Consider the following 576,716-nt stretch of genomic DNA (forward strand, 5'->3'; position numbering starts at 1 on the left):
AAAGAGGATTTTCTCCCCTCATCATTCCATAGCATATCTTGGAGAAAAATCATGTGTGACCGGCAGAGTGGGAAGGGGATTCCTCAGGGATCAAATATCCTTTGTGTATGTGTGTGTGCGTGATCTGGAAGCTGTTAAAGAAGGTGAGTGAGGAGCTTGCTGCAGGAGTTACTGTGCCCAGATCAGGTCATTCAAGCCAGGCAGTGAACCACAGTAATGGAGTATGTTCTGCATAAGAAAAGATAACCTCCAAGAAAAGTCTTCTTATAGCTGAACAGTTTCCAACTCTTCATAATATTCTTGTTCAATAATAAAATACAAATTCCAATTTTTTTTTTTTTTTTACGAAATAAGGAAAAGCTTTCTTATGAGAATTTATTTTCCTTTGTTTATTCAAAGCCGAAACTCTAAAACATCCACAAAAAGACTCTATGAACCCCAGGGGCAGAACAATAAAGGTTTATTAGCCACGTCAAATGGAACTGAGTAGGGAAGGGTATGGGAGCTAATAGAAGTCATAAACAAATCACAAATATCGTAAATTTCTGTGCTTCAATTTCATCAGAAAAAAATGTATTGAAGTTGACAGACATCATAAAATTTTAGAACCAAATAGGGTTTGGGGCAAGATTTAGTGACATAAAATGGCCAACCAATATGTGTGATGTTGCATGGTCATGTTGTTGTTAGGATCCTGATATCGCAGTCCATTGAGTTTTCCAGTACAAAGTAGGGATTTCTTCTAGAAAATCTTACAGCAGTGTGCTGTGGCCAGTAAAGCACTTAATGGGAAGACTTGATCCCATCCAACTCAACCGATGTCTTTTGTGATCTTGGGCAGGAGGCATAAACCTTTTGGGCATCACGTGAAGACTGAGGGTGTCAGCTGAGATCAGATGGCCTGACGTGACAGGGGGAGTGAGGACTTGAACAGTGTATAATCACAACCACTTTCATGATTTTATATTAAAAAACAAAAAAATCACTTTTGTTGATAGAATAAAAACCACAAAAAGCAGAAATGGGCTAGGCATATAGTAAATGGGTTAGGAAACAGATGGACATGGAATGTTGAAGTATTTTCCAAAACTGGCAGTCTCTGTGGTCCTGAGTGACAACAATTGCTCCTTGTTCATACCGTACTGCCTCAGTTTCTATTTCCTTATCCTGGTGGATTTGTTATTGCATTGAGTCTCCTTTCATGGCCTTGGCAAAACTGACCTAAAAGCATCAATTCATTGACAACTGTTTAGATGCCAAACGTATCACTTCTTCCATTATGTCTAAATACCACTATTTAAATTTAGTTTAACAAACAGCTTTGTGCCCATACTGTATAAATAAAGACTTCATCCCTGCCTTTGGAGACCTACAACTTTTGTGGGGAAGATAAACATTTTATCAGAAAATGACCTTTGGGACTACATTTAACTTTAGGTCCTCTGTCTCTTTGTCAGCTTGATCCCAAATAATCCCGCATTCCAAGGCATTTGGTGGGAATGCACGTACATGGTGAGGGAGAGGCTCTCCCCATTTGAGAGAGCAAGGAGAATGGCGATTCTTACGAGGGTTAAATTCTTTGTGTCCTTTTCTCCAAGCTATTTACTTGAGGAACAGAGGAATCTAGTGCTTATTTGATTATAGCAGTTTCCTGATCTTAGCTGAGTAGACGTCAGCGCCTGATTCTAACTTGGGCCCTAAGAATTCGTGTTTCTAACCAATTCTCAAGTAATGCTCCACATTTGAGAGGCCCTGGTGTAAACAAAACAATACTCAAACTCATATGTGTGTACATCTAGAGATACCCAAAACTTTTCCAATGGTATAGGGGATGAGGTAGTTTAACAGGATCAAATTTCTAGATCCTCATTTCTAGATGTTTTCTTTCCCAATTAATAAAATAATCCAAACTGAGAATTCACCGTGGTTGCACTTTCATACCTCTCCACCGGTGGTTGCATAAACTTTCCCCAACAGGAAAAAAATTCAGAGAACTGAGTGAAATTACTATTAAAAGTTCCTTCTGGGGTGCCTGGATAGCTCAATTGGCTAAGCTCCTGACTCTTGATTTCGGCTCAGGTCAGATCTCAGGGTCACGAGATCAAGCCCCACTTTGGGCTCCATGCTAGCCACGGAGCCTGGTTAGAATTCTCTCTCCCCATCTCCCTCTACCCCTGCTGTACCCCCCTAAACACCCCCTCACTTGCACATGCACACTCTCTTTCTATAAAAAAAAAATAATAAATAAAAAATTCTTTCCATCTTTATCTACATATTTACATGAATACAGTTTCTTGGTGTTCATGCTTATTTAAAAAAAAGAGGAAGAGTATTAAGACAGAACCTTATCTTACTCTAGCATATGTAATTTTTACTCATGGATCCATGAACACATTGAAAAATAAAACCCATTCCTTCTTACTAAGGGCTTTCTTTCAATGAAAATTTTCTCTTTGTGATTATTAATCATCTGTTCAATATTTCATTTATAGCTATGTTGCTTTGATTAATATTACTAAGTTTAATAATAATAACTAGTAATAATAATAACTCAGTAATAATTTAATAACTCAATCCAGGAAAAAATTAACAATTATGTCCTGTGGTTCCAGAAAATTTCATGTATGGAAATGTTACAGCATATAAATATCATAAAATTATGAATAAAAACTTTCCAACATGAATATGTTAGGATAGGATATTGAGAACAAGTAAAATAAAAATATCAGGTCAAAGAAAAATGAAACAATGTATAATTTCACACAGTTAAAGCAGGAGCATTCAATAGGGACTTGGTTGTTTTTTTTTTTTTTTAAGATGTATTTATTTATCTGAGAGAGAGAGAGAGAACACACATATGTGTGCGCACTCACAAGTATGCACGGATGGGGGAGAGAATCTTCAAGCAGACTCCCTGCTGAGCAGGAGCCCACACACAGGGCTCAAGCTCAGGACCCATGAGATCATGACCACACCCAAAACCAAGTTATTCACCTAACCTGAGCCACCCCAGTGCCCCAGGAACATTCATTTAGTTTTAAAACAGGTGAGAGAGGCTATCAATTCATTAAGATATTTTGGTCTTTGGATACATTTCTAAGGGTAATTAATGTTTTTCTTTTAAGATGCCCTTGTTTACAATACAAGAGAAATTACATTTTTTTCCACTACTTAAATTTAGGATAAAAATTTTATATCTACCTAAAATATGTGATGGTTTTCATGTGCCTTTTTTTTTTCATAGCTCTTATTAAGAAATACTTCAACAAAAATCTGAAGACAACTGGTTTTGATTATATTTGCAGCTAGAAGAAATTAGTTTCTCTGAGTCAATCACCATTGATTTTATTAATTTCCTATACATTACTCAAATAACTTTCAAACTTGTGATAGTCCTCGGGACTGTGAGGAGCACACCTGTGCGGGACAGTGAGGCTTCTTGCCCTAACTCTGACATCTCAAAGTTCTCCTGTGAGACAATAGAGAAAGGAGAGCAAGCAAAAAAGAGACAAATGCATCATATTCCAAAAATTGCTGACTTCCAACAACTCCACAAACTGAGTGAGACAGGCATGTAAAGACAATAGATTGATTGTCCCTGGTATGTTTGGGCAGCAATCCTACTCTTCATAGGAGGACTGGGCTTTGAAATTTGGGGTACCACCCTGTCCAGTGCTATGTGCAGTATCACTGGGGCATTAGTAGAAGAGCTAGCCTTTCGGGGAATTTGGCATCTTAGATGCATAGTCTTTCGACGTTTCTACCCGCCTATCGTTCCTAGTTTTTCCTTGCTCTGTGCCAGCTCCCTCAGGTATCTTCCTATTCAATTTCCCCAGAACAGACTACAAGTCATCTTTCTGGCTGGAAAGTATCTGATTTCTGACTTGTGCTTCAGAGTGTCCCCAGGGCATTTCTCCAGCCCTCTTTCCTTGTCCTTCACACCAGTTGCATCACCAAACAGAAGTTTACTGGGGTTACAAAGCTAGGATCAGAGGTATGGGCAGTTTTTCCCTGTATAGTCAATTTATAATGTAGAAAATCTTGTATACTTGAAAATTGCGAATGACTGACAGTTTAAGATATCTTTCCACATAGTATCAAGCTAGTCAGTATCAAGCTAGGATTTAGCCTTCTTCCACTATTGAATGGAATTAAAGCCTGTATGTTTGAAACAAATTACTATCACGTTATAAAAATGAATTTTAACTATCCTGTAAGAACCTCAAAATATTCTTGCTCAAGAAAAACATTAAGAAAATAAAAGATACATGAAAATATTAAAAGAATATTTCACTAAATGGGGGGAAGACATTAATTTATTATTACTGAGTTTTAGGAGGTTTTCTATTTTTATTTTATTGTCTTCATCATTTCATTTTTTTTAGAAATCAAGATAAGTTTACTCTTAATGCCCATCAACTGTTTCACCCATGTTTTGTTTCTTAAATGCCACATTTAAGTGAAATCATATGGCATTTGTCTTTCTCTGGCTGAATTATTTCACTTAGCATTAGACCCTCTAGCTCCATCCACATTGCTGCAAAGGGCAAGATTTCATTCTTTATTATGGCTGAGTAATACTCCTTTCTACATGTATATGTTACATCTTCTTTATCCATTCATCTATTAATGGACACCTGAGCTGCTTCTCTAGTTGGGTTGTTGTAAATAATTCTACAATAAACATAAGGGTGCATGTATCCCTTTATTATTTATTTATTTGTTTGTTTGTTTGTTTGTTTTTTGGTTTAGGTTTTACTTCATCACCATAAACTGAACTCTGCAATCCAGCTAGACCTGGGGATAAGGAACCATGGAGCCCACAGAACGATAGCGAGAGCTCAAAGATTCTGGAGTATTGCTAACAGATGGGGGTAGAGGGTGCTCTCCTGAGCTACAGAAGGAATGGTCTGGTAGCAAAGATAAAACACAAGCCAGATTTATTAGATTTGCCCACAGTCAGCAGTGGTGATCTTCTTGCTGGTCTTGCCATTCCAGCCCCATGTGCTCCATGCTTCCTCAGTCTTCATGCCCTCTTTGACCTTGCTGAAGACTACCTGCTTGCCATCCACCCAGTCAGTCTTGGCAGCACAGATGAAAAACTGGGAACTGTTTGTGTGGAGTCCAGCACTAGCCATGGACAAGATGCTAGGACCCATGTGCTTCAGGATGAAATTCTCATCATCACACGTCTCCCCACAGATGGACTTGTTACCAGTGGCATGATGGTGAGTGAAGTCACCATCCTGGCACATAAATCCTGGAATAATCCTGTGAAAGCAGGAACCTTTAGAAACAAATCCTTTCTCCCTAGTGCTCAGAGCTCAAGAGTTCTCTGCTGTCTTTAGAGCTTTGTCTGCAAACAGCTCGAAGGAGACATGGCCGAAAGTCTCTCTGACCATGGCCATGTCAAAGAGCACAGTAAGGTTGACCATAGCTGGGTAGTGAGGGTGGCTCCAGGTTGGCGGTGTCTGCAAGACACACATGTATCCCTTCAACTTGGTGTTTTTATTTTAGAGGCATTTCTATGGATTCTAAATATAAATCTTTTATCAGGCATATGATTATAAGTATTTGCTCTCCATCTTTGGTTTCTCTTTTCATTCTCTGAATAAGGTATTTAAAGAGCACAACTTTTTAATTCTATGAAGTCTAATTTATCGATTTGTTCTTTTATGGATAATAATAATGCTTCCAGCATTATCTAAAAATCTTTGTTTAATTAAAATCTATAAGGATTTCCTACTATGTTTTCTTCCAGAAGTTTTTTCCATAAGTTTTTTTTTAAACTTATATTTATAACCCATTTTGAGTTAAATTTTGTATATAGTATGATATATATGTTGAAGCAATTTTTTGGCATATATATCTAATTATTCCAGCATCATTTATTGAAAAGATCTTTTTTCACTAAATTATCTTGCTTTGGTCCATAAATGTGTAGGAATATTTTTGAACTTTCTATTTCACGCCATTGATCTATTTGTCTATCATGTTGCACCTATTCTACCTTATCTAAATTAGTGCATCAATAGGTCAGGGAGTATTCATCTTCCAACTATATATATCCTTTTCAAAGGTGTTTTGGCAATTCTAGGACCTTTGCATTCCCATATGACTTTGAGAATTAGCTTGCCAATTTTTACAAAATGCCTGCTGGAATTTTGAGTGGGATTACATTGAATCTGTAAACTACTTCCAGAAGAATAAATACATTAGAAATAGAGTATTTGGCCCCTAAACAAGATATATCATTAAATTATTTATGTATTTTAAAATTTCTCTTAGTAATTATTTATAGTTTTCAGTATGCCCATCTTGTTCTTTTTTCAAATTTATCCCAAAGCATTTCATAAACATATTTCATAATGTTTATACTCTTTTAAATTGTATTATATTTCAATTTTAATTTCCTATTGCTTGTTCTTAGTATATAATATTATAACTGACATATATATGTAATTTATCCAATATCTTTGATAAACTCCCTTATTAATTATAGTAGTTTTTTAAGCTTGCAACTGATGCTCTATGTTGGGAATCATATCAAATGTGAATTAAAGGTTTTAGTTCTTTCTTTCCAAACTGGATTCCTTTTATGTCTTTTTCTTGACTTACTGAAATAACTGGAATGTCCAGGATAATTTTGAATAAAAGTGGTGAGATCACAAATCTTTGTCTTATCTCTAATTTTAGGGAGAAAGAATTCAAACTTTCATCATCCAGGATCATGGAAGCTGTAGGTTTTTGGTAGGTACCCTTTGTCAGGTTGAGAAAGTTCTCTTCTATTGCTAGTATCATCACAATATCTTTATTATGAAAGAATGTTAAGTTTTGTCAACCACTTTTCCTGCATCTTTAGAGATGATCCTATGATTTTTCTTCTTTTGTTTGTTCATATGGTGAATTACATTTTGAATATCAAATGTCAAACTAACCTTGTGCTCCTGGATGAACTTTTCTTGTCATGATTTATTGTTCTTCACATTTATACTGAATTCAATTTCAAATGGGCAAAAGATTTGAGTAAACATTTCACCAAATAAAATATATCATGGTCAATAAGCATAAAAGTATATTCAACATTTTTAGTCATTAAGAAAATGCAAATTAAAATTTCAGTAAAATGCCACCCACACCTACTGAAATGGTTAAGATTAAATTAAAAAGACCTACTATACCAAGTGTTAGTAGGAATGTAAAGAAACTGGAACTCTAAAAACCTGCTGTTGAGAACATAAAGTGATACAACCTCTTTGGAAGATAGGTCGATACATTCTAGAAAAGTTAAACATACTTATATCATGTGATCCAACCATTTACCCAAGAGAAATGAAGGCATATGTTTGTACAAAAATGTTCACAGCAAGATTTATAAAAACTGTCTTTGTGATAGCTCAAAAACTGGAAACAACCCAAGTTTATGGTTTTACCAGGCTTTTGTATCAATACAGTACAATACAGATACAGCATTAAAAAGAAATGAATGATTGATAGATGACAGAACATAGGTAAGTCTCCAAATAGTTAAGAATGAAAAAACCCAAAAAGAAAAAAGACATGTTATTTAATACTATTTTTTTTTAAATGAAAAGTAACCTATAGTGACAGAAATGAAATCAGTAATTGCCTTGGGATACGGCAGATGCAGAGAGGGTTGTGAGGGAGGGGAGCATGACCAAGGGGTGCAAAGAAACTTCTGAGGTTCACTATCTCAATTAGGGTGATACTTTTATAAGTAAAAAGTATACTTTCAATATGTACAGTTTACTGTATATCAATCATTTCTCAATATAACTCAAAAAAGGGTTAATACCCTTATCTGTGAAAAACTCTTACAATCCACACACAAAACTATGTATACAGTATTTCTTCATTATATATATTATATAATGCTATTATATATTTTCAATATTTAAATATTATATGTAACATTAAATTTAATTTTTAAATATAATATATAATATTGTTATAGAATGTTATATATTTATTATATATAATTATATATTCACACACACACACACACCCCAAATAGAAAAACTAGCAAAGGAAATAAATGGGAAATTCGCAAACAAAAAGAGAAATATATGCATTATTAATAGACACATTTTTAAAAGTTCAAACTCATTCATAATCAAGGAAATTTAAATTAAATTTACATTTAAACAGAATGAATGAATCACATGTGTGTGTTTAATTTTCCTAGAAATTAACAACCTATTTTCCAAATTGCAGCATTATAAATTATATAAATTATATGCTGAAAAGATCCTTCATGAAAAAACATTCTCACACTCTGCTACATCAGTGAGAACTATACAACCTTTCTAAAGTGCCTTTTCGTAATATACATATCAAGAATGCCAGAAACAATCATAACATGTGATCTGTGACCTTAGTATTTCTGCTTCTTGGAATTAACCCAAAGGAAACAATCAGAGAAAAACATAAAGAGTAATGTAATGAAGGCCAAAAATATGGCAACTCATAAACCGAATTTCTGAAATACACTAATGTCCAAAAAATAATGTGTTGTTTAAAAAATCTAGAATGTATCCAAAGGGTGAAATGTTGTACTTCAGTAAAGTCCATTAAGCTCAGTGTTTCATATATTCAATGTTATAAAAACACAACTGACTCGATATTTAGGATCCAGACATATATGTGCAGTCTGGTTCCCTCAGTGTTTTGTATTCTTCGGTAAGCTCATGCAAACACACACACACATACCTCTGAACTCTTTTCTGATCAAAAGCAAATCTATCACAATGTTCAAAGATGTATTCAGTGATAAAACTTGGCATGACTTTTTTATATTCCTTTTTATATGTTTTTCCACTTTCAAGGTTTTTTGAATCATAAAACATGTCATTTTCCAAAGATATAAATAAATGTGGTGAGCAACAATGAGTAATTTTTGTTTCTTTTGTATCATCCACACCTGACATAAGACACATGTGTTTACAATCAGGCAAGTGTGGAACGGAAATGTATCACCTTGTGATCAGGCAAACTGTGCAAGGAATGAGCTGGGATACTCCTTTTGCTCAGAGCGCTAAAATAATCTCAGTTAAAAATTAACATGCACAATTATCTACAACGTCACTTCTTCCACCTTCTCACCCTTACCCATCCTTCTTTTAATATTGTTTCATTATGTGTCTTTTCAAAGCATGTTAAGCCCGGTTTGGGAATTTTTTTTCCATGGGTGCTAGAGTCATGCTTTTTGCCTCTAGGAAAGTTAGTTCAAACCAGGCATGAAGAAAATGAAGAAGGAAATGTAGATGGCAAAACAGAAATGATGGAAATAGCTCAAGGTCAGAGCCAGAAATTTAACTTTGTCCAGGAAGGGAAGGGAGGACCTACAGAAAGAAGGAAATCAGTGATTGATAGCAGCAGCTGGGGAGGCCTTTCTGATCAAAGGGTGCAATGGTAGTCACCCATATCAGAAGGGTTTCTCCTTACACCCCAAATGGCCGGTCCCAAGTCCTGCTCTGGTCCACTAGGATTATGGTGAGACTGGCTCGGGTAACTAGCAAAATAATTTCCCTAAGGAATAATTGGAGGTGTTTTGACAGATCTGAATTATGTCACTGGTAAGGTTTGGTGACCTTTACTATACATCTTATTTTATGGGTGAGTTAATCAGAACATTCTGTAATTATAATTCCATATTCTCTGATTTGTAGGGGTTTAGGGATTTTTTCTTTTTTTGGTGGGTTTTTTGTTGTTGTTGTTGTTGTTGGGTTTTTTTTTTGTTCTTACAAAGCAATCAACATTCTCCTTTCCCTCCACTTAAGTGACCCTGATTTTTTGGAGAAATTATTTATTAAGTTTTTACATAAATGCTCAGTTTTATATTTACAGAGACCCCTCTAGCTCCTTCCCTTAACCCAGCGAATGGTCTTAAGAGTGTTTCTCTTGCAGACAAATTATATCCTACATATTTGCTGGTTCTGAGCAATCCTCCACTTCCTCGTCAGGTTCAGCCATGAACTTACACAAGAATGGACAGAAATAACCTCAAATCTTTAGCTCTTTGATGGTTTTCTTTGACCTTTTTAGTTCCTTGCTGCTATGGTCCCTCAGCTGCTCCTATCATAGGATCCAGCTCTGACGTTAAACACCTGGTATTTCAACAGGGTTCAAATGTTCATATAGGTAATTACTTCCTGATTACACATCCCTACCATTCACTTCCAGTTTCTAAAAATACAGAGGGACCAATGGTATTTCCTGTTGAAAAACCAGAATTATGTGAATACTAATTTTAGCTGTTTATATTTCAAAGCAATTCTATATAATAATAAATTCTAAGTGGCTTCAAAAATAATATGAGATATATGTACAATATTTCTGAAAAGTCTATTTTTTAGAATATTGATTATGAGACTCTGTGCTGGGCGCCCAGCATGATGCATCCTAATAGATCTGCAACCAGATCTATCACTGGGAGACGTCTAACCACTGGGACAATGTAAAGATCGTACACATTTCCAGAGAGAAAAGAAATGTTCACATATGAAAGATCAGGAATTAGAATGGTTACTTCCCACAACAACTACTACAAGTTTAAAGGTAATGAAACAGCACTTCCAAAAGTCTGGTTGAAAATTATTTACAATTAGCATTCTGTACAAAGCCAGACCACCAGTCAAGCCTGAGGATAGAACACAAACATTTTTTAGACCTTCCAAGTCTTGAGATAGGACAGAAATTATTGAAAGTGGTTGTCTCTGGCTATTTGGACAGGATATCATTGTTTGGCAACCAGCTCCCTAGAAATATTTAACCCCTTTAAACATCAACACTTTTTATTAATGTGCATCAACACTTTTTATTAATAATCAACAATTTTTGTTGATAATAAGACTATTAAGAAAAATTGAGCAGAAGGGGTGTCTGGGTGACTCAGTCAATTAAGTGTTTGCCTTAATTGCCTTAACTCTGGTTGTGGTCCCAGGGTTCTGGGATAGAGCCCTGAGTCCATTGGGCTCTCTTCTCGGTTGGGAACCTGCTTCTCCCTCTGGCTGCTTGTGCTCTCTCTCTGTCAAATAAATAAATAAAATCTTAAAAAGAAAAAAGTGAGGGGTGCCTGAGTGGCTCAGTTGGTTAAGCAACTGCCTTCGTCTCAGGGCATGATCCTGGAGTCCTACGATCGAATCCCGCATCTGGCTCCCTGCTCAGCAGGGAGTCTGCTTCTCCCTCTGACCCTCCTCCTCCTTGTGCTCTTTCTCGCTCTTTCTTTCTCTCTCTCTCTCTCTCAAATAAATAAAATCTTTAAAAAAAAAAAAAGAAAAAGAAAAAAATTGAACAGAAGAGGGTGGTGAACATGAAAAGAAAAAAGCTGGTGCCATCTTGGTTGTTCTTACTTTTTCTTCTCATTTTTTTTTTTTAAGAGAGAGAGAGAGGGAGAGAGTGCATGCCTTTGCATGCACACAGGGAGGGAGAGGAGCAGCGGGAGAGGGAGAGAGAGAATCCGAAGCAGGCTCCATGCCCAGCTCAGAGTCCAACTCGGGTCTCAATCTCACAACCCAGAGATCATGACCTGAGCTGAAATCAAGAATTATCACTTAATGACTGAGACATCCAGGTGCCCCTTATTACTTGTATTTAGTAATTCATTGTTTTGAGCTCCTTCTTTATATTTTTGGTACATAGAAATATTGGATACAATCCTTACCCTCAAGGTTCTGTAGTCTAGTGGAAATGATACACTGTAGCACATACTATCATAAAAAGTAGAAAATTTCAAATGCATTAGAGATAAACAAAATGTTGGAGGAGAAGGCATCACTTATAGCTAAAGGAGGCTCTCTGGTGCAGGCATCTGCATGGTCCTTGGCATGGGGAAGCTATCAAGGGGGGAAGGGGGGCAGTGGGAGGGATGGAGAATGCTCTTGTGGGTGTTTGCAGGAGACCTCATGTGATTTAATTTGCTATAATCCAGAGCATGGGTAAGAGGAATTAAACTGGAAGGCAGGCTGCAAATATATTGTGGGGGCTGGTTCTGCCAGCTTAGAGGTTTCTAGGGCTTCAAATGCTTTTCCCATGTACTTTGACCTTTTGTTTTCAGAAATGTAAATTCTGTAGAAAGAAATGGTGAAGTCTAGCTATTGCATTATTCATAAAGCATGCTGTCTCTTAAAGTTCTCACCTCCTGAATCTTCTTCTATACCACAAGAGACTTTTCCAGTCTCTCTTATTAAACTTCTCTTTTCCCAAAGGAGTTTTTTTTTATGTTATGGACACCTTTATATGAGAAAGGCTGATCAGTATTCTTCTCTTAACTCAACCTAAGACTTTTTTCTCTCCCCAAAAAGTTAGAGTATGAATAAAAGTAAAAATTGTTCACTTCCTGAATTCTTTCACATTTTTAGTGATTATTGAAACGGCTCTGATTTTGTACTGGGGGTGGGGGGGCAGTGTTGATTAATTAACATCAAGTGCACAAGAAATCCTTATATATGAAAGGGTAGGCTTGTAGCAAGGGCTTTGTGTTTTGCCCTTCTCACATCTCACTTTTCTATTGAGTTCTAGAAGGTCAAACTGACACTCTGGTCCTATGGGACACCACCTTGATCCCCCATCTATAGGAGTATATCAGAGGCTTAATATCCCTTTTAGGGTATCCTGACTTAAGAGTCTCCTTACAGACAGGGAGCTCTTCTAAAACCGTAACAACTAAGAGAACAGCTACCAGGGAAAATTTATCGGAGCCTTCTATGTCTGAGCCTTTACTCTGATTTCCAGCCAGTTAGATCTCTCTGTTCCCAACTTGGCTTTCCCCCAATTCTAAGCTTTAGATCCTTAACCCCCTGTAGATGTGTCTCAGAATCATATTGTCCATCCTTTTCATTCATCTTTCTGATCCGCTCACAACGCTTACTTCCAGATTATGGATTCGGCAAGACTTCTGATATTGCAATCTGTATAATGATCAAGCACATTCCAGATTTTTTTTTTTTTTTTTTTTTTGTAGCCAACCATTGGTCTTGGTGGAAGGAAAAACAGTGGCAACAGACCAGCCGAAGGGTGAAGTACATTCAGCCAGTGTACTCAGTGAATAATGCCCTTCCTTTGGGGCCCAGGCTTTTGTTTCCATCTCCTTCTTACTAGTTTCTATGGAGCACAACTAAATATTTGGGGGCTGACAAACCTAGTCTCCTAGCTCTTGCATCTACACCACAATTTGGGGGCATTTGAGCACTAACTTAGTGTTGGAACTCTAAGCTAGCACCAGGGCCTTTAGTAAGACGAAGCTGAGGGAGTAAAAGTGATCCAATTACGAGCTCAGATGGTCAGAGGAACCATAGCGGTGGTTGGAAGGTTAAGATTTCCAGGTCCATCTAATGACTATCTGGATCCCAAGTCATTACCAGAAGAAGGATGAAACCAAGACGACTAAGCAGAGGATGAGGAGTAAGGAAAGGCAACCAACTGTGTGTCAGCTACTGGTATAGGGGTTTATTACATTTTCTCATTTAACTAGGACAAAAACTCTATAAAGAGAAAGGGGTGGGATACAAAGACTTCTTGAACACCATAATAGTCAGCTTTTGCTGTAGTAATAAACGATACCAGGATCTTAGTTGTCTTTAACAACAAACCATATACTGCTTGCTCTTCAGTCTACAGGTTGACCTTGACTCTGTTGGGCTCTGCTGGGCTCAGCTGGGCTCGAGTAAACTCCATATGCTTTGTTACTTGGGGGGATATGCTTTTCACAGTGGCAGGGCAGAAACTCAAAGGGAGTGAGCAGAATCCCTTGATATCATAAAAAGTCTCTGCTAGGAAAGACCACATACCCCCTACCATCCAGAGCATGTCTGTGCCCAAACCAAGCCGTACATCAATGGAGTGAGGATGTCATACTTGGCGCACACAATCACATGGCACTGAGTTAGTGAGTATTACCCTTATCGGGAGTAGAATATTGTCGGAGGCAACCCATACAGTCTTTCCCAAAGCCTCACCCTTGTGTCAAGTACTTTAAAAAAAAAAAAATTCTCTTGCTAAAATAGTTTAAGAGATAGAAAGTGTATCTGACTTTGTAGATAAGGAATTAGAGACTTGGAGGGGTTAAGTAATTTGCCAAAGACTGGCAAGTGTCCGATAAGGAATTTAAACGCAACCTGCCTGATTCTCAAATCCATATTCTTTTCACAATACTTTTGTCTAGAAAGACTACAATCCTAAGATTGAAAAGAACCTAAAACTACTGATGAGAAATTTATGCATGAAGCAGAAACTGTGAGAATAATTTCTGTATAGAGTTAAAATATAAACCTAATTAAGGATAATGAGTGTAAATATTAGAAAAATCTTGGAAACCCTCTTCTGTAATGCCACCATTTGAAAGGTTGGGGTAGAATGAGGTAATGATTAGAGTCAGCCTTAAACAGAACTACAGAGAAAGCTTTTTTTCCATGCCCTTCTGTCCCTTTTATTTATTTTGCATTTTATTAGAGGCTCCTACCACCTGATCCAGAAGCTGGCTACTCCCAGCTCCTTGTTGCAGCCCTTACCTTGTGCCAGCCTTCCCAACAAACGTTCAAGTTGTAGAATGCTCCTCTTTCCAACACTGCATAAAATCTCCAGGCCATCAGCGTTCCAATCAGAAGGTATATATTATGAAAGGTGATCCCTGAGAGAGTAATGTCTGAGCCTCAGATAATACATTTCATATTTCTAATTTGACCCTCTGACCCTGGGACCTATTGCTAAAGGAGGTATATTTCAGCGGTAGCACTTTCTGGTAACTCCACAATCAGGCACAGACACTTCAATTAATTTATATGCATGGGGAGTGATACAATTTTTATGAAGGGGGCAAAAGCCCCCCTTCTCATTCATAGTCTATTGTCAAGTAGACCTTATGCCTGGTTGTAAATAGTTGTGTAGTCGCTGGCTGGGATGTCTCTTTACATTTTTACCATGAAATACTTCTTATTGGGGGAAAAAGATGTTTTGGTCTGTGAACTTGGGGAAAAGCCATTCTATGCATATTGACTCTGAGGAACAAAAGCAGAGAGGGTTTTATTTGTAAGTCCTTCTAAAAATATGTTCACTATTCCTCTACTGCACCGAAATAGAGGGTCTTAAGGGAAACAGAGAAAAGAGAATGGAAAGACAGTGCCTGCCCTCACCTTTTGAGCTAGCCAATTACAAAATCAAATTCATCGTAATGAAAAATAGAGACAGAGTCATCCACAGTATGCTTATTGTGCGCTTGGCACACAGTTGGTGCTCAATATCTGCTTGTTGAATGAATGAATGAATGAATGAATGAATGAATGAATGTGTGAGTGAGTGAATGAATGAATGAATGAATGTGTGAGTGAGTGAGTGAGTGAGTGTGTGAGTGAGTGAATGTGTTGAAGTGTCTGAGTCAGGCCTTAGCGTTCACTAAATATGTTAAGGGACTTCTCACTTGTGTCTATTCAACATTTGAACAGTCAGAAATATTGCATATTTATATCCTATGGCATATTTATATCCTATGAGCTGTGTTTGGTTGTTTAAAATGGCATCGGAGCTCTCGTAGGTGCTACTGTGATCCGGTATGTTCGTAACAATTTTCCTTAAACGCCACTAGAAGTAGGTGTCTTCACGCTTCTCTTACATATTTGTATGCGCATCACCAAAATATTTTTGTAATAGGATAACATTCTGAATAAATTGCCAAAAGAGGAACTACTCTCTTTGTAAAGTGTGGGAATGCTATTTGCACATTTAAAAAGGAACACCTATCATGTACGAGCCCTTCCATGTATGTAGAACACACACACACACGCACGCACACACACACACACACACATCCCGCCGTGTTTTACGTTGCGCTCAAGGGCGGTCATTTCAAGTCTTGGTCCACTGACCATCGCGTATGGCTTGGTGAAAAGGGAATGGGGGTCAGTAAGAGGAGAGCGGTGTGGTAGAGAGAGGACAAAAGTGAGTAAGTGGATCATGGCTAATGTCAGAATTCCAGAAATGCCTGGGATGCCTGCAGCATTCCTGCTGGAGGCTGAAATAACAGAACAGAGTGACCCCAGCTCTAGAGACTCCCGCTTCATTTATCTTGCACTGGAAACCCCTGTAAAAATGGACCTTCACCGGGCTTGAGCACTGACCTACACTTAAATCGAAAGAAACCGATAACAGTTTTACTTACAATCCCCAATGCCAATATGTCTGAAAAAATATGTTGTGAAGGGAAGGGAGGAGAAGAAAAAAGCCTCCATGCGCATAACTTATCTTTGACTGTCACAAAATCAATAGGCTTTACTGAGCCCAGGAAATTCAATAGCTCGGCATTCATAACAAAGATTGGTTTGGGTGATTTGTCTCTCTCTAATAAGGCAGGCTTTGGACCCCAGCTTCCCTTCCTTTAAATCTCAAAGGGGGTGGGATTTCTTCATCCCAGCCAAGTCCTCTTGCTTGTCTATTGTCGGGACTTCACAATGGCCCCGCTTGTCTAGCCAAGCCTTGCTTCCCCCAGGAGCACAGACCTCACATTGGGGCGTGAAGCAACAGATGCCGGCTTTACAGCAGCATTCAGCCTCCCTCCGCTGGCCTGACAGCCTTTTCATGCACCATGGATTCATCTGGTTCAATGAAAAACCCAGAGCAAAACTGCAAGTATTTGTCTTTTTTGTTTTTTTTTTCCTGGAGACCACTTTATAGAATGTGTCCAGATATTCACTCTGGAAACTAGGCCCACTGCAGAAACATGTGAAAAAGATGTGAGCGCCCTGACCCGACCCCACTCTCTGAAGAAGCCTGTGCCCAGGCACCCACCGACGCATTTAGTCAAGTGGAGAGGGGGAGGGCGAGGGGGAGAGAAGAGGCTGGCTGCTGTCTGTGGAACACCGCTCCCGGGGCTTGCCAGCTCAGCGGCTGGACAGCACCCAACACAGGCCCTTGAACACAGCAGGCAATCAATAGATGTCAGCTGAATCACAGTAAACATCGAATACACATTGAATTCCTAACATGTGCCCGTCACTTCACGTGCTGGACGCTGGTCCTTATCGTCATAACACACTGACAAATGGATATATCAATATTCCTGTTGCACAAAAGACAAAAGCCGAGGTTTAGGGAAATTAAAAAAGAGGACCAAAATCACACAGATAATCCGAGCGGAATCCAGTCAGCGTCTCTCTCCTCCAAGGCCTGACCTTTTTCAGTATTCCAGAGGATTTCTCTTAGCGACATTGGCAGGCCCAGGAATGAGCAAGCAAAGCCTGTGTTAAGTGATATTGTTTGTGGGATGTGAGGGTTAGGGTAGTCCTTGTCCATCGTCAGTCTGTGTAACTCTACTAGACTTGGAAATCCTGGGTCTTAGTTTTGCCCCCGCAATGAACTCATTCCTTTTCCTGTGTGGCTACATGAGGAGAAGTGTGTGAACATACTTCCTAAATCCTAGACAGTCTCAATGTATAGGACAGCGAGAGCAGTTGAGGCACAGCCCCGTCTAGGAACAGAGGGAGGGTCTGATCAACGGACCAAAGAACGGGTTGAGAAGTTACCAGTTGGGTGACGGCTGTCTTTCCGTCCCAAAGCCGCTCTAAGAGTCCCTCTTGAGAAAGCAAGAGATAAACACCAATCAATCAGTCAGTAAGACACTATCCGCATGCTTACTCTGTGTTCACCCTTGATTCATCTGTGAGCCACCTGCAGTGTGGACCAGAGGTTTGGAGGCTGAGGCCACCACTGAGAAATAAGGCAATGGGAGCTTGGTCGAGAGGGGCTGCAGAGGCGACATGTAAGAGGTCAGGGCTGTGGAGCGACCCGTCCCCCTCTATCTTTTCTAGGCAGGAGCCCTCTCCCCTGACAACTCCCCGCTGCATTCAAAGAGTGAGTCAGCGCAGAGCTGCCAGCGTGGGGAGAAGGTTGGCTCTCTTCCCCGGGATGAGCAGCTGGCAGATGAGCGGAGTAGAATTTGAAGACAGAAGAGGAAACCAAGGCACCGAGTCATGGAAACAGCTGTTAGTTACTCGAAACATGATGGGTGAAAGAGCATGGAGCCATCACATACCAGTCAACCTGTTCCCCCGCATGTTCAAACACCTCAGAGTGTAAGCATGGACATAGGCAAGGAAAATGATTTGTGTTTGTTAAGGCCATCAATGCTGTTACATGTCATATGTGCTAGGACTGAGTTTACTGTGACAGAAAATTAGAATAAAAATGGCTAAAGGAAGGTAGAAATACCTTCCACGACGGGCACACATGCGGTCTGAAGGTGGTGAGGCAAGGCTGAGAGGGCGGCGTCGCGTAGTCAGTCAGAAGGAACCCAGCCAGGCGCTGCCTTCCGCGCTGTCTCGCCATTCCCTCTTCCACCTGTGACATCTGCCTAACGGTCCACGACCAAAACTCAAGCTCTAGCCAGTATCTCTGAACGCCAGCCAGCAAAAGGAGGAAGAAACAAACATAGATAAGCCGTATTCTCTTTGGAGCAGTTCTCTAGAAGTCTCATGTGACACTTACATTCCATAGCCAAACTCGTGGCTTGATCTAGCTGTGAGGGAGATTGCTGGGTACGTTCCAGCTAAAATCTGTCTGTTCTATCATTAGAGAAGAAAGGGAGGTTGTATGCTAGGAGCCAATTTGTAGTAGCTGTCATACAGACTTGATCAAAAATAATACCAAAGCTGCATCTAGCCAAAGCTAGAAGACACCCGCGGAAGAGACCACTGACTCGTTCCTCTTTTATCTAGATGTCTGATACGCAGCCTGGAGATATTGGCCATCAGGTCACACAAATACACGGCCACCCTGCCAATGGAATTTACTTCCAAAGGTAGCAAATAAAATGTCCAAGGAAGAAGGAAGAGAGAGAACAGAACAAAAGAAGGAAGGCTGGAAAGAAGCAGTGCAAGGAAAGGAATGGTAGTAAAATTTGTCATTTGACTAGATTGGAAAATTTCAGTACTATAAGTAATCTGACATGGATGCATAGAGGTCCTTGGAAATCAATTCTTGGTCTCTCTCTAAAACACACACACACACACACACACACACACACGCACACACACACTCACCACTCATATTCTTGCATGCCCACAGTTAAAATGTTAGGTTGATGTTACAGGTATAAATTCGGAACATGGTCACAGTGCTTACATGCGAAATACTGTTGCTTTATAAAAGATGATTCACATATGGGCAACTTTATTAGTACCCCATTATTCCTTCAGGTCAACCAACAATTGAAACACATATAAAATATATATGTTATCTGTGAATTCCTTTGGGATATAGAGGAAAAAGTGTTTCTCTTCTTTCTCCTCTGCTGCTGAAGGTAGTGGATGGAAACAGAATTATTAGTCCCTTGCTTTGGGATTTGGGGGTTCATGACAGTCCTTTCACAGACCTAGTGATCCATATAATCAGGCTGCCAGTGAACTTGCCACTATGCAAATGAAAGCTGAAATTTTTTCAGAGAAGCGAGCTCTACCAAGTGGTTAAGCTTGTGTTCAATAATATGATTCAAAGATCTTATTAAATGGAAAGCTCAGAAAATTTTGGACTGTGTTATAAAACGGAGCCTAGTATCTTTGAGGAAAGAGTAAACTTAACTGTTTCTTTATAAACACTGATGACTGAAGGCAAAAATAGGTTGCTTGCTTGGAAATAAATGCCGAATCTTAGTGAACTAATTTAAAAATTGTCAATGCAAGAAAAATAGAATTTGGTAAAAATGGTAATTTTTACCAATATTCAATTTGCTTCTCTACATTTCTCAGTCTCCTTGTACTTAGACGGAGCCATTTGACTAGTTTTATCCAATAAAATGTAACAGAATTTACTTCTAGAAATTACTTCCAGTCTAAGGCAGGAAAGAGCCAATGGTCGTTTCTTGATCTTTCTTCCCCTTATCATGACGGAGGGAGCTCCTGTGACAAAATGGTGAAGCCTCTGTCCACCAAGCTTCCTGAGTGACTACGGAGCAGCACTCCCATGGACCAGTGTCAACCATGTAGTACAAATGACAAATAAACTTTTTAAAAAGTCTTTTATGACAGGATTATTTATTACCACAGCATAGTTTAGCTAATTCTGACTAAACTGAGATGTAAATGATTAAATATCTCAGAGAGAGCCAAACTCTAAAATGAAAAATGAAACAAAGACAAAATCTCAAAATCTCAGATTCTCCATAGCTCTCTAAGCAGGAATTGGCTTTAATTAGGTAAGATTTTTCCTAAAATGTTCTCTGTAGCCTCAAAACCAGCTCTGTTTCATCCAAATGCCAAAATGTTTCTGAATTTAGTAGCTCTGCATTATTTGCTGGTCAACCAAGTCTACAGAATGGTTTTTGTGTATTCATTTTTATTGAGCTACTTTACTACTGAGTTGAGTACAATTTCAGTACATATAATCTCCCTTCCCAGATGGCTGATTTGTTAGTTATCTGATAGTCAGGAGATTTAACCTCCTCAAGCCAAATCTTTGATAGAGGAAATGATCATGACTTGGGAAGACTATATATTTCATAGATTCTGCCAAATTACAAAATGCACTGTAAGCACACGTTGGAAAACCCTCAATTAGGACCCAAACTATAAAATGTTAACAAGACAAATTAGGGACTCGGAATGATACAGAATTGGTTGCGTGAAATAATGAGGGGATGGAGTGTGTGTCAAATTGCTGATAGAAAGGCTTATGCAGTGATTTGCCTGAGGCACCTGGTATCACTGCCAGCACCTGAGGGTCGGCCCTAGTTTCCTCTGCTTCTCGCTGCCCAGGGAGTTGAAACTACCAATCGGAGAGAAATTAATGTTTATTGAACATCTACAGTGTACTAACTGCTACATCATATATTTTCTGAAGTAGATTTCCACTTGACAGATAAGACGTCTGGGGCTAAAAGTAGTTAAGTAATTTAAGAGGCAGGGTCAGGACTCAGCCTGGGTCCAGGCCTTTCTATCATACCATGTGGCAACATTGGCAAGCACACAAATGGGCCCACGTAATTTTACTCATCTTGATGGACATATTTTTGGCGAATGGTTTTAATAAAAACTGATGTTCAGGGAGCCTGGGTGGCTCAGTGGTTTAAAGCCTCTGCCTTCAGCTCGGGTCATGATCCCAGGGTCCTGGGATCGAGACCCGCATCGGGCTCTCTGCTTAGCAGGGAGCCTGCTTCTTCCTCTCTCTCTCTCTCTCTCTGCCTGCCTCTGTGCCTACTTGTGATCTCTGTCTGTAAAATAAATAAATACAATCTTAATAAAAAAAATGTTCATTTTTTTAACCAAAGTTAAATTTTTATTAAAATCATCAGAAAATGTAATATTCCTCATATTAAGATTTTCTTAATGTCCAGAGATTACATTTTAAGGGTCTCATTTTTAAATATTTTACTAATATATTCACAGGGTATGTTCCCGACTTACTTTTTTCCCTTCCAGATTTACTGAGATATAATTGATGTATAACATGGTATAAATGTAAAGTGAAATCCTATTTTGAAATGGAAGAAGCGATATGGTGGCTCTAGGAGGCAAGATTTATCATGTTAGATCCATGCCGTGCAATCAATAGGAAGGAGGATGTGGGAGGAAGAGTTACAATATAAGAAAAACACAGACACCGTGCTGGTGAGGACTCAGTACAGCGGAAACCATTTCTTTGTTCTACTCTGTACAGAGATTTTGCTCTTAGAAAAAGCATATTAAAATTTATCTAGATTTTCGTCTTTGTTTTAAAAATATATGTAAGAAAAAACATGGACAAGGAATTGAAGGCACAGTACTTTCACCTTATTCACTTTTAAAAAGGTAGAATTGGGAAACAATGGTTTTTGTTTCCTATTAAGCCACGTTTCTGATAAATAATCTTTCTGGTCATTGCAAACCCCTCTTCTTGGATTTACTTTATTTATTTAGTCAGAGTTAAATTCTGCTAACTGTTTGCGCGCTCTTTAGGCAAAGCAAACGGGTATACCCCCCCACACACATAGAAAACAGGCTTCCCAAGATTTTGACCCCCTCAGTCCTACAAGGCAAAAAGAAGCTATTGAGGTTCGTTCCTTCAGGATGAGAGAAGACTCTCCAAGTCGTTCCAAATTCTGTATAAATACTATCATTTTCCACATGTGTCATATCTGAAAGAGTTTGGAAAGCGTTTCCCTAGAAGATTGGACTCTAGGTCTGTTTTCTTAAAATATTAAATCCATTCCCCCCCCAAAAAATTTTTTTTTCACTTTCTAAATGCAAATTGATAATCTATGTGAATAAGCCCCATGTTATTTGGATAACTGTCTTTATCTGCAAAAATATGACCTCTTACACATCTCTGTACCATGAGCAGTTATGAGAACTGAAAAGAGTATAACTAAAAGGAAGCAATAATATATTGCCTAAATCATAGTAGTGACCGGAGATTATTAGCTTTCTTTCTTCTTTCCTCCTAAATCCCAATTTGCCTTTGAGCTAAATGCTCACTAAAATTTAAGCACTTTGAAGTCAGGCACCTTTTTAATGTATGTCAATTTCTGCAGAGCCCAGAAAAGTATCTGGCACATTAAATGTTTCTTAAATGTTTTTTCATTCCCTTATTTGAAAACTTTTATATCCACTTTCAAATGTTTCTTTCTTCCAATATTCTGAGAATTAGGAAAGTCAACCTTTCTTGGTACATCATTCAATATGATTTCCCATCTCACCGAAATCATCCTCCAATTCTCTTGAGGGAATTGTGAAAAATTGCATTCGTGCCCCGGCTCTAAGTTCTTCTATAGAATATAGTTTTGATGAGTAAACAAACACCTTAAAAGTTTCCTTCTATGATGTGTATACGTAATGTTCAGTCTCATGTTACTGAAGACCACTATTAACTTGATGGAAGAACTAGTTTCTTGGAAAGAGACAAAACTTAGGAGTACAAGTCTGACAAGGAGTTTTTTGTTTCTGTTGTTCTGTTATTCCGTTATTTTTGTTTGTTTATTTTACTTATTTTAAATTATAAGGGAGCTGGAAAAGTCAATTCCCAGTTACCTAAGAAGGCAAAGATTAACAAAATGATTATAGTTGTCTAGCTTTTGAGTGTGGTGTAGATATTTTCTTGCTCTCCTTTCTATTCCTTTCAATCCTCCTCTCTTTCCATGTTAACATTTGTAAACTATTGTTTTCTAGTCATTTTCAGGGAATAGCATTTGGGGGAAGAAGGAGGTGGAATTAGTTTAAAACTTCTGTTCAAAAGCAAAGCAAACCCATGGTCTTGTTACCTGCCTTTATTCTGGGAAAAGTAACACCAAATTAAATATTCTTTGCCTTTACCCTTCAGTATATCATAGCTGATCTCTGGTAGGGTCAGCTCTTGAAGAAAACTTCCATTTATAACGTCCACAAATGATCCCAAGAAAGAGGGAAGGGAAGAAGATAATGACATGCACAGAGCTTTATTTAGTCTCTAGAATCATAACCCAAAAGAGAGCTGGTCAACCATAAGAACGGGGAATGAGTGGGGATGGGAAGTTTGCTCTTGGTGTAAGATTACCTGCTTTCAGCTGGTCTGTGCCCAGAGGTTCCTCTAGAACCTCTCACAGCCCTATTCAGCACAGAGTGAACTAGCAGCAGCTACTACTGTGTGGTTAGGAAATATCCCAGCGTGGTCAGCTTGATCCCTCCTTCTCAGAAGAGAGAGCGGATGAGGCATAACACAAATGCTTTGAGAGTCTTGTTGAGAAATTGGAGTAAATCGGAAGAGAACACACAGGCAGCAGCATCAGGGAGTTGTCAGCTCCTGAAACCTGATAGGCCCTCATGATGTGTCCGTCCTGATAGCCTCCTCCCTGCTCACCTTCCCCAACCTCTACCTCTCTGTGCTCTCTGAGAGCACACATCTGATGGCATCTCTCCCTGTTTCCAAAGTCCCAGCCTCTTTGTGGAACATAAAATATCCCTTAGGAGTTGCCTCCCGCCTGTGTCTTGGCTGTTATCTCTCTCCACCGTCAGTTATCACTCCGGCGGAATCGAACAGCTTACTCGTCATTCTGCTGTCTTTGACATCTGTTGTTCCTCTCATTGGAGAGCCATTTGTCCTTTTGTGCTCCCAGGAGTCAATCACTGCCTTGTTTGTGTTCTCTTTGCATTTTGTGCATATTTTTGTTATTGTATCTCACAGAGGACATCTTAGGTTATTGATGGACAAGTCCCTTTTCTACCTCAGATTGCTCCATATGGCCACGCAAGTGTTTTACCCTCCAACTCCAGAGAACACCGTTTGCGTTATAGAATGCATGAGTTGTCAGTGTGACGGCTCTGCCTGTACTACCGGTATTAACAACGGTAGCTGCTTCTTATGGAATAGAAGCCAAGCACGGCTCCTCTGTCCTCTCACTATTTCTGTGTAACAAAACCATGGAAGTGAGCGCCATTCCTACCTCGAGTTTAGGGATGGGGAAACCGAAGCCCATAGATCACAAGTAATTTGCCCAAGGTCTTCTTATATATTGTGAATGCTTTAGAGCTAGGTCTGGGTCGAATACTTCTATCTGCCTCGGATGCCTAGCACAGTGTTCAGAATGCAGTGACATGTGACACGTGTTTAGCTGAATGAACGGATGAGAGAGCAGATGAATGAGGAGCCTGAGGCGGGAGGCGCTGACCCTCCTCAAGGCCTGGGAAGGCCTCACAGAGCCAGAGTCTTTGGGTGGCACAAAAAAGCTGGAAGGTGAACAAGTTTAAGCAAAATGGAAGTTATAGGCTCAAATAATTTAAATAACATACATAGGTTTCAGAAAGAAAGTGAATTCTCTGCCATTCATTTATTAGTTATTCATATAACAAATCTATGGCAGAATCTTTCCACCATCGGGCTTGCATTCTAGCAGAGGGAGACAAGTAATAAAGAATGGAGGGATATGGGGCGTCTGGGTGGCTCAGTGGGTTAAGCCGCTGCCTTCAGCTCAGGTCATGATCTCAGGGTCCTGGGATCGAGTCCCGCATCGGGCTCTCTGCTCAGCGGGGAGCCTGCTTCCCCCTCTCTCTCTGCCTGCCTCTGCCTACTTGTGATCTCTCTGTCAAATAAATAAATAAAATCTTTAAAAAAAAAAAAAAAGAATGGAGGGATAGAGTAGGTTTCAGTGATAAATCATAGGAAAAGAAAACTTAGAGCAGGGCAAGGGTGATGGGGAGTCAGTCACTGGGAAATTTAGGACAGTGTACCCTTTACCGAGAAGAAGCATTGAAACTTGTATAAATCCTTGAAGGGGACCAAGCAGTTAGCCTGGTGGGTATCCAGGGGAAGACTAACCCTGGCAGAGAGAAGATCTCGGTCATAGTCCCTAAAGTAGGAGGCAGTTCCTAAATCCCACCAGATTGTCAAAAGACATTGAGAAGTCTGTGTATCTGTAGTTGGGTAAGACAGATAAAACAAGGATGCCAGTTCAGTTTGAATTTTGAGGTGTAATTAGAAGTGTCACCATCACAGCCAGCTGTCAAGGTAGTGAGGTAGAGAAGTGTTTGTGGTGAAAGAAAATAATAAATATTACATAAAATATGCTTATACTACAAAAGTACGCTTATACTAAAAAAGTATCCGTTGTCTGATACTTAAATTTGACTGAGCTTTATCCTGTATTTTTGTTTGCTCAGTTTGGCAACCCTGATCTAGAGCAGAGCAAGAAAGAGAGCGGAGTCCGTCTTGTGCCTCTGCTTTCTCTGCACACCGCTGCTATTCTCCCTCCTAGCAGTCTGCTTCTTCCACACGGCAGGAAATTCTAGAGCTTCTGAGCTTAATCCCACAAGCTTTGCCATCAGTGGAATTTGATTCATATGCTGTATAGTTCCAAGTTAAAGAACCCAGGGCAAGACTTTATTTAAATAACCCAATAAGAGTTGGGGACCCAATGGCCAAGAGAACTGGATACAACAATAGCATCCGCTTGGGTCTCCCAAGTACCTTCAGCAACGTTAGATGGGGCAGCTCCCCAAGAAAGAAAGAATGCTTCCTCACAGGAAGGGATCTTTCCACGATAACCTCACAGGGCAGAAGGGAAAGGGAGGTTTCTTGGGCCTTTTTCATAAGGGCACAAATTCCAGTCATGGCCATTCACATTCATGACCTGACCACCTTCCAAGCCCCACTTCTTAACACCATCACCCTAGGGATTAAGTTTTAATGTGAATTTGGGGGAATGCAAACATCCAGACCACAGCAAGTGAGCTATGTGCACACGAAAGATATCCATACTTAGAGTACCTTGGCATATCCATGCACTAATTGCTTAATTGTTTTCACTAATGGATACAAGAATAAGATCTCCCAAAGTGAACATTCCAAATGTAACCAGGATTCGAATCTGTGTTACCTACGATTTTCTATGTGTTGGTATGTTTTGTTTCAAAGTGTTCTCTTTATAAATTATCATTTCCTTACTGAAACTAATATTATTCTTAATGTCTTAACATATATCAAGTGCCTTTGGGGAGAGATCTTCCAGAAGCACGCTTAGTAACTAATGGTTAGAACTTCATTTTTTAGATTTTATTTATTTATTTGACAGACAGAGATCACAAGTAGGCAGAAAGGCAGGCAGAGAGTGAGGAGGAAGCAGGCTGCCTGCTGAGCAGAGAGCCCAATGCAGGCCTCAATCCCAGGACCCTGAGATCATGACCTGAGCCAAAGGCAGAGACTTAACCCACTGAGCCCCCCATGTGTCCCTGGTTGGAACTTCTTAGAACTCATTATTTTTCACAATAACCCATTATTGAGATAGTCACATTTTGCTGTTTGCAGTGCTGACTTTCCCATCCTGACTTCTGTGCTGCTTGAATGGACCTAGATTTCCTATCATGAAGTTGAAATCCCACCTGGACTACAGAAGTTGGAGTACAAAAAAAAAAAAAAAAAGTAGGGTTTGGGTGTCCTACAAGGCCTGCACACCTGCAGCTCTCTCTCACACAGAAGCTTTGGATGTACTGGTGACAGTAATTTCACAGAATTCAAGTAATTTATCACCAGATTTTGCAATGCTTCTTGCTGGATAACTATAATTACGAGGTGTCACCGCTATAGCCGGCTGCTGGGGTGCTGAGGTGGTGAAGTGTCTGTGTTGAAAGAAATTTGCAAGCAAACTTGGGTGAGAGAGTGTTTCTCCAGCAGGAGAAGAAGAGGGTGTGTGGATTCTGGTGTTCGGAGTTGCGGGAGGCCGTTTGGCTCCCTGCAGCTGAATAGAAATTGTGCCCAGGGGTCACAGCCAAAACCCATCAGAAACCACACATTATAGCTTGAAGCGTCCTCTCCATGTTCCCTGTGGAGCCAGGGCATCTTTATTTCATACATCATTTATTCCTCCCATGGAGGCCTTTCATAAAAGAACAGTCTGGAATACTTATCGAGGTGCTTGGGACACTAGCATGTGTGCGAACCTTCCGTTTGGGGGACCTTATCTCCACCACCCAGGTTTCACATCGTCCCTTTCCGTCCAGACAAATCAACCTGTTTGTTAATGTGTCCATAAACGGAGGCTTTACATTTCTCTGGAGACCTATTCGCTAACCACTCCCGGAGTCATGTTTTTATTTGGTAGCGCTGCTCTAATAACATTCACTGCAGAATTGCTACGGTCCTTTCTCTGTCATAACATATAAACACACATGCTGACGGGAGGCAAAGCAAAGAAGAAATACGTTTGTTGGCTTTGTCAGAGTCGCTTCCTGACCACTTTCACAGGCTCTGCTTAATGAATCCACCCACACGTGGAAAAATCCCCAAAGAGGGCTTATCAAAAATAATGTAAGTAATCTACGGTAGGATTTTGTGGTCGATACCCCTAACGGCCCGATACTCTAAAGATCATCAGATATTTCCAGATCTGTACCAGAAATAAAAACAAGTAAAAATGAGTTTCTCTTCTCTTGTCCTGCCAAATACTCACATGCCACTCAGCTCTTTCCAGAAGAGGGAAGATTCCAAATAAAGCCCACACGGACTCCATACAGGTTGAGGTGTGAGATCGGTGGGTCTCAGGCATTGGATAATATCCCCAATACTGGCCCCTATTATTCTTTTCGTCATTCGATTTCAGCATGGCTCTTTGGAGCACCCTTAGGGAGCTAAGTGACCGCGTGGGCGGTGGGAAAGGGGGTTTTCATAGCCTCTGCTCATAGTTTTAAGAAACAAGTTTACACCCTTGTAGTGTTTTAACAAATTTCTCCAAAAGACTTTCTTTCCTGCCACTAGACCCAAAGTTTTTCTTTTTCCCAAGCCCCCCAAATGGCTGATCCATGGGGGAATAATGCCCAGTGCCTCACCCCTGAGTTCCTGTGTTCACTAAAGATAACCCGAGGCAGGGCGGTGCGGGGGGGGGGGGGGGGGCACTTTCCCAGAGTAGATTTGTTCTTTGTCCACCAGCCAAGGGGCCGTTACGGAGAGAAGGGTACTGGTTGTTCGGCTTGTTTGTCCAATCCCTCCCCTCCCCATCCTTTGTTGTCTGTCAACTCAAACTCCTACCGGGACACATTGGGAGAAAAGCTGTCACCATGAAAGGCTTCAGCTGCCTTGCGGTGCGGAGTCCCTCTCTGCCAGCTCCCCCGGCCCGGGCACTGGCATTAACGCTGTGCTTCCATTTAGAGCAAAATGAAAGGGTGAAATGAATGGACTTAAGCCCTTTTACGTTTCCTTTTCAAGCACACCCCACCTCTAGGCACCCCCAAAATGGCCTCCTCAGGTTTTTCTCGCCTCTTTTTCTAGTATGAAGACAATGGTGGAGAGAAGGAACAGTGCTGCTAAAACTTAAAAGGCTTCAACACTGGATTTTCTATGCAAATCCAGAATGCTGTTTAGCAGCGGAATAGGGAAATTTCCTCCTTTCATAATATTAATTTATGTAGTGCCTGTCCCAGTTTCCTCCCTCTGACTCTGCGTGAATGCCTTAGACCCGTTTAATGAGATGCGCTTTTCATTTTCACTCCAAAGATCTTTGTGAGTTTGGGGGAACCTGAGAGAAGGGAACTAGTCTTATACTGCCTTTGAGAGGGGGCAGAGCCCTAGCCAGCCAGGATTTTCCAGTGGGGAGGGGAAAACGCGCGTGGCTAAGGAGGGGCTCATATCCCTTTGCCAAGTGGGGGGAAACGTTTTCCCGGTGCATCTGAATATTACAAACTCATTCTTTTTCTTCAGCCTTTTCAGCAGGCTGCCGATTCTCTTTTTATTCACCTCCTGTCCCTCATGAGCAAAGGACTGCTGCTGGCTCCAAAGCCAGCCACTTGTTCAAGTCTTTTGGAACAAGACATAGATCATCATTAGCCACAAGTTTAGACACTTCTTGTGTTAGAGGAGAAGGGCGGGGGGGAGGTAAATTTGGGAGCGTGGCATAAACTAAGTCAGGCTTAAGGAAATGGTATCCGTATAATGGGCCACCCTTCTTCATCGGGTACACCTGCACCATTGCCACCGGCAAGGGCTTGGTACAAACGACCCCGTTCTTCATGTTACTGCCCTGTTTCCGTTCTTCTATTTCCTCCAACTTACTGGCACTCTTTACTGCTGTGTTCTCACCACACTTCCTCTAACATACGTGTTCCGAGCATTTCTTTGTAACTGGCCACTGTTTATGATGAAAAAGAACACAAAGAGCAGAACAGAGAGCCGTCGAAGGCACTGTCAGAAACACCCCCATGAAACCCTTCACGGGATCACCTCCTGAGCCCCAGCGTGCACTTTGGTATGTGAGGTTCCTAAGGAAAAAAGTACTTCTCCCCGTCTAGCTGGTGAACCCAAACTCCAGCCCACCCTTCAGGGCCCAGCGAGAAATCATCCTGCTCTCTCCAACATGCTGTTTTTCGCAGGCACATATTTCCATTCTCTCTGCTCCCAATGCAGCCTAGATAGCCATGCTCTATGAGTATTGCCTTTCACAGCCCACTGCCCAGTTAGCCCACCAGCTCCTGAAGAATGTGAACTATGTCTTTCATCTTTAGAGCCCTGGAGTCTGGCACGTAGGGAGGAGCAAGTAAGTGCTTTCCAGAGTACGTTTAAATAGACTTCTCGCCACCTCTTTCTCACCCTTGCATTTTGCCTGAATTCGTGCTAATTTTCCCAGAACATTTCCTCTATCTTTATTGTGGCCAATTGAGATAATGATGTCTACCAAGCTTCTTTGAGAGTTTGCAGTGATAAGAATATTAAGCAGACTACATGGAGTGTGTTTGAGTGCTTTTAAGAAGCTCCCACGTATATGGTAACATATTTATTATTTTGCCAATTAGATCCTCATAAGCTTTTTTTTCTAACCCAGAAACAGAATCTGGACTTACACTGTCCTTAAGACATTTATGTAATGAAGGCTCTGACACTCTTTCTCCTTATCTGTGAAACATAGGAAGTGAGTGAGAGTCTCTAATGTTTCTTTTCGGACTAGAATGATCACCGAGGATTAGCCCTATTGTGTGGAGCAGGTGAAGTCGGACTGGGAAGCCGAAGGAAAGCAATAGAGTCGATGTAACCATCATAGACCTCAAGACGCAAAATCCCACAAAGGGCTATTTTGATTAGTGCTTCTTGGTTGCCAGCTGCGACTCCGGCTATAGTGACCAGGGCTGAGGGATAAATTGCCCTCCTCATTAAGAAGCTGAGTTGAGAAATGTACTGGGGTGAATCAGGGACAGAACGTGGAGCACTGAATCTTCTCCTTACCGCTATAAATCATTTCTTTCCTCCTCTTGAGGTTATCCAATGCAATACCCAAGGAAGTCTCCTGTAGAATGTGTATTTATTGTGTTTGTTTTTATGAGATAATATTTGGCAAAATACAGTAAATATGTTCTCTCTTGGTATTAGCTTTTTGGGGGCCCCCTCTGAAAGGTCCCCAGCGAGAAGTGAACTATCGTGTATGTAGATTAGAGCATGCTTTCACATTCCACGGATTTTAGTTGTGCAGACTTGTTTCAAGCCAGTTTCTTCAAAACGGAAACCTATGCATAACTAAATGCCTAACATAAAAGCATTCGCCTATAACATGGGGGGGTAGAAGGATGATGATGATGATGATGATTTTTTTTTTAAAGATTCATCTGTGGGTTTATACATGGGTGTATAGCATGTACCAGGTCCAAAAAGAAATAAAGATTTTGAAAAATTTTCAGTGATATGGTATTTATAAGTAAATACATTATTGCTTTTGCTGCTATCTTTGATTTTGATTGATTTTTCCCCTTTTATGTTTTAGAGTCAGTGGGTAAGAACATTCAGCACCATAAAAGAAATTGATTAATATGAACGTACATTATTTTTCTCTATATGTCTTTCACTTATGCTATAAAATACCATTTGGGATATTTCAGTCTTGCTCTGATGTTTTGTCAGTCCATCCAAGAGATTCTGGTAATAGAGACAGTTGATTTACCCTGCTGTTCCTCATCTAAGTTCCATAGGACCAGCTAACATAAACATGCAAATTATATGTAAATGTGCTGGACCTTGGCAATTTCATATATACTTGCTGGGGTGGCTTTTGCCCTTGGTCAGCTGTAGTTGTACCTATACCTTTTATAACCTTGTGAGCAGAAGCTGTTCTCGTGCTGTTTTGGATTCAGTACCAAATTCAATATTTCTTTTAAGTTATGATGTTTTAAATTCTAAGCTTCATTTTAAACAATTAAAACTTTGTTTAAAAAAAATAAGTCAACCAACTTTCTACCAAAAAGGAAAATGTGGAGATTATATATTCTTACAGTTTTATACTTATAACGACTTCTCTTCTTTTTACTCTATCTTTTCTTTATCCTTTTTGTCTCTAAGCCCCTGATCAACTCCACCTCCTTCCCTGCACTCCGTCAGTTCCACAACTCCTTCCAAGCGGGTCTGTGACCAAGTGACGTGGGATGATGACCAGCCTGGGTTACAGCCGGCCAGCTGGTGGCCTCAGGCAGCAAACCTCACTCTTTACCTAGAGTTCTATCAAAAGGAGAAAACTGACTCGGGACTCATTATAAATTAAGAGCCTTTATCTTTCCAAAGTAGCAAATACTTTTATCTACAATTATTAGTGTGTGGAAGGTGATTTTAAAGTGGCTACTGATTTACAAATGTCAAAATGAAAGCTCTTGCTTTTTTTCAAGTCATTAGGAATTGCATTCTCTCTTTAGGATCCTGCTAATGACTTCCCCCCATAACTGGCTTGGCCCAAGAATGTTCAATAAGAAAACAAAGCAGCAGCACCAGGGATGGGAGGACCAGACCACACCAACTTAAGTGAAACTGTCAACCCCCCAGGGAGGCATTAATAGTTTATTGGGTATGGGAGATGCATAGCAAAGTAAGGGAAAAAAGCTAATAACCTTTAACATTAAGAAAAATAACTATTATTGTGACCAGTGTAGCATGAAGCACAAACAGAATACTCTCTGGGCAACAAAAAAATAACGTGTAGCCCACCAGAGCAATTAATAAAATGAAAGCACAGTTTCTTGCAGATGGATATGTCGGAGAATAATGGCGCGGGGCTGCGCTGAGCTGTCATGCATCAGATACTACATCTGTTATGGAAATCAGGGGAAGTGGGGGCCTTTTGTTCATGCGAGAGCCCTCCCAACAGGGATTTGGCTGGAGTAGATTTTCTTGTTATTAAACATGATTTCTAGCTAGTCGAGAGCAGATGCTTCTGCAGCATTTGGAACTAATAACCAACCTTCAAGTGCACGCCACCCCGTAAAGAGGCTGGTACTATTGGACAGACCAATTTCAGCTCACAGATAATGTGTTCAGTTCAGTTTCTACTTTGCACATGAATGCCACTGATACCAGAGGAGCCTTCTGCCCCAGAGTTTGCTGGAAACGGTCAATGACGCTGACCCTAAAGAAGATCAGAGCTTTCCAGGTGTACTTGTGAAGGACAATTCGGAATCAAAAAAGCCATGCTGTAGGCTAGTGGGAGAGCGGGGAATGGGAGTGAAAAGAAAGACATGCGAACTCTGTGCTGTATCTGGCAGGTCCCCTTAGCCCAGGTCCTTGCCATGTTCCCACATCTGGACTGTGACTTGGGTTAAAATGAAAAGGTTTCCTGGGGCCACAGGTCACCACCTAATAATCACTAAGGAAAAGCACCTCCTCTTGAGAAACCACCTAGATGCAACTGGCTGGCCAGCATGTTATTCCCGACTTTCTGGTTTTTGGTTGGTGTTTTTTTTTTTTTTTTTACACATTAATTTAACAATGGCAACAATACCACCAGAATAGATCCAACATTGTTTCTATCCTAACTATTGTGTAGATGTTTGCTTCTAAATAACAGCTAGGCTTTTGTATCAGAATCTTTGCAGTTATAAATAAACTCTAAATTAAAATAAAGAAGTTCTTGAGGGGCACCTGGGTGGCTCAGTGGGTTAAGCCTCTGCCTTCAGCTCAGGTCATGATCTCAGGGTCCTGGGATGAAGCCCCATGGGGCTTTCTGCTCAGCAGGGAGCCTGCTTCCTCCTCTCTCTGCCTGCCTCTCTGCCTACTTGTGATCTCTGTCTGTCAAATAAATAAATAAAATCTTTAAAAAATAAAATAAAGAAGTACTTTGTCTAAAACTCAAAATCAGTATCTAAAGAATTCTAAAATATAAAGACTCCGAATAGCAAATAAGTATTTTTTTACATTTGGTAGGTATTCTTATTTATTCCTATTTATTCTTATTTAATATAGTCAGAAATAGTGTAAGTATAGATATAAACAGTGTTTTTACCACTAACCTCAGAATCTCTCTTATTTTGAGAAGTGTCCTGTAGACATTTACCTCCCTAGAAATAAGGCAGTAATTCTGAGATGAAGCTTATGGCAACTATGACACAGTTTGAAATGGCAGCATATTAGGCATTTTTAAACACAAAAATTGTAGCCCACACTTCATTTTTGTAATTTTGCCTGAATTTTAGAGGCTCCAATTTGAACATGCTTACTCAACCCTTAGCTGAAGCTCAAAACACTCTAAGTGCATGACTTTTGACTTCCTCTCCCCAAATTTTCACCTGTGATTCTATGCGGTCTGTCCCATAAACAGTTGTCCCAAACTGTTTGAGTTCCCAACTGTCCCATATGACTCCCCCTTTGAAATAGATTCAATTCAATGTGTAACCAATAAATCACCTAGAGGCTATGTCCAGAGTATTTTTTCAGATGGACTAAATGAAATTGAAGGTTTTGGTTCACTGATTAAACCTGTTCTTGAGAAATTTTCCTGCCCATTCATGGGCCAAGCTCTTCCAACCAATGCTTGCCAAGGTTACCTCACAAATGGCAACTGTGTAAACAAATAATCTAATAACAACAATGGTTTGCATTAGTAAGTGGCTTTCAGTTTGTCACAGGCATTCACAAGCTTGATGGCACTGGCTCTGATCCCCACTATTATTCAAAGAAGATAGTAGATGAATACTACTACCCTTATTTTACAAACAGAGAAACAGAGCCTGAGATGGGCCAAGTGGCTCATGGGACGTCACACAGCCAGAAGTGGTGAAGCTGAAACGGGTTCTTGTGACTTCTAACCTGGTAAGAAAAGGTCCACTTAAAAGAAACTTGTTTTTAATCATTTTATGCCATGTTACTTTATTTTTTAAAATTTTTATTTATTTTTTTAAATTTCTTTTTTGTATTCCAGAATTCATTGTTTAAGTATCCCATCCAGGGCTCCATGCAATATGTGTTGTGTTACTTTAAAAGTACAATTGATTTCCCCCCCACCCTGAGATTATAGTTAGAATTCTTGTTTAAAAATCTAGGACAAATAAGGTACATGACTAGTTTTGAAACACTCTTTCCAAGGCTGCCAAACTGTTGCCATGCTGTTCGGCAGGTGTTTGGGATATTGAATGTAAGAAAGCTTTTTCAATGAGATGTAAACCTGGACATCCCAGACACTGTGACCCATAAAACCATGGTGGGTATATATTTTTTATTATTATTTTTCACAAACCGGGTTGTTAACCCTAATGCCCTGGCCGGTTTCCAAATAAAGGATTACAATTTGCCTTGCTAAAAACGTTCCCTGCTGCTTTAATTAGATATGGTGTTTCCCCTCCCTTTTAGGGCGCAGTCTGCAGCAAGCCCTCTCCTGTCAACCAGCTGCTATCACTCACTGGAGGAGGATAGAGCGATTCCTATAACAGTGAGGGACAAAGCAAGAGCCACAAAGCTGGATTTTAAAACAATATATAAACTTAAATGACTGATCTTAATATTTTACAAATGAAGTTGGAGAATGGGAAAGAAGCTTTGAAGATTATCCCTTTAAGCTAGGTCAGAGAGAGGCCACGTTTCCAGGAAACCAGAACACCAAATTAATTTAACCAACATTACTTTAAAAAATATACCAATACTGGCCAAAAAAAAAAAATGAAGGAAAGAAAGTATATCAAATCAATTGTTTTATGTGTAAGTGCCTGCTTAGTGGTTTTGTGGTGTAGATGAATAGTAAGAAAGACCAACATCCTCTTATTTACTACCACCACAGTGAATTAATTTAAACCCCTCTATGAACATCTTAAATTTGATAAGGAAGCATTCATTTAGCTAAGTGAAATCCATTTAAACCAAGGTCCAAGAAAGCAGAGAAAAAAATGAAAAGAAAAGGAATATTCCACACCTTGGAAGTGGATCTGTGAAGAAAAATGAAATATTCATAATGTGTTACTGTAAAACAGTTTTCATGGGATTATGTGGGAAAGGCTATATCCCATATGGTGTTTCCAGACTGCATCCCAGAGAGCTGCCATAAGGTGAGAGAGCTGGCTTGACAGAGGCGGCGTCCATCTGCACTTGGAGAAGCTGCCGCCGCCGGCGGACCAGAGCTCCTCCGTATCTGGACATGGCTCAAGAGCAGGACATTCTTTTTCCAGACCACACAGCGACTGTCCTTTGCTTTCATGGAGATGACTGCATCTGACTCTGCCTCTCAGAAAATGTAAATAGCTCCCTCCCCACTATAGACATGACTGCCATGTTGGGTTGCTTCCTCTCTACATACATTTCTGTGGGACTCTTTTGTCCATACTGCTCCTGAGCCTCACTATTCACACACTTCTTCCTCTTTTTATATTTCACTAGACCCATTTTCTTCCTTTCATTCCTAATAAAGCACAAAACTGGAATCTGAAACTGGCAGGCGCCATTTTTCAGGAACTTCATGTACTCACTGAAGACCTTAAAAGTGTGAACATGTGCTCAAATCCATGGAGTTTCAATGGCAAACACAGTAACATGGTGTGTTTCTGGTGTAGCACATAAAGCCCATCTTCAAGGTCTTGTGTTCAGGAAGGTTATTTTTACATGAGTTGTAAGGGAGGGGTAGGTCTGTGAAAAACTGAAGAGCTCATTTCCTGTAGAAAGAGGGCAGTTTCTATTCAGCACCACATTTGATTTGTGAATGATAGGAACTACTTTAAAAAAACACTTAAACTCCATCAAGGTCAAGCTAAACGTAGGTATGGCCACTGGCATATGTAGTTCTATTCTCAGGAAGATGGTTAGACTGTGACACTGATATTAAATTAAGCTCAGTGAAAGACAAAAACAGAGAGCAGTCTCACTTGCTCAAGACAGAATGTTGGTTTTCCCAGTCACCCATCACAGGCAAGATTTTCCCTCAGTAGAGGTCCTGTGAAGGGAATTCACCCATTGTATGAAGGACAAATGAAGCGACTTTCAAATCTAAGGTAGAAATCTAGGGACTTTTACAGCTATGCCAGGATCATTTCTTCCTCAGTTCTATATTTCATCCACCTCTGAAAGACATTTTTTTAAAAAGTGTCTGGTTAAAGCGGAAATATGTAAAATGGACCTACAAAGTAAATAAGTAATGCATATTAAAAATAAAGAATAAAAATCAGCAAGAGCAATTGTGGGAGGTAACTGTAGTTGCAGGAGACATGCTTCCTTGGCTTTTATATTCATCAGCTATGTGTCCTTGGAAAACTCCATTTAATGTCTTTTGACCTATTTCAGCATGTATAAAATAAGGGAGGTAAGCTATATAAATCTAGTCACAGGTGTATGTCCATCTTACATTACAGCAGGCTCATTCTTCAAATGAATTCAACTGTAGAACCCACTAGCAGCAGACAAAAGTGAGTTGCTTGCATGGAAATATATAAGGCACCTGACATCTTGTTGAAATTACAGCAGAGGCTTTACAAGCACATTTTGAAACCACTGGACAAAATTATCTCTAAATTTTTTCCTATTATTGAGAAGTACATTAAGTTCTACCCAAATTCAGATTCTTGATTTACTAGAGATACACTGAATTCTACCCAAAATGATGATAAAATAATATTTTTCCTCAGAATAAATTCCTTCCACAACAACTTCATCATCGTAATTAATAATCACCTATTAAGTACCCATTGTATGCTGAACATTGTCCTTGCTTTCAAGGAGCTAGTAATAAATTTGTGAAGATGAGATTTTTTTTCTTGAGTGAAGAACTATAATTATAAACCAACTACTAAAAATAATCAATAAACATTACAAATAATAATCATGTTAATAACTTTATGTGGTTCATCTGCTAATAAATGAGATTGACTTTACTGTATTGTCCAAATGACATTGACTCAAACTCCTAATTCTATAATATTCTGCAATTATTTCAGAGACTCCCCAAGTGTTACTTCTTTCAAACAAAAGAGTTTGTCTACTGGAATTAGTCTTTGCCTTCAGTCAATAAATAACTGCTATGATTTTCTTCTGTGGCCACAGTTGCCTCTGCTAAAGTCATTATTCTCCAAAGTGTGCAAGAGACCCTCTTCATTAGCTTACTGCCAAGTGTCTTCAGGAGATGGCCAGTGTTACTGATGCTCCAGAAGTTCCTCCTTCAGGAGCTATAGTAGTTTTAATTGCTATGAAAGTGAGGAAAGATGCCTCCCCTTCTGAAGAATATGTCACATCTGTTTAGTGGATCTTCAGAGCATCTTTGTATAAAACCAGAGTCCTGAAATGCCTTTTGAAAGTTGACACTCAGATTCTCCACTCATGACAGTATAAACTCTCAGTGAAACAGTTCAGCTCAACTATCAGTAGCTTAACACCTGCATTTAAGTAAATAATGCTTTATAGTTTCCCCCCAAATAATGAATGAGCAACCACTTCACTTGTGGAATTAAAGGTGCATTTTGAAGATTTTCTTAAACAAAGTGTATCACTCAGGATAGGGTAGCAGTTCTGCAGGACTAACAAACAATCTCTAAATCTTAGTAGCTTAAAAAAATCAAAGATTAATATCGTGCTCATGGTATCTTTTAATCACAGGTTAACTTTATATTAATGGGCTTTTAGAGTTAACAAGCTCTGGTTCACCAAAGAGAGAGAATTTGGTGACTTGAGGGGCTCTTTTCTATAATAGCTTCTAGAATCAGGTTGAAGTTGCAACAACTATGGAGTATAATGTTGGTTGCTAAGGTAGAGAGAAAGAATTTGGAAAATCATACATTGATTCAATGCTTAAAGGCAAGTGTAACATGTCACTTAAATTCACAATTCATGGGCAAAAGCAAAGCATGCACCCACACCTAACTTCAAGGAAGCAGAGATGTGCAGTCCCACCATATGCCCAGAAGGCAGATCTGGAAATATTTGATTAAAACTAATGTTTGTCACATCCAAAAACTATCTTCCACAAAAGTGAGTTGGAGTCTTTACCTTACAGAGACAAAAAAAGCTTGCAATTTGAAAGACCATATTTGCTGCCCCTTTCCACTTCTCAACATTTAAAAAAAAAATTCAAGAATTAGTATAATACAGCAACTTGACTAATGGTTGTTAAAACAGTTCAGAGAAAGGAGTGGTTGTTGACACTGGAGAAGTTGTGGAAGACAGCAGGAAAGATATGGAATATGAATTGGATCTTGTGGAAAGGAGTTAGACTTTCAAAAGCATGGGGGGGGTGGATTTTGTGGAATCACACACATGCAAACACAGAGGCAAAAGTGGACAGGGAGTACGTGCGGAAAAGTGAGTAGAGCAGCTTGCTTCACTAGGTGGTTTGTAGAATAGTAATCACTGACACAACCTTGGAGTGGTGGTTTGGAAACCAATTGTGGGAAGCCAAGATAAAGAATTTGGCCTTTGTTCTGTAGAAAATGAGAAACTATTAAAGGTTTTGAAGACAGAATGATGAGTGCAATGTAAAAAGATAAATGTGTTCATGGAGAAGTTGATGGATTGAAAGAAGAAAGGCTGATAGAAAGTCATTAGTCCACTATTGCCATCATCAAGGCAACAAAGATGGCGACAGCAGCAATGGGAGGAAAACAGCTGGGGGAAAGCTGACAGGGGAAAATTGTAATAGGTTTGGCTGGGTGACTGAAGCAAAGGAGAAAGGGAGAGTAACCAGGTCTGTGCCTCCTTATTTCTCTAGTTAACACTGTCACCATTGACAGCAATTTCTCGGTGGTGTGTGTGTGTGTGAGAGAGAGAGAGAAAGAGAGAGAGAAAAGGGGGAGAAAGAGAGGGAGAGGGAGACAGAAAGAGAGGAGGAGAATGGATGTCTGTGGATGCGCTTATAAAACTTTATATATATATTTTTTTTGCATCCAGCTATATAAATTAACTTGGCTGTAGCTACTATTTAAAGAGATTCCGTGCCCAATAAATTGTATAGTGTTATGTTGATGACTGCCTACTATTTTTAGTATAAATGGAGAATTTTCCAGTTAAATAGTATATTGCTGAACTACTAGGACCATTTACTTTCTTTTTTAAGAGATTTTATTTATTTATTTGTGAGTGTGTGTGTGCGAGAGAGAGAGTGCATGAGAAGGGGAGAGGAAGGAAGGGAGAGGGAGAAAGCAGGCTCCCCATGTGAGGCCCAATCCCAGAAACCTGAGATCACCACCTGAGCCAAAGACAACCAACTGAGCCACCCAGGCACCCCAGGACCATTCCCTGATTTCAGTGCTTTACTCGTAAAAATCCTTGTCTTGGGCTTCTCAGTTCAAGTTGCCCCCAAACAGTCACTAGATTCGGCTCTTTGGTTATTTGCTGTCAACAATCCTTTCTTACCAGGTCAAATTATACCTCCGGATATCCCCAACCCTGCCACCTCCCATTCCACACAGACAGCCCCTTGATCAGAGTCAATACCTCAAATGTTGCCATATTTTGCCTTCCAACATACTTCCAGCAACACAATACTAATATTTGAGAATGTTTTCTTTCAGTTTATTAAAGAGGTTTTGCTCATGGTGTTTTTCCAGCTGATGGCTTCTGAGCATCCCCAGGGCCAGCTGAAATTTTTGCAGGTGTACCCTACTTTCTCTACTCCATCTTCAGTCCAGCAACTTGGGGCTGTAGTGGGTATTATTATTCTTATTGGAGTCAAAAATTAAGCTTTGTTCCTGCTCCTGCTCCCTATTTTCAAGAGCTGCCCACAGTTTGTGCTGTTACCTAGAAAACACAACTCAAGATATTTGCATTTTATACCCAAGGACTTGAGCAGTAGAGCTCTTCCCAACAGGGGCAGTCACCAAATTATCTAAGCCATCTTTATTTGCAATCTTATTAAAGTCACGATTGTGTCCAAGTCAATTATTTGTAAGAAAGTAGATAATTCTTGAAGGAATGGTGCTTTAAAGAATTCCAATATTTTTCTCTTAAAAATAGTTTACTAGCCATCTATCACTGTGAGTAACACCAAATCAATTTTTAAGTATCATCTGAACTACAGTATACTGATGATTGTACCATACTGGTGTAAGAATGCACCAATCACAAACAGCATTGAGAGTAAATATGTTACCATGCTCCAGGGTTTGGGGCCATATTTGGCCTGGCACCGGTGATCACAGTCCTAACCACCACTCTTGAGTTCTTTTGCTTATAAAATGTCAAAGCACTAAACAACTTTAATAAGAGAGTCTGGTACAGCCATAATAACAGATAAATACATCAGAGGAATAGAAAGTAGATTCCAAAAGGACATTAATGTCTCTGAGAGAATTTGTATATAATGATGGTAAGGAAAAGTTGAAGTATTCAATAAATAAGGCTGGAAGAGCAGAATGCTTTGGAGGGAAAATAAATGGTAAATAAATAAATCTCACTTCAAATAATACACAAAGATAATATTGGATCACTTAAAAAAAAATAAGTGCAAAACACCAAAACTATAAAAAAGCAATAGAAATAATGTAGAATTATTAAAATCTGATTGTACTTTCATTTACATTTTATACACTATTATGGAAGCATGAAAAATAAGGCTTATCTATGTGTGCTAATAAGGAAAGACATCTATATTAATTAAAAAATAATTTTCTGGTAATATAAACAGTATTAACTCCATTTATGTAATGTATGTGTGACTATATCAACACACACACACACACACACACACACACACACACACACAGAAACAAGTGAGGAAGGAGGACTAACCATCCCTCCTAATAGGAGACTGATGAGGAAGGAGTTTGTGGGTAAATAGGAGATTATCTCTTTTTCATTTATATTTCCCTTGATAGCCTATTCTGTATTTTGTTTATAAAGATCAAGGAGAAACTTCAATTCTTTTGAAATAAAAGAATGTGCCACCCCTTCAAATAAAAAAATATGCCATTTTATGTTATTTTATGCGGATGACAGGGGACAAGGAGAACGTCATCGTTACTGCCAGAAGTCCTTCCTGTGTCATTAGGTGAGCAATCATTTCTCCCCTGCATTTGAACATTAACCTACTAATTCATCTCCTCCCGCAGCGCAGTGCCCTTTATTCCCTCCAATCAGTCCTCACAGAGAAGACATGTGGAGATCAAGCCTCCAATCCCTGGCTGCGTCGCCTTCGACGTCACTTTCGCGGATTTCCCCTATCTAAATTGCTGTAATGTTTTAAAACACTCTGAATTTTTTTCTGGTACCACATAACACACTTCTTCCTTTACTATCTGCTTCACTACTCTGTTAGCATCATGAGGACGGGGGCCAGGTCTGTTTTGTTCCATACAAAAGCTTCATCATCTAACACAACGCCTGGCATGAAGTTGCTAAGTAGATAGTAAGTTAAACATTGAATGTGTGAATGAGTGAATTGCCTGATTAAGCAAATATGGGTTACATGAACAGACTATGAACAGACTATTTAAGACAGATACCACGAATTTCAAAGTAGATCCACCAAAGAGAAAATACAAACCATTAATATCGTTTTCACACAACCAGGAGGGGATTTAAACACACTCACCCAGAGAAGAAGCAGTCAGTGAATGAACACAATCTCCAGATTTTCTGAGAGTCTTTTTGAACAAGAAGCATGCCAAGAAGTGCTAAGAGATGAAGGTCAGATTTGTTATTTACAAAGCTGCCTGCGTTTTCCAGCTGTATTTCAGGTCAGGACTGGCAAGATAACAGAATACCCAGGGGAGATCTTCTTTGATTCTGTAAATGAATGTTCTAAAAGAAACATACTGGTGCAAGACACAGCCCTTCAGAACCTGGAAGGAACATAATGCAGGGCTGGCCTGAGGGAGGGAAAAAATCAATAGCTTTAACCGTGAATGAGACCAGCTTCTTTACAGCTAATGTTGGCAAAGGGGAAACCCTCAGGGGCACTGATATTGGCACTGTCTCCGTCAATTTCCTCTGGCTCTGCTTGATAGCAGATACCAGCAGGGTCGGGGATGCAGTGGGGTTAGCCAAGCCGGAGAGGGGTAACAGGGGAAGCCCAGCTGGCTTGCAGAGATGATTTCCCCCTGCTTAGGTCCCTCTGCTCAGCCATTGGAAGCCCATGGGGCATCCACCAGGCAAGAGCCTGACCCTGGGAACATTAATTATATTTCTGAATCGAAATTAGGTCTTGAGTCATAAGCTTTCTCTTCACCAGCCATTGTATTCTAGCTGCAGAATGGAAAAGAAATCAAAAGGTTTTTATAATTAAGATTCTACCGTGGAGGTTTGATCTTCTCAAACTGTGGAAAGAACTCCTAGGCATGGTCCTTTTCGATCCGATGGGTTAATGATAGATGAAGGTTTTAAAGCTAAACTTTTTCCCTATCACAGGGGTCTGTGCTCTCCTCAAGAAAAAGAAAACAGTTTCCCATGACAGTATCCATTCATCAAAATCAATAGCCATAAAGGCAATTTTTTTTTTTTTTGTTTTTGAGTTAAAGGAGGAGAAACCATCTGGAAAGAGAAATTTGACTCTTCAGAAATCCCAGCATCCAAATGAAATAATCTCTTTACAGGGAAGGCAAAACCTTTTTTTAAAAAAGCAAAAATAAGAAAACAGTATCATCTAACCCTTTAGCCTCTGGTATAGTCTTACTGTTTGGGGTTGGTTGGTTTGTTTTTTAAATATAGGGAATTACTTTAGATTCCAGACTCTCCTTCCTAACTTTAATTATGGCATCGTTTTAAAATAATACAGTTGAGAATGGTGGTCTGACCCATCTCTTCTTGGTTCTCCTTTTGTAAGTAAAACATGTCCATGGCCATGCCTCTCTCATCATCCTAAAATAACTACTTTGCACCAATTTAGAATTTAGTGTGAATATGACATTTATTGGTTTCCTTATAGATTTTAGTATTTATTTTTTATATGCTAGAACCAATCTACAATTATAATTAGAGTAAGTTTAACTATGCCCTTATAGTATTTAAACATAATTTAAGATGAGGGAAAATAGGATTACCTTAATATGAGAGAGGAAATACCCTATTTTCTCATTTTCTAGCACATAATAGGAAATAAAGATCTAATTACAAATCAGCATTCTCTCATTTTACTATTTATAGAACAAAAATAACGACTATTCATGTTACATTAGTGTAGTTCTTCGCCAGTATCTCTACTGGTGCCTCTCATATTTTGCAGTCATTTGCAGAGGACAGAGTGAAACTCAGGAAGTCAGCCTGATCTCAGTCTCAGAACCACAGACACCTGCCTCACCAAAGCTAAGAATATTTGACCTACAGTTCTCTGCCTGCGATCTCTGCTAATGGCAAGGGAGTTTGAGCTCTACCTGGTTTAGGGTAAGTAATTGTAAAAATCAGTTCAGTAACTTTCTCATGCATTTCTCATTCCCTCACACCTGTGCATTCTACCATTTTTAAATGCAGAGCATAAGCTCACATGGCCTGAGAAAAGGCAGGATAATGTAGTCTTGAAAATGCTCAGCAATCCAGTGGGTTTGAGTTCAAATACCAAGTTCATAACACATTAGCTGAAAAACGTTGTACAAGGTATTTCTCTTCTTTGAGCCTCCCCATCGGTCTTTCCTCTTTGAGTTTCTCCTTCTGAAATGTAGTTTAAAGGGTTGAAATAATGTATATAAAGCACTTGGCCCATATGTACAATAATTGTTATTTCTAACATGTTTGCTTTTTAGAGTACCATGAAAGATCAAAACAATAAATATTTTCCAATAACAAAAAAATAGAAATCCCTTTCATTTTCTTGTGAACGTAGTTGGCCAGATGACCATTTGGTTGGTTAACCTAGGCATTAAATTAAAGCATCAGTACATTTTTTTCCTAAGGCCATCACAGGTGATTGGTAATGACTGGTTTAAATAATTCTTTCTAATAAAATAATCTGTGACTCTATGTTATAGAATTTGAAGAAATTACTCTTCATTCATGTGCTAAAACTAGTAAGACCTGCGTCTTCAGAAAAAGTCTAGTCTTAACTGCAGGTTCTCCTTCTATGTCTCTATTAGGAGATAGGTCATTATCTATCCAGATACCTTCAGATTCTCATTCCTTTATTCATAAGTGCTTGTATGCATTCATTCAATAAATATTTGTACTTTTATGAGAGAAAAGAGCCCCCAAATTGCCTAAAATATAAGTAGCATAAAAAACTTGAGACAGGTGGTGTCTAAGGGTAATTATCTCACTGTTGTTTCAGAATTCATGTTTATTTTTCTTTCATTGCACAACAAAAACATTTGATGAAGGACACATTAGAAAAAGAAAATTTTAAAGTTGTTCATCCTACAGTCCAAATTTAACTACTATTAACAAGGATTAATAACAACCATTGATTTTAGTCAGTAAGTATATATGTATATATGTATTGGTTTTTTAAATGATATCATATAGTTTGGAAATTCGTTTTCCTTAAGAAATATGAATCATTAAGACTCCTTCAGTCACAAATGACAGGATACTAAATGCCATCTGACTTAAAAGAGGAAATTTATTGGCTCTTACACTGAAAAGTTGATAGATTGAGACATGACATAATCTAGTGTAATCATTTGACACTGTAGACAACTCTGTGAGGCATACAGGCATACCTGGTTTTAGTGAGCTTTCCTTTATTCCACTTTGCAGATACTGTGTTTTTTACAGATTGTGGTAACCTTCCATCATGCAAGTCTGTCAGTGCCATTTTTCCAACAATATTTGCTAATTTTATGTCTTTGTGTCACATTTTGATAATTCTCACAATATTTCAAAATTTTTTCACTATTTTCCCAATATTTCACAATATTTTTCACAATATTTCAAGATTTTTCACTATTATTATATTTTTATGGTGATCTGTGATAAAGATCTTGGACATACTATTGTAATTGTTTGGGTCCCCCATGAGCCATGCCCATATAAGACAGTAATCGATAAATATGTGTATTCTGACTGCTCCACTGACTGGTCATTCCCCCAGCTCTCTCCCTCTCTGTGGGTCCTATTCCCTGAGACACAATGGTATTGAAATTAGGCTGATTAATAACCCCACAATGGCCCCTTTCACTTTTCAAGTGAAAGGAAGGGTTATGTGTCTTTCATATTAAATCAAAAGCAAAAGATAATTAAGCTTAGTGAGGAAGACATGTTGAAAGACAAGACAGGCTGAAAGCTAGACCTCTTATGCCAATAAGCCAAGTTATGACTGCAAAGGAAAAGTTCTTGGAGGAAATTATAGAAGTGCTACTCCAGTGAACACACTAATGATAAGAAAGGGAAACAGCCTATTCCTGATATGAAGAACATTTTAGTGGTCTGGATAGAAAATCAAAAGAGTCGCTACATTCCCTTAAGCTGAAGCCTAATCCAGAGCAAGACCCCAACTCTCTTCAGTTCTAGGAAGGCTGAGGTGAGGTGAGGAAGCTGCAGAAGAAATTTTGAAGCTAGTTGAGATTGGTTCATGAGGTTTAAGGAAGGCAGCAAACTTGATAGCATAAAAGTTCAAGGTGAAGCAATAAGTGTTGATGTAAAAGCTATAGCAAGTTACCCAGAAGATCTAGCTAAGATCATTAAAGAACATGGCCACAATAAACAACAGGTTTTCAGTGTAGATAAAACAACCTTATGCTGGGAGAAGATGCCATCTAGGACTTTCATAGCTAGAGAGGAGAAGTCAGTGCCTGGCTTCAAAGAACGGGCTGACTCTTGGTAGGAACTAATGCAGCTGGTGATTTTAAGTTGAAGCCAGTGCTCACTGACCATTCTGAAAATCTAGGGCCCCTGAGACTTATACTAACTCTTGCCTGTGCTCTAAAATTGTAAGAATAAAACCAAGATGAGAGCACATCTGTTTATAATATGGTTTCCTGAATATTTTAAAGCCACTCTTGAGATCTTCTGTTCAAAATATTCCTTTCAAACTATTACTGCTTATTGAGAATGGTCACCTACAAGTGCTAATGGACATGCACAACATGATTAATATTGTTTTCATGACTGCTAACATAACTTACATCCTGCAGCACATGGATCGAAGGGTAATTTCTACTTTCAAGTCTCGTTATTCACAAAATTTATTTTGTAAGGCTATAGCCGCCATAGTCATTCCTCTGGTGGAACTGGGAAAAGTAAATTGAAAACTTTCTGGAAAGAATTCACCATTCTAGATGCCATTAAGAACATTTGTGATTCATGGGAAGAGGTCAAAATATCAACCTGAATAGGATTTTGGAGGAAGTAGATTCCAACCCTCACAGATGACCTTGAGGGGTTTGAGACTTCAGTGAGGGAAGAAACTGCAGGTGTGGTAGAAACAGTAAGAGAACCAGAAGTAGAAGTGGAACCTGAAGATGTTACTAAATTGCTGCGACCTCATGATAAAAACGTAACAAAATGAGAAGTTGCTTCTTGTGGATAAACAAAGGAAGTGTTTGTTTTTGGTTTTATTCTTGTTTTATTTTGTTTCTGAGATGGAATCTACTCCTAATGAAGATACTGTGAAGACTGTGAGAATGACAACAAAGGATTTAGAATGTGACATCCACTTAGTTGATAAATCAGTGGCAGGATTTGAGAGGATTGACTCTAATTTTGAAAAAAGTTCTGCTATAGGTAAATGGCTATCAAATGGTCACATGCTACAGAGAAATCGTTTGTGAAAGGAAGAGCCAGTTAGTGCAGCAAACGTCATTGTCTTATTTTAAGAAATGGCCACATCCCCCTCAGCCTTCAGAAAGCACCACCCTGATCAGTCAGAAACTGTCATCATCAAGGCCAAGACCTTCCACCAGCAAAAAGATTATGACTCTCTAAAAGCTCAGATGGTGGTTAGTATTTTTTAACAATAAAGTATTTTTAAACTAAAGTATGTATGTATTTTTTAGACATCATGCTGTTACACAAATATAGACCACAGTCTAGTGTAAACATAACTTTTGTTTGCACTGGGAAAACAAAAAATTCACTTGACTTTATTGCAGTGGTCTGGAATTGAACTCACAATATCTCCAGGGTATGCTTGTGTACGTGAAGGCAAAAACAGATGTCCACTATGTAATACAGGTACCTATTTTCACATGTGATTGAAAATAGATATCGTTATATATCAACAAATGTGCTTTTACATTTTGGAGGAGAATACCCTATTTTTTAGATATACCATGATTTATTTCATCGATTTCCTACCGTCAAACAATTGCAGTAAGTATAAAACAGTGATTATAAAGACCAACTCAAAAACTGGCTGGTTCACTTTGGGCAAATTATCTAACTTCAATGGTCTCATCTGTAAAATGAATATAATAATAAAATCGATGTAATGGAGCTGTTTTAAGTTTGAAATGAATAAATTCATGTAAATTATTCAGAGCAGTTCCTGGCATGTAGTTAGTATTCAATATAGTATGATGGTATCACTACTACTACTATTACTTCTTAATGTCAGAGTGAAGAATATATTTCCATATAGAAGGTAAGGACTTTAATACATTATTCCTATCTTCTTTTCTTCTTTGTTTATAGAAGCTTAGATTTAGAATCAAAAATAGTGTTATTAAATTTGCAATCTATATCAGTGTTCTTATGGTTTTAATCTTTATCTTACAATTCCTTCACATACTTTGAAAATATTTAGACACTTGTATTTTGTTTTGTAGCTAAGCCTACAGCTATACTTGTGTGTTTAGAATGCTTTAATGTGGACAAGAGGCACTATTTTATAACACAATCTCTCAGCCGCCCATTTTATTTTCTTTTTCATAGTATATAATTTAAGAACTGTTTTTCAAGGAAGATATATAGGTGTTATATGTCCTGTGTATGCATTTCTGATTTCTTTACACATAAAAACCAAGTTGACTGAGTATGGAATTCTTAACCTAAAATTATTTCCTTTCAAAACCTTGTGGATTTAACTCTATTTCTATTAGTGTTATTGTTGTTGTTGGCATTCTATTATGCATGTGGAGACTATTTTTTGTTTCATTTATAAGTAAACTGTCTTCCTTGAACCCTGTATGGTTTTGCTTTATACTTTAGCCAAGATATATTTAGGCATAAGTCTTTTTCACTAGTGTTGCCTACAGCATGGTGATCTCCTTCAACGTGCAGCCTCCTAAGGAAAATTTTCTTCGAGGCTATTCTTCATTGTTTTTCTTCTGCAATTTGTGTTTTTTTTATTTGTTTGTTTCTTGTTTTTGCCACACAGTTACACATCAGTGAGTTTTCTGTCCTTCCCCTCCTGTATAAGTCACTGGGTTGGATATTCTCTATTTGTCCGACAGATCCATTCTCCATCCTTTCCCACTATGTTCTATGCTCTGGGAGTCTGACCTTTGTGACTGTATAACCGGTTTTCCTGGCTTTCTGCCTTCCAATTGTCTCCAGGCAAAGAGAGACGTTTCCAGAATACGGATAGGCAAGAAAGTTGGGTGTTTATTCCCTCAGTTCCATCCCTGCTGGGTCAAGGCTAGGCTGTGCCTCAGCCACAGCTTCCACAGAACTTCTTCTACTGCCTTGTCTAGGTTCCATTACTTGCTGCTTGCTCAGCCCTTCTGAGTCCGCGGGTAGTATCAGGTCTACATTATTACTACTTCTAGATGCTTCATCAATCTTTACTAGTTTCACTTAGCCCTACCCATGTCATTGCATAGTTTTTTCATTTGCCCTCAATTATTCTACTTAATTTCCTGCAAGAATGTTTTTTTGTTTACTAACATAACCTTTTTTCTCTCTAATTTTCCTCATATGTTGGTTGTCTTCTTTGTTCTGTGAAAGTTTCTTAGTTCTGTCTGTGATGGTTCTTTGATGCTTTGATGTCTTCAGTTGAGGTATTAATTCTACTGTGTGTGTGTGTGTGTGTGTGTGTGTGTGTGTGTGTAGATATACTACCTATATGTAGATATAGATAGTACACTTGCATCACTTACTTACCCAGTTTCCTTTTCACTTCACTCAGATGTCTTTTTATCTCAATCTTTTTCCTTTTAATAATTGTCAGTTCTTGCTTTGTAGGAGACATGTTTTTCCTTGCTATTTTGCTAGGTTGCCAAGTGTCGACTGAAATTTTTCCCTAAGGCTATCCACCATTTTCAAAGACAAGATCTTCTTCTGGATCTTCTTGTTCCCATTCCCTTCTTATTACAGTAGTTTTCCCCGTCTCGCTTCAGGATCCAGTTTTGTTTTCCTGTAAGTATCCTGGACTGAGGTGAAAGATTTAGTCATGCTTGACCCAGCTGAGATCTTTCCCCCATTTCTTCCAATTATTTCCTGTACATGCAGAAAGAGGCTGGACAGTGCAGGGGCTGTGGGGATGGACCCTGGAAAAGCACCCGGGGACAGAGTGTGATGGTTGCCCAGCTCTTTGCTCTTACAGGTCTCAGTGTAAAGTAATGAAGATATATTAGAACAGTTGTGAAGGATTTGCCTACTTTTTTCAGGTGACTCCTTTTTTTCATGAGACAAAACTATGATATACCAAGAAGCAATGTGTTATAATGACTTAGAATGTTCTAGGCTTAACAGTCAACAGCACCATTTACTAGCTTTATGTGAGCCCTTCACTTCCCTGTGCTTCTGTTTTTTCCTCAACTCGAAAATAGAAAAAATAATAGTAACTGAACTCATAGGTTTGTTGTGAAGATGACATGGTGATGAGAACAAGTAAAGTCTCAGAACAAAGCCAGGAATACAGTAAATATCACATAACTGTTTGCCATTATTACTGTGAGTTGCAGCCCGCGGAGGTTTTCCCTCAATCTGACTCCTTTGTAATTAGTGTCAGTTATCTAAGATCTCAGTTGTGAGTCAGTTGTCAGTTATGGTTTCTGATGTTGCAAGTTTTTGGTTTCTTCTCTGTCTTCCCAGATACTTTATGGAAAAGGCAGTGAGAACTTTGGGAATGATTTTCTGACCTCCTTGGAATACGCTGGACCACCAATAAGCTGTGATTCTGAGCCATCATTTCTGGACAGTGTAAAACTGCTTTCATTAAAATGAGCTTTGGAATAACTTGCTAGCCTTTTTAGATTGAGGTTGAAATACCTAAATTATAAAAGTCAGTGATGCAATTTAGAATTTTGGAGATGTTTTATCCTGAGGAACAACGAAGTATCTGGTAGGAAATATATACTGCATTATCAGAGGAAGGGACACTTCCAAGATGTGCTTTGGTGGAACATATCTCTAGAGAGTCTGAAGCCAAGCTTCAGGCCCTACCTGAGCTGTCTCCTTCTGTTTAATACTGCTCAAATGAGTCCCGCACTTCCCAGTGGAAATTATAAAGGCAAAGATTATATTTGCTTTGGAAATGCTTGAAGAAATAAGAATTCTTTCCCCCTTTTATCCCCTTCAATTTGCACAGGCTTATGCAGAATGATAGAAATAAAAGGAAAACAGATGAAAAAATGACCTCTAACTTCAATTATGAATATTATCCATGCTTTCTATCCATGCTTTTATTGTGGAGTTTCTAACATTGTTTTAGCCCATTTGAAGTTCCCACAAAAGGACAGTAATTACGTAATAAAAAATGGGAAGCAATTGGGGGCAATATTAAAGTCTGAAGTAGTTCAATAAATAATAATTGTCTGTATCCACATCCATGTTTGCCTGACTTTTTGAACCCAACTTTTAAATTTCGTGTCCTTAGACATTTCTGCAAAGCAGACATCCAGATGGCCAATAGACACATGAAAAAGTGCTCCATATCACTCGGCATCAGGAAAATACAAATCAAAACCACAATGAGATATCACCTCACACCAGTCAGAATGGATAAAATAAACAAGTCAGGAAATGACAGATGCTGGCGAGGATGTGGAGAAAGGGGAACCCTCCTCTACTGTTGGTGGGAATGCAAGCTGGTGCAGCCACTCTGGAAAACAGCATGGAGGTTCCTCAAAATGTTGAAAATAGAACTGCCCTATGACCCAGCAATTGCACTACTGGGTATTTACCCTAAAGATACAAACGTAGTGATCCAAAGGGGCACGTGCAGCCGAATGTTTATAGCAGCAATGTCCACAATAGCCAAACTATGGAAAGAACCTAGATGTCCATCAACAGATGAATGGATCAAGAAGATGTGGTATATATACACAATGGAATACTATGCAGCCATCAAAAGAAATGAAATCTTGCCATTTGCGACAACATGGATGGAACTAGAGCGTATCATGCTTAGCGAAATAAGTCAAGCAGAGAAAGACAACTATCATATGATCTCCCTGATATGAGGAAGTGGTGATGCAATGTGGGGGCTTAAGTGGGTAGAAGAAGAATCAATGAAACAAGATGGAATTGGGAGGGATACAAACCATAAGTGACTCTTAATTTCACAAAACAAACTGAGGGTTGCTGGGGGGAGGGGGGTTGGGAGAAGGGGGTGGGATTATGGACATTGGGGAGGGTATGTGCTTTGGTGAGTGCTGTGAAGTGTGTAAACCTGGTGATTCACAGACCTGTACCCCTGGGGATAAAAATATATGTTTATAAAAAATAAAAAATTAAATAAAAATTAAAAAAAAAAATTTCGTGTCCTTTGTAGAGGTACAGATTTGTAAGGTGACTTATGATTCAAATTACCTGGAGCTATGAAAAATTACTATCAAAGAAACTATTGAAACCTTCAGTTAGTCTTTACCTAACTAATATCTTATACTATCAGTATGGTTGTATTATAAATAGGGTCAACAGTTTAAATGAGCCAGAGAATTAATTGAATATGAATGATACAGTTCCAAAAAATAACAGGGAAATAAATTGTTTCTACAGTAGCATTTTATTTAAATTATGTGATAATTATCTTCACTGTAAACCGGGGATGCTTAGTGTTCTCCCAAAACAAATCGATGATAGAAGAAGTGTAGGAAGCTATAGTGGACTGAACCTGACAGTCCTACCTACCTACGTTACTACCATAGTGGTAGTAACGATTTGCCCTGATTGTCTACTGATGGTCTATTGATTGTAACCTAATACAGAGAATCAAAATGAGAAGTTTTAATTAACCAGAAAAGTAACAAATCTCTGCTTGATTATGGCTGTGTGGATGAAAGCTCAGGGACCTCTCTGAGCAGTGTTTTGTTTTTAATGGTATGCTTCTTGAGTCTTTGCAAAGAATCCGCTTCAATAGCATACACAGAACGTGGGTATACATGTGTGCGTTTTTCCTCAAATGAAAAATATAAATATTGTATTAAGTTGTGGAAAGGAGAGGACCACACATGTGAATGAAAGAAACTTCAGAGACTAAAACAAAATTAATTGTGGACTTAGAGCTCTTTCTGGCAGTATGTGCTTTGATGAAGATGTTGGGGGAGTTAGGAATTTTCATGCGTAAGAAGCTACAGAATAATCATGTCTCCAGCCAAAAGGCAAGCATAAGCTGTGCTGCAAGTTTCGCCTCCAAATCAGTGGAGGGTTAGGTTTTCTGTTCCGGAGTTTACCCGTACAGGAAGCAATTGAGTTTTTGAAGATGAAAGCCTGTAAAAGGTCCTGGGAACTAGCCAACAATGGCTAATGTCACTGACAGGATATAATGGATGATTTAAAAATATATATATGTGAAGAATAGAGATATAATCTTTGCGTTACTTGATTGATCCTTCATAAAGCTTTGAAATACACTTAAATATATAAAAACTCAAGTATTTAATCTGAGAATAAAGTTCTGTTTTCGGTAATAGGAGCTGGCTATTTTCATGTTGGTCTCTGATTTTACCAGATAAGAGAACAATATGAAGTACTCAAAAATGTAATTATCTTTAAAGCGTTTTAGTTTTGTTTTGTTTTGTTTTGAGATTTTATTTGTTTTATTTGAGAGAGAGAGAGTGAGCATGAGCAGGGTGATGGGCCGAGGGAGAAGCAGGCTCCCCCTGAGCAGGGAGCCCAATGTGGGGCTTGATCCCAGGGCTCCAGGATCATCACCTGAGCCCAAGGCAGATGCTTAATTGAGCCACCCAGGTGCCTCTAAAGTGCTATTTTTAAATAAAAGTGACAAATTCTAGGTATGGATCTCAAACTGATCGGAGCATTTTGTGTACAAAATAGAGTCCCGTGTTGTCATTTACACTACTTCCGTACATATATTGTAGCAGTGGTGTTGCATAACTTTTGTAAAGCCACAAATTCTAACTTTCTATGTGCCATAGTTTTATAAAAATCCTATTTCTTTGTAAATTTAGTAAAAAACAATTTCTGACATTCTCTGTCATTATTTCGTAAAATCTTATTTCTAAAACTCAGTCTCAACAACGAAAAACATGAAAAAAGTAAAATTTATGATCAATTTTCCATCTCATGTTTCCTGTGTCTTTAAACACCCCAACTTCCTGACTTTGTTCTAATAATATATTCCTTTCTGCCTTTCTAGTTCAAAATGTATCCCCCCCCCTTCTTTCCCTGTGAAAACAACAATCTTTGACTAATTTCTTACTTAGTAGGCTTTGCTAGAAAACTAGGAAAAATGATTTAACCTAAATCAAATGGGTGGTAACAGGGTTTTGTGGTGTTTTGTTTTTTTGTTTCTATGTCACTTTCCTAGTGAGAAAGAGAAAAGCAGCCTCTGACAAGCAGGAGCTGGCTGGCAATCACAGAAAGGGTTCGGTGTTCTGCTAAACAGAGCAGTCTCACAGAACATCAACACCAGATGAGGGTACTCTGGGATCACGACAGATCAAGGCAAAAACGAGACTACTCTGTAATAACGTCTGAACAGAACAAAACATGAACATTGTCCCTGTCACAACATGCCAAACACCCCTCTGTCCAGATAATATGAATCGCTGTTGCATATTTACCAATGACAGCTATAGTGTCCCTCTATTCTTCCTCTTTCTCTACTTACAATTCATTAAGCTACTCAACTATAGCACTAACTCCATTTGCCAACAGCATTCAATCCACTGTGAATTTTCTCTTCCTTGAATCCTTCCCCAAATCACCTAAGACAAGATCAGATCCTACAATAACTCATTCCTTTTTCTCTATGATTCTCTCATGGCAATGAAATAAATTCAATCCAATTTTATCTACTATAGCTGGGTTCCTGGTGGTCTTTTGTTTGGATGATATTGAAGCAAGGTAACAACCCACTTTTAATAGCTTCCAAAACTCAGTCTAGTGATAGAAGCTGCTGATTTTCAAAAAATAAATGGGCAATGTTAAGATTCTATTGGTCAGATAAGCTTTCTTTTAGGATGTAAGAGAATATTGCTTAAGTTCTTACATCTGTTTTCATTTACCCAGTCCTTCCTTTATATTGTTTCATTAAACAAATATTTACTGAGTACATATACTATGCCAGGCACTGTGTTAGGATTAAGGAATAAAAAAAAAAAATCAAAGTTCCTGTACTCATTAAGCTTACAGGTTAAACCAGATATTAGAAAATAATAATCTACAAGTGCCAAGAATGAAGAGAATTTTGTCTTACGCACTTGGATATTTCCTCTATCATCACAAAATTAAAACTGCTTTAACCAAATAGGTATTCGTATTTATGCCATTTATTCAACACTTGGGGAATAAACAGGTCAATTAATACACTACTGTGTTAAAACAAGAAAAAAGCTCACCTCACTACATAACTGAGATTTTGGAATAAATAGTAAACATTAACTATGATTCAAGGTATAATTTTTTTAAAGCTTTTCGTTTCTTTTCTTTTCCTTTCTTTTCCCTTAAGATTTATTTATTTATTTTAGAGAGAGAGAAAGAGAAAGTTCACATGAGCAGGGAGAGGGGGCTGAGGAAGAGGGAGAGAAATCCTCAAGCACACTCCCCATTGAGCACAGAACCTGACATGGGGCTCCACACAGGGCTTGATCCCAGGACCCTGAGATCATGACCTGAGCCAAAATCAAGAGTCAGCGGCCCAACCAACTGAGTCACCCAGGCACCCCTAAAGGCTTTTCTGATTTGATTATCTAACCCTAGTACCAAGTTCCTTTCTTGACCAGTGGGAGGCAAGATGAATCTCTTAACAATTTTAGTATCATAAGATATGGAAGGGAACAACAATTAGTTTAAATTACACCCATAACCTTTTTCAAAGTTTTTAGTGAGTGAATTTCTAGATTCAGAGATGAAGGTCTGTTGATACGATGTTTCCTCACAGTAACAATGGGAGAATGATCTCAGCCAAGGTTATGACATTACTCAAGAAGACATGCATTGAGCTAAGTATGTACCATGTTATATCTCTTAACTTTTATTCATGCCTATAGTCATTCTTCAATTATTCATTTATCAGGCTAAATTTGTTGAGTATCAATAGTTTCCAATAGGCTCTAGTACTGGTCTAAGTCCTGGGGACACACATTAATCAGAAAATCACAGACAGAAGTATAAGGTTACAGCTGTGATCAGTGCTAAGAAGGAGGGGCACATGGTGCTCTGAGAGTGTCTAATGCAGACAGCAAAAGTGACACTACCGGATGGATCAGGAAAAGCTTTCCTGGGAATTATGCTAAGATTTAGAAGTAAAAATGTTCATAGCAAGAGTGTCGTATGCTTTGTCATAATCACGTCTTAGAAAAGAGAATAGAGTCTCAGATAGATCTAGCAATAGAAAAGTGGCTGAGCCCAGATTTGAACCCCTGTCTACAATTTTTACGATCCAGCATGTATCCACCACACTGAAAGACCTTGAACTTCCACCTCTTAGGGCATTCTGGCTCTGCTGGAATTATGTGTACTCACTTGTTTTCCCAATTAAACAGAGGTATTCTAGAGGAAAGAAAGTATAGCTTAAAGGACACACGGCTCAGGACACATAGTATGACTCCCTGAAGGTTGACTAGATGACAAATAATCATATGTTCAATGCAATTTTGTTCATTTTAAAAGATCTTTCTTAGGGAGAAGGGATTTGGGAGGATTTATGTATCTTAAAACAAAATGTCTATGGACATTTCAATTGTTGCTATTTCTTTTTTTTTCTTTTCTCTTGATTATAGAGATATTTATCCAAAATCTTTCTACTGAAAGTAGGACTGCACTAAAAACTGTATTTTTTTTAATGACCTGTGGTCTCTCACTATTTGAAGGATTTCCTCTTTGATTTCCTATGAAAAATCAAAGCCAAAAACATGATTCAATTTTAAAGCAATTGCAGATATATGTAACACAGGTCTTGATTCAAATTATTTTTCTTTCCTTATTTTTGTGTATTTATTTTATTATCTTGTTCCGTATATGTCTTACAAGTCACCTCTAATCCTTCTTGGAATATGGCAAGATATAAATGAATAAACCAATATTATTTTAAAAGTCTTCAGAAAAGAATTTAGATTTAGGGAATGAACTTTCATTAAATCTAGTTCCATTATTCTTCTCCTGTTTTTTTAAATTTCAACTTTCATCTCTGTATCATGGAAAAATTAAGAGAAGTTCTTCAGCAGAAAAGAAAACAGAAAGGGGACCTAAAGAGGATGCATGAAGATGAAGTCATAGAAACAGTTAAGTTATCGTATCTCGATGATGATGGTGGTGGTGGTGGTGGTGATGAAGAAGGCTTAGAGGATAATTGTGTGGATATTTCCTACAGGACCTTTGTACTAACAGTAAATGGTTCTGTCACCTGGTTCCTGATTCACTGCCAAGTGCCAAAATTTAATGGGTAAATAAAAGTAATAAAAAGTGAAGGATATGGATATTAAGACCAGTGAATGAGCAAACCAAAATGGGGAGAAAAGCAAAGCTAAGGCGAGGTTGAGTGGAAGAAAGGAGGGGTGTTTTATGGAGTTGGTGTTATAGAGGATTTTTGTTTTCTTTGTCTTGTTTTCTGAAAACAAGAATACATTCATGGATTACATTATGCAGTTAATTCATTTTGAGAGTAGCTGCCTACCGAGCTAGCCCTCTGGCTGGGATTTCTGCATCTTAAAAGTTCACCTATATCACAATCACTACATAAGCAGCAATCTAGGGAGAGCCCAAAACTTATTTTTTCCAAAGTCCTTAGGTCCTTTCAATCTTAAAGTGATTATCATCAAGTTTCAAAACGATGTTCACCTGAAGTATCTTATATAGATGTATAACTAGATTTTCTAAAACTGAATGCCACTTAGTAAAAAACCTAATCTAAGGTTAGTTTTAATTTTTTTTTTTAACATAGAATGTATTATTTGTTTCAGGGTTACGGTCCTTTGATTCCTCAGTCTTACACAATTCAGAGCACTCCTCATAGCACGCTCCTTCCCCAGTGTCCATCCCCAGCCACCCCATCCCTCCTGCAACCCTCAGTTTGTTTCCTGAGAGTAAGAGTCTCTTATGGTTGGTCTCCCTCTCTGGTTTTGCCTTGTTTCATTTTTCCCTCCCTCCTCCCCATGATCCTCTGTCTTGTTTCTAAAATTTCTCTTATCAGTGAGATCATACGATAATTTTCTTTCTCTGATTGACTTATTTCGCTTAGCGTAATACTAAGTTTAGTTTTTAAAACAGATGCTATTTTGGTCAACTCTTCTGTAAAGGGAAGACTTAAATAAATGGTTTGTTGTTAACACAAAGGAATTCTTAGAATTACCAAAAATGCTACTGTTCTACCAGCTTGATACAGAGAAAAGAGCCCAAGTTTCAGGCAAATAAGACATATGAGCTAATTTCACTGTCTAGTTTTGTACAGAGCTCTGGACCCCCGAAAAGAAGAAAAAGGACTTTTTTCCCAGTGGTATTTTATGTTAAAGGGTGTGCAAACATCAACACTATGGAAGATTTGGCTATAACGAAACCATATGGAACTATAACTAGCCCATATGGAACCATGACAGGGGAAATGTCAGCTAATGGTTTTCACCAAATAATGCTGCTTATAAAAGTGGAAGGATCAAGAAGGTAGAACAAAAAACAGGAGGTAAATCAATTCAGGGAAATTCCTGTACATTATTTGTTTGAGCAACCAGGAAACCAATATTTAGTGAGCATGTATGAAAGATGCCAAGGAAGGATAAAAAGAATTTGACTCAGTCATAACTCATCAGGAGATATCAATCAGTACTCTCTCTAGGCTTTAATTTTTGTAATGGCTTTAATAATTTTAATAATAATTTAAAACCCCTGCAAGTTGCTATATACATTGTTTATATTCCTGAGAGAAGTGTATTTTTTTTGTCTTTCTGCACTACTCTTTACTTAGTCAACACAAGGAGATTCAGAATTCCCTTTCATCTCCGAAATACTGTAGTACACTATAGTACAATATAATTTGATGATCCTAATTCATAAAGGGCATAAGTAGTTCCATTTTTAATTCTATCCAAGTGTATTTCATTGCTATCATATACCTTATAAAAAGAAGACCTATACTTTCAGTGCGTAATAATTTTTCATTGTTTATTTTAAAAATACTCATTGGATAATCACTATGCACTAGATACTGTGTTAGATGCTGGGATAGAATTCCGAGACTCATAGATCTTATAGTGTAGTGATCTTTATCACAGCAATACGCAGGACAGATTTGCAGAGGACTTACAAAGATTTAAAGAACTACATTCACAAGGATCGGGTTCCACTTTTCTTTAAAAAATTTTTAAAAATTTCTTTAACTTTGTCAAAAGGTATCCATGATCTTCATTTGGCCTCAGCAGCACACTAAGATCCTCCAAGGATATTATCAGGAGAAGTAAAACTACAGCGGGTTATACATAGTAACATAAGCAGCTCCACTGGGTTAAAAGAACAAGAACCATGAGACAGTGAGAAAAAAAGCAGGGAGGATGATAAATTATAGATAAGCGAGCCAGAAGAAAAGTCTACTACTGTGTAATTATCTATTGCTTAAGGATGTGGTCCCTGTGGTTTCGGGTAGACTTGTTGGAGGCATGTTTGTCTGCAGGGCTGGGAGTTATAGGCAGGGATTGGAGGACAAACAAAGATAAATCTTGTTGGGGAGCAAACACAGAAGGAACTGAACCATGGAACCTTCTCCTGAACATTCCCAAATATCTCCTGCATTAGCTTGTTGGTAGCTATATAAGTTACATGCATTTCTGAAAAAGCAAGCAAATAAAGAAATTACCTGGAAAAGTCCTGATGATATTTTCCCATGAGAACAATGGGAAATTTTGCTAGTGAAGGGTATGGTATTGCCCAAGAGGCAAGGTACTGAGCTAAGGATATGCCATTTTATGTCCCTTAATCTTTTTATTAATCTTAATCTTTATTTAGGTGTATCTTCATTTTTTAAATGAATTTAAATCTAAATTTAAGTCTAAATTTAAATCTAAATTTATTCAGCACCTACTATGTTCCAGATGTGAGACTAGGTACCAGAGACACACATTAATCAAAGAATCACAGAGCTAAGTTATCAGATTACGGCTGTGATAGTACTAACAAGGAGAGGCACACAGTGCTATGAGACTGTCTGATGAGGAAAGTGACACCATTAGATGGGGTAAGAAGAGTTTCCCTGGAATCATGCTAAGATCTAGAAGAAGTAGATGAATGAACTTCTGAGATCTACTGTACAACATTGTAGAAACCATAGTCAAAATATTACATACGACACTTAAAATGTAGTTGTTGACAGTTGAGAATGTAGATCTGAGAGCGTATGGGTGGCTCAGTCGATTAAAGCATCTGCTTTCAGCCCAGGTCATGATCCCAGGGTCCTGGGATGGAGTCCTGCATCTTTGCTCACTGGGGAATCTGCTTCTCCCTCTCCCTCTGCCACTTCCCCTGCTCATTCTCATTCTCTCTCTCTCATGCCCTCTTTCTCTGATAAATAAATAAAATCTTGAAAAAAAGAAGATGGATCTGATATTATTTTCACAATAAAATAAGAGAGGAAGGAAGGAAAGAAGAGAGGGAAGGAGACAGATATTTCTGAAAGAATAAGGGAGGAAGGACAGGGAGGAGGGAGCTAGGAAAAATAAGATGTTCATAGCAAACCTATGTGGTAGGTATTATTAGCCTCATTATCATTCCATCTCTTAGGAGAAAGCACGAATTCTCAGAATCCAGCAATGGAGAAGTGGAAGAGTCAGGATTTGAACCTGTGTCTCCATGCTTATCTACCATATGGAGGTACGTGCCTGTAAGGAGTTCATGACGCCGTTAGTCATGATGCTAGGACCAGAAGGGATCTTGCTTTGGAAAGGCATCATCGACCTTACCTCCCGACAGTTGGAGGTCTGTTCTAAGACTTCAGTGCTTGCTTCAGTGTCCTTTCTCTTACTTAGTGTTTCTCATTGGTCAGCTCTTTTTTAGAGCAAATTGTGTTCTAATTGCATTTTCTATTAGTTTCTATTTCTTATTTCCTAAGTAAAAATGAAAAATGTTGACCATACTCTCTCACAGTTGAATAATGACAACAAAGCAATAAAGCCAAATTCTATGACCCACCTTTGAAAAGCAAGTCTCGTTACTTCATTTTCTTATCTTGAAATAACATGGATTGCCTGAAAGCAACAACGACATTACTTTTCATATTTAGAATATTCTCAGTTTTTTGAAGTTTGTTTTATAATGAAGTCTATTCTGGACCCTTCCAATCCCTCTTTCATTTTGGAGGCCTGAATCTAGTGTTACAATCTGCATGCGCTGATTGCCTCTGAAAATTTAGTGGAAGGTTAGGCCCAGGTTTCCTGAAGACTTTCTTCTGCATTGTTACCCCTCATGCCAAGACTGAATCCATTTTCTTAAACACAATTGCTTACTTTTTCTCATATATTCACTTGGAGTCAAATTAAAAATGTCTCAGGCCCTTTTCCTATATTCTCAAATGTTGTTCATTATGTCTTGTCTTCTATTTTTATGGTTTTCCATCCTCCTTTCCCATCTCCACTTGGCACATGTTCTTGGCACATGAGTTTCAGTCTCCTGGCTTCAGATGAGCAGAGCCCTGATTTGCTTTTTCTCCTTTCTTTGGGAGTGGGCTAGTATTGGCAGCGAAAATGAAGGAAGAATTTTAAATTTGCCATTCCTTCAATAAACACATATTTACTGAGAGCCTTGTGTGGGCCAGAAACAAGGTCAGATGTGTGGTTATAATGATGAAAAAGGCAGATAAGTCTCCTCATACTGGGATACATCCTGTTATATGGAAAGTCCCTTAGATCCAGAAAACAGGAACATTTAACCCAGCTTGTAAGGTCAGTGGGAATATACCTAGATCGGTGTTACCTGAGTTGAGATTTGAAGGAACAGAACAAGTTTGCCAGATAACCAAGGCCAACTATGGGAGGAAAAGAGAGTATTTCTCACAGAAACAATAGCATATGTGACAGAGAATATAATGACAGTAGGCTTTTTCCTAGTTTTCATGCAAACTAAGGAATGCAGAAGAACTTTTTTTTTTTTTTAAGATTTTGTTTATTTATTTGACAGAGAGAGATCATAATAGAGAGGCAGGCGGAGAGAGAGAGAGAGGGAAGCAGGCTCCCTGCTGAGCAGAAAGCCCCATGCGGGACTCAATTCCAGAACCCTGAGATCATGACCTGAGCCAAAGACAGTGGCTTCACCCACTGAGCCACCCAGGCGCCCCAGAAGAACATATATTAATATTTTATTCTTTTAGTTGGGACTGGGAAAAAAGCTTATATCCTACATATAGTATTATATAAATAATTCCCTTATAAGCAGTTACCTCTACACTTTGGGATCAAATTATGACCTGTGTGGGGACAGGGACCAGTCGTCCATGGACTGTAAGAATTATAGACTCAAAAGAACTTAAAGAGGCTTCCCCAGGCTGGAGTAGACCACAGGAGGGGAGGAAACCAGTAGCTGTGAAGAGGGAAAATGTGGTAAGAGATGAGTCTCAATGGCCAAAGATGCAACAGAGGGGGCTGTACCTTAGAAACCATGCAAAAATGATAGAATATGACCATAAAAGTAATGGGAAGCCAGTTTTAAGCCAATTTGTTGTTTCACAAGGAAAAGTAGGAGGCATTGTATTACCCCTTCTCCTTATAACTTTCTTTGCTCTCCATTAAACTAGAAATATCGGCAATAAAAATCAATTGAAACGATACTGTCTCCTATCCCAGTTTTATGAGAAACAACCCCATTGATTCTTCTAGGGTGGTTTGATTAGAATAAAAACCCAGTTTTAAATTATCACCAAAAACATGTTCTCATCCTCTCATTGTGGACGGCGCTTAAAGGAGTAACAATGTGAAAAAAATGCAGAGATCTGGGGTCTGTTGTCTAAAAGCTTCTCGTTCCCTCTTCTGCCTCTGTTCTCTTGCCAGTTCTCACCATTCCTCTACCGCTCCTCAACCCTTTTTGTGTGTCATTCGCGAACGGCACATCCAACCCAATTTTTCTCTTGAGTGATGTTGAGAGATGCCAAGGAATTTGGCAGCACTCTATCTAGAAAGATATTTTCTTCCCACCCCAGCAGGACATCAGAGAGTGACAAAAGAAGCCACGCTATGGACCCGGACGAGGCTGGGTTTCTCTTGGCTGACAGCTTCATTTCAGGACCATGCTTTGCCAACACACCCAGACCTCTGCAGCTGGAAGGTTTACATAAATCTAGATGACTCTTTAAAAATAGAAGCAATCTGTTCCTTTTTCTCCAGACACCCATTTCTTTATAATTAAGTCAGCATTAAGGGGATTTCCCACCATCTTTTATCTAAAGCTGCAGAGAGGTTGAGTCACTCCTGCTGACGGTGGGTTTAACAGATCCTGGGTGAGCAGTATGAAAGTCTCACAAATTAAAAAAATGGCTTGGTCTGAGAGGAAAAGACACCACTCACGTTGTCCCTCGTTAAGGAATTCAGGCTTGGGATTTGAATTGCTGAATTCTGTTCCTTAGGACAGCTCAGCTGTAACTGCTACTTTGCTCTTGAAGTTAATTGGTCTTACCGTATAGATCGGGGTCCTCTTTTCTCCAGCAACACACACTCACGCTATGGTGCTTGGGTCTTCATTGAGACATCATGTCACTCCTTTTGTTATTGATTATGAGAAGTAATACCCTCCTGCTTCTGTACATGGGATCAGGAGAACACCTGTGCCTTCTCTCCTTTAATCCCAAGAAAAGTATGAGCTTGCATTTGGAAGACAAAGGATCACTTTTTTTTTCATTGACGGAATTGGATTAGTCCTTGTTCTCAACACTGTTACAAAGTGGGGGAAAATACTTGTAAACTGTAATCTGATTTTATTTATTTATTTATTTATTTTGTTTTCTAATTCTTCTAAGGCTCTGTCTTTGGAATATAGGACAGGAACAGAAAACATCATCAACGTTAATAGTAACAGTGACAGGAGAGAACTGTTTATACTTTCCCAATGTTAACTTATCGCTCTGAATTCTGGTTTTATTTTTATTTGTCTTTCTCACACTAGACTGGCATCCATAAGGCCAAGGGCAGGGTCAGATTCATCTCTCTCTGTGCCTGGCATAGAACACAGTGTCTGACACATAGGAAGTACTCAAAAAGCATTGGTTTTTTCCACGTTGGCTATGGAAATGACTAGGTCCCCCAAAGCATAAGACATCACCCAACCAATAACTTCTGTTCTGTTATTTTTCACTCTCAGAAAAGTTCTGTTGCATTTGCCTGCAGTGCCACATCTGGATTTGGAAGAAACCATGTATTCTAGCCCCATCAAAAGGCACGTGCGCAGTGACTGGGCCTCCTCATGCTGTAGGCTGCTCATTGGTCAAGGTTCAGGAAAACAGTGACTCAGGAATTCGAAGGCCTAGGTTTCCTCTCTGACAGTACCTTGCTTCTAGTGACCTCCAGCAAGTCCCCAAATGTGATGGAGCCTCTATTCTCCTGTTTGTGTCATAGAGAAGTTGGACAGAGCAATTTTTAGCCTGGAGAGCATAGATATATGGGTGTGTATCAAAATGTCCCTGGGAACTTCCTGAAATTGTGTGTAAAATGTTATGGTTACATGGATAAATGCACATATAGAATTTTTTTGGGGGGGGGTTATACTTATCATCAAGTCATTTTTTTTCTTTTTAAGAAAAATGACTTAAAAAATAAAGGTAAAGAAAATCCTGAATAGATTACTTCTGATATCATTTTCTCCTATAAAATGTCTACATTTCTAAGAAAACATCAAAAACCTCCTCAGCCACATACTTTTTTTCCTTCTGATTGTCCACTTTGCCTCTGATGAGGCTGTAAATATCTGTATACATCCTCTTAAACTCCATCTACATTAATAAGTGTGGAACTAAACCTCTCACTCCTCCAAGGCCCACAAAAATTTTTGTACATGTTTTATGCTAAAACACTGGCTCTTTTCCCTCAAATAGTCTGTCTTCTAGGATTAGGGCTATAAATATTATCAATCCCAAAAAGAGCTGGGGAGATAGCACCCCCAAGATTGTCCCTCCACATGGCAGGCCAGCAGGGTGAGACCGCAGCCTAGGAGCTTTGGAGGGAAGGTTCCAGACACTCACCACATACGGCAGGTAGACATTGAAGGAAAGGAGTGTCCTGGGTCTTTGGTAGCAACTCCATGAGCAAAGCCCATTACCTCATAACATAAAGGAGCCGAATGTAAAGGATGAAGGAAGAGGAGTGTCTGTTTAACATACCTGCGTTAGCTTCCTATGGCTCCTTTAACAAATTGCCACAGACTTCGTGGCTTAAAACAACACAAATTTATTATAGTATAGTTCCTGAAGTCAGAAGTCTCGCTCTTCAGGGGTGCATTCCTTCTGGAAGTTCTAGGGGAGAATTCCTTTCCTTTACCTTTCCAACATCTAGAGGTCAACTACGTCCTTTTCTATGGGTCTTCTGCCTCCTTATTCAAAGCCAGCCGCTTCGCTTTCTCTCTCTCTCTGTCCCTCCGTAGAGCCTCTGTCCTCACATTGCTGCTGTTGACTCTGAGTCCTCCTATGTCCCTCGGATAAAGATTTATGATTACTTGGGGCCCACCTGGATAATCTAGAATGGTTTCTCCATCTTAAGATCTTTCTCTTGGCCACATATGCATAGTGCCTTTGGCCTTGTAGGGTAACATTTGCAGTTAGTGGGGTGAGGAAGCTGGCACGCCGGGAAGCTGCTCTTCAGCCTCTGGTGTATTTGTTTGCCTATATTTACTTCTTATGCCACAGTTTTGTAGAAAGAATCATGTTCATGGATATGACGTGCAGAGAAGGAAAAAGCAGAAAAGGAATTCATATGGATAAGCATGAACAAGTAGTAAGAAAAGAGGGAAAGAACTATGTGTTTGGAGTAGAAGAAAACCCAATGTTTTTAACAAGTGGTCAACTGCCACTGGGGGACATAAAGAATGAAGGAGTCCCCTCTCCTCAGCAATTTGTCACATACCCCACTTCCAGATTATTTATGTACAAAGCTAGAAAATTGGGAGGATTTTCAAGTAATAAAATATATATTACAATATTATCATAATACATTACTGTGCTTTATAACTAAATGAGAACGTTCTGTAATATTCTCATAGGTTGATGTTTTCCTGGCAGTAGGGATGTGTGCAGTGAAGAAGGAGGCAAATGTAGAGTTGGGATAAAAATGGGGTGAGTACATTCCAGATGGCCACAGGTACACAAAGATTTCCTGCATAGTCTTGTCCTCCCATTAGGGTAATTCCAGACCCAGCCAGCTTCTCAGGGGCTGAGACAATCCTGAGAACGCTGCTTAACCCAGACTATTGGACATGATTCCAGTCAGGTCTTAGCAACCCAAGGAGCACCCTTTCATTTGGTAGTTCAGGTTGTGACTCAATTAGCTAATTAACCTGCCATCTACTGTTGAGTATACATTGAGTATACATTGGTACATGAAACGTAGTCCCTCCCCTGCAGAGCTAAGAGTCAAGGGCATTTCAAGACACCCTGGAGTTCCTGCTGTCTCAGAAAAAGGAGACCTAGAGGTCCACACTCACAGACTGGAGTAAATCTGGACACACAAAATGACTAAGAAATTCCAGATCTTCTCAGACTGCCTGAAGATGTTAAAAAGACCATAAAAGTCATATTGGCTGATTGCCTTTGACCATCTTTCCACAGGAGATGTTTGAAGAAAGATGAACACCATCATTCACATTGCTCTTCCTCATCACCATAAATGGATTCCAGCTGTTATGATCACTTGAAAATTCCTTTTGCACCGTCATTATTATATATAGAAACATTGTGGAACATTGGTAGCTCTTGGCATTGGTGTCCCTGGCTACATATCGTAGTGTTCACCACCAACCCAGCACTTTCGGTTCAGTTAATATTGATGGAAATCACACCCATACATTGTGCATCCCGTCGCCCTCTACTAGATTGTAAACCTCTATGGACAAAGATTTTTTTAGTTGTGATTATGTTTCAAGTTTAGAAAATGCTAGGCACATAGTAAGTACCCAAAAATATGTGGCCAATTTAAGAATGACATAAATAAAAATTGGGGCGATTCAAAAGAGAATGCTAATGTCAAAATAATCTTTATCAAAAAGAGGCTATGAAGCTTTCAGTTTCAGGAGCCTTAAGGGAATGAGGTGGGTTTTTTTTTTATTCCTTTTAATAAAAAATAATTCCCTGGGTTCCTCCTAAATTTGCACTTAAGGCACATTTTCTAAAAAGGCCAAAATCTTCCAAGCAACTATTCTTGGAAAAGATTAATAGAAGTGAGAGAGACACAATTAAAGTCTTACTCCAAGTTTGAAAATCACCTTTTAGTATTTAAAGAGGCATTAATCATGATCATTAATCAATAGAAAGGAATGTTCACAGAACACTTAGAATAAATGTTTGCAGAAGCAAAACGTCAGAGGAGAAAAGGAAGGCATACATGCCCGGGGCTGAAGACAAAATTTTCTTTTTGGTTTAGCAAATTAAAGCCACTGGAAAAGAACAATGCACTAGGGGGAAACATTACTGTACAACCTGTAAAATACTGCCAAGGTCAGCAGAACCTCAGCTCTGTGTGTGTGTATGTGTGTTTCTGTGCCTGTCACTGTTAAGAAACATTTCTTGCAAGCCTGATTTAGATATTAAGCCTCGAAGTTACTCAACACCAAAAATTAGGAAAGTACTTTTATTTCCTTTATTGCTTACTGACAAGAATGAGTTACATTTTCGGTAATTCGTCATGCCTTCTCAATTTTTTTTAAGGCTATCCTATTCTGTCAATGCTCTTTAAATTTGTTCACTGATGCCAGCTCCTCTGGTTTTCCCCTCCTTTGTGCTTCTGAGAATTATTTCCAAGCAAGTAACAATACCTCAAAGATTGCTAGAGGCATTTTTTAAAAAGCCACAAGGATAGGGCTCCTGGGTGTCTCAGTGGGTTAAAGCCTCTGCTTTCAGCTCAGGTCATGATCCCAGGGTCCTGTGATCAAGCCCCACATCGGGCTCTCTGCTCAGTGGGGAGCCTGCTTCCCCCTCTCTGCCTGCCTCTCTGCCTACTTGTGATCTCTGACAAATAAGTAAGATCTTTAAAAATATATAGAAAAAAATTTTTTTAAAAAGCCACAAGGCCTCAGTTTTTATAGGAAGTGACTTAGCTATATTGAAAGAACAGCTGAGTTTTGAAGTCCTACACGGAGTATCTTTGGACATTTCTGTGGAACTCATGTGCCAAGATTTTTCGAAGTTATTCCTTGCTTTCATCTCTCAGGTCACTGGAGCAGCTTATATTGTCTCCCTGTGTTATTCAGAGATGTTGCTACCATAAACATGGCCATTTTTTTCTTCCCTGTAATTGTTAATAGCTAGGTCCTGGGTCAGCTACACAACTGGCCTCTGTGAAGAACAGAGTGCAATCCAAGGTGTTGGTTGGGTTAGGGACGGCAGCTGGGGTGGGGATGGGTCAGGGAATCAAAGGCAGGAACACAAACCAGACCTGAGACCACATCATACTCTCACTACATAAGGAGTCCAAGGAATTTCGAATTTCCTTATTTTTTTTACAATTAAAAAAAATTTTTTTTTTTAAAAGATTTATTTATTTGACAGAGAGCGATCACAAGCAGGTGGAGAGGCAGGCAGAGAGACAGAAGCAGGTTTCCCGCTGAGCAGAGAGCCCGACTCAGGACTCGATCCCAGGACCCTGAGGTCATGACGCAAGTTGAAGGCAGCAGCCTAACCCACTGAGCCACCCAGGCACCCCACCCCTTTCCTTATTTTTTTAATCTTAGGCAGTACCCTAGCTCTTTTTGTCTATGATATCACTTATCTAATACCCCATTTTCTTATTATTTGAAATCTTCATGAAAACCTCTCATCAAGGCAGATTTTCCTATCCCCAGGAAACTTTCACTACTGGCTAGAGTAAAAAAATTTCAAAGCCAACTAGTTCAATAAAACGTGAGGCCAGATGCCCGCATCATCTCTACTAAACAAAATCGAACAGTTAAATCAGGAAGTAGATAATAACAGACGAATCACATTTAGACAAAGACATGGTTACTTTTTTATTTGAAGGAAAAAAAAATTATGTTTTAATAAATACTGCGGAAACATTGACCAAACAAACATACAAAGTGACTTCAACATTTAAAAAAATGCAATGAAAGTTCTGCTTTTAACAGTTATAACTTATTTTTCTCTTTACAATATTTAAATACAGAAAGCACTTGCCAGCTATCTTGTAACACTGCCCAAAGCATAATGCGGCATCGACCAAAGCATGTTCTGTTGGTAAAACGTCTGTACTTCGTGGGAAATGACTAGAATGGTATTTTCTTGCAGAGACAAAACAAAGTGCTTGTGAGACAAAGAACTGAGTGTTGTAATTACCTTAATCTCCTCTCCTGCCACAATTTAATGGGAGCACAGCTTCAACACTTCAAAAATGAAGCTTTATCACTGGAAAGAAAGCTCGTTTTCAACAAGCGCCAACAATAAACAGGTCAGATCTGGTTTCTTCTCTGAAAGAAGCTCTAAAAGGAACTGGTCAAAAAATATCTGTAAACTCTTTTAAATGCTGATTATTTTATCTAACAACAGCAATCAAGTATTGAACACGGGCCTTGGGTGAGTCTGGGTAAGTGATGATTAGCAATCCCTCTCTGGAAATGCCCGAGTACAGCATCGGGACTGACATCACAGACTTTTCCTCTTAAGGATTCTCTAAAGCTTAGGTAAGAGGGTCCTTCTCTTATAGCTGTTCTTTTAAAGGAAAGTGAAATAAACCAAGAGATCATTAGATGCTGTCAACTTCCGGAGCTTCATCCCAAAATTAACAGGCCTTTTGCTTTGCACTTTTGGTGACTGAATTCCAGACAGCTTTACTCACAAACTGTGCTTTCTGCTACTATTCCTTCATCAACTCTTCAGGCGAAAATAGTACCTAACATTATTTTCCCCCCTTGGATCATTTTAGGACGTCAAACCAAGACACCTCTTCTTTGACTTTGCATTTTCATCAATGATGGCAAAAGAAATCACACACCCTCTTTTCTAAACAGCGCACAAAAATATCACACTGAGCAATTTACCACTTTTTCATGACAATCACAAGGATGAACAGAACCATCAGACTGAATAAAAACGGATAACTTTTTTTCCAGTTGATCTCTTTGATCTCTGTAGTGCTGGTCTGTGTATCTTGCAAGACTCCAAAAGCCTTTCTTTGGAACCACCTTGCTCAGCTATCTTCAGGAAGGCAAGATTTCAAAAAGCCTCCCCAACTTTTCCTCTGGATATCCCATGGGTCCTGATACAATTTCCATTTTAATGATGAGCTAGGAGGAAATTAGATCACATCCTCTAGAAAACTAAACGCTAAGGTCACAGTGCCAGTTCCCCAATGAGGACGGTATATTAATATATACTTTTCTGTAAAGGAGATTAAAACATTTAAAAATCAAATCAAAGTAGAGATCCATGAATAGACTGTAACGAAGAAAAACAAAAACGCAAGCACCATTCAGAGCGTGATTCTTCTCCGGGGAGGTCCTTGTGTTCCTCCTATCTACCTCTAGCCCATGTGAATCTCTCTTTTTTGGCCTATTTTTCAAGTCACACTTTCAAACCCTTCCATGTGTTCACGTCACCACCTGTTCTACATGCCGAACCTAAGGACAGGATTCCAAAAAGATGAGCCTCTTTTCCAACACCTCCTAAGCCTCCAGAATGTGACTCTGGCTGTGCACGTCACTCGGGTGTCGCCTTTCTGTCTGCGGTTTGTGTTCTTTACACGAGGCGTCCTTGTCCTCCCTTCAAGAGAACGGGCTGGGGGTTCACATCACAGTGCAACTCTTCGCTTTGTCCTTTCGTAAGTCCGTAGCAACTGCAGAGAGTTCTGGTCTGCTGGGCATGTGTGAGATCCGCTTTGTGGCCCTCTGTGATTTATTCCGCTTCACGTTTTTATTTGTCTTGTTTACACACGCCAAGGTGGCAACGTGGAAAATGTCTCTGACGCTATTTTCTGACTGTAAAGCTGAGCACTCGATGTACGTGGCTGCTCCAATCTGTTTGGCCATATTTGCCCCCTGAAAAGCGAAAGAATGCCATCATAATCGGCAATAAGTCGCGGGGGAAAGTTACAGAGGGTCTTCCCGATACCACAAAGTAACAGTGCGGCACAAAAAATTTCTAATATGCGAACTGTCTTTCCCAAGTGTCACTGCAAAAGAAATCCTCTCCGTTTAAAAATTGTAATTATTCATACTAAATTTTAATAATAAATCATTTCATAAATATCTGCGGTCAAGACTCAGTCCCCTAAGATGTTCAATTATCATCACTCAATAGATAGTGCTTGACTTGCGAGAGGTGCGAAAGTCTGATTTCTCGAGTGTAAATGGTGCTCAAGATTCGTGAATAGGCTGTATAAAAAACAGGGGGAGGGAAGGGTATTTAGAACCCTTTTTGAATTGGACAGCCAAAAGGAGTAACCCTGTTGTGGCATCCAGAACTGTGGGAAACACAACATACAGACATTCTAAACACAGACCAGACAAGGTGTAGACAGTAATAAGCATGTGTGGACCAAAATGACTTACTGAAGGAACTAGGTTGTTATTAATGAGACACGTAAGACAAACATGACTGCAGTATTTAAAATGATGAATACGAGGGAAAATTCTAGCTGGTTAACTTTAACTCTCTTTAATTCTGGTTTTAAGTTATAGGAGAATGAACGTCTGAAAGTGATCCTCCTCCCTTCTAGACACTTGGGGGAAACATCTAGAGAAATGATTCGTCTCTAGAAGACAGTTTTATGGAAAGTTCTACCTTCACTGGCCATGTCCTCCTTAAGTATTTGATTGTACTGCTGAGTGTAAAGTAAGATTACCTCTCTCAAAGAGTATTACCAATCTGACCACATCATCTCTTAGACCTATTTAACTTTAAACCCAGTGAGAGTTGCAGAGACAGACAAAGGGCTGAATATGACCCACCATTTATATACTCAGTAATCAAGTATCATGTGATTACCCTACTCAATGACCGGGCATTTCACATTTTGAAAGATGGTCCCTAAACTTGTCTTAATTTATGCATACACATCTATCCTTATATAATCCTTATATAAAGTAAACTGCTAAAAAAATATCAAGAAGTTTTTCGAGAGGGCCAGGCATCAGTGCCATCAAAACCTCAGCCAAGCCCCTGTCTGCTCCACATCACTTTGCAGTCTTCACAATCTGAGCAATGGGCTGTCATGGGGGGCTCTGATGGTCGCTGTAAAGGCAGAGGCACCAAATCGCCAGCCCTTTTCTCCAGATGTCCCCATCCCAACATGGGGGATCTTACTCAAGAGCCTTTGTATCTTGTATCTCTGTATCTTACTCAAGAGCCTTTATTCAACCTGGAGTTGACCCCTGGCTGAACCTTTAGAAGAGCAGCTACTTTTATTTTCTTAGGAATGATACTGTGTCCCTCTTCGAAAGCCACATCTGCACCCTGACAACATACATACCTGATCATAGGACACTGGCGTCTGTCTGTGATTTGAGAGCTCTACTAAGGTACTGACATCTGTCCGAAGGTCAGATTTGCAGCCAACCAAAAGCATTTTGGTGTTGGGGCAAAACTCCTGGATTTCACCTTTCCACTATGGGGGCAGGAAGAGAGGAGAAAGATGAAAATTAACAAAGTACATCTATATATTAACAAAGGCATCTACATATTGGTCAACAATTCTTCCACTGGCAGACACTGGGAACGGGGCTCAAAAAGAACATCTGAAAGAAAGTGTCACTTCCAATGAAGAAGCAAATTCACATTTATCTTTCACATATTAAATTTCATGATTCTTTAAAAAGATTTATTTATTTTTCAGAGAGAGACAGAGTGCACAAGCAGGGGGAGTGACAGGCAGAGGGAGAAGCAGGCTTCCTGCTGAGCAGGGAGCCCGACGCAGGGCTGGGTTCCAAGAACTTGCTATCATGACCTGAGCCCAAGGCAGGTGCTTAACTGACTGAGCCACCCGGGCATCCCGAGTTTTACTACTTCCTAAAACTTTTGTCCTTATTTATTTGAGAAAGAGAGAGCATGCCCGCTGTGTGCACAAGTGGAGGGGAGGGCAGAGGGAGGAGGAGATGCAGTCTCCCCGCTGAGCAGGAAGCCCGATGTAGCGCCCCATCCCAGCACCCTGGGGTCATGACCTGAGCCAAAGGCAGATGCTTAACAAAATGAGCCACCCAGGCGCCCCAAAGTTTTACTACTTTTTAAAGTGGACCCATTAGGGAACACTTATGTACATTATCTGTTCTCTCTGTGACTCATCATCCATCCCTACTGCAAGAGACGTGCTGGGGGTAGTAGCATCATTAATTTCTTAATTATTAGGGTATCTCTGAAAGATAAAAGTGCCTTAGGAATAATTATATATTCTAACAAGCAACTAGATCCTCAGAACATTGCGAGCTGGAATTTCCCTGCATGGAAGCCTGGGAATAAGGCAGAGTCAACGCAAGCACGGGATGCATCCACAAATTCCGTCAAGAAGGACTGAACAGCCACCATGGGCTGAAATTTCTAGTGACGTATCAGAAACAGGAGACAATGTTAATAACTTCACTAGGGCGCCTGGATGGCTCAGTAGTTAAGTGTCTGCCTTTGGCTCAGGTCATCATCTCAGGGTCCTGGGATTGAGTCCCGCACTGATCGGGCTCCCTGCTTGGAGGAGAGCCTGCTTCTCCCTCTCCCACTCCCCCTGCTTGTCCTCCTCTCTCATTATCTCTGTCAAATAAATAAAATCTTCAAAAAACAACAACAACAAAAACCACACCCTCCATTCAAGAGACTAGAACACCACAGACCATGACATTTACAAAGGCCCATCTTTTGAGCTCTCAGAGAAGCATCTGCTCCTATGGTTGTTATGCCCTTAAGTTAGTTTTAAATTACATTAAGTTGTTAAATGTTTCAATTTAGTCCAACTTGGCTAGTTGTCACGTGACCTAACCAGAATTATTAGAACCTCCAGAAATGCCTAACAAGGAATTCCAATTGTCCTCTTTTAAGAGCGAACAGCTTTTTGTGGTTTCATTTCCTCAAGCTTGAGATGACCATCAGGACGGGAGTCAGGGGTTCAGAGTGTTCCCAGGAGAGCTCTGGCTCCTGGAGAAGGGGGACTGGAGGGTGGATATCAGGACCCAGGCTGGCTCTCCCAGACCACACATATAAATACGCATCATGGGTTTTACTAGGTACTGTGGTCATTAAAAAGATTAAGACATTGTTGTGGAATTCACAGAAGAGCAAGGGTGACAATGCCATGAATGTAGTAATACTAGAACAGAAGGACATCCTACGGGACTTTTTAAAAAAAAGACCACTAGAGGGGCGCCTGCCTGGCTCAGTGCGTTAAAGTCTCTGCCTTCGGCTCAGGTCGTGATCTCAGGGTTATGGGATCGAGCCCCGCATCCGGCTCTCTCCTCAGCAGGTAGCCTGCTTCCCCCCTCTCTCTGCCTGCCTCTCTGCCTACTTGTGATCTCTCTCTGTCAAATAAATAAATAAAATCTTAAAAAAAAATAAAAAATAAAAAAAGACCACTAGAGGGGACATCTCCAGGTCCAGACGTGTACTTAGGGCAGACTAAAGGAAGTAATTCACTTTCCACGAGAGCCTAATTGATCCATCAACTACCTCCTCCCTTCCTTTCCTCTGGAGTTATTTAGAAGCATCTACCATTTGCTAGATGGCAACAAGCAGATGAACTGGAAAAATAAATAAATAAATAAAAAGATCTATCCTGCTTTATGTCACTCGAAACTCTCTGATATTCAAGGACTTAAAGAGCCAATTAATCAAGACAAACCACAGCACGGGTTATCATGAGCCTTAAACTTCACACAAATGTAAAACATATTCATTAATATCTCTAAGGCCAGAGTCACTATTCATTAGGTCTCAGAATACGAAGGCAAAATAAAACAAGAGCAAGGCTTTTCATCATAAATTATGCATAACTTGATACTACATCAAGTGAACACCCCAGTAAATAAGCAATCTCTTTCATCTACAGACAAGCCGTAGACACATCGTTACGCTGCTCCTCGGCTGTGTAATGCCTCTGGCCTCCCTCTGCATGTCTAGCAACTGTTCACAAGCCTTGAAGACAGGAAAGGTGTATTCCTGCCCGAATCTGACAAACATTAGCATTATTTGCGTTAGAAAACACATTACTGAAAACTGAACAGAGTTAAAAAGAGCCTTTGATCTTTCAAGAAATTCATCCTTCCCGAAGCTAACTGTGTTTGTCATGTTTGGTAAACAGCCATGAGGAACGACTGCATCACCGTCCAAATCCTAATTTCCTAATGACACCTGAGACAAGCAAGTCTAACAGGGAAATGTAAAGTAACAAAAACACGTAAGATAATGAAAACACTACCTGGCTCTCAACCACATTCTCTGCCTAAGACTCAACGCAAGGGGCGGGGGGGGGGGGCGTGGGCCGGGGGGGCGGGTAAGGGTCGGTGTGTTACAGAAGGGTCTGGTTCTGAAACTTCCAGCTGGAGAGCTCTCAGGCCAGGACTGAGAAAACAGCTAATGGTTAATCCACGGTGATGCACGGACACACGCATGCCTTCTGGGACTAGCAGGAGATTCAGTCCTAGGCTGGTGGAGGCCCAGAAACACTCCTCCTCCCTCCGGGTCTCCCCAGGATCTGTAGGAGAGATCTGTGACCCAGCCTGCAACATGCCCCCTTCCTCCTGCTTCCAGCCTGAGCTTGCTCAGGGCCCTTTTCCACCTACTAAACCTCACGAACCCTCAGAAACCGGCTATGTTCTCTTCACGTGTTTACAACCCCTGTTTTTATTACTCTATGATTGCTCTCTGATCACAATTCACTTTGTCTAATGTCTGTAAACACACCTCCCCTCCCCCGTATGACAGTTCTATTTCTAATAAATAACATCATTATCGAAGCACAGCTTCTTTATTGAAAGGGCAGTTATTGCATTCATTTCACTAAGCTGAGGTCAATGTAACTAAGGCGCAAACTATAGGGGAAAGGAAGGATGGAAAAAGACGACACGTGCTTGAGAGTAATCAAGTATCATTATTTTTAGCTGCACCTTTCTGCCCAAAGAATAAACACAGAGGCTCTTTATAGGGTATCTTGTTTCTTAAAATGAAACAAACTCTTACGCAGGTTCATCATCAAAACCTGTGACATGCAGGGGCACCTGGGTGGCTCAGTGGGTTAAGCCTCTGCCCTCGGCTCAGGTCATGATCCCAGGGTCCTGGGATCGAGCCCCCCATCGGGCTCTCTGCTCGGCGGGGAGCCTGCTTCCTCCTCCCTCTCTGCTGCCTCTCTGCCTACTTGTGATCGCTGTCTGTCAAATAAATAAATAAAATATTAAAAAAAAAAAAAACTTGTGGCAAGTATCTGTGGAAACACCAGTATGGTATGGGTTTTTTTTTTCCAATCTTCTAATTACGAAATATGTTGCCACAGTATTAAGCAGAGTGTTGGACCCCCCCAGCCAACCTCCCGTGTCTGTTTTACACATGGGCCAGACTGAACTGGGCCCTCGTCCCCAGCACTTGCCTTTTTTAGGACGCTGTCCAGAGTCTCTGGCCTACTGATGTCAAAGCAAATGAGCACAGCGTCTGAATCCGGGTAAGAGAGGGGCCGGACGTTGTCATAGTAAGGAGAACCTGAGAAGGAACAGAGATACACACATTTTCAGATCAAAATTCCATGTATCCCTCATACATGAACGCCACCCTTCTGAGCTAGATCCCTTGACTGTCACATAGCCCCATTCCCACCTCTTCTCATCTTAGAAAAGAAGGCAAACCAGCGAAAGCCCAGGGGTAATATATTCCACTTCTACCAGAAGACAATGAAGCCTCATGGGTATCTGGCTCAAATTCAAGGGGAGCAGCCAGGACCTTAGGTTGCAATCTGCACAGTCCCCCATCTCTAACGGCACATGGGTGATGTGCAGGGCGGAAGCATCAGTAGTCAGGGGACCTGGGGCACAAATCTATCTCCGCCCCTGAAGGGGGGGGGGGCAAGGGAGATTCAGGGTTCTTGTGTCTCTTGATTCTCTATTCTAAAATGAAGATGACAACAGTATCGACCCAGGATTAAAGGAACGCGGGCAGGGACTGGCACTTAGTGGGGGATGGGTAAGCATCAACCATGGTATGGTTATGGTTGTGTTGTTGATATTACAAGCTGAGTGGTAGTAAGCGCCACAAATGGCGCTACTTCTTGGGAAGGGGACCAGAACTCAGGATCTCTCTGACAACAGGATGGCGCTGAGTGGGGGAGGGAAGAAAGGGCCAGCTCTGCAAGGAGAAGTGCAGCAAACACAAAGCCACCCTATCGCAAAATTATAAGTTTAGAGAAGCCACTGATCTGTGAGCTTGCTCACTTAAACTTACCCCCAAACCCTATATGGGCTCTCTTCCTGTTACAACCAAAGAATGTAACAAATGTCATATTGGATGATGTCCCTTTTTCACACAGTTCCATTTCGGAGAGGGAAGGATCTCAGCCCACGCTAAATCCAGGGTACCCGAAAGGTTCAAGTTACCACCCAATTAATACAACCCCAGAACCATCTCCTCATTTAGAAAAATCTCTTCTATTCCTTTAAGAATCCCAAAGAATGGGCCATTACATGAAGTCAATTATTATAAAATGGTGGGACTACAAAATTAAACACAAGTTGCTGATGTTACTTGTTCTTGAAGGAAGTCATCAACCATATTCTGTATACTGAATGTGTGTTCTGACATTTCACAAGCCATCATGTGAAGATTGTTTCACATGCATACACATTTGAGTCCAGAAGAGAGAAAGAAAATCTAAGCTACTGAAGTTGTTTTGAAACCCAATTTCATTTTGACAACACCTTCCATTTCCAGCAGAAAAACATGCCATGTTGTCGTCTGAGAAATCAAACCTCCACAGTCAAAGTCAGGAGAAGAGCGACTGAAGAGGCTTTTAAAACAATCCTTTACAATTCTATCAAATCAACATTTTTCAGGAGGCTGCTCTGGAGATCTCCAAGTTATCAGAATCAAGGTGCACTGTCCCTCTCCACACTCTATCTTGGGTCCCTAGCTCACTACCTGACCCCATGGGCACTGTGGCCTTTTCACTGGCTGCTTTTCAGGAAGGTCATGACAACCACAAGCCGGCTGTGTCTACAAGGAAGACGTGAATGTTCTAGGAACCAGGAAGAAATCTAAGCCAGAATTTTTCACAAGCTACAGTAGCTCCCTACACACATCTGGAATCAGGGCTCTGGTGTAACAGAGACTGACAACTGAAGGACATTTTCCAAAAGCTTAAAGGGTTTAGAGTTTAAAAAAAAAAAAGAAAAAGAAAATCAAGTCATTTTAAATATTAAGACATGCATACTGGAAAGAAGCTGTCTCTGACAAGTTGTGACTGCCTTTTCAGCCACTTGAAGAATTCTGAGGTCAAGAGAGTAATTCACAAACAGCTCACTAATTTAAACATTTTTGATAGGTCTCAGAAATGAGGTGGCTTATCACTGTTTCCGAGTATTATGGTTATTTCTGTATTTGTTCTGTGAAGTTCCATTACAGCCTCTCTGGCTTCTCGGTCCGAAGTCCAACTTTGAAACAGTTTCTTCCCTAAACATTCAGAAAGTCTCTTGCCAAACACAAGAGTCAGAAGATTCCACATGGCAGAGTGGAAATCCAAAATACTAGAAACGTACGCAGGGACTTCCTCTTCTTTTCCAAGTTGGCAAGATGGAACAGGACCCCAAATCCATAAAGTACAGCTCTTCAACAATACCAGTGGTCAGGAGGCCAACAAGGCCTCGGAGATCTTTCTTAGGTAATCACTCACATTACAAAATGCAACTAACCCATGGCGGCTACTTTCCAGCCTGAATCAGACCTCAACAAGGCAGCTCCAGGTGCTTTCCGGACAGGAAGACGTAGAGGACTGGGTAAGAGTACTCCCCCTGATCTTGGATCAAAGAGTACTCTACCTACCAATGGAGACCATCTTTGCCCAATACAAAATTAGGAGAGACATCTGGGGAATTACCAAGGTGCTAAAATAGGATAATTAACACTGGGACTACTGTAAAATCTAGAGGAATTGTTTCAGCACTCGGGGCTGCAGAGAATAACCCTCTCTCCCTTTTGTGAACCGGGCTTCCCTCCCCCACCCAGCATATGGCCACAAAGAGGATCCAGCTTTGTCTTCAGGCCTCAGACAAGCCTGGAGACCCCTGCTTACTACTATCAAGCGAGCTGGCCTCTGGCTTAGTAGGTATACCCATATATCTGTAGAATGCAGACACTGGCCTGACTTGAAAACGAAAACAGAGTTTGCAACTGAAACCAAATTCCTATGGAGGTCTGTTTCTACTTTTATTTTTATTGGGCTTAGTATTCTGAATGAAAATATATTTGTATGTGAAGGTTCCTGAGAAGGAAACTACCTTGCTTGGTGAGGTACAGAGGTATAATTTTTAGGAGCTTTAACAAGATCTAATTAGGAATGACACTTTGATCCGATCTTATTACTTTTGCTAATGAACGGCAAAACTTTCAGATCAACAAGTGTCCAAGGGTGGTAATAAAAGTAGTCCCCACCTTTATTAGTTATAAGCGTAATTTGTCTAACCACTAACTATAAGAATAATTTGTCATTAAAAATAAAAAGGCCATTTGTTAATTTTATTTTTTGATAGGCTTCAGGTGAAAACTTCTCGGATCAAAAAATCTGTCTCTACTGTTTTGCAGTAAAGAAAAAAAGAAAAGACAATATAGAATTATAGAGAACTCTTCTACCAGGAAAAACTCGTAAGAATTCATCAACTAAGCAGGGCCTTCAGTTTAAAAAAAAAAAGGAAAAAACTCCTGTGTCATTTGACAGTGTCCACTCTGTTTACACTCTGAATTCTTCCTTATTCTTCCCGTAAAGCCCGTGCTACTGCACAAAGAAGTAAGAAAGCAAAGCTGGAGAGGGCGGGGTGTAAGCATTGGCATGCGTGGTGTAACTCACCAGCCAAGGGAAAAAGAGGAGGAATTCCAGGAATGCCCCTGGGAAGTGGCAAGCAATGTGGGAAGGAAAAGTGACACGAAAAGGAGGAGCCGAAAGCAAGCCGAGGACAAGGACTGTGTCTGCCTCGAACTCCTACATCCCTCCAGAAAAGTCTTAAAACATCCCATGAAGCCAAAGAGCAAAAAACACTTAACTTCCATAGATTCAGGAGATGCACATAAAAAGCTTCCAGGAAACACGCAGGACTGAACCCAACACAAGGAAGGGCGCCCCACGTTCTGTAAGTAAGGAAGTACCGAACTGGAAAGGGCAGTACCCTAGGGCCAGTACTCTACTGCCCAGGAATGTGCTAAGGCCTAGTTCAGTTAGTCCAGGTACCGAGCTTTGCTTGTCAAGTACAACTCTCCCTCAGCGCGTGCACCAGGCTCCACGCCTACAGAATTCCCAGATGCTGCATTTCTGCCCCACTCCATGGAACTCTAAGCACACAGTGCTATTCCAAAGTCCTTCCTAATTCACCTCTCAGACCACCAAAGGGAAAACGCCAGAAAACTCTGTACTGTCAAGACACAACTACAGCACATATGCAAAGTGTGTCCATCCCCCGCCCCATACAGTCAGAGAGCTTTGCTCTGGGTAGACCAGAATCAGGGTGCACTGGGGGCTCTCAGAGTTCCTCAGGCTTAGCCAACATCAGCAAAGTTCTAAAACACTTTTGAAACTTCAGGTCTAATTATCTTTGTCTTCAAGATCATTAATTCCGGGTGACAGCAGTGTTTCCAGCCCAAGAATAGTCACAAAGTGCCTCACCCAGAAACTAATTCTGAGACGCATAGCTGCTTGCTTCAGTCATCCTCACACAAAGATAGAACATGCCATATATGTCCATAATTAAATGTATATGTAAGAAGATTCATGCCCAAAAGGGAGGCTTTATGGAACCTTTTGCAAAACCAGTTCAAACACTGAGGCTTTACAGGAGTTTCAGAGCTGCAAACCCTCCTCGTTGAGTTATTTCATAAACGCCACTCCCTTTCCTTGAACCTGAAATTGAAAAACTTCCCCATCTCCTCTAAGAAATGCCTACCAAGAACAATGTAACTGGGAATACCGCATGATTTTGGCCGAGAAAATATATTAACCTTTGGTATTTTTAGTGGTCAGCAAAAGAACATCTGTACCAAACAGCAGCTAACATATGAGCCTACAGGAGCTGCCCAATTATTACCAGATTCCATTTCCTCATGCCATCTCTACTGAGAGTGAAAGCTTCCAACCAGCAATCATCTAACGAATGTGAATCAAGGGGCACCTGGACGGCTCAGTCGGTTAAGCATCTGCTTTCAGCTCAGATCATGATCCCAGGGTCCTGGGATGGAGCCCCACATCAGGCTCCCTGCTCAGTGAGGAGCCTGCTTCTCCCTCTCCCACTTCCCCTGTTTGTGTTCCTTCTCTCTATCTGTCAAATAAATAAATAAAATCTAAAAAAAAAAAAAAATGTGAATCAAGCCTGGGCAGAACTTTTTTTGTCTGACTTAGCAGAAGATTCTGCAGAATGATTTCCTCAAGTAGCCTGCACTTTAAGCACCACGCTCATAAATATGCAAACCGACATTCCCAGGGAGGCTGTTTCCTTTGTTTCTTTAGAAGTTCAGATTAGTAAGAATTATGAACAGATTTTTATGAACATTTGAGGGTACTTCTGTGTACCCTGTATTTTATGGTAATAAAAATACAATCAATATTTTCAATTTCTGGGGGCAATGCAGGTCCACAGTTGGAAAGTCAAAGAGGCAGAAATGATTGCTGGTTTTGAGCGCTGAATAAAGCTTTAGCTTTAAATTCCTAATCTTATTGAGATACCTGAAAAAATAGAAGACTCCAAATACTTTACTTCAAGTAGAAGAACCATGGTAGGTCACAGAACTTCAGAGTCTAAGTGTAGACAGGTATTTTCAAACTTACATTATCATTTCGTAATAGAGGGAAGATTCTCTGATATAATTACTGAAGCACCCAACTCCTTGAAGCAGAGTCCCATGCATGAATTCGCCTTGCCACATGCTGTGTTTTCAAAACCAACGTGCACAACACCTGATGAAACTTGAGGCAGCTTATATTCCATGCCGATGAAATTTGTTTGTCAAGGGGGTCTCTGAGTGAAGTTGCTAATATGTCGTAACTAAGATGTTTCAAGGGTCTCAGAGAATGGCTAAGGCACAACTAATTCATTTGGCACAGCCCACCAGGCAAGGTGAGCTAATCGGAGAAAACTACTGGTCTTTAGTGTCATATCTCCATGCAAGAATTGGATTAATGAAGAAACATCTGGTTATTTCAAGCTGGACACCTCATGGAAATGTACAATTTAGCAAGAAACCAGATTGGGAGGGGAGAAAACATGACTAAAGGAGATTTTTTAAAAGGTCTAGAAACGGATGAAGAATTAGAAAGGGAATTTATACTTTTTTTTTTTTAAATACATGGTGGACAAATCTCCAAGTATAGTTTTATATATTGCTTACTGAAAATCACCACACAAATTCAGAGCTGTTTTTGCTTTAATCTGCATCTCCTACAGAGCTTCAGGGTGAACACTGAATTGAGCCTGGTTCTGAAACTCAAAGCTGCTAGGGATCATTATCACCTTAAAATCCAACTGGTTTCCCACAATGTGCCCTTGCCCTTGAGAGTCACAGTCTTCCTGCATCTCCGGCTCCTTTGGAAATTCTTGCCCTCTTCCTTTCTCTAATGAGATTAAGCGAGAATTCTTCAACTTTCAGAATCTAGTTTTCACTGATAGCCATTAACTGTAGGCATGTTTTCAAGTGGGAGAGATGTTAAAGACTTCTTAAGAACTGAGTCAACTTCTAGAGATAAGGAAGGAATTGTGGTGGGTTTCAAGGAGAATGAGTCACCAGTCAGGGGCCTGGGCGGACCCAGTGGCCTTCAACGATTCTTCGGATCTTCTTTCTGTGCGATCAATCTGGCTTTAGAATCTCTGGACTCACCCTCCTATAAAAACAAGGACTAAGGTTCCAAGGACGGGGTGGGGGGGATGCAGTAAGTACCTTGAGGGCAGGAACTGCTTTGCCCCATCCCCACCCCTGCTCCCACAGCATCTAGCAGAATTCCTGCACAAAGAGTACCTTAAAAGCACTGGTTTTGTAATCATTTCTATAGGTCTTGCCTCAACAGGTCAATTCACATATTAAATTAAAAAAAAAAAGGGGGGGGACCAGTGAACTCTTTTGAAGCTGCTTTTCTGGATTAACTATATATTAATCCTCAACACTGCTGAAATACTTCTATCCCTGTTAAGAAATCTTTCAATTCAGTGCTTGTCACGAAGACCATTCTTCCAATGTGGTGGGTAAGGTACAAATGTAATAGGCACTGACTCGTTTCTATGGGAGTGTGTCCTCAAAGTCAGGCCAAGGATAATTGAGATTTTTCTTTTTCCCTTTTCCTTCAAGTGTAAGATTTAAAGAATACTACATTCTCTGTTAATTATGCTAAAAACTGACACAGGAAGTGCTAACTTTAGCACCCATGGACTAAAAGGCAGCTTGTATCATGACAAGATGCAAAAGAGTGTTCACGAGGCAAGAGCATAGTTATTGTGGGGGGATTTTAGCAGCTGAATTGAGTATTTGATAACTAATAATATACCTTAAATAAATGTGCATTAACTTGCACAGGTTAAAAGCTGGCATGAATGATTATTACTCCTTAAATCACGTTTGCTGAAATTACACTGCAATCAAATCACTTAGGAAAAGATATGGTCATCCTTAAGTGACTAAGTTCCTATTATTAGTAGGCATTTGGCTTCATGCTACAAATTGCTTGTGCCTGGCAAATGTGGCACATTCTGAAACACAAGATATTAGAACTACTTTGGTCTCACTTATCACTTCAAAATGTTGAAACCATTACCCATTGTTCTGCAGGAACTCACTGAATGTATCTGAAAGTCAATACCAGCATTTCTACAACCAGTAATAGAAATGGTCACCTCGTCGATTGAAACAGTAGTCTATTTCTCATTAAAGCCCAGACTATGACAAATCTGTATCCAAAGACTACCTTTAAGTATCCCCATTTTAGAGGACTTATGGTGACATTATATAAAAGGTTTTGTTTACTTTGGGGGACAGCTGGACTAACTTCAAGAAACTATAAGAAATCAAGTGGCAAACTGCCATTTGTGGTTGCTTTAATTGGTGGGAAGGAGGACCTGCTTCCTACCTGAGCAGGATCTAAAGGAGGCATCAGCACTAAGGACTACCCACTAGGGAAAATACAATGCAACCAAATGGGACAGAGCCCTTGGGTACAAGAACCAGACAAAATGAGCTCAACGTAAGTTGATTATCAGCTACACTAGGCAGGAAGAGCTCTTTCTCCCCACTCTCTGCCCCACCAGGGCTGTATGACTCTTAGGGGCCAGACTATAAATTAACACTGCTCTCTAAGGCCTAGCAGAGGGCCTGTTCCTAGTAGGTGTGGAAAGATGGGAGGGGCGTGTAAAGTGTTAAGATCTGTGCCTCAAAAAGTGGGGAGTGAATTCTCTTCTCTTGGTGCAAAGAGGCCCCACATGTCCTAATCCCACTTGATGTTCTTTCCTAAACCCAAAGTAGCAATTCTGCCTATGCATAATTGCATGACTGCTGGGAGAAAAAGGAGACCCCTGATGAGAAGCTGTCCAAGTACAGAAGCCACAAAAAGACAACTACTTGCATCTCTTAAATGTCTGCCCCTCTGCTAGGAGGCTAGACAGGATGTGAATACCATGTAAAGGACAAGATTTATGCTCTCTCTCTTCCTACCTAAGAGAAGTGAGGCATACCTCATTTTTCTAATTAATCGTTAACTTTCACGGAGTTCTAGAAGGGAAGGAAAATCTGACATTTAGGACTTTAAAGAAGAAATTTGGGTGGAATGTTCTCTCTAGAGTGAGACTGATAGCACCTGGAAAAAATAAATATATCAAGAGGCCATCAGGCATATGCAATTATTTTCACAACCTGAACTAAACAAGTGTCTTAGTGGGCAAAGAAAATGTCAAATATTTGTCAAAATATAATGCTGTTCAGAAATTTGTTATGAAAACCTTAAGAAGTAGAAAAATGTTCGGTAATTAATATGATTATCATATCTGCATCATAGCTGATACAATGGTTCTTGCTAGACGTTTTTCACTCATGGACGATAAACCATTTTTGGTGGAAACAATCTATTCTCAGAATTTAACAAGTGCTTGGTGACAGTGCGTGACTAACATTTCACCTCACAAACAGCGTAATAGGATTCTAAATAATTCCCTTATGCCTTTTTTCCACCCATTTGTATAGATCTAAATTCCGACTAAGATTTCATTACTGGATAATTCTGCAGTGTGATGTTTTCTTAATCATGGTTTTTTGAAACCTTTATATCTTAGTTAAACATGCACAGGTTTTGTTTCATTAAATAAAAATACCAGTGATTATTTCAACTACAGACTTCATTTCAGGTGATTATCCTTAATCTGATGAAAGGCAGTGTTTATAAAGTTGCCATTCTTTGTGCACAGGTAATTCAGTGGTAATAAATGTCAGAGAATCTTATCTCCTTGGAAACTATGCATATGATTATTCATTTTTTCATTTAACAGATTTTACCCCATGACTACTGTGTGAAAAGCATGATGTTAGGTGTGCAGGGACTACACACTCTCAGGCATGGATTAAATATTTGAGAATATCTAAGTGCTTTTACTTGCACACATGTAGCATAGCCTGCAACTGTAAACTGACCACATTCTGTTTGTTTTCTAGCCTTTGAAAAAACAATGTGCCTTTTCTCTTCTAAAAATGTCAATTTAGCCCTTTGGTTGCCTGATCTAAATTCTCCACTGGTGGTCCTGTGATTCATGAAGCAGGACACAGGGAAGGCAAGACCAACATTCCTATAAAGCCAGGTATGCCCCCTCCCTACCCAAGTGAGTTTCCTTCCTAAATCCACCAGGAAGGGGTGGCCCGCTTCAGAACCTGGCTTGCTGTGTAGGTGGTGAAAAACCCCAGGATGGATGCCAGATGCACTGGGACTCAGAGCTGAAGCCCATGGAGGTCCCGGTCAACAAAAGAACTTGCCTGTCTGGTATACTAAGGCCAAGAAGCATAGAGCTAAGAGAGATCCTGCACACTGTCTAGCTCTGTATCTTTTTCTCAAGATGAGGAAATGAGACTCAGGGAGGTAGGGATTTGCACAGAGAAATTCCTGGTTACCAGTAGCTAAGATCTAAACACGGGTTTTTATCAACACTGCATCAGAATTACAGACCCCATGCCTAAGTAACTCTTATTATACATTAGGTCCAAACAGGCTGGGGGAGGGTTAAGTACTGACGCTAATTATTAGTACTGTATCAGCTGTCCTGCACGCCAGGCATAACAAATATCACGGTATGTCTGGGAATCAGAGCGCATTAAGTACTAGGCTACAATTCTGGTAACAGGAACTACTGAAAATAAAAATAAATAAATAAATGAATTAATTAATACACTTCCATTCTGTCTATCCACACGGTGCCTGTAGTCGCGAGACGGTGCGTGCACAGCCCAGTACAAAACACTGTGAGGTTCTGGTTCTGTTACCCTTGGCCAAGCTTGAGGAAGAGCCTGACTCAGGTGGAAACAAATTCAGCGCCTCCCACCGCCAACACTACGCGCATCTGGCACCGGCCATGGAGAGGCGCTCGTGCGAGACTTCTTTGCCTTTGTGCAGGGACTGCCTCTGGCGACCCTGTCAGTCTGGTGCCTTCCTTTTGCTCTCTAATCCCGTTGTGTCCCCTCCCCGCCCCGGGGGCTCCAGAAGTTAAAACCCAGGGCTGTGGGAAGCTCGCAGAGTCCAGAAGCACTTCCACGAGGCCACTCCCAGCTGGGCGCAGGTCCACCTCCGGGGCCTCCCTGCTTGACAGCAACGGCTGCATGTTGGCACTTGCGCTCTCCTCCTCGCTAGTTTCACCCGGGATTTGGCTCGGTCCACCTGCAGCAGCCCGACTCCCTGCTAAGCTCCCAGACCCAAGCGCTGGGGCCTTCCCCCGGCCTTCCCCGGTGGTCCCTCCTCCAGAGGCGACACCCTTGTGTGAAACGGGATTCCTCCTCTCCCCCTCCGATCCTCCGAGCACTGCGGTGTGGGGGGCGGGTACCAGCCCGAGATTCCAGGTGGCGCCTCCCGCCCCCACCAAGCCAGGCCCAGGCCAGATCCCTAATAGCCGCGTGCTGAGGACCTCCCCAGGGGTACCCGTCCTTCCTACCACCGCCCACTACGTAGGTGGGTGGGCGCACAGAAAGCGATAACCCGGCCTTGAACCCCGGACCCTTGAAAATAATTCACCACGATGCCAGTAATTCAACTGGACAGAAAGGTCAAAGGCGAAGAGCACTGCCCGCGGCCTTGCGGGCGGGTAGAGGGTGATGAAATAGTCAGGAAAGAACTGCGAGGGCCGGGGTGGGGGTGCGGGGTGCGGCGTGATCACTGGGGCTGGCGAGGGGTGTAGGATCTGGGGATCCGCACCGAGACTGCGCGGGCGGCGGGAGACGAGGGCCGGCGACCGCTCCGCCGGGTGCTGCCCGCGCCACCAGCGCATTCCTGGCTGTAGGCGTCAGGAGCGCCGCGGCTGCCTGCGCTCACGTTGCTCCCCCCGCCCCAAAGCTGAATACACACGTAACTGCGTCGCTTCGGGGATTCTCCCCCACCTCCCACCATTCCCGCCGCGCTCCCCGCGCCTCCGACAGTCGTCAGGTTAGCTCCTGCAGGGGCGCCTGCCGCGAGCCCGGTAGTCCTGAGGCCCGCACGCATTCTCCCCCCACCCCCATCGGGCCACCTTGGCCGCCCATAGGCGACTGGGGAACGACCTCCCCTCCCCCCCGAGCCAGCCGCTCCCCGGCCACCTGGCTACCAGCGCTTCCACAGCGGGGTCACCCGGCGGGCACACAGCGCCCTTCTCTCCCCACTCCCATTCCCCCCTAGCCTTCGTCGTCCCCCACCCCGCCCAGAAGGGACCGCGGGAATCCCTCGGAAGAGGCAGAGTTAACCCAGGGGCGCAGAGTGCGCGGCTGGCGCGCGGTCGGGCGCTTGGGAGCGTGCCGCGCGGGGTCCCGAGACCCGCCACGCACCCGGTGCCGCTGGAAACCCGCCCCAAGCGCCACGCGGTCCGAGGACTGTCTTACCCGAAGTGTCCCACAGGCTCAACTCTATTCTTTGTGTGTCGATTTCAAAACTGGCCGTGTAATTCTCAAACACTGTAGGGACATAATTCTGGACAAACAAAATGGGCAGAGACAGGAAAGAGGGCAAAGAGGTTATCTACAGAGCACGACACCGGCACAACACCCTCTGAAAATCGCTTCCTCACTCCCCGATTAAAAAAAAAAAAAAAAAACCCACCCGCCAGACACGCGGCCCGTTTCTGAAACCCCAGCCTCATCACCCGCACCGCCCTGCTCCCCAAGACGTGAGGATCCAAACCTCCCCGCCCGGGTTCCGCACCCAGGACCGAACAAGTTTCAGAGGCTAACAGCGGAATGTGCAGACGCGTCCCCGAAACGTTCCAGCTCACTTTCCCTTTCCCGGCAGTCTCACCAGGGGGAAAGTAGTAAGAAAGACTGCTTAGGAAAAGAAAATGGGGTGAAGGGGGGGCAATGCGAGGAGAAGCCCAACCCCAGACGGGGGGGATCCCCACCGGCGGACCCCTCCCGCGTCCGAGCCCCGGCCGGCCGGCCGCACTCACCTCGGGGAAGCAGTCCTTGGCGAAGACGTGCAGCAGCGCGGTTTTCCCACACTGACTGTCTCCCACTACTACTATCTTGCATTTCACGTTCTGATTAGGATCCATGATAGATTTACTAGATAATTTCTGGCTGGCTCTTCTCTCCTTCATTGATCTTGCCTTATTTTCTCTTGGAACAGGAATTTTCTCTTAAGAGGAAAAATAGATACTTCTCTGTCTATAAAAAGCAGATATAAAAAAATACAACCCGAAGCTGGGGGGAACTCTGGAAGCGCCGCGCAGACGGGGGGCTGGAGGAGCAGGCTCGTTACTCCCCTCCAACAAGTTTTACGCCTGACTCCACACCGCGCTTCCCAAGTCCAATTCCGATCCGACTGCTTTGTTTCACGCTCTCCGCAAGGCTTTATACGCCCGGCCTTCCAATCCTCTTTCTCAATGAGAGAAGGAAACCGATCCGCCTCCTCCCCTTTTATGGAGCCTGGGAGCAAGCGCCCTCTCCTTACTCCCTGAAAATGTAAACAGTGCGCCCTCTAGGGGGACCGTGCGGGATCTATTTCCACACTAAGCCTCTGGGACAACTTGAAGACCCCAACCATGCTTTTGCGGATGGATGGGACTGTGCGAGTCCAGCAGGAGGTGGGGAAACGGAATGTCTGTGCATGGGGATTTTTATTAGGATTCCTTTAAAAACGTTTCAATAGGGGCTGATGTACATAAGCCTCATGAACATTTGTAAAAGCAAAAGCATTTCTCATCCAAGTTAAAACCATCATTAAAATAACAGCAAGCTCTCTTGGGTTAGGAAGGGTTAAGTGGTTGTATTTTTTTTTTTTTTTTAAGAAAGAAATGGTTTGTATCACGTATATAGGGCATGGAACAATAGCTAAGCTAGGCTATTTCAGATGCGGGAACTGGCTTGTCTAGGTCACAGCAACACACTGGCTTCTGAAACCTGTCAGTTTCAGTCACTCAGGAGGAGGCAGAAAGGTTTTGAAGAGTGGGTAGAAGAGGTGGGAACAGAGAAAAAAGAGAAGCAGGAGATGCTTTTAACTCAGTGCAAAAGCCATTGTAAACTCAGCTCTATTGCAGTAGGAGCCCAAACAGGCAAGGCAGCCATTGCCCCGGTTGCAATGAGGAGACCGGGTAGAGGGTATCTGATTCTGCCCTGGTTTCCTCTATCTGTAGCCTCCCCTTCCCTAGAATCAAAGATGTATCCAGAAAACACAAATGTACTTAGTTGGAAAGTGCGGGTACAACTCTGCTCCCTCCACCCCTCATTTTTCACACCCATCCCCCTACCCACCCACCCCCAAAATCTGAAAGAGGAGCAAGAATGGCTATGCACGTGTTCTCTTTTCTCTATCAGAAGTCCTTCTTTTCTCATCTTTGTCTCCTGTGCTTCAAATGGAAAGGTTTCAGCTATTAAACTGTAGTAAGGACATTGGTCAAAAATATTATAGGTACCTCTGTGGAGACTTCTAGGCTCATAAATGAGAAGGTGAGGTAAAAACTCAGAATGTGCAGGGCACCTGAGTGACTCAGTCAATTAAGCATCTGTCTATGGCTCAGGTCATGATCCCAGCGTCCTGGGTTGGAACCTGGTATTGGGCTCCCTGTTCAGCCAGGAGTCTGCTTCTCACTCTCTCCCTCTGCCCCTCCCACCCCCGCTTGTGCTCTTTCTCACTCTCTCTCTCTCTCTCTCAAATAAATAAACAAAAATTAAAAAAAAAAAAAAGAAAAAAACCCAGAATTTTCAGTATGGGAAATGAAAAGACACTGAAAGGGGGTTAAAGGCAGAGATGTTAAGTATTGGATGGTAAGACCATGAAGCCTCATGCATCCAAGGATGGTCTTGTCTCCCATTCAGAGCAGAGAAAAACTGGAGGCGCCCCCACCCCCATGGCAAAGCAAGACCCTGCCTCAGACCCAGTGTGTGGGTGGGTGTTTACACACATGTAGGGCTGACCCCCAGAGAAAGGGATAGCTGGCCCTGATCAAGTTCCCAAAGCAGAGTTGGCCAAAGTTTTCTCAGCAGAACTTCAGTCCTCCTCACAAAAAAACTGTCCTGTGTCCCCAAGAATGATGGAGACACTGTGTCCTTTTCACCCCTTCAAGATGCACCGGTTATAGACACAAAAAAAGTTCTAAGGAAAAGTAGCCTACATAGCATAGTTTGACCCGGCATGCCCTATTTAAGCACAGGAAGCTTTTATCCAATTATTTCTTTCATTCGAAGAGCAATGGGAACAATGGCTGGGGTCAAGATCAACAAGAAGTGGATCTGTGTGACCCTGGACGAGTTCTTCACCCTCTCTGAGCCTCAGCTTGATCATCTGTAAAATGGGAATCATTATAGTGATGATGAGGGGGTGCAAGTGAACTTTGAAGAATAGTTTGTGGCACAATATAAAATCTCTGCTCTATTTTTTATTTTTCATGTAACTCTTATTTACACTTCTTAGAATTATTGAACATATCTTGGGAAATACTGGCCTCATTAATGGACTCACTAATTGGAACTGGGAGACTAGATCTACCTTTCTCTTCTCTCAGATTTTTAACTTATAAGTTGCCCTTTTCTAGAGATAGGATGTGACCTTACACATTACTGAATTGACATTGTCTATGTGGGTAAGCCACTCTAACTAGCCTTAATTATGAATTATTAGTATTTGACTGACGGTGAATAAGTAGGTAATTTGTCATATAAACTGGGCACTTTTGAGAGCAAAAAAGGTACTACTAATGATTATGTCAGAACAGTAGTCGTAAACAGGGTCTGTCCCAGGCAAAGTGAGAGGTATAATCACTTTACCAATGAATAATCTGAAATCATAGTAGATGACTATTTTTAGAAATCAGGTGACCTGAATCTCCAGGAATCTGCCAGTTGCTGAGTGAAATTTAATGGCTGTGTAATAGAGTAGAAAACCAACCGCCTGAAGTTACCAGTCTCTGAGTCTCATTAGAGCAAGAATCCTTTCCTTTCCTTCTCTGGATCTCTAGTGCTCAGTGTCTCATAGATCGTCAATATTTTTAAAAATTCATTTAGTATTTAGTTCAACAGAAATTTATTAAGCACCTGCTACATGTCAGGCCCATTTCTAGGAATGGTAGATGTCACAATAAACAAGCCAGCTCCGTTTGCTGCTCTCACAGAGTGCATATTTCAAAACAGAGAGAGACAATAAGGAGGTAGGTACATAAATAAGAATGAATGTGCTAAGCACTATGGAGAAAAAAACGGGTGGCACGATAACCACGTAGTAGGTAGGGACTAGACTCAGTGGCTCGGCAATGCCTCTCTGAGGAGGCTGAGTCTTCAATGACGAGCAAATGAGGGCGATGAGAGCAAATCAGCCACGAGAAGCTCTCCCGAAAGGAAAGGAACAGAGAGTGGAAAGGTCCCATGCAGGGAAAGAGTTGGGCAGGTCTGAGGAACAGAAGGAGAGCCAGAGGGATTGGGTCCCCCCAAAGGGGAGAGAAAATGGGTAGCAGAGCAGAAGGGAGCAGGCAGGAACTAAATAACTGGGCCTTGGGTATGTGATCATAGAATTTGGATTTTATTATTATTATTTTTTAAAGATTTTATTTATTTATTTGACACACAGAGAGAGAGAGAGATCATAAGTAGGCAGAGGCAGGCAGAGAGAGAGGAGAGGGGGAAGCAGGCTCCTTACTGAGCAGAGAGCCTGATACGGGGCTCGATCCCAGGACCCTGAGACCATGACCTGAGCTGAAGGCAGAGGCTTAACCCACTGAGCCACCCAGGCGCCGCTTATTATTATTTTTTAAGATTTTATTTATTTTAGAGAAAGAAAGTGAGAGAGTGAGCATGAGTGGGGAGAGAGGAAGAGAGGGAGGGAGAGAATCTCAAGCAGACTCCACGCTGAGCTCAGAGCCCATTCTGGGACTTGATTTCATGACCCCAAGATCATGACCTGAGCTGAACTTGGACGCTTAACCAATGGAGCCACCCGAGGTGCCCTGGACTTTATTCTAAGGGTAATATGGAGTCAGACATAGGAGTGCTTAAAGCTGGGTAATAACATGATTATTCGAAAGAATGAATGAATGAATGAATGAATGAATTGTTCCGAGTTTAGTTCTGCCCTTGTTACTTCACTAACTGTTAAACTCTGGTGTAACTTCTCATCTTCAATGAGATTTTCAGATCGAAATGATATCTAAAGTCCTAGAAGAAACTAGACTTTTAGACGGCAAGGCAAGTTTTTCCCTTAAGAAAAACATTCATTTGGAAGATGTGAAACCCCATCAAGGGATCATACATTACTTAATGCCCTTCTTTTTCTTATTCTCCCTGTTGGCCTTCCTATTACTCTATCCTTCCTCCTTAACCCCTAAGTTCAAGAGAGAGAAAAAATAGCAAACATTTCAAAACGGCTTGGCTAATAAACCATGTGTATTCAGCATTCAGCTGCCCTAAGAGGTTTGAGCTTGAGAATTCTTTCCTTTGTGATTAACCCTTTATTTATTAGGGGAAGCCCCCCCTCCCCTGCCCCCAAACTACATTTCATCTGACACACAAAAAAAGTGTTGGTGCCAGGCCTGGAGAGAAGGCTAAGTGCGAGAGAAGAGCCATCCAGGGGTCGCATCAGAAGTTAGACAACAGCAGCTCTGTGTTTATTCTGGACTGTAAGTCAGATTTGGATTTTGGTCCAGGTTCTACGAATGTACTGTCTGGCCTTGGGCAAACACAGACTGAATTATTTCCCTTAGGTTCATCCTTGCAAGAGGATGGTAACCTCTGTCTCCTCCACATTGTGAAATAAGGCTGCTTCGATAATCATGCTTTCAGACAGTCAGAAACCCGCTACAGACATCCCCCCTTTCCAGGTTCACTGTATTTCCGAAGCTCTCGGCTCCTGGGGCACTATTGTAAGGCATACTCCTCATTGTTTATTCACAGTTGCTGCCTCTCTTCAGACTCCAGCAGAAGCGTTTGAAGGAGCAAGTGCACCGTGAGGAGAAAGCACGGGTCTCTCACGGGCATGAGCAGCAGGGCAGAGGGATGTCAGAGAAACCAGAACACGTGCAGGGTGACGTCATAGACGTCATGTCAGAAACTAGGGATATGAATCATGGGCATTCTCTTTGAGAATTTAATTAAGATGGTGCCTAGGCAAGAGCTTCAAATACATGAGGTTCACCGTGTAAATAAAGGCAGAGGCGCGCTCTGCTCTGAGGTGGTCTCTTCTCGTGAGAGTCACTCAGCTGGCCTTACGTAACAGCAACAAAATGGGAGGTTTGTGTTTGTTTGTGTTTGTTTCTGTTTTTTGGGGTTTTTTTTTTTTTTTTTTTGAAGACAGAGGAATGAAGGAAAGGTTCATAAAATTCAATGGATTGAACTTGTTACCTGGGAAGAATTTGTTCTCTTGGAAGACAATCTTTATCTTAATTTCCTTGATTGCCCTGTCAGGGGCATTCCATTAAGCTGTGTAGTCTCTTTGGTAAGGGTACTCCAGTTGGGTCGCAGAATTTGGTCCTGTTTTCCTCATTACTCCTGACTGCTAATACGGTTTACTGCTGCTGCTGTGTAGACTTAGCTCTTACCCTTTAGCCACAGGAAATGACACAGCTGTGTGAGTGTTGAATAATAAGTGATTGCCCAGTGGATCATCCTTTTCTCTGTTTGACAAAGAAATTGCATTCTTCAGAGACCAGGACCACATAATTTTGGTTCTGTATTTAATAGGGCACCCATAACCCTTCCCAACGTCTCCTTCCAAACTTCAGTATCTTTGATTTCTGATGGCATTTCTTTCTTTCTTTCTTACTTTCTTTCTATCTTTCTTTCTTTCTTTATTTTTTATGTATTTGACAGAAAGCGATCACAAGTAGGCAGAGAGGCAGGCAGAGAGAGAGGAAGGGAAGCAGGCTCCCTGCTGAGCAGAGAGCCCGATGCGGGGCTCGATCCCAGGACACTGGGATCATGACCTGAGCCAAAGGCAGAGGCTTTACCCACTGAGCCACCCAGGCGCCCCGCATTTCTTTATTTTATAGTTCAGTATTTCCTAGAGGAAACAAAAAGATCAACACAAAGGATTAATACAGGGTTATAAGACTCATTGATTAATATACTAAACATCCATATATACTTGATATCAGTTTGTCAGTGCAATACAAAACAAACAAACAACAAAACAAACAAAAACATTTAAGGAACTTCCCTAAGAAAAAATTTTCAAAAAATGAATGCTTTAGGGTGCCTGGGAGGCTCAGTGGGTTAAGCCTCTGCCTTCAGCTCAGGTCATGATCCCAGGGTCCTGGATGGAGCCCTGCATCACGCTCTCTGCTCAGTGGGAAACCTGCTTCCCCCTCCCTCTCCCTGCCTCTCTGCCTACTTGTGATCTCTGTCTGTCAAATAAATAAGTAAAATCTTTAAAAAAAATCAGTGCTTTGTAACTTGTTATTTTTGAAAGACATATAGTATGTTAGAAAGATACACCCTTTTCAGTATTCTAGGAGTAGTCAAAGAGAAGCAAAGATTATTACTGAGCACAGATGAGGCCATCTTTCAGAGGTTGCCAGAACTGCATTGTCTCTTTGATGAGACTTTCAGAGCCAAGTTACTTATTCGTCTGTGCATGGTCAAGTGGTATTCGATATTTTAAACCAAGTCTTAAAAGAAGGAGTCAGAAATGCCCTGTCAAGTTTCGGGAAAAAATCCTTTGTGGAAATTCATGTCCCTTATAATGAAATGCTACCACGAAAGAAAGAAAGAAAGAAAGAAAGAAAGAAAGAAAGAAAGAAAGAAAGAAAGAAAGAAAGAAAAGGAAAGGAAATTTAGTTGAGGTTGCTGTTTGTTCAAAGAAAAGGCAGTAATTGTTAGATAAAACTTAAAAACAAAAACACCCAGTAGCCACTATGTTATTATTCCTGAGCTCAACCTGAGGAAACAAAATAATTGGCCAGGTTGAACTGAAAGGATTCATTAGCTTAGGCAAAGACAAAAACAGTAGGTTTCAAAGCATTTACCCTTAAACTGTAGATATTACTTTATAGCAGTAGCTTTTGACATAAGATCTGGCAGAGGGACTATTACTTTCATAAATAAAACCAACCAACCCACCAGCCAAGAAATAAGTCCACCATTGTCCTTGGCATGCTAGATCCAGAATTAGAGGTCAAATTGCTATTATTTTGATGAGAAGCCTCTAAAGAGATGTCCAGGTTGGTCTATAATATTTATTTAAAAGTTGAGTACCTTAGATGAGTTATTTTAGAACTGCAATGGCGTGTGATGCACGAACAAGGCTCATAATGGATCACTAGTGATTCTAGACCTAGGATTTGAGAATTGCTGCTCTAAACCAGATTTTGGAAGGGGAACATGTCTTTTTTGACACTACCAATTTGACTGGAACAGAGACATATTCTCTGCTGGAGGGGTAGCCCTTACCAATGAGTTTTTGGCTTACCTGTTAAAGACTATAGAATATATGACAATATCAATTCTTTCTTCCTTTTTGTTGCAGAAATGGGAGGAAAATTATTTTCTTTGCTTTGCATGAATTATTCAAAATAGTTTATGTTCTTAACCCTAAGAGATCCTTCCAGTTAAGTTTTCTTTATATCTGGCTATAAATTAAAACCCCAAATCTTATTCTTTCCTTTGAAGACACCTGTTTAAGGGAAGAAGGCATTCTGGAAAATATACCTGAAATTCTCAAAATAATACTTAAGAATATCTAAGATAATGCAGGTTGAGATAAGATCTTGCAACCACTGATTTTTGAACGCATATATATAAAAGAAAATTACTCTTTTATCCCTGACCAGCAAAATTCTTGTCTTCTATAAACATCTTCTAGTAATGTGGGTCCTTCAGACCCTCCTTCTCTGCTCCAGCCTCCAAAGAACCCTCTCTGAAGGGCACTGCTTTTCATAATGCTGGCCCTTACTGAGTGTTGTTGACTGTGATTATGAACTAACTGTTAGCACCTTAAAACAGGCCACCTAAGTAGAGGTCAAATGACTCACCACAATCTGATCCGGGCCCTTATCCAACACCTTTCTGTAGGTCACATCATTGTCACCAAAGCACGACAGACTGGCCATACGTTAAATGAATGTGTAAGCGTTATGATGCAATGTCTGGTAACTAACAAGATGTGTAAGTCATATGGCGCGGGCGGTGGGAGGGAAAGTGGGGGAGCAACTGTCCTGTGCTTTAAAAGCAGAGAGGAGGTCCTAATACATCAATTACACAATTCATCTTAATTTTAACTCCGAACAAAAAGCTACCATCAGCACATTGCTTATAGCCATTGATCTTAATAAATATTTACTGAGGATTTCTGCCAGTACACATTATTCTGGCTTATAGCCTTCCACATGCCTCTGAAAATGCCTCCTGGTGCTCTCATATTGTCACAGTAATGCTATGGAGTCAAATGACTGCTCTTAGGAGTCCCCCGTGTCATCTGGTCCACATAGAGAAGTCTAGCTTCGTGTCATGCAGGGTCACTAAAGGCTGCTGACATGTTGGCACAAGGGCATTTACGCCAGTTCATATACAGTGAAAACAGACCTTGGAAACCAAATTCTATAACACATCAGAAATCCTGGCATGATGTGGAAGAAAAAAATATAAGGTAAATATGAATGTTTTTATTTTCATTAAAAAGCAGGAATTAGAAAGGCCAATGTTAGCATTCTAAAGAGAGGCTTTTTTATTCTAATGTACAATGGAGGTCATTCAATTTTGATTCATTTTCCCAAAAAGCTAACTAGCTGTTGTCCAATTAATACATCTTATGAAATTTTCCCCAAATGGTGCTTTCCACATACATAAACTCCTAGTTTTATTTCTCCCCAGAGTTCTCAGTTTGCATTTTCAACAGCCTTGTCAAGAGCTACCTGGCCCGCATTACCTGGCCTGTTCTTCCCAGTCAGAGGGGCTGGAAAGTCAGGTCAAAAGAGTTGGAGAGTAGAGCATCGAGGCGCCTGGGCAGCTCTCTGGACCACACTCACTAGGGCATTCCGTGGGCTCTAAGACTTCCTAAGGTCCCTCAGACTGGCTGAAGCCAGTAGAACTTACCAGATGGCCCTCAGACGGTCCCAGGTGAATGAAGAGAAGACCTTAGGAGCAGCAATTCTAATTGTGCCAATATCTTTTGGTACTAGCCCCAAATGTCTGGGTGCCAGTGTAACAGAAGTCAAAGGAGGGGCAAACTGGGTAATTCCAGGACCCTGATAGCCACTGTTCCCTGCCCCCAACACGCAAGTCCCTGAGGGCTTTCTCTACTATGAGGAAAATCAGTTTGTATTAAAATATAAACAACACATTCAACTGCAAACCCTATATCCAAAGGAAATTTGGGCTGCAAGCATGATCTCTAGATTTTCTAAGATTTCCAGGAGTTTTTAAAAACAAAACAAAACAAAAAAAACTGTAACAAAAACAAAATTACAGTTTGGAGAGCAGCATTTTGCTTACATCTTGAAAATATAAATGATCCTTACATCGTTTTAAAAAGCCCAATACAATTACTTTTTAAATTAAATGCAAATGAACGGTTGTGTTCACTTTGCGGAACAGAGGCAGGTTCAATTCAATGATGCCTTGCAGTCCCCTGTCTGATCTTAAAACCTCTACAGAAAAGCTGCTGTAAGAAACTGAAATGTGGGTTCTTGCCATGAAACCCTTTCTCAGTCATGAGCCAGCCCTGGAGGCTTATGGGCTCAGGTAAATACCATTAGTTACTCACTCTTTCCTCTCTGATCTAAATCTGGTTCGAATATCTCTCGAAGGAAGCTTTAAACGGATTGAGGGAAACTCAAAAGGATGTTTCTACTGAGGAGTATATGCACTGGTGGTCTACTCACTTTTACTTTGAAAACCATGGGTAATTTTACCAATGAGAGGCATCTATACATAATGGCTTCACATGGTGTTGGGAGTATAGTTATTTTGACTACACTAACTAGCTGTGTGATCTTGAGCAAATATTTAACCTCTCTGAGTGTCAAGTTCTCTATAATTCCACCGCCCTTCATTTTTCCTGACATTTGGTACTTTTACTTTTAGCCATCCTAATGGGTGTATAATGATATCTTTTTGTGGCTTTAATTTGCATTTCCCTTATGTAGTTCCTGTATTTTCATAAATCTATTGGGAATTCATATGTTCTCTTCTTTGAAGTGTCTGTTCAAAACTTTTGCCCATTTTTATTGAGTATTATCTTTTTACTTTATTGATTTGTAGTTTTAAAAAATACTCTCCTATGTAAGTGATTTGTCAGCTGTATGCACTGAAAAAATTGTATCCAGCCTGTGGCTTACTTTTTCATTTCTATAACAGTATTTTTTGAATTTTGTTAAGTTTCGTTTATCAGGGTTTTTTTTTCCCCCTTTTTGCCTTCCGCTTATAAATATTTTCTTTCCCTAAATTCACAAAGATACTCTCCAGTTGTTTTCTTTATAGGCTTTGATTTTAGCATTAGGTCTATAATCCTTTCCCAGTTAATTTTTGTATATAGTGTAAAAAAATATGAATATCAAGTGTATCTAGCACCTTTCACTGGGGAAAATTATTTTACTATTAAATTTCATTGACATCTTTGTAAAAAACATTTTGACCATAAATGTATAATCTATTTCTGTACTCTCTGTATCGTTCAATAAATCTGTTATCTCTGCTTACAGGAAAACCACATTTTCTCAGTTATAACTTTATATGAACTTTTGATCATATAGTGAAAATTCTCCAATTTTATTCTTCTTTTTGAATGTTGTTTTAATTATTGAAGGTCCTTTACATTTTCAGTATCAATTTTAGTTCCACCTTATTGAAAAAAAAAAAGACTTGCTGGGTATGTGATTGGAACTTCATTGAATCTATAGATGAATATGAGAAGAATTGGGATCTTAGCAATATTCAGTCTTCTGACACAGGAATCTAGCTCACTTCTCCTTTTTTTTTTGGTGTTTAATTTTCTCATTAGTATTTTGTATTTTTTAAAGTATGGATCTTGCACATATTAAATTAAATATATTCCTAAGTATGTCACATATTTTTTTTTTTAAAGATTTTATTTATTTATTTGACAGAGAGAAATCACAAGTAGATGGAGAGGCAGGCAGAGAGAGAGAGGGAAGCAGGCTCCCTGCTGAGCAGAGAGCCCCATGCGGGCCTCCATCTCAGGACCCTGAGATCATGACCTGAGCCGAAGGCAGCGGCTTAACCCACTGAGCCACCCAGGCGCCCAGTATGTCACATATTTTTGCCAACATTTTGAAATGTTTATTTCTATTTATCGCTAGTATATAGAAGCAGATTTGTGTGTGTGTGTGTATCAATCTCAAATCTTGTGACCTTGTTGAAATCACATAATCATTTATTACATTTAATAGATTTTTGGTTTAGACTTAAGGGGTTGTTTCATTTTTTGCTAAATTCCATAGGATTCTCTTCATACAAAATCCTGTTGTCTGAAATAAAGACAGTTTAAATTTTTCTTAGAATCAATACAGTGTTGGCTAGGATTAGTGAAAGGAAATATCCTTAGCTTGAGGTTTGCCTTGGTGGAAATTGTTCACTAATTTTCCAGGTTTTTCATAAATGTCCTTTATCATGTTAAGGAAGTTTTCTTCTGTTTCTGGTTTGCTGAGTTTGCTGGGTTTTGTCAAATGCTTTTTCTATACTTATTGAAATTATTGGGTGAGTTTCTCATTTAGTTTAATACAGTGATTTCAGTTGATAGATGTTTAAATATTAAACCAATATTGTATTCCTCAGATGAATGCTATTTGCTTATAATGTATTATCTTTTTAATATATTGTTGAATTTTGTTAAGGTTTTGTGTGGGTATGTGTGTTCATGAGGAATATTGGTCTATAATTTCTTTTCTTATAGTGTCATTTTCAAATTTCAGTTATAAGTTTATTCTGGCCACATTGGGATGCATCCCTTCCCCCTTATTTTCAAAAAAGTTTTGTGTAATTTTTTTTTCTTTTAAATGTTTGATAGAATTTAACCTGAGCCAGGTGTCTGAGTGAGGAATTTTCTTTGAGGAAATTTTTAATTACGAATTCAATTTCTTTAACATAGATACTTTTATTCACATCATATATCTTCTTGTATCCATTTTGGAAATAATATTTCTCAAAGAATTTTTCCACTTCATCTATGTTATCAAAATTCTTGGCATAGAGCTGTTCATAGAATTTTCTAATTTTCTTTCTAAGGATCTGTGGTGATACTCCCTCTTTCGCTCTTGATTTTGGCATTTTTAAAAAATTTATTAGTTTTGATAGAGGTTTATCAATCCTATTAATATTTTAGAAAAACCAACTTTTGATCCTTTCAAAGTTGTTAATATTCTTATTATTTAAGATTACTTCATTGCTTTCTGTTCTTATATTTATTATTTCCTTCTTTCCACTTATTTGGACCTTAATTTCCTTTTCTTTTGCTGTAATTTTTTTTGAGAGAAAGAGGGAAAGAGAAAGAGTGCAAGTGGGGGATTGGGGAGGCCAAGGGAGAGAGAGACTCCTAAGCAGATTCTCCACTGAGGACTGAGCCTCAGGTGGGGCTCGATCTCACAACCCTGAGCCAAAGTGAAGAGTTGGATGCCTAATCGACTGAGCCATCCAGGTGCCCCTGCTTCTATAATTTTAAAGTGCAATTAATTTTAGACTTTTTTTAATTTTTTATTTCTTTTCAGCGTAACAGTATTCATTGTTTTTGCACCACACCCAGTGCTCCATGCAATCCATGCCCTCTCTAATACCCACCATCTGGTTCCCCCAACCATCCATCCTATTGTTTTTCTAATATAAGCATTTAAAGCTATAAATTTACTTTTAGACACTCTCTTAGGTACACTTTACAAATTCCAATATTTCTGTTTTTTATTGTTCTATTTAAAAATATTTTCTGACTTCTTTTGTGATTTCTTCTTAGACCAATTGGTCCTTTAGAAATATGTTGTTTGATATCCAAATATTTGGAGGAATTTATTCATCTTTTTTATTATTGATTTCTCATATAATTCTATTGGGGTCAGATAAAATACTCTGGGATTTCAATCCTTTAAAACTTACTGAGGGTTTTTAATACACTAGCATACTGGTTTTTTGTTTAACATTCCATGTGTGCTTGAAAAGAAGTGTGTTTTCTGCAGCTGTCAGATGTAGTGTTCTATAAAAGTCTATTAGGCCACTGGTTGAGAGTGCTGTTCAAATCTTATTTTGCTGTTGAGTTTTAAAAATCTATTTGTTCTATCCATTTCTGAGAGTTGCCTGTTAAAGTTTCTAGTGATGATTGTGAATTTATCTCCTTCCCCATTTAGTTTTGTCAGTTTGTTAGGTGTTATTAGGTTATTATGTTCAGAATTAACTCTGTATTATGTTCAGAATTGCCGTGTCAGTTGATACATTCAATACTTTATCATTATAAAATATCTCTCTTTATTGTGGACAATATTTCTTGTTTGAAGCCTACTTTGTCTGATAGAAGTACAATTACACTAGCTTTCTTATGATTTGTGTTTGGATGGTATATTTTTTCTTTCCTTTTTTTTACTTTTAAAGTCTTTGTGACTCTCTATTTGAAGTGTGTATTCATATTGGCAACATACACTTCAGTTTTATTATTCATTCTGATAATCTCTGTTTTTAATTATAAATTTTAATCCAATCACATTTAATATAGTAATTAGTATAGTTCAATTGGGTATATTTCTGTTTTTTTTTTCTTTTTCCTTCCATGTTAAGTTTCCTTTTGTCACATATTTTCTAAATAGGTTCCTAGGTGTCATCTTCTTAGCACCTTCTTGTCATCTTCTTGTCTGCTTCTCTCTCTCTCAAGAAAAGTAGATCAATACAACATATATGTATTAAATATAATCAAATAAATAGGTGAATGAAAAATAAGTCTGTTGGGAACATAGTCTAGGGTGGATCACACAACTTATGGTCATTTTGCAGAGAGGACTTATCAGAGGATCAGTGTCAACATTGGTGGTACTACTCTGGGGCCAACATTAGCCCTGATACTGCTAAATATTTTCCTTGGTGATTTGTGAGAATAATAATTACTAAAGTAAATGATTACTGCCAAGTGGAAAGGTTGGTTAGTCCATGGTTGCCCAGATTATAAAAATAAAATAATATGTTAGAGAAATAATTAGTAGCAAACAAAATGAATGTTAATTAGATATGTCTTTAGCTGATACACTTAAAAACAAAGCTAAAAAAAATTTAAAGCTAATAAGGATGAGAGATTAGCAGGAAAAAAAGTCTTGAGGTCCACTGGATAATAAAATGATCCTTTAACCCCTTATATCCAATAATTTTAAAATATTATGAGACCAGAATTCAGAAGTAGTAATACAGCATGTCACAGTGATTACCTAATTTCTGTACTTAGCACCAGCGTTCTGTGTCCAGTTGTAGCTTCCCTAACTAAGATGGACGAACAAGACAGATTTCAGGGAAGCATCAAAAATTTGGTTTTAGAGATGGATGAATAGTTAGAGATAATTGTGTCCAAACTCCACATTTCACTGATGACAAAACTCAGAGAAGGTTGAAGTATTTTATCCAAGGGCATACAGTTAATTTGTGGAAAACTGTGACTAGAGCCTTACCTCTTAATTCCTTATCTATTGTTCCTTCCAAATCTCAGAGTGAACTAAGGGATTCTGAAATAATGATGAAAAGTTGAGGAAAGATGCAGGGAAGTGAGATTATTCATTGTAGAGAAGAAAATGTTTAGATTATATACAATACCTATCATCAAGCCTATGAAAATTCCTTATTTAAAGGTTGGTGACTGACTAGACACTTTATCTTCTCTAACAAGGAACTTCATTTTTTACTGAGGACTAAATGGGATGAAATGCACAATAAAATGCAACTGGAGGATTTTAGGAAATACATAAGGGAACTATTTCATGCTGCGAGAATCATTACTTATTAATGTGGTAACTTACAATATCTGTTACAGTCCAATATCATTCCCAGAGTGAGTTGACTCCCTGTTGAGCCTTTATTTTATGATTTCAGCTTTCATCTTCTACTATGAACTACAGGGCTGTGGTGTTAGGTGAGACAATTTACCTAAGCGTTCCATTGACTGGCCAAGACTGTTGGAGAATATGACACTCCCCATGAGCAGCAAATGGAATTCTTCTTGATGAATGCTATAGCAAAATTTTAAATTGCCAAGATGTGAATTGTTCAAAATAATAATTTGTTACCAGTTTATTGAAGAAATTAAAAAAAAAAACCAACCTAGATACTACAAACTATATGAAAAAGTACAATTAGAACTCATTACCTATGGTGGATTTTGCTTCTGAGACAAAGAGTTTTTAAATGGAAAGCAGGTTCAATTAACATTAAAATCTGTATTACATAAGTTCAGAATATAAATTTGGAGCAATCTTAAGGATCTTAGAAATTCAGATATTGCTTTTTGTTGTTATTTATTTTCTACCCCAAAGATCCTATGCTACAAATAAAACAAATTTCCTCCTTTTACCCTTTCTTTTCTTTTTATTGTATTTATAGAAGATGACGGATGTTAGCTGAACGTATTGTGGTTATCATTTCACGGTATGTCAAACCATTGTTTTGTAGGTCTTAAATTTACACAGTAATATATGTTAATTGTTTCTCAATAAAACTGGAAAAAAACCCAATATAGCATTTTTAATAGTTGAAAGTGAATTGAAATTCTTTTTAGGCAAGTACTTTCAGTCAAGAAAAATAACTGTGTTTTATTTTATTTCAAAGTTGATTCTTTTCTGTTAGGGCAGAGTGTTTACAAATGATTTTGACAAAGATCGCACAACTAAATCATTATTTTTCTTTCAAGAATGTACCTCTATAGGAGATAACAAAATAAGAACCAGTCAAGGAAAGTAAATAAGTTTGTTTACTTCTGAATATATGTGGGGACAGTTTGACTTGTCCACATCCCAGATAATTTATAAAGGAAGGAAAACAGTTACACTATAATATGCAGCTGTTTGAAAAGGGTTCAGTGTTAAAAATTATCTTATATTTCAGGTTGTTTTCCATCAAGTAACACGCACCCATTATACGATATTACAAAGCATTTTGTTAGGCCATGGAGTCTGTGGCACACATTTTGTATGGCCAGTCACAGTCTTCAAGTAGGGAGAGGAGTTACGTGTAGCGGATTGGTAAAGTGTGGGCGATGGAAATCAAGAGACTTTGTTTCAAATTTTTGACTATGTATTTCCTGTGAATGGGCAGTGTGGGCAAGTCACTTAACCTTTAGCTTCTCTGTGCTTGTGGATGATGACTCAATTACATTCTTCTGTTTCTAGTAATCATCTCTGACTTCTGTAATATTTCCTGTTTGTCTCTATGCTTACTCGCGTGAAAGAAGACAGAACAACCTCTGCAAATCCAGGAAAGTTGGTCCTGACAACGTCATAGCTGCACAGCTCTCCCACAGATTCTCCAGCCTGGAGGGAGCAGCTCTCTCCATCTTGGGCAAAATGAATCCTAAGGGATCCTTTTGAGTGCTGGTGAATAGACAGACTGTGCCATTGTTTAGTTTAAAATGACGCATTTGGTTTACGCTCCTGGAATATTAATTCCACAAAGTTTTATGGTAATTAGACCTATACATGATTAGAACTTCCTTCTGACGACCCAATAAAGTGATTTTTTAGAGCTCCATGTCATCATTTCCAAACAGCCACGCATTCTAGACAGAACCACACGACAACTATTCTGAAGGCTTGGGCTGCCATAACAAAATACTTCAGACTATGGCTTAAATAGCAGAAATTTATTTTCCTGTAGCTCTAGAGACTGGAAAATCTAAGCTCAAGGTCAGGATTCTGTTTCAGATGAAGCCTCTCTTCCTCATTTGTAGGTGGCCATGTTTTTACTGCATCCTCACATGGCCTTTCCTCTGTTTGCACAGAGAGACAGAGAGAAAGAGGTGTCTTTCTCTTCTTCCAAGTCTATCAGTCCCATCTGATGAAGGCTTCGTCATTATGATGTCATTACCTCCTCCAAATACAGTCACATTGGGGATTAGGGCCTTAACATATTACTTTGGGGGACATAATTTAGTCCATAGCCAACAATAAATATGGAGATTTATTGGCATTGTCTCCATTTCTTAATGCATTTTTTTAAAGAAAGGCAATTATTTAGATGTATGACTAAATGTGATTTGATTTTTTTTTATTTTACTAGATTTTTTTAATGGTAAAGTACTTCTGCATCTTTGCTTGACTTTGCTAGGGTCTTTTTTTTTTAATTTTATCTATTTATTTCACAGACGGATATCACAAGTAGGCAAGAGAGGCAGGTGGGGGGAGGGGAAGCAGGCTCCTCACCAAGGAGAGAATCCAATCTGGGGCTCAATCCCAGGACCCTGGGACACCACAACCCCAGCCAAAGGCAGAGGCTTTAACCCACAGAGCCACTCTAGCCCCTCTGCTAGAGTCTTATACTTATGAAATATATTTAGATATGTTATAAATCTGAAAGTGAACTTTGTTACATCACCAGCTGTTGAGGTCAAAAGATCACCATAGCTTTATAAAGTGGCTTTAGAAAAACTACATGGGGATCAAGAAACATGAACACCATCTTGTAAGGCTAGAGAAATTGAGTTCAGTGACTCCTGAAAACTGTAAAGCTTGTGAACCCGAGGTCCAAGGAAAATCGCAAAATCACAGACAAATAAGTAACTTCTGCAAACTTGTAGACTTTCACTGAACTTTGCTTTCCTCATTAATTCACCCACCATCCTCTCTCGTACCCACGTTCTTTTAAGGTCAAGAATTAAATGTAAAACCCTTCCGTGGAATGCATACAAGGCGTAACCCGAGCCTCTAGCAGGAGAAATTCTTTTGCTGGGAAGTGGTGGCACAACTTTGACCTTATAAATTGATCCAATAAATCTGAATTTCTAAGTGAGTAGGCATTCAATAGGTCACAAGATGACCTTATTTAGAAGAATAAATAATGTAATCATATACAGCCCTGAAGAGAAAGACATCAATTCTGGACTGAAGCAAGTTATTTAATACTTAAAATTGCTGGCATGTTTAACACGCATCAGATGGACCAGAATACTAAGAAAATATTATACAGGTTATTTTACAAAATACATTTCTAGCAGTTATCTGATCAACAATTGTTGTTTATTGAGTACCTACTAGGAAATAGTATCAAATAGAAAAAAGCATGATTGCTCTGCTTTCCAAATTGAGACAACCTTCCAAGTTTACTTAAAGTATTTTTTTTTTAAGATTTTATTCATTTATTTGACAGAGAGACATCACAAGTAGGCATAGAGACAGGCAGACGGAGGGGGGTGGGGAAGCAGGCTCCCTGCCGAGTAGAGAGCCCGATGCGGGGCTCGATCCCAGGACCCTGAGATCATGACCTGAGCTGAAGGCAGAGGCTTAACCCGCTGAGCCACCCAGGCGCTCCACTTAAAGTATTTTAAACTAATGTGAAACATAGATCCATTGTCTTATAAACAAAGGATTTCATAAGAAGGGCAAAATAATTAAAATTTTATTTATTTTTTAAAGATTTTATTTACTTGAGAGAGAAGGAGCATGAGAGGGAGAACATGAGCATGCAGGGAGGGGCAGGGGGAGAAGCAAAGGGAAAGAGAGAAGCAGACTCCCCGCTGAGCACGGAATCTGACATAGAACTCGATCCCAGGACCCTGAGGTCATGACCTGAGCCAAAGGAAGCTGCCTAGCCAACGGAGCCACCCAGGCACCCCTAAAATTTTTAAATGAAAATAACAAACATTGGTATTTTATTCCATCCCAAATTACTGAGTTCCATTGTAGTGAAAGCTGTCAATTCACTATTCAGAACAGGTCAGACATGGGGGGGAAGAGGTACCAAGGGAAAAAAAAGAGCTCTAAATAAATGCTTGTCCTTGCCAAAGAGTCACTCGGGTGTCTCCTTGGGGTGCTGAAATCCACGTGCCGTCACCATACTCTCTCACTTAACTTCCATTTGTCTCTTGCCTCGGTTTGAGTGCCCCGGTAAGATAGTGGAGAGAAGTCACTCTCGGGATTAGCTGTGTGTTGTAAAGTACTTTTGCTAATAATAGTGTAAATAAGTACCTGGTTCAGAAGGGGTTAAGTCAAGGGCATGGAGCATTCTTGCTTTGGGTGGCAGAAATCTCAGAGGTGTTACTGAGCTCAAATGTAATGTAAACCGCTGAAAAGCAATAATTAAACTTACACCTTTAACTTAGTTAAATGACTGATCTAAAAGCTCCACCCCCTCTCTGAAAAAAAAAATAAATTAAGTAGCAGGAGTCTGCTGTTGGCAACAGTGATTATATGGGACATGCAGTCTGGGATTATTTGGATTAAGAACAAATTGTACGCATGGAGTGTTCAACCACTGAGGAAATATTATGATTCTTCTAGGACATGTTCACTATTAAATGACATAAACATATATCAGATAAAGCCAAAATCTCCCCAGAAAGGAAACAATTCACAATTCATAAGACTATACACCCAAAAAAGTGAGGAAAAATTAAATGTTCTTTCTTTTGGGTCTTAAAATAATAAAATTCTCTATTATAAAATTTCCCTTAGTGCCTCTTGAAAGGAAAATATTGTCATAAAGGCCAAGTGAAGGAAAAGTCAAGATTTGTGTCGAAACTATATTGAACTGAGTCAAGATTTTCACAATACAAAGGCAACAATATTGAAAAGGTGTTAAACTATATTAAACTATATTGGAAAGAGTCAAGATTTTCACAATTCAAAGGCAACAAACCTCACTAGAACAACTCAAGAAACCAAAGAAACAGAGACCTCATTTAATCCAAGGGAGAGATTGATAGCTAAAAAGAGTCAGGCGTTCCATTCAGGACCCCCTGTTGAGGTTACGGAGACGGCAAAGAAGAATCTACGGCCCTGTGCTTTTCCTTCAAATTCTGGCTAAATCGTGTGTGTATGTTTGTGCACATTTGAAGATTTTCATTGGGCCTCAGATTCAGCTCCTGTTTCCTTCCTTTATATGGATTTGTCTTTTAATGTAGATTATAAAATTCTCTCTGGCAGACACCCCAGAAAGTCTGCTGTGGTACACACTTCCATTGAGCATTCGGTACTCTAGACTTGGCTATCCATGAGGACCTTCTCTCTGGAAGCAAGCTCTCTACTACTTGATCATTCCTGGAGAACTAGAGAGTAATATTCCTGGGAGAAGTGATTCTGCTCACCTAGGAGAGATGATTTTGCTGGAGAAGAGTTTGCCCTCCGTGCTTCTCCGCTGACATGGCACTAACAGAATTCTTTGAAGAAGCCCACGGCCTCACCAGTGCTCAGTCACCCCATGTTCTGGAGATAATACCACACAATCACCTAGAGGCATCTCAACTAAGTGAGCATGACTCTCCCAATTAGGCAAGAGTCCTCCCTATTAAATATTATTAGATTTAATTTGGTGCCCCGGGAAAATTCTTGAGGAAGCCCATCCCACTAAGGACAGGCCATTGTAAAGGCACAACAACACGCTCAGAAAACACCTTGACAGTCATGTTGATTAAGTCGCAAACAAGATCCTTTGGTGACATGGTTACTAGGTGTATAGAACATCAACCTTGACAGCCGGAAAGAACTTTGGCAATGTCATCATGTCTGACCCTGTCGATTTACAGATGAGGAAATAAAAGTCCATGGTGGTGTGGTAGACTAGTTAGGAGAAATAAGACTCGATCTTAGTTAGGCTTCCTGACTCTTCCAGCCCTGGGCTTTTTACAAGATACCAGCATACATCCTAAAATACACCAGTGACTGAAAGCACATCTCTAAAGCTGTGATCTCTCAATGTTGTTGTTGGCAGTGGAATTACAGTCCTTAGCTTTGCATTTCTAACCAGTGTTTTAACCTTGAGGAAGTCAATCTGACTGCATCTCATTTTTAATTGTAAATTAGAGATAATTCTGTCTATCTCAGGAAGTTGTGGTGAAAACGTAATAAATATTGCATGACAAGGTGGTTTAAAATATAATGTTAAAATGGAGAAGAAAATTTGTCTTTGGAGTTTAATCTGTGACTTTTGGTTCCAGATGGTGGGTTGAGTACATGTTTTGTTTTATGCAATGGGCAAGCATGATCACTCACTATTGTCTTAATTATTAGTGAAGTTTATCTTCTGTTCATATGCATTTGTATTTTTTATTCGTATCTTTCAATGAGAACTATTTTCCTATTTAGCTGTGGTTTTCTTGCTATTTTGTAGTTTTTTTTTTTTATCTCTTAGAAATTCTCATTTTTTTTATATATGATACAAATATTTTCTCCCAGGCTGTTGTTTGTCTTTTGTGTTTTTAGTTTGTGTCACAAACTGCCTATGGATTATCAGAGAAGAAGTCATAGAGTCATAGAGGGGAAAGTGCTAGTTTGTCATTTCTGTGAGTTCTTAATTTTTTTTTGGCTCATCAAGACCTGTGCTTTATTGTGGGTCAGTCTGAAGGTGCAAGAGTGGCCCAGCACAGCCACAGCAGGCCCCACAGCCCCACCCAGCGCCACAGGGCCCCCACCACCTCAGACGGGAGCCCCATGGTGGGAAAGTTCTTAATTTTTTATACACATCAGTTTGCCTTGACTATTGAATTTTTACTATATACTAATACTACCTGGCTCAAATCTGATCTTCAACTTCTTAGTATATGTCACATTACATTAAAAACAAAATTTAATACAACTCTTTTCAGAGATTCAATTTCCCAAGCAAAATTTTTCAGAAGTTTTCGAGGATAACCTTCAGCAAAATGAGAGATGGAACCAAGAAAAAAGAAAAGCATGAACTCAAGTGTATCCAAACCGGGAGAACAGTTGAAGGAAGATTCAGAAGGGCAGCTGCCGCACAGGCTCACAGAGCAACCAGCACAGATGGAAGGAAGAAGGACCTTCTCCTCCTGTATGATGCAATTTTTTTAAAAGCATATGCATGTGTTACATTCACTAGAAATACTTAAGATAAAAAAGCAGCATGTTTAATGTTGCTAACTTTAAGCACATAAAGCTCTCCCTCTGCATTTTTATTTTTAGAACATTGTGTTTTTAAAAATGTAATTAAGTGTCGCGGTGGCTGGATGGCTGAGTCTGTTAGGGGAATGACTCTTGGTTTTTACTCAGGTCATGATCTCAGGGTCCGAGAATCCAGAATCCAGCCTTGCATGGGGCTCCGTTATCAGCGTGGAGTCGGCTTGAGATTCTCTCTTGCTCTCTCTCTCTCTATGCCTCCCACCCATGCTGTCTCTCTCTCTAAATAAATAAATAAAATCTTCTAAAAAATTTAATTACATGGCAATATCAGTTAATGCAAAAGTAAGTATAGGGAAGTAAATCAAAGTCTCTGGCCACCTCCTACCTGCTCAGGAGTCAGTAACATTCTGCATCTTCTCAAACTCTAGTATGCATAGTTTTTATTATGATTATGTTCTACCAAAAAAAAAAAAAGATCATACTATCTGTATTCTTTCACAACTGGTTTTTTCCCACAAGGCCATGTCACAGATATACTCCCTTATCAAAGAACACATAATCAGCTTATTCTTTTTTATAACTGTACATATTTTGCAGATGGACAGACCACAATTTATTTAACCTGCACCTTATTAATAGATCTTTAGATTGTCTCCAATTTTTCACTAATGCAACAAATGCTGCCAGAACCATTCAGACACATGCTTCTTTGTACAAGTATTTTCTTAAGATAAACTTCAAGATGTGAAATTGCTGGTTCAAAGGATACATGTGTTTTAAATTTTAATAGATTAGAAAGTAAAAACTCCATCCCCAAAATGGGCTGTACTGTTCTACACTCACACTAAAAATAAATGAGTAGTCAGTCATTGCCCCACATTTTACCAATCGCTGATATTGCTAACCTTTTAAATTTTTGTTCTTTAAACCAGCAGACATGATAGCTCACTATTGTTTTCATTTGGTTTTTTATTATTAGTGGGGTTTATCTTATTTTCATATGCTTATTAGCCATTGATGTTTTTTATTCATATCTTTCAATTATTATTATTTTCCCATTTGGCTGTTTGTGATTTTCTTGTTATTTTTTAGTTCTTTGTTTCTTAGGAGTAATATATATATCTCAAATATTTTCTTCCCAGCTGTTGTCTTTAAGTTTTTAATTTATAAGTGTCCCTGTATCCCCATCCAGGGCTTTAAAGAACTCGATTAAAACATGACTTTTCTCTTTGTCTGTATTAAAAATAAATCAAAGCAAAACTAAGCTATTGAGCAAATTCTTACTGAATGTCCACTATATTCGGTAATCACAGAGGATACTAAGGTAGAAAGACGAGCCCTGGTTATAAAGATCGTCTATTACAAGGAGCAGATAGACCTGAAAAGACCATAATTCCACTATAATAAATTTGTAACATCATATACATTGGAGAAAGGTGAGAATGAATGCCAAAAACTACCCATGGGTTATCAGAGAAAAACTCAAGAGAGAGGAAAGAACTAGTTTGTTTTTTCTATGAGTTCTTAACTTTTTTGTACATATCAGTTTGCCTCGACTGTTGAATTATTATATACTAATAGTGTATGAATCAAATATGATTTGCAACTCCTTAGTATATTTCATTTTAAAAATTATTTATTCTCAAAATTTTAATAAGAAAATTCTTCAAAATTCATGTATCTTATTACCATTAAATCATGTAGGTATTTTTAAAGAACAATTAAAGAGTGGGTCATACGAATGTGAAACACAAAAACTATTTCATTTTTAAAGTATTTGTTCTAAATCAGAAAGGGAGACAAACATGCGAGACTCTGGACTCCAGGAATAAAACTGAGGGTTATAGAAGGGAGGGAAGTGGGAGGGGGGGGTAAACAGGTAACGGGCAATAAAGAGGGCACGCGTGGTGATGAGCATTGGGTGTTATACGCAACTAATTAATCATTGAACCTACATCAAAAGCTAATAATGTACTATATGTCAGCTAATTGAACATAATAAAAAATAAAATATTTATTCTAATATTTCAAATTTCATAATTTTTAATCATCTGAAATTCCTCATATTTACAGAAATATGAACCATCTAGTAATATTATCTAGGAACAATTTATAAAAGCATGTTCTATGAAAAATAACACTCCCTACCGACACCCGACACAGCCCATCCACCTAAACATCCCCACTTTAAGGGAGGAAAATATGATAAAGTGTTTCTTTTAAATCTTTGAAAACTTCCTTTTATTGGTTCCCCCTCTCTGACTCTGGCATTTGCCTCGGCTTGCATGAACTATTCCACAACGAACTCATAAAATGATGAATCCAACCACTCATAGTATCTCAAAGCCTCTTCCATTATTTGAGGTGTTAAATACAATTGGAAGGCTAGCCTACCATCAACAAGAAGCCACAAGGCACTGAAACACTTATCCCATGGCAATCCACAGGCCTCTCCTGCTCCTGTGACCTTTACAGCATTCTGCATGCTTCTCTACCCCATCCCCTGCTTGGTTCAGTTCTTTTCCAGGATTCATCTGAAAAAGATTTTCAAGGAAGCTTCTGCTGCCGGTAGAAGGTAAAGTGTTGACCTAGGCAAAGTTTCTTCTCTAAATATCTCTCTTTTATCTCAACCCGAGAAAGACATAAAAAAACCTTCGAATACCTTGAATTTTTTAATAATAACAATAAAAAGTCCAAGTAAATTGGCTCTACCTATACTTCTAAGCAATCAGAGATTTGTTTCTAAATAGCTCTGGGGGATTTCACCATATGACTCCTATTAATGGAAATTGCTGAGCTAATCTCTCCATGTGACATTACAAATATTAGCTTCCCATCCAACTTTGTTTGAAGCTTTTCTGTATTTCTTTTGCTGTTAGAACAAGAACTGTAAATCTGGAAGGAATTTTTAAGATCAATCAATTCAGGCTTCTAATATTACATATGAAGGAATAGATGGCTAGAGGTTGTTACTGATTATCGAATGGCTGTATGAGTTTGGGCAATTTGATCCGCTGACTTTAAAGACCAGCTTGGAATTTAGCAAGCTGTTTGTAGGCACCATCTACATAAAAGATAAGTAAGGAAGCTTGGAGAGTAATCTAGATTATGAATTCTATGTTGCAAGGGTTTTCTTTTATCCTACAAGCACTATTACTAATGATTGTGTCAATATTTGGAAGTTGTCCATATAAAAGACTCTATTGGGAGAACATGGTAAGGGTCACCAGATCAGCCAGCTAAAGGGGGGTTATTATGAATAGGGAATAACCTTGTGGAATGATCTCTCTAGAATGTATTTTGCAATGGCTACCTGAATTAAAAAAATGCACATTGCAGCAACATCATAAAAGCTAGATTTTAGGGGGGCCTGTGTGGCTCAGTCAGTTAAGCATCTGCCTTCGGCTCCAGGTCTTATGATCAAGCCCCACGTCCAGCTCCCTGCTCAGCGGGGAGTCTGCTTCTCCCTCTCCCACAGCTTCCTCTCTCTCTCTCTGTATCTCTCTGTCTCAAATGAAGAAAAAATTCTTAAAAAAAATTTTTTTTAAACATCTAAACTTTAATAAGCTTTGGTTGAGTGGGTTCCTACAGTATAGGTCACTTTATAAAGCTTTCAAATGTGTGATGAACCAGTCACTGGATGGTGCAAGCTGCTCTGCATGTATTTTGCATGCCAATAATTCTCAGTCGCATTGCAATCCTCCTTGCAGAAATGGAAATTCTTCCACATTTACAGGTTCAGTTCTTTTCTTTAGAGCAAATAAGATGCCTGTTTTTCTTTCATGATATGCTGTTTTCATTTTTTTTACTTTGGTTTTTGGTATGGAAGAAATAGATTCTTACCTTTGGTGACTTTTTTACAACTGAATATTTTCACACATTACTCGGATTACACAGGGCATACGGGCGTACTTTACAAGCTATTGTTGCCTATTCAAATAGCTCCTCAGGTGGAGAGAAAACATTCGGCATTCATTACTGGATGATTCATGATCTTCTGACTTTGTTTTTGTGGTGGCCATAGTGACCCAGGTCTGAAAAAATCTGAATCTTGTTTTTGTCTCTTTAGCTTCTATTCCAATGAAAGTGGAATATTGTGAAAACCCAATAATTCATGCAGTTAGTTTTTCCTCGGGAAGGGGCAGATGTCTGACTAATTAAACAAAAGCCCATCAGTACTGGTGCTGGATGTTTAAACCCAACATTTTCTAGAAAAGAAATACTTTGTTGTATAGATATTTGTATCTGGAAAACTGTTTTTTCATCAAAATATTTCTTTTGAGTAATGAGTGATTCCGTACTTAAATCCACAAATATCACAATGTTACATGTGGAAGCTTTTTGGTTTTGTGATTTTAGAGACCTTATTTTCTCTCACTGCATACAGAACTGATTTTTATTTCACCATATATGGGGCTTTATCACAGGGGAAGGATGATTTAGTAATTGAAGCATAACTCCTCAGTTATTTCTACTTTGTACTTCCTTAAAAACGGCTCATGCTATGACATCAAAGCCAAATTCTGCAATTAGAAAAGGGTTTGCCTCAACTGGACTTTGATAACAGAAAACAACAACAAAACCATCCCCAAATTCTTGAAATAACAAAAGAGAAAATGCAGCCAAGAGAAAAAAAAAGAAAAGTAGTCTTGGCATTTGCTCACCTCTTTTAACCCTTGTTCCTTCATAAATAAAAACACGTCAGAAAAATTGTTGTGAACAAAGGGTCTTCAATGGAAACAACTCTTTAGGAATGTTCACAAGGAAATGGCACAGTACATTTATTGAGCCTGAATCAAGCCCAGTTGTCTTCCATTATTTAGCTTTGATAGACCTAAATTTTCATTAAGAATTGTCATTATGGGACTCTTTCACATAGGCTATATGGAGACTAGCGGTGAACATGTGACACCAACCAACCAAAGAAGTAAAAGCATATTTAGAAACACAAGCTGTGAGGCAGATCTCGCACAAAGAAATTTTGTCTCTAGGTATGTATGCGCTCGGAGGCAAGAATCAGCACCCAAAAGCCAGAGCCCCCATGCTGTTAGGAATGAGCCTGGCTTTTGGCCGTGGCTTTTTAAAAGGTACAGAGATTTGTGGAGAGGAAAGCACTGAGGACGAGGTGGATCTTCCCTTCTCAGTGGGATGGAGGGGGACAAGTTGAGCACAAAAGCTTGCAGTATTCAAGTACTTTGTGTTTTTTTTCTTATAAAGATGGAAGCCATTACTTTTTAAAGCATGTGGTTTCGATGGTGCATACTTGATTGATGACTAAGAATTCTTTTTCTCCACGCCATATTAGCACCCTCGTATAATTAGTTTCCCTTTTGAAACTTAGATGAGGCTGAATTCTGTCTTACCAAAGTAGTTACTTGGTGTGGACAACCTAGGTTTCAAACACATCAGACATGTGGAAAATTGGGGCCTTCTCCTTCTTGAGCTTCACAGGGTAAAAATCTCTGTCCTTCCACTGCATTCTACAGGCATAGCTATAACACTGGTCTGAACAACTTAGAAAAGCCTTAGTTTCGTCAGCACCTCAGTCTTGTCAGAATGACATGGGCGTGTGAGCTTAGCTGGATTTAACAGGATATGAACCTGAGCACATATTACAAATGCAAATCAAGTCTCCATTTTTTTTTTACCATAAAAGGCACGAACATAAATTCCAAAGATGATTCCACGTTAAATGACGTGGGATAACAGTAGGACGTCCTTTTGTGGACCTGTTTCTCCTCCCCTATAACTTAAAACTTTTTTACCTCTCTTGAGCTTGTCAGTGCAAGCCCATGAACATTTACCTGTATAAACTTATAATTAAAAAATATATATCCTAATCCTTCAGCAAGTAATTATATTGAGTATTATTCAACCCTTCACAAGAAATCCCTTTAAGATCTAAAGGGTGACAGCCTCATCAAGTTTTCATTGCCTACCTTGATGCATTTCCATTTTTGGAAGTATCCTCTCACTTTCCGCTTCACATACAGGAACACAAAAAGAAATTCAAAGGAAGGCACCTTGAAAGAAGAACTTCATTAAATAATTATCAAATTAGAAAATTACATACCCAAATATTCCACACATTATAATAAGACGAGATATACATGTGTTAGCATGTCTGTATGGGATATACAGTCTTGGCATATATAAATATGCATAATTTTCTCCTACAACATCATTAGAGAAAATTACATATCTAGCTGATTAGTCTTCAGAACAATTTTCTTCATATTTTCTTTCTCCTCAGCTAAAACAGCCCTACGAGCCCACCGTCACCTCCATGTTCAGCAGTCTGACTTGCCCCCACTCCCCGCTGCTGGCTCTCTTCCACCATGCTTAACATTTTATGCCTTCCTTGCAGGGCCACCTCCTTCCTCCCTCTCCAGTTCTGTTCATTCTCCCACCCTCTTCTTGAGTCTCAGATACTGGGCAAGACTCCAGCTGTTTGTAGGTGGACAAAACAATTACATAGAAATTCTAATAGAAACAAAGACGACTCCCCGTCCGATGTCATGGATGGCCCCAGACCTCTGCTGGTTCTTTCCATCTGTTTGTCCCTCAGTTACAAAGAAGAGACTATGTCATCGCTCCATGCGGAATTTGGTTCCCAAAGTGTTCTTCCATTCCAGCCTGCTGGCTTACAGGGAAGCCCAATGCAGCCAAACACATCCTTCTTGAATCTCTCCATATCCCACGAGAAGGGAGATTTGCATGCTCTGGAAAGACAGTATTCATGGCGAAGCTCAGCGTTGCATGTCTGTCCCCAAGTACAGAGCGATATTGGGGATCCCCAGCCCTGTCTGTGTGAGCCTGAACCCTAATGCAGGCCCTGGGAAATTCCCACCTTCAAGTTGAACAGACATTTGCAAGCTGGCGGAGCCAGCCTCTTCCCCAGCCGCGGCTCTGCCCGTTCACTCCAGAGCCTGGGAAAACCCGGGAATCTCATCTCCTGCCCTCAGCAGTCTGTACACCTTCCTCAGCCTTATCAGAGCAGACGCTAAGTATCAGGACAGCTCTGCCTTGGCTCAGAGGATAGAATCAAGGTGCGCTCACAGATTTCCCTCTCTCGCCTGGTCCGTTTCCACCGTGAACCCATGGGGGAAGTCTGAGGTTTCTATGTTCCTATGACAGCGCTTCTCAATCTTTTTTTCATCCTTGCTCTACTAAGGAGTTTCTTAAGACATGTTTTTTTTCTTAATAAATTAGTAAGTTAATTAAATTTCCCTCATGACAATTTAATACCACAGATATACCATACTGTTCATACACCGTATGTGTTTCTGTGTTTTATACATACCACAAACATGAGACTTTTCCTTCCCAAGAACCAATCTTCACCCTTTGGAGGTGATATCATCCCCACTAAAATGCACGCTCTGTGGATTTGTGTCTCTGAGGTAGGACTGGCTCTGAGTTTGACGTAAGCAGGGTCTCTAGCCTTTAGATTTTCTACTTGAGATATTCTCCTGTGCGCATCACCCCCACAGCCTTCTCAGCCGTGGTGTGTTTCACTTTATACCCTCTCAGCATTAGGAAGCATCAGGAATGTCCATGAGGCTATTTGGGCCAGAGGTGGGGCTGTGGAGAAACAATGAAGTGTGGACAACATTTCTCTGGAGTTAACCACGGGACCAGCCAGAAAACATTCCCCTGATACCAGGCTGATTGTTGCCTGGTTCTTTATCTAAATGCCTGGGGATACAGATGTGTTGCCCAGCACATGCACTGTTTATGAAACCTTCCCAGTGGAAAAAGATCGATGTCGGAGGGGCCTTGTCTGGACAGCCAGCACAGGAAAACTGGCTGGGGGGACAGTCAGGGCGGGGAAGAAATGAGGGCAACACGAAGACTAAGGAGATGCAGTCCAGTCCCCACACAGATCCTTCTGAAGACCACCTCCTCTTAAGCCTCCACTGTGCATTTGGCGTAGACAATGTGCCTTGTGTTCGAGATACAGTATGGTCAGGACTGCATTTAAGAAGCTCAACTTTTTTAACAAGCCATTTAATGACTTCCAATTATCTATAGATTGAAATGTATTCTTATTGAACTGGCATTTTAGACTCTCCATAGAACGACTCTACTTATTTTTCTGCTACTTGTCTCTGACCTGCGAGCTACTCCTTCTAGAACACCAAATCCAAATTCATTAGGACCCAACTACCAGCTCCCATGCCTTTGCTGGTGCTACATCCTCTGCCTGTAAAAGCTGCCCTTCTGTTGCCACCTATGCAAATCCTGCCCTTCCCATGCTTTCAAGGTCAGCCTCCAGAAAATAATTTCTGAATTTTCTAAAGAGATATTAATTCTTTTTCCTTCACTTCTCACTTCATTCCTTGTGCAAGTACCAAAAAGGAAGTCCAATTGCAACAAAAGGTAGACTAAGGTGTTTAGCTCTTCAGCTAAGCTGTGTGTTCCCTCAGAACAAGGACTCAATTACACCCAACTGCGGATCTTATACAACAATGCCTAGCATACTGAGGACACAATAGAAGCATTGAATGTCTTGCGTTGATTAGGTTGTGTCGTCATTTCAGGGCCAGAATTGGACAGAACTTTGCTGGAAACACCCACCCCATAACATCCCCATAAAGGATAATGAGACCTGAGCCAACTCTGAAACCAGAAACATAGACCCACTTAGATAAACAGAGACAAGTGTATGCTTTATTGTCCTTCTCAGTCTTTTTGTTTTGATTTGTTTGCCTCACTTTCTTATGTTTTCTTTGAAGAAAAAAGAATTGATAGGACCAATGGCCTGTGTAACCTAGATGGTTTTTCCTCTCATGTCGTAATATTTCCTGTTAACTACTAATATTCCCTTTAACTGGAACTGGTAGGGATCATTCACATGACTTATTAGCCTCAGCAACCCAGCTCGAGGCATAATTCGTTTCATTTCCTCATATCATTATTTCAAAAATCTTCTCAAATCACTTTTTTTTCTAGGAGATCTTCCTGCTGCCCAATTCCCTCAGATTATTTAAAATTTAACACTACAGCTAGATGCAAAAAATCTAGCTTTTATTATTCTGTGAAGAAGATATGTACTGTTGCTATATCCTTTGGAATTATTTTTTCATTGTTTTTAAAAAATAAGTCATATTCAGAATCAAATGAGACAAATTGAAGCCATCCGAAAGACACTGTTCAGGTGAAGGTCACTCAGTGCTTGGGATTCAACAGTAGAACAGTTGATATTTGAAGTATGTCGGGGTTGTTTTTTTTTTTTTCCTTCCCCATTTGGTAACCATGGGGATGGTTAGCAGAGTATCTTAAATATAAAGCTTATGGGAAGGAACAATGTTGGAAATTCTTCTACTGAAGCATGATTTAAGCCCTGTTCTGACTCATGAATCATGGGGTGGTGCTTTCTGTCAACATTCTTTGCTCTTCAGAACCAGAAAAGCCAGTATCTGGCTTTCCCAGTAGTGGTGCTGCCACTATGACAGGAGAGTTTTTCCGAAATTGTTTCAAAATAGTCGCCTATGCCCAGGAACACTCAAAGGATATTTTCATCATAGGTTATCTTTTGGGCATATTACTGCTATTCTGCATTACAGAAAACGACATTTGGAACAACTTAATTTTTATTCTTATCTGAGAGAAGGAGAAAATATTCCAAGAAATTCTTTTAGCATCTGAAAATGCCAAGGTGTTGTGCATGATGGAAAGAATATGCTTCCTTTGTTAATTCCAACTCAATATTATCTTCAACATAAATACCTCAAAGTAGATATATACAGTCATATATATGTATATAGCTCTACGTAGTTACATATTGTGTATATATATTAACTCAAATGTATTGTTTTTCTTTTGTAGAAATCATTGTTTTAGATCACCTCCTTTCTTCAAAGATGAGAATAAATGTAAAGATATGTTAAAAACATTCTAGGGGCACCTGGGCGGCTCAGTCTGTCAGGCATCTGACTCCTAGTTTCGGCTCAGGCCATGATCTGGCAGTCCTGAGATCAAGACCCCCAACGGGCTCTGCCTTCAGCGGGGAGCCTGCTTGAGTATTTTTCCCCCTCCCTCTTCCTCTGCTCCTCCCCCAACTCTTCATTCTCTAAAATAGACAAATAAAATCTTTAAAAAATTCTAGAAATTATTAAATTAGGCCTCTTCATTAGTTTTTATCCACTAAAAAGGAAAAGAACTGAGAAAAATACATGGCAAGATCGTGCAACCAAGCTAATTTTTTACTTACCTATCTGAAAATTTTATCAGGAATAATTGTGTGTTTTCTTTGCTGGCTATAATTCCTTGAATAATTGCTTCTCTATCTCACTTCACAGCTGTCCCCCCCTTTTCTTCTGCAGTTTCACTTTCCATGGTTTCAGTTACCCGCAGTAGTGTGGCAGATGGCCCTTCTTCTGACATGTTGCCAGAAGGTCAGGAGTAGCCTAACGCTATGTCACAGTGCCTATGTCACTCACTGCATTTCATCTCCTCATGTAGACATTTTATCATCTTATTAGAAGGGTGAGTACCAAATAGCTTATTTTGAGAGAGAGACCACATTCACATAACTTTTATTACAGTACATTGTTATAATTGTTGTTTTATTAATTATCATTGTTAATCTCTTATGATGCCTAATTTTTAAATTAAACTTTCTCATAGATATGTATGTATAGGGAAAAAACATAGCATACATAGGGTTCAGTACTATCTGAGGTTTCAGGTATCCTGCTGGGCATCTTGGAATGTATCCCTCACAGAGAAGAGGGGATTACTGTACATTTATTAACACGAGATATATATATATATATATATATATATATATTTTCCTCCTGACCCCCCCTGAAAACACCAATAAAAGTAACTTTGAAAAGTCTTCTTTCCCAACTTTCTTCATTCCAAACTTCCAGTTATAAGTAAATCACAGAGATGAAAAGTATAGCGCAGGAAATATAGTCAGTAATACAATAATAACATGGTATGGATGACAAGTGGTGATACCACTTACCATAGTGAGCACTGAGTAAAGAATTGTCAATTGACTATGTTGTACATATAAAACTAATATAGCTTTGTGTGTCAACTATGCTTCAATAACAAATAAATAAACAAACAATTTTTAAGGTCTCCTTTTCATGTGTCAAAAAATTATATTTGTTTTTTCCCCTCACTGGTTCTTCACTTCCCACCATACCTTGGCCAATTTTCTTTGCTGCAGCTCAAACAGACATGCGTCAGAACATTGTGTTCAAGGTCGAAACTCATAGAACACCTTTAACTCTGCTTTCCCACCCTGAACCAGAGGCTTCATAACATGATGGTCTTAGAGTCACAGAAACCTACTAATTTTCATTCATATGTATATTAAAAATATATATGCATATAAAATATATAGATATTGCTAATACTGGCTTAGATTATCTCTTTTACCCACTAATCCTCTGAATAGTCGGCAAGTTTTTATTTGTAGGCTGAAGGTGCTGGACTTTGGTATCCAGATTCTAACACCGCACTCATAACTAGGCGAGGAAAGCAGACATTTCTTGCTATTCATCTATATTCAACTCTATCATCTCCTGTCACGAGCCCCTCATTGCCACACCACTGGGCTCTATGAATCCACTCTGCCTATGAACACTGAATATTACAAATAGGCTCCACCACCCAAATAGATTTTACATTGGCCCTGTTTCTTTGCATCACTCACACCAGACAACAACAACACTCACAATACCTTTAAACACTCAATTGTCTTCACTTCTGTACAAAGATTGATTTCCCCAAGGACAGAGACAACAGCTTGTTCATTATCGTGTGCTTCCTGGTGGTTTGCTCAGCTTATAGCATATTACATGTCCAATAATGAAGACAGGCAGGGGGTTTCCTCTCCTTTGCCTGTTGGAATAAAAAAAGGCCACAGGGGCTCCTGGGTGGCTCAGTTGGTTAAGCGTCTGCTTTTGGCTCAGGTCACGATCTCAGAATCATGAGGATCGAGCCCCACTTTGGGTTCTCTGCTCAGTGAGGAGTCTTCTTCTTCTTCTCACTCTCCCTCTGTGCTCTCCTTCTTTTTCTCAAATAAATAAATAAAAATAATTTTAAAAAGAACTAACCTTTAAAAAATTTAAAAAATTAAAAATTTAAAAAGCATGTTTTGTTATCACTTTGAAACAAGTTTGGGCTTAGAGGAAGTCTTTAGCTTACACACCGGTTGTATTCAAGAAAGCACTCCTGAAGTTGTATGAACCAGAAACCCACTGACCATCTTTGTAGTTAATAGTCATCAAGATGCTCTGTTGGATTGGGTCCCATGAGTGTGGTAAAGGGACTGTGTCGAATTGCCTTCTGGAAGCAGATGGGTATGGAATAGTGAAGGAAAAGAAGATAATTTTTTGGTACCTGGTGTGGCTTTGTCCAAATTCTAAAACAGATAAAGGTCATTTGAGATATTCCTCCCCATTCAATCTTTTATTATTTGCAACTGTGTCCCAGACTTTGTGGGACTGTTCTTACTCACTCCTACTTCCCACTCTACAGTGGATTTTTGCTGGTCTAACCCATCTGCAAACTCTTTACAGGAATGGGCAATAAGAAAAATTAAAAGAGGAGGCTGATTTTAATGAGGATGACGCCATCTCTGAATAAGCTAACATCCACTCAGGTTTGAATGACTAATAGCATTTTTAATTCTTCTGTTATTTGCATTTTGATGACTTGCCCCATAGCGAAGTATATCAGTTCCTGCTTTTCATAGATTCCTTCCTCCACATTTATACTACACAACTTTCTCCAAGTTCTGCCGTTTGTTTATTGCTGTGAGGTGTGTGTGATGTGTGTAGGGGATGGTCTGTGTGTTTGTTTTGGCAGAATTACCAGGGTCTTTAGCATGAGAGAAAAGATAACACGGAAGAAGAAAGATCATAATGGTTCTAAGTATGGGTCATTAGTAAATCAGGTGTTTAAAACCAAAAAATTGCTTACACATTTAACTATCCTTCACAATGTCTAAGTTATGAATCAACATTTTTGTATAAAGATGAATGTGGGTTTTGTGGAGACAGTAAGCTTGGAATTCCGTGAGCCTGAAACTCTGATCTATGACTTTGTGTTTAGAAGTCAGGAATGTGTAGTATGTGGGAAAGCGTTATTGGGGCTCAGATCCCATTTTGGTTTCCATTTCATAGTCTTTGCAGCTTAAAAAAAATAATCCACTGAAAATCTTTGGTAGGGAATGTAGCCTTCAAACAAGTTTTCTTTATTCTTCTGTGATTCTAGAAATTTGATTATGTCAATTAGGGAGAGTTCACATTTCCTAAATGTCCCTAGGGAGTTTCCTGTTATATTCTTTAGTAATTTACATAAAGTTTTGAGTACAAATAAACCTCAGACATCAGAGAACATCACCCTCTTCCCTGAAGAGTCTATAAGAGAAGAATGTTCTTTGGGTCAATAACATACAATATAAAAGGACTTTGTGAACAGTAATGATATTCGTCTCCTTTATAAAGAATGTATATCTCTATGTGTAGGGCAATTTATACAACATCACAAATCTAATTTGTTATATACACACAAATTTATACACAGAATATAAAAATATATAGCTGAACAAATATGTATTTGTTACATTAGTTGTGTGTATTTATATACGATATATAGTTCTATGTAGACAAACAGAAATATGTTTACCTCTGAAATGCACCAATTATGTTAACACTAGATATTTGAATATAAATTAATTTATGGCCTTGGAGCCAAGTCCAGCCCAGCTCCTCTTCCCAACAAAGGAACGTGCTTGGAAGGACACAGGCTGAACAGCTGCGTGATTGAACACATTCCCAGCTCCTTCTTGCCCTCCACCATGTACCTTTAATCCATTTTGCAGTTGGATTAAAGTAGGGCTTGGTGTTATTGTATCCTGTTGACATACTCCTCCTTGCTCAGCTGCCATCCTTCTGCCCACTAAAACCAGAGTCTGCTGTAACTATGTTTCTTCCTGTTATTTTTAATCATGTTTTCTTTGTTCACCAAATATTTATCAAAGGCCTACTATGCGGAGATACCACAATGAGGAAGACATTCTTCTTGCCTTTAGGGAGCTCATCATCTGGAAAGAGTTACTGTCTTGTATTGTATTATGTGTATAGAACTTTGTATTATAACTATGTGCTCAGGTTTACAGAATTAGGGGTTTTCTGTAAAGGGTCTTTATGGGCAAATGTTCTCAAACATAATGTAATAAATAGTTATATTACATAGTTGTTTGCAACGGATTCTAACTACAGAGCTAGGAATCATTTTCTTTTTTTTGAAAGTCACTGTAATGAGAAGATGAAGTGAATCTTATAAACAAAAAATAGAGTTTTTAGCTTGTGAGGAGAAAAGAAAATAATAGTGTGCATTTTTCTGACAGTGATTGGTGAGTTTCCAAAAAATCTCTAGCCTAACTTATTAAAGTTAAATAGTAAAACAATATATCTTCATAAGTCCTTGTGTAACTTTGACTCTATAACTAACTGTGTTATTGATCAAATGTGGTTTCCTTTTACTAAGAAAAAAAGGCTTTTTAAAAATCTCATATAACGTATTGGTGATCAAGTACTTTGTAGAGACTAACATTTGATAAAAAAAAAAAAAAAACTAGAGTAACTGGGGAACATATGGATTACATTTACCTCCAAATGCATAAACTTTTAAAGAAGTTATAAGGGAAATTCCTGGCAAAAATGTCCCTTGATTTGGAGTATGAAATGTATCTGAAAAAGACAAAGAGGTGGGTAACAGGAAAATTTAATATACAGAGTCTGCAAGATGTTGAATTGCTTTCTTATTCAAAAATGTCTAGGACTATTCTAAAAACACACAGCCAACTCCTAGAACGACGGCCCTGTACTAGAAATTCAATTGTGAGTGAAATTTGTGGAGTGGTCCAAGGGCCATCCAGTCACACAATTGCACAAATATCACCCTGAATAATACAGGATTTCGACATGTAACTTGGAAAGGCTTCTTCTAGTGGCTAGAGGAGTATACACATGGCGCTTGTGTGTATGCGTGTGCGTAAACACCTTCTAGCAACATGCTTTGGGAAATGGAGCAACTCTCTGCCAATGATCCATTCTCTTACCACTTTATATGATGCATCTGCATGAATTTCATTTACATGTGCAAGGTTATTCACTTTCTTTCTTTCTTTCCTTTTTTTTTTTTTTTTTAACCTAGTTAGCATGTCTACTAACCTTCTTGAGTGGTGGGGGTGCACACTTGTGCTTTTGGAAGGGGAGGAGGGAGAAACTAGGGCAGTCTCACCCTCCCAAGTAGGGACAGCGGCATAGTCTGTGGGTTTCTTCTCCTCTCTGCTCTACTCTCAGTCACCAGACACCGGGGGGGAGTGATTCCAGGGTTTCTGAATGAGCACCCAGACAGGGGCTGGAAAGGCACTCACAGCAGGACAATTACAGGTGTTCTGTGACTCTTCATGCAACGGGCGTGCCTCCCCCTTCTCTCTTCTGTCTCCTCCTAGGCCGGAGAAGGACACAGAAGTGCCAGGGATGGTGGGAGGAGAGAAGTACTCAGAAAACAAAGCAGAAGTAAGGCAGTAAGAAGGCGGCACAGGGGCGGGGCGTCCTTGAACCTGATGGGTCTGTGATTCCAGTCTGGGGGAACCGGGGAGTTGGGGCCGGCTCCACACATGGGGCCTCCTGGCTTTGCTTCCCTGTAACTTCCAAAGCACTGTACCCAGGGCTGACTCTAAACTCCAAGGAATTGCTTTTGCAGGCTTAAAATTCAAACCTGAAGCTGAAGCCCAGTGGTGCTCAGACGTCCCAAGCATCGTCTCTTGACAATGAAGTGAGCCAGCTGCTCCCTGAGGCGCCGGCTCCTCTGAGACCCTCAGCTTTCCAAGAGCCCAAGATGTGCAAAGAGCGGGCTTACCGAGACAAGGAGTCTGCCAAGCTTTGCCCACACTCCCACAGAAGCCTCTCACATGCAAGTTCTTCATTTGGGTGAATGTTTCTTTTGTTAGTCAGAACAATTCCACCTTCTTGGATGGTAACAATAATATCGCATTTTTTGACAATTCTAGACATTCATCACTTTCTGTTGCCCATGTCCTGATTAAACATTCTTTCCCTAGAACGCTGTAGGGTTTCTGATCTTATAACACGGTTTTGGAATTTACAAAACATCTGTCTCTTTCTTTTCTCAGCCAGAAAATACAGAGGAGGCTGATTTTTGCTCTGGCACCATGGAGGAACTAACACCACAGCCTTTGACGCACAGGCAAGAGGAACACATAATTTGACTCCCCCACCCACAGATCTAGATCTCTCCTCATCCCAGCTTCCACTCCAGTGTCACCGATGGTGTGTGCAAATCCTGGCGCAGGAGCCTCGTGGGCAAATCCTAGAGCTTCCTGGCAACTGTATCAGCAGCAGGTTCACCAAGAGCACCTGGCCGTGGGCCCACCTATCCCAAATACTCTAGGGCATGTGGACACATATAAGGCCACGGGATTGGTTGGCCCCGAGCTTGGGCACTCCCTAGACCACTACATCCTAGGCTGATTTTCTCCACTTTCCCTGGAATTCAGCCACAGAAACACCTGCAGAGAATAGACTTTTCACCTTGGAAAGCCCTGTCTTCCAGTTTCCTACAAAGGGCAAAGCTGGAAGGACCACACGATTCCTTGCTATGAGCCTCTAGTCATATCTGCCAGCCTGCTACTTCTCCACCCTATTCTCTCTCAACGGCTCTCAAAGATTTTTGACCATGACCCACAGAAAAGTAAGCCCAGCATGAATCTAAATGTATAATGACATGCAAACTATGTATAACAGAAATGGTAATTTCACAAAACATCACTTAGCTTGGAGGTGCTCTATATGATGGGGCTTATTTTAATGTTGGAAAAGGTTTTAATAATATAATAATGAGACCTGTGATTTATGTAGCAACTATCAGGAGTCAGGGAATGATCTAGGTGCTTGACATCTATTACTCAAATCCGTACAGTAATTTCGTAAGTTAGATGCTATGCCTATTTTGTAAAAGAGCTATGCAGCTTTAAATAACTTCAAGTATTTTGCTTTAAAATGTTTAGACTTCGGAGCGCAGTTCAGTTTTTGTTTTTTTTTTTTAATTTCTATTCACAATGACTGAGTGAGGGCTATTTTTATGTGTGTACATGTTTGTTTACAGATATACAGAATATACATATTCTATCAGACAGAGGGAATCAGAAGGAGGTAGATTGCATGCGTAGGAGAAAAATGATCCACTGAACTTTGTACAGTAATTCCTGAAACAATTTTAAGGCCTGAGGTAGTACAGCTATAAAAGAGAAGCCTGTCGTATATCAACCAGTACAATTTTTGTAGGCTAAATTTTTTTCTCTTCATGAAGACAAAATTTAACATATTTGACTTTGTCTTTCCTTTACAATTTGATAAACTATTTCTTAGACCTTATGTACAGAAGTGAATATACTACCTTATTTCAGCATGTTGCCAAAAGACTAACTAAAAGTGGAAAAGTACACCAGAGAGTTGACATTGTTGGATCAGCTGGTCTCACTACACACATGGTCAGGCCGCCCCTCTTCGACAGGAAATGATTCAAAGGCAACAATAGTTACAGCTTTTGCATTTGTTCTGTTCTGTTTCTTTTCTTTCTTTCTTTCTTTCTTATTTAAAGATTTTATTTATTTATTTGACAGAGCGAGATCACAAGTAGGCAGAGAGGCAGGCAGAGAGAGAGAGAGGAAGCAGGCTCCCTGCCAAACAGAGAGCCCGATGCAGGACTTGATCCCAGGACCCTGAGATCGTGACCTGAGCCGAAGGAGAGGCTTAACCCACTGAGCCACCCAGGCGCCCTGTCCTGTTTTGTTTTTAATCTCAACACCATGGATGCTGTAGACTGAATCACAGTGATGTTTACAAATATTATGTCTCTCTGGCCAACTTGTGGGATCACAGAGGAAAGCCACTCCTGTCACGGATGTCCCTGGTAGTGTTGCTGGCTCCTGACATTCGTATTCTGTGCTGGGGTAGATGTGAACAAATGCATAGCTTTTTCCCAGCCTTGATGCTTGGCATCTACCTGTACTTGGGATTATTATACTTTGTAGGTGATATAAGCAAGGAATCTGTCTGGATTGTTCTTTATGCCCTGGAATGAACCTTCTTGGCCAACAGCCAGTCAAACCCAACCCGCTGTGGGTCTCTGGCCAAATGCTCACTACCCTATGCACCTCCTGCTGGTTCATGATGCTTCTCTTCCTCCTGCTTAGAACTTCTCCATGACACCTGAACTCTGTATGGCCAATGACAATCATAAGACACCAAGCAAACCAGAAGCTAACCAACCTTAACATAACCTGCAGACCTAAGATCACAGTATGGAAGCCAGCAGGAATCCTTTGTTCATTCTTCTTCTCCCCACCTTTTTTTTGGGGGAGGGAGGGAGAAAAGTAGGAAACCAGTTATGATTAAATTGGAAATATGTGACACATATAGGCTTTTAAGGAACTTTCAGGCCTTCATGTGACTTTTCAGGAAGAGCAAACCAGGAACGCCAGCTGAGACCCAAACATCTGTGGGAAAGGATCTGTAATGGGCCAAGGAATCGAATGTGATGGAAAAGCAACAGGAAAGAAGTAAGTCCTGCCATATTTAAATAAGATACTCCCCAGATGAGAGTGGTAACAGTGCTACCTTAGAAAAATGAGGTGAGCATAGATGTAAGTAAATTCTTGGATACCGTGATCTTAATGAAAACATCTACCCACACAAGAATGCACAAGGAGTTCACCCTAGAACAGTTACCAGAAGTAAACAGACTTCCAGCACATCATCAGCAATATCTTTCTAAAAGTCTCATTGTTCTTTATCTGGAACTCCTGCCGCAGTGACAGTGTAGTGACAGTGTCTCTACAGGTAAGAGCACCCATGCGCTTATTCATATCTTGAATGAGCTACTTAGCATGGTCACAGTCAAAAGTTAAAGGATCCGGATGTATCTTTAATTCTACCTTCTTGGAGATTCCCTTGTACTACTTTTCATAGAAGAGTGAACCCTGAGATGTTTTTTTCTTTGTTTATCTCACAAGCGTCCTTGGATTGCAAAAGAACTATTTTTTCATCTTCTTGCCGCCTAAATCATAATCCACTGATGGGTTACTAAGATAGGCCAATCCCCTTGTCCTCTCTTCTCTGCTGATGGGACTCTCCTTTATCAGGGCTTTCTAAGGACAAACCTTCTCTCCCTCACTCAGTGATAATCACAAGATACCAAGAAAATCACAAGTCGTCAAGTACATAAATTGCTGAAAGGGAGTCTGACAAAATGTTAAGAAGAGATGAAGCCTCCACAAGGCCTCCAACAGCAATTGGCAATTTACGATGACACATGGTGACCAGTAGCCCTCACTTCCCTGGACCAGGAGTTACCGAGAGTAGCCCAGAAATGCTACCGAAAGCCTGGAGGCCATGTCTGTTAAGTCTTAATACTTCATATAGGATGAACTCCAGTTTTGATCATCAAATCTTACCTACATCACTCAAAAAGGCCATTCACTGAATTTACAATTTGGATCTTTTCTTGCCGGTGATGCTGGCATGGTCAGACCCCACTGAAAGATCAGAGAACTGAGTAATTATCATGAAAGCTGGCAGAGGCTCTACATACCTCAAGGCTATTTTTCAACTTAATGGAAAAGCTTTGTCTTTATTTTGTAAAGAAAAATTTTGAGCCTCAATAGTTAACTCAAGTCGTGTGTATATTTTGTAACTTCTCTCAGGAAATTTCTCATGAATAGCTACATTTAAAGACTGTTTCATGTAATATGACATCATGCAAAATAAACCAAAACAGATTTTCTGAACATACTACACATGACAACAAACGCCAAGATATGGCTTTTGTCCAACATGGGTTCCGCTTCAAACATTTGGCTGAAGGAGCAAAGAAATTATAATGAAAAAAAATAAAAGCTGGGATTATTTTTACATAAAACAGAGAGCAGTTACCAAAGTCACAATTTTTTGTTTTGCCTTTAGCAGTGCTGGGTTTTCAGAACATTTTTTTGGTCACGCTCGTCTGTATTTTAGACACAGGATGTAAGACAGCCAAAGGCAACATTCCTTACTCACGTTACTCACACGAGATCTCGTGATGAGCAGTAGCAGAAGTCATCTATAAACAAAAACAAGTCCATGACCCTCAAAACCATGGATTTTAATTTCTTCACACAAGTAGAACATGGCAAAAATGTATGCTGCTATCTTGGTGAGACAGTGGCATGGGGAATGAAAAGCATTCTTTCCATATGAGAAGTGTGTGAAATATAAACTCCCCAGTTTCATTTTTTCCTAATCCTTGGTGAGAATGGCAGGGTGGTAGATGTCTTTAGACATGAGATTTCCAGGTGTGAGAAAGAAAAGCTGAACCTTCCGTAGTGCCCATTTGACTACTGGCTTCACCAACTTAGACCTGTTTCCTACCTACAGACGATCGCTGTGAAAAAGACAATAACTGGGATGGCTTTTATTCTAAATTTGGGGAGTGTATGATTCTTTCAGTACTTCCTCATGAATTCTGTGGGTGTGCGACAACTTTATCTCATTAAAAGAAGTGCAGTTTTAATTCACTCCTTGTATTGCTTGCCTAAACGCAGTAACCTCTGTACCATGATTTTTAACATTTCCCCACTGCGGTTAGTTTGATGTCACCATCCAGAAAACACGTCAGTTCCACAGGAGGCAGCATCCCTGACCGACAACCACAGTTGTTTTTTTTGTTTGTTTTGTTTTGTTTTTGATTTTTTTTAAAGATTTTATTTATTTATTTGACAGACAGATCACAAGTAGGCAGAGAGGCAGCCAGAGAGAGAGGAGGAAGCAGGTTCCCCACTGTGCAGAGAGCCTGACACAGGGCTCGATCCCAGGACCCTGGGATTATGACCTGAGCCAAAGGCAGAGGCTTTAACCCACTAAGCCACCCAGGCGCCCCACTGCGGCCACAGTTTTCTGTGGCCCTCAGGTTTTGTCTTAAGATTTCTTCGAAACGGAGCTGGATATTTCACAGTCCAATTAGAAAGGGTAAGGTAATTTTACAAGTTAGATATTCTTTCTAATTTACAGCTCTGAGGAACTGAGCAGTGACTAATGTGGAAGCAAATACTATTTCCATACTTAAGTTTATTTGTACCACACCTCCGAGATGTAGATGAATGATAATGTCTTATGAGTTGTTGATAGGACACTCCAGCCTTAATAGCCTCTCAGCGTTTTAAAATACATAGTCCTATGTAAAGTTTTCAGTGTAAGCCTATGTTCAAAGGAAGTAAACTTTGTTTTCTTTAAGTCTTGTAGTCATTTTAATAGATGCGTTTATATACACAAGGGAGAGAAAGAGTGGGGGGAGAAAAAGGTGAAGACAGTGAAGCTGAAAGAAGAAAAAACAAATTCATCATATATTCCAGATAATTTTCATTTTTTTATGTTTATTCCACTCATGTGAATTATTTTTTTTCTAGTCCCCGTGTTTTTATGTTTACACAAAGCAGCTGAGTAAGAAATTAACACTTCCCGTTAAATATAATGGGGTGAATTTCTAGCTTTATGTCAACCTCTCCCAAAGCCCTGCTAAGACCCAGAGCCTCTTCTCCTGCTCAACAACACAAATTTTAAAAAGGTCTAAACAGTGCTGGGCTGGAACCAGTTATCACCTGGTTCAAGGCCCATTGTTAAATATTCAGGTCTCTTGAAAGTCATTGTTAAACTATCAGAAACTTGAAAATGGTCACAGTGAGAATATACAGCTGCTGAAATTAGCAAAGGCTACAAATCAGAGCTTTTTCTTTTTTCCTTTTCTTTCTTTCATTTTGCCAAATAACCGTTTATCAGCACAACACGAAACATACCCACAAGGAAAAAGACCATCAGAAATGAGAAGACATCAGGTGGCAGTTACTGGTATGAATTCAGAAGCTAGGAGGCAGATACATATTAAAGTGATCACTGACTTTGTGGACTGAAGGAAAGAAGGAAAGCCTTCACTGGGGGAAGGTCTACCTCCCCTTTCCCCCAACATCCCAAAAAAGTTATTCAGTGCAGAAAACTCTGGAAAGGTTTATGTATTGAGGACCTTGGTCGCCTACGAAAGTAGAAGCGCAAAGTAGGGCTGAAAATAGGAAGAAAGGTTATTAAAAGAGAAATTAGATCCTTCTCCCCTTAACTTCTACATCCAACCCGGCGGTCACTCCTCCCATAACCTGAAGAAGAGAGGAGAGCCTAAATATGACGGGCTACAAACCATGGTGCCCCAGGCTTCCTGAGACTTGAGTGATGTGGCTGTAATGAAACCAGAGGAATTGAGTGATGGTTAACACTTTGACTGGAAAGACCTGAGCTGTCTTATGCTCAGCTTATAGGACCCAAGCAACCAGATTTGATATCGAAGGACCAAAGGCTGAGGACATTGCCCTCAGGGGTGGACTGAGTTAATGATACTCCCCATTGGGGCTTTCCCAGTAATGGCCTGCTGCCCCTTATAAGCCCCGTGATGAAGGCCATGGCAACTTCCACTGATGTGAAAACCAGAGTTTCTAATCAGCATCTACTCTTAAAAACTTTACTCTGAAAATGTCAACTGACAACCAAGAATCAACAGATATTACAGGAAACACTGACAGACAAGGAAATGACCCCCCCCACCCCCAAAAAAGATGAAAAAAGAACCTGGAGGAAACAGAGACCATGTAGAGATTAAGAAAATATTTCAAAATTAATTTTCTCAGAGCTGCAGAAAAAGGTATTACATCCGTGAACAAGAGCAGGTTATGTAAAGGACCTTACGAAGGAAAAAGACAAAATCTTTGTAATTAAAGGTAGGATAACATGACTTTAAAAGTCACCAGGAAATTTAAAAGCTACCATTGAAGATAAATCTCAGAAAGCAGTAGCAGATAAAAGGAATATAAGAGAGAAAAATTATAAGAGATACAGGATAAAGTCTAATTTCTGAATAATCTAAGCTCTAAAAAGGATGAACGGAACAAAATAGAATGGGAAAATTGTCAAACAATGAGTACATGAATATTTCCTAGAATGAAAAATGAATGAATGTTCAGATTGCTAGCGTCATGGATTCACACCCACAACTGAACATACTCAAAGGCCCATGTTTGTAAACTACCAGCATGCTAGGGACAGAAGCTTCTAGAAGGAACTGGCGTAGGAGAATGGGAGACAGTGTTAGGGCTACAATTTCATCAGAAGCTCAAGATCCTTCTTCAGCCTCTGGGGGTTGCCATGGGAATCCACTTTCTTGCAGCTGTAGCTCTCAGCTTGCTTCTTCAAGGCTGGCAGGAGAGTACACTGCTGACCACCAGAGTCTCTTTGAAGTGAATCACTTGGTTAAGACAGACACTCTCAGGATAATCCCCCTTTATTTAAATCACAATCAACTGATTCAGGGTGCTGGTTACCTTGCCATAATCTTTTCACCTTGCCAGGCTGGCTAACAGACTGATAAGAGCGACACACATTCTGTCCCATTTACAGTTCTCATCACACTCAAGTAGGGGGAGAGAAGACCGGACTGCAGGATGTACAGGGACCTCCAGGGCCGTCTTCTGCCACTGCACCTGGTTTTAGATTCTTACCTACAGGCGTATCTGCTCAGAGTCAACTGCAGAACTTTGGAACCCCCAGGAAAATAGAATGGATTACTTTTCTGGTATTGCACTTGTTTTCTTGTAATTTGCACTGAGTTTTTTCTCTGTTTCATATAATCTAATGATACTCTTATTCTCTATTTGAATATATATTCCAAATTTCTATGAAAAACTGAAATTGGGAGAGAAAAATCCTAGGATTTCAAATCCTCAAGGCCAATCTCTAAGGTTAGTTTCTCCAGGATCTGCTAAATAAAGTTTTAGTTCTTTTAAAATATCATTGCATATGCCCACCAGCCGCCTCCCCAATAGAACAGCTGTTCCTGAAAAGGCAAGGAATTCATGCTTAGATATTATCTGAACAAGTTTTCCAAAAGAAAACATTGCAAGATAAAGCATCCACGGTGGTGATCTTTTCATTTCTTTAAGGGCAACAGTTCATTTGAATTAGATAGACATAATTTGTTTTTGTGAATAAGCAATGGCCGACAAGACCTACATCACTGTTGAAATCCATTGTTTTTAATATTAATACCAGAACAAGTTCAATGTTTTCCCTCTCTGGAGGTACAACGTCTGCCAGTAGTGCTTTGTACTTCAGCACTGAAAGAAGTAAATTTTCTTGGACTCCTAGAGCAATAATCTTGGAGGATTCTGATTCTTTTAGAAATGTGCCTGGAAAAATAGTGGATACAAAAATAACAAAAAAATTTGGAGGGTTTACAGGCCTTGGACAGTACCTTGAATCCTGCCTGCATTTTTAAATATATGCAGACAAATTTATGCTAAAAAAGAAAGATAAAACAGAAAAGGTGATTTTTGAAATTCGATTTTAGAAACACATAAACAGTATTTTTATTATTTTGAAATCAAGACATATATACATTTTTCACATTGAAGGAAACTTCCCCATTTTCAAGTGAATTCTTTTTGGAATACAAATACTTACTTTTTGTCTTATTTGTTTAGAAATTTTGAGGATAAATTTTTAAAATGGGGTGTATGCAGTATAAATAGTTTAACAGTATGCGGCGTGTTTTATGAAAAGGCACAGCCCAGCTTGGAAATTGTGATTTCCCAGCTCTAATGAGTGGAAATTCACCACAGTTCTACTCTAAAGTGGCATCACTTTTCCAAAGGGGGGAAATGATAAATGATTTCAATAACTCTTAGTCTGTTCTTGGAATGTTTCATAAGAAAAGGTAAATGAAGTTTGGAAAGAAATTGCCCTTATGAATTTCAAAGAGTATTGCTAAGCACTTATTCTGAATTTCCTTTTGTTTCATTTTCTGTTTTTATAAAATCTTCTGGAAGAGCGTTGCTAAAATAAACTGAGTTCTAATCAGCTATGTTTCAGCTTAGATATATGCTCATAGTCTCCTTACTTGGCTCTTAAATCAATTCGATTTTATTTTTTATTTAGATTTTATTTTTATTTATTTTTTTCTAAATATGTCTTTCTCTAATTCTAGATTATTCCATTTTTCTCTTTCAGACCAGTCAGCCCATTTCAGAAATAAGATTTTTTTATGCTAGTTTCCCTCCTTTTTAAAACTCTTTGTGTAATTTACAGCATTCAATAGTTACTAAAATTGCAAATCTGATCAAGAGAATAACTAAGTGGTGTGGTCTAAGGGGCAGTATATTTAGCATAAGATAAAGTCTCCAAAATTGAACACTTGGATTCTTTTAAACACTGGTAGCAAAGCTACCTTAATATGCTGTTCTCTACAGAAATTTTTTATATTTAATTAAAGTTCACTCCTTTTATTTGATTTATTTTAAAATAAAATTAATCATCCTAAGATAGACATGTTAGAATTTTTAGACAGTGTGAAAGCCTGAATAAGGAAAAAATAAATGCAAAGCAGTGATAATTACCAAATTCAAAATAGCAATAATTCTTATCAGGAAGTTAAGTAGGTACAGTTGGGAAAGAGTATACAAGAGTATACAGGACATTTGATGAACTTGATAAAATGTTATTTTTTACTTTTATGTATTTATTTTTAAATCTTTAAATTTATTTGAGAGACAGAGAGCATAGAGGGAGAAGCAGACTCTGCTGAGCAGGGGGCCCAGTGTGGGTCTCGATCCCAGGACCCTGAGACCATGACCCAAGCTGAAGGCAGATGCTCAACCGACTGAGTCACCCAGACACCCCCCAATTTTTTTTGTTTTGTTTTCTCTAGTACCACATTTTGTATGTGTTCTAATATAGTGTAGTAAACTTTTTGTAAACACACACATACACACCAGGAGTCGGCAAAGCACATAAAGCTTAAAGCAGCTCTCCTTTCATTGCATTCCTGCAGATCACACGGAGCAAAGCCAGGATTAGGACACACAAGCCATGTGGCTTCATTATCTCCTACATGAATATTGCGGTGGTGCTATCTGAAGGCAGTTATTCGGCTAAAGCCCAACACCACCTGTGGGGAACGGTTTCAAACACTAGATGAGGATTTTACTCGTCTAGAAGCATAGAAGCACATAAGAAGAGATTACTCAGGTGGGATGGGGAAGTAGAGAAATCTGAGCTCTCTCCCTTTTTACTCCCTCGGGCTTGGAGGTCAAGCAGGATAAACAGCCTCGGGTGCTAAGGGCTAACATGCCGTCTTCTATGATAAACCAATCCCAGAGCTATGAAGGAGGGACTTTCCTAGAGCCACTGCTTTTTTTGCATTGTCTCATTAATCTATGTAAATGTCTAAGGCGCATTACCTACTTATTTTCTTTTGCTGTCTTAGAGACTATAGTATTGTTTATTTTCTCACGCCCCAAGTTCCTCAGAGCCTAAAGGTGAGGTCAAGCCAGATCTGAATGTCTCTACATTACTTGAAGAAGATTATGTCTCCACCTTATTTGGGTAATATGGTTCAATTTAATTTCTCTTATAAGAAATAACACAAATAGGGTCACCTGGGTGGCTCAGTGGGTTAAAGCCTCTGCCTTCAGCTCAGGTCACGATCTCAGGGTCTTGGGATCGAGCCCCGCATCCACTTCCTCCTCTCTCTCTGCCTACTTGTGATCTCTCTCTCTGTCAAATAAATAAATAAAAATCCTTTAAAAAAATAACACAAATAGATTTTAATAGGTGTATTCCTGTTGTGGAAACTTGTGGATAAGGAGATTTTTGTGAGTGTAACAAATTTATCACATACTACTCAACAGCACTACTCAGGAAAACAAGAAAGAATAACCACTATTTATGAGGTGAAAAATTACACAAATGAATATTTAAAGAGAATTATTTTTAAAATCCTTTACAACTATATTGGTGGTATTGACTCCAGTTCTTCTAAGTAAGTTGCCAAAACTTGTCAGCCAAAACTTCCTAATGTAATGTAGTGTCATGAACTTCCTAACCTAGTCAGTGGGGTTAATCTGAAAATTTAACCAGTCTATTCATGACAGGCAACCTGTAAATGACCCAGTTAGAAAATCTATACTTTGTACGTAAATTGAACAATGGAAAATTTGCCGTTTCATTCTATTAAGTTGGGATAGACCCAAATAACAAAACTGTAGTACAGCAGTTCTTTCCTATTTAAAAACCAGACTCTTAGAAGCAACAAATAAAATGGTAAAGAGACCACAGTCTAGTACAGATCATCTGTTCATTTTATATTTTGCAATACAGATTATCCTCTCACCAAATGGGTCATGTAATAGTATGCATTAGTGTCGAACTGTCGAAAGAATTACACAATTTTCATTCATTCAATTCCTAATTAGAGTTTGGGAAAAAAAAAAAACTTCTCTAAATGCTCATATTTTATAATGTAGATGGTTATCCTGTGTTAATGAACACTAAGGTAACAATCAGATTTCTCAAAGAACTTGACTTAATAAAGTTTTTCTTTCCACCAGGCATCTGTGTAAGAAAAGTCATTTTATTTCATTCTTAAAAGGACTTCATGCATGAGATTGCCACTTCACTGTGTATTTACCAAACATGGTCCAGCTTATTTTTAATCAAGGTGTTGGGCAAGGTAGGTCAAAGGGTTTATAAACTTCCACATAAGAGGCAGGATGACTTTTCCAATTGTGACATTAGAGAAGTGTCCCACTCTCAAGGACTAAGTGCCTTCCACTGAAATTTCCACCATCGGTGTGTACTCTTATGCAACTCGGTTAATGAGAGAGCATCTCCCACTTAGAATTATAGGAAAGGGAGTTCATGCCTATTGTTTTAAAAGATCACAAATCACAGACACCTAACATTTTAAATAAATTTCATCTTTCCTAAGCACTTTTAAAAAGTATGTATTTTATTTATTTGGGAGAGATTGAGATCACAAGTAGGCAGAGAGGCAGGCAGAGAGATGGGGAAGCAGGCTCCCTGCTGAGCAGAGAGCCCGCTTCAGGGCTCGATCCCAGGACCTTGAGATCATGACAGGAGTCGAAGGCAGAGGCTTAACCCACTGAGCCACCCAGGCGCCCCTTTCCTAAGCACTTTTTGATAAAAGAGTCCTCTTAATTCATTCCAGTTTTCATCTACATACTATGAGCATGAGCATTCTTATGAACAAATATTCTTCTAAACTTCATCTTCTCATGACTATTTACAGAGGGTTATTTGAAAACCTGAGGTTGAGAATGGCGGGTGTAGGTCAATGTGATGTTGCTCTATCGCTATATAATAATAAGGTGGGCTTTTCTTAGTGAATGTAGCACATATCGCTTTAGCTTACAAACGTTGAGAATTAATTTCTTATCAGAAAGAGACCAGGCAAAAAGTTAAACTGTATAATGTATTCACAACCTTAATTGTTTTAGCTCTATCACTTACTCTAGCTTCCTCTTTTATCCTCTCTGGGGTTAAAAAGATAGGTTTAGGTGTGCCTGGGTGGCTCAGTCAGTTAAGCATCTGCCTTCAGCTCATGATTCCAGAGTTGTGGGATTGAGTCCCACATCCGGCTCTCTGCTCAGCAGGAAGCCTGTTTCTCTCTCTTCCTCTGCTGGTTCCCCTGCTTGTGTTCTCTCTCTGTGTGTCAAATAAATAATAAAATCTTTTTTTAAAAAATAAATATTAGTTTACATTTTAAGTAAATATTTATTTATTTTTAATCTATCTATCTATTTGTAAGAGGAGGATAGAGGCAGAGGGAGAAGGAGAGAGAAAGAATCTTAAGCAGGCTCCACACCCACCCGAAATCAAGAATTGGACACTTGGGGCGCCTGGGTAGCTCAGGTCATGATCCCAGGGTCTTGGATTGAGCCCCGATCCGGTTACCTGCTCCACGGGAAGCCTGCTTCTCCCTCTGCCTGCTGCTCCCCCTGTTTGTGCGCTCTCTCTGTGTCAAATAAATAAATAAAATCTTAAATAAATAAATAAATAAATAAATAAAAAGATAAGACTGAGTCAGACAGACCATTCTAATTTTAGTTCTTGCTGAGCTACTGTCTTGAACTCCCTGATCCTCTGTCTTCGTGAGCACGAATGTTGATAACACAATCGGGTTACTGTATTACTTTCCTCCCTGTGTATGAAATGACTCCACTGGCCCCTGCAAACCCAAAAGGAGGCTCTCGGATGGTCCTCCTCTCCTGGTTTGGATCGGCAGGAGTCGGTTGCTGGAGGAAGTTAGAGGTGATTACGGTGGCGTTGGCATCGCCCCTTGGTCTGGGGACTTATGTACCACATCCTGAGCACAAGAAAGAGTCTGATATCCTGAGGGCATGGATGATTTATGGACCTCACGAGTTATTATTATTCTCTGAAATATTACATTTGAATGAGTACAAATAAAACAAATGACATGAAATTAAAATGACATGAAAATAGTAAAAAATCTTCTATGGCATTTCAGGCATCAGTGAACCAAGTAGCCGAGGGACCTTGAAAATTCAGGCTCTAATAGTCCTAATTCTTTACCTACGGAGGCTCCCTTGGTCAGGAATTATTTCACTGCAAAGAACAAAAAACCATACACAGTATACTAAGCAAAACAAAACAAAAGGAAAAAACCTCAGAAAGTCAAGCGGAGGGATTTATGGGGAAGGATCAACAGTATCTCACAAAACCCCAGGGCGGGATGAGTTTCTCCCTTCACAAATACATAATTCTTTCTTTCTGCAGACTCATTCTCACTTTTTCTCAGGCAAGCGTGAGAAAGCACTCCTATCCTGGAGAGCTAGAAGGGACTCTGGGAAAGTTGTCTCGAGGAGCTTGTGCCTGTCCCCTTCCGCTTGCCAACTTGAAGCAAGCTTTCTGCCTTAGGTCAGACTCTCAGATAATATACTCCAAGCCTGTCAGCTTTCAGTCTAGACTGAATGATCTAAACTGATTCTAAATACAGCATCCATTTTAACGTATCTATATGTTGCCTGGCAAGGTAAGAAGCTAGAGTCTTCAGTTCTTATATAGCTAAGAATGCTCCGCTTTTCTCACACTTGGCTTTGGGGACACGGGAAAATATTAAATTTCCTTCAGTTTTATTCATACTATGTGAGTTTTTTGTTTTTGTCTTTTTCTGTAAAGATATCTTTACCTACCTCTCTGTCTGTTTGTCTAGCTATCTATCTATTGTAGTTCCAACTTTGGGGCTAGGAAAGTCATCTTTAACCAAGTCAATGATTCATTTATCATTACTCTCAGCACCCAGCAGAGGTTAACCAGTCTCTGGGTCTGAACGACAATTCACCAGAGAATGGCTCAAGACCCATTTTGGTTCTGGGGAACATCTCTGTTCTAATTAACCATGGTCCATAGTTGAGCATGTGGGCCCTGTAGGCACAGGGTGAAAGCAGTTTCCTTAGAAAGGGGAGGAAAGATTGGAAAAGAAATTTATAGGAGTATCCTCCAAGCAACAGAAACCCTACCACCTAGGCCAACAGTTTTCGATTTGGGCTATGTATGAGAATGACCTGGGACATTTGTTAAAAATGCAGATTCCCCCCCACCTCTGGAACATAACCATTTATGTTGAAATAATGAACACAACACATTGGTACTTGAGAAAAAACATTTATCTTTTCAGTATAAATAGGCGCTTCTAAAATAACATCTTTTAGTTCCTTATGGGACCAATGACGTGGGAGTGGCAATTCTTTACATTAAAAAAAAAAAAAGATACATGAGGTGACGTTGTATTAAATTGAGTAAACAGTCTATGCGAAGTAACCCAAAGCTTAGTTTCAGGGCTGCTGTGATTTGATTTTTGCTGGTGAATATTGTTGTTTAAAATTCAAACCATCTTTCATAAGACATTATCCTTAAAGTTCAAATTTCCTTTATTATAACCCAAGAGCAGTGAGGAATTATATCTAGCTGTGGGCAATATGTACTTCTGGTGCATACTTTTTTGATGTCGTGATGGTATGTCAGCTTGGAAATATTGCTTTATAGCTAAAAAAAAAAACATGCCTGCTTGTTACAACGATATGAAAAAAAAAAAAAAAAAAGGATTTCTAGGCCTGTGCATTCCTGGACAACAAAGTTAGTTCTAGAATTAATAATGTCCATCATTTACATAAAGAACCAAAGAACTCAATCAAGTAAATGTAAAAATCATACATTCCTGTGATAAGATTTGAAGTAATCCCTTTCTAATGTATCAACACACTGCCAAAGATTATGCAGCTATGATCTAGAAATGATAGAGTCAGAAAAGAAACTCAGGTCATCTGTTTCCCAAAGTTCATGAGCTCTGTGTCCTGGTAGGCTGCTTTCTCAGGCATTATTATTATTATTTTTTTAAACCTTAACTAGCTTCTCTAAAACCTCTTCCTTAGACAATATAAAAGGAACCACTTATGACATTACTAATTATTAAACCAATGTGGATAAATCTAGGTCCCATTAACATTAACATATGACTCTGCTTGTAGGTAGTGGGCCTTGGCCAAGTTGTTTTTCTAAGCCTATTGGCTGAAAATGGGTATCATAATGGGCTCTGTCTCCTTAGGTTTCTTATAAGGATTAAATGATATAAGATGTATAAAGTGCTCTGCATAGATAGTGGCAGGTGAGAAACAGTCAATCTTGGTTGTTACTTTTTTACTTACAGAAACTGGACATTACATAGTAATAATGTGTCCACTTGCATGTTTTTACCTCTGGATGAGTAACAGAGATTTATTAAAAACCATTCACTGATGTTATAGAAACTTCAGACTATAGTTACCATCAACTTATCTTTTCCTCTAAGATATTGTTTTTATAGCTTTTCCTTCTCCATTGATAACTAGGTAGAAATGATAGATGGACAGATATACATGAATTAACACATAAATACATAAAATGAATGTCTACAGTACAATTAATTATCATGCAGCTTTTCGTGCAACATCTTATGCTTTTCTAGGTGTTTGCATACATATTTTTAGGTGACAGTTTAAGTATTTTTCCAGTGAAAGGAATATACATTTCGGGTTACTGTTTCTCTTCTTAAAAATATATATTTAATGGTTTCGTACATCCAGTCCTGAAACCTTCACGAGACCTACTTAAATTTTTTTGTGTGTGAATGGATCCTTGAACCCTGCTTACAGCTGAAAAAGTTGGAGAGATTTCTACTCTGGAAGGAAGCAGTGCCGCAGGTATAATGGATACTTAAAGCCTGTTAGGCCTCTCTAAAATATTAGAATGATAGCTCTTCAAAACTGCCTTCTATTTCTGTGCTCTTCTTCCCTCTCCAAACACATCTTCTTTCCACGAGTCCCTCTCCATGGCCTGTCCCCCACCCTCTTCTCCAACACTCTGAGGTGGTTTCTCTGCTGTCTCCCCTGCCAGTGACCAGCTTTCCACTTGTGCAAAGGATCCAAGGGAAAAGGAACCACAGTCTACCCACTCGCCTTCCCAAACCAGCTCTTAGTGTCTGGTAAAAAGAATACATAATGTTCTATCTGCTACGATTATTATTTTGGAGCCATGCTGTAAACTTCCCCCTTCAACCTATACCATGCAGAAGGGGGGGGGTGCTGTGTGAACTCCAGCCTGTGTCTTTGGGGCTGCTCAGGCATCAAAGGTTGACTTCACAGTGGCTTCCCCCACAGGGCTTAATTACAGGGCGAAGCATTGCCATGAGGACCAGTCTGTTTGCATAGAGCCTTGTCTACCAAGAGTCATAAATGTGACACACAAGCTCTAAAGTTTCCTAAGAAGTGTTAATATTTAAGAACATGTTAGACCCAAGAATCAGTAAGTCAGTAGTTTTACTTTGAACACATCTCCAGTCGGTTGTGACATTGTTCAGTAAATTGGCAGCCTATTTGCTGTTGTTTCCTCTTTCTGAAATTTAACCTCTTGGAAAAACAGCCGTCTGGGCTGTTACATGTCTCAACATAGGCCACCAGCAAAGACCTCTTAAAGTTGTTTTCTTTTTATCTGGAACATGAATTCCCCTCTAGCAACTTTCTTTCCTCCTTTTAAATCATTTTGACAGTGCATCTTTGCTGGGTGCAATTTCTGGGCCCTTTGAAAAGCTGGGGGCAGAGGATTTAGAATGGAACATCCTCTGTTGGGATTTCCTTCTGCTCACATTGTAAAGGCAGAAAGTCTCTCAAATTTCCATGCCACAAATGGACCTTTTTTAGCTGGTTAACTGATATTTCATTCCATGCAATAGTATATCAAATGTCAGAATTTTCGATGTTGTCTTTTAACGCATTCAGACTCAGAGTTGGCTGTGTGTGAATAATCAACAGTAAGAGAGATAACCACAATGATTAGTCATTGGTGTAAATAATATATAATTTAATATGTCACAGCTTTATTGCTTTTACAATGAACCCCAAAATTCTCCATTTCCAAGTGGATTCAGGGGGAAATTTTTTCGGGAAGGAATCGGTTTTGAAAAGACATCAATTCTAGCGTTTTCAGACCCTGAACAGGTTTCTCCATGCAACACAGGAGATCTGGAAATAATAATATGAAGACATGATATTTCCAGTGGATTAAAATTGGTTGATGTCTTTCTCTGCCAGAAGTAACAAACTATATAGCTAATCAAAGTCTACTTTTTTGGCTTTCAGTCTCAAATTTCAGTTGGTAGAATTCCGCAGAGACTTTGTTTGGAACAATCAACCATGTTGGTAAAGCAATGTTTTGTTTGGAAATATACAGATTGCTGCTTCAAACTGCTTAATGAATGGGTATGTGTGTTTCTACAACATTTTTTAAAGAAAAGTAGAAGACAGGAAATACAAACCTACATATTAAAGAGTTCTGCCAAATGAAGAGCTCTGTACTTTTTTTGTGAAGAAATTCTCTGCCAAGAGTTTGCCAAAACCTGATTGCAAATGAACATCACAGCTTCTCACAAACAAATCAGGAAATCCTGTGAATGGATGCCCAGTGTTTTCATGTGCATTGCCAAGCAATCACTGCCCACTGGGTAGAGATAGAAGGAGGACTAGATAGCGATGCCTATATATGGGTGTAGCAATATTCTGCAGCTCAGACCATAGCTTCATAGCTATGATAATCCCTCATTTACAAAGCTTTTGATAATTTCCTTAAATGGTGGGCAAGTAGCAGTCTAGACAGAGGGGGATTTTATAATTTCTAGTTTCTCGTAGAAAAACAAATGTTGGTGCCTCTTTTCTGAAGCCCAGGAAATATGGATTATAATTTATTTTTTATCTACAGTCAATTCAGTTTTATTTTGGGGATAAGAAGCTAGAAAATCCCAACTATTAGAACAACAACTTTATGGATTTTTATTTTTAAAGCAGTACATAATGAGACAAAAATTAGTAAAATATTTTTGAAGCCAGATTTTCATTGACCACAATCTAAACACAATAAATGTTATTTCCCCGGTACTTATTTTGTGATAGAGAGTACCCTTTAAATACTTCCTGTAATTTTAATATTTTGGAGGTCTCAAATTATTTGGCTAGCCCATGACAGGTCTAGATTTTGAACAGAAGTCTGTCTTACTCTAAATTATGTGCTCTTGATGACTATATTTTAATGATTTCTTTATGTCAATAATAAGGCAAAGATTCTTGCTTGACTCAAAGATATTTTTTAATTCCACTCAACTTCATCCATAGAACCAAATCAGTATTTATTTTCAAAATATCTCTCATACCTTCCTTATCATGTCTCATGCTATTGCAGTGGCAAAATTCCATCCACTATCTTCAACCTTAATCTGACCCAGAGCCAATGAATGAAAGGTATAGAAACTACAGCCTCTTTTTCTTTGCCTATGGCAAACATTACCAACAGAAAATGGCACCCATCTTCCCACAGCCAGCCTCATCCTGTATTCTTCATGACAGTGTTCTGGGAAACTAGACAGGTATCTAAATTTGCACCCCCCCCCAAAAAATATATGTGTGTGTATATATATATATATACACATATGTGTGTGTGTGTGTGTATATATATATATATATATATATATATATATATTTGCCATCGAGGAGTCATCTCATCCTTTGCACTGTTACCAGAAAAATCTCCTTAAAATACTTTTTAAAAACAATTTCACTGTCCTGATCAAAATTAGTCAGTGGCTCAATATTGCCTACTCCCTAAAATCAGATCCCTTAGCTCCTCCGAGATTTTTCTAAATGTTTTTCTCAGCCTTTTCTTTCCCTCTCTTTAATCTTCTACAGAGATTTTTACCTCTCATGTCCTGAATTTTGCATTCTCCTCCCTTTTGTATGTTTTTTCTCTATCTAAGAATGTTGTTTTCCTGTTCTGCAGTGATACAATTGTACCAATAGTTTTAGGTCAATCCTCCAACTATTTTGAAACTAACTGATTTCTTTTTCCTCCAAATTTTCAATAGTAGAAGTTCTCTAATCTGATGAGATTGACCAGTAGTAGCTAACTGGTCCATCAACTACCAAAAAAAAAAGAATGAAAGAAAGCTTAGGGAAAGAATCATAGTCATGATACATATATTTCATAAATATTCCAATATAAAACTTAAAAAGCTATACATTAATTCATAAACTTTTGGTATAGGACCTTTTTTATCTTTTCATTTTTAGAAGGAATGAAATCTTTTTTTTTTTAAGATTTTATTTGTTTATTTGGCAGAGAGAGAGACAAGAGAGAGGGAACATAAGCAAGGGGAGTGGGAGAAGGAGAAGCAGGCTTCCCATTGAGCAGAGAGCCCGATGTGGGGCTTGATCCCAGGACCCTGGGATCATGACAAGAGCCAAAGGCAGATGTTTAATGACTGAGCCATCCAGGTGCCCCAAGCCTTTTTTTCCTTTTTTTTAAATGAAGTGTCTGCTAATAGAATTTTACAGCATCTCTCTTTCATATAACACATCCCTAATGCATCCTCCCTGATTCCCAGTTTGGGTTCATTTGAAGTGAAGCAGGGGCACCTGGCTGGAGCAGTTGGTTAAGTGTCTGACTCTTGATTTCAGCTCAGGTCATGATCTCAGGGGTCATGGGATTGAGCGATGTGTCAGCCTCCAAGTTCAGCCGGGAGTTCGCTTGACATTCTCTCTCTCCTTCTTCCCCAACTTGCGCCATCAATCAATCAATAAAAATCTTTAAAAATAATAAAGTGAAGCAAGAACCTTCCAAATATTGTGAGTGTAAAAACCTCCTAGTTCTGAGGCTGCGTCTGGCTCCCACTCTCACAGCCATTGCAGTACATTGAGCTCCATAGAGACAGCGCCGAGGCAAGTGAGAGCCAGATGGGCACTGGGCGACTCTGTGCCTCACTGAGGAAAATAATTAACCATGGGCAAAGGAGATCCTAAGAAGCCGAGAGGCAAAATGTCATCATATGCATTCTTTGTGCAAACTTGCCGGGAGGAGCACAAGAAGAAGCACCCAGATGCTTCAGTCAACTTCTGAGTTTTCTAAGAAGTGCTCAGAAAGGTGGAAGACCATGTCTGCTAAAGAGAAAGGAAAATTTGAAGACATGGCAAAGGCTGACAAGGCCCGTTATGAAAGAGAAATGAAAACTTATATTCCCCCTAAAGGGGAAACAAAAAAGAAGTTCAAGGATCCCAATGCACCCAAGAGGCCTCCTTCGGCCTTTTTCTTGTTTTGTTCTGAGTATCGCCCCAAAATCAAAGGAGAACATCCAGGCCTCTCCATTGGTGATGTTGCAAAGAAACTGGGAGAAATGTGGAATAACACTGCTGCAGATGACAAGCAGCCTTACGAAAAGAAGGCTGCTAAGCTGAAGGAAAAATATGAAAAGGATATTGCTGCATACCGAGCTAAAGGAAAGCCTGATGCGGCCAAAAAGGGAGTCGTCAAGGCTGAAAAGAGCAAGGAAAAGAAGGAAGAGGAGGAGGAGGAGGAAGATGAAGAGGATGAGGAGGAGGAGGAAGATGAAGATGAAGATGAAGAAGAAGATGATGATGATGAATAAGTTGGTTCTAGCGCAGTTTTTTTTTTTCTTGTCTATAAAGCATTTAACCCTCCTGTACACAACTCACTCCTTTTAAAGAAAAAAATTGAAATGTAAGGCTGTGTAAGATTTGTTTTTAAACTGTACAGTGTCTTTTTTTGTATAGTTAACACACTACCGAATGTGTCTTTAGATAGCCCTGTCCTGGTGGTATTTTCAATAGCCACTAACCTTGCCTGGTACAGTGTGGGGGTTGTAAATTGGCATGGAAACTTAAAGCAGGTTCTTGTTGGTGCACAGCACAAATTAGTTATATATGGGGATGGTAGTTTTTCATCTTCAGTTGTCTCTGATGCAGCTTCTACGAAATAATTGTTGTTCTGTTAACTGAATACCACTCTGTAATTGCAAAAAAAAAAAAAAGTTGCAGCTGTTTTGTTGACATTCTGAATGCTTCTAAGTAAATACAATTTTTTTTATTAGTAAAAAAAAAAAAAAAAAAACCTCCTAGTTCTGTGTTCTCCCTCCCTAATCTTTTAAGTTTTTGTTGTTGTTGTTTGTTTGGTAGCCATTTATACTTGTCTTTATAAAGCAATCAGCTTCATTTCCATACAAAATCCCACACCTCTCTTTATGCTCCCACATTTTATTGATTTAATTTTGTGATTTTTAGTAACAAGTACCACTGACATGTGGAACAGACATGCTTAGACAGCATAGTACTCAACTGCAGATATCCTAGAGTGTAGCAAGCTCGCTGTGAGCAGGGAGCCCACTATGGCAATGTATTATCCTGAGTGGATGGAGAGCTGAAAGTCTTCCAGAGAGCTAAGTGAATGGTAAAGAAAGATTTTTCTCATTTATATTTATATCTATCATTTCTTGACTCTGATGATACCCAGCTTTCGAAGGGGAAGGTGTGGAAATTGTCTTTCTGTGTAGACTGTTGTGGTTGACTATAGAGGGCAGGACAATTGTTTAAGAGTCCCCTAGATTCTTCCTCACAACAAATCATACTGACATTATAATGAAAATAGAATATTCAATAAATCCTTTTTGCTGATGAAATTCATCTGGCAAGGTAAAGTGAGAAAACTTTCTTGAAATCCACAAAAAAAGGAAATGCTCTGGAGGTCTACACTTCAAACGATATTCCAAGAACAGGGACAGATCCGCAGAACATAAAATCATTTAAGAAACTAAGGCTGCGGTTCCTGTACTAAAATTTTGAATGCAGATTTTAAAAATGGATAAAATTTTAAATATGGATTTAATGCAGTGCTCAAGGCACAAAATAAATTAGCTATAAATGGGGTAATTGTTTAAATAAATACATAGGAGTTTACACTGAAGAATTTAAATAATTTTCTAGAAGCTCAAAAATTTTAAAAACCTTTCTGTTTCCATGATCCAGGATCTAGACACGTCACTCTAACATTTCAGCTTAACAAAAGGAAGTGGAAAGGATGGGAGATTGGCCCGAGGTCACAGAGCAAGTGATCTAAACATAGCCAACCAACCACAGGGTACCCAAAATGTTCTTAGTCAAAAGACTTAAAAGCTTTTTCCCCAAAATAACTGCTTCAGTCAAAGAGAGAAGGATAATTGCTACTTCTACAGACAACAGAAGAAACCAGCATCATTTCATCCCAGAGAGCAGCCTTAAATGGCCACCCACACACTCCATCACGTTATTTATCTCCTCCAGCTGCAAGACCCTCTTCTCTCTGGCTTCCCATTGACCTACAAAGAAGACACTAATGAATAAACAAAGTCTCAAGCAGATGCAAAGGCGGAATGCATAAAAAGTGCCAGTGCACTTTAATTGAATGTCTGGGTCTGCTCTTCCCTGCTCACTGGTGCCACAGTCAAGGAGCCACGCCAGCTCTTCACAGAGACTGTGGTGGCTCTATGTTGGCCAGTACAAATAGCAGGCTGTGTGGGACAGGAGACCTCAGCTGGACCTTCAAGGGTCCTCAGTTTAGGCGACCGCAAACACCACTGAGGGCGAATTTGATTCCCTTCTTTTTGTCTCACCAGCAAACTGTTGGTGGTTCCTGAAGGTGATCATGGTTGACCAGATGTATGGTTATGTCAAATGCTTACTCTCGACAGAGCACTCTCAGGGCAGTAGATGATTCATCCATTAGAGATGCATTTCTTTAAGGCAGAGGTCAGACACTGGTGGCCCATTCAGCCTTCAGATGGATTTTGGGTAGGCCACACAGCTGTCTGTTTAGTCATTTGAAAAAGATGGTCAGTGTGTTCAGACGCGGCATTTGCCAAGTTCTGTAGCGTAAATACTCTTCCAGTGTCTGATTTTAGGCCACCAGCATGACATTCACAGACGCGGAATTGGGAGGAGGGGTGCGGTAGCAAGCCATTCGCCATGCTATCGTATCTCCATCATACACCTATAATGGAAGTAAAGAAGCTAATGTGCGTAGGTTACAGTAAAATAATTACGATGAGCTTTGAATATTTATTATCTTTGTTTAATTTGACTATAAGTTTTTATAATTTAAATTTTCAAACTAGCTATGTTTAATAACTAGCTTTCAAAATTCTTGAAAGCCCCCCCACCCCAGCTCTCGTGGGTCAATGCGAGGCAGCTGCAGGACCGCCTGGAATGGCATATCATGACCACAGCAGCCATGGCCACAGTGGTTCAGGCTCCGGGAGCTGGATCTGAATCCCAGCTGGTACATTTATTAGTTGTGTGAGCTTGCATAGCCTACTTAACCACACAGAACCTCAATTTTCTCAAATAGAAAAATAAGTTGATAATGTTTATTTGGTGACTCTATTGTGAGGAGTAAATAAAAAATATATGTGAAGGGCTTAGCACTGTGTCTGACACAGTCATCACTCTGCAAAGAGTGACTTTGACTCGAGGTAGGAATTACTTGATTAGATTTGTTTTGCTCTACCTTGAAAATCTGCCCATGGGTACCTCAAATAAATGAGAAACTTATGAGTAGAAGAAGGAAGGAAACCAGGGAGATGGAAAGACTGGATAGTGGGAGATACAAGGGCATTGAGAAAGAATGGGAACAAGATAGGATCAAAAGACACAAAATTAGGATGAGAAAAAGAAACTCAAAAATGCAGTTGCTTTTCTTAGGTTGAACTGTGTCTCGTTCTATAATCCATTAAAGATTCATTCTCAATTTCTCATGAAGGCTGTCTAATTTCTGCATAAATTACTGAAGTCATTTCCTTGAATGGACAGTGTCCAGTATCAAACCATCCCATCCTATCCATTTTGTCCAGAAAATTCAATCAGTAGTGGACGTGTGACCCACACCCAGCCAGTTATACATGCTCTCAGCTTGAAATTTGGAACTGATACCCAGAGACTGAAGCAAGGTGGTGCTGGGAGCTGCTGTGCTGGGCAGCTCTGACTGGTCATGAGGAAACAAGGCAAGGAAGCCAATCCGCAGAGGTGGAGAAAAGCAAAGTAGCAAAACAGAAGTAGAGCTGGCTAAGAAAAGGAGCCAGGAGACCGGTGACAGTTTTTCAGGTCCTGTGAAATTTGGGTGTATTCCTCAAACTTTCTTTCTATAAGATGAACCATTTTCTTTATGATAAGTTTCCTTTACCTCAACAAGCTGGAATGGGTCTCTCTTCCTTACAACCCAATGATTCCTGACCAGAAGATCTCTGCCCTTTCTGTGAAAATGTACAAAATCACAGTAGATTGTAGCTTGAAGAGATGAGATTCCAGACCCCTCGGTCAATGTATGATCAATTTCAACATTGCTCAGAGAAATTAAATGACTTGCACTGAGTCCCATATTAAACAAGTAATAGAGTTAGTCTACAGCATGGTTCCGCTGGGTCCCCAGCAGGGCCATGCCCCTCAGCAGTCCTTTGATGGTCTGCTTTCAGTTTGGGACGGGCAGCACACTCGAAATCCTCTTGAGAGTGATACATTCTCAAAGACCAAATCTCAGCATCTCTTTTCATGGATAAGGTAAAAAAGAACAGAGCAGAGCAAGAAGTTGGTCTACTGAGAAGCAGGGTTAAAACACTGGCTTCTCGGTTTGACTGGCCCCTGTTCAAATCCTGACAAGCTATGGGACTAGGGAAAGAAACATGGCCTCCCTAAGCACCAGTTTCTCCTTTGAACAATGGAGACAAAGAAAATTATCGAATTTACAGACTCATTGGAGGAGTAAATAAATTCATGAATGTACTTAGCATATTCCTCCCACCCCCCACCTGCCATGTAGTAAACATCCCCTAATGGTAAGATTGTTCTTGATCTTACTTACTGTCATTTGGGCAGGTAGGAGTCAGGAACCAAGCCCAGTGGGTTCTGTGTCATTTTACCTTTGGATGTAATGATTTCTTTCCTTAACATAATGATGTGAGTTTATATAATTTCCATGACTTAAAGAGGTAGGTGTATACATTCAGCAACAATGGCCACACATGCATATTTCTACCTGATACAAATCAGCCCTTCAAAAGTAGTTATTTAGTAAATCTTTTCTTAAGGATAGGAATGACTTCAGTCCAGAATATCATTGAGATTTAATGTGCTTTGAAAATGGAAACTTTTATACTGGGTGGTTAAAAATGTAGCACTAAATATAATAAACCATGGATGCTAAGAGTCAGCATTAAAAGCAAGCACTATGTTTCCTAGTGCTCCTATGAGGCAGAGCTAACAAGAATTACTAAGCCAGCAGCTCAGATCAGGAGACAGTATGTAAGCACAGCCACACTTCATTAATGCAGAAGCACCAAACTGTTTTCAGCCAGAAGCAATGTAGAATGCAACGTAATTAAACAAGTGGCGATGGATCAACCTAGGAACTTTACAAGTCACGATTACAGCTTTAAAATTCCAGGATGCAGTGTTTATTAGCAAAAGCATAGTAATCTAGGGCAGCAATTCTCAAGCTTCTGTGGCATAAGAGTCAACATGAGGAACTTGTAAAAAATGTGTTTTTTTGGATCCAACCACTGGACGTTCAAGTGCAGTGGATCTAAGTGCTGAACAGTTACCGCTACTATTTACTTATTTATTTATTTATTTTTTAAGATTTTATTTATGTATTCAACAGAGATCACAAGCAGGCAGAGAGGCAGGCAGAGAGAGGAGGAAGCAGGCTCCCCACGGAACAGAGAGCCTGATGTGGGGCTCAATCCCAGGATGCTAAGATCACAACCTGAGCCAAAGGCAGAGGATTAACCCACTGAGCCACCCAGGTGCCCCTTACCTGTACTTTTTAGTCGAGCCTTCTGAGTAATTATAATCCAACTAATCTTAGCATAATTCACTCTGAGAAACATTAACAAAGAATCTTAGATAGAACAACTTATTTTAATTTATTTATTGGATAGACTAAGAGAGAGAGACAGTGAGTGAGAAAGCACAAGCAGGCAGAGGAAGAGGGAGGAGCAGACTCCCCGCTGATCAGGGAGCCTGATTAGGGGCTCGATCCCAGGACCCTAGGATCATACCCCAAGCCAAAGGCAGATACCACCCAGGCGCCCCTCAAGTAACTTTTTTGACAGGAAGGAAACAAAATTCTGCATCTTCTCCGCAGTCCTAGGATGGAGGCAGATCAGACCCTTAAAGAAAAAAGAAAAGAAAAAACAGAACAGCTCAAACTTTGCAAGTCTTTTCAATTAGCTGTACCCTGACTCTCACTGAACCTTAGAGGGCAGGTTCTGTGGGAATACCAGGTGTTAGCGTTAGCTCAGTCTGTCTCAAGGGAGTCAAATGACTCATGTGGAACAGCAGAAGCATAAAGGAATCTGAAGTTCAATGAATCATCCAGTAGACAAGAGAGGTATTTTTCAATAACCTGAAGATATAAATAACCGAACACACATTTCTGCAATAGTGATTACCAGGGACTTATTTTAAAAACATCTCAAACATGAAGGGATTCTAAATTTTAGCAGTAATATGCTTCGCCTGATAGACTCTTGCAACAATTACCCAGCTAAAGAACACAGCAGCAAAGAGGGTCTCCAATAGTCACCCGATGGCTATTTCGGACATTCGAATTCTAATCTCATCTCTGATGTCAACTCACTCTGCAATTTGTGGCAAGTCATTTCACTTCTCTGGATCTCAAAGTAGTCTTGATATCTCAAAAATTCCTTTCTTTTCCAACGATCCGTAATAAAGTGCTTACTATGTGCAGGAACTGTTCCTCACTCTTCACTTAGAAGTCAACCTAGTTAATCCTCCCAGTCATCCTGTGAAGTCTGTGCCCAGACTTGAAGGCCTCCTATTTTATGGGCAAGAATACTGAGGCACAAAGAGGTTAAGTAAGTGGCCTAAGGTCACCATGCTGGTTTATTTTATTCGTCAGCTTGATTGGTCCACAGTCCCCACGTAATCCGGCCAACATGACTGTTGTTTCTGTGAAGGTGTTTTTGGATGAGATTTACACTTGAATTGGCGGACTTGGAGTAGAGCAGATTACCCTCCGTAATGTTGCTGGGCATCATCCAGTCAGTTGAAGGACTGAATGGAATAAGAGCTGATCTAGAAGTCCCAGGTTGCCAGCAGACCGCCTTCACGATTCTTCACAAATCTACAGCACCGGGTCTTCCGGGAGAGCCAGCAGACTGCCTTTGGACTTGAACTGCTGCTCCTTCCTGAGTTTCCAGCCTGCCAGCCTCCCTTATCAGATTCTGGACTCTGTAAGCCTCCAAAATTGTGTTAGCTAATACATTAAAATAAATCTCTTTGTACCATATGCACATCCATCCTCTTGGCTCTGTTTCTCTGGAGACCCTGACAAATACAGTCACACACTATGCTACTGCTACTAGTGGTAGAGCCAGGTGGGGGTCCCAGGCAGCCTGGCCCCCCAGAAGGAGGATAACAAAAATTCTAGAATGTCAGAGGTTGGCCAAGCATCCCTTCTATGAAGCCAGAGCTATCAGTGAACACACACTTGTAAATAAATTTATTCTTAATGGTTTTGCTCTGCATGTCCACACTGATGACCTCACTGAACTGGGCATAATAAACCCATGAAATAGGAAGCTCCAAGCAGTGATACTGAAGAACCTAACACCAAACATATTTGATTACAGAAAATTATGTGTTTGGGACATATCCCTAATCTCTCAGAGTTTGATTTTAGCAAGTAACTGCCATCTTGCAAAAATTCCCTGATTAACAGGAAAAAACAAACCAAAAAAAAAAAAAAAAAGTTGGCAGAAGATAGTCTGACCCAAAGTGGCCATTTGGGTTTGTTTTTTTTTTGTTTTATTTTGTTTCATTTTTTCCCCATTTATTTGTTAACCTTGCTCTCTCTTCAGTAGATGCTGTCCTGGAAGATTCTTGGAAAACTTGTAGGTGGCAGGTGAATTTAAAACTGTTGCTATAAAATTTCATCTCATTTAGTTCAATTGAATTAAGTGATAGGAGGCCCTTACACTTTCTTTGTAATGGGTACATATATACCAATAATTGTTTCTTTTTCAAGACCCAAATTGAACTCTTGACCCTTAAATAAAGGTGACCTTGGAGACAGGGCTTCAAACTAGTCCAAGAATGGACATCATCGACCAATCAATCATCACCACTATCCAAATATCTGGTACGGAGAGAAAAAGCCATCTTCTCTTCACTAGGAGTTAGTTTTGGGTTTCTAGGGAGAAATCAGCAAAAGTTTCAGACACTCAAGAGAAATCCCTGCCTTCAAATGTGCTCAGGAATAAGGCTTATGGGGCTTCACTGGTGGGGGTCAGCTGTCTCCACCAGGTATATCTGGTTTGAGAACCTGAAGGCTGATAGCTCAGGAAAGACAGGGCACTCCTAAATGAAGGAAACGTTTAGCTAAGGTTCAAGATCACTGGGCTCTTTTTTGGTTTTTATACAGGAGTCAAATGTTGTTTATAACTATACCCTGACCCCGACTATGAACTCTGAAACTTAGGTAGCCACGGAGAAAGAGGGAGAGGAAGCATGAGCTGTTCTGCTTAAGGCAGAGGCTAAGTCATTGTAGCCAAATTCAATCACTGCAGGAGAGACAGGTTTGGAACACTTGGTGCTTCCTGCCTTCCAAATGTCTAGACACCCAAAAGGGTGTGCAGACTTGCCTCTGACCATTCTCGTTGAAGGCCTCTCTGCACATAAAATATCACCAGTTATAGGGGTTTGTTTGTATTATCTTTGAACTTGATGTGTATTATTCTACCTTTGTCAACATCCATTCCCACTTTCTATAAGCTTTAAACTCTCCCAGATGCTGAGCAAATGTGAATTCTTTGGAAGGCAGCCGGCCTCTGTAATCTAGTGGCACAATCACTACTCCCTCTCCAAATTCTGTTACTGTCAATTTTAAGCATGCATTGTCTGGGGCATTTTATATGCTGTAGTTGAAGACAGACGCCAAACGTGTAAAAATGTAACCTTGACCGACCGCTATCGGCGTCTATGCTGTTTAAAAAGGAAAATGGACTCTCAAGGCTGAATGGTTATCTGCCTTTCACAATCGCTTTAGTGCTCCAAAGTGTATGCTCCCAATGTCAGCTCTTTAGTTGCCTGTCAAGGAACTTCCCACTAGGCATGTAGCTTCCAGTACATTCTATACAGAATATAGCCAGATCTTTAAGGATGTTGATATGGATATTAAACAGAGGAATCACGATCAAAGCCATGCGTTGTTTACTTTTTCTTGGCACCATAGTGTGACCAACCTCTGCAGAGATGTGGTGTCTTGCTTGGTAAAATTGTGTGTGATGAAATTACAGCCCAAACTGACTGCCCCACGCAGACTTGACATGGGCATAAAACAAAACAAAACAAAAAACGCATGGCTCACGTGACTTCTGTGGAGACTTCGATCTGCTTCCTTATCCTCAAACCTCTGCTGTACTTCTACTACTACTATTATAATTTTTTCTTTTTTATCTTAAGCTCTAAGCATGAAAGAAGGAGGGATAGTCACAAACAAATGAGAAGAAAGAGAACAAAGCTAATGCAGAGAAGCAGTTTCCTGGTCTCAATAGACATTTTGCAACAGGGTTTTGTGTATTATTTATGAGGCTATATTAACAGACCAAGGAAGAAAGAATATTTTTTTAAAAATCAGATAATTTTAGAATACATAGGGTGGGCCTAGGGAAAATATTATCAGGTTTTGTCCAAAAAAAGATCAATATCCTCCTTTTAAAGGAAGCTTTTGGGAAAAAAAAAAAAAAACAACTCTGTATGATATATAAACTTCCTGAAGCTTCCTAACATCAATGACTCTGTCTCTATGCCGGTATTTGCATTGATTTTCTCCCATTCTTTGTTTTCTTTTTGGGGGGTCTTTTTAATGAGCAATTTCGTGCAGTTTGGCCATGTAATAGATCTAATTCTGCTGATAAAGAAGATTGAAAATAAATATGTTTCTAAAAATCCAGAAGAAACTATTAAATCATTGATGAACCAAATAAAAACTACATCATATTTTTGGTTTAATTACTTGTTTAAGTTATGTGTGAGACTTACTTCTATAGGAGTTGAAAATTTTGATTAATGAAAGCTGGCCTCTGCGGAAAAAAAGAACTTAGCTGTTCCATATGTCATAAAAAGGCTTGATTGGAGACTGAGAAGACTATAGTTTTTCCCTTCCTGGAGGAAAATGTGAAATTCTTTCCATAGCTTTTAGACTCTGATCATGAAGCTAAATGAATTATGCTCACCTTCCGGATTTTTCTTCATGTGAGCGCAGCCGTTTCAGGGTGGATTCATGACAGGTGGAGGCAGGCAAAGGCCAACAGTATAAACTTCAGACTCCTGAGCTTACCCCACTCCTCTGAGTAATACCCCACTGGCCTAACACACCATTATTAACAAGGTAGCGGGTCTTTAAATCTTCTGAGTCTTCAAAAGTTGAAATCATCGGTTAAAAACTAGTTTGATCAAAGCTTTGTGTGAAAGGAAAAGGGTGTTTAAAAAGAGAAAACTTTTTAGAAAAATCATCATTTTGCCTTGGGCACGCTCTGGAGCACTAACCTGCTCAGCTATCCTCTTGGAGTTTAGGAAACGACTATGTTTTCATCTCAGATATAGGCAGGTGGTGGACTGCATTTGATCTCTCCATGCCCTGATTGGAAGCAAGCAATTTCAAGAGTCTATTCCAACTGTAATCCAGCCAGTGCCCAGGAAGGAGATGCCTATCGAACTCCTCCACATTCCGGATTTCTTCACTGCCCATTACTGGTTTGTTGGACAAGGAGGTGTAAAGTTGGGAGGGGGAGGGGGAACAGGATTTCACTGGACAGAGCAGAGGGTTGTCTATGCTGGAAGAGATATGATTAATATTGCCTCTAAGTATGTTCTTATCCCAAAACACTGCGATGAGGGAGTGATGGTGGATGGGGAGTGTGGCTGGGAATATGGAAGGTAAGACCTCTCAAGACTTGAGGGAGAAGGGGCTCCTGGGTGGCTCAGTTGGTTGAGTCCCTGCTTTGGTTCATGTCATAATCTCAGGGTCCTGAGATCAAGCCCCACATCAGGCTCCTTGCTCAGTGAGGAGTCACCTTCTCTCTCTCTCTCTCTCTCTCTCTCTCATTCAAATAAATAAATAAACAAATAAGATCTTTAAAAAAAAAAAAGAAAGAAAGAAAAAAGGACTTGAGGAATGGATCAGCTATAGCAGTCCTAATATTTGCCAAGCATTACTCTATATACTGGGGATAGAAAGATGAGTGGGCTTTCCTGCCTTAAATAATGACAGTATTGTCAGAGAGACCTATATGCAAATAGATAACTTTGCAAACATATACAATGTGTGTGATGATATTTAAACTACAGAAGAAGTACAAAGACAGGAGTGATCACTTCATTGCCTTGAGAACAAGTTCAAGATTCTCATACATTAAGGTAAGAGAGAATCTTTATTCAGAATGTACAGTTGACAAAAGATCTTAACAGTAGATATGCTGTAACTTTTATCTGGATACTAATGTCCTCATTTTCGAGGAGTAAGTTATAATATTGGGGGGGATGTTGTGCATGCACTAAGTGAAAATGTTGATTGAGCAAATGTTTTTCTTCCTCTGCTTCCCGGTCTTCCTAAATGGGCCAAATTGTCCTTAGATCTCTTTGCAATTACTTCCATTTGTGGGTAAAATCTGAGTTTTACAGGCTTATGCTGATAACTAAGCTGGGATAAGTGAAGTGGGAGCCATACGGATTCATAACTAAGATATGTAATGGATTGCACAAAATCATACAATTTTTTGTTCAATTCCTTGAAGAAAATATCATATGCAAGGGAGTCATTTTTTCATCATCCCAGCTGAGAAGAAATTGAAATACATTCTGAGAACATGGAAGAAATCAAGCCAGTTTATAAAAGGTCTTTGAAAAATCATTTGCTCCTTGTTATTTCTGACACAGCACAAACACCAGAACTGACATTTGTAGAAGCAAGTGAAAATAAATGACAAAAACTCCAAAAAAGAAATAGAAGATTTCCTTAATGAGGAATGTGTTATCAAGCATATCCTACAAAGGGAATAGAATAAAACAGTGCTGTTGAAAAGAACTTTCTGTGGTGATGTAAGTGTTTTGTATCAGTGCTTTATCATTGACTCTGTTCCCTATGCTGTGCCTTTTATTCTGATGATTTATTCATGCCACACTGGAAGCCTGTACCTCTCACCCCCTTTCACACATTTTGCCCACGTTTTCCCACACCCTCCCCTCTGGCAACCATCAATTTGTTCCCTATATTTATTTTATATATATATATATATATATATATACACACACACACACACACACACACACACACACACATATACACACACATATTATTCTGATTCTGGCTTTATTTTTTTATTCACTTGTTTTGTTTTTCTGAATTCCACACATGAGTTAAATCATATAGTATTAGTCTCTTGGTCTGATTTATTTCACTTAGTATAATACCCTCTAGTTCCATCCAGTTGTCGCAAATGACAAGGTCTCATTCTTTTTTTATAGCTGCATAATATTCCATTGTGTATATGACATTTGAATAGTTACATTTGGCTAGTGGCTTCTGTCTTAGATATTCTAAGTCTCAAAAATAGCACTAACAATAAAGAGTACTGAACTCTATTCCAAAATCTTTCACAATTTTATTACTTTTCATCAAATATTTACTTTGTATCCCTATTCTCTTACCTCTAAAATGGTGCTAACAATTTACAGTCCCAAAGTAAAGATATCAGTGACAATATGATTTTACCTGAGCTCCTTAAATATAGAAGTCTTAGTGATGGATTTCTAGTCCAAGATATAAGAGATTTTGAGATCGGAAATTTTATAGAATTACTTTAGGTAACATAGTTATAGAAATGATTATGAGAGGCTTTACTGATCAAAAATTCTGAAAGGTGGTGCCTGGGAGACTCAGTGGGTTAAAATAAAGCCTCTGCCTTGGCTCAGGTCATGATGCCAGGGTCCTGGGATTGAGCCCTGCATCGGGCTCTCTGCTCAGCAGGGAGCCTGCTTCCTCCTCTCTCTCTGCCTTCCTCTCTGCCTCCTTGTGATCTCTGTCTGTCAAATAGCTAAATAAAATCTTTAAAAAAAAAATTCTGAAAGGTGATAGAAAGATAGTCTTTTATGTGATTTCAGCTAAATATAATAGAAGATAAATGAGGGAGCAACACACTCTGATTGGGAAAGGTCCGGAGCACTGGATTTGGGCTGACAGGGATGGGGCAAGGAAGGAAGGCCATCCTGAGCACAGCAGCACAACATGAGCAAGGCATAAAGATTGGGACAGGTTGGGGCCTGGAGGGCTTTTGAATTCATCTGGCACAACTCCAGTGTAGTCCATTATGATTAGGACTGATGAGAAAGGAAGACCGACCTGATTCTTCTGAAGGTCCTAAAATGCTTACTCAGGACTTGTATTGTTATTCTACAAGCAATAGGGTTTGTGAAACTAGAGTTTCTGAGTAAAGGAAAAAATAAGATCAGATCTGAGATTTGGAAAAAATACAGTGTCAGTGCTAATGAACTTGCATAAAGATGGGAAGGAATGAAGACTAGGTAGAAGGTTGGAAGGGGTCAAGCAAAAGGTGAAGATGAACTAGGATTCTAACAAAGGGTCAATGAAAAGGGGAGGACTATGGTTGAAGAGAATGCACAAAATTTGGCGACCTGACAGATGTGGTTGCTTAGGAAAAGACAAAGGTAACTGAGAGGCTTTACATCTGAGGGAGTGAGTGATAATATTCATCAAGCTATGAAAGGAAGGCTTGTCAATTTTGAGTTAATAGTTTGAAGTCCACTTAAAGATGAATCAACTAATATAGAGATGAGTCTGAAGTCTTCAAACGGGTATTGGGCCAGCATCTGAAAATCAACATATCCAAACCTAAGCAGGCACTGATTGGATGTCCAAATGGGTATTGGGAATGCAAGTCTTGAGTAAAACTGAGAGATCAGCAAGAGAGACATGATTCATCTGAAAAGAAATGATAGATTGTTGGGAAAACATCATGTAGCTCCCAAAGGAGGATAAAGTGAGATAAAGACTCTTACTGGGAGTTGGGGGAAATTGGAAGGGGAGGTGAACCATGAAAGACTATGGACTCTAAAAAACAATCTGAGGTGTTTGAATTAGCGGGTGGGTGGGAGGTTAGGGTACCAGGTGGTGGGTATTAGAGAGGGCACAGATTGCATGGAGCACTGGGTGTGGTGAAAAAATAATGAATACTGTTATGCCGAAAATAAATAAAAAATAAATTAAAAAAAAAAAGACTCTTACTTGGGGTATGAGTCAGCAAGGGAGATTGAAAAGTCAAAACAGAGTTTGGAGAAGAACTCAGGAATAACATGACCAAGTTAAGATAGAATAGGTCTCATGTATTGGAGTGTGTATACACACAATAACATGCAAATACCAAAACAAGTTGTTACTTATTCTCCACATGAGTAGGGCAAAGATGTAGAAGCTCCATATAAACAGGCCCTGTTTGACAGAGAGACGAATGTCTGTGGTTGGGCAGGTGGGCAAAGTTGCAGATGCCGTGGACACAATAAAGGAAGCGTTCCCTATGGGATGCGTTACTACACACTGAGGGAAAGAATGAGGAGTGGAGCCAAAACTCTACAACTGAGGCTTTGGGATGAGCCTGTGATAGTTACCCACAGTGAAGTATGATCTAGGAACTGCTGCTGCTTTCTATATAGACCCTGAACAAGTAGCTTCAACTCTCTGAATCTCCATTTCCTCTCATCTGAAAGAGGTACAATTATAGGATTCATAGGACAGTTGTATCGGATGAGATGATGCGCCTGGCATGACCGGGGTTTGGTAAACGTTAGTGTTCTTCCTGTCTTGCCCTCTTCACAGTTTGCTCTCAGGTGTGGCCAGCTCATTTTAATGTGTCATTTGAATGCATCTCAAGGTACTTGGACCAGATCCCAAGCTCCTGGAAAAGGCCAATTTCATCTCATCCAAGGCTTACCTCACCATAGTGCTTTATACCCTTAAATCATCTCAATTCCCTGAAAATCAAAATTGTTTGAGTCAATGTCACTGTATCCAGTTTGAAGCTTGTCGATTCTGGCTTTTAGGGCACAAATTTTTTTTAAAAAGGAGGGGGATGGCCCAAGTAAGTAATTATCCATATCAGAGAAGTTTGGAATTAATCCATCTTGATATCCATATAGCAGCAAAGCTATCAGCGACTATTTTCCAGGAGAATAGGAACAGGATGGGGGTGTGGGCAGAACTGAGAATCTTTTTTTTTTTTTTTTTTTTTTAAGTTTTGCTTGAGTGGTCGTTCAGCCTGGATAATTCAATGAGGAAAAATATAGGGTGTCTGGGTAATCGAAACTGATGCCTGCTTAGCGGTTAGAGAAGAGAGGAGACTTACAGGTTGGGTTGATCTGTCAGTCTGATTTGTATTTCTCCACCGAAGGTTAAATATAAGTATAGATTTAAAAGTCAAAGCTTATAGCTGAAATTAGCGCTTCTCTGTAATGAGAGAATGAGCTCAAAATATGTGATTTACTTCAGAAAATTGACACATCAGGGCCCTACACGAGCAATCTTGATTGGATGATTTATTGATTCATTCATCCATTCATGCAAAAAAGTATTGAGCCATACTGTGTTCCACTCCACTTACTAGGAGCTGGGATAAGGTGTGGATTAGACCCAACAGTGTCCCAGTTCTCATGGAGTGTACATTTGAGTACGTAAAATTGGCATTGTAATGGTAAGTAATGGTAACTAAGAGAAGAAAATCATAATGGACACACACCAAGGGGGATTATCAATCTTGTGGGTGTAAAAGTGATAATAATAAGAAATAAGACTTGTAACAGGGTACACTATGGACTGCTCTAAAAACACTTTACATATGTCATTTTATTTCATCTAATTACTTCCACTTAACAGAGCAAGAAACTGAGTCACAGAAAGTTTCAGTAATTTGCCAAAGTCACATGGTCAGTGTGTGGTAAAGGCAGGATTTTAATTCGGGATATAATGCCTAAGGGCCTATGAGCTTAATAACTGCAAATTAGAAAAACAGATACACCTAAGTAGCCTACAAAAGTGATCTATTTCTTCTTGTTTTAGGCCAAGAAAAGGCACAGAAATCCACTTTTTAGTGACTTTTCTTTTTAAGTCTGATTTATGAGATTGTAATTGGCAATACTTTGACAGCCACAAATCTGGTATTTTTTTACCTGTGTTTCCTAGACTGGATCTAGTCTTAGTGTCTGTCTCCAAAGTCAGGCTGCTCGTCGGGCGCTAGCGCGCTCCATCACCAGTCTCTGGCCTGTGTTTGTTCTCATGGGAACAAGATGAGCAACAACAGTAGCTGTAGCTCAGAGCACAAGAGAGAAGATAAGCCGGAAAGATAGACGGCGTGAACCTCTCAGCCTTTTCCAGCCTTTCCCACACCTGGCTGGTGCCATAGAGAGGATGCAACCTGAGGCTCAAGCATAATATCAATGCCCGGTTGATGCTGCGGAAATTAACACCCACCCTTCCGGAGACGCTGCAACAGGTGCTTCTGGGGCTTAAGTCACATCCCAGGATCCACTTCTGACTCTAGGGCAGTTGTATGGGCCACTCAAAACACGCTCTTCACTTTTTTGCCTCTGGGCTTCCATCAAAGTGAAGGAAGCCTCCTCAACCTAAAAAGGAAGTTGCAGCTGGGGAAAGCTCCCAGGGGCAACATTCAACCCATGAGGAGTGCATGTGCAAGTTTATTTAAGTCTGCACAGGTAAGTAACAAAGAACGATGCATATTTAAAGATATATGATCCTGCATAGGACTGCCAAGGAAAGGGGATAGGCAATAGAACAATACCTATTCTGACATTGCTAATGCAAGGGAATTAAGAGAGACTTTCAAAAGGAGTAGAGGATTAAGGACATTGTATAAAGCTATATAATGGTAATCACACAGAACAAACATGAAAATCTTACAAGTTTCAAGAATAAAGGTACACACATAGCAGGGGAAATACAGATCTTAAAGAAAACCTTATAAAGTAAGAAAGAAAAGAGAGATGATCACCTAAAATGTTACACATACCTACAATCAAACATTATTTTCATATTAGTAAATGTACTAAGGGGAGGGGCGCCTGGGTGGCTCAGTGGGTTAAAGCCTCTGCCTTCGGCTCAGGTCATGATCCCAGGGTCCTGTGATCGAGCCCCACATCAGGCTCTCTACTCGGCAGGGAGCCTGCTTCCCTTCCTCTCTCTGCCTGCCTCTCTGTCTACTTGTAATCTCTGTCTGTCAAATAAATAAATAAAATCTTTAAAAAAATGTACTAAGGGGTAGATTGACCTATTAAAAGAAAAAAAGGGTTTTATTGGAATTACAAAGCTAAACTCAATTATATGCTTTATATAATACATACTTCAAATGATTCAGAAATCATTGACAAGATATGGGAACACGCACGTGAGAAAAATGTAAATTGGTAGAAAAGCAGGGGTCACTATCTTAGTATCTGAGAGAATTGAGAGAAAACTCATTAGATGACAGAATTATGGGCAACTTAAATTAAAAATGAATTTTGCCACGATATTTAGCAGTTATGAATACCCATATACCAAATAATCTAACATTAATAATTTCAAAGCAAGTAGTACAGGAACTGCAAATAAAAATAAGAAGAATCACATTAGGAGAAACAGAATCTGATTTAGTATCATTCTGTAATACAGAAATTAAAGAGAATAAAATAAAGTAAGAAAGAAAAGAGAGATATTCACATAAAATATACGTATCACTCAATCCTTGATCAAGTTTAACAATTAGAGCCCAGATGTCCATCAACAGATGAATGGTAAAGAAGATATGGTATACATATACAATGGAATACTATTCAACCAACAAGAAATGGAATCCTGCCATTTGCAACAATGTGGATGGAACCAGAGGGGATTATGCTAAGTGAAATAAGTCAGAGAAAGACAATTATCGTATGATATCACTCATATGTGATATTTAAAAAACAAAGCAGAGGACCATAGGGGAAAGGAGGGAAAAATCAAACAGGATGAAATCAGAGAGGGAGACAAACCATAAGAGACTCTTAATCATAAGAAACAAACTGAGGGTTCCTGGAGGGGAGGGAGAGGGAGATGGGGTAACTGGATGCTGGACATTAAGGAGGGCACTCGATGGAATGAGCACTGGCTATTATATAAGACTGATGAATCACTGAACTCTACCTCTGAAACCAATAATATATTTTATGCTAATTAATTGAATTTAAATAAAAAATAAATTTTAAACAAGGGGGAAATAATTAAGGATACGGGAGGCCTAAATAACATAATTAATAAGAAAATTCTACCCAATTTTTAACTCTGAGCACAGACCATATTTTTCAGGTGCTCATGGAACAGTCACGAAATCTAGCCATAAGAAAGACTGGATAAATTTGTAAAAGTAAACAATAACAGAGGCAACATCCTCTGATAACATGTAATAGTACTTAATGTACAAATTAGGTAACAAACAATAATATAATGGTACTTCTAAATCAGAGATCTCTTCTTAAACCAACACTTGGAGCAAAGATTTGAGTACATAGTACAACTGTGGATTTGGTTAGATGGTAGTGAAATCTTAGGTCAACCAACAAGAAAGAATACAAATGTGTAAGTTAAATATCCAAATAAAAAAGCTAGAAAAAAAAATAAAAACAAAACAAAACAAATGAAAGCAGAAATAATTAAGGGAGAGACAAATGTGAAGTGGTTTAAGAGGTACAAACTTCCAGAAAATAACTAAGTCACAGGAATGAAAATTATAGCATAGGGAATGTAGTCAATAAAAAAAGTAACACAAGAAAAGCCTGGGTGTCTCAATTGGTTAACTGATCAACTCTTGGTTTCAGCTCGGGTCATGATCTCAAGTTCAGGAAACTGAGCTTGGGGAGCCTGCTTAAGACTCTCTTTCCCCCTCTTCCTCTGCCCCCACCCTCAACCCTGCTTGCGTGATGCATGCACACATTCTCTCTCTAAAAGACAGTAAGATAAATGTAAACATTTCTATTAAAAATTATTAATAACAATTATAAAGTGACCAAATTCATGAGTTGTTTCTTAAAATAGTCTATAAAATATGAGTATATTAGCTAGCATAATTATTAAAAAATGGAGAACGTAAAAATACATGAACAAAAAAACCATAATGTGGGAATAACCAAAGAGTTTATTAAAAGAAACGTTAACACAACTTAAATATTTTGCAGTTCAGTTTGAAGAGGTTAAGGGAAAAATGACGATCCAAAACTATCAAGTTCAAATCCCTGGAATTTATAAATGTAACCTTATTTGGAACAAGGGTCTTTGCAGATATGATTGAGTTAAAGATTTTGAGAAAGGAGATTATCCTAGATTATTCAGATAGGCTCAAAATCCAATGACAAGTGAGCTTATAAATGGGGCACTGAAGAGGAAGAGACAGAGGGGAGGCGGCAATGTGACCATGAGGCAGAGATTGCAGTGATGTGGCCACAAGCCAATGAATGCCTCTGACCAACAGAAGCTGTATGAGGCTAAGTGCATGTCTTCCCCTGGAGCCTTCAGAGGGATTACCACCCTGGGGCACCATGCTTTCAGACGTCTGGCCTCCAGAACTGTGACAGAATAAAATTTATGCTATTTTAAGCCTTCGAGTTTATGATAATTTGTTACAGCCACCCCAGAAAATTCATATGTGTAGAATTCAATGTATGAACCTTAAGTGCACAATTCTCAATTCATTTTTAATGTATTGTTCCAATTTCTTCCATTCCCTCTCCTATGCCACCTACTGCCATTACAGTCTCACCTTTGAGCCTCAAAAGACAGCACATGCCAAGGCCCTGGGGCAGGATAGAAAGTGGCTGGTTTGAGGAACTGGAGGAAAGCCAGTATGTCAAGAGCCTGGTGAACCACATGGCACCTAATGAGGCTTTTTCCTGATAAAAGAGTTTCTACTCTAAGAAAACTTCTGGTACCAGCTATTAAAAGAATATAGATTTTAACTCATTTTCACATCTTTCATCTGAAGTGGTACCCCAAGGTCTGGCTGAGCTAGATCATGAAAGAATCAATGATTCACACAAAGGAGAAAGAAATAAGGACAAATTAGCCAAGCAGAAAGACTTTTTAGGTATAGAAGAAAAGTAGCTATATTGACTTTCCGTTCTTCAGCCCCCAAATGGAATTAAAACACACACACACACACACACACACACACACCCCCACACACACACATCAGTGCTACAACAGTGCTGATGATCTCCAAAACACTAACAGTTATTTTAACATCTCAACACACTCAGTGTATTCAAATAAAATGGAAAGAGTTAGAGCAAATGATTGCTTCTGACTATTTTCATTTCATTATTTGGCTGTTTGCATTACTGTACACTCAATATTTTTGTCATGGATTATTAAAAGAAATCAGGAACAGCTGCTGTCGGCTGTAGGATTATTTGTTTGAAGTACCATACCACTCCTCTTAAAACACTCTCTCCCCCCCTCTCCCTCTTTCTCTCATACACACACACACACACAATTAGCAATAAACCATGACGGAGTAGGCAGTGAAGAAAGATATCTAATCAGAAATGATCTGCATCCCAATCTTCCCCTGACTCCAAGATAAATACATCAAGTTTCTAAAGGACAAAGAATTAATAATTGTTTCCATCTCCTTCCTTCCTATGCTCTCAAAATAAAGGATACCTTTATTGTAGTCTAAGATTTTGTCGAATCTGGAAGAACACCAAGCCCGCTTCTAAAGTAACAACACAGAAATCAGTTGCTTTCTTATGTACTAACAATGAAAATATAGAAAGGGAAATTAGAGAATCGATTCCATTTACTCTAACACCAAGAACCATAAGATAGTTGGAAATAAACCTAACCAAAGAGGTAAAGGATCTGTACTCGAGGAACTACATAATACTCATGAAAGAAATTGAAGAAGACACAACAAGATGGAAGAGTATTCCATGCTTATGGATTGGAAGAAAAAAATGTCTATACTGCCTAGAGCAATTTATAGTTTCAATGCCATCCTGATCAAAATTCCACTGGCATTTTTCAAAGAGCTGGAACAAACAATCCTAAAATTTTTATGGAACCAGAAGAGACCCAGAATTGCTACGGAAATGTTGAAAAAGAAAAACAAAACTGGGGGCATCACGTTGCCTGATTTCAAGCTTTACTACAAAGCTGTGATCACCAAGACAACATGGTACTGGCATAAAAAAGACACATAGACCAGTGGAACAGAGTAGAGAGCCCAGATACAGACCCTCAACTCTATGGTCAAATAATCTTTGACAAAGCAGGAAAAAATATCCAGTGGAAAAAAGATAGTCTTTTCAATAAATGGTGCTGGGAAAATTGGACAGCTATGTGTAGAAGAATGAAACTCGACCATTCTCTTAGACCATACACAAAGATAAACTAGAAATGGATAAAAGACCTCAACGTGAGGCAGGAATCTCTCAAAATCCTAGAGGAGAACATAGGCAGTAACCTCTTCAACATTGGCTACAGCAACTTCTTTCAAGACATGTCTCCAAAGGTAAAGGAAACAAGCGAAAATGAACTTTTGGGGCTTCATCAAGATCAAAATCTTCTGCACAGCAAAGGAAACAGTCAACAAAACAAAGAGGCAACCCACAGAATGGGAGAAGGTATTCGCAAATGACACTACAGACCAAGGGCTGATATCCAAGATCTATAAAGAACTCCTCAAACTCAGCACACACAAAACAGATAATCATGTCAAAAAATGGGCAGATGAAATGAACAGACACTTCTCCAAAGAAGACATACAAATGGCTAACAGACACATGAAAAAATGTTCATTATCATTAGTTATCAGGGAGATTCAAACCAAAACTACATTGAGATACCACCTTACACGAGTTAGAATGGCCAAAATTAACAAGACAATAAACAAGTGTTGGAGAAGATGTGGAGAAAGGGGAATCCTCTTACACTGTTGTGGGAATGCAAGTTGGTGCCGCCACTTTGGAAAACAGTGTGGAGATTCCTTAAGAAATTAAAAATAGAGCTACCCTATGACCCTGCAATAGCACTACTGGGTATTTACCCCAAAGATGCAGCTGTAGTGAAAAGAAGGGCCATCTATACCCCAATGTTCATAGCAGCAATGGCCACAGTCACCAACTTGTGGAAAGAACCAAGATGTCCTTCAACAGACCAATGGATAAAGAAGATGTGGTCCACTGGGTGTGGCACATAAACAATGAATTTTGGAACACTGAAAAAAACAATAAAATAAAGTTTAAAAATAAGATAAAATAAAAAGAAGATATGGTCCATATATACAATGGAGTATTATGCCTCCATCAGAAAGGATGAATATTCAACTTTTGTACCAACATGGACAGGACTGGAAGAGATTATGCTGAGTGAAATAAGTCAAGCAGAGAAAGTCAATTATCATATGGTTTTACTTACTTGTGGAATATAAGGAATAACACAGACGACATTGGGAGATGGAGAGGAGAAATGAGTTGGGGGAAATCCAAGGAGGAGACAAACCATGAGAGACTGTGGACTCTGAGAAACAAACTGAGGGTTTTGGAGTTGGGGGTATGAGGGGGTGAGCCTGGTGGTGGGTGTTATGGAGGGCATGTACTGCATGGAGCACTGGGTGTGGTGCATAAACAATGAATTTTGGAACACACACACACACACACACACACACACACAATTTAATTAATTAATTAATTAGCAATCCAGTATTATTTTTCAGTGTCTACATCTGCCTTTTGTCACTTAGAACTGTCTTGTTTTAAGTAGTTGTTTAATGAGACATATGATAATTTATCTGGGACAGACTATTTCTCCTACGTACTTCTGCAGATGTAACTACTCCCCCTTCTAATAAGAGCTTCAGCTTTTCAGATCCAGAATTTTCAGATCAATATTATCTTTTGTGTTCTGGAACGCTAGGATGTAGTTCCAGGAATTTCTGTTACTTATTTATTACCATTTTGAAGGTGTATTTGGAAACCTAGATCCTTTCCCTTCAATATAGTTTGATTTTGATTATAAGTATGTATGGGAACATGATTTTTTTTTTTTGTTTTTTTTTAAAGATTTTATTTATTTATTTGACAGAGAGAGAGATCACAAATAGGCAGAGAGACAGACAGAGAGAGAGATGAGGAGAAGCAGGTTCCCTGCTGAGCAGAGAGCCCTATGCGGGACTCGATCCCAGGCCCCTGGGATCATGACCTGAGCCGAAGGTAGAGGCTTAACCCACTGAGCCACCCAGGCGCCCCATGGGAACATGATTTTAATTAAAAAAGAAATTGACTACATAATTAGATTCTATAGGATGTTTCAGAGACCTTCATCTTCATCACCTTACTTCTGATATGATTTTATGAAGAGGTGGAAGAAATATTATCACATTTTACAAATAAGAAGTATAATACACATTGAAATAAATTGACTTGGGAAAAGCCACCGACCTGGATGGGGAGACTGGAAGAGAGCAGGGTACCTTGGCTCCTTACCCAGGCTTCTCTCTACTTCATCATGAGGCTCTGCTTGCAGGTCCCACCCCATTTTACCATTTCTGTATAAGATATACGTGCTTGTGCTCATTTCACATCTGAGAGAAGCTTGCCAGGTAGCACAGGGCATGGGACTCATTGGACAAGCAAATGAATTGTCAATAAGAGAAGACACAGGAGATAAAAGTGACATCTGTCTCTTTTATTTAGGTATTTATTGAATGGTTTTATGTTCCACAAGCTTGGCTTGGCACTGGGAATTGAGAACGGGACAAGCAGACACAATTCCACACCTAAATGAATTGAGAAGCTTGTGGGAAGAGTATGAAATCACAGTCACACCAGTAACTATATAATTAAAAATAGCAAGGAGTTATGTCAAAGAAAAGTGCAGTTTTTACAGTTTTTATATATATATATATATATATATATATATATATATATATATATATGAGAAATCAAGTCTGTAACCAGGGGCAATTTCCCAGAAGATGTGACATTTAAATTGAAACCAGGCAGCAAGTTGGAATAAAGGGACTTTAGGCAGCATGTGCAAAGGCCTGCAGGAAGAAAGAAAGTTGCATGGGCAAGGAACCGGAAGAAGGCCAATGTGTAGAGAGCATGGGGGATGGGGATGGGTGGTACCTAATGAGGCTTCAGAGGTAGACCCAGGCCAGTCCATATGGAGCCTTGTGGGCATGTTACAAAGTTTGTGTATTTCCAAAGTGAGATGGGAAGCCACTGGAGAGTTTCAGGTAGGTGAGTTATGTTTCCATGGGTAAACCAATCATTATAGCTGCTAGGGACAGAGAGGGTGGAAGTAAGGAAGAGGGTGAGTCAGGGGGCTCTTTCAGTAGAAATACTGTAATGATGAAATAGGAACACACACACACACACAGAGTTCAGTGGCTGGCTCAAACTAGGGAAGCAATAGATAACTAGTAGTTTCCCTCTTCCTTTCCCACGTGACTTAATCTCATTTTGCTAACTTTCATAATCTGAGCTCTCAAATACCTTGAAAGATACCCGTTTTCTCCTTTAGCTACAGCTGATCTCTTTATTAATGTCAAGCCTCAATCAACTGGGTTTCACAACCATGCCAGGCTCATTTTTTTTTTTTAAAGCTCACTTTTATCTGAAGATGTACATATCTCAGGGACATTCATATCACATATGATTTATGCAGAGACATTTTGGTGGCTGGAGATAATATCCATTTGCCAGGATCTTTGGTTGACTTACAATGATGCAGGACTCACATTTTCACAGAATCCACACTTCTTTCTATTGGACATTTTCTCAAGAAGCTGTCTGGTAACCTTGACTCCGGATCAGTGACAAGGATGACAGAGATTGTTGCTATGGTAGTTCATGCATACACCAGCTGAAACCAGCAGGGAAGAGGGTCCCAGAAAAATAAAATGTGACTTAAGAAAATAATTCTCTTTCCACTTTGAAAATGACATGGAGGAAATCTGGCCTCTGATTTTAACAAGTGGGATTTGTAAGAGTCATCATTTTAAAGCATCCCACCCCCACTCCCTTCTTCAGGGTTGAGTGGATGGATGTGGCTTGATCTACAGCATTTGAGCTTCCACAGTGATCCTTTTCTCCACTGGGTGTCTCCTCTGGGAATACGACAACTTTGGGCCAAAAAGCAGTAGCCATTAATTGGACCTTGGTTACTGAGCACACAGATGAAGAAAAACATAGCTGGAGATTGTATTTGTTTTCCTGACACATGCCAGGTCAGATAATTGGGTTGACATATATAATAAAAATAAAGTGTGGAAATAATAAATACGTATTATTTACAAAGTTCACTCAAATGGGCATGAAAAAGCTTCCACATGATGCTCTCCGCCTGAGAGATGAGATTTGTTATTAGCGATTTAGTGGAGAAATGCATATCACACAGATTTAGAGGAGCAGTGTCTCTCCATCTAGAAAAGAAATCTTCCCTTTTCTCTTCTGTTGGCACAAGAGGAACAGCGGGGTGTGTTGGCTTTGTTTGAGCGTTTGCTTTCCAAATGGTTGTCACTCAAAGAAAGTCTTCCCTTTCTCAAAGAAAGTCTACTTATACATGACCAGCCTTCTCACTGGAATTCAAGTTCACAATCTCTTACTCAGAATTCCAAAATTGAAAACTCAGAACCTATATGTGTTTTTGTAAGTTTGGCTCTAAAGCTCACTGAGTGTCAAAGTCTGACCTAAGGTTATTAATAAACTTTATCCTACTAAAAATATTCATTTCATTGCAAAAATATTAATATATTTGTTATGTGGTACTACCTAATGTTCATGTACATATCTATCTATCTGTAGATAGATAGATAGATATGGTATTCAGAATATACATTATATTTTTTTCCAAAACCTAAAATATTTACAGTTTTGTCCAAGAGTTTTAGACAAGGGAATGTGGATGTGTGCCACAAGGAGCAGAAAATTCAGCTTACAACACCTGACCACTTCCTAGCATCTATCGTTTCAGACCAGTCCTTATCCAAATGACCTGAATCATTTCCTTGCTTTTTCATCCAGTTCAATTTGCTCATGGGTTACTAAAGACAAGAGTCAAAGAATCACTGTTTTAGAACAAGAGGACTAATCTGAATTTTAGACTCTAAAAATATGCCATCTTCATGAAGCTATAATATCCAGTAATAAAGACAATAACAAGAAGATTTACTCATTCATTCAATGAGTATTTATTGAACACCTATAACAGAATTGCAACATGGAATAATAGAAAAAGAATAGAGCTACAAGTCAGGGGACTTGGGCTCTAACTGGTTTACCATCTAAACCAGTTTGCCAAGTTATTTAACTTCTTTGAGTCATTTAATGCTCATTTTATAAAAGAAAAAAGAAATGTTTCCTCTGACTTCCTCTTCAGACATTTGTAATAAAAAACTTTTTTTAATTTAAAATAATATTTGTCATAATTAAATTTAGTAATATACCAAAAGGCACATTTGTACATTTTATTGATCTTATGTACCATACAAAGAATTACTATGCCCAGGGCATGAGATTGTATGGGTATGCTAGGATGGGTAAAACACATTACCTATCCTCCAAGACCAAACCGACAGAGTAGTAATATGTGAAGCTACAGGACTATTGCAGACTTTTTTTTTTTTTTTAATCACTCATATCCAGAGCCAAGAAAATTAGGAAGAGAAGCTTCTCTGAGTCCTTGCAAGAAAAATATGGAAGGGGGAAGGCAGAGAGAAACATTTGGAAGGAATTTCATTTAAAACAGCTGCCTCGCTAAATCCCTGTTTCAAATAGCCTGTTAGCTGATCTGACTTAAGACTTTTTTTTTTTTTTTTTAAATCAAGAAACAAAATCTGTGGGGTTTGCTAGTTTAATTCATTTGCACATTCCACACAGCTACATACGGCAGGCCTGGAATGATCAAGTTTCCTTCAGCTTTATCGTAAATCACAGAGATTCCAATGTGTCCTTCACAGCTTTAAGTTTTCAAAACCATCATGACTAGTGAAATATTTATTCTAAGACTTACAGCCCACTCGCAAGGAGTCACGTTCCTCAGAAGAGAGATTCTGACAGAAAGCCCATCGGGAAAGCAGCTGGAGGCCCCTGGCCCCCAGCCCCACCGCCACCCTCCACTGTTGGCCTTCACATCTGCCCCCTTCAGGTTACCAAATGGCATCCCTCATAAACTGTGAACACAGGCTTTTTGCTCAACTTGACAGCTTTCAGTTGGAAACTAATCAAACTTTAAGGATTCTACTTAAGAGCAAAGAAAGGCTTTCTCAAGGTTTTATTACTTTGTAAAGTGTATCAGGTTTCAAATCAATTTAATTTTAAAAGAGAACCTAGTTATTTTTACTAGATGGTTTTAAAGTTTTCGCTAATCTATAAAACCAAACAATCACAATTAAGAAGCTCTTTCTCTACAAATGGGATGTCGGCCAAGTGTTTACAGACAGACTCGGTCGTACACATTCTCTGTGAAAGCAGCAGTGATCCAGATGGCGAGGGGGCTGGACTTAACCCAGAATGTTGTCCTTACCTATTGAAACTGACAGCCTGGGGAAGGGCCCTTTCGAAGATGGCTATGGCACTGTCTTCCAGCGTCCTCGGCAATGGGACTCGGCTATTTCTCTCATTAAGAAGTGAAGGCATTTCTCCTCCTTTTCCCTGATCTGTCCCTAGAGCTAATTTTGACCAACGGAATAGGACAAGAGGGACACTGCCAGCTCTGAACCTAGGTCTTACGAAGGCTTGCAACTTTGGCTTTTGCTCTCTTGGACATTGATTGAGACTGTCGTGTAAGGAGACTTGTCCAGCTCCTTTGATATGACAAGCCACACAGATTCCAAGTGGCCCAGCTGACAACCAGTACCACCTACAAGGCAGGTGAGGAAACCCATTGTGTTCCATTAGGCCCACGTGACATTGTAGCTAAATGCAACCATGCATGTAAGCCCAGATGAAACCCGCAGAAAACCCTCCCGGTCAACTAAAAAAATCATGAGAAATAAATCATTGTGGTTTTAAGTCCTACGTTTTGGGGTGCATTTTAAATCAACAATAAAGAGATAAAGGAAATATCTCCATTCTGGTTTGGGCCTCGCCCCTAATGAGTTGTGTGATGTGGACAAGATATTTGATTGAGTCTATGTATTTTAGCGACCTCACATTTAAGATGTGGAAATGCTCGTTACGCAAAGCTGGAGTCCCTTCTTGCTCCAATGTTATGGGAACTTCCCTCAAATCTGCTAGCTTGAATCCCTGAGCTTTGAAGTTGTTTCATCAAGAATGACCAACAGGACAAATCTGAAAGATGGATAGACAAAGTGGCTACCTTGGGGTAAAACAATATGCTTCAAACACACGCAGGCAAACAAATAGTTATTTTGTGCCTCATTGATATGTAAATTAGAAATTTGTATTTTGAGGAAAAACATGGGGTCTGGGCAGCCAAAGTCCAAGAGAAATAGAATCCATTTAAATAATCATTTCTCTGCTTTGTTCACCATTCCTGTGGTTGAAGAGCCTTTTGTAAATGAGTGTGGGTAATGATGAATGTCACAATACAAGCTGGTTGTTACCACGGGTCATAATCTGTTTGAACCTGTGTATACAGTTTGGATAAGTCAACTGTAAGGAGCCAAAATGGGGCCATCTGCTTCCTTTAAAATCCCATCTAGTTGTTCACTTCAGCACTTTTATGAGCTAACTTCATCTCTTGCAGAAACTCTGCATAATTGGTGATTTCTGATTGCCTGCCTGAAATTCTCTCTTGATGTTGGTTGTAATCATTGCCTGATGGCAACATTTCATTCTCCAGCATGTGTAGTCATAATTATTTCAGAGTCCCATGTAAAGTTAATCAACCCTGAAGAAGATTCCCCGGATGTCACCATGAAGGTAACATCTAACACTTTTGCTCTTTTACTTTGTTTGATCTCAGCTGAATAAGTAATCATCTTCTGTTTACACAACTAGCCTAGCAAAATTGGACATATTATGTGAAATGCAATCTGCATCTTTGGCAGATATCTACACCTGGTTATTGATATGTGCTGAATGTCATTATCAAAGAAATGGGGTTATTCTGAATGAAAGAAATATGCACAAAGTAATGTATTTCATTTTTTTAAAATTGTCTAGGAAGGTTAAGTTAAATGAAGTATTAGCAATAGCTGCATTCCCTACTTCTTTCTCAGATTTTTCTTACCTGCCGTGACTGTTACCAAGAAATGTTGAACTGAAAATCTGTGACATTTTCTATAATAAGACAATTTCAACACTGACATAACATATAATCTCAAAGATATTTCCAGCCTCAAATACCTGCTGCTATGGCAACTTTCAAAGAACTCACTTTTCAAAATATTTGGATATACTGAGAGCTCTTTAAAAATTTACTAACTTTTCCAAAACTCTCTGATAGGAACTAGGAAAATGTTTATCTACATGTTAAAAATATTTCTGTTCATTGTAAGTTTTGTCAACTTGTTTTATAGAGGTTAAACTCTACGGGATGAAAAGCAAATAAAGCAGTGTTGTGAGAAGCAAAATACGAAATGTGGGAAAACATTACATCAACATTGAGGTTATGATGTAGTTAAGGCCCACGTTATTCTGGGTTCTAGATTGCAAAACAGGCCCAATACATGTCAACTGGTAGGATTTATATTAAGTTTTTCAAGGCAGTTTCATTTACAAGGGAGATTAGCCCTGACCCACAACTTTTTCTCAGAAGGCATAGAGCAATTTGGGAAGAGGCAACAGGTTATAAAAATTATAAGGAAATTATTGATCCACATGAGCCACAATGTCGCATTTGAATGGCACTGGGCAGCATCCACTGGTGGGACAGTCCATTTTCTCTGCAGTGGGAGTTTTCTCTCTCATCCCTTTGAAGGAAACTGTGTAGTTTAGGAGAGGAGGCAGTCACTATGCTGTCACTGCCCCGATATGGCTGTGTTTGCCTCCAACATTCACAAGAGATCAAGCCCAAGAAAAGATATTCCAGAAGACTTAGTAGTCTCCATAACTTCTAAAGAAAAGCATTTTTGTGATGCTTTCTGCATAGTAGATGAAGCTTGTTGTACATAAATGTATCAATCAGATGGAAAAAATTCACTGTGGGGAAACTTTCCCCATCTGAGGAAACCTTAATGGCAATCAGCTAAATCCTATCTTGATGTCCTTCCTTTCAAGCTTCTAACCCCCACAATAAATCCAGATCAGATATAATAGTTGACCTCGATATTTAAAAAATAGAAAGGGTTTATATGATGTATGTATAAAGTCATTATAAAAAGACATGGGCTTTAAGAAGAATTTGCTTTATAGACAGAATCTCCATGATTTTTCTTCCAGAGTTCAGGCAATGTTATTCATTATCTGTGAATTGTTAGAACTGAAATTGAAATGAGTTGAAACAGAACCAAAAAAGTCTTTAGAATGTTCCACTTTTAACACTGTTTAACAACTTCCTCTTCATGCAAAGCCTGGCCTCTCAGCATATTCACATTCCCATAATACTGATAGCCAGTATAAACCTGAAAACAAAAGCAAAAACACAAAACCCACAAAGGAGCTCAGACACAGAAGGCGGGTTCTAGTCTCAGCTCCTTCACTTCCCACACTCTAAGTCTAGGTGAAGCTCCTTTTTTTTTTTTTTTTTTTTTTTTAAGATTTTATTTTTATTATTTATTTGACAGAGAGAAATCACAAGTAGATGGAGAGGCAGGCAGAGAGAGAGAGGGAAGCAGGCTCCCTGCGGAGCAGAGAGCCCAATGCGGGACTCGATCCCAGGACCCTGAGATCATGACCTGAGCCGAAGGCAGCGGCTTAACCCACTGAGCCACCCAGGCGCCCCCTAGGTGAAGCTCCTAGATCACCTCCTAAAATCAGAGATCTTCATGGCACCACCCAGCTTACTGTTAGAAGGGATCCAAGACATTATCTGGTCCAGTGCTATCCCGTTAGAGACTGGAAAATGATAAGGACTGGATAAGGAACTTGCCTGAGATCGCACGTTTACTTTAAAGAAGGGCTGGGACCCAAGGCCCAGTTTCCGGGCATGCTTTTCTCATCCGTAAGATAAAGAGGTGGCTTGGATGTACTTGAATGTTCACTTTATTCTATTAGTTATTTCTGCACACATTCAGTGCTGGAAGAGACCACAGGAGGTGGACATCATGGTACCCCTGCTCTACTTCCTCGTTCTACCTAAGGTGGGGGGGGGGGAATGCAAAGTGCACATTATGTACAGGCAACTCCTTTTTGTACCCCATTACTGCTGTAGTCAATGCCCAGCAGGCTTCTCCTGAATATTCATGAAAGATTAACTCATGAAAATATAACCCCAGCATCCCAGGAACAGTAGCCAGAAAAGCCCTCATTAAAATTGCATTTCTGCTTATGCAAATGGCTGGTTTTGCTTCAGAAAGTGGCCCGTCCATGCAGGGTATGAGTTTGCACCATGGCTAAGTGATGGATCATGGATAAGGGAACAAACTTCAGCTTTCAAACCTCTCTGGCGGGAGTCGGAAGTTATAGGACAATATAGTACAGAGAAATAGTTGCCCCTTCCCCTCCATGTCCATTCTACCTTTTTTAGTAATAAAATCCTTGATTTTTAAATAGGCAGATAACCTCTTAGAATATAGACTACAATTTTCTATGTTCCTAGCAGCTCAGTATAATCATATGATAAACTTAGAGCCAGACTTTGTAGGGTTTCTCAACATTTCTGCCATCAACGATTTAGGTCAGATAATTCACTGTTCTGGTCACTGTCCTGGGCAGTGGGCAATGTTTAGCAGCAGATACCTACCTACCAGATACCAATCCCCCCGACCTTCATGCTATCCCAGTCGTGACAACCAAAAACATCTTGAAACATTGTCCAGTATGCCCTGAGGGCCAAAATTTTCCCCAGCTTAGAACCAATGAGCTAAAGGAATATAAGTGGTAGCATCCTGTTCTATTACCAGCAAGTATCCTTAAATGGTTCATCCTTTGCTCTTTCCTCTGTCCTGCTGTGATAGCTCAAGCTTGAGCAGCTATTCTGCTCTGAGGAATCACATTATTAAAAACAAGGGTAACAAGATAGAAGGAGAGAACATGCCTTAGATATGTGGAACCACCCAGGCCTTAGATCTGTGGAATCACCGAGTAGCCATCTCTGGATGTGTTACTTAAGAACAGCATACAGGTCTATCTCCTTTACATTATGGCTATGTTGGATCCACTGAAGAAGACACAATTCCCATACCTTACCTTCAGTTTGTAAGGGCCTATTCAGCCAGAGCGGCCTGACCCCGGTTGAACTGCCATTTTGTTGTTATCCAGTAAAACTTAAATTGACCCTGCCCCCCTCCACCCCGGCCCACAGGAACTTACTTAAAAGCAAGTCCTGGAAACCAGTCCCAGGTAACAAAGCCCAAATACAAGAGTGAGTCAGGTCAGGTGGAGATAACAGCCCAAATGCAGGGATGAGTCTTGTCAGGTGGAGTCATCCAATCAGTAAAGCATGCATACTGTCTCCCTAGTTACCAAGGAGTATGGGCCCCACCCTTTGGGCACCTTTTGGGCGCCAATTCTGACCAAGGTGATAGGCTGGTTCAAATATCTACTAGGGTAAATTGTAATTTAGTTGGTCACCTAACATGACTGTGCAGCTTTCTCTGTGTGTTACAATTTCATTGGCTACCTGTGTGTGGCCAGGCTCAACCGCATGGCCTTTGCCCTTAAAAGCTAGTCTGTGAAACAGAGAGAGGTTGCCCTCTCTGTAAGTGGCACGGCCCTGAACGTCGCTTTGATTCTCAATGCTTGGTGCGAAATAAAGCTTTGCTTGACCTTCACTTTGTATCAGTCTCGCTCCTTTAATCATGGACCCATTATTGGGGGACCCAACACTGGGGATCCAATAACTTATTTTCTGTAACACAGTAATCTAAAGAGGGAAGTATTTATGTTCATAGTTCAGAAACAAATGGTTTGTCATTAAGGAATCTAAATTTAATGCCGCTTCTCCCCTCAAATAATTTTTTGGTAAGTGAACTTGGAGGTGCGCAGATGTAGATCAGTGATCCTCAAACGTGGCTACCTATTAGAGTCACCTGGAGAGGTTTTAAAAATCTAATGCCCGGGGTACGTCTCAGACAACTTCTAGCAGAACCTTAGGGAGCTGGACCCAGACATCAGTATTTTACAAGCTCTTCAGGTAGTTCCCAGGCACAGCCAAGTTTGAGAACCACCCATACAGAGCATTTTTCGAGTTCTGTTTGTAATTAATTAAACGTGGTTGCTCTTATTTGCCTTGGAAAGGTAAAGCATGTGTTATACTCTCCATAGGAGACATTCTTTTGCAAGATACTATGTTTCCACTCCTAGATATACTCATGTTCAGGGTGCAAATGGCGAGAGGGAATCAGTTATAATTTTGTACCAGTCAGCAAAATCTGGCTGGAGAAATATTTTGATATCTCATATTGCAGAAAATAACCGAGTTCATTAGAGGTCAGCTCCTTCTCCCTATTCCCTCAACTCGCACACATACACACATACAAACGCACACTTAATGTAATCAGTAAAGACAAATGGATGACTTGGAAGAAGCTAGTTTTGCTTTGATTTAAAAAGTAAATGCAGAGAGTATGAAAATTGAGTGAAGCCCCCTACAGGTGTGTGTTGGGCTGTATTGGGTTTAAATGTAATTTAACACCAAATGAGACTTCTTAATTTCTATCAGAATAAGCAAAACAACTCAAAATGGGGGTCGGGAACCAGCCATAAGGCAATCCTGGAGTAAGTCGAGTCTCTAACACCATCAACCACCCCCTATCCCAGTGATGAGCACCTTGACCAGGAGAGCAAGGACAATTGATATTGTTATTTCCTTTCTGCCCATTATCTTTAATGAACAAGCCCTATTTCTTTTCCAGTGTTTATTGCTAAAGGGCTCTTAATTAAGTCGCAATACGTGAGGGATCTAAGAATTACAATAGACCATCATCACAGAAACCATTTTCCAATAATGCGATTCCTCTTGATGCCAAGGGAGGTAAAAAGGGTGACGAGAATCAAGACGGAAAAAAAAACGATTGCATCCCTACTATAAACCAGGGCCTGTGGGAGACAATTTATTTGGGTTATACTAAAAGATGATTTCAAAGAGGTATTCACCTACCGCTATGTTTATGAGAGTCACAGCAGACTGGGGGTGAAATAAACCTGAAAGATCATCTACAGGCAAGAAAACTGGTGGCTTTTCCACACTCATCCGGGAAAAGCTGGGACAAAACTGGGTCCAGAATAATGATCTCCTACGTCAAGCTGGGTGTTCTCAGTCCCTGCCTCTCTTTCCCCGCCCACCCCACCCACTCACAACTTACAAAATCCAGCCCCCTGGGGCCTCTCATCTTGACCAAGAAAAGAATAGGAAAGTAGGTCCAAACTGCAACACGAAAAGATTTAGGTAAGATGCAGACACGTTTCCTGGTGCTAGCATCTGCCTGTCATAACAGGAAGTTGGGGAATAGTCTTTTCCAGATCTCTTTCAAGATAGAATTCTTTGTCATCCACTGATGAGACTGAAGCACAGTAAAGCCTAAAGATAAAGGGCAGATGATCCAGTGTGATGATTCCTTGAAAAGTCTGTAGCATCTAAACTAAGTACAGAAAATGTCCAGAGTTCTGCCTGGACTTAATATATCTCTACTGGCCTGACACTAGTTAAAGATGACCTCAACAGAGTCTATCCAAAACTAATAAAAGTAATAGCGAATGTTCATTTTACATTTGCCAAAGGCAAGCACTGTCCAGGGCACTTTACGTGTCTTTTTATTGCTTTCATTTTATTTATTTTTTTCCCAAGATTTTATTTATTTATTCATCAGAGAGAAAGAGAGAGCACAATCAGGGACAGCAGCAGGCAGAGAGGGAGGCAGGGAGCCCCACTCAGGACTCGATCCCAGGACCCCGACATCATGACCTGAGACAAAGGCAGACGCTTAACTGACTGAGCCACCGAGGCGCCCCTATTCTCATTTTATTAAAAAAGAGGTTTAAGTAACTTGCTTAAAGGTCATGCAGTGCAGGGGCTTCTGGGTGGCTCAGCTGGTTAAGCAGCCAACTCTTGATTTTCACTCAGGTCATGATCTCAGGGTCCTAGGAACAAGGCCTGCATCAGGCTCTGGGCTCAGCAGGGAGCTGCCTTCAGCATTCTCTCCCCTTCTGCCCCTCCCCTGCTCCTCATTTGCTGGCCTCCTCTCTCTAAAATAAATAAATAAATCTAAAAAAAAAAAAAAAAAAAAAAAAAAGGTCACTGGCAATGCAGCCCGCAAGGGATGGATGCAGGCTTCAAAGTCACATACTCTGTATTCAGTTTGGACTTGACACTGCTCTGCAGTTCTGCCTCCTAGCTGTGAATTCTGTGCCATAAACACAAAGACTAGTATTAAATAGTACCTATGTGGTTCTAGAAGAGACATGTGTCGCAACAGCATGAGATCATTCCCAAAATCACAGTAACATACTTTTCAGATACACAATAACATACTTTTCATCCTGTTAGAGTGAAGAAGACTGTGGCGACCACCGTTTGTACTGTCCTGCTAGGGCTGTGGTAGTACAGTCCACCCGTGGCCTTTAGCCGGCCAGCACCCGCGGCAGGGTGATCCTACAAGGACCAAACCTTGTCTTGTTTGGTTTGGTTTTGGCAGTTGGCTTGGTGGGTACTGCAGAAGTGAACCTCTGAGAGGGTAAAAAACTGGAGGTGATAGAAATCTACAGAGATGGCAAGAAGGGTTCTCTGCATATCGAAGGCATCCATTTCTAGGTAGCCTCAGTCTGGGCCCCCTCTTACCTGGCTCACAGAGAACTGGGACTTTCTGATAATTGGTAAGTCCAAGGTAAGCAAATAACAGAGATATTTATAGCTCATTTAATGCGCTTCCTTCAACATCTGCTACTGCTGGTGAGATTGGGAAATGCAAAGGGGGTGCACAGACTTGGCACCAGCTGGTAGACTGGACAAAAGAGCTTTAAATCTTCCTGTGAGCCCAGAGTCCTGTAAGCCTAGAGGAAATGGAGAATGAAGGTAATAATGCAATAAATTCTGGGCATGACACAGCAAAACAACAAAAACAACCCCATGACACTTCTACATGCAACACTTAGGAAACGGAGTGGGTATGTTTCCATAATCAATGTTCTTTCATCGCTGTCAGTGTTTGTGAGCCGTCAAAGCTCATGACGAAACGATGGAAAGCTCATGCACTTCAGCACCATTTTCCTGAGCTTACTGCCTACTGATTTAAACACATGTTCCAAAAGTGCTAAATGAAATCCTATTCCCAAATTATGAAACTAAATATTTTCCTTAGACATATCTCACATTGCTCTGTATGCCATGGAAATTTCCCATGACCCTTGGAGTCACCTCCATTTATTTGTTCCCATACACACTTCTTCTGGGATGTAAGACAATCCAGTGGAAGGCTAACGTATAAGTATCCGGTAGCATGTCCAACAAAGCTGTTATTTTATCAGGAAGAAGTGAAAGCTCATTTCAGAAACTGAAGCTTCTCAGGAATGGAGTAAATGGTTTGGTAGACATGACTTGAAGACTATCAGAAAATTAAGAGTATTGTTTAGTTAGGAGATAGGAGTTAACTAATGTTTCTAAAATGCCTGAGTTTTAGATCAAGAATTTCAGCAACTTGATGCATTCAAGATGGAGAACTCAATTAAAAAAAAAAATTGCACCTACACAGAGTTTTCACTGTAAGAACAACGAATGGGTTTGAGCTATTATATTAACAGGGATTTGAAGATATACCAAAGAAGGAGATTGCATTTCAAGCAGTTAAATTTGGTTTAATTGTTGATTGCTTGTCAGAGGCACAGGCAGAAAATTAATTAAAGTCAATACTCAGTAGACTTAGTTGCTATTAAGTAGCATTTGGAATCTGATTTAATTCACCAAGTGACTGATGGAAAGAACAACAGTCTAATTTTTCAAATCAAGCAAAATTTATTATTTAACTCGCTGATAAATGTTTAGATCTAAATGAGCAGAGAACATGAACAGGCACAATTGGCAAAACTAATTTAAAATCCACAAAGACCCACAGTAATTATCAGAGCAAGTGACAATGGTAAATATTTCCATGACATAACAGCAAGGGGTTATTTTCCTGACTACACCCATTTCAAGCTATTCCAATCATTTACATTCATCCTGTCTCCTCTAAGTAGCCAGCCTTCTTTTCCTTTCCCTTTCATTTGCCCTTTTTCTTCCTTTCTCTCTTTTTACCTTGAGAAATAAAGGAATTATTTCATCTCCATGCTAGAGCGAAGAAACCAGATTGAGGGAAATGCTAATAACTATAATAACTTACTTGGGCTTGGGGGAGAGGGGCTGTTGAATAAGGGGTAGAAAACATTTTAAAATATTAGTTCATAGCTTTCGTCCTTATTAAATTCTTATTTGCATATAACATGTTGGCTGACAAAAGTATCTGTCTTCAAGACTCTCTAAATGTCCACATCCAAATGTCTGAAATATTCTTCTAATGTTTTATGTGCTGAATTTTATTATTCCAAATGTACTTCATCTTTGTCTCGTTATTTCTGCAACTATTGCCCTGAGAATGTACCATGGACAAAAACAACAAAGAATACATAGATGTTCTGAATCTCAGCACTAAATTTTCTATTTAACTTGAGTGCTGTTAGTGATGAGCAAAACATGTAGGCAATTCCTATTTTTACGACTTTTGGTCTTGAAAATATGCTATAATTTTTTATTTCATTTTACATGATGAAATTATACTCATTCAGCGTTGAGTTTTCTTTAGTATATTTGATTCTGTATTATTAGTGACATGGATTTCTTGACATTGCTTGTTGAAATACTGATCTATAGGAATGTAGGTGCCATATATTATTTCCTCCTCACCTCTCTTTACTATTTATCTCCATTATTAACCCATTGCTAGTTATGTTGCAATCTTTGATTTTGTACATACAGAGCCACTTGCCACCCTTCTCCACCTTATTCTCTGCCCCTTGACAGAAGCTGGTCTATTGGGACTACATCATTAGGCTCCCTTGCCCTCCATCCATCTTCCTATTGGGTTTGAATGCTGGCAAGAGATCAGTGAGCCAAAAAAAAAAAAAAAAAAAAAAAATGTTGAGGTGTTTGTTCCTTTTTGGATATGCCATTCTTCATCACATCCTGGACTGACAGAAAATCAGCCTGATGTATTTTCATTCATTTGAATACTTTTAAAATACATGATAATTAACATTTATCTAGTCCATGAATCTTTCTACAAAGGATTTGGTGTATTTTTAAATAATGCATCAAATAGACAAGATAAAATGAAATTAATATTGTTTGGATAAAATGAGGCAAAGGAAAAATAAGGGTCAAGGAATTCATTGGACCAGGAAATCTATTAGCATATAAAACGGAAACCATGAAATCCTGTGCATGTGCGAAACTTGTCTTTTTGAACTTACTAGTAGTAGCCAAAGCAGAAGAGGAAAAAAAGTTGAAAAAGCAGGTTATAGAAGTACAACATTCTTCATACCTAGAACAGAGAAAATTCCATTAAGGAAAAGAAGAAACTGTAATGTTATAAATGGCAGCTTTAGCACATTCTCAATGACCTCATGAATCAGATGAAAATATGTTTTCTAATACCTTATTCCCCAAAGCATCAAAATGTTACTGTCTGACCTCTATGATTTTTGCTAAGAAAAATCTGTATATAATGTACTAACAAAATGATGTTTCCAATTTTAGGGGGAAGGAAGGCAGGAGTGGCTGGTTAGGGAAGTAACTTTTTTTTTTTAAGATTTTTATTTATTTATTTATTTATTTGATAGACAGAGAGAGATCACAAGTAGGCAGAAGGCAGGCAGAGAGAGGGGGAAGCAGGCTCCCCGCTGAGCAGAGAGCCCGATGTGGGGCTCGATCCCAGGACCCTGAGATCATGACCCGAGCTGAAGGCAGAGGCTTAAACCACTGAGCCACCCAGGCGCCCCGGGAAGTAACTTTTGATGGAATGATGAGCAAGTTTAGAGTAATATGATACTTGTCCATTTTTTGTTTAAAAACATGTTCAAAATATTTAAAAAATTGTTAGATACTATCAAAATGATCAGGCATCAAGATAAACAAAGATAGGCTGAATACACATTGCATTAAAACTACTTATTAATCAACCCATCATTAAAATGATCATAGGCAAAATTGTGGTATGGGATTGGCATATAGATAATGAATTAAGAAAACTTAAAAAGCATTTTTTTCCTTAAAAATCTGCAGTTATTACCACAGCCTACAGCTAATCTAGACAGTTAACACTTCTAGAATATAAACCTGTACTCACCATCTTCATAACAGAGGCATATAATGCTTTACTATGTAACACTGTTTTAGCCCCACCATATTTGGTGACACGGACACAGTTGTCCTTATTTTATAGATTAAGAGAATGAGGTACAAAAAGGTGAGGATGGCATACAGAGGAGTTCAAAGGAGAATCCAGAAAGTCTGCCCTCTTTGATCTAGAATCTGTTTACAACAGATCCAGAATCTGGCTTATGACTCTATGCTTAAGGAAATTAGAAAAGAAAAACTGGGTGTGGAACAACAATGTGCAAAGAAAAGAACTGAGTATATAAATTCCAGCGAAGTTTAAGAAGAACTTTAGAAACCATTTAATCAGAAAAAAGCCGGGGGGAGCTATGTAGTCCAGCTTCACGTTTTTCTACAGAAGCCCCAAAATGGCTGAGACTCAAAATGGCTTCTCGTCATGGCATTTCCACTGATTTGTAACACTCATCTCTAAGGAATATTAAACCAAATGAGAGAATCCCTCACTTAAATATATATAAAGCTTTGAATTAATGAAGCTGGCAACATTGAATATAATTTTACGCTACTTTTTTAATTAAAAATAATCATAATTCATTCTCCTACTGGGTCCTGAACTCAAGTGGCAATGTTCCCCCATAAGCCACAGTTCCCAAACTGCACTGAGATGCCCCAGAGTTGTACAGGGAACTCACAGGGGCTACAGGGGGTATTTTAAATTTTGGAGGGAAACACAGTAATAATTAACATCTGTCGACACAGGAGAACTGCTAGTTTGAGGGAGTTCAAACTTAAACATTAGATCATGCTATATTTCTTTCAATGATAGCTTATTATTATAAAGCTGAGCTTTTGGCAGTTGCCATAATAAAAAGTGGATGTGGTGCTGTAATTGATGGGAATCCAAAATAAGTGATTGCAACGATTCCAAGATTTGAGAAGCGGTGCCATACCCAGCAGGTGCACACATTACATTAGCAAGAATCGTGGCTACAGGGGCGCCTGGGTGGCTCAGTGGATGAAGCCTCTGCCTTCAGCTCAGGTCATGATCTCAGGGTCTTGGGATCGAGCTCTGTATGGGGCTCTCTGCTCATCAGGGAGCCTGCTTCCCTCTCTCTCTCTACCTGCCTCTCTGCCTACTTGTGACCTCTCTGTCAAATAAATAAAAATCTTAAAAAAGAAAAAAGAATCGTGGCTACATAAGAATGAACTAAAATATCTTTCCTTTCACCCACTTGTATTCTTTTTCAAAATAGCTAGTGTATTGCATGGAGCACTGGGTGTGGTGCATAAACAATGAATTCTGGAATACTGAAAAGAAATTAAAAAAATAAAATTTTTTTTAATGGCTAGTAAGTTGTTAAGACATAAAATTAGTTAGTTTTGACTCAACTATTTAAATAAAGGAGACCATTAGGTTTTTCTTGTGGCCTTGGGGTAATTTAAAAAAATCTCCTGAAATACTAAGGTCACTGGAACAAGAATGTTTGAGAATCTTACCCAATGGGTAAGAATGTGGACTCCAGACTTGGAATCCCAGCTTCATAACATATTAGCTGTGCCACTGTGAACTTAACCTCCATTCTTTACCTGGGACCATACTGGGACACACCTCAGTAGGGTTATTGTGTGCATTCATTAAAAGTCAGTTTATGTAAGTGAGGGAGATGAAAACCAGGTACAGAGCGCGTGTTCTCTCTGTAAGTATTAGCTCTGTAAGCAATAAGCCTTAACCACAGTCAGTCTGGTTGCCCTGCACCTGCTGCTGCTTCGGTCAAATGCAGATGCCATGAGGTTAGGGCCTTGTGCATGAGAGCCCATGAGCTAGGGACTTCTCCTCCCCCATTCTTTTTCTAGTTTATAGACGAGGAAACATGCCAGACATTTTAGGAGACATTTCAGCTAGGGTTGAGTGCTCTCTTGGTCACAATTTCAGAAAACGAAAGGAACTCAATGTCCACACGTATTTCCAGGAGCTCTTTATGTGCCCCTTGGCTTCATAAACAGCTGAAATTACTTCAGACCCTGAAGCTAGGGTGGCAGAGTGAGGGCCTCTACTGATCATTCCTTAGAGAAAGCAGACTTTAAAACTATTACCTATTTCCACATTCCAAAGTTAACCTTAGTTTTATTCTCTCTGGATCTTTAAAGCAACTCACAGCTCTATTTTGGAAAGGTCTCATCGCTTACATTGTGTTTTGTCTGATTTCTCCCTGTAATGATAAGTTTCTAGATGAGAGGTTGATTTTAATTTCCCTTAAAAGTTTCTTTAGTCCTAATAATTACTGTGTATCTGTTCTTTCTCCTGAAAGCAGCATCATGCCTTTCAGGCAACCAATGTTTCTGTCCCAAACACTACACAAAATAGGGAACGATACATTCTGTTTAGGAATATGTAAATTAGGATGAACTAGGCTATGGGGATGAAGTGTACACTTGTTGCAATGAGCACTGCGTAATGCTGGAGTTGCTGAATCACTGTATTGAACACCTGGAACTAATAAAACACTGTGTGGTAACTATACTGGAATTAAAACAAAAAGATTTAAAAGATGACTATGCAAATTAATTATGGCAATTCATATAGTAAATCATGGCTTTAGAAACTTTTCAATGACACTCCAAGACAATACAACAATAAGTAAAAAGCAGAATGCAAAACTACATGTCAATATGATACTAGTTTTATAAAAATAGAAATTAAATATATTTGTCTATATGCATAGGAAAGTGTTTGAAAGGAAATGTGGCAAATATCTTAGTTATATCTGGTGGGAGATACTCATGGACTTCTTTTTTCCTTACTTTTTGGGTTGGATATAATTATTTTGACAGAAGGAAACAGAATCTACAACTGGTATGGCTTAAATAATAATATTTTATTGTAACAGGTATCTGGAGATGTGTGATTCAAGTAGTTGGTTGAGTAGCTCAATAATGTAAGCACTCAAAACAATACTTCTGAGTTTTCTGGGCCTGTCTCTCATAAAGCAAGGTGCCTATAGCAGCTCCAAGCATCATATTACCACATGACAACATTCAAAGCAGAAAAGAAGGAACACACAGCCCTTGGGATCAGCCTTCCCTTCATTGGGGAAGAAAAGATTTCCCAAAAGCCTCTCACCCCTGTTTCACATTGGCCCAAACCAAGTCAGATGTCCTTCTGTGGACATAAGATTACCCCATATGACACAGGTGAATTATGATCCAGCCCAGGAAGCTAAGGCGCATAACCACTGGGAGAAAACCAAGGTTGCATCACCAAAGAGGAGGAGGAGAACTGCCACAGGATGAGCAATGAACAGTGTACCCTATATCCCTTAATATGCTTCCTGAATAGACAATCACGGTCAAGTGTTTTATCAAAAAAGATTAATATACAAATATATTTATACATATTTCATTAAATATATAATAGTTTAATATATATTAATATAAGAAATAATAAATATATAACAACATAAATTAAAATTAAAATAAGTAATAAATAATATAAAACTAATATATAAATATGTGCTATATAAATAAAGCAAAAGGCAAGAAATACCATCTCCAGTTCTGAAACAACCCATTTTAGATTAAGAGAAATAGAACACAGGAAAATATGAATATTGTTCATCTTCTACAGGTACCTCTACAGGTACACCTCTCCTACACTGAGAGGAAAATTCTGCGATTCTATGCAGGACACTCAGCCAATATCTGTGATCAAACTGGTTCTTATAAAAAACTACAAGAGCTTGAGCATCTCAAGGCTTGACAAAAGCTGGCCCCCGGATAAAAAATACTCCCAAAAATTCTGAAGGAAAGTGCTACTTTCCAAATACTAACATGACAGGAGAAAGATCTCTCAGGCACAGAAGACTGTCGTCTGAGGAGATCAGCTCACTGGGCTGCCAAAGCCAAAAAAGATGAGCAGAGTGCTAGGTGTGGTCAGAAAACACTGTGCAAGTGCCTTGGAAAAGAATAGGGCAGGGAGCTCCCGTCAACGGACTTCAGAAATAGACAATGGACACCAAGGTAACTGACAAAAAAGGGTTGAGATCATTAGTAAGGTTCACAATAGTTTAGAAATTTGTTTCTATAAAAATGGTGGGCTAGAAGGAAGACTATACTCCAATTCCAGGATTCTAGAACAATAAGCAGCCCTAGGATTGGCCATGACTTACAACTTCATAAAGGACTGAGAGGCTGGCTCGCATGATGGCCTCCATGACCAGAGAAGGAATCAGTCCCAGAGAGATGCCACTAAAACCACCAGATGACTCGGAGAAGCAAAGGTGAAAGTTGGAAGAGAAACCACGGCCAATGATAAAATGCTCTTAAGCCAGATCTTGTCGGGAGGGGAGAATATCAAAATAGAATGAGATCGTAAACACAAAACTAGAAGAGACAAATTATGTAGTCAGAAGAAAAGTAGGACCATATGAAAATCTGACAGGCATTACTCTTCTAGTTCACAGCTTTCATTAAGGCAGAGGTTCCTGGCTTTCCTCCTGCACTCCGGAACATTTCAAAGGCACTTTCCAGCAGCATCTGAACCACAGGAGGGAGGCTTCAGATCATTTGATGAATGGATGGTGCACAACTGGGGTTGGTTAGGATCATAGTTCTCATTTTGGTTTCTGTTTTAAAAACAACTTTTCACGGGGTCCCTATTATTTGTTCATTTAATAAGTGAAAGCTATACTGTTGCAGTGACTATTCAGTGTTGTGAGGCTAGTATAACAATAAATCAAATTTCCTGTTGAGGGCCAGAATCCAGAGGAAAAACCCAATCACACCCAATGAGGCTCAGTCCATAAATGTTCATGCAGCAAATGTCCAAAATCACATAGGGTCTTATTAGAGTTCTTCCCTGGCCTCTTCGTGACCAGAACTAAACATAGAGAGGGCATTTAATGTTTACAAAAAGAAAGTCTACTACTTCCTACGAGCTCTGTCACTCAAACAATTATTTATTTATTATATTTATTTGTTCTCTATGAAAAAAGTAGCTCCCCAATTGGCTTATGGAGGTAAAATGAAAAAGGGAGAACATGTTTTTGTCCTGTAGCGACTTAAAATCTAATGGGGGAAGACATTCCTGCCATGTAATTAAAGAAAGCTTAGAAGTATATCATGGAATTCAAATATGTCCTTTTACTAAGCTCATCTTAATGATATACAGTATAACGTTTGATTTCTTAAGAAGTTCCTCATGTAAGTCCATGGGTTTGGATTTGTCTAACATATAGACTATAGCAAAGTACTTTCTCTAAAAAACCTATCAGGAAAATGTGTAATATAATAGAATAAATGAATCAGTTTATAAACCAGGCATTTGTGTACTTATTCTCATATAAAACCTCAACCAGAATTAATCCTTTTATTCTATTTGAACATTGAAGCATAAAAGCAGTAAAATTAATGGCATGTGCATGATAAGGTCTCATGACTTGAGATTATTGTCAAATTGTCCCAACAGATGTTAGTTAATTTTAATAATCGTGGAGATTTTAATAATTATTTATTTGGTTGATTGGACAGTGTGTATGGTAACATTAAACTGGTAATATTAATTATATACTTTAATTATTTCTAGGCTCTTGTTGCTTTTGTTGTTACCTGGAATACCATGAAAATTCAAGATATTAATTAAATGTGAGCTTTGATATGCTCCCCAGGGCAGAGACCTTGTGCAGCATGTGCTTAGAGACGATAATAACAATTAATAATACAAATAATGAATTATGCTAAAATCGGTTAAAAAACAATGACTGATTTTTTTTTTAATTTTTCAGTTTAAGAAATTATAAAACAATTCCTAATCATTAGGTTAATTAACCACTACTCTGATTTAAAAAGGCAAGAAGGGGAATTAGAGATACAAAGAAAAAGATGCGTTCAAGGGGTGCCTGGCTTGGGTCCGTTAAGTGTCTGTCTGACTCTAGGTTTCGGCTCAGGTCATGATCTCAGGGTCCTGGGATCCAGCCCCCTGATGGGCTCCACCCTCAGGGCAGAATCTGCTTCTCTTCCTTTGCTCCTCCTCCCCCGCACAACCCCCTCTCTTCTCTCTCTAATAAATGGATAAAAAAATCTTAGAAAAAAAGAAATGAAAATGTATTTAACAAGAATAATTAGTAAGCTAATAAGTATTTTGCCAAGTAAATCTGAGATATATAGTATCTCATGTAGCTATATAATTATAAGTAGTTCATAGGGAAATACCCAAAGCTTGGTCTAGTGCAATCAGATGAAATTATTTCACTACCACATTCTATTATGAAAATTTTCAAAAATACAGAAGACATTGAAACATACAAAAATTTGAAAGACTTGTACAGCAAATACCAATATACTCATCATCTAAATTCTATCAAATAATATAATTTTATGCCTGAAAGACACATGAGAAAACATTAGAAAAAAAGAGGAGAAATCATTCAAGGTGGCAGTTAAAAAAATAAACACAGTGAATAATTGTCCTTTATATAAATAGGAAGAGAAAATTAACCATCAGATCCTATTTAAAATAAATGTTAAAATATCAAGAAATCAACAAAATATACACAGGATCTATGTGAAGAGAAATATTTCTATTTTACTGAGTCACATAATAAAAGGCTTGAGCAAATAGAAAAACATACACTTGTTCCTGGGGGGGCGGGGGATCATTCTCCAGTACAAAGATGCATATTCATCCTAAAATAATGTTGAAATTATTTGTAATCTTGGTAAAAAAAATGAATTATTTCTATAAAAAATATTTTAAAATTTATTAGAAAGAATAAACTCATGGAAAGTAAGGAAAAATGTAAAAACCTAATAAGGGGAAGAATAATATACAAAATGTTAAAATATATTAAAAAGAGATAATGTTTAAACAATGATACAGGTATAGATAAGGAAATCAATGAATGAGAATGGGAAGCCTGGAATTATATTCTTAGAAAAATGGAAATTTTTATATATGTTAAAGATTTTCAAAACAGTTGGTTGGGGAAAGATGTACTATTCAGGTTATGTTGTTGGTTCAAATGTGTAGGCATTTGAACAAAATACAATACTTGCTCCTTACATCATAACAAATTCTAGAGGGAATAAAAGTTTAAACATGTTTTAGAAGTGTACAACCCTGAAAAAAATAAATGAACTCTTTTTTGGTAATCTTACACTAGGAAATACATTTCTTAGCATGACAATAAATTCGTAAGTATACCAGAACCTACAGAAGTTGACCACTAAAATTTAGTAGTTATTTAACAGAAAACATAAATAAAACAAAACAATAACATAATAGCCTGGATAAATAGAGTTGCCACACATGTGACTCGTAAGGGTGAAATTGAACAAAGTTCTTATAAATTAATAAGAAGAAAAATCATCCTATAGGAAGTTTGACAAAATATATAAGGATGCAGAAAACCAAACAAACATTGAAATTGCACAGTCTAGCTCATAAATATAACAAAATACATTGCTTAAGTCTTTTAAAATAATTTTTATTTTTATTTTTATTATTTTCTAAAGATTTTATTTATTTACTTGACAGACAGAGATCACAAGTAGGCAGAGAAGCAGGCAGAGGCGGGGGGCGAGGGGGAGGCAGGCTCCCTGGCGAGCAGAGAGGCAGATGCGGGGCTCGATCCCAGGACCCTGGGATCAATACCTGAGCTGAAGGCAGAGGCTTAACCCACTGAGCCACCCAGGTGCCCCTTTTCTAATTTTTAAAAAAGACTTTATTTGAGATTGAGGGAGAAAGAGAGAGAAAGTGGGTGTGTGTACGAATGGGGGCGGGGGAAGAAGAAGAGGAGGAAAAATATCTCAAGCAGACTCTGAGCTGAGCCCAGAGCCTGAAGCAGGCTCCATCTCATATCCCAAGATCATGACCTGAGCCAAAATCAAGAATCAGACACTAAAAGAAAAAAAAAAAAATTCAGACACTAAACAGAGAGAGCCACCCTGATGCCCTTTTAAACAAGTAAGTTTAATATAAATTGCACGAAGGTTAAAAATTAAGAAAATTTAAATGTCCTCGTGTTGCCCAAAAACACATGCTAAGGGGAAAAAGTAAGTCATTGAACAGCATGTGTCATATGAGATAGGTTATGCAAAGAAAAAGTACATATACTCACATATATGCATGTTTACACATGGACAGAAATATGTCTAGAAGAGCAGGACCAAACTCTTTATCATGTCTCCATCTCCAGAGCGGGAGGATAAATAGTAGGGAATAGAGTTCATGGGGGACTTATATTTTTTACTTTATACAATTTTATACTTTTGAATTGTTAAAACTTAGCTTTTTACTGTTTTCAGATGATTTTAGATTCATAAATTGTTTTAACACTGAGCATTTGGTTTATAAAATACAAGAACTTTTTAAAATTCTGAAACATTTCAAGAAAAAAAGGAAGAGACTAATAAAAATGATTGGGAAAAAAGAATCAACTCTATAGCTTTTTTAGTGAGAAGAAACTGCATGTTAATATCACAGCCACATGCTTATTGTATCCTAATATATCTGAGTTAACTGTATAGTGACTTGTATATAAATTTTCATTACATTGGGTGGGCCCCATCATTTTCAGCTAATAATTTTTTATCTTCATAAAGTCCTCACTTAAGAATTATACCAGGCATTATTATAGATAGGTATCTGGAATAAGAGGTCCCTACCTGCCAACTGTGGTTGAGATTCTGTTGCTCAAAAAGAGAGGAACAGAGAAGTGCTCCTATAGCATGATTCTTTCTTAAGCCCCATTTATGACTGGCTGGACCACACATTCACCTTACAGCAGATATTTATTAGAGGTTATTATTGATATTCACAAGAAATACCCTTTGCCATGTACTTACTACGTGTCAAAGGTGCTCTAAACTCTTTATATCACTAATTTGAAACTCGTTAACCGTCCCATAAGGTTATTATTCCTTTATTATTTTCAGTGTGCAGATAAGGAAAGTAGTTAAGGAGGGTCAGAAACTGCCTTGAGGACACTTGTCTAGAATAGAGCTCATCTCCTAAACCAGGAATTCCTAATTCAAACATTCACACTTTGCATCTATGTTATACTCAGGATAGTGGGGTACCTGGTGATGGGAGTAGGAAAACAACTGTTGATGTATGAACTTTAAGGATGACTAGGGAGAGCTTTGGCAAATTTGCACAGAGCCACGGCTCTTCTTATATTTCTGCTCAATTTCAAAGCTTCTGTAGCCAGTCATAGTGGTGTTTACCAATGCCCAGTGGCTGGCAAGGGCAACAAAAAAAGCTCCAGAGGAAAAAAAAATTCTTGATAGTAAGAAAAAAATAAGATCGGTGATATGAAACATGTGCTGAGTACCTGAACACCAGAACCTGCCTTGGTCTTATTCATGTTCATTGGAAAGTACTTCTGGGAATACAGATACTTGGGAGCAGACACTATCTTGGAATGGAATGCCCTTGGATGAAATGTCAAGTCTTGAAATCTTTTGGGCCTGGGCAGAGACTTGCATCAATGGAAGGGACTCAGTAATGAGTTTCAGATTCATGCAGTTCAGCTTCGGGTATGAATGGCACACATTGACATGCTGCTTGAGACATGGCACCAGACCTCTTTTGTTTGGGTCTTTAGATGCCTGGTGGTTCTCTAGCTTGTCAGCAACAGTCATGATAAGATGGGTGGGATCCCCTCTGTGGCAGCTGGTCTGTAGAGTTGGCTGATGTTCTTCAAATCTAGGAGAGGGTGGGGGCATCACATCCCAGGGGCAATCACGTGCAAACAGAACCAACCCTTTGATACATGGAAGTATACCCTGGGTCATACTTGGAAAGATCAAAGGGGGACGTATCTGGAGGAGGGAGCTAATCTGGACTAGAGTTTACTCAGTGATGCACTCGGGGCGAATGATTCATAAACCATGTTGTAAAATAGCATACCCCAGATACATTTTCCACAGCAGGATTTTTAAAGGCACAAAAACTGCCCTGCAGAAGATCTAAAGTGACATTTTCCCAAAGAAGACATATAGTTGGCCAACAGTACATGAGGGGGTGCTCAACATCACTAATTATCAGGGAAATACAAATCAAAATCACAGTGAGATATTGCCTCATACCTTTGAAATGGAAATATACATTGGCAAGGGTGTGGAGAAAAGGGAACCCATGTACATTCCTGGTGGGAATGTAAATTGGTGTTGTCCCTGTGGGAAAGAGTATGGAACTTACTCAAAAAAAAGAAAAAAAAAGAAGAGAAAAGAAAAAAGAATTACTGTATGATCCAGCAATTCCACTTCTGGGTATTTATTCAAAGGAAACAAAAACACTAACTTAAAAAACACATATGCACTCCCACGCACATTGCAGTGTTATTTATAATAGCCAAGGTATGGAAACAGCCAAAGAGTCCATGGATAGAGGAACGGATTAAAAAAAAAAAATGTTGTCTATATACAATGGAATATTATTCATCCATAAAAAGGAAGGAAATCTTGCCATCTGTGACAACATGGATGGATCTTGGGGGCATTATGGTAATTGAAATAAGTCAGGCCGAGAAAGAAAAATACCATATGATCTCACTTATATAGAGACTCTTGAAAAAACAAATTCATAGATACAGAGAACAGATGGATAGTTGCCAGAAACAGGGGTGGGAGGTGGGCAAAATGGGTGAAGGAGGTGAAAGGAACAAACATCCAGTTATAAAATAAGTAAGTCTTAGTGATGTAATATACGACATGGTGACTATAGTTAATCACACTGTATTACACATCTGAAAGTTACTAAGAGAGTAGATCATAAAAGCTCTCATGATAAGAAAAAGAACGATAATTATGTATGATTATGGATGTTAACTAGACTCCTTGTAGTGATCATTTCACAATATATATGAGCAACAAATCATTATGTTGTATCCCTGAAATTAATATAATATTATGTGAGTTATATCTCAATTAAAAAAAAAAAAAAACCCGGGCGCCTGGGTGGCTCAGTGGGTTAAAGCCTCTGCCTTCGGCTCAGGTCACGATCCCAGGGTCCTGGGATCGAGCCCCACATCGGGCTCTCTGCTCAGCGGGGAGCCTGCTTCCCTTCCTCTCTCTCTGCCTGCCTCTCTGCCTACTTGTGTCTACTACTACTGTCTGTCCAATGGATAAATAAAAAATCTTTAAAAAAAAAAAAAAAACCTGCCGTAGATTGGGGCACTCTCCTATACATTTTGAGGAGAAAAATGGTATCTGATAGTCAGGAAGTGTGACTATTGACTTAGTTCCCCAAAATGAAATAGATTTCTAATTTGACAGAAGTTCCAGAATATTGAACACAATGGAAACACCGCACAGAAGCAAACGTAGGTGGGATTTGACCTAAATCATGAAGACACTGGCAGATACTGAACAGTAAGTAAATAACAGCCACTGCCTAGCATATAATATGGCTTACGGAGTGAGGGTAAAGTGGTGAGTAATTAAAACTCATTTCCACCATTGAAGTATAAATGCCCCCATAGGAAGGATATTTTCCAGCAGGCCACATAAATCTGAAGACTGCTTTCACAACTGATATACTCCTTTCTTCCTAGCCTTTTCCACTGAATCACAGTCTGCAGATCTGATGTGACGATCCCTGATTCAAAGCCTGCCCTGGCAAGCAAGTCACGAAAAGTGAAGACTTTCAGGACATAGGTGAGCAAAGGAAACAAAGCCTCCAAAGACTCTATTTATGGCACGATTGGGCCTGTCCCTTGTGGCCCTGGACACTCACTGTAACCTGCTACACTCCACACCTTCACAAGCATGAAGAAGGCTAGTTTGTTTTCATAGTTGACTAATGTAGATAGCAGCCATCCCAAATATAGAAGGGATTTACTAATTTAACTCACTTCCTGGGATTACCAAGTGTTGACCTTAATTGACCTTAACGCAGGTTTAAATTTTAAGTATCTAGCCTTTGTCTTTCACCCCTCACTTCCTTGTAGCCCAGTCCTTATCATCATCAGTATGATGAGATTCCACTATGCACGGAACATCTCCCTCTGTGGCAAGTGCGGTGACAAATATACCCATCACACCCAAGGTAAAATGACCCATTATGAAAGTCTGGTCACACATGTGGTATCCACATCATAAATACACACAACCTGGACATTCTTTTTGACAATACTGTATACTTTTTTTTTTTTGGCTTGTGTAAATCTCTCATAGAACCTTGATTGCTTTCTGACCTTGCCTCCCCCTCCATCGTATCACATTTAGGGAGACATCCTCCAAAGTGGAATTGTCAAGCATTATCGTATTTCCCTCAAGATTATCAGGGCTTCTGTTATCCTGGCCCACGTCAACCCTATGAAGCAGTCTCATCTTCTATTTTCTACAGCCCTCTGCCCCAGAGCCTCTACCTCTCTACCCCAGAGCATTCTCTTCTCCTTGCCATCTACCTTGCCATCTTGAGTCTCCGAATCTTCTATCATGTACTGCCATGTGAGCCCAGGCTCCCAGGCTCCTGGTCCAGGCAGCGACCCCGGGGGATTTACCTTCTTTTTTAATCCATTTTCTTATGAAAATTCGACTTCTAACCTTCCTCAGTGGTAGGAAATGCAAAGTGTTCAAAGGTGGGGAAAGATATGAACACTAGTCAGGCTAATGATTGTTATCCTATAATACTCATTTGGGATTTTAGATGTTATTTTGTTGATAATGTTGTGGAGGGTTTTTTGTTCATTTAGGTTTGGGCCACATTATTAAGGTTACTTTGCAACAATTGTTCATTTGTGGGTTTTCTCAGAATATCAGCCTTTTTATCAGCCTATGTTAAATCTTTAGGAACTATAGCATACCATAGGAGTACAAGATATTGTATTTCTTTTGTCCTGTATAAATGGTTGCTCACTAGTTTTGCATCTGAGTTGTTTTGGTTTAGAAAAAAGTGTTGTAATCCTGTCCCTTTGGAAATACCTCTTCCAACTTCGCTCCTTCTTTTCACTTTGTTGGGTCCCAGGGTTGCTAACGAACTGCATGCTTAGGTCACATAATGCAAATCATTCCCTTAATGGCTATAGATTTCACATGGAGAACTCAGACATATGTTTCCCATTTTTCTCCCTTTTATGCCGCATACTTGTGCTGAATAGTTTTATTGGTAATGGGGGAGATGCCAGAATATTTACAGGATCGTGGTCATGGGAGTGTGCTGTTATTTGGACTATGTCTGGATAATGCCAACATAATCAATCAAAATGGAAACATTTGGTCAATGAAGTATTTTTTTAAATGATTAGCATAATGCTAATAGATTTGGCTATTGAACCAAACTTACAGTTATTTTGAGACCATACAGAAACAAGTTCATTAGCAGAGTACCCTGTAAACATTTCTATTTTTAAAAAATAAAAAAACTTGTCAGAATTTTGTGTGTTGCAGCATCGCTCAGAGTTCCATGTCTAGTATGCCACTGCTATTCTGAAAGAGACACAAACAGATCACTTAACCATGCTGTGATTCGTCTTCCTCCTTTTTTAAGATGAGGGTTACTTAATCTTCTTTATTTTTAGACATCGTTGAGAATATAATGAAAGCTATCAACCCTCCTCCTCAGTAAGTACACCTATGAAATATGCAAATGACCCCCAAATAACATAACAACTTCAAGCTCAAAATGATATAACAACTTCGGGTTTAGGGTTTTGTTAAGAACTCTTAACGGCAGATGTTCTTTAAAGACTTGTTTAGCTTAAAATTGTATGGTTCATGAATTTTCCCTTTCCAAGGCTGAAGGACTGGACTGTTCCCACCCATTCCTCCAACCCAGTTTCTCTGGTGCCCATTATGGGGGAGTCATGAATATGCGGACACATTAGGTCTTGTTGCCATACTAGTAATGCTTCTGTATTCACTGGCTCCTTTTCTTGAGGGGAACTCTTAAAAGAATCAGGCTATGTTTTAGTCCTTTCTAAAAACCATCCAGGAGTGACTGACAAGCACCACCTTCTGGAGAAAACGTGTAGTTAAATGTCAAAGTTGACATCCCCAACACAGCCGTGCTGTTCTCCTGTACCCACCATCAAATCTCTTCCCTGCTTCGACATCAGTTTGACCCCACATTTCTTGAGCAAGTCTCATGTTCCTTTATCATAACCGATGGTGAATCTGTCACCGGTCTCTGGGAGCCTTGAAAGTTAAGTCTGAAAATTAACTCTGCTCCTTGGAAGAGTTCTACTTTTCATTAGAAATCTCTGCAGCAAAGTGCAGGTCATTTAAAGACATTACATACATATATGAGAAGCTTTATGTCAAGTAACTTAAAAATGACTTATTAAAATGTTGGTGGAGTATTAAGAAAAGAGACACAGTCTTGGTGAACCGAACAATGATGAATTAATGAAAACAATGCTTCATCCTCGTCCCATGCATAAGGAAGCATTGAAAGGGTATCTGGCTTAAAATTCTTACCTTAAACATGTAAAAAAACATTTTTTGGTAAATAGTTAAACTTGCTTTTTCATGTGCTTGGTACCTTTTTACACATGCTTTGAATTTAATTGCCAAATGCAAAAATTTTAAGTAGCAGAACTGCCAGAAAATTGAGCCATCCGTGAATATCTTTATTATATCTTTGTATCTTTATTATATCTTTATTATAGCTCACACACTTAATTTTACATTATGATTTTTATAGAACCCCTTTTGGTCTCAATTTTGTTTCTCGGGTTCCCTGGGGTCAGACCAATGCTGACAGCAACCATTTGCCTCATAGGAATTCCTGAGAGAGCTCTGTAAAAGTCTGTTCGGTTGCCAAATGGAGAGACCCTTCAGCCATTCACATCTTTTGGGTTTTAATCTAGACAAGCAAGAATGATTATGTTTCCTGAGAGATTAAATTCTTTAAAGCTCGCTCATGATGCATCTTAGAAAACTTTTGAGAGTCGAGTCAGCAAGTGGAATATTCCTTCAGACCTATCATATCCCAGAACTGGGTTGGTTTTCCAAGGAGATAAATGGAGTACAGTGACGTTTACTGTGGGGGAATTGCTGAAACGAACCCTTGGAAATAGAGACTCTGAATACGTTGATATCTTTCTCTTGGCATTTTTAATGAAAAAGTAGGCGTTGATTGTTTACTCCCAGACAAACTTTCTATGTCCTACACCTAAAAATCCTCAGCCTGCCAAGTGCTTTGCTCTTCCCAAGGGGGCCATTAGTCATCCTGTAGAATTATATTTATTTTTTTAACTTACTTTCCAGATGGACATATGCATCGTTTCATTAAAGCCAACTGTGGTTTATGAAATTCAAGAATAATAATTAATCATGCCAGTGAGAGCCCTTGAGTGAGGCAGACTGAGGGCATTCTCAGAAAAATCGATAATACAAGTAGAAGTGGCTACTATCGGAAGGGTGCTTATTATATTCTAAGCATTTTTTTTTAAGATTTTATTTATTTATTTGACAGACAGAGATCACAAGTTGGCAGAGAGGCAGGCAGAAAGGAGGAAGCAGGCTCCCTGCTGAACAGAGAGCCCGATGCGGGGCTCGATCCCAGGACCCTGAGATCCTGACCTGAGCCGGAGGCAGAGGCTTTAACCCACTGAGCCACCCAGGCACCCCTGTTCTAAGTATTTTTTGTGTATGAATGGATTTTAAATACATCTTACACAGTAAAAGTTATTGTTCCCATTTTATTTATGTATTTTTTAAAGATTTTTATCTATTTACTTGAAAGAGAGAATAAGCAAGAAAAAGAGCACAAGCAGGAGGGTGGGGCAGAGGGAGAGGGAGAAGCTGGCTCCCCTCTGAGCCGGGAGACTAATATGGGGCTCAATCCCACAACCCTGAGATCATCACCTGAGCCAAAGTCAGACACTTAACCAACTGAGCCACTCAGGCACCCCTATTGTTCCCACTTCATAAATGGGGAGATGGGTCTGTGAGTGCTATGAATACGACCTGACTCCACCTCTGTCCTCTAGAGTCTGCATACTTTCCGTTCTGCAACACTGCCTCTTGCAGTTAGGTATTCAAATCTGGCAATCTTAAAGCCTTACCAAACTGCACGGGTTCTTTAAAACAGATAACTGGAAAGTAAAGAATTATTAGAATTCTGCATAGTTTACGCATTAACAATATTTATCTTTAATTAAGTAATATGCCTTTTTAGTAGATGACAAATACCTTTTAATTGGTACTATTCGTCAATAACCTCAGATTTGGGGGGGGCTGAAAAATCATAGACATAAACACACCAATATATAACCCATTGTATCTTTAGGAGTCCCTAGAACTACCTTTAGGAAAAGTACGGTGACAAAAAGGAAATCGTATGTGCAGGAAACTGACAGGGTCTCATGCATAGACAGTGCACAGAACAAAGCAAAGGCTGCTAGACCAATCCCAGACAAAGCACTTGTTCAAGACAATGAAAGCAACGGTAGAGACACTTGAAGTCATTTCAGAGAAAAGAAAATGCCTTCCATCTATTGGGAAGAAATCCCTACCCTACTCCTGTCAGCATGCATTTGGGAGAAGTGTTGATAATTACGTCAGGGCAAATTGTGGAGGTTGTATTGTTTTAAAATCGAGACCTGGCCAAAGAGAAGGAAATCGGCCGCATGCCAAAAACCAGTCTAACACTGGGTGCTCTTGAGAAGAAACAGATGTAAACACAGAAAATTGTTCAAATTTGCCAGCAGAACCTATCAGTCCATCAGCCAGCAGTCAAAGTCTAGAAAATAACCAGAAATCTTTCCTATAAACAAAAGGAACTGGAAAAGGGATGGGAAATGAACATCCAGGTTTGAAATGGCTGGGTTTTCAGGCAGAACAAAGACACACGTGTCAAAGACGGGCGTGGCAAATGCTGCAGAGAGGGGCCAGGTGCAATGTCCTTCTGTGAAAGGATCTGGGCGGGGACCATATAGACTTGAAGAAGAGAGAGTGTGAAATTAATAGGCAGCGATGCCAGAATGGTTCACGCACTTCATCACAAACAATGAGGAAATGTGGCTGAAATGCATCCGTGGGAATGGCCTGTAAAACCTCTGTGTGCCTGTTTCTGAGTTAAGAACACAGAATGTTCACGAACTAAAAAACAAAATACAGTTTTGTTTTGGTTTTTTTTTTTTTTTTTTTTGGTTGGGATATTTCATGCTATAAGGTTGTAGGTTTCAGTTTCCAAGTTTACAGCTCAAAGACTGCCTTAGGTATTCTGGTTTGGTTCTAGCTACATGTTCAGAATTGCCAGGATTCCAACGGAAACTTGGTTAAGAAAAAGATCAACAAGCCTTTTTAACTTGCTATTTAAAATTCAGAAGAAGAATTACTTAATAAAGTTAAACAGTCACATTAAAGAGCACTTTAAAAAGATGTTATAAAAATATAACTAATAAAACTGTGGCCTATCAAAGCATGTGTCAGACACAAAAGAAACATCCTGAGAGGTATTGAAAAGCAATTGAAAACATGGGGGAGTCTCTTGAAGGTCTGCCATTCACAACACAAAACCAAAACTTCCTAAAAACTCTTTCTCAAGAGTTCACAGAGCAGAATTGATGCCCTAAGTAGTTTTCTCCATATATGATCACACCACAATTTGTAATCTTAATGCACCCAACTTTGGGTGAATATGTGCACATTTTGTTGAATTTCATTATGGAATCCTGCTGCCCCTGATCCTGCTGGGGGTGTGGCATAATTCACGATATGTGCATCATACTGCCTTTATAAAATCTGAAAAAATCATGCGTTCTGTAACTCACCTGCTCCGAAAAGTTTTGGAGAAAGGCCTGCAGACATGCAGTTTGCAAATTTTGTCTGAACTTTAATTCACGCAAAAATAGAATATAATTGGTCGTTAAATTTAACTTTTCCTCTCGTCTTAGATTTTCAGAGAGAAAAGTGCTGTCGCCTAAAGCGGATGCTAAACCACTTGTGCAGGACACACTTGGAGACTGTCATACTTGCTCTGTTGTGATTAGCCCGTCACCTACCTCCAGGCTATAGAAGATACGACCAAAAATTCATTTGAGAGCTAAAGGGATTAATAGTAAGATTTTATTTTATTTTATTTCATTTTAGAAAGATTTTATTTATTTAAGAGAGAGAGTGAGAGAGAGAGCACAAGCAGAGGGAGAGGGAGAAGCAAGCTCTTTACTGACCAGGGAACCCGACGTGGGGCTCCATCCCAGGACCGAGATCATCCCTGAGCCGAAAGCAGATGTTTAACTGACTGAGCCACCCAGATGCCCTAATAGTAAGATTTTAAAGGGAGAATTGTTGGTGTGCTGGACATTCATTCTTCCCCACTTATGAAGGGCATGAGGGCCACTTACCCTTCATCCCAATCCAAGTGAGGGATGGCTTTAGGAGGAACTCTGAGAGAATCTGTCCTATGAACACCTAGTCAACTGGAATTTGACTCATTCCCAAAAGGATGTCAATGAACAAGGCTCTATCTAGAGTTTCTCCTTTTTGGTAGCAGAAGGAAGGGACAGATTCAAGGTGGAACAAGGAAGGGACAGATTCAAGGTGGAACCAGGTACTTCCATAATGGAAAGGAAAAGGAAAAATTTTCCTTGTGGTCTACCTTGGGATGTCCTTTGGGAAGGACATCCTTGGGAGGGACTCTGCAAGGGTGTGGAGACCAGTGGAGAGAGAAGCATTATTCCAAGTTTGAGGGCTGCCAGCAGGTGAAAGGGTGAGTCAAAAATACTCAGTGGAGACTCGTATTGGAATACTGTACCCAGAGGTCTCCAGTGAAACGTTTCCAGTCACATTAGACCTTTTCTGACCTTACATATTTTAACTGAAAATAGGGGAAATCTAGAAAATAGGAGATAAACATGGAGTATGTAGCAAGGATATCAAAAAGAGACCGAATATACCTTTTTTTGTTTTGTTTTTTTGGACGGCAAGTCTCCTAGTCTGAAGGAGGCCCAACAAGGCAGAGACTTAAAAGTTGTACAAGAGGATAAAGCCGATATTGCTGCGGTTTAAGCATTTTAACACTGGAGGCAAGAAGAGACTACTCGTTTCAAGGTAGGCACGTGAGTAAGTGACAATAAGCAACATCCCGTAGGGTCCCCCTCCTCGGTGTATGTGGAGGCTGCCTGCAGCTCCGTGTTGAGGACGACGAGAGCTGCGACCAGTGGGAAGGCGCTCTGTGACCGCCTAGCGTGAGAAGCAGGAAGTGGAGGAAAAGCCTGCCACATACCTGTCATCTCTAGTTTAGGGAAACGATGCAAATGCACTTGATGTTCTCTCTCCGCCCTGTGACAGTCCTTGATGAGAGAGGGATGCACACACAGTAGGCATTCAGCACATTTTTGTTGAATGAACATAACATGACTAGTGGAGCAGATCTACATACCTCATGTTTGAGAGGATTCTTTGCACATCTGACCCCAGGCTTCTGTTGAAGAGGAAATTGTCTTTGATTTGTGAGTGGAATAGCCATCACTGCCATGACATGCATACGGTCAAATAGGTCCCGTTCAGTAGAGACCCATGTTCCCGTGGACTAGAGGAATTATCACTGAACGACAATTCCTAACTTCGTAACCATGATTTACCTATAAAGCTGACCCCGTGATTTACCAGTAAGACTGGCCTAGTCTTTAGACAGAGTCCCTAAGACAAGGCAACCACGGTTGGTTCTTCAACTAGAAGCAACATGTAGTGGTTGGGGTTTCTTAAAACCTCGTACTTGGGGTGCTAGCCTGGTTCAGTCAGTAGAGCATTGCCTCTTGATCTTGGGGTCATGAGTTCAAGCCCCAAGTTCGGTAGGGAGCCTATTTAAAAAATAAATAAATAAATAAACAAGCAAGCCAAAAAACTCCATCCTTTATGGCCACCACTAGCTTGCTTTGGGGGGCTTGGGAGCCTCTCTCTTCTGATTTACACACTGACAGACCAGTGCCCAGAGTGTTGCCGGAATTACCTAAAGGGACAATTTCCTTCTCTCTAATCCATCCTTACGCAGTCATCCCGTTTATCTCCCTAAAACAGTGCACTGTCCATATTTCTTCCTGCTTAAAAAATATTCAGTAGCCGTTCACTGCTTAGCAAATAAAATCCGAAATTCTCTGTCCGTTATTCAAAGACCTCTACGAATGATACTGGCTCAACTTCTGCTCCTCCCATCCTGCCCACGTGTAATCATGCCGCACTCCCTGACTATTTCTTACGCCTCTTCTTTCTTTCCTTGGCTTAGGATACTCCGGTTACCAGAGATATACTGCCTCCTTCCACCTGTTCTTTCTCCATCATTCAAAGCCTTTCTCAAAAATTTCCTCCTTCCTCAAGTTTTTCACACCAAACCTACTGGCATCCACAAATAAGAAATTAGCTCTCCTTTACTTGATGTCATTTTTTAAAATAGAAATCATCATATATTATCTTACAATTTACAGTAAAATGGCCAATCTCCCTACTGAAAATTTACTTTTCAAATAAATTCAGCTTTTTTTTCTTTATTGTTCTTTTTAAAGTTTCTTATGCTTGGCACAACAGGGTTTGTATATAGGGTAATGGATAAATATTTAAAGAATAAATTAATGTTCAGCTGTTAAAAATGTTCTAGGATTAGGTAGAGGTGGTGATTGTACAGTATTGCAAATGTAGTAAATGACATGTCACTCTTCCCTTTTAAATGCTTAATTTTATGTTGCTGCAATTTCACCTCAATAAAATCTTTTTAAAAGAATGAATTAATGGGGGTGCCTGGGTGGCTCAGTGGGTTAAAGCCTCTGCCTTCAGCTCTGGTCATGATCCCAGGGTCCTGGGATCAAGCCCCACATCCGGCTCTCTGCTCAGCAGGGAGCCTGCTTCCTCCTCTCTCTCTCTCTCTCTCTTTCTCTGCCTGCCTCTCTGCCTACTTGTGATCTCTGTCAAATAAATAAATAGAATCTTTTTTTTAAAAAAGAATTAATTAATGATTGAACGAATTATTATACCTTTCTAGCATTTAGTGGGCAAACTGTTATCACTTTTTCCTCTCTGCTTCCATCTTGCAGAAGAGAGCAACAGGAACATGTCATTGTACGTGTGTATCGGCAGCATGAATATGTTCTATAACTAACTTCTCCCAATTTCTCTATCTTCTGGCCAGACTACCTTTGCAGAGTGGTGGCTTCCGTGACCCCACAGTCTCTGGTCCCGAGTGAACGGATGGGATTCGTCTCTACGTTCCCCATCTCTAAACTGACCGAAACAAGCCTTGCTGGCCTCCAGCCAGACTATCTGAGGGAGAAATGCATCGTCTAACATAAAAATGGAGAACAGGTTCGTATCTGCATGTCTCCTTAGTCTGAAAGAAAGTTAATCCCAAGATTTACAGACAAAGTACTTTCCTTAGCTACAGGTGCAAATCACTGTCACTTAGAAATCCTCCTGCATAGAAACACATTCTGGGAGTATTTTATCTTTTATCACAGAAGACATTTTAAATGACATTTAAACAAAAATGAAATAAAATGGAAAAAAAATAAAATAAATGACATTTAAACAAAAAATTTAATGGGGTCTACACAAAGGCTTGTGAGTGGAGCCATTTCACCCACAATGACATTCCAGCCCCCACGAATGATCCTTCCTCGAACGTTGATGGCATTAGATAAACCCATGTTTTCCACCTCCATTTTCTCCCCTCTCTAATATACCTTGCAAAATGTCACCAGATTTATCTTGCTCACACACTTCCCAATCCAGAAACATCACTATTGACTCATTACTTACTTTAAAAAGCCCAAAGTGCTTGGGTCAGTGGTTGTTAATGTTGGCTGCGCCTAGAATCACCTGGTGAAGGTCTTACCTCTGCTGACGCGTGGCCCATCTGAATTAGAAGTGCTGTGCAAGGAGGCATGGGGATAGGGGTTCTTTTTAAGGCGCCTCAGGTGATTCAAATGTACAACTAGCGTAGGCACCATCTGAGATAACCTTTCAGGAGCTCTGGATCAGAAATGGCACAGGCAGAGGTGGGGGATGTAGGATAAGAAACGAGTAAGAAAGAGAAGACAGACTAGTCACCACGGAAGAGAACTGAGTCAACAGGGATGTCTCCTGCAGATGCCGTGGGTTTGAGACAGATAAGAGTTTGGACTCTGTGAGTACACGAAGAAAATGAGCTGCACCCCAGCCCCTGCCAGTTACAGTCCCTTTGCCGGCTCTCTACCGTTTCTATCGATACTGGAAGATAGCTGGAAGAACTGCCAGCCATACAAGCTTTTAGGGGTTCCCAGCATGTCCTGTCTTGGCTGGCTGCTCTTCCTACTCCGGACCCCTGTGTCCCACCCTACCCCTTCCTAGGGGTCTGGACCTCTGACAGGCATAGATGCAAGAGCGAGACTTTATTCGCTGCTGATCCACCCCCGCCCCCGCCCCCAACATAAAGATAAAGAGGGCAACAATGTATAATCTGCCGTAACCACTCCATAGGCTCTTTCCTCCCTGGGGCAGGATTAGGTACAATCTGTGTCTGTGGTCTCCCGGACTGGATCTCTGCCCCAACGTGAAACAGAGACTCTTAAAGGATATAAATGACGCTGTCTCAATGGCAGACACATCTGGTGCCTCCAACTCCTGTCAGGAGGCACTCATGTCCAGGTTTTGCTACAAGACCTAGGGAGGGCTTTATCGAAGCACTTTATGACTGTGCTTTTTGAAAATGTTTCCCTCTAGTCATCATTATGAGGTTATGGATTAGGTAATGTCTTGAAAAATGGCCAGAGGGCCAAAGTGTCAGCTTTACAGCTCACATACCTGAGAATAACAATGTGGGTTTATTATTTTTATTCAACAATATCTTTGGAATGTCTCATAAACAGAAATTAACAGTGACACCCCTGTCTCTGTACACAACCCTAACCAACACATAAAGCTAAGGAAAGCCAAGGCCATGACTGAATACTTTCCAGAAGTCCTCTCCCTAATATCTCGGTCAGGGTACATTCCTGGTCTCTTTTGCCTCAGCCATCAGAGCCAACTTCAGTTCCCCAAGGTTTGCTAAAATCCATAGATAATCCCCCACTCTCTATATATATGTATGTATGTATATATACATACATACATTTTTTTTTTCTTAAGAATTTCAACCTCTCTTCCCATCTCTTCGCCTACCAAAATTTCCAAAAAGCAACAGAGATAGGACTTGGTATATCTGGCTCTAAAGATAGAATGATGGGTTTGAAATGTGACAATGCTGGCAAAGAAATGACAGAAGCATTTTGAAACCCCATACACACTTTTAATTCATAACTTTTCTTTCTTTTTAATCTAAACTTTTATATGTGTGATCTAATTCTAATTGCTATGTTTTAGAATTTCAGAAGTTATTAACAAACGAAAAGACAACATATTGTCTGCATGGTCCGGATTTAAAAAGCATTCATTTGAGGGGCGCCTGGGTGGCTCAGTAGGTTAAAGCCTCTGCCTTTGGCTCGGGTCGTTATCCCAGGGTCCTGAGATCGAGCCTAGCATAGGGCTCTCTGCTCAGCGGGGAGCCTGCTTCCTTTTCTCTCTCTGCCTGCCTCGCTGCCTACTTGTGATCTCTGTCTGTCAAATAAATAAATAAAATATTTAAAAAAAAAAAAAAGCATTCATTTGGGTTGGTCCTATACAGGAATCACTCCAGCAAGCATTACCCTCAAACACAAAGTCTAAGTGCTCACTGGGACAGCAGGTACACTGAAATTGTAACAGGACAGACATGATTCACACAGCGCCTGCGCAAGGATGACATGCAAATACAAAGTCTGATTGCTTTTCCAGAACAACGCATTCCAGATATTTAAACCAACTGATATTAATCAATAAAATATAAATTAAGCATATAGTAGATACAAAACAATATTCAGGGTTTGAAAAATATGAAGTAGTACTACTGTAGTCCTAGATTCTCTAAATGAGAATTTCCCGGGACCCTCAATAAAACTGCGATAATGCTTTTCTACTACGCTAACCAAATTACTCAATTTCATGAATGTCTGTCTGCTAGAGGTTAGGAATTAGATTATACCCTTTTTTCCTATACCCAATGCCTCATGTAAGTAGCTGATTCACATGAGGTAATTAATATGTTTGTTGAGTAAATGACCACTCATACAATGTGTGAGTGCCTACACACGCGCACACACACACACACACATAACACGCAATAGGTATTTGTGTTCAATGCATATACATATATACATAGGTATGTGCAATATTTACATACATGCACATAAGAAATTATTTATTTATGTGAAATTGTGTGTGTGTGTGTGTGTGTGTGTAAAATTAGAATGACAAGTGTAGTATAAAATTTCCATCATGCCAGTGTTGAGAAGACAAGGCCACAGCCAATCTGTGCTGTGATGTTATAGGACAAGTGGTAATCTACAGAGAATGTAGGTGGGAACTGGTTTAGTCAGTATTTCAACCAAATTCCTGGCATAATAATGACCTTTATGGCATTTTTGTGGACACCTTTTTAAAGAGTTTTTCCACAAAGCAGATTTTGGCTTAGCTGCTTTTTCATGAGGTCCTGAAAAGACTGTATAGAAGAGAAAGATAACTTCCACCCTAATATCTATTTCTGTATTACATAGAAATATGCAATAAAACATGTGATATATTTTTCATTACCTGAATTATATATTCCAAGGTCCAAAGACTGAAAAGGAGGTTTCAATTTATTGTTTCCAACACTCTTGAAGGCCAATGTCCTTTAAAATTTGCACATTATGGGAATGGAATATGCTCAGGGATCAGCTGGAAGTTTAACAAAAGAGAACTCTGCAGCTGTGGCTACTCTGGGCTTGAGCTCAGCAGGACAGGGTAGGTCCCCTTCTGGCCATTCTGTAAGTTCTGATGAGCTCCCCAGAGAGTCACAGATAATACTCCCTGTCCTGACCAAGTTACATTTGGATTTGGAGCCAAATGACGCAGATGAACAGTAATAAGATCTTACATTTGCACAGCACAATATTATCTGCTTCTCACTGCAGTCTTTTGAGGAAAACTACTTGTCTTTAGGTTATAGACAAGGAAACCAAACTTCGGTGAGGTTTAGGGGTATGAGATAATAAAAATCACATAATTGATCTCTGCCCCCGGTTCCTGGCAGAGCTCCTAAAACCCTTGTAATTTTCTAAATGATATGAGCACCAGGATCATATTTTGTTTGAGTATTTGTTTTAATTTTTGATTCCTGACACTGGGCTCTTAAACCCCTTGGACTTTCCTCAGTGATAGGAGTGGACCTTGTTCTAATGTGGTGACTCTGAGAAGACTCCTGGATGGCTCCTGGATGAGGCTGGTCACCAGAAAGACCAAGCCACGATTAGAGGCCTGGAACTTTCCTCCCCATCTTCCCATTCTCCAGAAAGGGAAAAGGGGTTGGAAAAGATGTTTGTGATAAATCATGCTTACATGATGAAATCTCCGTTAAAAATCCCAGAAGTGGGTGGTTGGGAGCACTTCTGCTGCTGGATTGGTGAACACACGGAGATGCTCGGAGAAAGCATGGAAATTCCGTGGCCCTTCCTATACACCTTGCCCTCTGTATGCCTATCTGGATGTTCACATGTATCCTTTATCATATCCTTTTATAATAAACTGATAAATAGTATATAAAATGTTTTCTTGAGTTCTAAGAGCCACTCCAGCAAATTAATCAAATCTAAGGAGAGGGGTTGCAGGAACTACCAATTACAGCTGATCAAGCAGGAGCATGGGTAACAATGTAGACTTGCAATTGGTATCTAAAGTGGGGGGACACTTAACCCCCCTTTAACTGAGCCCTTAACATGGGGGACAGGATGCTATCTCCAGGTAGATAGTGCCAGAATGGACTTAAATTGTAGGGCACCCGGCTGCTGTCACATAATGGCTTGGTGTGGGACACCCTCCCCCACATAGCTGGTGTCACAAGTGTTGGGAATGTGAGGCCAAAGAAGAAACTCGGAGGAGGACTGGGTTCTTCCCTACTCAAGTGGCTTGCGAGAGCCCACAGTACAAAAAGGTGAAATTGGAATTAGAACCTATAGACCCGGTCAGAGGTAGAGAGGTCAAGGATAAAAGTGATTCCAGGCCCACTATTTCCTGGCTATGTGACCTTCTAAAAGATTCTCAAGCTCTCTGAACTTGAACAACCTCACCAATAAAGTAGAATAAAAATCTCTCACACTATTATTCTGTGGGTGAAATAATGTGTGGAAAACAGTTTTGTTGACAGCAAAGTTATTACTCAAGGTTCATGTCATATTTACTCTTTTTCTCCCTGAAAATGGTAACAGGATAGTTTCCTAGAAGCATTCAGTTTTTGAGAAACAGGTAGAGAATCCATTCTCTCTGTAATTCTGACTTCTCCAAAACTCTCAGCCAAAAGTATTTCTAACTCATTTAGCAGCAGAGTCTTACCTGAACTGACAGGCCTATTTATTATTTTGTTTTCCCCTATTTGGTATGACTATTCATTTGTTCCACAGAAGAAATATCAATATAATTATAAGGTTACAAGTTGCTGCCTCACACCTGTAGGACGTGTTCTGGGATAATTGCTAACACAGCACATCATCTTTCTAAAACTCAAACATCCTGTACTCCAATGTACATATGACCCTTGAGATTTTGGAGGCATCATGGGGCATGTAATATGGAGTGGGGCCCCAGTGACCCAGCTTACAGACATCCCAATGACAGGACCCCACAATTCTGGGTGAATTTTGCTGGTACGTCAGAGGCTGGATGATTCTGATGTCAACTACAGGTTGGGTCTGCTCCTGAGGAGACTAAGGACAGCCTCACAGACGTCACACACTTCAACCTGATCCCTGGTCCTGAAACTAAGGAGGCTATTTGAATGATTCCTCTCATAGCAACACATCTGAGTGCTAGAACCGGAAGCCATGGTGGAAAACGGATGTGCAAAGACGCCTGGGCAACATGTGAGTCTGGATTCCTGAACTACCGGTTACCGGCTCTGCACCTGTGACAGGATTACCAAGATCTGTAAATCTGATCCTCTCATTCTTAAAGTGGGAATTTAAATAATGTATCTGAGGGCTGGGGTAATTTTTAAATGGCACAGTATATATAAAAGTGCTTCCTGAGGTGACTGATTGATAATAGGTGTCCAGAAAAGGGTAGATTCATTCTGTTTTCCTCTGTTAGCATGTCTGTGGTATTTCCATTAACAAAAATTTCTACCATAAGGTATTTGTGACGATTTCTTCAAGTTGCTGATTTGTTGTGGTGGTAGTATGTTAATTGAAATAGCTGAGGGTTGTTATTTATTTATTTTTTTTCTGAATCCTGGTCTGGATTTGTGCCATTTTTAAGTCCAGAAAGTTGCATTTCTGGTTTAATTCCAATATTATTTTGCCAAGCTATTTTTTTTAAAGAAAACAAACTATTTTAATAATGTATGAGGATTATAATGCACGTGTCTCACAGTTTGCAGGAAACAGAGCAAAACACCCATAAGTGATAAAGTGTGTTTATTGTAGGTCAACTAACTGCATTTCTCAAACCTGGAATATATGAAATTTGATGGCTAGCTCTAGTCTGTAGAGAACTATGGGACATACACTATATCTTGGCTATGACTCATTCTGAAGTTCTAAAGGCTGGAGCACATGATAATAGCACATGAGCTTTGGCAGGACTAAGGCACTGAAATTTTTAAAAAGATCTTGAGTCAAAAAGTTCTCTCAAAGTTTAATTACCACAAGTCATAAATGCACGAAGAGAGACTCCCTCCAGTGCTGGAGTTTCTCCCAGCTGTTGTGTTGGGCAGCGCAAGAACTAACTCTCAGGCTATTGAGGAACCTTGTGGCAAGGTGCTAAGTGTTGTTCTTAGGCTCTTTTTTTCAAATAAGGAAGCATACATTGCAAAAAGAAGGTGTGCATATCTATGAAGTTGGTCTTTAAGTCAATGGAGAAATGAAGGACCATTCAGTAAATGGTCCTAGAACCAACAATTATCATAAAATAAAGTAAACCTCATTAATGTGGATCTCAAGAAATCAGTGTCAGGCAAAATTCAATTTCACATGAACTTTAATGTAAACAGGAACATTTTCATAAGAAAAGGTGGAAACTACCATATGACCTCAAGACAGGGGAGTCTTAAACAAGGAAAAAATGTAGAAACCCTAAAGGGAAGTATTACCAGATTTTACTACATCAAAGTTCAAGATGTCTATGGAACAAAAAGTACTAATAAACAATATTAGAAGACAAGTCACAGACTGGGAAATGATTATATCAGCATATAAGTGACAGAAGATTAGTACCTGGATTCTAGAGAGTAGTTCCAGACATTCGTAAGAAAAAAAAAAACTAATGGCCCAGTAGAAAAATGAAAAAAAGATATGAATCCCAGAAGAGGAAACACTGACCAGTAAATACATGAAAAGATGTTCACTGTGACAACTAATACGGGAGATGCCAATATAAACAGATGAGGCAAAAATTTTCAAGGCTCATATTGCCATATTCTGTTGCAGTGGTGAAATGGCAAATCTCATGTGTTGTTGAAGGGCAGTCTGAATTAATAAAGCTACTTTGGCATCATCTCCTGTGGTTGAAGATGACCCCACCCATTTGCCTGGGAATTGCATCCTAGAGCAGGACTTCCCACCAATGGTGCCGTGAGCTCTGCATGGGTCATTCATGTATAGGGACTCTGATCCTGGAGGTTTGGGAACAGGTGGGGAGGGAAAAAAGCCCGTCAAAAAATTGTGTATACAGCAGGGATGTCCATTATCACCACTACTATTCAACACAGTACTAGAAGTCCTAGCCTCAGCAATCAGACAACAAAAAGAAATTAAAGGCATCCAAATAAGTGTCAGGATATAAAATCAATGCACAGAAATCAGTTGCATTTCTTTACACCAACAACAAGACAGTAGAAAGAGAAATTAAGGAGTCAATCCCATTTACAATTGCACCCAAAACCATAAAATACTTTAGAATAAACCTAACCAAAGAGGCAAAGAATCTATACTCAGAAAACTATAAAGTACTCATGAAAGAAATTGAGGAAGACACAAAGAAATGGAAAAACATTACATGCTCATGGATTGGAAGAACAAATATTATGAAAATGTCTATGCTACCTAAAGCAATCTACACATTTAATGCAATCCCTATCAAAATTCCATCCTTTTTTTTTTTTCCAAAGAAATGGAACAAATAATCCTAAAATTTATATGGGACAAGAAAACACCTCAAATAGCCAAAGGAATATTGAAAAAAAAAGCCAAAGTTGGTGGCATCACAATTCTGGGCTTCAAGCTCTATTACAAAGCTGTCATCATCAAGACAGTATGGTACTGGCACAAAAACAGGCACATAGATCAATGGAACAGAATAGAGAGCCCAGAAATAGACCTTCAACTCTATGGTCAATTAATCTTCGACAAAGCAGGAAAGAATGTCCAGTGGGAAAAAGACAGCCTCTTCAACAAATGGTGTTTGGAAAATTGGACAGCCACATGCAGAAAAATGAAATTGGACCATATCCTTGTACCACACATGAAAATAGACTCAAAATGGATGAAGGATCTCAATGTGAGAAAGGAATCCATCAAAATCCTGGAGGAGATTACAGGCACTAACCTCTTCAACCTCAGCTGCAGCAACTTCTTCCTAGGAATATCACCAAAGGCAAGGGAAGCAAGGGCAAAAATGAACTATTGGGACTTCATCAAGATCAAAAGCTTTTGCACAGCAAAGGAAACAGTTAACAAAACCAAAAGACAACCAGCCGAATGGGAGAAGATATTTGCAAATGACATATCAGATAAAGGGCTAGTGTCCAAAATCTATAAAGAACTTATCAAACTCAACAACCAAAGAACAAATAATCCAAACAAGAAATGGGCAGAGGACATGAACAGACATTTCTTCAAAGAAGACATCCAGATGGCCAACAGACTCATGAAAAAATGTTCCACATCACTCGGCATCAGGGAAATACAAATCAAAACCACCGCACACCAGTCAGAATGGCTGGCCACCAGGCAGAAATGACAGATGCTGGCAAGGATGCGGAGAAAGGGGAACCTTCCTACACTGTTGGTGGGAGTGCAAGCTGGTGCAACCACTCTGGAAAACAGCATGGAGGTTCCTCAAAAAGTTGAAAATAGAGCTACCTTACGACCCAGCAATTGCACTACCGGGTATTTACACTAAAGATACAAACATAGTGATCTGAAGGGGCACGTGCACCCGAATGTATATAGCAGCAATGTCTACTATAGTCAAACCATGGAAAGAACCTAGATGTCCATCAACAGATGAATGGATAAAGAAGAAGTGATACACACACACACACACACACACACACACACGCGCGCGCGCGCAATGGAATATTATGCAGCCATCAAAAAATGAAATCTTACCATTTGCGATGACATGGATGGAACTAGAGGGTATTATGCTTAGTGAAATAAGTCAATCAGAGAAAGACAACTATCATATGATCTCTCTGATATGAAGAAGTAGAGATGCAACGTGGAGGGTTTGGGGGTAGGAAAAGAATGAATGAAACAAGATGGGATCGGGAGGGAGACAAACCATAAGAGACTCTTAATGTCACAAAACAAACTGAGGGTTGTCGGGGGAAGGGGGGTAGGGAGTGGATGGTGGGGTTATGGACATTGGGGAAGTTGGGGAAGGTATATGCTATGGTGAGTGCTGTGAAGTGTGTAAACCTGCATAGTGGATACACAGGTCTTTGTTATATATTCTGGCACATTCTTTTATGTGTGAAAAGTTCTATAATATATATTTAATGTAAAAATGCTGTTCACTTGATAAACAATTCACTTTGTGTCTATAAAGGCAAACATTTGGAAGAACTGGGAAACTTCGGAGTCCCTGGGATTTTGGCCTCTTCTGCAGCATGATCAATACCTTTTGTCATTTCACTACTTTTCCCAAGTTTTACCTCAGAGCATCAAACCACACATTTTCAGAGGTAGAAAAAGGACCGGTGTGGACGAGACGAGCGGCGGTACGGAAAGTTTCCGCCGCCCCACAGCTGTCTTCCAGCTCTATAAAGAGTGCTTTGTCCCGCTTCCTGCCCCATCGACACATCCTGGAAGTCCTGCCATTTCCTCCTCTGACTTCTGGGATGTGCTGGGGCAGGGCAGCCGTGAGGATTGTCATTCAAACAGGGCTGCAGCTGCTGAGCGTCTTGCCCCACTCCCTGATGCTAAACAGCCCTTTGAGTCTTTTAATAGATTCTTGGAGGAGGAGGAGGAAGTGGAGGCTGAGGTTAGCTTGCTAGCTTGTGTGCCTGTCTCAGCCGGCTTGGCATCTGGCGCTAAGCCTACCATTTAGTCAGATGGTATTGTTTTCTGTTGCATAGGCACACATGCACACAGAGCAGGAGCTCAAGCCTCTCAAACTAGATGTCTCCATGCCCACAGGTTACGTTGCCCTGGCCAGAATTATATTTAACCACACGCTGGGGTATAAGCTCAAAGTACACATTCGTTGGCATCTACTACCATGTCAAAAGAGGTTCAGTTTGTCTTCAAGCTGGCAATAGGGCAGAGATAGTAGGTGAAACTTCCTTCAAATAATTTCTACTATTTTTAGGGAAAAGAACTTGCAGAATGTGGTAAAAGGATCGTTTCAATCAATTCTCTCTCACACAGAGGATTTGGGACCTTTCTGGGGGGGGGCCTTGGTGGACCATTAGGGTGATTAGAATGTCCAAATATCTCCTTTCCCAGACTCCTAATGGTGACTAAAGCATAGAACTCTGACCAATTTTTCCACCCTTACATGGTTCTCTTCCATGCTGAAAGCATCTTAAAACCCATCAAGATCTGCCTTCTCATTCAGTATAGTAAGTCTAGAAACTTCAGAACTATTAGATCACAGTTTGTCAAACTATGACTCCAAGGGCCATAACTGACCAGCTGCCTGCCTTATAAATAAAGTTTTATTGGAACACAGCAATACTTTTTTTTAAAGATTTTATTTATTTGAAAGAAAAAGGGAGAGAGAGAGAGAAGGAGCAGGGGAAGGGGAAGAGGGAGAGGGAGAAACAGACTCTCCCCTAAAAAGGGATCCCAGGACTCCTGGATCATGACCTGAGCTGAAGGCAGACGATTAGCTGACTGAGCCACCCAGGTGCCTCAGTAATACTCATTTCTGTACAAATTGTCTGTGGCTGTTTTCATGCTAGAATGGTAAGGATGTTAATACAGAGAAGAGAGTAGGGACCCAAAGCCTAAAATATTTACTCTCTTGCCCTTTACTAAAAAAGTTTGCTGACCCCTTGGTAATAGAATCCCATAGCTTAGAGGACTAACTAAATTACATGTTATGGCCAAGAAATACTAGGTCAAAAAGATACATAAGTTCAACTTATACCAAGGTTATACTAGAGAAGCAGCAAAACTGGGAAACAAATATGCCCACCTCATTCATTTATTTTTTACAAAGTTAAATAAGTACCGCTCCAGAAAGTAGTCCTTTCCTTGATTAGAAATTGTTTCCTGTTGACCCATTACCATTCTCCACAACACCAACTATGTGATACCACAGAACTTTAGTTTCTCTTTGACTCATCCTCTTTATTCAAGCTGTGGTTGCTTGCTGGACTTGTCACCCCACACTTGATGGCTAGAGGCCAAGATGACCCTGACACTGGCATAGCCCAGAGTCTGGGGAGGCTGAGAACATATGATAAACCTGCCCTTTAAAGGGCAACACAAACAAGCTTCCCCAAGCTCTGGGCCACAGGTACCTCACCGGTCTATGACTACTACTGCTCTTTTGTCTTACAAGAAGATTCAGACAGATGCTGACTGGACGTAGAAGGCAAATGATCACATTTTCATTCTGTGAGTTCCAAAATCACCTGAATGATGTAAGAAAAATGACTATCTTTAAGAACTCCCATCCAAAACTTCTGTAGTTAATGTTGTTGGTTTCCAGGTAGATTGTAATTACCAATATTATGTGCACAACAAGGTACCTGACAGAGTTAGCTAAGCAAAGAAAAATCTGCTCTGTGTGTTTGTTTCTCGATTTGTCTGCTTGGTGGTGACTAAAGTGAAGGCCAGGAGACTGGAAGTCATGGGCAAGTCACTCGCCCACTTGGGGTGTCAGTTTGACTCTGGAAATGAGTTTGGAATAAAGAACAAGGAAACGCTCTTCCTAGTTTAGAAAGATATAAGTCAAGCAGAGAGAGTCGATTATCATATAGTCTCACTTACTTGTGGAGCATAAGGAATTACATGGAAGACATGGGGAAATGGAGAGGAGAAGAGAGTTGGAGGAAATCAGAGGGGAGATGAACCATGAGACTGTGGACTCTGAAAAACAAACTGAGGGGTTTGGAGGGGAGGGGAGTGAGGGGTTGGGTGGGCCTTGTGGTGGGTATTATGGAGGGCACGTATTGCATGGAGCACTGGGTGGGGTGCATAAGCAGTGAATTCTGGAACACTGAAAAGAAATAAAATAAAATAAAATAAAATAAAATAAAATAAAATAAAATAAAATAAAATAAAATAAAGTAAGGCAGTTTCACAAGTGTCATCCTATGTTGTTATTTCATGATTTGAGATATCCTGCCTCTCTTCCATACTTAAATGCTATTGGAAATGCTGGAACCAGCTTGGCAGCCTTGCGATGGTCTAGAAAGAGCAGGTCAAAGTGTGATTCTTGTTTTCCACCATGTCCTTCTTTATAGCAGAGGTATTGCTCAAACAGCAGAGTATGTTAGGGCTTGGATTGTCTTTGTTTTCCAGTACTAACCTGTGCCCACCACTTACTCCATCCTCTCTCTACAGTCCTTCCAAGTAACCAGCCTCAGTTAGTTGATGCTATAGGCCTAATATTAGAGCAAAGCTAAGAAACCCTGGGAGACAGCATAAAAAAAATCTCCAGCCTCAGTGCACCAGACCTTGCTGAACTAAAGCCAAATTCTGAGAATTACAAAATAGCCAGTAAGACACTGCCGCCTGCGTGAGTCTTAGGATCCTTCCTCCCCTTCCACTAACCACGCTCAGTTAAACTTTGGTGTGGCCTTTTCTTTCCCAGGTGGAGTCTTTGTGGTGTTAATCCTGGCAGAGTCTTTGTGGTGAAAACCTCAGACTCTGGTCTTTGTTTTCAGAATCTCTGTGCTGAAGAAATCCACTGTTTCCGACTGTGTAGACATAGGAATGTAGTTTTGTGGCTTACAGTATGTATTTCTGGGGCAAGGCTTGGGGTGCATGAATTTGTACCAAATTTAAGTGATGGATGGGATGTGGAAGGGTTAGGATACACTCTGTTGAGTCCTTTCCAAGCAGCTAAATATTTTTTGTAAAGCCCAAGAGTACAGTCAGGCTTGGATTCCTTTCCCAACATTCTCAGCTGGTTGCATTTGTACTTCAGTAGGAGTGTACCTGAGTGCTTGGATACTGAAGAGTTGGCATAGAAATATTCTCGGACAATGATGAAAGAAAGATATAAGATCTCCTGCCCAGAAGCTGAGTTTGATGTGGAAAGAAACTAAAATCAATTCGCAACTTGCCCAGTAATATTGTGCTGGTAAAACAAGTCATCCAAACCTGAACATTTAATGATTTTAAAGTAATTTTGGAGTTCCAGAGATTAAGCATAGGAGCCAACTCTCAGAAGGCATGGTGAGATACTAAATCCCACATAAAATTAGAATTAAACTAGAAAAACATTAATTCTTGTACTATTGCTTCCTAATGGGTTAGTTTATTCTACATGCCCTGAAAGAAAAACAGTGTTATACTTCAGTTAGAAAATGGTATAAGCTGCAATGCACATGTGTCTTGCCAAATACCAATTTTTAAGATATTTTTGAGACCTTAATAAAATGAACTTAAGTAGCACAGAAAGATGTTTCAGAGTGTAACAGTTAAGCAGACACCACTGAATTGTTTTGATAGACTTTTGTTTGGGGATAATAATTTCCTAATTTATTAGGATCCAAGAAATACTCATCTGTTTCAACCAAAGTAGCTCCCTTTTATCATTCTTAAATGCCTCCTGATATTGAGGATCTCAGTGTTATTTCATGGAAAAAATAGTACCATCCTTATGGCCTCTGTAGTTATGATAGAATGAAAAAAGAGTTGAATCAGGAAGAGAATAGTGTGACAGACACCACTGGTGTTTTTGTAGATCCCACACCCCAGTCCACCTCACTACTATCTTTCCTTATTCACAGATCTCTGACTTTGTTCTGAGATTTGCAGCAAGCATGGGTTCAAGGATAGAGACTATCCCTGGCCTAGAGATTATCTTGATTGGTCTATGCCAATAACAGTAGTCTTAATCACTAGATAGTCATTGGTTTAGTTATGAATATATGCTCTTACTCTGGGCTTTGTACAAGTGTAATCTCTTGGGAGTGATTGCATAAGTCTTCCTTTGCTAGAAAAAATAAACCCACAGTAAAGTCTGTTTCCTTTGCTGGAACTCAGTATTTAAGGCCAGCTCTATAATTTGTAGGGCTCACTGATGAATGGATAAAGAAGAAGTGGTATATATATTCAATGGAATATTGCTCAACCATCAAAAAGAATGAAATCTTGCATTGGCAATGACATGGATGGGGCTAGAATGCATTATGCTGAGCAAAATAAGTCAATCAGAGAAAGACAAATACTGTATGATTTCACTCATACGTGGAACTTAAGAAATAACAGATGAACATCTGTTGGGAAGAAGAGGGGAGGAGAGAGGAAAACAAGACATAGAGGCTCTTAACAATAGAAAATGAGGATTGATGGAGGGAGGTGGATAGGGAATGAGCTAGATGGGTGATAGGCTTTAAAGAGGGTATTTGTTGTGATGAGCACTGGGTGTCGTATGTAAGTGATGAATCATTGAATTCTACTCCTGGAGCCAATATTGCACTATATGTTAACTCACTAAAATTTAAATAAAAATAAAGATAATAATTTGCGAAGCTCAGCAAAATCTTAAAATGGGAGGATCCTTGTTTCCTTCCTCACCTGTCTCTCTCCACTTGCCATGGTGTCTTTTACTTGCTGTTTTGGCATGGGCAACCTCATAGACATCTGAAGCCTCTCCCTGCAACTCAACATGCAGAGCTCACATTACCCTTTCCCTGACCCTACCCACATCTATGCTCAGAACCCCACTGGAGGCAAAGAGTGGCAGTATTTTGGGCAGGGGCCAAGCAACAGATGATCTAAAACCTGTTGAATTCAAATGGTGAGGCAGGACTGCACATGAGTCAAGGCTCCAAGCCCTCAGTCCTATGCTCCTTTGTCCCATTTAACTTCACTTATAAAACACAAATCCAAAGTAAAATTAAGAATTTCAAGATGGTGACCCCAGAGCCTTAGCCCCTAGACATGGCACTTTTCTGAGTCTAGGGCCCCAACCAAGCATACTGACTGCATGCCCATGAAGCTGGCCCTCATCTTTGTGTCTGCATGTGTTACCTGAGTCTGTGTCAGCCATCTTGAGACGATGAGAGGAACATGGATGCCAAGTTAAAGAAGAAAGACAAAAAGCACCTAGGTCTTTAACACTATTAAGCTACTAAATTAACCAACCTTAAAAACTGCCCAGACTCAAGAATTCGTACTATATGAGATAATAAATCCCTTGTTTTATAGGCCACTTTTACTTGTGTCTTTCATTCGTCACAACTGAAAGTATTCTGATAGGAAAAATTACACATTGATGAAAAAAGTGTACAAAGGGACAAGAACAGTGTTAAGCTGGAGAGTTTTTATCTGATGTTCAAATTTATAGCCAGTCCTCTAGTAGAATGCAGTTTCTGCTTTTCCCCAATCACTCTGCAGGGCATGAGAGGGCCAGTGTGTTCACTGGAACCTAAGCATAGACAATGCCCTCACTTACACACCACCCCCTCACATTCCTCCTCTCTTAGAGGACTTAACAAGTTCAAGTAGGGCAGATATTGGCAAACTATGACATGGGATAAACACAACACCCACATTGATTTTTAGGTGTGCAAGAACTGAGATAATGGAAAGAGGTCACTGTGAGCTTCAGGAAAGTTTGAGGCAAAATTATAAAATAAATGAGGCTTGTTTTAGGCTCACCTACTCTCTTTATGACAGAAACTCTTCCCTAGGTAAAGTTCTTAGATTCTATTCTTGGTCATTCCTGTTGTCAGTGTTAACTAAAAATTCAAGGTGACATCTTACATAAAGGTTTGATTGTCTGGCCCCTAAAGTTCCTTCAGACTTGTTGGAGTTTTTAATGATTCTTCACTGGCTACTCTGAGTGTTCCCTTCTACAAAGAAATCCTGGGACAACAGATTTTTGGAGACTTCAAGAAGTTCCAAATCCATAAAACTCTTCTTCGAATTATAGGGTTAAAAGAAGAACCAATACCCTCTGAAAAAAGCAGCTTCAGCGAAAAGGTATGAGAGGCAGATCTTGAGGGATGTGTGCTTGATAACATACCTGAAGGGAAAGCCACTCTATCTAAGAGATCAGCAGGTGTGCTGGCATGGACGCGCTTCTCTCTGCCTGTGGAAGTGGGATATAACCCTTAGAAGCTTCCTCACCCCCTTTCTCAATGTTTAGGCATTAAGCATGCTTTTTTAGACATTTCTGGAGATAAGAACAAGGTTCTGCAAATTATGGGTCATTTTTCTACTTTCATAGGTTACACTGGGTTGAATAGCATCCCCCTATAATTGATGTTCTCATGGAAATTCAGAACATGACCTTATTAGATGTAAGTGTACTTAGTTAAGATGAGAACATACTGGATTCCAGTAGACCCTAAGTCCAATGATTGGAGTCCTTATAAATAAGAAGGTATGCGAAGACACACAGGGAAGATGGAGATAGACTGGAGTTATGCTGCCACAAACCATGGAATACCAGAAGCCACCTGAACCTGGAAAGGACAAGGAAGAAATCTTCCTTAGGGCCTTCAATGGGAGCATGGCCCTAACAATACTTTTCTCTTGAACTTATAGTCTGCAGAACTGTGAGAGAATACATTTCTGTTGTTTTGCCCCACCCAGTTTGTGATAATTTGTTATGGCAACCCTAGGAAACAAATACACAGGTAAACAATGCAAGCTCGTCTCTCACTGGGGCCACTGACTAAATAGAATGATAAGGCTTGAGAGGGGACCACTGCCTGGGCCAGGAATTTCAGAAAAGGAAATGGAGGAGGTACTTCCTCAATAGAACATCTACTAACAGCTGTGGACTGGGGAGCAGGGCTCACCTTTCCATCTAGAAAGAGCCCGTGAAGTGAATGCTACTGAATTGGATGTTGTCTCACAGGTCAGCAGTCCCGACTGCCAGGTGCCCACGCAAACGCATCTGGGTTTCTCCCACTTCTACCTTTCCATCACAACCCCCTGCAGAACAACGAAAGATCCCAAGGCCCTTCTGTCTGAACCAGTGAGTTTGTTCAGTGACATCAGACAAGAAGGCTGATGCTGTCGGAAGGTCCCTCCCTAGTAGATTAGCAGCACGTGGGTGAACAACACTCATACATTATTCAGAGGGGAAAAAATGTGGGCTTTGACTGAACTTTGAAGGCATCGGCAGCTATTCCAGAGGAGAGAGACCTATTGTTCTGCTTCACAGAACACAAAGAGCAAGTGGAATTCCTTACAGCATAGCTAATGGAGTGCGCACAGACGCTGCGATGAACTGGCCAGCGGACATCTTTTATGAGCTCTGAGATCCTGTGCAGCGAGCCCTACTGCTCATCAGAGGAAGAATGTTCACACTTTTTCTACTTCTGTAAGGGCACAACCCAGTGATACCAGGGTCTGGAGTTTCTGGAAGATAAAATGGTGTCATCTTTGGAACATGTACTTGTCAACAGCACCAAGGTCCCTCAAAAGGGCGACCAGACAGATGAGATTGGCCTTTATGGTGCTGTCTGGCAGATCCTTCCCTGAGAAATGGGAAGCCCTTCTTACACCATGGAAAAAAAAGAAAAATGGTTGTGAAAATCACTTTTTAAAAAGTTTCGCACCACATATTTCTTTGAAACCAGAAAATCATTTTCCAAGAATGGAAGAAGGAAACTCTGACCAAAAGGATCAAATGAAGTCTAATAGGGCCTCAGTCCAGAGCATGTGCAAGGGTTCTGTACTTATTCCTGGTAAAGGTTCTTATTCAGTAACTAAACTTTAAATATTCTGTGGAAAACTTAGAACAAACCCTGATAAGGATATTTATGTATACCCTATGTTACTGTTCTGGATTTCAATAAAGACTGAGTGGGGGGTTGGAGTAGAGAGAGGAGGGAGAGAGAGGATGATCTTATTTATATCCTTGGCAAAAATTTCTCAATCTGTGGATTAAACTGATCTGCCATTATTAAATCTGCTGGATTTCAACATTAGAAAACTGATTTATTAAGAAAAAAATTTGTTGATAGTAACAATTCAATTTTTAAAATTCTGTTTTCTCACAATTAAGTACTTATGATGCTCCAAATTTAAAAAGTACAATTCAACTCCTATAATACTTACAGAAGACATTAAAATTACTTATAAACTTATTTAACAATATCTATAATGTTTAAACTTGTTCTGTAAAGTACATTTTAGGAATTAGGCAATATTTGGGGAAGCTCCATGAATCATTTCAGGTTCCAGATATGCCTTAATAAAAATCTTTAACAATTTTAGGCATAAAATTTATTTATACTCAATAATTCATCCAACACTAAAATCCTCACTTATTCAACAGATATTATGGAGCTCCTACCATGCTCTAAATACTGGGTTGATAAGTAGGGACAGAAACAAGATTGGAAGAGATGAAGCCTTCATATGAATACGTGAATTAGGAAATATGTTCCTAACATTACCAAGTATCTCTCAGACTTCCTCTTTGATGATATATCCAAACTTTAAATGCTGAAGGATAAATTATTATACTAAAGCAAGAAGTAGTTATTATCAGAATTTCATATACAATTTTTCTAAGAACACAGTTTGTTTGATTTCTTAAGTCTTATATAATTTTAAGTTGACTACTCTGGATAGTCATAAAGTTAACAGACAAGCATTTAACCTCCATATTGTGTGGACTCATATTCATGCTCAGTAGTTTTGATGAATAACCAGACAGCTCTTGGCCTCAGTTTTTTTTCATCTGCACAATGATAATAATGATCTGTACCTCATAGGATTGTGGGGTGATGATTAAACAATTTAATAGAGGGCTTGGAATAGTTCCTGGAATGCAGTAACGTCACAGAAACATTTCTATTTGATTTTTTAAAGATTTTTTACAGTTGAGACGTGGTTTCAATAATACAATAAATTTAGGGTAAACAAGCTGTTGTGGGTAAGTAGAACGCCCGTCTCAGTTTCAGGAGACTTGAGGGTGAATCTTAGCACTGCTGCAAAAAGGTTTGGGCTTATTTTTACCATGAAGCTATAGTTCATGGATCCCCTTTCAAAGGAAGGCAGCCTGCTTTCTGCTACTCATATGACAAATGAGGGAATTGAACTACATAGTCTCCAGTGCCCTGTACATCTCTAAAATTCTGTGACACTGTGATTCCAACGGGACCATAATTCAGGCCTGGGAAATATTTTGGGAGTGAACTACTTGGTTAGAAAAGTATTTCTTCAAATGGTATTTGTAGATATCATTGAAGGAAGCTCCTCCCACTGAAAATTACTTCTATAAATTAAAGCAAGGTAGTACAAGATGTTCAGGCTGGTGAAATGAATTTTTATATTTAATTTGAACATTCCAAATAAGTCGTTAGAAGAGCTTAGGGGTGGTCTGAATGAAGAATTGAGAAGCTGTTGTGATAAAGAGTGCCAGATGTTTTTTGAATTCTTCAAGGTGTTTTGTATCTATTATTTCATTTTCTCTGCCTTGACTGTAACTTTTTTAGAAGAGCTCTGCACAAGAAACCTGATATTCCAGGTTTTCCATCAGCCATATCATTGCTCTCTGAGGAGCAGATTACCTAGATCTTTGGGTCAACTTACTTATACGAATGTCTTTCTCTTGTGAGCATTTAATTTTTTTAAAAAGTTGCTTGGGAAAAGTTCACTTTCAAATAGCCAAGTTGCAGTTACATAAAGAAATATGAATTACACATCCAAGCACAGTCTTGAGACTTAGCAGCCTTTACAAGCAGCAGTTTTATTTCCATACATAGATTTTTAATCATTGGCACATCCTACTCAAAAACCATACATTGGGGACTATATAATTATTTGTAACATTACCATGGTATTTAGATATATATAAGCAAACACATTGGGCTAAAAAGAAACGTACTTGTGGGATGACAAAATATCTCACATTGCCTTGAGATTTTCTTATTAAAAATCCTTAAATTATTGTGACACATTGGGGACACATCTAAAATTTCAAGAACTTAAGGAAATTTCAGTTTAGTAGTTTGGGTCTACCTTGACTGACTATCATTGTGCCTGCAAATTCTAACAAATAAATTGTCAAGTATCCATCGTGATGATGAAAGGAAATATCCAATAAAAGGAATCGTCAATTCACTGATTATATATCACCATACTTCTATCTTCTATCTTGGAAATCATTCAAGTAAGATAAAATTAAATTCAGCCATTTTGCCAACATTTAAACATATATATGGAACATCTGCTATGTGCTTTTACCATTGTAATATCTCCTGGGTTAAGATATGGCATTTGTCTCTGGTGGTTTTTTGTTGTTTGGTTTTTTGTTTGTTTGTTTGTTTGTTTTTTATATGTGGCAGGAGAGGTCACACATAAACACACAAAACAATCCCTCCAATTCCATTACTATCACCCTGGCTCAAGATGCCATCATCTCATCCCCAGATTTTTTTTTTCATGTCCTTTTTTTTCCTTCTTTCTCTCTCCTGTAATCTTGTTCTGCATAGAAGTCAGTAATCATCCATTGCACTTAAGAAAAAATCCACACTATTTAGCCTTGTCACGGAGGGAGAGGGAGGGACAGAAGAGGAGGAGAGAAATCATCATGCTATTGCCCTAGCTTCATAGTTTTCAAATTCCTACACAATCTGGGTCTACCTAGTGCTCATAATTACACTACCCATGATCACGTCTCCTGTCCAGGTTGCAGGCTATCTTCTCCCACCAGAATTAAGGTCAATGAGAGTGGGTGTCTTTACCTTTCTTGCTCTCTGTATCTGTGATGTTTAGAACAGGGTCAGGCATGTAGGATGTACCCAATTAATATTTCTTGCAAGTAATGAATGAATAGGAATGTATTATATCCTTTCTATATTTTGATATGTTAAATTTTCAAAATGTGTGCAGACATTAAAAATAGGAGAGCCTTTCATAAGACTGTCACACATAATATATTCAAAAAGAAAATTTTTTAAAAATGAGATGGACAGTTAGCATAGGTATAATTCCCACGCGGTTGAGACTTGAGTTGAGTTTAGAAAAACAATTTGAATTTTAAAAGGTGAACAAAGAGATGAGGGATAACGTTCTAGGGAAGTAAAAGACCAAAAGTGAGCCAGGAGTGTGAGTAGGTGGATTGGTATAGTCGGAGGAAGACATTAAAAAGGTGAAAATGATAGACACAAGCATTCAGGCTAAGGAAGAATAGAAACCAAAGTGTGGTAAAGAATGGCCAAACTATCAAAGGCCTTGAAAAGATTAGCAGAGGAGATCAGAATTTATTAAGTAGGAAAACAGGGGATTAAATATTTGGGGGGAGATAAGCATCATGACAAAACTAGTGTTTAAGGAAGATTCCTCCTGTAACACATGAAAGGTGAAATAAAGAAGGTAAATACTCCAGGCAAGAAGACTTGGTAGCCAATGCCAATATATATTTGGGAATAAGCTGAAAAGAGCCATAGTTAAGTTACAAAGATAACGTGGGGTGTGTGGGAAATGACAAACCAAAGAGGACAAAAAGAACTGATGATGAAAATTTGGATAAGTGAGAAGGGAGAAAGGCAACCAAAATAAGAAGACACCATGCGCACTAGGAAACTCTTCTATCCAATAGGAGACTGAATAAATGTTAAGCCATATTGCTTAAAGGTCAGCGTTATATACCCAAACATAAGGATTTCCTGTGTGCCTCAGTTTTCTGTGTCTTTCTCTGTATTTGGACAAAGTAAAAGTATGTCACTCTAGAACAGCAAACTGATGGTAACGAGAGGGGAGGTGGGTGGGGATGTGTGAAATGGTGATGGGGATTAAGGAGGGTACTTGTGCTGAGCACTGGGTGATGTACGGAATTGTTGAATGACCACATTGAATACTTGATACTAATACAATACTGTACGTTAACTACACTGGAATTAACATAAAAACTTAGTAAATAAAAGAATATGACTCTTTCAAAACCTCTCTGTGAGATACCCATATATATTTACATTTTTCTTTTTTTATCAATCAACAAATAGTTTCAACAATATACTGTGTACAATGAGCATCCATTAAGATATCTTCCAAGCACCTTTCTATGTCTACTCCATTCATAGAAGAGGGTCTTGCTGGTAATACCTAATTGGATACTGAAGTGGATTCCTAACTCAAAGTGGTCCAATCAGAAACCTGCCTTGAGACTTTTAAGCAGCACACAATACAGAGAAGGGATCTGACACATGTTCATTCTGGAACTTCAGAGAAAAAGCTCATGAATTTGGACCAGATTTGTCTTCATCCTTTCTAATACTTCATTGTCCAAGTTTTGTTTGATGTCTTGGAGTCTACCCAATATATTTCTTTTGTATTTTCTTATCTTTCAAAAAAATCTTCTTCTGGTTTCTTTTTTTTTTTTTTTTTTAAGATTGTATTTATTTATTTGACAGACAGAGATCACAGGAAGACAGAGAAGCAGGCAGAGAGAGAGGAGAAAGCAGGCTCCCTGCTGAGCAGAGAGACCAATACGGGGCTGGATCCCAGGATCCTGGGATCATGACCTGAGCTGAAGGCAGAGGCTTTAACCCACTGAGTCACCCGGGCGCCCCAAAAATCATCTTCTGGTTTCTATTGCATATGACTCAAAGAAATTTAATCAATTCCTAGAGTAAAATACTTTAGAACTTGTATCAATTCTGGATGCAGATGTTTCCAGTGGAAATGGTAAAAGAGAACAAGACAAATGTAACTTGGGAGCTTGGAAAGAAAGTTTGCACATTAATAAAACTCTTCACAAAATTCATCTAAGGAAGGCAAGCAACACTTGACTCATGAACACAGGATTAGATTTCTGCTTGCCTTTCTCCTCCCAGAGAACTGATATTTTTGGTAGGGAGATTTTCTTGCATTTCTCCATCTTATCACCTCCCTCCTCAAAGGGAAAATTCTAAACATGGAGGATCAGCTGTGGTCCTATTTAAAAAGGTAGAAGGGCGGTGTGCCATTATAGGAAACTGAAAAACTGGGGAGGACAAGACGACATAAGTACTTACAGGGTAGGTTGAATTACCAGAAATAACATGTGAGTTGAGACAGAACAGCTTAACCAAAGGTGTTGCTGGCTTCCCCTGGTAATTGGGATTGTAATAGTACAAATGCTTAGCAGGGTTGCACACCCACTCTCCTACAGGTTGAAAGCATATGAAAAGAGCAGTCTATTTTTGTAAGTGGCACCCAAGGAGATTTCTACTCAGTTCAGTACTTCAGTTCATTAACAAAAATACTTTTGTGTTATGGTTGATTGGCTTTATGTTCTGGTTTGCTTCAGAGTATTTTGATGTGCTCACTGAAGCTCACTAAAAAAGCTCTTTTAAAAATAAGCATCAAGGGGCTCCTGAGTGGCTCAGTCATTTAAATGTCTGCTTTCAGCTGAGGTCATGATCCTGGGGTCCTGGGATCAAGTCCTGTGTCAGGCGCCCTCCTCAGCCGGGAGTCTGCTTCTCCCACTGCCTCCTACTCTCCCTGCTTGTGCTCACTCTCTCTGATAAATAAATAAATAAATAATCTTTAAAAAAAAAAAAAGAAAGAATCAGTAAGAGGGGACTAAGAGTATTCCTTCATTTATCCATGCATTCAAAAATATATATTATGCTGTCAGATATCCCGCTAGAAGTGATTTTATAGGTTGTTTTAAGGATGCAGTTGTTGTTTGCATGAATCTTGCTCTGGTAGAGAGTCAAACACCAAACAAAGAATTGTATAAAAATAAGACTACAAATCGTGTCGTGTCAACTGAATGAGGAGAAAATATGGGAAAAAGGAATCTAATTTCCATTAGTGAAGATGATCAAGGAAATCTCTGAGAAAGACTTATTTGAGTATGGAAGACTGGCTGTGCCTTAGCCAAGAAGAGGGGAAACATGGGATGGGTTTGGAAGCAAGAAAATGGTACTCCAGAAAAAGTGAAATGCATGCGCAAAGGTCTTGTGGGAAGAAAGAACTCGGTGCCTTTGAACAAATGAAAGGGTCCAGAGTGGCTGCCTCACAGTGAGGCGGGTGTGGTATGCCATTAGAAGAGGGTAAGATGGGCGCCTGGGTGGCTCAGTGGGTTAAGCCTCTGCCTTCGGCTCAGGTCATGATCTCAGGGTCCTGGGATCCAGCTCCATGTCAGGCTCTCTGCTCAGCAGGGAGCCTGCTTTGCCCTTCTCTCTGCCTGCCTCTCCGCCTACTTGTGATCTCTGTCTATCAAATAAATAAATTAAAAAAAAAAAGAGTAAGATGATGGAGGTCCTTATAGGAGAGATTAGGGACTTGGGTGTCCTCTTCAGTGTGACAGGAAGCCATTGAAGGGGGTGATATGAATATCATTTAAATGTTGTAAAGACTATTCAGGCTGCTGTGTTGAAAATGGGTGTTGGGGCACCTGGGTGGCCCAGTGGGTTAAAGCCTCTGCCTTCGGCTCAGGGCATGGTCCCAGGGTCCTGGGATCGAGCCCCACATCGGGCTCTCTGCTCAGCGGGGAGCCTCCTTCCTCCTCTTTCTATGCCTACTTGTGATATCTTTCTCTCTGTCAAATGAATAAATAAAACCTTAAAAAAAAAAAAGAAAGAAAGAAAGAAAGAAAAGAAAATGGGTGTTGTAGATCAACGGTAGAAGCAGGGAGACCAGTTTGAAAGTCAAGGCAGTAATCCAATGGAAGTATGAGAAGCTAGTGACTGAGCATGGCCATTGCAAAATGACTGGAGTTTTGCTTTATCTACCTTAAAAATTTGCTGGAATCTACCTACTGCTTGACTTGGAAAACTACTTTAAAAAGGCATAGGTAGGGGTGCCTGGGTGGCTCAGTGGGTTAAAGCCTCTGCCTTCGGCTCAGGTCGTGATCCCAGGGTTCTGGGATTGAGCCCCTCATTGAACTCTCTGCTCAGCAGGGAGCCTGCTTCCTCCAATCTCTCTCTCTGCCTACTTGTGATCTCTGTCTGTCAAATAAATAAAGAAAAATCTTAAAAATAAAAAAAAAGGCATAGGTATAGTGAAATGGCACAATTTCATCCACGGTGCTTTTGTTTGAGTATTTTATTTTGCATTTAATTTTTAAAAAGCTTAAAAATACAAATGTGCATAGAAAAGAAAAGAAAAAACTACATAGTTTAGATACATACCTCCACATGTATTTTTTTTTAAACATCTATTAATTTGAGAGAGAGAGAATGATAGATAGATGGTGGGGGTGGGGAGGGGCAGGAGAAGGAGAGGGAAATTCACACAGATTTCACACTCAGCATGTAGCCCAACACCGGACCTGATCTCAACCCTGAAATCATGACCTGACCCAAAACTAAGAGTCAGATGCTCAACCAACTGTGCCACCAAGGCACTCCCAAATATACACATGTATTTACCTAAAATATAAAATCATATTATATGAACTATTTTGTTACTTGTGATTTATAATTAACCTGTCATAAACATGTTTCCTTGTCAAGATCTGCAGATCTTCATGCTTCTAATGGCTTATTGATCTTCTTACTGTATGAATGAATCACAATTTATTCTATAATTTTTTACTGATAGGCATTTAGATTGTTTCTAGTATTTCACTATTACAAATAATGCTGCATTTTCATTATTATAAATAATGTTGCAGGGTACATCTCTATGTATTTCTATACACATTAAAACACAGTTTTAGGGACATTTTTATAAAATTAATTACTAGGAATAGACTTGCAAATCCCAAGGTTTGGGGTGCTGGATGTGAGGCTCAAACCACTTGCCCCTCGGGGATATACTCCACATTTGTGAGATCCTTTCTGCTTGTGGGTTGCCACACCACAGGTAGGGGTTTTGGTGCAATTGCCTCTGCCTTTCCCATTTATCTCCACGTGGCTTTTTGATCCTTTGTTGTGAAGGAGCTGTTCAGCTAGTTTTCAGGTCTTTTTCAGAGAGAACTGTTCTATATGTAGCTGTAGATTTGGTGTGTCCCTGCATGGAGCTGAGTTCAGGGTCTTTCATTAACACCATCTCAAACCCTCTCCTCCCTGAACATTGCACAGATTTTCAGAATGACAATATTAAACATGCTACCCCAGGGCATCCGCTTGTCTTAAAAACACGGACTTCATGTCTCTCTTCTAAGACCAGGAAAAAAAAAATCTGCTCTTCCATAATCTATTTTGGTATTAACTACAAGCCTGTTATCCCACTTACTGTCTTTTCCTAGCCACCCTTTCCTGTCTCCCCGTTCCTCTTTCCCTTCCTATGAAAACACTTGGGACTTATGCCTCCACTGTACCAGATCAGCTATTCACATAGTCATGTGTGGCCCATTTTATTGTGTTTCCTAGTAGGCTTTGTGTTTTCTTTTTTAAAGATTTTATTTATTTATTTGACAGAGAGAGATCACAAGTAGGCAGAGAGGCAGGCAGAGAGAGAAAGGAGGAGGAAGCAGGCTCCCTGCTGAGCAGAGAGCCCGATGCAGGACTTGATCCCAGGGCCCGGAGATCATGACCTGAGCCGAAGGCAGAGGCTTAACCCACTGAGCTACCCAGGCACCCCTCCTAATAGGTTTTTATTTTTATTTTACGTTTCTCATGAAATCATCAGTATCCTTAGATGAATAAAACATGTTCTCTATTTTTGGTATAACATCCTCTATTCTCCATGACCAGGACACACACACAATCTAGAATAGTTCTCTGTCCACAGATAATCCCAGAAGACGTAGCTGCTTGACTTTACTGGGGAGCACCAGGCAGCTGCCGTGTGGGACACATGAGAACAAGGCTATGTATGTGTTTGTCAATGGTGACGGCCTCCAATACCTAAAGCAGGACACAATCAATATTCAGCAGAGTCATTTCTTTGGCAGCCGAAATGAAGCTGCAGGAATCTTGCAGTCACGGATACATACTTGGATGCTGCAACTGTAAATTCACCCACCCACCTGCATAACTCAGTAGAAACAATTCCCCCAGCTTCGGAGGACATCCCCCTCACCGTGGGTCAGATAACAAGGCTTCAGGGGACACAGTCATAAGGAATGAGAGATTGAGAGAGTTGAATCCCAGGGATAGAAACCTTTAGCAGCAGAGTGTAATTACAGGAGTCAGGCTTATGTGTTGCTCTTGATTATTCATTTTTTTTGCCACTTCTTATCTCTTTCCTTTGTCTCGCCACCACCAGACAATAAACTGTTTTATTTGAGTAACTAGAGAAGGCGACGCTTTGGTGCATCAAAAGTTCTCTTCCCTGGGTACTGCCACCATGGTTTCATAGTTAATTTGGATTCACAGATATTGTGCATTTTACCGTGTGTCCCTGGAAACACATACCTGCATGAGTCACAAAGATATTCAAGATCTTGCAAGGACAGGGGCGTCCTTAGGAAAACCAACACTTTGTGTAAAGCGTTATACGTACAGAAAACAAACTGAAACTGTTCTGACCATACCACATACCTTCGAAATTGTTAATTTGGGGGAAAAAATCTTGTTATTTATTTACTTTGTGTCACTCACACAAAGGTGAACCATGAATGAACCTTCTCCCTGTGCCACTTAGTTGATGTTTCTTATTGTTTGGTAATCATATAAAATGGGGGTTTATTTTCAATTAAGCAGTTTCCCTGTGACAATAATGAGTCTATCATTGCTTTTTAATTTTCAACTGGAATGTTCTCATCAAATAAGGAGGCCATTGTCCAGAATACGGAATTGTCCCTTCCTGAGATTCTCTTAGATTTCATTGGAAATGAGTTCCTCCAAACACTGACCCAGCTCAACCCCACTTAGTTTCTCAGAGAAGATGAGCTCATATCCTGGTGGGGTGGCACTCTGCATGGTACAGTCCCAATAATATGACCATTGCTTGTGTATAAAATAAAGCTAAGAATTTTGGATTGTACAGCTAGCTAACAGAGAAGGGTACTGTCTGTGTGGGAAACACTACATGATTCATATTTTCTTTGAAAAATTAAAGTCATATTTCTTTGATGTGTCAACAGTGATGACTGAAAGCAGATTGCAGAGTCTTTGTACTCAACTAAAGGGAGAAAGTGTCAGAGAAAGCAGGATAGCGAATGAGAGACTTAGTTCTAAGATCAAGCAGGAAGAACAATATTGCCAGAAAATACACCTAAACCAAGTGCACAGTCCTTGGAATGTTCTAGCAGCATAACCTCATGGCGTGAGAGAAGCAACAGTAAGAGAAAAATGTGAACAGAAACCCTTACTCTTGTTTAGCTATGAAAATACATGAATGGAGGGCACTGAGATCATCTGAATATTTGTGTGAGGCAAGAAAACAAGGACACACATTGAGGGAGAGAACAGGCAGGAAGAGGAAGATGCTGTTCCCAAAATAATCTGGAGCCATGACTGGAGCGCTCTATTCAGACTCTCTTGTCTACGCTTCCCTTCCTCTGTCATCATTCTGCTGCGATCACATCAGCAGCACTTCAAAGAGTTCAATCTCAATTTAACCCCATGCCAAACATATATCACACTAGCCAAAATAAGAGGTGAGAAAAGGAGCTATATGTACGAAATAGTTTCTCTTGATTGATTAAAAATAGAAAGCCCCATTCTATTATCCTTGAAGGGATGCGAGTAGCAAGTGGGAGGTGGCTGTGTTCTCAAGTTGGAGAGAAATTTGGGGAGGTGGTTAGAAGGAAGAAAGGTGATTCACCCTTTTCTTTAGGGCAATAGCCCTCTAAATGATCTCTGCTTCACCGATTCCCATAGTTTGGGGTTCTGGCCATGTCAGCTGCTAGTTCCTTCAAGAGCTCAGTCACAACACTTTACTCCCCTAATGGCTCTGTTTCACCAGCAGGATTTTGGAAGCTACAGTGGACATGTTACTGAACCCTCTGGGTCCTCTTGTCAGTGATGTTGCACTCAAGCCAAGGAAGGGTCAGAATCTGGGAGGGGCTCAGGGAAAGCAGCTCCACTCACTTCTGCATCACTGAGCAGACACTAAGAGAAAGAAGAACCCACTGTTCCTTCTGGGACTGTGCAGAATTCCCAGCCTTCATGAGGAACTCAAGATGTTCCAAGGCAGCCACTTCCCTGCTTCTAAACAATGCACCCTTTCTCTAAGAAGGCTCTCTCAACTCTCAAAAAAACAGGGCTGTTAATATTAATAATCAGTATTATTAGCATTGATTACTAATATTAATATGGGCAGTCAGAATCTTGCCAGAGAGACAACGTAACTGGGAAAATACGGCAAGCTGAATGTGGAACTTGCAACTATGGTAATGTGGTGAATTTGCAGGCATTATATCCAACGACAGCAGCTCTGAGCGGAATCAAATGTAATTTCCGTGAAAATAAAATGAGTGGCGCTGAGGAGTGGATGCCCCAGCATATCACCAGCGTAGAGCCGTTCTGGTTGAAATCTGAAAATACTCTTACTAAACAGAGTTAGAAAGAACGTCTGGCAAGGCTCCCTCCAGTGCCTTTCAGGAAGTTTTACAAAATGGTAGATGTGGGAGCCGTCCCGAGGTAGAGCATATCATGCTGACAGACCTAGCGTTGTTGGCTTGCAAAGATCTCATGGAATGTGACAGGCTGGTATAATGAGGCACGTACACAGTATTTTCAAGGGTGCTAGCAGCTATTTCATAGCTCTTTCCCCCCAAGGCAAGTAAGCTTCCCGAATTCATCTGTCTATTTTCATATATTTTCTTTTTCTTCATCGCTTCTCCTCCTCAATCAGATGCACTGCCGTTCAGTGGATTGTGCCAGATTTCAAATATATACATTCCTCGACGAAACAAAAGATACTCAGACTTCCTGACCACTTGAATGGAAGCGAACATCTTACTAGAGGATATATGATCAAAAGTGTTGTTTTCCAAAGATAGTCTCAAGTGAGATTTATAGCTTGCTTTATTCGGGAATTATATTTGGTTCGAAATCATCAATGTTGTCTTGCATCAACACTTTAAAAATTCTCCTAATTAAAGTAACAAATCATCAAAGTTCATATAAGACAAGTACATATAATGTCTCTTATTTTAGAAATGGGCAATAGAGAATAAGATCGAAGCGGTAAATCATAAGGATAATGTGGACGGAACAGGGGTTATATAATTGAGATGTCCCAGTTTTCTGCAGAGGCTGACCTCAATTACACACAGAATAAAATATCAGAGTTTGCAGTTTCCCTGATGTGAAATTAAGAAAAATGTTACGGATAAATGTGGAAAATTTTATGCACATATATATAAAGGGAAACGGAAAAATCATGAAGTTCATCTTTTTATTTTATGGACGGTCTTTCATATTTAGCCCTGGCAATGAACCACTTTTATAAGACAATACCACACGAGGCTATAACTCTTTTTTCTAAGTAAAGTTTTAGGTCATCTAAACAACGTTGGATTTTGTCTTTGCACAACAGCTGGTAGTTGAAGGAGACCCATGGCCTCTTTGGAATTTTAGGTATCCTCATACTTTGTGGGGAGAAAAGCAGAACTTAGTACAACGGGCAAGAAATTTTGAGTTAGTAGATCCATTTCCTGCCCTGTGCATTTTCTCCAGCTCTAACAGGAAAACCATAACCCCTTTCTCATATGTGCTAGCTGTGAGGAATTTTCTGAGCCGTCTCTGCCTTATTCACTCTTCCTCTTCTCCTTCCCTCTCCTTATTGTCAGTTTTGGTCTCTCACTTGTTCTCTCGTCCTTGGGACCTATATTCTGAGGGCAGCAAGAAGTTCCTTATCAGAAACATTCAGCCACTGCCTCATGGCCCAGGAAGGGGGACTTCTAGTGAGCATGTGCAGATAGGTGAACAAAGACAGGAAAGCAGGAGATGTGTCTTTGGAGATCTTCCTGCTAACATATCGCCAGAGCTTTGATACTGAACTTAGACCCCCAGGATGAGCCTGACTGCTCCATTCACCTGAGGTTCTGATGGACCCTGGGTTCACTTTGTCTGGCCCTCAGGGTGCTACGTCTTCCTGAGGATTTCCTAGAAAAGGTTGTACACAGACAACGATGTTTTGTAGGAATATTATACCTCCTGGCCTCTCATCTGGAGTGTAAGAGACAGTCATGCTTGCAGTGTACATAATTAGCCAAAATGTAAGTATTCTAGAGATAAAAAATAATCATATCATCATCATCATCATCATCATCGCTAATGTTTTACTAAGTTGCAGGTCCAGTATTAAGCACACGGCATTCACTACATTATTCAAAACATCAATATTCTGAGACAAGGAGCATCATCATCCCCAAATCACAATGGGGAAGCCTCCATTTTCCCCAAGCTCACACAGGCAGAATGTGACCCCAGGCCCTTCACCTCCAGATCCAGCACCTTAAACCACTGTACTCTTAACAACCATGAACTTCTCTTTCACGCAGAAAAACCAGCCTGCTCACTTTCCACTTGGGGACTATCGTGATGCTAATTTGTACCAAACCATTCCCATCCTGTTGGCATTGTCTGAGGCAGCTGCCGGCCACGGTACCTTCTGTAGCCCCTCATTTCAGTGATGCCAACTCCCCTCTCATTCCTGGCTTTGCTTAAGGTTTTGCCCTTTCTTCGATTTTTCTTGAGGTTTGCCCTTTCTTCGATTTCACATTCCTGCTCTTTTTGCCTCCCTCTCTGATCTTGAAAAGTCCCCTGAGTTTTGCTTTGCCTTGGAAAGCTATCTTCTTTTGCAGCACCTTTGTTGCTGCTGGCTTCCGAGAAACCCAGTCTTTCCTTTCCATTCCTTTTAACTCGTCTCCTAACATTCTCCATGGTAACAATTAAAGGCTGGGGAAGCACTTTACAATTTACAAAGTACTGTTAGAATGTGAGCTGTTAATAATTAATTAAAACATCATTATTCTGAGCAGCAGATACAATCTGAATACAATCAGGCCGTTTATTGCTGATACACAGCCTGAACCGAGTTTAAATTCTGTTATTACCACTTCCTGTATGCTTGTACCAAAGTAAGTGACGCACACTTTCTGGGCCTCTGTTTTCTTCTGTCTAAAATGATGATAATCACGCTTGCTTCCCAACGTGGTTGTGTAAGATCAGACTTGATATAGGATGCCACTCATAACCAATGTTCACCAGCGCTACTAAAGGTCTGGCCCCGTGCTAGGGACTATATCTGGTGTGTTTGGACATTAGGCCTTTAAAGAGGTAATGAATGCTAAGTTAGTTCTTAAGGATGGAGCCCTGACCCAAAGGAATTAGTGTCCTCACAGGGAGAGAGTCCCCTGCTGTGTACTGCACACAGAGAAGATGGCAACCATGTGGGGCCAAGAAGAGGGCCCTCCCAAGAAATCAAGTCCACAGGCACCTTGATTTTGGACTCCTCAGCCTCCAGAACTGTGAGGAAATTTCTATCCTTGAAACGACTCAGTCTCTGATATTTTCTTATGGCAGGTGGCGCAGGCTAATACAACACCTACACATGTTACCCTACATAGAGATAAAAGGGCCTCTAATTACCCTTGTTTACAAAAAAGAAAGCCAGAGCTCAGAGAGATTATGTAAAATGCTTAAGTCCCCATGAAGCAGCAGATGGGGGATTTGAACTTAGCCCAGTCGGACTCCACAGAAGGGGTCTTAGTCACATCCTGTATTTACTAAAATGCACCAAGGTGTCCTGCAGTGTACAAAGAAGGTGCTCTCTTTCCCCAGAATATCCAGCCCAGTTGTGCCTGTTGGCCTTTAACAAGAACTGAAGGGCTGCCATTTTACCAATGCAACCTCAAGGCTTCCATAAGAAATCTTTACCTTTTCTGATGTATTCTGTCTAAATGTTACCTACGTGGGAAACAATGAAATGATAAGGAGTTTTCTCTCATATTTAAGAATGCTTTAAAAAAAACTTCATAAAAAATAAATCACCAATTTTAAATTTCTATAAATGTGTACTGATTGTCCCTAAGAAATCTGTTTTAAAAATGTTTAATGGGCTGTCTGGATGGTATAGTCAGTTGGGGCATCCAACTCTTGGCTTCAGTTCAGGTCATGACCTCACTGTGGTGAGAGTGAGCCCCACATGGGGTTCCACACTCAGCACTCAGTGCAGAGTCTGCCTAACACTCTCCCTCTCCCTCTGCCCCTCCCCCCACTCGCTCTCTCTCTCTCAATCTCTAAAGGAAATAAATAAATCTTTAAAAATGAAACATTATTTCCTATTATTTTTTTGCATTGTTTTTCTTAGATAAAATTTGATACTGGGTAATCCGACAACATGTTAATCATAGTATACTTTACCTGAATTTAGACATTGCTCAGATTGGCTGGTGTTCTGATACATATATTTCCAGCAGGTAACTCAGAGCAGTAGCACTCAATAAATATTTTAAAATAATATTTATAAGTAATATAAATTTTACCAAGTATAATTTCAAAAACGAATACAATGTCACATCTATATTATAAAGAAGAATTTTTTAAATTTAGAATAATATAATTACTATTTCAATGTGATTTCCATGGAAAGCAAAATGAAACAGATGTTTGCTTCTCTCCATAAAATTGCCATGAATTTGACAGATACAAATGTGTTACACTGAAGAACCGAATATCATAAGGGGATTATCATCAGTGAAGGAATTTCTAAAATAGTAAGCAACTCTTAGTAAGGCTCCAAAATAAACAAAGAGCAAGAAAAAACAAGAGAACTCATTCCTTAATTAGCAAACATGAGTCGAACAACACAGGCAATTTGCTCCCATCTTATGCCCAACCCCCTTCTCAGTTGGAGGTGGGCTGATTGATGTTCTTATCTTGTTGATGGGCGAAGACACAGATGTAAGAGCAAAGCCAGGCATAAATATAACAGGCAGTTTATTTAGGGGAACAGCGGGGAAAATTTGGATTATTCTACTGAGGTCATGAACCAATAACCAACTACTCAGGAGATTCCTGGAATTGCTGCTGCTGTTCCGGAAGTTCCAGCCATCCCCAGAACCCAAACTGTCTCCCAAAATGCTAAGTTGGAGCAGACAGTGCCTGAAGGTAGAACCATACTCCATCTAAGACCTGGACGTATTTGGATTGTGGATCTTGCATTTAAGCCAATGGAACCATCACTTCCCAGATGACTGGACAGTTTTACCTTGGCCATTTAATTAATTTACAGTAACATTACCCAGCATTTTATACACTATTGGCTTTTTAGACTCCACTTATCATGTTATTGTGGAGTTTTAAGTGAAATCTTCTCTTGATTTATGTGCTAGTTTCATTCTTGGAAAATCCAATGTGTATTAAAACAATGCAAAACTTTATGCATATATGTCACTCGAGTTAGGTTCTAGCTTGAGATCATTTTTAAGATGAATGAAAAAGGGAATAAGTTTATTCCCTTTTTGAATACCTGGAAGTAATCTCAAAAGTCCTATGGGATCCAGAATAATTCTTTGTTGTATGGGATTATTCCCACATATTGCTGGATGCACACCATCACTGGCTCCTACCCACTAAATTCCAGTAGCTTTTTCCCGCAAACCTTCACTGGATCTATTAGTTAAAATTCTTTTTAGAATACAGTATTTCCTGGGACACCTAGACATCTCAGTCCATTAAACGTCAGACTCTTCATTTTGGCTCATCTCATGACCTCAGAGTCATGAGATCAAGTCCCACTGGGGATCCTCGTTGGGGTGCTGGGTGCTGGGCATGGAGCCTTCTTAAGATTCTCTCTCTTACTCCTTCTGCCCCTCCCCTGCTACTTGTTCTTGTGCTCTCTCTCTTTAAAAAAAAATAATAATACAGTATTTCCTCCTTTGGGAACCACTAATAGAAGTTAATAAAACATTGGCTTTGGAGTTAAGGATACCTGAGTTCTAGTTCTAAGTTGGACTTTGGATAAGCTATTCAAATTAAGATGGCTTGGAGTTCAAGTCCATAGTAAAAAGCCCCTTGAAATACTTGACTCAAATACCAACTCTTTTACTTAGAAATTGAATTATTTTCTTCATTTAGCCAATTTCACAACTATCTATTGTGTTCTAGGGCCTTTAATAGATAGTGTGTGGGGGGGAGGGGGTGGATGGGGAATGAAACATGAGATAATATATCCCTGCCTCTGGGAAGGAACAGGAATTGTGACAGAAACAGATATGTGAACCTATTACTGCAACAACTGGAAAAATATTTTGTTAGTCTAGAGCTGCCAGAATAAAACAAATTCAAGATAGCCAGTTACATTTGAATTCCAGATAATACATCATTTTTAGTATAGGTAGGGCCCATATGTTGGAGGTATTTGAATTTTAGAGAAATTTCCAATGCATAAAATACTTATATGAAAAAATTATTTGTTGTTTAATATAAAATTCAAATGCATTTGGGTCTTCTGCACCTTATCTGGCAACCTTGTTAGTGACTGATATGATCAATGTATTAACATTACCTCATGCCCATGCTTAGCTGAAATACTTCAAAATAATGCAATCACTAACATATAGAGACATTTAAAGCCTAATATACCTTTATGTATAGATGAGAGTTTGTATTTAAAATATGGCGCATTTAGTGATCGCTTTGACAGCACATATACTAAAAACATGGTCCATTTACAGATAAGAGGGCTTACTAAGCAAACCTAAAAGAGAAATGGGACTTGGAATTTAAAAAAGAAGTTATTTTATAAAAAACACATATTTTTAAAAACCTTAACTGTGTTTCTTTTTTTTTTTTTAAGATTTTTATTTATTTATTTGACAGACAGAGATCACAAGTAGGCAGAGAGAGGCAGGCCGAGAAAGAGGAGGAAGCAGGCTCCCTGTTGAGCAGAGAGCCGGATGTGGGGCTGGATCCCAGGACCCTGGGATCATGACCTGAGCTGAAGGCAGAGGCTTTAACCCACTGAGCCACCCAGGCACCCCTAAACTGTGTTTCTTAATCTTGGGGCCCAAGGCTAGGTTTCCTGATCCCTGTGAGATAGTATACTTTTTGTGTGTCTCTGCACTTTTCTGGAAAAAGGGATCACAGCGTCTGTCAGAGTCTCAAAAATCTTAAAAACCCAAACATGTTAGGAATAACTGAACTCAAAACAAAGTTCAGAAACCAAGGAAATTTCATTCTCTTCCACAAACATTTTTCCAAGAATTTCACTCCTTTTATTGAAAGTCTTTATTCCAGAGAAAGGTCGCTTAAGTAATGTAAGTCCTTGGAAGGACCAGATAACCACCTTATCATTCAATGGTGTACAGAAAGGATGGCATTTTCAATGACTAAAGCACTTTCCTTCGAAATTTCCTTTTCTTATCTCTATGCTAAATGAAATAAAACGGATAGACTGTACAAACAGATGGGTGATTTTATTATTTAAGCATTATTCTGTTTATGCCTCCTAAGTTTTTATTACCTCCGTCCTCAAATACTGTGTTTTTTTTAATTTTTATTTTTTAAGGGGCAACATTACTATTGTTCATTAAACAGCATGATGACTAGTCTGTCAGGGTGTTAATGGTCCTAAAAAGATCACCACCTACTCCTATATACTTCAGTAATAAAAATTCTCTTTCACAAAAATCCTATTGTCCTAGTAACTTTTGTTAATTCCTCTAATTGAAAAATAGAACTAATACTGCCTGTTCTGAAGGTGTCAGTTCAGGCTTCTATAACAGAATGCCATAGGTAGACTATGTGGTGTGAACATCAGAAATGTATTTTCGTGGTTGTAGAGCTAGGGAACTGGAAGATCAGGGTGCCAGGCAATGCGGTTCCTGGTGAGAGCCCTCTACCTGGCCTGCAGATCGCTGTCTTCCCGTACCATCAAGTGGCAGAGAGAGATAGAGACAGAGAGACTGGGAGAAAGCAAGCTCTCTGGGGTCTCCTCTTGGAAGGACATTAATCCCATCACGAGCTCCACCTTCATGATGCAATCATTTCCCAAAGGCGCCACCTTCAAAACCACCACATTGGGGATTCAAATTTTAACATATGAATGGAAGCAGGCACAACTATTCAGTACGCAGTAGAGGGCTACTGCACAATAAATCTGTGAAAGGGCTTTAGAAACTTTAAAGCACCACATCAACTGAAAGTGTTGAAACTATAAGGCATGAATAAAGTCAGATGTACATTACTAACAAAAGCAGCTAACCTTCATTAAGTGCTCATTTTGTGCAAGTCATTATATACATCATCTCATTTAATCTTCAGCTATGTCTGTAATGGCACTTTCATTATTATTAGTAATAGAAAATACCAACAGACAGATTGATCATACCCACATCATGTTCTCTGGAAAGGATAATAATGTTAACAAATTTAAGACATGTTTGACCAAGCCAGATTACAGGGAAAATTACAAAAACATTAGGAGTGAAAAACTTGTAAAATCACAGGATGGCAAAGATAATAAGAAGCTTGAACTGAGGGCTGCTCAGTCATAATCCATGAATGAACCCGAAGGAGATTACTTCACAGCTAGATACAAATTAACAAATTCAGGTTGTAGAGGAAGTGGAAAAGAAATGCCAAATGAAAGGACCACATTTGTAACAACTGTTACCTCTGAGGGGGCAAAGGAGACGGAGGTCTATGACCTTGCACTTTGTATGCATTAGCGGCTCACGCTTAAGCCTTCTAATCAGGGGCATACATTCAGATGCCAGTGTTTATTTCTAAAACACATTCAAAGAGTTTGGGCAACCCTGTTCTGTAAAATATAGTCTCGGCTAAATTTTAGCTGAAGTCCTTTCTTCTAGGACTGCTACTAAAATTCAGCAAAGCACTATGTGAAATGAGGAATGGAAAAATAATCACAACACAGTTCACAACATTTGAAAACAAAATTAAATCCTCTGCTTAGATGTGGCAGGAAAACTTTGACTTCGTTTCAATCATCTGAATTGAGTTATGCCTGTCTGGAATTAGTTCATTTGTAAAAACATTCTTTAGTGAATAGATAAATTCCTTATGATCTGCTGGCATTTGTAGCTCTGAAAAAAAAAAAATTACTCTGTCCTGGGCATAATTATTTAATATTTATATGTTCTTTTTCTCACGTTTGCAGGATGTGCTTTCTGATGACTTTATGAGATACAGAACAGTTAATTGCATATTTACAAGGTGCTTCAGGAGAATTCCCAGCTCTACGCTTCTCCGTTACAATTACCATCGACTTCTGGTAGCTGTAGGAAAAGCTGTTTTTTGCACAGAACTTATATTTTACGTGCTTTCTATTAACATTCACTAACTGTTAAAAGCACAAATGAGTAGAAACATTTTGGGTAAGGTTTGGGGGCTTGTATGGGGTGCAGAAGAAACTATTTTAGTCAGGTTCACTCAAGTAACCCTCTCTGGAAGACAGCTTTTCCACCTTTATGATCTGTGATAACCCAGAATATTAATTTGCCTGCATAAACTAAGTGACATTAGTGTTCACAGTGGGCCAAAGGATAATCAAACACTGATACTTGAGTGCTAAGAGAGAAAATATCTATTAAACACTTAAACTCTGTGATAAGCACTTTACATGTATTTTCCTAGTCTTTATAATAACCTCCTAGAAAGGATCTCTTACACCTCTATTTTTATGAACAAGCAAACTGAGGCACAGAAAGGTTACACAACTTGCTCAAGGTCACATAGTTAATAAGTGGGGGAAATCTGAATCCTCTAGGGTCTAACCCTAAAATCTCTACTTACAGTTCTCTGTCAGTATGCATCAGAATCACATTACTTCCTGTATCCAATAAATTCTCCCCATCCTACACTGGTCACATGCATGTCTCAGTCTTCTGAAATGATTACATGACAAAAGTACCACAAGTTCAGATTAGCTTTGAAGACAACGAATGACGTAGAACATTCAGGAAAAAACAGTACCAGGTGATGTCAATTGAGGCTCATGAGTTGTGACAGCCTACACAATACCGTATGTGAGGCATTAGCTTACTGGAATGTACATATAAGCTTCCTGGCCCTCAGCCATCCTGTATGTTTTCTGTTTTGCTCACCTCATTGCAGATGGGCTCATTTTATTAGGGGAGATGCTCGAGTGTGTAATCAGTAACATGAAAACAGAATGGGCAGCTGTCTAGATTACAGAAGTTCTTACGTGGCCCATGCATGTGTCCACAGATACACAGAACCCAAGCATAAAAGCATCAAGACAATGCATATTGCTCAGGAGAAATTTGCCAATTAATAGTACCCCCTCTAAAGTGCCAGGGAAGGACACCTGGGTGGCTCAGTCAGTTAAGTGTCTGCCCTCAGTGAGTCATAATCCCAGGGTCCTGGGATCGAGCCCCACATCGGGTTCCTTGCTTAGCAGGGAGTCTGCTTCTCCCTCTGCCTTGCTGCTCCCCCCTGCTTGTGCTCTCTCTCTGACAAATAAGTAAGATCTTAAAAAATAAATAAATAAAATGCCAGGGAGTTGGGTGCCAATGGAGATTTAGCTGCATCAGGTCAGACGCTAATGGAATGACTCATGTAAGAAACTCAGCCAGGGTCCCAGCACCTCTCGAGTGCATTTATTGATGGTGTTTATTTTAATACTGACACCTCTGGTAGAAGTATTATTTTAGGATGACAAGTAAGAAATACAGCACAAATGTAAATGGAATGAGATTGACATGAAAATAAGCCTTATATTCTAAGTATCTTTTCTTTAGAGAGGAAGAATTTTAAGTGATGACTTCAGATCAGCAAATCAAGGCTTTGCCTTCCAGAGACTATAGAAAACCCCAGACGTGACATTTTATCTTTTACATGTGTAGATATAATTTTAAGAAAGTTTTTATTAAGTTTTTTAACTCAAATATAGTTAAAAGGAAGTGTTATATTAGTTTCAGGTGTATCATACAGCGAGCGATTCAACAATTCTGTCCATTACTCAGGGCGCATCATGGTAAGTGTACGCTTCACTCTCATCCCTCTTCCCCTCTGGGAACCATCAGTTTGTTCTCTGTAGTTGGGAGTCTGTTTCTTGATTTGTCTCTTTGTCTTGTCTTTTCTCCTTTGTTCATTTGTTTTGTTTCTTAAATTCCCCATATGAGTAAAATCACATGATATTTGTCTTTCTCTGACTTATTTCACTTAACATTATGCTCTCTAGCTCCGGCTGTATTTTTAAGCTGTGTGTGGGTATATTGTGTGTAGGTGCATCCAAAACAAACAAAAAATCCTCTAAGAGAAGAGAGGAATGAATTCCTGTCAACCAACTCAGGGACTCTACAGCATAAACATTACAAAACTTCAGATAATCTGATCAATAATTTTTCTGAAATAAGAAACAGTACATTTCACACTAATATGCACAACGCAAACACACTCCCTGCAATGCAGAACTTGTTTAGAAATTCAACTTGGACACTATCCAAGAGAGCTGACTTGCTGAAGTTAAAAACAAAAACAAAAACAAAAAAACCAACAACCCTGCATTGAATAGGTTTGGCTTCCACAGGCAATCTATGTCCCACGATGAAAACGACTGCTTCTAAAGTGAAATTGCACACTTGAGGATGACACTACAGTCAGCTGAATGTGCGGGGATGACTGAGAAGACTTTCCACCTTGCAAATACATTTGGTTCGATTTCCAAACTCGACCTATTACACTGCGCACCTTGGCTCAGACTGAATGACCACTGTTTTCTCGTACCTCTCAGATCCTACCTGACGTTGATCTCGGCAATTCCATGAGGTCTGACCCAACTCGCTGAGAAAGCTTAAGACTATTGCTCTTTCCAGTGCCAGGAAATGCCCCAAAGTAGGGCAGCCTAACACTCCTCCTGGCCCCCTGCCTCTACTATCAGCTCCCTCCAATCCATCTTCTATACTTGCTGCCAGAGTGATGGTTCCAATATGAAAAATCTAGCCGTGAAACCTTGGCTTAAAACCCTTAAAATGCTTCCCTAGTGTCTACAGAGTAAACTGTGAACTCTTTTCCTTGGCATACAAAGAATTTTAAGATCTGGCCACTGCCTAAATGTCAAGTCTCATCTGTCATTTCCTGCCTTGCTCTTTGCAAGCCAGCAATATTGAACTACTTAGAGTTCTCTGAACGCACCAGGCTCTGGGCTGGCATCCTGCCTTTACACATGCTCGCCCTGGAACAGCCTCCCCTGCCTGTGTGCCTGACAGTCATTCCATCGGGAAACCTCCATTAAAATGCTGCCTCTGCTGAGAAGGCTTCCTTGACTCCCCCCAAAAAGCCTGCTGTGCCACTTTTCTGGTTTATGCTTACATTTTAAAAAAAATTTTTTTAAGATTTTATTTATTTATTTGACAGAGAGAGATCACAAGTAGACAGAGAGGCAGGCAGAGAGAGAGAGAGGAGGAAGCAGGCTTTCTGCCGAGCAGAGAACCCAATGCGGGACTCGATCCCAGGACCCTGAGATCATGACCTGAGCTGAAGGCAGAGGCTTAACCCACTGAGCCACCCAGGTGTCCTATGCTTACATTTTTATCTATCTTTTTAAAATATTTCTTTATTAATATGAAGAAGAGAGAGAAAAAGATCAGGGACAGGAGGGGCACCAGGAGGGAGGAATTCATAGACTCTGTGCTGAATGCTTGACCCCACAACCCTGAGATCATGACCTGAGCCGAAATCCAGAGTCTGCCGCTCAACTCACTGAGCTACCCAGGCACCCCTGCACTTACTTTTTTAAAGGAAGCATCCTATTGTTTGACGCTATCTCTCCTTCACTTGTGTTGAAGTTACATGAGGGCAGGGACAACATCCTTCCATTTTTCATCCCCAGCATCTTGAATACTGCAGGCGCAGAGTGAGACTCAATGCACATGGCTGAATGGATGAACGTGACATAGGTCTCTCCCCAAGGGAACAAAAGAGCAGTTCAGTAAACAGAAGCAATTCCAACTTTTTTAAGGACTTGATTTGGATACACGAGGCAATGCTTCCAGGGGTCTACTTGGGTCGGTTTCTTGTGCTCTCCCTAGTAACCTAACTCTCCAGAAAGATCATTTTATAAATGACAAACAGCCCCTTGCTAAGCACTCCACAGCCATTTCTTTGCAATGAAAGTTTTTAGGGATAACATCCAGTCTGTCCAGAGGCATCTGATAAAGTTACTTCCAACAGACCACCAAAACCCACCAGTACGTCCCATTCTCTCTGAGATCACCACTGTTCATTACCTCAGTGATGAACAGGAGGCAGTATAGCGCAGTGGTTAGAAGTGCAGACTCTAGGCATTTTGATGGAATCTGGACTCTGCCACATGCTTTTTAAGCCTCGATATGAATCTGTAAATGAGAGATGTTAATAGTACCAGCCTCAGAGCATTGTTGTGAAGACTAAATAAATTGTGTTTATTTAATAACTGCTTGGAATAATGTTTGTCAAGTAATAACATATTACAGTGTGGTTATTAATATTATTATTTTTTTAAACCTACCCTATTCATCCTGACCTTTATACAATCAGGCAATAGCAGCCCTGCTTGGCATTGTCATGGAGACCTCAAATGAGCCCAGCTTCCCCTAACGCTGAAAGTAACAAATAAATATCAGCCACAGATACCCAAAGCTACATGCAACAATTGCTTGTGATGAAAGGAGAAAACCAGCTCCTGCCCAGCGGACCTATTTGTCAACAGACAAACAGATCATGGGGTATCTGAGAATGTTAGAGAAGCTTAAGTCACCCAAAGGACCAGCATCCCCATCCTCTCTTGAACTCTTGCCTGCCACACTGGCAGAGTCTCTAGCCCAGAAACTTGAAGCTTGGAGAGAAGATAGGAAACTGTATTAGGATGAAAGATGGTACCACGAGAGCCATCTATCTGCACTCAAAGGACAGCCAGAAGCTGAGCTGTGGGACCAGCTCTGTCGGGGCCAATGAGATCTGGGTGAGGAAGACAAGTGGCAGCACCAAATGGGGATCTCCTGGGCCAGCTTCACTGCTGGCTCTTTGTGATCTGCCAGAGGTCAGCAGCTTGACCTTCTACAGTGTTCTTCCCCTGACTTTTTTTATTTTTTTTAAGTGGTTCTTGGTTTTGTTTTCTTCCAAAAAGAAAGTTTTTAACCTGGGAACAACAACAAAACTCTGGGTGTCAATAAGCTGCTACTTTGATCTGGCCTCAAGTCTGGCCTCAAAGTCTTGGACCTTCAGCTAGAACTGGATCTGGCTACTGGCCCTCTGGGACTAATAACTTGTGTTGTGTCTTAGAAACCTAAAACTTAAAAAAAAGAAAGAAAGAAAGAAAGAAATCTAAAACTTGGGGGCACCTGGGTGGCTCAGTGGGTTAAAGCCTCTGCCTTCAGCTCAGGTCATGATCTCAGGGTCCTGGGATCGAGTCCTGCATCCGGCTCTCTGCTCAGCAGGGAGCTTACTTCCTCCTCTCTCTCTGCCTGCCTCTCTGCCTATTTTTGATCTCTGTCAAATAAATAAACAAAATCTTAAAAGAAAAGAAAAGAAATCTAAAACTTGGTTCACAAACTCTGCTGTGGCTTTCCCTCTGGCTCTTCAAACCCATGGTACCTCAGGGAGAATGCTCAACAGTGGTCACTCAGACCTCAGCCAGAAGAGTCCCAGCATGGTCACCACGTCCTCACCCACCAAGGACCTGAGGAACCAGGGAGGATTGCAGGTAGCAACTGACTCGCAAATAGAGTGAGGCGTGGCCTCTTGCAGATGCCCTAGTGTGACTTATCATCCCAACCAACTTCAGAGTTGGCATTCACTTAGGGAAAAAAAAAAAAACAAAAAACAAACAAACAAAATAAAAACCCTCCACAGAGGCCTAGAGATGGACAAGTTTCTTTAAACACTATCAATATTGGGCACAAATGGCTGTTTCTTTTGTAGTTCTTCCAGGTGAGATTTTCTGAGCTTTTCCTCATTATGGGAGTGGTAAGAAGCTTGAGAATATGGGCCTAGGAGAAAGTTCCAAGGTGGCAAATTTTTTAAATGGTACCAGTTCCATGGCAGCTACACCTTCAGCCAGGTGCTCAAAAGGAATTCGTGTGTCCAAGCCCAGCTCACCAAGGATCAGGTCTGGTAACTACAGTGAGAGTGTACATCGCATCGTCTCCTCTGGGAACCTTCCCCATGAACCTACCACAGTGGCAGGTCTCATCAAGAATTTGAGCATACTGAATTTCAGACAACACAATTTTCAGACACCGCTATTGTTTGGAAGTTTGGAGTTTCACACATTTGGCCTATGAGGAGTCTGTTCAGACTGAGGTGCTAAACCTCAGTGGGTTAAGTCCTCTGCCTTCAGCTCAGGTCATGATCTCAGAGTCCTAGGATCAAGCCCCGCATCAGGCTCTCTGCTCAGCAGGAGCCTGCTTCCACCTGCCTCTCTGCCTACTTGTGATCTCTCTGTCAAACAAATAAATAAAATCTTAAAAAAAAAAAAAAAAAAGGAAATCTAAACTTGAAAATCTAAACTAAAACTTGATTGGAAACTACTTTAAAGGTACACTCTTGGACCAGGTCCAGTTGCTCCATTGGCTACTGCTACTAGGTCTAGCATTACAAGTCCAGGCTGCATTATTTCATATTGTTCTTGAAGATCTTCATTTAGGCCCTCCTGGACTGATGTGCCAATGCCAAGGCTGATGCAGGGGGACAATATAAATATATCCAGGAAAGAAGACCCAATTTAAGTTACAAATCTATAAATTCCATCATGTTCCAGAATATGTATACCAGTTTCACATTTAATATTTTATACTATTTTTAGAATTTTGTGTCTGAGCTTCTAAAGCCATTCTCCTGTTAAAATGTTTTCTTTTGTTAGTGCCTTGAAAATAATGACCTAAACATATTTCATTCCGAGTTTATTCATAATCTTCTAATGTTTTGCCAAGGGACCAACTTTCTGGACATTAGATGAGAATTCTGTCCATAATTCATTCCACTTCATTCTATCATATGCTTAGGTTCAAATAATTTCCAAGTATTGGGATCCATCCTGGATGAATCTAAAATCCAGTCATAAAATTTAGATGCCTGGAAAATTTGAGTAGAAGTGAGAATTATAACCTAGCAATACTCTACATCTTGATTGTTGCATACTATTATCTCTCATACAAATTGGCTCAGTATGTACACATCCATTCCAAAATGACTCATGTAAATGTGATAAGGTCAGGTGGTAATCTAATTAAAATTTAGAAATGAATTGGCTTGATATTAGATTGTACCTCATAATAGACAGGGGGAAACACAGAAGAAAGATTCAGCTAAACGTTAACTAAAAATGAAAAGGCTTCAGAAGATTACAGTCATCCAGTGTTCTGACTTAGTCCAAATTAAATTGGAGTAAATAGTCAATAACCTTTTTGGTTTCTTCAGGGAATATTTTTTCCAAGAGGATTCTTGGCTAAAGTTCCTAATGTTTTTTCCTAAGGCAAGTGTCATTGCTAATTTTATACAAATAAATTTGTGGAAACCAAGTCTTCAAATTCTGAAAATTAATAGAATTTTATAAAAAGAAAACTGTTTACATAGATTCTCCACGAAAAGCTACCTCCTGAACAGGTTATTTACATGGAACAATTGAAGACATCGAAAAGAATTCAGCCATTTTATCAATAAATATCATTAAATAGAGCCAACCTATTAAAAACAAAGCTACTAGATCTGCCTACTCATAAAAGGCATTTTCTATACACCTCTTTACCTAAAATCAAAATATAAAAGGTTATGGATGAATTATTTGACCACTCATTTGGAGTTAGAATCATCTTACTTTCCTAACCTATTAGAGCCAAGACTGAAGTCCCTTCCATACGAGATAAACTATAGTGACACAGAAGTTAAAATATCTGGAGGCAATCCAGTTTGACCAAACAAACAATGGCGGCTAAATTCCTGTGAGAATCTGACTTAAAATGAGTCTGAACACAGAAATCCCAAACACCTTATGAATCTCTTTGTGTTTGTTTTAAACATAATTCAAAGGAACATAGCCCCAAAGAATCCTTTATTCTTCCTCCCCCCTATTTTGTATGTATTTTGTACCTAGCTTGCTCGTCTAGCTCAGTTATAAAGATGTTTCCAACTCAACACACATGGGAATCTAGCATACAAGAAAAGTGCACTTCTAGTTAGTAAGAAAATATATGTTATTCAATAAATGGTATCAAAATAACAAGCCTTTTGGAGTAAAAAGAAAAAGTTGGATATCGACTCCTTTCCTTAAATTACTTCAAAAATTAAAAAGGATGAAAAAGAAACTATGGATGATTTTTTATTACCATTGAATGGAAAAGGTCTTTAGATTAAAGACACTCAACCCAAACTGTATTAAATTTTACATAATCAATAGAGTGATATGCAACTTTAAATGCAGCGCATTTAAAATAATGATTATTTTTAACTTTTAAGTCTTTAACATATAAAGAGTTTTGACCTATAAGCCATAGGAAAATAAACAGGCAAACAGCATGAATAAAACTATACACACACACACACACACACACACACATCAAGAAGGGGATCACTAACATAAAAACATGCTGAGGCACCCTTACAATTAGTTGAATGCAAATTAAAATGAAAAAAGGATACTACTTTTTACTTAATAGTCTCCTAACTCAGTCTGATGACAGAGTATTTAGAAATCAGAGCCGCCATGTTTTCCAGGTTGCACACCCTTAGGAGCCACCATTCACACAACATTGTAGATTGCACATTATGAAAGCCACAGAGAAAACAGGCCACCTCAAACACTATTAATAACATCACAAATATATACATCAGCGTCTTAAATGCTCCAATTTTAGAACTTAGAAAACACTTCATCTTTAGGAGACTATCTTAACTGAGGACAGTCTTGCTGTCTACACACTGCCACATCCACAAGAATTAGGTAAATAAGTGACCCCTGATTTGGATAGCTTCCCACACATACATGTGTGTGCAAGGACACACCCAAGCACATTCACTGCTTCAAAATTTGAAAATAACCAAAAACCTGAGGAAAAAATATGTCCTCTGACCAGGAATTCGTTTCAATTCCTTATGGTACAAACACTGAATATAGTAAGATGCAGCAATTAGAAGAATGATGTCATATGTCTCTGTACAAGCTGACTGAGGGGAGATAGCCTCAGGTATTTTTTTAATGAAAAAAAAATCAAAATTCAGAGCAGTGCAAATATATGCTCTGATTTGTATTTTTGGAACATGTGAGTCTTATATGTTTAAATATAAACATTTAAAAAGCAAGAACTTTTTCAGGAAAAAAAGCAAAAGGAATTTACTAACCATGGTTGCCATTAAGAAACTCAGAGTCCAGGGCACCTGGGTGGCTCAGTGGGTTAAAGCTTCTGCCTTCAGCTCAGATCATGGTCTCAGGGTCCTGGGATTGAGCCCCACATCTGGCTCTCTGCTCAGCAGGGAGCCTGCTTCTCCCTCTCTCTCTGCCTGCCTCTCTGCCTACTTGTGATCTCTGTCTGTCAAATAAATAAATAAAATCTTAAAAAAAAAAAAAAAAGAAACTCAGAGTCCGAAGTGTAAAAGAATACTTGTTTATCAATGCATTTGTTTCTGTGTTCTCTGAACACGTTTTTAGTACATGTCTTACCTTTTAACAAAATAAATAACTTCATAAAAAGCAAATTCAATTTCCATCACTCAAATTGAAAAGATAGAAGATTAGTCCTCATTGGGGGTCTTAAATTACAGAAGAGGTAAGGTACATTCCACAGGTACCTCACTGAGCCTGATTATCCTTCCAGAGAACAACAAAGCACCATCCCCACCAGCGTAGGCACAGTTAGCAAGGGAGGGCCAGAGAAAACCCCGTTCAAGTCAGTGACTGAACTCATAGTAAGCTAAAGCAATTAGGAACAAAACTGGTTTAATGTAACATTCCTGAAGCAAACGTTTCCATATAAGTCAGTCTTCCACAATTCCAAAATCACAAATCACTTGTATTTAAAATTTATACATATAAAATCACTCTTCTGTGGTTTGCAAACTTTGGGCCATAAAACATTTTTTAGAACACAAAGTAAGGATATGAACGCTTCTTTTTCTATTCTTATATTTATAGACACCCCCCCCAATAAGGTTTAAGAGATTCTATTAAATAGCTTTTAAATATTGGTTGATTTATTAAGTACTTTGTGCTGTTGGAATAAAACAATGCCAAAGTCTCAAAATTTGGAGGTCTCCTTAACTCTCCTAAAGTAAAGACTCTTCTTTACTTATGTAATTATGACGTCATCAACTCAAGTGTATTTATTAATAATAAGAATAGGAGAATAGGTAGGTAGGTAAGTACTTGGGGGAGTGAAAGGATGGATGCATAAATAGGTAACTCACACCAGTGAAAAAAGCTTTACCAAATGGGATCATACTCTTGCTGATTTAAATTAAAATATAATTTTATTCCTTTTGTCTTTTTCAATCTATAGTCAATCAAATAAAAGAGTAAAAGAATTACGGAACTTTAAATAAATTTTTCCTAACACCTGTATTATTTCCTAAAATACTATCTAAAGTACAAGAAAAGGTAAAATGATAAAGAATACTTAAGGCATTGCCACTTATTTTTTTTTTTTCAAACTGCATTTTACAACTTTGGATATTACCATTTATTGACTTTGATGTTAAAATAAGAAATTGGGCATACTTAGTCTTTCTCACATGCATCTTCCAGATTTTTTTTCAAACATCTTACCATTTTGCATTGTCCAGATTTAGGACATTATTAGTCTTCAAACTTATTTCCAACAGTTATATTGTCCTTGTGTAATATATAAGTAGATGTAGCACTTTCCTCTTATATTCATTTCTGAGTAACTACGTTTGCTATATCCTCCATTGTCTTTTATTTATCGAGTAGTGTTTTCATAAGGGCACAGAGATCCCACATTTCCTCAGGACTTAGATTAAGATATGTTTCTCTGAAGGACAGCTTAGCCAGAATATAACATATTTCTATCAGATATTTTTTCCTCACAGTATTATAAATAATTCTATCTTTTAGCAAGTATGAAGTCAAATCAGAGCTTTCCTCCCCTTTAAATGACACCTTTTATTTCTGCCCTGATGCCCTGAGTCTCTCCTAATATTTGCAGTTCAGAAATTTTTGCCACAATGGTATCTTGGTTTTTATCATTTTGTGTGAATTTTCCTGTTCCTATAATATTCTTTAACCCTCACTTCTGAACTTCCTTCATTTCAGGAAAGTTTTCTTCTACTTTTATCTTAAAATATATTCAAAATAGTTTACATATCTTACAAATATCTGTAGATTATATAGGCTTCATTCTGTTAGATAAGCATCACCTGCTTTCCAGTCTCCTAATCACTTTTTCAACCGGTTTTCATTTAATTTTTTCACATTTGATTAATCCTACCCCCCCTTACTCACTGCTAGATGCTCACCTCCTAAATGTTATTCTTCCAATTTGGCCTCTTCTCCGTCTCTCTGCTAGTGAATTCCTCGTTATTGAGGTGGTTGCTTCCTGCTTTTTGTCCAGTTTTTAGTTGTGGCCCATGAGAGAGTCTGAGTGTGGCGGACTTCTCCAGGTTGGCCCCCACTGGAGTATGGGGATGTTCTGAAACTACAGAAAACTGTTGGTCAAAATATTTCCTCTCTTTCCTATGATAATTACTTATATAATCTCAATCTACTTTTCTGTTTTATTTCTCTTCATTTTTTTTCCCCTCAAGTTTGTATATATGTTTTTTCCCCCCTGACTGTTAATCATCTTTGAATGATAGCGGTACCAGGTACGTGCAAAAAGATAATATGGTAAGATCAGTAGAGGCAGTTAGAGGATACTGCAATTTTCATTCAACTTTTTGTACCTCAAATTAGGATTTCTGTACCAAAATGTTCCATATTCAGAGACATATATACTGTATCATGCACCTAGAATAACAGGCACTCAGAAAGTAGAAAAAACAATTTTAACCATTTAGAGAGCATTTTCTACATATTGGCTGTTACGTTAAGTGGTTTCTCATTTACTTTGTACAACAACACTCTAAGCTAAGGATTTTCATCCCCCTTTACGGAATAAAGAATTAAGGCTTGTAGCCGTGTTAAAATTGGTCTATGGTGCTAGCAAGTTAAGTGGGAGAGCCAGAACATCAACCCAGATCTTCGTAATACCAATTACTGGCTCCTGAATACTCCCTCAAAATATGCCTCTGGCTTCTTCTTATTTTTGTGCAGAATTTGACAATAGAAGGACACTAGGAACTCTCTGTGAATCCACTTTGTTAAAGAGAAAAATACCACAGTTTCTGGAAAGGAGAAGAATCACTACTGAAAAGGAATCCTGAAAACACTCTGTATTTTTATCTAAGGTTAATCACTTTCTGGAGGAAGCTTTCATTGACACCAAATCTCAGTTCAACCAAAGGTAAGCTTCCCTTTTTTATATTCTTATTTTATTCTGTATTTTTATCTTGTGGTATTTCTCAAGAAGAATCAGTGAAATTTAAGGAATAAAATTGATGTGTTTAATGTCAGTCTTTCTGAGAGGGAGCTTATCTTGTCTTCACAGTATTTCCTCAACCCAGGAGACTTTCTCTTCCCACAGTAGTTCCTTCTTTTAATTGAATTAATGAACCACTTAAAATGTCACCAGCTACAAACACAAACAAACAAAAACCACACAAAACAAACAAATAAAACCCAGAATGTATGAAGGAAATCAGCTAAACCCAGTGTATAATTTAATATTCTAAGAAGGCAGGACATAGGGGAGTCTCAGACATGTCATGTTAGGACTCCCATGCTGCTTCCCTATTATCTAGTTCTTTCTTCCATAATTTGTCAGCCTTAGCTTGAGGCTGGTAGTAATATACCTACTATATTTCAGAGGTGACAATGTCCAGAGGCAGAAAAAGTTCTGTGTCTTCAATGTTTATCTCTCAGGAGTTAGAAATATTTCCCCTACACCCTTCATGGTCTTCCCCTCAATTCTCTTTGGCTGGAAGTAGGACATATGCCCAGCTCTAAATAGATCAGTAGTGAGAGTAATGGGACTATCTTTGGCTTTGATAAATCAGATTTTGCCCCTGGTAGATGAATGGCCAACTGCTCCACAGAAGGAGGAATAGTGGTAGGGATGGGTCAAAGAAACTTGAAATTTGTTCTCCACTTGTGCCCTAATGACTGGCAATGATGGGAATATTTAGAATTTTAAATTAAGTGGAGTCAACACAGGTGAAGTCCTGTGGGAGAGTTCTCCAGATTCAGGGCACCAACAGAAATTTTTTTAAAAAGTTCTTGAGGATTTGCAAAACAGTATTTAATTATTTATGGAATTCAAATAAACTAAAGTTTAATGATTTCCCTGGAATCTTTAGAGAATCTTCAAAGACTAGAGTCTAGCAATTATTGCCACCAATAATTAGCAAAAAGCATTGGGAGCGCCCACTGATTCTGACCTCTTCCGAATTATCTTAAAAGTAAGTGCCCCATCAGCAGAGCTTCCGCTGACTGAGCTAAAAACTTATTTTGTGTTCTATTTCATCTGGTAAACTAGATCCTTATTCTAGGGCAGGGAAAAGGGTAGACCCAGCAACTGTTGTGTGCCAATTAATGAGTGAGGCTGCTAGTGTGGCATTTAGAGACGTTAAGGTCTGAATTGTGCCCACCCCACCCCAAACTAAAGTCTCAGCCTCTAACTGTGAATTTGACTGTGTTTGGAGATGGGGTGATTAAAGAGGTACTTAAGTTAAAATCAGGGCGCCTGGGTGGCTCAGTGGGTTAAGCCTCTGCCTTCAGCTCAGGTCATGATCTCAGCGTCCTGGGATTGAGCCCTGAGTTGGGCTCTCTGCTCAGCTGGAAGCCTGCCTCCCCCTCTCCCTCTGCCTGCCTCTCTGCTTACTTGTGATCTCTCTCTGTGTCAAATAAATCAATAAAATATTTTTTTTAAAAAAGAGGTATTTAAGTTAAAATGAGGCACATAGGGCAGATCCTACTGCAATACAAGCACTGCCCTCAGAACAGAGGTTAGGACACAGACGTGAGCAGATGCAAGACCAGGTGAAGACACAAGGGAAAGAAAACGAAATGCAAGCCCAGGGAAGAGGCCTCGGAAGAAATGAACGCTGTGGACACCTTGACCTCAGACTTCTACCATCCAGAAATAAATGTGTTCTTTAAGCCACTCAGTCTGTGGTATTTTCTTAGGGCAGCCCTACTACATAAATACAGATCTACAGGATCCAGAGGCAACCTCGCAGGGAGAAATTCCGCACTCCTTGAATGACATTACTCATGTTCTAGACTATGGTAGCTTAGCCACTGGAGAGAACAGAGCCTAATATGATGGAATATGGAAGGTTCCATGGGACACAGATAATCTATGTTTGGGTACGATGGGACTAATTAGATGAAAAGTCCTGGTTCCGAGAACTATGTTACATGTAGCAGCCATAGACCATGATTTATTCCCTGAATTCACTTAAGGTAGTCACTGGGGAGGGAAGTTAAGTAGCACGTAGGGAGGTAGGATCAGGAAGAGTCTTACTACAACCGCAGCTAATCATTCTTTCATTTATTTATCAAAAAAGATTTTTTTTTGCTTTTTTTTTTTGCTTATTATATGCTAAGCACTATGCAAGATGTAGGCAATATAATAGTAAACAAGATGGGTTTTCCTTAGGATATACAACCTAGTGGAAACCAGAGTAATAAGGGCTAAGTACTTACACTAATAATTTGATAAAATCTGATTTATCAAAGCCAAAGATAGTCCCATTACTCTCACTACTGATCTATTTAGAACTGGGCATATGTCCTACTTCCAACCAAAAAGAGTTGAGGGGAAGACCATGAAGGGTGTAGGGGAAATATTTCTAACTCCTGAGAGATAAACACTGAAAACACAGCACTAAGTAAATAGACAATTACAATAGTGTGATATGTGCTTCATAGGACATATATCCCAGTACCTATCTCCTTTGCAGAGAGGAGAATATAGATGACCGACCACAATGGGCTCAGAGTTCTAGGTTTGGTGGCTCTTGTTGGAGCTATAATGGCTGGAGCTATAACATCGTCTACTTTCCATCCAGTGCTTCCTGAATACAAGACAGGACTTACCAACAGTTTCAGGTATCACCATGAGTCAGAATAATACCCAGTTCCCAAAGTTCCGCAGATGATCAGAGGGAGGTGTACTATTACACAATAGGAGGGATTCGAGCATGGAGCATCCTGCAGGATATAGACCAGGCAATACAGCCATGCCCCAGGAGCTGATCGTCTTTGGCCACCAGGACAACCTGTTAGCTGGTATTAGGTATAAGCAAGAAGCTGGCTTCAAAGTAATTCAGGAGAAGACAGCTGATTTGAGAACTCCAATGATGGGGTTGAAAACTAGGTTCAAGAGCAAAAGGAGAAGAAGAGTATTAAGTAATGACTTAAAACTGACCCAAGGTATGCAGGACAAAACATTCCCATATGATGATGGACATCACAGTCCCCTGAGCAACCTGTTCACACCCCCATGCCTGGACCTCACCACCAGTGGTTCTGATGTGGCTGCTTCATGGCTAGGCTGGACACTTAGATTCTTAAAGAACTCAGTGGGGGATTATAATGTGCATCCATAATTTGAAATTGCTGGATTACGAGGATGGAAAGCTAAAGGCAAGTGGATTGTTATCAGACATCCAGGTGCATGGGTATGTGCCTATGTGTTGAGAGGACCAGAGCAGCAGAAAGACCTTTGCTAAGCAGAATAACTTCAATACATGCTTCTCTGCTGAGAAGGGGAATAAGTTTTGTTTGAACAAAGGAAACTGAAGAGGATTCAAACTGTGCTAAATATCTGTATGTAGAAAAGTTGGCTGCAGGGTCTCTTAGGGAAGTCAAAGGAAATACTAATTGTATCACCATAGCAACAGTGCGCCTAATTCTGCCTCTTCCTTACACTAACCCTTGACGTTCAAATCCTTATATGTTCCCTGTATAAATAAGCACAGACCTCATTATGAAATAAAAACCATGCTTTCCTTTCTCTCCTATTCTATTGAAATCTGTGTAGAATATCTTTCAGTTTCAAAATCAAAGCCTTTTTTCCTAAACAAGAGCTAATGATCAGGTGGACTGAATCTACCTCTGGTGGCAGAGGCTTACAAGAAAGCCTTTTCCCCTGAAGGGTGATAAAATGTTGCATGGCGAACAGTAGGCTGGAAATATGCTGTCCCAAGACCCGTCCATTTCCTAATTCCTAATCTATGAATATTACCTTATATGACAAAAAAACCTTTTACTTTATGAAAGAGATGGGATTAAGTTAAGAATATTCAAAGGTGGAGCTTATCTTATTATATCTAGGAGGGCCCTAATGCCATCCCTATGTCCTCATAAGAGAGAAACACAAAAATCAGACACAAACACACAAAAGAGGAGCAGAGGGTATGAACACAGAGGCAGAGATGTCAAAGAATGTCAACAGCCATCAGAAGCTGAAAGAAATGTGATGGATTCTCCCCTGGAGCCTCTATAGGGAAGGTGCTCTCGCTGTTCCTTGAGTTTAGATTGCTAGCCTCCAGAACACTGAGAGAATAGATTCCTATAATTTAAAGCCACCCAGTTTGTGGCTTGTAGCAACTCCAGGAAGCTAGCATAGATTATGATAACAGGAGGTGCAGTGCCTACTGTAACAATAATTAGAAATTTGAAAGTGCTTTGGAATTGGATAATGGGTGAAGGCTGGAAAATGGTGAGTGCACGATGGAAATATTCTAAGTTGACTTGAACAGGCTGTTGGTAGAAATATGGACATTAAAGATACTGCTGGTGAGGGCTCAGAAGGAAGTAAGAGGCACAAGAGAGAAAGTTGCCATATTGTCGTGAACAGAATTTGGTAGAAATATGGACATTAACGGCACTGCTGGCAAGGATTCAGAAGGAAATGGGGAGTGCTCTATTGAAAAGGCGGGGGAGGGGAGCGCCTGGATGGCTCAGTGAGTTAAAGCCTCTGCCTTCGGCTCAGGTCATGATCCCAGGGTCCTGGGATAGAGCCCCACATCGGGCTCTCTGCTCAGTGACGAGCCTGCTTCCTCCTCTCTCTCTGCCTTCCTCTCTGCCTACTTGTGATCTCTGTCTACCAAATAAATAAATAAAATCTTTAAAAAAAAAAAAAAAGAAAGAAAAGAGGGGTACAAATGATCATTATTATACAGTTCCAGAAAACTTGGCTGAACAGCATCCTACAGTTGCATGGAAAGCAGAATTTATAAGTGATACACTTGGATATCCAAACAAAATCTTGAAGATGTGGTCTGATTTCTTTTTGCTACTTATAGTAAAATGAGAGAGGAAATAGATAAAATAAGTGGAAACACTATTAAGCAGAAAGGAACCAGCACTTGATTTGAGAAATTCTCAGTCTCTCCTGATTACAAATGATGCCAAAATGGGAGGATTTGTTATTAGAAAAACATGCTCTGGAGAGAAGACTGAAGATGTAGCTGGACAACCTTTAGATGAAAAGATTACATGTGTGACTCGTGGATCCAATCAGTCATCTCAAGGAAGCCAGGTATCGAGATGGGATTATCCAGGAAGGATGCGCAGAAGGCCCTCTTGTTTAATAGCATGAATAAAACTGTAACATACGCTAAAGACCCAACAAAGCTTTTGAGAAGATTGTATCAGGAGAAATTGTCAGGTTGGCCTGAAAGAAACAGAGATATAACATCATCAAAGAAGGACTGCCAAAATTCTACAAGCAGGAAACAGGCTGATAAAACTAGCCAGGTGCAAACGTGTGCCACCGTTCAAGAAAAAGGAAGAACCACCAGAAGGATGGAGCCATAGGTGCAGAAGGCTACCAAGTTGTGTCACCAAGGATTATTCCGAGGCCTTGAAACCGAGTAAAATTTGCCCTTGAAGACTTCAAACTTACTAGAACTTTATTCCTTCCGTTTTCTCCCTTTGAGCATGAACATGTGCACAATTGTTATACCTGTCCCACTACTGCAGTTTGGAAACAAACTATTTTCTAGTTTCATACCTACAGGAAGAGAAATTTTGGCCCAGGATGGATAATATCCAGATTCTCACCTAAATCTGGTCTAGGTGATTTAAATGGCGAGACCGAGATTTAGATGAGGATTTGGGACTTGAGTGGATCGTGAAATGGGTTGTGACTTTGATACTGGAATAGAGTGCCTATATTTTGCATGTGGGATAAATGCAAATCTTTAGGGGCCAGAACGGTAGTAAGCTGAAAAATGACCCCCTGAAAATTGTTGACTTCCTGGTCCCTAAACCTATGAATGGTACCTTACATGGCAATACAGTGAACACTGTATTTTACAGCAAAAAAAAAAAAAAAAAAAAAAGTGATGAAGTTAATGGTCCTTAGAGGAGAAGCTTACCCTAGATTCTCTAGGTGAACCCCAAATGCCATCAGAAGTGTTCTTGTAAGAGAAGTCAGGGGGCTTTGGGTAAAAACACTGCCTCCTCCCACCTGCTTTTCTTCCCCAGGCTACCAAACTCCACCATCTGCTTTGAGATAATTGGATAACCTTTTATGTTCCCCGTTCTGTAATGTTAGTCACCTGAGGAAACCTTGCACTCCCAACTCACCCCTCAGCTCCCAGAATCAAATCCACACCAGGCTCTGTATACCCTCCTCCTCAAGTTTCCAGCACTTGAATCCCTTCCAGTGCTTTCTGGAGAATTTTCACTTTAGTGATCAATAAAACCCTCATCCTCAAATTCTTTCAAAAGTCCTCTTCACCTTCTTGCTCTGAGATCAGGTTTCCATTGAGGACTCCCTCTTTGACCCCCTAAAGTGACAGCTATTTTCTCTCCCACTTGCTTGAACCATGGGCCCTAGAAGTGGACAGAATGTTATTTTTGCTCCTTATTCTGCTTCCAGACCATTTTTCTTCCAACCTTCCTTTAAAACCCCAGCAATGCACCCAATGTCATCAAACTCAACCACTCATCACCTCACAGATTATCCCTCTTATTTCTGATGACTTCAGCTGCTGGCTGCCTATCAGACTTCAAATACTACATACTTTTCAGTACTTTCAGTACCTGCATTCCAACATACTAGGCTTTCAGACCATTTACCTCTTGTCTGCAATGTCTGGGAAGGTATACTTTGTCCCTACACAACTTCAGCTGCTCACTCCCATGCTCGTATCTATGCTCTGTCATAACCAAGAATTAACTGCAACCCCTCTATTGACTCAGTTTTAAGCACCCCAATTTCTTTTTTTTAATTATTTTTTTATTTTTTTATAAACATATAATGTATTATTAGCCCCAGGGGTACAGGTCTGTGAATCACCAGGTTTCCACACTTCACAGCACTCACTATAGCACATACCCTCCCCAATGTCCATAACCCCACCACCCTCTCCCGACGCCCCCAACCCCCAGCCACCCTCAGTTTGTTTTGTGAGATTAAGAGTCTCTTGTGGTTTATCTCCCTCCCGATCCTATCTTGTTTCATTTATTCTTTTCCTACTCCCCAAACCCCCCACGTTGCATCTCTACTTCCTCATATGGAGATCATGATAGTTGTCTTTCTCCGATTGACTTATGTGACTAAGCATAATACCCTATTGTTCCATCCATGTCATCACAAATGGCAGGATTTCATTTCTTTTGATGGCTGCATAGTATTCCATTGTGTATATATACCACTTCTTCTTTATCTGTTCATCTGTTGATGGACATCTAGTTTCTTTCCATAGTTTGGCTATTGTGGACATTACTGCTATAAACATTCGGGTGCACGTGCCCCTTCGGACCACTATGTTTGTATCTTTAGGGTAAATAGCCAGTAGTGCAATTGCTGGGTCATAGGGTAGCTCTATTTTCAACATTTTGAGGAACCTCCATGTTGTTTTCCAGAGTGGTTGCACCAGCTTGCATTCCCATCAACAGTGTAGGAGGGTTCCCCTTTCTCTGCATCCTTGCCAGCATCTGTCATTTCCTGACTTGTTAATTTTAGCCATTCTGACTGGTGTGAGGTGGTATCTCACTGTGGTTTTGATTTGTATTTCCCTGATGCCGAGTGATGTGGAACACTTTTTCATGAGTCTGTTGGCCTTCTGGATGTCTTCTTTGCAGAAATGTCTGTTCATGTCCTCTGCCCATTTCTTGATTGGATTATTTGTTCTTGGGATGTTGAGTTTGCTAAGCTTTTTATAGATTTTGGATACTAGCCCTTTATCTGATATGTCGTTTGCAAATATCTTCTTCCATTCTGTCCATTGTCTTTTGGTTTTGTTAACTGTTTCCTTTGCTGTGCAAAAGCTTTTGATCTTGATGAAGTCCCAGTAGTTCATTTTTGCCCTTACTTCCCTTGCCTTTGGTGATGTTCTTAGGAAAAACTTGCTGTGGTTGAGGTCAAAGAGCTTGCTGCCTGTGTTCTCCTCAAGAATTTTGATGGATTCCTTTCTCACATTGAGGTCCTTCATCCATTTTTAGTCTATTTTCATGTGTGGTGTAAGGAAATGGTCCAGTTTCATTTTTCTGCATGCGTAAGCACCCCAATTTCCTAATGCATTCACCTAATTTCCTTCTGCCTTATCTTTGTGCCCTGACTACAGTAATCCTTCAACCCTCTTGGACCTCCAATCCAATGATTCCAATTCCTTTTCATAGGACCTCACCCCTTGTGTTTGATATATGTCCCTTGGTCTCCTGATGACATGTGCTATCTTCTTTGCTCATGCCTGCTCATCTCCCCAGTCTCTTATTACTGGAACATCAGAACTCAATCCTTGTAGCTTTTTCTTCTCTACCCTTGCATCCTTGGCTGCCTTCCCACAGATTCCTCATTAGGCCTTTCCTCTATGCTTATGTGAAAAGAAAAAGATCTCTAGTGTTTCTTCTTCTTCTGATAAGGACACCAATCCTATGGGATTAGTGTCTCACATTTATGACTTCATTTAACCTTAATTACTCCCTTAAGGCCCTATCTTCTCCCAATACAATCACATTAAGGGTTGGGCCTTCAATATAAATTTGGAGGGAACTCAATTTAGTCCATACTGTTGTCCACCAGGAGAGGCCAGTGCTTGGAGAAATTGAAAGCCCTAAAAAGAATTGCTCTGCAGGGTCAACCCTACTTGTTAATTAAGACTCACATGAAGCTTTTCAGTTCATGTGTCATTAAGTGTCTATCTACTTGCAGATCTCCTCCACCACCCAAACCAGTATAATCCCTTCTGGGAGTCAGGACTTCCTTGACCTGTTTGCATTGGTGTTACTACTCAGGGAAGAGATGTTTGAGGTACTATTAACTACTCAGCTCTAATTTTGTGTCTTGTGAACCCCTGCATCTCTGCCCTCACCCAGGGGCAGGCAAAGAGCAAGTCCTCATTCTGGATTTAGGAAGGGAATGGTCTGATGAAGCAGAGTCAGGTCTTTTACTCCTAGGCTTCTCACACTGGTGCAGCAACCCTCTGGGGGTTCTCACAGATGCTTGAGCTGACAAGAAAACATGAGAAACACACATGCTTCTCACTAAAGCACACATTTTCCTTATTATAAGTCACTTAAAACACGCTGTGATGTCAAAACGAACTTTGGTTCATTTTCTTGTGCAAGCAAAATTTACTTAAAAGTGAAAGTGAAGGGTGTTTCTTCAGACACCATGGTTCCTTACTCTCCCAAGGATCTCTGTTAAATATGGGTCATCCCTGCTCTACTAGGTACTACCAGCTGCCAGAGAGAAAATATAGAAGATACTTAACATTTATTCACAGACCCATGTAAAGAAATGTATGTCCAAGCTCAAGGGTGATTATGAGGTCATATAGAAATTATTCCTACTGCTTTCTTTTAAAATCCAAACAAAGAGAATTAGACAATGTATAGGAACCTTGTAAGCACAGCTTTGCCAAGACTATAAAATGCAAAATGCAAAGGCTTTTAATTTATAAAATGAGATTAGGTAAAGAGCTCCTTAATGTTTCACAAAATTAGTTGCAGATGGTAGGGGCTCCTGAGGTCTCCTGGGTCAGCTCTCCTGACCCTGCACTGATGTTTTAACAATATATACTTCTGTCCAGATTCAGGAATAATATCTCAATGACTTGCTCTAAATTCTGTTTCCATGGTTAAGTACTCCTGCTAATGCTAATAGATATATTCCCACATCCATCCTCCATTACCCTCTGCACATTTCTCCTTTGTTCGGCTGCTTCAATGTATTGTGGCAAATTCCTAATCAAAAATTATTCTGCTGACATAACCTATGTATAACCATATGTAAAGTCATAACCTAGGTGTGTTTCTTTCTTTGACCAGATAGCTTGGCTCATTTTAGAAATTCACTGTGGAATTCTTTCTTTATTTTCCAAAGCTCTCAGACTGACTGGCAGCTTACTGTCATTCACGCTTCATCTTCATTGTCTGCTACAGTGGTTTTAAACAAGGTTCTACTAGATCAGAAGGACTTTGTTTATACTGCAGCAATATGATTATGATTCTTAATCACTGACCCTCAAGCATCTCGAGGACACACTTCGATAGTGTGAGTTGAATTTATGCATCTTTTGTCTTGCTCCGGAAAGTGGCTTTGGACAGCTCCCTCTCTTTCTAACTACTGATTTCTGTGCATTTTACATTTTGGATTTGTCTTGAAAATAGACTCACACCTTCACATCCGCTTCAAAATCTTTTCAATTTGCCCTCTGTCTGTGTTTGATCATGTTTACTCTGAATTTGACTTCCAGTTGTCCTTGTTATTTATAAAAATCAAGGAAATGTTAGCACTTGACGTTTACTGAATTCCTGCTATCAAGAAGACCTTGATTGATATATGCTGCCTCAAAGTGTATCTATAAACAAATAAAACACCTTACATGCCATACCTGTGTACTTATCCAAACTACCTCTGGCTATCTCTCTACACACACAGCAGCAATGAATGGGAACTGCATCTTTGCCATTCAAAATTATATCAAGGGAAGAATTTGAGGTGATTTATGATTTCTTGAAGCTGAAGGCTTTGGTGAAATGCAGAATACAATTGAGAAACATGACTTTATCAGTCATGGCAAGCACTGCCTTCCACAATTTAAAAACAAGGGAAAAAAAGAAAAAACAAGAAAGAAATTTTCACCCATGACAAAAATAAACAATTTAGGAAATAGGAAATGCTCTTTAAAAATAACAGTTGATGCACAAAGCAGATGTCAAATACTTAAAGAGATCTAGCTCTATCTATAATCCAATAAGGTATTAATTTATACAAGCATAATGTGGAAAAATTTATAAACCACCAAAGACAAATCCAAGTAACTTTTTGTTACATTTAACATAGTTACATAAATCAGTCTAAACTGTAATTTTCCTTCAGAAATTCCCAATGGCAAACTGACTAAAACATCTTTTAACATCACTGAAACCAGTTTAAAAACTCAGGGTGGTATTACCATATATGAAGAGAATTCAGTGATGATTTTAAAGAAATATAATTGGCAGCTTTTGTATGTGTTCATGGCATCATAGATGTATTTCTTTTTTTTTTTTTTTAAGATTTATTTATTTGGGAGAGAAGGAGAGTGAGGCAGCGCATGAGTTGGCGGGGGCGGGGAATGTAGAGGAACAGACTCCTCACCAATGCAGGGCTCAATCCCAGGACCCTAAGATCATGACCTGAGCTGAAGTCAGATACTTTAATTGATGGAGCCACCCGGGCACCCCCAACAATATATTTCTAAATTTTGCTTTTTGAAATAATTCTCAAAAGGTATGACCTAGGAAGTTGAGACTATCTCAGTGCACATAGCCAGTTCGTTGGTATAAAATATATCCCTAGGAAAAGTCAGCTAATCTCTTTTATAAACTAACAATCCAGCAGGAAAAATAATTGGACAGAAGGTTTGAGGCATAGCTCAAACATAAAACCCCAAATATACAAAATGATGCTAAATTTCACTAATTTAACACAAATTAAATCAATACTAAAATATCACTTTAAAAACATTATCTTTGCTAAATAATATTTTTTTAAGTATTGCCAAGGTTATAGCCAAAACAATTCTCTTATAATAGTAGGAGGAGTGTTAACTGATCAACTTCATTAAAAAGAATTTGGCAAAATCTAGTGATGCAGAATAGATACATATCCTATGGCCTGGCATAGATTCATTGAGTGCAGAAAAAAATAAGGACACAAATATTCAATGTAGAAATATTTGTACTTAGTAAAAAAGTAGAAAATACTTAAGTATTTATTATATATTAGATACAGTATAGTCTTATAATAGTAACACAACAACCAAAATGAATGACCTAGAACTCCATGTATTAATATGGTTGAATCTCAAAAGCTGAGTTTAAAAAACCAAAGTACAGAACAATGTGTAATTATGATGCCATTTATGTGAATTTTAAAGTATGAGAAGAGGGGCACCTGGGTGGCTCAGTGATTTAGATCCTCTACCTTCAGCTCAGGTCATGATCCCAGGGTCCTGGGATCGAGCCCCGCATCAGGCTCTCTGCTCAGTGGGGAGCCTGCTTCCTCCTCTCTCTCTGCCTGCCTCTCTGCCTACTTGTGATCTCTGTCAAATAAAAAAATAACAACAATAAAAAACCTAAAACCATGGTTTAAAAAAAATAAAGTATGAAAAGAAGTGTATTTGATTATGCATCTAAGATAAAGTCACCCTTAAAAGTAATAAACACTAAATAGAGGATAGTGATTACTTTGGGGCTGGGGTAGGGAAGAAAATTTAATGGAAGAGGACTGCACAGAGGCCTTCAACTTTTCTTTTTTGTTTTTGTTTTGTTTTGTTTTTAATGAATTATTTTCTTAAACAGGTGGCTAGGTACCCATGACTTTATTACATGATTCTAGATTTTTTGTGCACATGTGTAGGAAATAATTCATAAAAATCTGTTGAAGCCAGTGTCTGATTATACTGGTGTTAGGGTTAGTTTAGTAAAGTCCAGTAAAAATATCGCATCAGTTTCCATATTTCCATATTTCCATTATGGTAACAATTCTGTCACCATATGCAACTTGATGCTTGTTGATTTTTTTGCCTTTTCTTTTCCTACAGATGAATGCCCGAGGGGAGATCAATCCAAATGCAATAAGCAACCAAACAAATAAGCAAACAAAAAATGTTAAGTCCTTCATAGGATGAGCATTCTTTAGCAAATCTCTTTCTGCGAATCTGGATGTGCACACAAATAAACACATACCCACCTTGACCATCAATCTCTTCTCTCTGCAGAATGACAGACTTACCCTAGCTTAGGGCTGAGTCAGTGTCTTAGTTGGGGCTCCGTACCTTCTTCTATCACCCTCAGCATATTTCTTTTATGCTTTGTGCTTGTCAAGATCACACATGACTGTTGCATTTACTAAGAATCTGGTTATGAATGTTTAATAGCTTTCCATCCTAAATGAAAATCAATCTGGCCCCCGTAGCTTGTTCCTCATTTGTATTTCTGTCTTTGTGCAGATACAAAGGCACGGAGACAAAGATATCCAGCACAAGAGAATTGCAAATTCAGATGTCACAGAGGCCAGGCAAATAAGTTAAATAAATGATGCAGGCCAGAGGTAAAGAGAAAAAAAATGAAGAATTTATGTCCCTTCTTTTAGGCAGACACTAGTCAGGTCCAAGTTGGTTTTGGAAGGTAAAAATATAGGTTCTGTGTTACCAGATCCTCCAACTGTTCAAAGATACAAAATATGCAGATCTGTATATTAAATCTCTTAATTTCAAAGGTTGGCAACTGATTTAACAGATAATTTTAACTCCCCTGCTTGGGCTAAACCAAACATTTCTGCAACCATAATTAGCCCCTGGGCTGCCAGTTGGAAACTTCTGCTCTGTACACTATGGAAACTGCTGATAAAGAGAAAACAATTCTCCTTGGGATTAAAAAAAAAAAAAATAGGAAAAAAAATCTCATCAAAATACTTGGTCCTCGTAAAACAGCAGGCAGAATTCAACAGTTCCTTAAAAGAATACATGTGGAAGAGGACTTCGGATGCCATTCAAAAGACAGTAACTCCAGGAAGCCCACCAGACCCTCTGCATCTTGGGCTTGATGCTTGTCACCCACTGCCAGTGTTTAATCAGAAGTGGGATGGCCCTAGACCAGAGGGCCATCTTATCTTGGTAAGTAGCTGCCCTAGATGACCCTTCCACTTCTGTCATTAAAGAGTCTCTCTTTTCTGTTGTTGCTTTTATTTTTTGCTTTTAAATACTTCTACTTTTTAAATACGCTTGTGTATTTAGAATTCTTGCTGGGAAGCCATCAACAGCTTCTTTGGAAACAACCTAAATGTCTAAAAGTAGGAAAGTAGTTAAGTAAAGTATGTTACATACATCAAATGGAATATCATACTGGTATTAAAATCAATAGTTATAAAACCTATATTGAAGATGAAAAGTGTTCAAAGTGTTCAAAGTTAAGAAGTAGGATATTTACAGGGGTGCCTGGGTGGCTCATTGGGGTAAGCCTCTCCCTTCTGCTCAGGTCATGATCTCAGGGTCCTGGGATCAAGCCCCACATCGGGCTTTCTGCTCAGCAGGGAGCCTGCTTCCCCCTCTCTCTCTGCCTGCCTCTCTGCCTACTTGTGATCTCTGTCTCTGACAAATAAATAAGTAAAATCTTTTAAAAAATATAACTTAAAAAAAGAAGTAGGATATTTACAATATGATTACAGCCAACATGAACTGCATAAAGCATTCGCTCATTAATATTACCATAGTTGTTTTAAGGTAGTGGGATTAATGTTCACTGTTTTCTTTTCTATAAATTTTCCATTATGGAGTCATATTACATACATAATTAAAATTATTTTAAAATCAATATTTAAAAATAGACCTCCTTTTTCAGTATTGTGTTTGTAAACATAGGGATTATCACTTACTTTCCTCCTTTTTCCCCCTTTCCCCCAGGAACCCCAGGAATCTAGGGGTGTTACTAGTAAATATCTTTCTGGGTAGAAGATAGAAGAGCCTCTCTGATCATCTATTTTTTGTATTCTCACATCTGGATTCACAGAAATGTGAAGTAGATGAGAAGAAACTCCATAATATTAGATTTTCAGATTTGTGTTTACCCACAAACTTGCTCTGGAGTGGTATAATCCACATTCACACCAAACACCAGAGGGTTCCCACATTAGGGGAGGAGAAATTGGGTTGCTTTAATAATTTTGAGAGTTTCCTAACTTTCTGTTTCTAGGTGAAAGAAGCAAATTCTGATGGCATCTGTAAAAGGTTGTGTTTCTCTGCGGGAACACAGGTAATATTCCTAAAACAACTTAATCCCAATAGACATAAGACATAAGGGCAAAAGAATCTCAACAAAGTGAGCTCCTAACTCATGGTCTTTGCATCTTATCTAGCCTGCTTCAAACAATGAAATTCAGTAAACAAAGAAAAGTTTCTTTATAACAAAAGCCAGATGATCTGCCAGTTTCATGTTACTCACATTAGTTTGGAGAGAAGTTCATTTGCACTGGGATGGCAAGATTCTATGCATAAATTGTTTTGAAATATGTGTGTTCCTATGGGGATTTTTAATTCATTGAATAAAATCTAGGCCATATTCTGAGCACTGCTTCCAGATTAAGTTACTACTCATGGCAACTAATTTGAGGGGAAAAAGAAGAACTAATTCATACTGAGTATCAGCAGTGCCTTAAAATTTTATCTACTTCCTTTAATGTGCAGAACAGTTCCACTTGGTAGGACCATTACCCTAATTTTATAAATGAGGAAATAAGATCAGGGCAGTCAAATAACTTGCCCAAGGGCAAACAGCAAATCCATGGCAGAAACAAGATTCAATTTCAGATCTATCTTATTTCAAAACCCATCCATGTTTCAGCGTATCAGCCTTCTTTGACTGAAATCTATTGAAAACCTGCTCTTAATTAAGAAATCAAATTCTTTGTTCAGAAATGTAAGATGGATTTCTGAACCCCTTTTCACATGCATCATGTCAATATTTTGGAAAGTACATCATGCTGAGTTGTTTTCTTCTTAAGTGCTATGATTTGTTGAATATCCAGTAAAAATCAGGCGCCTATCTCATTTGCTGCTTTAAGCAACAGTTTCCCAAGTGAATGTTCTGCAAGTGTTCCCGGTGGAAGGGACTAAAAACTTCCTTCTATCCTCTTGAGTTCTGTGGCAGGACCTCAGATTTCAACGGACATATCACACATTAAGAGCAAAAACAAGCATACACACTTATTTACTATTTTTTATATGTATTTGAGAGTCCTCAGAAGACAAATGAAGACCTGAAGAAGCTGCTGGCTTAAGAGCTTCTGTACCTTTCTACACAAGGAACAATAAATTGTGGGGATGTGACGGGACAAAGGGGCTTGAGGTCGGGGCAGTAAATTGCGGGACAGCCAACAGGAAATGCATGAGGGAAACAGATAGATCAAGGGTGATTTTAGTAGGTCTGGTGGCACAGGTCGATCGGCAGTGTTGACTCGGGTGATACAATGTTGTCTTTCTGGTAGAGGGAGGACAATTTTCTCATGGGAAATCTTACGATCTACCTGCTTTTAGATAGAAAGGGAAGGTCAGAGAGTCCTTCTGCATCTGCACTTTCTCAAGTACCTTCAGCTAGAAATCGGCACTATGCCGAGGCACCGTATTTTTGGGTGGCATGTTCAGATCCCCTTCACTAGTTTTTGCTTGTTTGTTTGTTTTGCTTTTTAGAAGTTGTGCCAGCAGAACATGGCTCGACCATTTGTGTCTGATTACAAACAAGGAAGACAGTGGTTAATTCAGGGTTTCGGAATACATTAAAAGCCAAGCAAATAAGGAAAGCCAGTCTGCTTAGCTTTGCCAGGTGTTCTTCCTTTTTTTTTTTTTTTTTAAAACAAGGAGTTAGTATGGTAATACCCCTGGCAGAAGAGACAAAATCCTTACAACTGGAATCTAGGCTGAAAATGATTATGAAATACAGATGTGGTCATATTTCCCAGAGCCTGGTTCTGGTTGTATGTAATGCTCTACCTCCCTCCAGAGACAATGTGTGATTGGCGAAAAGAAAAATTTCACCCAAGGTATCTTAAGTGGTTAGTTGCTACAGCACCATTTAAAAATTCTTTAAAAACTACTGGAGCAGTTTAAAATTATATCTATATGGTTATAGATACAGATACAGGTAGAGGTAGCGATATAGATACTAATGCAGAGCTAGAGTTAGAAACAGGTATCACTCACACACACACACACACACACACACACACACACACAAATGGGCCCAATAATTTGGAACTTACCTCTTACTTCCAAAGACGATAGTATTGGCATATTTAAACTAGCCAAGGGAGGCACCTGCTTTATGATGATAAAGGGGGATTCTTTCTTTTTTTGTATTTTATTTTATTTTTCTTAATTTAAACTCAAGTAGCCATCATCAGTTTCAGATGTAGTGCTCAATGATTCAACCATTGCATGTAACCTCCAGTGCTCATTACATCATGTGTCCTCCTTAATGCCTACCACCAAGTTACCCTATCCCCCCTCCCACCTCCCCTTTAGCAACCCCCAGTTTGATTCCCAGAGTTACGAGTCTCTCATGGTTTGTCTCACTCTCTGATTTCTTCTCATTCAGTTTTCCCTCCCTTCCCCTATGATCCTCTGTGTTATTTCTTATAGTGAAACCATATAATTGTCTTTCCCTGGCTTATTTCACTTAGCATAATACCTTCCAGTTCCACCCACATCAGTATAAATGGTAGGTATTCATCCTTTCTGATTGCTGAGGAATAATCCACTGTATAGATGAGCCACATCTTCTTAATGCATTCATCTCTTGAAGGGTATCTTGCCTCCTTCCACAGTCTGGCTATTGTGGACATTACTGCTATGAACACTGGAGTGCAGGTGTCTCTTTTTTTTTTTTTTTTGCTGCATCTGTATCTTTGGGGTAAATACCCTGTACTGCAATTGCTGGGTCATAGGGTAGCTCTATTTTTAACTTCATTTTTTTAAAAAGATTTTATTTTTTTATTTGACAGAGAGAGATCACAAGTAGAGAGGCAGGCAGAGAGGCAGGCAGAGAGAAGGAGGGAAGCAGGCTTCCCTGTTGAGCAGAGAGCCTGATGTGGGGCTCCATCCCAGCACCCTGGGATCATGACCTGAGCCGAAAGCAGAGGTTTTAATCCACTGAGCCATTTTTTAATAGTGATTTAATTTATTTGTTAGAGAGAGAGAGAGAGCAGAAGCAGGGAAAGCTGCAGACAGAACAGTCGGAGCAAGGCAAAGGAAGAAGCAGGCTCCCCGCTGAGCAAGAAGCCTGATTTGGGACTCAATCCCAGGATCCTGGGATCATGACCTGAGTCGAAAGCAGACACTTAACTGACTGAGCCACCTAGATGTCCCTATTTTTAACTTCTTGAGGAACCACCATACTGTTTTCCAGAATGGCCGCACCAGCTTGGCATTCCCACCAATGGTGTAAGACGGTTCCCCCTTCCCCATGCCAGAATGGCCGCACCAGCTTGGCATTCCCACCAATGGTGTAAGAGGGTTCCCCCTTCCCCATGTCCTTGCCAACATTTGTTTTTTCCTGTCTTTTTCATTTTAGCCATTCTAACTGGTGTAAAGTGGTATCTCATTGATTTGTTTTGATTTGTATTTCGCTGATGAAAAGGGATGTAGAGCATTTTTTCATGTGTTTGTTGGTGATTCCGTAAGGGTCCATAAAAATGACTTCTAGATCATGTTCAGGATGAAAGGGTCCTGCAGTAAGGATCCTAGAACCTCAGTGAGGTTGATAAGTGCATCAAATATTGCCCGTATGCCAACTCCTTTGTTGACAAATACAGTGATAGAATTATACAGAGAGGTATATGACAATCATTTTCCACCCAACACTTCAGAAATTAATCTACACGTTCCCATGTTTGGCAGATGGCAAGTACTGGTCATTCCCTGCACCTCACTATATAAATGAGCAATGGAAGGCATTTATCTCTGAAAATTTTGATATAAATAGCTACTAAAGCTGGTCACCAATTAAGAAGAAACCTCTTCTGTTGAGCATATCGAGGACCTGACTTCATCCAGCATCTGATTAAAAATAGACTCATGATGGCCCTGGCATCTTGTGGGTTCACTGTTATCAATGCTTTTTTTCTCATTATGTGGATTAACAGTTTTGCCAATATTCAACATTGTAAAGCAGTTGCTACTCCCCAAATTGTATGAAAGCTTAAGAGCTTTGTGGTCATACTTTTTGATCCTCAGAATCCTGTCTGCAGCCTTGGGATTGGTTTCCTGCAATATCATCAAAAGGTACATATAGTTCAGATTACCACACCACGAGCTCTATATATAGCAAATCATGTTTAAAAGCAGTATTGTTAGTAATCATTCCTAAAATCCTTTAAGAACAATTTTCACTGTTTAGGTGTTCTGGAGTTGGGCCTCCTAAATAAAGGATACAAATAAACAATAAATAAATATAAACAATATTTGAATATTGTTTATTCAATAAGTGGATTCCGATATTCCCTAGTGCCAGGAAATCACAGGCACTTGAATCTTGGTTCCCCCATTCTTTGGAATTTATACCTTTCTAAACATGCCTGAAAGTCTAACTCAAGGCTTATTCTTCACTGGTTATTTCAACCTGCACAGACTTTGTAATTGTCTTTATCCTATAACCATTACTCCTAGAACCATTTCTTTGAGACACGTAATCAGAGACTGCTTCCTGTTATCACTTAACAATTTATATATGTCAATTAAGCGTGCCTAAGATTGCAAGTTCCTTGAGGTCAGTTTCTATAAACTTCTATTTTTTGTACCACTTTGTCACTACCACACTCATAATTTCACAGTATATGCTAAGTAAATAACAATTAAAATTTCATCTTTTGGGGGGGCTTGGGAGAAATAATAAATCCTCACTCTTCTTATTTGGAATAGTGAAAAAAAATGCTGTATTGGGATGTTGACAGGAACCCTCTCTATTGCCTCGAAATTGGTTCTAGAGCATGGATTAATAAAAATTTTCCTCAACAATGGGACCAGACTCATTTCTTCAGGGCTTAATTAAAGTGAACAAAATCTACTGAACCAACTCTCTTTGTCTATCATCTAACAACTAATCATCTATGTATCATTTATCTGCCCCTCACTGATCATCTGTATTTGAAAAAAATTCAACATGGAGAGAGAAGAGGAAGTCTTTAGTTTCTTTGGCCTTGGCCTCATGGGCAATGCTCAATTAGTCTTCAAAGATTATTTCATTCTTTCTCTAAAGTGTGAGAGGTGTGTGGATATGGGACTCCAAGAGAATCTCTTACAGAGATTGAAAGATGCCATCAAAAAGGGACTCTGCATTTTATTTCCCATTTGGATACCTGCCTAGTTGGTAGACTAGCCTAAGCCTGTATGAGGAGGAGAGGAGAATTAGGAGGAGAAGGAGGAAGGATGATGTATCCATGGGATCCCATGAAATGTAGTTGGGTTTGAGCCAGCAAGTTGACACTCCATCTAGGGCCTAAGAGTAAAAATTTGGGGAGTAGACTTCTGGAAGAAGGATATAAAGTAGAAAAATAGGTAACACTAAAGCCAGCTTTTCTCTGGAGAGCTATGCAGTTGGGAGGCCTTGCAATGGCTTCCAAGGAGCTCACCCTTGTGTCCATGAGAGCCAGCACAACACGGCTGGTGCCATAGTCCTGACACCTGGTCACGGCTGGTCAGAGAAGAGGTGACTACTGACAAAATGAGGACCATGACAAGAGTTGGGTAAGTTTGGGAATATTCACTATTTTCTTTCACTCTCCTCCTCAACAGTATCAGCACAGAAGAAGAACAACACTTTGCAGCAAAGGGTAGAAGATGTGTCCCAGAAACATTCACCCACACACCCACACACACTCTCACACACACATTCCAAGCAGTGACTATCCCCAGCTGAAGCCTGTTCTGGAGATGGGGAAGAGATGCATTTTCAAGTAGACTGACTATTGAAAATGTCCAAGATGTTAGGGGAAAAGAAAAGGGACTTGACTGAGTACAACTGAAAGCAGTGATTAGGGAAAAAATTGTTTCATAGCTGTAACTTACTATGTAGAACCGGACAGGTTTTTTTCTCCTTCTCTTCCTTCTTTCCTTTCTTCCTTCTCTCCTTTCTGTCTTTTTTCTTATTATTTTTCTTACCTTTTGACAGATGTGTCCATAAACATTCAACTACAAGGCTTTTCATGAAATCTGGTTGTCACTGCTAGGGCCTAAAGTCTGTTAGAGGAACCAGAAGACATTGTCCCAGACTGGTTCCCCAGAAGCAAATCAGAGAGGATGATTCACATTTAAGTGATTTATCAACAAAGTGCTTCCAGGGAAGCTAGTCAGGGAGTGGGAAAAGGAATGGGGAAATAGGCCAGAAGAGAGGAGCAAGAGTGATCTCAGGCATGGCTTCGCAGGAACCTGATCCTGCAGAAAACTAGGGCCTGTGGTTTCTGCCTCTGATCATCCCCATCCTAGTCAAGTGGGCTGGGACTGTCCTCCTCCTACAGCTGGAAGTCACCAGTTAAGGGCCACTCCTCAAGGGGGGTGTAAATACCCAGAACTTCTGGATACTGCCCTGCAAAAGAGGGCTCCAGGAGCCCATAAGCAGTCCTCTCATGGGGAAACAAAAGTTGTAAAAATGAGATCCAAGAGGATCTGGACAGACAATCAACATTATCTGCTACACACATTTACCCAACATTATTGTGGAAGAGTACTTGGAGAATGCCGGACCATGGTATACCTTGATTAGCTGTAAGCTGTGTCACATGTACACACACACACGCACACACCCATGAACATGCACATACATGCATACACAGACATGCATAAACACACACATGCATGTGCACACACACACACAATGTTACTACTAATAAAATATAAACACTTGTAAATGTTTTTAACTAACTTGTTTAGAATGTAAGGTTTTCCCTATCATAATATCACTCTTACTTAGCAATCCCACGTGCTTCCTTTATTAGGAGAGAAAGAATTGGAGGTACAGCTAGAACTGAGAATGGCAGGGAACTCAGGACTGCCTCATTTCTGCTGCAATTCACCCTCACAGGCTCCTGCTACGGTACTGATGATAGTTGTGGCAATTAGAAATGACTTAGAGCTTATGAGTTCTGGTTTTATAATTACTTCAGATTTTAAAAAAACTTATCTGTGAATAAATGTGGTTTTATTTCTAAATAGGCCTATAAGAAGCTGTACTGCTTGCTGGAAAAATATGCCAGAAATCATTACAGTAGTAGATCCCAGCAAGCAGCCTGGCATGGAAGTAAGGCAGTATATACTAATGATTAAAAGTGTGCAGTTAAGTTGCCTGGGGTCAAATCCTGGTTTTGCTAGTAGTAAAATGTTTTTCAGTGGACAATACAATTAATTTTTTACACTTAAATACCCTCATCTATAAATAGGAATGAGACTGGCACTTTATTAGGCTGTCGGAGATTAAAGGACATAACGTGGGAGGAGTGCTTCGACATGGTGCTACATAGAGTAAGTGCTCCATAAATGTTCATTTTTATTAAGAACATGGTTTCAGGAGTTGGAAAGGCCTACCTAATTCTATATTTGTGTCCTTGGACAGGTGAGCCCAAGCTCTTCTCAGTAAAGTGAAGATAATATTAGCATGACTGGATTTCCGTGGGGATTAAATGCATAATATATGAAATCACCTGGCCAACCTGAAGTCCAGAATAAGTGTCACTTCCTGTCCTTTCACTGATTACACAAATATTCTCCACACACGGAGGAGAAATGGCTGTTACATCCTCAGCATGAACATGTTCACATTCACTTTCATTCAATCTCTTTTGCATACATACAAAGGGAAGCCTGCTTTAATCTTTTGACTTTGAGAAGGTGACAGCAGGGACCATTCTACCTCCAAGAAGATTTAATGTTAGAATACACTCCCTTAAAGTAAACTGAGATTTGCCTCCATCTAAATATAACCCTGTTTGCTCCTGAAGCAATATAAACTTGAACCGTTCTTGACTTAATTCAGTTGGCCAACAGAACTAAAAGCTTTCCCTGAAATTAAGAACATACTAGGAGAGATGAAGTGCTCATGGGTTCAGTAGCATTTTAGGTGGAGTGTTTCCTGTGCCTTGACTATAGCAAGGCTTCAATGCCATGGAAGCCAAAGTATTCCCAGAATAGTCCAAACTGTCATATTCCCTTCAAAACTAGGCTTCGGAGTCTGCTCTAAAGCTTCTGGCTAGTCACTCCTCAGACCTCATTCTTCTTTTGGTGTTCAAAATAGTCTGGATTTTATTAACCAGATTGAGTTGAGGTTGGGGTTGGATGATTACACACTTCCTTCAGAAAATTGTTTAATTGGGGTTGAAGGTTGTTGCTTAGAGTATGAAGCATAAAATAAGTCATTTGTTTTATTCTCAATTACATTAAGATCTTAGAACAAAACATTACACAGGGAGCAAGTTCAGGGTCTCTATTCAAATTATATGGGCAGCCCCGTGAAAAGTGGACAGCCTCTCTGTTAATGACTTCCAGCAATAGTGGAACAGGCAGGAGAGTGAAGGTACACTTCCTGGTTCATCCCTGTCTTCCAGAATACCCACGTTTATTGCAGCATTATTCACAATAGCCATGATTTGGAAACAATCAAACGTCCATCAATAGGAAAATGAATAAATAAAATATGGTATATACATACGATGGATTTATTGCACCTTTAAAAAGAAGGAGATCCTGTAGAATGCAACAACATGGATTCCACTTAAATGAAGTATATAAAATAGTTAAACACAAAAAAGATAAAGGCCACAAAAGCAAACAGAAATATGTAGGAGGATAGCAAACTAAAATGTTTCTATGTAGCGATGGAGACCATCAACAAAATGAAAAAGCAACCTATAGACAGAAAATATTTGTAAACCACAAAGCTGATAAGGGGTTAATATCCAAAATGTACAAGGAACTCATACATCAAAATAAATAAATAAATTAAAAACCCAGTATAAAAATGGGCAAAGGACCTGACAGACATTTTTCCAAAGAGATACACAAATGGCCAAGAAATACACAAAAAAGGTGCCAAATATCACTCATCATCAGGGGAATACAAATCAAAACCACAATGACTTATCATCTCACACCTGTTATAACATCAAAAAGCAAATAATAACAAATGCTGGTGAAGATGTGGAGAAAAGGAAATCTTTATACAGTGTTGGTGGGAATGCAAACTGGAGCAAACAGTATGGAAAACAGTATGGAGGTTCCTAAGAAACTAAACACAGTACTATAGGATTCAGCAATCCCACTTCTGGGTATATATCCAAAGGAAACAGAACAATTATGTCAAGGAGATACATATTTACTGCCAAGTTCATAGCAGTAGTACTTACAATAGCCAAGGTATGGAAACAACCTAAGTGTCTGTCAAGTCTTAAATGGGTAAAGAAAATGTGCCATCTACATACAACAGGATATTATTCAGCCTTAAAAAAGAAAGAAATCCATGAAACTGGAGGGCATTGTTCTATGTGAAATAAGCCATACAGAGAAAGGTAAATACTGCATGGTACCACTTGTATGTAAAATCTTAAAAAAAAAAAAAAAAAGTTGAATTCATAGAAAAAGAGTAGAGAAGTGATTGCCAGTGGTGGGGGTGGGGAAATAAGGAAAGGTTGGTAAAAGTCCACAAACTTTCAGTTATAAAATGAATAAGGTCTGAGGATCTAATATATAATATGGTGACTATAGTAACATTATATTGTCTAATTGAAATTTGCAGGGAAACAAGAACTTAAATTTTCTCACCAAGGGGAAAGTGAGGTTAATAAGTGAGGTGATGGATGTTAGTTAACATGGTTGAGGAAACCCTTTCACAATGTTTACATATACCAAATCTTTACATTCTCCACTTTAAATATCTTACAGTTTTGTCATAATACTTCAATAAGGCTTAAAAAAAAAACAGAAAAAGATAAAGAGGAAGATAGTGGGAGGAATGATTTTCAAAGAGACATATTCCTTAACCATGCATTATGAAAGCTATGAATCAAGTGTTGGCTACTTACAGACAATCAGGCTATGGGTGGGATATGGTGTTCAAACCAGAATGGTAAATGGCATAGAAACAGGGCAACAACGCAGGACAGCACTCAGCGTTTGACCGAGTATTCCCTACTGGACACCTGCCCAGCACCTGGTCCTACCTACACAGGGCTTTGTGGAAAGACAAGGATCCTGTTCTCTGTGAAGGTACCTCCCAGGGCAGATCAATAGAGCACATGAGGTCCCATGAGGGTTCACAGAGCCCATTTTGAACACAGTAAACAGCAGCCCGTCTGGCCCTCAGTGTCCTGCCAGACAGTATACTAGTTGGAACTTGAAGATGAAGAAGAAGTGGGGTGATGGTGAGAGGTAAAGGGCACTGTTGTCCTGAAGAAAGGGTAAGAAAAGGCACAGAAGTGATAACTGCCTAATGGCGAAGATCTCCAAGGAACTTTCTGGTGTCCATGTGGAGTGTGAGACAGGAGTCCAGGCCAGGAGGTTGAATGACCGACTCTGGGAGCTGCTGATGAGATTTTAAATGGTCCTAAAGGACCACTGGAGAGGCTTTAAAGGGCCTGTCCAGTAAGGAATCTTCCAGCAGCAAATGGCCTTAAACCTAGCTCAAATGAATGTATTGGCTCTTGTAACTAAAAATGTCAAGGAAAGAGAAAACTGAAGCAAATTAAAAGTTTAACACCACCACTACCACTGCCCCCCAAAACTAAACACCATATAGAAGCAGAGTGGGATGGTGGTTGCCAGGAGATGGGTGGAAGGGGATACTGGGAATTATTAATCAAGGGGTGTAAAGTTTCAGTTACGTAAGACGAGTAAGTCCAGAGGTCTGCTGTACAACATCATGCCTACCATTAACAGTACCATAGTGTACACTTAATAATGTGCTGAGGATAGATCTCATGATAAATGTTCTTACCACAATTTAAAAAAAAAAAAATGAAATCTCTATTGAAAACTCAATGAAAGCTTCAGAAGAGGTTACAAGGAAGGCCACAGCAGGGACCTCTGCTCTGCACTCACATTTTCCTCCTTTTCTCAGACAAAATAGAGTGGTTTGACTTTCTTCCATCCACCCTTTCAATTCCTGGTGCAGTCACAGACATCTAAACATCTAAAGCTGTGGTGTAGGTCAAAGATAAGAATGCACATTAGCTGATTTTCTTTCCTTTCCCAGGCCTTGAACAATCTCTCCATTTTTTACCTCCATGATAAGAACAGGAAGGTAAATGAGATGACATCTTTAAATTCCAAGGTTGCCTTGTCCAAACACACACACACATACACACACACACACACACACACAGGTATGTGGGAACTTCTGATCTACCTGAAAGTGAAGTGCTTTTGTGCAGGCCCAGTTGTTTCATTGAGCATACAGCAGCCTCAAAATGATTTCTTACTTCTATTATTAAAGTGCAGTCTTAGTCTGCATAAAGACGTAAGAAATCTTTCTGTCTCTAGAATAATTTTTGTAATTGTGTTCCTATAGCCATTTGTCTTTGTTTTTTACTTTTTCCTCATAATCCTCTTGCCAACATCTATTTTAAGGAAAGTGGAGCCATCATAGACCATTAGGTGTTGGAAAGAGTCTTGGAGACTTTTTGTCTAAGAGTCTAAGACCCAGGAAGGATAAAGATTTACATTCAACATAGTTACACAATTATTAGCAACAGAACTGCTTTGAGATGCCAAGGTCTTAGGGAGTCCACTCTTCCATCCAGACAGACCCTGGCTGTTTCATTTGACTGTGTCCCAAATTGGCCCTTCTTTTGCTGATGCAGCTTTCTATAGCCTTCCCTGACCACTCTTGATGAACGTTCTGGGCACAGAACATCTAGGTCTCTATGGTGCTCCCAGACATCTAGTTTTTTTCTCTCTCATTTTCTTCTGTATTAAGGCTGATAAGCCTAGAAATCACATCATGCCTTCTCTTCCAGTAAACACATAGCCTTTTCTCCTGAGAGGCACCCTGGCCACTCAGATGGAATCCATCTGTTTTCCTACTTTTTTCCTGTTCTTCTGCCTTCCTCAAAGCTGCTCCTACATTCCCTGTCCCTTGGTTTCTGCCTTTCTTAAAACTCTGCCACAGTATGTCAGCATCCCCACGTCGTCACCACTAATTTTGCTTTGAAGAAAACTAAGAGGATGGTCAGGAAGTCTTAAATTCCCAAACCTTACGAGGTTCTCCCAAGTCCTGTTTCCAATTAAGTTAGTTAGATTCTAGCTTTTCTTTTGCATCCCAAGAATGGAGCTTCTCAAAGGCCATCCTGATTTTTCCCATTTTCTGCATTTTGAATAAGGCATACCTACTCCTTCTCCCAGAAGCCTCCTTTCTCCATACATTGGACCAAAGAAGAAACTGGAGCAGGAAATAGGGTGCTCCTTTTAATGTACATATCAGTATTCTCAGTGAGTACAGATGCTGTGCTTTTAGATAATTTCTATTCTCTTCACTAAAGGAAACTAATAGTTTTATCTTCCTACATATTTTGAAAATAAAAGATTCTGATTTTTAAATGGGGAAATGGAGCATATTATACTTCTTGGAAAGTCAAAGGATATATAAGCAAAGTCTAGGTTCCAAGCAGCTCTGCCACAAAGCAATGTAACTTTATTTAAACCATTATTTACTAAGTCTGTTGAGCTGACGCTGGAATCTCTGGAATCTAGGCTGTCGGGGTATATTAACATCCTCAGCCATACGGGCCTGGAAACATTTGTCTACTATAAAGGCAGCGCTGTCTTGCTGTAAATGTTTCCTTCCTTATGATCCCATATACCTGAGCCACTCCTTCAGAAAATAATTTCTCTACCTGAAATGTTTAGTCTCATTGGATCCATATTTTCTACATACCAGACATTACATATCCCAGGTATTATTTCCACTAAACAGAGACATTTGGATGAAACAATATATTGGCGAGAGAGTTTCGGACTGTAAGTGAAAAAACTCTCAACTCACAGTGGCCTAAGCAATTCAGGAATTTTTGTTCCCCCCTAAGGCAAGCAGTCCTAAGCCAGAGCGCCTCTAATCCTGATGGATTCATCAGCTCTGTGATGTCATCTACAGTCGGGACTCTCCATTGTTGTTCTCCCAACCTCAGCATTACCACCGTGTCAAAGGCCAGCTGTTCCCAGGGTCACACGTACGCCATGCAGATATGACAACGCAGAGCGAAAGAAGAGAAAGGTCTCTTTTTAATAGCAGAAGTCATTGTTTTTCTATCAACCCCTATCAGGAAAAAAATCAGACCCTCCATAATCAGCTATCACTGCAGGTTGATAATTGAAGAAGCAAAGTTCAAATCTCAAAAAATAACTGATTCTTAGTATCTTACTGGGCCGAAGGTAAGCCAACTCCTTTCACATTTTTTTAAAAGATTTTATTTATTTATTTGATAGATCACAAGCAGGCAGAGAGGCAGGCAGAGAGAGAGGGGAAAGCAGGCTCCCCGCCAAGCAGAGAGCCAGATATGGGGCTCAATCCCACCACCACCCGGGACCATGACCTGAGCCAAAGGCAGAGGCTTTAACCCACTGAGCCATCCAGGTGCCCCCTTTCACATTCTTTTAATCATGTTTCCTTAATTATCAATATAGGGTCTGATCTCCTCTCCTGCCATGGATTTCTCCTTTCTTCTACTTGAGTACCACAAAGTTCTTCCCTGTCATTGGCCACGAGGAAATTCCTTTTCTTTTTGTTTTAATTTATTTATCTGAGAAAGAGAGGGAGAGAGAATGAGCAGGAGGAGAAGCAGGAGAAAGAGGGACAGGTAGACTCCTCGTTGAACACGGATGGAGCCCAATGCGGGTCTTAATCTCAGGACCCTGAGATCATGACCTGAGCTGAAATCAGGAGTTGGATATTGGACCACCTGAGCCACCCAGGCACCCCTGGCCATAAGACAATTCTTAGAGGAGGTCTTAGCTTGTACCAGTGTACAAAAGAAAGTCTATAATTTTGATGTCTTAAAGAAGTGGGACTTGATGAATCCCTAGCTACTGGCTGGTAGCTTCCTTCATTCTTCATGCTTCTCACAGTGAATTCTTAGGAAACAATAAGGTCTAATTAAAAATTCTTAGTCTGTGGTTTAATTTCTGAGTAAATGATAGAGCACAAACAGAACCAAGGCTGTATCAGCAAGAAATGAGGAGAGGCTATTTGGTCATCATCCAAGAACACTTGCTGTACGTATCCCATTACCTGAGCATTAAGCACACAAAGTTAATCAGTTCCTTGAAGACGCATGCTCATACCCACTCATCTATACCTCCATGCACTGCCCTGAACTCAAGTGAGTACTTGGTAATGAGGAAACAGTGTGTTACCCTTCTGAGGCCCCAGCAACAAGAATCTCCAAGAACTGCTGCCCATTAGAATGAGAATACCACTAAAAATTACTAGTATGTATTTATATTGTCATTTATTCTCTTGGGGTTTAAATAACACCAGCTTTAATTGTGCAAATATCATATGCTGTGCAGCTATAATTAAGAGTTAATTCAGGGAAGAATATCCCAATCCAAGTATTTGTAGCATAAAATATATATTTAAAAAAGAAAAAAAAGGGGGGGCGCCTGGGTGGCTCAGTGGGTTAAGCCTCTGCCTTCAGTTCAGGTCATGATCTCAGGGTCCTGGGATCAAGCCCCACATCGGGATCTCTGCCCAGCAGGGAGCCTGCTTCCTCCTCTCTCTCTGCCTGCTTGTGATCTCTCTCTTTGTGTCAAATGAATAAATAAAATCTCAAAAAAAAGAAAAATGACCCAGATACAGACCATTTTTTACCTGGTTCAATCCAAATGGTTTGAAATTTATTGGCACAATCCACAAATCTAAAAGATTTTGAGTCTTAAAAACATGAAAGCCCCAGATGGCTTTATTGGCTCTGACATCTTTCCATGATTATATTTTGTCAGAAAAGTCACCTAAGAGCATAGATAACACTGATTTAAGTCAGTCCCTTCCAAATGTGTCCAAAAATGATTGAATCAAAGAGAATAATACAGCAATAGTAAGTTGATGTTTCATTATGAAATTTAAGATGATGTGCATAGTTCAATAAAACTTCAGGGCCAGAAATAACTGAAGTGGTAGTGGATTGCAGACAATGGCTTAACTTGATCCAAAAAATTATTGGGTAAAAGATGGTTTAGGGATGATTCAGATGTTACTAGCTTCCAAATACTTACACTTAGAAAAATGGAAAATCTACGTACACTGTTTCTCCAAGCCCACCTGGCTGTCTAAAGCTGACAGCCTACAAACCAAAAGGGAGTGTTCCAGTGATAGAAGGAAATTAGAATTTTTGTGGGTTTTACACTTTTTTTCAGAGACATCTGCTTATAGTCATCCTTATAGACTCACTATTTTTATAGTTTTAGAACAACTACTTTCAATTTGGGGGCTGAAGCATGTTTTCTTCCTTCCGGCCAATCTGTATTTTGAGAGAGTTGGGCAAAATGCTAAGTTTATATTAAATAAATTGCTCACTAAGATAGACAATCATAGTCAAAACTGAAAAACAGGATTCATTTGCATTCTTCTGAGTCTCCAGAAAATTCACTGTTTCTCTTTTCTATGTCTTCTTTTAATTTTGGCTAGCCAGTTTTGCTCTCTTAGCAAAATCTCTTCTTGAGGACAGACATACAGACACATACACATGTAATACACACATAGTGTGTATATACAATGATGTTAGTCATTTATACCTTAGTCTTAATGGATGTTTTCACTGAATAGTCTTTTAACGATTACAAATTAAAAGGCTTTGCATTTTCTGTAAAATCCAAACATTTCTGGACCTCACCAGTTTTTGGATGTAGGGCAACTTAATCACGATCACAGATTAAATATATCTTGTCCTCATCTGCTAACAAGGATCTGTGATCTCCTGCAAATTCTTCTCCGTCTGCCCTATCAGCTCTAGCAGGTTTTTCTATGTGCTCGCGTACTGGTTCATCAGCCACAGTCACCACTGGACTATGTGGTGTTTTCTACATTCCTCCTGCCCTGGTCTAACTCATCTTGGTCAATGTCGTTTCCTCCTGGGATGCTGGCATGCCTAAACTCTGCCATGGTTTGTGTGGTCTGCCAGGAGATTCCCAGTGCTATGCTGACGGTCTGCTGCCAACGGTGCCAAACTTTGCCATCCTCGAGGAGCTTAAGAGTATGTTGGCATTTTGGTAGAAAGGAAATGGTTCTCCCTATTATTGAGACACAGTATTTCATCCAGAAATCCTAAACACAATACCTACATTAGCCTTATTTCTCTTCTTCCTGTGCACCTGTTTAGCATTTCCCTCAATTTCTTTAGTTAAAATAAATAACCAAGGTCGCTATTTAACTGGATTCTTGCAGTTAGGCCCTAGAGGGAGTGCCTTCTGTCCCTGGGGCATTTATCATCCTGTAGGAAGACAGGTGCAAAACATACAAAAATAACTGTAGTAAAAGGACAGACATGTGATTTTAAAGTAGATATGTGATTTGTGGCACAGTAGAGGAAACAATGATTTATGGCTGATGGGGCTTAAGATTTGAAAGACAGAAAAGCACTAAACAAAGAAAAGTGGATCAGCAGCCCACTGAGAGTGGACTAGAAGGAACAGAGGTAGGACATGCAGTGTTTATAGGGCACACTAGGTCCTCTCATGCGGGATCAGGGTCACTGAAGGAAATACAACTAGAGAACTTGAGCTTTCCTCTGTGACAGTTATGTTCATTACATTTTGTGCCATGTCCCCAGCTCAGTGGAATTTGAAGTTGATGGTTCAGATCAAAATCTTTTAAAAGAGAAAACCTGGTTTTCATGTGTGCTTATTTGTATTAGAAAGAATGTAATCACCAGAAACTGCCCAGAACAGATTCCTGGTGATTTTTGGATACTTGAGGATGTAAGACTGTGTTTTCACTTATGCTTGGTGGAAAGGTATGACTTTGGAAATGAGAGTAGGATTTATGTAATGCATAGTACAGTGCTTTGCCAATGGTGGGTGCTCAGTAAATATTCAAAGAAGAAAGGAATGGCCATAATAAAAGATTTTGCTTGATGTGACCATGGCTTGCAAAACTGTGCTCTGCAAGGGATTTGGAACCACAGACTATCACCTAGACAAGGCCTCCTTCCCCACACTTCCCTACACATATACATGCCCTTCAACTAGAACTTCACTTTTATATATTTTATATATAAGGGCTCTGTGTGAGATTTCCTTTAAAGGAAAGAAGGATTTCATGACTTAAAATTTTTGAAAATGATATGCTTACAATAATTAAATTTGGTCCTCTGAAAAGGGACAAAGATCATTTTAAAAATTCCAAGGAAACTGTGATTCCAGAAAGTGCACTAACTTGATTAAGAAAGCTTTAAAGTAGTATTTTCAGGACAGATAGGAAAAGAAAATATGGTGGGCAGTAAGAATGACATATAAATAAAAATGATTATACGAGATATTCATAGTAACAAAATAATAAATGCTCATTTTGTCTAATTTTTATAAGTTACCCACTGAACAAATGTTTTAAACAGTTTAAATTTTAGATTCTAACAAGTAAATATGGTCTTATGTAATGCTCACAATTTGTAATAGACATTCATGAGGAAGAATGCAGAATGAGAGAAAATCATTTTTAGAGAGAAACAGGTCTACTAATAGGGGAATAATTAATAGTATTATACACCACATGTTATACTCAAGAAAAATCTCTGAACTTGAAAATGGAGATTCATGTACAGAGAACCTTGTAAAAGTGTACTACTGGCAGCTGGTCAGATGGAAGCCTTGATCAATGCCCTTTTTGGGGTGGTTAGAAATAAGGTAATAATACATTAAAATGAGTACGAGGAAGAAGCCTGGGAAGAGGATAAATTCTACAATGGGAGATGTTCAATAAAGGTAAAAACCAGATGGAAATAATAACCATATTAAGATTAGGTTGGCTTATGGGAAAGAATTTGGAACAAGACATATAACCACAGTGTAAGTTGGGACCATAAATAAAATTGAATATAGAATGGAAGAACTATCTTGGTGAAGGCTAAGCCAACTGTGGGACTGGCTAAGTGCCATTTATTGTGGGAATTTAAAGGATAAATCCTGAACAAAGTTTCTCTAGTTATATTTTAATAATCATAATAATTTATAATAATGATAAGATACTTAATGCATCATTTGCAAACTAACTTGTTATTAATAAGGGAATATAATATATTTTGTCAATTAAAGATTTTTATTTGGAACATGCACATTGCTGTTCATCTTTCAAGTACTATAATAAAATACATAGTGATTATGCTATCTTGTGTCCTAAGAAGGCGAGTCATGCTCATCTCCCTCTATGAAAGTAACAAATAAGGGAAAATAAATGTCACTTCTGATTGATAGTTGTCCTTGAGAGTCTTTAGGCAAAATTTATCAAGTGAGTTGATAAAAATAAAGGAACAAGGAAATAAATTCCACCATAATTATGAACCTAGTGTTGCACATCAAGGTGCATTAATGTAATAGACTTGGTCAACAGCCTAAAATATTTGGCTACTGGCAGGAAAGCGAATCACTTTGCCAAAAAGTTTTGCCAAGATTTAGGAGCAGAATATGGATTCTTTCATATGATACAGAAGAAGGGGTTTTTAATATGAGCTCGATTAACTTGGGACAGATCCCCCAACCCCAATCCACCCATCACTCTTTTTATCTGATAGAAGAAATCCATTCATAAAACCATTTGGCACAGAGCATGTCTTTCTGAATTGGGTCACTTGACAAATATTTTCAGCCACAAAAATAACGTAAAACTTTCCATTAAGGCCCTATGGTCAGCATTATAAATACTCTGTATTTATAATGGAGACATTTTGGCTAAAGGGACATTCTGAACAAAAGATTGGAGAGAGACAATTCTGAAAACGCCCTTTGCTGATGGAAGTGATTCTGTAGGCTAGAATCAAAAGTAACAAAGCCTTCTAAATTTTTAAGCAAACCGAAACCTACAGACATTTGGAAATACCACAGAATTTTTTTAGAAACTTACTTCCCCTCAGATAGCCTAAAAATGAAATGTGGATTCATAATCCCTATTTTGCTGATCCGCAGGCCTTATGAAAGTTCATATCCTTGACTCGAGAGCACGGACATAAGATGATATAAATCCCACCTGAAGACCTTGGAAATTCTCATTGAAACAAATCTACTCTCATCTAGCGAAACCGGTGATGGGAGTTCTGATTCCATTGTTCTGCTATGCCAGACATTTGTCAGAGTTTCCAGCATTTGTTGACAAAGAAATGAAAACTCAAAAATGATTGTCAAAAGATGATTTTCACAGTCATGTTAGTTCATTCTACAATGTTTACTTCTTATTCAAAGCAAAAAACTACCTATGCTCTCAATGAAATTCAAAATTCAACATGATTTAAGTTTACATTTTAGTTTTATACACAATTTATATTGCTATAATTTTTAAAACAAGTAGCATTTTTCACATTAAAGTTGAGAAGAAGAGAGGGGTTGTTTTGTATTCTGTCTCCATGAAGGAAATGAATATCCAATGCAATAAAGAGACAGTGTGAAGTTGTGTGAGTGTGTGTGTGTGTGTGTGTGTGTGTTTCCAGAAAAGAAATAACTTTCGTAAGGTTCTCAGAGATTCATGACCCAGAAATTAATTCACACTCACATCCTAAGTTGAATAAAATAATTCAGCTTAGTAATAAATATTCGCTTGAGCTATATACAACTGCCAATGTATAACCATTTTTAACCTACAAAAACAGCAATAGTGTAAGACTCAGCCCAATATCTTAGATCAACTGGTAGGAAGCATGAAAAATGAAGGAAGAAAAACATGTTGGACCCGGAATCAAATTTGAAAGAAATCTGGGCATTCTGAGGTATGGGGTAGAAATTTATTGCAATGTAAGAGAATGAGGATAAATATAAAATACTATACTGAGGAGGATAAACAACATTTTTCAAATACAGCATAGCAGAGCTATTTCACCGTGCAGGTGAAACCCCAAGGATATAAATGACAACAAGCTCCCCGTGAGATAATGACATGGCAGTGTTACTACAAATGCTAACACAATCTTAGCATTAGGAGAATCAAAGACGTTCACCAAGTACTCTCTTCATGCAAGACTTTGTCTCTGGTATTTTTAGATTTACTTTCTCATTTGGGTCTCACAATACAACTTTGAAGTAAGTATTAACGGCTCCATTTTACAGATGATGAAACTGAGCATCAGAAAAATTACTGTTCCATAGCTAGTGTCAGTGATGGAAAATGTAATAAACATAATTATTAATAGTAATCATTGATAAAATTTACTGAGTTTTCTGCAAACAAGGAAGTATGATGAAACACATTATACTATCATTTCATTTAATAATGATAGTGATATTGAATAACTCTTTTAGGTAAGTATTATTTCCATTTTACAAATGAAAACACTGAGGTTCAGAGATTGTAACTAGCTTGAGAAAGGTCTTCAGACTCCAGCACCAGACACAAAAGCAACAGCACAGACTGAGTATTTAACTAGCCGTCATGACTAAGAAAGGTCAAATCCCTTATTTTACCTACATCTCCAAATAGCTTTCCTTCTCTGATGAAATTGTGACTGATACATATGCATAAACCTATCTGTGTTTCGGGTTATAGAGAACTCTGGGAGATTATATGCCAAAATGTGAAATGGCTATGTCTGAGAAACAGAGTTTGCTATGAGTTTTGACTTCTGTTTGCGCATATTCATGCTCTAAATTTTTAACAGTAAACAATGTATGTTTAGTTGAGGCCAAATAATTTTTACAATAAAATAATTTTTAATCCTCCTCATTAAAAAAGTAGTGTAACTGAACCCATGAATTTGAATTCAAAAGTGGTACCACAAATGCATGCAAGTTCCCCAGTACTCAGATACGTCAGTAAAGTGTGTGGGAAAAGGTGATAAAAACTAAATTCTGCATTTAAAAAGCAAATTAGGGGAGCCAGAATAGTACTCTGTCTTGTAAATGCGTCAGCCCAGGGATACTATTTCTTTCTGTGAACACTCGGGAAATGATTCTGCCTGAGTGGGAGGTGGGCAGGAATCAAGAGTGCCCATGCTGCTCTGCAGAGTGTGGTCAGACACCCCCGGAGGCTGGGGATGGGGGCGTTGCTGCCTTCAGTGGCTACTTGTCATGCCAGAAGCAGGGCAAGGTAAAAGGCAAACTGTAGTGACACTTTCCAGGTGGTGAACCTGAGGGTTGTGCTGGAAAACATACAAAAGGAAGAAGTAGACATGAAAGAGAGAGTCTGGTAAGAAGTTCAGACAAAAGAAGGAAATAAGGTTCGGGCAAGAAATGGGCAACCGAGCCTTTGGGGGTGAGACAGGAAAGATGGGAACAAGAGGAGAAGCCAGAAGAAAAGTAGGAGGAACAGAGTGATCCACCTCTCTGATCACACATCCTCTCCTGACAGAATGAAAACCACCTCCTTCCTGAGCTTGTCTCTTTCACCTAATTCATCTCTCACTTTTCTGGCATTCCTTCTCTCTGCCATTTTCTCTCTTGCTTTGTTGCATATCAAAATCCCTTTTGTCGGGTGCCTGGGTGCGGCAGTTGGTTGAGCAACTTCCTTCAGCTCAGGTCATGATCCTGGAGTACCAGGATCGAGTCCCACATTGGGCCCCCAGCTCAGTGGAGTCTTCTTCTCCCTGACCTTCTCCTCTCTCCTGCTCTCTTTCATTGTCTCTCTCTCAAATAAATAAAGTCTTTTTTAAAAAATCCCTTTTGTCTTGTGAAGCCTAAATAAGACATAAATAGGACAAGAAAGCGGCTTTGGGAAGAGCAAGGGGAGAGGTAAAAAGGTTGTGAAGCTGTAGCACATGCCTCTAGTGAATCAGAAATTTGTGTGAAACTACAAAGAAATCTTATGCGACACACAGAAACTCTGGCAGGGCTTGAGGCATTCCTGAATGCTAGTTTAATCTATGGCTGCTCATTTGCGTTTCAATTATTATTTGGGCTGAAAGTTGGACATGTTCACAAGCATGTGTTTAATAAAAACAGACCTTTCATTAGGAATGAATCTATTGACAAAAACATAATCTTAGCATGTGTAAATATATATATATATATATATATATATATATATATATATATGCATATGTGTGTATCTGTATTTGGAGGTTTTAAAACTAAGATGATAATTGAGGACAGGGATCAGACAACTACAGCCAAGGGGTCAAATCCAGTATTTCCCCCATCTTTTTTTATATAAACAATAGCTTATACCTTTTTAAATGATTGAAAGAAAAATTTTAAAAAGTAATATTTGTGGCACATGAAATCTACATTTCAGGGTCTAAAAATGAAGTTTTATTGGAAGACAGTCACACCACTCTCTATTATCTATGGCTGCTTTCACTCTGCAATGGCAGAGTTGGCAGTAGTAGGAGAGACTCTACGGCCCACTGAACGCAACATATTCACCATCTGGCCCATTGCAGGAAGTTTGCCAACCCCTGACTTAAGGAATTGTTTACCGAGAGAAAGTGCTTTTTCCTACATTGATTCTTATGGCCCAAAAGAAATAAGGTACTTCCAAAGGGCCAGGATGTCACTCTTCCCATGCGTCCCCTTAGATTCCCTACTTTCTTTTCCCAGTTATAGTGCTGTTCCAGAAAAAGTAGTCCATAGGTGTGTTAGTCTGACTTTATTTCTTAAATATTTTTTTTTGACCCATAAACAACAGCACCCAGACTATAACCCTGGTGTTATTGTCTCTATTTGATTTTTTAAAAATGGTAAATGAGTGAGTGAATAATAAATGAGTGTAAGTGCCAAATATATTCTATTTTTGATTTTCATGTTGACACTTATATATCTGAGGACTGACACATCACCAAACCAAGATGGGAAAACCCACCTTCTTCAGATAAACATCCTAGGCAGGGGAGAAGGAGTCAAGATGTCGGAGAAGTACAGGCTGAGATGACATCAGGTAGCAGGAGATCAGCTAGATAGCTTATCTAAACATTGCAAACACCTATAAATCCAACAGGAGACCGAAGAGAAGAAGAACAGCAATTCTAGAAACAAAAAATCAACCACTTTCTAAAAGGTAGAACTGGTGGAGAAGTGAATCCAAAGCAATGGGAAGATAGGCCGCGGGGGGAGGGGCCGGCTCCTGGCAAGTGGCGGAGCAATGGAGCATAAAATCGGGACTTTTAAAAGTCTGTTCTACTGAAGGACATCGCTCCAGAGGCTAGACCTGGGTGAAGCCCACGTGGGGTCAGCGTGGCCCCAGGTCCCACAGGGTCACAGAAGGATCAGGGGTGTCTGAGTGTCACAGAACTTGCAGGTATTAGAACAGGGAAGCCGGCTACAGAGACAGAGCCGAGAAGTGAGCTCTCAGCTTGGGGTTACCTTGAACCGGTAGCAGGCTCGGTGAGCTCGGAGTGCTGCGGGAGGTCAGGCAGACAGGAATTATTGGGTGCTATTCTCTGAGGGCACACTGAGGAGTGGGGCCCTGAGCTCTCGGCTCTTCTGGGCCAGAGACTGGGAGGCCACCATTTTCATTCCCGTCCTCCAGAACTCTACGGAAAGCATTCAGGGAACAAAAGCTCCCGAAAGCAAACCCAAGTCGATTACTCAGCCTGGCCCCTGGTAAGGGTGGTGCAATTCCGCCTGGGGCAAAGACACTTGAGAATCACTACAACAGGCCCCTCCCCCAGAAGATCAACAAGAAATCCAGCCAGGACCAAGTTCACCTACCAAGGAGTGCAGGTTCAATACCAAAGAGAGGAGCAGAATTCCAGAGGAGGAGAAAACAAAGCATGGAACTCATGGCTTTCTCCCCATGATTCATTAGTCTTGCAGTTAATTTAATTTGGTTTTTTTTTTTCAATTATTTTTTTCTTCTGCTGCTGTTTTATTTTTAAACTTTTACCCTTTTCTTTTTTTAACATTTTTAACTAGTTTATCTAATATATATATTTTTCTTTTTTATATTTTTTCTTTATTCATTTTCTTTTTTTTAATTGTTTCTTTTTTTTTTTTTCCCTGAACATCTTTTTATCCCCTTTCTCCCCCCACCACGATTTGGGGTCTCTTCTGATTTGGTTAAAGCATATTTTCCTGGGGTCTTTGCCACCCTTTTAGTATTTTACTTGCTCCTTCATATACTCTTTTTTTTTTTAAGATTTTATTTATTTATTTGACAGAGATCACAAGTAGGCAGAGAGGCAGGCAGAGAGAGAGAGGAGGAAGCAGGCTCCCTGCTAAGCAGAGAGCCCGATGTGGGGCTCGAACCCAGGACCCTGGGATCATGACCTGAGCCGAAAGCAGAGGCTTTAACCCACTGAGCCACCCAGGTGCCCCAGCTCCTTCATATACTCTTATATGGACAAAATGACAAGGTGGAAAAATTCACCACAAAAAAAAAGAACAAGAAACAGTACCAAAGGCTAGGGCCCTAATCAATACAGACATTGGTAATATGTCAGATCTAGAGTTCAGAATGACGATTCTCAAGGTTCTAGCTGGACTCGAAAAAGGCATGGAAGATATTAGAGAAACACTCTTGGGAGATATAAAAGCCCTTTCTGGAGAAGTAAAAGAACTAAAATCTAGCCAAGTTGAAATCAAAAAGGCTATTAATGAGGTGCAATCAAAAATGGAGGCTCTCACTGCTAGGATAAATGAGGCAGAAGAAAGAATTAGTGATATAGAAGACCAAATGACAGAGAATAAAGATGCTGAACATAAGAGGGACAAACAGCTACTGGACCACGAAGGGAGAATTTGAGAGATAAGTGACACCATAAGACAAAACAACATTAGAATAATTGGGATTCCAGAAGAAGAAGAAAGAGAGAGGGGAGCAGAAGGTTTATTGGAGAGAATTTCCCTAATATGGCAAAGGGAACAAGCATCAAAATCCAGGAGGCGCAGAGAACCCCCCTCAAAATGAACAAGAATAGGTCCACACCTCATCACCTAATAGTAAAATTTACAAGTCTTAGTGACAAAGAAAATCCTGAAAGCAGCCCAGGAAAAGAAGCCTGTAACATACAATGGTAAAAATATTGGATTGGCAGTAGACTTATCCACAGAAGCCTGGCAGGCCAGAAAGAACTGGCATGATATACTCAGAGCACTAAACAAGAAAAACAGGCAGCCAAGAATACTATATCCAATGATACTATATCATTGAAAATAGAAGGAGAGATAAAAAGCTTCCAGGACAAAGAAAAACTGAACAAATTTGCAAACACCAAACCAGCTCTACAAGAAATATTGAAAGGGGTCCTCTAAGCAAAGAGAGCCTAAAAGTAGTAGATCAGAAAGGAACAGAGACAATATACAGTAACAGTCACCTTACAGGCAATACAATGGCACTAAATTCATATCTCTCAGTAATTACCCTGAATGTTAATGGGCTAAAGGTCCCAATCAAAAGACACAGGGTATCAGAATGGATAAAAAAAACAAAACCCATCTATATGTTGCCTACAAGAAACTCATTTCAGACCCGAAGGCACCTCCAGATTTAAAGTAAGGGGGTGGAAAACAATTTACCATGCTAATGGACATCAGAAGAAAGCAGGGTTGGCAATCCTTCTATCAGATCAATTAGATTTTAAGCCAAAGACTATAATAAGAGATGAGGAAGGACAGTATATCATACTCAAAGGATCTGTCCAACAAGAAGATCTAACAATTTTAAATATCTATGCCCCTAATGTGGGAGCAGCCAACTATATAAACCAATTAATAAGAAAATCAAAGAAACACATCAACAATAATACAATAATCATAGGGGACTTTAGCACTCCCCTCACTGAAATGGACAGATCATCCAAGCAAAATATCAACAAGGAAGTAAAGGCCTTAAATGATACACTGGACCAAACGAACATCACAGATATATTCAGAACATTTCATCCCAAAGCAACAGAATACACATTCTTCTCTAGTGCACATGGAACATTCTCCAGAATAAATCACATCCTCGGTCGTAAATCAGGTCTCAGCCGGTATCAAAAGATTGGGATCATTCCCTGCATATTTTCAGACCACAATGCTCTGAAGCTGGAACTCAATCACAAGAGGAAATTTGGAAACAACCCAAATACATGGAGACTAAACAGCATCCTTCTAAAGAATGAATGGGTCAACCAGGAAATTAAAGAAGAACTGAAAAAATTCGTGGAAACAAATGATAATGAAAACACAATGGCTCAAAATCTGTGGGACGCAGCAAAAGCATTCCTGAGAGGAAAATATATAGTGGGACAAACCTTTCTCAAGAAACAAGAAAGGTCTCAAATACACAACCTAACCCTACACCTAAAGGAGTTGAAGAAAGAACAACAAAGAAAACTTAAACCCAGCAGGAGAAGAGAAATCATAAAGATCGAGCAGAAATCAATGAAATAGAAACCAAAAAAACAATAAAACAAATCAATGAAAGTAGGAGGTGGTTCTTTGAAAGAATTAATAAGATTGATAAACCCCTGGCCAGACTTATCAGAAAGAAAAGAGAACGGACCCTAATAAATAAAATCATGAATGAAAGAGGAGAGATCACAGCTAACACCAAAGAAATACAAAGACTTACAAGAACATACTATGAGCAACTCTACGCCAACAAATTTGACAATCTGGAAGAAATGGGTATATTCCTAGAGACATACAAACTACCACAACTGAACCAGGAAGAAATAGAAAACCTGAACAGACCCATAACCAGTAAGGAGATTGAAACAGTCATCAAAAATCTCCAAACAAACAAAAGCCCAGGGCCAGATAGCTTCCCAGGAGAATTCTACCAAACATTTAAAGAAGAACTAATTCCTATTCTCCTGAAACTGTTCCAAAAAATAGAAATGGAAGGAAAACTTCCAAACTCATGAGGCCAGCATCACCTTGATCCCAAAACCAGACAAGGATCCCATCAAAAAAGAGAATTACACACCAATATCCTTCATGAACACAGATGCGAAAATTCTCACCAAAATACTAGCCAATAGGATTCAAGAGTACATTAAAAGGATCATTCACCATGACCAAGTAGGATTTATTCCAGGGCTGCAAGGTTGGTTCAACATCCGCAAATCAGTCAATGTGATACAACACATCAATAAAAGAAAGACAAGAACCATATGATACTCTCAATAGATGCTGAAAAAGCATTTGACAAAGTACAGCATCCCTTCCTGATCAAAACTCTTCAAAGTGTAGGGATAGAGGGCACATACCTCAATATTATCAAAGCCATCTATGAAAAACCCACTGCAAATATCATTCTCAATGGAGAAAAACTGAAAGCTTTCCCATTAAGGTCAGGAACACGGCAGGGATGTCCATTATCACCACTGCTATTCAACATAGTACTAGAAGTCCTAGCCTCAGCAATCAGACAACAAAAGGAAATTAAAGGCATCTAAATTGGCAAAGAACAAGTCAAACTATCACCCTTTGCAGATGATATACTATATGTGGAAAACCCAAAAGACTCCAATCCAAAACTGCCAGAACTTGTACAGTAATTCAGTAAAGTGTCAGGATATAAAATCAATGCACAGAAATCAGTTGCATTTCTCTACACCAACACCCTAGGCAGGAATAAAATTAAGTCTTAATTATTCAGCTCCTGTTTTATATTTTCTTGAATGACTAAAGTCTTTTCTAGATACTGAGCAAATATTATGCCAAATGAAAATATGTGACAGCTTTCACAAGGACCTTGAGAGCATCATGTTTTAGCTCAAAGCAGGAGGCTTGGCCATAAATCAGCTACAGTTTCAAACCAGAAAATTTCTGTAAAATTTCTACAACAGAATATAAATAACTTGGAAAAAATGTTGCTTAACCGTGTGATTTTCATGTAGTTACAAGTGTAGGGAGAAGATTTCAGAAATCTCAGAAATAATGGACATTTACAATGGCAGTCTTTTCCAAAGCCTAAGTGAATACTTCACTAAAATTCGCTTAATGAGTTACACAGGAAATCTTATTAACTCAGCATGTTAAGTTCAACTAGAAAAATATGTAAGTAATATTTTTTCTCTTTTTGAAATGGTAAAGATTCAACACAACTATAGCATCAAACACTTTGTCAGCGGCCTTTATAAAGCTTTCTTTTCTATATTCACATTTATTGGGTTTTATGTAGATGAGACCATTGTTTTTATAAACAATGGAAATTGAAGCATGATGTTGATACTGGGAAATGAAAGCCAAAGATATTTTTTCCCTCAATGCATTTGTTTGTTTTCTAAACTGATTGCTCCATGGCATCCGTCCCTTAAAACATTTAGGTAAGTAAAATAGCAAATCCACTAAGCAATATTAAAATAATCAGAATTATAAAAATCATGAGTGAAGCTAAAGTGGAAAGTCTGATGCTGTGTCTCACCCAGATAGCCTCAAAATACAATACTGCTAGAAGCTGAGTCACCCCCATTAACCACGAATCTTCCAGTTAGAAATTTGGAGGTAACCTTTTGTGTAACCGGTACAATATTTTAAAGTAACCAGTAATTATATAATTTATAAAAGTCTCCATTCATTTGATCAAAGCTACTCAGAGGAGGCAGGGAACTCATGTAATGTAATATAATAGGCTGATTGTATAAATGGCTTGGCTACACCACCGCTGTTACCATTTGCAGAACAGTAAGTAATGGTTTAGCTCAGTCTAAAGCTCCTCACTTAGATCTTACACTGCTAGTTCAGGTCAGTCTAAGACAACCAGTTGATGATGTCAGATGCAATAGAAAAGTGACATCCCTAGACCCTTACTCAAAATCAGTGTGAAACAAGTTTGTGTTTCAATCCATCAAAAAGAAAATTGCTTTCAAAATAGGGCTGGTGCCATGAATTAAGAGCGAATGGAAGTGGACAGAAAGATGCTGCTGTAATTTGAGAGGCCCACTGATGACCTCCTCACTCAACTGTTGACTCTGTATACAGGGGGTTTGGTGGAGATGATGTCCTATTTTATGTAGAAAGTCATATCTAGCTTCCTTCTTACCATTAGTCCAAGTACTGCCTTCGCAAACCTTGAAACTATGACGTATGGATTACATGCTTATTTTCTGATTTGGCACACACTCTAACTCCTGCATTTAAAAATACATATTTATCTCAAATTGTATTATTTATTGTTATTGTATTATTTACAATTGTACAAACCACCAAGAAGATGTCCACGATGATACAAAATAATTCTTAAAAACTAAATTGGAGAACAATTATTCCTTCTCATTTTGCAAGCCACTATTTAAACCTACCTGCTTCATAACTTAAGTGTGTCAAATATTAGCATAATGTATATAATTACAAGGTTTGGTTTGGTTTTGATTTCAGAGAGAGCATACCCAAGGTGGCACTGGGAGAGAGGCAGAGGAAGAAGAAAAGTGAGAATCTTAAGCGGCTCCACACCCAGAGCAGAGCCTGAGATCATGACCTGAGTCAAAGTCAAGAGTCAGATGCTTAACTGACTGAGCTACCCAGATGCCTCTTCAGTGTATTTTTTTTTTAACTGTTTTTATGATTTAGGTATGATAAGTGACAATTTCCATGGAAAGCTAGTTTGTTGATCACAGCAGAGGGGGCACCTAACACCACAGGGGATCTCATGGAAAAGGAGGAGAAACCAGTCAGGAGGCAGAAGGAGAGGGAGAAATTGTGAGCAGGAATCTTTTGGGAGGTTTCTGCAGGAAAGTACAGGTGAGGCAGGGTGAAAAGACTTGGAATGAGTTAGGCTGAATAATTTCAGTGGCTCTGAGGCACAGGGGCTATTCCTAGTTTTCTGGTATCTGCCCATGGGGTAATTAGGGCAGGAGGATGATAAAGAAGACAGCTGGGGTGTGGGCTCTGGATTGATTGGTTTGTATTTGAAAAGCACCCTCACTGGCTTTTCCCTATCTATGTCCAGGAATATCTTTATTGGGAATCAGCTAGCCCTATAGCCCTAGGTTCAGCAAGGCTCTGATGTCAAAGCATCAGAATACAGAAAAGAAAAGATGTGGCTAAGATAAGTATTCACCCATCTTTACTGCAAACTGTAAAATACATTTTTTTACTATGAAAAATGGTTTGATTCCTATTATTACTGATATGACTGAGACAGTTCAGCGCCAACTTCTTCATATTATCTTTCTGATCTGCCAACTCTTTTGTATCTTCCATCATTTTTATCTCATGTGTCCTGACTCAGAGGAAGAATCATCTCTACCCTAATTGTGAATATTGGTCTTCATCTCACTGCTTTAATGCCAATTCTAAAGCAATTTTTATGAATAATTCTCTCTTCAAGTACATTTTGAAGGTTCTATTTTCTCATCTCTATAGTCCCATCCTCTTATGTTTAGGTCTTTGCCTAAAATCTTTCCCTCTGTAGGGCTGGCCCTCCAGGCAATTACCATAGCACTCTCTTTTCCTTCACTGTCAAAATGCTGAAAATTAGTCTAAACTTGTGGCCCCTAAGGCCTTGGTTTTATTTCTGAGCCCCTTACATTCTGGTTTCTGCTCCACACAGACACCTGGGGTGTGTGTTTGTTTGTTTGTTTGTTTTTGTGATCAATCCAGCAAAATTTTCTATCCCTCAAATCCCCTTCTTTGTCTGCAGAATTTGTAGTTATTGGCCTCTTGCTTCAATTGTCCTTTCATCTTTAATTTTGTGGCATCAAATGATCTAGATTAAACTGCTAGGTCACTTCCAGTATCTTCTCAGGGCTTCTCCAAAGCTCTCTACTTTCTCAAGTCCAGAGTCACACTGCCAACCACCCACTCTAGGCATTTGTCCTGGAATTTCTCTTCATGACCTTGAACTTAATCTGTCTCATTCTGGTTACAGCACCCTCTCATCTCAATTTGGTCCTTCTTTGGTTTTTTGGTCTTTTGCTTCCTATCAAAGTTATCACCTCCCCCTGGTGATGTTAGCATCATCTTTGCATTCTTTAATCCCTTCATTTGCCATGTTATACCATTCGGTGAATCTTGCCCACTCTGCCTCAACAAGCGCCTTCACGCTTGCCTCTTGCTTTCCATGCTCACAGTTGTCATCCCTGTAGGAGCCGTTATTTACTGGCACAAACTCTTGATTTGTCTCTATGTGTTCAATTCCTCACTTTTTAGTAATAATCTATAAGGAATGTTTTAAATTCCTGGCATGTTCACAGCCTCACCATTTTGCAATTTGCCATTTTCAGTCCTGCAGGGGTACTTTCATTCTGTAACCCTTACCCTAGCAAATAGTCTTTATAAACAAAAAAAATCAACCCTAATTCTCAGACTCATGATATTGGAGAAATTATCAATGAAAATGATAAAGTGGATGGTTGTAACATTCTCCTAAGTCCTTCAGCCCTTGAATCATTCATGTAAACTTTACTTCCTGCTCCCTCCCATGACTGCTTGTGACAGCAACTGATAAAACAACAAGCAGCAGGCAGCCTCTGGGTTTCCATTCTGACTTCAGTTCAGAAGAGAGCAGACTTGGCCTCCATTCTTGCTTGTTAGTATTATAATAATGCATATTATCCCATTCTTAAACTGACCAATGAATAAGTAGACAGAAGTCATTTTGAGTTAATGCCAAAGAAACTGGAACCAAGAAGTGAAGAATTTAACTGGAGTCCCTGCAGTTTGGGTTCTCACCAACAGAGCTCCTGTCAATGACGCCTCTTTCCTGGTTGCAATTTAGATGTCACAGCAGCAATAGGGCAACAGTGATGGGAAGAAGTGGATGCTCCGAGCAACCTGCACAGTCTGCTGAGGTCATGACTGGCCCCTGATCGCCCCTTGGTATACCAGGTGTCCTGTCGTAACAAGGGCTCCTTAGTTATAAAAAATAAATCACTTCCTAAGTGACATGTGGTTGGGATTACTAACTTTTGTCTTTGGCAAATTTATCCTGAAGGGAAATCAACCCACATGGCCCGAAGAGAAGGGAATGGGGAATATTCTGACACTGACATGGCCCTCATCTTTTGGAAGCTTAAAATGGAATGATGGTTCATTTTATGTATCAACGTGACTGGCCACAGGGAATGCACATTAAACATTATCTCTGGATGTGTGCGTAAGAGTGTTTCTGGATGAGATAAGCATTTGAATTGGACTCAGTGAAGTAGTATACCTCCCCCAGTGTGGATGGGCATTATGCAATCTGTTAAGGATGTGAATAGAACAAAAGGTGGAAAAAAGAGGAATTAGCCTGTTTTTTGCTGCCTGTCTCTCTGCTTGAGTTGGGATCTCTCTCATTTTCTCTGGCACTGAGGATTTAAACCATTGGCTCCCATGGTTCTCAGGTCTTTGAACTGGGACTGAATTACACCACCAGGCCTCCTGGGTCTCCGGCTTGCAGATGGCTGATTATGGGACTTCTACACGTCCATAATCATGGGAGTCAATTCATCCTAACAAATTTCCTTTATGTAAACAAAATACATTTACACTGCATGTAATATAAATATATTAAAGTAAAATTATAATTTTACAAATCTTCTACTGATTCTGTTTCTCTGGAGAAGCCTGTCCCATATAGATGTAATAGAGAAAGGACTATGTTTTTGAATAGAGATCCCTCTAGGAGCCATATTGAGTGTCCGTGTTAATGCACTTTACACTGCCCCCTGCTGAGATGTCAGTTAATGTTCCTATAGCTCGGTGGCTGGTCTTTTACCAAAGAGCCCACCCAACCTAACATAGCCACTTCACTCTGGCATTCGAGGCCCTCCTTGTTGTCAAAATTCTTCTGATACCCTAGAGTTTTCTAGAAGCCCTTATATTAAACTCACAGTAGATATGATCCCTCAGTTTGGGTAGACCATTTTTACAGCCCTTTTCTTACTCTATAGGTGAAGGAATAGAAACATACTGCCTATATGCATGTAGGTATCACATGATGGCAAAAATCACGTGCTTTAGAGCCAGACTACTTGGTTTCAATGCCACCACCACCAATACTTGTTGTGTGACCTTGGGAAAATTATCCTCAAAACGAGAATGATACTAATAGCACCTACCTCACAATATTGGGTAAAAATGAAAGAAGTTGATAAATGTAAAGCTTTGAAACATCACACAGTGACATGTACCTCAAGAACCTGTCACAGTCCTCCATCACCTGCGAGAAGTTTGCTTTCACATCTCAGGTGTTTTCTCCCCAGTCCCCAAAACTGTGCCTTGGCCATCATCGGGGTTTTGCACAGAAGACATATGGCAAGGTCAGCTTCCAAGCAGAAGACTGAGTCATCAAAGGAAGTTGCAAGATGGGGGAGAAAATCGGAGCACTAGAGGTGGGTTCAAATCTGCATGTGCCAGGTTGTTCCAGCTCTCAGAACCTCAGCGTTCTCACATATAGAATGAGATTGTTGGGGCACCTGCGTGGTTCAGTGGGTTAAGCCTCTGCCTTTGGCTCAGGTCATGATCTCAGGGTCCTGGGATCCAGCCCCGCATCAGGCTCTCTGCTCAGCGGGGAGCCTGCTTCCTCCTATCTCTCTGCCTGCTTGTGATCTCTGTCTCTCTGTTAAATAAATAAATAAAATCTTAAAAAAATAAAAATAAAAGATTGTTGTAAAGAGTTGAGAATGAGGCCGGCCCTTATGGTATAACTTCTAGGGCTCAGGGAGAGCCTTCTCCTCCTCAAAGTGCTTAACAAAACAAGACATCCCTTTATTAGAAACTAAGATTGATTCCATGATAATGTGGTCTAACGTTCTCTTTATCAGAAAGCAGGACACTCTGTGATATAGACTCATTCTCTATCTCTCTGACCAAGAAGCCTATTTCTTGCTATTCACCTGAAAAATTCCTTTGCCTCTCATGAAACTACTATTTAAACCGCATTTGCTTTCCATATATGTGGCCAAATTCTCATGTTAAGATTTTTTTAATTAAAAAAAATTCATGACTACCTATTATCTTAGAGAAGCATCTAGCAATTCTGTTAATTCTGAGAAATGCAGTATTACTTCTGGCATCTAAATAGCACTCTTGAAATAGAGATTTCAAGACATATTTTCATGATTCCTCACGACCCCAAACAGTGTGTTACTGTTGAGATGTTCTCTGAGAACCAGTCCATAGTCAGTGACTGCTTTTCTAAAACAAAAATCTCTGTGACCTCAATGTGACCTTTCATGTCTATAAGGCAGATACAATCCAAAACGCTCAAAGTAAGCAAATATACAACACACACACACACACACACACACACACACACACACAGAGCTTCATAACTAACACTATCTGTAAGAAATTAGGCACAACTGGAGTGCCAGAAGTATGCTCTGACTTTTTACAAGTTACTTGAAATTCTGGAGCAGACACAGCATGCTTTCAAAGCTCATCACTTTGCAGAATTTAAAAGGCCTGGAGTTAGATCTTGACACCCTCTATGGTACATGCTGAGTTCAGCTCTTTATTAGAGCCATGGGTATTGATTTTGATCTTTCCATATTTTTAATGTCATCTTGATTTGGATACATGGGCTCTTGTGTCCTGAAATTGATTAGGACTGATGTTAAGAAAAATTATTGAGAAGGCAAAATTTATTTTTATTGGCCTTTCCCATCTTTTTATCAGCATCTTTTCTCCCATGCCAGCTGCTCACACACCAGGTTTCTCAATGTCTTCATGATGTTTAGGGCCCCCATTAATACTGGGCCATCCTCCCTGGAAAATAGCTCATGTTACAGCCTTGTCAAATTTATTCATTGAGTGTGGCCATCTCTCAGCCCTTGCTTAGTGACAACTAACCACTATGATTTATGCCATCCATTCTGATTGGTTAGTGAGTACTTGTCTTAATCAGCTCAGGCTGTTAAATAACAAGATACCATAGGCTTGGTGCTTAAACATTTATTTCTTATGGTTCTGGAGGCTAGGAAGTGCAAGGTCAAGGAACGCACAGATCTGGTATATGGTGAGGGCACTTCCTAGTTTGAAATGGTCATCTTCCTGCCTTATCTTTACATGGCAAAGAGCAGAGAAAGAGAGGAAGCAATTGCCTCTCTTTTTGTAAGGGCCCAAGGCCATTACAGGGCCTCTATATTCATGACCTCATTGCCTCCTAAAGGCCTCCCTTTCAAATACCATTACATTGGGAATTAATATGAATTTCAGGGCAAGACAAAAGCTCAGTCCACTGCAATACGACTCTCTTAATGAGCTTTTTCTCTCCCTTCCTAGAATATTCTTCACTCTCTGCTCCTTTGAAAAATTAAACTCATCCAACTCAAGTTAATTTCTCTGAATTGTTCTGAATTTCTCCTAGGAAAAGTTACCCATTGTTCTGTGCTCCTATAATACTTTTTATAGATAGTCTATGTTATTGCTTACAAGACTTTATTTTATTATTTTATTTTTAAAATTATTTTCAGGGTTTCCATGTCCTTCTTTTTCCACTAAACACTGAAATTTTCAAAGACTAAAATGTCAGCTTTTTTGTTTTTATGTTTCCACTACCAAGCACAAAGTATGGCACCTTGTAATTGTTCAATAAATACCTATTGAAAAATATATACATATATATGACTATAATAATGTAACATCGAAGTCCTCTTGGTACTCCTAAGCTATCCAGTCTTCGAGAAGTTAAAGAGAAAACAATCTGTTATTGATCCACATTAAAGGATACTATAGGCAGATCATTTTCCTTAGAAACCAGTCTGAGGACAACAGCATGCTCAGAGTCATTGCCTTTTGTACCACACATACTTTATCAAAAACCTTGGAAATGACAGAGCTCACAATCACAGATCCCTTTGCTCCAACCTTGTTTCTCTGATCAGAGTGATACTGTACTGTTGCTCTTTTGTACCAAAGAAAATTTAGCTGTACAATGTTTCCATCCAAGGACTTGTATCCCAACTTCCCTGTGAGTCAACAACAGATTCTTAGACAAGGCAGAGAGGATATATTTTATCATAAAATCTATTCACTTGCTGAATCTTTTGTCCTTTTGGAAAATGACAGCCACCAGGGACTCTGAAATCCAGCCAGCTAGAGGGCAGAATGTTTGGGGGCTGCAGGCCTTTCTTCAGTGCCTCCTCCCAAGCACGTCACATCAACAACCATCTAGGGCACCACGCAGTGTAGGCCAAAGACATTCCACAGACTGAAATTACATGTCAAACTCAGATGAGAAGAATCCATGGAAAATGAGATATTCTCATCATTCATACAGATGAGATTACTTCCCAGAGCAACAAAAAACAAAAGGATAATGCACCTCAGTCTCTCATCAACAAAATTGCCTTATTCTATGTCTGAACGTGATGAGAAGAGCACGATGAAAGATATTTGTAGTGGCCTTTACTGGGTATTGTTTCCTGTTGCTGCAGAAAATGATGTTAAATAGCCACTTTTGTTATTTTTTGTGGCCCAAAATATGTAATCACAAATGTAAGATCTAGAGTTTTGTGGGAAGCCAGACACATGCTAAGTTAGCCATGAAAAACATTGATCTTTTTTGAACCATTTGCTTTGGCAGATGTATTTATATAGCTCCTAGATATTTCCAGAAACAAATATAACATGTTGAATTGTGTAATATTTGGGATTGTGGCTAAGAAAGACACAATATAGGTAAAGCAAAGGAGAAAAAAAATCATCTGACTTTACCAACATACTCTAGTGGATCTCAGCCCTACCTTTTATTTCCTCTGCTTCTCTTATTTCTCTCCTCTTCCAGATGTCTTTCTTTAACTAATTACTTTGTCTGCATGCTGATTCAGTTAGCTTTATTATCTGATTCCATATGTTTATAATCTTTTGCCTGAAATACTTCTACTTGAGTTTCTTACATCCCATTTACTAAATGTCTTTAATTAATTCCTCCAGCTATACTCTTAATCCTATCCTCTCCTAATTTATCCAAGACCCTGCCATCGATTATTGTCAGATAACAGCCATCTGTTTTTCTCCCCTGGCATATTCTGCTTTGCCCCAGATAGGAAGATGGCAGCCCGAGTGGTCAGATCACCCCACAACTCATTAGCCACGTACAGAATTTTGTACGAGTGAGCTTAATCCTCTGAACTGCAGTTTTCTCCTCAATTTCATCTATTTTGTTCACTACACCCCAGATAAGCAAAATGTAGAGGGTTCCCAAGGAAGAAGCAGGCACTCAGGACTGGTGTTTGAAAAGTGTCTCACCATAGCCCTGGTATACAACAGAACTCCAGGATGGGTGTGTGATGCTCAAGAGTAAACCCCCAAATGAGGCTTTACTCCAAGACAAAATAGCTGTTTGGTGCACCTGTGTACTCCAGGCTATGTTTGCCCCACAGAGGCCCCAACTTGAGCATGACCAGGAAGTGGGAGAAAGCTGCTAGGTCAGAAGATGCATGAAGATGGACCTAGAGACCTCTAAACAATGACCCACCTGGGCCCACCTGAGCACAAAGTGGAGGTCACACATCCAGGGAGAAAGAGGTACAGGGATAAATGCCCAACTAATATGACATTTTCTCTTCCATGAGAATTTGAAATAGAAATTACATTGAGTTATAAACAATATCAATATCATCTGTCTCTCGATTCTTGGTTCCTTCAGTGGTTTACTTCAGTGTCATATTATTCCACTCGCTTCAGTTTACTGAAACTGTTGCTTCGGGGGTCAATGACGGCCAGCTCATCGATGGGACCAGCATCCCTCTCTCTGTCTCATTCCAGGTGGCCTCTTTACAGATGTTGCTCTCCTTGGAGTCTCCCGCCAACCTCACTTCCCTAAAACATTTCTTTTCCCACTGCTGTTTCTCCATGTTCTCAGGAATCTCTTCTCTTTTCTTCTTTTGGAACAGATTTTTTTTTTAACTCTGCAGTGTCTCAATCCAGTATTGTTCTCATCCATATCCTGTTCAATACTCCTTCCTCACTCTTCATTTTCTCCCCAATAATACTACATACCATTAGGCTTTAGTTGTCACCTTTACCCATGGCTCTCAGAAATTCTAAAACATTAAAATAACCTAAGAATATTTTTAAAAAACAGATTCCTAGACCCCATCCTCCAGAGACTCTGACTGAGTATTCTGTGATCAGGCCCAGGAATCTTCATTTTTACAAACACCCCAAGATGAGTAACTCTGATGCGCAAGTTCTCACATCACATCTTGAGATATACTAACCTGTCCTGCACTCATGGCTTCCAAGTCCAAACCACAGGTATCCTGATCTGCCTCTTGACTTCTAAATGGGTATTTCCATCTAGCTATTTAATAGACTTAAAATGTAACGTAACAGTAAGAAAGATAAATTTTAATTCATCCCCCCATTTTATTTCCTTGGTTTTTTTCCCTGTGGTGAGTCAAGATAGGTTTGTCATCTCAAACTAGAGATAAGATATTTGCTCCCTTCATCATCTAGAAAGTCATCCAGTCCTTATAATTTTATCTCCAAAGTATCCCTTAAATCTGTCCTTCGCCTCTGCCTAATTTAAGCATCCATGGTTCCTTCCTGGGCCATTAAAATCCTCTCTGTCTCCCTTACCTCCTATCTTCTCTTCCACACTGCCAGCACGTTGTTTTCTAAAAGACAGAGCCAAGCAGATCAGGACAATGCTAAAGCAAAACTTAAAGTGAGAAAAATAAACCTTTGAAGTTTTCTTGGCTTACAGAATTACTATTACCTTAGTATAGCATTCAAGAATTTACCCAGCCAGAATCTAACCTCGATTCCAAACACCTTCCCTTCAGCTTTCCCACCAAAAACCATGGCAAGCTCACAGCTCCCCTCACTCCTACCACGCTGCCATACTTCAGGCATTCTTCTCTGCCACTCAGAATGCCCTTTACCCCCATCTCGGTATGTTGAAATCCTTTCCAAACGTCAAACCACACTTCCCATTGAAGTATGTCAAAGACAATATTTTAAACTGACCCCATACAAATTCTCTAATTGTGAGGATGTTTTTAGTTATTCATCAACCAAATATTTGTTGAACATCTAGGATATACCAGATTCTTTGTTAGGTACTAATTATTCAACAATGAACAAGTCAGATTGTGTGTGTGTGTGTGTGTGTGTGTGTGTGTGCGTGCATACGTGCACGTGTATAAGCATGCACACACGCATTTGGTTATATGCACGGAGAGATAGGAGAGAGAGTAGGGTGTGATTTGAAGGGAGAGGGAGGAGTCCTCTTTCAGAGAGCACTGTGAATTGGCTGGCTCAACATTAAACCCAATCAACACTTCCAGGTACAGACTAAAGCTAATGGGATAAAATCTGCAGGCATCATGTAGGATAAGACTGAACTGTTATAATAAAAAGACCAAACAATAATCCAGAAACTTAAGGAAGATTTGAGGGTTTTTTTTTTCCCCCTCAGTTATGTAATCATCCAAAGTGGTTAAATGGACTTGGCTCCACACAGTCATCCAGGAACCCAGGATGTACCTCTATATCCTTTGGCATTGTCATCTGCATAGTTGAAGCTGGGTCAGGTTCCAGCCAATAATGAATTAGAAAAAATGTGGACAAAATATGACCATTGTCTTAAGGTGTATATTGTTTTCACTTACATTCTCAAGGCAAGAACACAGACACACAGCTACATACAACTACAGAGAAGACTGAAAAACATAGTCTAGTCATGTACTCCAGAAGAAAATGGATTATTTTAGTCAACAACAGCATTTTTCAAAAAGCATTTCCTACAGTCTCTCATAATGAGATTTCAGATTACCATCTTAGTCTGTATACTGATTCATTTCAGGAAAAGAACTTACTATGTTGCTCATACAGAGTATGGCAAAGGCAGCCTGGTTCTGGAACAGGCAGGGATTTCCTGATTCCACAGGTAGTTTCCTCCTTTGGCAGATTTCTAGCAAAGGCTGAGGTATCACTCTGGAACCAACAGCCATGAGGACGTGTTTCTGACTATCATGAAGTTTCTGATCACGGCAGAGGCAACACCTTCCCTGGCCCAGTTCTGTCACATGGATTTGGGAATGCTTCCTGGAATCTCAGCATAGGGACCACATAATAACTCTTTGTCTGCTCAGATAGAATGGATTCTACTTTTGGCAAGTGAACTCTAAGCAAAACACTCTCTTCTTTTTTACTTTTAGCTTTATTGAGTTATAATCAGAATTTAAACTTGTAAGATGTTTAAAGTACATATTGTGGTGACCTGACATACATATACATGGTGAAAATTCTGCCCATCTAGTTAATTAACACATCTATCACTATATATATGTATAATGTGTGTGTGAGAGAGAGAGAGAACATTTAAGTTCTACTCTCTTAGCAAATTTCGATTATCCAATATACTGTTATCAACTATGTGTCACTATGTGTTTACATTAGATCTTCAGACCTTATTCATTTTATAGCTCAAAATTTGTACCCCCTTATCAACTTCTCCCTACTTCCCCACCCCATTTGAAAATCACATTTATACTCTTTGTTTCTATAAGTTGGACCTTTTTTTTTTTTTTAAGATTCTAAATATGATAAGTGATACCGTGCAGTATTTGTTTTTCTCTGTCTGGTTTATTTCACGAGCAATACGCTTTCTGTTTCCAAAAACCTGAAATCTCCTTGGACATCTCTGGCTTACATTTTCATGATGCACATATAATTTACATTGAGTTCCAAAGCACATTTACTAAGAGATATGACAGTATACGGATCCCCAAAGGGTATAGGAAAAAAGTATTCATTTTTCTAATATTTCTAAGATCCCACTATCAAACATCAATACCGAATTGCAATTCATTTTGTAGACACCCAGGAAGATCTGTTATGTCAGGGGCAGGAAGGATCCAAGGTGCCTAGTGAGTGGAGCCACAGCCAGAGCTCCACAGCAAAGTTCTTTAAAACGTATTTAAATTTTAATAAAAATGTCATTTTTAATTTTTTTTAAAGATTTATTTATTTATTTGACAGACAGAAATCACAAGGAGGCAAAGAGGCAGGCAGAGAGAAAGGAGGAAGCAGGCTCCCCGCTGAGCAGAGAGCCCGATGCGGGGCTCGATCCCAGGACTCCGGGATCATGACCTGAGCCGAAGGCAGAGGCTTTAACCCACTCAGCCACCCAGGTGCCCCAAAAATGTCATTTTTTAAAAGATTTTATTCATTTATTTGACAGAGAGACAGAGAGAGAACACAAGAGGGGTCAGGGGGAGACAGCAGGCAGAAGGAGAGGGAGAAGCAGGCTCCCCACAGAGCGGGGAGCCTGATGTGGAGTTGGATTCCAGAATCCAGAGAACATGACCTGAGCTGAAGGCAGACACAACCAACTGTGTCACCCAGGTGCCCCCAAAATGTCATTTTTATACAAGGTGAAGAATTTAGGAGAAAATAGACTGATGTGTGCATTTTACGTTAAAATCCATCAAAAAAAAATGGAATGAGGAATGGATAGAAGAATAGGTAAATAGATAGATACATGGTAAAACAAGTATAGTAAATGTTAACAGGGTAGAATCCAAGAGGTATATATGTGGATGTATAATGTCAAATTATTTCAGCTTTGCTGTATGTTTGATACTTTTCATAATAAAATGTTGGAAAAAATATTGTTCATTAAAAGTAATATGCTTTGGGACGCCTGGGTGGCTCAGTTGGTTAAGCAGCTGCCTTCAGCTCGGGTCATGATCCCAGCGTCCTGGGATCGAATCCCACATCGGGCTCCTTGCTCCGCGGGGAGCCTGCTTCTCCCTCTGACTCTGCCTTCCACTCTGTCTGCCTGTGCTCGCTCTCGCTCTCTCTCTCTCTGACAAATAAATAAATAAAATCTTTAAAAAAAAAAAAAGTAATATGCTTCTTTTAAAAAAGTAATATGCTTCTTGCTAATATACAAAGAGGACTAATACATCCTAAGAAAAAGTAATAATTTTGTCTTTGATTTATCTACTGCTCATTTAGGATGTATTCATTTATAGTTTTCCTTATTTAATCACAAATATAAAACACTCATAAACATAAAGATTTAATATCAAATAGGATGATCCTATATTGTATTTTGTAAACTGTTTTTTCATTTTATAAATGCATCATGGATATCTTTCCAAGTCAATTTATATAGATCTATATCTATCACTTTCAAAAAGATGTACAGTATTCAAAATATGGACTATCTAATTTGTTCAGTTATACAGTTATTGACAATAATTGAGCCTGTCTCCAGTTCTTGGTTGCCAAAAGCCATGTGATAAATTTCTTACGCATGTATCTTTAAACACTGGTATTTTTATATCTAGTAAATAAGTAGTTAGAAGTGGAGTTGCTGTTCAGATGGGCATATATATTTTAAATTTTAATTAGCTCTGTCAGATAACTTGCTAAGAAGGTTGTTTATAGTCCAACCAAGAGTGAATAAGAATCTCTTTCCCCACAGTCTCACCAGCACTAGAAATTATCACTTCTGGGCATTCTGATGGTGATCATGGGATGTTTTAGGATTTTCTTCCAGAAGAAACAAGCCTGAAGAATGAAGGTAACTCCAGAATAAATGGTTTACTAGGACCATACAGTTTATCAAAGCAGGAACAGGTAAAGGAACTGTGGATTTCTAATTTGCAACATTTACTTCCTTTGTTTGAACCCAGCCTGAAGACACTAAGTGACACTTATGCTGATTGTTTTCATTTTTTATCAAAATAAAAATGTTGTTATATTTCAGCCAAATTCAGTTCTTTTCATCTCTTAGCTTCCTGATATTTTAGTTCTATGGCCCTAATGATAGGCAGTATGGTCATATACAGAGTGTAAAATACAAGTGATACTTGAGTGTTGCATCAAGTGAAAGGGGTAGAAGTCCAACATGCCCTCCTCTCATGCTGCTTCCAGAAGCGAGGGGCGGGGGGGTGCAAAATGATGATATTAATATGGAGAATGATCATTAAATGTACCATCTGCTTGGAACAGAGCTTCCAAGCTCACATTACAAATGTAGGCAAATCTCTCCACTTACCTGTTTGCATTTTCCTTACATGTAAAATGAAACTTTCACATACAAGGAAGCTTGTTGTTGGTCTTGAAACAAATTGTAGCCAAGTCTCTAGATAGTAAAACCTTATTTAAAAAGTATCTATCCTATGGGGTATGTGGGTGGCCCAGTTAGTTAAGCAACTGCCTTCAACTCCTGTCATGATCCCAGAAACCTGAAATCAAGCTCTCCATAGGCCTCAGTGGAGAACTTGCTTCTCACTCTCCCTCTGTCACTCCCTGCTGCCCCCAGGACCAAGCACTGCTCACTCTCTTGAATAAATAAATAAAATCTTGAAAAAAAAAATCTATCCTACAAAACGAGAAAAAAAACAAACACTTGGAAACAAGTCCTATTACATAGCATGTCTTAGTCTGATTCTGCAATATTTGAGTAATTATGTTGCATTATCCTGCATTATTTATTTTGACAGTATTTATTTCCATAGGATGGAAGCAGGTAGTCAAATACTTCACAGCAAATGGCTAGGCAATTTAAAACATGTGCTCTTCCCCCATAAAGTGGTACATAACCAGTCCCGACTCACAGATTAAACCACTGAAAATTTTTATTTTTATAGAACTCCTTAGTTAAAACATAAAGGGACCTATATTATACATCCTTTCTTCTCTGTATTGGCCAGAAGGGTTTGTTTGGTTTTTTTTGTTTGTTTGTTTGTTTAATGTGACCTGGTTAGTAAATTTTCCCAATGTCAGAGAAGCATAGAACCAATAGTAAGTAATGGCAGGCCCTAAAAATTAATAATAATGCTACTAATCAAAAGGCAAACTAGTTGTTGAAGGCTTTGAATGAATTAAGGTGGAGGAAATAATTAAAAATTTTCAGGTAATTAAGCACAGTTAGTGTTGATCGTGGCTGTTCTAAGACTTAGAAAGAAAAAAAAGATTCACTTTTCTTTAGGCCTTATCTTCAAGTTCTCGGGAACCCCAGTGTCTAGAGAGTACCCAGATCTTACCAAATGTTCTGAATCAAGCACTCTGCAAAGAGAGGATAGCAATTTAGCCAGAACCCAAACCCTAAGAAATAGATCTCTTTATTTAATCACTAACAAACTGAAAACTTAACATTTATATGGTATTAGCTCAGTATATTGGATCAGTGGTCTTCAAGATCATGGTCATTTACTATGTCACTTGTTCCCATGAAGTAAGAATAGGTAGACCAGGGCTACCTAGAGCTCAGAATCATTTTTTACCCTTCCTTCAATAAGCATCCCTCTCACACACACAAAAACATGAATTCTGGGAAAGCCCTGGGATAGTCAGTTTAGTTTAGCTGTTTTTTTTTTTTATTACGTTTCTTAATTTTAATTCCCATATAGTTAACATATGGTGTCATATTAGTTTCAGGTGTACAATATAATGATTCAAAAATTCTATACATTATTATTCGGTGCTCATCAGCTCTTCCAAGTCTTGTCCTGCTTTTGGACTATGGTTAAGGAGACAGGCCTCTCAGGATATCCTTAGTTAAATTGAGCCCTTTGGTTCCTAACTGAGGGTGATTCGGCAATACCCAGAGTCATACTTGGTTATCACAAGCGAAGAGAAGGTATACCATTGGCATCTAGTGGGTAGAAGCCAGGGATGCTGCTAAACATGCTATAATGCAGAGGACACTCCCTCTCAACAAAGAATTGTCCAGTCTGTCAGTATGTCAAGAGTGAAGAGGTTGAGGAACACTCACCTAGCCCACAAGAGCTAGACTGTCACTGATAGGTTTAGGGCCAACATATATTAAACTTGATCATCACGTTCTCCCTTCCTTCCTCCCTCCTTCCTAGTGACCCTTCCTCCTTCCCTCCAAATATAGGAGACAGAGTACTCAGTTACCAACTGGAATGATTCAAATCCTGAAATCACAGCTACCTCCTCTTTAGAAATATGACTAGTTGGCCATTTTTGAAATGTCTTAGTATTTGGATTTTTTTTTGAGTTGAATGATTAAGTTAGGTGAATAATTCCAGCTTAAAAATTCACTTTGGACCATAACTATTTGAGCTGGCCATGTTAATATATTATTTTGCAACTCAATGTGATTAACTTAAGTACCCTCAGTTTAAAGTTATCTCAGGTTAAAACAAAACAAAACAAAACAAAAATCAAGGAAAGTGTTCAAGCCAACCATAAAAATGGATTCTAGTTTCTTTGTACACATGTAAAAGATACAGTTACTTATATTTTTTGAATGTGAAGAATCATTTAGGAAAATTTTTTATTTGGTTGGACTCTGTGGATTGATTCAACTAGGCCAAATGGCAAGACCCAAAGTCCATGTAAATTTGTGCCAAAGGCAAAAACAAGGTATTCTCTGGTCCAGATAAGTTTCTACCTATATTAAAAAAATAAAATAAAATAGTTGTAAACATTGACAACATTTGTGACATGGCTCATATGTGAAAAGGGCATTTCCTCTATATTTATGGAAAGAATGTATCGTCTGAATCTTGCAGATTTGGTCTTTGATATAAAAGGAAAGTAAAAAAATACTTTACTGTCTCAAAGAAGCCTGGCTTTTAAGCCAGTTGCCTTACTATAAAAGCCTACCTGGATGTCAGAAGTTGGATAGTAATTATTTCTTCCTCTTTATAGTCTTAAATTATATTCCTGTTATTATAGTCTTGAACCACTCCCACAACCATCCAGTACTAGCTACATAATTTTTGGTATTAAGTACAAAATGAAAATATGGGGTTCGGGGCTGCTTGTTTAAAACTTACTAAGAATTTCAAGATGATGACCAAAGAGCATCAAACCATAATGAGGCCCTTCTAAACAACTACATGTTACCTGGTTATGAAGCCACCTCAGCTTCCACCCCACCCCAAGTGCTTCTGGTGAGGTCAAGTCACCGCTATGCCATTTCCAGCTATTACCTGACAGGGCCTCCCCATTCGGTAAAACACGTTCTGCACAGCACAACGAAAGGGCATTCACGTCAGAGGCATTCTCTGGAATTGTGTGGCATGCCACCTGCATATTCTAATGTGCCAACCCTCAACACTAGTTACACAAACTCTACTCTTCTCTATTTTAGCAAGGAAAGTCATAATACATAACTATTACTTTGTCCCCCCACAATGAGGAAGGATTCAGTTGATCTTTAAATTCAGTGACTCTTCAGTCCTTCCCCTTGTGATTAGTCACTACAGAGCTAGAGAGAGTGTTTTGCATTTATGAAACTATAGTTGAAAAACCATTAGAAAATTCCTTGTATTTCTCTCGTAAACAGAAATACAGATCATGTTTTTCCCAAAAGTTAGAAACATAAATTTTAGAGGATTCCCATGACACGGTCACCCATTTATAGATGGTAGTTCTGTCATGATTTACATATTACTTGAGGAAACACTAGGGTCTATGGGAGATTTCCTGTGTCACTTAGACGGAGTGCCCCATGAACACTGAGCCAGCACATATTTAGAGAAACAAAAGAGCTGAAAGTGATCTAAGAAATGATCTTTTCCCATCCTCTCCTTAGATAGATAAGGAACTGAAAACTGGGCTTGCCACAGGTCCTATAGGTAGATATTGGAAGAGTAAAGACTATACCCCAAATCCCAGGGATCTTGATTTCCAGTATAATCAGATTATAATGCATATGCTTAAATCAGACCCATCTTGAAAGAAACATGATAAATGCTTCTGTCAACAAGAGAAAAATCAATGTCTTGTGAATAATGGCAACTGTGACTCAGATTTGATAGATGACATGTTAGCAGTTACCCTAGTCAGATCCTGTGAACTCGTACTATCGCTACGGCACCACTGCTGGGAATGGATGCTGTTTGTCACTGCAGTATATTAGCACCTTTGTTAAGATTCCTTATGTGTTGTCACTGAAAACCCTCTCTCTTCGGGTGTTTATAACAAGCTCATAAGCATTCCGTTCATATCCAGATATCTGAAGCATTAAAAACTATCAGCAATAAAAAGAATTCAGAAATATTTGCTAATAGTTCAAAATGATCTCAGGCACTTAAAATATTTTATCAAACAAGAAAGGGAATGTTTACTGTCTTAAATGATTTTGCAATGTATTTAAATTTGAAAATCATCACTAAAACCCAAAAGAAACATTTTATTCTTTCTATATATACAACAACCTGTCAGAATTATTGCTCTCCAAAGTGATTTCACTTTGTCACTGTCTTTCTTTGTCAATTGGAGTGAATATACCTCTCTCCCATGGTAACAGAGGAGGACATTTCTTATCACCAGAGCCAGGCTCTGTGAGTTCTAAATGTAACAAAGCAAAGTTTCCTTAGAAGCTCGTGCTGTGTACCACCTCAATAATACAGAGCTAATGGTTTTCCTGCCAATTCATGACTTTCTGATATTTTTTGTCTCAAAAGGACTGTAAGATTCTTTCTTCTGAAAAATATTAAAACTGAATCTCTCACAAAATTTGGCCATCAAATCAACATCAGATACCAAGTAATCTGATACCTTCTAGTTCTAAAAAAGACATTTGTGATTTTTTATAAAGGCTAGTCCTTCTCTTAAGATGACATAATTGAAACTTGGTGAGCCAAAACGACTTTCAAAAAGTACTGCTATAAGAGAATATGTAAAACAGGAATAGTTTTTAAAGCCGTATATCAGACATTTCCTCATGTTAGTATAGGCTGTATTATTGTTCCAATTCTTCACACCTCCTGTATCCATACTCTTTGTCGTGTGATTTTGCGATTCTGTCCCTTGACCTTGGACTTGACCATGCAACTTATTTTGGCCAATGCAATATGAGCAGAGACAGTTTTCCAGTTGTTCCTTCCCACTTTTTCCATTGCCATGAGAAGAGCTTGCTCTGGCTAGCCCATGTGAGGAAGATGAGTGACAGGTGAGAAGAATAGAACCTCCTAAGTGACCCACAGAGAAACACTGAAAAGCAGTGTGGCCCCACGCTCTGCTTCTGCAATCTGAAGCTGAGCTGCCCAGCCAAGCCCAACCAAGGTTAGCCAAACTCCCAAAGTCCTAGAGACACATGGGTGATAACGATTCTTGTTTAAAGCCTCTGAATTTTGAAGCAGGTTCTTACTCAAAAGTTAGTTGATTCATTGGCCTTTCATTATGAAAACCAAGAACAAGACTAGCTAAAAATATATATGTGGGCATCACTTAAAGTCCAAAACAAGGCCCCCTAAAATCCCCCCATCTTAATGTATTATGTTTAGCATCCTCAAATGCAGAGGAAAATACTTCTATTGGAAATGAGAATAGATGAAAATGATCCACATTTGTTGAGTTTGCTGAGAAAAATATGGCTTCCCATCTCTGCTAAAGTAGTAATTTCCAAAGTTTAGATACTCTGGAAATGTTTCTCTAGAGACCAGTGGTTCTTTCCTGCTCTGGAAATTTAGCTAATTTTGGTAATCTGCATCTCTCACTTAGAATCACAATGCTAGTTCCCAAAAATAAGATGTTTGATTCTTATTTAACAAGATGGACAAGGCAGTCAATGGATAACTACTATACTTTCAGCTTACTAAATAATGGATATTTTTTATTTTGTTTTGTTTTAATGTTTAGAACAGAAGCTAGCAAATACAAGTTGGGGAAACAGAGACCTTGGATGCTGAATAGCTCTCATGAATACTGTAAACTTTTGACTCGAATATCAAAGTAATTTCAATTGTAGTAATATTTAAATGATTGAAAGAAAAATAAATGGATTAGGACAATACATTCTTACATCATGTTTGTTGGTTTCCTAAAGCACTTTCTAACTAAAATATAGATGCTTTCCCACAAGCACAGCCTCCCTAATGATTTATGACAGATTCTTAGTCTGAGACTTGCTTTGAGAATGAACTCAGGATGTTTACTCAAAAAGGCAATGGTGCAGACTGAACAAATAGCTAATGAAGGTAGAAATATTATAAATAATTTTAAATATTAAGTATCTAAAATGGATTATGCTCTTGGAAACAAGTAACTATTTTTCATTTGCTTCCCATACAGTAAGCAAAATGGCTGTAGAGGTTTAAAAAAAAAAAAAATCAATGTTTCATTACCTGAAGACCTTGCTGCGGATTGAGAATATTTTTCTGCTGTTGACATCTCATTAAGATTATTTAACAACTAAGCAATCCATTTGCCTCCTTGGTGCTAAAATTGATATATTTTTCAAAATACAGTCTAGAGTTTTCAGAGAAAAATCTATAGATTTTTTACCCAATGTCAATATCTATCACTGAAAGGTGTGAATAAAATGAAACAATAAATGTGTTGAGTCAAGAAAATAGAAAATATATTAAGCAATAAATAAAATCTTTCCTTAATGATGCTATTAAAAGTGGCAAAGACATAACATGAATATTCTTTTATAATGAGATTATTTTTTAAAATCCCACTTTGCATTAATTGGATATTGATAATATATGTGTTTTATTTTATAAGCATGAATAGAAAGCATTTTCTTTGTTGTTATCTTATTTTCACATGCAGAGAACAGAGGCACTTCCCAGATTCTTTGAGACAGAAAACAAGATTTCTCTCTTTGTTCATTTTTTACATAAATTCAGGCTAACAGAAAGGTTGTTAAGAATAGTACCCAGAATTAGAATTCCTATGTATCCTTCAACCAGATTATCTAAATGTTAACATTCATCATATCTGTTTGATCACCTCAACTCTTAATATATATATATTAGAACTGCTTCAGGGTAAATTGAAGACAAGATATTGTATACACCCTGAAATATTTCAATGTGTGTATCCATAGTCACAGTACAATTGTCAATGTCAGGAAATTAATATCAATAAAATACTATCAAATAATCTATAGAACTTATTCGATTTCACCAACTATCTCAACAAAAGAGAATCTCAGGGTATGCGTTATATTTAGTTGTAATATTTCTTTCATTTCATGGATATTTTGAAAAAGTACATCTCATGATTTTGTAAAATGCCCTCAAATTGGGTGTGCCTAATGGTTCCCTATGATTAGATCCAACACATGCATTTTGGGGCCAGAACATCATAGAAGTGATGTTCTTTTCTTCTAAGTACAACATAGAAAGAGGCACATGATGTCAGCTTGTCCCACTGCTGGTGATCTTAATTTTGCTCATTTGCTTCAGGTAGTATCTGTTGAAGTCCTCTCTGTAATGGTACAATTTGGGCCTTTTAATTAATAAGTATCTTGGGCAGGTGGGGTGCCTGGAAGGCTTAGTTGGTTAAGTGTCCAATTCTTGATTTTGCTCAGATCATGATCTTGGGGTCTGAGATTGAGCCCCACTGAGCATGGAGCCTGCCTGAGATACTCTCTCTCCCTCTGTCTCCTTCCCTCCTACTCACACACATGCCTGCATGCGTCCTGGCTCTCTATGAAAAACAGAAAAAAAAATAAGTATCTTGTGGGAACACAGGTTGAGGCTCTGTAAATAATAGCCTGGTACTTTTCACACTTTGAACCACTGCTTCATATTGCTTTATATTATTTTTTTAAGATTTTATTTATTTGAGAGAGAGAGCTCCCATGAGCAGGGAGAGGGGCAGAGGCAGAGGGAGAGAATCTCAAGCAGACTGCACTGAGCACAGAACTCCACACAGGGCTCGATCTCACGACCTCGCCGAGATCATGACCTGAGCTGAAACCAAGAGTTGGCCACACAGTAACTGAACCACCAGGCACCCAGTAAGCACTGATCTTTGACTGAATCAAATATAATTATGAAGACTGACAAATGGAGACTTTTGAAATTCCATCCCACTCATTGGCTGGCTTTCTACTGTTAGAAGAGCTTTTCCTTGTTCTCCATGCATGTAGAAACGTGTCTGTGTGTGTGTTTCTGTGTGGGAGTCATGAATTCTGATTTTATTCAGTGGGTTATAATGCTTACTTCTCATTATTTAGATGATCAAATGGTCCCAGATTTGGCCTTAGTGAGCCACTTCGTGTTGGTTCCTGTGTCCTTTTGACATATCTTTATTTCTCTGAGAACTTTATTTTATGGCACACACAAAAAATGTCCCTTCCTTAGAACTAGCCATTTCTTTAAGGAGCCCTAGTTACTATTAGAGGAGTATTTAGAAAGCAATATTTGGCCTGTAGGTAGGTCATCACTTTTAGGCACTCTCAGCAGACAGAGCTAAGAAGAATACTTAAAACACATGCATGCAGACATCCACAACTATTTATCTACCTTTTTATCTCGGCATTTCTCATCCTCACGATACTGACATTTTGGATCAGATAATTCTTTGCTGGGAGAAGTGGGGGGAACAGCACCGTCCTCTCCGTTGTGGGATGTTTAGCATCACCCCTAGCTCTTCAGTGGATGCCAGCAGCATACCTCACCTCCCAGATGTGAAAACCAGAATAGCTGGAGCTTGGTAGAGGGAATTGATTTTAAAGGACACAAGAGAACTTTAGAAGATTATATCTTCATTATGGTGGTAGCTCTAAAGTTCTCAAAAGTTGATAAACTATACTTTTGGAGGGTGAAAATTTTCCATATGAAAGTTATACAACCATAAACATGAGTTAAGACAAATCTCTGTAAGATAAAAAGAGCTACTACTTTAATATCTAGATAAGTAAATTGAGGCTAAAAAAAAAAAAATCTAAATGGTCTGTTAAACACCACACTGGGGGGAATTGGCAGAGGCGGTGCTTCAGTCCAGATCACTGAACTCTTGTCTGAAGCTGTTCGTGATATTATATGTTTTAATCCAATAGCATATTTATGACCTTTCTTCATCAATACTGTAATAAAAAGAGGATTTAGACTTGAAATGTGTCCTTCCACTGGAGTCATATTATGTTCATTAGAACAACAGGTAAAAGTTGTAGCAAATTGACTTTTAGATCAACATAAAAACCTACTTGAACAATGAGGCCTTCCTGAAACAGGCTACTTATTGATAGTGACCAGGTAAAAGCCAACAGGCCAGAGAAAGTAGGGCAGGGGAGGAGATTGAGGAGCTTAAATATACTCACAGTGGCAGCAGCTTGTCTCTAATTGTCCAGTCATCACTCCTGCTTTAAAGAGGTTAAAGACATGTATCCATCCTGATAATGTGAAGTATAGCCCTAAGGCCTGTGAATGTTGCAAAGATGAAAAAGACATAACTGCTACCTTGAAGTTGCATATAATATAATGATATATATATATATATATATATTCATTATATCATATATATTACATATATATTATATATATATCACTGCCGAAAGTGATTGCACAGGTGATGTCCTAAAAGCAAATACACAGCATAATAGAGTTAAATATACTTATAAGTATATACTAAATATACTTAAATATACTTCTTTATATAGCCCATATAAGGAAAAATAAAGATTACTACCATCTCCATCAACAATATAAAACACTTGTGCAAATTGTGATAGACATTGGGAAAAATCTACAGATAATGTGTACTGATTAAAATTAAGCTAATTTAATTAACCAGAGGTGGAACATAAAGCTTTTTCTCACTATTTATGGATTTCATTTTAAATCATTATGTTAGGGTGGTAGGATTAGGTGGTTTGAGCCTTTTGGGTATGACTGTAAAGTATTTTAACTTTAAAGCCTATAGAATAAAGAAATGCAGATAATTACTGTGTTTATAAGGGTAGGGTAAACATCCACTGGGCTGGGACTCAACTAAAGCCTCTGAACTCAAGGACAGAATTTAGTCCAGATCATTTGAAATAACAGCATCCTCCCTCATAATTGTAAGATCAATGACTGACAAGATAATTAGTATATCAGGTAATCAAGGTAACAGCTTTTACAGATCTAATTAGAGTATATTCTGTTGCTTGGAATACATGCCAAAGGTGTTAAACTAATCTTCTGTACTTAAAGATGATAGCTGAATCTTAGGAAACTAATATGTATAAGCTGTATTCCTCACTTCATAAATAGTAGAAGGCAATGAATAAATCAATATTAATTATGATTATAGTTTTAGAGCACAGTAAGGATGAAGCAACTATCCTTTTAGAAAAAGCATCAGTTTGAATACCTAAAACCTAACCAACTATCTGACTCCATGTCACTCATATCTTTTCAATCTAACTTTTAGATATGTATTAGAGACAAATTCAGGATACTTGCAAATCACAAAGCTACTCTGGTCACGAACCAAAATGTTTGTCTATGGCAGCTTAGTCTCAGAATCACATTTTCCTAGTTTGAAGTCTGTGCTATGAGATGTAGACCTTTGACAACTTTTACAGTAAGTATTTTTGCTTTGCCTGCATACCATGTCTTTGCGTCATAGTGCTTTCATTTTCCTTTGGAGAGTCCTCCTACTCTGTTAACATACAGTCTGGGTAGGACTATAGAATTTGTATTTCAAACTTGCTTGTTACAGACTGAGTTCAAGGCCAAGATGGTCAATACCTATACATCATTCCTTGCAAAGTAGTAACATGTCTAAAGATGAGAATGTGAGCCAGGCAAAAACAAAAAGAGTACCCTCCATGGTTAATATAATTGCTAAGTCAATGGTGGTCATTTTGCTACTGAGCCAGCATACACATGAGAGTTAAGCCACCAAACAAAAACAGAACTCAGGCTCTATATGTAGAGAGAAACAGAGAGAGCTCTAATAACATTGCTTCAATTTCAAACCTATGTGTGCCAAAAAGCTAGAATGACCCGTCAAAATTCCTAGTAAAAAGATCAAAATACTCATTTGCTTAAGCAAGCAATAAGAGAATCTTGACTCATACAACCTGCCTAGTATTTCTATGCCTTGGTTTCCTAGTTTGTAAAATTGAACATGAAAGTTACCATTTTACAGAATCATTGAAATTAAAACAATTGCTGTTTTACCCCTTTTAATATTTGTGGTGACTGTATGAAATAAGTGTTAATTTTATCTCCATTTTAAAGATAGGGAAAGTGAAGCTTGAAGAGGTTAAAGAATTTGTCCAAGGTCTTTTATTAGTCAGGGTAATCAGCATTGATTAACATAAAAATATCTCTAAATACCCTATAATGAAGGTGTCTTTCTTTCTTATACAAGAAGATTATCTAAACAGGCCTACATTGATTAAAGAGATTTAATCAATAATTAGTAACTTTCCTAAACATTAGAAATCATCAGACCTAAATGGTTTCAAAAGTGAATTCTCCAAAATATTTAAGGAAGAAATTATATCTATTCCCTACATTCTCTCTGAAAAGATGGAAACAGAGGAATATTTCCTAACTTATTCTTTTTTTTTAGCACTTTTTAAAAAAGATTTTATTTATTTATTTGACAGAGGCAGACAGAGTGAGAGAGGGAACACAACCAAGGAGAGTGGGAGAGGGAGAAGCAGGCTCCCTGCTGAGCAAGGAGCCTGATGTGGGGCTCGATCCCAGGACCCTGGGATCATGACCTGAGCTGAAGGCAGACACTTAATGACTGAGTCACCCACACACCTCTTCCTAACTTTTTATATGAGGGCAGATTACTTTAATATCAAACCAGACAAAGAAATTACAAGAAAACTACATACCAATGTCTCTCATGAAAATAGATGCAAAAATCCTCAACAAAATATTTGAAAACTAAATACAAGAAGGTATGAAAAGAGTTATAGAGCATGACATATTAGGATTTGTCCCAGGGATGCAGCTAAGTACAATGTTCAAAAATCAACTAACAGAATCCATTATCTCAACAGGCTAAATAAGAAAAATAACATTATTGTATCAACAGATGCAGAAACAGCATTTAACAAAATACAATACCCATTCATGATTTAAAAAAAAACTTGGCAAACTAGAATAGAAACTTCCTCAGCTTGATAAAGTACATCTACAAAAAATCTACAGCTAACATTATACTTATTGGTGAGAACCTAGTTTTCCCTCTAAGACAGGAAGAAGAAGGCAAGGATGTTCTCTCTTTCCAACATTTTGGTGGAAATCCTAGCTAATGAAATAAGACAAGAAAATGAAATAAAATGTATATTGACCAGGAAAGAAGAAATAAAAATGTCTTTGTTCACAAATGACATGATTGTTTAAGTAAAAAGTCCAAAAGAATTAATAAAGAAGACTCCTGGAACTAATAAGAAATTTGTTGCAAGGTTGCAGAATACAAAGTTAATACATAAAAATCAATTGCTTTCCTATATACCAGCAATGAACAAGTGACATTTTAAAATTTAAAACAATTCCATTTGCATTAGTACCCCAAAAAGAAAATACTTAGGTATAAGTCTAACAAAATGTAAGATCTATATGAGGAAAACTACAAAACTCTGATAAATGAGAGAGGGGAGGAGGCAAGATTGCAGAAAAGGAGGGGACCTGATTTCATCTGACCCCTTGAATTTAGCAAGACAACTATCAAATCATTTTGAACACCCATGAATTCAACCTGAGATGTATGAAAAGAATATTTGGAACTCTACAAATAGAGAAACAACACTTTTTGCAAGACAGGAGGATCAAAGAAGTGAATCTGAGGGGATATGGAGGGAGGGCACATAAGTAAGCCAGTTGCCAGAAAGTGATACAGCCCTGAAGCACAAAATCAGAACACTTAGAAATCTGCTCTAGTGAGAGACATCCCTGCCTGAAAGATGCTCAGGTGGTGAAAAGGGGCAGAACTCTAGGTAGGACACTGTGGTCTCAGGATCCCAGGAGTCACAGAAATAAGGAGGTACTTGAGCCAGTAAAGTTCCCAAGCACTGCAGTAAGGAAACTGGTTACAGTCAGAGAGCACAGGAGGGGGTTTTGAGCTTGGTTCTCCATAAACAAGCCACACCTCAATTAGGTAACAAATTTCTGAGTGGGAACCATGCAAAGAACAGGAACACAAGGCCCCCTGCCTTCCCCTGGGAGGAGTGGATCAGGTTTGCACAGGACCAGGTAATAGCTCTCAGGGCAGGGGCCCTATAAAGGACAGTAATGGTGATCCTCTGTCTTCCCCCAGGAGAGACAGAGTGGGTGCATGCACAGTTCAGGGACCATTCTCTTTGCCAGGGCTCTACAAACTGCAGTAGAAACTCAAGAGCTCCACCTTCCATGGGGATGATCTGTGACGGTGCACACGGCAGGAGTCTGCAGAGTTTGACACACACAATCATGAACACTGTTTATCCCTGAGGGTTTAGTGAAGAGAGGGGACTGCAATCTTTCAGCTCTGGGGTAAAGACTGGGGTGCTGCCATTTTAATCTTGATCCTCTAAAGAGGCTCAGAAAACCTTCAGGGAACAAAAGCCACACAGAGGACCAGCTTACACTGAGCCCAGCCCTCTGGCAAGGGGTGGTACAACTCATCCCAGGCAAAGGCACCTGAGAAGCAGCAGAGCAGGCCCCTTCTCCAGAAAACCAACTGGAAGAACAGGTGCACAGCAAGTTTATGGACCACATAGGACTGTAAAACCCCGATAGTAGGGAAAATAGTATACAGAATTCATAGAACTCAAGTTTTTTTCTCATGATATGTTTATCTTTCAGTTTAAAATTTTCCATTTTTTCCCATATTTTCCCCTTTCAACTAGTTTCATATTTTATCAATTCTTTGTTTGTGTGTCTTTTTTTAACTTTCATTTTTATATTTACATTTTATAGATACATTCTTCATTTTTAATTCCTTTCACTCTATTCAAGTAAGTAAATAAATATATATATACATACACATATACATATATACATACGTATGTATACATATATATATAATTTACATTTCTTTACAGTTTTGGGATTTAGTGTCTTCTAACACACAGACCAAAATATACTCAGGAACAAGTGGATCACCCTGTTTTGTCTGCCCCGTGAGATTATATTCTCTCTCCCCCACCTCCCTATCTTCTTTTGCTTTTTCTTTTGCTTTTATTTTTTGGTTTCTGACCTCTTTGGATTTATCTAGTGTGTACTTTGCTTGGGTCATGATTGATATTTTTTATTCTTTTCACTCATTCATCCATTCCTCTCTGGGCAAAATGACTAGAAGGAGGAATTCAGAACAAAAGTAATACCCAGAGGTAATACATGCTTCCACAGATCTAATCAACATGGATATAAGTAAAATGTCAGAGATGGAATTCAGGATAACAATTAGAGTTACTAGCTGGGCCTGAAAAAACATAAAAGGCATTAGAGAATACCTTTGTGCAGAAATGAGATCTAATCAGGTTGAAGTTAAAAATGCTCTGAGGTGCAGTCTAAATTAGATGTCTAACAATTAGAGTAAATGAGGCAGAAGAGAAGTGACATAGAAGACAAGATAATGGAAAGGAAGGAAGCTGAGGAAAACAGAGAAAAACAACTATTGAGGAGAGACTTCAAGAAATAAGCAATACCACAAAATTAAACAATATCAGAATTATGGGGGTTCTTGAGGGAGATCAGAATTATGGGGGTTCCTAAGAGAGAAGGCCAGAAGGTATGTTTGAGCAAATCACAGCTGCAAACTTCCTTAATCTTGGGAAGGAAACAGCCATTAATGTCCCAGAGGTAGAGAGGACCCTCACAAAATCAAGAAAAATAGATCAATACGCCATCATATAATAGTGAAGCTTGCAAATTTCAAAGATAAAGAGAAAATCCTGAAAGCAGCTTGAGACAAGAGGTCCCTTACCCACAGGGGTAGGAACATTAGACTGGCAACAGACCTATCCACAGAGACCTGGCAAACCAGAAAAGGATGGATATATTTAGGGTACTAAATGAGAAAACCATGCAGCCAAGAATACTTTATCCAGCAAGGCTATCATTCAGAACAGAAGGAGAGACAAAGAGCTTCCAGGACAGACAGAAACTGAAAGAATATGTGACTACCAAGCCAGCCCTGCAAGAAATATTAAGGCAGATCCTGTAAGCAAGGAGAGAGCGCAAGAGTGACACAGACCAGAAGGAAACAGAAACAATCTACAGAAACAAGGATTTTACAGGTAATACAATAACACTAAATTCATATCTTTTAATAGTTACTCTGAACGTAAATGAGCTATATGCTCCAATCAAAAGACAAAGGGTTTCAGATTGGATGGAAAAGAAGACCCATCCATATACTGACTATAAGAGACTCATTTTAGACCTAAAGTCACCTCCAGACTGAAAGTGAGGGAGTGGAGAAAAATTTACCATGTTAAAGGAACTCAAAAGGAAGCTGAGGTAGAAAACTTCATATGAGATCAATTAGATTCTAAGCCAAAGACTGTAGTAAGAGATGAAGAGAGAACTATATCATACTTAAAGAGTCTACCCATCAAGAAGATCTAACAATTGGGCGCCTGGGTGGCTCAGTGGGTTGAGCCGCTGCCTTCGGCTCAGGTCATGATCTCGGGGTCCTGGGATCGAGTCCCACATCGGGCTCTCTGCTCAGCAGAGAGTCTGCTTCCTCCTCTCTCTCTCTCTCTCTCTCTGCCTGCCTCTCTGCCTACTTGTGATCTCTCTCTGTCAAATAAATTAAAAAAAAAAAAGAAGATCTAACAATTATAGATATTTATACCAGTAATTTGGAAGCAGCCAATTACATCAACAAATTAATAACCAAACTAAAGAAATAATACATTAACAGTAGTGAACTTCAATAGTCTACTCACAGAAATGGACAGATCATCTAAGCAAATCAATAAGGAAACAGGGCTTTGAATGATACACTGGGCCAGATGGACTTCACAGATATATACAGAGCACTGGCATCCTAAAGCAACAGAATACACATTCTTCTTAAGTGCACATGGAACTTTCTCCAGAATAGATCACATACTGGGTCACAAATCAGGTCCCAACTGATACCAAAACACTGGGGTTATTCCCTGCATATTTTCATATCACAAAGCTTTGAAATTTGAACTCAATCACAAGAGGAAATTTGAAAGGAACTCAAACACTTGGAAGTTAAAGTGCATCCTACTAAAGAATGAATGGGTCAATCAGGAAATTAAAGAAGAATTTAAAAAATTTCATGGAAACTAATAAAAATGAAAACAAAACTGTTCAAAACCTTTGGGCTACATCAAAGTTACTCCTAAAAAGGAAGTACATTGAAATACAAGCCTCTCTCAAAAAAAAGCTCAAATACACAAGCTAAACTTTCACCTAAAGGAGCTGGAGAAAGAACAGCAAATAAACCCTGAACCATGCAGGAGAAGAGAAATAATAAAGGTTAGAGCAGCAATCAATGAAACAGAAACCAGAAGAAAAGTAGAACAGATCAATGAAACTAGAAGCTGGTTCTCTGAAAGAATCAATAAGAGTGATAAACCTCTGGCAAGACTTATCCAAAAGAAAAGAAAAAGACCCAAATTAATAAAATGACGAATGAAAGGGGACAGATCACAAACAACACCAAAGAAATACAGACAATTTTAAGAACACATTATGAGCATTTATATAACAACAAATTAGGCAATCTGGAAGAAATGGATGCATTCCCTAGAAACTTAAAAACTACCAAGACTGAAACAGGAAGAGGTAGAAAATGTGAGTGGATCAATAACCAGGAAGGTAATTGAAGCAAAAACCAAAAACCTCCCAAAAAACAAGAGTCCAGGGCCAGATGGCTTCCCAGGGGAATTATACCAAACATTTAAAGAAGAAAAAATAATATCTGTTCTACTGAAGCTGTTTCAAAAATAGAAATGGGAGGAAAACTTCCAAACTCCTTCTATGAGGTCTGCATAACCTTGATCCCAAAACCAGACAAAGACCCCATCAAAAAAGTAGAAATACAGACCAATATCCCTGATGAACCTGGATGTCAAAATACTCACCAAATAACTAGCCAATAGAATCCAACAGTACATTAAAAGGATATTCACCAGACCAAGTGGAACTTATTCTTGGCTGCAAGTGTAGTTCAAGATTCACAAATCAATACATGTGATAGATCCATTAATAAAAGAAAAGACAAGAACTAAATGATCCTCTCAATTGATGCAGAAAAAGCATTTGACAAAGTACAGCATCCTTTCTTGATTAAAACTTTTATAGCAACATGGACGGGACTGGAAGAGATTATGCTGAGTGAAATAAGTCAAGCAGAGAGAGTCAATTATCATATGGTTTCACTTATTTGTGGAGCATAACAAATAGCATGGAGGACATGGGGACTTAGAGTGGAGAAGGGAGTTGGGGGAAATTGGAAGGGGAGGTGAACCATGAGAGACTATGGACTCTGAAAAACAATCTGAGGGTTTTTGAAGGGACGGGGGGTGGGAGGTTGGGGTACCAGGTGGTGGGTATTATAGAGGGCACGGATTGCATGGAGCACGGGGTGTGGTGCAAAAATAATGAATACTGTTATGCTGGAAATAAAAAAAAATGGCAAGAAAAAAAAAAAAAAAAACTCTTCATAGTGTAAGAAGAGAAGAAACACACCTCAAAGTCATAAAAGCCATCTACAAAAAACCCACAATGAGTATCATTCTCAATGGGGAAGAACTGAGAGCTTTTCCCCTAAGATCATGAACATGACATGGTTTCCCACTCTCACCACTGTTGTTCAACATAGTACTAGAAGTCCTAGCCTCAGCAATCAGACAACAAAAAGAAATAAAAAGAATTCAGATTGGCAAGGAAGAAGTGAAACTCTCACTCTTCACAGATGACATGATACTCTGTGTGGAAAACCCAAGACTCCACCTGAAAATTGGTAGAACTCATACAGCAATTCAGCAACATGGCAGAATACAAAATCAATGCACAGAAATCAGTTGTATTTCTATGCACTAAAAATGAGATTGAAGAAAGAGAAATTAAGGAATCGATCCCATTTTTAATTGCACCAAAAACTGTAAGATACCTAGGAGCAAACCTAACCAAAGAGGTAAAGAATCTGTACTATAAAAACTACAGAACATTTATGAAAGAATTTGAGGAAGACACAAAGAGATGGAAAACCATTCCATGCTCAAGGAATGGAAAAATAAATATTGTTAAATTGTCTATGTTACCCAGAGCAATCTACACATTCAGTGCAACCTCTGTCAAGATACAATTGCACTTCTCACAAAGCTGGAACAAATAATTGTAAAATTTATATGAAACCATAAAAGACCCTGAATATCCAGAGGAATGTTTAAAAAGAAAACCAAAGCTAGGGGCATCACTATGCCTGACTTCAAGATAGATTACAAAGCTGTGATCAACAAGACAGCATGGTACTGGCACAAAACCAGACACATACTTCAATAGAATAAAATAGAGAGCCCAGAAATGGACCCTCAACTCTATGGTCACCAATATTCGACAAAGCAGGAAAGAATATCCACTGAAAAAAGAACAGTATCTTCAATAATGATGCTTGGAAAATTGGACAGCCACACGCAGGAGAATGAAACTGGATCATTCTCTTTCACCATACACAAAGATAAACTCAAAATGGATGAAAGATCTCAATATGAGATAGGAATCCATCAAAATCCTAGAGGAGAACACAGGCAGCAACCTCTGTGACCTCAGCTGCAGCAAATTCTTGCAAAACATGTCTCCAAAGGTAAGAGAAACAAAAGCAAAAATGAACTATTGAGACTTTATCAAGATAAAAAGCTTCTGTACAGCAAAGGAAACAGTCAAAAAACTAAAAGGCAACCTACAGAACGAAAGAAGATATTTTCTTTTTTTTTTTTTTTAAAAGATTTATTTATTTATTTATTTGACAGAGAGAGATTACAAGCAGGCAGAGAGGCAGGCAGAGAGAGAGAGGAGGAAGCAGGCTCCCTGCTGAGCAGAGAGCCCGATGCGGGACTCAATCCCAGGACCCTGAGATCATGACCTGAGCCGAAGGCAGCGGCTTAACCCACTGAGCCACCCAGGCGCCCAAGAAGATATTTTCAAATGACATACTAGATAAAAAGCTAGTCTCCAAGATCTATAAAGAACTTACCAAACTCGACACCCAAAAAAACAAATAAACCAGTCAAGAAATGGGCATAAGATATGAACAGACATTTCTCCAAAAAAGATCTACTAATGGCCAACAGACACGTGAGAAATGCTCAGCATCAACTTGTCATCAGGGGAATACAAATCAAAACCACAATATGATACCACCTTACACCAGTTAGAAATGGCTAAAATAAACAAGACAGGAAACAACAAATGTTCGCAAGCATGTCGAAAAAGGGGAACCCTCTTACATTGTAAAGGGAATGCAAGCTGGTGCGGCCATTCTGGAAAACAGTATGGAGGTTCCTCAAGAAGTTAAAAATAGAGCTACCCTACAACCCAGCAATTGCACTACTGGGTGCTTACCCCAAAGATACAGATGTAGTGAAATAAAGGGGCACCTGCTCCCTAATGTTCATAGCAGCAGTTTCCAATGGCTAAACTGTGGAAGGAGCTAAGATGTCCTTCAACAAAAGAATGGACAAAGAAGATGTGAGATAGATATATAGATATAGATATAGATATATACACATACACACACACACACACACATATATATTTTATATATATATATATATATATATATATATATATATATATTACTTAGCCATCAGAAATAATGAATACCTATCATTTACATCAATGTGAATGGAACTGGAAGATATGCCAAGTGAAATAAGTCAATCAGAGAAAGACAATAATCATATGTTTTTAGTCATATGTGGAATACAAGAAACAGTGCAGAAGATAATAAGGGAAGGGAAGGAAAACTGCATAGGAAGAATTCAGAGAGGGAGAAAAACCATGAGAGGCTCTTAACTCTGGAAACAAAAGTGCTGGGTTGCTGAAGGAGTAGTGGGTGCAGAGATGGGGTAATTTGGTGATGGGCATTAGGGAGGGCACATGATGTGATGAGCATTGGGTGTCATACACAACTAATGAATTATTAAACACTACATCTGAAACTAATTATGTACTATATGTTGGCTAATTAAATTTAAATAAAAGAAAAAAAAATTCTGATAAATAAAATCAATAAAGGATTAAATAAATGTTTATGGATAGAAATACCCCATATTGTCCAGATGTCAGTTTTTGTCAACTTGACCTATATATTCAGTGGAATCAAAATCCCAGACTTATTTTGTGGACATTAAGAAATTCATTCTAAAGTTTATATGGAGGGACAAAAAATCAAGAATAACCAACACATGGTGGGAATGCAAGCTGGTGCAACCACTCTGGAAAACAGCATGGACGTTCCTCAAAAAGTTGAAAATAGAGCTACCCTATGACCCAGCAATTGTACTACTGGGTGTTTACCCTAAAGATACAAACATAGTGATCTGAAGGGGCACGTGCACCCAAATGTCCACAATAGCCAAACTATGGAAAGAACCTAGATGTCCATCAACAGATGAATGGATAAAGAAGAAGTGGTATATATATACAATGGAATACTATGCAACCATCAAAAGAAATGAAATCTTGCCGTTTGTGACGACATGGATGGAACTAGAGGGTATTATGCTTAGCGAAATAAGTCAGTCAGAGAAAGACAACTATCATATGATTTCCCTGATATGAGGAAGTGGAGATGCAATGTGGGGGGTTTGGGGGGTAGGAAAAGAATAAATGAAACAAGATTGGATCAGGAGGGAGACAAACCATAAGGGACTCTTAATGTCACAAAACAAACTGAGGGTGGCCAGGGGAAGGGGGGTCGGGAGAGGGTGGTGGGGTTATGGACATTGGGGAGGGTATGTGCTATGGTGAGTGCTGTGAAGTGTGTAAACCTGTGATTCACAGACCTGTACCCCTGGGGCTAATAATACATTATATGTTTATAAAAAAATTTTTTTTAATTAAAAAAAAGAATAACCAACACAACACTAAAGGAGAAGAACAAAGTTGGAGAACTAACACTACCTGACTTTAAGACTTACTATAAAGTTTGTGGTGCCTGGGTGGCTCAGTGGGTTAAGCCTCTGCCTTTTGCTCAGGTCATGATCTCAGGGTCCTGGGATTGAGTCCCTCATCAGGCTCTCTGCTCAGCGGGGAGCCTGCTTCCACCTCTCTCTCTCTGCCTGCCTCTCTGCCTACTTGTGATCTCTCTCTGTCAAATAAATAAATAAAATCTTAAGAAAAAAAAGACAATATAAAGTTATAATAATTAATAAAAACAGTATTAGTGAAAGAATAGACAAATAGATGAATGGAACAGATGATTCACATAAAGATAGTAAACTGACTTTGACAATAGAACAAAGACAATAGGGGTGCCTGGGTGGCTCAGTGGGTTAAAGCCTCTGCCTTCAGCTCAGACCATGATGCCAGGGTCCTGGGATCGAGCCCCACATGGGGCTCTCTGCTCAGCAAGAAACGTGTTTCCCCTCCTTCTCTCTCTGCCTGCCTCTCTGCCTGCTTGTGATCATCTCTGTCTGTCAAATAAATAAATAAAAATCTAAAAAAAAAAAAATAATAAATAGAACAAAGACAATAAAATGGAACAAAGATAATTTTTCCAACAAGTGATGCTGGAACAACTGGACATGCACATACTAAAAAACAAAAACAAAACAAATACAAAAAACCCCACAGACCTTAAACTTTTAATCAAAACTAGCTCAAAATAAACAACTTACCTAAATGTAGAACAAAAAACTATAAAACCCCTAGAATATAACACAGGAGAAAATCTAGATGACTTTGGGTTTGACCTTGACATTATTATATGTAACGTCAAAGATATCATCCATAAACAAAAGAACTGATCAGCAGAACTTTATTAAAATTAAAAATTTCTTCTCTGTGAAAGGCAAAGAAATAGTGAAAGAACTAACCAAAGACTGAGAGAAAATATTTGCAAAATACATATTTAATACACATCTAATAGCCAAAAGGTACAAAGAATTCTTAAAAACTGAACAATAAGAAAACCAACAACCTGACTGAAAAATGAGCTAAAACCCTTAACAGATACTTCACCAAAGAAGATATACAGGTGGAAAATAAGCATATGAAAAGATATTTAACAACAAACTCCTCATGGAAATGCAAATTAAAACAACAATGACATATCATTTCATGTCTATGAGAATGACCAAAATCCAGAACACTGACACTATCAAAATCTGGTGATTATATAGTACAACAGAAATTCTCATTTACTGCTGGTAAAAATGCAAAATGGCACAGTCTCTTTGGAAGACAGTTTGGCAGCTTCATTCAAAACTAAACATACTCTTACCATATAATCCAGCAATCACACTTCTTGGTATTTACCCAAAGGAGGTGAAAACTTACATTCAAACAAAAACATGCGCATAGATGTTTGTAACATTTTTGTTCATAACAGCTAAAACTTGGTAGCAACCAAGATGTTCTTCAGTTGGTGAATGGATAAACTGTAGTACATTCAGACAATGAAATATTATTCAATGTGAAATGAGCTATCAAGCCTTGAAAAGATATGAAAGAATCTTAAATGCATATTATTAACTGAGAGACGTCAATCGAAATAGTTATTATATTATAAAAACAGTATTAGTGAAAGAATAGACAAATAGATGAATGGAACAGATGATTCACATAAAGATAGTAAACTGACTTAGACAATAGAACAAAGACAATAGGGAGACTGTGCCATTTTGCATTTTTACCAGCAGTAAATGAGAATTTCTGTTGTACTATATAATCACCAGATTTTGATTTTGATAATGATTCCAATTATATCACATCCTGAAAAAGGCGAAACTATGGAGATAATAAAAAGATCAGTGGTTGCCAGAGGTTTGAGGGAGGGATAGATGATCAGGCAGAGTACAGAAATTTTAGGGTAGTAAAAATGCTATAATGGTGGATACATATTATATTTGTCCAAATCCATAAAATGTACTACACTAAGAGCAGATCCTAATGTGTGAACTATGAACTTCAGGTGACAATGATGTTTTAATGTAGACTCATCAATTGTAACAAAATGTACCACTCTTGCCAGAGATGTTGATAATGGGGGAGACTATGCATGTGTGGGGGTTTAACTTTTCTATTAACTTAAAACTTCTCTTAAAAAGTAAGATTTTTCGTTTTTAAAAGGGACACGGTCGGACTGTATTTAGTTCAAGTCTCTGCAATTCTTAAAATTCCCCAATCCTTCACAGAGACCTTACTTTTTGTTATTTTGAGTGTTACCATTTATTATCAAAAAGTGAGCCGATGATGAATAGTCACATAGAAAGACTGGAAATTACTCTATAATCCAAAATCTTATAAACCCAGTCCAAAAAGAGATCTTTTAATATCACCATTTTAGGATACTACTACAGCCCTTCTTATATTCAATTTATTATAAGTAAGATGTTCACATTTCTAATCCATGGACATTCCTACAAATACACACATACACATTTCAACTTCCCAGTGCCTACTCAACTTTTGCCACATTTTCCCACCAAAAGCAGTCCTTGAGGGGACATCCCATAGATCAAGAAGAAAAAACATTCCACTGAGTTGAATTCACCCATATGAGATGATTTTCTGCAATAAGTAACACTTTCAAATAAGTATTACTTGTCATTAATAAAAGTTCTTTTCTTTCTTTTTCTCTCCGCCCCTGCCCCCAGAAGGCAACATTCTTCTTCCTTCCTTTTTACTTTCTTTCTTTCTGTCTTTCTTTCTTTCTTTCTTTCTTTCTTCCATCTATTTATTTTACAATCTGACACACAAAAAAGATTTTTTTTTTCATGTGAGAGAGAAAGCATGAGCAGGAGGAGGGTCAGAAGGAGAGACAGAGGGGAGCCTGAAGCAGGATTTGATCATGAAGTCCTGAAGCAGGACTTTGGGATCATGACCTGAAGGGAAGTCAGATGCTCAACCTACTGAGCCACCCAGACACCCTAATAAAAGTTATTTTTATGACTGATGTTTCATATCTAGAAATATAATTGATTTTTAGTCTATAATTTCATTTTATGGTTTTGTCTTTTTCATAACGATTTTATCAAGTTTATGCTGGTTTCATAAAATAAGTTAAAAAAAAGTATTCCCTCCTAAATGAAACAAGATGGGATTGGGAGTAAGACAAACCATAAGATATTCTTAATCTGACAAAACAAATTGAGGGTTGCTGGGGGATGGGGGTAGGGAGAGGGTGATTGGGTTATGGACATTAGGTATGTGCTATGGTGAGTGCTGTGAAGTGTGTAAACCTGGCGATTCACAGACCTGTACCCCTGGAGCTAATAATATATTACATGTTAATTTTTTTTAAAAAGAATAAAATATGATACAATTTTTTTAAAAAAAGTATTCCCTCCTCCTATGGTTTCTGAAATAATCTGGGCAAGATTTGTACTATTTCTTCCTTAAATATTTGATAGAATTCTTATTAAGGCATCTGGGCTTGGACGTTTCTTTTTGGGTAAATTTTAAATTATAAATTTCATTTCTTTAACAAATACAGGGCTGTCAATGTTTTCTATTCTTCTGTGTCAACTTTTATTTCAGTTGTGGTTTTCAAGGAATTTAACCATTGCATAAACTTGTTCATAATATTTCATCATTAAACTTTTCTTTCTTATAGGATTTTTTCATTTCTAAAATTATTAATTTGTCTCCATCGCCTTTCCTATCCTCTACCTCCCCTTTCTTCTTTTTTCTCTTCTCTTTTCATCACCTTTGCAAGGATTTATCAATTTCATTATTCTATTTAAATAAGTAACTGAATTTTATTGATTTTTTAATTTTGTCTTTTTCTTTCATTGATTTCGTACTCACCTGTGCCTTCTTTTTATTTATTTGGGTTTAATTTACTCTTTTATTAGCTAAGAAGCTAATAAATTTTTCTTTTATAATATAGGCATTCAAAGGTAAAGATTTCTTTCAAAGTTCTGCTTTAAATGTAGCCAATCTGGGGTGCCTGGGTGACTCACTTGGTTAAGTGGCTGCCTTCAGTTCAGGTCATGATCCCAGGGTCCTGGGATCAAGTCCCATATTGGGCCCCCTGCTCAGCAGAGAACCTGCTTCTCCCTCTCCATCTGCCTGCCGCTCTGCTTACTTGTGCTATCTCTCTGTCAAATAAATAAATAAATTCTAAATATAGCCACTCTGGAAAACAGTATGGAGGTTCCTCAAAAAGTCAAAAACAGAACTGCCCAGCAATTATAGTACTAGTTATTTACCCAAAGGACACAAACAGACTTATTTAAAGGGACATATGCTCCCCGATGTTTATAACAGCATTATCAACAATAGCCAAATTATGGAACCCAAATGTCCATCAATTGATGAACAGATAAAGAAGATGTAGTATATATATACAATGGAATACTACTCATCCATCAAAAAGAATGAAATTTTGCCATTTGCAAGGACATGGATGGAGCTACAGTGTATTACACTGAGCAAAATAAGTCAGTCAGAGAAAGAAATACCATATAATATAGCTCATATGTGGAATTTAAGAAACAAAACAGATGAACATAGGGAAAGAAAACAAAAAGAGAGAGTAAAGAAAACCATAAGAGACTCTTAACTATAGAGAACAAACAGGTTTTCTGGAAGGGAGGCGTATGGGGGATGGGCTAATGGGTGATAGGCTAAATGGGTGATGGGTATTAAGGAGTACACTTGTGATCAGGGCTGGTGTTATATGTAAGTGATGAATCACTAAATTCTACTCCTGAAACCAGTGTTACACTATATGTTAACCAACTAGAATTTAAATAAAATCTTGAAACAAAAAAAAATTAAGAAAATAAATTTGATCCATATTGAGTAGATAAAATTTATATCAGTCTGTTCAAATAAATTATAGCCTACACACACATTTACCAAAAAAAAAAAAAAAAAAAAAGACTTAATATTACTTGGGGGAATAATTTTACATAGGATAAAAGTATGCATATTTTATCCAGTCTTATATTTATACATAGCTTATATGAAGATTTGTAACAAAAAATAAGGGTAATTATATGTAATATATAAGCAATTAATATATATTAAAAACTTACTTATGTCTTTATATATAAGGTGATCACTTGTAAACAGCATATGATTTTTTTCTTTTAATACTAATCATATGTGTCTTTTAAGCTTTTAACATTTATATAGAATATGATTATTGATTCTTCAGTTTTAAATTACTGGTTCTTAATTATAATATTTTTAATTGTGCTTAGACTACCATTATGATATGGATTTTCTTTTTTTTTAAGATTTTTTTTTTTTTTGACAGACAGAGATCACAAGTAGGCAGAGAGGCAGGCAGAGAGAGAGGGAGAAGCAGGCTCCCTGCTGAGCAGAGAGCCTGATGTGGGGCTTGATCCCAGGACCCTAGAATCGTGACCTGAGGCAAACGCAGAGGTTTTCACCCACTGAGCCACCCAGGCGCCCCTGATATGTATTTTCTATACCTTCTAGTTTTTTCTATACCTTCTAGTTTGTTCTTTCTTTTTCTTTTCTTTTATCTTTTGGGTCAACTTTTTTGATAATCAGTTTTATCACCCCATTTGTTAAAGTCTTTAGCTATATCCCATTGTCTTAATATTTTAATGGATGCTTTTATGATGATACTATGCATCCTTTACTCATAATAATCTAACTTTAATATATACCATTCAAAAAGTATGGTGTGAAAAACCTGTTATACTACAATTCAACTACCTCCTTCCTGTCTTTTGTGCTGTTGCTGCCATAGGTGGTATTTGTAAATATAATCCCCCCAAATCATAATTATTTTTGCTTTAAATAATTGCCTTAATTTTAAACTTTAAGTTTAATTAAAAACAAATACTTACACATACATTTTCCATCACTCTATTCCTTCTACAGATCCAAGTTTCTGGATCTATAGATTCCTTTAGCTTGAAGAACTTCCTTTAATATGTCTGTAATGGTCTTTTACTGATGAGTATCAACTTTTGCTTCTCTGAAAACATGCCTTCAAACTTCGGCTATGCACATAATTATCATCGGAACAACTTAATTTTTTCTCAAATGCCTTAGAAATGTCACTCCATTTTCTTCTGGCCTTCATTTTGTTTCTGATGAGCAATCAGACATAATTTGTATACTAGCTCCCCTGTATTAATGCGTTCTTATTCTTTTGCCGATTTTAATATTTTTCTCTTTGTTTTGGATTTAGGCAGATTGATAATTGTGTGTGTGTGTGTGTGTGTTCGAGTGTGTGTGATATGTGGCATGGGAGTTCATTCAATGAGAAGCATTCAGTGAACTTCTGAGAACTACGGGTTCATTATTTTAATTAAATTTTAAAAATCTGGAGGCACCTGGGTGGCTCAGCTGATCGACTGTCTGACTTGATCGTAGCTCTGATTATGATGTCAGAGTCGTAGGATCAAGCACTGTATCATCCACACTCAGAGGGGAGTCTGCTTGAGATTCTCTCTCTCCCTCTCCCTTTGACCATGCCCCCATTTTTATAAAATATAAACAAATAAAGTTTTAAAAATTTAGAATATTTTTAGGAAGTTTGGAAAGAACCCAAATACATGGAGACTAAACAGCATCCTTCTAAAGAATGAATGGGTCAACCGGGAAATTAAGAAGAATTGAAAAAAATCATGGAAACAAATGATAATGAAAATACAACGGTTCAAAATCTATGGGACACAACAAAGGCAGTCCTGAGAGGAAAATATATAGCGGTACAAGCCTTTCTTAAGAAATAAGAAAGGTCTCAGGTACACAACCTAACCCTACACCTAAAGGAGCTGGAGAAAGAACAAGAAAGAAACCCTAAGCCCAGCAGAAGAAGAGAAATCATAAAGATCAGAGCAGAAATCAATGAAATAGAAACCAAAAAAAACAATAGAGCAAATCAACGAAACTAGGAGCTGGTTCTTTGAAAGAATAAATAAAATTGATAAACCTCTGGCCAGACTTATCAAAAAGAAAAGAGAAAGGACCCAAATAAATAAAATCATGAATGAAAGAGGAGAGATCACAACTAACACCAAAGAAATATAAACTATTATAAGAACATACTATAAGCAATTCTACACCAACAAATTTGACAATCTGGAAGAAATGGATGCATTCCTAGAAACATATAAACTACCACAACTGAACCAGGAAGAAATAGAAAGCCTGAACAGACCCATAACCAGTAAGGAGATTGAAACAGTCATCAAAAATCTCCAAACAAACAAAAGCCCAGGGCCAGACGGCTTCCCGGGGGAATTCTACCAAACATTTAAAGAAGAACTAATTCTTATTCTCCTGAAACTATTCCAAAAAATAGAAATGGAAGGAAAACTTCCAAACTCATTTTAAGAGGCCAGCATCACCTTGATCCCAAAACCAGACAAGGATCCCATCAAAAAAGAGAGCTATAGACCAATATCCTTGATGAACACAGATGCGAAAATTCTCACCAAAATACTAGCCAAAAAAATTCAACAGTACATTAAAAGGATTATTCACCACGACCAAGTGGGATTTATTCCAGGGCTTCAAGGTTGGTTCAACATCTGCAAATCAGTCAATGTGATACAACACATCAATAAAAGAAAGAACAAGAACCATTTGATACTCTCAATAGATGCTGAAAAAGCATTTGACAAAGTACAGCATCCCTTCCTGATCAAAACTCTTCAAGGGATAGAGGGCACATACCTCAATATCATCAAAGCCATCTATGAAAAACCCACCGCAAATATCATTCTCAATGGAGAAAAACTGAAAGCTTTTCCACTAAGGTCAGGAACATGGCAGGGATGTCCATTATCACCATTGCTATTCAACATAGTACTAGAAGTCCTAGCCTCAGCAATCAGACAACAAAAGGAAATTAAAGGCATCCAAATCGGCAAAGAAGAAGTCAAATTATCACTCTTCGCAGATGATATGATACTATATGTGGAAAACCCAAAAGACTCCACTCCAAAACTGCTAGAACTTGTACAGGAATTCAGTAAAGTGTCAGGATATAAAATCAATGCACAGAAATCAGTTGCATTTCTCTACACCAACAAGAAGACAGAAGAAAGAGAAATTAAGGAGTCAATCCCATTTACAATTGCACCCCAAACCATAAGATACCTAGGAATAAACCTAACCAAAGAGGCTAAGAATCTATACTCAGAAAACTATAAAGTACTCATGAAAAAAATTGAGGAAGACACAAAGAAATGGAAAAATGTTCCATGCTTCTGGATTGGAAGAATAAATATTGTGAAAATGTCTATGCTACCTAAAACAATCTACACATTTAATGCAATTCCTATCAAAGTACCATCCATCTTCTTCAAAGAAATGGAATAAATAATTCTAAAATTTATATGGAACCAGAAAAGACCTCGAATAGCCAAAGGGATATTGAAAAAGAAAGCCAAAGTTGGTGGCATCACAATTCCGGACTTCAAGCTCTATTACAAAGCTGTCATCATCAAGACAGCATGGTACTGGCACAAAAACAGGCACATAGATCAATGGAACAGAATAGAGAGCCCAGAAATAGACCCTCAACTCTACAGTCAACTAATCTTCAACAAAGCAGGAAAGAATGTCCAATGGAAAAAAGACAGCCTCTTCAATAAATGGTGCTGGGAAAATTGGACAGCCACATGCAGAAAAATGAAATTGGACCATTTCCTTACACCACACACGAAAATAGACTCAAAATGGATGAAGGACCTCAATGTGAGAAAGGAATCCATCAAAATCCTTGAGAACACAGGCTGCAACCTCTTTGATCTCAGCCACAGCAACATCTTCCTAGAAACATTGCCAAAGGCAAGGGAAGCAAGGGCAAAAATGAACTATTGGGATTTCATCAAGATCAAACGCTTTTGCACAGCAAAGGAACCAGTTAACAAAATCAAAAGACAACTGACAGAATGGGAGAAGATATTTGCAAACGACATATCAGATAAAGGACTAGTGTCCAAAATCTATAAAGAACTTAGCAAACTCAACACCCAAAGAACAAATAATCCAATCAAGAAATGGGCAGAGGACATGAACAGACATTTCTGCAAAGAAGACATCCAGATGGCCAACAGACACATGAAAAAGTGCTCCATATCACTCGGCATCAGGAAAATACAAATCAAAACCACAATGAGATATCACCTCACACCAGTCAGAATGGCTAAAATCAACAAGTCAGGAAATGACAGATGCTGGCGAGGATGTGGAGAAAGGGGAGCCCTCCTACACTGTTGGTGGGAATGCAAGCTGGTGCAGCCACTCTGGAAAACAGCATGGAGGTTCCTCAAAATGTTGAAAATAGAACTGCCCTATGACCCAGCAATTGTACTACTGGGTATTTACCCTAAAGATACAAACGTAGTGATCCAAAGGGGCACGTGCACCCGAATGTTTATAGCAGCAATGTCCACAATAGCCAAACTATGGAAAGAACCTAGATGTCCATCAACAGATGAATGGATCAAGAAGATGTGGTATATATACACAATGGAATACTATGCAGCCATCAAAAGAACTGAAATCTTGCCATTTGCAACAACATGGATGGAACTAGAGCGTATCATGCTTAGCGAAATAAGTCAAGCAGAGAAAGACAACTATCATATGATCTCCCTGGTATGAGGAAGTGGTGATGCAACATGGGACTTAAGTGGGTAGGAGAAGAATCAATGAAACAAGATGGGATTGGGAGGGAGACAAACCATAAGTGACTCTTAATCTCACAAAACAAACTGAGGGTTGCTGGGGAGAGTGGGGTTGGGAGAAGGGGGTGGGGTTATGGACATTGGGGAGGGTATGTGCTTTGGTGAGTGCTGTGAAGTGTGTAAACCTGGCGATTCACAGATCTGTACCCCTGGGGATAAAAATATATGTTTATAAAAAATAAAAAGTTTTTAAGAAAAAAGGGAAATCCATTTAGGTGAGCCTGACCTAATTACACAAGCCCTTTAAAAGCAGAGTTTTCTCTAGTGAGCGGTGGAGGAGAAAGTCAGATTTCTGGCATGAGAAGGAGTTGGAACAAGGTTCTTGGCTTGGAGATAGAAGGGGCCTCATGGAAAAGACCTGAGAGAAGCCTCTAGATGCTCTGAATAGTTCCCAGCTGACAACCAGCAAGGACATGAGGACTTCAGTCCAATAGCTGCAGGAAATGTAATTCTGCCAACAAGAATAAGCTTGGAAACAGATTCTCCCCTGTAGCCTCAGAACAAGAGCTCAGCTCTGCCAGCATCTTGATTTTGACCTTATGAGACCCTGGCCAGAGAATTCAGCCTTGCTGTCCTGGGGCTTTCACATGAAAGACTGTGAGCTAATGAATGTATGTTGTTTTAAGCCATTAAGGGTGTGACAATTTGTTATACAGCAACAGAAAACTAATATAGCCAAGACATAAAAATGAACTACACTACCAAGGATAAAGGTGGTTTGGGTAATGGCCACCTGTTGATCTGAATACAGATGGCACGAAAAATTCCACATTTCAAAAACTACTAATCTCTCTGGTTTACTATTCAAAAGTCACTCGATGGGATGATCCAAAAATTATCTTGACCACATGCTGTCTAAAAAATGCTTCTCACAAATCACTACGTATCTTTTTTCATTCTCACGCATTACACATAAATTTGTAATCAGCGGCATAAATTGTCAGGAATCTAGAGTGACACTGGCTGTCTAAGGGGTATTGAAGCTAGAGCAATGGGAATTACCCCTCAGTAGCAGAGGATGCAAAAAGTAAACTTGCTGGTACATGATGGGAACTTATTAGAAGTTCACTCACAGAAACTGAATCTCTTTTCTAAAGATTAAAAGAATCCGGTTCTTATGGACCAAGTTGACATCTGCGAGTACATATGTATTTTGCATAAGTGTCAGAGTATTATAAATTCAACATCTGCCTTCACTTGTATTGAACAACATTCTGCTTTTAGCTAAATTGTTTTAGAGGAAGTTCCTTATTGAAAACCCAGGAACACAGAGTCATTTTTTTTTTTTTTTAACATTTTGAAAGCACGTTTCCTTTTTAACATCAAGTTGTAGCTGTAAACAGTGGTCTGAAAAAAACAAATGCCTCCTCAGAGCCTTGTTCACAAAATTGCTTACCTAAATGTCCTCAACCTGCCACTAAAACAGCCGGGTGGTTAGGGATGGGGACAAGAGCCGAGATTTTGGAGTCTACGAGATGTAAGTATAAATGCCAACTTTACCAATTACCAGCTGAATATATAACACCTCTGCATCTCGGTTTTCTCACTGAAGAAGGAATTCCCTTTAGAACCAAGATGAGGATTAAAGTCAGTTCACTGTTCTAATCTAATTCGTTATACCTGTGTTTATTAGTATTTTTTCTGAAATCAAATTGTTTTCATCTCACTAGCTCATTCCAAGTTTCACCAAAAAATTCTTCAATTGCACTTACAAACTATTTTCTCTTGATGTTATTTATTCAGAACCCGTTGCTTTTGTCAATAGTTCCTTTTATTCATTATCAAAGAATGAATACTAAAGTCGCCAGTATGAGTTAAGGACACTATCTCTAATGATAATGACCTCCTACCTTAAAGTAAATTTGAAAAGATATTTTAAACTTAATCCTCTAGTTGTAACGGGGATATTTAGCATTTGGACTGAAGGTTTTATTGGTCCAGACCAGAGGGACCATATTATATTAATAACTTCTTCTGTATTTCAGTTATGTAGCCACTTTCTGTCAAATTCTGTTCAATGGTAATCACTGTTCCAATGATATGGTAGTATTCATTTTCCAGGCTTTACAATGTCCAGCAAATGTCCTTTTTACACATGAAAACCACACTCACCAAGCTCTACCTCATGAGTCCAAACTAGGCCATTCAGTATTTTATAAATTCAAAGCAAGACTCTATTATTTATTCCAAATGTGACAGCATAGCATTAGAGGTGGGCAGCCTCCACACAAGTAATCTGCTGATTAGTAAGAGTATGCATATCAGAAGCCAGCAAACTCCAATTTGCATTGAATGCCAGCTGCATAACAACTTATCAGAGAAGCCCAGATAGAAGGGTAAAGAAATATCCCTTCCGTAATTATGAGCATGTGTATGCCAGTGTGAACCTGCATTAGTATGACTGAGCATTCTGGGATAATAAGTTAATGCTATTAAGATTCATTACATATTCCTAATATGCATACCAATGCTTCTTAGTGGTAATATGTTAGATCCCAAGCTCCAAGTCTGTGCGGACAAACTCCAGTGAGAATGGAAAGAGGTCGAGCCGGGAATGCCAGTAGATGTCCTAATAAGGCTTTGCAACATTTTGGGAAAGATTCTTTTGGTGATTGCACATACTGCTAATTCAGTATTAACATAGGGTAATCTTAATTTTCATTAAAAAAAAAAAAAACTTTGCTGTTTTGGATGTAGATTTCTAAGTTATTTGTAAGAATATAAGGACAATTAATGTTAAGGGAAGAGCTAATTGATGAGGGCCTACTTTGGCTTCAGACCTATTTTATTTGGCTAAAATTTAAACCTGAATGACATTAGGTGGCACTTGCACTGCCTGTGGTTTATTGCTTTCTTTTCTTTTCTTTTCTTTTTTTTTTTAAGATTTTATTTATTTATTTATTTGAGAGAGAGAAACAGGTAACGACAGAGATATCGAGAGAGAGAGCACAAGGGGGAGGAGAGGGAGAAGCCGGCCTCCCGCTGAGCAGGGAGCCCAATGCAGGGCTCAATCCCAGGACCCTGGGATCATGACGGGAGCTGAAGGCAGACACTTAATTGGCTGAGTCACCCAGGTGCCCCTGGCCTATTGCTTTTACACGGGATTTATTCATTTACATTTTCTGACTGGTCCCTGAAGCCAATGGAGCTTGATGCTCCAGTTCTAAATGCAGATCTACTTGAGAGACCAAATGTTTTCTTCAGAGACAGACCAGGCAAGTGAACAGGACTCTGGATCTTTTGCCCACTTGTTTATGTCAGACTAAAAAAACACAGGTGCAGGATCTTTTTGACATGGGAGAGTACAGCATAATGGGAAGTGTCTTGATTTGGGAGATAGGAAGTAGAGTTTCATTCACCTACTCATTTAATCATTCAGTAATACAGATGATCAATATGTATGCCTCCCCCCCCACTTTTTTTTGCAAACAAGTCCTAAGCTTTATCATTAACAGAAGCCTACGCAGTAGATGAGCATGCCTAGCATGCTGTCATCTGCCTGCAGGATGCCGTCCACTGTCAGGCCCTGAGCAAACAGCCACTGCATGGCGCCTACTGTCACCTGGTCTTTGGTTTGGCTGGAGCGCATCAGTGACAGCAGCACCTGGTACCTCCATACCTTTGGGAATGCGCTGGGGTCATAGCACGGTTCAGACCCACCCCCTTCCTTCCCAGTCCTCATGGTACGAATGTTCACCAGCTGCTGCTGCCTGTCCAGGGTACCCAGACTGCCCACAGGGTACCATTACTGGGATACTACAATGAAGAAAATAATAATACTGATCTCCTAAGACTGTTGTAAGGAATCAATTTGATTATGCACATATATTGGGTACAAATCTTCTTTTCAGATTCCCTCGACTGCCTCCATTTGTCTTTCTCTTGATCGGCTCCTCACCAAGCTGCACAATCTCTTTGTGGTTGGGTGAAACCCACACCCTCGGGTTCTGGCTTGCTGAATGGACACCACGCTGCTGGATAATCCTACCTGGAAGTGTGAGAACCCGAGCTTCCAGTGGAGTAATTTCACCACTGAGAAATGAGATATGAAACAAGATGAGGCAGATAATTCCTCCTCTTTCTCTCTTCATGGACTGCTTCTGGCCCCCCAAAGCCCTATTTTGCATCTCCACATAAAAGGAATTGCAAGAGGTAATTTTTAAATGAGCCAAACATCTCTAAAATTCTATAATTTTATGATTCCATTTAGAGTCTCATGTCTGAATAGGCTTCTTTAGAGGGGAGAAAGGAGTTACCATTTGTTGTGCTGAAAGTTTAGTGCCAGGCACTGAGCAATTTACTTTATATACATTATTTAGTTTTAAAAGGCCCTGAAGGCAGGAATTATTTTCTCTAATAGTGAAGAAATTAAGGCACAAGAGAGTAATAAATTGTCAAGTACGCACAGCTACTAAGAGCCAAGCAAAGGTGAAAAGCCAACTGCCATGTCCAAAGCCCAAGCTCTCTCCCACTGTTTCACTTTTTAAATTTTAATCTCCTTCCCCTTCTCTTCCTTCCTCAAAAAAAAAAAAAAAAAAATCTATTATTCAGGAATCATTCATTGACCCACAGCTACACAAATTTAATATCCCTTCAATTATTTACTTTTTGCGCCCATTGTCAAACATCTACTAATTTAGAGCTATAACAACTAGTTTAAATAGTGCATGTAGCTGTGTCAAGGGTAACTGACAAGTTTAAAAATTCCTTGACTTAGTACATCACAATACGCACCACAATTCACTTCCTGGATACAGTTTAACTCGTTCGATGTTTCATTCATTGTAGCAATAACATCCAGCAGTGTCCATTAACCAGCATATCTGTGCTTGCAAGTACCACCATAAAACTATTCGCAAGTAATTCTCACACTTAAGAAAGGCAAAGGGTCTTTTTTCATTTTCAAAGAAAGCTTTTTTTTTAATATTCAATTTTACTCTAAGCATAAGTTTATTTTATTATATTTGAATAATTTAAAATTGGTAATGCATACATGGACTAAAGTAAATCTATCTAACCAAAATATGAAGTTATACCAATATACCACTCACTAACTTTACGAAGCATGACATGAAATAGAGAATTAAATCAATGTTTTTGTGACACAAACAAATTGAGCTCAGTTTTTTAAATCACTAAATTATCAATATAATCAGATATTAACAACTTCTCCATGATAAAGATAAACACTTCAGTGAGGAAAAAAAAAGGTTTACATTAAGTATTAAACATAATGAAATGCTATCCTCAGGGCATAGCTTAAGTAAATGTCTCAAAAGTAAAGTAATCTTATATATCTGTGCCTGTTTCCTACACACTGATTTAATAATTAGGATTCTAACTTAAAATTGGTCTAAGTGCTGACTGGTTAGAATACTCTGAATATCCTAGTTAAAATATTTGGTTATTGGAAACCTTTATAGTATTGCAGTTTTGACTTAGTCCAATCATCTAAAAACCCTCGGGGTCAAAAACTTGTAAGATAGCATGGAAGAACAGAATGCAGATAAGACAGAAACATGGGTAACACATCTATGGTGCTTCATGTTTAGTATAAAGCAAGGAGTCTCATTACTAAACCAAATAAAAGCTTCCAAATGACCCCATATGGTCCCCAGAAGCTCAGCCAAGATTTCTAGCTCCATCATCTATGATGATACAGAGTTTCTACTGAAATGACTTCCAAATGGCTGGACACCCAGATACTAATACTCCACATCAAGACAGAACCCAAATTTAATCTTTCACTTGGCGGGAGAAATAGCACAATTATTTTTAAAGTGTTTTCTTTTACCCAAGGCCTTCTCATTACTGTTCTACCCATGGCTAATAAATGTGATCAATATCTGTGAATTTTTAACAACCATAGTCGAAAACACGAAGGAAGTCCAAAGCAGGTGAGGTCATCATTAGGCTCACACATCCCACCTGCCTATCCTTCCCAAGCTCCTGCATTCCAGAGTCCTTTGGTTTCCTGCCAGTTTTATAAGGATATCTTATTTCAGCCTCCCACTTAAGTAGCGGTTCCCAGATCAAGCTGTTGTATGACACAATATTAGAGGAGCTGGTAGGTTATTTATTCATATACAAATAGATGTAACGAATCATTTACTCATCCAGTTATTCAAAAAACATGTACTGAGTGTCTCTTTAGCACCAGGCACCATGCTAGAAAAATATTACCATCACCAACGTAGTGAACACCATAGTAAGAAAGATCGACCCTTATTCAGTTATCCACAATCCCACTTTGTTGCATTTTTAAAGATATACTTTGTAGACTGTTAACCCAAAGATGTAGTAGACACTGACTAAAGAATTTTAAGCAGAAATATACATATTTTAAATAAAAATGACTCTCCTAGAATTCTCAAATCCAAGGGTACATACCTATTCTCTCTATGTAGAAAATCGGCCTTAAACTTCACATACAAATTGTTCAACAGCATGTTAAATGGAACTTGTCCCATTACCGCGGAAGGTTTTTTAAGATTTTTAATTTATTTACTTGAGAGAGAGAATGAGAGTGAGAGAGAGAGAGAGAGCACATAAGCAGGGAGAGAAGCAGACTCCCCACTGAGCAGGGAGCCCAATGCTGGACTTGATCCAAGATCATGACCTAAGCTGAAGACAGTTGCCTAACTCACTGAGCCACCCAGGTGCCCCTGTTACCCTGGAATTTGAGATTAAGTCCTAAATGGGACAAAAAGCAATAAATTGCCATATATTATAAAAAGCTGCCAAATAAGGGCGCCTGGGTGTCTCCATCACTTAAGCGATTATCTCTTGATTTCAGTTCAGGCTATGATCTCAAGGTTGTGGGATCTAGCCCCATGTTGGCTCCATGTTCAATGTGGAGTCTCCTTGAGATTCTCTCTCTCTCCCTCCGCCCCTCCCCCACTTGCGCACACTCTCTAAATCAATCAATCAATAAACAAATCAATAAATAAGTAAAATCTTACCCCAAAAAGCTGCCAAATATATCTATTTGAATTAAGGGTTGACAGAAATCAGTCTTCACTTCCGACTGAGCCTATATAAATAACTGACTAGCAATTCCTGGGGGAACAATTCAAACTAAGTAGTTACCAGGTCTTGGACACATTTTGACTTTTCTTCTCTCAATGGGGTGAAGTTAGAGAGGACTCTCCACTTTTAAAGAAAGTAGGGAAGGTTCTGCAGACTACTCATGATAATTAGAAGGGCCAGAAAAAGATGCCTCTTTCCCTTTGATGTGAGTAAGCTGCAGTTCAAATGCCACTGTGAAAACATTTTGGGGAGACTTGACATGCGTCCCTTGGTTTTGGAGGCAACAGGGCATCTTGAAACTGGAGAATGCCTCTGCCTTCGGGATTCTGAAGATGGAGATTGGCCAGAGCCATTGTGCCAGGGTGAGAAGGGGGAGCAGTTGAGGGAGTAGTGTGTGCTCTGATCATTTAGCAAGGCCAGCTCAAAAGGACATCACTCAAAACCCAAGCCATCTGGAAAGTCCCTGTATTGGTTTCCTGTTACTACTGTAATAAATTCCACCAACTTCATGGCATAAAACAACACAAATTTATTCTCTTAAGTGTTCTGCAGGTCAGAAAACTAAAATGGGTCTGTAGGGCCACCTTCATTCTAGAGCTCTAGGGGAGAATCTGTGTCCTTGTCCTTTCTGGCTTCTACAAACTGCTTACATTTCTTGGCTCATGTTCCTTTCCTACATCTTCAAAGCCAGCAGCGTAGCACCTTCTATCTTCTCTGACCTCTCCTTCTGTCCTTATCTGTTCTCAATATGACTCCAACCTTCCACCCTCCTCTTACAAGGACCCTTGTAATTACTTTGGATCCACCTGGATAATCCAGGCTAATGTCCCCCATCTCAAGATCCTTAACTTACTCACATCTACAAAGCCCCATTTACCATTAACATTCAGATTCCAGGGATTAGGAAGCAGATCTATCCCGTCCAAGGAGGCAGCTTGTTGGGTCATAGGGACCTCGCATTAAGAAACTTGGAGTTATAATACTGGGGTGGGTGCATCTCAAATGATTGAGGACAACATGGCCCAAGTCAGAGCTCTCAGAGGACTTCCAAAGTACCACATAAATATGTCCCATGAGGGATCCAACAACTGAACCTCTGCCCTACAGAGACAACGTTGAATCCTAACAAGTCAAGGGTTCCTTTAGTCAGATTTCTCCTTCCCCTTGGATGTCCCAGGGGTGATATTTGGGGTTGAGGTGAAGGACGACGAGAAGTGAGAGAATATAACGAGCCCGGCCCTCTGGTCAGTCCTAAGACAACAGGAAGTGAGAGGCTATGAACTACATGTGAGATCAATTTAGACAACACTGAAACTTTTACTACCCCAATGGGAGTCCCTATTAATAAGGTGTGACTCTGCTAATACTGGAAAAGCATGAATTCTGCCAGCAAGACAGCCAAGGGATAGGGAAATAGAAATCCAACAGTCTGTTGGAAGAGTAAGGTTGGAAAATAATTAGGCCCTTTCCTATTTGTAGAAAACAGATTTCATCCAACAGAGTGGTTCCAATGGGTTTTTCACATATGGAGCCAAGTCTGAGGCTTTTGATATATATATATTTTTTATGTCTTTCTGCCTCTGATTTCCTATGTGCACCTGCCTAGAAGCACTTTTCATCTCAGCTGCTATGAGGTCCGCCACTCCCATACTTTGCAGCAAACTGCCCATTCCAGATCCGCCTATACTCCTAATTATTCAGAGCCTGCCTAATTCTCTAAATGTATCAGCTGGCACTGGATTGACACCTTGTATGTTGTTCAGCAGCTGCTACACTGGCTTTGAAATTATTTCAGCCTGGCATTACAGAGATAATCTGTCACTAATGCAAACTTGTGTATTTACAATATTAGAATCGCTGTCTTGTTATTTTTTCATTACTACTGTATTTTCTGAGTCTCTCTCATTACCATGTGTATTGTTTCATTATTTACATTTTGAATGCTATTATCTCTAAGGCTGTCAGCAGAAGCATTGAGATAATGACGCTATGGGAAAAGAATTATCTAAATATGGATCTTCCTGCTTATGCTCAAATAAATTATTGTCGAGCTCTTCAGATGCTTCTTCTGGGTCCTCATTAAGACACTCATGGCCTCGGGGAATTATGGAGCATCAGCTGCCTTTGTCTAAGGGTCTGAAGGTACAGAAACAAAACTAGAGATAGAGAAACCGATCAAGAATTGAAGTGAAGGACGTCCCTGATAGTAGCAGGGATGTGAAACATCCAATGAAATATGTATTTAACAGCAACGGCCTTGAAAGACAATGGTATTTGAAAGTCTGAAGGTAAAACAATGACTGAAATGAAATGTTGCAGGTGTTTTGTTTTGTTTTGATTTAGATATTGCCTGTAAAAAAAAGAAAAGAAAGAAAGAAAGAAAGAAAGAAAGAAAGAAAGGAAGAAAGAAAGACAATCTCCATGGGACCTTACCACGTGTCCTGATTTTAAAAGCCTACCACACAACTATGCCTCCCAAATTTCTATTTTTATCTCTGACCTCCCCACTGAGCTTCAAATTCAAATATCCAATTGCAAATCTGACATTTACACTTGCCTGTCCACTGTCAACTCAAACATAATATGGCTAATTCAGAGCCTTTTCTTCCCCCAAAGCCTTTTTCCTCTCATCCCCAGTCCTCCGGTCTTAGTTCATGCCGTCACCATGTACTGTATAAAATCCAAGACGTTTTCTTCAACTCCCTTCTTCTCTTCTGCCCACATGCAGTTGGTCAAGTCCCATAGCTCTGTCTGCAAGGTGCACCCTGAGCCCATCAGTGGCTCTCTGCCTCCATGGAGACCACGCTTGCCCAAGACAACCTCATCTTAATGTGCACCACCTCTCACCAGAGGGGCCAAGATCCCCTCCTGGATCTCCACCCATGGCAGCTAAGCTGAACTGTACAAGACATGCATCACATCATGTCTCTCTTCTGCTCCAAGCCCTGTTGCTTCTTATCACACTTCGAATAAAATCTACACCTTGTGCCATGGCCTGCAAAGCTTCGAGTGATCTGCTCCTGGCCACCGTTCAGATCATGTCTCCTCTCGTTTTCTGCAGTATAGTGACATTCTTCCAGGTCACTCCTGCTTCATGCTCCCTGCATATGCTGACCCCTCTGTCTAGAATATTCTACTTCCAGACCTACACATGCATGGCTGACTGCTTCTCATTTAAGTCTCTCCCAAACTCCTCAAGGAGAACTTTCAACTCCTCAGGCACTCTCCCTCCTATCTGATACTCCTTCATGGTACCTTTCACACTCTAAAGCATCTTGTCCATTAATTTGTTTTCCTATTACCGGTTTTATCCCACTAGATGAGAAGCTCCATGAGGGCAGCATCTTGTCTCTTCCGTTCTCTCCACTGAATATCTATGGTCAAGTTTGGTAGCTACATCATAGCACTTCAATAAATATCCATCAATAAATGAATGATTGGAATTCAAATTACTTGTGATTCAGTATCAGAGGCCCACACTGCCAGTCTTCTTTGTTATACCAAATAGGCTCATCTCTGGCTATCCTCCTGCATGTACGGAGGGATCCAAGTTGGAGACTTCATTTCCAGGTGGAGGGGTGGATGCTCACTGCCTTTTGCAAAGCTAGCATCTCAGGCTCTGTCCGACCACTTCACCACTTGCCTGTTACCATCATAGTAAGAGATGTGTGTTCCAGCTCCTGTTCTAATGTGGAGTAGTCCTTGCCATTATCTCTGCTACTAGAGCCCAGAACCTCCTTTCTGGAATGCTTCTCTTTGGTAACATTATCTCTCCTGACCTCTCTCTTTGAAGATTTCCCAGCCATAAGCAGATTAGATATACTCTCTTCAGGTCCCAATAAGAATGCCAGGTTTACTGGAAAGACAGAAATTTCTGTTTTGATACTATTGTTTCAATCCTTTTTGGTATACTGTTGTGGTGATTGAGTGTAGAATTTAGCTATACATTTTTGTTCTTTTTGAGAGGGGTTATCTAAAGGGAAGAGAATGAGTGGCCAAATTTTTCTCAAAAAATATTTCTTGAAGCCCTGCATTCTCTACCACTTAAATGCCAAAAACAAACAAAAAATGTGTGTCCTTAGGTACTAGGACAGGTGTCACCCACATACAACCCATCTGTTTCTCCACAGATAAAACAAAATGTAAAAAAATAAATAATTGATGCCACCTCCTCAACTCACCAAGATCCCCAAAGAGTGGAGATAACGAAGAGTTACTAAACTGTTTTCTTGGGAAGAAAAAATGGAATACAGATCATAGTTCTGAAGCTCAAAAAGTAGGTCAATAAATGCAGAACAGCTAATATTAGAATAGTAACAATACAGAGGAATATAAAATCTGACTCTTCAAAAGATACAAATGAACTTAGTTTCACAACTTAGACATCTGTAAACTATCAATAGAATTGTTTTATCTAAACATGTCAATTTCATAGAAAAGTACAATAATTCCGTGATTTGGGGGCAGATCTACATTTTTTGCAGTAGAATCACTGCTGTTAAGAGCTCATACTTAGTTTGGTGCTTCCTATGGGCCAGACAATATTGCGTGTGCTTTCTGGATGCTCATTCCCGCACCCCTCACGAGTCCCTCTGAGCTGGCTAACAGTGCATGCCTAGTTACAGCAAAGAAACAGAAGCACAGAAGGATAAGCCATTGCCCACGGGTAGATGGTTCTCAGTAACAAGCTGGGGTTCAAACCCAGGCTATCCTTGATTTACTCACCACACTAAGCTACCTGTACGCTACTGCTGGGGGTGGTAATCGGTGACATTTACTGAGCCCTCCCCCTTTGCCATGCACTACAGAAAGCCTGCTGCAGGTTTTCTATCACCTCATCTTTCCAACAATCCTAAGATGGAGGAACTATTATTATAACCATGATTTTTTTTTTCTTCCACGTTGAAAAGAACTCTATTGGTTTCTTTTTTTCTTGGTTATATAAATAATACCGGCTTATTACTAAAAAAATTTTTAAACACTACAGAAAGGTGTGGGGGGGAGGGGAACTCTGGATCACCTGCCACCCAGACAGAACCCTGCCTGCCTCTGACGGCCCGTGGTCACACACCTTGCACTTCTTGCATATTATAACCATGATTTAAAATGGATGATGGTTCGATTTTGCAGAAAGTTTCTCCCATACACTCATTGCTAGAAACAGCTTAGGTTTTGTTCAGTTTTGCAAGGCATGAGCAGCCACTGGCAGCTCAGATCACTGTTTTCTTTAGTAGACCCGCACAACGGCTACAACAAGAGAATTGCCAGGTACATTTCATTTCCACTTTTTTAATGTAACCTCTAATTTTTGCATCTAAAAAAGCCCCTTAACCCTTTGTGGGTTTTTTGTTTTGTTTTGTTTTGTTTTGTTTAAGATTTTACTTACTTATTTATTTATCAGAGAGAGAAGAGAGAGCGCACAAGCAGGGGGAGCTGCAGGCAGAGGGAGAAGCAGGTTCCCCACTGGGCAGAGAGCCTGATGCGGGGCTTGATCCCAGGACTCTGGGATCAGACCTGAGTCCCCGTATTGATAATAAACAGACACAGGGAAGGCACGTGAATAATATTATGTAGAAATCAAGCCTAGATGTGGAACGAAAAATCTGTATATTGGCAAAAAATCATAGTGGTAATCAGTGATCCTGCTTATCCCTTCGATGTTTGGAAACTTCCAGTCATTATTTTTGCAATGAGTATGGATACTACGTAGTACTTTGGTGATCTCTGCTTTTGAAAAAAATAAAGTCTTCGGTTCACCCGGTGAACTATTTATCAATTCTTAAAAAAAAAAAAAAAAAAAAAAGGTGTGTGACCGCAGATGCTTAACCAACTGAGCCACCCAGGCATCCCAACTTTTAACCATTTTATTCTTAACTGAGGCAGGCATATTTTTAAGGTGATGCTCCTGAGTCTTTCTAGCTGTGAAGTTTTCTATCTGTGAGGGTATGTTTCTCATTCCAACCCAACATTAGGGCTGAACACTACAAAAGAAAGCTTATCTCCACCAAGAAGGCTCAATAATACCCCAATCTATGAGGGCAGCAAATCATAAAATAGGATTCCCTTCGTCAGCTACAATAATCAGACCATATAACAGAAACACTAACACAGGACTTTATAGACTCAAACCAGTGAATCCTTTTCAAAGTGAGGCCTATAATGTTCTTTTATTAGTCCACAAATAACAAATGTAATGAAGACATCAATCTCATCGGAATAGTAAAGAGATCTCTAGAGCCAACAGAAGAGAACTGGGAGTGCCATCAAACAGCGTAATGGTGATTTCGCATCCATCCTCATTAATGGCAAAACATGCATGCCTAATTAGGAAGGTAAACTAATACAAAAATTGGGACTTATTACTTACAATCAAGAGTTAACACACGCTCCTTATGATCTGACAGGCACTGTTCTGAACACTCTAAATGAATTATTCCAAATGAATTATTCCAAAATAACACACAGTGGGGGGGTACAATTACCATCTCATCTTCCAGATTGGAAAAACTGAGGCTTAAACAAGCCAATTAAATTGTGCAGGTTTATAAAGCCTGGAAGCAGCAGAGCCAAATCATGATCCTGCATTCTGGACCTTACATATTTTTAGTTAGTTGTGTTTTGTCAGCCCTTAGTGACTTAGAGTTGTAACAGCACAGGCCGGCCACACTGAACGGTACACAGTTCCCACAGCATGGTCGACACCTTCTCACCTCGGCACCTTTCCCCCTGCAAGTTCTCCCTGCCTGGGCTATCTACCTCTGCCAACTCACTTTCTTTTTGTAAGATTTATTTGTTTGTTTGCTTGTTTGTTTGTTTGTTTGTTTGTTTTAGAGAGAGAGCACGAGTGAGTGAAGGGGAGGAACCAAGGGAGAGGAAAAGAAAGAATCTCATGTAGACTCTATGCTGAGCATGAGACCAAGGTGAGGCTCCATCCCACAAACCCGAAGAGATCATGGCCTGAGCCAAAACCAAAAGTTGGACTCTTAAGTGACTGCCCCACCCAGGGGCCTCTCTTCCAACTCATTTTTGCCTAAGATTCAGCTTAAGTGTCACCTTGGGAAAGTTGCTACTATGCCAACCACTCCTGTCCCAGTCTTCTGCCGATGGCATGCTAAGGTATCCTTTCTCCAGCTTAACATACATGATCCCTTGTGTGCAATAAAAAGGAAACAATGGAATCAAATTGGCAACCTAGAGTGAGAAAGAAAACACAGATATCCAGAACTACCATGGTCTTATATGGACAAAAAGAAAGCTACATTCACCTAACTGTGGCTAAATACCTTTGATTTTTTTCAGTCACTGACTATCAGATAATGTTTACACTATTTATCTATTTTACAAATGCGTAGGGGTGAAGCTGTAATGAAATATGCATCCATTATTTATTTGAGCCTTTTGAGAGTCCATGGTTCCTCCTTATTTCAGTCCAATTTAATTTCAGCAAGCAAAAAAAAAAAAAAATCATATTATAAAGATAAGCGAAAAGATTTTTTCCTTTCCTGGTATAGGAGGAAATCAACTATATGGAGGTCTCTGAAAGATAAATAACATCTCCACCTCTTGCTTTTCTTGGCAGGCTTGTGAAATATTTATTGCATTTCTTTCTAACGGCTTAAAAGTATCTTTCTCCTCCAGAGAATATTATCCTATGACCCAACGCATGTCCCACTGTTGCCTGCTTCAGCCGTGCTTGTATCTCCTGCCCCTTCGCCTGACCCCTGTCTTTCAGTGCTGCCTTTGGGTTAACTTCTTCTGACAATTTCTGTTGCCTTTCGTTTAAGCTGTTACACTCCATATGGCTTCCCTTTCTTTGATGTGGCCTAAAACATTTTATAAACCACAGAACACAAGCTCAACAATGTAATAGTTCACCTAAGAATCTCTGCAGTATTCTAACCAAGGCAGAGCTTAGCATAACTCTAAGAAATGGAGAAAACCTACACAGAGGGAGAAATCCCCATCCGTGTATCAACTCAATGTGTAAAGGAAACCAGTCGTCAGAACCATATGGCTACTTTTTACCTGTGGACAAATGTTAGAGCAAACCAACCACTGGGGATATACCCAGTGACAAAAACCAGACAAGCTGACCACTGATCATCAGTTAGTGAGCCCGATTGGAGATTCAGATTTGAGATTCAATGGCAAATTGATCCAAAGCAGAATAAAAAAAAAAAAAAAATCCCAGAACTAAAAGCAAACCGATTCAGAAAATAATTTTAAAAATTATTCGTTATTCTCCCATCCTCCCCCAAATGTATAAGAGAAGTTGAGCATCTTCAAGGGAAACTTTTTGAGTCAAGCTAATAGGACAAAAGAGAAGAGAATAAGAAATTGTCTGTCTTTGTGACAAATACTGGTGAATGTTGAAAACGAAATGGATCCCTCAATTGAAGATGAACGACTCCGCCAGCGTTCACAGACTTAGTTTTGTATATAGCTAAGTGAGACAGAAAGAGAAAGAGAAGCAGGCGATAGGGTGGGAGAACTAGGCTCCAGGGTACCAAGAAGCCGTGTTCAATTCAGCTTGTACAGCGGAGCTACCGAATATCCTCAAGCAAGTGTCCCAACCTCTGTGACCGAATGGACTCATCAGCTGGGCAAGGCTAATTAGGACCATCCACCTTCCCCCACCTAAAAGCAGAGTTCATGTTAATTAACTTGGACATTTTTAACAACCCGAGCTCTACACACAAAAGGTGAAAAGGGCATTTCATGATTGTTAGCAATTACCTGTGAAATTATTTGTCAGAATGACCAAGACAGATCTGCCCCTGGGAAAGATCTCCCATGCCACAGCGCTGACCACACATTGTATGTTTTTAAAGAAAATTACCCCTCTCATTCCACTCTCATTTCTTCTTCTGTCCTTCTTTCATTCTTGTCTCTTTCTCTCTCTCTTTTTTTAAAAGATTTTATTTATTTGACAGAGATCACAAAGAGGCAGAAAGGCAGGCAGAGGGAGAGGGAAGCAGGCTCCCTGCTGAGCAGAGAGCCCGATGCAGGGCTCGATCCCAGGACCCTGAGATCATGACCTGAGCCAAAGGCAGAGGCTTTAACCCACTGAGCCACCCAGGCGCCCCTCTTGTCTCTTTCTCTTAAATACTCTTGTTCTGTAAGATTGTCACTATCTTTTATGATTTTATATTGTCTTCTAAAAGCTAAGAAGTGAGTTGTCGTAAAATCTGATGTCCCTCCTTCCACATTTTCCCCATCCATCCAAAACCCCAACAGATACCTTGCATCTCTTCTTCCTCTTAATATTTTCTGGTCATGTTTTATAAGTTTAAAAAAAAAAACCCCTCTGCTATTCTCTACTAATCCCATGAAACAGATTAATATGGATGCATTTTTACATAGCATTGGCATCTAATTCTGGACAATTGAAAAGAAGAAAACTTGAAGATTGACTTCAACGTCTTTTTTGTGTTTTAATGATTACACACACATGCACACACAGGGGATACTAAAGAGCTAGCTTTATTCTAAAGTAAATACATTATGAAACTATCTCACCGGATGTAAGCCCTTATGTTACCTGGGGACTGTATTGCTTTCTATCCCCTCAAGTGCTTGTGAAGAGTAGTTCTCCTGTGATCCGCAAACATACTTCACCTTCCTGACTTTTGGAGAGTTCCTAGAGTCTTGTGTTTTAAAAGGTTAGGTTAGGGTGCCTGGGTGGCTCAGTGGGTTAAAGCCTCTGCCTTCGGCTCAGGTCATGGTCTCAGGATCTTGGGATCGAGCCCCGCATCGGTCTCAGGATCTTGGGATCGAGCCCCGCATCGGGCTCTCTGCTCAGCAAGCAGCCTGCTTTCCTTCCTTTCTCTCTGCCTGCCTCTCTGCCTACTTGTGATCTCTCTCTGTCGAATAAATAAAATCTTAAAAATAAATAAATAAATAAATAAATAAATAAATAGAAGGTTAGGTTATAGATCAAAAGTGTACCGCAAAGTTATTAACTTAATCTTTGAACCAGAATGGGTTATCTGGTGTCCAGTTCAAAATTTAACAGTAATAGATATAACAAGTCTAGGGGAAAAGGGAAAACAATGAAGAAAAAAGAAAACTTTCAAAAAATATTATTTGAATAACTACTTTATATAAAACCTTTAGATATTACTAACTGAAGATGTTTTAGGATAGAACAAACTAGAAATCATAACTATTCCCACACCACAGTATGTAACCTTAGAAATTAAGTTTGAGGAACTCTGAAAATTATCTTACAGGAATCCCTTTAAAATGTCATCATTATCCATTTACCAGGCTTATTCTGTTTTAGAAATAATAGTAAATTTACCTGTCATTTAAACTTTAATTATGAATTTGGCTACTCTGTTCCAGGTACTATAGTAGGTTCTGGGAATAAATCAATGAAAAGATGGCATTTTATCATAAGCCCTTACGGTTTAGCCAGAGTGAAAGACAAACATGTGAATAATTTTAATACCATGTAGAAGGAGTACACATCTACAGGCTTACCTTTGCCAGTTTATCCAAGCCACAATTAGAAAGGGCACAGGAATAAGAAAGGGAAAGGCAGGGGAAAAAGGTCTGCAATGCCACGTGTTTGTGAAACAACGAGTGTTTTAGTACACTTAGAGCATGAGTGTAACAGCTCACATGCATAGAGCTGCAGAAGAAAGCACAGAACAGAGCACAGGGAGCCCTGAATGATGTGAGAAGTAATTTTTACTGCAGATAATGGAAGGCCATGATAATATCTAAGCAGTGGAGTGATCAAATCTTGTTAGAGTTTCCCTTTAGAAAGATTGCTCTGGAGACAATATGAAAGATCTATGTGAGAGACTGTCCCTTGAACACAAAAGATCCAAACATATGGGTTTTTATTGACGCCTCCCTAAAACTCACAGAAAGGAAACATGTAGTAAAAATGGTGTGAAGCCAGGAAAACAAACACAAGGGGGGGAAGGAAATAGATTTTTGCATGATACTAAGTCAATGGAAGTATTTATGTAGTGCAGAAAAACCTGAAGTCTAAATGCCTACAGGGAGAGACAGTAATGAGCGTCAGAATGATTCTCAGGAGAAGGCTAGACTTAGTAAATAGACCCAAGGAGTTTGAGATGGAGGGGGTTGGAGAATGACATGGCTTAAAATAGGAGGGTTGATTTCAAGATTTTATGAGGAGTAACTAGATCTCAAGTCTCCACTCCAGCTCACACAACTAGGGAACTCTGCTCCCAACCTGAAGGAAGAGCAACTGTTTATTCTGTAGAGAAACAGAAGTGGAAAAGCTCTAATATCAGCACCACAAGATTTAGTAAAGAGTGGACATGAGATCCATTTAGAGAACAGAAAGAAAAAAAAGATCAGTGAAATTCTACATCCTAAAGAGATGAGAACTCTCTGATTCACAGAATACTGACTTCTTTCTGGAGAAACTAGCTAGCCTAGAAAAAACAAATGCAGATATTGATAGTTAGGACTTTCCAATAAACTGCTCAAATCTACCACAAAGCCAAATCAGTGATAATAATCTCTCTCCACAACACCCACACACATACACACACAGACACACACACACGACGCAGAGTTTTCATATGACTTTTACTGCCTCAATCTTATGTATGAACAGAAAAGCAAGAAAACTACACATCCAAACATATGACAGAAGGCTCCTGCAAAAAAAGGCAGGAAGGCAGAGGAGAAAGAAAGAAAGAAAGAAAGGAAGGAAGAAAGAAAGAAAGGGGGGGGATAATGAACAAGAGAAAACAGAATTAATGGAGGAAATATGAGAGAATACTTCACAATGAGATTCTATAATTTATATCCTAAGATAAAAGGTATTACACCCATGAAATAAGAAAAGAGCTTATAAAAATGGAACAGTATGAGAACATCAGATTAAAAATTCTGAGAATTAGGTAGAATAAAATTGCTTAAAGATAAACCTAGAAAACTGTCCCAAATAAACACCAAGACTGTAGATGGAAAAAGAGAGAGAGAGAGAGAAAGAGTACTGTGGAATACAGAGAGATTTATATTAGAGATACAATAGCATTTCCCAGAACTGAAGAACATGCATCTCTCAACTATAAGTCTTATAGGAATACTCAGGAAAATAGCTGAAAGAGACCTATACCAAGTTATACTATTGTAAAATTTCAAGTGTAAGGGATATAGAAAAATATATATCTTTCAGAAGAAGAAAAATAAGTCAAAGAGAATGAAGAAGGGCAAAGTTGTGATCTCATTTATTTGTAGGATCTAAAAAAGCTGAACACATAGAAACATAGAGTAGGATGGTGGCTGCCAGGGTCTGGGTGTGGAGAAAATGGGGAGATGTTGGACAAAGGGTACAAAGTCTCAGTTTTGCAGGGTAAAGAGGTTATGGAAATCTAATGTACAGCCTGGTGACTATAGTTAATAATACTGTAATGTGTACTTGAAATTTGTTAAAAGAACAGATCTTTAAGTGTTCTCACAAAAAAATAAGAGGTGATGGATATGTAAATTAGCTTGATCATTTCACAATATATACAGATATCAAAATGTCACTACATTGTACATCTTAAAAGTATGGCATTTTTATTTGACATTATACTTCAATAAAGTTGGAGCTGGGGAAAAAGAAAAGACCAATCCTAAAAGCAGATGAAAGGAAATCAAGATTGGAGCCCAAATCAGTAAAGTTGAAAACAGAAAAATAATAGAGAAAAATCAATCAACTCAAAAAGAGATTCTTTCACAGGATCAAACAACTAATAAACCTCTATCTATATTAGTCAAGGAAAAGAGAGAAGATTCAAATTAGGAGTGACATCACTACAGATAATACAGATGTTGAAAGAAGAAGGAATATTATGAACAGCTTTACCCTAATAAATTCAACAACAAAGTTGACATGGACAAATTCCTTGAAAGATACAAATTCCAAAGCTCACTCAAGAAGAAATAGATAACCTTAAGAACACCACATATTAAATATCTTCTTACAAACAAAACTCCAGGCCCAGATGGCAATACTGGGGAATTCTACCAAATATTTAAGAAAGAAATAATATCAGTTCAGCAGAAACTCTACCAGACAACTGAAGAAGAAACAGCTTTTCAATTCATTCTGTGAAGCCAGTAGTATTCTGATAACAAAACCACATCAAGACATTTCAAGACAAGAAAACTATCTACCAGTATCTCTCATGAACATAAATATGAAAAATTTTAACAAAAATTTTAGTGAACTGAAAGCAAAGTATAAAAGGTATAACACATCACAATTGAGTGAGGTTTATCCCTGGAATGTAAAGCTGATTTAACATTTAAAAAATCAATGAAATTTACTACATTAATAAACAAAAAAGAAAAAAAAAAACACATGATCATCTCAATCGATGCAACAAGAACAATAGAAAAAATCCAACATTTTTCTGATATAAATTTTCAGGAAATTAGAAATAAAAGAGAACTTCCTTGATCTAATAAAGAGCATCTATGAAAAATCTACAGCTAATATCATAAGTAGTAATGAAAGGCTAAAACCTTCCTCTTTAAGATTACAAACAAGGCAAAGAAGTCTGCTCTCCTTATTTTATCCAACTTTGTACTAGAGGTTGTAGCCAGTGCAGTAAAATAAGTAACAGAAATAAAGGGTATCCAAATTAGAAAAGAGTAATAAAAGATGTGTTTATTTAGAAATGGCATGGTCATATGTGAATTTACATAGAAGCCACTAGAATGAATAAATTAGTTTAGCAGGTTTGCATGATATGAAATCAAAACTTCAAAAAATGAGCTGTATTTCTTTTTTTTTTTAATATTTATTTTTATTTTTTTTAATGATTTATTTACTTGTTTGACAGACAGATCACAAGTAGACAGAGAGGCAGGCAGAGAGAGAGCAGAGGAAGCAGGCTCCCTGCTGAGCAGAGAGCCCCATGTGGGGCTCGATCCCAGGACCCTGAGATCATGACCGGAGCCGAAGGCAGAGGCTTTAACCCACTGAGCCACCCAGGCGCCCCTGAGCTGTATTTCTATATACTAAAAAGCTCAGAAGTGGAAACTTTTAAAAAATACTATTTATAAAATATCAAAAATATGAAACACTTCAGTAAATATATTAAAATATGTGCAAGACCTTTACACTGAAAAGCATAAAACAATGCCAAGAGATATTAAGGAAAACTTAAATAAATGGAGAAATAAATTGTATTCATGGATCAGAAGACTCGTTGTTAAGTTGGCAATCTCTGAAAATTGATCTACAGAACCAATACAATTCCATAAAAATCCCAAAGTGTAAATTTTTTTTTGGTAGAAATGAAAAGTTGATTCAAAAATTTATATGGAAATACAAATGACTTAGTATAATCAGAGCAATTCTAAAAGAATGAACAAATTCTTAGGACCTATATTACCTGACTTCAAGACTCACTGTAAAACTACAGTAATAACAACAGTTTGGGCTTGGCATAAATATAGGACAGAATAGAGTTCAGAAATATAATCACAGATATGGACAACTGATACAAAACAAAGGTTCAAAGGAAATCCAGTGGAGAAAGAATAGTCTTTCCAAGAAATGATGCTGGAGAAAACTGATTTTTGACAATGTTCAAAGAATAAAGGAGAAATGAAGAAAGGACAGTATTTTCAATAAATAGGGTTGGAAAATTAGATATTCATATGCAAATAAAAAATAAATTAGTCCATAGCTTGCACCATATTTAAAAATAAAATCGAAGTGGACTATAGACTTCAATATAACACTAAAACTAGTGCTATAAGCCTTCTAGAAGACATAGAAAAGGTTTGCAACTTTATTATGTTAGACAAAACATTCTTATATACTACAAAAAACATCATTCATTAAAATACACACACACACACACACGGAAGCTTGGGTGGCTCAGTTGGTTAAGCAACTGCCTTCGGCTTAGGTCATGATCCTGGAGTCCTAGGATTGTGTCCGGCATCAGGCTCCCTGCTCAGAGGGGAGTCCACTTCTCCTCTGACCTTCCCACCCCACCCCTCATTCCCCCTCTCTCAAATAAATAAATAAAATAAAAAATAAATAAATAAAATCTTTTTTAAAAGTACACACACACACACACACACACACACACACACATGCCTCATCAAAACAGACTTCTGTTCTTCCAGAGAAATTGTTAGTGAAAAGGTAACCTAAAGTACCGAATTAGAAAAAATATTTGAAAATCAAATATCTGCTGAAGTATTTGTATCCAGAATATATAAATTACTTTCACCACTCAATAAGAAAACAAACAAACAAACAAAAACTAATAGAAAGTGGGCAAAAAATCTAGAGACACTTCACCAAAGAATGTACCAGTGACAAGCACATGAAAAAGTATTCAGCAACAATAGCCATTAAGGAAAATTCAATCTAAAACCACAATGCAGGGCACCTGGGTGGCTCAGCATCTGCCTTTGGCTCAGGTCATGATCCCAGGGTTCTGGGATAAAGCCCTGCCTTGGGCTCCCTGCTCAGTGGGAGTCTGCTTCTCCCTCTGCCTCTGCTCCCTCTGTTTGTGCTCTCTCTCTCTATCTCTCTGTCAAATAAATAAATAAAATCTTTAAAAAAGATAATTTAAAAATAAAATAAAACCACAATGCGATAACACTAATATCTAAAATTAAAAGAACTTCCCATACCAAGTGTTGGTGGGAATATGAATTGACTGCTAAGAAACAATTTGGAAGTTTTATAAGAAATTAAATATACACTTACCTAATTCTATTCCTAGATATTTACCCAAGAGAAATGAAACCAAATACCCCAAGACTTGTACATGAATGTTCATAGCAGCTTTTTTAGGTAATGGTGTAAAACTAGAAACAACCAAAATGTTCATCAATATGTGAATACCTAAAGTGTAGTTTATCCCTACAATAGAATATTGCTCAGAAACAAAAAAGAACAAATTACTGACCCAAAAACATAGATGAATGTCAAAGTGACTACAAGTGAAAAAGAACCCAGAGCATATATAGTGTATGATTTCATGTATATAAAATTCTAGAACATGTAAACTAACCTATAGTGATCTGGGCAGTTCAGTGGTGGCCTGGGTACTGATGAGGTAGATGGGGCCGAAGGGAGGGATTAAGAAGGAACACAAGAAAATGTTTGTGGATAATGGATATATTTACTTTCTTGATTGTAGTGATGGTTTCACCGGCATATAAATATGTCAAAATGTATTAAGCTGTATATTCCAAACCTGTGCATTATATCTTATGTCAATTTAATTATCTTTAAAAATTTTAAAAGACCTTAAAAGTAGAAAAAGAAAATTGAGTGAAAAAGTTTTTATTAGAAAAAAGAAAGTCTCAAAATGAAAAGAACAGGAAGCTGTGACAATATTCAAATTAAAGGTAATGTCTTGTACAAAGGATTTAGCAAATGGAATGGTGAGCAGTAGACAAATTTTCAAATATTTATTGAACTTTAGTAATCAGGACTTGGTATTTCCTAGGTGGGTTAGTAGTGTGAAAAGATCAGTAAAGAATGATTTCACATTTGGGACCTGGGAATTCTAATTGCCTGGGACACAAGTACAGGAGCAAGAATTAGCATGAAAACATTAGGAATTTAATTTTCATTACACTGAATTTAAAATACACACGTATAGAAATGCCCAAAAAGTAGCAGTGTAATGGGTCTGAAGTTCCAAAGGTTGAGCTAGGATTTTAAGTCCTCACCAGACAGTTGATAACTGAAGTATTACTTGGTGAGATCACCTAAGAAAAGTTGAGATGTTATTTAAATGCTGAGGACCAAACCCTGAGTACTATGTGTATAGCTAGCTGGGCAGAGCAGAGGATTTCACTCTGTCAATAGGAATTTATTTTGATAATTCAACTTTCAAAACATGTACTTAGACATCAAACTTCATCAGAGTCAGAGAACTTTCAAATCCAAAAAAATCAGTCTACAGTTCTCGCTATGAATTGGTAGACATTACCAACAGAATACGCATTCCACTATTAGTTGTGAGAAGCAATAGTTTTTAGTTATTACTTGGGAAAACTCTATGATGGACATTTGGTCATGCGTGCAATTCAACCCCCCCAACATACACAAAATAACATCTGCACTTAGAATAATTCTCAATAAATGGCTCTCATTTAGACTTTTCACTAATTATGGCTGTTAACAATCATGTGATTAAGAAGAAAAATTAGCAGAATTCCACACAGCATTTTTAGCCTCATAAATTTGAAATGAGAGAATTTTCAACCATATTGCTGTTAATATTTAACCTGCCCACACCTGGTATAACAGTCCAGGCAACATTTAAGCAGCATACTTGGAGTTATTAATACCAGCTTTGACTAGACCCAATATAATGACTTACTATTGTTCATATTTGCTGAAATAGAAAAAAAATTAATCAAGTGACAAATATATAACTGTGCTATTATGCTTCCATGAAAGATATTTCCATGGATATTGAAAATATTGAATAGAAAAGCTATAATTTGGGGCTTAGGTTTAAAGCTAAATATGAAATTCTAAGTAAAAACGCAAATAAATGATTAGTAACCCATTATATATTAACTACCAAGAAATACATCCATTAAAGCTCATACATTTCATTCCTAGCAAAGTCCTAATCAGATTTAATTAACTCTTATTTTAGAAATTTCTAACAAACTTGGTTAACTAGTTTACTGCCTAAAAGCAAATTAGAAGTAATAAGCTGGCTGCAGACAGGACCTCATTTTGAAACACGCACATTAATGGCAGCAAGCTGTGATGACAGATAAAAAAGAACGTGAGAGAAAAAAGGCTTTAGAAAGCAGAAATCAGAGCTCCAAAAGCAGACCAGTCTGTGGCCATTTAGTGTGAAGTAAGCAACCTTCTTTAGTTCACTAGCCTCTCTGATGGAGGCACTAACCTCTGATGATTATATCATCACCAAATGGTTAAATATAGTAACAGTATATGAAATTAATTTTTAAAATATTTTAATAGAGTTAAAATTGGTTAATAGTTACAATCCATTCTTTACAAATCTTGTTTATGCTGTTTGTTTTCTAATAATGAATGTTCTCCCACAAAAATAAAACTTATTCATAAGTAATAATGTATCTCTTCAAAGACTTCATGATTTCAAATAAAGTACTTGTTCATTGACCCTCAGATGATCTCTTTGTATTATTCAGAACTCTTTAACTTCTACCTAACATCACAGTTATTTGTGTAGAATTGTTTTAGCTTGTTAGATTATTAGCTACTTGAAGATAGAGAATAAAAAATCAGACCCTCTAAATGTGCCTGCGTGACTCTGTCAGTTAACCAACCAACTTTTGAATTCAGCTCTGGTCATGATCTCAGGGGTCCAGTCCTGCATGGAGCTCTGCACTTGGTGCGAGCCTACATGATAGTCTCTCCCTCTCTCTCTCTCTCTCTGCTCCTCCCTCCAGCTCACACGCTCTCTCTCAAATAAATAAATCTTTTTTTAAAAATCAGACCCTCCAGGCGCCTGGGTGGCTCAGTCAGTTAAGCATCCGCTTTTGGCTCAGGTCATGATCCTGGGATGGAGTTCCACATCGGGCTCCTTGCTCAGCAGGGAGCCTGCTTTTCCCTCCACCCCTCCCCCTGCTTGTGCTCGCGCTCTCTCTCTCTCTGACAAATAAATAAAATCTTTAAAAAAGAAATCAGACCCTGTAATTCATTTTTGTATCATGCGCCCTCCAACACATTCTATAGCACCTACGATGCAGAAAGTGCTCAATAAAGAAAAAGAGACACTTACGTCCCTTATCCTTTTAGTCACAATAAATAGTGTCAAAACCTACATTTCGATAACACTGTAAAAAGTAAAATCACTTAAAGAAATTAATATATTTAATCTCAAATTCAAGTTTACTGAGAGAAAATCAGCTCAAACAGGCGAATGAAGAAAAGTATAAATTACTGAATATCCTTAAGGAATTGTAGTGTAGACAGAGCTATTGCCGCTTATTAATAAATTTTCAAAATGTACAGATTGACATTTTTTGTTAATATCATGTCATAATAATTTTATGGTCTCAAGTAGATTGCAATTTGCATTTCATGTTGAGAAAATGCTTTAAAACAAAGTAGTTTTATGGTACTATGCTCCCTTACTAAATATTTTTAAATCCCTAATTAATGGGGTCCAAAATAAATTATTTTGCCCTATATATATTATAAAGCCATGAGTCTTCATTCTCTAAGGCAATTTCTATTTAGTTTATTTTATATTCAAAAAATTATTAAGCAGAATATTTAAACTTTTGAGAGACATTTATATAAATATGTCCTAACTCCTATCTTATAACACTTCTTTTTGAAGAATATTTTCATTATCACTATATTATATTCATGGTCAGGTTTAAGGCTCAATCACAATATATTTGACATAACTTAGGATTTATTCAGAAATAAATTATAAGTTGAACATCCTAAATTTCATAAAGATAACATTTCTGATAAATGATCAATCATTTTTTTTTTAAAGATTTTATTTATTTATTTGACAGAGAGAGATCACAAGTAGGCAGAGAGGCAGGCAGAGAGAGAGAGAGAGGAGGAAGCAGGCTCCCTGCTGAGCAGAGAGCCCGATGCGGGACTCGATCCCAGGACCCTGAGATCATGACCTGAGCCAAAGGCAGCGGCTTAACCCACTGAGCCACCCAGGCGAATGATCAATCATTTTTTGATGCTTGTAGTAAAATGCTATAAAGAGAGAGAGATTAGATTTTAGTTAACAAGAGAATGCTATCTGACTGTAGTGTACAACTTTGATATCTCGGTGTAGTTTTGGGGTTATAGAAAAGGAGATGATTTCTGAACAGACAAATCCTCAGGATTCAATCACACTGGAAGATTAGAGGTTTCCTGTGTATAATAGGAAGTTTTTTTTCATATATGAAGGAGGGACAACTGGTAAACATAATAAACATTCTAGTGTAACTCATGGAGAAAAGTAGATAGCAAGATGTACAAATGTCAGAGCTGAATCAGTTTGATAAGCAAATAGCCAATCACTTGTTATTACTTTTTTTGCTTGTTAAATCCAATAAGCTCTTTTATTAATGTAACAATATAGGTGATCCTGTTTTGAAAAGATAATTATTTGAACAGGGCATTCACTCACTCATTCAATATTCAGTGCCTAAAATGTGCCAGTCGTCTGTGCCAGAAGTAGAAAATATAAATACGAATATGACATTCTTTCCCTTACAAACTGTACTGTCATCCATGGGAAAAAAAAAAATAGTTGAAAGCTGGACTTTATTAAAATTCAAAGTTTCTGCTCTGCAGAAGATAAGGTCAAGAGAATGAGAAAACAAGCCACAGACTTGGAGAAAATATTTGCAAAACACACATCTAATAAAGGGTTATTATCTAAAATATACAAAGAATTCTTGAAACTCAACAATAAGAAAATGAACAACCTGATTAAAAAATGTAAACCTGGTGATTCACAGACCTGTACCCCTGGGGATAAAAATATATGTTATAAAAAATAAAAAATTAATTAAAAAAAATCTTAAAAAATAAATACAGTTAAAAGAAAAAAAAATTTAAAAAAAATGAGCAAAAAAAACTGAACAGATACCTCACCAAAGAAATATGCCAATGGCAAATAAGAAACATATGAAAAGATGCTCAACATAATATGGCATTAGGAAAACGCAAATTTCAACAACACTGAACTACCACCGCATACCTATTAAAATGGCTGCAATACAAAACAGTGACAACACCAAATGCTAGCAAGGATGTGGAGCAATAGCCTTCCCCAAATGCAAGTCAGGGGCCTGTCACTTGAAAGGCCAATCCTCAAGAGACAGGTTTTGCCTGGAAAGGAATAGGAGCTTTATTCAGGAGGCTAGCCACCTGCAGAGACAGACTCTTCTCCAAAGGCCAACTCCGAGTTTTCTGCTTGGCGCAGAGATTTTTAAAGAGGCTTAATCAGTTAAGGAGGGCAGTGGTCTGTGACATTTCTTGATTACATTCGGACTTGATGATGCCAGGTCCAGATTTATCACAGTGCTCAGAGGTTGTGTAAGAAGTTCTAGTGCCTTGGTACCCAAGGGCTGTGCAAGAGTACTCTGTTCTTTCTGCAAAGGAGAGCAAGGTCTATAGACGTGCAAAGGAAGGTCAGTGAAGTCACCTGTGTGACTTTAAAAAAGAAAAACATTTTGGAAGAGATTTCTGGGCTAATCAGAAAGCTCAAGTAGCTTCAAACAAACCTGCTGGCCTCTGTGGCCTTGGAATGTTCTGGTCCTTCATTCCCCAAGGCCAGCTGTCTACAAATCTCAAAGAAAGTAAATTAGTTCTGTTAGAGATCAAGGGTCTTAAGTCAGCAAGCAAGGAGTGTGTTAACTTGAAGCAAGTTAACCCGTAAGACCAGTTAGAGTGCTGTTACAAAAGGAATTCTCATTCGCTGCAGGTAGAAATGCAAAATGGTACAGACCGTTTGGCAATTTCTTACAGAACTAAGCATATTCCCACCATGTGATCTGGCAATTATACTCCTTGGACTTCATGCAGATGAACTGAAAAATCATGTCTTCATAAAAACCTGCACACAGATTTAGATTGTTTTACTCATAATTGCTAACACTTGAAAGCAACTGAACTATTCTTCAGTAGGTAAATGAATAAATTGTGACACACCCAGGCAATGGAATATTATTCAACACTAAAACTAAAAGAGCTTTCAAGCCATGAAAAGACATAGAGGAAACTTCAACACATATTACTAAGTGAACTACGTATTGCATGATTCCAACTCTGTGACATTCTGGAAAAGGCAAAACCGTGGAGACCATGAAAAGATCAGTGGTTGCCAGCGGCTATGTGGGAGAGAAGGATGAACCAGCAGGGCAGATCTTTAGGGAAGTAAACCTATTCTGTATATTACAGTTGTGCATATTTAACATTATAGATCTGTCAAGACACACTGAATGTACAACACCAAGAGTGAACTCTAAGATAAACTATGGACCTTGGTGATAATGATCTGTTAGTGTAGGTTTATGGATTATAAGAAATGTGCCCCTCTGGAGAATGCGGGTGTTGACAGTTTTGGTTTTAAAAATATCATGTTTACACTAATCAAAAGAAGGATGAGTGACAATATTAGAATTAGACAAGATAGGATTTCAGAGCAAAGGAGTTTAGCAGGGCTAAAGAAAAAGTCATTTCATAATGGTAAAGGGGCCAATTAATCAAGAGGAGATAAGAAGGTTAAACATTTGTATACATAAAAGCAAAGCATCAAACTACATGAGGCAAAAACTGATAGAACTGCAAAAAGAAAGAAATCCAAAATTTTAGTTAGACATCTTACCACCCATCTTCAATCACTGATAGAACAAGTAGACTGAAAAACAGTAAAGACATAGAAGATTTGAACAGCACTGTCACACCTGATCTGACATTTATAAAGCACTCCAGTCAACATCAACAGAATATGCACTCTTTTCAAGTGTACACAGAACATGTACCTAGAGGAAATATATTCTAGTTTGAGGAGAGTTGCATTTTTCTGCATATGTATGTAGTATGATTATTTGTGCTGCTGCGACACAAAGTGAGGTAAAGAGAGGGTTACGCAGAGAGAAGTCAGAGGTCGGAGCTTGATTCGGAAACAATGGCCAAGGAACTTTATGAGGCCAGAAAAATTTAATACCCAATTTCAAGTTATCTGTGTTGTATATGCCCCTTCCCTACACTACGTAACCCCAAATCTCAGTGAATTTTTTGTATTCACAGCTGTCTCTGGTGAGCAGGAGGAGGACAAGCAGGGCATAAAATAGAGAAGGAAATGCTCCCACATCTGACTTGAAGCCAGGGCAGAGATAAAGCAGTCTCAAGACTCAGAGTAATGGGAATTCAACAAAAGCAGGAAACTGGAGTCAGAAGTGACTAGCACAAATATATTTGCCGAAATCCTGAGGGCATTGGACTTGCCATAAAACATAGTTGCAGAGTTTGACCTGACCCTATCCCATCCTGAGGCTGAGGAGCAGGGTGACCCCAGTGAACATCTGTGTTACATTTTTTCTCCCCCCACCCATCACCCTAAGAGAAAAGAAACAGTATAAATTTAACTTCTGTTATGAATGATTCCAAAGCCCTCCACCTAGAAGGCGAAAGTGGCTACGAATAGTTTTTAAATAACGATTCCATTACCTACCAACCACCCAGTTTAATTTGAGCATAGTATCTCAAGAGCTACAGCAACAAGCTGATGCCAGCAATAAGATAAAAGTGAGAAACGATGCAGGATGTGTGCAGGGAGGGAGAGCAGACATGTAGACAAGGACTTACTTTTCAAAAGTGTGCCTGGGAGGTAAAACCCAGGTGTTTATGTCTCTCTGTCCCCATATATTTAACATGTTTCAAATGATAGTATATAGGAACAGAGAAATGCTAATCGAACTTTTTGGCTAATATAGGTAGAAGGTAAAAGAAAACACGAGTTTTAGATAGTCATAGTGAATTCAAACTGTTTTAAAACATCTTCATAGAGGGGGAGGGTTTGGGGACTCAGTGACCTAAAGAGTTCAAGGAAGATCTTTGATCCAAAATTCTCTGCATTTGAATTTTTGAGAGATGCCAAATCTTGGTACCACTTGTCACATCCTACGAATCAATTTTCTTGGTGCGAACAACAAAGTTCCTTGGCCTCGTTCCTTGGACCGTAAGGCTGCCCTGCAAAGAACATCAGCATCATCCAAGACCTCCATGATTAGCAGCTGCAGTGGGACAGAGGTGACCATGAACCCAGCTCCCAGAGCGGGAAGGATCTTTCAACAGTCTGAAATCAGCATGCAACACTCTTCTATGCCCAGATCTTACTCCAAAAGGTGGTGACATTTCCTAGATTACTCACATTTGTTCCTCTGGAACCGGACATCATGCCTCCAGAGCTTAAGAAGGCACTTCATATAGTTGTAGAATCGGACTGAGGCCACACTCAAAGAGTATGAGCTTTATGAAACACAACAACAACAACAAATGTTTATGATCTTCGTCATGACTGAAGCGTCAACCGCTGCCGGGTGGTAATAAACCAGGTGTCCTCTGAGAGATGGAGTTGTGATTTTTCCCAGCTATCAAAGCAGGTTAATTCTTTAAGCTCCAGAGATATATGGTCAGGAAGGGTAGTTAAGGTTACAGAGAGGTAGGAAAAGCATTTGTGAGGGTTTTTTTCAGCACAGTTTGTAACAAAGTTCAAATTATAGGCCAACCTGTGAGGTAAGCAGACAGTTTTACAAATGACCTCCTTTCTCTTTCTGTGCCTTTTTACCATCCTTTCCCAGCACTGACCCCCTATTCTGCTATTTCGCTACAGCCCTCCTCCTCCCCATTCCTCGGCCTTCGCCTAAATAAGCTAGAGCCACACAGCCAGCAACCAGATGACACTAAACATTTCCTATTTTAAGAGAGCAGTTTGGTGAGCATATTTTTAGCAAGGTGTTAATGACTGCTAAGAACTTCATGGGTTACCCCTCTCAAATGTCTTTGCAGTGGGAGAGTGTCTTTGCAGTGGGAAAAACCATTTTTATCTTAATTCAAGAGAATGCATGAAAATGGAGGTATTTGAGCAATCAATAAATGTGGATTTAAAAAAAAATTTAAAGAGGAAAGCCATGTAGTAAGGATTTTATTCAATATAAAAAAATTTTGTTTTCATTGAAACTAAGTAGGAGGAAAAGAAAAGCAATTTGTTTGATGTGGTTCTTTCTACTGGCCTTAAGACATTTGATTCAGAAGAGCATTTTCAGTGGAACAGTAAGAAATCTAAATCAAATGTATAGTAATATCACTCTGAGTTTTACTCCATCTCTATGAAAACTGCACAGAAGCTTGTGTATGTGTCTTCCTTATTCAACATTCACAGAAAATATAAATCACAATGTGTCTTGAAAAAAAAACCTAAAGCAGACATGCCAGAGGATTCTCAATTTCCCCTTTGCTTTCAATTGTGGCTTTATCTCTCATTTTCCTCTCCCACCCACACTTTTTTTTCTTTTACTTTTTGCATTACATCACCTATCCCTGAACCTTACCTAACCAACAGACCACACGGCTTACAAAAACACAGCTCTGAGGAATTACAACTCTGACTGTTATCAGACAGAATGGCACCAAAAATCCTGAGCCAAAAACATGAAAACCAGAACAATCTCTAACAGCAAGTTTCGTGGCAATTAAAGATAAAATTGCTACCTTCACCAAACCACAAAGATACATATTTCCCTCACCTCCTTACCCTGTAAAAGTTCAACTCTGATTCAACTGCTGTCCATCAACTAAAGAAAGTTTTTAAAGTCTATTTAATTTTATTAATTTGGGTCCTCTCTCTTTTCTTTTGGATTAGTTTGGCCAGTGGTTTATCGATCTTACTGATTCTTTCAAAAAACCAGCTTCTAGTTTCATTTATGCATTCTACTGTATCTCTAGTGTCTATCTCATTGATCTTTGCTCTAATCTTGATTATTTCCCTTCTTGTGTGTGGATTTGGCTTAATTTGTTGTTGATTCTCCAGTTCTTTAAGGTTTAAAGGCAGCTGGTGTGTTCTGGATTTTTCAGTTTTTTTGAGGGAGGCTTAGATGACTATGTATTACCCCCTTAGGACCGCCTTTGCTGTATCCCATAGGTTTTGGAACGAAGTGTCTTCATTCTCATTGGTTTCCATGAATTGTTTAAGTTCTTTGATTTCCTGGTTGAGCCAAGCATTTTTAAGCAAGGTGGTCTTTAGCTTCCAGGTGTTTGAATTCCTTCTGAACTTTTTCTTGTGGTTGAGCTCCAGTTTTAAGGCTCTGTGATGTGAGAATATGCAGGGAATAATCTCAATCTTTTGGTATCAGTTGAGCCCTGATTTGTGATCCAGTATGTGGTCTTCTTTTGGTGTCAGTTGAGCCCTGGTTTGTGATCCAGTATGTGGTCTTCTTTTGGTGTCAGTTGAGCCCTGGTTTGTGACCCAGTATGTGGTCTATTCTTTTTTTTTTTTTTTTTTAAGATTTTATTTACTCATTTGACAGAACAAATGAGAGAGCACAAGCAAGCAAAGCAGCAGAGGGAGAGGAAGAAGTAAGCTCCCTGCTGAGCAGGGAGCCCCATGCAGGGTTCTATCCCAGGACCCTGGGATCATGACCTGAGCTGAAGGCAGAGGCTTAACCCACTGAGCCACCCAGGTGCCCCATGTGGTCTATTCTTTTGTATCAACACGGATGGGACTGGAAGAGATGCTGAGTGAAATAAGTCAAGCAGAGAGAGTCAATTATCATACAGTTTCGCTTATTTGTGGAGCATAAGAAATAACATGGAGGACATGGGGAGATGGAGAGGAGAAGGGAGTTGGGGGAAATTGGGGAGACAAAACATGAGACACTGTGGACTCTGAGAAATAAACAGGGTTTTGGAGGGAAGGAAGGTGGGAGGTTGGGTGAGCCTGCTGGTGGGTATTATGGAGGGTCTGTACTGCATGGAGCACTGGGTGTGGTGCATAAACAATGAAATCTGGAACACTGAAAAGAAATTTAAAAAATAAATAAATAAATTTTTTAAAAGTCTATTTGAATACTTAATTTCTTTTGTAAGTCTTCATGTGAATGTTAACATTTAAATATAAGCTTCTGTGCACAGAGCAATAAAAAGTCACATACATAGCAGGTTTTCTCAAAAATGCTTGAGACCCACTTCATTACTTCCTGGGGTCAAGATATCAGGTGGGGCAGCAGGGTTTGACTAAGGTGTATCTGCTCATAAGCAGGTAGATTAATTTCTCTCCTTCATCTGATTCCTCTTTCCCCAGTTGCCTTATCTTTGCAGCCCAAGATTATATCAAAAGGTAATTTGCTATGGATTCTTTGAGATCATTTATAAACCACTCGCAGACATAACAGATCTACAAAACCTCCTGCTTAAAACAGAGCAATCAATCTGCTTATTCTTAAGCTATGACCAGTTGCTGAATCTGCATGCATGACATATTTTTTTGCTTGTTAAAACTCCCTACTTTATTTTGATGGATTCACAGATTCGTGGAGTTGAAAAGGAGACTATGAAAGTCATCATTCATTCCAGCAGTGCTACTTCCCTCAGAATATATGCAGCAATAATAGCATCTTTCCACTGCAGAATATGTTTTACAATTTACAAAATATATACAAATGCACTCTCTCTGGTGTATGAACCCAGACATAGAGAGACATCCAGTCTCTCCTCAAATACTACCTATAATGGTGGGCTCATTATGTTTAAAGCTGTCTACGTCTCTGAATGGGAATTATGCCAGACAGGAAGAGTAAATGTAGTTCCTTCTACTGATAGCTGGGCCTCGGTTGTTCCAATCTGTCACCTGCACAACTGCAGGAAATCCAGTTTTCCCAGAAAATTCCTGGGACTATGTGCTGTGGTCCTTGCTCTGGGATGTTTCCATAGCAGTTCCAGACCATTTCTACCAACACTCTACTCTAACCTCAAACTCTGCCCCCTCACTGTCAACAATGGAACTGGATGCCTTCCCTACAAGGTCAGCCTAGAAACCTGTGCTTGCTTACAAATAACACATTTCTGTGTTTTATTATTCCTGTTATTTATTGTATTATTTTTCCTGGTCTCTCAGAGAACTTGCGGCAAGATTGCTTAGACACAGAAGTGTTACAGCAGAATGGTTCTTTTGATTCACACACGCATTCCCTTTTCCCTTAGGACACTCACAAACAGCCAGAATGGCGGGTCAAGACAAAATACAAGATTACCACCAATGGAGAAACTAGGCTTGTCATTGCTTTCGAGCACGCGGACCCAGTTACTGCACCTGGCCACACTCTTTTTTAACGAGCTATTCTCTCGAGGGGCCAACTTTCTCTTTTCTTGTAATCTGACTTCCACAGAGCCACATCTATCAGTAATATTTTTTAAATATGTTTGAATCCTGGTTTTGGACAGACTTAAACGGATGAGGATAATTGGATACTCAGCAGTAGAATCGCTGTTTGGATTGGTCATGAGAAATCCCAGTGTCTGCCAGGCCAAGACTCCTTTATACATTTCTTCTAAAATAAAAAATTCTAAAAAATTAAACTAAATTTTAAGAAATTCGACATCTTATTACCTCTTTCCCTCCCCTTTCATTTGAGGTTTGCCCTCTGGAGAAGACTTCCTCCTTTTCAAAGTCTATTTGGATCTTAGATACCTAAGATCACGTACTCGTTTCCAGCCAAAAATACCAATTCCTTCCCATTTCTTATAGGCAATTGTAGTGGATCATTAATCAGGCTAGATCAGCTTAGTTTGCTAAGGTAACTTTTAAAATGCAGAGCTCCAGGGGCAGTCAGTAAAGCAAATGGCTCTTGATTTCACCTCAGGTCATGATCTCAGGGTTGTGAGATTGAGCCCCACACTGGGCTCCATCCATGCTGAGTTTAGAGTCTGCTTAGGATTTTTCTCTTTCTCCCTCTCCCTCTGCCCCTCCCCACACTTCTCTCTCTCTCTCTCTGACTCTCTAAAAAGATAAAATAAAAAGTAACATGCAGGAGCTCCAGCTGAAGTCCAACTGTAATTAGGTAGAGTTGGATGTGTCCCTCCCTTAATCTGGGTACCATATTTCTAACAAAAAGTCCTAAGATGGTTTCTTCTGCCTAACTTTCAATAGTAGGCAGATACTGAACTAATACTTTTGAACTTCACAAAGGTTAAACTCACCCTAATCAGACCATACCACTCTTAACATAGTTCTAGTCAAAGTTACCAATGACATTCATTTGCTGAATCTAGTGACCACAGGCAAGACTCCTACATCCAGCGGCTCACTGGCCAACCCCACTACCGGGTACCTCAGACTTAACATATTCAAAACGTGGAATTTAAGAAACAATACACATGAACAATTAAAAAGGGGGGGGCAAGAAAGAAAGAAAAAGGAAAAAAAGGAAGAGAGAGGGAAGCAAGCAAACCATAACAGACTCCCAAGAGAGAACAAACTGTGGGTTGCTGGAGGGGAAGTGGGTAGGGGATGGGCTAAATGGGTGATGGGCATTCAGAAGGGCACTTGTGATGAGCACTGGGTGCTATATGTAAGTGTTGAATCACTAAATCCTACCTCTGAAACCAATTTTAGCATTTATTAACTAACTAGTATTTAAATAAAAACTTGAAATTTTTTAAAAAGTGAAGCTATCGTTTCCTCTGCTAATATGCCTCACCCACAGTCCTCCTCACCAGAATCTCTCAGTTATTCATAACGTCTTCTTTCTGGTTGCTCAGGCCAAACACCTTGGTGTTATCCTTCAGTGTTTTTTTGTTTGTTTGTTTGTTTGTTTTTGTTTGTTTGTTTGTTTATTCATTTGACAGACAGAGATCACAGGTAGGCAGAGAGGCAGGCAGAGAGAGAGGAAGGGAAGCAGGCTCCCCGCCGAGCAGAGAGCCCGACTCGGGGCTCGATCCCAGGACCCTGAGATCATGACCTGAGCCAAAGGCAGAGGCTTTAACCCACTGAGCCACCCAGGCACCCCTCAGTGTTTTTTTTTTTTTTTTTTTCACATACCTTGTCGAATTCAACAGCAAATTTGGTCAGTTCTTCTTCTTAAATATATCCAGAATTTTTGCAAGCACATCTTATATTCCCTCTAGCCTTGCTGTGATTCAAACCACCTCTCACCTGGCTTTGAACAGTGGCATCCTAACTGGTCTCCATGCTTGTCAACACGGTAGCCAAAGGGATCCCTTTAAAACACAAGCCAGCTCATGGCACTCTTTTCAATATCCTCTGACCGCTTGGCATCTCTTTCCAAGTAAAAGCCAAAAAAATTTTACAATTGCCTACCTAGCCTGGCAAGCCCTGCCTTCCCCTTCCTTCTCACCGCTCTTCCCTTACTCTCTCTGCTCTGGCCACCCTGGCCTCCTTGCGTCCCTGAACACACCAGGAACACTCCAGGCTCAGGCCTCCTGGAATGTTCCCTCCAGAGATAGCCACAGATACTACTTCCTCACGTCCTTTAAGTTTCCATTCAAGTATCATGTTGTTTAAAAAAAAAAAAAAAAGAGAGAGAGAGAAAGCGCTGGGTCTGGTGGGGAGCCAGAGCGAGAAGGGCCTAGCTGGCGGACGGGACTGTCAGCATCTTTGAAGCAGTGCCAACATGTCTGATGTTCAAGAAGCCACTAAGCAGCTCTTGGATGTGAACCTTCATGAGAACTGGAGGGCTAATCAAGTGACAGAAAGTGGTCCCAGAAGTGAGTCTGAGCACCTCCAAGTCACTATTGGAGCCACTGTACCTACTGGTTTTGAGCAAACAGCTGCAGATGAAGTGAGAGAGAAATTGGGGTCATCATGCAAAATCAGCAAAGACCGGGGCAAGATACATTTTGACATTTCAGTGGAAAGTCTGGCTCAGGTTCATTGTCTGAGATCAGTTGATAACTTATTTGTGGTTGTTAAGGAGTTTAAAGATTACCAGTTCAAAGAAACAAAGGAAGAAGTTCTCAAGGATTTTGAAGAACTGGCTGGGACGCTTCCGTGGTCAGACCCTTTAAAAGTATGGAAAATTAACACCAGTTTCAAGAAAAAAAAAAACAAAGCGCAAAAAGATAAATCAGAATTCAGGTAGAGAAAAGATTGATAATGGACAAGGAGACAAAACAGATGAGAAAGAGGATAAAAAAGGATTCACTAATAATACCTTAGATTCCCATATCTTAGACTATTATGAAAATCCAGCCGTCAAGGAAGAGATATCAACATTAGTAGGTGATGATTTGGCATCTTCCAAAGATGAGAAGGATGAAAAAGAAGAAACTCATCCTAAAGTGCTGAAGTTTAGAGTCACGTGCAACCGGGCAGGAGAGAAACACTGCTTTTCCTCAAATGAGGCTGCCAGAGATTTTGGGGGTGCTGTTCAAGATTATTTTAAGTGGAAGGCTGACATGACCAACTTTGATGTGGAGGTTCTTTTGAACATCCATGATAATGAAATTGTTGTGGGCATTGCATTGACAGAAGAGAGTCTCCACCGAAGAAATACCACACATTTTGGACCTACAACTCTTAGATCTACTCTTGCCCATGGGATGCTTAGGCTCTGTGCTCCTCAACCTACTGATATAATTGTGGATCCGATGTGTGGAACGGGAGCAATACCAATAGAGGGGGCTACTGAATGGTCTAACTGTTATCATATTGCTGGTGATAATCCGTTGGCTGTGAATAGAGCAGCAAATAACACCTCATCTTTATTGACCAAGAGCCAAATTAAAGAAGGCAAAGTGTCCTGGAGCTTGCCCATAGATGCTGTTCAGTGGGATATCTGCAATCTGCCATTGAGAACTGGCTCTGTGGACATTATTGTGACAGACATGCCATTTGGAAAAAGGATGGGCTCCAAAAAGAGAAACTGGAACCTTTATCCAGTTTGCCTATGGGAGATGAGCCGTGTCTGTAAACCAGGGACAGGCCGAGCTGCACTACTTACTCAGGACAAGAAATGCTTTACCAAAGCATTATCTAGAATGGGACATCTTTGGCAGAAGGTACATACTGTCTGGGTGAACATAGGGGGTCTTCATGCAGCAGTTTATCTTCTGAAACGTACGCCTCAAGCTTTTGTTCATCCTTCAGAACAAGATGGGGAAAGAACTCCTTGGTGATGCAAAGAATGAAGATGGTTAATGGTATTTGTGCCTCCCAACACTGGGAATGTCAGCATGAAGAACTTGGTTTGAAAGAAAAATAGTGTTAATAAAATTGCAGTTTGCAATTTTAAAAAAAGAGAGAGAGAGAGAGAGAGAGAAAGAAAGAAAGAAATTGAGCAGGTAGAAGGAAGGAAAGAAACGGAGTTCTAAAGGACCACTACTAAAAATTGTTTCCAAAAACAGGCAAAACTCAATTGTTTTTCTACCATAAAACCCATGAGGATGCTTTGGTATTTCAGGATGAGAAGTATTTTTTTAGAATTTTTAGGATTCTAATAAAAAAATAGCCCTAAGCATGTTTGATTTTAAGCTTTTTATTTTTGTGATGGCATTCCTGTAAATCTAAAGTTTATCTTTTCTAAAGTGTTCTTTTAGGTGATTTTATTGGCCTAGATTCCCTCATTAGATGCCCACTCTGCACCCTTGGAAGTTACACCCTTGCCCAGTGGATGTCCAGCTCTTCCTGCCTCCAGACCTTTATGCACACTAGTACCTCCACTGACATCTTCCTTATCCACATTCATATTGTTGCAATTCTTCATATACTCTGTGGCCCAGATCTGATTCTACTTCCTCCATGAAGCAAGCTTTCCTCTGGTCTCTGCTGCAAAAAGCACCTCTACTTTCTGAGAACTCAAAGCGTTAATTTGTACTTCTTAATGTATCTGTTCTTGTGTGTATTCTTTTTATGGGACTATGTGCCCTAAATGGGTATTAAGTGTTTCTTGACACTATAAACTATATTTTATTTGTTATTTTATTCCCTGTAGGACTTAGAAGTACCTCACATAAAGTGTAATTTCCATAAAATGTTCGTTGAATAGCTAGCTAAAAATGGGATGATTAAGAAGTACATTAAGACACATTCTTAAACTGCCCCTTTTAAATTATTGTTTTTAAGTAGACTTATTTAAATCAAGGTATCATTATTACCTTAAATAATAATATTAATGACAATAGTACAGGAATTGCCTCCAATCATTTTGAAGTCATTATTTAAAATGTTTTCATTATTTTAAAAAAAATCTACTACTAATATTTTGGGGGGCTTTTTATTTTCGGGTGTGGTTGCAAATATATAAAACATATATTAAATGTTTCATATGTCTGTATATATCGCATATGGATTTATATGAATAAATACTCAAAGACGTTCATCCTCCACAAAGAACATGCACATATGCACAAGTTGTATTTTCTATGTAGTCTTGTGTTTGTGTATTTGTGTATCACATAACTTTTCAAGTAGGACTATTGATCGAAAATGGGAGTAACTAATATAAAAACCCCTAGGCATTTCCAGGGACCAGAAATCTTTGAAGTATTCCAGCAAGAACATATTGACCTCTTTTGGGAAAAGGATTGTGTGCGGCAATCAGACATGACTATCTAATGTTGAAGATCAAAGGGTATTGACTGAAATCTGCAGTTGCCATAGCTACTGAGCCCTGTGAATTTACTATAGTTCTCTTATTACAAGCACAAGATTTATAGTTAAGACCTGCTTTATTGACTGGAGAGGTTATCTGTTCACTAAATCTGGGAGTTTACTGTAATGATTTTCGGCCCACATTGTTTCGCTAAATTGAATTTGATTCAGTGAAATTAAAATTAAAATACAGTGTTCTCAAGGCACACATTCATAATCTGCTCAAACTCCACCAATCTTTTTAGGATGTGAAAATATTCAGAGCAATTCCTATCTTAGAGGAAAAGAGGTTTATGAAGCACTTTTTCATGGGGCAAGTTCTCAGTTGACTGTAGCACCTGAAACAGATGTTCAGTGGGGAGGCTGACAAGTAGAACCAAGCCAGCACATCTCAAATGGCCTCCCACGAAATAGCTTAATGCCTTCTCCCTGGTGACACCAAGTGGATTTCTGAAGCTAGGTTTTGAATCCTAAAATCTAAGTCATCAAAGTATGTCTGGTTATCTGAAGCCACTTTCTGAAAGGTTCCTTCAAATGAGGATTTTTAACATAATCCTACATTTGGCTGCCTTCTCTATAATTGATGTGGTTCTCAATTTATTTGGTCTATTATTCTAAAAACCATTTAATATATTCACCTAATTTCTGAATAGATATTTGCCTGTTGGGTCACTGTTCCCAAGGAGCTCTTTTCATAACTAACTGAGTGGTTGACCAGAGGACAAATGGAGAAGAAGCCAGTCAGTCACTGATGTTGCTGAAACCAGTCAATAACTCTCCAGCTACTTGCTGTGGGAGTAACTGAAATCACTCCAAATGACAGTTGCCTTTACAGGCATAAATGCACCCTTCTGTTGATCTCCTAGGGCCTTAGGAGAAAGAATCTCCAAAACCTTTCTTGTTATTATTCTGGAAATAAAATATGCAACAAGAAGAGCGCCTACATGGAAGTCCGAAAGTGTGATCCTAGCAACCCTGTGAATTCTTGGTCAAAGCAGTGAGCTTCAGTTTCTTCCACGAGGAAGCAGAAAAACAAACAGTTTCTACCTTGTGGTGTTTTGTAAAGATAGAATAAATTATATGAGGTGCAGAGCTGAGTGACTAACGCATAAGCGCTCAGCAAAGTTAGGTTATTTTTAGGACATACTACTCTGCTAAAACGTTTTTAAAACTAAGAAGAGAAAGGAAATATGAAGAAAAAATTCTTGTGATTCCAACTGTCATTTTTAGAAGATACAAGGGGTCACTTCTAAATTTATTGTACAATCCCCTCTTTCCCTCTGATAAGCAACACACTTTAAATGTGTTCTTAGGAAACATTAATCTCTTGGGAAATGCCACCATTCTACTGTAGAACTTAACAGAAATACTTCACGGTAGTTAGAGACAGTGACTACTTGTCCAAATTCAGATCCTTTAGGAGAAAATGAAACACTGGAGCACAGTTTTTGGCAATTCATTACAACTAAAGTTTACTTTTGTTGCTCAATTGGAAAACAAAAACAAAAACAAAAACAAAACAAAACAAGCAACAAAACCCAGAACTTTCTCGTCTATTTTTAAGCTTTTTCCTGGGGAGCCATCAGCAGCCTTAAAAAGAAAAAGAAAAAAAGAAAAAGAAGAAGGGGCAGTAAAGTGCACTGGAACTCCAAGGCTGGGGATCATGACCATGGTTTTTTTTTACTAATACTGATCTAAGTCTACATCCTCTTAACTAGATAAAATATAAATATAGGAAGTATGTTGGTAAGGAATCAAGTTTTTTGTTTGACCTACAAAAGCATCACACCTTCATTTCCTTGGCTCCAAACATTCTCTCTTGTTCATCAGCAAAGAGGAACATAAGATGACATGTAGCTATGTGATTTTTAAAAAATGAGAATCTGTTAATATCCATTTGGTGGATAATCAATTATCTATATCTGCTTAAAATACTGCAGGGTATGATGATCAAATAGAAGTCAAGCGGGGGAAGTAGTACATGGGAAATTTCCATTTTCTCATGCTAAGGGGATTCACTCAATTGCTCACTCATCCTTAAGTCAATAATTCTTTACTCTTGCTCAGGTGATTTACAGTCTTCAGGTTATGCATTCTAGAACACAGTGAGCAAATCCCTTGTGTGCTTTCCCAAGACTTCCTATTTAGGTTTTCATCTGCACCTGTTACCTCTGCATCAAACCCAGGGAAAAGCCAAATTGCAGTTTTCATACCAAGTATACCTATAGAAATCAAGAAAACACATGAAAAAAAAAAAAAACCAAAGTTGCTATTGTAATATGCAGAAGTGAGAGCATGCATTCTGTTCTACTGAGAATTAATGTTTCTCAGTTGTTCTTATTCTGAAACAGCTTCGTTGTAATTTGGCAAGACTGAGGTATGTGGGAGTTTTTTTTCTGGTTGGCCCATGGACAATTTTTATATGAGATAGAACAATAATTGCTGGCCAGAGTATTAAGGCCCAGAAGATAATTAAATAATGCAAAAGGAACAAAGTGGGATCGACAAGCTGTCTTACTACTTCCCAGTATCTTGCTCTGCAGAGAACTCAGATGGCTACTCAATGGTTTTATTGTGTAATCTTGCTGTGAACAACATAAAAACTATAATTTAGCTGGGGTTTTTAATCTAAACAAATAAAAATTTTAAAAGAATTAAACTATGATGTAGCTTCCAAATCTTCCAAGTTAGTTATACTGGAATAAATGTGTCTTCTCTGAAGTGCTATAACTTGGGTCTGTGAGTCCCAGCCACAAAGAGAGTTAGGTTTTTATGTCTTCTCCTCTTACATTAAAATGGAATGTATTGGTGACCCCAGAGTTTGTGTGCATTGACTTACCAGGAAATGCCTTCTAAGTAAGTTCAGACATTTCCTAAGTAACCTTGTAAGGTTATCAGTGATTTCACGTATTAAGACTTCCCCAAATTTGTACTCTTTTTAATTCTAATTTTATACATTTATACATGCTTATCATAGAGTAAGATTTAAATTCTTTTCCTTCCCTGAAAACAGAATTGAAACTGCAGCATAGAGATTCCAGTGATCAAAAAATAAGCCTGGAGAAACCAAAGCAGAAAGAATTGAAAGTGAACACTTCCAGAAAATATCTTCTTTGAAACCTAAAGTTTAAAAATACTGCCAGAAGTATTTCTTTCAGATTGTTTAGATAATCAAACAAAGCCTTATCGAGAAAAATAAAAATGGGATGAGAACATTCCCATAAATGGCTCAAATGGATCCAAAATGAGAAAGACTGAAAATACTTCATTAATGGTGCACATGGGTGGCTCAGTCAGTTAAGCATCTGCCTTCAGCTCAAGTCATGATCCCAGGTTCCCGGGATAGAGCCCCAAGTTGGGCTCCCTGCTCAGTGAGGAGCCTGCTTCTCCCTCTCCCTTTGCCTGCCTGTCTGCCTGTTTGTGCTCTCTCTCTCTCTCTCTCTCTGTCAAATAACCAACCAAAGAAACAAAAAACCTTTAAAAAAAAAAAAAAAAAGAAGAAAATCATTCATTAATATATTGTTTTAGAGTAGTCATTTTTCTATTGAAACTGAATTCAAGGATATAAAGAGTTAATAAGACTGTTCATATATATACGTATGTACACATATACATATGTACACATATATTAAGCCACCCGTAAGCTATATACTGAAAGGAACTGAATTGTAAAGAGGGGTGAGCTCTTCCTCCTGGATCTGGTTAGTTATACTTTCATCCATAGGTGGAACTGCCACGTCCAGGCATGGTTAAGCAGAGTATCTTGCCTCCCAAAGGCCAGGGAGAGGGGAGACTTGATATGCTGGGGAAGGAGAAGTCCACAAAATTTTAGAAATCTCATGAACCTGCTTGAAGGACTGGAATCTAGAGCAGCTTCAAATGCAGAAATAGTTCCTCTCAATTGCCACTGATGCTACCCCACAAGTTCGTCGGGGTTCAGGATGATCAGTGCTGAGTTGGAAGGCAAGGAAAGATCTCTTGCAGTCCTAATGGTGCTTAGATCCAAAGTCTTACCAGAGACATGCCTGTAATACACATAGAACAGATTTTGCCCTGAGGACGTTTCACACAAGAGGTGAACTGAACTTAACAAAGTTGTAACCCAGCCTCAGATCTAGGTCAACTTCTGGCTGGATCCAAAAAAAAAAAAAAAAAAAAAAAAAAAAAAAATTCTCTCTCTCTAAGTATCTGACAAAGGAAAAAGAAGGACCTCTCTGGAGAAAAGATTTCTTCTATGTATCTATGCATCTATGGGCCTTTCAAACACAGTGTCTGCCATACCATTTAAAAATTATGATAGTTTTTTAGGACAATATGACCCATAATTGAGATCTTAAAAAGAAGTTTATCGAAGCAAAACCACAGATTGAATGTAAAAATTAACCTATAAGGATTTTTAAATAGTTTTAAAAAAAATTAGAGGAAAAGATGGGGAACTTCAGCAGAGAAATGAGGACTCCATAAGGAAACAAATGGAAATTCTAGAAGTAAAAATACAATACCTGAATGATTTGTTGGATGGGCTTAACAGTCTGTATTCAATAAAAGAAACAATTAGAAAACTCATAGGTCAATAGAAATAATATTAACTGAACCACAGAGTTGGAAAAAGAACTTCAGAGACCTATGGGACAATAATTAGTGGTCTTATAGGTGTTTAATTAGAATACTAGATAGAGAAAAGAGAAAATCAGGCTAAATAATTATTTGAAGAGATTATTGCTGAGATTTTTTTTTTTCAAAATCAATGAAAGATCAAGCCACTGCAAAACTGAAGAAGAACTTGGGATAAATGCTAGGAAAACCATTCCTAGGTATATAACAGCCACAGTCCTTAAAACAAAAAACAGAAAATCTTAAAAAAAAAAAAAAAAAAGCGACATCAGGGCGCCTGGGTGGCTCAGTGGGTTAAAGCCTCTGCCTTCAGCTCAGGTCATGATCCCAAAGTCCTGGGATCGAGCCCCACATCGGGCTCTCTGCTTAGCGGGAAGCCTGCTTCTCCCTCTCTCTCTGCCTGCCTCTCTGCTTACTTGTGATCTCTGTCAAATAAATAAATAAAATCTTTAAAAAAAAAAAAAAAGTGACATCAAAATATCACAGTATATTTAGAGAAACAATAAGAATTAGAGCTGACTACTCATCAGAAATAATGGAAACTAGAAGAAACTGGATTGATATCATAAAGTGCTGTAAGAGTGGGAAATAGCAATCTAAAATTCCAGACTTCATAAAAACATCCTTCAAAATTGAAAGTGGAATGAAGAGATTTTCAGAGGAACAAAATCTGAGGCAATTTGTCACCAGCACATGTGCACTACAAAAAATACTAAAGGAATTTGAGGGAAAAGGGAATTATTCCAGATGTAAGCCTTGAACTTCAGAGAGGAAGGAAGAGCCCCAGAAATAATACAATGCTATTTTTAATTTAAAATAATCTTTTTTTTTGTTAAAGCAATAGCAGCTATGTATTATGGGGTTTATAAGATAGATGTACAGAAGTATATGAAATGAAATTATTTGCCGACACAAGTAACAGAGAAACAAATAATTCAATTATGGTGATTCATAGCTAGACATAATTGTGCTTTTAGTTATTCTGTTGACAAATTGACTTTTCAAACATATAGGAATTCATATGCCAAAATTTTGCCACACAAATAATATGGGATTTGAACTGTCTTAGAAAATTATAAAACTGTACCCCAGTCTGTTGTTACACTAATGGCTGTGCCGTCTTCCAAACGGTTCATAGGTTTCTTAGGTTCATTGGTTGGTAGGGGGAGAGATGTAAATGAGGTGACAGCTAAGAAAGGGGTGTAACATGGAAGACCTCAACAGTCGGACTGGGCAGTTGAGGGCTCCTGAGAGCTCTGGATTTGGGATGTGGCAGGACCAGATATGTGTTTTGTGAAGCTGATGAAATTTACGGTCACCTCTTGAGTGTGAAGGAAGGCCACCACTTTCCTCAAGAGTTTCCCCCAACATTCCAATTCTTTGAATGGTAGACATTCATTTTTATAAACCCAATTTCCCTTCATTTATTCATAATTATCATGCACTGGTCCATTCAAACCTCATAAACATTATTTTTTTTTTAAACCCACATGGTTGTCCTTATACCAAAAACTTCCATTCGAAACTCAGACTGAGTTTCCAAGCTGAATGTTTTTTCTGTTTACATTACCTACTTCTATAAAAAGTTATAGAGTTCCTTTTCTTTCAGAGACGTATTTAGTCATTTAATCTTTTGAGTTTTATATGTCTTTGATATCATCAATGTCTATTGTGATTATTTCATATGTGGGGTGATTTCCTTAGAGATTTGAGGTCTCCTTTGCGCTTTCTCTCTCCATCTAACTCCTTCTTCTCCCCCCTGTCTGTTTACCTTGGGTTGTTGAGTACTTCTCTTCTGGAAGTTTCTGTGGCTCTTCCTGTATCATCCCATGCTTATTCTTTTCTTCTTTCTCCCTCAGTTTCCCTTGGTTACAATATCCTTTCTCAGCCATTAAAGCTTTCTTCTTATATAGACTCGAAGCAAATCTGTTTCTTCTGAAACAAATATATCTAATCTCTCTTCTTTACCAAGAACTTCATATTTTATTAAATATTTTTAAAATGATTTTATTTTATTAAATATTCTTTAAAAATAGCTTTTACTTTATTTTATTAAATATTCTTAAAAAATAGCTTTCCAGTATACCTCAGATGCCTCTAGGCTTGCTCCTCTGACAAGACTACATGTCCCCGGCACAGGCCACACATTTCTTTTTTATTACCATGGCACTTTATGCTTGGTCAGGTTTCTCAGAGTGGCAGGTGTGAAAGGAACTGTATGAATTTGACCCAATTTACTATCCTTAAATTGTAGTCTGGAATGCCTAAAAGCCCCCAACGTCTCTGAGACCAAAATTGTTTTCACAGTACTAAGACATTACTTGCTTTCACATTCCTCTTCTCCCATGAATGTACAGGGAGGTCCCTGAGGCCACTTGACATGTGGTGACATCATTGCTGTACTGGCTAATGGACTGGGTACATGTGTATTCCTGTTTAATCTCTAAAATTTTCAAAGGTAGTAGGCTTAGGGTATAAACACTTGTGTTTTCAGATATTTATTTATCTATTCCTCAGTATTTCCAGTGCTCTCTTGCTAGCTATCTTCCGTTAGAGCTGTTAGGATCTTTGTAAACCCTTTAATCAGTAAATTATCATGTATGGAATTCTAAAGTTCTCCCTGCCCCTCTGTGGAAACACAATGACAAGTACATACATTTTATGGTCTTGTTTTGCAATGATATTTCAAAATTGTTTTCAAAAGCTTTCTAAACTTTTAAGTTTATTTAATGGTATATTAAGACTCAAAAGTATTTTATTCTAAAATAAAAATATTCCATTTTTCTTTTATTTCAGAATGGATCAGTGGCTTAAGGGGTGGAGATTAAAAGATAAAGTTTCTCAAGCCACAGCTGTATTGCCTATGATTAAAAGATGCTGACAATTATGAAACTGACATTTGAGAGTTAGTTCCCAGACACACAGAAGGGAAGAAAACACTCCAGAGAGGTTGAGGAAAGTGTAATTAAGGGGAAAAAAAATAATAATAACAAAAGCTATCTTTATCACAGCTCTGTAGATGTTGATAATTTACCTTTATGTATCATATGCAACACTGCATTTAAAAAAATTTTTTTAGAGAGAGAGAGAAAGCGAAAGCACAGGAGCACAGAAGTATGGGTAGGGAGGGGCAGACGGAGAGAGAGAATCTTTAAGCAGACTCCACACGTTAAGCATGGAGCCGAAATCCAGAGGTCAGACGCTCAACTGAGCCACCCAGGCACCGCAACACTGCATTTTTTTTTTAAAGATTTTATTTATTTATTTGATAGACAGAGATTACAAGTAGTCAGAGAGGCAGGCAGGGAGAGAGAGGAGGAAGCAGGCTCCCTGATGAGCAGAGAGCCCGATGTGGGGCTCGATCCCAGGACCCCGGGATCATGACTGGAGCTGAAGACAGAGGCTTTAACCTACTGAGTCACCCAGGAGCCCCACAACACTGCATTTTTAAATGGCATTGTGGTGCCCACAGTGTCATTTTCAAACCAAATATTTAGAGTTTAAAGGAAAAGCAATTACATATTTTAAATGCCCAAACCCAGGATCAATACATTTGTAAAATACTGTAGAAATGAATTAGTAGAGAATTAAATTCATCTGGAGCAATGGCTCTCAAGCTTTCTTTAGTGGGCATTTCAAACACTTGGATGGCTCTTTGGGGGGCAGGTTGCAAGGGCTCCAGCTTAAGACTTCCTGATTCAGTGTGTCTGAGGTGGGACTGGAGAGTTTGTTTACCAGTTGGTTCCCAAGAGAAGCTGAAGCTCTGGTCTGAGAATCACAATCTGGGGATCACCAATCTAGAGCAATGATTCTCAAATTTCAACGTGTAAAAAAAAAAAAAAAATTGATTAATTAATTAATTTAAAAAATCCTTGGGGAATTTAAGCCAAGTCCTGGGTTCCTGCCACCCCCTACTCTAGAGAATGATTGAATAGGTCTGAGTAGATCTGAAAAGGTTACAAATTTCAGAAGCTCCCCAGGTGATTCTGATGACAACACACAAAGGTCTTTGCTTCAGGTATTTAAAAAGCTCCGCAGGTGATTTAAACATTCACTCAGGGCTAAGAACCAAGGCTTTGGCACTCTCAAATGATCTGGCAGTACTTCTAAATGATTTGGCAATACTTCTAAGCATTCCACATTTTTTTCTATCCTTCCCCTCCGCATCTGGAGCAGTTGGTCTGAGGCCCCCCCACAGACTACAGCCGGACAGTATATCTGCCCTACAACCTCCTCTTCCCACCCCCACCTCAACAACCACATCCATCTCCCCACTATTGGTCTGTAGGCATCTGATCCATGCTAAGCCATAAAGCTTGGGAGTTATTAGCAGCTCTTGCCTACCCTGTGAACGAACCTTTTGTGCAAAAAACAAAAACAACAACAACAACAGCGACAAAACAAAGGTAAGGAACAGAAGAATAAAGATGTCCCACAACAAAGTGAAAATACGAGTATTAGAATCCCTGGATACAGTTGTTACTGAGGCATGGGTATAATCTGGTCTATTTCTGTTGAGACATCACATAGCTTCCCCCCAAAATCTATACTTTTTGTTTTTGTTTTTATTTTTATTTTTGTTATTCTCATTTGATTTAGAGATCTATAACTTGCAGTCAAGAATTTAATGACATTATAGAAACACATGTAACCCCTCATTGACAAGTCCCAATCCCCAGGACAGCATTTAAAGGAGGGCAGATATTTCGTGGATTAAAAAAATGAGGCCCTGAATGGGTTAAGAAACTTGCCTGAGGTCACATAGAAAGATGGGCCAAAAGCAGAAATGAAAATAGTTAATTGGTATCTTTTTCTCACACTCCATAGCCTCTCCAAGCATGAATTTGATTTACCTAAAACTTTCAAAGGCAACTTAGTACCTTCTTCAAAAGTAGTGTGCATAGAAATCCTAAGCCAAACATTGTGTTCACAAATGAGAATTTCCAATGATTATTTAGTTATTGCCAATCTAATGAATTAGACAATATGTTTGGGCTTGGCAGACAGAGCTCTCTAGGATCTGTCCTCCTTGATTTCCACCGGGAAAAGTCAAGTGCACTAATGGCTTTCTGGAGAAAGAGTCCCTGACCTATTGAATAGTGTACCCAAGTGTACGGTTAATGTCTATGGAATCCACAAGCTGGTCACAATCCTTGCTGAACCACAGCTCAGGCACATGCCTTGACTTTTATGGCACTTGAATAATGATATTCTACTTTAAAGAGTGTAAGAGGTTTTAAAAATTCTGGTCTTATACCAAGTTTTTCCACTTCATGTACAAGGAATTCTTTACCCCTATCTGTACGAAAGGGTAGAAAGAAACCATAAAGAAAGACAAAAGAAATTCTCCTCGTCTATACTTTTTCTATCTTCAAACATGACCTACTGTGTGAGATGCTGGACATATTCAAATGACCCCATCAAAATTTTCAGTTGCCAAAGCTGTCTTCTGAAAGCTGAACTTCTGTTATAAAAGAGATGTATAGGAAAATGAATGGATTCTATAAAGTTACTAGTCATTTTCATTAATCTAAGTTTTCCAGATAAAATCTCAAAAACCCTTAGAAAAATGTGCTGTAAAAAATCCCACAGCAATTTTAAAATGAATATGCTGAGCCGGGGTGGCTCAGTGGCTCAGTTAGTTCAGCATCTGCCTTCTGCTCAGGTCATGACCTCAGAGTCCTGGAATGGAGCCCTGCATCGGGCTCCCTGCTCAGTGGGAAATCTGCCCTCCCCAAAACAAATAAATAAAATATTTATAAAGAAAGAAAGAAATAACATGAATACAAACACAAATTCCCACAATCATATACCTCACACACAGAAAGAACAGTAGTGAGATTTTTTACCTCCGGAATGATGAACTTTAGTGTAGGCAGCTCAAAATACTGGGTGGTATGTGTGGATTGGAAGTTGTCAGTTATAGAGAGAACTAGAAGCTTTCCCAGGGTGGGGGCAGTAGGGGGTTGCATGCCTCAGGCCCATATTCCTGGCTCGTGGCAGCCCGCTTCACTGGCTGTTACCTGCAGACACCAGCTCTCCGCCACATGGGCCTCTTGTCTGGGCTGCTCACAACTGGCACCTTGTTCCCCTCAGGGTAAAAGTTTTAAGAAAGAACAAGAATGCACCCCCAAGCAGGAAGCTGCAGTCTTTGTGTTCCCAGTGTTGGGAACAAAGTCCTATCCCGTCTGCCCTATTCTCCTCACGAGAAGGGCCTCACTCTGTGTGCAGCCTGCGTTCCAGAAGAGGAAATGACACAGGTGTGCAAACACCAGGAATTAGAGGTTACTGAAGCTCTCTTAGAAGCCGCCTATCCTATAGTTCTTATTATTCTAATAGTTGAGGAAACTGAGGTGTAGAGGGGATAAAGAACTTGCCCAAGTTCATCTGGCTGTTCTGTGATGCAAAAGAAATTCATTCCCAGGCTACTGGAGCTCAGAGGTCGAGTTCTTGATCAAGATGCAATAGAAAAGAAATGCAATTTAAGAAATTAACCTGTTTGATGCTAACCCCTTTAGCTGACCATTTCCCCTTCCGCAGGAAAAGATGAACACCAATGAATGGCGGTACAGATTTATCAAATGTACTGCACTATTTAGATATGCAGACCTGCACTGCTGCTTTCAATATATTTTTATACAGCTCAGTACCCAGCAGTTCTCTCAAGTCATCGCTCCTTCAGGTCTGTTATATGAGTTGATAAAACAAGAAATGATTGACACATGTATTTGTATGTTTTTATGGACTGGGAAGTATGTATTTGGCTTAGGGTTATTATGAAAGGAGAATATAGGATTTTGCACAGGGTTAGCTTTATTAGAGAATGATTACAAACACCCAGCCCCAACCTAGGTGTTGCACTACCATTGAAGAGCACAAGTTTTTTAATCTCAAAAAGAAAGCAAATGCAGAACTCTTAAGAGACTGTGACACCATAGTCATTTATATAGGAGATACTGATATCCTGATATTTCTTATATAGGTTGAAATGCTCACCACGAGTGCAATGTGTCCAGAGAGCAAGTAAAGAAAGGACTTCGTAGGTGCAAGTTTTATCACAATACAGGAGTTGCCAATGGGAGAACCAGAGAGGCCTTCCGACCGCTGCGTTATCAGTTCAGTCAAGCCCTCTATGCAAACCCAATGGTCTGCATCCCAGTCAGCATAGTAGAATTATCCAACTGTCTCCTCTCTCCCCACTGAATGTGTCACAGCTGAACCAATACATCGCGGCTTTCATCTTTATATATCACTCCTGTGGAGAAAACTTCAGCATTACCTACAGTCTTAAGATACTCACCTGCATTTCTTTAACACCAAACACATTAAAGCTCTTTTAATAACTGTTTAAGAACTGCCCTGCGATTTTATGAACACATGGATGGTTTGAGCTTTGGATTTTTCATCTTTATATTGATTGCACCCAGCTGGTAACATAAGTGACAAAATTTGGAGAGACAGGTTGTCTTGTTCACACTGTACTTCATTCAGCAAAAAGAGAAAAGGGTATATCAGTTTTTTAAGATGAGGATTCCTTATGGGATTTCCAGATCACGAGCATCTAAACGTTGAGGGTTATTCTTTAAATCACACTTTTGTTTTTCACGTATTCATGAAGCTGTCTGAAAATCCAATTTGTGCTGAAGAATATTCTCATCTTAGAAATTAGATAAAAATATTTTTCATACTTGTGAATCTAGGTGTACTTAATAACCCCTCATGGACGACTAATAAAGTGAAGGAGAAAAAAATGTATTTCTCTTTAGAGAATGATATTAATATTAGTAAAGAACTTGATGGGATTGTACCTCTTGTTATAATCCACTTTTCTGTATTTGCAACACACTGCTGTATCTAATGCACCAAGTACCATTATTTGGAAAACTGTGTTATTTATTCTCAGTAAATTTCAGAGTAACCACTTGTCATCATTCCATTTGAAAATTACAAAATGACAGTATCTATGAACTGCATAGCAAGTCTTTACCATACAAAAATAAACATGAAAAATTAAATAGTTTAGTTAGCTATAAACATTTTTAACATAAATAGCCAAATGACATATCTTCAAATAATCATTTAATTTTAAATTTTAAAAAAATCGTATTGAATTTGTACAACACAATTAAGTAGACCTGACATTACCAGGGCTTGGGGATAAAGCTTTTTCTTTTCAATCCGTCTTGTTTTTATATTGTCTGTTTTTAACTTTCTGGAGAAGAGCAAATTGGGACTACTGAGCTTTGAACTAGCAGAAAAGAAAGAAGGGGGATTTATGTGGTGACAGAAGCCAGAGGTGAGTTTTATTCACTCCTAACCTTGACCCTGCCCCTACTGATTGGTTTGCCCTCAATAAAGTGTGAGGACACTGTCAATGATTCTCTCCCTTGAGTTACTTGTCTTTTAATCATCCAGCCTTATATTCACCATGAAGAAGAGTAACATTTATTGAGTGCTAACCGAGCGCTTGGCACATGCTCTAATTTTTACCACTACAATCTCAGGGGGTAGATGGTAGTATTATCCTCATAACTATAGAGGAGAAAAGTGAGGCTTCAGAGTCAAGTAACTGGTCCAATTTCATAGAAGTAGTGACTTGGCTGGAGCTCACTCTGTACGTATACTCTAAACTTGCTCACATATATTTGAGATGGTCACTGGGGACTAGAGATGTCATCTGTGGGTCACAGTGAATGTTATTAAAAGGGAAACAAAGCTCTGATTTTAGGTTCATTTAATTAACAAACCATTTTGCTCCAATCGTAAATTCTAACATACCTACTCATACATTGCAAAAAGGTGAGTAGTATTCAGCTGAATTACATAGTCAGTAAGATGACACCCTACCTACAGGGCTGCCTATGTGTTCTTTAAGAGTGAAGTAAAGCAGGGGAAAAAAAATTTTTATCATATTTTAAGTTTACCCATTAATCTCTACAATGAGATTCTCTATGGTTTGAATATATACAATAAGGTATTTATTTACTGAGAGAGAGAGAGAGAAAGAAAGAAAGCACAAGCTGGGAGAGGGAGAAGCAGACTCCCCACTGAGCAGGGAACCCGATGGGGGACTCGATCTCGGGATTCTGGGATCACGACCTGAGTTGAAGTCAGACTCTTAACTGAATGAGCCACCTATGTGCCCCCACAGTAAGGTATTTTTTAACTGCATCATTGCGTTTTCTCAACACAACATCTAAACCAAATGGCATCCCTATTATGAGTAAATCCTAACTTCACCCTCTCCACCAAATTATTAAAAGACTTGCCATACTTAAAACCATTCAGAAAATTTTAATGTTTGCTTACTTTGGTGGGGGTGGGGTGGGGATTAGATCAGGTAACATTTCCATAAGTATGAGTGTTTTTGTTTTCCTTAGTTTTGCTCTTTGTCAGCATTTGGTCCACCTGCCTGATCAGTAAGCTGTGAATGAAGCCAGAAACCTTGCCTTATGGCTTTAGTTATGGTTGAAAAACGCAACAATATTTTCTATTTTACAAAACCTGTCGCTTGGTCGAGCACACGCAGCCAAACTGCTAGGACTTAGCACTGCAACATGGCAGGTTCCTCTCATTCATTAAAATGATTTCCCACTGTTTTAAGGAAAGCGCTTAGACGTTAAAGACAAATGTTCTATTTCTCTATGTAGACTTTTTTTTTTTTTTTAATCCTCTGTTGTTTACAGCCAAGATTCACGTTCTTGGCTCTAGAGTCTAGACTACTCACTCTCACATTAAGTTGTTTCAAGACATGTGCTCTACATTTGTTTCCTAGGATGCAAATAGCCTGGGCATGTGGTGACTGAAACTCGTAACACCAAGGGGATTTAGTTAGATCCATAGAGCTTGGCAAACATTTTCTTACAAAATGTGTGTAAAGATCGCAAAATAATGCTTTTTTCTTCTTCTTCTTCACCTCTCACCATTAGACAGCTTTTCAGGTTGTTTTTAGGCAACTTTATTAAGAAATTGAATCAGTCAGAATAAATGTATAAAAAGTTGAGGTCAGAGAATATCTTTCAGATGAATCTGAGAATACATCTTCACATCCATTTACATGCGTTAATTGATGAGGGCACAGCCACTCATATAGACAAAAGAGAATGGGGGTGCCTGGGTGGCTCAGTGGGTTAAGTTTCTGCCTTCGCCGCAGGTCATGATCCCAGGGTTCTGGGATCAAGCCCCACATCGGGCTCTCTGCTTAGCAGGGAGCCTGCTTCCTCCTCTCTCTCTGCCTGCCTCTCTGCCTTCTTGTGATCTCTCTCTGTCAAATAAATAAATAAAATCTTAAAAAAAAAAAAAAAAAGAGAGAACGAAAGATTTTCTTTCCGGAACATTGGATCTGGGGGAACACTGAGGGACAAAGCCGACAAAGCCATAATACTGCTTTGTATTCACATCCCAGTTCTACTTTCCAGAGCATTTTCACTCGGTATTGTCAGGCTTGTGTCAGAAATCCAGAGAGAAATGGAAAATGATGATTACTTCATTTCCCTTACAGATTAGTTGCCAAAATTTCTTTTTTCAGAGGTTGTTCAGTGGGCGACAAGAGTAAAATAATGTTTACAATGCCCAAATGTTAGAATCTTAGGGACTATCACCCAGAGTCACATTAAAATAAAAGGTGTTTGGAAAGTACATTGCTATTCTAAAGAAAAGTCCACCCCTCCCACTCTGATCGTAAATAAAGTTCTGAGAATGGAATAGAGACTGTCTTTTCCTTGCATTTAAAGTGAGATTTTTCATCATGTACGTGTTTTCATTAAACTTTTTGAGTGACCTCTACTTTTATTTTTTTTGGCCTTTTGTAAATTTTTGTTTATTTAAATTTGCTTTGAGTTCTTATTTATGTACCTATGTACATTTACATACATATACATGGGATATACATATACACATATCATTTATATGCACAAATACATATAGATGTATTTGCAAGAAATGGTTCCACAACCACTTCCCACTAGCGAATGAAAACATTATTTCAAAAATTGTCTCTGTAACCTGTGAGCACTTTCAGATAGTGCTTTATTCACTCATTATTTGATCATGTATCAACACTAATGAAAACTAGATAAAACTCCCTAGTATCTACCGTGCAAACTGTGAATTAATGGTGCTTTTCTTTTTTTCTTTTTCCTTAAAGATTTTATTTATTTATTTGCGGAGAGATAGAAAGAGAGATCACAAGTAGGCAGAGGGGGAGGGGGAAGCAGGCTCCTCACCAAGCAAAGAGTCTGATGTGGGGCTCGATCCCAGGACCCTGAGATCACAACCTGAGCCGAAGGCAGAGGCTTAACCCACTGAGCCACCCAGGCGCCCCAATGGTGTTTTTCTTGAAGATGACAAGAGAATATTCACTGTAATTGAAGCCCCGATATATAAAAGTCAACAGGACTATAGGACACAGTTCTGTTAAAAACAAATTTTTATAAAGGACTGGGTAAAATGGAGACAATTTCCTTGCAAAAGATTTTACCATTAATCTAAATAAAATGATCATACCAGCATCAGACTCATCCTGGATATCTTCCCATCTCTCTCTTTTTTTATGATCTAATGAAATATTTATCTTCAGTAATTCTCCTGCCATTGAGCACACATAACCTAGCTCCCCTCCCTCTCCTTTTTTCACACTCACTTTGGGTACTGAGTTTATTTATTGAAATACACATTACAGACTCTTTTCCCAGCTTTACTGAGATGTAACTGACATATAACATAAGAATGCTCCCCCAAGCAGGAAGCTGCAGTCTTTGTGTAACCCAACGCTGGGAACAAAGTCCTATCACATCTGCCATATTCTCATTTGAAGAGCCTCACTCTGTTCAACCTACATTCCAGAATAGAGAGGACACAAGTGTGAAAACACCAGGAGGCTTCCTCAACTATTTAAATAACAAGAACTCTAAGAGAGGCAACCTGTAAGAGAGCCTCAATGACCACCACCTCCTGGTACTGTATTTCAATAAATAAACTCAGAACCCAAAGTGAGTGTGAAAAAAGCAAAGGGAGAAGAGCAAGGTTGTGTGTGTACAGCGTGATGATTTGATATACATATATATTGCGAAATGATTACAGTATGATTAGTTAACACATCCATCACTCCCTGTCCTTGTGTTTGTGTGTGTGTATGTGTTTGTGTGTGGTAAGAAATTTGAAGATGTGCTTTCCTGGCAACTTTCAAATATATGATACGATACTGTTAACTAGAGTCAACATGTAATACATTACATCCCCAGACCTTTTCAAAATCTTATAAATTGAAATATATAGCCTTTGACCACCTTCACTCATTTTCCCTATCCCACTCCACCCCCACCCCTGGCAATCAGCAATCAACAAACTGCTCTCTTTTCTATGAAATCTGTTGTTTCACATTCCACATGTAAGTGAAATTACACAGTATTTGTTTTTCTCTCAGACTTAGGTCACTTAGTATAATGCCCTCAAGGTTTATCCATGTTGTTGTAAGTAGGTAGAATTTTTTTCTTTTTGGTGGCTGAATATTCCACCCCATATATATTTTAATATAATTCATTAATTAGTTAGTGACTTTAATTATTTTATCAGTCCTGCTTCTCTGGTCGGGCTTGCTGGTTAGTAGGGACTAGAGGCTGTACTCAGCAGTTAGGGCTACACATTTGCTTTCCTGCCCTGGTGAGGCCGGTTAGATTAGCCAGCTAGGGATCCAAGCCAAGCTGAACTGCCCGCTGAACCTCCCAGCCAGATAAGGGCACAACTGCAGAGCCACTAGCTGGGAAATCTCCGCTCAGGCACACAGCAAGGAAGAATGCAATCCCCCCAGACCCGAGTGCTGGCTGCGGTAAGCCCCACTCCTTCTCCCTATCTCCCATCCCCAGGGTCTCTAGGAGGCAAGATCTGAGGGAGCTTCTTGGGAAGCATCCCACAATGCCAGGGGAACTTGGTGTTCACCTTAGATTCCCTCCCCCATTGGAGAAACTGTTGGCCCAGGGGGATCTTGTTGTGGCTCTGTGCTGGCCTGGGGGACAGGAAATGCCATCGGAGTGTAGCAGCTCCCCTCACCCACCTAGTGCTCTCTTCTTGGGTCTCTGTTGTCAGTCTCACCCTTGGATTTTAGGATTTTCTCAATGGGGTGTTGTCTATGAATTATCTAAGGTCTTCTTGTGAGGGGGACTGAAGTTAGGAACAACAGAGGATGCCATCTTGATGATGTCATCATCTTTATTCTTTTTTTTTTTTTTTTTTAGATTCATTCATTTATTTTAGAGGTGGGGGAAGGGGCAGAGGAAGAGGGAGAGAGTCCCAAGCAGACCCTGCACTGAGCACAGAGCCCCACACAGGGCTCATCCCACACCCCAACATCATGACCCTCGCCAAAACCAAGAGTCAGAATCTCAATTGACTATGCCGCCCAGGTGCCCCTCACTCTTTTGCTGTAATCCATTGGTCTGTGTCTTGCCTGGATGCCCAGCTAGGCCTGTCCCTCTCTTTGTTTCTTGTGTGCACAAAATTATCAAAAGTAAATAGAACCCAGATGATTCTTCCCTCCTTTCTCAGAGAGGGAGGGCAAGCTGAGCTCTAGCACCACAAAAGGACAAAATCACACCTTCTCTGAACACCTGGACTCAAGCTGAGGTACAGCCTCAGGCCCCAGCCCAGAGCTAATGAGAAGGCAGGCACTTAGAAAGGCCAGAAGTCAGGCAGGCTAGGAGAGAAAGCAAGAATGAAGACCACTTCAAGGGAAATAGGAAGTTGGTAATGAGACACACCTCAGAGCATTTTCCTTTTACCACAGACACATACCACACCTTCTGACAATAGCCACGTGGCTTCATTCCTCTTAGCACTTCCGAACACACCACACATATAGACTGCAGGTAAGAGAATAGAACACACTTCTTATGAGTCTAAGCCATTTTGAATAATCAGTAAGTTACCTTATATTTATTTTTTTAAGATTTTATTTATTTATTTATTTATTTGAGAGAGAAAGCACTAGAGAGGGAGAGACCAAGCATGAGTGGGGGTCAGAGGGAGAGAGAGAAGTAGGATCCCCACTGAGCAGGGAGCATAATGATGAGAGGCTTGATCCTGGGACCCCAGGATCATAACCTGAGCCAAAGGCAGACGTTTAACTCACTGAGCCCCCCCAGGTACCCCTATATTTATTATTTTTAAGGTGAACTTAGCATTGAAATTCTGGAAAGTTTAAGAAAAAAACAGTTTTGATAATTTCAAGGATTTGGATATTAACTTGAATATTCTGAATAGATAATAGATATTCAATAAGTTTATAACTTCCTTATTTTAAATTCAGCAGGTGAAATCATATATCTAGGTATCTATTAACTACTAATAGTAACTACCCAATATAAAATAGTTTATAAAGTAGGAGGTTTTCTAATCTTTCAAAACAAGCATTATAAAAGAAGTCTCTTGCAATCAATAATCTCCATTATTTTTATCAAAAGAAATGAAAAATATTTGTAAGATGGGTGCTTTTTACATTTTGTTTTATTAGAAGTTCTGGCTCAGAGAGCTGGGGGTCTTGGACCACCATCCAGCTCAGTTAAATGTTTAAGAAATGAAGTCAAAACTAGTCCCCTGAACCTAGCAGTGCTCAGATTCTTCACGGAACAATTTTATTGTTTCTCCTTAACATCATGGAACAATTTTACTAAACGGTACACAGTATGTTTTTCCTCAAGATTTTAAACATGTGAATAATCACGTTGGTCTTTGCCCTATCAGATTTCTGATGTGAATCTCGCCAAAATTTTATGACTAACACATATTTCTAAGCCAGAGTCTAATCAGTATTATGTAAGCTATAATACAACCGAACTCAAACCAGAATATTTTTAAACTAAAATACATATCTTCCCAAAGTCTTATCTGTTGGGTAAACCAATGTGTACATTTAGTTGAATTCATTCTTTACACCAGATGTATATTTATTTCAAAGTCAATATATTTTAAGTCAACCTTCAAAATGCTTCTCTTACCACTTTGTTATGTTCTCACCACAGTATATTATTTAAATGATACTCCATTACTAACTTTGTGGGTACAAGAGGATTCCAGAAGAAAATAGAATCTTTCAAAATTAAAGGTATTTAGAATCGACCAGGATCAGAACTTTACAAAAATAGAAATACAGGCATTCACACAAGAAAAACAATTACCCACACATCCCATTTTCTCCCGTAATAAAGTAGATTAACAATGAGTCTATTTGTCACTAAGCAAATGGGAAGAGACACAAAATAGCTCCTTATTCTTTTCTATACAGAAAGCCATGGATTCTGTAACTATGTCATTCTCTCTCTCTCTCTCTCTCTCTCTCTCTTTCTCTTTTTAAGGAGATGGATTTTTTTAAAAGATTTTTATTTATTTGAGAATGAGCATGCAAGAGAGCATGAGTGGGGACAAGGGGGAAAGGCAGGCAGAGGGAGAGGGAGAAGCAGGCTTCCCGCTGAGCAGGGAGCCCAATGCTGGGCTTGATCCCAAGATCCTAGGATCATGACCTGAGCCAAAGGGAGATACTTCACAGACTGAGCCACCCAGGGAGCCCTCTCTTTCCTTCTTTTTAACCACAAGTTGTTATCATCTGAGTAGTTCTCCAAAGGCTAGGAAAGTGAAAAAGATGAGGTATTTTTATAGTTTATATTTTTATTTCTTAAGACAGTGGGTATACTTGTCTCATTGTGGAGGAACTAAAGTAAAACCAAGAGAAACAATGATGCCTGGCAATTATTGAGCATCTATTATATGCCAGACACTATCTTGGACTCTTCACATCTGTTTCATTTGACTCTCCCCACCACCTTACAAGATAAATGGCAGCTTCTATTTTTATGGAAAATCAAAATCAAACTGAGTATCTGAAGTCAAGGAAATGTTGGAGGTGGACTGTTAACTGGGGCCACCTGTTCGACCTCAAAGACCATACTTCCTCTTCACTTTGTAATCTTGACTGTAATCTCTATACCTCTCTTAAAATATGGAACACGAGGGCTAGCTTTGTAGCATACCGCAATTTTTGGGTCCAGGATATTTTCATATCCTCTTAAGACATTCAAACAACAAAAGCCAAAAGAATTCCTATTTCCTGTTCCTGTTTTCCAAGTATTCCAAGCTTCTATTCACAGTACCAAAGCCTCACCCCCTCGTTAATACCGGACTAGGATTATCACATTCTCTTGAGTTCAAGATTCCTGCCAATCATTCTCATACCTGGCACTCACTCCTAAGAACACTTTCCTTGATCCTTCATTTCTGGGGTAGACATCTACACATTATTGCTACAATTTTTTTTACTACATTTTTGGTTAAGGATCTCCTTTCCTCAATTGCAGCACAGTTAGCAGTCTTGTAGGTCTTTCCCAACAAGTTCAGGGGCAGAATTAGTCCCCTGAGGGGCTGTTTTGAGTAACTATTTTTCTCAATTCCCAAAAGGAGCGTGTATGACTAATATCGCTCTAGGTGCAAGAGAGATGAAATAATTTCTTACATTCGATGGGTGTCTTAGGACACTAGGATCTAATGCCCTCAGAACCCTATTGACAAGACTGGTAGAGTGTCGTCTATTTAGTCTGTGTCCATTCTGCATACTCCCCTAGGATCATAGCATTTTCTCAACTGTCAGGAAAATATTTCAAAATACCTCTGGGTTTTGTTTCCTCCTTTTATTCCTGTAACTTTTTACTTCACTCAGTTAAGTACACTGTACTCATAGCCTTGGCAGAGTCTCATGACAAGATGCAAAAAAGAAGAAGTTTATAAGTACCAGAGCGGGAGAGGATTCCACAGTATCGATAACATGTCTTGGCAAGGCAGGTGAGGGAGGAGGACCAGGGCAATAAAGCTGTTGCTCCCCCTTACCCAGAAAGGGAAGTGGCTCTGCTGGGTTCTGAGCAGAAAGGAGGGCAACTACTGATTCTGAAAGCAGAGGAGTTTCCCAGCCCAGGTTCTAGACCCTGCATCTGTGTGTGAGCAAGAACTAAGAGAGAAAAGGTGGCTTGCAAAGGCGGGGCTATTAGAAGATTTGCAAAATACCTGGCACCCCAAATGTTATCTGGAAGTAGGAGAGAGGCACTCTGGGCCAGTGGAATGGACATCCCGTCGGCTATGTCTGTGAACCCCCAACCAGTGACTGCCTCACCTGTTCCCAGCAAACCCTAAATCTTAATTTAACACAGTGTTAAGATACCAGAACTCATGTAAAACTTTGTGGAGGCAAGGATGTGAAACTCCAGGAAAAGCCAGGATTAAGTTCCCTATTGATGGAACAGAATGAGGGCTGAAAGTAAAAATTAAAACAAACAAAAGTAATGCCTGAGTTTTGCACCAAGGTCATACCCATGGTGGTCTTCAAAGCAATACCAGAGTGTTAAAAGGGCAGATCTATTTGATTTGTTTTCTCATATATGATTAAGTTTCAACTTAGACAAGTAGTTCGCCACAGGAGTAAGGGGCAGGCCTGGGACCTGAGTCTTCCTGGTTCAATTTATATCCTACTTACATTTTGAAAACAGTTTTACTGTTATAAAGTTAACCAGGGCTCACCATGAAAAGATTCAGACAATGTGAAAAAATATGAGATCTCAATGAAAATCATCTAAAAATCTCACCTTATTGACTACCCTTAAAGACTTACTTATCTCTGTGGATTCTTAGCTTATGGATATATGGATACACCTTTATACAGGTGAGATGGTTCTCTAAATATTTTGAAACCTGTTTTCCCTCCCAGCAAGGCATTGTGAACATTTTTTCCATATCAATAAATTAGATGTACATTGACATAAATAAATATATATAAAGATACAAAAAGGGTAAAAGATAACCTGGCCAGGTAGATGTATATGTGCATTTTTAATTCAGTTCTATAATTACTAAGTGCCTTTCAATGCCAAACATCATGCTAGGAATTAAGAAAAGAGATCAATAAAATACAGATGCTGCCCTAGTGTAGGTCCCAATTTAGTAGGGGAAGCAGGGAAATATAATCAGAATAGTGTCACCCCTGAATATAATAGGGGTACAAAATATGGTCTGCTGGATAATCTGCACCTTTATTTGTATAGTACATGAATTGATGTTTCTTTCTACTTCTCTAGTTCCCATTACTATGATTTCTACGCAGATTTTGCATACTGAGAGTCCTGTGTCCTCATTGAGTGCTTCAGACTTAGCTTTTTTCTTTTTTTTAAAGATTTTATTTATTTATTTGACAGGCAGAGATCACAAGGAGGCAGAGAGGCAGGCGGGGAAGGAGGCGGAAGCAGTCTCCCTGCTGAGCAGAGAGCCTGATGTGGGGCTCGATCCCAGGACCCTGAGATCATGACCTGAGCCGAAGGCAGAGGATTAACCCACTGAACCACCAAGCACTCCCAGACTTAGCTTTTAATTTGTAATAATTCTCAAATAATTCACTTGTTAGATGTTTATAAAAATATGAATAAGTGCACTAAATGTGTAAAATTCAATTATCATAATGAAGAAACAATCCCTTTCATAACTAAATGGCTAGAACACTTCTGTTAGCCACTTCACTGTTGCCACTACAGACAAAATTAGAATGTTAGCAATGTATTGCATGATGCATTATCTCTGAGCGTTATTTTGACATTTTGAAGGTCACTAATTCATGACATTCTGTTTTATGTAACACAGAACAGTGACACTGATGAAAATTTCTGCCCAGCAGATCACAGAGGTAGCAGACCTATGATACTGATTTATGATATCTGTATATTGAGATGTATTCTATAGTTTCTGTATGCCTGTTTGTACCTGCTCAACATGCACAATATCTTGTTATATTTGAGGATAAAAAACTTATGAACATACTGTGACCTAGGAATATTTCCAGAAGAGAATTTGTTAAGTAAAGTTTAAACTCATACAAACTGAATACATAATTGATGCACTTAGAATATGCAAAATAACTGTTTAGTTTAGATTAGGTTAATTGGAAAAAGATTTCTGGAGGAAATGAATTGCCAGTTGTGTTTTGAAGTAATTAATAGATAAAAGCAAAGAAAAAAATACACATACAGAGAAACAATTCAAGACATGCAATTTATGGCATATTGGGTGGGTTAACTACTCTTCTGAGAATTGTCCATCCATTCTTTTATTCAATGGACACGCAATGAGCACAGTTTATACCAGGAACAGTGCCAGTCATGTAATACAGCATTCCTGTCTTTAGGCTTATGGTTTCATGGAGGAGATAGGCAAGTAAAAATATAACAGGACACAATAGGGTAAAAAAAAAAAAAAAATTTGATTCTTTTCCCAGAACTGTAGGATACTGGGAGGAAACAGAGAAATTAAGTTAGAAGAATTGGCTTTGGAGTGCCTACTAAGCATCAGCTAATAATGATGCTCATTGTTATTAATAATAATAATAATATAATAATAATAATAATAATAATTACACCCCATTTCTCTCCTTCCTTTTTCATCAAGTTTCTCTAAAAAGAGGTCTGCATTTGTTGCTCCAAGACCACTCGTACTGTAACTCTGCAGTAAGGCTTTTGGGCCTATACCTCTTATTATCCTATATAATCAGAAGTCCTCAAGGACTCCTTGGTTGCCCAGCCCCTAGGTCTTTGGTCACTCCCTGGATGACCCCTTTTTTAACCTTCACCTCCCTTCCAGAACACTTTCTTGACATGCTTCCCTGTCACTGCAGAGACCACTGGGGGCTCGTCTCACTCCACTGCTTTCTTCCACCTCTTCCACGCAGCCATTCCTTCAATACAGGTCATCGCCTTTCTCGTACATATTTCCACTCTCTCCTGACAGTGTCATCTGCTTGTATGAGCCCCATTCTATACAGGTGATTCCAAATTCTGTTTCTAGAATCCTGACTGTTCTTCAGATCCTCCAGGAACCAGCTTTTGCTGAGTCACTTCTACCTTGACATATTACCTAGGCAACTTCTATTAATCTTCCTTTTTTGTTTTTTGTATTTTATGACGCTCTGACATCTGGGGCCTTGCTGCCCAGGAAAGACTGCCCCTCCCAGGGTTAACTAATTCCTAGAGATTGAAAACAACTTGCCTTCCAGTACTCCTTTCATAGAAAAACAACCAATTCCAAGTTTTTACTCCAACCTGCCTCCTATCAGGCTCCTGAAGCCCGGGACACTAGTGCCTTGCCCTATAACATCCCAGGGCCAGGTACTAGAAACCTAGAAACTACTATTATATTCAACTATCCAATCCTAAGCCTACTTAGCTGCCTACTCTGTCTTGCCTATTCCTTCCCCTGAAAATAATAATAAAGGCTTTTGCCCATGCTTTTCCTTTGTTCCTTCTGCCTTCTGACCAATCCTGGTGCTTTCCCATATAGGCATGCCATGCTTCCTATTCCTAGAGATCTATGAATATAAAAACTTCTTCTGTGACACTCATTCTCATGTCTATGTGTATTAACACACCCAATTTAAATAAAGCCAAGGTACATTTTAAAACACAACTGAGCCTATGCCATTGAAAATAAACTTTTCCTCCTCCTGTATTGCCCCATGTTTGTATTAGTATCATGATTCTTGAAACCAACAAGAGCCAAACCTTCAGAGTCACTGTGGTATCTCCTTCTCTCTTGCTGCACACACATTATTGCTTACACATCAACTATTATCTCTACACAATTATATCTTCCTCTTTCCATTGACATGGCCCTGATGTGATCTTCCATTGTTTCTCACTGAGATTATGACAGTTCCCAATCAAGCTTCTTATTTCCCACTTCTCCCAGGTCCAATCCATTCTATAAAATGGGACCAGATTCATTTTCCAAAAGCTATCCCCAGTCATACCGCCCACCTGTTCAAAAACCTTCAGTGCCCCCTAATTTCTCATCTAGTGCATTAAAATCATATTCTTAGGCTAATTCAAAAGATAAAGTATAGTCCAAGACACGGAATAAGAGGCAAGAGGAGCCAATGTCTTAAAAGCTAAAGGGAAAACAAATTAATTGGATGATTATTATGAGCATCTATTTCCATGTTCCATTTAGTTAAAATACTGCATTAAAGTGAAACACAAATAATCACATATCCCAGCATCATATTATCTGCAGTCATATTGCAGATAGAGGTAGAGACACTGCAGGACTAGGCAGTAGTTTGTTAAGGAAAATCCAAAGGCAAAGCTCAGTAGGGGTAAAAGGTCAAAGCCCCTCCTGCCTTTACTGATTCTGAAGCCCTCAGGGTGATTTTTGGGCTTTGCCTGTGTTCACTAATTCCTTGTTTATGGGAAAACCTATCACTCTTCTCCAGTAGATACCTCACCATCCCTAAAGTCTAGAGATAATTTTGTGTTCAAACTGGGATACTACATACCTAGGCCAAAATTTTTAGTATACTCTCAAAACAGAGGAGCATCTGTTCACACACACACAAAAATAATGGCCCATGATGCGGTCTTCCATAGGAGTGTAAACTGACAACAGATTGTGATCTAACAATTTGTATGTGTTGTCACAACAATAAAACTATATTGAGTAATACAAAAATGCTTAAGTTCATTAAAGCAGGAAACATGCATACCATTACAGAGTATAGCTAGGAAAAACAAAAATTCCCTAGAACCAAGCAAAACATTTGTTTTCCTTCTTTCCTTGATATTCACTTTTTTCTCCTTAGCCAGACATGGGATATTATTGGTTATAAATAACTTGTGGTCAAGTTTCGGCTTTTATTTTTCTTTTATTATTATTATTATTATTATTATTATTATTATTATTATTATTTTACCAAGAACTGCTCTTTATTTCAGTCTGAATATGCAACAGCCCCTACCCCCACCATGTAGGCCCCTCCCTTCAACCCCAACTTTGCCCTGTGCATCTTCCATCCCCCCATGTGCCTTCCCACACCTCTCCAGAAGTGACCCTCCTTTCAGTAGGATCTGGCTCAGCCCAGAAGGTGGGCTTCAGCCTCTGAATTTGCCCACCAGTGGTTTCGATGGCCAAGCCCCCAAGCCCTGCTGGTCCAGGAGGAGGGACAGCTGCCTGCGAGCTTCCTGGTAGGGTCCGGCCTTGGCTGCCTTGTAGGTCTTCAAGGCCAGGAGTTGGGGCTTCCCGAGAGCTCTGGACACCTGGCGGAAGCCCCAGAGAAAGGCTGCCTTGCAGAGGTGGGAGGGGGGCCCGAGGCCAGCATTGGCCTTCATACGCCCAATGGCCAAGTCCACGACCTCAACATCAGTGTCCCCCAGGCTCCAGTTGAGGCTCAGGCCATGGCAGGTGTTGGGGGTAGATCCAAGAGGGTCACGTCATAAACTATGTGGATGCTGAGATATACACTGAGCCCATCCTGGGCTGAAAACAAAACAAAACATGTGCCACCCCCTCTTCCATCTCAAACTCAAAGACTTGTGCTTTGCTTAGCAAACCACTGTTGCACAGCGTTGTGGCATTATATGACGGGGCAAGAGAGAGCCACAATGGAGAGAGGACAACGTAGAAATCTGGGTTCTGTGATTGTCCCGAAGGCTAGTGATGCCAGAAGTCTGTCCTGAGCAAGTTGAAACTCCACGTATTTTCAGAAGCCCACAGCTTTGGTATAGGTTCCTGCCTGCCATTTCAGGATTCAGGGATCACTTCCTGGAGTGTGCTAAGGAATTTTATAGTCAAAACAATTGTTTGAACATATGGTTACACTCTCCAAAAATGCAGCCTAAAAATTCAGGATGAACTTAAGTGAGAAGATTTAAAGCAGCAGGCATTCAAGTGTAGGGTTTTTTTTTAAAAAATGTATTTTTACAATGATCTCATAGTATCAGAGCAGATCTCACTTGACTAAAGAAAAAAAATGAGACTTTTCTCATAATTACTGAAGGTATTATTGCTGATTTTATTTAACTTATAAAGTTAAATCAGTTTATTTAATGGATTTTATTTAATTTAGGGCATTTCTCTCATCTCAGGCAGCTGTCTTATCCTATTTACAAAGCCAGATGTATGTTGATTCATAGTTTTAAAGAAAGAAAAAGAGAGAAAGAGAGAGAATACTATGCCAAAGGGATAAAGTCAGGTTTTTCTCGTTGTAGATTTTAACTAACATCAATCCATTTAATTTCACTGAGCATCTAGTATTGTGAAGATTACATTCAGTAAGGACAAACAAAATTAAAAAAAAAAATCATCACCCCTGACTTTAGGGTTTAGCGCCTAAATAGGAGACCTATAGAAAAGTGGAAAGAAACTATACTATATGGTGTAATCGACACTATGGTAAAGGACAACAGAGGGTCCCCTAGAGCACAGAAGAGGAGCCTCTAGGGACTTCTGGGGGAGGAGCTCCCTGAGTTTAATGTCTAAGGATATGAAAGAGTTAACCTGGTGAGCAGAGGAGAAGATGGGCTTTCCAGACAGGGGAGGAGCAAGTGCAAAGCCTGGAACTATATATGCGAGGGCTTCCACTTGGAGGTAAGGGGGGGAGGTGGTAGATGAGCAAAGAAAGGTTCAGGTCTCATCCCCAAAGCACTCCCAAAGTGCATGAGACTTGCCTGGGACATGTTTCCCAATGCCTACCCCATGGCCACGAACACATGCTTTTAAAATCAGATGTGCAGTGGTTATGAACCTTTCATGGTATTAAGATCCCTGGAGGAGCTTTTCAAAAACTATGTTTCCTCAGTCCCAGACTCAAAGATTATGCCTCAGTAGGTCTGAGGTGGGAATCTGAGCACAGTATCTCCCCAAGTGATTCTAATGTTCAACCAGGGTCAGAAATCAACAGGGGCTGCTGAATTTTAACAAGCTCCCAGGTGGATGATTATGTTCATTACCTTTCTAGAAGTGCTGCCGTGAAGCCTGTTGAGCACAAGTTCAACAACTGTCTTCATCAAAGCAATTGTCTCCCAAGGACAGTCCCTGGACCAGTAGTATCAGCATGACCTACGTACTTCAAAATGCCAACTCCTAGGCCCCACCTAGACTTCCTGGATCAGAGAGTCCACATGTGAGCACGGGCTGTGCTCGAACAACCCTCCAGGTGACTCTGATATATTTAAGTTTGAGAACCACTCAGTAGAGAGAAATTGGTGTACTGGGTGTGTGCACTGGGAAAGAAGGGAAGGGGATGTCCTACACACTTCTCTCCCTAAGTTGAGAAGGTAGAACATTTTTATAATTTTTCTTTCTTGGAATGAGGCACATTTCTCCATGAACTGCAAACTAAGAAAAATAAAACAGATGACAAATGATGCTTTTAACTTGCCTGTTGCTGGTATTTGACTTTCTACTGGCATCCCATCTCCTTCAGGCACCCACAGCTTGATTATTATTTACAAGAGCCAGGAAATGGCAAGACTTTAAAATATAAACTCTTCATGAAATCCTAGGCATGTGTTTTCCACATTCTTACTTTTTCAAAATGCATTTGACTTGGTACATCACATTTTGTCTCCCCAGGATTTCCTTTAAAAAGCCAGGAAAGGAGTGTCTGATTTTCTTGAGAGAGAGGTATGGAGGTCCACTGTGGCCCAGGATTGGTTAATGCTTTAGGTGTTCTCAAATGTCTACATTTTTTGGCCAGTTCTTAGACACTTACATTATTGGCAAAGCAAGAAATGGCAATTAAGTTTCAGTGAAAAGCACTTTGAATTTTGATAATATCTATTATTTCTGGCTTTAGGTTTTCCTTTTTTCCTAGGGAGTCTGCATGCACTTTGGAATTGTAGAGACATGGTTTCAAGTAAGGGCACTGTAGCTTCTGGCTCTAGGCCTTCGTCAACGTATTTAATATTCCTGAACCTCCATTTCCTTTAGATGTAAAATAGGGATAATAATTCCCCCCCTCTTTTATTAACATGCTTACTAGGAGTAGATAAAATGAAGCATATGTCACATTGGAGCTGTTTAGTTATGTTCTCTTATTAGCCACCCTTTAACTGAACTGTCATAAGAGCTTCTAGGTTGGTCTGGAGCATTCTTAATTTTTTTCTTCTCTTCCCAGCGATAAGCCTGGCATAAGAAAAAGCATTGCAGTGGATGGGTCATCTCATGGGGGCTAGCAAACTGTTCACAATGGAGACAGAGTCATATGAGTTAATTATAAACATTAATTCAGTTAATTCAACTCAGATGCCAGTGACATCTGGACATCTGACTTTGAACCCATCCTTTATCTTTTTGTTTGGACAGCTTCAAAAATATTTATAGAACAGATTTCAAGGCTCAGCCATGGATGCACCATTCCCTCAGTACACAGAAAACTGCAAGAAAGTGATCTAGAATGGGGCAGTTGGCTCTGGCTTGAGTGCATCTTCAGACTCAGCCCATGTTGTATACAGTTAGAAAGTGCAGTGCATAATTCTTTATCTGATAAAACACCTTAAAATAAAACTAATGGTAATACAGGACCACAATCTGACAATTTGTGCGTGGAAACTGATGTGTTTTAAAAATGCATTTTGGGGGACGCCTGGGTGGCTCAGTTGGTTGGACGACTGCCTTCGGCTCAGGTCATGATCCCGGAGTTCCGGGATCGAGTCCCGCATCAGGCTCCCAGCTCCATGGGGAGTCTGCTTCTCCCTCTGACCTTCTCCTTGCTCATGCTCTTTCTCACTGTCTCTCTCTCAAATAAATAAATAAAATCTTTAAAAAAAAATGCATTTTGGGGGGCACCTGGGTGGCTCAGTGGGTTAAAGCCTCCGCCTTCAGCTCAGGTCATAATCCCAGGGTCCTGGGATCAAGCCCCGCATCCGGCTTTCTGCTCAGTGGGGAGCCTGCTTCCTCCTCTCTCTCTCTGTCTGCCTCTGCCTACTTGTGATCTCTGTCTGTCAAATACATAAATAAAATCTTAAAAAAAAAAAAAACTTAAAATGCATTTTTTTGCTAATAGAGGTGATGTTGCTCGTTTACTTTACATTAAGTAATACCCTGGCAGGTTGAGGGCAACACCAGTAAACAAACCTAATGCCATTTCTGCAACATAATATATTAGTATTCACATTAGTTAAAGGAACCTCACATTCAGCTCATGTTTTGCCATAAAATCAGCTCAGATCTGTTCAAGATTCATAACCAAAAAAGAAGGAAACATTTTAGAGTTTTCGAACTTTATTACTTTCAGAATTATGGATAAACCACTGAGCACCTGTACTATATCTCCCTTTGGGGAGTTTTCAATCCTATTAGTTTACTATATTCAAAAATCCATACATCTCATGGGCAAGATCCAAAATAGTGTTTAAAACCACTTGCTCAAATCATAAAAGGGCATAAATTATTTCAAATTCTGCTGCCATCCTTAAACTTGTATTGATAATACCAGAAATGTGCACAAGTTATGGCTTTTAAGTTTACTGTGATGGTTTTAAGCTACTGGTCCGAAAAGATAATTATCAAGTTAGAATAAAATGTAGTCTGCCAACTTATTTAATAAAGGTTTTCCAGGGTTGATAGAAATGAAATTATTTGCCAAGTAAAGAAAATGAGACTTCAAAACAATCACTGACATTCTAGCTCCTGAAAACTGTTGAGCAAGTGATCATGGACCATGATTCTTCCAGCCCATTCCCTTCTTCTGGTCCATTCGCCCGGTCTTAGAGGACTGTAGAGCTTGCTGGAGCAGTAGGGCAGTCAAATGGATGGATGCAAAGTCTCCATGAGACCAAAATGAGAAAGAAAGTGTGTGAAAAACACTTTATGAAGAACACTTTTGGCTGGGTCTATTTTGGATTTTCCCAGGGATACCTATGCTCAGAATATCTTTGCATGTGATCTCATGGGCATTTATTCACTCAGTCTGTTTCCTGATGAAGGGTAACAGAATATGCTACCCAAAATGTGCCACTTTGGCATAAGAACTGTCTTGAGACAAAGGAGGCACAAAAAATCTCCCCTGCCCAACCCCTATTTATGTAAGAGCAGGGCACAAATTTTCAGAGGCATCTCTCCCTACCTCCCCACCAAGAAGGACAAATGTTAATCAGGGAAAGACAACTTAAGACCCTATCAGCCTGGAAACAGTACCAGAGGAATCTACATGACAAACGTTTCTAACTAGACTTTATCTTTGCCCTTGGAAACCGAAAACTGCTGTCCTTTGTCCTGCCACTTTTTTCCAGAAATGTGTTATTCTTTGTTGATAATGCCATGTAAGTCAAAGGGCTAAAGCAACCTCAAGTTAGTCATTTTTCCAGGGGTATCTCCCATGTATATATAAGGTAAACATGTTAATAAACTTATGTTTGCTTTTCTCTTAGTCATCTTGTATTATAGGGTCTTAGTCAAGAACTCAGAAGGACAGGGGTAAATTATTTTTTCTCCCCTACACAGAAAAGAAAAGGTAACTTTTGTTGACCTTAGTAGTCAGTCAGCTCCCAGCTTATATGACATACAAATGGATGCTCAGTTAATACTACTATATTGTACTACTTGTGGGAAATGAGACCATATTTAAATTAAAAATGATGTCAAAACTACGAATCCCAAATAATTAGTAAATTACTTCTTATTATTACATCATTTTGTATTATTCTACTACAAGAATATAGTAATACTTAAATGTTCTAGTCAGCTTTACTGAATATACTAATATGCATAATCTCTGATAATTGTCTGATCAACATCATATAAGTAATGTATTTGAAGAGAGCTTCTTAGCCTCACCTGTCCTTATATGAAGATATGCAGCTGTTAATAAAAGGAAAATGAAGATCAAAAAGCATTCTACAAAAGACTTGCTTGCTTCATTGCCCTACCCTTCTTTGAATATTCTGCTCTATCAGATGCTTTTATTTTAATGAATGTGATCTATTTATTTTTGGTAATAGCATCTCGGGAGCACTTAAACCATGCTTGAGCTTCACAGTCTAGGCAGACATTTGACTATTTAGAAGGAGTGTATATGTGTCTCTAAAAAAGCCAAAGTATACAGTAAAAACCAATAAAGGAACTGGCTAAAAGAAACATGCATCAATCCTTTGGGCAAATGGGAGCATGGAGTGAAATGATGCTTTATCTACACATCTGGTTTGCTAATATATGCAAGGAAGGATTGTTTGAAATATCTTCTCTGTAATTATTCCACTTTAAGTAAATAATGTCCTCCATTCATCCAATGTTGGACCATGGTGGGGAGGGAGGATGTTGTGGGGTGGGAGAATGGTTGCAAGTGTGGAATGATTACATAAATAGGGAATAAGGACACAAAAGTATGGCTTTTAAATTTTCATCAATTTCATCTTTGATGCCTATAGGTTTCAATTTCATGATCAACAAACATTTACTGAGTGCCTATTATAGACTAGGCATTGGGTGAAAAAAGCCCCCACATACAACATGTGAATAAATTCCCCACCCGCATTGTTCTTAATGTATGATTGATTATATATTCCTTTCATCAATGCCATGAATTTCTAGAAATAAGGGGAAGTGATTTTGAGTGTGTTACTTTAAGTTCCAGCTCTTTGAAGCTATTAATATGTTTGTATTCAAACATGTTTTTCTTATAAATTCATCCTGCTTCCAATTGTAGCAATATCCATAAGAACATGTTGACTTCAGGACACATGGCTTTAAAGCATGACTATACAACAGGGTTTGGCACTTCCCCCAAAGGACCAGGATATTTGGTGCAGAAGCCTTGTTTTTAAGCACTTCTTTATGAAGAGAAAGGAGGGGGCTAGTTCTTTGATGGCCTCATTCTTTCCCACAAACCCTAGCCACATGTTTATGCAGAGAACATAATGGAACACCTCCATCGTGAAGCTCTACCACCACCAAAAACAAATATTCCCACCTCTTGAGTTCCTATCACTTAACAAAACTGAAACAAATCTAATGGGTAAACACATTGGATCAACCATTATTCAGCAGACACACGTTCTGCAAGGAAAGAGTCACAGTTAACTATTCAAACACTTGGGACCCAGAAGGTTTAGCGATAAGCTAAGTGTTGACAGAATATAGCCATCAGTGTTCACATTTAGTATTTAAAAGCTGTTGATCAGAGACTTCAGGGCCCTTGAGATAAATGTCTTCTTAGAACATGTCTATAGTAGTTCATTTTCAATGTAATTTTTAGACCCATGAACAGAAAAAATTTTCCTTCTATGCTTCTCCAAAGGAGCTTTAAAAAGTCTACAAAACTAAGCAAACCACAAAACTTCTATGAATCTGTTTCCTGGTCCTGCTGGATATATAGAATAATATTCCCATGCATGGAAAGAACCTGTTGGTGCACTTGAGATTCATCCACAATGCAGGGCAGGTTATTTACAGCAAACCAAGTCAGCCATTAGTCCTGTCCATTAACAAGTTCTGGTGACTGACCAGGCAAAGAGATATGTACATGACTGGGGCATGGACCAAAATGTAAGTCCAGATCTTGGACCCAGGAGCCCCATTAAAAAACTAGCAGTTGTAGAGGTGCCTGGGTGGTGCCGTCAGTTGGGCAGAAAACTCTTGATTTGGGCTCAGGTTGTGATCTCAGCGTTGTGGAATTTAGCCCCACATCGGGCTCAGTACCTAATATGGAGTCTGCTTGAGACTCTCTTCCACTGCCATTCCCCCATGAAATAGGTGGATAGATCTTAAAAAAACAAAAACAAAAACAAAAAATAAGTTACTAGCAGTTGTGTTACAAGGAGAGTTATGATATGCAGGACAAAAGGGTAACTGTGTTTGAGCACTAAGTCTTTGCTTCCTAGTCAAAAAATTAAGATAAATGCTAGGTAAGCGTCAATAAAGGTATCCAACTTATCTTGGGTAAGTCACTTAACTCTCAGTGCTATTGTATCATCTCTAAAATTGGGACATCAATAGCACCTATATCATAATGTTCATCATAATGATTGATTACTGTCTAGCAATCATCTTAGATGATTGATTACTGTCTAGTAATCATCATTACTAAGAGATGAGAGAGAGAGAGCTTATTATCAGGAAGTCACGCCACAAAAGTAGTCTGCATTCAAGTATATAACATCTGGAACATTCACATTACTTCTGTAAGTAAAGCCTTGTCCCCTAGGATAAAAATGCAAATGGGAAACTTTGAAAAGAAACTTACTTCACTTATTAGTACCATCTTCAAGTTGGTGAAGTCTTCAGGCAAAATGAAGGCTAAAGAGTTAAAAGAAAATGTGTTTGGGTCAGGGGGTGTAAGAAATTCAGAATGAGAGTGGAACAAGGGAAAGCTAATCTGATTCATGAGTTTTGCCTGAATCTTGGAAAAAGTACAAGAGCCTTCATTTGCAGGAAAGATCACGCCCCCTGAAGAGGGGAGAAATTATAATCACAGTCTCATTGAGTGTCCCAGGTTTGCACATCACAAGACTTGAGCCAAGAATCCTAAATTGGTGCAGGCAGAATTAATGAAAATAAGTCACTAGGTCTAATATGTCATTTTCTTTCCCCAGTCTGTCTTTCTCTTCCATTCTCTCCTTCCTCCCTTCTTTTCTTCCTTCTGCCCACCTTCCCTCCCTCCTTGTATATTCACTGGAGTTCAGAGGATGCATATATTTGCTTCAGGCAACTGTCTGAGTCCTATCAGTTTTTCAACAGAAAATGTTTTGACGGCTGGTTTAGAGGTGTGCCCAACAGCATGTTGGTGAATATCTAAAATTTTATAAACTAAAATGAAATGAAAGACTTTGTGAAGCCATCCACCTAAATATTGAAAATAAGCCTTAAACTGCCTCAGTGCCGGGTAAAGGGAAGTGACATGCATTTATAGCAGTTGAAGAGATGATATGGGCAGAAACAGCACACAGTGAATTTAGAGTTCATTTCAAAAATTGGGTAGACTTTACTGCATCAATGCTTGTAGTGAGCTTATCTCCTTTTTACAGATGTGGAACCTAAAAGAATTTGATAAGTTTTCTTTCTGGGGTCTATATTGAAAAGGGATATTGCTTTCACTATAGGTGAAGCATGAAAAAATACTTAAAGGTTATATGCATAAATATATGGATGTGTGTGTGTGTGTGTTGTGAATACATCCCTATACCTGTTCTGAGTTGATCTTAGGAGAGATAGTGGCCCAATAGCATTACCTATGCCTTCTAAAAATGGTTATATCATCGTCTTCATGAATGTTCATCTCTACTTAAAGAAGTGAATAGTCATGTGTATATACTGCTGGTGAAAAGGACCTAATGGGTGAGTGTCAGTGTCCAAATGAGTCTCATCGGCACTGCAGAAAGACTCTTCAACCCAGAATTGTTTAACTGCACTTACAGCATCTGAACTGCAGGTAAGTTCACATTAAGTGAACTGAAAGTCTTCAGAACATGCCACCCCAACGTATGTTACTCCAGCACAGGACTATTTTGAGCTGAAGGCTGAGCTCTCTGCCCTCCCCTTATCTACCTGTAAACAGAACATAAATTCCCCCTTGTGAAGGTGTCTCCTCTTCCCATACCAGAAAGATGGTAACAGCCTTATCATCAGAGACAAGATGACACCAAGACTCTACATAAACAAACCTTATTAACTAGCCCTTATCTTACATTAGGTTCCCCATATATTTACCTTCCCATAATTTACCACCCCTAAAAAGCTCAAAATCCTTTTTTTTTTTCATTTCTCTACAGAATTATTGTTCTTTGTTAAGATGCTATAGAAGCCCAAGTTCTAACCACCCCTTTGAGTTACTCTTCACTTAGCATTCCCATCTGTGTGCATTATACACATGTTAATAAACTTCTGTTTGTTTTCTCTTATTAATCTGTCTTTCACTGTCTAATTTTCATGGCCTCAGTCATTGAACCTAAGATGTGTAGAGGAAAATTATATCTTTCTCTGCTACAGAATTGGACTTAAGAGTTTATGATATGCGACCTTGGGCATGTGGTGCCGCTCTACCAAAACCATCCCATGCTTAACTGCTGCTGTGTCTGAGACATCTTCCCAGTTACCAAGAATTTATGACAGGCAGAATGAGAGAAGAAGAGGGGAGTGAACTATATACAATCCCACAGAATCCCAGCTTTTTTATCAAAACCTTAGAACTACAAAAGTCATGAAAAGGGGCACCTGGGTAGCTCAGTGTATTAAAGTCTCTGCCTTTGTCTCAGGTCATGATCCCAGGGTCCTGGGATTGAGCCCCGCACTGGGCTCTCTGCCTTCCTGTTGGCCTTCCTATCTGCCTATTTGTGATATCTGTCTGTCAAATAAATAAATAAAAATCTCTTTTTAAAAAGTCATGAAAATTAGACCTCTTGCTGGGAAGGAAGGATGAAGGTAAGAGGGGAGATTGGGAACTCCAGCTTCTCTTAAGTGCCCACACCTAGTACGTCTGGCTAGATGTCTAACTTCATCCAGGGCAGAAATTCATCTCTCCAGCAGACAAAAACAATCCTATATACTACACACACATACAGCTCCTCTGGGCATTTGATGAATATCTCAACAGATGATAAAGCAGCCCCATCTGCAGGGAGGATATAGTCGACGTATCAGAAGTTTGACATATATTACTTTCTTATATTCTCATGCCAATAGCATAAGATGTTATAATCATTCCTATTTTACAGATAGGAAACCTGAGGCTTAAGATCAAAATCATATAGCTAGCAAATGGTAGAACTCATGGTAAAACCAGGTCTATACAGCACATGCTTCCAACCACTGCCCTCTTCATGTTGCCTACAATGCATGATAAGGATGTCCATAATTTTGCCAAAGAAGATATGAGCATAGTTTCCATGTAAAATCCTTCCCACCTGTCTGCATCCAGTTTAGTAGATTAATCAAACTGAAAGAAAAGTAAAGCTAAGAAAAAAATTTATGGAAACCATAAAAATTGAGAATCTATTCAAGTATTTCATGAAAGTGACTCATCCCACACTCTTCCTGTAATGGGTTCTCTGGCTCTTTATTGACCCTAGTTTCCATTTGCTGAGGTTACACTGCATTGCTGCCAAATTCCTTAAAAATAAAAACATCAAACATCAAAGCATAAGTTGTTGTCTGACCTATTTTTGATGATCATTGGAAACAATGATGTTTCTATGCATTACCCTCGCCTTTATGCTCTTTCTTTGTGATTACTCCCATCTTTTGTAACTCATTGTACCCCGAGGCAATTACTACATCTTGTGAAATCCACAGCATTAAAAGGAATTTCCATGCAGGGTTACAGAAACTGAATGCCACATTTCCGAGTAAAGCACCCTTCCTTAGGGCATTGTGGATTAGCCTTTCCATGCCAGTAGGGTTGGATGGAGACAGTTTCTTTAGCAGACCCACAGTATATTGAAAAGTCAATAAGTATAATTTTTCCTTTTGGATAAGTCCATTGGTGACTGCCAGGACAAGTTACATCGTATAGGTCTCTCTCTCTAAACCCAGCTGTTGCTCATTTAGCCACTTAGCTGAGGATGCAGCTTTTCATGGAGATAGAAAGTAATAATGGATCAATCTGAAATCTTTCTGTGATTATAAGGTTGTACCCACCTCTAACCAGGACATATCAGAGCTCTGACCTAAAACCTTGGACTTTCAAGTGTAGGCATTTGAGCCAACTGCCACGATCTAAAACCTACATCATCCATGAAGGAGGTAATCCAGACCCTTCTCAACCAATGTTGTACTTCAGCATACATGGCCTGAAATTTCATGAGCTTTGTTAAAACAGTGAAAAGTAGAGATTTTTTTGTCTTATTTTATTTAACTGAATTAATACTTCTAAGAATTTGATCATGATGAGATTTCTACATCTTTTTTTGAACCAAATTCTTAATAAACTCAAGAGCCAAGGATGTGTGGCATCAATTTCAATATTACATTAAATTTTTAATAAATGCTTAATATAAAAGAAGACAATGAGGATCTTTAACACCATTCAAGGCTTTTCTAAAGAGAAATAAGAAAATGTGTGGTAGAGGAGAAAAGCAGGCAGGCCTGGAAGATAATCACCCCAGAGGAGAACTCTTCAAATTCAGTGTTTAAGTCACAAATAAGTACTAAATAAGTAAGGAGCCTAACTAATTCCCCGTCTGGAAATAAACAAGTTGCCTTCCAGAACCATAATTTTCTCATCTTATAAAATAAAGTTTACAATGTCTTCTTCAGAGAGCTGTTGAAATGGATATATGAGGTCACATAGGTGAAAGTACTCTGTGAAATGAAGGATTCCTACAAATGGAGTTCCACACTGTCAGGAGGACAGAAAGTAATGCAACTCTGTTCTTATCCTTTCCAGCAAACTGATTAGAGAAAACCACATCATCCTTTCCCCTTTCTTCACCTTCTTGTCTCTCTCTAAACCCTTACCATCTTACCATATTACCATATTACCAACATGCGCGCACGCACACGTTGCTGTGCTTCTCAATAATATTTTGTCTCATAACTCAGCCACTGGCATTACTGTTTGCAAGATAACACTCAATTTTGACTACTTCTGAGTTAGTGTATCTGCCATCAGTGACCTGTATTCTTCTGTGAGCTTTCACCAAATTTCGAAAGAAGTGAATTGGCTTTTGTGAAAGAAGTTCTACAGTAATTTCTAACTAGGGAGCTTATAGCAGTTTCTCTTTTGTGGCAGAGAAAAATCTTTATCAATTTACCAAAAGATCTGTGTAAGTCTCCTCTTCTATATGAGTGAAAGAAAAGCCTATGTGCTACACTATGTACTGGAAATAAACTCCTCAACAAAAACAGTCACCATCCCTACCCTTGTGGGACTTACAGCCAAGTAGTAAATAATAAGAGCAATGAGAATATTAAAAACAGCAGCTAACACTGATTGAAAGCACACTGTGTGCCAGGGCTTGTTCCAAGCAGTTTGAATGTATTCTCTTATTTAATCCTCGAATAAGTTGTCTTTACTCACTGTGTCTGCATCTTCACCTCCTCTTCTTTCTTGAAAGACACAATTTAGACTTTTGTTCCCACAATCCATAAAACCACTATGCTCAGGGTCACTAACTTTCACCAAGTTGCCAATCCAACTGAGCCCGTCCCAGTCCTCATCTTGTTCAGACAAAGCTGACCTCTCCCTCTGTCTTGAAATACTTCCTAGTATTTGCCTTCCTGAATACCACTCTCCTGCTTTCCACTTATAGTGCAGCTCCTCTCCTTCCATCTCCTCTTCCATCTCCTTTGCTAGTTCTTCTCCATTGCCCTGATGTCTTGATGTGGGAATGTATCAGGCCTCAGCTTTCAGACCTTTTCTCACCTCTGGCCTCAGACCTTCCTAGGTGATCTATTTGCCTTTGGTAATTTTAAACACCTTCTGCATACCAATCACTCCAGCTTCATTTGTCTCCTCAACAGTCCACTGCCTACTTAGCCATTCAACTTGTATCAGTTTGCTAGGGCTGCCATAACAAAATAGCATAGACTGGGTGGTTCAACAACAGAAATTTATTTTCTCAGACAGTTCTGGGGCTAGAAGTCCAAGGGGTCAGCAGGAATGGTTTCTTGTAAGGCCTTGCTCCTTGGCTCCCCCTGTCTTCACATGGCCTTCCCTCTGTGCATGTCTGTGTCCTAATCTCCTTTTCTTATAAGAAACCACTTGTATTGGATTAGGACCCACTCATTTTACCTTAACTACGTCTTTAAAGACCCTGTCTCCAAATAAAGTCACATTTTGAGGAACTGGGGTAAGGACTCTACCATACGAATTTGGGAGGGTACAATTCAGCTCATAACAAAACCTGATACTCAACTTTTCTACTCTAATGAATAATGAGAATCTCAGACTTAACATGGTCAAGACTAATCCTTACATTCCATTTCACCCTCATCCCACAGCACCTTCCAAAACTCTGGCTTTTCTCTCAGTGCTCTCCATCTTCATTCAGTTTCTGTTCAATGTCCCTCCTATCTAATGTTTACTCTTAATCACTCTCTAGGCCCACATCATGCTACATCTTCCTATATTTATTGTCTCTCTCCTACTAAATGGTAAGCAGGACAGGGATTTTGTTCCATTCCTTGCCTCATCCCAGCATTAGGAATGGTAGACTGATACATAGTAGTTCCTTAATAACTATGTGCTGAATGACTAAACATAATTATCACAACTTTATTATATAGGTAAGTTATTGTTCCCATTTAATAGATAAAGAAATAAAAACTTGGAGAAAATATGTAACTTCCCTTGGGTTATAGAGCTAGTAAGGAATGGAGCTAGGGTTTGGGACCAGTTAATCTGAATCCAGATTACTGATAAACAGAAATATTCCAGTGTGGCAAATGTGATTTCTAGAGAAGCAAAGAGTGCACTGGAGCCCTTAGGAGGGGTACTTAACTCAGGAGATTGTGAAAGGAGACAACTGGTATAAAGCAATATGAAAGAAAGTTCCAGACCTTATGAGGCAACCTCACATATGCCAGCGAGGTAAGATCCTAAACCAGGTTGGTGCTCAGTAATTAGTCAAGTGAATGAGTAAAATAAATAAATAATTATTATATAAACCCGGACAAACCAGAGCATAAAATCATGAAAGAAGACTGTAGTGCTCAGCACTCTATTCTTGAAACCATTAAATTTAAAGAGAAGAAGGAAGAAATGACTACCGCAACAACCAGCCACAGCTCCCAAGCCTATAATGAAGCTGTCAGAAGGGACTACTCACTCTAGGCCACATATATTATGATACCTACCAGTATTGGTCAACAAGATCACAACAATAATTAAGATCTAGTTCTAACTTCATCAGGGCCTTGGGGAAATGGTTAACTTAGCAGAAACTAGTAATGTGTTGCAGACCTCAAAGATTCTTCAAGGAAGTTTATAGCTCCCTAGTGGAAGCAATCAAAGCCAAGTCTTTTATTATCCACAACAGAAAAGCAAAGGAATATTGAACTGCATGCATGGAGAGGTATGGTTCTCTAAAACCAAAATGAAGACTTTAAATAACTGCATTATTTAAACTTAAACCATTTTTATTTCACCAAGGAGAGGCCATTTCAGTATTCATCATGCTAATGTGACACTAAAAACCCATTTCTGACATTAAATGTAATATTTGGTAAAATTTAAGAGTTAATGAAGATATGGATGGCTAGGAAAGTTGAGAAATTAACTTCTGAGGTATGCTTCTTTCTGAAAGAATGCTGTCTAGAATCTGGATTCTCATTTAGGGCATTGATTGCCCCTAGAGTTTAAGTTACTTAGCCTTAGATCCTATCCTGTCCATGCTGGTGATCACCAAGTTGGTAATTAACTGAAATGTTAATTATAGGCACTGTAGCCTATAAGAGCTGGAAACGCTGCAAGTGTTATGGCCAAATCCATATAAGTATTTTAAGAAAAAGAAAGCATGGAACCAACTATGCTAAATGATACCACCCTAAATCCAGTCTGAGAAAAATTCTTTATTGAAAAAACATGTTATTGGAAGATAATCAGACTCCCTTTGTATATTCCAAATTTATGAATTTGAGCCATTAGCAGTGTGCTTTAGACCCACTGATAAAAATATACTTATGGAACATGTTTGTCAAATTCTGTGTAAAACCCTATGGGAATATTGACTAGAACTAGACTGAATTTATAGATTAATTTGAGAGAAATTTATCTTTAGGCTACTGAATCCAACATCCATGATCATAGTATGTCTCTCTATTTAGTTTTCCTAATTACATATCCTAGAGCAGAATTTCTCAATCTTAGCAATTTTGGCATTTAGGGACAGTTTAATTCTTTGTTGCCCTGTGCAGTGAAGGATGTTTGGCAGAATCTCCAGCCTCTATCTATCTGATAACAGTAGCATCCCCCACCCAGAGGTGACAGAGTGGCTCAGTGGGTTAAGCGTCTACCTTTGGCTCAGGTCACCAGAGCCAAAGAGTCCTGGGATCGTGACCTCACAATAAGATCCACATTGGGCTCCCTGCTCAGTGGGGAGTCTGTTTCTCCCTCTGTCTGCTGATCGTCCTGTTCATACTCTCTCTCTCTTGTTCACACTCTCTCTCAAACAAATAAATAAAATCTTTAATCAATGAATAAAATAAATAAATAAATAAATAAAAGGTCTCTAGACATTGCCAAATGTCCCCCAGGGGCAAAATCATCTGTTGGGAACCACTGCCCTAAAGAAACCTTTACACCTGTTATCCAGGAGGCATGGGCAAATATATTTGTTGCAGCACTGTTTGTAATAGCAAAACATTAGAAATAACTTAGTGTCCATTAGTAAGAGTATGGATCAATAAAATTTGGTTTATCCCTGCAATAAAATTTTATTAAGCAGCAAGAAATAAAATAGAAAGTGTAGATCTATCTATCTATAAACCTGAATAAATCTAAAAAAAAAGGTGAATTTTAAAAGTTACATGATACTAGTACAATGTTATACCATTTATACACACATTAAATACTTAAAACAATTCAGTACTTAAAACCACTCTAAATGTCCAAATAATACTTTAAATTGGTAAAAATTTAAAAACTCACATGGGCATGATTTCTATAAATTTCAGGATAGTTGAAGAGACAAAGAATAGAAATGTGGTGGGGTTCTAGCTTTCGTTTTCTCAATTTCATTTCTTTAAAAACAAAAGTGATTTGAAAAATCTATGGCAAATATATATACTTTGGGTCTCCATGGTAGCCTTATGAGTGAGTATCTGTTATATTATTTTCTATACAACTCTACACACCTGAAATATTTCACAATAAAAAATATAAAATTTATTTTTATTTTAGAATAAATTCATGAGCTATCTTTTGAAGGACTGTCTAAATTGGAAAGCTTATACTTTCTCAAGAGTAATTGGTTTTCAAGTATTTCATTAGACTTTTTAAACAGTTTCTGGATTTTTCTCAACACTCATTTGTAAATGAGAGCTAAACATTTGTTTCAAGTCAGTATTATTCATCAGTCAGTAATGCAAATCCCGCAAGATTCGCTCATAGATTTGATGTTAGATCTGCCAAGGGAGCTTTTAATTATCCAAATAGAAAACACTCGGAACTGAGCTTACTAACATTAGAAGGTTCAAACTTTGACAGAGTTTTTAGTATTTTAAATTATACCAGGTAGCATGCTGGATCCTTATTTTGGAATGCTTCCATTGACAGTGAAGACCATCTCCATCCCTGGAATTAAGGGGACTGGACACTGGTTGATTTGCAGATCAGTTTTGCAATTACTTTCTACAAAGTGCTACAGTTTTACAAATGCCCTTCTCTAAGTTCAACAAACATAATGAATTCACAGCTATAATTAGAAGTTGGCCCTTCATCTTTTCATAGGACCTATTAATTTTCTTTTTTTTTTTTTAATGGCTTTCTAAAGAAAAAGTTTTAAAAAGGAAAAAAAAAAAAAAAAAACATATTGCCTCACACTGAGATTGACAATCCCTAAAAAGTCTGCAGCTATATTTAAGTCAAAGGTCAGTTCAGATGGAAGTTTCAACTTATTTGTCAATTTCTGCTCTTTTAAAAGGCCATGTGACTTAAAAAGCTATTCCTTTCATACAGCAAGAAAATGGATGGTCCCAAATGATGAGAGTAGGTGATAATAATCATAATTATGATAAAAGCACCATCAATGTACTCTCCAGGAAGGTATTTTCTATGACATCAAGAGCTTGGTACAAGAAATGAAAGGAGAAAAAAATGTGCTGGTACAACCAGTGTTCAGGCATTTAAAGCCAATCGTATGTCACTGATACAAAACAGCACATTAACAGATGTCAAATTCAGAAATCAATAAGAATCTCTCCCCTTTACTTATGGTACAAATTGAATACATGTACCAAATTCCAGCAGCAAGAGATGTATTCTTTTCTAATGAACAGGTGCTTTAGTTAATAATGTCAGGTGGGTTTGGTTTTTTTTTTTCAAGATATGTAAATTATTTTCCAATCTGAGGTGTTTACTTATCTGTGCTTGGATGAATCTTCTCTACTTAATATCCAGAGAACACAGAATATTCTTGAATTTATGACTCATAATAAATATAAGAGAGACTTTTTTAACATCTGTATTTAAGAGATTTTGAAGAAACTGCCACAGGGAGCAATTCATTCACAGCCAAAGACCCTGTGGAGTGGCTCTCATTGCGTAGAGGTCATCTGAAACACATGAAAACCTGGGATATGGCCTCAAACTGATCCCACTGAAGAGAGGCAAATAGTGTCTCTGGCTGAGGAATCTCCTGCCCATTGTGCTTTACTGAAAACAACTTCTCTCTCTTCCAGTCTCTACCCACCTTCCTGTATGCACAGAGAAGACAGACAGACAGACACACACACACACACACACACAGAAACACACAATGTGTTATTTTAAATCCAAGAACAAATATGATTGAGGATGGGATAGGCCTAGAAAAACAAAATGAAATCTACTTGCTAGGGATTAAATAGAAGCTTACCAACTGAATGTTGAGAACGCCAGCAATTTGCCCTTGCTTGGTTCCCAAAATGCTAGTATTCAGGCTAATATTTTCTGAATTTGATTTTCTGAGGGTCTAAATGCCCAAGGGAAGAAACCTAATATACTAACAGTGGAGATAATAAGAAGAAGCTTACTAGCTTCAAATAATGGATTCTGTGGGTCAGGAATTAGGAAAGGTAGAGGAGGGATGACTCTGCTCCACTATGTCTGGGGGTCTTAGCAGACATAGTTCAACGGCAGGGAATGACACATGCACTGGAGGAGCAATCACCTGGAGGCATCTTTATTTATATATCTAACTATCAATACCAGGTATAAGCTGGGATCTCAGCTGAAATTATAGCCCTTGAATACCCATACAGGGCCTCTCTCTGGTGGCCTTATCACACAGGACCACAGTATAGTGGACTCCAGCTTTTCTCATGGTGACTCGTGGCTCCAAAGGAAAATATTCTGAGAGAACCTGACCAGAGCTGCAATACAGACACACTATTTGGGTGTATGCCATATACCCCTGTCTTATTTGGGTATGTGGAGGTAAATAACAGAAGAATCAACTAAATATATTGAAATAATTGTTTCTGTGTAATCGTAAGTGGTAGGGGAGGGAAACTATCTATAGTAAACATAATAACCAATAATTCATAATAAATATTACATAATACTCAAGATGCATTATGGAAATACCTACCCTGCTTTAAAATCATATACATGTTATAGAAGCTGAATTCTAAGACAGCTTCTGGGTTCTTTACTGCCTGGTGCTAACACTATGTAATTCCCTCCTTTCAGTGTGGACAGAACCTGTGACTTGCTAATAGTCAACAGCATATAGCAAAGGTGATGGGTTGTCACTTTCCTGACTATGTAAAATGATACAAGACTCAGAGTGGAGAAAGAACCTCTGTTGTTGGCCTGGAAGAAGCAAGCAGGTTAGAGAAGTTCCTGTGACAAGAAACCACAGGCCATTTCTAGGACCTGAGGGCATCCTCCAGCCAACGACCAGCAAAAAGCTGGGGTCCTCGGTCATACCACTGCAAGAAAATGAATTCTGCCAACAACCCAGATGAGCCTGCTTTACTCAACTGTGGTAGGATTATTTTGTGTTCTGTCTCTCAGTGGAAACAACCAACAAAACTAACCACAGGCATCATTCCAAAAAGTGCAATTGAATGTGTCGTCTTTATCTGGACCTAGATCATTAGGTCTTCTAGGACTACTCTTCTAGGACTACTCCTAGACCCTGAGGACACAGTCTTCTGTTTTCATTCTTTGTTTTGTGACTGATAGGTTTAGTAACAAATTTTTCTTTATTCAGATATCAGACTCTTCCTTTGATAGTAAGTATATGATGTTTCAGCTAATCATCATGTAGTTTTAACTATCATAATGTTCTCTCTTTGCAACATTAAAAGGAATAAAAAATATATATGTTCTTCTTTTCTAAAACATATAATCACAATGGAGACATAGTGTGAAACGTGAACAAATAAAAGACAATGCTCAATAGTAAATGAAGCAAATTGACTGAGTAAAGTCAACTGTCGGTAATTACATAAGTCTGGGGAAAGGAAAGATATGAGGTCCAGAGCAGCTTCATGGAAGCCTTCGCAGAGGAGTGGAATTGGATCAGACCTTCCACGAGGAAGAGGAGTTTAGCAGGTAACAAGAGGTGCAGACACACCAGGTGGGGATAAAAAGTGAGCAAAAATTGGAGGTCAAAAACTCAACAGGTGTGTTCAGGACAGAGCGAGCAGACAAATTGCTTGGAAAATGTAGAAGACAGAACTGAAAACAAAAATGGGAGCAATGCTTCAGGGTCTAGAACTATCACTTGCACACTGCAGACACTCAAAGAGTTTCTACATGAAAGGCGTGAGTGCCATATTTGAGAAGTAAAGTGACTTGATCATTTGCCATTTTAGAAAGACTTAAACCAGTCCTTTGGGGACGAAAGAAGGAAGATCGGAGGGTAGTTATCCAGTTTTGCAGGCATAAGAACTTAGTATCTGAAATTAAATGGCAGCAGTATGCCATGGGCAGAAAGAAACAGGAGTTAATTCTAAGAAATAAATTGATAGAATTTAGTTAAATAAAAAGGAATAAGAAAAATGTTCATTAAAATTAATGTCAAGGATAAGAAAGGTTCTCATTCCCAGATGTTTTGTCTCTCGCATCTCCTTCCCATCTCACAGACTGTTGATAAAAAGGAATGGATTTGGACAAATAAAGACAATATTATACTTTGTAATTTGGGGTTAGCTGGGGGAAGCTTTGAGCTCTGTCTGCACAGAGATGCACTTACTATTAATGCATTTTAAGAGACAAAAGGCATCCTACAGGGCATCTCTGAAAATCCTTTCCCTCCTGATCTCCAGGCAAAGGAATTTATATGCGGATGGTTTCCCTTGAACATTCTTTCTTTCTAGTGATGAAAATTCAGTCAGTGTTCTCATTCAAAGCAGACTTTCCCCAAGGCCACACACATCCAGGCTGCCAGCCTAAACTGCCACCAACCATTCTCCCCCTGCCTCCTAGAAGCTTCCTCTAAATAAATTACAACAGGAAGGGAGAGAACAGTACTCGGGCAAAAAGCTTCACAATGTAAATACCACTTACAGCTGACAACGTTGTTTTGCATATGTGCATCTGCCCCAAATTAGAAATACTTGTGAATGGAATACCACAAATGTCTTTGAAGTTCATTACCATTGAGAGTTAGGCGCTGAGGGGGCCTTTTCCTTGTTTACATAGCATGTTAAGGTCTCACAGAGACCAAGGGAAGTGGAGTAACCACTCTGGTTTACATTATAAGATGGTTCACAGAGATGAAAAGATTGTGTGCCGTGAGTCATACTGCCTCTGTTATTACCAGCAGGGCAGAGATGGCAAACAGAAAATCAAGTTAATCTGTCAGAACCTTGTGTTATGTATATGAAGATAACTTCATTTCCTTGGAAGGTTCAAATTTGCTAAGGACTTGATGACCCCCTATTCCAAATCTATGGCCTATTTCAAATCTATGGCTTTTATAAGGTTTATAAGGTTTTGCTGCATTTTCCTCTCTCTTCCTCTCCTTGCAAGACTGTAATAATGCTTATGTTTATTTAATGAACCATTTTCTTACATGAAGTATAAAACCTGAATCTGTAATTGGGAGTATCTCAAAGGAGAAGAAGTCTAGGAGAAAATGACCAACTTATGCGTCAGACAAGGTGGCAGACAGCAAATTAAAAGACACTCAAAATGACTTGTTTTAAATGGCATCCAGGTCAAGGAAAACAGTGTACAGGTGACATTGTGTTTAATGGGTTTATAGGTGTAGAAACCACAGAACCACAGCAGAGAGCATATGGAGAAAAAGTCGTGAGATAAACGTACGTTGATGTAAAGGGATTTTGTACATGCTCCTGCCTGTACTTAGATCTGCCATCTTTTTTCTGTTTACAATAGGGCTTGGAGACAACACATTTTGAAAGACATCTGTAGTAATGACTGACTCTTAGGTTTCTTCAGTCTAATATCACCTTTAAGACCTTTCACTCTAGTTTTTATGCTCTGCCCTTTAAGTCTGTCTATGGCTCCCTACTAAGCCCCTTCAGGGACCAATTTTATCTGAGCAAATAGAAAATTCTGTAATTTAGTAGAAAGTCTCCTCCACTTGAAAGCATGGCAGAACTCCCAGGTACATTTTCCCAGCCCAGTAAGCTGCCTCAAATACAGTGTGCGGGGGCATCTGGGTGGCTCAGTGGGTTAAACGTCTGCCTTAGGTTCAGGTCATGACTTGGGGTCCTGGGATCAAGCCCCCACATTGGGCTCCTTGAGCAGCAGTGAGTCTGCTGTTCCCTCTCCTTCTGCCTGGTGCTCCTCATGCTTGCGCTCTCTCTGTGTGTGTGTGAAATAAATAAATAAAATCTTCTAAAATATAATAAAAAATAAAAATAAATTTTTAAAAATATAGTGTATGATTCCCTTGAGGGTTGGCAGAAGTTGACAAAGACAAAAAGTCTTCTTAGGACCCTTTCTCTGTCTTAAACTTTTTTCCACCAAGCTACCCACAAAGACAAGTAAAAACTGATAAGCATCCTTAAGGTATTTATATGAAGCTTCAAGAAGAGCATAATTAAAAATCCTTTGAAATTTATTTTTATTTTATCATAAAAATTCAACTCAGTTTTTTTTTTTTTGAGTCATTAATGTGTTTTCATCACTGATATTCTCGATTGGTAGATGTGAGGATTGGCTTAGACCACTAGAGAGACAAAACAAAACAGGATGTCTATGGTGGCATGGCGGCAGCAGAGGAAGGCAAGAAGTGGGGACAGGAAGAAAGAAATGAATGGCATGAGAATCCATCCAGAGACAACCATGGGGAAAACTGGATAATATTCAGGTAACTCATACTTGTATGAAAAGCTAGAATAAAGCCTGATTTATGGTAGCCTAGTGATGTGGGAAACAAAGGTCAAAGTAAAATTATTGCATTTCCTTACTACTTGCAGCCCACTGACAAGTCCTTGAAACAGACAGAGTGACATTCCTCTAGGAACTCAGCTGCCTCAATGTTAATACTTTGCTAAGGGCAAAAGACAATCTTAGCCTTAAAAACAGTGTGTGTGTGCGGGGTGTGGGTGGCTCAGTGGGTTAAGCATCTGCCTTACATCCTGTAAGTGTTTTCCAAAATATAAAAATTTCTTTGGAAACTTCCTTTATCTCTATCCCCCAAGATACATGTTGGCAAACATCCCCCAAGCGTATGACCCACCAATATACATCTGAAGGGTCCCATGTCTAAATTTTTATTAGAAAGTAATAAATGACCTTTACCTAACAATAGCTAGCCCCCTCAGGGTCCTGGAAACCTTCCTTCCAAAATTCCTTTGAGATTTATTCTATCCCTAACCCCCTCTGAGCTTGAAAGTACATCATGGGCCACTCCTCATGACCCCAGTGCAGCTCTTTCTGCTGGGGTCCTGTCCCCATACTTTTTATCATGGGTCCTGTCCCCAAGCTTTAATAAAAACCACCTTTTTGCACCAAAGACATCTCAAGAATTCTTTCTTGGCCCTTGGCTTTGAACTTTAACATCTTTCCTACATCTCTATCATCCAAAAAAAATCAAACAGATCCAATCCCACATGCTGACCTTTAATGATGATAATAATCTGTAATTGCTTCAGTTGCACTGCATTCCCTTTAATGAGTCAAAGTACCTCTTACTTCAGTTACATTATGTCAAAATATAATTTTCAAAAAGTTAAAGATGGTTCCCAAATATTTAGTGAGCACTTGTCACAAATATATTTACCTCGTTAATAAGGAAATCAGCAGGATGACAAAGTTGGTTCAAAGACAGGAGAAATTGCTACACAGTCAATGAAAAACAGAATGCTGAAATATAATTTCTAGGAAAAGAAGCAAGAATGATAGCCTCTGCTGCTGTCTTAACTGCAAGGCAGAAATCATTTGCATCTCCACCAAACAAGAATCATTTGCAACTTTCAATCTTCTACAAGATAATATCTAACTTTACTGAGTTTGGATCTTAACCAATAATAAGTGTGGGATTATCTATCAGTGGCTTCACAAACTTGGGTATACATTAGAATCACACTAAGGGCTCGTTAAACCAGCTTTCTAGGCCCTGCTCCCAAAGTTTCCAGTTTGGGATGGGTCCTAAGAATTGGTGTGTCCAATAAGCTCCATCTGATACTTCTGTTGCTGGTCCAGGGACCACACTTTGAAAACCACAGCTCTAGTCGGACATTGAAAAGGCTTATGGTAATATTTCTGCCATATTTTCAAGAGTCACGTATATGTCAGGATACACTGTGAAAGACTTTAAAATAGACCAACAAGATTACTGGATATCTTCAATGGAAAACTAGGCCTTATCTAATTCCAGATCTTCTGAATCCTTGAGGTTGGCTTCTTTCATTGTCTTTGAGCTATTTTGAACTCTACATAATTTGTAGATAACTAATAACAATGCAAATGATTCTTGTCCACAGACATGCAAATTAATTATGTCCAGGTGGAAATACAATTGATTCCCCCCCCCACCCTCTACACTCACCCTCTGCAAAAAGCCACATTTGCATTTATTTGTATATTTATCCTCAGTATTCTTAGTGTGAGTGTGCATGCCTGTGTGTGTGTATTATATGGTTCTTCAAATTTTTCTTTGAATTGCTTGTTACATTTTACTGATTTCCTCAGTTAATGAGTTAACTGAAATCTTCAGCACATGTTTATTTTATATTTGCATGAGTCATAATTATACCCTTTAAAAATTATATTTTAACAGTTACTTTTCCTTAAAAATAATCCCCAAGTGGTAGATGTGTAGTGGTAGTATCAACATTTTGTTGATACTGTTTACACTGCAAACAAGTGAATGTCTTCTTCTAGTAGAGCTGGTTTGTGGTTTTTGTATTTCCTAACACTTAACAATCAGTTTTAAAATTTAGTCTACCGGGCCACTGACCAGACTGGGATCCTATAGATTCCAGCTGCCTCTTTTCTTTAAGAATAACACAGCTGCTCTTACTTCTTAAATCCTTCTTTCTCATAATTTATCTAACCCAGTGAATTCATATTTATTCCTTTCAACTTATATTATTTGGGGGTGTAGTTTGGCTATTTCTATTATTCAAGGTGTTGACCTCAGCCCTTAATTAATGACAACAAAATCACAAAGCATTTGCTACCTGTTTCCAAGCCTGGAAACTCTTAGACATCTGGATTGTGAAGAGGAGGCTAATTTTTGTGCCAACTTAGAATCCTTTGAATTTCTAGGGTCAGCAGGAAATCTTAACAGGCTGGTGGGGTCACGGACAGATATTTTAAACTCTAAGTTCATGACCCTGGATGCTGCCCAGCTTTTACTTTGAGTTGTTTCCTTCCAATAGAACATCTGTGTTCTATAAGAGGAGCTCAGATTCTCTGCACACACACACACCCCAGCCGGAAGAAGCCCTTCCTGGGCCTCCAGCTCTGGAATCCCTAACAGACTCCAGTCCCACTCAGAGCTCAGCTCCTGCTCCAGCCCCTCTCTCTCAGCAAGTTCATTTGGGAGACCACAACACCCAGTTTTACCCAGAAACCAGTGTCAATGGTTTTGCTGTTTCCCTGATGACTGTAAAATGCGGTAGCATGTACTAGGAGGAATATGGAAGTCAGGCAATTACTTTGTACCAAAGAAGAAATAATACCACTCATTTCTACTAGGTTTAGAAAAATAAGACCCTGAGTTTTTTGGTTAATTGTTTTCTCAAAGCTGTTGCTATATATGCAGGATCTTCCAGGTAACAGTTCAGTGAGTAAGAACTAAAATTCTACTGTATCTGAGGCATTTTTTGGGGATCTACTTGTTGCCACAGCTCAGACTTCCTAACGAAGACAGATAGCAACATTTTCAGCAGCTTGAACCATACTTGATATTTTCAGCAAACACCAAAAATCAGTTTCTGTTTCCTCTAACTCTCCTGCATGGGAATGGCTGAAATCCCATAGGCTATAGAAGTTTTGGGATCAAGGATGTTCCATGCCAGGTGATGCTTCTGCAAGCCAATGTTTAAAGCGTCTACTTCAGGGATTATGAAAAGAATATGCTTTGTGATTACTTTAATTGGTGCCTGTCATCTGCTTGATAGAATTTTATTAACGGAAGTGTAAACACACATTGCAATCTGCAGAACACAGGAATCTTAAACAGCTTGTGAAATTCAATCAAAGTTCTTCTTATCTTTGGTGTTTGCTGATAACTCATTAAATATTTCCCAGTGTTACAAGTTGTGCAGCAGAGATTTCCTTGCAAATAAAGTGATGATATAGAGACGTTAACACAGCAAAAGGGCTGAGGGTTGCTCAACATGGAACAAAAGGGAACAATCTTCCACTACCAAAGACTTTGCTATAGTCAAGAGAATAATAGTTCTTAGATCTTACTACTTTTTTAAATGAATAGAATCTGCCAAATAATTCTTATCAAAGCCAGGTACTCTTCCCACACATAAGCTCACACACACACACACACACACACACTTTCATAGACTTTAAGTCTTGTATATAATTCCAGGGATTTTACACGTCATCTAAATTCAACTAGAGATAAGGTGTTCTAAGCTCTGTAGTCCACCTGATTCCCTGCAATGCCGTTGAACTGTACCATTCTCATGCTAGCAGATATGCCCCAAATACGGCAGTAACACCAATCTCGTTATTTGTATACTCTTAGCAGCTTAGGCACTGATGTTTCAAGAGACAATATGGTCAATATACCTCAGTTTCTCCCTTGGGTTAACATACATCCATAAAAGAGAATCAGGGGAATAGGCTGTGGCTATATTAAAAACAAAGCTGAATTAGGCTGATGAAAGTAGAAATCCTTACACCTGGGCCCATTTTGCATGGGCCACACTGCCCTGTACATATGCTTCCCCTTTAACTGGGAGGTGGTTTCCCTAAGCAAACAACTGTAAGACTTCAGAAATCTTCTTAGACGCAGACAACCCAGTTTTCCCTTCTGCCACTTTGGCAGATATGAAGCATAGGAGGTGACATACTTTGCAAGAGATTTCTGCTACATGGCCCCTAACGGACACCAGGGGAGTTTGTCTCTAAGAAATTAGTCACAGCAAGCTTCCAACTATCAGGAATTTCCTTTACTCGATGTCGTAGAAGTCAATGTTACCAGAGACCAAAAAAATGGTATGGAGAATCTATAACTCTCAACCCCCACTGTGACTGAGTTTTCATATCTAGCCACATTAAAATCTGAATAAATAGTCCTGTGAAAATAATGTTCATTACATGGGAATGGAAGCGCAAATCTGCATTTCTGGTATGTGTCTACTGAAGCTAGAGATAGACACCACCAGTGGGTCCTTCTGGATTCATTACTATGTTGTTCTTTTATATCTTCTGGGATGGTCGTAGTAAGGAAAATCCCAGTTTCTCGAGTTCAGGGTGGGATTCTCTACCCCGAAGCCCCTTCTTCACCCATCACTCTAATTGTCATCCATCCTGTCAATTTTCTATTACTATGAGAACTAAGATTTTATTGCCAAATGCTATAGAGTTCAACTCTTTAGAATACAAAAGGGCTCTTGAACCTTTCCAGGAGATAAAACTGAGCCCTTAGAAATCTAGCAGCTCATGTCCCATGCCCCATGCCTGCTTCTTCAAAACCACCATTAGTCACATTTTCATGTGCACAACATCAAATTCTCAAAAACCCCCTCTGCTCAGATAGTGATGTAGCTTTTCATTTTTAAGGGCTCCACAACTAGATTGATGTCCCGCTCACCGGTGAATATTATTTAGCTTTTCTTCCCCAGCCCATAGTAAGCAGTGCCTGCCACAGTGTAGGTACCCAATAAATGCTCAGTGAGTGACTTTTAAAAATCATTTTAGAAGGACACATTCTTAAGCACAACACCACAAATATTATCTCTTTCCTTCCTATCATGTTCTCCTTTTCCTTCCCGGCTGTATGCACTTCAGAAGAGCAACCACACTGGAAACTGACACCCTCTTTCACCTGTAATAAATTTCACTCTAATCTGACTTGCCAGCAAAATGACTTGGGGCTGGAACACAACCTCATAATCTAACGGGTAATGTGCGATTAGCAGGTAATAGATGCTTCAAAAAGCCACTTTAGCTTCCTTTAGCGTTGGTCACAGTGAAATAAATAAGAGCCTTTGGCTACTCTCCTTTCTCAAATAAATATAATGTGAATCTAGAAGTTAGTAAATTAAGTTTCAAAACCAGCTGGTTGACCTTCTATCTCCTATCAGGCAAGTGGTCGCCAAAGTAAATAACACTCATCTCTCTCTCCGTGTCAAGACTTGGTAAGTTGAGACTGCTCTGAGTGTGGCTGTGTGTTCTCCCTTCCTCTTCTGCCGGGGACCTCACCGACAGCTTGGGCTCTGGGTCTCGGGAAACAGACCTCATCTGGTTTACATTTCCTTTGAGCCCCACTCTGAAAGCTAATGGGGAGATTTCAGATTTCTTTGCTAACACTATGGACTAAGTGATGAAAATCCCAATGGAATTCAGACTTCCTCAGTATTTATATATGTCTGTAGGGCAATTGTGAGTTAATAATCTTTTCCTGAAACCACTTTATATTTAACAATTATTTCTGGCATTATTCCCTCTTTCCCAAAGGAAATTTCCTTAAGTTTTTTTGTTAGCCCATATATAAAATGGTCTTTGAAAAATGCTGCAGTATTGTTTGGCTTTTGAGTTAATTTAAACTAATTTTGAAACAGTGAGGTCTTCCTCTGACCATTTATTATATTCCAATATAAAAAATATTTGTAAAGAACTGTTAGGAAACAGGGAGTTTTTCAGAAGTACTTAGAATTAACTATCAGATTCTTTAATGAAAACAAAGATATGGGCCGTTGTTTCTCTTTGCAGTTTCAACAATAAATATATTTATTCGATAGGATTGATTATAGTTCAGTGTAGAACCATCTTCTGCCATGCAACTGTCAAGATATATAAACTTTGGATACCTCGGGTATTCTACACTACCTAGAAATTAGGACTGCAAAAGCTTTTTAAGCTTTAAATCCATTGTATTTACATAATTTTTTCTATTGTAGATTAACATAGTTGTAACTTTTGACCTAGATCTCTTCCATTTCTGTTTCTTTGGCTTTGGAATTTTACCTGAGCAGCTCCCATACAACACTACAAAGGCCAAGGAGATGCCTAGTTTATCAGATGCAGTTTGAGGGGCTAATGTTTTCCATTCTCTTTTCAAGTCTCCTGTCCCTTCTGATGCTTCACAGCTGCTCAGTAAACTGCATCCTTTGGACCTGGGCCACATTTCATGTGCAGTCACCCATATCGTCTTATCTTGTTTTATGGGATACTCTTCATGTTCAATTACTGCTATGGCTAATGGGTGTGCTGGTCACCCAGGGTTGTTGAGAGAAGGCAGGGCAAAGGGGGAAGCAAAGGAAGTGGTAAGACTAGGATTCTGTGATTGCCTCTACCATTAGCTTGTTAGAAAAATGCAGCTTCTCTACATTTCCAATAAAAGGGGTAAAATTTATCTTAACCATTCCAGACAGTCGATATAAGGTTAAAAAGGATTTGATAGATTTTTCAAAATGCATTCAGTATGCTATTATTTGATGATACTATAAACCTAAGGGGAAAATAGACATTTAAAAAAGCAATTCATAAAAAATACTAAGAGCCAATAAATACAGATAAATACCAACTTCTTTAGCAACTAAAGAAATGCAAATGAAAACTGGTAAAGTTATTAAAAATTGAACCCAGAGGTTGATGAAGGTGATGGGAAATGGGTTTTCTTATACATCTTAAGTGGAAGCATGATTTGATCCAAAAATTTTTCTTCTTCTCCTTTTCTTTTTTTTTTTTTTTAGAAAACTGCCTTTATTCTATTAGTAGTTGGAAAAATTAACTAGTACAGAAAACAGAGAGGCAGGCAGAGAGAGAGGAGGAAGCAGGCTTCCCACTGAGCAGAGAGTCCCATGCGGGGTTCGATCCCAGAACCCTGAGATCATGACCTGAGCCGAAGGCAGGGGCTTAACACACTGAGCCACTAAGGTGCCTCCCAAATTTTTCAAGTTAATGCTATTTAATATGTATAACTTTCATTGAGGAATCCTACCTATAAAAACCTATTGTAAGAAAGATCACCAGGAAGGATGTCTGGTACAATATTATTTTATAGTAGTATATAGTATAGTAAAAAAGTATAGTAGTAGAAAGTTGTTACCTTTTGACCAGATACAAAAATATGATGGTCAGAATCCCTTTTGAGTGCATTTAAAGCAAACTGGGGAAATACTACATTGCCAAATGGACTTACATTTTTTTCTGAAGGTAGTGTGTGAGAGGTAAATACAGACTGCCTAACTGTACACAGGAAATAGATGAGTTTGAACAACACTTTCAAGACGTGCCTCCTCTTAGTCATTCCATTTCACTCTATAGTCCCCTCCATTGCTAAATTAAGATCACTGCTCTTAGCCTGCCAAATACACACACCCTACCCCTTCCCCGCTGCTAACACATATATGCACATATATTGCCCCAATATTTTAACTATGAATACAAAATTCCAAAGACCATGATTTAAATAAATACAAAACCTAAGGAAAAATATCAAAGAAGATTTTCTTACTTTGGGTTAATGGCAAAACAAGAAGTCTTGTTGAAGACTGAGTCTAACTCAGGAGAGATCATCTTGTACAGTGATCTTTCTTCTAGATGTGAGCCTTGGGCACTAGACCTGTTCTTATTACCTTTGTCAGTTATTTTTCCTTTTTCATTTCAATTATTCTTAAGTGAGGTAGTAGAGACTGGCTTGGTAGGAAAACACTAGAAGTAAAAGAGAATGGAGTTATCTTTCAGTGCGTCAATACCCTTCGGTATTTTTAGGAGTATCTAAAACATAATAGATGCTCAAGAAATATTTTCCGAGTGAGTAATTTTTCTATCCCATGTCAGAGATTCAAACCATGAACACGGACCTTGCTGAGAGCCCCATATAACCAACGAGACTAAGTCAGAGCTGAATACGTAATAGCAAGAAAATGGCAGAGGGTGGCTGGCTGGCTTGGTTTGTTTGTTTCTTCCTTTCTTACTTTTTGCAAGAAATTCCTCCTACTTCTTAATAACTGAATGAGGACCTGAAGCCTTACACAATCTCCACTCTGTGTAGAGTTCCATGTTATGGCTCAGATGCACCAAAGACAGATTGTTAAAAAAAATCTTTCCTTTTCCTGGGAAACACTGATTAAAATGGAAGAATGTTAGTATTGTTTCTATCAATTCTTTGTTTGCTTGACATATTGAAACACTGTCTGGTCATAAAGGGCTACAACATGTGTTAGTTACCTTAAAGGGAGAGAACAGAAAGTCTGTGATGGTTCATGTGTCACAACATGTTGGGTTCCTCACCTCCTCCTCCTCCTCACTCTCTGTAACTCTTAAAATTCTTCCAACAAGTCAGTGTAACTAAACCTATCATGATTCATGGAGGTGACTAACTCTGTTCTTCATTTTATGAAGCTATTTTCCTCAGTGAGAGTTGGTGGCAGCAGGAAAACCCCCGTAATTTATGTGTCTACCCCTGCTACTTTCCACTGAGCCTTATTTCTTCTAAATATAAGGAGTAATAAGATTTTCACAGAGCAGCCACCAAACACCACTTTGTACACAAGGGGAGGCAGGGAGGACCTTAGATGAGGTCTTCTCACTCAAATAAAATACAATATTGAATTAGTTATGAGGTTTTCCTAAAATAGTTATATTTAAATAAGATGTGTTTATTGTATATATTTTCCTTCAGTTCACCAGTTCTATAGTTCATCTGTAAAGGAGAAAATCTGCATGTTGTAGGTCACCATATAATAATCTATATTCTTACCACCGCTGTGATCTTCCTCATGCACTACCCCCCAAGGCAGCAGGAAGACCTAACCTGGTTTATTAATGATAACTCAGTTTACAACTGTCTCTTTCAGATAATTGTTGGGTCCTCCACATTTGTGCTCACTTTCCTTCTTCTTTTTGCCACCTTCAGTGGTTATATTCTTCTGTTGTGTCATGTGTTTGCTTGCCATGTTGACATTTGTAGCTGGTGAACTTGAGGTCTGTTTTCCTAGATTTGGTTGTCTCTGCCATCAAGTTCTACCCTCAGTTCTTAGTGCCATTCTTATCTGCCTTGCAGACCAGTGGTGACTCTGTGTCCTGTCCTAGAAGGTTTTCCATTGAATGGAAGACAATCTGATGCCCATATTAAACTGCATCCCCTCTTGCTCAAATTCACCCATCAGTGTCATTAGCTATTTTCTGCCTCTACCAATTTTACTTGGATATGGCTGCCCATAGTGGTGTCAAGACCACCCTTCAAGATGAATCCCAAATGGGAAATGAAACAAACTCTTCTCTGATTTCAATTTTCCCTTCAACCCATCCAATACACCCTTCACCCTCACATCATGGCCTGGAATGGGGCTGGATAAGGAAAGCTTACTTGCCCCACTGTCTGCCTCCCAAGCCTCTATGCTCTCTTTCTCCTCGTCACTCACCAGAGTTATCTTCCTCCCCTCTTAGAGTCATGAATGATGGACAAAGTTCTGGGAATAAGAAGCTGAGAAGACAAAATGAATCAAGACCTTTTGAAATGTACTTAATAAATTAAAATTACCACTGATCCAGCAATGCCACTTCTAGGTATATATTCCAAAGAATTGAAAGCAAGGACTAAAAGTGGTATTTGTATGCCCATGTTGATAGCAGCATTATTCACAGTAGCCAAATGGTGAAAGCAACCCAGTATCCATCAACAGATCAAAGGCTAAACAAAATACGGTGGACATATATTGTATACATACCATGGAATATTATTCAGCCTTAAAATGGAAGGAAATTCTGACACATGCAACAACATGGATGAGCCCTAAGGACATTAGGCTAAGTGGAATAAGGCAGTCATAAAAGGGCAAATACTATATGACTCCACTTACACGAGGAAGCTAAAGTAGTCAAATTCATAGGTGCAGAAAGTAGAATGGTTGTTACCAGAGACTAAGGAGAAGGGCAGATAGGAGATTATTGTTTAATGGTTATGGTGTTTGTTTTACAAGATGAAAAGAGTTGGGGAGACAGATGATGGTGATGGTTGTGCAATATAAATGTACTTAGTGCCCCTGACCTATACCCTTAAAAGTGGTTAAGATGGTAAATTTTATGTTATGTATGTTCTACCAAAATAAAAAATTGTCATGTATTTATTATGCCTGTTTATATCAGCACAAAAAATTGAACAGAAAACACTTTGTGAGGTGGCATGTTAAGGAAACAAATGTGTATTTCATTCTAAGAGAAGGAAAATAAGCACAGAGGAGAAGTATCTTTAGCAAGAGAGTTTTCTGGAAAGTCTTCAAGCCAGAAGATATTCAGGTTCGTTTCACAAAACTAAAACCCTGCTACTAATGAAGAAGAAATTGTTCTGCTTCTGCAGAAGTTATTTGCTAGGATCATTTATAACCAAAGAAAAGAGTAATATCCACTTTTCCTAAATTTTCTGCTTTGCCTTTGTTGCCCAAAGCTTGGCTCAGAAAGATTTTCAGATCGTTTCATTCAAGTTTTAGTCTCTATAAAACTCCTCCCTAGAGTTGTGGAGTCTTCCATTGTATCCTCAGTTCTGAGGATAAGACATGGTACCTAAGATACCATGTACAATAATGTATAGATACATAGAAGGAAGAAGGGAAGGAAGGAAGTGAGGGAAGAATTCCTTTCATTAAAAGTGTATAATTCTTTTTGGCCAATAGAGCTTATGATGGTTCATTTCATGTGTGAAATTGGCTAGCCTGTGGTACCCAGAAATTTGGTCAAATATCAGCCTAGATGTTGCTATAAAGGTATTTTTTTACAAGTGAGGAACATCAAACTTAGTAGACTTTGAAAAAATCAGATCACCCTACAAAATGAGGGTTGATGTCATCCAATCAATTGCAGCAGGCATTAAGAGAAAAGATTGAGGACTCCTGAGGAAGAAGGAATTCTACCTCCAGACTGAACTTGAGATTGCAATATCAACTCTCCCCTGGGTCTCCAGCTGCCAGTCTGCCCCACAGATTTCAGACTTGGAAGCCCTTATAATCACATGAGCCACACACACACGCACACACACACACACGTATATATATATAAAAAATATTACATGGATATATTTATTATATACACATGTATACATGTATATACACACATACATATACAAACCTGTATGTGTGCATACTTGTATGTGTGTACATACACACATCTTAGTTCTGTTTCTCTGGAGAACCCTGACAAATACAAATTTTGATACCGGAAATAGGGTTTCATGTGCCCTCCTTGTCTCTACAACAGTGGTCATGAAATTAAGGAGCAGTGCTAAAATTAAGATAACTCAACGAATGGTCAGATAGGTAAACATACCCATTAGAACAAGAATTGCTTGCCATATTGATTTTACCCTACTGGACAACTCTAATATATATTGAGAATAATTCTGAGGCCTAAACCACACTCAGAAGGAAAACACTGTGATGGAAGACTGAGATCTGTTCCATCCAGGGCCACATGATTATCATTCTTGCTTTTCAATAATGGAACTCAAAATAATTTTCAATGGATATAAATAAGCATAGAGAGATACTTCAATAACATTACACTCACCTTTAATAGGCCTCAAATATTTTCACTTCTTGGGGATATATAGCTGGTTTTATTTGACGTTGAACATGGAATTCCTTATCCTTTCTTATCTATGTTCTCTTAACCTCCTCTCAAAGGAGCTCCAACCCAAGGCCCTCAGTTTTAGAGAAGACAGAGAAAGGGAAATTGACTTTCACCCTGCCTTTCTCGCCAATAAACTACCCCCCACTCCAAGGAAGCTGTACTCTTGCCCTGGTCCACCCAGCCAATGGGAAATACCCCCTCAAAGCTGAAATTTGCCATTTGTAGATTTAGAAATTATAATTTATAGAATTTTTTTAAATATAACAATCTATTTTCTTTTCCATGCCTAAATTTTATAATTCTGTAACAACCCTGATTTGTAATATTATATTGTTGCCTTGGTTCAGAAGGATTCTTATTTGAGTCGTTTCAAGGAAATGCCAAATATGGTTAGCTTGCCAAATTAAGAGCCTATCAGAGGAACATGGAAGTTCTAATTTTAGAAATTCTCATTTTAGAGATTCTCATAAATAATAACAGATCTTTTGGTCCATTCCATTAACTGACTCATTTGCTCATTCATTCTCTTACTAAGCTATGAACATCACATATCAAATACCAAAAATGTACAGGTCCTGGGGCAGCTGGGTGGCTCAGTGGGTTAAGCCTCTGCCTTCAGCTTAGGTCATGATCTCAGGGTCCTGGGATCAAGTCCCACATGGGCTCTCTGCTCAGCAGGAAGCCTCCTTCCCCCCCCACCCCCCCACCCCTGCCTGCCTCTCTGCCTACTTGTGATCTCTCTCTCTCTCTGTCAAATAAATAAATAAATTAAATCTTTTTTTTAAAAAATGTATGGGTCCTTTCTCAAGGTGGTCAAGCCTAGTGGCAGAAGACAAATAAGGAAATACGTATCAGACTCAGCTGTAAGTGCTATGACAGACGTGTATCATTCCAGTTTTCTCTAGAAGCGCAGAAGAGGGGTACCTGACTCCCTAGGAGTGAAAAGTGTTCAAGAGGTCTTCCTGGAAGAAGGCAGCATTTCACCTGAGCCCTAAAAAGCAAGTAGAGGTGATCCAGTTGAAGAAAACAGCGTAACTAGCTTTAAAACGGGAAATGGGCACAAATATTGGTTCAGACAGAGCATCTGGAACTGTCAGAGTGAGGGTATGCCTAAAGAAGTGATGAGAGATGAGATAGGGAAGAAGGCAAAGGACTCTGCAATGTCGCTCTGAAGGATCTTTAGGTTATGAGGGAGGGACCTTGTTTTTAAAAAGGAAAGAATCCACTGAACTGAACTGAACAAAGTATGAAGGTAGCAAAATCAGTCCTGATCTTTAGTTTATCTTTGACTTGCATTTTAGAAGGATTACCTTGGCTTCAGGGAGGAGTACTTATCAGATAGGGACTAATCTGACGCAAGTTAACAGTGATTTGCATGAGAAAAGTGTGGAGTAACTGAAGTAGGGGGGTGGAAAGGCTAGGGCCCGGCGGGAGATTCAGGAAATAGGAAGTAAAAGGACTTGGCATTCAGTCAAGGGAAAAGGTAGCATGCCAAATTGGACACCACATAGGACATGTTTCTTGAAAGACGGCAATAGCGAAGACTGTTATTTATACTTTCAAATGAATGAAATATACTTTTCAAATGAAAAAATGCAGCTCCTGTTAGTTTGCTGTATATTAGCCATACCACAAGTAGGCAGATTTCAGCAAGGATGTCCAGGGAAAGAGGAGGCATTTCCACACCAGGGCGCTCGGGAGCCCATCTCCAGTTACTCTGGCTCTTGCACAACAGGTTTGCCATCAAGCTATGATTATCTGAGCTTATGGAAGAGCAGGAGTAAAGAACCAAGAACTTCAAAAAGCATCAGCGTTTGACTTCGGAAAGCATTTTTCCAAATGTTGAGATTAACAGTCTATCGCTATTCAGAGAATTCATACTATAAACCCCATAATTAAGCCTGATGCAAAGATGTGACTTGAAAGTTGGAAAACTACTTCCTCGTCCTGCTCCCCTGCTCTACTCTCACTAATCATTTCTCTTGTGTCTGTGTCTGCTCACAGCATGCAAGTCTATGGGATTATGAATTTGCCAACTTCTATTCTGACTCTTTCCAATCATCTCCTTTGGGTGATTTGAAAGTAGATAATCCGGGCAAGTTCAGCTAAATAATTTGCGAGGCCCTGCACAAAATAAAAATGCTGGGCCCCTTGTCAGAGAATTCTTAAGAGTGTCAAGACGGCAACCACAGAGCATTAAACCAAGTGTAGGGTTCTGAATATGGGTCCCAGTGGGACTGTGTAGACACACACCCATAAGGCTGAACTTGAAGCTAAAACCTTGTTTTATTAATATAAAAGAGCTGAGCCAAGATTTTCTATAGGTGGTGCAGAGGGTGGGAAAGAAGAACACTGAGACTTAATACCTTGTAACATTTCTGGAAATAAGGGAAATGCCTCTTTCATTGTCTGATAAAATCATCCTACCTCATTCCACCCATTTGGGCCACCATTAGCAGTCTACCCATTAAGCAGGTGAGTTAACCATGAGTAACCAAAAAGGAACAGCTGCAAATACTATTAGCGAGAGGGAATAACAATTACTGTTTGAAATTGAAATGATCAGTGGGTATATCCGCTGTCTAAAAGACAAATTAATTACAGTAAACATGCTCTCGACATGCATCCCATTGTGTGGGATGCTCAGAGGAGGGAAATCAAGGGCATTAGCATTGAACTACATTCTCATGGAGCTGGGGTTGAAGATCAGTAATGAGCCAGAATCTTGACTTCTAGAGAAGCATCTTCCCTGCTTCGGTTCCTGAACTGAGACCTCTGACATCGTAAAGTAGGAGAGACAGAAAAGAGACACTGGGAAGGCTCCAACCCTACCTACAAATTGGCTGGTCTGGGAAATTCCTTCTAAGAAGGCAGAAGCTGCAAGGATCCAGATCTTCATTCACTGCTCAATGCATTTCATGCCATCCACTCATTTACTCATTAAGTGTAAAACAAGCAGACCCATATTTTGGGGGTCTCCTTCTGGACCTGGAGCATTATGAGAGCTTATTATCTACACTACAAAACCAAATTAACTTAGATAGGGAAATTCTCACAGTACAGTTGTAACATGGGGTAAGGCACGTAAAGTCATAGGCAACCGGATTACGCTTTCTATTCGGGTCATCTCTTCAGCTCCTGAATGGTCTGCTCAGCCACCCAAGGGGTTCTTTTTCTAACTGATACAAATTAGTGTAAACCCAGAGCATCACAGTGGAAGAGAAGCAACTGCTTTGTTCAGGTTTAATATCATTTTAATACTATTCTGAAATTGAATTTTGTATATTCACACTGCAAATGCTCATGATCCAAATAGCGAATCTACGGCAATAAGTCTATGAACTGGTTTTCCCGTCCTGGGACTCAGGCAGAGAAGAGGAATGGTCTGGAGGGATTTGAGGCTAGCTAGTCCTTTTTCCTGTTCCTGAAAGTTTAATGCCTAGAGACGGCATTGGGAAGCATTATCATCCTCTTACAGAGCAAACCGGAGTGAAAGGAAATGAAGCAGGAACCGGTCAGAGCTGGGAAGGACATGTTAGGAACCGGTAGAGTAGGTTGTGTGTCCAGCACATTTTTCACACTAAGCTCTAGTTGTTAGTGTTTTGGGGGATAGTTTATCAGTTACAGAGGGCAGCCTGGGCAACAAGCACAGACTCCGAGATTAGCAAGATCAGACCTTTCAACTCACTATGCGACCTTGGGAAATGCACTCAACCTCTTCAAAGTTCAGCTTTCTTACCTATAAAATTGGAATATAAATACCCGCTTGTAGGACTGTTCTCTGGATTTAGTGACTTAATAATTCAGGATCCCAACACAGTTCCCAGCATACAGCTGACACTTAATAAATTTTATTGCTCTTCCTTTAGTCTTTGCCCTCTATGCTTCCTGGGATTACCCACAAGATGTAATTTCTCCTCCCCCAGAAACTCATTACAATCTTATTCAGAATAAAGCAAGGATAAGATGTGAAGTATGCTGTCTTCCAAACCCTGAGCTCCTGAATTTAAGCCCTGCTAGCTCTCACCATGTATTCCTGAAAGTCTATGTCTGATGATTTTCACTTCTTACCCTGCTGATCATGCGCCTTCTTTAGCAGGAAGCAAATCAACAGAAAATTTTTTGGTGTCCTGAGGGGCTGTACCTTAATACATCCTTTCCCTTCAGTGACATGAAGACATTCCATACTAGAGCACATACTGTTCTAACAACAGTATTCATTAACCCCACTGCATGGCTAGTGCCAGAGACATCCTGTGAAAAGGAAGTGATTCACAGTGTAAGGTGCTCATTATCTTTGTACTGTTAAATTACATTTTAGAAAAATGTATAGAAATACAGCCCTCTGTCCAAGCACATGTGCACACACAGAGGAGATGATCCACAGCCTATCCTTTGAAAGACTTGCTATGGGCAGTGGTGCTTTTAGAAACCAGAAACCAAATGGGATTACCCGAAGTAGATAAAGACAACTATAAAGTAAGGTTTTAACTATTTTTCTATGGACGGTACTACATCCCTACCCCTACGGCAGCTCCCCAAATGACGTGTACCTGTGCAGGTATGTGTGGCAGACACTGCTAGCTGGCTACCTAAGGTAGATGCTCTTCTTTTTCCATGTTCATATCATCTGGGCTTTACTGGGGACGGCTAGATACACATTTTCTAACCTAGAGGTGCAGCAAGAGGTGACCACGTGACACAGTTCTAGCCAGAGCAAACAGACATTTTCTAGGGATTACTCAGAAAGTTTTACTCTCCTGATAGAGGTGCTGTCATGTTCCCCTTGCAGTTTTCTCCTTCTGCTGCCTCAACAGCTGAAGCCACAGTGGCCATCTTGTCACCACAAGGGAAATCAGGAGAAAGGTGGGGACTGGAGCCCCTTTATCCTTGAGCCACTGCATCCTTGAAGACTGCCCTAACTTGTTTAAGTCTTTGTGATTTGGGTGTTTCTCTGAAAGCATTCCCAAACTGACATAGTGATCTTCTTACCTGGCCAGAAATTTCCATTAGATGAATTTCTTTGAAGTACCTATGCATAATAATATTGCCATATTCTGACTATCACACCTATTAAGAAGACCAAAAGAGAGTCTGTAAGTATGTTTTGAAAACTGTCAAGCACTTAAAAATGGTAATTAGTATAACAAGGATAATGTCATCTCTCTATCCCTAATAGCAGTTACACTGTCTGAACTTGGTTGTTTGTTTTGCATTTAAGATATAGGAGTAATTCTGTTTTTTTTAGCAGATTAGCTGAAGGAAAGCAGAACCAAGCCCTGCCTATTCTGTATAAAAATGGCAAATACATATCATGACTGCCTAAACTCCCATTTCTCCTCTAATCACAGACATGATACATGATCAATCAACCCAATCAATCCTCCCAAGGAGAAAAAAAAAATTTATCCTAAACTTAGCGTCTTAGACAGTCACTACAAATCCAGCAATGCCTTAAAAAAACAAGTGATTATTGGGGTGTCTGGGTGGCTCAGTCAGTTAAGCATCTGCCTTCGGCTCAGGTCATGATCAGGGTCCTGGGATAGAGCTTCAGTAGGGAGTCTGCTTTTCCCTCTGCCCCTCCCCACTACTGCCCCAGGCTGGTGCTCTTTCTCACTATTCTCTCTCAAATAAATAAATAAAATCTTTAAAAAAACACAAGTGATTATTTTGTAACCTAAAAGAAAAAGACAGATGCTGTAATAATAGGTCAAGTTCAGCCAGGACTGAACATAGATCATTAAAGGCAGCATCATAATGAAAAAAACAAAGTGAAGTATCAGATCCCTTATGAAGGAGAAATGACAGAAGGCACCCATCTGGGAACATAGCTTCAGGACTGGTGCTCAGGTTGGGCAGTGGCTGGAGGCGGGCTGAGGTCCAGCAAGAAGGAAGCACCTAGCCAGCCAGCTTTATTTCTACATGTCTGCCATCTACCACCATCTTTATACCATTGTTCTACCCTCTTTGTATGCAGACATTCTTTTCACTATTATTCATTTTCTTTTCTTCATCACTTTATAATTCTCTCTAATGAGGGGTAGCATGACCCAGTAGAAATGCTTTGCAACCAGACAGATCTGGATTCAAATACTAGTCCTTACAAGCAGGGGGAAATTTGAGTGAGTTGCTAAATCTCTCCAACTCTACATCTGACCAAGGAGGATAATAATAAAACCTCGGAGGCTTGTGGTGACCATGGAACATGCTTATCTATATAAAGTACTTAACACAGGATCAGGCTTATTTCCACAGCTTTTCCTCAGCTGGAGTAAGAGTCCATTTGTCTTCCCAGATCCTGGATGCATTGCCATCTCTCAAGAAGAAAGACGTTTCTAAACCTTATTTTTGATTCCAGACATTTTATAAGAACTCGATGAATATTCTAACCCAGGAAGCAAGAGAAGCCTACTTTGAGCAAGTAAAGTCACAGGCTTTTTTTTGAATGACGTACTTTGAATAAATACCCACAACGGTAATTTCACACTATTCTCAGATAAGCAATGCCATCAGACATGTTATAGTTTAATAAAGTTTTTAATGAAAAGACCCCCAAATTCCACTTATATTTTCCAGTGAAATTCTATCTACTCCAATAATTTTTAAACATATGGAATTTATTTTCCCTCACACCTGGCTATATTTAATTTGTTATGAGAGGTTCCTGACTGTGTTATGTGACCTATTCCCATGATGCTTAAGAGTTAAATGTGTTTCCTGCTTTTCCAAATTCCAAATAAACTGAATAAAATAACCAATGCTTGGATACACAAATGTAATATCCTGAGCCTACACACACACACACACACACACACACACACACACACACACACATGTTCCTGTTTTCTATTAACTTGCAGTTTGTGGGTATGGGGGACAGGAGAAGTAATAAGGACAAGGAAATTATGAACCACTTAAAGAGAATTACTTGAATTTTTCATATTGTGGTTATTCTTAAATGCTCTCATCTATCCTAATAATTTAGCGTGTTACTGACACCTTAATAACTTATTCATTTGATTTGTCTGGTTTTTTTTTTCCTTATGAGCTAAATACCATGAATATTTAGAATAACGTTTCAAATCTGAAGAGAAGAAATAGTTTTTAGGATATTAACAATAATAATATAATATCCTATTCAAATATAACAGTAAATTCTGGAAACTCTTAGATCTATCTTAAAAATAAAGGCTCAAGTGTAGCTATTCAATACCCATTTTTTAAAAATCATGACTATCCTGCATTCATTACTATGCTACATCAATTTCATCTCATGAAGACAGTCTTATATTCTATTTCAGCTATTAAACGATGTTTTGTAATACTGGATAAACATATAAATTGTGTTTCATACCTAGTTTTGCAAGCAGTACGGAACAGTGAAAAAGCACCATCTGATCAGTGCGGCATATGAAACGTTGCTTCTTCTACCACTTACATGTTTTAGACAAGTCATGTTGTCTCTCTGGGTCCCAACTGGTTCACGTATAAAATGGGCTTAGTATTTTACCCACCTCATACCAAGTAGCTGCACATATATGATCCAGTGAAGAGCTTAAGTGTATGATCTTTGTAGTGTCAATTATTGACTGTGTAGCGTTGGGCAAGTCACTTAATCTCTGGATCTCTTACCTTCACTGAGAGGCGAAGGTTAAATTCAGTAATGCCTATAAACAGTTGATATGGTTTCTAGCACACCATAGTAAGAGTATGGTATGTGGGTCAAGTACCATGGTTTTGTTCATTGACCTAACCTTGAAGACCTAAAAGACCAACTGACACATAGAAGATGCTTAGTAAATATTATTGAATAAATTTTAATCCACATAACATGCTGATCTAAGATTGACTCAAAATCCCACCTCACATTCTTTAGAAAGTTCAACGCCTCATTCAAGACTTTTGCAAATGTATGGAGTCTCACTCTTTTCTCTCTCATATCTGGTTCAGATTTTCATCTTCTGCTGTTGTATCCTGTTTTGTTCTCAAATATAAGGCTTGGTTCTATTTCTTGATTTCATGGTGACTTTCCTTTGGTTAGCTCCAACATACATATACCCAAACTCCTCAACACAAATAAACAGATTCCACTCTCATGATGAAGCTGTGTGTATCTGATTCATAGGGAGGATTTAGGATAGGAGTCACGGTAAAATGGATTCAGTCACAGAGCTATATATAAGACAATGTGTACTTGAAGGTTATGCTTTCATTTAAGAAAGTTCCTGGGCCACAGAACTTAACAACAACAACAAAACCTATTCACAAGACATTATTAGGAAAACCCCTATAGCAACTGTTCTTCTGATAAAAAATTCTGCTACCAGAATCCTTCTCAGATGTACATTTGTTTATTTATAAATATTTATTTATTTACCATGATTAAGGATAAAAAAAAAAGTTTCATTATTTTCTAACTCTCCTTTAGCTGACCTCACAAATACACATTTTTCCATCAGCCAGGGCACGTCAGAACCCATCTGACAATGAGTATTAGAATCTCTTTTATGTGAACTCTGTACAACCTGTGTTAGACACCACAGGTTTCATTTTTGAGGCATTCAGCAGTTTGTTTAGGAAAATCCATTCAGAGAACCAAAAGACTGTCTGTCTGGATCCAAAATTAGTCTCTTCTCTCCATATGTATTGCCACCAGGAAGACAGTCTGGAGGAATGTAGCAGAGTATTTTTCAAAAGTCTTCTTTCATAATTTAGAAACTGTTAAATCTTAAAATGGGACTGTAAGGATATGGAAATGAAGTAAATGTTCTTTTCATCAAAATGGATCATTTACTACATATTCTTTTTCGTGTTATTTCCCCTACTCTCAGGAATATTAATATGTCCGAAGTTCATACTCCATGTGGTGAATAAGAACAATCTCCTTGCCAAGACAGACCCACAGAGATTACCTACAAGGGGAGTGTTTTGGGGTAGAGCCTGGGGAGGCTATGTCAGGGGTTTTTCCAAACTCACAGAAGCAGGTTCAGTACTGGATGTTCCCTCTTTCTATTAGAAAGATCCAGAGACCCAGAGCAGCATTGCTAGTGATGGAAGGACCAAAAAGATGTGACATACCTTCAGACATATAAGAACTGGGAGATTCCTGGAACACATCTGCCCCATTTCCCAAGAAACAGTTTTTGTTCCCAGGAATACCATCTTATGTGTCTATACCATCTCTGAGTGAAGTGATTCATTCAACAAACCATGTCTACAGTGTCATGACAGCTGTTCACAAGAGAGGCAGCAGAGCGTGGTTAAGGTTATGGGCTCTGGAGCAAAACTGCCTGGGCTATCATCTTGGCTCTGTGCTTGCCAGCTCTGCAACCTTGGACACATACACATCTCTGTGTTTCAGTTTCCAGTTGTGTCAATTGGGAGTAATAACTTACTCCACAAGGCAAAAAACAAAAAAATTAAAACCAAGAAAAAAGCAGAGCACCTAAAGGGACTTACATTCTAGCAGAGAAAACAGAGAAGTATACAGCCGATCCAAGTAACATCCAAACAATTAACGTCCCAACGCAAGCCCCTACAAATCCCAAGAAGGTGGAGGTTAGAGCACATTCACATATAGAGCACATAAACCATTCTATGGTAATATAGCAAAATGATCATCCAAAATGACAAAGGGAAGAGAAAAACAGGAATAGTTATAAGTCCACACAGAGACTCTACTGTGCTTCTCTTCTGAGCTATCTCCAGAAATTTTAAATATATACTATATAAAATCAACTTATTACATATAATTGGATTCAGAACTCTAGATAAGCTTATTCTACTAAACTTCATTAGTCAGTAAGTCAGTTCATACCTCAAAAGACAGATCCAAACCACTAGTAAAATAATCTTCTGCAAAGTACATATTCTTCCCCAAGTATACTACAAATCACCTTGAAAAAAACTTGTATTCACTATGCAGCCATCAAAAAAAATGAAATCTTGCCTTTTGCAACAATGTGGATGGATCTAGAGGGTATTATGTTGAGTGAATTAAGTCAATCAGAGAAAGACAATTATCATACGATCTCCCTGATATGAAGAATTTGAGAGGCAACTTGGGGGGGTTGGGGGGTAGGGAAGGAAAAAATGAAACAAGATGGGATCAGGAAGGAGACAAACCATAAGAGACTCTTAATCTCACAAACCAAACTGAGGGTTGCTGGGGGGAGCAGGGTAAGGAGAGGGTGGTTGGGTTATGGACATTGGGGAGGGTATGCACTATGGTGAGTGCCGTGAAGTGTGTAAACCTGGCGATTCACAGACCTGTACCCCTGGGGCTAATAATACATTATATGTTAATAAAAAATAAAAAATTAAAACAAAAACAAAAACTTGTATTCAAAATCTCCCAAATCCTGAAGTCCCCCAAATCTCTGGGAGATACTCAACTCCCCTCCATAATAATCACATCAAGCTCCATTAACAATACTGTTTTTATCACATTTCCCTCTCTTAGGGACCTAAAAATTCAACTCTGGACCCTGAGACAACCCATAAAAACTGAAGCAATAAAAAGCAAAAAGTGCAGACTTTTAAAGCAGGTCTGAGAATGTCATAGTTTCCTGAAGGTAGAAATACAATGATATAAAACCCTGGTTAGAAGCAAGGAAACCGTTAGCAGCTGGCATGGAAATTACCCCATTATTTATTACTGTTATTAGGTGAGATTCTTATGCCACATAACTCAATAGAGAATAACATCTATTTGATTGCATGGGATGAGAGTCTGGTCCATTATTATTAATTTGCCTACTCTCTAGCCATTAAGTGACTGCTCCTTTGGACCATAAAAAGTAGTACATGAATAACAGAAAAAGGTTTTTACCTTTCTCCATAAGATAATGAATGCCAGCCAATGTACCAGTAAAAGATTCAACCACCTGCTTGGGTATCCTTCTGCAACTGGGCTAAAGAGCAAACAGCATTGGGACCGACTGGTGCTCACTGAGATAACATTACCCCTTGCCTAGTTTGTTAATCAGTTCAAAACTCTGAATTGCAATTTGTGATTGTATTATATTTGTTCTTGAAGCTTTTCATATATGTAAGTTAGATGGTCAGCTTTGGTATAATTATTTTACCCTTTACTCACTTGTCATTATTGACTCAGGGCATTCACTCTTTAAATAACTTTTTAGAGAATCAAAGATTTCTACTTTCTGCATCAAGTTTTTGGTATTTTAAACATCTCTAAAATCAGTCTTTCTATAATGATAGGCATACCTTTCCCTAGGTTTTTTTGTTGTTTTTTTTTTTTAATTTAATTGACTGTGTTAAATCTAAGTTAACATTTTCTAGATGACTATTCTTTTTTTTAAGATTTTATTTATTTGACAGACAGAGATCACAAATAGGCAGAAAGAGAGAGAGGAGGAGGAATCAGGCTCCCCGCCGAGCAGAGAGCCCAAAGCGGGGCTCGATCCCAGGACCTGGAGATCATGACCTGAGCTGAAGGCAAAGGCTTAACCCACTGAGCTACCCAGGCGCCCTGGATGACAATTCTGTAGATTGGTTGTTGTTTTAAGCCAAAGTTGCAAAGGAAAGGCTTTGTTCAGTGCTTCAGTCCTTGTATTCGTTAGTTATAGTTAGTTATTAGATAATTATTAGATAGTTCTAAGAGGAGATTTATTATGAGAGATTGGCTCATGCAAATATGGAGAAAGAGAAGTCTTGTGATATTCCATCTGGAAACTGAAGGCTCAACAAACTGAGGGTTGCTGGGGGGAGGGGGTTGGGAGAGGGTGGTGGGGTTATCGACATTGGGAGGGTATATACTATGGTGAGTGCTGTGAAGTGCGTAAACCTGGCGATTCACAGACCTGTACCCCTGGGGATAAAATTACATTATATGTTTATTAAAAAATAAAAAATAAAATAAAGGGAAACTGAAGGCTCAGGGAAGCCAGTGGTATTGTTCTAGTCTAAACCCTAAGGCATGAGAATGAGAGAGTCAATGATTTAAGTTCCAATCCAAGTCCAAACGTTCAAGAACCAAGAACACCAATGTCCAAGTACAAGACAGGATGGAAGTAGACAAGTAGACAAGTAGACAACAAATCTGCCCTTCCTCCACCTTTGTTATTTAAGCCTTCCAGTGTGTTGAATAATGACCACTTGCATTCATGAGGGGGATATCCTTTACTGTCTATTGATTAAAATGCTAATCTCTTCCAGAAATACCATCACATACCCTGATACAATGTTTTATCACCTATCTGGCACCCTCTTAGTCCAGTCAAGTTGATATATAAAATTAACCATCACAGGACCCAATGCCATACTTGTGCCTTTCTCCACGTCAGGAGCCTATTGAGTCCTCTATCACAGGAAGTTCTTGAAATCCTCTATGGGCACAACCTCTATGTATGCCCAACACCCAGGGGTCTGGGCAACTTAGATTTACCCTCATGTTCTACAAACTGCTATGTCAGGACACACTGTGCTAACCAATATCATGTTTCAAGTCCTCTTCTTCATGTACTGCAGGACATTTCCACTGGATTCATCATTCTCCCCAAAGACGTCAGTAGGACTCCTCACTACCAGTGCTCAGAATTCCTTACTGACTCCTGACCAAGCCTGTCTTCAAACTTGACCAGAGAGCAGAAGTGACTTGTTTATGCTTTTCCTGTTCCTTCCAGCTCTAGGGGTCTCCATAGCCTCAGAGCTATCCAACTCTGACCCACTCTGCCTGGAAAAGAATGTAAGTTAATAACATTTGGCCTCTGGATGTATGTCAGTGGAACTTAACATTAAGTCCAAAGATCCAGGCCCAGATGCCATTGCTGACCTCCTTTAAGGCCTCCTGAATCTCTTCCACCTGATTATACCAGGGATTAATATTCTAAGGATCTGGGAGCCTATGTAGTACTGAGATTATACACCTTCAACCTCACTGGTGCTCTCTGTTTCTCTCTCTCTCTTCCTCTGTATCTCTCTAGTCTCTGCTTTTGTCCCTCTTTCATCTCACACACACACACATACCCTCACATAAAACATATGCACACAAAGAAAATCAACCAGACCATCATTAACATAAGATTTTATTAGAAAATTCCCAGAACAAGACAAATGATCTCGTTCTAAAGTGTGGAAGGAACACAGAGTATTTTATGGGGTTCAGCAGGAGAGAGTATTGGTCAAACTATAGCTAGTTTTGAGGATAGAGACATTATAAATTAGCAGCCATTATTTCAGAGTTCTGTACTTGTATCAAGAAGAATGGAATGGAACAGTTAGGGGTAAGGGACAAGGACATGTGAAGGCCACAGTGAAAAAGTCTCAAGTCCTTTAGGACATCTATATGTATTTTTTCTTGTGATAAAATATAAGTAACACAAAATTTATCATCCTAATCATTTTTAAGTGTATGATTCAGTGACATTAAATACATTCACACTGTTGTGCAACCAACACCATCATCAATCAATCAGGAATTTTTCATCATCCCAAACTGAACCCAAATTAACCACTAAGCAGTTATTCCCCATTCTCCTCTCCCTTGGCACCTGGCAACCACCATTTTACCTTTCCTGTCTATGAATTTGATTTCTCTAGGTACTTCACATAAGTGGAATCAAATGTTTGTCTTTTTGTGACTGGCTTATTTCACGTAGCATAACGTCTTCAAGGTTCATCCATGTTGTTGCATGTGCCAAATTTTCTTTCTTTTTCAAGGTTGAATAGTATTCCATTATATGTATACACTACTATGCATAATGTTTGTTAACCCATTCATCCATTAATAAACATTTATGTTGCTACCACCTCTTGGCTATTGTGAATAATGCTACAAGGCATCAGTACACTTGACTCGATTATGATGTACTTATGATGAACTTATGTACATCATACTTCTGATGAATACTTATGATGACATTGGCATTAAGCTTAGAGCTTTCTATATGCTGATTTTCAAAAATGTCACCAAAATAATACATTAATAAGATAAAGCTGAGCTTCTTACTCACTGCTGTAAGGGAGAATACTACATTGACAGGATCTTAGTTGTATCTCAGAGAGAGAAAGACAATGTTGGGATATTCCTGAATTTTTATTTAAGGTAGGTCTTTCAAACAGAGAACTTTACTGGGATTGGGTACAGATCATGACATCATAGCTTAGAATTACTGGGCATGGCAAAGAGAGCAAAGAGTCTAAGTGTACTGGGATATAAGCATCATCTGATGCCTTCTGTTGAAGGGTTATTTGGTCCTTCAGAAAGTTCTTGAGATAAATAATAAAGTTACTTAAAATTTTTACATTCCAATCAAGAGTTGGCTGAGATAGTAAAGTTATGTTGAGGAAAACAGTGGAATAGTAAAATCTGTCTAATGTAGTAAGTGATTAAGTAAGTAGATGGTTTTAATTTTCACACCAATAACTTCCTCAACAATATTGGATAGAGGGATACTACTCCTTATTCCCCAACAACTTGCCCTAGGTCACCAAGCTAGAAAGTGTGCTGATGAGATTAGTACATAGGCTACCAGAGCCCGTGATCTTAACTCCTACTCAATACTGCCTCCAGCGATTGCTTCTGCATATTTGACACACAGTGATAAGACTAAGTCCTTGCTAGGTGACTTGTCTTTGTTCTGATTAGCTACTATACAGAACCTGGGTCCAAACTTGGGATTGTGGCCCATGACTAAGATCTCTAACAACATCCTTTCCAACACCCAAGATCTGGCCCTCACTCCCCCTATCCTGATTTCCTACTATGACATAGCAGCTCTCCTGCAGGAGTAGCTCATCACCTCCTTGTACTGAACTCCATTTCAGTATCCCTGCTTTGGTCTGGCTACTGGATTGGATACCTTGATCCCTTCTATTTCCAGAACTGCAACTGATATTTTCATGCTTCCTTTGACAAAATATACCTGGATTAATGGTCATTTCTGGAGTCATTTTCTAGAAACATCCTTCTCTCCCACTCTTGTGCTGATATACACAGTGGCTTTTTGATGTTATAAGCCTCTAATACTCAAACAATGGTCTGTGGACTAAATTTGGCCCACAGACTGCTTTTCTATGGCCTGCAAATTAACAATGAATTTTACATTATTAAATGATTGTGGGAAAAAATGAAAAGAAGAACAGCCTTCCTGACATGTAAAAAGTATATTAAGGGGGAAGGAGTCAAGATGGCGGAGAAGTAGCAGGCTGAGATGACATCAGGTAGCAGGAGATCAGCTAGATAGCTTATCTAACCATTGCGAATACCTACAAATCCAACGGGAAATCGAAGAGAAGAAGAGCAACAATTCTAGAAACAGAAAATTGATCACTTTCTGAAAGGTAGGACCTGTGGAAAAGTGAATCCAAAGTTACGGGAAGATAGACTGCAGGGGGCGGGCCAGTTCCCAGCAAGCGGCAGAGCAACAGAGCACAAAATCAGGACTTTTAAAAGTCTGCTCCACAGAGGGACATCGCTCCAAAGGCTAAATTGGGGGGAAGCCCACGCAGGGTCAGTGTAACCCCAGGTCCCACAGGGCCACAGAAGGACCGGGGGTGTCTGAGTGTTGCAGAGCTTGCAGGTATTAGAGCGGGGAAGCCCCCTACAGAGACAGAACTGAGGAGTGAGCTCTCAGCTTGGGCTTACCTTGAACCGGTCGCCGGCTGGGTGAGCTTGGAGCATGGCCAGAGGCCACAAAGACAGAAGCAACCGGGCGCTTTCCTCCAAGTGTGAGTGAATGAGCCCTTTCCTCCAAGCGCGACCAGAGGCCAGGGAGACGGGGGCGGTTGGGCCTTTCTCTGAGGGCGCACTGAGGAGTGGGGCCCCAGCTCTCGGCTCCTCCGGGCCAGAGACTGGAGGGCCGCCATCTTATTTCCCGTCCTCCAGAACTCTATGGAAAGCACTCAGGGAACAAAAGTTCCCGAAAGCAAACCCAAGCAGATTACTCAGCCCGGCCCCTGGTAAGGGCGGTGCAATTCCGCCTGGGGCAAAGACACTTGAGAATCACTACAACAAGCCCCTCCACCAGAAGTTCAACAAGAAACCCAGCCGCGACCAACTTCACTCACCAAGGAGAACAGTGGAAATCCAGAGGAGAAGAAAGCAAATCTTATCTGGACAAAATGACAAGGTGGAAAAATTCACCACAAAAAAAAGAACAAGAGGCAGTACCGAAGGCTGGGGACCTAATCAATACAGACATTGGTAATATGTCAGATCTAGAGTTCAGAATGACGATTCTCAAGGCTCTAGCCGGGCTCGAAAAAGGAATAAAAGATATTAGAAAAACCCTCTCCGGAGAGATAGAAGCCTTTCTGGAGAAATAAAAGAGAAATAAAATCTAACCAAGTTGAAATCAAAAAAGCTATTAATGAGGTGCAATCAAAAATGGAAGCTCTTATTGCTAGGATAAATGAAGAAGAAAGAATGAGTGACATAGAAGACCAAATGACAGAGAATAAAGAAGCTGAGCAAGAGACAAACAAATACTGGACTACGAGGGGAGAATTCGAGAGATAAGTGACACCATAAGATGACACAACATTAGAATTGTGATTCCAGAAGAAGAAGAAAGAGAGAGGGGAGCAGAAGGCATATTGGAGAGAATTATTGTAGAGAATTTCCCTAATATGGCAAAGGGAACAAACATCAAAATCCAGGAGATGCTAAGAACGCCCCTCAAAAATCAATAAAAATAGGCCCACACCTCATCACCTGAGGTAAAATTCACAAGTCTTAGCGACAAAGAGAAAATCCTGAAAGCAGCCTGGGAAAGAAGTCTGTAACATACAAGGGTAAAAATATTAGATTGGCAGCAGACCTATCCACAGAGATCTGGCAGGCCATAAAGAACTGGCATGATATATTCAGAGCACTAAACGAGAAAAACACGCAGCCAAGAATACTATATCCAGCTAGGCTATCATTGAAAATAGAAGGAGAGATAAAAAGCTTCCAGGACAAACAAAAACTGAAAGAATTTGCAAACACCAAACCAGCTCCACAGGAAATATTGAAAGGGGTCCTCTAAGCAAAGAGAGAGCCTAAAGGTTGTAGATCAGAAAGGAACAGAGACAATATACAGTAACAGTCACCTTACAGGCAATATGATGGCACTAAATTCATATCTCTCAATAGTTGCCCTGAATGTTGATGGGTTAAATGCCCCAATCAAAAGACACGGGGTATCAGAATGGATAAAGAAACAAAATCCATCAATATGCTGCTTACAAGAAACTCATTTTAGACCCGAAGACACTTCCAGATTTAAAGTGAGGGAGTGGAAAACAATGTACCATGCTAATGGACATCAGAAGAAAGCTGGGGTGGCAATCTTTCTATCAGATCAATTAGATTTTAAGCCAAAGACTATAATAAGAGATTAGGAAGGACACTATATCATACTCAAAGGGTCTGTCCAACAAGAAGACCTAACCATTTTAAATATCTATATCCTTAACGTGGGAGCAGCCAACTATATAAACCAATTAATAACAAAATCAAAGAAACACATTGACAATAATACAATAATATTAGGGGACTTTAACACTCACCTCATGGAAATGGACAGATCATCCAAGCAAAATATCAACAAGGAAGTAAAGGCCTTAAATGACACACTGGACCAGATGGACATCACAGATATATTCAGAACATTTCATCCCAAAGCAACAGAATACACATTCTTCTCTAGTGCATATGGAACATTCTCCAGAATAGATCACATTCTGGGTCATAAATCAGGTCTCAACCGGTATCAAAAGATTGGGATCATTCTTGCATATTTTCAGACCACAATGCTCTGAAGCTAGAACTCAATCCTAAGAGGAAATTTGGAAAGAACCCAAATACATGGAGACTAAACAGCATCCTTCTAAAGAATGAATGGGTCAACCAGGAAATTAAAGAAGAACTGAAAAAATTCATGGAAACAAATGATAATGAAAACACAATGGCTTAAAATCTGTGGGGCACAGCAAAGGCAGACCTGAGAGGAAAATATATAGTGGTACAAGCCTTTCTCAAGAAACAAGAAAGGTCTCAAATACACAACCTAACCCTACACCTAAAGGAGCTGGAGAAAGAACAACAAAGAAAGCCTAAACCCAGCAGGAGAAGAGAAATCATAAAGATCAGAGCAGAAACCAATGAAATAGAAACCAAAAAAACAATAGAACAAATCAACGAAACTAGGAGCTGGTTCCTTGAAAAAATTAATAAGATTGATAAACCCCTGGCCAGACTTATCAAAAAGAAAAGAGAAAGGACCCAAATAAATAAAATCATGAATGAAAGAGAAGAGATCACAACTAACACCAAAGAAATACAAACAAATATAAGAACATACTTTGAGCAACCCTATGCCAACAAATTTGACAATCTGGAAGAAATGGATGCATTCCTAGAGACATATGAACTACCACAACTGAACCAGGGAGAAATAGAAAACCTGAACAGACCCATAACCAGTAAGGAGATTGAAACAGTCATCAAAAATCTCCAAACAAACAAAAGCCCAGGGCCAGACGGCTTCTCAGGGAAATTCTACCAAACATTTAAAGAACTAATTCCTATTCTCCTGAAACTGTTCCAAAAAACAGAAATGGAAGGAAAACTTCCAAACTCATTTTATGAGGCCAACATTGCCTTGATCCCCAAACCAAACAAGGATCCCATCAAAAAAGAGAATTACAGACCAATATCCTTGATGAACACAGATGCGAAAATTCTCACCAAAATACTAGTCAATAGGATTCAACAGTACATTAAAAGGATTATTCACCATGACCAAGTGGGATTTATTCCAGGGCTGCAAGGTTGGTTCAACATCTGCAAATCAGTCAATGTGATACAACACATTAATAAAAGAAAGAACAAGAGCCATATGATACTCTCAATAGATGCTGAAAAAGCACTTGACAAAGTACAGCATCCCTTCCTGATCAAAACTCTTCAAAGTGTAGGGATAGAGGACACATACCTCAATATCATCAAAGCCATCTATGAAAAACCCACCACAAATATCATTCTCAATGGAGAAAAATTGAAAGCTTTCTGCTAAGGTCAGGAACACGGCAGGGATGTCCATTATCACCACTGCTATTCAACATAGTACTAGAAGTCCTAGCCTCAGCAATCAGACAACAAAAAGAAATTAAAGGCATCCAAATCAGCAAAAAGAAGAAGTCAAACTATCACTCTCTGCAGATGATATGATACTATATGTGGAAAACCCAAAAGACTCCACTCCAAAACTGCTAGAACTTGTACAGGAATTCAGTAAAGTGTCAGGATATAAAATCAATGCACAGAAATCAGTTGCATTTCTCTACACCAACAAGAAGACAGAAGAAAGAGAAATTAAGGAGTCAATCCCATTTACAATTGCACCCCAAACCATAAGATACCTAGGAATAAACCTAACCAAAGAGGCTAAGAATCTATACTCAGAAAACTATAAAGTACTCATGAAAAAAATTGAGGAAGACACAAAGAAATGGAAAAATGTTGCATGCTCCTGGATTGGAAGAATAAATATTGTGAAAATGTCTATGCTACCTAAAGCAATCTACACATTTAATGCAATTCCTATCAAAGTACCATCCTTTTTTTTTCAAAGAAATGGAACAAATAATCCTAAAATTTATATGGAACCAGAAAAGACCTCGAATAGCCAAAGGAATATTGAAAAAGAACGCCAAAGTTGGTGGCATCACAATTCCGGACTTTAAGCTGTATTACAAAGTTGTCATCATCGAGACAGCATGGTACTGGCACAAAAACAGACACATAGATCAATGCAACAGAATAGAGAGCCCAGAAATAGACCCTCAACTCTATGGTCAACTAATCTTCAACAAATCATTAAGGAATATCTATTGGAAAAAAGACAGCCTCTTCAATAAATGATGCTGGGACAATTGGACAGCCACATGCAGAAAGATGAAATTGGACTATTTCCTTATACCACACACGAAAATAGACTCAAAATGGATGAAGGACCTCAATGTGAGAAAGGAATCCATCAAAATCCTTGAGGAGAACACAGGCAACAACCTCTTTGACCTCAACCAGAGCAACTTCTTCCTAGGAACATCGCCAAAGACAACAGAAGCAAGGGCAAAAATGAACTATTGGGATTTCATCAAGATCAAAAGCTTTTGCACAGCAAAGGAAATAGTTAACAAAACCAAAAGACAACTGACAGAATGGGAGAAGATATATGCAAACGACATATCAGATTTATTGCAGTACAAGCACATTAATTTGCATATTCACACACTTATTTGCACAACTTGCCCCATGCTTATATCTGCTTTCAAGCCACAGTGGTGGTGTTGAATATTGTAATGAAATGCCTTAAAATATTTACTACTTGATCCTTTACAGAAAAAGTCTGCTAATCCCTGGTTTAAGGCCTTTGCTGCCAAAGGCCTGAATGCAAGGTAACATAAAATACCAGCTTCTCCACCTTTGCCACAGCAGAACCAGTTCTGGTGTAGGAACCAGCAAGACTACAGACAGGTAAGGATGTAGTCTGCTCCCTAGAGTCCTCTAAAGCATCACCATAGCATTGCCTCTGTGGCTATTTTATGTGGCTAGAAGGTTCCCATGGCAACTTGAAACAACCCTGGTCAAGTCATTCCCATCCCCTGCTTTAATCCTATGGATTTTGTTTTATTTTGTTTTGTTTTGTTTGCCATAGTACAACTGGTTCAAGGGCAATGCAGTTAAAATGATAAAGTTGTTTTCGTGCTTTGCACCTTATAGGGTGTCACTCATGCAATAACCAAGTTACCTGTAGCTTCCTTAGCTGGGAGTCTGGACCAGACCTCTCCAGATTTGGGTGAGAAAATACTAGTGTTTCTAGAGCATTCTACTTTTTCCAGATAAGCAACTCACCAGTTCAGTGTCTGAACTGCCAAAAGCAACTCTTTTGCATTAAAGTGTGGAAATAAACCACGACCAAGTAAATGAGAAAGGCAGAGGTTATTATTCAGAGCTTACTATAGCAAAGGAATCAGCCACCATCACTTGTGTTTTGGCAGAGACTCAAGGGTATGCACGGGAGTGGAAGAGCTGTCTGATGGAAAAAAAAAAAAAAAAAAAAAAGGAAGGCTGCAAGTACTCCCTGATTAGAGGCTGTTGGCTTGGGGGAGTTACAGGGGACCAACTAGAAGGAGGGCATCCCATGTTATTGGTTAGGGGTGCATATTTGGTTTTCTCTGGACTGGTCCTAAGTGGGAACAAAATTCAGGGAAACTGTCAGTTATTAGTAAAGTCTTGACCATTTTTCAATTTGTTACAAAAGTTGTTGTTTAGCTTCTTGGATTATTAGAGATTGCAATCAGGCTTACTGTAAGTCTAATGCACAGTAGGCTGGCTTTCTGGGTTGTCTCTTGCAGATGGGGGGTTGCTTCCCTGGACAGGTCAGCATTCTATTTTTATATATGACTTGGCCACCGTCCATTGTATATTCAGTTTCTCAAACTGAAATCTATATAGGAGTTTGCTTTGTCTTCTTCCCGGCATTCCATGCCATGGTGCCCAACATAGTATAGATGCTCAGTAAATTTGCAATGATTAATGACTTCATGGAGGATATTGGGAGTAGGGGATTGAAACTCAGTTTATTGGATAAGCCACATGTCACCTTGCAAGTTAAAAACAGATGGTTTGGGACACAAGAGGAGATATGGCAAAATCTCTTCTTACTCTTTCTCCACTAATACGTTTGATGCATAAGTTTAGGTTCTGGTCCCAGAAAACTCTTCTTGGTAAAAATTTGTCTCAAGTTTTCTTTTCTTTTGAGCTTGCTCCAGAAAATGTGCAGCAAAATGAAATCCAACTACTAGGTTTAAAGTATAAAGAGACATAGAACAAAAAGTGGGAAGCGTGGAGCTCTGCACAGGGTGGACAAGACTATGGAGAGGGCAAAGACTTAAGGGTATAGATGGTAGAAGCACAAAGGGATAAGATGAAAAGGTGCTTTTGGGGACAGTCTTGAGGATGAATGCTACCCTACTCTATCTACAACCTCTTCTATCTACAACCAGCCCCCTCCCCCAGAATCTGGTCTCAATCTTTATTCTGTCTCATTTCTTTATCCCTGAATAGAAAACTGGCAGGAAGCCAAAATGAGTACCAAAATATGCCTGACATTTTGTGTGTGTGTGTTTCTAAGATTTTATTTATTTTAGAGAGAGAGATCGAGAGAGCAAGCTGGGGGATGGGGCAGGAGGGGAGGGAGAGAAAGAAGGAAAGATTCCCAAGAAGACTCTGTGCTGAGTGCAAAGCCTGACACAGAGCTCGAAATCATGACCCTGAAATCATGACCTGAAACCAAGATTTGGTGCTTAACTGACTGAGCCACCCAGGCACCCCCCATTTTTTTAATCTTCCTCATCCCTGTCTTGTGGCCTTAAGTTCATCTTTTCTTTTCTTTTTCAAGTCTGTTCCTATTCTATTATCTTTTTTGACCCAATCCAAGGCCAACTTCTAAGATGCTTTCTCTGACCAGCTGAGCTGAAAAATTATACACACCTCCTCAACATTTTTTTTAAAGATTTTATTTATTTATTTGACAGACAGAGAGATCACAAGTAGGCAGAGCGGCAGGCAGAGAGAGAGAGAGGGAAGCAGACTCCCCGCCAAGCAGAGAGCCTGATGTGGGGCTCGATCCCAGGACCCTGGGATCATGACCCAAGCCAAAGGCAGAGGCTGAAACCACTGAGCCACTGAGACGCCCCCATCCTCAACATTTTGATGACCCTCATTGCCATTGCCATTTACTCACTGCTTATGTGAAAGCCCATCTCTATAATAGACCCAAGGATGAAAGGAGTGATGGCTTACAGTTCCTTGCATTGATACAATCCATACTCCAAAAGTCTTACACATATGAAGCAGAGAAGAAACGATGATTTATTATATCACTTATTAAGTGCCCTTGGCACTCGATGGATGAGTTCTAATGTTAAGGCTTAGCTCAAATTATAAATACACCACATGGCTTCTCCCAAATAAACTCATAACCTGTACATTTACTACGTACTAAATAAATTGTTCTGATTAAAACAGTATTTATTTTCCTTGTTTGTATTACCCATTACTTCAGTGGTTAATGAAAACAATATTATTAGAAGTTTCCTAGTTCCTCACTGATTTGGCCTAATTCACTCTGCCTTACAACAAAACATAACTGAAATGGGTTATTTAAGTGAATGTTTCCTATATTTTCACTGATTACATAAGAGCCTTCACACCCCATAAGTTTCCTATGTTTTTCCAAATATAACAATATTAGTTTTATTTTAACAATAAGTATCACTTAGGCATCCATCTGCAGCACGTTTTCTCATAACCTTTCTCCAATGATTCCAGTGAGCTTTGCCAAACTATTCACAAAAGTAGTCTGTTATTGTAATTCAGTTTTAACTAGATGGTTGTCCTAACTTTGATGTCTTTCTCATTTCAACAGCTTTACTAACATAAGAAAAATTATATTAATCATTCCCAAAATTCTTATTTCTAATATATAATCACTTTTCCTACCCAAAGGCTAAACCCCATTCTCCGCTTTATTTATGTAAAACTTGGCTCATGATGCCACATTACTGAAATTGATTTCTATAAAATTTAGTCCATTATTATTTTTATACGAAAAACTCTTTATGTCTATGTATAGGTATATATTTATCACTGAAACCAGATCAAACCTTTAAATAAATTGTTTGATCTAGTCTACCTAAAAATTTTACTTTAATTGTTTGGCATTTCATAATGGTTGATTTAACTATTGAGTAAACAAACCACCTATTTTGGTACCCGGTTTATGGGTATGAACACTCACACGTGATGGTGTTTTAAAGGGTAGGAGGAAAAGAAGTTAAGAGTCTCTGAAGAGTCTAGCAACTGAACACCATGGCAAATTATTTTATCATTTTTGAGCTGAGGAATGAGAGCCAGAGAAGGAAATGCTCACTCAGACTTAGGCATCATCTAGTCTGGCTGGACCGCTGTCATGCCTATAATTAGAAACCTTCTTCATCAATCACCAATTATAGCAAATGAGAAGATAGATGCTAATGAGGCCAGTCCTGGCTATTGCTGAGGTGCAGCATCTGACTGATGCCAGATAATTTTGAGAATTTCAATAAATTTCTCTTCTACTTTAAAAATAAAAGTGGAAAGAAATCACTCAAAAACTATCACAACAGATGTAATTATAAATAAATACTTGAAGCAGAATTTTATTAGAGGGATCAGGAAATAAAGGTTTGTTTTTGTTTCTTTTTAACTTAAACATACAAACCCAAACAAGTAGAAGCAAGTGAAAATAATGTGACTACATTATGGAACTTGAAAAATGGAGCAAAGGATGGATAGCCAAGAAATTTGCATGGGAAACAAATTTCATTGTCTGAATGAAAAATTAGACTCGCATAACAATGAAAACAAATCCTAGTGGATAAAACCACGGTAGAATTGCTTTGTGTCAGGTCACATCTGCAGAGCCCAGAAAGCCTGCTGAGGACACTAGCTCATATTAAACATTTTTTTTTTTTTTTTTTTTTTTTTTTTGGTGGGGCTGTCATGAGGCCCACATAGGTAAACTCCACGTAATGCAATTGATGACTTTGTTTAAAAAAAGAAAAAGTCATTAAATCATATTTAAATTTCAAAAAGAAAATCAGCCTTTTAAAAGAAATCTACCAAAATCGCGTAAATCTAGATTATTATGTATGTCACAATGGATCTGCTTTAGATGAAGCATGCCTTTATTTAGAATAGGTCTCACAAGTAAAAAATAATGTTCTATGAACACAATAAAAACCAGATATTGTCTAGATATGGATATTTTTATCCCTGAAGTGACATTTGAAATGTATGAAAAGCCATTATAAAACTAACAGTAATAATACTGATGTTTGCGCTGCTAACATTTATTGTGTACCTGCTCTGTTTTAGTCCCTGAGCTGTGCACTTTAACATCATTATTGCACTGGCAGATACTGTGCAAAGTGCTTCAGCAGGCACATTGCTAGTAAATTTTAGAAGCACTTGCTTGATGGGAAGAAGAAAGGACAAAAGAAGAGATGGCAGCAAACTGGAGGTCAAACAGAAAGAAAAAGGTTATAATTTGTCCCTCCAATCTTATTTACATAACCTGAAAGGGATGAAAAAGAGACAATGGTGGAAAATGAGTCCCAGTGGAATGGAGTCATTTGGAGCCAGGAATGGTTTTGAAGGAGTCTTTGGAATGTAAGTTTTCATGTGTTACTGGTTGCGAAAGCTACTCTAGGTAAGAAAATAACTGGGCCCCATGGGAAGACCTTTCCTCTGTGATGTCACCCACCTGTCACCATAAGGCCATAGTCAGCCATTGTTGTGGGGCCAACCAGCAACCCTGGTCTCTCCCTGGTGCCACAGAACCTGGAAGACCAGTAATGTATTCATTTTATTAATCCCAAGACTGGCTTTATTTCTATACTGGGGAAGAACAGGGAGGGGTTCTGTTCCTGACAAGGAATCAGAACCACAACTCTGGGGCTTTCAAAACTCAATTTAGAAAGCTAGAGTTTAATATTCCTTTAACTCACCTCTTAACTGAGTCCCTCAGCTCTCCACACCAGGAATCAAGTAACATTGATTCTTATGTTTTTCTTGATTGTGTAAGCCATAAATGGTTACCCCCAGGTTAATTCTGCACCATCTCCTTCCTGTAACTTCCCAGTAGTGGAATACTGTTAACTGTGTGTGTGGTGGGAGTCAAGTGAGTCAACAGTTGTGAGTTTAAACCTGAAGTACTCAAAAGCTAACTGCCAAATCATTTCTCTGATCTCTCTTCCCTGATAGAAATGAAAGTTTTATCTGAGGTCTTCTTTTTTCCTCAGTTGTTACTTGTTTCTAATAAAAACTTTAGACAAAATTTCATGGGTAGACATTCAACTGTGGGAAAGGTTTGTTACCAGAATGTAAATGTATATTTAAGAGACCTTACCCAAGTGAGTAGCAACTTACTCGTTCAACTGATCGAACAGCTGAGAAATAGAAAATGGTTTTTTTTTTTTTTAAAGATTTTATTTATTTATTTGACAGAGAGAGAGGCAGGCAGAGAGAGAGAGAGAGGGAAGCAGGCTCCCTGCTGAGCAGAGAGCCCGATATGGGACTCGATCCCAGGACCCTGAGATCATGACCTGAGCCGAAGGCAGCGGCTTAACCCGCTGAGCCACCCAGGCGCCCCAAGAAAATGGTTTTTAAAATAGTTATATCAATTAGAATTATTTTACTTACAAAAGGAAAAAAAAATTCCCAGGGTGCTTGGGTGGCTCAGTCAGTTAAGCATCTGCCTTCAGCTTGGGTTGCAATCCCAGAGTCCTGGGTTTAAGTTCTGTGTCAGTGATGAGTTTGCTTCTCCTTCTCCCTCTGCTCCCCCATCCCCCTCCCCTCAGTTTGTGCTCTTTCTCTCACTCTTGCTCTCTCTTTCGCTTAAATAAATAACTAAAAAAACTTTTTAAAAATTCCCAACTCAAACTACTTTTAACAATATAAGAATATATTCCCTCAAGTAATCGGAAACTCCACACTTCGGGTTTCCAGCAAGAGTTGATCCAGCAAGCCAGCAATGTCACAAAGAGCCCAGTGTCTCTCCATCCCTGGGTTCCATTTTGCATGGTGTCTGCCTCATCCTCTGTCCTGCTCCGGATCCAGGATGGCTGTAATTATCCAGGCATCAATACAGGAGATATGTGGGACTTGACTTGCTTGTCTCAAACGTGGAACAAAAAAGTCTTGAACTTCAGTGAACAAACCAGTTCTGCTCAGAAAACTGCCCTAAATTAATCACTGTGGTCAAGGGGAAGGGACATGGCTAGAGAGCTTACCCGACTCCAAGTCCTGTCCTCATCATTAGAGTTAAGAGTGCATCATGGCTCAAGGTTGTATAGCGGTAGTTGGAACTTGTATTCAAAATTAGAAATAAACTAGAAATCATCAGAGTTTCTAGCCATTAATGTCTTCCTTAAGACATCTGGGTAGGCCACTTCCATTAGATCAGTTATCTTTCCATCCCACATGGCTTATAGTGTCCAGAAGAATTCAAACTCAATAATACATAGTTGTAAAGGAGAGGAAATAATATGATAGAGACTGAAAGAAAGGAGGAACTTTGGGGCACTTGGGTGGCTCAATCATTTAAGGGTCTGCCTTCAGCTCAGGTCATGATCCCAGGGTCCTAGGATCAAGTCCTGCATTGGGCTTTCTTCTAAGTGGGGAGTCTGCTTCTCTCTCTCCCTCTGCCATTCCCCCTGCTTGTGCACTCATTAGCTCTCTCTCAAATAAATGAATAAAATCTTGAAAGAAAGAAAGGAAGGAAGAAAGAAATGAAAGAAGAACCTTTGAACAGGTCAGAAAGAAAAAACTGAGATAATCTGTGGCATATTTTAAAAATAAGTCAAGGAATATTTATAATCAATCCCAGAATATGAATTGATTGTTACTGGTTATCAATACAGGATTTACACTGCCATTGGGATGGTCATCCAGGGCTGGCTGTGTGTGACTAAGAGTCAGGGCACCAGAGTTTTCAGCCTCAGCAGTTGGGGGTACAGATAGGCAACGGCAACATTTGTCCTCGTTGGTGTGTGGAAGCAGAACTGAGTTTTGCCTTTGAGGGAAGACTGAGTTAGCCCCACATTCTTTAAATTATTCAAGCTGAAGGGGGAAACAACTGAGAGGAGGAATAGTGCTTCCTGGGGGAGTTTGTGAATTCCCCATGAATAGGATATGTGGGATGTCAAGTAATAGATTAAAAAAAAAATACTAAGTTTGGGGACCTAATGCACAGCATGGTGACTATAGTTGATAATACTGTATTGTATACTTTAAACTTGCTAACAGAGGAGATCTGAAGTGCTCTCAACACACATAAAGAAATTTACTTCTGTGAGGTGGCAGATGTGTTAACTTGACTGTGATAATCATCTCACAAACCACCCTGTTGTATGGCTTCTAAAATACACAATGTTGGTGCACCTGGGTGGCTCAGTGGGTTAAAGCCTCTGCTTTTGGCTCAGGTCATGATCCCAGGGTCCTAGGATAGAGCCCCACATCAGGCTCTCTGCTCAGCGGGGAGCCTGCTTCCCCCTTTCTCTCTGTCTGCCTCTCTGCCTACTTGTGATCTCTCTCTGTCAAATAAATAATCTTTTTAAAAAATTTTATTAAATACACAATGTTGTCAAATATTCCTTGATAGAAATGGGAAGGTAGGGAATCTGAGATAGACAGAAAATATATCTATGTTAGCAACAAGAAATTAAAACAGATTTTAGGTATAACAAAGAGGGAGAGGAAAAAAAGGGGGGGGGAATCAAAGTAGCAAAGATACAGCCATAATTATAATCTGGTTTTCTGAAACAGGTCATAGAAGCTGAAAAGCAGACAGGTGACATGTAAGACCAGCCAGGATTTGCGTTCATTATGCTCTGGGCAGCAACCACACAGCCTAAAAACTGTTTTTGGAGCAGAGTAGGCCTGAACTAGGGATGAGAGAGAGAGAGAAAAAAATACTTCATTGGAGAAACGTTCACTAGACAAAGTATCCAGGGAGAGGAACAAAGCCTGGTAGTTATTGGAAGAAAGGAGACTGCGGCGGAATGGAAAAGGACAGGCTGGGGCATGCAAAGGTCCTGTCTGGAGACTGGGAATGTCTGCGGCAGCCTCTTCTGCTGCTGTCAGTCAGGGTTCACTGTGTGCTCCTCCCGGTGCCCTCCATGGTTCTGCCACCAGCCGTGCCGGCTCATGGAACAGGAACCAGGAAAGCATCCTGAGCCCAGGGACGAGCCAAAGCTCCGTCTCCACTGCCAGCTCTTACTGGCCTGACGTGCTGGTGTGCAGCCCGGGAACTGCCTGCTAGTCATGAGGGAGCCCAGGGGTCTGCATGTGTAGACGGCTCTGAGAAGACCAGTCATTGCAGTCACCAGGCAATGTCCCACACCCAGAGTCTCTGACAGCACGACTGGCACCAGGTGACACTATTAGTTTCTTGGGGCTGCTGTAACAACATATCACAAGCTGAGTGGCTTAAAACAACAGAAATATATCATTTCACAGTTCCGGAGGCTCGAAGTCTGAAATCAAGGTATCTGCATGGCCAGGCTCCCTCAGAAACCCATGAGGGAATAAATCCTTCCTTGCTTTTTCCTAGCTTCTGGTAGTCGCTGGCAATCTTTGGCCTCCAATGTCATATATATTCTCTTGGTGTCGTCATCACATAGCCATCTTTGTAGGACAGGAGCCACACTGGACTAGGGGCTCACCCTACTTCAGTACAACCCCTTAACTATACCGACAACAACCCCATTTCCAAAAAAAGGTCACACTCTGATGTACTGGGGGATGGGATTTCAACATCTCGCTTGGGGGAGAGGGGACAAAACTCAACTCATGACAGACGCTAAGTTGGATGATGAACATTTAGCAAAGTTAAAAAAAAGTCCATCATATAGAATCAAAGATACATACTTGTTCTCTAAACCTGGAAAGATTCAAAAGTTTAGTATCCGTATCATTTGAAGCTAGTTCATTCAGATAGGTTCAGTCTTAGTTCAGTCGATAGCCCTATAGAGAATCTACAAAGGCAATCCAACTGGTTGTTCTTGAGAATACAAAAGGTAAAGATACACAAATTGTATGTTGCTGCCAAATATCTGAGCCATGTTCAGTTGGTCAGAGAAGAAACAAAAGAACAGCAATAGCAAAATCAAACGAAATCACCAGTCATGAAGCCTTTCAAGTTTATTAACTATACAGTGAAAAAAAGTCAAAATCAAAAGAACAATACTTACTGTTTCAACAGCATTGTTAGCTTTCTAGGCAAAAGAAAGAAATAAGTGAAGGGAAAACATGTCTAAAGTTCCAGACCAAAATAAATTTTGTGCTTCTGCTTTTATATTATTTGTATATTTTCTAAACAAAGTTTGTCTTTTTTGAAGAAAGTCATGTAGTATATAAAAAGACATGTTTATTTAAATAATCCTGTTTAATCAATGAGCATATTCTTCTTTTTTTTTTCACGTCTTTTTTTTTAATTTTTTATTTTTTATAAACATATATTTTTATCCCCAGGGGTACAGGTCTGTGAATCACCAGGTTTACACACTTCACAGCACTCACCAAAGCACATACCCTCCCCAATGTCCATAACCCCACCCCCCTTCTCCCAACCCCCTCCCCCCAATGAGCATATTCTTGTATAACACTTAGACCCATTTAAAGTTTTTATTTTCAAAATTAATTGAGAGATTTAAAGTTTGTATGTGTGTGCATAAAATCTATCCAGAAATGTAAAGAAAGACATTCTGTTTGAGATTAAACAGCAACAAAATCTGGCAGTAAGAGAGAAGGCCCATTAATTTAGCCGTATTCAAAGGTACTGCTTAATTTTTTGAAAAGTTTTTATGAGAATTTATAAGATAGTTGATTGTCACATATAATCTGCGACGAATACCACCCTATAAGATATACCTAAGTGACTTGTACTGGCTTTATATTCTGCTTCCTACAATTCGTTTAATCTTGTTTATATCAATGCTGATGTAGATTCCTGATTTATCTATAGATTCTGAAGTGGGTTCTCCTAGTCATCAGCACTCAAGTATGCACAGCCAACAACCTGGCTTTGAAAAAGCATAATGGCTTTGATGAGTAGGAAATCAATTAGGAATTCTGACACATCTTGATATGCTTAAGCAATTAGGCCTGTCCTTAGCTAGGAAGACAATGAAATTGACTATGTCACTTCAACCTTCTAATGGCTTGGAGCAACACCACTCATTGCCCATCACCAATCTGAATCTTCCTTTCTAGGGAAAGGACAAGGCTGCGGGCTGACTTGAATTTGTGTTCTGGATCAGCTGTAATTATATGGGTGTGATTTATTGGTTTTCTATCTGCTGCATTCTGTTTACATTAGAAATAATGCAATTTGTTTTCCTTCTGAAACTCCCAAAGTGAATTGTTTACTAAAGTGATGTGTGCTTAACTTATACAGATAGGTCAAACTGTCAATGAGCAAAAAATCACTTAAATGCATTATGCATGGCAGATCTCCCTCTAATTATTTGGTCTAGACTATGGTTAACACTGTGTTTCTTTATCTGTGACCCCACTATCTGAGGTCTGAGGAAGAGGCTCAGGAAATATGGCAAGAGGTAGGAAAAATCGGACTTGAAGTTTTACTGAGTAACCAAAAATAATGTACCATAGTCAAGTCAGCCAGAATTCTACAGTTATCTTTGGTTTTTAAAATTCCCTACCATGAAATGGAAATGCTGGCAGCCTACATAAATGATCAACGCTGCCATGTGATTCCACATTTACTTGAGTCACAAACATTTATTGAGCACCTGCGCTAGCTATCAGCAAGGCAGTAGTGAGTAAGGCAGAACATACAATTCTTAGTTTTAGGAAGCACATGATCTATGAGGAATTCTTTAGTTCCTGCCTCTCCACCACCCCATCCCATCTCTCTTCCCATCCATTGTGTTCTCATTCTATTTTCTAATTTACCAATCTTCACCCCAGTTTGATTAGCCAGAAAGTTCAATATACACTTTTTTATTCGAAAAGAATGCTTTGCAGTTAAAGTAGTATGCATCTCACTCTATCAACATAAAACTATACCAATGAAAAAATAATAATTTGGGGTGACTAAAAAAACAGTACCTAAATATTGGGAAAAACAGGAAAATACAGAGAACAAAAATAAAATAAAATAAAATAAATAAAATAAAAATACCTTCCAATCCCAACTCCAAGAAAATCACAGTAAACCTTTTTGTGTATTTGCTTTCAAATTTTTACTCTGCCACATTTCCTTTCTTTTTTTTTTTTTTTCCACTTAAGGTAGAAGGATTATTTCTTATGTTAAAATTCTTTTTAAAAAGTCATCTTACGGGGCACCTGGGTGGCTCAGTGGGTTAAAGCCTCTGCCTTCGGCTCAAGTCATGGTCCCAGGGTCCTGGAATAGAGCCCCGCATCGGTGTCTCTGCTCAGCAGAGAGCCTGCTTCCCCATCTCTCCCTGCCTGCCTTTCTGCCTACTTGTGATCTCTGTCTGTCAAATAAAAAATATATATTTAAAAAAAAAAAAAGTCATCTTACAGGAGACCTGGGTGGCTCAGTTAGTTAAGCAGTCAGCTCTGGATTTCAGTTCAGGTCATGAGCTCAGGTTCCCAGGATAGAGCCCCATATTGGGCTCCACACCTGGTGGGGAGTCTGCTTGAGGATTCTTTCTCTCTCCCTCTGCCATCCCCCCTCCTCACATGCTCTCTCTCTCTTTCTTCAAAAATAAATAAGTCTTAATCTTTCCAAAAAAAAAAAGTCATCTTACTGATTGATAATTTACTGTCTATAATTTATTTAATCATTCTCCAAAAATTACTCTAATGCAAAATGGTCAACTTTTAAAGGTCACTGAAAAACAGCTGTACTTTTGTGCAATGGTCCTTCTAATGAAAGGACAAAAAATGGAATACCTACTTTCTTTTTAAAGTGCTTTTTTAAGGCTATCATATAAATCAAGGTACATTCCTTTTTTTCTTTTTTCTTTCTTTTTTTTTTTTTTTTTCCTTCTCTTACCTTGGCGTCTGTACAATGTCTGTTGGGGCCAACCTCTGACATTTATGATTGTAGATATAACACAGATGGCAAGAAAAAGATATGGGGTGGAGAGTTAGTTCATATCTGCCCTAGGGAGCTAATTTGCTCTGTCTTCATGAAGGCAGTCTGAAGTTGAACAGTAAACACTTGTTTAAAGTTTAAGTCATGGACTCCAGAAAATGGTAAAATAAACAATAATTACTAGGTGACAAAGGAAAGAAAGGAAGAGATGGAATTCAGGACACACTACCCCAAAACACAGTACCTTGGCCATATCGGATGTTTTAGGCTGAAGGAATTGGAGAAAACAGCAAAGCAAGGTGACTCAACTCCTTCCCCCCTCCCTTACCCTTCTTCCCTGAAAAGGTTATAGAACCCTCTTGTGAGAGATGTCCTCCCTCTATCTGGAGGAAAAAAAAAATATCCTTATCTCCAAAAACAAAGGGATTCTGAGAAGAATCCCAACAAACAGGCCTGCTAAGACTCCCCCAGTTCACTACAGTTGCCCCACACTCCTTAACCAATCACATTCCTCCACAACTGTCCACACTTCATCAAACTTAGCATAAAAGACTCAGGTCTAACAGTTTCTTTGTGTCTTCTTTTCGTGTTGAAGGCTCCCTTGTCACGTAAAATTTACATTAAATTTGTATGATTTTCTCCTGATAATCTGCCTTTGTCAGTTTAATTTCCAGACCCAACGAGGGATCCTAACAAGGTTGAGGAAAACGTTTTCCTCCCCTACAGATGAAAGTGAAAGAGAAAAAGAGAGAGAGGGAGAGAGTATAACGGAAAAAAGGAAAGACAGGGAGGGGAGATTTTGGGTGGGAAGGAGCACAGGACTCCAGAACTCCCTGCTGTGTCCGTTTCAGTAGAAATCCCTCTCAATGACCCTCCACATACCTCACAACCTGTAATCTCCTTTGTAAAATGGACACGATAATAGCTCCTGCTGAACAGGATTATTCTCAGGATTAAATGAGTAAAGTTGAATGCCTGATGCACAATAAAAACAAGATATATGCTAATTATTATTATTATTGCCAATATGGAAATGTTTATTTTAAAAGGAAACTATGAGTAGAATTGGCATTTCCTCTCCAAGATGAACACCCCTGGGCCATTTACATAAACCTGACCAGACTGCTTGGACCAAACAATTAAATAAAACCTTTGAATGAACACCTCTCAGTTTCACCCATGGTCCTCTTGAAACAATCACCTAGGTATACTTATTAAGAATGACATTTCCAGGCACCTGGGTGGCTCAGTGGATTAAGCCTCTGCCTTTAGCTCAGGTCATGATCTCAGGGTCCTGGGATCGAGTCCCACATCAGGCTCTCTGCTTGGCGGGGAGCCTGCTTCCCCCCTCTCTCTGCCTGCCTCTCTGCCTACTTGTGATCTCTCTCTGTCAAATAAATAAATAAAATCTTCAAAAAAAAAAAAAAAGACATTTCCAAGGATCCTTTGCTTATGTTCCCTGGTACAGAACTGGGAGAAAGACAAGGGTGATCCAGAATCATCATTTTTTTTACCTATTTCTAGGTGACGTTTATGCAAGCTACAATCAGGGAAATTCTGAGACACATTTACCTAGAAAAAGTTTAAGCAAAAATCTTTTAGTGGATATTGTATTAGTTGCTATAACAGATTCAGAATGACTAGTGTTTTTAAAAATGTCAGTGGACAAGCACATTCCAAATATGTCCTGCGAATTATTTACAGAATAGCAGAGACTCAAGGGTTTTTATATAAATCTTCTCCATATTCCAAAAAACTTTCTGAAATTACTGGGAAGAGTTTCCCCAATCAGAAACCAACCACCTACCTCCCAAACAACCACCACCCACTACATATACACAAATCTACACAATCAAGATCAGTTGCCTGAAAAATGCTGATTCATCCATTTTGGTGGGAAAAAAAAAATCCATTGTTATAATCCATTCTGGTTGTAAGGATGTAATGAGTTAACATGTATAAAATGTTTGGACTATTGCTGACAAATATTGTATACTCAGAAGATGTTTATTATTATCACTTTTCTTATCTGATCTAAAAAAAAAAATTTCATTTTATAGCTGAGAAGACTAAAGACCAGAGACACTGAACAATTTACTTAGGTCCCACAGAGGAAAGCCAAACATCTTCCCCCAGTACCTTGCTGAATTGTCAGAAGATAATTTTATTTATTTTATTATTTTATTATTATTTTATTATCTATTATTCTGATTTTATTGATTCATACCGACACCTCACCCATTGTCCTGAAACCTGTAAACCACCAACAGTGAAAAATAATGTTGTTTCCCCATGATGTTCAAAAACTGTCAGCATAGTAGCTGCTCGTGAACAAGATGATGATTTCCTTAACAATTTAATTCAGAAGGGAGTTTTACACTTCTCCTATTTTATAATGAAAGTACCTATCAGTATTATTGAAATGTGGAATCTAAGAAATCAATTGTGGAAAATAAATAGTGGTGTTGCCTCATTGTGGCTCGTAATTGTGTTCTTTTCATGTATGCTAATTGCTTGATCACCTATGGTAGCGTGGCCCTAATTTTATTCATAGTTTTTTGTCCTTCCTCTGGGAAATGTATGGATGGTTCTGGCATGCATCTTCCTCTCTTTTGAAATCCCCTAGACCAATAATCCATTTAATTATTTTTAGTAATGACTTTGGAGACTACATTAGGCATTTGGCCGTTGTACAGCTCACTCTAGATTTGGATGTTTTGCTCCTGCTAAGTTACGACACCACACCCAGAGTTCTCTTTGGTAGTGCCTGAAGGATACAATGGGGGTTTGCTGAGGTGCGTTTTAGTTTCCTTTCCCCATGCCAGACAGTTTGTGTGCCTTCTTCTCTATTTCAGCCTGGAGGTTACAACCTTGAGAGAACCAGAGGATGACCTTCTGGTGCAGGGTAATACAAACAGAACTGTGTTTTAGGTACCTTTCCTCATCCTAATTCCCTCCTCCACATTCATTTAATAGCCCTTGTGATCACCAGTCTCCCCAAACCCCCAGCACCTTCTCCTCATTCACCCCTTATGTAAGATCCACATGGGTCTTACTAAGCCCTGATCTTTTAGTTTGAACTATGTAGCTTTCACCCAGGAATCCCAAAGCACTCCAGCCACAAACCCTAATAAAGGCATGTGCCCCAGGTCCTATCAATTTCTCTGGCTGTACCCCACCTTGACCTCCCCATACGGCCCCTCAAGGAGTGCTGGGGACTTCCTCCAGGACCTATGAGTAACAAACTTCTCTATTTCATTTTCTCTGTGGTCTGTTGTTGAGCTCTGGTTCATCATCCAGTACCCCGTGCTAGCAAGTGTTAATATGACACATTCATTACAAGGTCTTTCCTTGAATCTCCACCATCACTCAGCTCAAGGAATAGTTGTGGATGTTGACCATCCTTCATTTCTTCACCCGAGGGATACAAACATAATATGACAATTCCCTTCTCTTAGTCTGCAAGTGTATTAAAAAAGGAGAGAACAATTTATAGTGTATTAACTGTCTGTGTACGTGTCCAAGTGCTATTTTAAAGACATATATAAAATATTGTAGAAGCAATATAGAGGAAAGTATTATTTCTCTATGTTTGGAAGAAGAGAAGATTTACATGGAAGATATTGGAGTTGAAACTTGAAGGAGAAGGAGTCAGATCCTGTCAACGCCAGGTTAGGGACTTTCTGGCTAGAGGAAATTTCAGTCTGTAAGTTAGACTGCAGAAAGGACCTATGAATAATGGCCACCCCAAAAATGTCTACATCCTAATCCCCAGAACCCGTGAATATGGGAAGAAAGGTTGCTAATCGGTAGATCTTCGGATAGGAAGAGTATCCTCGTTACCCTGATGGGCCCAATGTAATTACAAGGATCCTTAAAAATGGAAGAGATAGGCAGAAAAGGCCAGAAGAATGCGCTATGAGGAGGACTCAGCCTGTCAGTACTGACTTTGAAGATACGAGAGCGAGCCCCCTAATTAAGAAACACAGGACACCCCTAAAAACTGGAAAGGACAAGAAAACAATTCTCCCCTAGAGCTTTCAGAAAGCAACACAGCTCTGCTAAAACCTTGATTTTGGCCAAGTAAGACCTGTGCCAGACTCCTGACCCACAGAACTATAAGAGAATCAACTTGTGTTGTTTTCATCCACTAAGTCTGTGGTGATCTGTGAGAGCAGAAGCAGAGAGACCTAATTCAGGACTTCAGGACTCTGTAGTCATTTGCTGACCGAAGTAACAGCTACAGCCTCCTTGCAATGCCACTAGAGTAGGATTTATACTTGTGCAGGGGAAAAAAAATTGAGAAGAAAAGCAAAAGTGTTCTCTCATTTTTAAGTTTCCTCTCCTTTGCCCCAAGCATTTATCCCACTCACGTCGAAACTACATGAGTAAACACTGTATTTCCCTTTTCTTTGGCAGTGGGAAGACTCTGCCAGGTAGAGAAACTAAATAATGTCTCTGTGGAATTTTCCTGCCACAGGCTTTGTTCCCACAGACACAGTGGCTGCAAAGTCTCTAGCTCAGAGACTGAAAGGACCCTAAGAGACCACGTTAGAAGTCTACATTCCTTCATTCCCTCAGGCCCTGGGTACTGGCTGAACATTATGCACTCTCGGCAGGTTTCTATCTCCCTGTGCTTTTCTTGTGGTCTGAAGTCCAGGTTCGCCGACCCCTCACTCCTGTGTTTTCAGTTATGGCTTCAACTTGATTTCTGGAATGAACTGTCCTAGCCCAGGTTCCTCCAGCCTGAGACAAGAGCTTGAGTGCAGGGTGTGATCCTAGGGATGGGAACTGCGGGCCCAGGGAGGTGAAGCTGGGAAGATGGGAGCACCTGGGCAAGGGCCAGGTGCCAGGCTGGTAAAATCGCTGGGGAAGGCCAAGCCTCCAACCCAGAGTCCCAAATACAGAAGCAGGTGTCCAAGGACTGTAAACTGCCATGCACTCCCAGGCTTGTGCAGGCTACCTGGGCCCCAGGGAAGCCCCACGAGGTAAGAGAAGCCCCGAACGGAATGTGAGCTAACCAGTAACACAGCTGAGGCCGGGAGCCCCCAAGTCACACCCAGTGCGACCAGGAGCACAGCAAGGTTGGAATGAAGAGGAAGGCCGAAGGGATGAGAGGCAGGCAGTGAGTTGTCTGATACAGAGCCCCACGGCTTCTGACGGCGGAGCACTGACCCACAGGTCAACAGACCTGCATTTTTCGTGCTGCCTGACTTCCCCAGGCAAGTTTCCAGATCCATCCTCAGCACCACCACCCTCCACGGACTCAAGGCCTCCCAAGAGACCCTCCCCGAACACGGCTCTCAGCCAGGTCCCCACAACAAAAAGAAACACAGGAGACAGAGTCCTGGACCATGAGAACCAAATATACTGCTTGCTAGGTACTCAGTGTTGTTAACTGCCAAGAACAGATTCACATTCTTCTAAGCTGCCGCTGCCTGTAAACCATGGAAAGGATGAACATCATTGTTTCTCAGCACAGGAAAGACGGAATAAAGCTTGGCTTTTTCCTGGGTGCACTTCCACAAGACCACGTTTTTCTCTGTTCCTTTAGAGTCCTGAACGGAAACTTGGTGACTGATGCCATGAGAGAGAGAGTGAGAAGGGAGGGCATACTTGCTCCAAGCTCGCTCTAAGGCTCATCCTTCTGAGCCTTACTCAAGTGACCAAACAAGTCCAACCTGAAGGACCAATTTCAACATGTTTTTTTCCCCTAAATATTCTTTTTAGCTAACCAACATTTAAGGCTCTTAACGGAGGCTCAGAGCAGCGAACTGAGAGTTAAGGTAGGCTTGGTGATACAGAGTTCTTCAAATGAGTAGTGCATTTGAACTGGATTCTCTGACTACTTTCTTGTTTGGAAAAAAAAAAAAAAAAAAAACTTTGCTCCCTCAGAGTCCCCTGCGAGGCTTTCTCTCCACACGCCTTGAGCAGAAGCCACTTCCTCCAGCACCAAAACAGCCCAGCACGGAAACGGTGTCAGGGCCGCTGGCTCCCCTACAGCAGGCCGCTGCCATCCACCCCCACCCCCACCCCGCCTTTGATCTCTCAACTCGTGCCAGACCTTGTGCAAAGCTGCTATGCTAATTCCTCTCCTCAGAGCCTTCTCTGTCCCCGGTGGCAGACACCATACAATGTTCAGAAGCCTTTCTTGAACTGGCACGTGAAGCTCAGAAGATGACTGTTAATTGCATGGTACATATTGATTACCCTTTCCCCGGGAGTTCATCACTCTGCATAGTGCAAGTCAAACACTGCATATCCTGACTCCTCACAAAGGACCAGCCTCCTTTACATTTGTCAGCTTTTCTTCTTTCTTCCTTTCTCCCCTCCCTCCCGATCTCTCCTCTTTCTTCTCTTCCCCACCCCCTCCTTGCTTATTACCCCTCTCTTTCTCCTTTTATTCCTTCTTTTCTACCTAATCCCCTTGCTCCTTCTCTCTCTTCCTTCCTCCCTCTCTGCCTTTCATCTTTCTTCCTCTCTCTCTTGTTCTCACGCACACCTCATGTACCCATACACACAACTCAAAGTGCTTTTTCCCTCTTCCTCATTCACCCACGAATGAAAAACTTCCCAGTGATTAGGAGAAGCCTACTTAAAAAGCAGACATCAGATTCATCTTACACCCTTAAATGTCCCTTTTAAAAGTCATCGAGCATTAAACTAGGTTTTATTTTTAAATACATGTTTTAGAGAGAAGCAAGAATTATTACTTATCAATTAATTAGCTGCCTGGTGTGTTCAAGAAGAGTGGTGGGACATTCATGTGTAAATCCGTAAAGGAAAAATCCTTGGAGAAGCTCATGTGCTATGTAATTAGAGTTAATTAACACATTTGCTAATTGACTATTATTTAGCACTCCAGCTGCTGAGAAAAAATCCATAGGCCCATTAAATATTAATTAGCCAAAGTCTATTGTCTGATCCTGTCAGATCCTGAATTGATGGGACTTTTTACAAGCATAGCTTTGTCAGGCTGGGCACAGAGCAACACACAGTACTTGGCTAGTGAGGAATAAAAAAAATGAGAGCCTCATCAGAAACACATAAGCCCTATATTTCAGTCAGTTACTTTTCTCCTTCAACTGATTACACTGCCCAAAATACTAGAAATCAAGTGTCTTATCTGTGTTCCCATAACCACCTACAACCTTGCGATTTATGCGGCTCCTGTTACATCCAAGTCTTGGTGTTTACTGAGTAGCCTAGGTGACAAACCCTCTAGAAAACTAAAAGAAAACTAACTCGTAACTGTAGGAATAAAATGCTCTCGGTAGCTTTTTTCTTTTCCCTTAAGATTATTTATTTATTTATTTGACAGAGAGAGAGACAGCGAGGGAGGGAACACAAATAAGGGGAATGGGAGACAGAGAAGCTGGCTTCCCGGAGTATGGAGCCCGATGCGGGACTCGATCCCAGGACCCTAGGATCATGACCTGAGCTGAAGGAAGACGATTAATGACTGAGTCACCCAGCCCCTCTGTAGTTATTTTTTAAGGAGCTTTATCGGTATCCAGTTCACATAGCATGCCATTTACCCTACGTGTACAATCCGATGGCTTTTGATACATTATGTTATTAAATGTTTTAAATTTTTTAATTAATTTAATTTAAAAAATACAGGTAACATAAAAATTTGCCATTTAAACCATGTTTAAATGTACTATTCAGTGGCATGACTTACACTCATAATGCTATGTAATCTCCTATAGCCTTTTTTTTTTTTAAGATTTTATTTATTTATTTGAGATCAAGTGAGCGAGCATGAGATAGGGAGGAGGGGCAGAGGGAGAAGCAGACTGCCCTCGTGAGCAGGAAGTCCACCACCAGGGCTCCATCCCAGGGTCCTTGGATCATGACCTGAGCCAAAAGTAGATGCTTAACTGACAGAGCCACCCAGGCGCCCTCCTATATAGCTTTTATTAGGTCAGTTTGTTCTACGCCTCCTGTGACTGAAGGCACAATCTAAGAACAGATCCATCTGCCCGTCCCGCTCTAAAAAGCTTGTTTCCACATGGCTAAAATGGCTCACTGCTCACTCGGCAGTGTTGACCCCCGTGAAAATTGTTCTCTGATTGGAAACCGCTCCGTATAATGCGTATCTAGTTTTCTCCTTTCCTGCTTCACTCTGCCTCAGTGTCCACAGTTAGGCAGGCAACTGTACTGAAAAGAAACCTGTGCCCTTCTTTCTGCCCCTCAGGTGGGGGGTCCCCCTGGCAATTCCAGCTTAACCAAATAAAAGCATCTGCAGATATCCCAAGACTTCACTAATGTGTACCACTTTGTCTCCCCTATCACCTGCCACACACCCCCCCACCCTCATCCTTTATACAGAGGGGTTCTGTGAACGCAACAGTCCCATCAATGTGATCACAATGAATATAACAGTGTAATTTAAGAGCAATGTAGCATCCTCTTCGCAGACGTCCTCCCCAAGTTCACCAGGTAATTAACCTGATGGAAAAATGCTCTCTTTCTTCCTTTAGCAATCCTGGAAACACCAAAAATGGCACAGAAAAGCTGGCACTTTCTGCAGATTTCTATGAACATGTTTAATTTGTATTAAAACAAAACAAAATAGCTTATTGCAGTATCAATTCATAGTCATAATATGAGGCTAGAATAATAATAACTACAGTTGATCTTTGAAGAAGGTCTGGGGTAAGGGAGCCACCCCCTGCACAGTTGAATATCTACGTATAACTTTTGACTCCCCCACAACTTAATTACAAATAGTCTACTGGTGACTGGAAACATTACTGATAACATAAACAGCCAATTGATGCATATTCTATATATTGTATGTATTACATACTGTATTCTTATAATAAACAAAGCTAGAGAAAAGAGAAGTTATATTAAGAAAATCCTAAGGAAGAGAAAATACATTTACAATGCTGTATTTATTGGGAAAAAAAAATCCATGTTACAGTTCAAACCTGTGTTGTTCAAGGATTGACTGTAATAGTTATTTTTTAAATTATGAAAAATTTCTGTCAGGTACTAAACTAAGTGCTTTATATTGTATCTCACTTAATCCATAAGAGCTTTAGACATTATAGATTATGACACAGCTGTTAAGAACATTGGCGCCACATGGACCTGAGTTTGATTTCTGGTTTCCCAGAAAAATAAAGCCATTGTCCTACAAAAGGTTTACTAGGAAATGTTATTTGGTGCCACCTAGAAATGACAGGCAGGATCTGTGGATGCCCAGAGTGCCCATTGTAGCAACATTAAACAGTGGGCTACCACAGGGCTATGCACTGAAAGAGGGATTTATGGGGGCAACATGAGAGTGACCTCACATGGGGGAATAAACATGTTGGTTCAAGTCCAAATAATCTGAGCTTAAAGCCATCTGTTTAGAGAAGTGCCAGGAAATGCCAGCTGCCCTCTTCCCTAGTACCTGGAGTTCCTGATCCCTGTGGGGAACTAAGTCCATGGGACTCCCTAAGTCCCACTTAGGGAAAGAGAAGCTTCTACTCCCATCCACCTTGCTGGGAAAACAAAAAAGCAAAGACCAGAGCTCCCAGGTTAACTTCTCAGGCAACTCTGTCTGTCACCACATCTGGGTAACCTCAGGTCATACCACAGCCTGCTCACGGTTCACATGGACTGAATAATAGTATTTTGCTGTAAGTGTTCTTGTCAAATAAAATTATGTAGTAAAGCACTTAGTCTTGAGCTTCATACCCTCTGAATATGAAATAAATGTAGGTTACTCTATAATTCCCACTTGACTGCTGAGGAAATGAGGCTCTGAGAAATGTAATAAGGTGACCTCAGTCACACAACGAGTCAGTGGTGTCAAACCCAAGTCTGTCCAAGGGTTGGCTCTTGTCTCTATGCTCTGTTGTTTGCCCTTCTCACCAAGCTGCCAAATTCCTGATCAGGTCAACCCATCCATGACCCTAATATGTGAGGACTCTTCATTTGGTCATCTTTGATGCTGTGGTCAGACCTCCGGACAGTGACCCTCCAGCTCCCAGACAACCGCAGTTACACGCTCCTGTAACCAGACTGGAGGGCCAGTCAGTAATTCCCGGCCACCCTCTGCTCTCCGCCATCTAAACCAAGCCCTGCTTTATTTTTATCCATGGCTTGTAACATCATGTTATTTACATTTTATTATGATCTGCCCTTAAGAGGAAGTAAAATCCATGCGATCTCCATTCTATGTGGAGTACCTAGAACAGAACCTGGCATATAGTCAGCACATAATAAATCCTTGTGTAATGAATAAATGAATTTTATATCCCTAACACTGAGAAGTCAAAACTGTGAAATTGTTTACCCTGTCATTAAGGAAATATTTTTTAAATCAAATACTTGTTTTCCCTTAATTCTGTTGTCAAGATCAGATGGTGGAAGTAGAGAGGGATATGATGATAGATTAATTCTGCATTCTTGCTACTCATATATCTTCAGTCAGCTTTGTCAACGGGAAAGCTAAACTGAGGAAGTTAAGTTCCATGTGGCAAGGTAGGGGTGAATTTAAATTAATAAGAGCTTAAGACCCTTAATAAAATTTCTGCAGGACAATTCTAAAAATCCCTAATTAAGTTAAAAGAATAGAGCTGGGTAGGGTGCTTGGTGGCTCCTTCAGTTGAGTGGCTGACTTGGGGTCAGGTGGTGATCTTAGGGTCCTGGGGTCGGGGCATCTTCGGGCTCCCACTCAGAACAGACTGCTTGTCCCTCTGCCCCTCCACCCCCCTGTTTATGCTCTCTCTCTCTCTCAAATATATAAATAAAATCTTTAAAAAAAAAAATAGAGCTGGGCATCTCTTTTTTGGGCACGATGGTGTAAGATCATGGTTTATTCAAAAGTAATTGATATACCCATAATAAGAAAGATAATATTGAGAATCTCAGGCTTCATGTACCACAAGTCATTTGATTGATTATTAAATGGGAACTCTGGTGGACAGATGTGGTAAAAACAACAACAACAACAACTGGTTATGAAACTGGCTAGAGCTTAGGCTTACAAAAAAATAATAATAATAATCAGGGGGAAAAAAAGCCAAAGACAGTGTTGGTTCTACCCTTTGGGGAAGAGTAGGACTGATCACAAGTATGGGCATAATAAAAGTGTTCATCTAAGGTGAATTTTGATATATCAGAAGGAATCACTGGCTAATCAGGACTGACTGGTTTATGCATGAGATTCTACTTGAGAAATTATTATTATAATCCCCATATAATCATGCATATAATGGTTAATCAGCAAAGCATCAAACTCTACTTGAGTTGGGGACAAGGAGGCAGGGTAAGTGAGTGGAATGTGGAGCAGAATTGTTTTGGGGATAAGGCTCATTCACGAAGACCTCTCTCCCTTTAACTACCTGCCATGCTTTTTAATGACTTCATATCTGCCTCAAGACTATTGTGAAAATAATAAATATAAGTCTATATTTTTGTGTCTGAATATGACAAATACATATTTATTAATCAAAATAATACATAAAGAAAATATAAATTCCCCCCAAAATTGATTTAGAATAGGCCAAAAAAAAAATCTAAAAATGTTAGAGTTTAAATAGAAGGTTTGTGCCCAGAGGAAAAATATCTTCCAAACTAACTAAGATTTATACATCAAATTAGGATGCAAAACAAGATAGAAAGTAGGTGAGATATCTCCATGGAGCAGACTCAGTCCAGAAAGCTCAGCCTGGGTAAATGCCTGACAGCTAGAACTCATCATCCCAGTTTCCGTTATCACTGTGTCATCACAAATAGCATCCGTCGAATGAGAAATGACGTAAGCCGTCCACGCTGGAGCAATGACCCACACCATTCTCCACGTCAGAATTTCTCAAGGAGCTCTGCTCTCCTCCTCCTCCCCAGCCTCTGTACGCCAACAAACCGCATGCTACTCAAAGGGCACTCATTACTTGGCCAGTATCAAACGACCTAGAATCAAGTGAAGACTTCCCCATCCTTCCTTCCTTTCCTCCCCATCATCCTCCCTTTCCTAGAGTCTAAAGTAGACAGAAGGAGAGGGGGCATTTCAATACCCGCCGGGACAGCTCCACGCCACTGTTTCTATTTGCTTTAAGTTTTACCTCAGAGAAACACAGATAACAATAACCCTGCAAAAAGGAAAGTTAAGAAAACTTGAAAATGGATTGAACCTAATTCTCCCATACCCCATACAATACTGGTTACATAACAACCTTGTGCAACCATGAACAAAGAAGGAAAAGAACAAAAATAGAGATATTGCTTGGGAAGACAGTAAGGATTGAAAAACATGCATCCAAAGAACTAACTGCCTTGTAAAACCTAGCTACCTTCTGTGACTGCATTTCAAATGAGCAATACCTTATTAATTTAAAAATACAAATATGTTTTATAAGAGATGATAGAAATTGTGGTACATCCAGACCATGGAATATTATTCAACACTACAAAGAAATGAGTTTTGGAGCCATGAAAAGACAAGGAAGAACTTTAAATGCATATCTCTAATTGAAAGAGCCAATCTAAAAAAGGTTACAAAACATATGTTTCAATTTTATCACATTCTGGAAAAGGCAAAACTATGGAGACAATAAAAAAAATCAGTGGTTGCCAGGGCCTGGGGGAAGGGAGGATTGAATAGGCAGACCACAGAGGACTTTTAGGATAGGAAAAATATTCTGTATGATAATGGTGGCTATATGTCATTATACATTTGTCCAAACCTACAGAATATACAACACCAAGAGTGAGCCCTAATGTAAACTATATATGTTGGGTGGTAATCATGTGTCAATGTAGGTTCATCAATTATAACAAATGTATCACTGTCACGAGAGATGTAGATGATTGGGGAGACTCTGCATGTGTGGGGATATATGGAAAATCTCTGGTCTACCCACTCTGCTGTGAACCTAAAACTGCTGTAAAAAATAAAGTCTATTAAAAACAATAAAAAACTAAACTTCAAAAATGTACAATCTCTTTAACACATAGAAGCTCTGGAAAGTAAAAACTATCATCCTTTTTCTTCTCTAAAAATTTTTAAATTTAGGGGCGCCTGGGTGGCTCAATGGATTAAAGCCTCTGTCTTCGGCTCAGGTCATGATCCCAGTGTCCTGGGATCGAGCCCCGCATCAGGCTCTCTGCTCAGCAGGGAGCCTGCATCCTCCTCTCTCTGCCTGCCTCTCTGCCTACTTGTAATCTCCGTCTGTCAGTCAAATAAATAAATAAAATCTTTTAAAAAAAACTTTTTTTAATTTAAATTCAATTGATTTCAATATAGTGCATTATTGGTTTCAGAGGTATAGTACAGTGGTTCATGAGTCTTATTTAATACCCAGTGCTCATTACATCCCAAACTCTCCTTAATGTCCACCACCCAGTTACCCCTTCTCCTGCACTGAGTAATATAAGAAGCGATGATTCTAGAACTGGTCTCTGAAGGAACACTACTGGCCAGTGGACCAAGCCAACGCTCCCCTCTCTGTGCGTCTACTGACAGTCACAGAATCCCGGTGGAAGCTGGGAAGGCCTTTGGGATAAAGTGCACAGTTGGTGTGGAGACCTATAGAGTAGCCTCAGGACACTACTGTCAAAGAGAAACTGAAGGGGCATCAGTGGGGATTCCTGAAGGAAGGTTCACTAGAAAGAGAGATGAAACAGCAGAGTGAATAAAATGTGACAACTTAAATAGTGGTGGATGGCAGATGTTTCTGGTAGAGGTTGGACGGGAGCTTGTTCCATTTCCATCCAGGGGCACACACCGTGGAAGGCAGGGCAGTGTGTCCATTGAGAGAACAGTCGCACTAAACCCTGGAATGATTATAAGCAAAACCAACCTGGCAATTGGCATTTCCCTGCCCTCACTCCCCAGTGAGGGGGCACACAAGAGGGTCCTTCTCACCTCACTGGATTTCTGAGGCTAGGCGCTGATGACCAGTTCCAGTGGTATCGAGACAACAGTTATGGCGACCGAAACAGGTCCGTGGTTCTGTTGGGTCTTGAGGCTAGGATGGCCAAGTCTCAGGGTGACATTCCGTGGCAATTAGGGCAAGACCTCCTTTGTGGACTCACGCTGTCTCTTGTCTTTACTCTAAGAAGTGCTTGGGGAGGATTCCTCTGCAAAAGGAATCAGAGGCCACTGATATGTAGGCTTTTATGTACTTTGTGATTACCAGGAAGCAAAACCCGTGGCATATGCAAGGGTGAAACAAAACGGATCCGGAGACAACTGCCTTAATGAATGCATGTTACCTTCAGGGACCCAGCAAGATGGCAGCAGTGGAAATGCTCAAAGGTGTAGGGAAAAAACAAAAACAAAAACAAAAAAAAACAACACTTTGAAATTTACTGCTGTCTAAATTAATACTCCAAAGGCCAATTGTTGCTTCAGTTTCATTCCCACACTTAGCATCATGTATTAGTTTACAAGCTGTAAACAAGCTGCAAGTTATCAGAACATTTTTTTGTTGTTGTTATTTGTAAAGCTTATTGCTAAACGCCTTGGTATTATTTTATTCATCAAGCTTCTTTTTCCCTTTTGAAGTCGGAGTATGCACAGGGAGAGAGTTTCCATTGTTGCAGTAATCTTTTATTCAAATATTCAGATAAATATTTCAATGATACAGAGTGATAAAGGAAGCACTTCATTACCTTCGGGCTGAAGATACTCAGAGGGATAAAAGGAAGCAGGGAGAAAAGAAAAAAAAGTGGGGAAACGTGCTGCTGTTGAAAATCCAACACTACCCACATGACTGGGCAGCCCTACTGCCGAGAGCCGATCCCGTCCCTCATTATAGGAATGGTCATTAATGTTTAATACCTGCTGGAAGAGACAGTGGCTTTGTGAGCCGGGGGCTGGGAGATGGGGGTTGTCTTCTTTCCTGGTATTTATGGAGCTTCAGGGCTCGAGTGACATTTCCATCCCACTGGTCGAGTTCTCCCCACAGCTGACTCCTTGGAGGCAGAGAAGCAGGCTGCTTTTCCCATCTGCCTCTTCCTCTGATCTCCAGGCTTGGCAAATTAGTTTTCAGACAAATAAAAAATATTTTGATAGTAAATCCTTGTTTATAATATCCCCCTGGGGAGGGAGTAATCAGCCTTCGAATATCAGGCAGGCCATCAGTTTAACCACAATTTGAGTCCTGCAATCTGGTGAAACATAATTTCCTCTCTCTTTGTTGCTGAATATTTTCTACCTTTTTTTTTCTGCCCTTTGTTCTCTTCAAAATCCCGTTGTCCAAATAATGATATTTGGGAGGATGGATCATCATAACCATAACCATAACCACTGGAAAAATCAGGCTTTGTTTCTTTCCCACTTATGTCAGAAAATGAGTTTGAATTCAAAAACCAATAGTGCTATCTTTGCAGCCCTGTAAAAACATGCGTCTATATATTTGGGTGACTGTACCTTTGCGACTATTATGTAAATATGTATGCAAAACTGCACAAGTACAAAATCAGACCCCTTAACTCTTATCAAGAAGGAGCAGCTAGCAAATGGCTAAGATTTAAAACCATCTTAAACCAACTTATGCATCATTTTTTTAATAAAAGGGATTGTACTAATGGTGACTTACCTCTGACTATAATTAAAGATTTTATTTATTTATTTGACAGACAGAGATCACAAGCAGGCAGACAGGCAGGCAGAGAGGGAGAGGAGAAAGCAGGCTCCTTGCAGAGCAGAGAGCCGGACGCAGGACTCGATCCCAGGACCCTGAGATCATGACCTGAGCCGAAGGCAGTGGCCCAACACACCGAGCCAAACAAACCAAACCAATAAGCTATTTCCAGTATACTAGTAGGTCTTTTACATTTTGGAGAACTTGGCTTTCAGAATTCTGGAAAGCAGATAAACACAGTAGAAGAAGAACTACTTACACAGAGACCCATGAAGGACAAGAATCTTTGCATTAGAAAGCAAAAACATAGGCAGCAGGAAAGAAAAAGAAGATGGCAATGAATCAAGCAATGAAATAAATAGCATTGCTGATAAAAGAAAGAGTGTACCTCCCATTCTCCATTCATACTTTTCACCTCAAGGTAATCCTGAAGGCATGAGCTGCAGATTCTAAAAAACAATCCAGGGACCTGTGTGACCAGTAGACAGCACGGTGTGGGTGGCGGAGTCACTGAGAAGAGCTGGTGATGAGGCCAACAACTGAAACCGGAGGTGACTCACGGAAGTCGTCGTTCTGTATGAGAGATATGGGTGGGGTTCGAAATATTGCTTTCTTGTAGAGATACAACCTATAAAAACATATTAATTTAAAATGTTGACTTAGGGGGCGCCTGGGTGGCTCAGTGGGTTAAAGCCTCTGCCTTCGGCTCAGGTCACGATTCCAGGGTCCTGGGATAGAGCCCTGCATCGGGCTCTCTGCTCAGCGGAGAGCCTGCTTCCTCCTCTCTCTCTCTCTGCCTGCTTCTCTGCCTACTTGTGATCTCTTTCTGTCAAATAAATAAATAAAATCTTTTTAAAAAATAAAATAAATAAAATAAAATGTTGACTTAGTATTCCAACAGTTTGTGATTAAGAAAGAAGGAAAGGAAACAAACAAACAAACAAAAACCCCACAAAATCTTACCCATGTGTTGAATTTACTGTTGGGTGCTTGAGAGGAGGGCTTGGGGTGGGGTGGATAATAAATCTTCAAAAACCAAAGTCCTTTAAAGTAATTATCCAAAGAATTCCTTGAGAAAACAACAGCAACAATAAAAAATAGTTGACATAGGTATTATATAACAAGTGGAATATTTTTAAATGATACATCAGCAACAGAATGCACACAGGTGGAAATAAAAAGAGCACTGGCGCAGAGCAACCATGTTTGGAGAATGTACCTGGTGTGAAAAGGAATACAAAGGAAGGGGACACTTGTGAGAATCAATTTGAAGGACAAATCCTAAGAATTAAATATGTAAGATAAAAGGAAGCTAAGATTTTTCAGGGCTCTGATGTGTTATTTAGTGACTCTTATGGAAATCACGCTTTCTTCTACCACTTTTGGGGGTTAAGCAACATTTCTGCAGAGGTCCTAGGATAGCTCTATGAATATATATGACACATGGGCCCTTCCTTCCAAATATCTAGGTAGCTTGTATTTATTTACAAATGAAAGCCACTTTTCTTGGCTAAAATGAACTGGAAAGTGAAAAACTAAACTAGTAACTTTAGGTAGCAAAAAAAAAGAAAAAACATTTAGGTAAGCTCTCAGATTTAGAAGCTTGCCAAAATTGAGGATGACTCTATTTTAGGACTTGGCTCTATTTTCATTCTCTGAAAATAAGTAATGAACATGTATGAAGCAACACATGTAAAGGTTATTTATCAAAAGCACTGTGTGTATTAGTAAAAACTGGAAGTATTCCAGCTTTCCATCATTAGAGAACTGGTTAAACAGATTACTGCATATACATGCCACGAGAACAGACTATGAAAATGTAAGAAAAAAGGCAAAGCCCTTGAAGTACTGGTAAAGAAAGATCTCCAAGAGGTATCTGTGGGTGAAAATAGCAACATACAGAACAATCTATACTGTGCTACATTTTATGGAGGAAAGAGGGGGAAATAACAATACATATCTGCATTTTCTTGGCTTGCATAAAGAAATTCTGGAAGAAAACCCAGTAATTAATAATATGGTAACCTGCTGGTGACAGAGAAAAATGGAGCTGATGAGAGCAGAGGGGTGAGCTAAACTTTTTACTGTATACAACTTTGCATTGTGTATTAATCATGTGAAAGTATTACCTATTCAATTTTTTAAATAAATAAGAAATGAAACAAAATGAAAAATTAAATACAAACTTCAGTGCACAGAGACTATTCAAAGGTAGTATATTTTAAAATTTTGTGGTGATTGTTTTCCTAGCACATTATCCTTAACTAAGAATATTACTATTTACTTTATGGTTTTAGTTCTCTGCTTTCAAATGTCTACTCACATTTTGGGGGTAGACACAGAAAACTTATAAACTGATGACTGTTTCAAAGAAGGAAAGTGTTCTGACCTTAGTAAGTCACTACCTCTGCTGGAATAGAGAAATTGGCCATAGTGAGGCCCAATTTGAAGTCCATTCTGCCATTTCAGGAAACTCAGTGAGAAGCTGCTTCTCCCTTCTTGAGCAGCAGCATTTGAGAACAATGTGCTAGCTCTTCTAAGGGAAATCTCACAATTCCCCAAGTGTTACAGGTTCCATTTTTGTTATCTACACCCTATTTGTCATAGTTCGCTTAATTTCCATGTTTTTAATGAAAAAACTTCAATGACTTTTTTAAAAGATTTTATTTATTTGAGAGAAGACAGACAGACAGAGATAGTGACAAAGATAGTGAGAGCACAAGCAAGGAAGAGAAGGAGAAGCAGGTTCCCTGCTGAGCAGGGAGTCTGATGTGGGGCTCAATCCCAGGAACCTCGATCACAGGACCCTGGAATCATGACCTGAGCTGAAGGCAGATGCTTAAACAATGGAGTCACCCAGGCGACCCCTTCAATGATTAATCAGGGGAAAAAACTCCAATGTTTGAGACCCTTTATTATAACATGAGAGGAGTCTTTCACAACATCACTCCATGACTCTTTGTGTCTCCCTGCAACACTTGTCTTCAGAAATCTTTGTTTATACATTTGTAAATAGACATTGTTTTGAAAAGTGTAAATTCTTTACTTACTCTTGAAGAAATCATTTGAATCTCATTCCTAGTATGGTAATCTTACATAGTTCTTATTTGGCATCCACCTACTTTTATATTAAACTTGCCTACTCAGTGGCTTCCTTCCTTTGTCACCAATGATCTGGATGGTGACTCTGAGGACCTTACGATCTAAATTACCTGGGTTGGCTTCAAGGTTATTCCAGATGTCTGTTGTAGGAAAAATGAGGTGGGACTTATGGTGTGATACATAAAGTAATTTGTTTGCTTTGGTTGCAAGTAACAGAAAACTGAACTAAAATTACCTTAAGCAAATATAATGATTCACTTAGGAGCACCTGGCTGGCTCAGCTGGTTAAGGGTCTGCCTTTGGTTCAGGTCATGAGCTTGGGGTCTGTTTCCCATAGTCCTTATTTCAGGACCCAGGCTGCTAGAACAGACCCCCTGTGAGACATTACCAGTATTATGGTGGGGGAGGGCAGATAGTGGAAACACTATGTGAGCTTTTAAAACTCCAACTCCAACTATGTAGCACACACCACTTCTTATATGTCATTAACCAAAGTAATGGTTAAGGAAGTTGCATGCCCTAGTCTGAAGTCAATGCAGCTGGGAAATACAACCATATGTTAATTCACTGAACAGAGCTACCTTTGCCCCAGCATTCCAAAGTAAGTCCAGACTCATAATGATTAGACAAACTAGGGTTGTTCACGGAGTGGTTGAACTAATCATACTACCAAAGGAACAGAAATCTGATTGGCTTAGTCTGGGTCGCATGACACACCACTGAAACCAGAGTTAAATTTGGCTTCCTGGACCCAAGAGGATCCCCCAAAGAAAACTAGAGTTCTTTGTGGGAACATAGGAGAAATGGTTACAGGAGATGGGGCCTGGCATCCAGTATTTAGATCATACTTAACAATGTTTACGTCACATTTCTTGTAGGCAACTTAATGACTGCTAAAACTTAAAACAAAAGAAAATTACAGCATACCATCTCTCCAAATTTGAAGTCATCTTGGCAGAGTATGTCTCTCCAAGTCGTGAAAAGAATATGGGTTTTGGGATTAGAAAGACTGTGTCTCTGTTAGCAATACCACTATGTCTCTTTTATCAGCTTAGTGATTGTGGATATAAATATCCTCTCCTTAGCCTCATCTATAAAATAAATTAACAGTAATACATATATACATACTTAATACATACAACATAATAATAATACTTAATAGTATTACATCGAATGAGACAATATACAAGGTGAGAGAAAAACACAACAGGTGCTCCAAAAAATTGTTTCCTTCCCACCCAAATGAAAAGCCACACAGTATTTTGCTGTTGATAATGCCATTCCATCAAAAAGAAGGGACAAAACTCACATTCTCTTCAAAACTGAGGTTGCAGACAAGACAGCAGAAAGACTTCAGAGACCATTTTATCATTGATAACATATATTTATGAAAAGAAATGAAAATAGATAGACTATAAACCCACTGTTAACACCTTATATATCTGTCATTTCACCTAGACAAGGTGATATGTCAATTATATTACATATAGGATTTGTTTTTAAGTGAAGCCCACTCATCTGCCATTCATATTTTACGCACAGTGTTTAAAGGTCACTAAATAAAGTATAGAACTTCAAGGCTTCGGAATGATTCTCCGGTTAATTATACATGGATATCTACTTCAACTTCACCGAGGACAGGCTGTTGTGATTTCATCTTAATTGCTATTTTAAAACTGGTGCATATACCGTGTCTGTATATGAATCAACAGTGCTCATATTCTCTTTGTGGCGGATGCAGCAGTGCAGCGAGCTCCCTAACATCGGCTCAAGCCATGGTAGGAAAGGTCGCAAAGTCCAGGGAAAAGTCATCAGGGTACCTACTGCATGGAGCACTGGGTGTGGCGCATAAACAATGAATCTTGGAACACTGAAAAAATAAAATTAAATTAAAAAAAATAAACAAACAAATAAATCATAAGGACAGATTCACTCACTCTGTGACCTGTCATCTTGACCATATAAAACTTTGTCTACCCATCCCCCCACCTAACAGTATTCCCAAAGTCCTATTTAGGACTAAGCAGCAGAGATTAAAATGCAAATATTAAAGCAAGCGAAACGCAGCGTCAGTTCTATAATGAAGCCACTGTCACCTTGAAAGCTTCTCTTCCCACGTGAACACAAAGCAGAGAAAGCAGCAGCTTTGGTAGCTGTGGCAACCACACCGCCAGGCCTGGAGAGCGAACGTTTCCTACGCAGGTTTTGTGCCCTTCTGGCGCTTTGTAGATTCTGCTAATGTGAAGGCCACTCGGATTCTCAACTTGGTGAATTCATCCAGCTGGGAAAATTAGAGCTGTGATCAGGAGACAAAAGGAGGCTTGCTTTGTGTCGGACAAAGGTAGGAAAACACCCTTCAGTTGCAGCTCCTCCTGACCACCCACAACGGGCGGCATCACAAACAGCAAATATTTATCATGCATATTCTTTGTTTAAATTCTGAGAATACAAAGCCAGTTTACTTGGGTTAGACAACCACTGCACTGATTGTCCTCAAAGCCTGCACGTTTAAGATGGATGTAAAAAAAAAAAAAAAAAAAAAGAATCTGCCTGTTATAACAATTCCAGAATTGTGTGCCATGCTGAAGAGTATTTATTAGACATTTGTGGAATATTATACCCCAGTAGTCTAAGCATTAAGATCCAGATATACCTCTATAATTGTTTTCTTCAACAGAACAAAACAGTCTTCTTAAATGAACAAGTTTCACATTTACTTTTTTTTTTTTTAAGATTTTATTTATTTTTTTATTTTATTTTTTTTTAAAGAATTTATTTATTTATTTGAGAGAGAGACAGTGAGAGAGAGCATGAGAGGCGAGAACGTCAGAGAGAGAAACAGACTCCCCATGGAGTTGGGAGCCTGATGCGGGACTCGATCCCGGGACTCCGGGACCGTGACCTGAGCCGAAGGCAGTTGCTTAACCAACTGAGCCACCCAGGCGCCCCAAGATTTTATTTATTTATTTATTTATTTGACAGGCAGAGATCACAAGGAGGCAGAGAGGCAGGCAGAGAGAGGAAAGGGAAGCAGGCTCTCTGCTGAGCAGAGAACCCAATGCGGGACTCAATCCCAGGACCCCGAGATCATGACCCCAGCCGAAGGCAGCGGCTTAACCCACTGAGCCACCCAGGCGCCCTCACATTTACTTTTACCTTCTGTATCTGTTTAATTTTTTTTTTTAATCTCATTGCACATACTTCTGGGAAAAAGAGTAAAGAGTAGGAGACAAAGTAAAAAGGAAACAAGTCTTGAAGGAAGGGGACATCCTGATTTTTCAAACATTTATAGTTTATTTGTGTCCCCACTATTCGGGAGAGCAAAGCAGAGACTTGCTGTGTCCCTCCAGCTACAGTGAATGGGGAGCCTCGCGGTTATCCATGCACCCTGTGAACTGAGAGGGGCCCATAGCAACCATCCTCCCTTACTCCCTGTGAACAGTATCCCTAGGTTTGGGGGAGCAGTGATGTGAACATCTCAATGATTACATTTCCCTTGCAGAAGAGGGTGACCTTTCAACACACAGCTCTTCCAGAAAAGCTTTTAAACCAGGCCGACCATGTATTGCACTTCTTCTTCTTGCCTGAGCTAAGGCAGCATTTTGTATCTTGAAGTGGTGGACCAGACCAAAGGGACTGAAGAACAGAGAGCCACAAGGAACCACTACGGCAACTGTGAACTCCCTACCTCCTGACACCTCATTACAGGAGAAACAAACAAAGATTTGTCTTATTCAGGCCACTGTATTCAGGTCTCTGCTAAGTGATCAGTGTGTTTCCTAACAGATAACGGAATAACCATAGGAAGATAAAAGTGTTAAATTATGTGTTTAACAGACTCTCAATGCTCTTAGCATTGAGATGGGAAAGGCTACGGAATGAAGATTTAACTATTAAAGAAGATTTCACAGAGGAGCTATGAGTAGGTTAAAACTTAAGCAGAGTGGGATTTATCGTAATAAAATGTAAGGTGGCTTAAAGATAGAAGTGACTGGGGAGAGGCTGGGGAGCACTACATAGCCTTGGCTGAGCCGAGCACAGAAGTCACGGCAAGCCTTAATGCACAGAACTTGTTTTTTATTTGATGAGTCATGGGGAACAATCTAAGTCCTTGGAAAATGACATAAGGAAAAAAATATTTTAGGAAACATAATTTATTGGGAAGATGCAGGAATGAAAAAAGCAAAGAGAGAAGGGGAGCATACTCTGATGGCAGCGGCAATCGCTCTGGAAGGAGAGGCTGAGATGTAGTCTACCGTGATGGTGCTGGGGGGGGGCGGGCGGTATCGCTCAGGGGCCAGCTACACACCCAGAGAAAGTGACCTTGGCAGGATCCAGCATACATAGCGTGGGAAAAGCCAGTGGCTTCAGAGGATTGTGGGCACGGAGTTCACCTAGAATTATGAGGAGACAGTTAACACAAGACTGAAAGAACTGCTGTAAGCTGCGTTTCTAAAAGTGAGAACCATCTTTTGTTGCAGTTTGCCCAAATAGAAAGTCAAAACAGAGACAGAATTGTTCAAGTTCTGCTCCCAGAGCTCCCGGCAGTGGGATTCCCACTGATGCTAATAAAAGTAAATAATCCATATACAAATAAAGCAAATGGTAATTAGAGGTAGAACCTCAAGTGGTCTAGATATCCACAAGTACGAGAAAGACAGGAAGAGTCTGGGAGGGTGTTTTTAGACAGATCAAGAGGTACTGACAGAAATAACTCTAGCGATGTATCAAAGGCTTCTCACGAGCCTGCACACTGAAGAGGTTATCTGGATCCTACTAATACCCAGGTTCTCCCATAACGATTGACCAGTCAGTTGAGTACTAAATCATACAGCAGCACGTTCACTCCACTTTGTCCACGCCTCCACATCACTGCCTGGGACTGGGAAAAGTCAGAAGAGCTCTCAGAGTGCTCCCTAGGAAGTAGACTGCTCTTCCCATTTCCTGGGAGGAGAGGCCCAACTAGGAGTAGAGCAAAAAGTCACCTACAGTTCTAGGAAACAGTTTAGTTTAGGGAAGCAAGCAAATAATCGAAAACTAATGTGGAAAAGGATTGGTTACAATATCAAAACATCATGTCAAACTTTTTGTAGTTCTACCGTTAAATGGATACCACATAAATGTTGAGGGAACTGAGACCTGCTCCTGCTCTATAGAATAGACTATTGTCTGCCGTGTCCCTTATCAACAGAACAGCTAGATATTGGTTAAATGAAGTAGAGAGAGAGAGACAGAGATGATTTCTATAAATATGTAACCAGCTATAAAGAGTGATAGCCTAAAATTTGCAGACTCTTAGTTGGACAAATATGACAAAAATAATTTCATGAGTCACATCTACATACTCATAGGCAGAGAGAGGATGCCCATCACTGAAGTCAAGAATATTTGAAATAAATAATTATGTTAATTCTTTCTTAAATTTTTACAGAAATTCTTCCTCTTTTTGGTATTATTAACATCCTTTTTTTCTCTTTTAAAATTCTTCTCCAAATCACACTTTCTAGTTCAATTTTACCAGAGTGAAAAAGTAACTTTTGGTTTGACAAGTGATATTTTTTCTGAAGAGTCACAGTACAGATCATCTGCTTATCTAAAACTAATATTTACTATATGACAGGCAGCATATAGATAAGTGGTGTGAACTTGTAACATAATAACTATATAATTTCTCATTCTCAAATAAAATTTATTTTAAATACAAAACATAAAATGGAATATTACAAACTACAGGTCAAACACAAAGGTGATTCTGAAACTAGGAAACCCACTTTTATTGATAATCCCAGAATCAACTGCAAATACGTAACAATTTGTCAGTCTGGGTCACATCCATGTAAAAGACTCAGAGGAAAGCAATCCTTGGCTCTCAGTCTTTTTTCACATTTCAGTCACTGAGTGACTGACTAGTGAAGCTCCTCTCCCAGATGGTCCATGTGGGCTGGGTCAGACTTCATACAGTCAAATATTAATTCCCTTGAGGCAATGTGCAAATGAAACAGAGCATTTTTGCAACCCAAACCCATAGTGAAGAATTTCAACAATATTTTTTCTCAACTATGCCAGGCAAACTACCATAAAAATATCCCATTCCTTCAAAGTTAGTGGGATGAAGTATCAGAAATCTAACCAATGACTTTTGAAAATATATATTTAATTTTCCACTTTCAAAGGTAATGTAGTACTACACAGTATGGCATGCCCACACCCTCCCCCATACACAGCATTAAAGAAATAATTTTAAAGTAATCATTTAGAAATTTAAAATAAAAATAAATATTGGGGAGACAGAAAAAAAAATAACCAAAGCAACATCAAAATTTTAACTGACTGTGCAGTTTGTATTTTTAGTTTAACTTCTGAATTTGTAACACGTTCACATAGCTCAACATATATATGTGTATATATTTTATATTTTAAATATCCATGCTAAAACATCTCGCCTCTCTCCACTCCTGTCTTTTTCCATCTTCTCAGGATCTCTGTGTGATTTCCATTTCTCCTCTAGTTCCAGGGAAATCCTGTGAAGTTAGTGGGTAAAACGGAAAGTACAGAAACAGATGTACACGTATAAACTCACACATACACACATATAGGAATTTAATACATGACCTAGAGGACTTTTCAAATCAGGGGCAAGGACTGACTACTCCGTAAAAATCATTGAGTCCACTGGCTAAACATCTGGGGAAAAAGTTATTCTTATTTTACAGCATAGAAATATGAACAAATAAATACATTCCAGGTGAATTAAAGATATAAACCCTAAAACCATAACATTAGTAGCACTAAATATAGTATAACTTTTATCATCATCCTGAGGTTAGCAAGAATATTGAAAATAAGCCAAGAAACATAGAAGGAAAGACCACCAAAACTATTTAAAAGTTTAAAAGTTCTATTCAAGAAAAGACTCTGTAAGAATTAAATGTATATATTTCCAGTAGGTACAATAGGCAATGTCCTAATAATCGAAATCTATAAAGAGATCTTATTTCAATATTTATGTGAGAAAAGAAAACAATCCAATGGAAATATGAGCACAGGTTCTAAGGGTACAATTCACAGAAAAAGGAAAAACAAATGGACAGTGAATTACTTAAAGATATGCTCAGCCTTACTAGGTATCAAAAAATGTACATAAAGCTTACAAGATACAAATTATTTGCCCTTTAGACTGGTAAAAAAAAAATAATGAAATGGATATCGAGTATCAGTAATAGAGTGAGGAAATTTCAGCCTCATGTCTTGGGAGTAGAAATTAATAAGTAATATATACACATAATCATTTCGATAGAGAAAATTTATGTACCAGAATTCCAAGGAGGTTAAAGAGGCAGGCCAAACTGGCAAGAACCATGCACCCCACTCATTGCCCCGCTCCCAAGAGAAGTAGTTGTCTAGAAAGACTGCCCAGCACTTTTAAAGGGACTCCCAGACCAGGAGGAAGGTCAGGCAGAAGGCAGCTGGCCGTTGGCAAGCAACTGAAGCAGAAGGGGAGCCAGAGAGAGGGCAGAAGATCAAGTAAGAAGTGGGGGGTGATGATATCATTTATTATGACTTCTCTTTTCTTCAGGGAGGTTTCAAAGCTCAGGAATTTGGAGCATGATTGGCTTTTTGGACGAAAACACTGAAAGGGGAATAAACTTCAAATACAATTAAAGCATTGTAAAAGAAGTAAAGGGATAATTCATGGGGCAGCTTTGAACTGCCACAAACCCTGGGATTGGACTTTGATGCAAGTTGAACCAATCCCTTACGAGCAGGAAATCTCTAGTATTAAAGTTAAAAATAATAAATAAGAAAAAATAAGAAAGATACCATGCATGGGTTTGTGTATATCTATGTGTTCACATACCAACTTAATTTAGCCATGATTTTTTATTAGAGTTATAGCACTTTCAGCTTTGGAAATAGTTTAATGTTCTAAAAGTGTATCTACAGAATAGAGATATAGATTTGCACTGAAAAAAGTTATTATTTGTTTTTACTCATGACTGGCCATCCATTTTTACAGATTGAACGCTCTCAGTCAACTAGCAAAGAGGTTATTGTATTGTGCGGTCCTCAGAACAGTGTTTGCTCCCCATCTGTTTATGCTACCCATTGGCTTTGCTTCTCATTTTTATTCTTATTTGTGTCAAATAACATATACACAATTTAATAGGTCCATTTGGCTAACCTCTCCCCACCCCCCAGAAATAGAAAGCAGTATCTTCCCTGACCCATCTCCTTTCCAAGTCTTATTTCTCGTGAGCAAAACTTCTACTTCCTTTGGCTGTTTTCTTTTCAATTTACCTTCAGATTTACACATAAAGCTTCCATTTTTATTTCTATATTTTTCAACATCAGACATCACCTATTGATTTCTTTTATGGAAAAAGAGGATTAATTCTCTTAGAGCACTATCCCAGTTCATGACTTCCCCTATGTTCTTCTCAAAATAATCACAATTTATTATTAAATAAAAATACTATGATTATATTTTTCCAACTTAATTGAGATATAGTTGACATATAACATTGTGTGAGTTTAAGGTGTATAAGTGATGATTTGTTAAACATATAACTTAAAAAAGGATTGCCACATTAAGATTAGTTAACATACCCATCACCTCATATAATTATCATCTTTTTTGTTATAGTGATGGTTGTGAGAACAATTAAGATCTACTCTCTTAGCAACTGTCCAGTAAACAATACAGTATTGTTAACCATAGTCATTGTGCTGTACACTTTAGGTCCCTAGAACCTATTCCTTTTTTAACTGGAAGTTTATATCCTTCGGCCAAGATCTACTCATTTTCTCCACCCCCAAGCCCTTGGCAACCAATAATCTACTCTCTGTTTCTGGGTTCTGCTTTTTTAGATTCTACATATAAGTGAGATCAAATAGTATTAGCCTTTCTTTGTCTGACTTACTTCACTTTGCATAATGCTCTCAAGCTTCATCCATATCACAGCAAATAGCAGGATTTCCTCCTTTTTTATGGCTAAATAATATCCTATTGTTTACATAGAGACAACAGATTTTATTTTTTCATGTCCTGGCTATTGTGAATAATGCTGCAATGGATATTGGCGTGCAGATATCTCTCTGAAATCCTGTTTTCATTTCCTTTGGATATACACCTATGATTACTGGATCAGAGGACAGCTCTATTTTTAACTTTTTGAGGGACCTCCATACTGTTTTCCTTAGTGGTCCCATCAAGTTACTATCCACCAATACTAAAACAACAGTTCCTTTTCCACCACTTCCTCACCAACAATTGTTATTTTTTTGTCTTTTTGATTGTCATTCTGAAAGGTGCGATGTGATATTTCATTGTGGTTATGATTTATATTTCCCAGATAATTAATAACATTGAGCACTTTTTCATATTTCTATTAATGACTTGAGTATCTTCTCTGGAAAACTGTCTATTCAGGTCAATTGCCCGTTTTTAAATTGTGTATATATATTTTTGCGATTGTGTTATACCATTCCTTATATATTTCGGATATTAACCTCTTATCAGATACATAATTTACAAATATTTTCTTCCATTGCATAGGTTTCCTTTTAATGTTGTTGATTATTTCTTTTGCTCTGCATAAGGTTTATAGTTTGATATAGTCCCACTTGTGAATTTTTACTTTTGTTGTTTGTGCTTTTAGTGTTGTATCCAAAAAGTCATTGGTTAGATCAATGTCAAGGAGGTTTCTCCCTTTCTTCTAGGAGCTTTTTTGTTTTTTTCTTCAAGATTTTATTTATTTATTTGACAGAGAAAGAGAGAGGCAGCGAGAGCAGGAACACAAGCAGGGATAGTGGGAGAAGGAGAAGCAGGCTTCCCACCAAGCAGGGAGCCCTATGCAGGCTCCATCCCAGGTTCCTGGGTTCACAACCAGAGCCAAAGGCAGACACCTAACGACTGAGCCACCCAGACACCCCTTATATTAAGTCTTTAAACCATTTCAACTTAGTTTTTGATAGGGGTCTAATTTCATTCTTTTGCATGTGGATATCCAGTTTTCTCAACACCATTATTGAAGATGGTCCTTTCTCCAACTTCAGACCAATAGCTCCAGGTAAATATAGATGCAAAAATCCTGAATTAAATGCTAGCAAACTAAATACAACAGTACATTAAAAGGATCACTACCATGATCAAGAGAGATACATCCTTGGGATGCAAGGATGGCTCAATGTATGCAAGCTGATAAATGTAATAAACCACACTGATAGAATCAAAGATAAAAATCACATTATCATCTCAATATGCAGAAAAAGAATTTGACAAAATTAAACATCCTATCATGACAAAAACTTTCAAAAAAGTGGATATAGAAAATAAGAAACAGTTTGGTATTACCAAGTGAACTATACATAAACACAACCAAGCAAAACTAAACTTTAATTTGGGAGATGTATTAATTACTTGGGAAAATAAAACATGTATATGAAAATATACAATAAAATAATGTATGGGTTTTCTCTGAAAGATGGAGAGTGTGTGGAAGGAATTTACCTCAACATAAAAAGGCTATATATAAAAAGCCTACTGCTAACATCTTACTCAATAGTGAAAGGCAAAACGCTTTTTCTCTAAGATCAGGAGCTAGAGAAGGGTATCTACTCTCACTAATCCCATTCAACATAATAACAGAAGTCCTAGCCAGAGTAATTATGCAAGAAAAAGAAACAAAAGGTATCCAAATTGAAATGGAAGAAGTAAAATGATCGCTGTTTGAAAAATGACATGATCTTACACATAAAAATCCTAAAGATTCCACAAAAATACTTTTAGAACAAATAAATAAATTCAGCAAAGTTTCTGACTGCAAAACCAAAATTAAAAATCTGTGAGTTTCTATAAACAATATTATTATAGTATTAAAACAAAAGGTGTTTCTGAGGTGAACCACATACTATATTTGATTACATATTCTTTCATATACAAACATTTGATTTAACTGAACTAATAATTGCCCCTGTTTCATATTGGCTATATTTATTTTTATTTAAATTTTTACTATAAAATATTCATACCTACAGAGAAGCACATGAGGTATCAATGTATAGAAAGCATCTATATACACCACTATCTTGGCTAAGAAATATATTCCCAGCAGATCTTGTTCCCAATCACACCTCCTCCCTCCTTCAGGAAAAACCTGTACATTATTTTTATTGTATATTATTTTCATGTTTTCTTTTCCTAACTAATTATGCATCCTACAAACTAAAATTTAATTTTGCTTGTTTGTGTTTTATGACAATTTACTTGATAATACTATTTTCCCAAATGGCTGTAGCAATTTACTTTGCCACCAGCAATATATCTTTTTTGCTCTACATCCTTCTCAATAATTGAAATTGTTTTTTATATATTCATATTTAATATTATATATATGCTTACATATATTATGTATATAGAATATGTTCATATGTAGGTATCACTGGAATAGCAAAAATTGTGTATATATATAATAAATATAAATTGTATAATTATATAATAAATACATATACAATTTTTGCTAATCTGGTGATTATATTGCTGTGTCTCGCTGTGGTATAGTTTGCATTTTCTGGATCACCAAGGAGGTTAATCACTTTGTATATGTTTAGTGACCTTTTGAACTTTCTCTTTTGTGGATTGGCAGTTTAAATCTTTTGCATGTTTTTTGGAGGGAGGGGAAGGGTTCTGTTTTATTCTCATTACTTTTTTAGTAGAAATCCTTTTTGTGTTCTTAGTTGTATTTTTTATGGCTTATCCCACTGTGTGGGCTGCATTTTACTTTATTTGGGGTGTCTTTAGTAAACTCAAGTATTTATTCAGTGTAATTCCAATTCTTTCTTTATTATCGGCTTCTCTTTTTTAAGCCATTTTTTCTTTCTTTCTTTCTTTTGTTTTGTTTGGGTAGTAGTCAGCTGAAGATGGACACTATAAGGTTTTAAGTACTACTAAAGAGTTTTAAGTACGACTAAAATAACACCAAAAACTTGTCTCTATTAAGTTAACAAAGGAAATAAAATAAAATTATTTTTTTAAAAACTCAAAAGAAGACAGGAAAAGAGGAAAACAAAAATAAAGAACAGACAGAATAAAGAGAAATCAAATAGCAACATAGTAGAGATAAACCCAACAGAGGAATAATCACATAAAATCTAATTATCCCAAATCTAAAATCTAAAGTACCCAAATACCCCCATTTACAAGTATAGATTGTCATATTGGATAAGAATGTAAGACCCAACTCTATGCTGCCTACAAAAAATTCACTTTAAGTATAAAACTAAGACTAGGTTAAATGTATGAAGAGAAAAGATATACCATGATAACACTAATCAAAAGAAAGCTGGAGTTAATGATATTAACTTCAAAATCAATTTCAAAACAAAGAATATTATCAGAGGAAAAAAGTGGTGGTTGATGATAAAAAGATCAATGTATCAAGAAGACATAATTTTAAATGTGTGTGTATTTAATAATAGAACTTCTAAAAATGTGAAACAAAATTGAGAGAACTTCAAGGAGAAACAGAAACATCTATAATTATAATCAACGATTCAACACCCCTCCCTCAAAAGTTGGTCTAACAAGTAGACGAAAAATGAGTAAAGATACAGAATACCTGAACAACACAATCAGCAATTTGTCCTACTTCACATCCATAGAACACTGCACTCAACAACCGAAGAATACACATTTTATTCATATGCACGTGAAACATTATTAAAATAGACTAATCGCCCAAAGTCTCAATAAATTTAAAAAGATGTGCTCTCTGATCACAATGGACTAAAACAGAAATTAGTAACAGAAATATATCTAGACTCCCCAATACATGGAATTTAAGTAACACATGTCTATATAATCTAGGCTATCAAAGAATTCGAAACAGAATTTAGTAAGTACTTTGAACTGAGTCAAAATAAAAGCAACACGTATCAAAATTTATGGAACACTGCTTAAGGAGAAATTGCAGGAAAACTTCAGCACTAATGTCTACATTTGAAAAGAAGAAAGTTCTCAAATCAGTTTCCACCTTAATAAACCAGAAGAAAAGGGCAATAGGAAACCACAGGAAGAAGAAAGGAAATAGTTAATGTCAGATAGAAATCAATGAAACAGAAATTTGAGAAACAGGAGAGATCAGTGCACAGCAAAGGAAACAATGACAAAACTAAAAGGCAGTCTATGAAACAGGAGAAGATATTTGCAAATGATATATCTGGTAAAGGGCTAGTATCCAAAATCTATAAAGAACTTATTAAACTCAATACCCCAAAAAACAAATGATCCAGTTAAGAAATGGGCAGAAGACATGAAAAGATATTTTTCCAAAGAAGACATCCAGATGGCTAACAGACACATGAAAAGATGCCCAGCATCACTTATCATCAGGGAAATACTAATCAAAACTACCATGAGATACTACCCCACACCTGTCAGAATGGGTGACCCTAACAACTCAGGAACCAACAACTATGTTGTTGGCAACTATGTGGAGAAAGTAGAACCTTCTTACACTGCTGGTTGGAAGGCAAACCGGTGCAGCCACTCTGGAAAACAGAATGGATGTTTCTCAAAAAGTTAAAAGTAGAACTACCTTAAAACCCAGCAATTACACTACTAAATATTTACCCAAAGGATACAAAAATTCAGATTCAAAGGGGCAAATGCACCCTAATGTTCACAGTAGCACTATCAACAATAGCCAAACCTTGGAAAGCGCCCAAACGTCCATCAACTAATGAACAGATAAAGAAGATGTGGTATATATACACAATGGAATATTAATGAGCAATCAAAAAGAATGAAATCTTGCCATTTGCAGTGATGTGGATGGAGCTAGAGTATATTATCTTAAGGGAAATAAGTCAGTTATAGAAAGACAAATACCATATCATTTCACTCATATGTGGAATTTAAGAAACAGAACAAATGAACATAGGGGAAGGGGGTGGGGAAAAGAGAGGGAAGCAAACCCTAGGAGACTCTAAACTACAGAAAACAAACTGAGGGTCGGTGGGGGGGATGTAAGGGGGAATGGGCTAAATGGGTGAGCGGTATTAAAGACAGCACTCGTTAGGTTGAGCACTGGGTGTTACATATAAGTGATGAAACACTAGATTTTACTCATGAAACCAATATTACACTATATGTTATCTAACTAGAGTTTTTTTTTAATTTTGAAAAAAAAAACCAAAAACTCATTATTTGAAACCAAAATTGATTAACCTCTTGCCACACTGATTAGGAAAAAAATAGAGACACGAATTACCAATATTAGCAATGAGAGGTGATATCACTAGAGTCTACAAATAGTAAAAGGAAAATAAGAGAATTATTATGAATAATGTAATGCCAGTAAATTTGACAACCTATATAAAACACGTATAATTTTTGTTTTGCTTTACTTTATTTTCTCTTTAAGGCATCCTACTGAAAACATAAATCTTCCTGTTCCACGCTTGTCTGCTTGCCCCAGAGGGCTGCTGCTGCTGTCTTGGGAATTCTCTTCAACACCATCCTGATAATTACATCTTCCTTTCTCTTATGTTCAATCCTCAATTCCCTGGACCCCATTTTCTCTCTCCATTTCTCTCATATTTTGGTGAAAGACATTCCAATAGGAATTGATAGAAATTCTTGGTTATTATGAAGGTTATCATCAACATTATTTTAGTGCAGGAAGACTGACCAACAGCTGAATGAATGGGACCTGGAAAAAAATTAAGGCCAAACTTATGCTATGACCTTATAGGATCTGAAAAGAGAGAACGGTCCATGTATGAGAGCTGAAATTCATCTCCATTGAAACTATTTGATAATAGTAATATACATAGTATAAATTCAGCTTCTGGTATCAATTTCATAAACATCTTATCCCACATTTGATGTGATACACACTTTTTAATTGATGGGGAAAATACCGGTTTGGGTACTTGCCACCAAATCACTATTAACAATTCCTTATGGAAAGGAGTAAAAAGGGGACTTATACTTTTTATACTTTTTTTAAAATAATGAGTCTGTATTATGTTTGTGTTGAAAAAGAGGGGGAAAAAACTGTGGGAAGAATTGTCCTCTTTGTGTAAAAGGTAAGGTGAGCTGCTAAGAAGTCTAAATTAAAAATCATCTCATGGAGTTATCATAAGTTTTATGATGAAATATGAATGCTTTCAATTAAATGACAGTCTATCAATGGAAAATATTTTTTCATTAATACTCACCCATGACTACTGGGATTCTCAATGATACAATCAGCAGGCAGCTAATGTTACAGAGACATGAAAGAGATATAAAATGTATTCCCTTCTGTCATGTAGGTCACAGTCTACCAAGGAGCCTGTAGTGATACAAACTTCTGCAATAATACCCAAGAACAATTAAAATATATTTAAAATACTGCTGCCGGTAGGTATTTTCTGTTTTGCCTTCCTAGTGTAAGGACCTATTTAGCCAGAGCGACTCCATCTTGGGTAAATAGGCATTTTGTTGTTCGTGCAGTAAACTTAACTTGACTCTCTCCCCCAGAGAAACTTACTTAGAAACAAGTCTGGGAAACCAGTAAAACGTAGTCGGCTAGTTCCTGATAATAGAGCCCAGAATACAAGGACGAGTCAGGCCAGATGGAGACATCTAATCAGTATGAAGTACTGTTTGTAACAGTGAGAAGGTCTTGCCCAAACCAAAATGACTCCATCTTGGGAAGGACGACAGTCTTATTATTCACAATGAATATGTTAACTGACTAAGCCTTCCCAAAAAGTACTGTTTATAACAGTTCCTGGTATGGGGTAATCTTAAATAACAAGTCACCAGACCAGATAGAACTAGCCAGTCAGCAAGAGACATGCAAACCCGATGGGTTGAGATACCAAGATATGGGTTGCAGTTTCACCCAATAAAAGCTAGCCTGTAAGATTGGGAGGGGTTGCTCTCTTTGGAGGCGGCCCTGACCGGTCAGTCAGTCAATTCTTGAGCCTGTAAGCTGGGGGTGGTCGCTCTCTTCCGAGACGGCCCTGGCCGGTCAGTCTGATTTCTAATGCTTGGCATAGAATAGAACTTCGCATAACTTTAACTTTGTTTCAGTCTCATTCCCCTGGCCGATCAGTCTGATTTCTAATACTTGGCATAAAATAAAGCTTTAAATAACTTTCACTTTGTCTCAGTCTCGTTTCGTTTAACAACAGACCTAACACTAGTAAACTTAACAACTTAAAGTTATACACCTTTTCTTATCTGTGCACAGCATGTGCTCTGTGGTTGGCGTGTGTTGACCTTTCCCTCCTCCAACTCCACATCCCAGGCACAGGAATGGATTCATAATTCAGATCGAGTCAACAGAAAGCCCATCACCCTGACTGCTACAGCCATGAGCATGTGCCGTTTGGCAGACCAATTAGCGTCCTCCTCAGTGATGTTCTACCAGAAATGCCACTTTCTTTCTGCTGGGGATTCAAGCCACTGGGTTGCCTGTTAGCTGGCCACACAACCCTGGCGAGGGAAAACACGAGCTGCCTTATACCCTGGGTCATGGCAGTGATGATGACAATGATGATGGTGCAGCAATCATGAAAAGAAAACAGAATATTACAACTTCAGTGCTGATGATGGTTAACACTATGAGCTAGGTACTCTGCTAGGTACTTTACAAATATAAACTCATTTAATCTTCACAACAAAGCAATGAGGCAAATCTTATCCTGATTTCACAGATTAGAAAACAAGGACAAAACGGTCTAAGTAATTCACCCAGTGTTATATGGTTAGCAAGTGGGAAGAAAGTCTGAGAGACTGCCTTTCCATGACTAAACTTTTCATTTTAATGAAATTCCCTTTTTAATTAAAGTGGTTTGAATTGTATTTCAGTTACTTGTATTTTTTAAAAGTCCAGGTTACTACAGTCTTTTTTTTTCTTGAGGATTTTATTTATTTGACAGAGAGAGATCACAAGTAGGCAGAGAGGCAGGCAGAGAGAGAGGAAGGGAAGCAGGCTCCCTGCTGAGCAGAGGTGGGGGGCTGGGGGGAAGCAGGCTTTTCGCTGAGCAGAGAGCCCGATGCGGGGCTCAATTCCAGGACCCTGGGATCATGACCTGAGCCGAAGGCAGAGGCTTTAACCCACTGAGCCACCCAGGCGCCCCCCAGGTTACTACAGTCTTGATGGAAACTATATCGGACACCTCTCATCTGCCATTCTGAATCTTCTCACACCCAATCCTTAGTAAGCTACCACTGCAGCAGCCAGTCCTACTTCCCTTCAAAGAGCTTCATGAAGATGTCATCCAGTAGCATCTCACTTGAGCCTGCTCCGAGTACTTTGCACACCTGCTCGTGGGATTCTCTGGTGTTTAATTAATTAATTTAATTTAAAAAGATTAAAACTTTTTTAATCTCCAGTTTCCTTGTTAATAACACTAGCCTAGGAGGTGGTGAGCAAATGACAAGCCACGCTGTTCTGGAAATGCTGTTTTTGTCTATTCTTCAGATATTTGACATGGGCTTATAATTTGGTAACTGATTCACTTTTTCAGCTTTAACAGTGAAAACTCCTTAAGGCATTTGTGCTATTACCACATCTTCATCTTATTATTAAGGTGACTTAATACTTAATACTGAATATCAAGCAATCATGTTTATTAATATTACATATTACTTCATTATTTATTATATGAATAAAAGAGGTAAAAAAGATAAATCCATAATATCAGAAGGCATCACAAGTCCTTCATTTACCACTTACTCATTCAGACTACATTGAACTTTTAAGGACCTGGTGCGGTTAGTTCTGTGGATTGCACACTGACACACTAGCTAGTAATGAAGGTCATGGTTGGAAGAATTTCATATTTTTCCTATAAACCTTTAATCACATTTATTTCAGAGATTAATCCAGTGTTATAGCCATTAAAGTAGCGTGTTTTTTAAAGATCCTAAAATTAAGTAGAATTTTGTTTCCCAATTACCCAAAATGAATAGTAGCAGGCAAAACACACATGCACCCAGCCAAGTTCAACCAAACTGCTTTTGATGCCTCAAGGCCAAGATAAATTCACTTAACTCCTTGAAGTTAAGCCAGAACCACTTCCTTACCAAAATGGAGCTTTCCTTAAACTACCAAGACCAGTTCAGAATCACCACAATTTTCTGAGACCCAAACTAATGACAAATCTTGTGTTGCTTCAAGTTAACTGTAGAATATAGCACTGTAGGATGATTCACCATTATAAATAGAAATAAAATAACTAGTTGGATCTTTTTAAATTGATGGGTTTATAATAAAGATGACACCAAGAATTATGGCCTGCTTTCCAAGTAATAGTTGTAATCTTATAACTTATATACTCTTACAACTGGTATACGGTAGGTATTATCTTACAACTGCCTAACTATAAAAACATATCACTAGGAAGTGTTCTTTCAAAATAGGCTCAAAAACCTGCTATTTTGAGGGGTGCCTGGGTGACTCAGTGGGTTAAGTCTTTGCCTTCAGCTTGGGTCATGGATGTCAAGGTCCTGGGATCAAGCCCCACATCGGGCTCTCTGCTCAGCAGGGAGCCTGCTTCCCCCTCTCTCTCTGCCTTCCTCTCTGTCTACTTGTGATCTCTGTCTCTGTCAAATAAATAAATAAAATCTTAAAAAAAAAAAAGCCTGGTATTTTGAAATGGTGTGAATTTATCACTGAACATGCATGGGAGGGGTTCTTTTTGGTAAACTTTTACATTGAAATAGAGTATACATACTTCAAAAATAACTGTGTATACAGTAAAGAGCACAGCTCAAAAAATTTTAATGAATTCAACACATTCAGATTACCACTTAGATTAAGATCAAAACTATTCCCAGCACCCCAAAAACATCTTCCTGCCCTCTCAATGATCCTCAATCATTATTCCTCCAAAGGCAACCAATCCTGACTTCCATTATAATGGATTAATTTTGCTTGTTATTGAACTTTGTATAAATGGAATCATACATTATCTTATATACACATTTTTGAGTCTGACATTTTTGCTCTGATTTATCACATTTTTATCTGTGAGATTCGTCCAAAATTTTACTTGTGGCCATAGTCTGAACTTTCTTCAGTGCTGTAAAATAGTCTATTGTAAAATATATCACAACTTATTAATGGACATTTGGGTTATTTCCAGTTTGGAACTCTTGCAAAGAATGCTAACATAATCATTTTGTACATGTTTTTAGTGAACATATGTATGCAATTCTTTTAGGTGTATATCTAAGATTGGAATTTCTGTGACATGAGGTTTATGTGTGTTTAATTTTAGTAGATATTACAAGTTGTTTTCTATAGTAGAGGTACCAATTTATACTCCCCCAGCAGTCTGGAATAGTTAGCTGTTCTGCATTCTTACTAACAATTGGTGTTATCTGTTCTTTATTTCTTTCATTGTAGGCACTCTGATGGGTGTGTAGTGCTATGTCATTGTGGATATAGCATGCATAACTGTTAATCAATGATATTGAATGTCTTTTCAAATGAAAAATTTGCATATATAAATGCCAATGCAAGTCTTTTGCCCAGTTTATTTGAGCTGTCTTTCTATTGATTACTATTTCTTAATAGTAACCTTTGTTACATATATGCAATTCAAACATCTTTTCCCCTCTATGGCTTGAGTTTCAACTCTCCTCATAGTATCTTTTGATTAACAGAATTTCTCAATTTTTAATAAGACCAAATACATCAAGTTTTTTCTTCATACTTAGTGCTTTGTGTCCTTTTTCAAAATCTTTCTTCAATCCATGGTCATGGAAATCTTACTGTATGATGATCTTTAAAAAAACTTGTTTTACTCTTCACATTTAAGCATATTATATTTAAGCATTTTATATTTACCTAAATATATACATTAAATCAATCTGGAATTAATTATTGTGTATTGTATGAGGTAGGAGTCAAGTTCATATTTTTTCCATGTGGATAATTGAGTTCAATTTATTTTTTAAAGTCCTTTCCTCTAAATGCATTAAAATTACATATTTGTTGAAAGTCAAGTGAATATATATATGTGTGGATCTATTTCTGTACTCACTATTCTGCTCAATGGCCTATTTATCTATCTTTGTGCCAATACAATAATGCTTTATGTATAGACTTTTATGATAACTTGATATTTAGTGACATAAGCCCTCAAATTTTTACCTTCTTCACACTGTCTTGACTATTCTAGATCCTTTGCTTTTCCATAAAAATTTTAGAGTTAGCTTATCGATTTACATTTAAAGAAGTGCTAGGAGAATTTTGATGGGGATTGCATTAAATCTATAAATCAATTTAGGGAGAAAGACATCTTTGCATTGCATTTTATATTCCCTGGAAATTGTATATCCTTTTTTTTTTTTAAAACTTAGTTCTTCTTTCATTTACTTCAGTAATATCTTATATGTTGGTTGATTTATTTCCAGGTATTTAATGTTTTTAATGCCAATGTAAAGAGTATCATTTTTAAATGAATTGACCTGCATACTTATTGCTACTATATTAAAAACAACAACAACAACAACAGTTTTTGTATACTTACCCTGTATTAAGTTACCTTGCTAATTCATCTATTAGGCCTAATATTGTGTGTATAGATTATTTTGGATTTTCTGTAAACATAATAACATCATTCTTGAATTCTTACTGTGGTTATTAATGATGATTGGGTTTTTAATATTAAATCAGCTACGAATTTCTAGAATAAACTCAGCTTGGTCATGATTTGACTTGGTAATATTTTATTGAAGATTTTAAAATCTGTAATAATACAATAAATTGTTTTAAAAATTTTCCTATTTGTAATATCCTTACTAGGTCTTAATCTCAAGGTTATACCTCATAAAATGAGTTGAAAGACATTTCCTCTTTTTCCATGCTTTGTCTTTTTTTTCCTAGCAATGGCCCTTAGGAATCTCAAATGAAAGTCTGGGGTATTTATGAGGGACCCATTCATTTGAGGACTCAAGAGGAAACTGCACACAGAATGCTGGGTTCAATCCTCTGCAGGTTTCACTTCTTACGACAAAGGGTTTTCAAGTCCTAGTTGTTTTAGCTTTAAATTCCCTTTTTTAACTGACTCCTATTGAGGCTGCCAGAACTCAAAAGATGCTTTCTTTTCAGCCTATGGATTGTGTCCTGAGGGGTAAAAGCAGCAATGAATAAAAGACTCACCTCAAAATATTTTCCTTCTCCATGGGACCTTAGCCCCTCAAGGTCCGGAAGTCTATAGAGATACTCTACTAACTCCATGAAGACTTCTGTTTTTGTTTATTTTAAAATTTTACCCATCTTTTATAGTTGATATCAAAGAATAGTCTGGTAAGAGGTACTATATCATACTTAGGAGCAGAAGCCCCTAAATAGAGGTCTAAAATAGGGGGCCTTCAGCATCACCTCTCAATCCATCATCACACATCTGGCAACTGCACTTTTGCTGAGTCCGGGAATCTGTGCCCTGGTCAGGGGCAGGATGAAAGACTGTCTCATTCTCCTGAGCCTTGTCATTGTTCAATGACTGGGAGTCATCTTCATAGTCCATTCATATTGCCTTCAGACAGCAGATTTTTATACTAATATTTACAGGGCTATTGTGAGGGATAATTTTACCCAAACTGGATTTCTTAATTTGGGCCAGCTGATACTAAAACAGGAGATAGCCTATGATTTTCAAGTTTTTCTTTTTTTGTTCAAACAGCTACTATTTTCTCCTATATAGTGGAAGGATAAAATATTAACTCATAAATCCAAAATATGAATCTACCACCTGAGTAATAGCTTATATAACCTATGATTGATTCATTACCTGTAACATTAACGGTCATAGTATTTTAAGAAATGTTGAGAGCACAGATTTCTTCCACATGGGCCCCATCCAATGTCCTATTAATACTGACCACATATAGTCAGAAATTTACAGTTGAGTCAAGAGGACTCCTCTGGGCAATTTATTTCCTGATTTCTCTTATAAAAATCTTATTAAGCCACAGCTTAAGTTCAATTTTAAAAGGAATAAATACCTATTGACTGAAATACCATTCTGGCACTGTACCCAAGAGCTGCATGGAGATGAGGTTGCTTAATATATAAAAAAAGTATTTTTTTATTTTAAAAATTAATTATGAGACTCTGATTTCCTAAATTTCACAACAGGAAAACATTAGCTTGGTGGTAATGGCACTGAAAAACTTACTGTCATTCCTTTCTAAACAGGCATGAAAAGGGATAAAAATAAAGGGTAGGAGGACTTAAGGGGGTAATGTAATCATTTTCAAGAAGACACTTGGTACCTGGTTCTAAGCTGTTTCCATCTTGTTTCTAAGCCGGCCTATCTCTTCAGTGCCTTTCTCCAACTTTCTGTCATCCTGGAAGGGCTTACTATCTGCTGACACTCTGAAACACTGAAGACTGTGGACGTAAACTGCTTTGTTGCAGTATTTCACTTGTGCTGATCCAGTCTTAAATGGCTCTGGTTATTTCTGACTAAGCCCTGACAAACTGAGTTATTGCTTCAGCTCCACCAACAGTGAATAATACAGTCTGGGACCACCTGCATATGCAGCTCTTTATTGGAGACATGACTAAAATATCACCAGCTTTTAGAGTAGGTGACAGGTGGGAATATGTCACACTTCTGCTTTGGAACGAGGGATGAATTAATAGCTATCCCATGTTAATTTTCTTCCTATGAGTCTCTGATTAGATAATGCCCTATCTTCCATTTATGGTAAAAAAAAAAAATGGTATCTCACCCTTTGAAGGACTATGCCACAGCATGAAAAAACCCAGATGTTTTCTTAGGAAAAAATCTTAGACATTGGACAATAGGAGAAAACAATTCACAAAGAAGAGAAAGTAATTTTTCCAAGATCTTTTTTTTAAAAGATTTTATTTATTTATTTGACACAGAGAGAGAGTGTGTGCACAAGGAGGGGCAGCGGCAGAGGAAGAGGGAGAAGCAGGCTCCCCCCACACCCCCAGCAGAGAGCTTGACACAAGCTCAACGAGGGACTTGACCCCAGGACCATGGGACCATAACCTGAGCTGAAGGCAGGCACTCAGCCGATGAGCCACCCAGGAGTCCCTTTTCCAAGATCTTAAACATCAATCAACAAATGTGTACCAAAGCTGTAGAGGACACAAAGACTTATAAACACTATTCCTGTCCTTAAGGAATTCATGGACTAATAAGAAACAATTAGAACGGAATCTGTGGAACAATAGTGATAACGCCTTTACATGCATTCACAGGGGCTGGGGAATTCCTCCCAAGTCTTACTGCACTCACTGGCGATATAAAACTATCTTTAATTTGAATTTTTCTACTCAAATACATTGCAAGTTTCTTGAGGACAGAAACTCTGCCTTCCTCCTAAAACCTAGAATAATACTCCATAAATATTTGTTGATTGGAAAAGTTTTTGACACAGCCAGGGCAACTCCATGCAAATTTCCTTGCAGAGGAAACTATTTCTAAGTGCATACACAGCACGAGAAAGGGGACTCTGTTCTGATTCCCCAGGGTGCAGCAGGATATAATGTTATTTCTGTGGAAGTACTATAAACATCAAGAAGGATGAAACTGCCATTCATACTACATATTTCTTCCAAAAAGATTCTTCTGCAGATTCAGAAATCAGCTGTGAATGATTCACAGAAAGTTCTTAAAGTTAATGTGGGTTTAGTTCGTGCTGCCAAACATTCTATTTGACCATTTACATTTCTCCTTTGGGGTTGACAATCCACCCTCCTCAACCTTCCCAGCCTGACTTATCTAATGAGGGCAGGTGCGCCTGCAACTGCAGCGAAGGTTAACTCCCACAGCCAGAAGCTTATGCAGAACGTAAATAGGAAGTTCGAATATGTAAAAGGATAGTGACTCATTAGTTACTCATTAAATGGGAAGTTTGTAATAGTGCATAAGGAAGAGTCCCCTCTACATTTTTTGACACAGTTCTCTCTTGGGAAAAGTTCTTCTTGTGTTACCATGACGACATAGAGCTCTTAGGGCCTGGGTAAACAGCCTCCTTCCTCATGGACTGTTTGGGGTGGCTGGCTTTCCCAGGAATCAGTTCTGCTACTGAAGAACATCCAGGTTTCTCCCAACTATACATTATGGTGATGAAGATAATACTTAGCATAGAAAACCAGCTCAATGAATGTCAGAACTAACTACTTCTGCCATCATCAATAATTGAAATATATTAATAAAAAAGCAGGAAGACAAAGAAGAGTTATTAGAAAAAGTAGCCACAAATCCCTCTATTATTAAGAAAATAATAATAACAAAAATAATGAATATGGGAAAGGTTCATGATTCTCAGAACCTTGGTTTTCCAGAATGTATGTCAGATACATCTTAATTGTCCTATGGGACTGAAATTCTGATTAAAAGCCAAGATGCTTGGTCAGTAGGAAAACCATTTTTTTAAAAAATTAACATATAATGTATTATTAGCCCCAGGGGTACAGGTCTGTGAATCATCAGGCTTACACACTTCACAGCACTCGCCTTAGCGCATACCCTCCCCAATGTCCATAACTCTACCACCCTCTCCCTACCCCCCTCCCCGCCGCAACCCTGGGTTTGTTTTGTGAGATTAAGAGTCTCTTATGGTTTGTCCCCCTCCCCATCCCATCTTGTTTCATTTATTCTGGAAAGCCATTTTAATACAAAGAACTCATAGTAATTACTTGAAGTAACATCAAGCATATATCTGTTGCAAGCATATTTAGATATGTACATGTATTTCATACATGCATATATTAGTAAATATGTGAATAAGCACATATGGGGTTTTTTTTTAAAAAACTTCATTCAGTCTCACAGAAGCTGAGATTTTGCAGCTGGGAAAGACCATGACAACTTTCAGGTTCTACCATTAAAATATGAGGAAAAATATCATTTAAAGAAATAATGCTAGAGAGCACCTGGGTGGCCCAGTCATTAAGTGTCTGCCTTCACCTCAAGTCATGATTCCAGGGTCCTGGCATCAGGCCCCACATTGTGCTCCCTGCTTGGTGGGAAGCCTGCTTCTCACTCTCCCTGCCTATCTCCCTCTCTTGCTTTGTCTCTGTCTGTCAAATAAATAAATAAAATCTTAAAAAAAAAAAAAATGATGCTAGAGAAAGTCTGAAAAATACGGCTCATTTTAAAACACTAATATTCGAAAATAAAACGTATTACCTTCTCTTTATTGCAATGGGAAAGGCCTTGGTTTGTTTTCTCTAGGGAAATTTCAATTACACTAAGTAACCACTGGATTAAAATGCTCAAAACTGAGGTAATACAGGGCGTATTAAGTGCACAAAGCCAAAGGCCTTCACACCTGTTTTACCCCCTTTAGCTCCTGCTTATACACTGCCAGTAAATATGTGTGGGCTTCTTGCCATGGTCTTCCCATGAGACCAGGAACTACTCAGAGGAAAAACTTAACTCACAAAACTATACCATTTCTAGGTTGGAAGCTTCACAGGTATCTGCTCCAAGTGGCTTTTCCCAAGCAGAAATCTCTTGAATGACAGGCCGCTATTTGATTACTACAAGTGACAAGAAGTTCACCACTTTGCACAATACACTACTGTACTATTATTCTAACCCAGCAGAAGTCAGGATTTCATGTCTCTAACCATTATTTTTAATTCTTCCCTTTGAAAGCATAGGTAATAAATTGAATCCTATGGCCAAATTAAATCCTTCAAGTGTTAAAAGAAAGCCTCATACCCCTATTCTGCCATTCACCATACTTTCTTATAATTGTTGGCGTATGTCTACCACTAGATGTTAAGCTCCGTGGGGTGGGCAGGGCCACATCACTTTTATTTATGGCTACATCAGCCTGCATGGTACTCAGACCATAGTAAATAATCACAATATTTGTCAGGCGAATTTTTGTCCCTTTGAGCTAAAAATTGAGGCAAGAAGGTAGTACTTAAGCTAATTTCTCCTCTTCATTCTTTACACCAGTCTTTAGTCTCCATTCCCAGACTAATATCAAATTAAAACTAAGTTACAGATGTACTCGTCAATGGGTCTGTCTGGAAAGCTCTGAATTAACTTGAGTACTCCAAAATATTAAGCCAATAAGTCAGTCTGGGCTTTGGAGTCCCAGTCAGAGTTTCTGATTCACAATAAGAGTACAAATATATTAAAATCATCAGGAAATAACATTAAACCAAAAAAGGATGTTAATGGGTGTTAATCCTCGTGGTCAAAACACCTTATGGTCCTGCTTTTTTCAAAACTGGACTAAGTCTTTTGTGCTTCAGGCGACCTCTTTGAAGAGGCTGCCAAGTTGGTGACCTGCAATGTTAGTTTTTTTTTTTTTAAGATTTTATTTATTTATTTGACAGAGATAACAAGTCGGCAGGGAAGCAGGCAGAGAGAGAAAGGAGGAAGCAGGCTCTCTGCTGAGCAAAGAGCCCGATGTGGGGCTCGATCCCAGGACCTGAGATCATGACCTGAGCTGAAGGCAGAGGTTCCTTCCAACCCACTGAGCCACCGAGGCACCCCTGCAATGTTAGCTTTTGACAATATGTCCACGCATGTGACCTCAGGAGAAAATGTCAGCCCAATATGGGTCCTTCAACATGAATGATGACCCCATCTTAGTTTTTCTGAAACACAGGACAGTATTTGGATGAAAGTAACCTTTGTAAACAAAAAGCAGAAGGTGTAAACTCTCACCTCAGGGTCTGGTAACAAATGAGCCTGAAAGATTTCTTCAGAATTGAGCTCAGTGATTGGCCAAGAAAACATCCAAAGGTGGAAAACATCCAAAGGTAGGAAAGTTACATCTGGAATCATGTGGGCTTTAGGTCCACCAGCACAAAAGGAAAACAGTCATGGGCTCCTTTACTTGAAAATGCAAAAACAAGGACTAACATACAAACTGACATCAAGGAAGGAAAGAAAACATAGCTCTTTTGATTTTTACAAACCTAAGATATAAATTCTCTCTCTCTAAATCACAAATGTTTCCTCCTTTTTCCTCAATTGATTTACTGTATTTGCTAATTAAATTAGAGCACCATCCTGAGCATGCAACATTAGCTAGGATGGAGAGGAAATGTGTATTCTCTGTATTTCTCCTGGCGAGGGCACACATTGCTGTTTTAGCATCATTGATCACAACTTATTATGTTGCTGATATTTCACATTTCATATGTTGCTGATACTTCAGGTCACTGGATCATTAATAAAGAATGAAGCTGAATGTAGATTTGTCAACAAATCTACATTTGTTGGGAGAGAACTTCAACTTCAGTGTTTTATGGCCACAGTTCCTATCTTCATTTACCTGCTAGGCGACTTGGGAGAAGTTACTTCACTTAATCACATCTCAGTTTTCCCCCCTGTGAAATGGGAAAATAATAGCCCCTGAATCAAAATATTTGGATTGGTGGGTATCTGGGTGGCTCAGTGGATTAAGTGTTCAACTCCTGATTTCGGCTAGGTCATGATTGTGGGATCCAGCCCCAGGTCAGGCTCTGTGCTCCGTGCAGTGTCTACTTAAGACTCTCTCTCTGTCCCTCCCAACCCCACTAGCTCTCTTTCTCTCTATGACTCTCTCTATATATAAAATAATAAATCTTTAAAAAAAATTTTTTTAAATAAAATGAAATATTTGGGTTGGAGTTTCAAAGAAGTGATGTGTATGAAGTTCTTAATAAGTATGCCAAAATATTATTTCTGTAATAAAAATGCTATGGTTATGTGATTATTTTAGTTAATACAATTATCATGTATACTATTTATATTTGTAAATTTATATATACTTATAAATATATATTTATAAATAAGTATATACTTATATATATATACTTATAAATATAGTAACTAGTATAATTTTTATTACAATCATTATTATTACTATGCCAAGTATTATTGAATCTAAAACACCCAGATATTTTCTGTGTATTTGACTCTGGCCTCAGAGCCGCATCTGGGAATGAAGCCAGATGCCTAGGGCTGAGGAAGGCAAGTCTTTTGTAACTAATAGAGAGACAGCCAGGCTGGAGCACAGAAGCCTCCAGAAAGCAGTTCCCTCAGGGGCAATCATCTCCCCTCTCTCACACCCCTGACCACATGCACAGCATTCCTCTAATCTCCAAAGGCCGGTGCAGGGCCCAGCTCCTGGGGTTTATTTTGATAAATATTTCAGGCCACAGAGTGCCAAGAAACTTGATTCCTTTGCTTTTCAAATACCAAACCTCTACCTGAAAAAGGAATGCTTAGATCAGAGCACAGAGATGAAAAGTTTTAAGTTAAACACGCAGTTCTCCCCTTAACCTATTGTCTGCTCCGTTCCTCAACTCTGGAAAGTTGGAAGAAAAATATCTTCAGATAAAGACTGTTGTAAATCACTGGTGAAAAGTTAAATATGATTTAGCAAATGTTCATTTTATCTTGAAAAGCAGGGTTATAATGGAACTGCCTTTACAGTTAAGGCCAACAATGCTCTTGAGGGAATTATATGTACTTTAATAAAATCATTCTGCAAAGTAACATAGCTCAAATTCTTTACTGTATTTCTGAATTTTTTATACCTGATGGTCAAAATAAGTTACACCTGGTTATTGTAAGAGGGAACACACTCTATCGTTCTTTTTCACTGGAAAGGAGAACTAATATTTCTTGAGTACCTGCTAAGTGCCATGTGTTTTACTTATATTATACTATTTCATACAGCAAACCTGCATCATTTTACAGAACAGCAAGCTGACAATCAGGAAGATTAAAAAAGTCTCCTGAGTTCTTAACATTAACAAGTGGAGGAGGTAGGATCTGAACATAAGTGTATGATTTCAAAGTCAAACTCTTTCATGGAAACTGCAGAAATGCTTCCTATTTGATCATGGTACTTTAGAGATATTTCATCCCATTCCATTCAACAGACCACCTCCACTGCAACTTATCCATAATTTTCAACAACTTGTGCCTCCAGGAGAATATATTTCTGAAGTTTGGGAAAACCTCATCATGCACACTTGGTCATTTAATGATCAATTCTTGCTCGTGTCCTTGCTCCTTGTTTACTGACTATGTCCCCTGCTGTTATACAGGCTCTGTGGGAACCATGCCTTGTCCATCTTGGTCATCTCGGCATTTCCACTGCCAATGACAATTCCTGCCACCAAGAAGCACCTTGACAAATATCTTTGATTAAAAGAATGAGTGGGGCACCTGGGTGGCTCAGTGGGTTAAAGCCTCTGCCTTTGCCTCAGGTCATGATCCCAGAGTCCTGGGATCAAGCCCGACATTGGGCTCTCTGCTCAGCAAGGAGCTTGTTTCCCCCCGCCCCCCACCTCTGCCTGCCTCTCTGCCTATTTGTGATCTCTGCCTGCCAAATACATAAATAAAATCTTTTAAAAAATTAACTAATAAAAAAAATAGAAGAATGAGTGAATGACACATTTCCCACCTGCCCAGGATTAGGAGTCAAGAGGAAGTCAAGTCAATTCTCACTTTCCCACTGGAAGTGGTGAAGGTCATGGATTCAAACCCCTGGTGGAACAATTAGTTTAACTTTGCTCCCTGGATGCAGGGTTAACTCCAAGCCTCTTCTTTTCCCTTTGACTTTCATTCTACACTTCAGAAAGGCCAGGATAAATAGTAGCACAAAGCAGAACCAATGCTTAGTGATGGAACTGCAGGAGAGTCATCTTTCTTTTTCTTAAGATTATTTATTTATTTATTTGACACACAAAGAGAGATCATAAGTAGGCAGAGAGGCAGGCAGAAAGAGAGGGGGCCGCAGGCTCCCTGCTGAGCAGAGAGCCCAATGTGGAACTCGATCCCCGGACCCCGAGATCATGACCTGAGCCAAACGCAGAGGCTTAACCCACTGAGTCACCCAGGTGCCCGGGAGTCATCTTTCTATAAAATCTCCAGATCTCACATACTCCTCAAAGAGGTGTATTACTGACATACTTCCTTAACAACTGATTTTATAAATTTCCTAATTAGAGTTAAAAACAGTGGAATAAATAATCTGTAAACAAGCCTATAAATAACCAGGTGGTTTATATAAAATTAAATATGAAAAAAAGGGGCACCTGGGTGGCTCAGTGGGTTAAGCCTCTGCCTTCAGCTCAGGTCATGATCCCAGGGTCCTGGGATAGAGCCCTGCATCGTGCTCTCTGTTCAGCAGGGAGCCTGCTTCTCTCTCTCTCTCTCTCTGCCTGCCTCTCTGCCTATTTGGGATCTCTCTGTCAAATAAATAAATAAAATCTTAAAAAAATAAAATAAAATAAATATGAAAAAATATTTTCAATGGCCAGAAGTAGTCCTTCAGAATAATATTTCTACTGAAATACATTAACCAAGAGTTTGCCTTAATGGGAAAATAGCTACTCAAGTTATTGTATGGGTGACTACACACTTCGTAAATTTGATATACAGACTCTCAGAAAAGTATTAGTGACTTTATAAGCAATAACAAGGAGGCATCTCATTAACTGGGGAGCATTTAGGTCCTGGAGGAGATCAGTTCCCAGAGACACACAGCCAAGCAGCCTACTTTCAATAAGGACTTATTCAATTTAAATCAAGAGCTGAATAAGAAACTGGACTTGGGTCTGGTCCACAGAAAGATGACTCCTTCTGCTAAAAACCTGGGAGGTCTTTAAAATGCCTCCAGGTCCCATTAGTTTGCTGAACCAAATACCAAGTCTTTATTTAAATATAATTTGTTTTTCTGATTTGAACCTCTAGAGAATGAGTGGTTCCACAATTCATCAAGTTAAAAAAAAAGGGGGGGGGGCGGGGAGTGAGTGGAATGCTTCCTCTAGAAACCAAACAATGTTGTCCTTAAATTTGGCCAAGCTGCCATCCACAAACTGAAGGCTTCTCCCCCTGGGTTATCACCATACCCCACACATGAATATTTTGGTTGTTCTCTTTTGCCACAATGAAATCTTGGCTAATACCTGAGGAAATACCAGTTGAGGCCACATTCAGAGAAACTAAGCTAATCTCTAATATATTACCTTTAACCTAAGTCATTCTCTCAACTTTACAGCTTTTGGTTTTTAGAAGCAATGTCTTGGTTCTTTCTTGTTCTTCCCTAAGTTGTCTTGCACACTGTCAGGGCCAATACTGGGTAAAACAGAATCACATAATGCTTGCCTTTGGTCTTTCTAAGCTTCCTCTTTTCAAATGTTGAGGCCCTTCCCCATGCTCACCCTCAACCTACTCTCTCCTCAACCAGTCCCTCCCCCTCACATTCCCACCCTCATTACAACCTGGGTAGAGAAATACATTCCCATCCGCTACTCACATTTGAATGCAATTCCTATTCAGCTTTTACCCTGTCAAAGATTTCTAAACTTCAAGTTCTTTCTCCTTATTAACAGCTATCTAGAGCAGATCAGAAAAAAATGTTGGGTTTGGATTAGTTTTTGTTTTGATATGTTCTATTTTCTAGAGAAAGCATGAAGTAATAAAAAGAGCAAAGCCAGGCCGTCTGCGTGGCTCAGTCGGTTGAGCATTCGCCTCGATTTCAGCTCAGCGGCTGATCTCAGAGCCATGAGATCAAGCCCCAGGTCAGACTCTGCGCTCAAGGGGCAGTCTGCTTCTCTCCCTCTCCTGCTCACCCATTCTCTCTCTTTCCCTCTAAAATAAACAAATCTTTTAAAAAAAAAAAAAAAAAGGAAAGAAAGAAAAGACAAAAAGCAGAGGCTGAGTGGCTCCTAAGATCTAGTTTTGTACTCTCTAAGGCTTGACAGGGTCTTGGAAGAAAGGAAGAGTAAGTCCACACAAAGGTGATGTTAATATTAATGAGACCATTTGTAAAAACGATAAAAGCACTACCTTGCACAACCAGCCTCTCTTTGGTCTGCTTTCACTTTCCAGGGTTCAGTTACCAGTGGTGGGCTGCATCTGAAAGCCAATAATCCACATTTAGTCAAACCATCGAAGGGAGCCTAACGCTACGTCACCGCGTCCGCATCATTCACGTCGCCTCTCCTCCTCATGTAGGCATTTTGTCACCTCACATCGCCAGAAGAAGGGTAAGTACAATCCAATGAGACGTTATGGGAGAGAGAAACAGGCCACATTAACATCGCTTTTATTAGTGTATATTGTTTTAATTTTTCTATTTTATTATTGTTATAATTTTTCTATTTTATTATTTATTATTTTATAATATTTTATCATTATTTCTATTTCTATTTATTATTTCTATTTTATTATTTTCTATTTTATTATTAGGTTACAGTTGTTAATTTTTTACTGTGCCAAATGTATAAACTTTACTGCAGGTAGGTATGTACAAGAAGAAACATAGTTTACATAGGGTTTGTTATTATCTGCGGTTCCAGGGGCCATCCACAGGGAGGTCTTGAAACATATCCTCTGCAGATAAGGGGGGGGGCTACTGTATCTCAGCGGTGCAATGTATATACAACTTAAAGGAAGCACGATGACCTGTTAAGAGTAAAGTGAGTGTAGCTGAGTAATAAAATTGCCTAATACTGAGGAGTTAGAACAGCTGCTGTGGGAAACCTGAACAGGAGATGAACAATAACAGGTATAATAGGATCCAACAATGTTATGATTGTGGCTGAGGCAGCCTGTATACTGTTCAGGTAGTATCATGCAGGTTGCAGATGCCCCGGTATAGGGTCAGAGGAAGCAGACTGTTGTTTCGGACCAGAGTCTGGATTATCCCTGTTCACGCGCCATTTGAAAGACATTCTTATCAACAACAGAGCAGGCTTAGCCCTCCGCTGGGAAAGCCAAACTAGCTCCAGAGTCTGGTCTGTGTCAAAGATACACTAAACAGTCATTAAAGATGCTCTGCCTTGGGAAGCCCAGATTCCTGACTCAGCACCTACTCTCTCTAAGCAGGAAACTGAGAAACGCAGCTTGGTTATGACTGTGGAAGATTTACTTCCTAGCTCCAGCGTCCTGCTCAAGCATTCTCTTGTCTCTCGTTTTCTTGTAGGTTAAACAAAAATGATTTGATGCAGGATGTGGGTCCAATGTCATGGGTGGCTATTCATCTTGGATCTCCTTGCACTTTCTATCACTATTTCGGACATGTTCTCACTGTTGATCAGAGTCCAGGTCATCTTTTTTGGAATTTAGATAGATGAGAAATACAGTCTGTTAGGTGACCTACATTTAAGCAAGCTATTCTGTAAAGTCTCAGGATGACTCAGTCATATACTTTCTTTAAATGTGCTACTGCCTTCATTGGTCCACCCAAACCTCCACTGCTCCTTTCCCATTACCCAGTTCAAGCAGGTACAGCATCCTCTCCCAAGGACCATCAACAGACTGCAGTGAGTAAGCTCTGTTGATGGTTCTTGGAGAGAGGATGCACCTTAGAAAAATGTCACAAGTTGACAAAGGTCTCAGAGGTGGACTACAAGTCTCCATGGACGGGGAAGCAAAGTACTGTGCTGCATGTTGGACAGAAGAGCCCTGTCTCATTCAGACTATAAGTGAACAGGTTTCTCTAATAGAAAAGGTCTGATTATTCAGTGGGACTAAACACGGCCAATTGCAGGATATGCTCAGAATAGAAACCAGGGAAGTTGAACTTGTTGATAAGAGAGAAACTGAGGTGATGGACTATGGGATCCTAAGCAGAGAAGGGTATGAAACCAAAGATAAATTTAGACTGAGAAAAAAATGAAAAGATGCAAAACCTAGAGGTTTAGCAAAGCCAAAGAACAGACTCCTTGGTACTAAAGAATAAGAGAGCCAGAGATGTATGTGAGAAGAAAAGGAGTCAGCCAGCTGAAGATCAAACCTGGACTTGATCAATTGAAGGTGCTGGTTATCCATTTCAGGATGCAGATAGCTCCCGATCACCCGAAACAGTCCAGAAGATATGATCATCTAGAAAGGGGAAAAAAGAAATCTCTCAGGGTAGTTGTACAGGGCAATCCTGTGTTAAGAGTTAACACTCCCTTTGAAAAAGGAAGCTTTTAATATAGATTTCAGATAACCACAATTTCAGAGAGGAGGAAAGATGATATGGTATTCTTTACGTTCCCTTCTCACTCCATGATTATTTTTTTATTTCTTGAGAGAGAGCGAGCACATGCTGGTGGGGCGGGGGGAAGTGGCAACTGAAAGAGAGAGAGAGAATCTGAAGCAGACTCCACACTCAGCACAGAACCCAACGCGGGGCTTGAACTCATAACCCTAAGATCATAACCCAAGCCAAAATCAAGAGTTGGATGCTTAACTGACTGAGCCACCCAGGCGTCCCCCAACCTGAAGATTTTAGGGGAGGGGTGTAACTACAAGCTGACTGCTATCATTGCAATTAACTTCAGGCTGTTTTGTGTAAAAAAAAAATTTTCATTGTAGAAACAATCATCAGAAGTTATTATCAACAGTTATATGCCAATAAGCTAAGCAACCTAGATGAAATGGATGCATTCCCGGAAAACTATAAACTCCCAAAATTGAACCACGAAGAAACTGACAACCTGAATAGACTGATATCTAGTAACGAGATTGAAGCAGTGATCAAAAACCTCCTAAAAAACAAGAGCCCAGGACCTGACGGATTCCCTGGGGAATTCTACCAAACTTTCAAAGAAGAAATAACATCTATTCTCCTGAAGCTGTTTCAAAAAATTGAAGCAGAAGGAAATTTTCCAGACTCTTTTTATGAAGCCAGCATTACCTTGATCCCCAAACCAGGCAAAGACCCTACCAAAAAGGAGAATTTCAGACCAATATCACTGATGAATATGGATGCTAAGATTCTCAACAAGATCCTAGCAAACAGGATCCAACAGCACATTTAAAAGATTATCCACCATGATTGGTGGGATTCATCCCTGGGCTACAAGGATGGTTCAAAATTTGCAAATCAATCAATGTGATAGAACAAATTAATAGGAGAAGAGAGAAGAACCAAATGGTCCTCTCAATTGATGCAGAAAAGGCATTTGACAAAATCCAGAATCCATTCCTGATTAAAATGGTTCAAAGTATAGGGATAGCGGGAACATTCCTGAACTTCATAAAATCTATCTATGAAACACCCACAGCAAATATCATCCTCAATGGGAAAAAGCTTGCATCCTTCCCGTTGAGATCAAGAACACGACAAGGATGCCCACTCTCACCACTCTTGTTCAACATAGTATTAGAAGTCCTAGCAACAGCAATCAGACAACAAAGAGAAATAAAAGGTATCCAAATTGGCAATGAAGAAGGCAAACTCTCTCTCTTTGCTGATGACATGATTCTTTATATGGAAAACCCAAAAGACTCCACCCCCAAACTACTAGAACTCATACAACAATTCAGCAACGTGGCAGGATACAAAGTCAATGTACAAAACTCAGTGGCTTTCTTATACACTAACAATGAAAACACAGAAAGGGAAATTAAAGAATCGATTCTATTTACTATAGCACCAAGAACCATAAGATACCTGGGAATAAACTAACCAAAGAGGTTAGGATCTATAGGATCTATACTCAAGGAACTACAGAACACTCATGAAAGAAATTGAAGAAGACACAAAAAGATGGAAGACCATTCCATGCTCTTGGATCGGAAGAATAAACATTGTTAAAATGTCTATACTGCCTAGAGCAATCTATAGTTTCAATGCCATCCTGATCAAAATTCCACTGGCATTTTTCAAAGAGCTGGAACAAACAATCCTAAAATTTTTATGGAACCAGAAGAGACCCAGAATTGCTACGGAAATGTTGAAAAAGAAAAACAAAACTGGGGGCATCACGTTGCCTGATTTCAAGCTTTACTACAAAGCTGTGATCACCAAGACAACATGGTACTGGCACAAAAAAGACACATAGACCAGTGGAACAGAGTAGAGAGCCCAGATATGGACCCTCAACTCTATGGTCAAATAATCTTCGACAAAACAGGAAAATATATACAGTGGAAAAAATGACAGTCTCTTCAATAAATGGTGCTGGGAAAACTGGACAGCTATATGTAGAAGAATGAAACTTGGCCATTCTCTTACACCAGACACAAAGATAAACTCAAAATGGATAAAAGACCTCAACATGAGACAGGAGTCCATCAGAATCCTAGAGGAGAACATAGGCAGTAATCTCTTCGAAATCAGCCACAGCAACTTCTTTCAAGATATGTCTCCAAAGGCAAAGGAAACAAAAGCAAAAATAAACTTTTGGGACTTCATCAAAATCAAAAGCTTCTGCACAGCAATGGAAACAGTCAAGAAAACAAAGAGGCAACCCACGGAATGGGAGAAGATATTTGCAATGACAGTTCGGACAAAAGGTTGATATCCAGGATCTATAAAGAACTCCTCAAACTCAACACACACAAAACAGATAATCATATCAAAAAATGGGCAGAAGATATGAACAGACACTTCTCCAAGAAGACATACAAATGGCTATCAGACACATGAAAAAATGTTCATCATCACTAGCCATCAGGGAGATTCAAATTAAAACCACATTGAGATATCACCTTACACCAGTTAGAATGGCCAAAATTATCAAGACAGGAAACAACATGCGTTGGAGGGAATGTGGAGAAAGGGGAACCCTCTTACACTGTTGGTGGGAATGCAAGTTGGTGCAGCCTCTTTGGAGAACAGTGTGGAGATTCCTCAAGAAATTAAACATAGAGCTTCCCTATGACTATGCCATTGCCCTATTGCGTATTTACTCCAAAGATACAGATGTAGTGAAAAGAAGGGCCATCTGTACCCCAATGTTTATAGCAGCAATGGCCACGGTCGCCAAACTGTGGAAAGAACCAAGATGCCCTTCAATGGACGAATGGATAAGGAAGATGTGGTCCATGTACACTATGGAGTATTATGCCTCCATCAGAAAGGATGAATACCCAACTTTTGTAGCAACATGGACGGGACTGGAAGAGATTATGCTGAGTGAAATAAGTCAAGCAGAGAGAGTCAATTATCATACGGTTTCACTTATTTGTGGAGCATAACAAATATTATGGAGGACATGGGGAGATGGAGAGGAGAAGGGAGTTGAGGGAAATTGGAAGAGGAGGTGAACCATGAGAGACTATGGACTCTGAAAAACAATCTGAGGGTTTTGAAGGGGCAGGGGGTCGGAGGTTGGGGGAACCAGGTGGTGGGTATTGGAGAGGACATGGATTGCATAGAGCACTGGGTGTGGTGCAAAAATAATGAATACTGTTACACTGAAAATAAATTTAAAAAATGAAAGAAAAAAATTTCATTATCTAGCCTGGTTTTATTGCCCTTCCAGTTTCAAAGAAGTACATAAATTTATTATGAAGTCATATCAAAATTCCAGGTTTTCTCATAAATGGTCTTACAGTTATTACCATCTAAGCATGACCAGAAAGGCCTGTCTTAGTTTTAAGATGGTCATTTTGAAAGTAGGTTTGATTGGCGGTTGATTATCCATGGCTGTGAAGTTAAAATCCATGTGGATAAAGAAAATTCACGTATAACTCAAAAATTTCATGCCAATGTAAACAATAAGGGAATAAAGCCACCAAATAAAAGTCCCATCGCTGCCCTGGTTCACTCTTCAATGGATGTGTTAATGACCAGTGAAATGGGCAGAAGGGTAACCAGTGGAAGAACGTCTGGGTAAATAATGACCCTAGCAAATCTCTAAATTTGGATAATAGAATGGTACAGTGAGAAACCCAGACTCAGTGTGATTGATTATCCACAGTTTGCTCTTGAGAAAAATTATGCTCTCTATTAACACAACTTAGGTCCAGAATGGCTTTCACACAACTCACCTATGGTATTTTCTTCAGGCAACAAATCAGTCTTCTGGGGTTATAACTGTTTTGTCCCACAGATTACTCAACTATACACATACAGACTCTGTATCCACACAAACAAAAAAGCACACTTGTTGTCACATATATAATAAAGCCAAACCTGCTAATGCTTTGCTGCCTTTGCAGGGATCCACCAGGGAATTTTTGCCAAACAGACTGGAATCAAGTCAATGTTACATTTTTTAAATGAGAAGAAATTCTAGGCATCAAACTGTGCCAGTTTTCCATCTGACAAAGTTGATAGATAAATATATCTGTAAGTCTGCTTCTTTTCATGGTTTCCAGTGGTCTCTAAACTTTTTAAAATATCTCCATCGATAAATAAAAGTTGGTGGATGCATCCCCAATGTAAGTGCTGGTTATGTAAATATTAATTTATGTATGTATGTGGCATAAACCTACTCTAAAAAGATGTTCTAGATGCAATAATTTCTAAAAATATTTTTAAATGCTTTAAATGCTTTTTAAATGATATAATAAACATAAAATACTTATGTCTTTCAAACTTTCATACCTCCATACTATCATTGACTAATATCCTAACACACAGTATATCCTTAGTTTGATATGCTGTTAACTATAGTTGAATTAAATCCATATTTTAAAATAGTTGCATTGACACTTGTGAATTTTTACTGACTTCTTGTTAGATCCTCTTAATGTGGCTGGCAAAGAGCTCCTACTAAGAGCAAAATGTCAACTCCGCCATGGCCTTATTATTGTCTCCAGCTTGCATTCTTAATTTATTTTGCATTTGAATTTTCTGTGCAAGACATTATTAAGGCTAAATATTTTCATATCATACATCTGATAAGGAATTAATGTCCAGAACACAAAAAGTTCCTATCATTCCACAACAAAAAATGAGCAGCCCAATTAAAAAGCAGGCAAAAAGGGATGTCTGGGTGGCTCAGTGAGTAAAAGCCTCTGCCTTTAGCTCAGGTCATGATCCCCGTGTCCTGGGATCGAGCCCCGCATCGGGCTCTCTGCTCAGCAGGGAGCCTGCTTCCTCCTCTCTCCCTGCCTGCCTCTCTGCCTACTTGTGATCTCTGTCTGTAAAATAAACAAATAAAATATTAAATAAATAAATAAAAAGCAGGCAAAGGACTTACATGGACATTTCTCCAAAGAAGATACACAAATGGCCAATGAGTACATGAAAGAAATTTTCAAGATCACTAATCATTAGGAAAATGCAAACCAAAAGTCAATGAGATAATACTTCACACCCATTAGGCTGGGTATTATAAAAAAATAAATAAATAAGTGTTGACAATGTAAAGATACTGTGGAGGTATTAGAAATTCATGCTCTGTTAGTGGTTATATAAAATGGTGCAGTCACTGTGAAGACAATTTGGTGATTCCTTGAAGAGTTAGTCATAAAATTACCATATGATCTGGCAATTCTAATTCTAGGTGTATATACCCCAATGAACTGAAAATGGGGACTAAAACACATACTTGAATGCCAATGTTCACAGCAGCATTACTCACAATAGCCAAAAGTGGAAACAGCCCAAATGTCCTTCAATAGTCAAATATATAAGCAAATGTGGTATACCCATACAATGTAGTATTATTCAGCCCCCAAAATAAATGAAATTCTGATACATGGATGAACTATGAACACACTGAGCAAAATGAAATAAGCTAGACATGAAGGATAAATATCATATGATTCCATTTATATGAGTTACCTAGAATAGACAAATTCATAGAGACTAAAGTAGAATAGAGGTTACCATGAGCAAGGGGAGGAGGAAATGGGGAATTATTGTTTAATGGATACCGAGTTTCAGTTTGGAATGTTGAAGAAGTTTTGGAAGTAGATCATGGTGATGGTTGCACAATACTGTAAACATACTTACTGCCACTGAATTGTATTTAAAAATGGTTAAATTGTAGGGGCATCTGGGTGGCTCAGTGGGTTAAGCCTCTGCCTTTGACTCAGGTCATGATCTCAGGGTCCTGGGATCGAGCCCCGTGTCGGGCTCTCTGCTCGGCGGGGAGCCTGCTTCCCACTCTCTCTCTCTGCCTGCCTCTCTGCCTACTTGTGATCTCTATCTGTCAAATAAATAAGTGAAATCTTTAAAAGAAATAATAAAAAATAAAAATAAAAATGGTTAAATTGTAAATGTTATATTATATATTTTACCACACAAAAACCACCAGAAAATTAGTGAAGCTTTAAGTAAATTAAATTTTTATTATATTCTTTTGACATAATCATAGGTTACCTTATACTCCCTTTATAGTTCTTACTCTGGAGACCTCTGATTTTAAGTCAAACTGTACTTAGCAGTGATCAGAAGGGGACACAATCACTTCCTAGATCAGGTAAGGTTTATGCGTGCCTTGGAATTGTCATGTACGTGATACGTCTTTGGCCCCAACATATTATTTTACAAGTGTGCTACACAGTGGTATTTCCTGGCTGAGGAGGATGAATGGTTCTGAAATCTAACTTGTGCTGTGTTCCCCCGGGGCCATGCACTTTGGTGGAAGGTTATTCTAGACAAAGGGGTGCAATTATTTAAATTATTTAAATCATTTTGAAAAGTGTGCAAAATCTTCATAGTTTAAAGCCCCAAGGCTGAAACAAATAATTTCAGGAAATTCATACTAAAATTCAAGTACATCTTTCTTAACAGATCTAGAAAAGCTAAAATGTGCCAATTGATATGCCATCTTGTTAGCTAAGACAGTAAAAATTCATTGATCTGATTGAAAAATGGCGACCAGAATTATTGAATGGAGCAGGGGAGCCTTAAGTCCCCAGTCAAATCCACACCCATTAATTAATTGATCAAACTATACTGCAAATCCACTTTGTACCAAGTGAGTGCAGAAACTAGGGGCTAAGAGACGACGTGAGGTCTCCACAGTCACACGGATGGTTTGTGGGGAAGCTAGCATGAGAGTCTGACTCCGCAAGCAGCTGAGGCTCCTGACACAGACAGTGAGTGTGATGCTCCCCAGATAGGCGACACGAGCACACGAAACCCAGGCTGGGCACGACTGGCATTGTGGGATCCACAGAGCAGAATGTTAGCACCCTCACTGTAGATTGAGATGTTTGTGACATCTTTATACGAAGTAGAGGAAAGAAAAGAATAAAGAAACATATAGTGACAATTCATCACCCACTATCCCATGTTAATTTGTGTAGGATCTTCTATTCGCTTTTCTCAGAACTTTCCATATTATCTGTATTCTTGATCTGTTGAAGATGATATAATACTGTCTTGGGTATTATATTATATGTAGATATTTATATATTTATTTTTCTCTCCACGTACACTGGGTGGCTCAGCCAATTAAGTGTCTGCCTTTGGCTCAGGTCATGATCCCAGGGTCCTGGGATCGAGTCTCTCATCAGGCTCCCTCCCAGGTGAGGAGTCTGCATCTCCCTCTGCCCCTCCCCACTGCTCATGCATGCATACTCTTTCTTTCTCTTTTTCATAAATAAATAAATAAAATCTTTAAAAAAAAAAAAACCTAATTTTACTTAGTGAATATTCTGAAATTATAAGTATTCCCCAAAATAAGTAACCAAAACCCACTTCCCTTAATAAGCTGTCTCTGGTCATTTGTGAAATATAACATGTAGATGAAGTAACTGAATCTGGGGAGAAGAAGAAAAAAAAAAAACCGAGCAAAAAAAATCATTTTTTCCATTTGACGGTTAATTCCCATTCCATCTCTCCCTCTCTCCCTGTTCTCCATGTCCCCATATTTATGTCCCTTCTGATTTCAGATATCCTGAATGAAATTCAACGGGCTATAAGCTAAACGACTGACAAACACTGGCCAAGTTAAACAAAGATGGGAACAATGAGAAGGACCCGATTTCTCTGAAGAGTTTCAAAGAGAAAAATCTTTACCACTGGATTGAATTATTTCATGGCAGTGGAAACTAACCTACCCTTAATGGGTCAAGAACCATGCCCCCCTTCCCACTATACACACGATCCATTTTGTGTGCTCTCCCAAGGAATGGTGTGGAGCTGGGTAGGTCTTCCAGAGGTCATCTTTTCCTAAGGCCTCCAGGCAGTGTTCCTCTAAACCATTCCAGATTTTTTATTCCCCAATTCTTTAAAATGCACTGAGCAATTGATAGCTAAATCTCTAACGTCTACAGGAAGAAATGTTAGAGTCCACAAGTCTTAACTTTACTCCTAGGCATATCTGTAAGGCAAGGATGCCCTTTAAAGTCAAATTTAGTTTTGCTTTTTTTATTCTTGCATTGTGATAACATGTTAGGAAGCTGGTATTAAAGTGAGGTCAGATCACAGGCTAAAAGAAGAATTATGTCCATTTTGAACAGAGATTTTTAGACAACAAAATGATCATTTAGTGCCTATATTAGATTCCTTCCTGAATTTAGCCTTTAGGCCATCGGTTTATTGAAGGATTCTAAAGCATCTGCCTTTGTATGAATGGGAGTAAGCTCTACAGAGTTTCCAACTATAATGAAATCAGAAGGGTCATAAACCCTTGTGTTGTAGACATTAATTAATGGCCAGCCTACCCCAGAGTAAAGTGCTGGGATAGCAGGTGTGTTTGGGGGAGGTAAACGACTGCCTGGGAAGCAGCTGGACTTGGCAGCTTTTGGAGTGAGAACAGAGAGATAGCAAATCCCTTGCACAGGGGCAGTTTGTCCCTTCCTTTGACCTGCACATGCCTTAACTGAACCCCTTTGTTTCTTACAAATTCTGCATCTGCATGTGGAAAACCATGCGTTTCCCAACTTTTCAAAGAAATAAGTTTGCTTCTCACTCTCTCCCTTCCCCCACACCTGGACTGGACATTATTTGTCTTGAGGCAGAAGAGGGTTCAACACACCACATGATCATACTTAATGGTCTCCGAAATTACTTCTGTGAAATATCCACCTACTTGCCACAGCTTGATTTACTGCATCGCCAGGAAATAACAAATGTAATTACTTTGGAATCAACATAATATGAGGCCAGATTGCCTTAACATTCCTTTTGCTTGAGAAGAACTTAATATGAATGAGAACCAGCTGTCTGTCTGTCATCATGCACATTTGGTCAGCTTTCATAACTGATGACAGATATGGCTCTTTTGGAAAATACTTTAAAGTCACATAATTATAATGGCCATTTTTCCTCTGACAGCTTTAAGATCTATAATGAATCATGTAAAGCACATGCATCTTACCTGAAATCAAGAGATAACTTTGTGTCCTCCCAGTGGTTAACTCCCCCAGAATAGTTTCCCCAGCCTAATGTTTTGAATTTCTTTAATAAAAGGGGTAGTATGTTCTTATTCAAGAAGAAAAAACAAATGAAGCTTGTGACATCATAACTAAAGAAATGCCCTTGTAACCTGTGTAACCTGGAGCTTTGGATGGCAAGAAGGGTCTTCAGTGTGTGTGTGTGCGTGCGCGCAAATGTGTGCACACATGCATGTGTGAAATTTAATTTAATTAGCCTTATTACACATCTACTAACTATTAGTCTCTTTGTCTAGACAATAAGAGTTTTACAAGAACCAAGTATTTGGGGGTCTCTACTTACTGTTACACTATTTACGTCCATTTTCTTATTTTCCTTTCACAACAACCCAACCTCATGAGTAGGTATTATGACCTGCCTCTTTCAAAAAAGAACATTGAAATTTGGTGACACTAGTAACTTCATCAAGGTCACAGAACTTGTTAATGATAAAGGTGAGAGTAGGAGCGAGGCCTCTTTGATTCAAGTCACTAATAGACCCTTAATGGAAGATTCAGCAAGATTGGTAAACATGAGCCCATCATACAAAAACTAGCCTATATACCAGGAATAACTAATTAGACAGTGTAATACAGGAAGACGATCCCATACATAAGTCAGAGAAATGAGAAAGGGTGATAAACAAATAGGTCAGTAAAAGTGGAACACAACCACATGTGTGGATACTTGGTATGACAGATGTGTAATTACAATGGACCAAGAAAGGGCTAATAAATTAGTGGTGACTGGAAAAGATATCCATGCAATTCCTTACTTTAAACTATATAAACATTAAAAATATTTCAGGAAGATTAAAAAAAATTTTTTCAGAGAAAGCAAAACCTTAGACCTTTTGAAGGAAATAAAGGAGGGGAACCTGGCTGGCTCGGCAGATGGAACATGTGACCCTGATCTATGGGTTGTGGGTTCAAGCCCAAGGAGGGATGTGAAGATAACTTAAAAATAAAATCTTAGGAGCACCTGGGTAGCTCAATCCATCAAGCGTCTGCCTTCAGCTCAGGTCATGATCCCAGAGTCCTGGGACAGAGTCACGCATCAGGCTCGTTGCTCGGCAGGAGCCTGCTTCTCCTTCTGCCTGCCACTTCCCCTGTTTGCACTCTCTCTTACTCTCTCTCTCTCAAATAAATAAAACTGTTTTTAAAAAAGTAAAATCTTAAAATAAAAGAAAAGAACAGAGACTAAATGATATTAAAGTATGGAAGGAGTTCTTAAACAAAACACAGAAGAGCACAAATGGCACAATGAAAAATCAACAAATTTACTATATTAAAACAGGCTTTTTTTTTTTTTACAATAAATGCAACACAAATAGTGAAAAAACAAGCCACAGTCTGAGAAAAAAAATATTTGTGACACATATAACTAATAAAAGAATTAGTAGTATCCACAACATATAAAGAAGAAATAAAAATCAATAACCCAACAGAAAAATGGGCAATTCACAAAACAGGAAACTCAATGGCCATTTAATATATGAAAATATTTTTAATCTTATGGCTAATACGAAAAATAAGATTAAAGCAATGAACTATCACTTCACATTTATCAAATTGACTAATTTTTTAAAAGATTTTATTTGTTTATTTTAGGGAGATAGAAAATGCAAGTGGGGGAGGGAGAAAAAATCTTAAGCAGACTCCACACTGAATGGGGAACCCAATGCGGGGCTCAATCGTACAACCCTGAGATCATAACCTGAGCTGAAATCAAGAGTCAGGCACCCTTAAATTAACTGAGCCACCCAGGCACCCTTAAATTAACTCATTTTTAAAGTCTGAAAATACCTATTGTTGACCAGATGTGATACAACCGGAATTCCCATTTAATATTAATGGAACTGTAACAACCACTTTGGAACACAATTTACTACTGTCTAGTAAAGTCAAAGATGCACATTGCTTTAACATCTGGCATTTCTGCCTCTATGTATGTATCTTAGAGAAACTCTCTAGGATGGATACATTCAAGTGAGAGATAAAAAATATTAATTTCAGCATTCTTTTGAAGATAAAACAAGAGGAACTCAAATATATTTAAATTTTAATAGGATATATTTTGATATATTCATAAAATGTGACACTGTGCAGCAGCTAAAACAACAGACTAATCTACCTACTTGTAGAAACATGGAAAAATCTCAAAAACACAATGTTGAACTAACACCAAAGAAATACAAACAATTATAAGAACATGCTATGAGCAACTCTACACCAATAAATCTGACAATCTGGAAGAAATCGATGCATTTCTAGAGACATATAAACTACCACAACTAAACCAGGAAGAATTAGAAAACCTGAACAGGCCCATAATCAGTAAGGAGATGGAAACAGTCATCATAAATCTCCAAACAAACAAAAGCCCAGGGCCAGACAGCTTCCCAAGGGAATTCTACCAAACATTTAAAGAACTAATTCCTATTCTCCTGAAACTGTTCCAAAAAATAGAAATGGAAGGAAAACTTCCAAACTCATTTTATGAGGCCAGCATCACCTTGATCCCAAAACCAGACAAGGATCCCATCAAAAAAGAGAATTACAGACCAATATCCTTGATGAACACAGATGCAAAAATTCTCACCAAAATACTAGCCAATAGGATTCAACAGTACATTAAAAGGATTATTCACCACGACCAAGTGGGATTTATTCCAGGGCTGCAAGGTTGGTTCAACATCCACAAATCAGTCAATGTGATACAACACATTAATTAAAGAAAGAACAAGACCCATATGATACTCTCAATAGATGCTGAAAAAGCATTTGACAAAGTACAGCATCCCTTCCTGATCAAAACTCTTCAAAGTGTAGGGATAGAGGGCACATACCTCAATATTATCAAAGCCATCTATGAAAAACCCACTGCAAATATCATTCTCAATGGAGAAAAACTGAAAGCTTTTCCGCTAAGGTCAGGAACACAGCAGGGATATCCATTATCACCACTGCTATTCAACAGAGTACTAGAAGTCCTAGCCTCAGCAATCAGACAACAAAAGGAAATCCAAGGCATCCAAATCGGCAAAAGAAGTCAAACTATCACTCTTTGCAGATGATACTATATGATCTCTATACTATATAATCATATATACTATATATGATATGATACGATATGTGGAAAACCCAAAAGACTCCACTCCAAAACTGCTAGAACTTGTACAGGAATTCAGCAAAGTGTCAGGATATAAAATCAATGCAAAGAAATCAGTTACATTTCTCTACACCAACAAGACAGAAGAAAGAGAAATGAAGGAGTCAATCCCATTTACAATTGCACCCAAAACTATAAGACACCTAGGAATAAACCTAACCAAAGAGGCTAAGAATCTATACTCAGAAAACTATAAAGTACTCATGAAAGAAATGAGGAAGACACAAAGAAATGGAAAAATGTTGCATGCTCCTGGATTGGAAGAACAAATATTGTGAAAATGTCTATGCTACCTAAAGCAATCTACATATTTAATGCAATTCCTATCAAAACACCATCCATTTTTTTCAAAGAAATGGAACAAATAACCCTAACATTTACATGGAACCAGAAAAGACCTCGAATAGTCAAAGGAATATTGAAAAAGAAAGCCAAAGTTGGTGGCATCACAATTCCGGACTTCAAGGTCTATTACAACGCTTTCGTCATCAAGACAGCATGGTACTGGCACAAAAACAGACAAATATATCAATGGAACAGAATAGAGAGCCCAGAAATAGACCCTCAACTCTATCGTCAACTAATCTTTGACAAAGCAGGAAGGAATGTCCAGTGGAAAAAAGACAGCCTCTTCAACAAATGGTGCTGGGAAAACTGGACAGCCACAGGCAGAAAAATGAAATTGGACTATTTCCTTATACCACACACGAAAACAGACTCAAAATGAATGAAGGACCTCAATGTGAGAAAGGAACCCATCAAAATCCTTGAGGAGAACACAGGCAAAAACCTCTTGGACCTCAGCCGCAGCAACATCTTCCTAGGAACATCGCTAAAGGCAAGGGAAGCAAGGACAAAAATGAACTATTGGGACTTCATTAAGATCAATAGCTTTTGCACAGCAAAGGAAACAGTTAACAAAACCAAAAAACAACTGACAGAATGGGAGAAGATATTTGCATATCAGATAAAGGGCTAGTGTCCAAAATCTATAAAGAACTTAGCCAACTCAACACCCCAAGAACAAATAATCCAATCAAGAAATGGGTGGAAGACATGAACAGACATTTCTGCAAAGAAGACATCCAGATGGCCAACAGACACATGAAAAAGTGCTCCACATCACTCGGCATCAGGGAAATACAAATTAAAACCACAGTGAGATACCACCTCACACCATTCAGAATGGCTAAAATTAACAAGTCAGGAAATGACAGATGCTGGCGAAGATGGGGAGAAAGGGGAACCCTCCTACACTGTTGGTGGGAATGCAAGCTGGTGCAACCACTCTGGAAAACAGCATGGAGGTTCCTCAAAAAGTTGAAAATAGAGCTACCCTATGACCCAGCAATTGCACTACTGGGTATTTACCCTAGAGATACAAACGTAGTGATCTGAAGGGGTATGTGCACCCGAATGTTTATAGCAGCAATGTCTACAATAGCCAAACTATGGAAAGAACCTGGATGTCCATCAACAGATGAATGGATAAAGAATATATGCTACGTATACACAATGGAATACTATGCAGCCATCAAAAGAAATGAAATCTTGCCATTTGCGACAACATGGATGAAACTAGAGGGTATCATGCTTAGTGAAATAAGTCAATCGGAGAAAGACAACTATCATATGATCTCCCTGATATGAGGAAGTGGAGATGCAACGTGGGGGGTTAAGAGGGTAGGAGAAGAATAAATGAAACAAGATGGGATTGGGAGGGAGACAAACCATAAGTGACTCTTAATCTCACAAAACAAACTGAGGGTTGCTGGGGGAAGCGGGTGGGGAGAGGGTGGTTGGGTTATGGACATTGGGGAGGGTATGTGCTATGGTGAGTGCTGTGAAGTATGTAAACCTGGCGATTCACAGACCTGTACCCCTGGGGATAAAAATATATTATATGTTTATAAAAAATAAAAAATTTTTAAAAAAAGAAAATATCACATGAAAAAAAAAAAAGAAATGCTGGAATAACTGGAATAATTGAATATTAGTATAAACAATCTATTTGGATCCATACTTTGCTTAGCATATCTGTTTATCTTTATAATTGAAGATTTTAAAAAATAAAATAAACCAGAAATTTTTTTTTAAGATTTTTTTTACTTATTTGTTTGACAGATAGAGATCACAAGTAGGCAGAGAGAGAGAGAGGAGGAAGCAGGTACCCTGCTGAGCCCGATGTGGGGCTCGATCCCAGGACCCTGGGAACATGACCTGAGCCGAAGGCAGAGGCTTTAACCCACTGAGCCACCCAGGCACCCCTAAGCCAGAAAATTAAAAGAAAAAAAAACCCACAATGTTGACAAAAAAGTTGCAAAGCCCTAGAACAGCATGATATATATAAAGTCCAAAAATATGCAAAATATGACATATTCTTTATAGAGACAATTTATGGTAATTTATGCTTTACCGAACGGCAAAACATCCAGTTTGTATTTGTATAAAAAGTATAAAATTATGCACATAATAAAAGTAACAAGACAAAATAGTGGCTTTCTATGAAAAAGGACAGACAAAAATGAAATCAGGGTTTTGTTAGGAAAAACCCTTAAATATTTTCTTTAAAAAATCTAAAATAAATATGGTGTTAGTGGGTGGTAGAAAGAAAGAGAGAAGAGATGGAGACAGAAGAGAGAGAAGGGAGGAAGGAAAGTAAGAGGAAAGAACAGAAAAAAAGAGGAAGGCAAGAATAGAGGAGGGAAGAAAAAAAAATTCTCTAAAGAGTCTGAAACTGAAGACCAAATAACTGAGATTCTGTCTTTCAAGGAAGAGTCTCTGAATTTAAAACCAGACTAAAGGAGAAATTTCCAGACTTTCTAAAACACTTACATAACAAACAATTGGGGTTAGTTTTGATATAACTTAATAAAACTCATGAATTTGTATTGATTAGAGGAAGATCAATTTGAATTAAACAAATCCAGAAATTTTGAGTATATAAGGGCACACAGTTCTAAAACATTCTCTGCCTAGAGCTATGCAAACTGACGATAACAAACACTTTATACCTTTATGTGTGTGGCAGATATAGATCTGAAATATGAAGCAGTTTGGTCCCTCTCCTTTCTAAATTGTACCCTAGGGCAATTTTCCTTCCTTCCATCCAGAAACAAAAATTCAAAGAAATCTATGAGCTAAATGCTGATTTTTTTTTAATCTGCATGTGTATACTTTTTTTTTCATATACTGATCTGTAAAACATCTTATTTTTTTACCAAAAGGAGATCATAATCTACATATCTCCTTGGCAGATAATTTTTCCAGTTCATGGTCATCATCTTTATTTCAGAAAATGTTCCTCTCAGCTAATACTAGAATTTAGATTCTCCTCTTTGACAAAAATATACCTTTTAAGATTGTTTTGCACAAATCACAGCCAATCCAAGCCCATACATTGCACCTATTTTATTCTTTATGTCTCTTTTCATTTAGAACAGATCCTTTATTGTAACAATCCTGAACTGTTATTTTACAGGATACACCACATTCTAAATTTGTTCAGTTTCTTCATGATGAATTTTAACTTGTTCCTTTACTTCATAAATTAAGAGCTACATCTAAAGGCTCCATGGATTCAAGTTAAGCATATCTGGCTAGATAATGTATAAGGGATGTTACCAACTTCATTTTGCAACACCTAAGAAAACACAGAACATCTGGTTTACCCACCATTAATGATACTAAGCTTAACCACTGAATTAGAGTGGAAGAGTTAACATTTTCCCCTTTGCAACCTGAAATTAATTTGTATAGTGTTGCTTTGGCATTGTACAAGTGTTTCATTCACCATCATACATTCACTTGATGGTTTTGACATCACCTGATAATCCTGAATTAACAATTTCATTGTATCACTGGTCTATAAAGCAAGGAATAAAACAAGCAAAAAAAGCAAAAATCCCTGCTTGCATGGAACTTACTATCTGATAGGGTAGAGAAACAGTAAACATAAAAAATTAGAAAAATACTGTATGAAGTATGTTCTGTGGTGCAAAGTGCTATGGAAATAAGGCTAGGTAGGGATGAGGATATAAGAGAGGGCTGTGGGGTTGTTATATTAAATAGGGTAGTCAGTGAAGTCATCACAAGGTATCTGTGACTTTTGTTCACTGACAGTAGACATCTAGAAAGAAGAATCATTCTAGGCAAGTGCAAAGGCCCCGGTGTAGGAGGCTGCTGGTATGTTTAAGGGACAGCTAGGAGACCATGGTGGTTGGAAGAGAGATAGGAAGAGGAAAATAAGAAGTGGCCAATGAGTACCCAAGAGAGTGTGCAAATCATGGAAGCTTTATGGGCCAATGAAAGGGCTTTGGCTTTTACTCCAAGATAAGCTGAAGTAGAGGAGCAACTTGACTATCTTACACATTATGGGAATTTCATGGGCTCCTGTGTTCAAAGTAGGCTACGCATAGACTTCTGGTCTCAGTATTAACAGGTAAAGAGAAGTTATCACTCCCACACTGAACATAAGAAAAAAGTGGAACAAACTGAAAATCAATAATTTTCCTGGACCCATCGGAGAACTGAGGTTATAAGGCAAAGGGCCACCCTGAAATGTGGAGACACAGGAAAATACAGAGATCAGAGCCAAGATCTATTCACCTGGAGCAGAAGCTGCTAAAGCCATAACCTGGTAAGAACACCTGAATGGTAATTTTGACAAACTGACAGAAACAGAATATAGACTAGCATGACAGTGAATAGTTCTGGTGACTTAGAGAGACTCTTAGACTCTTAAATTTACCCTCCAAGATCCCCCAGATTCTCACAAAGAAAGAACCAAGAAAGATCCCCTCATGGCTCTGGCAAGGGGGGGCAGAAAGGTAACTATTTTGAAATACACCCAGAAGATTCTCTGTAACAAAGACCTACTCTCCAATGAAAAAGACTTCACCAGAGCCTTGCCTCATCAAGGTCAGAAATTCATATCTACAAAAGAGAGTATGATAGAGGCAGGAGAGGAAATTAGGAAGTTACTGTAATACCTGTGGGAGGCAAAGCTGCAGAGTTGGCTTTTTCCCATGAAGAGTTTAGAAAAGACTGGGCCTGGAGGAAAGGGAGAAAGAAAGTCAAATAGTGAATTTATTAAAAGGAGGACAGTTTATAGTCACAGACAGGGAAAGGAGAAGGTAAACCAGCCCTCTCGAATTACAGAGTGAAAGGGCACCTCTCTGACCCAGCCATACTGCCCAGGAGAGAGGAGAGCCCTCCATTCCCACAGCCAATTCATTAGTCACCTATAGGCAAATTAGGTAGAACAGGAAGAGAACCTATGGATAATTTATCCTTGTGCCAACCTTTCACCACAGTTTTTGCATGCATCCCCTGTCCAATGGGCTGTAGGATTCTGGAAATGGGCACTATCAGCACTCTTCAGCGTACCTACATGGTCTCAAGGTCAGAGGATCACCTGGATATAACCCTTCTCTTTCCTTCCAAGTTCCCATCAGATCATGACAAATCTCTTGGCATACTTTTTTCCATGGCTACACCTCATGTAGTTGTGGGTCAATGTTACAGACCACAAATATGCTAATCAGACTCATTCCTGGTAGAAATGGATTCCACCAGGCCCTGAGGTCTACTGATCTTTACCCTGAAGTTCCTCAAGCATTCCCATGAAAGTACCTGAAGCTACCATAAAACTTATATTTTAACCTTCAGGTCGTCTTCTTGTTTTTGTTTTGTTTTCCAGCAGATCCAGCATCAATGCTTGTTTCTTCTCAAAATACTCAACACTATTTGTCAGAGCACAGCCTAAATGACAGCAGTCACCTCACAGTATGTAGAATACTTTCTTTTATGAAAATATCCTCCCAGACTAGGTATCTCTGGTTTCACTGCCATTTCTGTGGGAGCAGCTGGAGATTCATGTGCAGCCAAGCTCAAAGTCGTCTCCAAAGCACAGCAGACGAGACACATGAGGACTCCCACTTTTAGTAACTCCTGTGCTGGCCCATTTCTATGTCATGGGGACTGTCTGCATTCTGAACTTCATGGATAACATGACGGAGATTTGGGAGGTCATTGTGAATGGACAGATGGATGAATATCAGAAAGTAATGTTAAACATAGTTCTCAAAATGCTTCCTTCCAGGCAAAAGACATCCTATTTTCCACTTTTTATATTTTTAGTTGTGAAATTTTGGAAGTATATGGGGCAAAGAGAAACATAAGGAAGGTGACCTTATAAGAGACTGTTGGCCCTCATATCTGATGGTCTCTCTGACCTAATATACTCAATTTGGAAAGAACCAAGTGTAAGCTGATGATGCGCCCTGATGCTGAATTTTCTCATCAGCAAATATGTAAACAAGTTATAATATCACTTTTCTAGCCTTGGAAGTAGATAAAATCTGGTCACACAGCTGATTCTAATGTCCTCTAAATAAAAGAGAGAAATCAACTTCAACAGTTAAAAAATTAGAGAACAATTACTGAAATGCTTACCACATGTTGTGTATAAAATACTGAAAATGATACAGGTAGGGGATTATTTTTTTATATTCAAAAATTCCTTACAGTTGATATCATAGTCTACTGAACTTTATGTTTTGACTGTGACACTTTATTTTTAAAATAGATTAGGTAAGTAATATGTAGAGCTAGAAATAGAAAGGAAATCGATAAACCCCAAGGTCGTATGGAATGGAATCAGAACTTCCTCCACAAATGTAGTGAGTTAACATCTATACATGTGTAGGAAACAACTACCCCAAAATTATAAAGTCAAAAGTTAATTCCACCCTGTTACGTGTGGCCAAAAGCCGCACAATAAAGACTATACCAAACATCCCTGGAGTCTGGACTAGAGTACATAAGAACTGAACTATTTTGACAAAATACAAGCTTGGTAGTCATATTCTGTTCTGCAATTTTTCACATCAGTCACCCTGGTGTAATGCAAAATGCCTTTAGAATAATACAAACATCTCAGCTCCTAGTCGCATGGAAGGATGTCCTAGTTGCATGAACTAGAACAAAAAATTTCCTGAACAATGCGACCTACAGCTTCCTCAACTGAAAAATTGAATCAAAGTGCCTATCGTGCAAGGTTGTCATGAAAGTTATAAATAATATGGACAAAATGTCTGATTTTGAATACCTATTCCTATTAGGCTGTGATCTTTCATTAGGTAAATCTGACCAACAATATTTGGGTCTGTTTGGCTACATGTAACTCTGTGTCATTCCCTCCCCCACACACACACAAAATGAACATTTCAGTAGTAATCTGGAGATTGCATTTACACATAGAAGCTGGCAACTTCATATTTATTTAATTGCAAACCGAGAGAAGTGTGCTCTACATGATGTGGCAGAAACAGAGAGGTGCCCCTCTGATCCCCCTTCCAAAAAGAGCTCGCTGCTCAGCTGTGAGGAGCATGGTTCACGCACAGACCCCAGCTGTTAGTCCTTCAGGGTCTGTGTCAGCTTTCCAGCCGAGGTCACACCATTTGTGGGGTGGCCCCGGGCCAATGAGTAAGCCAGGCAGTGATAGCCAAAAACATGTTCCCATCACAGCAGCCTCCAGTCAATGACTGAACAAAAGCATAAATACAAGGGCCTGGCCACCCAACGTGGCATCCATCCAATGGGCAAACTGTGTTCCAGAGCTCCCAATGGGCAGGCAGAGGCTTGGCCAGGTGGGCACGCCAGACTGACAGCTCCCCCTGCCCGGTCCTGCTCCCTCCCGTTCCCATTCACAGGCTTACTCCCCAGTAAATATCTTGCATTTCGAACTGCCTTGGCATCTGCTTCCAAAGAAACCAAACTGTGATACACAGCAAATGCATAAGAGATTAGTGTTACTAAATAATGGTAACAACCACCACTGCCACAAATCCCGATAGAAGAATCAGTGGCAATGGAGAAGTTCTTTATTACTTTGTCTAAAACCAAACACCCCAGACAGGGGTCTACTCTACGCCTTTTTGTTCCCCCAGCTTTACGGAGATATAACGGACATGTAACATGTGGAAGTTTAAGGTGCACAACCTACTGATTTGACATACTGACATAGGGCAAAATGCTTACCACATAATTACCACTTCTCTTTTTTGGTGAGAACATTCAGGATCTACTCTCTCAGCAACTTTGAAAGACGTAACATAGTATTGCTGACTGTAATCACTGTGATGAACTCCATCTTCAGATCTCATTCATGGTATAGCTGGAAGCTTGAATCCTTTGACTGACATCTCCCCAGTTCCCCCTTCCCCAGCCCCTGGCAACCACAACTCTATTATAAATTAACAGTCCATACCCTCAGTCTTACCTCTGCGTGTTAAGCCAATGCTAGCATATGTGCATATTTTTCTCTCTTTGGTCCAATATAAATTTGCTTGCTGCAACCTAGGCTGTCTTCTCCATGTATTTACTGTGAAGATGAAGAGAAAAGCACCTACAGTGTGATTTCAAAACATGTAAGCTGTGCTTTCGCTATTGATCAAGATTCTCAACTTCTTTAGACGTCCCTCTGAGGTCTTACTTTCCAAGCTATTAATCATTTTTATTGCTTTTCTCTGGACATTATCCAAACTTTCCACCCTGCAGCTGTCTTCTGATGAAGAGTTTCAAACTCAAAGCAGGTCTCTAGTAAGAAGCTGGCTGTATTAGAGCAAGACAGAAAAGCTCAAGAGCCAGAACACCAATGAAGAGGATTAACTATGAAAAAATAGCCACACAAACTTTCTACTATGCTTACCTGTATTATTCAGTAATCACACAACTGAAATATTTTATTTGTTTATATCCCATCTCAGTCTAGAGAGCATTTTGCATGGCCTTACTTTAAATGCACAAAGGATCAGCAATATACAAGGCATGGCCCCAGCGGAAACACAAAACTTCATGTTTGCAATCAGTTCCATAATAAAGTTTTAGGACTTTGTTTATTTGAGAGAGAAAGAGAGAGAGAGCACGAGCAAGGGGAGGGAAAAGCAAAGGGAAAAGGAGAAGCAGAAGCAGACTCCCCACTGAACAGTGAGCCCAACCCAGAACTTGATCCCAGGACCCTGGGATCATGACCTGAGCCAAACGCAGATGCTTAACCCATTGAACCACCCAGACGGCCCCCATAATAAGCATTTTTAAAATCTTCTTAAAATAACAAGAATGGTACTTATACCTACACACATACCTAAAAGTGATGGAGAAGGGCGCAACACAAGATTCTGTTAGGTTCCTCTTAATCTTTTAAAATAAGAGCTACCCATTATATGTTAATAAAAAAAAATTTTTTTAAAGAAGATTTAAAAACTCTGCTTGCACTGTGTTTTCTGTAAGCTGGCTTTCTGGACCTGCAGAATCTGCTGTGACCCGCTTTTCCAGCATATTCTCCAAAAATCTCTTCATCCACTCCAAATTCCAGTTAGACTAAACTACATGCCATTTCTCTCCAAACACTGCTGCTTTCCCTAGCCCTCTGCCTTATGTTCATTTCCTATAACCTCAAGTGTATCCCTTCCCCATTCAAAACAGGTTAAGCCATCCAAAGCCCAATTTGAAAATCTCCTCTGCCTTGAAGCCCTTTCTAATGCCACGGTCACACCTTCTCCCTTCTCTGAATTCCCAGAGCACTCTGTTGCACCATCCCTTTCTACACTATGCTATCTGACATGTGTACATGTCTTACATCAAGTTTCTGTGGCCAGGAAAAGTGTCTTGTTTCTCTTTGTGCTTCTGACAGCTTTGTGCCAAATATCTGCCCATTAAGTCACTGAACTGGCCACAAGTGTATGCGAGGCACTGAACTAGGCACTGGAAAACTAATCCAATAAAATCGACTTAGTACCTATCCTTAAGGAAGGAACTTCATCTAGACAGAAGGAACTACCGAAAATGCAATGACCATAGTTCCACAGCAGGCAGAGGGCTCCTGTGCTGGTGTAGGAAACATGGGGAGGGCTCCTAACCTAGACTTCAGAATCAGGGAACTGTGATGAAGACTACTGTGCAAGCATTTAGCCTAGAGAAGAGGCTGGGTGGTGGTGATGGCCACAGGTAAAGAAACAGGTCATGAAAACACCAGGAGATAGACAGCTTCAAAGCATCATGAGAGAGGTATGAGGATAGGTGGGGTAGTACCTAAACTCAGAGGTGAGGCTGACAGATAAGCAGAAGCCTTGTCATGACGGGTCTTTTACATGTGAAGGGGTCAGACATTAGCCTAAGAACATGGCAAGCCCCTGCAAGGTAACCGTAATCTGTATTTTCAAACAATCCCTCTGGCTTTGGTGCACAGACTAGGTTGCAAGAGAGCAGAACAGGGAAACAGGAGGCCAATTAGTAGCTGTTTGCGGTAATCCAGGCAAGTTTTAATTGGTGCTATGATAGGAGGTTTATACCTATATATTTAAATAACCATCATTTGCCAAATTCCAACTCAAATGTATATGTACCAGCTCTCACCCTCTCGGTGAAGAAATTTTAAGTGAAACTGACAGAAAATACGAAACTCCCCATATGATCAGGGGGCCTCTGACTGTCTTGTGCCAGACTCCCTTGTCCAACATCTGGATTTTTAATACACCTGGTAACACTTAAGCATTTTAACCATATTTGTCATGGAGAAATTCAGAGTTCCCAAGCACTGCTAAAGTTCACGGTTCATATGCTCAATCAATCAATATTGCAAGCATTTTTATTTTTGTAACAGAAAAAATTACAATACTTAGTTGATAAGCAGTAAGGACAGACAGAGAATATGAACAAGAAAATCCACTACTGAGGAATGATGCCACATTTTCATTACGTTTCTTTGACCATGGGCAAAAACAACAGGCACATTTGTTCTGCCTTTGTTTAAAGCTGATTTGGAGATGAGAAACAGTCTAAACCCCACTACATTGGGAGTGTATCTTTTTGGTTAGGATATAGCATGGAACTCCCTGTGTAATATAAATCTGTTTCTGAATGGCAGAAAAGGGGCGATGGGGAAATATACCATGTGATATTTCCTTCATGGTCACAATATATATAACTCCTCCACCATCACTACCAGGTCATGGAGAGGTAAGTGTTCTCTTTGCTGTAGATAACTCAAGGTTATCGTAAGGAACTGGGAGTTATCTTAATGGCTGCCATGACAACTAGCTAATACCAAAAAAATGAGCCATAAAAAAAAGCATTTTGAAACAGGTAATCCTTTTTGATAAATGTCCTCTGTTATCTGATTGACTCAAAATTAAACGATCCAACTCTTTCAGTTCATCTTGAACTATGTGCCAAGAAATGACATTACTCATGTCAATGTCCTTCTTAATGAAGCTATTATCGTTTGGTTCTATTCAGTCTTAATGGATGAAGTGAGTATTTGGTTGTACTTCTTATAAAAACATCTAGACCACATGTATTATGGCACTGTTTTATGAAAAAGATTTAGGCATGATTTGCCTACATGTCTACAAGCTAAAGTGGTTCAATGTCTACATTCTGTGGATCATCTTGACCATGTGAGTTACCATGATCAGGGCCTCCAGTCAGGCATGTCTCCCTGTCAGCCTCTGACCTCTCACAAAGAGGTAATAGTTCTCCCTCTTTTCATAGGTTTTGTTCTGCTTAGTGACAGAGGAAAAAGCTATGCATAGTTACAGACAAGATTAAACTATAAACCCCAACTACATGTCAGGGAAAAGAACCTTGAATTCTTTGTTCCTCAGGAGAAGATTGAAGGATATGCAGCCCATCTATTCCTTTAGCTATTTAAAAATCTTTACTGGATTAAATCTGAAAAACAAATTATATAATAGATGGTGTCATATTGCTTTCCTAGTTAAACTGCTTTTTTCTGAATGTGCTTTAGAAATCTCTCATCAGTATATTTTGAGGGACAAAAGGAACAATATGAAAGCAAGCCCTATAAAATTCAGGACCACAATTACTTTAAGGATGCCATCAAATACATTGTTTCTTACACTACCCAGTGACCTCTTTAAGAGGACCCATAGGATATATTTCTCATAGGTCTTAGTGCCGGAAAGAGCTGTGTTTCCCCCAGGCAATTAAATTTGTTTCCCTTTTATTGGCGTAGTGAATCAGGGACCTGGTAATGTTCCTGCCTGTGCTGTTAGAAAGTTTACAGCCAAATTGGTGGTTCACAGATTCACATTAAATTACTCTACGCATTTTTCCTTATTACAAAATGAAAACATAAATATTAAAGAAAAATGGAAAATTCTGATTTTTAAAAAAAAAGTAAGGGGCACCTGGGTGGCTCAGTGGGTTAAAGCCTCAGTCTTTGGCTCAGGTAATGATCCCAGGGTCCTGGGATCAAGCCCCACTTTAGGCTCTCTGCTCAGCAGCGAGCCTGCTATCTCCTCTCTCTCTCTGCCTGCCTCTCTGCCTACTTGTGATCTCTGTCTGTCAAATACATAAATAAAATCTTTAAAAAAAAAAAAAGAACACAAAAATCATTTGTACTCTCACTATTCAAAGACAATCATTATTAATGGTTTGTTACATTTCAAGTTTTACTTCCATGCAAACATCCTTTGTTCTTTTTTAATGAAAATGGAATCATTCCACATACAACTTTGTAACTTCTGTTTTCACTTAACATATTGTGAAGAACATTTACATATTATTAAATGTTCTTCTACAACATTTTCAATGACCATTGAAGATAAACATCCCATAGACATACCAACACCTTTTCAACTACTCCTTTGTAGTTGAGTATTTATGCTCTTTCCGTGTTAATGTTATAAATATGTTCTGATGGAATTCTTCATAACTGTATCTTTACAATAATCTTTTATTATTTGCTTATGGATGAATTTCTAACAGTAAACATGATTGGGTCAGAATTATGCAATATTAGAAGATTATTACTAGGATTAGGAATTTGCTCTTTAAAAAGACTGCCAGCTTTTGGTCTGACCAAAAGTCTTATTAAATGACCTCATATCAGCTACAGATACTTGTCTGTATTGTTTGACAGTTCAACACATGTGTGTACATACCACACACATCACACATCTGCAGAAACACAGATTATCTGTGTCTGTTGCTGGGTTCATCTGAACAGATACCATGAGGTAGCTATCAGCTTACCGTGACTTTTCTGAGAATGGCCCCACAGGGATACGCCCCACAAGGATGGGCCCAGCTTCCATGTCTTTGTTTAATTTCCTGGTTAAATCTGTTTAGGTTAAGAGTGGACATTCGATCCAAGCTAGGCCATTTTACTCTTTCTCTTAGAAATTTCATGAAGAAAAAAAAAAGACACAGAAACTAAATTGTTAGAACTGACCCATTAATTGAAGTACCCCCCCTTCCATGAGAATATTCACAAATTCCTAAGAGCTGCAATGACCCTCCACTTCCTGACATAGTTTTCATCAACACCAAATCAGGCTAAATGGGTAGCCTGGGCAATGGGTAATGATTAAAATAACTTACACTTATTAGATGCTTACAATGAACAGGCAATGTTCTAAGAACTTTATCTATGTTAATTCACTCAATCTTTATAACAATGTTGTGAGGTAGCTAATATAAATATCTTGCTTTTAGGGATAGAAAACTGAAGCAAAAAAGACAGGTAAATGATTTGCCCATTTGCCCAAAGTCAGGTTGCTTGTTTGTGGCAGGCCAGAATAGTTTGGTTGCAAAGTTCATGTTCTTATTTATGCACTGGAGTAGCAACCATTCCTTAGAAAGTTGTGGAAACCCTGTGGCACTACACCCAAATGACCATGTTGTTGTCCCACACCGGTGCAGGCAGTACACACATAGATCCTACAATTGCAAGGCTCGTGGTGCTCACAGAGACTAGCGAACTGGCTTTGGGGTAGCTGCTCAGCTGATTCAGTGGATGGCCACCTGAGAAACATCCTCTGGAATGGAGGGCTCGTCCTGCTCCACCACACAAATCATGTTCTCACTCGACTCATGCCCAAATAGAGGTTGAATTTGGTTGCTTTTACCTGGAATCTTAACAGTATTTACCCTCATGGATCCAGGAAGAGCCTTGATTTATACCTTAAGGATGGGGTACTATTATTATTTTATTATGATTATTATATGAAGAGATCAACTCAGGCCTCACCTGGAAAGCAAGAGCTTGGAAGAGAGCTAGAGAGATATCACCATGTCAAGGGTCAAGAAAGAGACCATCCTTCACAATGATAAGCAGTACTATTATCAGGTTTAAAACACACTTACTGAATTGATGGAGAATAAGCATCAGATTGTTGTTTTAGCTTGCATAACGTGTACTGTAATTATTTCAATGACTGAGGTCTTTTGAGGTGAATGCATTTTCAGTGGCCCACTTGACATTCCTGGATGGAAACTATACAGGCACAGAGTGGATTGTGATCAGTTCTCTAATAATGACTTCCTGCAATAGGTCCCCACTGGCTTGATTAAAAACAACATCACACTAAGAGTCAAAAAGCCAGAAATTCTCTAATGACACTACCCCTCTCCAATTTTAGAGTTTCTACTTCCCCTCAAGTTCCTCCCAAAGAGTCTGGGAGTCCCAGGCTCTGCCTCCTCTCCCACACACCCCCCACCAGGACCCCCAGCCACATTCCCCTCTCCTCCAGCTCACAGTGCGCACTACCTTGGTATCAACTGTCCTGCTGATGTCCGCTGAGGGCACCACAGCTGCTATGCACAGCAACTAGATGCCTGTGCCACAGCTAATCGTCACCAAATCTGTGCACAAGCCCCCAGTGCCTGCTCTCCCAACTCAAAGGCTCCTGAGGAGAATGTCGTTTCCTGTTCCTGCAGGAGCTGCTGGCTCCAGAGCCACTGCCCCAAGCACATCCACTGGTCCTCAGAGAGCACAAGTTTGTCGGCTTCTCAGACTAGTGACTTTCTCCTTTGTAGCCACCTCAGTCTCAGAATAATGTACCAGGCAGCATCCAAAGTTACCTTCCTTTTCTCCCTGGCCCCATCACCTTTGAGCCAGCTTTGTTCACTCCATTTGTCTTTCTTCAGGTTGTGTTCTTTCCTTGGAGACTCGGGGTCTCTCATGTAAATAGACGCCCCCCTCCATTAGACATTCCAGACATGTCTGAATACGCGGGTAAACATTTATTAGGTTCAGACTGGGATTCTTTCTATAGTATCTATTACCATTATTGCTATTATCCCATCATCATCATCATCATCATTAACCTGATAAACTAGGGTCTATCAGTGACACTCACCATATATCAGACCACATTGGGGAAAAATCAAATGCACTCACTTCCTCCATCTCATTTTCCCAGGACAAAAACATTTCTAAAAGACCTCCAATATTTGATAAGCCTAGCATCATATTTTTCTTCTTTAAAATAAACATAACTAATGTTACATACTAGAGAAAGATACGTATAAGAAACCTAGTACTGGCTTTTTCTTTTTGCATATACATATAGTGGATGTTGCATATCAGGAGAGTAAGAAGAAAAGAAACTTCAAATGGTCTCTGTATTAGATATTTAGCTTTGGAGTTTAAAGGTCTGGGTTCAAGTCATACCTTACCTTTTAACTCACTGTGGGAAAACCTCAGAACCATTCCCGACTTCAGGTTCCTTATTAATAAAATGATGGGAATGCAGGTTGTTTCAACAAACATTTTGCAGATATTCAACTCCAAGAACCAAGGAAGTTCTTAACAAATAATTATTTTCATTCTGATATTTCATCATCCCCAGTGCTAATAAATCTGAGATTTGTCCATTTGTCTTTTACTTTGAAAAAAAGCATACATATATATGAATGTGTTTAGGCACTGCACTTGGAACTACGGAGAATAAAAAGATGAATAATATAGATCATGCCCTTAAAGAACTAGTATTTGAGAATGTACCGGAGAATAAAATTTAAACAACTATAACAATGTATGTGTGTGTCTAACCACACAACAAATTACCCCCAAACTTAATAGCTTAAAACAAAAAACATTTATTATCTAACAATTTCTGGGGGTTAAGAATTCAGGAGCACCTTAGCTAGGTATTTCTGACGCAGAGTCTCTCAGGAGTTTGAAGTCAGGATATCAACTAGAGCTACAGTCACCTGAAGGCTTGACTAGGGTGGCAAGATCTGCTTCTGCAATGACTCACTCACATGGCTGATGGAAAGAGGTCTCGTTACCTTGCTAGGTGGGCCTTTCCACTGAGCGGCTTGGGCACCCTCACAACACAGTAGCTACTCTCCCCAAAGCAGGTGACCTGAGAGAGAGGAAAGGTAGAAGCTGGAATGTCCTTTATGGATGCCCCTCCAAAGTCACAACCATCATTTCCAGAATATCCTGTCAGCTCTATTTAATGAGGGAAAGGGCTATATAACGGCATGGAGAGCAGTAGGCAGGAATGACCAGGAACCATCCTGGAAGTTGGCTACCCCAATATATGATGGAGTCTCTTCAGGTTTTACCTATCTGCAGGTCAAAGTCACACAGATATAGTAAACTTCACCAGCTCTTGCACCCATCACTTACTAAACATTCCAGTCTCATCAGTTTACCAGTTTTGTCCTCAGCATTTTTGAGAGTTCCTGAAGAGGCTGCCGCACTGCCACATGCCACATTCTCCTGCCTAGAATAGTGGCTAGGCATGCATGACTCCACCAGGCATTGTCACTGAGGAACTGGAACCCTGGGTGCCAAACTAGGTAAAATCTGTATCAAATACAAGGCATCTCCTCTCTACTCAAAATCTCCCTTCTCCTCTGGTAACTAGGTTTTCTGTTGTTGTTGTTGTTGGGCATGATATTGTGATTTATAATAAGAAATAGATATATTTGGTCTTCATTCCTGTTTCTGGCCCAGAACTCCTAAAAACTTTGGAATTTCCTAAGTTACGAGAGCTATACAGGTGTCCTTTCTTATGTTATGAGCTGATTTGTGAACCCCACCTAAGGCTGGGGGTTAGTTGCTGGAGGAGCCAACCATGAGAGGGTTAGAACTTTCACTCCCACCCCTGACCTCTGGGGAGGGAGAAGAGCTAGAGATTGAGTTCAATCACCAATGGCAATGATGACATCAATCATGCCTACATAATGAAACATCGGTAAAAACCCAAATGAAGAGGCTAAGGAGAGCTTCCAGGTTGATGAAACATGGAAGTGCTGGGGGAATGGTACACTTGGGGAGTCTGTAGAAGCTCAGTCCTTCCCTCTACCTTCTCTATGCATCTCTCCCATCTGGTTATTCCTGAGTTATATCTTCTTATTATGAACCAGTCTAGTAAGCAGAATGTTTCTCTGAGTGTTGTGAGCTACTCTAGTAAATTAATTGAATGTAAGGAGGGGAATATTGGAACCTCCAATCTATAGTCAGTTGGTCAAGGGATAGGTAATACCATTTTCAGCCTCTGAAAGTGTGGATAGCAAAATCTTAGGGCTGAGCCCTTAACTTGTGGAATCTGTTGCTCTCCCTGGGCAGTCAACATTAGAATGGTGTTGAATTGTAGGACACTCATTCTTTTCAAAGAATTCCACCACCAACATTGGAATTGGGTACAGACCCCTTTATTGGGTCAAAGTCATACCTCTTTAGTTCTTCCTCCCCCAGCATGCATTCTCTTTCAAAAGCTCCTGAACTGCCTACAAACAGCCTTGTCTCATCAGTTTACCAGATTGGCCCAGAAATGTCTGTTACCCTTAGACTAGGTATTTCTACCCTACTCTGCCCTTTATGTTCAGATACACTTATAAGAATAAAACTAAAAGTTAAAAATGCCATTAAGATAGATGAGTATTTTTATATACTTGCTGACTCTCAGCCCTAGCTGGTATCTTCCCACTAACTAAATTTCCATTACAGCTACTCTTGTAATTAGGTTAGATGGAGTCTGAAGTCCAGGCTGTCAGTCACTGGGTGCTAACCTGTAGTGATAAACCCTGTAGCCAAACACGGGTGGATGAACAAACAGGTCAACAGCCACTTTAGTTAAAGGACTACAGAAACGCTGCCTAAATCTAAAACAGAAGCTTGTTCTGCACACTCAAATCAAAGGGAAGGCTGAAAGCAAACTTTAAGGATTACTATAGTGAGCTCACCTTTAATTTTATCCGCTTCCCCCACTTCATGAAAAATAAAAAACAAACCTGTATTTTTAGCCATCAACTTTGGTATTCCTCGATAAAGCTTACATTTAAGCATAAAGCTGGTGCCAGCTGGAGTCCTCAACAGAAATAGTCCAGTATTGGTCCCTTGATCCCTGATGAAGAGCTCATGGCCTTAAGTGAAAGTTTCCATCACTGTGGAAGCCAGAAAACATCCACAAACACAAGTAAAATGACTCAAGATGCTCATTTATAAAAGCAGGAATACACTGTCTTCCGGACATCCAAGGCAGAAAATCATAAATGAGGCAGGTTCTCATCTGACTGGTAAAGTTTTGTAATAGTAAAAACTCTCACTGATGGAAATTCACAATAAAAATGTGAATTCATGAATCCTGAATTGGAAATTGACACATTCAGTATTATCATAGCAGAAGTCTAGCTTTGTTAGGCAAGGAGTTCTTCATAATGATAACAAAGGTTAATTGTGCTACTAAGACTTTCAGTCAGAAATGTTTCGATACATGAAACAATCTGAAGGATCACATCAAACCATGAACTCCTTGCAAATGCACATGCGGTGTATTCATTTCCCATTACCACAGTAATAAATTACCATATATTTAAAATAGTTTGAAACAACACCCATTTTGTTAGCTCACAGTTATGTAGATCAAAAGTCCAATTACTGTGAAACTCACCTGGTTCCCCAGCTTAGAATAGCACGAGGCTCTAATCAAGGTGTTGGCATGGCTGTGCTCTTTTCAGAGACTCCAGGGATGAGTCCACTTCTAATCTCATTCAAGTTATTGTCTGGGACATGCAGAAGAATGAAACTGGACCATTTCCTTACACGACACAAAAACAGACTCAAAATGGATGAAAGACCTCAATGTGAGACAGGAATCCATCAAAATCCTTGAGGAGAACACAGGCAGCAAACTCTTTGACCTCGGCTGCAGCAACTTCTTCCTAGAAACACTGCCAAAGGCAAGGGAAGCAAGGGCAAATATGAACTATTGAGACTTCATTAAGATCAAAGCTTTTGCATAGCAAAGGAAACACTCAACAAAACCAAAAGACAACTGACAGAATGAGAGAAGATATTTGCAAATGACATATCAGACAAAAGGCTAGTATCCAAAATCTGTAAAGAAATTATCAAACTCAACACCCAAAGAACAAATAATCCAATCAAGAAATGGGTAGAGGACATTTCTGTAAAAAAGACATCCAGATGGCCAACAGACACAAGAAAAAGTGCTCCACATCACTCGGTATCAGGGAAATACAAATTAAAACCACAGTGAGATACCACCTCACACCATTCAGAATGGCTAAAATTAACAAGTCAGGATTCTGGAGAGAATGCAGAGAAAGGAGAACCCTTCTATACTCTTGGTAGGAATGCAGGCTGGTGCAGCCACTTGGAAAAACAGCATGGAGGTTCCTCAGAAAGTTAAAAATAGAGGTACCCTATGACCCAGCAATCGCACTACTGGGTATTACCCTAAGGATAAAAATGTAGTGATCCGAAGAGGCAGGTGCACCCGAATGTTGATAGCAGCAATGTCCACAAAAGCCAAACTATGGAAAGAACCTAGAAGTCCATCAACAGATGAATGGATAAAGAAGATGTGGTATATATACACAATGGAATACTATGCTTCCATCAAAAGAAATGAAATCTGGCCATTTGCGATGACGTGGATGGAACTAGAGAGTATTATGCTGAGTGAAATAAGTCAATCAGAGAAAGACAATTATCATTTGATTTCCCTGATATGAGGAATTTGAGAGGCAGAGTGGGGGTTTGGGGGGTAGGGAAGGAAAAAATGAAACAAGATAGGATCGGAAGGAAGACAAACCATAAAGGACTCTTAATCTCACAAAACAAACTGAGGGTTGCTGGGGGGTGGGGAAGTAGGGATAGGGTGGCTGGGTGATGGACATTGGGGAGGGTATGTAATATGGTGAGTGCTGTGAAGTGTGTAAGCCTGATAATTCACAGACCTGTACCCCTGGGGCAAATAATACATTATATGTTAATAAAAATAATTAATTTAAAAAAAAAAAGTTATTGGCTGGGTTCAGTCCCTTGTACTTGCAAGATGGAGGCTCCTGTTTCTTTGCTGGCTGATAGCTGGGGACTAGCCTTAGATCCTAGAGATCTCTTTCTGGTCCTCCTTGTACATGGCCTCCCTCATTGTGAAGCTACCTGACTTCTTCTTGCCTGCAGCCAGAAGAAAACCCTGCTTTTAAGAGCTCATCTGGGACTCCTGGGTGGCTCAATTGGCAAAGCGACTGCCTTCGGCTCAGGTCATGATCCCAGAGTCTGAGGATCAAGACCCGCATCAGGCTCCCGGCTCTGCAGGGAGTCTGCTTCTTCCTCTGACCTTCTCCCCTCTCAGGCTCTCTCTCACTCTCTCTCAAATGGATAAATAAAATCTTAAAAAAAAAAAATCAGGATGAAGATGATAATATAAAGAATGAGAAAGTAACTCATTTCTAAAGAAACATCCTGTGGTGAAAATATTTGGGGGACCTCGGTGGCTCAGTGGGTTAAAGCCTCTGCCTTCAGCTCGGGTCGTGATCCCAGGGTCCTAGGATCTAGCCCCGCATTCCGTCGGGCTCTCTGCTCAGCAGGGAGCCTGCTTCCCCCTCTCTCTGCCTGCCTCTCTGCCTCTCTGTCTGTCAAATAAAATCTTTAAAAAAAAATTAAAATTAAAATTTTTAAAAAGAGCTCATCTGATTAAACTGGGCCCTCATGGATAATCCAGGTACTCTCCATATCATAAATGATTAGGGACTTCAACTACATCTGCAGTCTCTTTTGCCACATAGGGTAATATAGTCAGTGATGTGATACCAGAGAGTGAAGGTCTTGGGGCCAACATTCTGTCTACCTCATGGTGGAAGAGAATGGAGAAGGATTTCCAGGACACCTGGGTGGCTCAGTGGGTTAAGCCTCTTCCTTTGGCTCAGGTCATGGTCTCAGGGTCCTGGGATCAAGGCCCACATCGGGCTCTCTGCTCAGCTGGGAGTCTGCTTTTCCCTCTCTTTGCCTCTCTGCCTACTTGTGATCTCTCTGTCAAATAAATAAATAAAATCTTTTAAAAAGAGAGAGAGAGAGAGAGAAGGATTTCCTCTTTGTAATTGCACTTCTCTATTGCTTGGACTTTTTTTCATTATTACAAGGAATTTATTAGTTTTGTAGTTTTAAAAGCCACCTTTAGAAATACTTAAACAATCATCTATTTTCAAGTATAGTCCATTTTCTTGAGAATCCCTCATTTATATATAATATAAATTGCATTTGTATCTATTAGTTTAAATAGGGAAATTGACTAGCTATCATTGTTTGGCTGAGTGTGATTTAAGATGGGAACTGTCAAGTTATAAATTACATTTGTAAAGGTTTTTACAAGGAAATCTCTTTCCCCAATATTTTTTCAGTTTTTTCAAATATTACTGGCATCATATACAGGACTGAAAATATATCTCCAAATGTGATCAAACATAATTTATGAAAAAAGTCTTATGTAACTAATTAAACTATTGAGATTTGAAAGCATGCATTATGTACTCACAGCACTAAGCATTGTGATAAACAAAGAAGAGGGAAATGACCCCCATGTTACTTGAAATCTCACGGGGAGAACAAAGATAAGAGACACAAAATAACAGTAACTCTCCTGGGTTGGGTACAGTTGTACCTCTGGAGGTCAGAAGAAAGGACGGCCACTGCCAGGGCGGGTGGGGGGTGGGTGCTATGTATCCCAAAAGAGCAGAAATTTGAGCTTGGCAACCATGTCCTCTTTTTGAACCCCTGTCCATCAGCAACTCCTTCCCAAGTAGGGAGCCTGGTTAGAGCCCAGAATCCTAAATCCCAAGGGAGGGAGCAGCTGCTGGGTCACTGTGTTCCAACCTCCTCTTATCACACCAGTGCAAATTCTTCAGGGCTCTGACACAGACAGCTGCAGAGGCAATCCAGGCAAATTATGATGGTCTTTGCTAGCCAGGGTCAAAAAAATTAGAAGATATCACAACAAACTTAATTCCTGCTCCGTGTGCTATTGCGCAGTAAGGAATAACATGTGAAATATGCAGGATTTGGAGCAGCAGCGAGATGATCAACAGTCAAATATTCTAATTCTATCATACCCTATGATAAGAACCCTTAAAATATAATCAGGTTGACCTTCGGTTCTCCTAAACGGACTTAGAATTTTGGCAGTGCGTGAAGGTTGTTACTGCACAGCTTTTCTTTTCACATCATAACTAGGATTCCCCAACTTCCTAGGAATATTTATCCATCAGTTTAAAGTTATTTCTCCAGAAATGTTAATGGACTACCTCAGACTATGTCTACCTCTCCTCACAGTTATCAAGGAGATAATTTGACTTGGACCCAAAAAACGCTGTTTATCCTAATCCATCCCAAAAGAGGTTATCGGCCAAAGTCAAATACATCAATGCCTGCTGTTCTCCATCCTGTTACATTTGCCAAAACGCTGAATAAATTTAGTAACATTACACAGAGTGCCTCTCAGACGAGGCTATCTGTGCTATTCAAGGAGGCTGGAACCTGACACCAAAACATGATGGAGGTTAGTTCTGTCAGAGTGGTATTATTAATAACAACTCTAGGAGTCAATTAGTAAATAATAATAAACTTTTTTATAGCTCTCTGCAGTTTAGAACACCCCCACTGCACTTTACCTAATAATACCCAGCATAGCTGGGTTTTATTGTCTCATTTTCCGGCAGCTTCTGGCATAGTGGAAAGAGCATTACTCTTGAAATCGAACATTAACTGGGCTCAAAAGTAACCTAAGTCCTTCACCAGCTATAAGATGGCGGGCAAATTCAACTAACTTCTCTGGGCCTCACTTCCTCATTGGTACTAAGGGACTAATAATATTTACTTCCCAGGTAAATACTACTCAACTGAAGAAATGAAATAAATTAAAATACACAGCAAGAACTTAATAAGTGGTACTGTGAATTCTCTCTTATAGGATGAGGACACTAAAATTCAGATATTGGATTACGTATCCAATGTTACAACAAATAAATGGAGGAGTCCAGGCTAGAATTTAGATTGTCTGGTAAAATGAAATGTGAGTAAAAATGTCTACTAAAATGAGATGTGTACCACGCATACATAATACGTCTCTTTGTTCTTTGACATGAGGGGAACTACATAGGTGGAAGAGATGAGCAGGTTGAAATCTGGTGTCAGCATCCATTTTCTTAATCCTGACATCAGGAAAATTACAGAATCAGTTACACATAGAATTTGCACAAGGAGTCATGAACGAAGATGTAGTCAGGGGGCTAATCTTCTAAGCTATTCCACGGCTGGACAAAACACTTTCAGTGAAGGATACATTCTTAGGTAACTAATTTAACTCGAGGCAGAGAACCATATGAATTCTTCCCAAGTGGCAAAATTATCTCTCCTCCACAAATGGGCCCCCTCTGGGATCTGATGTGAGCAAAAGAAATGATCAGGAAATACCAGGAGAAAAAGAGGCTACTTTGAGACCTAATGTAAGCTCTTTTTCAGGAACTGTGAAGCATGCAATGCCATCATAATGTAAAATGCATTAAACTGTCAAAGTGAAGATCCTGTCTTCAATCATGTAAAGTCCCTCAAGATTTCCATGGTAAATTTTGCATTAAGAAATCTCCTGACCCTTTCCCCACCACTACCAAAAAAGTTGCCTTAGAAAGTAGAACAAGTAGAAATATTTTAACAGAATGTGTGGCACATAAACATACACCAAGTGAAACTGCAAAACCTTTCCTTAAACTGAATAAATTGAAGGCTAAAATTCCATGAGTATTCCGTAAGTGTTTCCATAAGAAATTCCATAGGTAGCATTAATTAGATACTATTCTACTTAATAACACACAAAAATCAAACTCTAGTGACGAGGTGTTAATAATTATTTGTTAGGATCTTCCAATTTCAGGTTTGGCATTATTAGAGAAAACTGATCATTTAAGTAGGCTATGCAAATTTCCTTAGAAATGGATACATGTCTCTATTTAGACATTTTGGAATTTGATAAATATATTCTTTATTTCACTTTGAAGATGAAAGTACTTGATAACCACTGTTTAGAAAATTCTAATTTTAGACCTCATGGCATTTTACAATCTAGAGGCTCTTCATCTAATAAGAGATTTACTGATAAAAGGCAGATCTTCTGCCTTCATAGACACAATGAATACAACTGAGTCATATCTTTTTTCCCCCTTTTCTCCCTTTCCTCTTCTTTTGTAGTCTTTTATAGTCTGGGAGCATGATTATGAGAACTTGAGTCCTAAAAATAAAACTAAAAGCTCAAGGCTTTGCTGAACATGAATTCCCACACACTCCCATGCCATATTCTCCTGTCTCTGGTTTCCAGTTCCCTTAAAGGGCTCTATCTTCTATGGATGATGACAGAAAAATCACTCATAATTGCTGAGCCACGGGGAATCATACTGAAGGAGCCAAATAGATTCTCTGTCAACTGTACGGAATCCCAAGCACATTGTGTTCCATGACCGTTTTGTAAACTTTAAGGATTTTGCATTCATGCTCATTTCAAAACATCAAAATTTTGCCTCATATCTACAAATTATCCCATATCCTTAATTTAAAAAGCTCTTTTTAAAAGATGGAAAACTTGCTGTCCAACTTAAACAAATCCGAAAAACACTAAAGGAAAATTATCTATGGGTTTGATGAGAAGTCGAACTATTCAGTCTTAAGCATTTTAATAGATTTTTGTTAGAATCAAAAGACAATTAATCAGGAGTTATGATTTTTGCCTAAATTCCTGGCAATATAACCTAGACTTATCAAAAAACATACCATATCATCTACTGAAGTCTACATGTCTAATTATTTCGGGTATTGCTGAACAAAGCAAGAATAACTACAAAGAGAGTGGCCATATTAATAAACATAAAAAAGATATCCATAGTTTACAAGTCAAATAAAGTTGTCTGATGTCTATAAATGACAACATAGAATAGTAGAGAGGTTTTCGAGCATTTTTTTAAATAAAAGCTCATTTAAGTGAAGTCTCAGAACCTTAATAAATAAAGCAATTAAAGTTCCAGGTGTGCTAATTAAAGTGGACCCCGGTGTTAAAGGCTCAAGCTTTCCCTCACCCTCAAGACTGGTTCCAAACCACCTCCACAGATTTCTAGAAATCAGCAATTAAAGACCTGAATTCTAATCCTATGACTGGCACCAAGAAATTGAATGACACTGGACAGGCCAGTCAATCGCTCCAAACCTACCCTTTGGGATGAAAATGGATGGCCACTGATAACTACCCCACTTCCAACACTCTATGATTGGGATAATTTGGAACATGGTTTACTTGTTGTCATATCCCCTAAAAGCATTCAAATCTGTATAAAACTTCAGCCAGTGAATTTTCATCTCTCCTACACTGACTGACGTAGGATCTGGCAACACAAAAAGGCTTTTCCTGCCCTGCTGTGTTTTTCCCATCAGAACTGTTTTTCAACAACATACAGTGGAGCCACCAAATCTAATCTTTCTGGCCCTCGGTTTCTTTTACAGTTTATGGACAATTTCAGAGTTTACTCCTAAAAGTGAGAGTCTAACTTTTTTCCTAATACATTCTTGAAGTTCAAGTTTTCTTTGCTGTCTCTTACTTCAAAGACACAAATAATGTTTAAGAAACTCAACACTAACAGAATTGTACTATTTTTAGTGTAGGTGCACAAAGTGCGCAACTAAAACTGAGGTGCTATTTTAAAAGAATTAAGTTGCTATTAGACCAAATAATGACCCACTCCAATCTATTCAGGTTTTTAAGGACTTGCATGGTACTAATACCCTCTAGCCTTCACTGAGAAGCTCATATATAAAGTAGAAAAAAGAATCTCTCTCTACTATATTGATTTTAAATATCAGCTTGCACTTTAAAATACGTATACATTAATTCATGCCATCAGAATGACCATTATGCTCTTTATATTTCAAATATCTGTCTACAAATACTTCACAAGCAAACAATGACTTAAGTTTCCCTACACTACAAGAGCAAAACCAAACCCCTGAAAGATGCAACACTGTGTCCCCATCTCCCCACACCAAACTGAACGATGCTTCCCTTAAACTTAAAGAAATAATGTTTTGGGTGTCCTAACTAGGAATGTGACCCATCCCAACATACCACAAACTGGTCCTTTCAAACTTTCTTCTGGACATTTGTGTAGCCTTCAGTGTAATGGGCTCAGATTCCACCATGCACTTCTTTAACAAGAGATCCAAGGGTCTGCCTTGAACATGGAGAAGAAAAAAGCCAGGAATCCACCTGCATAATTCAGGAGTCTGTGCAGATTAGGTTTGTTTCATGAACCACTTTTCTGCTTAGCATTGATCTCATAAACACTATTTTTTTTTTTTTTTTTAGAATTAATGTATGTTTAGGGAGCAAGTGAGTTTATTTGGAAACATGTGATTCATTCTATTCATTTGCTGCCAACTGGATGACCAATAAGAATTCTTACTCTCCAGTTCCCTTTGGCATCAATGTTAAAAGGGAACCAGACTAGAAACTTCTAAATTCACTTGGATGTTTCTACCAGACCAAAATTGCCCACAGTCATCTTACACTCTCCTGCCAGTCCTGCTCCAATCCCCGCCACAGGGTGCTACACTAAGGACTTGAACTCTCAAATGTAGGAAAGTATTGCTAGGAACAACAGGGGCCTATTACCAGATGAGGGAAAGAGAGAGATCACAGGGTGATAATGAGCCTGGCAGAAAGCATATATATATATCCTGCAGAGTTTTTTAAGAAGGAGGCATCCTTCTTTACAAGAAGTTGGACATAGGTCAAGAAGTGTAAGGTAATTCAGTATAAGGTCAAGACAGGAACTGGGGCATCTGCTTGAGACAACATCCAGTAAGGATTTAAATCTCTGTATGTTTTCCCTCAGATAATAAGAAGTCTCACACAAAACACAGAATTGAAAGTTTTCTCTTTCTATGATGTAGTTCCTTTTAGTTTCCCCAAAAGGTTAGTTAAGTTGTGTTTGCCTGTACGGCACACATTTGGGAGGGTGAAAAACCAAGGAGCAGGACAGCAAAAGGAACTGTGATCTGGTCTGAATCATTTTCTGCTGATGCTTATGTAGAGGGAAGACACTTTTTGAGAGGCCTGCGGTCCAAGAGTCCAAGGCAGTGATCAGAAGCAAACTATATGGTGGCTGACAGTGTTACTAGACCAACAAAGTAGAACTGGCCTTGAAGAAGCAGATAAAGCAGGTGACCAAAGAGTTAATGTGAGATTTCTCTCATTTCCCCAAATATATGCAAGAAATACCACTATTAAGAACAGAAACTGGCAGGGGCGCCTGGGTGGTTCAGTTGGTTAAGCATCTGCTTTTGGCTCAGGTCACGATCTTAGGATCCTGGGATCAAGTCTTGCATCAGCCTCCCTGCTCAGCAGAGAGTCTGCCTCCCCTTTCCCTCTGCCTCTCTCCTTGCTCAAGCTCACTCCCTTTCCCTAATAAATAAAATCTTTAAAAAAGAGAGACAAAGAGACGGACAGAAACTGGCATATGGGATTGCAGAGGCCTAAAGATTGGGCAGATTCAGGATGGGAACCCTGAGGTAGAAAGTTATGTACCTCCCATGGGCTACCAAATAAAGTTCCTGCCCCTGCTTTTTACCACACTTTACAAGATCGCATTTGTATAGAAGTACCATAAAAACAGAATTCGTCCTTTGGGAACAGTGAGAAAGAGTTGCTAGTTTGTTAATGAAACATTAAATTTCTTTATTATAGATTTCTTGTAGGCTGACTAAATTATTTCATTCAGGTGTATAAGAACACAGGATAATGACTAAGTAAGATTCCTTTTATCAGGAGAGGTTCTATAAGCTAATCACATACATTAAGCTGGAAAAATCTACCAACTGCTCTAACATCATTTAGCATGCAGACCACAGCTATGCTGGGAAAATATGACTGCAAAAGCTATAAAAGCGTTAGAGACTTTTCTCCTCCAGTTTGTCATAAAATAGAAATAGAGAACTCTCCATTTTCCCCACCTACAGCTTAAGCATCATAAGATAATTATGAACTGTGCACTGATGACCACAAGCTGAAATCAAACAAGTGGCTCATTCACAGGCCCCCGCCATTTCCCTCTATACCTGTTTGAAGACCAGCTCCAGGAACATACGCCTTTGTTTGGAATTGTCCTTGGAGCTTGAGTTCAACAAACCTTTCGCTAAGCTATTTAAAATGAATTACATGGTCTAACTAGATCTTGAATCCTTTAAGGACAAATGCATCATACGAATATAAACACAGCACAGAGCTAGGAGAAAACCCTATTCAGCTAAAGAATATGGCAGATCCTTCCTTCCATAAGAAGAACAAAGAAGAAGAGCCACAGGTGCTGCCATCAGAAGAAAGCACAGAGGACAGCAGGAGGAGGTTGATGGTGACAAGACAAAGCCCCACAGAGCCAGTCCCCTCGTTGTCACATGGAGGCAACATCCATTCTGCATACCTCAGTGTCTGAGGGCTGGAGATGGGGACATTTCTAACCTGCAAGATTAGTGAAACAAGCACAAAAGCAGCTTTGGGCCTTTAAAAAAAAAAAAAAAAAAGTTATTTACAAATGCCAGGCATTATCATTCCCAGAGAAGGAGAGCAAACTGTCAACATGTTTTTAAATACTGAGAAAGCACAGGGCAAATGGATATCTAAACAGAATTTTTTTTATAGGATTATCAGCAGACTATTGAAAAAATGAGCTCTAGCACTGGAGATCACCTAATGTGGCCAAGACTTCTGGAATCTCACTAAAATATGTGTCTTCTTCAGAACACACAGCTCACCTACATTTCCTGGCCTGCCATGAGTTGGGTACAGCCACCTCCTGAGCTCTGGTCAATAAAACATGAGCAGGTAAGACATATATCAACTCCTAACCCACCCCACAGGAATCCCCACATGCTCTGTGCTCTTTTCCACCAGCGAGATGCGGCTGAGGACAAGGCGCTGTAGGGGCTTGCCTCTCAGAGTCTGGTCCAGGAGCCAGGAGCTCTGGTCCAGGAGCCAAGTGGCATCACCTGGCACTTACTAGTAATGCAAAATCACAGGTCCCACCCCAGACCTCCTGCAAGAGAACCTGCATTGTAACAAGCTCCCCAGAGGATGCATATATTCATTCCGGTTTAAGACGCACTAGTCTAGACTGGAAGACGGTACAGCTGCAAAATGAAAAGAGCATGAATCCCTGCATTGTGACACAGAGGAAAGCCATAAGCTGACTAGAAACATCTGTAGAGCATTCATGAAAGGCTAGGAAATAAACTGTACAGGAACCATTCTATATCTCTGCTTCTATTCGTGAACCCAGGTAAGCTTACTCTAACAAACACAATGAAACATGTCCACTCCTAAACCATCTTGAGCCTGTACTCTGTCCTTCTGGAATCTGGAATATCAACAAAAACCTTAGAAGCAGCTTGAACTAACCAAGCGGCTATTTTATCACATGACAAATCTCTGCATGGCTCCAAACTGAGGGTGCTTTGGGGTTTCTTTTACACTAGCAGATAAGTTGTGTAAAATAGAGGGTTTTTCAACTGCCGTCTATTTCCAGGTCAAGCTTTCTTCCCTCCATTATTTCGTAATGTCATCAAGTCCTTTTTAAAAAGGGCCAGTGTCGGTTTCAACATCCCCACTGGCTTTGAGCATCTATCATTTTAAGAATAAAATCATTCTTCATGGCATATTATGAGCCTTTTTTGTCAGGTAGTTAACTAAACTGGCACCAGTTAACTGTGATCTAAACTTTATATTGACAGATCTGGCAACAGACTGACATTCCTTGCACTAATTTTGGCTGTCCAAGCTGGAAAAAAAAAATATGTTAGAAATATGATTTATCTTAAGCTGACAGCAGTCTTCATCGGGGTGCCAGCCAGCCACTGACAGAGTAAGGAGAAGAACCCAGCATAAGATCCTGGCCGAATACACTTTCAAGGCAGGAAGAAAGAATTTAGAGCCTCTGTTCCTCAAAGTCGTAATTTAATTTAACAACCAAGGCTGGAAGGAAAACAAATGTTTCTTACTAAGCCTCACCATCAACAATCTATTTTTCTCCAATACCACATCTGTCTTACCCTGTAAAGCCCAGGATTACCATCCCCAGGTCTTACAATAATACCTGACACACACCAACTATTCCAGCAGCTGAGCAGAGCCCCTGAAATGCAATTATAGGAAAAGATCTAATAAACCAAAGATTAGCAACAGAAATGTGAGCACCGTTAACTGTTTTTCTTTGGGGCTGATATGAAAGCCAGAAACTAACCAGCTAAAGGAATAATGACACAGAAGACACTGACAAAATTGGAAAGATCCATCAGCATAATCGTGGTGCATAAATGACAGTGTCTGGGTAGCAGCAGAATCATTTGACCATTAGACCCTAAATTGTTACATCTCTCTTTTCCCATTGAAAAGGAAATGCAGAAATACTTTCAGACAGTCACAAGAAGCTGTCTGAAATGTTATTAATATTTCCTAGACCAATCATGCTTTATTAACAACCCAAATCCCATGTTTCTAGAGTATGCTAAGATTTTGTGCAAATCCATTAATACGTAGTTCGTCGTGATCATCTTTTACTTTTGGTACAATTTGGTAACAGATATATAATGGTGTATATAAATACTAATGACGAGCAACATAAAATAGCCCTGGATTCTGTGTTTAAACCCTTGCACTGGTATTTATGGCAATAAAGGAGACGGAGCAGGAGGAAGCAGGAGTATGGAATGCCTAGAAGCTAAAATTATTTCCTAGTGCCATCAAGCCAGAGTGAATAAAGTTCTCCTGGGGAAACACTGTTCATTCAAATGGGCTCAATCGGACACTATGGTGCAATTAAGTGCATACCAAGCAATCATTTGCCAAACAGTTAACCGTTGATGTTAAAAAAAAAAAAAAAAAAAAAAACACTCCATCCTCTTTACATTTTTAGCAGCCAAGATGTAAATGCAAAATGAGAAGCACATAAGGCATAAAACATAAACTACAGTATGTGGCAAGCCTGAGCCAATAGACTTCGCTCCTTGCCAGCTCTCCGGCCTTGGTCCGTATTTCCCACAGGAGTCCATGCTGCCCCCTACCATCACCATGCCATGGGTCGGTGGATCTGACCTCTCCTCCCACGCAGTTCTCTGCCCTCTGCTTCCTTCTTTACCTCCTCTTCTCCATCAAACAAGTTTTTCGTGTGGCGCATGTCTTTCCCTCCTCAACAAATGGTTAACTCACCCAAAGTTGCCAAGGGCTTATATCGCTTTAGTGCATTAAAACCAGATAATGTTTGTATAACCGACACCCTCTGTGTGTTAACCTTCTAGAAAATGACTCAGAAGAATTTAGATGTGGCGATAAAGCCAAGGGTGGGGGTGGGGTACGTTAAGAAGACAAGCTTCTTAGCTCCTTTTCAAATAGCTTAATGAAGTT

At 39.1% G+C, this 576,716-nt stretch overlaps 2 protein-coding genes, 2 long non-coding RNA genes and 2 pseudogenes across 4 annotated transcripts; 2 read left to right on the plus strand and 4 right to left on the minus strand.

The window, feature by feature from the left end:
- Positions 1-4,943: 4,943 nt before the first annotated feature.
- On the minus strand, positions 4,944-5,435 carry LOC116597198 (annotated as a pseudogene).
- A 63,519-nt stretch (positions 5,436-68,954) lies between these two features.
- Positions 68,955-89,175, minus strand: RND3 (Rho family GTPase 3). The gene is made up of 5 exons (XM_032355514.1): positions 88,747-89,175; positions 88,187-88,274; positions 76,509-76,618; positions 72,423-72,557; positions 68,955-70,989 (listed from the first exon to the last, which is right to left on the minus strand). Exons 1-5 carry the CDS (start codon positions 88,894-88,896, stop codon positions 70,738-70,740), a joined length of 735 nt encoding a protein of 244 aa, XP_032211405.1. The 5' UTR covers positions 88,897-89,175; the 3' UTR covers positions 68,955-70,737.
- Positions 89,176-147,016: 57,841 nt separating this feature from the next.
- On the plus strand, positions 147,017-148,170 carry LOC116597587 (annotated as a pseudogene).
- A 1,260-nt stretch (positions 148,171-149,430) lies between these two features.
- LOC116597588 lies at positions 149,431-397,077 on the minus strand. The gene is made up of 5 exons (XR_004288678.1): positions 396,867-397,077; positions 382,938-382,942; positions 377,170-377,267; positions 153,744-154,357; positions 149,431-150,101 (listed from the first exon to the last, which is right to left on the minus strand). It is a non-coding gene; the product is annotated as an uncharacterized LOC116597588 (long non-coding RNA).
- Positions 256,595-261,149, minus strand: LOC116597589. The gene is made up of 3 exons (XR_004288679.1): positions 260,882-261,149; positions 257,200-257,354; positions 256,595-256,726 (listed from the first exon to the last, which is right to left on the minus strand). It is a non-coding gene; the product is annotated as an uncharacterized LOC116597589 (long non-coding RNA).
- On the plus strand, positions 383,351-385,042 carry LOC116597586 (THUMP domain-containing protein 3-like). Its single transcript, XM_032355515.1, is given in 2 exon segments — positions 383,351-383,848; positions 383,850-385,042. Coding segments are annotated over 2 exon segments (1,503 nt in total). The 5' UTR covers positions 383,351-383,425; the 3' UTR covers positions 384,930-385,042.
- Positions 397,078-576,716: the final 179,639 nt, after the last annotated feature.

The sequence above is a fragment of the Mustela erminea genome, chromosome 8 (genome assembly GCF_009829155.1).
Source record: "Mustela erminea isolate mMusErm1 chromosome 8, mMusErm1.Pri, whole genome shotgun sequence".
Classification (NCBI taxonomy): Eukaryota; Metazoa; Chordata; class Mammalia; order Carnivora; family Mustelidae; genus Mustela; species Mustela erminea.

Excerpts from the sequence above, each read along its gene's own strand:
- RND3 (XM_032355514.1), bottom strand. The coding sequence starts at position 88,896 with ATGAAGGAGAGAAGAGCCAGCCAGAAATTATCTAGTAAATCTATCATG. Across the intron at positions 88,275-88,746 it reads CCAAGGACTGCTTCCCCGAG|AATTATGTCCCTACAGTGTT; the intron begins GTGAGTGCGGCC and ends TTGTTTGTCCAG. Across the intron at positions 72,558-76,508 it reads TGGACAGCGTCCTAAAAAAG|TGGAAAGGTGAAATCCAGGA; the intron begins GCAAGTGCTGGG and ends CTGCCCCCATAG.